At 46.0% G+C, this 487,587-nt stretch overlaps 3 protein-coding genes and 1 long non-coding RNA gene across 10 annotated transcripts; 3 read left to right on the forward strand and 1 right to left on the reverse strand.

The window, feature by feature from the left end:
- The first annotated feature begins 32,181 nt into the window (after positions 1-32,181).
- LOC146860037 (uncharacterized) lies at positions 32,182-33,084 on the forward strand. The gene is made up of 3 exons (XR_014979083.1): positions 32,182-32,287; positions 32,396-32,469; positions 32,894-33,084. It is a non-coding gene; the product is annotated as an uncharacterized LOC146860037 (long non-coding RNA).
- A 43,157-nt stretch (positions 33,085-76,241) lies between these two features.
- CSGALNACT1 (chondroitin sulfate N-acetylgalactosaminyltransferase 1) lies at positions 76,242-79,524 on the forward strand. The gene has a single exon (XM_085643804.1). The coding sequence runs from the start codon at positions 77,039-77,041 to the stop codon at positions 78,632-78,634; it is 1,596 nt and encodes a 531-aa protein (XP_085499930.1). The 5' UTR covers positions 76,242-77,038; the 3' UTR covers positions 78,635-79,524.
- Positions 79,525-252,683: 173,159 nt separating this feature from the next.
- Positions 252,684-261,244, forward strand: LOC146860039 (growth arrest-specific protein 1-like). Its single transcript, XM_085643805.1, has one exon. It carries the CDS (start codon positions 253,793-253,795, stop codon positions 254,699-254,701), a length of 909 nt encoding a protein of 302 aa, XP_085499931.1. The 5' UTR covers positions 252,684-253,792; the 3' UTR covers positions 254,702-261,244.
- A 3,170-nt stretch (positions 261,245-264,414) lies between these two features.
- Positions 264,415-486,135, reverse strand: ULK3 (unc-51 like kinase 3). 7 transcript variants are annotated; one of them, XR_014978779.1, is made up of 16 exons: positions 485,901-486,094; positions 466,938-467,075; positions 436,988-437,108; positions 436,106-436,210; positions 433,736-433,879; positions 431,773-431,855; positions 430,412-430,567; positions 395,712-395,814; positions 375,412-375,452; positions 372,817-372,919; positions 366,640-366,720; positions 353,280-353,358; positions 332,124-332,164; positions 310,313-310,360; positions 308,611-308,677; positions 264,415-265,937 (listed from the first exon to the last, which is right to left on the reverse strand). XR_014978779.1 is itself a non-coding variant. In XM_085643806.1 (16 exons), the coding sequence occupies exons 1-16, from the start codon at positions 486,000-486,002 to the stop codon at positions 265,921-265,923; spliced, it is 1,476 nt and encodes a 491-aa protein (XP_085499932.1). In that variant the 5' UTR covers positions 486,003-486,135; the 3' UTR covers positions 264,415-265,920. The 7 variants fall into 7 exon arrangements, 5 of the variants coding, with proteins under 5 accessions (XP_085499932.1, XP_085499935.1, XP_085499934.1 ...); XR_014978778.1 differs by having other exon boundaries at positions 466,938-467,078; positions 485,901-486,093; XM_085643806.1 differs by having other exon boundaries at positions 310,313-310,420; positions 366,656-366,720; positions 466,938-467,078; positions 485,901-486,135.
- Positions 486,136-487,587: the final 1,452 nt, after the last annotated feature.

Here is a 487,587-nt window from a genome sequence, read left to right on the forward strand (position 1 = left end):
ACTACCTAAATAAGATAAGGGCATTGATATGAACAAATCTTGCTTATGCATCACTGACGGGAGAAGACCACAGACCCAACAATCAGTAACATTTGTGGAACTATGAGTCTGGTGTAGCATCTCAATGAAGGCATTATGTACATATGTCTGTCGGTGTCTTTCCTTATGAGGGGCAAAGGTCTGGAAATGATGTTCCTTAGGAGCAGGGGTAGACACTATCAAGGTGTGTACAGGATGGCGGAACTCTAGATATATAAACAAACCTAAGCATAGTACAAATGATACAATCAGTATAGAAATGAAAACAATTTTAACACGCAAACTCCATGAGGAGAACATTGGCAAATGCGGGGGAATGGTACGGGGTACTATGGGGCGCCCTTCTTCAGGGATAAAACGAGCAAAAGGGTACATTTTCTCACTAAAAGTCCAATATAATCTCGGGAAAAGGGGGCTACAAGCAGTCCGACCTGCCGGAGGGTGCTTCTTTCCTGTGTCCGTATAGAGCCTCACAGGCAGACTCCTATCGTTCAGAGAAACCAAAAAGGTAAAAAGATAAAAAACTTCTCGCGTTGGGGTTGCACTTGACGCAACCCTTGTTGAAAAGAAACTCCACCTGGGCCCCCACCAACCGACCAATGTCTCTATCTTCGTTCTGAACAGAGCTTTACTGAAAGTTCCATGCTCTCAACAAGTTCAGTCCAGTGTTCTACCAATCCTCAGGTCTTTGCCGAGGCCTCCAACTTCACTCGCCAAGGCTAGACCTGGGATTCCCTATTTCCGGGGCCGCAGGTGATATCGATCCCGACCAGGGGTTTCAGGATTCACAAACAAAACGGGCACAGTGGGGTCAGACGAGGAGCTGGGCTCCCGACCAGATGCCTCGCTTTGAGCAATTGGGTGGCCACAAAAAGGGGTTTCCAAGCTCACAGCACTCTCCCCTCGCCCGTCAACCTCTCTGCGGGTGTCCAGGGAAAGTGGTTTTCTAGTGCTGGGTTCGCCCTGAGTTGGCAGGCCTTCCTCCTGGTCAAGCTGCTCCCTGGGCAACGGGAGGGGAACTCGCTTAAGATGGGAGATATGGATCCAGTGCTGCTTCCCCTCGACTTTCACCGCCGTTCGCGTAGCCAGGAGCACCTGGTACGGCCGGGACCAGCGAGGATCCAAACTCGATTTTCGTTGGTAGTTTCGAACCAAGACCCACTGTCCAGGTTCCACGCTGTGTCCAGGACCCTCCGGCAGGGGCTGCAGTACGGCAGATATCTGTTGATGAATGGAATGGAGATCTTTAGTCAAAGCATACAAATAGTCAGTCAACATAGGATGGTCAATGTCCCTGAAGGATTTGGGCCGGGGTACTCCCCACACGTTGGCAGGTCTGCCAAAAATTACTTCATAAGGGGAGATACCGCTCCGGGAATGGGGAGTAGTTCTCACGGACAACAGGGCCAGGGGCAGGAGATCAGGCCATTTTAATCCTGTCGTGTCCTGAAGTTTAGCCAGTTTCAATTTCAGAATCCCATTATATTTCTCAACCAGGCCCGCTGACTGAGGATGTCGGGCTGCGTGAAACTTCTGCTGGATGGACAGACCCTTGCATACATACTTAACTAAGTTAGCATTAAAATGTGTCCCTTGTCACTCCAAATCACCCGTGGCAACCCATATCGAGGGAAAAACTCTTTTACCAGAGCTTTCGCGGTTGCCAGGCAAGTATTTTCCTTTGTGGGATACGCCTCCACCCATTTACTAAAAGTACAAATCACCACCAGCACGTATTTCAGATTGTTAACTCGCTCTAGCTGTATGTAATCCATTTGGAGTACTTCAAAGGGCAGGGTGGGTGGCGCAAAATTACCCGCCAAGACGGGAATGCTAACCCCAGGATTATGCTGGAGGCAAATTATGCAATGCTGGACCAAGTTCCTAGCTGTCTTATGGATATTAACATTATACCAGACAGGATCCAATGTGGCACAGATGCCCTGAACCCCTACATGTGAAGGTCCGTGTGCCATGGTTACTACCGCATTTACAAATGCGTTTGGCAGTAACCATCTACACCTCTCTGACAAGTCAGTCCAACATCCATTCTCATCAAGCCTCCCCACCTGTTCTAGCTAGTATGTCAGCTCTTCCGGGGTCACCTCCTTTTGTAGCTCTTTCACACTATCTATAGTGTTGTTAAAAACCCCTGCTTCTATCATTCTTGTCACTACAAACATGGAAGTGGTGTCAGACTGGGCTGTTTCTTTGGCGATTCTATCCGCAAAGAAATTTCCCCTCCCCACATCATCAACTATAACCTTGTGTGCACTGCATTTGACTATGGCCAAGGTCTTAGGCAATGTTAATGCAGCCAGTAATCGGTCAACTAATGGTCCATTCTTTATCTTCTCGCCATGAGATGTCAAGAATCCTCTTTCCGCCCATAACCTCCCGAAGCTATGTGCTACACCGAACGCGTACTGGCTATCGGTGTAGACATTTAGCCTTAAGCCTTTCCCCAACTCGCAGGCCCTGAATAATGCAACCAACTCGGCCGCCTGGGCCGACCGGTATGGTATCTTTGCTGCCTCGACTACCGTTTGCAGGGTAGTGATCGCATAAGCCGCAGCTGTCGTACCATCCGGTAATCTAAAACAGGACCCATCAACATACAATTCTCCTTGGGCATCAGATAGTGGGGTGTCAGTTAGATCTATCCGGCCCTTGATTTCTTCTTCAGTTCGAAAGATACAATCATGTATGTCTTGTCCACCATCTCCCGAAGGGAGGGGTAACAACGTGGCAGGGTTCAAATTAACACATCTTTTGATCGTTATATGAGGTGCAAACAGGGTCAATTCGTACCCTGTAAGACGCGCACTAGTTAAGTGCTGCGTCTGTGTCCTGTTTAATAATACGTCCACAGCATGAGGCACCATCACTGTCAGATCCGTATTCAGGACTAGCCCTTCCGATTGTCTGATTGCTACAGCCACTGCCGCTGCAGCCCTCAGACAACTGGGAAGTGCTCTGGCGACATTGTCCAAAACCGCCGAGAAATATGCACAAGGCCTTTGCTTACCACCAAAGTCTTGTGTCAACACTGAAAGAGAACAACCGTCCACCTCATGCACGTAGAGCACAAAAGGTTTCCGGTAGTCAGGGGTGCCAAGCACAGGAGCAGAGCAAAGAGCAGTTTTCAGAGCGGAAAAGGCAGTCTGGCATTCATCGGTCCAAGGTAAAGGCTCATGCACATCCTTCGTAGTTAGATACAGGAAAGGTTTAGTCAAGAGAGAATAGTTAGCGATCCATTGGCGACAGTAGGAGGTTATACCAAGCAAAGCGCGGACATCACGTTGCGTGCGAGGAACAGGCATGTTAGTTATGGTTGCGATGCGCTCAGAAGTCAACCGTCTTCCCTCCTTCGACAGGAGATGACCGAGATAGGTCACCTCCGGTCGACAATATTGAAATTTAGAGAGCGACACCTTGTTACCATGATTGGCAAAATGCCGTAGCAGGGTAACCGTGGCATCGCGGCAACCATGTTCTGTATCAGAGGCCACAAGGAGGTCGTCGACATACTGCAATAGGACATTACCTGGCGGCAATTGTAAAGAATCCAATACTCTTTTTAGGGCTTGGCTATAGATACTAGGGCTTTCGGTATACCCCTGGGGGGCGCGACAGAATCTAAAGCTGCGGCCCCCCAATGAGAAACCGAACAAATGTCTACTATCTGGATGTATGGGAATACTAAAGAAAGCATTCTTCAAATCAACCACCGAGAAAAAAGTTGCAGTGGGAGGAATCATGGTCAAAATGGAATTAATGTCTGGTACCACAGGATATTGGGGTACCACAATCTTGTTAATCTCTCGCAAATCAATCACAAATCGGTAGGTATCTGCATAATCAGGGGACTGGGTTACGGGGGCTCGTTTAAGAATCGGAAGAATAGGACTGTTGCAGATATTAGAAGTCGTTTCCTCCACCACCCCTGTTCTAATCAAATCAGAAATAATGGCCAGTAAAGCGCGTTCTCCCTCGGGGGGCTATTTTGTACTGTGGGATCCTCGACAATTTGGCATTCTGTTTCAGGGTGATGGACACCGGGGGAATTTGTAGGAACCCTACGTCAGTGTCCCCCAGGGCCCAAAGATCCCTCGGGAGTTTTGCAAGCTCAGGGGGTAAGGAGTCCGTTTTTGAAAAACATTGAATGGAGGGGATAGAGGTATTCTGAATGGTCAGGTAAACTCCATCAGGGGAGCAATAGATGCGGGCATGCAATCTTTTTAATATATCCATACCCAGGAGATTTTCCCCACACTGGGAGGTGAGGAGGAAAGGCGATTCTATCGTAACCGGTCCCAGAGTAAGGGAAAGTGGCTTAGAAATGGGGCTCACCACCGGAGTTCCAGAGAACCCCACGGACACATTAGTCTGGCCAGACAGAGCGGCCCCCGGGACCAGGGCACGTGAAACAGAACTGTTCATAGCCCCTGTGTCAACCAAAAACTTACCTGATGCATCCAACAATTGTGCATGGACATAAGGTCCAGCTTGATCTATCGGGATTGACACATGCCCCTTACTCTGCCCTTGGCTGTCCTATGCTTGAGTATACCCGGTGCCTTCGTCCGTTACACGTCCGTCATGGTAGTACTGTTTACCTTGGCTTTGGTCGAAATAATTCTGACTGTTCTCACCTCGGGCTGCCTGTTCTTGTCTCGTGTATCCACCTCGATGCCCACTCATCCTTCCCCGTCCACGACCCCTTGAAGCAGTATTCTGCTCATACAACAACGGGCACTGCGCTCTCCAATGCCCCTCCTCCTTACAGAAAGCACATTGATTTATGCCTAGATCCGTTCGCCCAGCCGTTTGTGCGGGTCTCGCCCCTCTTGGAACGAAATTCTGCAACCCTCTTCCTCTTCCTCTACCCCTCTCCACTTGCTGCAGTAACACTCGTGTTTTCAAATCTTTCGACTTTCTTTCTGTCTTATCCTTGCTCTCATTCTCCCGATGCTCATAATACTGAGCCATGCTTAGTATCGTGGAAGGCGTGGTGGTCGTCCAGGTACTCTCAGCTGCCTGTAACCGGGCCGATACCTCCGGTAGCAAATTGGTTACGAATCTATTAACAAATAAACGCACACCCCCCTCCGTGGCCAAGTCCTGTCCGCTGAAGTCAATGAATACTCCCTCAAACCTCGTGAAGAAATCGGATACACTCTCGTCCTTCTTTTGCTTACAGGCCGTCAGCTTGTCCCAATCTACTTTCCTGGGTGGGATCAATGAATGCATATAAGTTATTATTTTCTCAGGCAAGGTCAGTATCTCAGGTCGGGGCTTGTTCCCCGGTTCACGATCTCTATCCCAGTTTCTCAGTTGGTCCCATGTCCCACCAAATTCCGTAACATGGTCCTGATCATGTACCTGGCGCCAAATGTCCACCGGTACTAATAAGGCAAAGAATAATTCAATATCCGCCAACGTCATTACTGCTGACGAGGCGGCCTCGGTCAGTTCCTTGTAATATGCGGTGGGGTTTTTTCTAGGATCTGGCAACTGGCTTTTTAGGGATAATACCTCACTCCGCTTCCAGGGGGTATAGACCCATTGTTCCTGGAACCGGGCGTCTATTCCCGGGCGGGTAACGACACCGTGGGCATCCACCACCTCAGCAACTTCCGGATGGAAGATAGGGTGCACTTCTCGCATAGGGAACTGGGAGAATCCGGCGGGAATGGCAGACTGCAGACGAGTTCCCAAAGTCTGCACCTTCCCATACACCTCTTCCGGCGTCAACTGAGATTTGTGAACCTGATCAAGAATATCATATAATATAGCCGGAGCTCTCCCTTCCTGGTGTACCTGTTCCCACACAGAAATAAGACGGTTGGCCATATGCTCCAGGGCATGCTGTTGCATCACCGGTTCATAGTCTCTCATGGTACTCCAAATATCAGCAAGAGTATAAATAGGATGTCGCATCCACTGGGATGCTTGTGTGGCAATAGTTTCCCTTTCTTCCGTTCCCAAGGCAGAACGAGTGAACAACCTCCTACCCTCCGTTAGACTGGCCGGATGTATTGGAGTAGTCACAGCTGTTACCGGCGTTGTACTGGCGGAGGAGGAGGGCAGAACAGAAGGGGAAGACATTGACCCCGGCAACAGCTGAGGGGTCCCGGCTGAAGCTGCCGTCAATAAATTAGGCAGCATGGCCATAACTTCAGACACTGATGTCGGCAACTGGGAGAGGTTCGGCAGGGAGGGAGGGGTAGTAGTGGCCGGGGGAGCCGAAGCCGAGGCCCCCAGGGATATATTTGGGGCCGGGGCCGAGGCCCCTGACACCTCCGGATATATCCTCTGTGGTACATAAGGGGGCGGTGGCCTAGTGTCCAATAAATCCTCTATTTCATCTTCCGCATTCGGGCGGGTCACATAGCTCTTATCAACCTTCAATCTAAATTCGCGATTCATGCAATCCAATCCCTTTTCTACTCTTTCTCGGTCATAGGCCATAGCTTTCTGAGTAACGTTCTGTCCTGCCTTGGCTCTAGCTACTTTCTCTTCCCTCATTCGCCGTTGTTTGGCCTCCTTCTGCCATGCAATTAGAGCATCGAACATAGCCTGCCTACTTCGCCTAGAAAACAGTTGTTCCTGTAGGAACGCAATTTTCTTCTCATCAAACGAACCCGTCTTGGGCCATCGTAACTCCTCATTTCCCTTGGTATACTTATGCCACAGAGTGCAGAACAACAAAGGAGAGATCCCATGTTTGACATACATAAAATGGCTAGGACTGCCCTCCGGCGGGGCGGGTTGGCTCTCAGCTAATCTGGAGTCACTTGTTCGGCAGCAGCAGCCAAAACAATTCAGTTTACTAAAACAGGACATTTTGGTTAGTTTTCAAACATGTATACACAAAACAACAATCAACACAAATCATACACAACATACAATCGGTATCAGAGAACCAAGCCCGTCGACTCTGGTTCACAGTCCAGACACCAAACTGCACACGGGATTCCGGCCACCCTCCTGGCTCACCACTAAGACCAGCCCCCAACGGGGACTTGCCCCGTCAGGAGTATGCCTTGTGGCTACCCAGTCTAGGTCGCAGGTCTTTCCACGTGCAATCCGTCTATATTCCTCCGGCGCGCTGTTTTTACTCAAATCAAATACAACCTGTACGTACTTCGAATCAAACCACGGTAATGCTAACCCGATCAAGCAAGACACCACTCTCCGGTGCGTGCCTTCAAATTAATGCACCGCTGTCCAGCGCGAGCTTCAAACAAATGCAATCCGTGTTCAAAATCAAAAATGCATCGTTCTCAACGAATGCTCTTAAATCAATCAAATAGCACACCGTCTTCAACGCGTGCTTTAACCAATAATGCACCGTTTACAACGCGTGCGTCAAATCAAATCAATACTCACCGGGTGCACCCAGATACGAATGTTCATTCTCCGCTGCCAACTCCTCCCGACCAAATCAGTCCATTTTCTGGGTTAAGCCCGTAGGACCCCGGTGAAGGGTGACTAGCAGCAGGGGGGCGTACCGAAAAGTCGCGCAGGGTGGGAGAAATCCTCAGGCTCCTCTCCCTCCAACCGATCAGGACGCCCCCAATCCCACCACCCGAATACAGGGGGGGGGAAGACCCTTTCACGGGGTCCCTTCGTGGTCGCCAACTGTTGTGTCCAAATAATTATTCCAAGGGCCACACTTACCACTGGCCCGCAATATTATGTAAAATAAGGAGCAGTTGGCAACGTGGAAGGTTCAAACATTTATTAGCCACCACAGAACTCTATATAGAGGAGCCTCGTCGATCCTCACCCATCCGGTGCGCCGAGGAAGACTGCTGGCTCCTTGACAGTAACACACTTTTATACATTATCAGTACAGCATACAAAACCTTATTTGTGGAAAAGTACCAGTTAGTCCTAGCGCCCCTAATGAGCTCATGCCTATTTCTAGTTTCGGTTACACATACAAAGGGTTACTATCTTTACAGAGAAGGTCGAAAGGGTGACTCCCTTCTCGTCCCAGGTCTAGAGGAATTTGCTTGATACTCCCTTTTAGCAGATGTGACCTTGCTTCTCAGCAACTCAGCCTGTCTCCTAATAAATGCAAGAAAAGGGGGAAGCAGAGGGTGTGCGGAAGAGACCACGTGATTCCCAAGCGAAAGAGCCTCAATCCAAGATGGAGGCGGTTCGGTTCTCGGCCCTTTTTGTCGTGCTAAACATAATTGGGGATTTCGAACCGTTTAACACACCGTAACTAATCAGACTATCATTAGATATACTGCGCTAATCATACCATAGTGACTTGAATACCTCATTTATCAATTACTTTGAAGAAAAATCTGTACCTACCTGTAAAATGAACAACTCTGTCACATTAAAAATGGGAATGACTTCACACTATGGTTACAGAGGTCAGCGTGAGAATAGTTTTGGTCTGTAGCACACCAGTGTTGAGCCTAACACTCTAGTAATTTGTATTCTGTATACCATACTTGAGAACATTAAACTGGCTGGTACGGTGAAGAAATGTGCACCCGCACAAGGAAGATCTCACTAGCCAGACACAATATCCCAGTTTTGTTTTTACAAAGGTTATCAGAGCCTATTTTGTGGCTAGTGACCTTCACTTTATAACTGTGAGACTATTTATCCAAAGGAAGGAATAAGTGAACAGATGAATCTGATATTCCATCCAAAGAAATTTATTTCGATCGCAGTGGATCATCAATCAATCCATTTGTAGAGCGCTCTACTTACCAGTGAGGGTCTCAAGGCGCTGGGGGTGGCGGAGGGCTGCTACAGCTCGAACAGCCAGGTCTTGAGGAGTCTCCTGAAGGCCAGCAGGTCCTGGGTCTGTCGTAGGCGGATGGGGAGGGTGTTCCAGGTTTTTGCGGCGAGGTGAGAGACTGATCTGCCGCCGGCGTTCGCTCGGCGGATGCGGGGGACGGTAGCGAGGGCGAGGTCAGCGGAGTGAAGATGGCGGTTCGGGGTGTAGAAGGTGAGTCGTTCGTTGAGGTACGCTGATCTGGTGTTGTGGAGAGCTTTGTGAGCGTGGGTGAGGAGCTTGAAGGTGATCCTCTTGTTGACGGGGAGCCAGTGCAGGTCTTTCAGGTGGGCTGTGATGAGGCTGTGGCTGTGGTGGGGGATGTCGAGGATAAGGCGTGCAGAGTCGTTCTGTATGCGTTGTAGTCGTTTCTGGAGTTTGGATGAGGTTCCTGCGTAGGGAGCGTTGCCGTAGTCCAGTCTGCTGCTCATGAGGGCCTGGGTGACTGTTCCTCTGGTACCGGTGGGGATCCATCTGTAGATCTTGCGGACCATGCGGAGAGTGTTGAAGCAGGAGGAGGAGACGGCGTTCACTTGCTGGGTCATTGAAAATGCAGAGTCCAGGATGACTCCAAGGTTGCGTGCGTGGTTAGTGGGCATCGGTGCAGCTCCCAGTGCAGCCGCCCACCATGAGTCGTCCCAGGCGGAGGGGGTGGATCCGATGATGACCTCTGTCTTGTCCGAGTTCAGTTTCAGGTGGCTGTTCGTCATCCATTTGGCGATGGCCTTCATTCCTTCATGTAGGTTGGTTTTGGCAGTGGCGGGGGCCTTGGTGAGGGAGAGGATCAGCTAGGTGTCGTTGGCATATGAGACGATGTTGAGGTCATGCGATCTGGCGATGTTGGCGAGCAGGGCCATGTAGATGTTGAAGAATGTCGAGCTGAGGAATGATCCTTGGGGTACGCCGCAGATGATCTTGGTGTCTTTAGATCAGAATGGGGGAGGCGGACGCTCTGGGTTCTGCCGGTGATCATAAAAGTATAAACAAACAAGACAACCACAGTACACATATACATAAAATACAATTATAGATATCAATAGATAAAACATGTCAGTTAAAAAACACAGTATAAAAAAAACACTGAAATTCATGATACAAACCACTATCTAAAAATGTAACGGGACTAAGATCAAACCTACAGCGTAAAAATATCCCATCACAGAACCTCATAGAACCTCACAAACATCAAGTAATTTTTAACAAGGATCAAGAATCTGATATTAAAAGATAAGAAGGGCGAGGTGTGTAACAGAGTTGTTCACTGTACAATTGACTTAAGTCTCCATGTCTTCCCTAGCTGACCCCATGCTGAGATAGTGTGGAGTCACCTGGTACAATAACAGGTCTGTATGTGCAAAGTGAGGTGCAGTCCAATCAGTGTTACAAGGGTCATCTGGACAGGTCTGGTAGGTTAGTGGACGAATATATGACGTTACAACGCAAACAGTTACAACGCATGCTTTTACAACGCGGTTTTTACATCGCAACTACCATTACATGGCATGATTTTACAACGCATGCCATTACAATGCTTTTTTTAAAGCTACCATTACAACGCATTCCATTACAGCGCATTTCATTACAAACATACCATTACAACACATAATACTTTTAGGGCAACAGTAGGGTAAGTGCTGGATAGTGTATGGGTAGAAAATTACTATTCCTACTCCAGTGAGTGCAACAGTAAGGTAAGTGTTGGATAGTGTAGGGGTAAAAATTACTATTCTCACTCCAGTGAGTGCAACAGTAGGGTAAGTGTTGGATAGTGTAGGGGTAAAAATTACTATTCCCACTCCAGTGAGTGCAACAGTAGGGTAAGTGTTGGATAGTGTAGGGGTAAAAATTATTTTTCCCACTCCAGTGAGTGCAATAGTAGAAAAAGTGTTGGATAGTGTAGGGGTAAAAACTACTATTCCCATCTACCCAAAAACCCATACCCACCCTAAAAGTAAAAAATCTCTATTACTTACCTTATAATGAGTTGTAATGGCATGCATTGTAATGGTATGCGTTGTAAAGGCATGCGTTGTAGTGACATGCATTGTAATGGCATGCGTTGTAATGGCATACAATTTAAAGTCTGTTGCGTTGTAACAGCTACGTTGTAAAAGCAGTGCGATGTAATGACTGTGTTGTAATGGATGTTTCCCTAGTGGACTAATCAATACTTTGTAGTGGCCAGTGTTTGACCTCATGGTTACAGGTTCAAATCCTAGCAGGTCCACTTAACCTTTCATTCTTCTGAAGTCGATAAAATGAGTACCGTTGGGTAACAATAAACATCTGCTGTTCAGCGCCAAGATGCCCACAGGTGATCAACTGTGTGCTTTCCAAATACATGTTCTGTTATCCTTTAATGTCGACTCATACGCTACTTTAGAACAGCGCTTAGTGCCTGCAAGTCCCTTACCCTTTTCCATAGGTGGTGGATGCTATAGGTTTTAAGACCTAAAGAGAAGCGAACAGGACTCCCCCTGCCATCTCTGCATAGGGGAGAAGTGGACTACAAATGCCCTCAACTGCCAAGTGACTGTGGAGAGCGAAATAATGATCTTGACTTTGGGACAAGCATGAACTGTTGCAGGAGGTAGCCTGCAAGGGACTTTTGATCCTACTAGTTCCCAACTGAGTTGGAATGTCTTCACCAATTTGGTCATTTGTTACAGAGGTATTCCACCTCAGGCCTCTTTAATCCACCAGCAGAAACTTCCTGCCCCTTTATCTCACTCTTGCAGGTTCCTGCTTTCTAGCTTTGTTGCATTTTTCCGTCTTTCTCTTATGCCTTCTTTCCACCTTCTGTGTTTTTCTCTCTCTCGTTCTGGGTCAAGGTGTGACGAGGAAAAATATGTGCTGGGCTCAAAAAGTGAGTGCCGGTGGGCCCCACCTCCAACCACTGACTCAAATTGAGCACTTGGTCAGCTGGCCTACAACATAGGCAGGGCCACTGGCATGATGCTATTGTGCGGTGATTTTTGCACTATTATGGACTTGCCGCCTTTGCCACATAATGCACCATCTGCTGCATAATCTGCAGATTTTAACAAATAGATAAATTTTGTTTGTAGCTCAAACGGTTCAAAAGTTACTAAAGATGCAGCGGCATGTGTTGCTGCATGGTAAAAGACCCTTTGCAAAGCTGGATTGCGCACAAGTTTGTTGCTAATTGCTATATTTGGGTGTTAAACTGGTACTAATGAGGTACAGCCAATGCCCAGAAAGTGTTCCCAAGTTTAAAAATGACGAAAAAATGAAGTAGTACTATTACGAAATGTGCCGCACTATGCAACATAATTTGCATTTTCTCTGCGCATAATTTATTCAACCCTGCCGCATAATTTGGCACTCTCCTGCCGCATAATTCCAGTGGCACTGAACATAGGAAAACATTTTCCACAATGGTTGTAAAATGACCTGTATAGAATTTCACCCCATCCGGATGGGCCCATATCTCCCTTGAGAAACCTCCTTAAAAAAATATTACTAACTTTTTTCAACACATAAATCAGTCTTATGTTTCGGAAGGATGCCTTGAATCTATGTCCCAATTGATAGTCCCAGGGCTGTCCCGACAGTAAAGTGTTTCAAGCTCTTTATCATCTCTCTTCTCCTCTGTATGTGGTATCAATCTTGTAAAACAAAGGTGGAAAGTAAGGTGTCCCCTACCAAAAGAACTAAATCTCGAAGAACTTCAGCGGAGGTACGTTTTCTAATATTGAACAGGCTTTCCCATCGACAGTCACACGAAGTGTGGTACTTTTCCAAACGCTGTCATTATATAATGAACAAATCACAGCTATCTTCAGGCCCACAAACTTCTCCAAAAGCCTTAACGTTAATAACAGTTTCTAGAGTCGAAGCTGTAAGTGAGAGATCCACCTCTGGGCGTGTGGGGACCACCACCTGCCCACATCAGTTGAAGCATTCAACAGTGTGAGTACTGATATTTCCACTTCCCCAGATCTCTTGGAAGACATATTTACTTCTGCATTAAAAATCGGAGTGGTTCAGCAACAGATTTTGCCATAGGTAGGGCCACTTGAATTATGCGCGGAGGATTCAATAAGGAAGTGAAGGTCGGTTGCCCAGGAGGGCAGATAACCTCTGCGAGGTCACAACGGGTGCATCTGGCCCCGCAGGGTGCATTTCCTATGCAGCAGATTGCCACAACCAGTTCCTGGTTGGCTGGGAAGGCATCAGGGTGGCAGGTGGCCCTCTGCACCAGCAGAGAGCATTACAGTACCATGGCAGCAGCATTTTCATGTCCATGAGGCCAAGGGAGATTGACCATTTCCGTGCCTTCCCTGGCAACTGCCCTGACCCCTTTTGGGGTGTGCCAGGGCGGGGATGGGGAATGGAGACCCGTGCTCTCTGTGCAACTGTCAATGAGGATGGATTGCCCTCAGTGTGCTCCGACAGTGTCACACTGCTGGGCAGGGAGGCCCATGCCAGGTGCCAGGGGTCTTTTGAGGTTTTGGTTACCCATATGACTCTTCTTGACACACAGACCAAGGAGCCCAACACATGCACGAGTCGGAAGGCTGATCGAAACCCTGTGGCACAATGAAGGTGTGGGCTGGTGCATGCTGGCTGAGGTGGGAACCTGCCGCGGCACTGCAGGAGGCACACCAGCGACCTGTATGACCCGCTCTATCTGGGAGGTAGAGGATGAACGTGTGTGATAGGACCATAGGCGCTGGAGGTAGGGGGCTTAGATTGCTGCAGCACACCCAAAAATAACCATGTTGAAGTTCAGAAGATGAATGAGCAATAAAAATGCCTTTAGATTTTGTGCTTGTCTTGTCGCATTTGCTGTGCGTTCAAAGATAAATGTCAAATGCCATGCTATGCCTTGACAAATAGCTGCTTATTCAGAAATTGGTATTTATTTTTATTTCCCTGACTGACTGCAAAATGGGAACATTTTGTAAAAGTGATGCAATTCACAATCTTGCTGGGGTGCAGCAAGTGTAAAGGAAAGGCTGCAGGATGTCAGTTTTTTCTAATAAACAACAACATTTAAATACCTGTAAATTAACTCCACACATAATTCAAAATATATATCAGAATTTAGGAGAGAACAAATTAAGTACTTTATTGTAATTTCTGAAGTTTGATTAAAAACAAAGATAGTATTAGGATCAAAACAAATCAGGACACTTTACTTGGTGATATGCGTATGACAAATATTTGCTGAAACCCGCTTTCCATTCATTATCGTTTGTGTGTTATGTAGTTTTACTAGTAAAACTACGTCTATACAAATTTAGTGGCCATTTCAACGGAAAAAGTGCTGCCTGTAAATGACAGTGTGCAACCACAACAGTGCTCCAAAATGCACCACTGGTCACATACCTCACCCTTATCATTCTTATGCCAAAACGGCGTGGTACATTTGATGCACTTGGTTTTGGTGTGACGCTTGTATTTTCAACAATCGCTATGACTTTAGTGATATAACATTAATGGCAGTATCCCCACCCTGAAAATTGTTCCAGCACCACCGTATAGGACCCGAAAGACAGTGAACTATGCCTAGGTAGAGGCCATGTCATAGGAAACTCTGTTGCAGGTCTGTAGCCGTCCTCACATGCAAATCGTCCCACCTCGTTATAGGAGTGAAAAGCTAATCGAACCATCTAGAAGCTACTTTCCTCCGAAGTTTCCCTCAGGATAGCTAGCACTCAGAAAGCCCACTTTAACTGGTAAAGCAAATGATTAGAGGTCATGGGGACAAGTCAATCTCAACCTAATCTGTAACTTTAAATGGATAAGAAACCCGTCTCGCTGGTATAGGGGCCAGGCATTAATGCAAGCGCCTAGTGGGCCACTTTTGGTAAGCAGAACTGGTGCTGTGGGATGAACCAAATGGATCTGGTGGGAGTAGCATGACTTTCTTGACCTCTTTTCGGTCATACTGGCCTGTACCTCTGAGTGGTTCTGCTGGTACCTATCTATATAACACTAAGTTCTTTGAGGAAATGTCTATTGAGATAGACCAAACAAGGTATCTATTATGGTTGTGACCATGATAAAGAGAAATGGCAAAGCTAACAAGAAGAAAGGGACTACGAGCATCTGTGTAAAGACATCACAGTTCTTCAAATAACAGATGCCTTTGAGGTAGCCAACTTAAACAAAGCAACAGGGCCTGACAATATTGGCTTAGATGATCTGTACAGTGTTCACAAGAAAGAACCACATTAGCTGCCCAGAAAACTATCAACATGATTAGAAATTAGAAGAGTATGAAAATGTATAAAAAACAAACCAATTGATATTAATTCCCAAAACTGTGCCCCGGATTGAACTTTGAACCTCCCAAAGGTCGCACTAAAAACAGCAAAATAAATGAGATACTAATGGAATGGGCTAAGAAAAACATGGCAGTCTATCACTCAAGCCCACACAAGAGGCTGAAATACTATGTCAGTACCCGGTTCCTATGCTGTTATTCAAACTGGAAATGGCAGACATAGAAACAAAGACAGTGATTGTATTAGAAGACAATAAAGCCATATATCACAAACTATCTCCATCTACCTGCTTGCACATGTGATGGTCTGTTTTAATCTAAAAGATCAAATGGTGACTTATGTGAGAAGTTGGCCTGGTATATGCTGTCCACTAGGTCTAGTGGGCACCTTGCACCAGTCCAAACAACCCGTATTGATGATTACATTTAAGTAAACCTTTATTGAAAGCTATCCTAGTGGTAGCTATGGACAGCAGCCTTCATGCTAAGTCTTGAAGGAGTGTAAAGCAGCTTGGTTTACCAGATTGTAACCTCCTGAATGACTAAATGAAAGGAGAACCACACCAGGTATATATATAAAATATGTATAATTATTTCTAAACACTCTCTACTAACCTCTTTATGAAGTTAGGTAGCAATAATACAGTTATTAAACGACAGTAAATAGCACAATATACAATGGGCCCCAGGGGGAGACCAAACCATATATTAGGAAAGTGGTATAAGAACCATGACTTGAATGAACACAGTGCCTAGAGCACGTAGAATCACTGGGACCCCAAGAAACCACACAAGGCAGTGACACAGGAGACCCACGGGGGACGTGTGCAGTGTGAGAACACAGCCGTGAGCCCCGTACAATTCAATAGGAAAGTCGCGGTTGGAATTTTAAAGAATAAGGACACTTAGGAGAGGACGTTGAGCAAACCCCTTTAGACTTAGTGTGTTCTAGGGCCAGCACCCACGGGAGCACCGGAGTACTTGTGTTACCTCACCCAGGGAAGCCGGGTGCATAGGTGTCAAATGGTGTCGGGAACCGTCGTTGATTTCAATCGCAATGTGCTGCAAAGTGCTGCTGCCGTGGAAAGGAGAAGTGTCCAGGGTGATCCAAGCCTGAATCGAAGATGTGAAGAACCTGAAAGCAGATGGGACAGAGTCTGGGTCACTTGCAGTGACCAGGGGCACGATAGGCGAGTGCCCACCGATGTTGGGTGTTTCAGGTGTGAAGAGGTGAAGCTTGACTCCACTGCCATGAGGATCAGGAGGTGTCGGCGATGACCACAGTTTGCAGGAGAGCTGTCCCACGAAGGATGTCGAGTGCTGGGGGGGTCGGTGTCCGGATTGGAGACCAACAAGTCTTGGCAACAGCAACCCACGTGGTGAGAGAAAATGGCTTTGGTGTGGACCAGCAAGGTCCTGTGGACTCCCCAAGCAATGGAGAGTCAGGGAACATCTGGAGCAACCAGGTAAGCCCGTTGAAAGTTAAAGTACCCTTCTCAGGGACGCACAAGTCAACAGACAAGGGATCGCAAAGGAACCTCGAGAGGAATCACTAAATACCTGCCCACGGGTCACTCGATGAGTGTAGGCCCGTAATCTTCAGTGGAATCACTGCTCGGGGTCTGGACTACAAGTAGCCCAAAGCACAGCGCCAGGGATTGCCAAAAAGCATATGCTGCTGCAAATGGTTGCGGTGTCCAGGGGTTCGGGTTGCACAGCCTCCACGAGGGATACAGGCCTCAGACTTGCACACAGATCGACCTCAGAGACCACAGGAACCCACCTCCTGTGTTGCAATATTCTTCGGAGTCCTCAGGAGCTTCGGAGATGCAAACCGGACAGATGCATCTTTGGTGCCTGCCAAGCAGGGGAGTAACTCCTTTACTCCAAGGGAGATTCTTCAGTCATCTAGTTCAATGTAGATCATCGAAGTACTGGTTTCTGTAGCAGAGTTTTGTCCAGGTAATATCTAAAGTCCTGTAGTCAGGGGTTCCTACTTTATACCCAAGGAAGGGGTGGGACAAACTCTGGGGACCCACCTATGCGAGGGTCTGGACAGAGGGGTGGCTACACCCATATCCTTTGTCCAGTTTCGCGCCAGAGCAGGGGCTGGTAGCCCCTGCAACTGGTTTGAGCTGGACTAATGTGCCCCCAGTGCAGACTTCAAAGCACTCTTGAAGTGCACCCATCCAGCCCCAATACACTAAAGCCTGTCTGGGAGGTGGTCACACCTCCCTGTGATAGCAAACCTATTGTCCAAGCCTCTCCTGTCAGAGTTTCGGTCAACAGCAGGAGGGCAGACTTGTGTCTGTGGCTGGCAGCATCCATTTTGTGATGCCAGGGCTTGCAAAGCTGGTACCGGGTATACCGGTTTTGTCATATTTCTCACTCTAGTAGGGTGGAATCATACCTCCCACACCAGTTACTGGTGGGGGGGGTATGATTCCAAGGTGTTTGACAGCAAACACGACATGTTTCCGTGCAGCCATTCCAAAGTTAACATTTACAGCGAGGTTATAATGCACTTAAGAGTATATGGTCTGGCTGATTAGCAAACAACCCAGGAATAAAGGTTCCATAGGCTGCAGAGGGGCTCTGCTCATGCATGTGCACCCACTCACATAAAATCCAGCACCCTGCCTTCAGGATTGATAAGGCCTGCCATCGGGGTGACTGATAGGTTTATATGTGCAGTGATATGGAGAAATATAGGGAACCTATATCTCAGTAAGGCGTCCATACACCACCTTACACAAGCTGCTGTAGCAGACCTGTTGTGTCATTATAAATGGCTTCCCAGGGGAGGCACAATACATGCTGCAGCCCCTGGTAGGCCTCTGGGGTACCTATGCCCTGGGTACATAGTATACCATATACTAGGGACTTATAAGGGTACCCCAGAATCCAAACTGGAGTGTACCTAAACTACATGCAATCATTTTAGAGCGGAAGCAGCTAGGCTGGGGCCCTGGTTAGCAGGGTCCCAGCTAGACTAAAGTCGAAAAACAGTGAAACATCAGCAAAAAGTGGGGGTAACTATTAGAAGCAGATCCTACTCTCCTACACAACACCCCCACCCCAAACGCAGGTACATTAAACTAACCTTGACCAGTTGAGTCTTCATGTTCTAAGTAGAAATATCTGGAGAGTACATCTGCATTTGCATGGTTACTCCCAGGTCTATGTTCCACTGTATAGTCCATCCGCTGTAGGGAAATGGACCACCTCAAAAGTTTGGGGTTTTCACCCTTCATCTGTTTTAGCCATAAGAGGGGCTTATGGTCTGTCTGAACAATGAAGTGAGTGCCAAACAAGTATGGCCTCAACTTCTTCAGAGCCCAAACCACAGGAAAGGCCTCCCACTCAATAGCTGACCAACGTTTCTCTCTGGGGGTCAGCCTTCTGCTAATAAAAGCTACTGGCTGGTCCTGACCTTCATCATTCAATTGTGATAACACAGCCCCTACCCCCAACTCAGATGCATCTGTTTGGACAATTAATTCTTAGGGGTAGTTAGGACTTTGCATAATGGGAGCAGTGCACATGGCCTGCTTCAGGTCATCAAATGCCTTTTGACAGCTGACTGTCCACTGAACTTTATTGGGCATTTTCTTAGAAGTTAATTCATTTAAAGGGGTCACTATGGATCCAAACCCTCTGACAAATATTCTGTAGTACCCCGTCAGGCCCAAGAAAGCTCTGACCTGAGTTTGGGTAGTTGGAGCAACCCAGTCCATTATGGTCTGGATTTCGCACTGCAATGGTTGAACCTGGCCTCCACCCACAAGGTGGCTCAGGTACACAACCTAACTCTGCCCTATCTGGCACTTGGTGGCCTTGATAGTTAGGCCTGCTTTCTGCAGGGCCTCTAAAACACTTCTCAGGTGGACCAGGTGATCCTCCCAGGTGGAGCTAAAGACAGCAATATCATCAAGATATGCTGCAATATAGGCTTCCAGGCCTGTAAGGACTTTGTTCACCAACCTTTGAAAAGTGGCAGGTGCATTTTTCAAACCAAAGGGCATCACCACAAATTGGTAATGCCCACTAGGGGTAGAAAGTGCTGTCTTTGGCTTTGCATCTTCAGCTAGTCTGATCTGCCAGTAGCCAGCTGTCAGGTCAAATGTGCTCAGAAACTTGGCTGAGGCCAAAGAGTCTATAAGCTCATCTGCCCTTGGGATTGAATGGGCATCAGTCCTAGTGACTGCATTGAGACCCCTGTAGTCTACACAAAACCTCATCTCTCTCTTGCCATCTTTGGTGTGAGGTTTAGGCACTAAGACTACTGGACTAGCCCAAGGGCTATCTGAGGGTTCAATGACTCCCAATTCCAACATCTTCTGGACTTCAGTCCTGATACAGTCCCTGGCGTGGTCAGGTTGTCTGTAAATCTTATTTTTAACAGGCAGACTGTCCCCAGGGTCCACTTCATGAGTGCACCAGGTAGTCTGACTTGGAGTCAGTGCAAACATATGTCTGAACTGATTGAGAACCTTTCTGCAATCAGTTTGTTGCTGGACAGTGAGGCTGCCTGCCGAGGCTACACCATCTACTGATCCATCATCAGGGTTCTGAGAGAGCAGGTCACGGAGTGGATCACTCTCTTCCTCCTGTCCCTCATAAGTACCCATGAGCAAGCCCATGTTAGCCCTGTCAACATATACTTTGAGCCTATTGACATGGAGCACCCTATGGGGGGTCCTGGGAGTTCCTAGGTCCACCAGGTAGGTGACCTCTTCCTTCTGCTCAATTATGGTATGGGGGACACTCCACTTGTCCTGGAGGGCTGCTGGGGCCACAGGCTCCAACACCCATACTTTCTTCCCCGGCTGGTTAACAGTCAGCACAGCCTTTTGGTCATGCCAGGCCTTTTGTAATTCCTGGCTAGCCTCAAGGTTTTTAGTTGCCTTCTTCATGTACTCAGCCATCCTGGAGCAGAGACCAAGTACATAGTCCACAATATCCTGTTTAGGGAGTTTGAGAGGTAACTCCCATCCCTCCTTCACTAGACACAATGGACCCCTAACTGGATGTCCAAACAGAAGTTCAAATGAGCTGTAACCAACCCCCTTCTGAGGAACCTCTCTGTAGGCAAAGAGAAGGCAGGGCAAAAGGATGTCCCATCTGCGCCTACGCTTTTCTGGGAGACCCTTGATCATGTCCTTGAGGGTTTTGTTGAACCTTTCAACTAACCCATTGCATTGTGGGTGATAAGGGGTGGTGAATTTGTAATTCACTCCAAACTCCCTCCACATAGCAGTCAGGTAACTAGACATGAAGTTTGCACCCCTGTCAGATACCACCTACTTAGGGAAACCCACTCTGGAAAATACTCCCAGGAGGGCCCTTGCCACCACAGGTGCTGTGGTGGTCCTAAGGGGAATTGCTTCTGGGTACCTAGTGGCATGGTCCATCACCACCAGGATAAATCTGTGCCCAGAGGCTGTCTGAGGATCCATGGGACCAACTATATCAATCCCAACCCTCTCAAAGGGAACCCCCACCACAGGCAGTGGTATCAGGGGGGCCTTTGTGGTTCCACCTGCCATCCCACTGGCCTGACACAGGAGCGACAAAACTCCTTGGTGTCTTCAAACATGTGGGGCCAATGAAAGTGAGGGACAATCCTGTCCCATGTCTTGTTTTGGCCCAGGTGACCTGCTCAGGGAATATCATGGGCTAGTGTTAATAGGAAGCCCCTAAACTTCAGAGGTATAACCAACCTCCTGGTGGCTCCAGGCTTGGGGTCTCTACTCTCTGAGTATAGGAGTCCATCATCCCACTAGATCCTATGGGTTCCACTAGCATTCCCAGCAGCTTCAGCAGCAGCCTGCTGTCTGAGGGGTTCAAGAGAAGGGCAGCTCAGCTTCTCCTGGCTCAGATCCACCCTGGAAGGGCCCCCTGTCCCCAAGAACTCAACCTGATCAGGCTCAAGCTCATCTGGGACAGTTCCTTCTTCAGAACTGAGATCATCTCCCTCAAGAGACTGATCTGCTTTCTGAGTCAGGGGGGAAGACACTGCCTTATCCCTACTGCTCCTTTTCTTGGGAGGCGCCTGGTCCATTTTTCCAGGATCCAGGGCCTGTTTAGCCTTTGACATTTTGGCCTGTGACCTTGTCACAGCAAACACATGTGCAGGGATTCCCAACATTTATGCATGGGTCCTAAGCTCCACTTCAGCCTAAGCTGAAGTTTCTAAATCATTGCCAAGCAAGCATTCAACAGGGAGGTCTGCACTTACCACAACCTTCTTAAGGCCAGTTACCCCTCCCCGGGAGAAATTAATAACTGCCAAGGAATGGTCTGTCCTGACATTGCTAGCATTGGTCACTTGGTACATCTGACCAAGTATGATTTGCTCAGGAGTCACACGATCTTTTCTTACCATTGTGACACTTGCTCCTGTGTCCCTGAATGCCAAGGCCTCTTTTCCATTGATTAAAGGCTGCTCTCTGTATTTGCCCAGATTACTGGGACTGACAAAGGAGGACATGTCCATGCCTCCATCACAGATCAGTACAGCCTGAGTTGGAACTCTGACTAGGCCAGAGTCCACCTCAGAACCCAGGGTTAACCCTACTATGCCCTTATTCTGAGTACCAACTCTCTGAGCTGAACTAGGGGGAACAGTTGCCTTAGGGGCAATGGTGGCTGGAGTTGAGTCCTTGGACTTGGTACAATCACTTGTCCAATGGGTTTTCTGTTTACATATTTTACACCATGGTTTCTTTTGGTCTTTTCCTTTATTAGATTGGGACTCCCCACCAGATGCTGATTTTTGGGGCCCGTGAGAAGACTTCTGGTCTTTACCCTTTTCCCCACCCTTATCAGAGTTTTTGGAATCCTGCTTCTTGGAGTCACCACCTTGGTTCTGAACCTTCTGCCTCACTCTGGTTCTGACCCAATTGTCTGCCTTCTGGCCCAATTCTTGGGGAGAGGTCAGATCAGAGTCCACCAGGTACTGATGCAACAGCTGATTTCGACAATTATTAAGGATCTGCTCCCTCATAATTAAGTTGTACAATTCTTTAAAATCCCACACCTTACTGCCAAGTAACCAGCCCTCCAGAGCCTTAGTAGCACAATCTACAAAGTCAACCCAGTCTTGAGTCTGTGCCTTTTTGGTATCTCCGAACTTCAACCTGTACTACTCAGTGGTTAAGCCAAACCCATCAATCAGAGCACTCTTCAAGACTTTGTAATTATCAGCATCCTCTTCTCTAACAGTGAGGAGCTTGACTCTACCTTTGTCTGCAAAAGAGAGCCACAAGATTGATGTCCACTGGTCCTGAGGGACCCTCTGTACCTTACAGGCCCTCACAAGTGCAATTATCCATTTGTGGATGTCATCTTCACTCTGGTAGGGAAGGACAATCTTGTTCAGGTTCCTATGGTCATGAGTATGTTCTCTAACTCTAGGGACACTGTTGCTGCCACCACGGGGCTCTAGCCCCAATCTTTTTGAAGCTCTCTGGAGCTCCAGGAATTCCCTGACTAGGGCCAGCTGCTCTTTCTTGATTCTGAGCTTTGCTCTCTCAAAGTCAAGCAGTCTGCACTTCCTGTCATTGGAGGTCTCCCTCCTATGAGAGGTAGTGGTCCTATTTGAAACAGAGTTCCCTACAGATGTACCAGAATGATTAGACTCCAGAGAAGGAGATCTTGATCTTCTTGGCACACTGTTACCCTTCCAGGTGGGGTAAAGAGAGGCCTGTTAATGACTTGTTCCTCATCCTCACCTTCAGGAAAGATTGGATTGTCCAGGTTAGAATCCTCTTGATCCTCTCGGCCAGCTTCAGAGCCCTGGTCCTGGATGTTTTCACTTCCAAGCCTGTCATGTTCTGCTGCCCCACCTAACCTGCCTGCCTCATCAGACCCTGGGGTCTTTCTGAGGTCATCTAAAAGCAAAGCCTCTATGAGGCGTTGAGTGTTAGGGTTTTTCCCTGTCTTCAATTTTCTGGATGCACACATATTTCTTAACTCTTGAAATGAGAGGTGGTCATGCCTGTTCAGCAAAGAGCCACTGGCTTCTTCTCTTGAAGACATGCTAGTGTTGTTAGGTGATGCACCTATCTAACCTAGTGGGAACTACTAAACTCTATTGAGTTGTAGAAAGGGTGTGCTAGGCCCTAAACACACAACTCTAAGTTCAGTAGAACTTACTGTTATTCTAAACTTGATTTATATGTACCTATGTACCTATAGTGGTTTTCAGTTAGTCACTCAATGAGATTATCTGGTTAAGCAATAGCAAGATTGAATCCAACCTCTGCACACCAGTGTGAGAAGTTGGCCTGGCATATGCTGTCCACTAGTTCTAGTGGGCACCTTGCACCAGTCCAGGCAACACTTTTTGATGATTAGGTTTAAGACAACCTTTATTGAAAGCTATCCTAGTGGTAGCTATGGAGAGCAGCCTTCAGGCTAAGTCTTGAAGGAGTGTAAAGCAGCTTGGTTTACCAGATTATAACCTCCTGAATGACTAAATGAAATGAGAACCACACCAGGTATATATATGTAAAATATAGTTATTTATTTCAAAACACTCTCTACTAACCTCTTTATGAAGTTAGAGAGCAAGGCACACAATAATACAGCTATTAAACGACAGTAAACAGCACAATATACAATGGGCCCCAGGGGGAGACTAAACCATATATTAAGAAAGTGGTATAAGAACCACGACTTGACTAAACACAGTGCCTAGAGCACGTAGAATCACTGGGACCCCAAGGAACCAATCAAGGCAGTGACACAGGAGACCCACGGGGGACGTGTGCAGTGTGAGAACACCGCCGCGAGCCCCGTACAATTCAATAGGAAAGTTGCGGTTGGAATTTTAAAGAATAAGGACACTTAGGAGAGGACTTTGAGCAAACCCCTTTAGACTTGGGGGGTTCTAGGGCCAGCACCCATGGGAGCACCAAAGTACTTGTGTTACCGCACCCAGGAAAGGTGCATAGGTGTCGAATGGTGCCGGGAATCGTCGTTGATTTCAGTGGCGATGTGCTGCAAAGTGCTGCTGCCGTGGAAAGGAGAGGTGTCCGGGGTGATACAATCCTGGATCAAAGGTGTGAAGAACCTGAAAGCAGAGGGGACAGAGTCTGGGTCACTTGCCAGTGACCAGGGGCACGATAGGTGAATGCCCACCGATGTCGGGTGTTTCAGATGCGAAGAGGTGAAGCTTGACTCCACTGCCACGAGGACCAGGAGGCGTCGACGATGACCACAGTCTGCAGGCGAGCTGTCCCACGAAGGTTGTCGAGTGCTGGGGGGGTCGGTGTCCGGAGTGGAGACCAACAAGCCTTGGCAACGGAAACCCACGCGGTGAGAGAAAATGGCTTTGGTGTAGATCAGCAAGGTCCTGTGGACTCCCCAAGTGATGGAGAGTCAGGGCACGTCTGGAGCAACCAGGTAAGCCCATTGAAAGTTAAAGTACCCTTCTCAGGGACCCACAAGTCGACGGACAAGAGATCGCGAAGGGACCTCAAGAGGAATCACTAAATACCAGCCCACGGGTCACTCGATGAGTGTAGGCCAGTAATCTTCAGTGGAATCACGGCTCGGGGTCTGGACTACAAGTAGCCCAAAGCACAACCTCAGGGATCGCCAAAAAGCATATGCTGCTGCAAATGGTCGCGGTGTCCAGGAGTTCGGGTTGCACGGTCTCCACGAGGGATACAGGCCTCAGACTTGCTGAGCACACAGATCAACCTCAGAGACCACGGGAACCCACCTCCTGTGTTGCAATATTCTTCGGAGTCCTCAGGAGCTTCGGAGATGCAAACCGGACAGATGCGTCTTTGGTGCCTGCCAAGCAGGGGAGTAACACAATAGAAAACAAACTTCCTAGGCAGTCAAATGGTTTAAACTAATTCAAACACTCATCAACACAAACAACATGATAAGGAGAACTCAGTGTGAATATAGAGAGAAGATCCATTGTTTAGCCACTTCATATAATTTGTTTTTGGTTTTTTGTAGTATTGTTTTCCACTATGTTTATGCACATGTATTAATGTTTTGTCTTTTTCAAACCAATTTTTGGCTATGTGATATTTGTGTCATTTTGTGCCTCACTGAAACTATGTTGCATCAGAACTATGTATTGTTCACAATATTATTTGAACGAAAATCTATTTTAAAAAAATGAATAAAATAAATTTCCAATATGTTCTAATGTAGCTTAATTATATTCACACTGAGTTCTCCTTATCATTTTGTTTGTGTTTATGAGTGTTTGAATTAGTTTAAACAATTTGACTGCCTAGGAATTTTGTTTTCCATTGTATTATTACCCTGTCCTAGGAGCTCTAGGAGTATTACAAGGGGTCCTTGATATCTGCATCAAGCAGGGAGATTATTCAGTCATCTAGTTCAATGTAGATCGGCGAAGTACTGATTTCTGTAGCAGAGTTTCGTCCAGGTAATATCTAAAGTGCTGTAGTCAGGGGTTCCTACTTTATACCCAAGAAAGGGGTGGGACAAACTCTGGGGACCCACCTATGTGAGGGTCTGGACAGAGGGGTGGCTACACCCACATTCTTTGTTCAATTTCGTGCCAGAGCAGGGGCTGGTAGCCCCTGCAACCGGTTTGAGCTGGACTATGCAAAGGGACACCAAATGTGCCCCCAGTGCAGACTTCAAAGCACTCTTAGAGTGCACCCATCCAGCCCCAATACACTAAAGCCTGTCTGGGAGGTGAAACCAATTTGGGATCACACTGCTTCACCTCCCAGCAGGTTCGCCCCTAAGCATTATGGTGCATGCAGTTCGCCAAGCATGTGTACTTGCAAAAGGCTTTCAAGTATTTCACCAGTTTGGTGCAGGTAAGTGCTGGCCATCTCTATACACGTGTTTCTGGATTATTATCCGTCGTCAGTAGAGATTAGGCATTTCAAATATTTGGGGTTGCTGAGCAGGCTGCCAAAGTATTCTCGGGTCACATTACCTCTCGAGGCGCCCAGGTGCCACTCCACAAGCTTTTTTTTTTTTACACAAAGACACTCAAGCAGAAGCTGCCAGATTTAAAATGCACATCCACTGTTTTGTATGTTCGAAACAATAATTCACAATAAATCAGTATGTTTAGGTGCTCTCCAGGCAAAATGTCCTCCTCTGACTTTGGAAGACAAAACAAACACCAATGAGACACAGTCCCCTTTGGAGTCCACAAATTTATCACGCACTTGCCGAGGCACACTTAATGATTTTCAAGCCAATGAGGCTGGCTTCCACCGTTTGTTTACGTAAATCAATCGAAGTCCACAAGTTGCTTCAAGATTTTCTTTCTATGATTCTTTATTTTTCTTTTAGAAACAAAATATATGTACAGGCAGCCGACACGTGTTTCGTCCCAACAGACTTTCTCAAGGCTGCAAACAACACATAGACATACCATTAAAATCCATTAAAAACAAAACGTGAGTTTTTGACAATTTCAATAAGCTCACATTTACTAATTCTATTATATCCATAGACTGAGACTAGCATCAAACCAATTTGGATGTTACATTTCTCACCAAAATTCATCCTATTTAGCATTTATAAGATTAAATACATTGCCAGAAACAAGCACTTTTGTAACAATCAGATTCCACGTGTTTGGAATAGCAACATAGTAACCACCACCAAGGACCTAGTGTAGTTATATGAAGAACCTACCACCGAAAGCTGCATGCAAAAAGAATATTGTCTATGACTACTCCATCTCACCTAATATAAGTCGATGAGTCCAAATAGTTATTCCATAGTTGGTCAAATGAATAAAAGACCAGCTGAGAAGTGTGTGTCCCACTGTTACTCACTAGTCCTGAACAACACTGATCGTGCAGTTTCCGTTTCAGTAATCAATTTGCCCAGGTCAAGATAAACCTATAAATATTAACATGTATGTTACTGGTATTGTCCCAGTAATAATGCCACTATATAGATTAAACGACATTTCTGAATGAAAAAGGCATATTATATATCTAACAGCTGCTTGCACTAAACGTACACGAAAAAATAAACAGTGAAAAGAAGCGAACGTAGGGCTTCATATTATTTATGCTTCACGATTATTAAGTTGACACCATAGTTCCAATTACATCTCCAAGTACGGTCAGCCAAGTTTACACCGGTCCCCAGTATCAGGAAAATGTTGTTTTGAAGCAAATCACGATAAACATTACAGTAAGTAGAAGGAGAAAATGCACAAAGTAATCCGCCAGCCATATCACGGTGCCCCTCCGAGGGAAAGACGACAGTGGACAAAGCATGAATAGTACACTCTCAGTCATATCACGTACCTTTCCATTATTCTCCGTCTCGAGTTTGGCGAAGAGCTAAAGTGTATTCTTTCGCCCGACTCATATTTTAACACTCGGCTCGCGTAATGAAGATAAAAAGCGGACTTAAAGAGAAAAGTACCTCAGCTCTTTAAGCGCCATATTTGAATGGTGAAATGTGCAAGCAGGAGGCATTTTCAAAATATCAGGCACTGGACTTTGTATTAACAATCCGATTAATTTGGGAAACTTATCACATAAGGCAAATACAAGAAACCTCAATGTGTATGTCTTCGCACCATAATGGGTGGCACTGCCAATTTCAAAATATTATTTTAAAAAAAGGGGACAACACACCGTTTACTACAATGAAAGTCCTATATGTTCACTGAAGACCAAACTGGTCGTCATTATACTTCAATTGGGAATCATACATTAATGTCCCTTTACTTTCTAATGAATTTATTTGAAACGCTAAGGCATTATCCTCGTGAAGTTCTCCTAGTGATGAAAATAGAGAGATAGAGTCACAGGAGAGAAAAACAGCCCATACACCGTGAGTAAATTTCTATATCTTTGCAACAGCTTCAATGTTTTAAAAAATAATATTCTCCATTATTGACAAAGCATTCAAAAATTACTTATATGAAAAAACTAGAGAAGAAGACTCCTTTTTGCCCTTGCCCATCCATGTGATTTCGAATCACTGTCTCGCTATTTTACAGTTAGCTGGGCTATGTTGCATCAAACTTTATTATACAACAACATTTTACAAATGTACATCTCCATGGCACCCTTTTCCAAGATTTCATTACGCCTAACCTATAAAAAGGTGTGGAGTTCCCTATCTAAATTGAGACCCATGTCTACTGCTCTTAATTTAATCAGCCATTTACTTTCCAGCTGTCTGAGGTGTAGAGTTTTATTCCCACCTCTGCTGGAAATTTTCATGCTCTCAATTCCATGGAAGGCAATATTTATTTTGACATCTGTCATGTGTAGATCATTGTAGTGTGCAGCCAGTGGATACTCCAGGTTTTTATTTCTTATGGCTCAAACGTGTTCTTGAATGCGTTCTTTTAAGGGACGTATGGTGCTGCCTACATATATCATACCACAGCAACACTCAATACAATATCCCACATATTTTGAGTTACAGGTGATAAATTCCTTGATTTTATATGTTTTGTGTGTGTTATATTCAAATACAGTTAATTTGTTTATTGCTACGTGACAGACACTGCATTGTCCACACCTATGAAATCCAATTGGTGGTGTGGGCATCCAGGTACTAGTAAGATTAGGTCTTAAATAGCTATGGCACAACGTCTGTTTAAGTGTTTTTCCCCTGCTATGTATGATATTTGGCTTGTCTGTGATTACTTTATTTAAAGTGGCATCCATTTTGAGTATATGCCAGTATTTGTTCATAATCCCAAAGAGATCTGAACTGGCTGCACTATAGGGAACCACTAAAGCAGGTTTATTTCTTCGATCTTTTCTGTTTGTTTTCTGTGCCTGTTGTGTGTTACGTAGCAAGTCAGATCGTTTCACCTTGCTAATTTTGTCTTTGGCTGAGGCCAGGATCTTTCCAGAATAGCCTCTGTTTACAAATCTTCTTTCTAGGTTCTCAAGTTCAAGTTCAAAATCATTGTCTGTACTGCAGGTACGTCTTATTCCGATCATTTCCCCATACGGAATTGATCTGATCTGCATCTGAGGATGGGCACTGATTGCATGCAAAACAGAATTGCATGCTGTTTCTTTGCGAAATACCTTAGATCTAATATTGTGTCCTGCCACATATTATGTGGTGTCCAAATAGTCAATGCTCTTATTGTTTGACTGGTGTGTGAAATGTACATTGAACATTTTATCATTTAGAAAGTTGATAAAGCCTATCAAGTGTACCTGACCAAAAGAGAAGCACATCGTCTATGTATCGAGTCCAAAGAATGATGTGTTCGGTGTAGACGGTTGGACAATGTTTACAAACATGGATCCTCTCATAAAGACCCATGTAAAGATTTGCAAATGATGGCGAAAATTTTGTGCCTATTGCCACTCCTCTTGTTTGTCTGAACCGTTTGCCTTCATGTAAAAAAAAGTTGTTTAAAACTAAGGTTATTAAATCAATAAGCATGGCGTTATGTTCATGTAGATTAGCATTTCTGGTGTCTAAAAAATGTGGAACTGCTTCTAGGCCCTTTTCCCTCCGGATACATGTATATAGGGAACTCACGTCCAACGTGACAAGAAGATGACCATCTGTCCACTCAAAATCTTCCACTTTGCTTAGTAAGTCGTTCGTATCCCTAAGATATGAGGGAAGATTCTGTACCAGAGGTTGTAAGAACAGGTCGATGTACTCAGACAATTTTTCCGTGAGGGAACCAATCCCAGAAATAATGGGCCTGCCCGGTGGGAATGTGTTACACTTATGTACTTTAGTTAGAATGTAAATGCAAGCTGCTGTAGGTGTGGGGTTGAAAAGGTATCTACATTCTGATTCAGTAATCAATCCTTGAGTGTTCCAAAATTCCAATTTCTTTTCTATGAGATTGGTTACATTACTCATAGTGTTAGATGTGACTGCCTCATATGCTGAGCAGTCCATCAATTGTCGATCGATCTCTGAAATGTAATCTTTCCTATTCATGATAACTACTTTTCCCCCCTTGTCGGCCTCTTTTATCACTAAGTTTAGATTTTTAGAAATTCTGTAAAGCGCCTCCCTCTCCTCTGGACTGATATTTTGCTTGGTCTGCTTTTGTTTGTTTTGGTATTTGTCCTCCAACATATATAATTCTTGTGTGACTTTGTGCAAAAAAATGTCAATGACATTATCTGATGCCAAATTTGGTGTAAATCGGGACCTGACCTTTAATCCACTGTTTGTGTCAACCTCCATGTTGATATTTAGATCCTATAATATGAGTGATGGTTGGATCAGAGGCCCCACTTTGTTCTAGGGACAAGAGGAATTGTATGCTTTTTACATCATTAACCGTTACTTCACATGAGGATGATGGAATAGGTTCATTTTCACTTCTGTTGGAAAATAATTTTTTTAATTTGAGATTTCTTATAAACTTAAAAAGGCCAATATGATAGTCTGTAAAGTTTGGTAATGAAGCAGGGCAGAATCCCAAACCTGTGCTCAAAATTTGTATTTCATTTGCATCCAGCACATGGTCAGAAAGATTTATAACGTTTACATTATCATCCACACAATTAGATAGGCTGGGTAGTGTCTTCACATTTATTTCTGTGCTATTTTGGACACCGATCTTGTTATCATCCTTTCCTTTCCTTTGACTCCCCCTCTGTCCTCTTGTCTTGCCTCTTCTTGTCTTTTTGGATTTGAATCCTGATGTTTTGGTCTCTGTCTGGTACCTTTCCTGAATCTTTCCATCTTTAATAAAAAAAAGAGTTGGATTGTCCTACATTGGCACCGTTAGATGGCCCTGTTGATGTGTTAGTCTCTTCACTTGTATAGCTAGCAATGCTTGAGAGATCTGTCTCGCTTGATACAGCCATATTTAGAGTACCTCCCTCTGATTTGGTACCTATGGTTTGTTTGTTATTGGTGTTGACGTTATCAAATTTACTTGCATAAGTAAATACCCTTCCATTTTTATAATCATTATCATCGCGCTTCAATTTGCGCATCTTTTTGTCTTTTATGTAGAGCTGATGATTTTGTAATACTCCTTTTAGAATCTTATACTTCTTATCCACTACTTCAGGTAGATTCATCTGTCTTATTACTTTGTGCATTTTCTCCTTCTGCTTACCGTAATGTTTATTGTGATTTGCTTCAAAACAACATATCCCTGATACTGGGGACTGGTGTAAACTTGGCTGACCGTACTTGGAGATGTAATTGGAACTATGGTGTCAACTTAATAATTGTGAAGCATAAATAATATGAAGCCCTACGTTCGCTTCTTTTCACTGCTTATTTTTTCGTGTACGTTTAGTGCAAGCAGCTGTTAGATATATAATATGCCTTTTTCATTCAGAAATGTCGTATAATCTATATAGTGGCATTATTACTGGGACAATACCAGTAACATGCATGTTAATATTTATAGGTTCATTATGACGTGGGCAAATTGATTACTGAAACGGAAACTGCACGATCAGTGTTGTTCAGGACTAGTGACTTACCGTGGGACACACATTTCTCAGCTGGTCTTTTATTCATTTGACCAACTATGGAATAACTATTTGGACTCATCGACTTATATTAGGTGAGATGGAGTAGTCATAGACAATATTCTTTTTGCATGCAGCTTTCGGTGGTAGGTTCTTCATATAACTTTACTAGATACTTGGTCCATGGTGGTGGTTACTATGTTGCTATTCCAAACACGTGGAATCTGATTGTTACAAAAGTGCTTGTTTCTGGCAATGTATTTAATCTTATAAATGCTAAATAGGATGACTTTTGGTGAGAAATGTAACATCCAAATTGGTTTGATGCTAGTCTCAGTCTATGGATATAATAGAATTAGTAAATGTGAGCTTATTGAAATTGTCAAAAACTCACGTTTTATTTTTAATGGATTTTAATTTTATGTCTATGTGTTGTGTGCAGCCTTGAGAAAGTCCGTTGGGACGAAACACGTGTCGGCTGCCTGTACATATATTTTGTTTCTAAAAGAAAAATAAAGAAGATTTTAAGAGAAGGTACTAATCAATAAATAGAGTAGAGTCTGTATGATATTACATAGTAACACTGAACCTTCCAGTATAATAGGAGGTTATAATATTGCCTCTTTTACTGTCTTAATATAGTTATTGCTGCTACCACGGTGCAAGTCTCCCGGGATAGCTGCCCTATGAGGAGCATCACTAGATGAATCTAAAAAATAATCACATAGTGAACTGAAAAGAAGATTTTAAGAGAAGGTATTAATTATTAAATAAAGTAGAGTCTGTATGATATCACATCACAACCTTGAACCTAACAGTATAATAGGAGGTTATAATATTGCCTCTTTTACTTTCTTAATACAGTTATTGTATATCCTGGATAGAGATATTTCATATCTCAAACTGCTCGAGGATAGTGTCATCTTCACACTCACGAGGTAGGCTTAAGAAATACAACATTTTAATCACATTTAATAATAATAAAAGCATGTGAGGGCACACTAAACAGAGTAGGAAATATCTATCTACTTTATTCACTCTATGCTCTGATGTTGGAAAGTTTGGCTTTAATCACTGATAACACAAACTATTGACACCTGCATGATTGCTTGCTTTGGGGCTGTTTTCCATTTTCTTTCTAACAGTATTTAATCTTAGTCTTAGACAATGCTGGAAATCTCATGTTCGACTACATGTAGTTGTCACATATTGTTGATGTTCATTACTGACTCAAGGAAAGAAATCTTAGACTAGATCCCTTTATCAAATGGGTGCCTACGGTTTTAACATATGTTTTTAATTATTCATAAGGGCATTTAAACTCTAGATTATAATTTTGTTTATATATTTTTTGTTTAATAGCCACTGTGACGGAGTCCCGATGAAGTCCTAGCCGAAAGGCGTTGTTTTCCAACAAGCCGCCAGTCTCTGTGCATTTAGTTATTTGTGATTCATGGGTTTTTATTATACACTTCCTCTAATTAAAGTAGTAATTTAAAAAAAAAGAAAAAAATGATGTGTGTGCAAATGAATTGTAATTAAGACGATGGTGTTATCCGAAATATAAAGTCATGAAATCATTTGAAATGTATCTACTGTCTAAGGAAGAGAATACATGTGGTTCATAGAATATTATTGAAATTGTAAATGTATTTCTTATTGTCTACATATTATTTATAAAAAAACATTTTCTATGTGAAAAAGAAATAAGAATATTAATAAGAAAATAATAATCATTTCTACGTATCGTATAGCAGTATTTGTGTTTTGATTGTATATATATCTAGTTAGTCTAGAGTTAACATGCCAACTTAAGGTAAAACACACTGTGCCCGGTGTTCTTGTTTTCCAAAGAAGTTGAAGTCAGTCTCTCCATCGCCCACGCAGGCCAAGACTTTTCTGCTGGAGCAGCCCACCAACAGGTACGGGCCTTACTACTTCACCCAGAGCAAGAAAAAAAGTACACAACTTCGGGCCCTGATCCGACCCCTGCGGCTGAAGGTTGCCAACATATTTCCTCCTGCAGCACCAGAAGCAGTGTATGGTCAGGTTTTCAGGAGAATTGAGTAGCGCCTTGTCGGAGGTCACTTCTAGGTGACTCTCTTAGTCATCATCTTGGCCACGCCCCCAGGTTGTTGCTGGGTTACTGTGTAAGGCAGACTTGTTGGAGATTAAACAATTGTGAATGATTGTCCCTGCATTTTATTTGCAAGAGAATAGCTGCTGTTTTCAGTACAGAAGGGAGGTGTGTAGTATCCTGTGTGTCTCCATTCCCTTTAAACAGGTAGAAAGGTGCCTTCAAGGGATTTGTTTGGTAAATAATGTGTATAATTTCGATTCTTAATTAAAGGTAGGGCAGTTATATACCTACAAATTTATTAATTATCACTTTTTCAATACTTAAATCAGCTTAGTTTGTCAGAATCAGGATTGAATAAGGTGTGAGTGAATCATCACATATTAACCTGAATACAATAAATTCAATAAACCAAAAGGAGGAGAAACAAGCGGGTGTATATATAAAAATTGAATTTATATTTCTAGTTCAAAAAAGGGTACTTCAAATTACAACAATTAAATACAGTGAAAGGAAATATTTCAATATTTGATGCCTTCACTTTCAAATTGATCCAACACTTTTTCACAACAATATATAGCCATTTCTCTGGAAAACAGTGTGATTGTCGACGTTTCGGTCTTTAGGTTTTCTTTACCAAGACCATCCTCAGGACAATTTTATTTACAAGGTTGACCCCTCAAATCACTGCGGGTTATTTTATCCACTGAAAATCAAGCGGGACGTCCTAAATTCGTAACTAATCAGTATATTGTAGTCAAAGAAATTCAGTTGATTGTCACAAAGCTCCCGTCTTAATCTGTAGGTTATTTAAATCTCAAAAGAGCCTCTGTGTGGCAAAACTACTCTTGTGTCTGTTTACCGACACCGTTAAACACTCAAGTGGTCGTGAAGATGTCAGCGAATTAATCTGGCTGTTCTGAAGGTTTGAGTCTTGCATGCACGTCTTTTTGACAATCAACTGAATTTCTTTGACTACAATATACTGATTAGTTACGAATTTAGGACGTCCCGCTTGATTTTCAGTGGATAAAATAACCCGCAGTGATTTGAGGGGTCAACCTTGTAAATAAAATTGTCCTGAGGATGGTCTTGGTAAAGAAAACCTAAAGACCGAAACGTCGACAATCACACTGTTTTCCAGAGAAATGGCTATATATTGTTGTGAAAAAGTGTTGGATCAATTTGAAAGTGAAGGCATCAAATATTGAAATATTTCCTTTCACTGTATTTAATTGTTGTAATTTGAAGTACCCTTTTTTGAACTAGAAATATAAATTCAATTTTTATATATACACCCGCTTGTTTCTCCTCCTTTTGGTTTATTGAATTTATTGTATTCAGGTTAATATGTGATGATTCCCTCACACCTTATTCAATCCTGATTCTGACAAACTAAGCTGATTTAAGTATTGAAAAAGTGATAATTAATAAATTTGTAGGTATATAACTGCCCTACCTTTAATTAAGAATCGAAATAATACAAATTATTTACCAAACAAATCCCTTGAAGGCACCTTTCTACCTGTTTATTCATATTTGCCCGAGCCCTCAAGGGTATATTGGGTTGTCCACTGCACTTACCTTCCATTCCCTTTAAGTCTGAGTTGGTGTCTGCAATACTGAGTAAATGATGCAATAGAATGTTGTGTGCGTGAGGAATAAAAGCTGCAGGATATAGACAGTTGGCAGGGGAATGGAGCCCCTATAAGACCTACCTGCTGTGACTGTAACCTAGAGGGCTAACTTGGAATAAAGACCCCAAAAATGGTCAACTGTCAAACAGATAGTCAGGCTTTGCAAGGGGGAGAAGCTCTGCAAGACTTCTGCCTGTGACCAGGACTGGGGACTATTCCTGGTAGTCCCCCAGCTGGGTGAGAGGACATCACCCAGGGAAGACAAGATCACAAGTCTGTCATGTGAGGAAGAGGAGAGTATTGGAGGGAGCGAGGTCCAGTAGGAAATCCAGTCAAGTGGACTCCCTTAGCAAGGTATGAGGAGACAGCTGCTGCACCGATTGGGTTGTTGCCTGCGTGCTGGAAAAAGTCGGTGACTCCTTTATCTCAGGAGGGGCCACCGTGAAGTAAGCTCTGATCATCGCTGTGCCTGTCTGCAGTGATACCTTTAAGTACTAAGGAGTGCAAGTATACCACATGCAAGCGGACCTCATAGATGGTAACTTAGGCAGGACAATCACCAATGCCCGCTCCTCCTTAACTTTCCGAATGGACTTACCTTTATCCCCCATGGATCAAATAGCTATCCGCAAAATGTTACTGCTTCCAAAACATTTGTACTTTTTCGCTGACACCCCCTTCCAACTACCAAGAAAAATGTTCCATGATCTGAGCACGCTTCTCACATCCTTAATCTGGGGTAAACCCAGTGTCAGAGTCGCCCTTATAAAACTATATGCCCCAATAACAGAGGGAGGATTGGGTGCCACTAATTATGAACAATACTATGCAGTAGCACAGCTGCAATGGCCAATGCAATGGCTAGCGGGCCGCAACAATGCTGAGATGGGTCCCTGGGCGGTTGATTTACAACAACCAACACTACTAGAATGGCTATCCGGCTCTAATTCAGGGATCCCAAGAGAAACGAGAAACATCTTAATGACCACTGCTCGTGGATGTTGGATCCAATATGTGCCTGAGAGGCACTCACCTCCAACATATGCTCCAGACCTACCCCTCAGAGTATTCCCTGGCCTATACACTAGTACCAGGCACCCAGAAATGGGAGACTGGCCTGCAGTTGGTCTAACAACATGGGGAAACTTATACACCGACTCCAACCTCTGCGACTTCGCTGTGCTGACATGTGATTACAGCATATCCCCGGCTCCTTTCTACTGTATGCGCCACTTACACAGCAGTTATTCAAGATATGGGGTAACACATATGAAGAACCAACAACATCCACCATGCTACAAACATTATTGACATGCGGTACAGGAAGGAGAGCAATCACTATATTATACAATTTATGAGGCCTGACACCACCTCCCTACTAACGCCACTCAGAGAATACTGGGATACAGCCCTGACAATCACATTAACTGATAAACAGTGGGTACAATGCATAGGATTCCCAAAAATAGTGTCCACTAACTCACGTTAAAGTACACACAATTCAACTACCTTCACCACACATACCTTACTCCCCATAGACTAGCGCGCATGTATGCAACCTCAACTGACACATGCCCTAGATGCCACAGCCCAAGTGCCACATTTATACATATGGTATGGACATGTCCACAACTAACAGCATATTGGAGAGATGTGGCCACCATAATATCTGAAGCCACGGGCATGACGATCACGGCACAAGGCCCCCACGTCCTAATGGGCATAACGAAAGGCAACGCACCCCGCAAGAACATCAACACATTTTTAGACCTAGCGCTAAGCCTGGCCAAACGTAGATTGGCCATGGCCTAGAAGTCGAGTTCACCACCTCAAATACAATTATGGCTATCTGAATAATGGTCGAACACGAGTCGTCCCAAGACAATGCCTCAAACCCTTATATTGACACCAACCCCAGAGATTAACATCCATTGAATTAAAATTGAGCTCCATGCCCCCCGATCAGGGTTTCACCCAAGACTAACCTGCCACCTCAAACTGGAGATTAACACGCCCCTTCACAAATATACACAGTTATGTATTACTCGTCTCGCACAAAATATGTAGTACATCACCACTAGGCAACCCCCTGTAACCATCCTGAAGGGCCTCCCCCCCCCACCCTTCCCTACATGTGCAATACGTAGGCCACGTGCAGTGAAATCACCTGAAACAGCAACTGCTGCTCCAGTGCTCACAGAGGAGGTGAACTCAGGAACTCCAGTCGCTCCGATCCTGGAGGTGTGGCTAAGATTGATATCTGGCAAGTTGGCCCCAGTGGCCTTGGACTGCTCAGACTAGGCTATTAATGAGAGTCAAGTGCTGATGGGATACTTGGCCCAGCTGCTCAGTATCCATAGTAGGTCGGGCTTCAGGACATCAGGAGTAAAAGGCCTCAACCCAATAACCCCTCCTTGCCCTGTGGCCCTCCAAATGGGGTCCTGACACTTTGCTACTTATAGTTTTTAATGGTTACATTCATCAGGTGAGGCCATGTTTTACAGCATAGAGAATTAGAGCTGCCTGAGAGGGCTATTGCACTGCAGAGGATCCATGGAGTTGAAAATAGTTCAAGAGCGCGATGGAACGCAAAGGCGAGATCTGGAGCCATGGAGGTCTGAGGGAGCGAGTGCATTCCTATCAGAGCGAGCACCAAGTATGATGTCAACAGCATAGGAGTGAAAGGAGGGTTGGCATCAGATGATGCTAGTACTGTGACTCAGAGGGGACTCAAGTTGTTCACCAAGTCAATATGTTTGGCGATCAGTGGGGCAATTATGCAATGAGTGAACCCTTGAACAAATTAGTTGTATGCCTCTGTTAGGTTCTCTCTTTCTCCCACCGCACCAACAACAATCTTAACAGGCAAAACAAATCTTCTTAGGTTTCCCCACAGTTTTTTCATAGCCTCCAAATAACCCCAAGGGATGTATGACTCATTCAGAAAATCCGAGCTTCTTAGCCAAAAGTACTTTGCATGCCTGGACTTGCATGCCCATGACAGGGACATATACACTGCACATATCAGAAAGCATCGTGCTGTGAAGGGAGGAGACAACGTGCTGTAAAGGGAGGCCTGTCTGAAATTGTGATTCTTGACATGGTGCCACATGGCAGCCATGTATTTCAGGCCTGCAGGTGAGCGGGCCACTGGGAGCTCGACCCTAAGGCCTTGGCTCTGGCTCAGCTCGAGGATCTGTTGGAACGTCGAGCCCATAAGGAGCCGAGCTTTCAAATTGCTTCTGCCTGCCACTCTCCCTCTACCTAGGATGTGGCTTTCCAGTCAGAGCTGCTGACTCTGGAACTGTAGAACCAGGTTCAAGTAGGTTCAACATCCTGTGGTTCTGGGCAAATTACTTGATCTCCCCATGCTAAAAAATGAATCCAACCTTGTGTAATGTAGCTGGTGCTCATGTAAAAGGCTCATAGCTTCCCAAGTTCATACTATAAAAACAATTGCAGGAAATGTACAAAATGGTAAAAATAAAGCATTAACATTAAAAGGGAAGACAAATAGATACCGATTTAGTGGTTGGTTTTATAAAGTGAAACCAGAAAACTTGGATTAATCTCAGTTTACCCACTTAAATTGTGCGATCTTAGGCAAATATTCAGTTTCACCAAAACTCCTTTGTCTTCATTATCATGTAAGAAAGCGCTTTCAGCGAAGTGAATTCACAATGCCAGTTGTGCAAAACATATTGTACTTGGTTTCATATACTATAATGGTGCTCTATAGTAATCTAGGCCCTATAAATGCTTTAAATGACGTCTATCTTTCCTCTTAGCTCACTAATGGTTAATGTTTAAAAACTATCACTTTTAATAAGTACTTCGCAGTACAATACCATGACTGTTGTGACATAGCAACGTCAAAGCTTCCACGTGTTAAAGAAATACACTTGTTGGAACTCTGAAGAGGCTTTATTATATTTTACTTGATTCCTTTTGTATGACTACATAAACATTTCCAGGGCTCGGCTCGTGCCCGGGCTCTAAGAGGGAGCCAAACCCCTAGCACGGCTCTGGCTTCCCATGTTAATTTATTGGCTGTCCCACCTCTATTCAGACCCTACATAAAACATGCTTCTGGAGTGAAAGCACAGTGCTTCAAACAAGTCATTATTTAAGATAGGGTTAAGCAACCACTTCAAACATTTTACCCCAGCACAGCGATGCCTATTTCCCTGCTCTGTCAGAACAGGAAGTCCCAGGCAGCCGCGTGCCAGTGACGTAGTGAAAGGGGCTCCTGTTTGCAGGCGGTTCGCGAGACTTGGGAGGCCTGCAGGGCCAGGAAGCAGCTGATGGTCTGAGATCACGGCTGGGTGCAGCTCGAGTCATGCTCCTTACACAGCTCTGCCATGCTTGGGGCCCACTCTGAAGCGCTATTATTTTTTCCAACTGGCTGCATTTCATGTGTGGCCCAGGGAGTCAGTCTGGTTTTTTAGCCAATTTCACTTTACTGCTAGTGCAGTTTCCCGCGCTTCGGTCTGCTGCCACATTGCGGGTTTCTCTTGGCATGTCTGCACACTTACAGGGTCCCTGAGTGCAATGAAGCAGCCGGAAGACAGACATTTGGCAATAATATATTCAACACGTAATAAATACAACACCCCCCACGAGCATCGCACTTAAATATTGACAGCTTTCACCACTTAAACTCCATAGAACCTTATGACGCTGCAGGTGGTGGTCCGACTCTCTCACCTTCTCTTAGGCTAGCCTGAGTCCACCATGGCCAGACAGGGAACCTTAAGCAGCCTTGGCAGTGCATAGCAGCAGGCACAGTGAGCGGTCCTCATCTCTGCAAGGGGGTTTTAAGGGGGGTTTTGGCTGGTGGGGGGCTTCTCCCACTCAACAAAATATGGAAAAAGTTCCAAAAATAGAGCATTTTACAACACATTTTCCATTATATATTAAAATGTATTAACATTTAAAAAATAATGTGTGTTTAGAGCCTGGGAAGGTGAGTATGTGTATGGGTTATGAGTACTTGTGCGTCTATACTAGAAGTAGGGCTCCCGGTTTTATGGTATTTATTTTTTTGACATTTCCGTCTGTATTTATCCATATTTATTTTGGGTTTTGTGGAAAAATGAAACTGAAATTAATATATTTCCACATTTATTTAACTGGTAAATATGCACTCATGCTTGAATGCCTGCTAGGTTTCAATGCTGTAAACATCAGCAGAAGATAAATTAATGCACTTTTAAGAAAATATGCAAATTTCAGTATCAACCTTGTGCATATCTACTGCTGTTAAAGTCTCTTTACTAAAATTCCTTACGTTTTTAGCCCCCTTACCGATCAATCCACAAAGCTATTGGCCTGGCAGTCATAGCAGACAGTATTCTGAATTACTCAAAAAGTAACTGAATTTCCGTTTTTATCCACATTTAAAAATAAATACAGACAAGAAAATAAATGTTTTCTGTCTGTATTTATCTGTAAAAATCAGTAAAAATGGAAAACAAGGAGCCTTAACTATAAGATGTGTTCTTACATGTGTATTTACTTTGGCGTGCAGGCATCTATATTTATACCCACGATAGGTGACTATGTGTGTGTATATTCGGCCAATAGGGTCTCGCTGCCCCCCCCGTGATGTGTCAATCCACCTGGGGTTCTCACCACCTTCACTCAGAGTGAGAGACCTTCCAAACCCCCCTCCCCCACACGCACACACACAGTTGCTGAAGGGGTATCTGTGGTGGCATCAGAATTTTAGGGGGCCTATAACACAATCTCAGGATGAGGGTCTATTGTTGATGTCATCAGAGTTAGGAAAGTCTCTGACATCTGGGGATGAAATCCCACCCTCCAGACCCTCACAGTCTCAGAAGACGAGTCTATGGACAGTGACGACAGGGGTGGGGTCCACCCATCAGCCCCAGTGGTTCACTGGTGGGTTTTTAAGAAGGGAGACGCCCCAGCACTGATACCAGCTCCAGAGGGGAATGAGGCATACAAACTTACAATTAGTAGGGATTTCTGACCGGGCAGCTTTAAATGCACGGGGTGCGCCGGGAGGGGGGCAGCTGAAGAGTTCACAAAAACAAAGTTCTGAAAACTGCTTCATCTAGTTTAAGATGTGCACTTAATTTATATATGTATATTTCATCATCTGAGATGTCATCAATGATTTCATCAGTGATGTCACTGACCATGACATGTGTCATGTTATATTTGTGGTCATAAGCAGTGCATTGTGGGGGGGCTCGTTATAGTTAGCTCAGCTAACTATAACTGCTGAATTTCTCTGGCTTTATACGAGTGAAATGTCAGCCTAACTATAACGTCCCTGTAACCTTTGTTTTGTTCAGTGAATATATATGTATTTTTATATATATGTATATATATATATATATGCAAACACCAGGCACATTCTCCCACTTCCAGGCAGGCGAAGAAGAAAGCACACGGACACCAGTCGTGCTTCAGAGGAATTTAATTAGAACCAGCACCAACACAGCACGTCATTACGCGTTTCGGCCACAAGGTGGCCTTGATCACATAAAGTAAACGCCATTGTTAACAACCTTATATACATAGCACCAATGTTCCCTCTAATTTTTTTCCTCTGTGTGCGGCAGTGTTGGGTCTCTGTGCGCTGCAGCCAATCCTATGTGCGCCAAGAACCGGACCGCACATATGGGGCAGTGACAAATATCAGCTCAAACATCACTCCAAACTTTTGCTTGAAAAATGAAAATACGGTGCATTCCACACATACAGTGCCACATGATGGCTCTTAAGGCAGGTTTTCAATTTACATACACATACCATGACATGAATTGGTTACACAGGCAAGCACACTTCAGCTTTAGAAAAGCACAGGACTCACAACAGTGGGTTATTCTCAACTAGAGCTATGTTCACAGGGTGTGGAAATGTCTGGAGCCTATACAAGCTTGTATAGCTGGGGAAACATGCAGGGGGGCACATGTTATGCCCCCCTGTGTGCATGCACCCCAAGATCCTGCAGGGCATGACCTTGGCAGTCCATGCCCTGCAGGAATTTGCTTTGGCGTTCCCATTTCGGTGCCTTTTTTATAGGTACCGCAGTGGGACAGCCGGGCACTTTGAGATCTGTATGTTGCACATTCTTTGCATCAGGCATATTAACCCTCTGCTGTACCTTAGAACTTGCACTAGAGAAAACTCAGAGAGTTATCTTGACATATTTATAATTGCATGAAAATTGCTGGAGTCAAGGAACATAGCAGCAGGTGCTATTAATACAATAATATACTTGCAAACACGGTGTCCCCACCCCCACCCACCTGAAGTCTGCACCCGGTACAGTGGCACCGGTCACACCTTCCTAAGGCTGGCACTGGCCCCGCGGCTGCGCCCTATTAACCAAAGAAATGCAGCAAGTCTACCGGGCACATCTTAAGGATTTTGGGGTCCCTGGGCCAAACCTATTTTGGGGGCCCCTGTTCAGAACAGGTATGAATTTATGATTTAATTTCAGCTCTTTCTTGCCCTCTTAGGCCAGGTCACTGAGAGTATACAGGCGCAATTGTCTGGATTCTACATGTGTTTACATCTAAATGTTCAGGGATAGTGATGTGTGTTATCAATTTTGTAACACATCAGCAGTTCACTAATATTACTGCAAATAATATCTGTGACGCTCCCATGTCTCATGTTTGGTCCTATTGCGATCTAAAAGAAACCTTTTTATGGGTGTTGAATGAAAAATAAACATTTCTTTGCAGAATGGCAAGAATAGACTCTCGCACATCACCCACCTTATAAATAAATTAAGGGAAAATGGTATTCAAAACAATCGGTTTAGTAATTATTCAAGGTCATCATGGCAAGACTATCGGGAGCCTCCCCTAAAAGGCTGGGGCCCTGGGCCAGAGCCCACTTTGGCCATGCCTTAACTCGCCTCTGAAGTCTCAGCTATGTCAAGTGCCACGCATCAGGCCTTAGACTAACACATTTCAGTGTGTTGGTCCGTATCACTGCCCTGAAATGCAAAGTCTGGGCTTGTCAATCATTAGGGGCAGAAATGATAGTGGGATTCTGCACTTTTCTGGCTACATCGGCACAACGTTAGTAAAAAAGGTACTGTTTGCGGGCGGCGCTGGCACAATCATGGCGGTCAGCTCGTGGTAAAGTTGCTGCTCTTAATGCTCGGGCTGCCCATGCTGAGGCGGCCGCCACCCACGGCAAATTCAATTATATTGCCGAGCCTGGGGTCCAAGGGGCATATCAACAAGGGCTTTATCTCTGCTTTTTTGGCTTTAAAAGCCAAAAAAGCAGAGGTAAAACTAGCACCCTATCAACAACAGGGTGCTAACATGCAAATTCGCATGTTAGCACCCTTTTACTCTATGCTTCCCCTTGCATCTCTAATGAGATGCAAAGGGGGCGTTCCAGAGTAAAATAATAGGAGAAATGTCGCTAAGCGACAATTCTCCTATTATCAAGAATATCGCTAACCCTGTTAGAGACAAAAAAAGCAGCGCTAACCGCGGTTAACGCTGCTTTTTTACGTCTGGTATTTTTCTGACTTAGCCATGATATCCTATGGAAGGAGGATATCATGGCTAAGTTTGTCTGTCCCTATCAACAAGCTAACGTGAGATTATCGCTGGGTTTCCAGCGATAATCTCACGTTAGCCACTTAGCGTGAGGATTTTTATCGCTATTGAGATAAGCGTTGCTAATAGCACGCTATCTCAGCGATAAAAATCAACGCTAGCCGGCGATAATTATCCTAGCGCTAAGTGCACTTAGCGATAATTATCGCCGGTTGTTGTTGATATGCCCCCAAGTCTTGTGCAGTCACGGAGGCAGTGACTGACTTTCACTCGGTTGTGCAGCGACCCCGGGCCGCCAGGACAGCTGACCAGCCTGGAATAAGGAGAAGGGCACCGGCATACTGAAATGATTGCTGCTCGCTGCAAATGGGTAATAATTGAAATAATTATTTTTCATAACGACAGTGAGCAGCTGTCTGTGTAATTCGATCTAGACTACAAATGACATTTTTTTAGTTGATGGGGACGTTTACCCACAGGGTGTGGATACTTAACGCCACTTTGCTTCACTCCAGCGCTGCCTTAGTTGCCCCTCACCCAGCGTAAATCCATATGCACCCGTCAATCACTTTATAAAGAGCCGGTTGCAGGGCCCTGTCCAGCTGTACGCAACACAAAAGGAGGGGAGAAAACGGAGTGACTGTCACATACAGGCAGAGTTCGGAAAGCTGTAATTTGCTTCCCCACCTACCCAATAGAAGTCAAATGTCAGAAAGGAATACAGCCCAGACATCTGCTTACGGCAGACACCGTGGGAATGCCAATGTACATCCTCACTGGGCAGCGTGAGATTTTAGTGCCGTCAGCTTTAACTGGGCTGAAAACAATTCACACGAAGATGACGTACGCTGTGCATACCTCGAAAATTCGAAGTTCACATAGGATGATATCGCTCGTAAAGATACACACAGTCACGTTTTTGAGCTTATCGGTTAAAATGAATTAGGTTGACATCACATTGCTGAAATAATGCTGCTCTCGCAAACCAGGCCCCCAGTAATTGCTGCTGCAGCTCAGCGCTGGCTAAGTTAAATTACAGGAAGACCGATGCCTGTCTTCGACCTCCTGACCTCGACACACAAGTGCGTGTTCGTGCCTTTCTATTACTGGTGCTTTACAGCAGTTAAAATCTTCTTTGGGTTTATAATTGCTCAAATGTGTGTTATTTCTATATTTCTCTCAGCTTCATTGCGTGTTTAGCTCGCGAGAATATGCCACTCAAAGTTGTTGAAATGTCACTCGTAATTAACCCAAATTTTGTATCGAGACACCCATTTCGGCTCTCTGTCCCCTGCTTGCTCGGTCTGCCTTTCACAAATGAAAGGCAGCAAGTCTACAAGCATGATGTGCTTGTAGACTTGCTGCCTTTCATTTGTTAATAGGGCACAACACTGAACAGCCGAGCAGATTGTGTGCCTTTGTTAAAGTAATCATGTTAATAGCAGCGCTTGACGGGCGCTGCGATTAACATGATTACTTACAAAAGGGACACAATCTGACCGTTTTCGGGGCCGCATGCATTTTAAAAGCGGCGGCGCCGAAGTTCCTCAGTTGCCTGTGCGCGCTTTGTAATTTACAGTGCGCGCTCCAGGAGATATAAGTGCGCGCCCGCTCACGCGCGCAGGTTGGAGGGAACAGTGCATAGCACTCAAAGGTCATGTGATGGTTGTGATGAAGGACATAGAAAAAATCTCCAAGTAAGTAGTATCAATACAAAATATGCAAATATAATTGTAATGACTAGACCAGAAATGTATGACGGAAAACCTTAATGTGGGCTAAAATTTATCTTTCTCTTGCCGAAAGTAAATACATGAAAAGGTGCAAAGGAGCATGAACAGTACTGTTACAAAGTGCAATTGCTAAGTGTGCAAAATACGCAAATTAAAGTGCAAACTGCAATGGTATTTTTGTGCACAATACGCAATAATAGTACAGAGTGCAAAACAACTGCATGGAGTACATGCGTAGCAGCAATATTGGATACATGTAAACTGTTCATGAATACATTTACAGTGCATCTCTTTGGAAATTGACATGAGGGCCAAGTGCAAATTAAAATGCAAACTGCAATGGTATTGTTGTGCAAAATACGCAATGATAGTACAAAGTGCAAACAATCGCATGGAATATATACATAGCAGCAATATTAGCCAAATACAAAATGTTCATGAATAAATATATATATATATACACATGCATATATTATCTACTGGCGGTCGCCAGTAGATAGTTATAGTTAGGACCGTGTTTCCATAGGAAATCTGAAAATTCTATTTTGAATAACTTTGGCGCCGGTTGACGAATCCTCGCAAATTTTTCAAAATAGGTGGGGCGCTCCGCTCCTACCCTGAAAGTCTCGGGGTGATTAGTCAAACGGCGGCCGAGAAAAAAGGGGGGTCCCAAAACACATTTTCCCCATGCATTTTTCCATAGGACCTTTAGTCGAAGGTACAGCCCGAACGGCTGAACAGAATTACGTGAAATTTGGCAGAGAGGTAGCCATAAGGTCAAGGAAGTGCCTTTTGAAGGTCTCGTGTAAATCTGTTCAGTATTTCCTGAGAAAATAGCATTTAAAACCATATCAATATCTATACGCGGGCACCGTGCGCGCACCCTGCCGTGCGCGAGCGCAATTCTGATTGGTTGTTAGATGTCAGTAAACATTCGAATTGGTCGAAATCAGGAAGTGGCGGCCGCCATTTTGTCTCTCGCAGTCTGAGGCAGTGAAAAACAAAGGTGGAGAACGTTATAGTTAGTGCAGGCAACTATAACTCACGCAACCGCAATCCTCTGCTGATGACGTCAGATATTACATCACTGATTACATATGTGTCTTTCTGAAAAATAAATATTTGTAATATATGTATAGCTAAAGATTAATGGAAGAAGACATGGGTAAATAGGTGTCTAAATACAGTGATGTAATAGCTGACGCGTGAGTTATAGTTGCCTGCACTAACTATAACGGGGGAATTTCATTGTTTTTTTACGAGGGAAATGTCCAGCTAACTATAACATGTGTGAAACCTATGGTTTTTTAAGTGAATTTGCAAGGTGTTTTAAATGCTAATTCCTAACTATAACGTGTGTGAAACCTATGGTTTTTTAAGTGAATATATATATAAATATATTTATACTTATTATATATAATCTTTTTTTTATTCATCAGTTTTCCATCTGTCCTTTACCCACTCCATCCATGTATGCATCTATCCAAGAATGCATCCATCCATTCATCCATCTATTCCTTTCCATTTCACACTATCGGGTCTCCGAGGAGGCTGAAGTCAGATGTTTGTATCCGGTGATTCTATGGAAGTCAGGAGAAGTTAATAATTTCCTAGAGAGTCAGGAAATGTATGTGGCGGGTGACCTCATTAAAGTCTATGGGAGACATCTGGCTTGTGGGGAAACTGGGGAAGGTGAACATGAATCAGAAGTGGGTGATGTCTTTCTAACTAGTGCAAGTTGAGAAGTGCCATGATCCATCCATCTATAGATAAGAACCTCAGGTAGGAAGCGCTGCACTCTGAGGTACACTCCCATCTGTCAATGAATTAGAAGCACCCAGAAGAAGAAGTCATTCTCTTCTAGGTGTTTAATGTAAATATACCCAAGTCAATTGTTTTCATAGGACCTTCATAACCCTGGACGGATTAAGATCTACAATACAACTTCAGTCAAATGCCCTAGATGTGGAAGCAGAGTTTCTCAAATGTTGTTGGACTGTCCCATAGTGGCTTAATTGTGGAGGGTTCAGCTTTCAGGCGCCTACCTGATTTGGACACTAATCATTTCTTCTCTTATTCAAGCAACTCAACCTGGGGTCCTAATCCCAGTGAAAACGTTACAGAGTAAGTGTGTTCTCTTGATGTGTTTTCAGTCAGCGCGCATGTTACACTGCCCTCGCAGACCTCAACCTCACAGAGGAAAGGCTCACAGAGATCACATCCTCACAGCTGAGAGCCTCGACCTCTCTTCTCAACCAAAACAGTTGCAAAGAAGCTTTGGAAATGCAATAAGTCTGGCATTTGTAGGAGTTGGAGTTATCGGCATTAAAAAATGCCAATGTTTTTATATAGCCATGTTGCAGGGTGCAGTGCCCTGCAACATGGCTAGGCAAAGGACAAAATATATGGCGTAGTGGTGAGAGCTGCCGACTGGTGAGCTGGGGATCCAGGTTCAAGTCTTCTGTTAGGCTCAACATCCTGTGATACCGGATAAATAAAAGTTTTTGTAAAGTAACAAAAAAGCACAAGCATAACAGCAGTGACCTCGGAGGGGCAGTTGGGTCTGCCAGCAGTGCTGTGGGAGGGGTGAGGGGGAAGCACAGGGAGATTAAGGGATGTGAAGCAACCAAAGCAGTGTTGAGAGAGGGGTGAGGGGGAGGCACAGGGAGATAAAGGAACTACAATGAAATGATGTGGCAGACGTTTCACTGCACACGTAAACGAAACAGTTAAGGAACAAAGAGGCAGGCCAACTAAAATAAGAGTTCTCATTAAGTATAAAAACCTGAACAGTAGGTACACATGTAAATGGCCAGTCCTCATGTGAGGATACCAAATTCCAAAAGGAAAGACTACTAAGTGTATTCACCAATGAGAAGCCAGCATTTCTAAAGGACAGCAACAGGAACCAATAAAAATCATGGATCTTTTTCAAGCCCATATCCTGGATACAGAACGTCTTGAAGAGACAGCGAAAGTGCTGCCTAGGTGAGACCTAAAAACAGTCCAACTGATAGGCTTTGTGATTTTGCAAGGTTATCCAGCTTGCACACTCCCTTGGTGTGCAAGTAGTCATTAAAGGGCCCCCACAGGTGTGAAATGCAGAGCTCTCCATGGAGATAGGGTGGAGGGCAGGGGCTCTGCATAGTGTAAGAGGCTGCAGGTGCCCACGCGCGATAGGAGGCACTTGATGCAGCACGTGACTGGCTGATGTACTGTATGTGACGTTGGTGAAAACTGCTCTATATCTCACGGTTGCAGGGTGCTTCTAGTACAGGTTGTCTTAAGTGTGCCGTCGAAGGGTGCTACAAGCACTGGTAGTGCATTTGATGCTAGAAGTTGTGAAACTGCCCAGATGCAAGCTACTGTTGGACCTCCTGGAGCAGGTTACACTATGCTCCCTGGTGCCCACTCTAGTAAATACCGTCAAGCGCCCCTGCTTCAGGTTGTTGTAGGCAGTGTAAGTGTCACTGCTGCAAGAGCACCTGGCTCTATTAACGAAAAGAGGGAGGATGCAGTGAGTAACGGAGTCCAGCCATTTCCTGTGGTGCAGGGTTAGCTCCTTGGTAAATTCAGATTAACAACCCCTTGTCGTGCAAGGCGTGGAGGAAGTGCAGGCTGCTAAAAGTGCCTCTTACGCAGAAAAATGTTGCTGCCCAGTGTGGTAAATTGTGTCACTGTAAGCTCCCTGGTGTGTTAAGTGGTGTCACTGCAGCCTGCCTTGAGTGTTACATCTACACCACGTGTAGACTACTATTTTGCCTTACCCTCCAACACCTCTATACGGTAGCACCAAACTGTCCCCACATTGTTTCAGAAAGTGCTTACTGGAGCAAGTGTCCTTGATGCGGACTGATGAAAGCTATGTCGGTGCAGCTTCCTGCACTTGTACCAGAAGCGGAGTCCCCTAAATGCTGGCACTGTAAGCCCCCAACATCCCCAAAGCCCCAGAGCGTGAGTCACTTATGGAAGCGAGAAGCTCAGACTGTAACAAATGACCCAGCAGCACGAATGCCCCAGTGCCATGAGGCGAAAGAGCTGCAGTGAGTAAAGAATCATTAGTGTAAGGTGCGGTAAGTGCTCTGACATTTTGACTGCTCCAGGAGTATGATGTTAATGGAGCAGGTAAAACAAAATTTTGTATACCTCCTCTATTTTGCATAAAACTAATTACGTAATCATTCTAAGAATTAACTCGTACTAATTAGTTTGAAGTGAAAAAGTATTAACCAACCCTTACACTTTGATAAACACAAGACACACGTGGGACTAAATTGCTAATTGCATGGCAGAACAACTCATTAATTAACTGTGGTACGCAAACTAACTTTAGATTGTGGTGAAATAGAGAATTGCATGATTCATGTTGCTTTTGTGATGGTTAGTGATTTCAGTACTGCAGTATGGTGAGTATTATTGCTTTAAATGTTGCTACAAGCTAGGAAAATACTAATATACATTGGGATTAGAGTGGGATTAAACATTAGAATCTTCATTTCTATATTCTAATTACTGTTATGGCTGTTTTTGCTTAAGTTGGCATTCGGGCCTGCTAGGCCGCAGTACTTAAGATGGAGCTCCTGTGAAGCCGCTGTCATGTGAGCGCGATAACTTCTGCACAGAATCGGATGGCTCTGGAGATCTCCAAGTGACCTCAGCCCCTGTACCATCGTGTTCCTTGTCAAGGATAGGAGCATGGAGGGTTGCCAAGTGATGAACGGTGTGAACTACCAAGGGGACAATGAAAGAGCTGTACAAGGAGGCTTGCTTGTTGTTACCTTGGAACTTTTGCCTGTGAACCGGAGGAAAAGAAATACATTTTGCGCTTTGCTATGCCAAGTCTCATGGAAAACCAGTGGGTCATGTGAAACTTTTAAGAAATTGCAAGTTGACCGGGACTGGCCAATCCGAACAGTTTCTACCCCTAAATTGTTGCATGTTGATCTGAAGTAAGAGGAAAAAGGGTATAAAAGACCCTTATCCGCCCAGGGGGGGTGGTTCACTAGGCTGATCTTCCGTGGCGTTGGGTCTACGTTGAGCTGATGAAGATTTCTATGGTTTACCTTGGGTTTCTTTGACTTTCGGGAAGTTATTTCATCTGATGGTTTGATCATTGCTGTGGGTTGGACAGTTCATCCCGGAGATTGTAGCAGAGACTTTGAATAATCCTCTGTGTGATCGGAGGGTCGCCAACTTTTGTTACCTGGTAACTATCAATTGCATTTCTAAATCTATGCTTATGTTCCAAAGATTTGATTTTCTTCTTGAAATAAACCAAATTATGTTATAATCTGTAGCGCCTAAATGCTAATGCAGAGCAATTGATATTAGATAAACAAATTTGGATTAATAAGAAATGTGTTTGTGATTCTTTAATGGAGTACTGAAAAATAATCAAATGTTTCCTAGGCTTAAATTGTGTTTTAGCTGGTTCTAAATCACCATCAACCAGACAACTAATTGGTCCGTCGACCAAGTGATGGAGTGCCTTGATGTTAAGGTCAGGATTCCATAGGTGCAGATGTATATATTGTATATAATGTAAAGTAATTTAATCCTGATAGGTAATAAGGTACCCACATTTCCAGCGCTTTTTCTCCAGTGTACAGATTCGAGTGAGACGAGTGCGTGTTGGTGTTATGGGCCCCACCAATTAATGAGTGTATGGATGAGTGGTTGTGATAATGAGTCTGAGGAGAATATGTAAATTTGCCTTTTCCGCTGGAGCAATGTGAATGTTGCTTTCAGTAGCGTTGTTGTAAGTGCTCTAACATTGTAATGTAACGGCGACCATGTACCAAAGGGCCTGCAGCCTGCAGGGTGATGGAAATGCTTCTGGTGCAGGGGGTGGTAAGTACCCAGCAAAATATTCTGCAACTGTTCCTATTCTATATTTGCTCTAGGGGGCATCAGATGAAGGGGCTGTATCTGTATGTTTATGTAAATGCCCCTGGTGCTGAGTGAGGAAATGTTCGGTACAAGCTGCTTCAAGTGTGACCGTGTTCTATTTATTAAACACCACACCACTGCTATTGTTTTTAAAACGTTATACAATTTAACACCAACCCTACATTAGGGGTCATGTTAAATTTGATAGCGTTTTCAAAACAGAAGCAGTAGAGTGCTCGTTTGCAGCGCTGGTGCAAGGAGGCTGGAAACTAAAGTGAGTATGCTAAGGGGCTTGCTGGCCAGCTGGTTTTGTTACTGTGTGCCAATATCGCAGCACTGCAAAAATCAGGCCCTAGCCTTCCAACTTCCTGGGAAAATGCCTGTTGCCCGATACTGCCAGTCCAAACCTTGAGTCCACTAGTCCATGAGTCTCTTCACGTTGTACTGAGTTTTTTTGTAATAATAGAACATTATAATGTTGAGAGCTCCATTGAAGACAATGAAGTGGCACAGGGCTCACAACGGCTGGTAAAAGTCTTTTGCTCCAACATTCCACAGTTTGTCTTTCTGTTTCTTCCTTTTTAATTTAGAACATTCTACCATCTGTAGGTGGAATCTTCTCATAGCCTTATGGTCCTTCTGCCTTGGGATAGGCTGGTTATTTAAGGTCCTCTCTTTCAGCCAGGGCCAATGACTTAGATTCACAGCCTTTAGCAACCGGAATAGCCAAGGGCAGCAGGCAATAAAGCTATATTATAATGCCTCCATATCATATGACACAGGCCCAGGATATATACTGTTATAGACTTAATTCAAAACCAATCCGTGCACACCTCATCGTCACATGCACCATAACCACACCTCTCCTTGTGGTAGGAGGGATACATGTCAAATTCAATACAGCACTTGGCCAACAGTCTCGCACTCTATCTTGAGGAATATTCGTGTAATGACATAAGACAGTCTCCAACTTCTATTGATATGGCTGTATTGAACACACTTCTTGGCAATGAATTCTATGTATGACATCATCTGGCCGAACACATGAGCCATTTAACATTGAGTACAATATTTCTCAAGGTAAATAAAAGTTATTCTATTGGTATTGTCCCTTGCACTTCAGAATCTTTCTTCCGTTGTCCTATGCTTAGACATGGTTAGGCTGTTCTTCAGTTACGACACTCAGGGAAAAATCTACCCTTTAGCTGCTATCTCAGGCGGGATACCTGGAATGGAGACCATGCCCTGGACTACCACTATGGTCGTGGAAGAAGAATACAGCCTGCAACAGAAATTCACTCCAGCAGCTTCTACTGTTGATAAGCAACGTCTGTTCACAGCACGGACTCTTCCTGATCATTGTGTCAAGTTGTTTTATTTATTTAGATTTTTCTCTTAGCGTACACGTGTCTGAGGAGGATGCAAGAGTGTCTCGAACAAATGGGTGCAGAATTTTTCCCAATTTTCAATGGTCCAAGGCAAGGAGAAAGTGAATGTAAATAACACTTTGACTATAAAGTTCAAGATCAATATTACATTTACCGTTTTGTGATTGCATATATTCCTGCAAACTGGTTATTCATCGGATTTCCGTGGAGCTTAAAGTTGAATGTATACTGGAAGGAATCTCTGTTTGATGCCCTTATAGAAATGCTCAGGCTGTGTCTAGCATTTTAAAGGATGTCAAGAGTTTTGAGTCTGTTTTTCATGTTTATCATGTCTGATACGTAAAGGGATGTTGTTCCAGATCGTTGGTGAAAACCCCGAAAAGGAGTGGGTTTGTTTGCAGTCTTTTGTTGAAGGGCAGTTTTTTGGTTGGGAGATTTATTTGCAGATTGTCTGTGCTGCAAATGTGTCTTTGCCTGCCTGTGATTGTTAATTGTTTTTCACACACTGGGGAGAGTCTCGTTCAGTAGACATGAAGATACAGCAGACTAACATTGGGAGCCATCTGAGTTGAACAAATGCTGGGGTGATATAGTCAAATATCCTTGGGTCAGTAATCCATCTCCCAGCTGCAGGAAGGATAACTCAGTCATGCTGTACAGATAGCAGGAAGGCAGATGCAGCGGAACCTCCTCGCGGCCGGACCAGCCGCGTTACATCAAAACAAGAGGGGTGCCCCAGTGAGGAGGTCACACCCGAAGAGGTTTCAGCACACCACCGCCGGCAGCAGCACTGGCAGCAGCACTGACAGGATGCTCACATGTCTCCAAGGGCAAACGCGTTTCGAGCAATCATCCCCTCTTGTTTTGATGTAACGCGGCTGGTCCGGCCGCGAGGAGGTCCCGCTGCATCTGGAGCAGATCCTTGGTGCTCGCAACCGCGGCATGTACTTCCACTCACTTGGGATACTATTTTATGATTTTTTATTTTTCCACTAGGTTCGACTTCAATGCAGAATGTGGCACCCACTGGGGTTTACAGAATCCTGGGTCCTGGCAATCATTTATGGACTATCACAACCAGAATGCCTTGCGCCCATTGGGGCGGGACTTTTGAAATAAAAACCATGGATTCAAAAAATGGCTGCATCTACATTTCTTGCCACTGATGAAGAGCGGATGATTGCTCGAAACGCGTTTGGCCTTGGAGACATGTGAGCATCCTGTCAGTGCTGCTGCCGGCGGTGGTGTGCTGAAACCTCTTCGGGTGTGACCTCCTCACTGGGGCACCCCTCTTGTTTTGATATATATATATATATATATATATATATATTATCTACTGGCGGTCGCCAGTAGATAGTTATAGTTAGGACCGTGTTTCCATAGGAAATCTCAAAATTCTATTTTGAATAACTTTAGCGCCGGTTGACGAATCTTCGCGAAATTTTCAAAACTAATGGGGCGCTCCGCTCAGCTCCTACCCTGAGAGTCTCGGGGGGATTCGTCAAGCGGGGGCCGAGAAAAAAGGGGGGTCCCAAAACACGTTTTCCCCATGCATTTTCCCATAGGACCTTTAGTCGAAGGTACAACCCGAACGGCTGAACAGAATTACTTGAAATTTGGCAGAGAGGTAGTCCTCAGGTCAGGGATGTGCCTTTTGTATATATGGAGTCAATCTGTTCAGTAGTTCCTGAGAAAATTGCAGTTAAAAGCACATACATATCTATAGCCGCGAACCGTGTGCGCACCGTGCGCGCACCCTAACGTGCGCGAGCGTAATTCTGATTGGTTGTTACATGTCAGTCAACGTTCGAATCGGTCGAAATCAGGAAGTGTCGGCCGCCATTTTGTTTGTTTTCAGTGCGAGAGTGGAAAAGGAAGGTGGCGAACATGAAAAGGGGGCAGGGTAGAGAGTTCCTGACACCCTAGCCTTTGTCAGGGGGTCCCTGAAGGACCCCGAAGGCAGAAAAAAACATTTAATTTTTTTTTGTATTTAAATCGCGGGGGTGCGCGCACGGTGAAAAACCATAAAAAAATGTTTACACATTTTTCATACGTAGTTTATTGAAAAATAAATATATAAAAAAAATAATAATACATACATAACTTAGCATTTAAAAAACCGTACAAATTCACCGAAAAAACCATAGGTTTCACACACGTTATAGTTAGGAATTAGCATTTAAAAAACCTTGCAAATTCACTTAAAAAACCATAGGTTTCACACATGTTATAGTTAGGTGGATATTTCACTCGTAAAAAACCAATGAAATGCCACCGTTATAGTTAGTTAAGATAACTATAACTCGCGCGACCGCCACTCTATCACAAGGATGATGTCATCAGTGAAGTCAAGAGTGATGCCACTGACCATGTCATGAGTGATGTAATATGTGATGTCATGAGCAGAGGATTGCGGGCGCGGGAGTTATAGTTATCTGAACTAACTATAACGGTGGAATTTCATTGGTTTTTTACGAGTGAAATATCCATCTAACTATAACATGTGTGAAACCTATGGTTTTATAAGTGAATATATATATATATATATATATATATATATATATATATATATATATATCAACAAACAAAGGGATCCAAATCCTGGTGCACTCTCGCAGCGGGTGCTCTGCGTACGGGCCGGATCCTGGCCACGAAACCTCTTTCAAAACCAAAGACGCAGCACTCGAGAAGGAAATTCTCAAACGTGTGTTTATTCACAGCACAGCTCAACCAATGCGTTTCAGCCTGCAAGGCTTTGATCACGGTCAGTGAGTCCTTTCTTTATCATACTATATATACGCCCACCTGGCCTTGATATGGCATTGTGGGAGTTGTAGTATATTGAAATACATAGTTATGTTTTAACACAAAAGGAATCAATATTATACTGTAATTAACAGGGAAAGTAGTCTTGGTAAAATTTCTAAATCAAGGTATAGTACCGCAGTTTTAATTTGATGTATATCATGTCACAAACATTAATATCTCATTTTTCTATGTCTAGTACGTGAATATTCAATATCATTGGTGACAAAAACATCATAGTACTGATCTCAAATTAGTATTCCTGTGCAGTACAGTGGCCAAGAAAGCAGCAAGAAATAAAGAGAGAGGGAATCGGGGATAAACGTGAAAATAAGAAAGTGAAAATGAGAGGGTCCAGCGTGAGATTTTTATGAGTAAAGGAGAGAGGGAAAAGAAAGATTCTAATATCTTGATCTTAGTCTAAGTTTGGAAAAGCAATAAGTTCATCTATGTTCAATTATGATCTATTTTTCATTCCAGGTGCACATAAAGTTACTCATCATTGTTCATTCCTCTTGGTGTCTTAGTTTTGAGTTTGATGATATAGCGGGATTCTAATTGTCGTAACTTCTTGGGTCTTTTCCCGCCTCGTTCATTAGGTATGATGGTATCAATCCCATAATAGCACATTGCTCTCCAATTTCCATTTTGGCATAATATCATATGTTTAGCAGTTGCATATGAGATATCTTTGTTCTTTACTGCTCAAATGTGCTCAAGGATGCTTTTTTTCAGTGGGCAGATAGTGCTTCCTACATATTTTTGTCCGCAATCACACTCGATGACATAGATAGCGAATTTTGTGCTACAGGTTATTCTTTTCTTTAGTGTTATTACGTTTCTATTAGGCTGAGTGATGTTTTTTACATTTTTACCAATTTTGCACACCTTGCATGAATTACATTTAATAAACCCATTTTGTTGTTCTGCTAGCCAGTTCGTTTCTTCTTTTTGTACGAAGTGGCTATTAACGAGCATATCCTTTAAAGATTTAGTTTTTCTATATGTTACAGTTGGTTTTGTCCCGACTAATTTGCCTATATCAGGATCTTTTGTGATCAGATGCCAATGTTTTCTGATTTTGCTCATGATAATGCCGCTCTCTTTACTGTAAGTAGTAATGAACCTCGGGACTTGTTTTTCATTATCATGTGCAGGTATGGGCTTAGAAGTTAAAGTGTCCGCTCGAGTCTTGTGATCGATTCTCTTTTTGTTTTTCTTTAAAGTAGATTCTGTGTATCCTCTCTGTTTCAATCTTACCATAGATTCATGAATTTTTTCTTCAGCGTCTTCTGGTTGTGAGCAGTTGCGTTTAAGTCTCATGAACTCCCCGTAGGGAATGCTGTCCAATAGGGGTTTAGGGTGGAAGCTAGTTCCATGCAGGATACTATTAGTGGCTGTTTCCTTTCTATAGAGTGTTGAGTGGATCTGATCGTTCTCAATGTAAATCAGGGTATCAAGGAACGGAATCTCTGTCCTGCTCATGTTGTACGTGAAGGATAGGCCAACCTCATTGTTGTTCAGTTTATTAAAATATCTCTGAAAATCCTCATCAGTTCCATTCCAAATTAAAAACTGATCGTCAATGTAACGTACCCATAATATGATCTTGTCCAACTCGTCTTGATTATCTGAATCCCAGGCCATAATCTTTTCCCACCACCCCATAGTGATGTTAGCATAATTCACAGAAAAAGAAATGCCCATTGCTGTTCCACACATCTGTCTAAAGAGTTCTTTGTTAAAGCAGAAGATGTTATTTGTGAGGCACATTTCAATCATAGTGAGTAGCATCTGTGTGTGTTTCCTTTCTGTGATTTTTCTTTGTTTCAGGAAATAGTTGCATGCTTTTAGGCCCACCTCATGTCGTATTGATGTGTAAAGTGACACGACATCTATAGTAATCAGTAGGAATTGATTGTTCCAGGAGATGCTATTTAGGATACGCAAAAAATCTCCAGTGTCTCTGATATAGGAGCTCATGATCTGAGCTATTGGAGCAAGGAAACGGTCTACGTATTCTGAGATGTTTTCATATAGCGAGTCGCATGAAGATACGATGGGTCTGCCCGGTGGGCGATTGAGAGTCTTGTGAATTTTTGGCAAGAAATATATAGTTGGTATTACCGGAAATTCATTTGTCAGGAATTTTAATTCATCTTCACTGATCAAATTCTCGTTGTGCCATTTTATCAGTTTTTCACTCAAATCATATACCATTTTATTCATCGGATTGGTGGTAATTCTGTTGTAATTTGAAGTATCATTTAGCTGCCTGTAAGCTTCATCTAGATAGTCTTTAGTGTTCAAAAGTACAGTGTTTCCACCTTTATCCGCAGGTTTTATTGTCAAATTTTTATCTTGCATCAGATTTTTGATTGCTTCTCGCTCTTGCTCAAATTTTCTCTTTGATTTCCATTTCTAGTGTTTGTAATTTTGTCCAGTTCTTCAATTACTGCCTCGCTGAATTGATCGAAGCGATTCCCAGGGGGTAGGACAGGGCAGTACTTTGATTTTTTCTTTAGCCCACTGTCTACTCTTTTGTCTGTTTCTATTGACAGATGTGCGAGAACTTGTTCTTCTGTCATGTCATCATCCTGTAAGTTATATAGAAGATCGAAGATATTCTTTAAATCAGTTGCTTGATCAATGCTGAGCATTGGTTCCGAGTTAGATGTAAGCTCGTCAAGTTGTGTTCGTACACTCACACAGATAACTATAACTCGCGCGACCGCCACTCTATCACAAGGATGATGTCATCAGTGATGTCAAGAGTGATGCCACTGACCATGTCATGAGTGATGTAATATGTGACGTCATGAGCAGAGGATTGCGGGCGCGCGAGTTATAGTTAGCTGAACTAACTATAACGGTGGAATTTCATTGTTTTTTTACGAGTGAAATATCCATCTAACTATAACATGTGTGAAACCTATGGTTTTTTAAGTGAATATATATATATATATATATATATATATATGTATATATATATATATATATATATATATATCTTGCTCAAAGATGAAGTACACGGCACACCTCTTGATGATTTAGAGTGGTTTATTCAGTTCGTGACTGTCTCCTACGCGTTTCGAACCGTAGTTCCTGATCACGGTAGAGTGTTATTCTAGTCCTTTTTCAATTTCCTCTTAAATACACTTTGATTCTTTCTAGTGCATTCTGGGTTGAGTAGTTTTTACACACATATTTTTTTATATATATACATTTTTCACAAAACTTTATTGTTTATCGCGCTAGTTATTCTCTTATCTGAGTGGCGAGTTTGAGCACCAGAAAGCAGGGTAATTTGGATCTGGTTTTTACTTTTATCGAGTGACCTCCATGTTGTGATAGGCACGATCCACTTATAGTAGCGGACGTGCCAATATTGGTGACTTGTCCAATATATTTTATATGGTTACACATGGGGTAAGCTTACGAACTGAGTGTTCAAGGGTTGATGGGCTGAGTGCCCCTTACTTTGCTTTCGATTACTCATGTCACCGGTCAGATAGAGAATGTGCGAGCATCATTGTTGTTGATGCGACTGCTGTGTAGGTATTGTTAACTTTATCAACACAGTCAGGATGTGTGCACACAATTTTACTGCAAGCATGTTATTAAGAGTTCATCAACAGAGCAAATTTGATTTCAGGAAGCTGAGTGCTGTTGGGCTTTTTGTTCTTTTTTGTTTCTTGTCTCTCCTTCTTTTTCCAATCAGTTTCAAAGGTGAACATACATCTCCTCATCCCCATTAAGGCCCAGCGGTTGTTTTGTTCTGAACCTCATGATCATACTGGACTCTAGGCGGCGTAGTTTTTGTACTCGGTTCCCTCCACGTTCATTTGTTGGAACTGTTATTAGTCCTGAGTATTTAATGTCTAGCCATGTTTTGTCCTTGTGCATGGTCATGTGTTTCGCGATTGCGTATGTATTGTCCATATTTTGTATCGCTCGGATGTGTTCCAATATCCGTTTCTTGAGGGGACAGATCGTACTCCCTATATATTGTTTTCCACAATAGCATTGGAGAATGTATACTACATGTGTAGATTCACATGTGATGGTTTCCTTTATTTCAAAGGTTTTGCCCGTTGGGTCACTCAAGTTTTTCAGATTTTTGCCGATTTTGCATGCCTTGCAGGATGTGCATTTGGTGAACCCCTTAGATCTCATCTGTAGCCAAGTTTCTGGTTTTTTGTTTTCGAAGTGGCTTCTGATCAAGTGGTCAGTGAGATTCCGCGCCCTCCTGAATGAGACCAAAGGCCGATCTCCAATGGAGTTTCCTATGTCTGGATCTTTTTTGAGTACATTCCAGTATTTGGTTATTCTTTTTTGAATTTCATAGCTCTCTTTGCTGTAGGTGAGTATTAGTCGTGGTTGATTGTTATTGGATTTTCTAATACTTTTTTGACTGTCTGGATTGTCATCTGTGTCTGTGCTGTTCTCTTGACTGCTCCTTTGTTCTTTTTTGGTCAGTAATGTGTCCGCTCTTGTTTTTTGTCTTGCTTTCATTTCGCCTCGTCTTATGTCTGCATATTTATATCCACGTTGTTTGAAGCGTTCTTTTGTTTCTTCAAATTTCTCTTCCATTTCCTGCTCCTCCGAGCAGTTTCTTTTCATCCGCAAAAGTTCACCGTAAGGTATACTTTTCTTCAGTGCTTGGGGATGAAAGCTTAATCCATGGAGCAGACTATTTGTTGCTGTTTGTTTGCGGTAGACTGTAGTGTGCAATTGGTTGTCCTTGACGTATACCTTCGTGTCTAGGAATTCGATTTCTTTCGGGCTTATGTTGTAAGTGAATTTTAAACCTACATCATTCTCGTTGAGCTCCTCGAAGAAATCTTGAAATTGTTTCTCAGTTCCTCTCCATAGTACAAATAGATCGTCTATGAATCGTAACCAAAGGGCTACGTTTGACATGTGATGGTCGTTTTCCTCTCTCCAAGCTATGTTCCTCTCCCACCACCCCATCATGAGATTCGCATAGCTTGGAGAGAAAGAAACTCCCATAGCGGTACCGCAGCATTGGGCATAGATTTTTTTGTTAAATAAGAAAACATTATTGTACAGGCACATGGTGATCATTTCAATCAGCATCTTGGAATGCTCTAATTCATTCATAGGCCTCTGTTTGAGAAAGTATTGGATAGCGTTCAGTCCCTTTTGATGATCAATTGAGGTGTGAAGTGACACCACGTCAATGATTACCAATAGGTAGGTTGGTTGCCATTCAGTATTCATGAGTATTCGCAGAAAGTCCCCAGTGTCCTTTATATAGGAACTCAAAGTTGTTACAAGGGGTGCTAGATAAAAGTCTACATACGTTGATATGTTTTCGTACAGGCTTCCACAGCTCGAGATGATTGGACGACCTGGTGGTTTGTTGAGTGTTTTGTGCACCTTTGGGAGGAAATAGATGGTTGGCATAGTTGGGTATTCAACCATTAAGAATCCTTTTTCATTTTCTGTCAACAGACCTTTCTCTTGCCACATGTTTAATTTTCTTTGTAGGTCTGATATTAGTGTATCTGTTGGGTCTTTTACCAGATTTTTGTAGTTTTTAATTACATTTAATTGGCGCATTGCTTCTTCTATGTAGTGCTGTTTGTCAAGCACTACAATGTTTCCGCCCTTGTCGGCCGGTTTGATTTCGATTTCATTGTTGTTCTTTAAAGATTGTATGGCCTTTCGTTCTTTTTTGGTTAGATTTTCCCGTTTATTCTTTGAGGTGACATTCCGCATGGTGTCTATTTCTCCCAATACCAGATCGTAAAAGATATCAATTTTGTTCCCTGGATGCAACGCTGGGCAAAACTTGGATTTTTTCTTGAATGTGGTTGGCATGCGTTTATTCAGTTGTAGCCCCATTTCCCCCAAGATTTGGGTATCTGTTAATTGAGAAGCATCTGTCTCATTTGCTAATTCATAAGCTGTTCTCAGGTGTGGTGCATCAGAGATTCTGTAAATTTCTGGGTTTTCAGGATCGAGCAGTCGGGTTTGATCTGAGTTCGCTTTGGGCGAGTGTCTGGCAAAGTATTTTTTTAGTTTTAATTTCCTTACATATTTGTATAAGTCTATTTTAGTTTCCATGGGGGTCCTGATGTTTCTCTGGGCAGAATGATAGTCCTTTGTTGAGAAGGGTTGTTTCAGATTGAGATAAGGTATATCTGGATAGGTTGATGACCAGATTTGGGATTTCACAGTTGTTACACTTTATTTCCTCACCACCGCGCGGTTCCTTAGATTGTATCTTCCGCTTGGGCCGCTTGCTTCTTCTTGTTTTCCTTGGTCTCTTGAGTGAGAGAATCCCCTTCCCCTTGCCCTGGTTCTCCCTGATCCACGTCCTCTTGGTTTGTCTCTGGGCGTCTGTTGCTCTTGATAGAGCAATTTCATCTCCTCTAAAAAAGAGAATTTGCGCAGGCCTGTTTGTCTTTGTTCTCCTTCGCCTGGATCTGATTCAGAGCCGCTTGTTGTATAGCCAGCACCTGTATCTACATTAGGTTGTGTCTCCCATTGTTGTTTATAAATTTCGAATTTTTTTGCAAATGTGAAGATGGTTCCAAATTCGTAGTCGTCCTCATCTCTACGAAACTTGCGTTGTTTCCTCTCCTGTACTTCTTCTTCATGTTTATCAAGATTGCGATCCATGTCAGCTCGTAGTTTTTTGATTACCTCACTGTTTTCACTTGATGCTGTGATTTGAGTCTCAAGTTCTGATATTTTCTGTTGTAGTTCATCTACGTCTTTTTTAGCATATTTGATAATTATATGCATCATGTTTTTGGAACACTCCATGTTGTTCCTGCCCCATTCTTCAAGCATTTCGGATTTCGTGTCTGGGTGGTTTGGGAGAGTGAAAATGCGAAGCCCTCTGGGTACCATGTCACATTCGATGTATTTTTCCAGAGTGATAATCTCCCAACTTCGTGAGGTTTCCTTGCGTAGTAATTTTTCAAGCTGCATGAATAGTTGTTTGATGGTGGTAATTTGGGGTTGCGATCTTTTGTCTGTTGAGTTGGCGTTTTTCGAAGCCCCTGTGCTTCTTTGAAACATGTTCTGCGCTTTGGATGTTCTCTTGGCAGCCCTTTCCTCCATGATGGCCCCAAAGTGCGAGACGCTGTGGGTTCTGTCACCAGTTGTATTTAACGCAGGCACTGTGTATAGCGCGTTTTTGAAGACGTTTTTCTGAGTTTGCGCTTTATTAGTCAGGACTTGAAAAGACACTCGTGATGGTTCTTTAGTGAGCGGGGATAAGCTAGATTTAACCCCGAGTCATGAACTTTTTAAACGATTCACATCAAGAGAGAAAGGAAACACTATGTATTTGTTTCCCAGCGTGTGTTTCAGTAACTATTTGACTGCGCTGTATTCTCGCTGCAGCGTATGTGACTCGCAAAGAAAGAAAAATTGCTCTTACCCGGGAGATTTCCGTCGTTATGGCGTCCTCCGACCCCAAATGGCAGCGCTCAACCTGGTTTCTTTAGTGCGTTCCGTCACTTTTGCTACTGCGGTTCCATTGATAGGCGTATGATTGTAGATGATGATTCCGATCACTTAGTGTCTGCCTGTAGTGGCCCCGGCTTCAATCATCCGCATGTTGTGCCTTCAGAGAAAGGTTTTTGGAACGGCAGTTTCTTCCGCTGGGCTCTCCTCTGTCCTGAACTAATCACTGAGCAAAATGTCCATTTGACAGTGGGAGCTCCTTAGCCAGCTGGTGCCCGCGTCGAGACCAGGACAGGGTCTCGTACGAAATCTTGCTCAAAGATGAAGTACACGGCACACCTCTTGATGATTTAGAGTGGTTTATTCAGTTCGTGACTGTCTCCTACGCGTTTCGAACCGTAGTTCCTGATCACGGTAGAGTGTTATTCTAGTCCTTTTTCAATTTCCTCTTAAATACACTTTGATTCTTTCTAGTGCATTCTGGGTTGAGTAGTTTTTACACACATATTTTTTTATATATATACATTTTTCACAAAACTTTATTGTTTATCGCGCTAGTTATTCTCTTATCTGAGTGGCGAGTTTGAGCACCAGAAAGCAGGGTAATTTGGATCTGGTTTTTACTTTTATCGAGTGACCTCCATGTTGTGATAGGCACGATCCACTTATAGTAGCGGACGTGCCAATATTGGTGACTTGTCCAATATATTTTATATGGTTACACATGGGGTAAGCTTACGAACTGAGTGTTCAAGGGTTGAGTGAGGTAATCAAAAAACTACGAGCTGACATGGATCGCAATCTTGATAAACATGAAGAAGAAGTACAGGAGAGGAAACAACGCAAGTTTCGTAGAGATGAGGACGACTACGAATTTGGAACCATCTTCACATTTGCAAAAAAATTCGAAACTTATAAACAACAATGGGAGACACAACCTAATGTAGATACAGGTGCTGGCTATACAACAAGCGGCTCTGAATCAGATCCAGGCGAAGGAGAACAAAGACAAACAGGCCTGCGCAAATTCTCTTTTTTAGAGGAGATGAAATTGCTCTATCAAGAGCAACAGACGCCCAGAGACAAACCAAGAGGACGTGGATCAGGGAGAACCAGGGCAAGGGGAAGGGGATTCTCTCACTCAAGAGACCAAGGAAAACAAGAAGAAGCAAGCGGCCCAAGCGGAAGATACAATCTAAGGAACCGCGCGGTGGTGAGGAAATAAAGTGTAACAACTGTGAAATCCCAAATCTGGTCATCAACCTATCCAGATATACCTTATCTCAATCTGAAACAACCCTTCTCAACAAAGGACTATCATTCTGCCCAGAGAAACATCAGGACCCCCTGGAAACCAAAATAGACTTATACAAATATGTAAGGAAATTAAAACTAAAAAAATACTTTGCCAGACACTCGCCCAAAGCGAACTCAGATCAAACCCGACTGCTCGATCCTGAAAACCCAGAAATGTACAGAATCTCTGATGCACCACACCTGAGAACAGCTTATGAATTAGCAAATGAGACAGATGCTTCTCAATTAACAGATACCCAAATCTTGGGGGAAATGGGGCTACAACTGAATAAACGCATGCCAACCACATTCAAGAAAAAATCCAAGTTTTGCCCAGCGTTGCATCCAGGGAACAAAATTGATATCTTTTACGATCTGGTATTGGGAGAAATAGACACCATGCGGAATGTCACCTCAAAGAATAAACGGGAAAATCTAACCAAAAAAGAACGAAGGGCCATACAATCTTTAAAGAACAACAATGAAATCGAAATCAAACCGGCCGACAAGGGCGGAAACATTGTAGTGCTTGACAAACAGCACTACATAGAAGAAGCAATGCGCCAATTAAATGTAATTAAAAACTACAAAAATCTGGTAAAAGACCCAACAGATAAACTAATATCAGACCTACAAAGAAAATTAAACATGTGGCAAGAGAAAGGTCTGTTGACAGAAAATGAAAAAGGATTCTTAATGGTTGAATACCCAATTATGCCAACCATCTATTTCCTCCCAAAGGTGCACAAAACACTCAACAAACCACCAGGTCGTCCAATCATCTCGAGCTGTGGAAGCCTGTACGAAAACATATCAACGTATGTAGACTTTTATCTAGCACCCCTTGTAACAACTTTGAGTTCCTATATAAAGGACACTGGGGACTTTCTGCGAATACTCATGAATACTGAATGGCAACCAACCTACCTATTGGTAACCATTGACGTGGTGTCACTTTACACCTCAATTGATCATCAAAAGGGACTGAACGCTATCCAATACTTTCTCAAACAGAGGCCTATGAATGAATTAGAGCATTCCAAGATGCTGATTGAAATGATCACCATGTGCCTGTACAATAATGTTTTCTTATTTAACAAAAAAATCTATGCCCAATGCTGCGGTACCGCTATGGGAGTTTCTTTCTCTCCAAACTATGCGAATCTCATGATGGGGTGGTGGGAGAGGAACATAGCTTGGAGAGAGGAAAACGACCATCACATGTCAAACGTAGCCCTTTGGTTACGATTCATAGATGATCTATTTGTACTATGGAGAGGAACTGAGAAACAATTTCAAGATTTCTTCGAGGAGCTCAACGAGAATGATGTAGGTTTAAAATTCACTTACAACATAAGCCCGAAAGAAATCGAATTCCTAGACACGAAGGTATACGTCAAGGACAACCAATTGCACACTACAGTCTACCGCAAAAAAACAGCAACAAATAGTCTGCTCCATGGATTAAGCTTTCATCCCCAAGCACTGAAGAAAAGTATACCTTACGGTGAACTTTTGCGGATGAAAAGAAACTGCTCGGAGGAGCAGGAAATGGAAGAGAAATTTGAAGAAACAAAAGAACGCTTCAAACAACGTGGATATAAATATGCAGACATAAGACGAGGCGAAATGAAAGCAAGACAAAAAACAAGAGCGGACACATTACTGACCAAAAAAGAACAAAGGAGCAGTCAAGAGAACAGCACAGACACAGATGACAATCCAGACAGTCCAAAAAGTATTAGAAAATCCAATAACAATCAACCACGACTAATACTCACCTACAGCAAAGAGAGCTATGAAATTCAAAAAAGAATAACCAAATACTGGAATGTACTCAAAAAAGATCCAGACATAGGAAACTCCATTGGAGATCGGCCTTTGGTCTCATTCAGGAGGGCGCCGAATCTCACTGACCACTTGATCAGAAGCCACTTCGAAAACAAAAAACCGGAAACTTGGCTACAGATGAGATCTAAGGGGTTCACCAAATGCACATCCTGCAAGGCATGCAAAATCGGCAAAAATCTGAAAAACTTGAGTGACCCAACGGGCAAAACCTTTGAAATAAAGGAAACCATCACATGTGAATCTACACATGTAGTATACATTCTCCAATGCTATTGTGGAAAACAATATATAGGGAGTACGATCTGTCCCCTCAAGAAACGGATATTGGAACACATCCGAGCGATACAAAATATGGACAATACATACGCAATCGCGAAACACATGACCATGCACAAGGACAAAACATGGCTAGACATTAAATACTCAGGACTAATAACAGTTCCAACAAATGAACGTGGAGGGAACCGAGTACAAAAACTACGCCGCCTAGAGTCCAGTATGATCATGAGGTTCAGAACAAAACAACCGCTGGGCCTTAATGGGGATGAGGAGATGTATGTTCACCTTTGAAACTGATTGGAAAAAGAAGGAGAGACAAGAAACAAAAAAGAACAAAAAGCCCAACAGCACTCAGCTTCCTGAAATCAAATTTGCTCTGTTGATGAACTCTTAATAACATGCTTGCAGTAAAATTGTGTGCACACATCCTGACTGTGTTGATAAAGTTAACAATACCTACACAGCAGTCGCATCAACAACAATGATGCTCGCACATTCTCTATCTGACCGGTGACATGAGTAATTGAAAGCAAAGTAAGGGGCACTCAGCCCATCAACCCTTGAACACTCAGTTCGTAAGCTTACCCCATGTGTAACCATATCAAATATATTGGACAAGTCACCAATATTGGCACGTCCGCTACTATAAGTGGATTGTGCCTATCACAACATGGAGGTCACTCGATAAAAGTAAAAACCAGATCCAAATTACCCTGCTTTCTGGTGCTCAAACTCGCCACTCAGATAAGAGAATGACTAGCGCGATAAACAATAAAGTTTTGTGAAAAATGTATATATATAAAAAAATATGTGTGTAAAAACTACTCAACCCAGAATGCACTAGAAAGAATCAAAGTGTATTTAAGAGGAAATTGAAAAAGGACTAGAATAACACTCTACCGTGATCAGGAACTACGGTTCGAAACGCGTAGGAGACAGTCACGAACTGAATAAACCACTCTAAATCATCAAGAGGTGTGCCGTGTACTTCATCTTTGAGCAAGATTTCGTACGAGACCCTGTCCTGGTCTCGACGCGGGCACCAGCTGGCTAAGGAGCTCCCACTGTCAAATGGACATTTTGCTCAGTGATATATATATATATATATATATATATATATATATATTCACAACCAACACCGGCATTCGAAAATCTTCTTGCCAGAAACGACACTGCAGTTCCAAGCGGTCAAGTAACTTTTTTGCTCAATTGATTTCTGGGCTATGTTTTTTTGTTTTTTTTGTCAAGTAACTTTTTTATTTAATTGATTTCTGGGCTATGACGTGTTTCGGCAGGATGCCCTGCCTTGTTCACACACCAAGCCTCAGTACATTCTTTGTTTTTAAACCTACTTTTTAATCACGTGATAACAAACATAAACAACATACTTCAAGATACATCGTAATTTCCCATACAAAGGTTTCACAATTGCTGAATTTACAAATCAGTTGAGTTTGATTTTCAACGCATTGGTTGGCATATACTTTTTCTTTTAGGGAAAAATATGCCTCGATTTACAACCAGTGTGTTACAATAAATCATTTAAATTAAGGTCAAGAACAGGACCCACAGCGGCAAGTGCCTGAAATTTCATATAGGAATCGCTAGGTAATCCTAATGCCTTGTAATATTAAAGTGCAAGTGCTAATATTACGGATTCTTTGTATAAAGTGCAGGTGCTAAGTATCATGTATGTTAAACTGGTGAAGGCGAATTAAAAAAAGTATGTAGAGGTGGTCATTTGATTGTATGTTAATGTCTACTGATTGTGCTGTACCTTTTCATATCTTCGTCTATTCGTGCTCATATCTAATCTTAAAGGAGTCAAGAAAGTGCTAGTGCTTCAGTGCAAATTGCTGTCTTAAAGTGCAAATGCATCACTCAAAGGTCTTCTTACGATTGCAGCATCATTCTCACTGGAAAGTTCCTTTATTTCGGGAATAGACAAAGATTCCCTCTTGTTGTTACTATTGTAAAGTGCACGTGCCTCTGTACATAATATTTATATAAAATCCAGATACAATATTAAGAAAGCACTATAAAATAACAGCATGAAGTGCAGGTACTTCTGTAGGGACAGTTGATTTTGACACACAACACATATTATTCCATAAATAATATTCACTAGCAGCACAATATATACAGTCAAATCAATCAAAACTCTACATGGGATTCCTAAAACACTCAATATAAAGGAGTCACCACTCTGGGACAAGGTATAAAACTAAGTAGATTTTGTGGAAAGTATCCATCCATAGCATAAAAAATTGTTAAAAACATCAAAATGGGAGTACAGACATAATTATCCTAATACTCTTTGGTTTCACATTCTTCTGGAGGTGGATCAGTATCTTATACACTTTCATCTTTCATTCAAGATGGACATGCAAGTCTTCATCAGAATTCAAAACACGAGGAGTCTTGCAATCAAACATTAATATGTTTCGGGACTCGAGCTGCCTCAACTTTCCTTCTCAATTCCCCCCTGGTCTCTTTTTGGGGACAGAGTCCACTACAAAAGAAGTTAACTCCTCAACCTTGCCAGCATGAACATCATTTATATGTCGGGCAACTGGGTAAGACTGGTCCTTGTTTTTCACTGCCCTGAGGTGCTGGAGGATCCTTACATGGGCCATGTGAATTGTACTGCCCACATATACCATCGGACAAGTGCATTGGAGCGCGTACACTACATAATCACTTTTACAGTTAAAAAACATGGAATTTTCCAAGATTTGTTCATTAAGGGCAGCTGTATCTCCTTCTTGTTTATTCCATGCTTGCAAGACTTACACTTACGGCACTTGTTAAAACCAGGATTAGCCTTCAACCAGCTCTCAGTTTCAATTACCTCGCGGCTGCTGTTTACCAATTTTTGTCTAATCAACTTAGCTCTTCTAAACTAGACAAGAGGTATGCGTGTAACTAAGCTGTTCAATGTGAGATCACCTTTAACCAGGTGCCAATGCCTTTTCATGCAGTCTCTCACCCTTACATGATAGGCATTGTACCCGGTTATCATTCTGATATCCTGTTTTGAATCTCCAATTTGTTCCTTCTCTCGTTTTTTGAATAAGATATCTTCTCTGGATAATCCATCTACTTTATCTACTGCTTGATTTAAAACTTGATGATTGTACCCCCTCTCCCATAATCTATATGTCAAGTCAGTTTGTGCTTGCTTGAGTGAGCTTGTTTCGCTACAATATCTCTTCATGCAGAGCTGTTCCGCATAGGGGATACTCTGTTTTAACTTTTGGGGGTGGAAACTACTTGACGTAAAATAGAGTTTCCTGCAGGAGGTTTTCTAAAAGTGCGCGAGTGCAAGCTGCCATCCTTGATAAAAATTTCCAAGTCTAAAAAGTGCACTAGTGAATCACTGATGGTACTGGTAAAGGTCAGGTTTAGTGTGTTATCATTGAGAGCCGTCAAAAAGATATTTGCCCTCTCCTCTGACCCCCTCCAAATGATGAAGAAGTCATCAATTTATCGGCACCAGACGTTTATGTTCTCATTCCACTCTGTTTTGTGTATGACCCTGAGCACCCGCTCCTCTCACCTGCCCATGTGAAGATTCGCATAGCTGGGGGCAAAGCAGGTGCCCATGGCCGTACCCCTGAGTTGCCCGTAGGTGTCATTCCCGAACAGGAAGAAGTTTTTTTCTAAACACAGTTCAGCCATTTTAATTAACAATTCCGAGTGTTGGAATACATGTATGGGTCTGGTGCCCAAAAAATGCCTAAGAGCCCTTAGGCCATCTCGGTGTGCGATGCTCGTGTATAACGAGGCTACATCTAAGGTTATTAGCAGGTCACCTTCTTCCCACTGTACATTGTGTACTTTTCTCAGAAAATCCCTGGTGTCCTGTATGTAGGATGGCAGGGTTTTCACTATGTCTTATAGGAGGTGATCTAAAAACCTAGAAGAGGTCTCAAACAGGCTCCCATTGGCAGATAGTATAGGCCTACCTGGAGGGGACTGCATATTTTTATGGACTTTGGGTATTAAGTACAATATAGGAGTTACTGGGTTATTTACTTTTAAATATTGATACTCTCCTTCTGTTATGAGTCCCATTGCCCTCCATCTCGCTAGTTCTTTGTGATACTTGATTTTGACCTCAAGCAGGTTACTTTGTGGGACTCGTTGATAGCATTCAGTGTCTCTTAGTTGTAGTCTCGCCTCTTCATAGTACTTGTCCAGGGGCCATAGGGCCACGTTGCCCCCTTTGTCAGATTGTCGGATCACAATATCTGTCCTCGATCTTATTTTGTCCATGATCTGTGCATAGTTCCTTTCCTTGTTTATTTTTGTTGTACTTCTTACTGGATTCTTAAGAAAGTTCTTTGAGGTCCTTAATTACTCGATCCGAAAACAGGTCTATCGAATCCTTAGGGAGAGTTGGTACAAAAGTTGATTTCTTTTTTAATTCAATCAAAGTGGTTCCATGGATGTCTATACCTAGTCTGTCCGCAGCGTCTTTACACAATATTTCCATGTCAGGATCTTCATTATTTCTCACCAATTCATCCAAGTCCCTCAGTAGGTTCAGATCGTCTACTACCAGGTTACTTTGAATCTCTGGCTCCAAACTCTCTATTGCATGTTTTTTTCTACTCGGTTTGTTGCTAAAATATTTTATTTATTTTAGTTTTCTCACATATTTGAAAAAATCTATTCGAGTTTCTGCGTAATTAAAATTGGTTCATCTGCAGTAGGACAGGCCTAGGGATAGAGTATTCGTCTCAGTTTTGGAATGTCACATTCATTGCGGGCTGTGAAAATGTGTGCCAGGTGACATTGCTTTTAGGGAAATGCCTAGCGTGATCAACAGGATCAGCAGTCTGGGAGGTATGCGGAAAGATGTGCAAGACTCTAAGGTAGATATTGCAGGAGACAAGGTGGGGTAACAAGAGCTAGTAATGGGGAGTGAGCTGAGGTATGCTGGGGTAAGCATGGACGTTAATAGGAGTGCAAGAGTGAAGCTGGGAGAGCTAGGGTGACTTTGGTTAGGAGATGAGTCCTTTTTGTTCAAAACCTTCTTGAGGGTAGGTAAGATCTCATCCAGTAAAGCTAGTTTGTTATTTAAGAAATAAATTAGAATGCTCCCATTGTTATATAGAGATATGGTAACGTATAGTCTGCAGAAGGGCGAGGTAGATACTGATAGTCTAAGACCATAAGATGTTTTCCAGGAGTTGGTGAGCATGGAATACAGGGCATTCCTCGACTGTGCACATCTTTTTGTGTAGAAGATGAGGTCACTGATTAATGTTTACTTACTAGAGCAGAAGTATGGGACAGAGATAAGGGGTTAAGAGTGGGATTTGCAGAGTCAGTATTTTAATCTTTTAGATGCATTTCTGGAGAGATTAGGAGGGCACTTAATTGTGAAGGAATTTAAGCCCATAGGTTCTAATTTTAGGTCCATTGCTCTTGGAGAGATAGGACCTATGAATAGAGAGCAGGTACATCCCAATGGGGATGAGGAGTAAATGTCCGAGAGGGAGGGTCCAAAATGGTTCCAGATCACTCTCCTGTATCATAGGGTGACGGAGAATGCAACATGTGGATTGGTCAGATACATCAAGCGATCCCTTAAGGAAAAGAGTGGTTACCAAAGAAAAACAAGGGAAAGGGTATAATGCAGGGACTATGTGCTTGCGATTTCAGAGCCAATGGTAGAACACGATTGTGATGGTAGCATACAGTGAGTGTGACCAGCTACGCCATGGGGCTTCCAAATTATAGTGAACAATTCAAACCAGAGGCATTCAAAGATGGCCGCACCATTTTGAAAGGTTTCATACAGGTAGGAGAGTCTTAGTTCTTCTTTAGTTTCAAATAAAAGTCTCATGGGTTGAGTCCTATCTCAATTTCCATTCTAGAGGAGGGGGCCGGCATCTTTGGGACATAAATCAAGTAGGGAGAGAAAGGACTGACAAAATGGAGTATTGGCCTCCATGGGCCCCACAGACTAATACTGGGTCCCTACGACAGGTTCAGGGCATGCCAGGGGTCACCACACTCCAAGGACCTGACCGCAGGCTCTAGAGAAAGGGAGCACAACCCGTCCCGATTGTCGAAAGCACCAGGACGACACTGGGAGATCTGGTGAGGACTATGATTACTCTGTGGGCAGACGAAAGGCGACAATGAATATGCAGAAGGTTCCAGGAGAAGAAGGACTGCAGTAGCCAAGGGGAACAAGGACATTGGCCATACAGAGTCTCCAGCACTTATCCGACCCCTAACCACGTTCTATGCTGAAACCAAGAGCGTAGGTTCCCAGCAAGCTGGCAGGGTGCTGCCGGCTAGTGAGGAAGAGCAGCTACATCAAAAGGAAGTCCTGCACTGGAAATAGCCCCGCAGAGTAGGCTGGCGTGGGCTGCAGCTCAGGAGCAGGGTGGGGCACTCACCGGGTTTCCAATGCGCCAACAAAGAGTCCAAGCCGTTATCGAGTCAGCCCTCGCTCAGCTCCGCCAGTCGCTGTGGCAGGCTAGAGCGCTAACCAGGCAACAGGTAGAGGTATCCTGCCTCAGGCAGCATGGTCGCCCCTGATTTAGCTATGTGTGATGAAATTAGGTTCATATTTTGATGGTTTGCTAATGGGGATGATTTTCCTAGATCCTCTTTGTAGAGAGGTCACTTCCTCTCGGTACATGCTGATGCTCTCCAGCAAGTTCAAGTCAATCAACCTTGCCAAACTCTAAATGCTTATTTACATTAAACTGAACCTGGTTGTTGCTAACAGCAAAGTCTAACGGAAACTAAACTGTTTTAAAGTGAATAAACTCCTTTTCTGCAGGGGGTTTCTATATCGAATATAGATTTAATGTTGATTAGAGCAGGTGCTCATGTGACGCAACATGGTGCAAACAGCAGTGAAGAGTAAGGCACTGTGTGATCTCATTTGCTGATGGCATATTGGCGCAGGCACGGCCGATGACATAGGAGTGCGACTCTTAGTAGTGCAATAATTTTATTTTGGGTTACACAGTGCCTTAGTAACTCATGCAGCTCTGTGCTGCAATTTTTTTTAACAAAATCTGGGCCTATGTTTGCTTAATTTGTTCATCTTTCCAGCACTTCCTCCCTCTTCTTGTATTCCTTGGCGGGTTATGGAGTAAATTTCCACAGAGTCAGAATTTAGCTCTGCAGGTGGATGCCAAGGAGTCTGCAGTGCAGTGCCAGAGGCTTTCCTAAATGTTTGCACTGATCTTCTGCAAACATGTCTGGGAAAAGTCTCTTGACATTTGTGCCACGTGACCATAACAGACATAAATTCACATCATAAAGTTGAATTAGGGACATCCTTTCATGGTCTATATATACATAATTATTTTAAGGATGGGATTCGATTCTAAACGTACTACTTTTACTACATGTAAACAAAGCAAGTCAGCATTCTAGCCTTTGTGAATAGTAGCACACCAAATCCTCAGCTTCAAAACAGTGGACTCTCAAAGTCAATACACAATCAATAAGCATTTGTATAGCGCAGCACTGTCACTCTTAGGGGTATCTGTGTTCTGTGGATGCAACGTCAGAATTAAGGTCAGAAACTAGCAGAAAGAGACAAAATAAAGGGCAGAAACAAACAGAAAGAGGCAAAATCGAGGTCAGAAAACGAACAGAAAGAGGCAGAATAAAGGTCACAAACAAACTGAAAGAGGCAGAATAAAGGTCAAAAACTAGCAGAAAGAGGCAAAATAACGGGCAGAACAAGCAGAAATAAGCAAAATAGAGGGCAGGAGCGAGCAGCGAGCAGGGAAGAGGCAGACAAACAAGCAGAGGAGGTACAGAGCCGAAGACAGCAGAGGGTAGCGGACTGCGGGCAAGTTGGACAGGAGGACCGTTACAGAGGGAGCTGGCACGAGGAGCATGATTCTTGGGGACATAAAGTATTCTGGAACTCACCCAGCATTTGTTTATGGTGGGGTGCATCTTGCATTCCTCCTCCAGATTTACATATACATGCACGCTTTACAATTGCAAGCACTTTCTTTCACTGACGATAGTGCCTGGGAGTAAAGACCTTCCCGCACTCAAGAATTGGCTGCGATATCATAGCCGTTCAAAACACAACCATGGTGTACTGTGCCTCTGCTGATAGTAGCCTACACCAAAAACAGGGCACTGGTGCACTCACTCAGCAGACACGTGCCTCAATTCATGAGGGTTGCACTGGCGCTTGTAGAACCAAATATGTAACAGGAAAAACTAAACTGCAATTCCCAGAATGCAAAAGGTCATGGGTTGAAACGTCAGAGCAGGCTGGCGGTATCACACTAGTAGGATTACTATACAGTCCCACGTTATAAAGAAACCAAGTAATGAGTCTTGCCCTTTTTCTGTAATAATTGTTAGCAGATATGTAGGTCCATTTGGTTCACATGAAGCAAGCGAAGACTACGACTACCAGAATGCAGTGAATTCTTAAACAAAAGGACTTGAAATGTGGTGACATGGATTAATCTGATAAACCTGCACACATAGGGATGGCTCCATGTCACCGGGACACCACTTTTCCATTCCTGGACTTTGCTTTTAACATGCAGCCCCTTCAGCACAGTAGTGCCCCCAACACACTGAGAGACCCCTAACACTTCAAGAAGGGCACTATTCAGCCCAAGGCCAGAGAATATCTGTGAGATATCGGCCCATCATTTTGCGTTACGCCACAGTATCATGTGTGTTGGTACAATTGGCTCAATTAAAACGAATTAAAACTACAGCTCCCAGAATGCACTATGTTAAATAAAAACCCAGAACTAGAAAATGTATGTCCCAGTGACATAGAGTCATCTGGTGACCATATGTGCATAAGATACGGGGTGGTTAATTGCAACATATGGGTTCACCCGTTTCCTGTGAGTCTGACTATGACTTCACCTAGGAAAATGTACCTCTCTTTCTTACACTATGCAACCTTTAACTAGAAGGCTAGAAACTACAGACCACTTGTTACTTCACTACTAAAAGCGGAAAGTGTGTCTCCTACTTAACTGAGATAAACAGTGGTTTGAGAACTATTAGCCATTTGTGTAACCCACGCCGCATTAGAAAGTGAACTGTCTTTTGGGGCTTATGGATCAGGTAGTATTGATACACAACTCACTGGTTCTTCTGTTAGCCACCTCGGAAGGATGAAGAGAGAAGACATGTGATACTTGATAAGGAGGACCATAAATTTGCATCCATGGGCTTCCAAGAAATATCTAGTGCATTCTGGGAGTTGTAGTCTTGGAGCACTTGTACTGAGCTAATGGGCTAGCACACCAGATTACAACAGTTAGTAAATGGGCAGCACAGGATTCTCAAGTGGCCCATGTTAATGCGTATGTAGGTTATCCAGTCCAGGTTTTGGCATGGCATTCTATGCTCCTATTTCATAATGTGATCAACAGGACTATAATTGCCAGATTTCCGAGAAACAACCTGGCCAGGAGGAGCTGTACACGCATGAGCCTGGGAAACATGAGCGCCCTGAAAAACCTGCTTGGCTACATAGTGGCCCTGGTGAAGGAGTGATCTGAGCTGCTAATATTCAAACCTGGGACCTGCAGCATACATCCATGTCACTGCAGCAGGCGCTCAACCCACCTATCTGAGCGCGGCCTAGGCTAAGGCCCCCTGCGGAACAGCCCTGCCTCTGTTCCCGCCGCACACTGGCCTCTTTGATGACTCGAGAGCAGCTCTCCTGCCGCCCTAGCCCGCCTGCCAATTTGGGAACTTGCGGATTCCGTGTTCCCTTTAGGGAATGATCATTTGCAAAGACCTTTTTTATGAAAAGTTAAAAAAAATGGGTGAATGGAACCATTTTGAGGCAGAAAAAATAACTCTTAAACCCTGAAATAGTAAACGGCCGCTCCTCAAACGCCCGAAGTTGTTGCAGTGCGAGGGACAGCGCAGGAGCGCGGCCGTCGACGAGCCCGAGTCGAAGCGGAGGTCGGATGGAAACGGATTAAACGGCCGACCGAGCTGCATGTTCCCGTGACGAGAAAACACGCAGCGTCGTGGAATCGGCGTGACGCAGGAGTGGACGTTGAACCTTCCAGAAGCTTCTCCGGTGCAATAGGAGCAGCGCGCCTTGAGGTACAGTCGTGCAAATGGAACTGCCAATGGGCGCGTCCTTGGGACTCCGAAAAGAATATTAATCAGGAGCCAATAGGGTATGACGTCTGTAGACTTCATTCGGTTCCATGAATTGCCGGACCGGAAGGCCGGTAACTCTTGCAAATGTTTCGAAGTGACTATAACCACTCAAGCAGACGAGCTATGACACGGTTGTTGCCTCTGGCACGGATTAGTTGCCTCTATTGTACGACCTGGTGAATATAACTACCTCTTTCCTGGAACTTAAGACGTCGGTTGGTCCACTTTGAACATTTATATGAGAAACTGGACTTTTGCAGACATTCTGCGTTTACATTTTAACATATGTATGTCTGCAAGATATACGAAAAGGGGTGGTAGTCCAAATGACTGGCACATCAAGCTGATTTCGATGATTGCGATCCCGTTGAAGATATCTCACCGAGGATGGGTCGACGAGGGCTGCTGGCGTGGGTTTTGCGCTTGGCAATTTTGCTTGTGGTGCTTCGTCTTGCCATGTCAGTCTTGTCCATGTTGACCTGCACTCTACACTTTCCAAACGAGAGTCTGACGTCAGCGAGAGTCAACAGACCAACAGGGAAGGAAGGACATCGGTCGATGCAGGAGGACCGTGACGAGCAGCACCATAACTACGTCACCAGCCTCAAGAGGCAGATTGCGCACTTGAAGGACGAGCTTCAGGCACACGACCAACGCCTGAAAAACATGCATGGGCCCCAAAGTGACTCGCTGGCTGTTGGTTTTGAAAAAGGCAGCCCTGAGGAAACCCAAACTGGCCTTCTTGAGTTCTTACGCTCCCAAGTTGAGAAGGCTGAAGTCCGCTCTGGTATGAAGTTGCCAAGTGAATATGCTGCTGTGCCTTTCGAAAGCTTTACCCTTGAGCGAGTCTATCAGTTGGAAATGGGACTGACTCGTCATCCGGAGGAAAAACTTATAAGGCAAGATAAGAAGGATGAGCTGGCTGAAGTTATCCGGGCTGCCGTGGAGACTCTCAATAGTCCAGATGATGAAAGCAATGTCAGCCACCATAAATATTCCAACTCCGATTTCATCGAAGGCATTTACCGGACGGAAAGGGACAAAGGTACCCTGTATGAACTGACCTTCAAAGGAAAGCAGAAACATGAATTTAAGCGCCTCGCACTATTCAGACCCTTCGGCCCCATCATAACGGTGAAGCATGAAGAAATCAATGCCGTGAGCGTGCTCATAAATATCATCGTCCCATTGGCCAAACGGGCAGACAAGTTTCAACAATTCATGCACAATTTCCATCGAGTATGCATCCAGCAAGATGGCCGAGTCCACCTCACCGTAGTCTACTTTGGAAAGGACCAGGCACAGGAAGTAAAGGCTATACTCGAAAATAAGGCCAAATCTGCTAATTTTAAGAACTTCACTTTTATCCAGTTGAATGAAGAGTTCTCCAGGGGTAAAGGGTTAGATGTCGGAGCTCGAGCTTGGAAAGGCCCTAATGTGCTGCTTTTTTTCTGCGATGTTGACATATACTTTACAGCAGAGTTCCTCAACACCTGCAGGTTGAACGCACAGCCAGGGAAGCGCGTGTTTTATCCAGTACTCTTTAGTCAGTACAATCCTTCCATCGTCTATGGACGCCGGGATGCTATTCCCTCAGTTGAGCAACAGGTGGTTATAAGGAAGGACACTGGGTTTTGGAGAGACTTTGGGTTTGGTATGACCTGTCAGTACCGTTCAGATTTCATTAACATAGGTGGGTTTGACCTGCACATCAAAGGCTGGGGTGGAGAAGATGTGCAGCTCTACCGCAAGTACCTGCATAGTAGCCTGATGGTGATCCGAACGCCAGTGCGGGGACTCTTCCACCTTTGGCATGAGAAGCGGTGTCCGGACGAGCTGGCTCCGGAGCAGTACAAGATGTGCGTGCAGTCCAGAGCTGTGAACGAGGCCTCCCACGGCCAGCTCGGGATGCTGGTCTTCAGGCGCCAGATCGAGGCGCACCTGCACAAACTCAAACACAAAGGAGGAGCTAAAAAACCATAAAGGCCAATGGACTGTTTCTCAAAATGGTGGCGTTTGGTGTAAAGGTCTCAAGCTTCACCTGCTGAGTGTGAGCTTCATGTCTTGGAGCGCAGCTGTCTTTGTGGACCTCTTCGATGCCCTTTGACTTTAATGAAATCTTGCTACTTGAGAAATCGTGGTTCTTGGCCCCCATCCGTGACCCAATTAGCTTTAATGGTTTCTTACTACTTGAAAGGTAGTGTCATGATTTGCCAGGCTCTCCCACCTCCTCAATGGTCTTCGGTGTTGTATGAGTCTCAAGTGTGAGTGAGCACAGCCTAACTTTTAATCTGCATCAAGTGCACTATTTTCATTCTTTAAGTTGTCCCCCACATGGGACTTCTGAGTACTCTATTAAAACCTTGACTTTTGTCCTCAGGCTCTCAAATCGTTTGCCATTCGGATATCAGTAGAAGCTTGAACATTAACATAATCAACAATGAAGTGGAAAACAAACCAAAGAAAGAATTAAGTGGAACGTAAAAATTTTTTTAAACTCACAGCTTTATTTGAACTAGACTTTGCCTCTAGCCAAAGAGCAGAACCTATTGCACTCCATAGACAGCAAACCGAAACCAAGAACTACAAGAAAGCAAAGAAAAGGCAAAAATCAATACCATTAGTAAAACCAAGCTATCAATGTAAAAAATAACTTTAAACATTGATGACTAGTGAAAAGTGAAAACAGCTCAGAAATAACATCATTTTCTACGTAAAAACGGCCACTGTCGTCTTTATGAATTATTAAGTGCACTTTTCTGTGATTAAAAAAATCTGAAACGGAAATTGTCACTGAGGGCTTCACTCTCAAGGAAAATAAAAACACCAGAGAAGAAAATTAGAAATGCTCAAGTAAAATCTTGTCTGTTCAATAGCAGGGGACTTGGTTGTTGATTCATAGTTGCCAGGTCCTTCCCGTCACGTGACACCTTCAGCCACGCCTAGCATTACAGCCTAAAGCCCTTTATTTATGGCACTTGTAGTTCCACTTTTACCATTATACAGATTGGTTTGCAAGTCCAAGCATGCAGCCTGCTGTTAGATGATACAAGATGACATGAGAATCCTGGGTAGGGGCGTCTCCATGTTTTTGCAGAGCCACGCAGAAACCATAAGAGTCAGGAAAATATGAAAAGGTTGCTTACTGTGTGTAAATAGATGCAGCTAAGACCTTTCAGGGCGTTTAGTGTAGATGGAAAGCAGAAAGGTTCGCAACTTTCCCAGTTCCTTGTGTGAGTAGCTCAACCAGTCTGTGTATTTTTTTGCATTCTGGGACTCGTAGTCCTTGTTTTATAATGATGTCCAGAGAACTACGTATCCCAGAATGCAATGAAAAATACCTGGACTGGGTGACATACTTACACATGGAACAGGGAAACTTGAGAGCTGTGAACTAGCACCGTGATGTGTATGAGCTCTTAAGTTAGAGCACGTTTTAATGAACTCTGTGTGTTGGACTTTTAGGACTGTACATTAAATGTGAAACAAGAAACTACAGCTTCTGGAATGCTAAGTATTGATGTTGGTGACTAAAAAGCCAGGACTAGCTGAAGATTTTGCGAGTGATAATGGTCCACTTGACTGTCCAGCAGCAGGTCCTAGGGGATCAAAAACACATTTTTCAAGGCTATTTTGCAGCCCTGTCAATTGTCTCTTTGTTCTAAACTAGTAAAACTTTGCATTGTGGGACTGTTAGTTTTACTTTTCCTCTTTGTGCGGCCGAACAAGTCCCATAATCATTAACTATACAGTGATGGCTGACAGAAGGGGAATCTCTTAATATGGGAACTCCGGGCAGCTATGTCTCTTGGGTGACCACATTTCTATAGTAAAAAACCTGGCCCACTAATGCACATTTCCATTTGCGAGAAGGCCCGGAGTCAAATAATGTCAGTGACAGGGGAAGAGGTGTCCAGCGTAGGTCCCAGAGGGCTGCATCCATTCCAGATTTTCAGGACAGGCACCGTGTCAAGAAATTCTATTTAGAATCACCTAAAGTAAATCTATCTAATGTGGCTATGCTGAAAGTACCCCATGGATTCGACCCTCCTGGACCTGCGTTGGACACTCATGCCACACGCATATGTATTCCCGAATTGATTCTTCTGTAATTATAGATACATTGGTTAGTCTATGTGAAAAGTGTTAGTGGTTTGTTTAAAACTGTGTCCCCATACAACCATTCCGCACAACTTCTTAGAAATATGCATCCTCATAAGTTTCAAGCAGATTGGGTGGTGGCGGGGCAGAGGGGGTTGCTTTCGAGTGACAGGGTGTTTGGAAACGCTACAGCGTTCAGATGTGATTAATTAGTTCATGATCCACCAGAAGTGTTCTTCGTGTTCCTGGAATCAAGTGAAGGTGGGGGGAGAGGGGGCTAGATAGAAACCGTCTCTATTCTTGACAGGCTGAGCTTCACAGCCCTTCACAAACTCTCTTCTCATCTGCCAGCCACTACACACCTTCTCCCCCTCGATCTATTCCCAGAAAAAGTCAAGAAGTACAGTCGAGGGCTTGTTTCACGTCCAGCCCTTTAATGAGAAACCTTGACCGGCTGCGTAGTTGTTGCTCAATAGTTTTTACATTTCTAATGCAAAGTTTAGAGGAAAAAAGCTACATATTTTGACTAATGAATTAAAGCTGCGTGTTCACATTTTCAATAAACACCAAGGGCCTTATTTACAAGCCCAGTGCACCGCCGGTGCTTCACTTTTGTAGCCGCACCGGCAGCGCAGTATGCCTGCCCATATTACAAGGCCACCTACAGTCACCCTGCGTGACTTTTCATGGTCTTGTAAATATGGGCCCCTTTCATGCATTACTCTGCGTGAACGGGTGTTGCGTGAACCCACAGCAACATGGGTGTTGCTGTGCATGTTCCCACTCAACATCCATGGGACCTGAAACATTTATAACGTGACACATGATTTATAACGTTTCGTAAACCTGGGAATGCATCAGAAGAGGAGTGATACTTTTTTCCATTTTTTTCCTCTTTCTAAGCGTGCTGCATTCTGCAGCATGCATAGAAAGAGGAAAATGCTGTTAATGATTGTTTTTGTGCAGTAAAACATTCCTGCACAAAAACAATCATTCCTGCAATGCAGGAACACTTGCAACATGATGCAAGGGTGTCTGCACTGGCGCATGGCTGCTGTTTGTGCGCCGGCGCAAGGGAGAAGGACAGGAATGTGCCATGTCTTGTAGATATAGCACATTCTTGCCCTTTTCTTTTGACGCACGGCAGTGCAGCAGGAAGGCTTGCTATGCTGCCGTCGACCAAAATTGTAAATCAGGCCCCAAGTATTTACCAATTTTAGGGGTGTCGTTGTGGTCAGACTTTGCAGCTTGGTGTTTTCAACTTGCATTGCTTGTGCTTGAACACTGTTAAGTTCTTTTCTTGTCCATGCAGACATTCTTTACATCGAGTTGCAGTGGGTGTTCTATTTTCAGATTTCTTGCCGCTAAATTGGAGAACGCTTCTTAATCACCAACCCGTTGGCGGTGGCAGAATAGTGCTGATCGGTACCAGGCCATGTGGGTCACCTTGGGTCAGACTGGCCAATATGGCAATCTGGCAGTGCCAAACAGCTGGCAAGTTTTCCGTGGGCTTATGTGTGACATTTAGCTGTTTTTTTTTTATGTGGGACATTTCAATACATTATGTGTGACACAATGTATAATCTGTCACACTGAAATAGACACTTCATCACAAATATAACAAGGGAGTAATGTTTCTGTAATGAGGTAAATGTCTGATATTACCTGCATTTCCTTCAATGTGCTGTTCAAGTAAACAACGTAAAAGAACCATGTTGTCCACTCCAGGGCATGCATGTAGAACTGTGCAAAAGCCATCACCAGGCCACAGGGGAGCCTGCATGAAGGATGCAAAGGGAGAGGTGCTCCAGCATATGGCACCGTTTGGAAAACACCTCCCTTCTGATATACCTCTATACACAACCCTGGTAACATCATTTGTTGAAGTGGACATATTCACTACTTTACTTACCTACGTTATCGATTGGGTAGTTTGAGTGCTTACTTTGAGCCGGTGGTTTCTGGTGCTAAGCACTGGCACCTAATTCTCAACACTGGCATTAATGATAGTCTACCACATGGCGGTGCTGTCTGTCTAAGTTTGAGATAAGCACAACAACAGTGTTTAATAAATAAATATACATTAAAAATGACAATTAAGACCATTCCACATCATACACATAGATAAGGGTGGCCTAGAATAGTCTGAATTGTCACACTTGTAGGCATGCAGTTGTTAGTACTTGTGTTGCTGCTGTCATTGGCAGCGCTGGCACGGGCAATGGGTGGTGCAAGCTGTAATGGCCTCTTGGGAGGGCTGTGGAACTTATTTAGTTTTACAAATTAAGTACTTGGTCATAGGCTAGGACTTTACCCCCAGCAATCCTAACATGGTGCATCTTTGTAATGCCAAATAGAGTTGTGACAAGACATTACTTCCAAAAAAACACAAAGAAGCTATCATCCTGCAGTCCATAGCTGCACAGTTCTGGGGGATGTACTATCAGGCACTTGGAGAAACAAAATGTAGTGTGAACGGGGCCTTTGGACGGGTTTTACATCTGGAACAGGCTGTGGCTCGTCAGTCTTTCAAACACTACAACTTCGCATACGAAAACTGCATTAATAAATTTGAAGACAGCATCTCCAAGTTTGATGTGCAGATGCTGCCTGTCAAGGATGGGTTCGACTGTGGCAGCACCATGACTCTTGCTGATTTGCGCCACCCTGTGAGCTGGAAGTGCCCTGAAAGCTGCAATCAATCGTGAAGCCATAGCAGTGTGCGTTCATGAAACTGACCTCAGTTCACTTCGCCAATCTGGTTACAGTGCCAGCAGATACAGGAGGAGCAGCAGCCCTCATGGCAAAGCTACTTAGGTCCTTGCATTAATGCCCTGGATTTGTGTACGAGCATGTGAGGCAGCTATTAAGAGCTTTATCATCTCTGCAATGACTGCTGCCGTTCGCCAGATGGCGGTACAGAGCCTTCGGCAAAACAGGCAGAAACTCCTGCCAGAGAGATCCTTTAACAGGCTGTCAGGTGTACACAGCTGATTAGCGTTCTACATCTCAGACACTGCAGTAAAGCAGGAGTTTCCTTAAAAAGCGTTAGTTTAACCTGTGATGCGTGCCACTTGGCAGGGTTGGTGTCAGAACGGCAGGTCACTGTGAGTGCAGATTATTGTGCTGTGTGCGGATAGGTACCAGGCCGTTTGAGTCACATTGGGTCAGACTGGACTATAGGGCAATTGCGTAGTGCCAGAAGGGCTGGTCTGACAGATCATTGTGATGAACGAGTTTTTTGGCTGTTTGTGGCCATATTTTATGGTTTGGTGGGCCCGTTTTTACTGTTGTTTTCCCATGCCCGCAGCACGTACAAATGCATACAGTCGTCCGTACAAATGCATACAGTCGTCCATACAATGCAAAAATCCCGTGCAGCGTCTTTAGAAGTTCAAAACTATAGCGATTTGCAGAATGTGGTGTACTTTTTTTTTTCACCTATGTCACTCGTTATTGGGGGTGACTTTTATCTTCGTGCTTGGAGCTATTTTCTGCCACAGTTGGTCCTGGTCACCTACAACCAGTCGAGGCCTTTTACTCAGTAGCACTTTGCATGTCAAGACTTGTGAGGACTTAATTGTAACGGGATAAGTAAATGTACAAATCTCAGAACCCAAAGTGCTCTGTGAAGCTTCCATAGGTGCAGCAGGTGAAGTGGCACTGAGGCCCTGTGGGCTGAGGGGCCCAGTGAACCCTGATTATTGCTGTATTTTATCATTCAAACAGCAGCCAGGGGGACCATTTTCTTCATTTCACTAGAGCCCATGACACACAGGTTTCGCTACTGTGTACAGACAAGGGGGCATATTTAGAACTGACGCACCGGCATTGATGCGCCACATTTCTTGTGCCTGTCGCAAATGCCCTAACAATGTCATGGATGCGCTCTATTTACAATACAGTGCTCCATGGCGCAAGGATTCACGGATGCATCAGAAAATGTGACGCATCTTTTGGTGCTAAAGTGACACATTGCTGAAGTTGGTTGTAAAACTGACGCAACTCCAGCAATGCGTCAGAATACAGAGGTGAGTTCCATGTTAAAAGCCCTGTATCTATCCTTACGCCTGGTTTGAGAAGGTGTAGGGATTTTGACGCAGTCAAGTCATAGAGTGCCGCAGTGAGACGTTTTTCATTTCACTGCGCCAGTTCTACATGGCTTTCAGCATGGGAACGCCTACCCTGCAAAGATTATACCTGGCTTAGGTATAATATGATGCCGGCCTTTACAAACTGACTCATTGGGCCCAATGGTTCTGTATGTAAATATGGAGCAGTGTGGAGCTCTGATGGTGCTACCGCTTCGTCAAAAGAAATGACGGTGCAGCAACGCTAGCTCCTTGTAAATATGCCCCAAGATGTTATATGGGTAGGAAACCTTTAATTAAAAGATAAGCTCATCAGACAGTGGGGCAAAGTCTCAAAAACATTTATGAGTACCGGAAGTCGTACTGCAGGAGTACTCTTTTACATACTTTTACATGCCTTTGTGAATAGGACCAGAAACGTCCTATTAGTAAAAGTGCAAAGAGGGCACAGTTCTTTCTGTTCGTACAAACTGTATAATATTCCCTGAATATTCCCATCTTGAAAGATTTGCAGCTCATTCACAAAGGCTTGTAAGAGTACAAAAAAGAATACTACAGGGGTACGACTATACATACTCCGAAATACATTTGTGAACAGGTCCCCGCCAGTTTATTTGTACTATGTATTAGACCTGAGCCAAATCTTTTATAAGAATTATTGAATCTTTTAGCAAGATTTCTAAGTACTGTAAATTACCCACAGCATATTTCCTCGAAATAGTCAAAACATGATTTGTACCATAAGTCTAACTTTTTAATGATCTGAATTGATTTGAAACACGATTCGAGCATCCCTGGCCTTGAATTACATCACACGGATAGGAATATATTTCAGCGTCTGACAGGTCATGATTTACCTCAGCAGTGGAGCGGAGGGCCCTGAATGCCGAAGGGGCACACAGTTCTGCCCCTTGTCAGCATTGCATATTCCTGTGGCGCAGGCCTGCTGCAGAGAATGGGATGAGTGTCCTGAACAGCCTCAGCTCCAGCCACAGCTGGTCCATTGGGGCTGAGGGGCCATGCCTCCTCACCTTTTGCCCCTAAGGTCAGTGTTGGTCAGGCTGAGCAAAGGTCGGCCTGACGGACACTGTTCATTTTCAGGTCAGGCAGCCGTGCTTAGACATGCGCTAAATGCTCAGGCTCCTGGCTGCCTGAGTTGAACTTTTCTGGGTTGAGGAAATCACAGCTTCTGTGGGCATGACCTCCTCAGCTCAGCAAAGAACCTCAAAGCTCTTCCCCTCATGAGGAGGGGAGGTGTCACTCATTGCCTCGCACCTGGGCGCTTCACTTTTAAGCCCTGAAGCGCCCAGGGTTGAGTATCAATCAGTGACACTTCATCACAGAGTGGGGTGGGGCTAGCAGTCTCACTGACCTCATCCCACTCTGTGATGACGTTGGGACTGCTGCCTTCCCTCATTGGCTGAACTTAGGTTAGACAATGAGGGAAGGCAGCAGTCCCAAGCCTTCTGGGACTTTTTTTTAAGTTAATGTTTGGTGCGTGTGTGTATGTATGAATATTTGATAATGAGTGTTGTGAATAGATGTTTGTGTGCGTGTGTGTGAATGCATGGCTGGGAGAGTGTATGTGTGCGTGTGCGTCTGTGTCCTGTCGGCCCCCTCACTCCTAAAATGACCGTCCGCCACTGCTCAGCTCATCCCTTTGTGATTAAGGGATGATATGTTCCTGTAACACCCTATACACACAGTCATGTTGGCATTTTCTGCCCACTGGAAAGTATATATGTTTTTATAACATATGCACCTGCATTTCATATTACAGAAATAAATGTAATTTGTGCATTTGTAAAATGTGAGAGTTTTTGTCTCTGCGCAGGTGGGGAAAAGGTTTTTGTGACTATGACCCATACTGTCAGTACTAAACATTATGTAAAAATGTGTGAGCCTTGGAGCAAGCTGCAGAAATCCTACGAAGCAGTCTAGTGTATTTCAGAAAGTGACTATTGCAATTGCTGTCATTATAAGAGAGACAGATAGACACCACCCACGGTCAGGAGGTTGTCATTTTTCTTTGCAGATTTATGTAGCGCAAACTAGACCCAAAGGTATTGAAGTGCTATACCTAAGCACCAGTTGCATTACACAAGAACACAGTCATTTTTTGTAGGCACGGGGACATTGAATGAAATGCCCAGAATAACAAGATGTTGAGAGAACGTCGGAACTTCAGCCCGGGGACATATTTACAAGGCCCCTGTGCCAATGGAGCGTCACTTTTTTTACACTACAGTGACGTGCTGTGCTGAGCCGTATTTACAATGCCAAGCATAGCCTCCTGCGTGGCTTTTCATGACCTTGTAAATATGGCCCCCTATCACGCAATACTCCATGGCGCATTCACAGATATACAAGGTTTCATAAACCTGGGAATGCATCAGATTTTAAAACCTACCCAAGGGAGGCGTTAAAGTAGTGCAACAAGGAGAAATTCCTTTATTTCTCCTCGTATTGCTGTAAATACGATACATCCCTGCACTTTTCTAATGACGTAGCTCGGTGCAGCTAGATAGCTTACAGCGCTGCGCTGTGTCATTTTCTATTAAATATGCATCCCGGTTCCTCAGACCCAAGGTTGGCAGCTCTGGTTGTTACGCCACATCCTCTCCCCATTGCTATATTATTGATGCACACTTTTTCTTCAGCAGTCACACTTCAAAACAGGTCACCTGTAGACACTCCTTTTTTAAAATACAAGAAAACTTTTGCCCAAGGACAATCACGCAGACTGATCAAGTGTGGAAGCTAGGATTTCAACCTCACGGCTAGATCACAGAAGTAGTGTAGCGCCTAGGAAACTGTCCTAGTGGACCACTAATACCGACCGACAGCTTTCAGTATTCGTTTTCTGAGCCTTCAGGGGAATGTGCAGTGTTTTATGTGTAAGCAGTGAATACACATAAAAAACTTCACATTCCCCAGATGTTTGAGTTCTGGAAAATAAGCAGCAATGCGAAAATTCTGCACACAGTGTCTTCTCCCCATTGCCTCTTCCTCCATCGCAACAATCTTTCACTCAGAAATAAATATGTATGTAATATTTAATAATAAAATATTGGAGTTAACCGACCAACCTCCACGAAACAATACTATTTATTCCAGACAGTGGGGTCTAATATGGAGGTCACTGTGAGAGGGTCAGACGGACAGACGTCTTTGCAGACAGGGAGAAACAGGAGTTTCCTATTACCACATTAGGAATTAATAAATGCAAATATGTAGTGCGCGCTACAACTGCACACTCCTCTGGGTACTCCTACATATTTGGCATATGAGGAAACTGAGGCCCAGTGACAGTCATTTCCCTAAGATAATACATTCTGATCAGATGGGGAAGCTGGATTTCAATCTGGGTCTCCAAAAGTTCCTACCACCATTTGAGTTCAGCTCTGAGGCAAACTTGGCACAGCTGGCGTGCGTGGTCCCGCTGGTGGCGTCTCCTCCATCAATATGTTAAATTACCAGTGGCTAAAAGATTGGCCTAAAGTACTTTAAAGGAATGTTCTATTTGGTGTTATTGTTGAAACTGGAATGAAAGGAAATTTGTTGTGCCTGTGCAAAGTCACCAAAAAATATGAAAACCAGTGAAAAGTGTTTATTTGTTATTTTATATGTTTTTTCGTGGAACGTTGTGTAAAAGAAATTTGTGCTATGCCCTGCTTTGCGTTACTTTGCGTCAAGGGGGCATCCCACGGATGGTTCATGGGGATTCACACACTACCACCCAAGGTTTTTTGCGCAAAATCCTATCGACTAACAAGGGTAGACAAGACTTTGTGCCCAAAAATATTCCTACTGAAGGCACCCGCAAAGTAGAAAAAATGTTTTTATTTCTCCAAACCTTTTAAACTTTACATGTGAGGTGTGCTGTAGGCACATCACACATAGAAGGTGGGAACATCACATAGAAGGTGGGAACATCACATATAGAAAGTGGGAAGGTATTATGCTTAGTCTAAGCAGTGTTTGTACTGGAAGGGTATTCCTCCAGTCAAACACTATGCTAGATTTATGCATGCACCTTTTCCCTATGGTGCAAAAGTGTGTGTGTGGTGCTAGGCAGCCAGATTGTGCACCAAGGAAGAGAGCAGCAGCGGCAAACTTTTGTAGATATTGTGCTGCTCTTGGTTTGCACAATGCAACACAGCTAAGTTGGATGGTGAAAAGAATAGTAAATTAGCTATACACTCACATCAATAAAGATGGCTGCTGTCTCAATCAAAAAAGTAGAACAGTAATACAAATGCTAGTTTTATTAAATCAGTTTGAATATTGTACAGCAAACTGCTGAACGTCTACATCGAAACAATAATATGTCAACCTTAAAACGCTCCTGGATTTTTTATTTAACTTTTATTTATAGTTTATTAATCACATTCTTGCTTTTGACTGTATACAGCTCTCCGCTGCCTTTGGCTAGGTTTGTACTTTACAAATACCACATACATATTCATTCATACATACATACGTAATAGTGGCTGTATAAACCAAGGAATCCTCTTAGAACCATGCAGATAGAATCCAAATATTAAAAGTACGTAACAACTTCTTCTTAAGAGACTTCCCAAAATGTACATTCTGCTTTAATTATTGTTTTATCATTTGCATATAGCTTTAGCCCAATCAGATATACCATAAGGCTCAACATGTAGCGCATGTGTCGAATCACAAATCAATGTAAAAGAAATACAGCCTCAATTAAAATCTCTAACCATGAAGGTATTTAGAAAGAATGTCCGAAACACAAATATTGTTGGACACAATATCATGTCAAAAATATTGAGGACAAAAACATTGTGAAGGTAAGTTTCTATAGGTAAGTACAGTATTACTGTATATAACTCCACATATCCACAATATATATATATATATCTTCAAGGTACGTAGATGGGGAGTTAAGAATAGTAAATCTATCCTAACCTATTTGCACTTACCTTCTTGATATTTTGGTCCTTGATATTTCTGACAGGATATTCTGTCCACGCGATACATGTGTTCCCGATATTCTGTCAGTGATCCACAGTGACTGGGCTCTGGAAGAATTTACAGAATGTATAGGTTCTGTTTTTGAAATCAATACCAGTTCAAGCACTTGTCCATTCAAATATCTGACTAGGACATAGTGAAATTTGAATAAAACATAATCATATCTGGGGTTGATTGGATTTCATACAAAGTCTGGTACATCGCGTGTGACCTCTTCGTTGTGATCACGTCACCATCTGCTGTTCTGGCAAAGGCCACTAGTTGGTGTTTATACTTTATGTTTAGATTTCTGAACAGGTACAGAAAGATCCATAGATATCCACTCACGCTGCATGATGCTAACTAAGCATGTCAGAAGGATACATTTACATCATGAGTTTGTCAACCTTGCTCACCCAATTCTGATACAAAACCCATTGGTGATTTATTCGACACCAATACTCAAACTCAGCACCTCTACCTCTGTGATCAGCACCATAGGGAAGTCATCTTATTCAGTCCTAATCTCCTCAACTGGAGTCGTATTTGGGAGTCAAAAACAGCAGAACGCTGACTATAAAGCGTCGACCGAGAGATTGTTTTATGGGAGCCATGGCAAAAAATGTTGCAGATTTTATCTTAGTGCTTTTAATATTTTGGCGCTGGTTGTTACACCTGCAAAGGGCATTTGCTTTAGCCAAGGCACATTTTTCTCAGCCTGGTAATCTGTGCACCAATTCAACCTGCTCTCAATGCATACCTTTCGATATTTATAGTTGAATGCATGCTGTAGAGTGGTCCCATTGAGGTGTACCACGCCCTTTCTGGCAATCAGGGTTAGACTGAGACAGAAAATAGGCCTGGGCATCAAAAAAAAGGGACCGCCCGTGGTGAATTATATAGCTAAAACAGTGGGCGATGTTTGCAAATTGGTCCAGTTTTAAACTAATAAAAATACGCTGTATATGTGTTTTGCAAGCATGGATTTGTGCTTGCTGCGAGCAATGTTTGTCATAACATTATCGAAATCAACAGCAAACACCAACACACAAGACCATAAAACAGGTCCACAAAAAACTGACCTTTCGGACCATACTGACAGGCAGTGCCTGTTTGCCCTATAGGCAGCCGCAGCCAGTGCAGGAAAGAGCGGTGGGGCTGGGTGGGGGTGGATTTCAACAGACGCAGATAAGGGAAAATGAATTAATTATTTAATTTTCCCTTTTGGTCGTCTGTCAAATCCCCCTCAACACAGCCCCACCACCCCACCGCTCTTACCTGCACCAGCCATGGCTGCCTACAGGCTTGTTTGTGTGCAACTTTCCAAAGGTCGTAACCTGAGTCAAAGTTAGATTGCCTTCGAAGCAGGAGGCCTTTTAAGCAATGCATGTTTATATTCTGACTCTGATCCTTTTGGAAATATTCTGTTTCATAAGAACCCCTGTATCCAACATAGGAAATGGCCCACATCATACCAGTATGTAAAGTTTCGCTGGGAGGGACTAATTCTTTTCCGACAAATGTGTATTCAGTAACATTTTTTGCACAATCACTTTCTCATCCATCATTACTTTGAACCGGGCATATATTATATAAACCTAGGGACTAATTTACAAAGGAAACTTACACTTGAGTAAGCTTGCTACTTTTTGGTATTCACAAACTGTAGTAACTTACTCTTTTGTGGTAAGTCTAGCACAACACATGACCAACTACTGGTACTGCAGCAACCTCCAATAGAAAATAATGGTTGATAGGTAATTAAAATAAAACTCCATAGGGAAATTTTACATTAAATTTAATAATTTAAAATAACAAAAAATATAAATAACATAAATTATTTTTAAATATTTTTATTATATGATTTTATATTTTTTTACTATTCATTTATATTTACATTTGTAAATATTGTAAATATTTTAAATTAGTTAATCATTATTTCTTACATAATGTGTGATGTATTGTAGACAACTCTTCTGAAGCAACAAGGTCAACATTGTAGGGTATATTTTCATGTAGAGTGGCCCCGTGGATATCAGGTACTTCTATGAGGTGGATACACGCCTGATGCAACATCCAATCCCACCAAGGCTAAAACTACAATGAAATGGACCCCTGACAATCGAAAGAAAACTGGATTGCATGCTTCTTCCTGTGCAAACCTTTTGTTTTTTAGGCTTGACCTAATGAATGCAACTTATCATGTATTCTCTGCTCTTTAGATGTCATGTGTGCCGTTAGGGTCTGATCAGATAGGAATGCCTACGGAAAGGGCGCCAAAGCTCCTTCAACTTGTTCCATCTTCTCGCACTTCTACACACAGCTCAGATAGTCTTCCAAGCGAAAGGGACCAAACCACCTCCTGGGCGAGTAGTCTTTCTACCTGAGGCCCTTTGTCTAGGAAAAAACAGATCCGGGGAAGTCATGACCCAGAAAACTATGGACATTGAAAGGAAGCGGGGCATCAAGCCGTTTGTGGCTCACAATATCAGGCGGCCTTTGGTGTCACCCGAACAATCCAGAACTCTTTGCCCAAGGGAAGGATGCTCCTTGAGGGCAGCTTAGTGGGGAATGGAATGAGGAGCCTGCTGTCCCTAGAGAATGGCTACCACTAGAGTGATCCTGTGGAAGCAATGATATAATGGAACTAGAAGATGGGCCTGCACTTCCAGGCTATCCCACTCAGTGGGATAGCCAGGTTCCTATGCTGATCTTATGCTGATATTATGTAGGTCTGGAGGCCTGCTGTGCTGTGAGTTAGAAATCTGAAGCACGTCTGAGTGGTACTGCCCATAGCTGGGGAGTACAGAAGCTGCCTGCAACCCTACTCAGCCGCAATACATGCTGCCCTACAAACTCGACCCCCATCCGAATCTCTTTTAGCATAGCACTTACGGATATCCAGAGGCTTTAAGAACCTAGTGATTTCCTTCTGCTTCACAAGGGAGGTTAAAGAAGCAAAACATTTCCTTCTCAAACACCGGGGGACAGGTCCTACTCCCCGGGGGTGACCCTCAGGCAGTATAGAGTAACTTTTGCTTTTTAAGAGGAATCTTTGGAGGCTCCCTGCTTTCCGACTGCTGTGCTGCTTTTGGTCTTTATTTCATAAGTCATTACAGCCGCAGGGGCTCAGCCTGCAGTCTCTTACACCCAGTCTGTAGTTTCCAGCCTGTCCATCTTTCCATCCTTCCATGCTTTGTAACTTCAAGGTAGCATCTTTGATAGTACCAGATACAACATGTGTCTTCTCTTCAATGGGGTTAGTTTGGTGACAACCTGTTGTGCGACCCAAATGCAGCACTGTCTTCCTTAATTATTGTACGTAGACCTCCAGCAAAGCGTCACCAAATCAATCTCTTGCCCACTTAAGTGTTTCTCTTCCATGGCCGATGGTCAATAACCCAGGGCATCCTTCGACAGCTGCTCCTCCAGAAATCTCGGATCAGAAGATTGGGGGGTTAATTTATGGGTCTGATCCTTCTAACATGAAACTCTTTCTAATTATTTGAAGAGTTCATTCGTATTCTATCATGCCACATAATATAGCCATCTTCTGGCTCAATAACCGAGGTTCTACATCCCCACTCCTATTTGTCATTAACTTTGTGTGGTGGTCAGTGCTAGGAATGGAATCAAGTCTGACTTCTCTGTTCAGTTAAATCTATTCAGTTTTCAAATTTAAAGAGCTTATGTGGATGTTTCAGGTCGTCAGTAGGTTGCTTTGTTGTGACATGCTTTTGTTTCTATATTTCTTGCACTCACAAAAGAGACGCATCATTCTAGAAGGCTGTCCATTGAATTGAAATCACCTTGACAACACCTTGACATCACAGGACGCCTCTGGTTTTAAGTGCCATGTTGGTATAACTTCAGGTAGTGTTTGTAGCCCTGCCCTGTTCTCCGAAGAACTAAGAAGATTTGCAGTTTATTTCTTCTAGGAATCATACTGTGCTATCCTTTGCCATTTATTAGAAATACTGTTTTCAGTTAACTGTGTTTGCTAACTACTTCAAGAGTCTGCTTCATAAACAACTACAAGAGATTATGCCATGCTATCTTTCTTCAACAAAATTGTTTGAGCTGGGAAGACTGGTCCTTCCATTGACTTCGTCTCATGTGCATTGCGTCCTAGCAGAGCGGTCAGGCCTCCACAGCCAGTAGGTATATCCCTCGGGTAGTAGATTGGGCTAGAGGGGTCAATGTGGTTAAGATATCGGCTTGGAATGGAAGTCCCACAGCAACACCGATGGAACGCCCCTTTCACGCAAAGTGCTGCATTTAAAGCTGCCGTATTTACGAGGACAGGAAAAGCCATGCAGGGTGGCTTTTCCTGTCCTTCTAAATATTGGGCAGTGAAATGTGCTTCGAGTGTTTCACAAAAAAAGACGTACTGGCAGCGCAAGGGGCTTGTAAATCTGCCCCTTAGGGCATTCAGAACCTGCGTGGCCCCCTCCTCTCTTCGTGACACTGGCAGATGGAGGCGCTATGAGGCTCACATAGTCTCCCTTGAGTTGTGCTGTGCCATGGAAGGGGCATCATGGGGCCGTGCCGGTGGTATCTTGGACGACAACTCCCCCTTCCATCGGAGTCGGAATCCATACTTGCTAACTTTTCAGGTCTTCTCAGGGTACGGCGAAAAGGTATTGATGGTGGGACATCGTGGCAGCCACCTTCGACGCTTGGACCCTACCGTGCCTTTGTGTAGGGCCAACCATTGCCTGGTGGCTTGACGGACCTGTAATCTGACCTAGTAAGTTTGATGAAACCTACCGCTTCTTGCCGCTGTTATTACCTGTGAACCCCGTCTAGTTCCTGGGTGCCACTGTGGGGGTGCCCTGTATCAACCTGATACCTACTGTGTCCCCCCTGCTCCATTTGATGCCCTTTTGAGACTTTGGACTTGTCCCCTTTGCCCTCGGAGGCAGCCTATGGACTTACCATGAGTGGCGAGCTGTGCGTGGTCCTGATTAGACTTCCTACTTGGAAGGAAGGATTGCAGGTGTTTCCCATTGCCTGGTGCTTGAGGGCCCTGTGTTGTACCTGCTTGTTCCCCGTCTGTGAACATGTGGCGCCAAAACTGCTGGGAAGAGGTTCTGGTGTCGGTGGTGGACGACCCCCTGTGGGTGAGACTAGCCCACTGGAAGGATTGGTGCAGGTCCCAGGCATGGTGTGGCGCTCCATTTGTGGCACACATGCAGCGTGACCGGCGGAATGCAGTGGAGGCAGCTGCTAAACAAATGATCTAAGACTCGGAGCGGCACTCGCTAATAACTTGAGATGCCGCAGGTGATAAGGGCTATGACTTTGAGTCTAATTCCATGCTGGAAACTGCCTAGAGCAGAGACTTGCCTCAGGTCACCCCGCAGACTACCGATGATACCCACTGATCCTTGAAGGGGTGCTGTATGGGATTCTCTGTTTCCTTCTACTGTTTCCTCCTACTGCGTGGCGGGGTCTGGGGCTTTGCTGGGGCTCCCTCCTCTTGACAAGGACTGTGTCCTGCATCTGACACCCCACAAGGAGTGGCGTCGGTGAATCCCTGGCCTCCTGGTTTGTTTGGTTGAGTATTTTAGTTTGGATGGGGGGATGTTACCTTGCTGTCCTGGTGAGGGGGAGTTGGGATGTTTTTGATGTTTTTTTGTTTAGAGTGTGGCAGATGTCTGTATTCTTTTCATTCTCCACTGGCTGTGGGGGCAACACTACCTCCTACTACTGCGGAGCTAGGGGGTTGTTGCTGGACAGTGGTGCTTATTGATGGGGAATAACGTTAATGCCTACAAGCTTCTCTCTTGGAATGTGCGGGGGTTGAATAACATGGTTAAGCGCTACAAGGTGCAAGCTTACCTGCAACAAAGATGAATCCATATAGCGATGTTGCAAGTGACTCACCGGAATTCTCAGGAGGGGGCTGCCCTGTGCAATCGCTGGTGGGATCATGGGGTTTACATTACATTGTTGCCCTTTGCCTAGAGGACACTAAAGGGGGATATTATCAAGAACGTGGGATAACTACCGCAAAAGTAGCTTAATGCGACCCTTCATACATCAGTCCATCGCGGGAAATGAACTCCGTATTAACGTGGTATTCCCAAACCGGCGGCACCATGCGATAGTCCCACTACAACGCGTCAAACAAAAGCCTTAAAATCAACGCGACACCGCAAAAATGCGAAAAAAGCGGCGATGACGCCAATCGCGATACAAAAATCTGCGAAAACCAGCCACAGGCCTGCAATCCCCACGCGACATGCGGGAAAATGCACTACAAAAGTGGGAAAAAACACATACAAAAGCCAAACAACAGCGAAGCACAATGGAGTCAGCCGGAGCAAGTGTAGAGGACAACCAGAAGCCCACAAGCCCCCCGGAGGACCAGCCTGGGACTTCAGGGTCAGGGAAGGGCAAGGACAAGAATAGTAGGAAGAAGCGGTTCAGTCCGCAGGAAAACAGGATCCTGATAATGGAGGTGATAGAACATCATCAACTACTATTTGTCACCTCCACTGTGTCATTGGCAACAAAAAATGGGATATGGCAGACCATCGTGGACAAGGTGAATACAGTCAGAGGACAATGGAAGAGGTCAAGAGGTGCTGGAATGATGTCAAGCGCAAAACCAAGCAGAAACCCGCAAACAACCGGAAGGCAGCAATGCAGACTGGAGGTGGCAGTCCAGCGCCACAGGAGGAGCTGGACGAGATGGAGGAAATTGTGTCCACAGTCATCAGTGGGGAGACGGTGGCAGGAGTTGGGGGCCCGGACACTGCTCAACAGGACCGGACACAACAGCAACAGGGTTAGTAACGACCAGGGACTGGGGAAACGGGGGGAGATGGGCACAACGGCACACATGCACAAGTAAGCATAGCACATCTGCAGACAAACCATGCCCCAGACCCCCAACTCCCACCAAGATACCAATGCACCCAAGAATGCAACATTCCAGCACTGTATAAGCACAGAAATCAGAGGCACACCACATGTAAGGGATCAGGGGCAGGCAAATCAGAGCTGCAGGGGGAACTCCCCCAAAATACGGCACACACATCACATGCAGAGCACATCAACATTGTCAACGATGTGGCACAATCTGCAACACGTCCACAACAGAACAGGGGACACAACTGGTGCCGCGTGTGTGCAGTAACTGTCCAACCACATATGGCATCGCAGGGAAATGTGAGTTGACAATGTACAATTACAAACACACATCCGTGAAGTGGTCGAAATGTCCACTGTCCCGCATCATATAGGCAGCTCCCCACAAACAGTCCCAATGTACACTGTCTTTCAGTCTGCATGTAAACATGTACGATGCATCAACATACATGTGAACACAATGTTAAACTGCATCTCCCCTTCACATTGCAGAGGGAAATTCAACACCTCCTGCAGAGCAGTCCCAACCTCTCTTCTCTGATGACGAAGAGGACAACCACACCTTCAACTCAGATGCCCTACAACAGCTCGTGGAGAGCCTCTGCAGCCCACTTCCAGGAGCAGGGCAACCCAGCTGCTACGAGGAGAACCCACCCCCTGCACAGTACACATAGCAGGCAGCAACCACCACCACAGCTTCCTCACAGGACCCCCAAGACGAACACATAGCCTTCCAACTCCGTGTGTTGGGGTGCCAGGAGAAGCTGGCTGAACAGGTGCAGGTGGGCTTTGACCGCATGGCAGCCAAACTAGACTCCATACGTGGGTGTCTAAGTCCCATCAGGGACCACTCACAGTCCCTAACAGACACCAACAGTCCGCTCCATGCCCTCCATCGAACCATGGCTGAAATCGCCAGGGTCCTGACTCAGAGGCAAGAATGACTGTCCAGTCATAGTGGCTCCAGCGAGCTCGCCCGGGAGTTGGAACTCATGTGGAGGCTCATCGAGGACAGGGAGCGTAACCGTGCGGAAACAGCGGCTGACACAGCTGCACACCAGCTGGGTCCCTCAATGCCCTAAAGATCATCTTCATTGCATTGCTGCCACAAGGCCTGGCACTGATGCATGCTTCTGCTACCACTCCATCCACATCTCCGGTCCCTGATGTGTCAGTGCCACTCAGTGTGGCGGACATTCCACCTCCGGCCCTACGGTGTCACTGCCACACAGTGCTGGAGACTGAACACCACCACCCACATGTGAGGCACCTGGAACAGCAGAAGACGAAGATGCGGATGAATCTGCCCTAGTGGTCAGAAGGAAGCGGTAGTATTCATGTTCGCAATATGGCCTGTTTCTGCTTGGTTCTGCACTCTGTATCATTCCCTTCCACTGTCCCGTGATGCACTCTGCGACACTCACCTTGGATCTCAACATGGACTGCCATATTGTGTTTGATCACCAATGACACAGATATCAGACTGCAGACTGAACTCCTCCTCTAGTGATGGACTTGTTATTCCCTGAAGGACTCTGGCTAGCCCTCCACGGGCCAATGCTGCAAGGTGTGGTTTCCATGGCCCTGTACTGCTCCAGCTACAACACGCCACTGAATGTGCATTAAACATTCATTTAAACAACGATGTGTCATGTCTATGATCTTGCAAGTGTGGAGATATGGATGCATGTAGGGTCAATGATTTCACCTTATGTCCATGTTGCTTATGTTGTGAGACTTAGGTCACAGGGTGACACATTGCCGATTGCCTGTCGGGTGACGTGGGTCCCGTGCTCTCCATGCCACTGGAATCAAGCTATCCTGGCTGAAGAGGGGTGAAACCCCGAAACCGGTCCTAGGATGCTTGTTTCCAGTCCAGGGAGGACCTGGCTTGACAGTCGGGCTGGACTGTTCCCATGAGGCACAGGGTCAAGACTGATTTGCATATGGCTGGGTTCAAACTGGAATGGCATGGTGAGCAAGAAAACGATGGATTTAGGCCCAGATCTCTGTACTGGGGTGAATGTATGACATTGTTCTGCCTTCTGTCCATCAACTGTTGTTTTTGCATTTGTCACCCCGAGTGGGACGGGTATGCTCAGACGTGGGTCCCGTGCTCTCCATGCCACTGGAATCAAGCTATCCTGGCTGAAGAGGGGTGAAACCCCGAAACCGGTCCTAGGATGCTTGTTTCCAATCCAGAGAGGACCTGGCATGGCAGTTCGGGCTGGACTGTTCCCGTGAGGCACAGGGTCAAGACTGATTTGCATATGGCTGGGTTCAAACTGGAATGGCATGGTGAGCAAAAAAACGATGGATTTATGCCCAGATCTCTGTACTGGGGTGAATGTATGACATTGTTCTGCATTCTGTCCATCAACTGTTGTTTTTGCATGTGTCACCCCGAGTGGGACGGGTATGCTCAGACGTGGTTCCCGTGCTCTTCATGCCACTGGGATCAAGCTATCCTGGCTGAAGAGGGGTGAAACCCAGAAACCGGTCCTAGGATGCTTGTTTCCAGTCCAGGATGGACCTGGCTTGGCAGTTCGGGCTGGCATGTTCCCATGAGGCACAGGGTCAAGACTGATTTGCATATGGCTGGGTTCAAACTGGAATGGCATGGTGAGCAAAAAAACAATGGATTTAGGCCCAGATCTCTGTACTGGGGTGAATGTATGACATTGCTCTGCATTCTGTCCATCAACTGTTGGTTTTCCAATCATAAAGGGTCCATGGCTAGCGGTGCACAGACTTGGTGGCATCGGATACACTGCGGCAGGCACAGGCACACCGCCACGGGACGGTGTCTTTCGGTGCACTGAGATAGGGACACCTGAACTTCTGAGCGGGTGTGCAGCCTGCGATGATGCGCCGTCCAGGCATTCCGGAATGGTGGCATTGATGTGAGCCCTGCTGGACCGCAGTGTAGGCCAGCGGGCAGTGCGGGCCCACCGACACGTGGCGCGCCTCACGGTTCACAGGGTTAGTGGCACCTATTGGGCTGAGCGGGTGTGCAGCCTGCGATGATGCCCGGTGCACTGATGTGTTGTCTTCCATTGCGAAATCATTCTCCTCCTTTAAAAGTGAAAATGTAAGTAGCGTAAGAACAGCTCACAAACACCAAGTGAGGAAGACACACATGAAAGGAATAAAGGGAAAACATACCCCAAGACTCCATACAATGGATAAATGGTACCCAAAGAAGTACTCCTCAACTAAGGAGACTGTGGTCAAAACGCCACCCCTCATGTAAGGGACTTTGCTAAGATGGCACTGACCCATAAGCTAAGCAGTGTGAAGACTAATGTTGCATGGGACTAGCACCCAATAACATGTGCAGCACGAGAACACAGCACAGATGCAGCACAGTGTGACAAACGCACACATTACGTCAACGTGAAGCACAGGATGACTTACACACAACAGGTTGATGCAAAAGCACAGGGTGAGGCGCAGGGCGACTTACACACAAAAGGACAAAGTGAGGCGCTGGGTGACTTACACGCGAAAAGGCAAAGTGAGGCGAGGGGTGGCTTACACACTGGACACAGAACGAGGTGGAGGGACTGACACCCAAAACACACCCAAAAAGCAAATAAGTGTCCAACACACATACACGGGTAAAACACCCCATAACCCAAAAGCAAGAGGGTTAACAGCAAAGTCAATATTACTAGAATCACACTGGTGGGCTTGTCACTGCAATAATGAGGGACAGGCATTCCTAGAAAACCAAAAACACTTCGAAAGAAAAGCATGGCAGATGACACTTGCAAAAGAGAAGAACCAAGCTGCAGAGAAGATGACTACCATAGATGCTTGTAGCGTCATTTGAACACGAAAGTCCAGTGTCCTCTGAGTGTTAAAAACCATTGAAGACATCTAGTGTCAATTGAAAATCGTTGTTGCCATATAAGTACCTGTGTCTTCACGCTGATTACCAATAACTACCATGGAACAAGCAAGAAGACATAAAGTGAAGACGTTCTCCGCCCCTCAGCGTTCCCAGTCAGCTTCAACATTGGAGAAACCTAATTAAAACATGGTTGGCAAAGTACTGGAAGAACTGCAGATCACAGTGCACACATAGAATGTTGAAAATCCGGAGCCTCCAACCCAAAGTTGGCGGCACGCTGAGCACGCCAGCACAGAGTGGCTCACGGTGTGTGCATGCACAAAAAGATGCAGTAAAGTGAGACTTGAATGTCACGGAGATAACAATGGCAGGCCCGTTTCCAGACGTAGAGAAGGTAAGAGCGCACATAGGCAGCGACACGCGCCTCAGTTTTAAATCGGTTGATCTGCCAAAAGTCAAATGGCCTTCCTAGAGCAAATTAATTAAAATGTATGCTCACAAAAAGTCCCGCAACAGCCAATGTAGAAGAGTAGACCTCGCTGTGATGTTCTCTCCGTGCCACGGATGTTCTCAGGACTTGCTCTCCATGTTCTGGCACTTGTCGCCTTCCTTATCTTCGAGGAGTGAGTAGTCTTGCCACACTCCTCTCTCTTTCCTCGGTTCTAATCTCCGTGAGGGTGTCGAGTCACTCTGACTTCTCCTCCCACTCTTAACAGTCGCCAACGTGCCACGGATCTATTTCCTTCTTCTCCTCTTGCAGTGGCAACCGTGCCACTCCGATCTCTTCTTCCTTCTTTCCTTGCAGTGGCAAACGTGCCACTCCGATCTCTTCTTTCTTCTTTTCTTGCAGTCGCAAACGTGCCACTCCGATCTCTTCTTTCTCCTTCGCTTGTGGTGGCAAACGTGCCACTCTGCTCTCTTTATCCCTTCGCTTCACGACCTACTCTGGACCATTTCTGTTCTCCTTTTGGTCTGGCCAGGCTTCTCCATGCAGCGCGCGCACTCTGCACGTGTTCCCCCTGGTCTTGTCCTCGTCCGAGGACACTCTCTCCATCTTCCTCAGCGTTCCGAGTTAGGGTCGTGACCTTCTCTTCGTCTTCTCCTTTTCACCAGCTACTTTGGTTGTTGAAGTTCGTGGGGCCATACTCTTGGTCCTCTTCGTTCTTGAGCTTCGTGGACCACTTGACGGCTCACTCTGCCGATCTCTGGCAGGGTACCTTCGGTCTTTCGTCAGACCTCTTGTTCCGTAGGTTCACTGACCCGTGCGTCGATCACCTCCTTTTGCCCCCTGGCGGGTTGGCTTCTGTGGTGCGACCATTTGGCTGGTCAGCTTGGCCTTTGTGGTGCGACCATTTGGCTGGCCGGCTTCACGAGGTGCGTCACGTCGTGTGACTATCTGTGTCTTCTGACTTGTCGGGCGCTGGTGCGTGCTTCTCTTCGTACCGTCGTGGTATAGCTTCAGTGTCGCTTTGCTCCCTGCGCTCCCGGTCACCTTCCTCACATTGGGGTCTTTGCGATGCAGCTGATACGGGTGGGCTCCGATCGGCCTGCGCCTACCCTCATTCACCGGGCTCGTCGCGGCCGATGCGGGTGGGCTCCGCTCGGCTTGCACTTTCCCCACGGGCACAGCAGCACACTTGACGGGGTCGGGGTGGGCACCCGACTTCCTCGCTCTTCCCTCCGGGGCTCTTTGCACGCCCGGCGGGCGGTCTGGCGCTGTTCTCGCCTGCTGGGGGGGCCTCTCCGCAGGTATCTCCTTTCCCCCTTTCACATTGCTGGGCTGCTGCTTGCTAGGGCACAGCCCCCTCGTCGCCAGTGTGATGTTGGGCCCTAGGCCCTCATGCTATGTAAAGGACTGACGCAGACACATAGTTGGGGTAGTGGGTTAATGGATACGAGCACGTGCGCTCGGCCTTTTAATTGACCTCGTCACCTGACCCAGTGACGTAGGTCGTGGGTGGGTGTACAGTGTCATACATACAGTTGGAACACTAGAACGTGTCCATGCTCGGACACTACACTCGCATAGACACTTGTGAAGATTAGTTTAATATACTCCCGGCAACGTGAAGTTGAAGGCTTCCTTCAGATCCGACGTTGACAGAGGCACTGCCAGAACAATTTCCAATGTCTAAAGCAAAAGAAAGTCCATAAAGCACATTGTAATGACCTCGGCATTTTAGTACGCCTGGGCTGACACGGAGGTACACTGAGTAGGAAACACCCTTCAGCACCCACTCAAAGGAAAGTCTTGAACATGAACACAGACGTAGATAATAAACTTCTAGAAATACCATCTAATTTAAAACAGAAGATCTTCGCTCACACTGGAGGCAGCAACATAGGCAGCTACAGGTTACCTTGCTTCTTAAGGAACAGTAGACGTTTGTTGTGGCAAAAATAAAATGTCCAGCACGATGTAGGCTGCACTGGAAACATATTACCAGATGTTGAAAGTACATAAATCTGAGGTGAGCACGCCTGGGCTGGGGCTGTCCGGTGTAGTGGACACTGGTGGGGCTGCGAGGCGTGCTTGACCGATTTCTGTTCCTTGAGATACTTGATACTTGTTCCAAATTCCCTACTTCTTAGGTCCATCAGCTTTAGCGTAGCTCCTCTTAGTTGGTACGTTCAATGTAGATAAATCCCATCAAGATCATCGCTAAAATGTAGTGGGCTGGCCCCACGTGTTCAGGAGACACAGAAGACGTAACCAAGTTGAGTTTCTTGTACTTTATTAAGTCCATAAGTAGAAGTTACAGAAAGCCCCACAAGGAGCAGCCTGCTACCTGCTCAGCCCATCTTCCAACTGACACACTCACACACCAGGCACCCAAGCATTCCACTCATTGCAATCACACCAACATTTTACATGGAACACTCACACTGGCTGAGCAGCTAGGGACAAGGTGAAAGGGAACATTACAGCATAACGTGAGGCGCGCATTTAAAAGGTTCTTACCGGATACCTTGGCACTCTGCTCCTGTTACCGCCGTGAGGGGAACGGCTACTGTGGGGGAGATTCGAGCTCTGCTACAGCCCAGATAACGCCGTGAGGGAAACGGCTAAGCACTACAATACCCGGAAGCCTTGTTGCTGGGCGCCTGGCTGTGACGACATCAGCCCGCGCCCAGCACATTCAAAAGATCCTCAGGCTCAACGCAGCGCGGGACGCGCGCTGGCGGCGCCCGGGCGATGCCCGGGCCAAGGGCGGGCCCGTCCTTGCCCGTCACTGCCTGGAACGGACTGGACTGGGCAATTCCTCTAACGCCTCTCACACGCTACATAACCCAAGGTACTGTCGTCCTATTGTTATACCAGGCCTTATGCAAGCTACAGTATTATACGAAGTAGAATACCTTTGTAATTATTGTTACTGCTTGTGTTGTGCGAGGCTAGCCTGTAGCTCACTCTTTGGTCATTACTATGCCACCAAAGGACGCCAAAGCCAGGGTGGCCAATGCACATCTTTCAGGGACAATGGACCAATTTGTTACAAAGGTCAACAGTGTCATTGATCAAGAAATTATGTTTCTGGAGCGTCGTGTTTCCCAGGACCTTGCAGCAGCCAGGAGGTCCTCCCTGGGATACCTTGTTAATGCACGATCTCCAGCACGACAAACTCTATCCCCCACAAGTACAGCTGGATCCGATGTGGACTTAACGGCCCAGGACTTGCCAGCCAGTGGAATGGTTGCTGATGACCCGGTGGAGGACCAGTCCATGGCCCTCGACTCCTTGCTATTATCCCCTTGCCCGCTGCCAACTGCCCCTAGTACAGCCCCTGAGCGTAGTACTAGACAGCTTCGAGAACGTAATCATGGGGCAATTCCCAAAAGCAAACAAGGGCGTCCACCCAATATTGGCAGAAAGGGCAAATACACCAAAAGTAAACATAAAGCGCCAAACCAAATTGGGAAACCGAATCAAACCCCTGGCGCTCCTGAGCAACCCCTGCAGGTGGTTTTATCGGATAACCCTGCCCCTCAATCTAACTTATCACCAATTAGGATAATAAGCCAGGACGAGGGAGGGGGGCAAAGTGAAGTGGGCGAGGGAGGGACCCTAGATCCATCGTATTTATATGATATACGGGACGTAATTAGGTCCTCCCTTTGTCCTGTGGAGGACAGATTACTTAAAATTGAACAGCATCTAGCCAGGATTGAACGCATCCTAGGGGGCCTGTCTCTCGCGTCTAACACCACTCACCACTTAGAGGCCCCAATCACATCTGCTAATCCTAGAGCAAAGAAAGTCCTGTTGGCCCCCAAAGTTCTACCAACAGCCCACTTTGAAAGCCAACCCACAACTGCAACTAATATGCCCACTCCAACCCGTAATCCTAGGAAACCTAACCTGCCTAGTATAACTGAATCGAAAGAGGTTGCTAGGCCACTGACACCTAGGTCTCCTACTAGGGCTAACATTCCCAACTTACCACCTGAAACTGCTCCCTATGTTGTAATTCTAGCAGGAGTTCCCGAACTGGCCAATAACGCAGTTGAGTCATCTACAGCCCTAAGGAACAGGGTTGTACATTGGCTCAACAAAAACAGACCATTACCCCCGCACATTAGCGCCAAAATTCTCATGGTAAGAAGGGTCCCATGGGTAGGCCATCTGGCCAAGAACATAAGGGGGGATTGTATTTTAATTAATTTTAATGACACTAAAACTGTTGAGCATATCTGCCATTGGAGGCCCACCACCTTAGGATCTTGCATCTCAGCTCTCCCTTTAACTTATTTTTATCCCCCCGGGCATTTTACGGAATCATGGACAGTCGTACATAGAAAAGGGAGATGTCCTCCATTGGGGAGCTGGTCCACACCCCCCCTGCCCTTAGATCTTATCCCCACAGAAAATCGTTACAGCAGCCTAGAGGCTGTTGACTGACTGGAGGACAGTAAACTTACTCCAGCCACTCCCCCGCCTTTCCCAGGCTGCTGTTCACTAGAGCCTATTACACTCTCCGACTACTTGGGCCCGAATCCACTCACCCCATTAACCATACCTAAGAGGTCCACTACTAACCCCGACCCCCTCCAAACCCATTCCCTAAGCGCTCCTACTCCCGGGGTGATTATTCCTAGTCTTCTCAAGATTGTCTCCTGGAATGTAGCTGGTTTACGTAACAAGCTAGATCTCCCTGACTGGAATGAATTTATAGAGGAACATGACATATGCATTTTGCAGGAAACCTGGAGTGTCGATCCACTGTATAAGCCGGGGTTCTGCTGCTTCTTTACATCAGCCATCGCATCAGGCCGTGGGCGCCCCTCTGGCAGCCTCATGGTCTGGATCAGGGCAGATCTTAATCTGAAGGTCACCATTGATAGCCGCTCCACGCCTGATATAATGAGACTCTCTATCAAAGGTACCCAGAGCTGTTCCTCTTGGGAACTTTTCAATGTCTATTCTCGGGGTACCCAAGGGGGCGCCAAGTCGTCCACCATCACAGCCCTCTCAGAAATACTTTCCACATGCCCTCCCAACTCTTATCTTCTCATCGCCGGTGATTTCAATTGTTCCTTTGAACCACTCGCCACAGAAGACATACTGGGCATACAAGATGAGGACACCAGATGGAGCATCCCCTTACTTTCTCTCAACCCCGTAAAAAGATGGTCCCCGGCCGTAATTCAAATGAACGCCCTAGTATTAGAATTTGGCTTAAGAGCTGCCAATGGGCATACACCCTCCGATCTAGCGGGCGCTAATACCTTTAATAGGGTTGGCAGCCAAAGTAGAATTGATTACATCCTGATCGACAGGAGGGGATGGAAATTTGTTGTCGATATGATCGTAACACCATCAATCAACAGCGACCATAACCCCCTGTCCCTCGGTATGCGGGAGATTTGGCATAAACAGGATACAACCTCCCAATCAGGAATGCAAATGATGACTAAGAAATTCCAGCCCTCTAATTGCGGCAGATTCCTTAAATGGTCTAAAATTGCCCTTAGCGATACAAAACTTGTCACGCTGGAGAATATCCTTATTGACTACACCACTAGGCTTTCTTCAGTACCTAAGGACAAGCCTAGTCACACCATAGTCTATGAGGAAACTATGAACGCAATTGGCACTCTGTTCCTTGACCATAGGAAAAAACCTACTCCCAGAGTCAAGTCAGAAAACGAGTGGTTCAACAAAGATTGCAGAATAAAGAAAAATAGCCTAATCTTTGCAATTAAATCTAGCAACCCTGGTGAGGTCAGGCAAGCGAGGTTGCTCTATAAGCAAGCACTCGCTTCCGCTAAGAAAGACTGGGACGAACAGCGCTGGATCTCACTCAAATTAGCGAGCCACGCAAAAAATGGCGAGCTATTTTGGTCTATCCTGAGAAGATCTACCAACTATGACCAGGCCCAAATCCCTAACCACATTACGGACAGGGATTGGTTCAACCATTTTAGGAACCTGTATGCGGGTGTGGAGGATGCGGTTGATCCTCCCACCTGCCTAAGGTCCACAGCTGAACTTCCCGACCCTATTTCATTTCCAAGGATTGTGGAGAAAGAGGTTCAAATTGCCATTGACAAGATTGTATCCGCCAAGGCTCCAGGACCAGATGGCATCCCGGGAGACCTTTTTAAAGCTAACACCGAGGGCTGGGCTATGTTTTTTACAATTTTTACCAATGGCTTATTGAATGGATCTCCGGTGCCTGAGTCCTGGAAAGGTGCAGAAGTAATCCCCATTTTTAAGAAGGGCTCCAGGGGAGACCCGGCGAATTATCGCCCAATTAGCCTTATCGACTCTGGCCAGAAACTGGTCGGTAGGGTTCTCCTGGAGAGGATACATTCCTGGGTGGATGAAAAAGGGATCTGAACAAAGTTCCAGGCGGGCTTTAGGGCTTGTACCAGTACAATTGACCAAGCATTTAGGCTAATGCTTCTCTACTGGAAGACGGTAACCATCGGTAAGGGCGCTCTTTATCTTGCGTTCATCGACCTTAAGACCGCCTTTGACTTGGTCCCTCGTGACCGCTTGTGGTTGATTCTGGAGGAACTGGGAATCCCCTCCTACATTTTGAAACTCCTTATTCGAATGCACGAAGAGAACTTCGCTTGTATTAGATGGGGGACCCAGGGCCAGAAAACCAATAAAATACCAGTGAACAGAGGGGTTCGCCAAGGTTGTGTCTTGGCACCAACACTTTTTACATTGTTTGTGAACGGCGTGGTCTCCTTCCTGCTTGAAGTTGAAGCGGATGTCCCCGCTTTGGCGGGTGACAAAGTCCCCGCCCTTCTTTTTGCGGACGACACACTTTTAATTTCAAAAACACCGTCAGGACTACAGAAGCTTTTACAGCGCTCTCCTTGTTCTGCGAGCAGAGAGGTCTAGTCATCAATACCGCCAAAACCAAACTCCTCTCCTTCAATCCTTCAAGATCCTCCGGCTCCACTCTGACCCTAGATGGGAAACCACTTGAGCGTGTCAGGGAGTTTGATTACTTGGGAATCAGAATCTCTGACAGGCTCAAATGGCAGCCCCACATAGATAAAATGGCACTTAATCTTAAACGGGTAACTGGAGCCTTGGGAAAGGAATTCCGGGCCTCTACCACTAAACCCATTGCCCCAGTATTAAACATCTATGCCGCAAAGGCGGTGGGTAGTGCACTTTATGGCGCGGAACTATGGGGCTTCAGCTGTGTCGACTCACTCGTGACCAACGAAAACAAGTTCTTTAGAGAACTTGTATCTCTCCCTAGGGGTACCCCAACCAAACCACTCTTGAGCGACTTTGGCAGGCGCTCAATTAGAGATCTAGCCACCCTTCGCCCTCTGTTATACTGGGCGCGGTTGTGGCGCACCCCTGAGCTTTCTAACTATGTCGATGGGCTCAGGGAGGTTATGAATATGCAAGGAGCTCATAAAATCGAGTGGCTCACAAATATTAAAAAACTTTTGGTCGCAATCGGCCTCACGTCTGATCGGCCCGTGGGGGCACCAATATCAAAGGAGGAAGCCAAACGAGCTTTCTGGGCATGGGTGGATGCTTCGGAACACAGAGATCCTAACATTGGAAGGTTGACTGAGGTTTTTTACCAGCACAAACTTACTCCTCTTTTAGAACCTTACCTTGATTTCATCACCAAGCCTAAGGATAGATATCTTTTTATTCAGTTCAGATTCGGGACACTCCCGCTACGTGATCGTACTAGCAAGTGGAAACCCCCCCATAAGACTCTTCCAGACTGTCCATTCTGCTCTGGCGCTATTGAAAATATCTCTCATTTTTTTTTCGCATGCCCAGCCTATTTGTTACCTAGAATGAAATGGCTTAGGCCTGTTTGTTTACTCATAGGAACAAGGGATCACATTGATGCTATGAGAATCCTTAAAACCTCTACTAACACTACCATAGTTTGTGGGGTGGCCAAATTCCTAGGTTGGGCATGGCTAATGAGACAGAGATTTATTAGCTCCAGCTAAATCCTTTTATCTTTTTTTTTTTTAACTCCCAAAGCTGTAAAATTTAATACATTTTTAAATATTTATTCTATATTACCTAACTGGATCTTTCTTACGACATGTCTTAAAAATGTATTTGTGATTGTTTTTATGTATTTTGTGCTTTTATGACATTACATGTCGAAATAAAGCTTTGATTGATTGATTGATTGAATACTACACACTCGCAGCCCAGAATAACAATACAGTGTGGAACATGGAATGCACTTTAAACATAATCACTGAACGAGCATAGACGTGTGAATGCAATAAAATCATACACAAGCAGTAAAGGAGAATGCCACTGATGGAGCAGGTAAAGCAAAAAATGTGTATATCTCCTCTATTTTTGTATGAAAGTACTAATTATATAACCTACTGATTATAAATGTACTAACGGTTTGCAGTGTTGAACTAAACCAACCATTTGCATACACCAATTACATTTGGGATATTGCTATTTGCATGGCAAAATAATTCTAATAACTAAAATATGTACGCATATTAATAGTAATATATGTGGTAATAGGATATCGCATGATTTATGTTGCTTTTGTGATGTTTGCGTTCCCGTTTTAGACCGAAAAGGTGAATATTATTGCTTTAAATGTTGCTATATGCTAGGAAAATACTAATACAAAAAGGGATAGTGAGGGTTTAACATTAGAATCTTTATTTCTTTATATTAATTACTCTTTGTGTTTATTTCGCTTAAGTTGACATTTGGGCCTACCTAAAAATGGTGTCCGAAAATGGAGTTCAGAAGTGGCCACCATCTCGTGAGCGCGATGCCTACGGCGCAGACTCGGATAGCTCCGTGAACTTCCCGATGACCACAGTTCACAATGTTCCTGGTCAAGGATAGGAACTTGGTGGACTGCCAAACTTCAGTCAGTAAAAACTGGTCTAAATGAACAATTGGAACATACAAACAAACCTTCAACATTGTTGCATAAGGGCAACACTAACAGAGGAAATGAACCGGCAAAATCCATGAGAATCTCATAGAATAAAAATCGGACATTCCCCAACCAACCAATCACCGTCTTTCTTAGCCTAAAAATGTTTCATGTTATCCCGAAATTTATTATAAAATGAGCAGTAGAATAGGGAGGAGTTTAGAATGGAGATCGTTTGAGAGAAGCTACTGTCTTATACTTGATGACCGCGAACCTATTGACCCCACAGGCGATGACAGATGCTTGCACGATTTGTCCTTTGGAGATCTTTGGGACTGTAACGTGCTGAGCAAAGAACTTTCGGACTTTGAGCTTTGGCCTGCTTTATTTGGACAATTACCGGCTAAATTTGGTTATGTAGAGCCAAATGAATTCGAGAAAATCCAGATAGCAAGAATAGGTCAATATAATGTCATGCGAAATGAACAAAACTATAAACTTTGATTAAATGGAAAATGCTAATATTAATTGCAAATAATATTTAGATAAACAATTAACAGAAATAACGAGTTTGTGGTTATTCAATGAAAAGAGTAAAAGATTCTGAGTCTTAAATGTGTTTTAGCTGGTTCTAAATCACCATCAACCAATCCAACTAATTGGTCCGTCGACCAAGTGGTGGAGTGCCTTGATGTTTAGGATTAGGAATCTATAGGTGGCGAATGCTGATGTATATTCTGTAAAATAATTTCTCTTCCCTATAGGTAATAAGGTACCCCCCCCCCACATGTCCAGCGCTTGAAATATTCATTCCTCCTGTGTGCAGACTCGTGAACGGAGATGTGTGAGTGTTGGTGTTTTGGGCCCCACCAATGACTGCGTGTGTAAGTGAGTTAGTGTGACATCGGGTCTGTGACGCAGGGAGGATAATTGTATATTTGCCCATTTTCCCCAGTCTTGCGCTGGATCACCACAATACCACACTGGTAACACAACCGATATCGCCACCGGCAAGACCGAGACTACTCATTTCATTTAGTTACAAAACATAAGGATCCACCTCTAGGGGAAGAAGGGGGGGGGGGGGGAATAAAGACCTGGGTTCAGGTAACTAAGGTGGTGGTGTGTGTGTATCCCACTATGGTTGGACACACACTGTGTTTGTTTAAATACCCCTCACACACCAGAATTGCCCTTGGTGTCATGCTTCATCATAGGGGTCTTCCCGCCCCGCTGCGGGACGGGGCGTGCTACGAGCTGCGACTACGCGGGAGCACTGATGATATAGTGCTGTGTGTGGAGGGAGGGTCTAAAGTGAATATAGGTAAGTGTATTACATCACTGATGACATATGTGTCTTTATGAAAAATAAATATTTGTAATATATGTATAGCTAAAGATTAATGGAAGAAGACATGGGTAAATAAGTGTCTAAATACAGTGATGTAATATCTGACGTCATCAGCAGAGGATTGCGGTCGCGTGAGTTATAGTTGCCTGCACTAACTATAACGGGGGAATTTCATTGGTTTTTTACGAGTGAAATGTCCAGCTAACTATAACATGTGTGAAACCTATGGTTTTTTAAGTGAATATATATATAGATATATATTTTTTTTATTTTTTATATTGGCTCAGCTCATACTTTGGCTGTTAGGACCGTTTCAGACTCTGGCTTACCCACATCTAGCTGGTCCAAAAGCAAGAGCGCCCAAAAAACAGAATTGAACGTGAACAGAAGCAGTGCGAGCGTGGAACGACTGTGTATACAGAGAGCGCTTGACTTCCTCCATCTTTAGGGTGCAAGAAGGGGTAATTCCATAGCTTGCTTAGAGATCATCCTTCTTCGCAGTCCAGCCAGCGGTACTCTTCAATAGGGACACTTGTTGGCCAAGCCGAGCAGCTGCTCTGAGCCACAAAGTTTCACTTTGGTGGTGCAGCCCCAACACAAAACCATTTTTGTTATTTACTAAGCCATGCAAAACCACTTTTGTGGTCTAGTAAACATAAAGTAATGCAAGGTGTCACCTTGCATTAGGAAGGTATTCCATGGATGGAGCATGGGCATTCCCATGCATCAACCCATAGATTTTGGGGCATTCTCAGGTTTACAAAGACTTGTAAACTTAGGAATGCGTCAAAATACTGTGCCTTTCCCTGCCAGGCCTAACAAGGAGAAATATCTTTATTTCTTCTAGTTATTTCTTCTTTCCACATGTGTTGCATTTTGCACCACACACAGAAAGAGGAAAACGCTGTTCAGGAGTTATTTCGTTCAGGAAGGTGCTCCTTCCTGCACAAAAAATCCTACCTGTAATGCAGGCGCCCTTACTCCCTGGTGGAAGGGTGCCTTGTTGGCACTAGGCAGCACACAGTGTGCCAATGCTAGGAGTCAGCAGAAATGGCGCATTTCTGCTCTCTCCCTTTCATGGAACGAAGCGCATCAACTTTGCTTACTGCCCTGTGCTGCATGAAAAATTAGTAAATCTGCCTTCCTGTGTTTTTGCAGAGCTCTTAAGTGTACCATTCCTGTGTGAGCAGGTCATCCAGTCTGTGTTTTATCATTTCGCATTAAGATTTACAATCCTGTTTAACCCTTCATAAAACCAGGAATGCAAGTTCCAGAACTCCTAAAAATACCGGAAATGGATGTGCTACTTGCGCATGAAAGTGAAACTCGAGAGAGCTCTGTTTCATGTATTTCGAGACCTTCACCATACAAGATCTTTCTCTCAGTTGACTTGCCCTGTAGAAAAGTAAATATATTCAAAGAGACATGTATTTCCTAAAAATGCAATTTAATACCAGTATAATTAATAGTTAAGTATGCACCTGTGGCACTGGTTCAGGAGTTTTCCAGGAGACTGCTGGTCAAGCATTTATTTAAAATAATAAATTGTCACAAAAGATGTGAACTAGTTGCCTGCAGCTGTAGAAGCATACATGTACACACACCCCATGCAGGTGTACGACTCCCTGTTTTTAAAGCCAAAAATAACTTTATTTTACCTTTGTCCCACCTAAAATTGCTTCCACGTCAGTACATATCAATGGGGACCGTAAATGCTCCCAATTATAGTCCATTTGTGATGTGCTGCCTCAGTCCAGGTTTTTTCGTTTCTATTCTCAGTACCTGAGGTGGTGATGTCCATAAATGAAGCAGGTTCCACCAATAAAAATTTCAAAGTTTGAACTTTGCTGCAGGAGTAGCAAGAGTAGTCTGGAATCTCAAATGCTGAAATAGTCCGCGCTCCCTAGTTCCTGCCATGGAGATATATCTAGTGTTGCATTTAGAGACCAGAAGGGAACATTTGCTGCTCCAAGTGTCACACCTGTTTCTTGCAAAAGTTTACTTAGCAGGAATGGTGGTTGAGAACCAAAGATAGTCGGCCCACGTCTTCTCTGTTTTTGTAATGCACCTCCTCAAGGCAGAGATGCTGTGAAGAGCTCTGAGGAGGTGTATTGGATCGAACAGTCATCTTATGTCATCACCTGACTTGTCCAGTTGGTGATTGTGACACTACAGCCAACACTAATGGCGCTCCCCTTAGTGTTGACTGTTTAGTGTTGACTGTAGTGTTGATGATACAGTCAACACTGAGGGGAGCGCAAATTGTGCACTGCGTGTACCATGATGCAAAGGAGCAATCTTTTCTGGGATATGATGTATTGTCTGGACACACCCTTTTCCATGTCCAAACTGATTTTCATGACCAACTAACGCTGAAGCTATCTACCTGCCCATTCCTCCATGTCTTCCTATCTCTTAACACTACAATGACGTCCCATGCACAAATGCTCCTTATTAAAGACATTGTGCTTTGGTCATAAAGATCTACACAGCACAGGTCCATGGCACCTTAATAAGAGACTCTCTTTCCACTAGCCGACATGTCAGCTAAGATGATACAAACAGGGGCTTGCAATCTTTCCTTGGCTATTCAGTCGTCTAGCACTTTCTCTTGCCTAGTGGACCATAACTGGAATCCCCTTCCCCTCTACATTAGGTTACCTACTAACATCCAGCTGTTTAAAAAACAGCTGAACGCGTGTGTATTTAACAAACCACTTTAGGCTCTCTTAGTTCAGCGGTAACTCCTTCCTTTCTCATGTCAGACCCAGAATACCCCCTGAGGGTAACAGATGAGCTATAAAAATCCACCCATCATTACATAACATGTCGGGTGACTGAACATGTCATTGGTAAGAAAAAGAAAAATTTAAGACAGTTGCCAAGTAATTTCTCCATGGCACCAGTGGTGGCTTCACCGCTATGGCGGATGAGCGTCACCCCACTGCTTTTAAGCAGTGCAACGTAAAGGAACCGTAAAATGATAATAACTTTAAGTTATTATCATTTTATGTTTCTGTGCTGCTTAGTTTGCGGGCGGGTGGGGCTGCTCTGCTCTGCTCTTATAATTAAAGAATAATACTTCTTTATGGTTCTGCTTTATATCCTAATCTTACCCACTCCTAAGTACACATGACTGTTTGGCCAGCCCTCTCTGGTCTCCCAAACCAGTCATGCGCACTTTCCCCGTTCTCCATGCAGGCTGCATTACAGCCTGCATGGAGAACATGCCCAGGCCCCCATTACCTGGTGAGCGTCGCACCAGGAAGTGCAGACCAATCACAACGCTGCATTGCTGTAGAGTCTACTTTATTATCTTGCCAGACTCCAAGAAAGTTATATGTATCTACTCAGTCTTATTTTTCAGACCCCAAACTTCAATTAAATAGGGTCCTTGATTGTCCATATGCAGTTATTTAGTTTTTTGCTGTATTAACTTTGATGTTATTGGCTTCATTATAGATATTAATAGCATTCTGTGTCATTTTTAAACTACTTGGGCTTGTGTTATGCTTTTAAATATTCGGAAACGTATACACTAGGTTTCTAATTGTAATTAGTCTCATGACCAACAATTCAGTGATAGTTTCAAACTCACAATTTTGATGGAGCAACATAGCCTTAGAGAAAGTACCTTAAATAAACAATGTGATGAAAACACTCATATGAGTTTTACACATTTAATCACTTTGAAATTCGGAAGACCAGGCAGACCAAAACCAACAGCAGAGTCTTGAGGTAATATGGTTCATTACTAAACAACACCAGCCGCTACCTGACACATTGTCCAAAGAACACTTTGACTGGTTAACAAGAATCTCAGAATGGTGAAGGGAACTGAAACTCTAACAATCATTGGTAATGCATCGGTTTCCCCTATGTAATAAATAAAGCGCTGGAGGAGGGTGGGTACACACTGCCTCACATCCCAGCACTCAGTTCACCCCTATGCATCATATTAAATGCAGTGCATGATAACACTTACTTCAGTGTCAGGCTTTAGTTTTTCACCCTTGTTGGTGCAGCCAGTGCAGTGTATCTCTAGACACGTGTTTCAGGATAGTTGTCCTTCTTCAGTAGAGAGCACCACATTCTTTGGAGAGGTGTGGTGCAGCGGCTAGGGCAGCTGACTTTGTAGCACAGGGTTCACGGTTTGATCCCTGGCTCCTGCGGCAGCTCAGCTCAGCATCATGTGTCTCTGAGCAATAGCTCACTTAATTTCCATGACGGCCCCCAGCGCCTTGAGACCCGTAAGGGTGAGTAGTTCGCGCTTTACAAATATGGATTCTTTGGGGGTGCTGGAAATGCTGCCCAAAGTCTTCTCAGGTCTCTGTACCACTTACTGGGCGCAGGTGCATCAACCAGAGCTCATTAGCTCAAGGGAGCCTTTTCAAACACAAGGAGGGTGGCCGCACACTGCCTCACATCCCAGCACTCAGTTTGCCCCGATGCATCATATTAAATGCAGTGCATGATAGCACTTACTTCAGTGTCAGGCTTTAGTTTTTCACCCTCGTTGGTGCAGCCAGTGCTGTGTATCTCTAGACACGTAGAGAGCAACACATTCTTTGGGGGTGCAGGAAAGTCTGCCCAAAGTCTTCTCAGGTCTCTGTACCACTCGCTGGGCGCAGGTGCATTAACCAGAGCTTGTCAGCTCATTAGCTCAAGGGAGCCTTTTCAAACAGGAGGAGGGTGTTAAAGTTCATAAACAGTCCAATAAAGTATAAAACAACCAGAATTGTTACCCAACATCATAAATCTCAAAAGTAAAAAGCTTTTGTAACATTTTGTCATTTAAAGGGGGGGGGGGGGTAGTGTAGGGAAATAGGGAGGAGAAAACAAGCTAAGAAATCATAACTATATAAGAGCAGTGAAAATTGTCCTCACTACGAAATGTTCTATGTTCTGCAGCTGCTAAGTAAATCTCTGCAAACGTCCTTATTTTTCATCTTTTTATTTGTTTTTTTCAGTCCTTTTAGAAAGTGGTTCTTAACAAGGGATACTTTGGTGGTAGTGGGTTCTAGAAAAATGCAAATCAAATGCAAGGGGATTTGGTTGATGGCTTACACATTCAAGATTGTTTTTATTTTCATCTGAGGCTACAAGACGCATTATATAGCACAATTCCCCATATGTATAGCACAAACATAATTTTTGCGCACTCTGCAGAGAAAAGATGGTCTAACACTTCAATGACAGAATAACATCTTTTCACTGCAGCAATCAATGATATATTTTTCTTCATGGAAATTGTGTTCTGTTCTCCTCGGCCCTTCGCCGTGAAAGCAGCCTGTTATTGTCAAGCCTGTCAGACCTGAGGGCTTCTCACTTTTCTGACTTCCATTAATGGGCCAGCAAAACAGGCATGTTTAGCTTGCTTTGCTGTCCTTCGAGGGTTTCTATCTGCTTTTAAACCACGTGTGCAGCATGGCTGGACGTCATATTGCATCTCATTATCCTTGGGCATTCAACCTGTTATTATAAACATTAAAAATAGAGCAACTTATGAAAGAAAAAAAGGAAAGAAAGTATCAAAGGTTAGGATCAACTATCTGTGAAAGACGTCCGTTAACAAGATGGACAGGTTAATGAAAGGAACAGTCTTGCTCAGTGGCAGAGATTTTTCTGTAAAAACGTAAATTTCTTAATTACCCTCAGTTTGTAGATATTTTATACATTTTTTTTTAATATTTTTGAAATCATGGAAATTACTTGCAGATTTTCTCTCTCTCCGCATTTCTAGGCAGGGGGTTTCCTGAATTTCCAGAAAGAGAGGATCTTCAGAGAGAGTGAAGATTAACTGGGGCCTAATAAGAACTGCAATGGCAGCTACTGATATAGACATCGAGGCACTGCAAGCGCTGTGGGATGCATCCATTAGATTGAGACTAACAGACAGTGTGGCTGTCTGATTGGAAAAGGGCGACTGTGGAGTTACCAGGGACTTATAGTGGCCTTAAAGTTTGCCCGCTGCTACCCATTGGCTGACTTTACTGTCACTCTCATTTCCTTCCTTCTTATTGTCGTTCTTGTTCCCTTGCTCATATTCGATGGCTCGCCTCGTCCATCTTGTATTTGTCCCTTGCCTGGAGCAAAGCCTCTTTACCAACCTCTTGATTTGTCTGACTTGTGTCCTTCCACTGCTAACTTTTCAGGAACTTCTTTTTTCTTTTTGATTAAGCACTCCATGAGAGTGCATATGTTTTGCAGCTCACTCATTTCCCTTATGTGCTCACCCTAAAATCTCTACATTCTGTGTTTATTCTTGTGTATTTCTTCCTGTGCTCCATGTTGTTCTCTCCATAGTGTGCCTCTCACCTGTTCCCTGAGTTGCTGTTACCCTTTAAGCTGCTTGCTTTCTTGAGCATCAGCAGCCCCCATTAGGGCATAGGAGTGTTGTCCCCCCCCCCCCGTCCGCTGCCAGTGCAGCAAAAGTGAAAAATGAAACTGATTAAATTAATTACCATTTTATTTTTCAATGCGCCCATCTCAAGCAGTGTTTGGAGGCCGGGCATGGTTGCTGACTGGCAGCATGGGAGTACTGCTCACTCCACCAGTTTACACTGCGCAAGCCAATATGGCCGACTGTCCGTCTCAGACAAATGGGATGAGAGCAGGCACAACCCACTCCATCCAATCCTGGCGCTGCTCTCATGCTGCTTATCTGCTTCATGAGAGTAGCATCGGGATTTGCAGGAGGGGGTTGCCTGAGGTTCCACAAGGTGCAGTTGCGCTGATCCCTACAGGGAAGATCTGGGACATGTAGCATTGTCCCCCCCCCCTTGTGAGCGTAAGCGGAGTGGGCTGGCCTGGGGTATGCCAGTCCAGCGTAAGGGTGTGAACAATGACCCCAGGGTTAAGGGCATGGTTCCGTCCTGGGCAGACAAGGAAGTAACTCATGCGTGTGTCTCCGTTGTAGTGTCTGCTCCACCCGGACCGCAATCGGCAATGTGTCACCCTGTGACCCAAGTCCCACAACATGAGCAACATGGACGAAAGGGGGAATCACTGGCCCTACATTCATCCATACTTCCACACTTGATAGATCATAGACATGACACATCTGTGTGAACATGAATGTTTATTGCACATTCAGTGGATTTTTGAAGCTGGAGCAGTACAGGGCCATGCAAACCCCACTTTACATTGTTGGCCCATGGAGGGCCAGCCAGAGTCCTTCAGGGAATGACAAGTACATCAGAAGAGGAGGAGTTCAGTCCGCAGTCTGATACCTGTGTCATTGGTGACCAAACAGAATATAGCAGTCCATGTCGAGGTCCAAGGTGAGTGTCGCAGAGTGCATTGGGGGACAGTGGAAGGTGATGATGCAGAGGGTAGAACCAAGCAGAAACAGGCCATTTGGCAGAGATGGATTCTACTGCGTCCTTCTGACCACGGAGGCAGATTCATCCGCATCTTCGGCCTCTGCTGTTGCATGTGCCTCACATGTGGGTGGTGGTGTTCTGTCTCCAGCACTGTGTGGCAATGACACCTCAGGGGCCGGAGGTGGAATGTCCACCGCACTGTGTGGCACTGACACATCAGGGACTGGAGATGTGGATGGAGTGGTAGCAGCAGCATGCATCAGCGCCAGGCCTTGTGGCAGCAATGCCATGAGTATGATCTTTAGGGCATTGAGGGATCCAGCTACCTCTCGCTGGTGTGCAGCCGTGGCAGCCACTCTTTACGCCCGCGTCCGCTCCATGTTCTCCCTGAGCCTCCGCATGAGTCCCAACTCCCGGGCGAGCTCGCTGGAGCCACTCTGACTAGACAGTCGTTCTTGTCTCAAAGTCAGGACTCTGGCGATGTCATCCATGGTTCATTGGAGAGCATGGAGCAGACTGTGGGTGTCAGTTAGGGACTGTGAGTGGTCCCTGATGGGACTTAGACACCCATGTATGGCATCTAGTTTGGCTGCCATGTGGTCGAACCCCACCTGCACCTGTTCAGCCAGCTTCTCCTGGGACCCCAACACATGGCGTTGGAAGGCCATGTGTTTGTCGTGGGGGTCCTGGGAGGCATTAGTGCTGGTGGGTGCTGCCTGCTGTGGGTCCTGTGCAGGGGGTGGGTTCTCCTCGTAGCAGCTGGGCTGCCCTGCTCCTGGAAGTGGGCTGTGGAGGCTCTCCACAAGCTGTTGGAGGGTGTCGGAGACGAAGGTGTGGTGGTCCTCTTCGTCATCAGAGAAGAGAGGTTCGGCCAGCTCTGCAGGAGGTGTTGGATTCCCCCCTGCAATGTGAAGGGGAGATGCAGTTTAACATTGTGTGCACATGTATGTTGACGCATTGTACATGTTTACATTCAGCCTGCATGACAGTGTACATTGTGACTGTTTTGGAGGAGCTGCCTATTTGATGCGGGACAGTGGACATTCCGACAGCATCATGGATGTGTGTTTGTACTTGTACATTGTCAACTGTAATGCCAAATGTGATTGGCCAGTTTCTCCCCACATGTGGCATTAGTTGTGTCCTCTGTTCTGTTGTGGACGTGTTGCGGTTTGTACCACATCGTTGTCAATGTTGATGCGCTCTGCATGTAATGTGTGTGTGCCGCATTTTGGGGGAGTCGCCCTTGCAGCTCTGATTTGGCTGCCCCTAATCCCTTACATGCGGTGTGCCTCTGACTTCTGTGCTTATACAGTGCTGAGATGTTGCATACTTGGGTGCATTGGTCTCTTCGTGGGAGTTGGGGGTCTGGGGCATGGTTTGTCCGCAGATGTGCTATGCTTAATTGTGCATGTGTGCCATTGTGCCCATCTCCCCACGTACCCCAGTCCCTAGGCGTTACTCACCCTGTTGCTGTTCTGTCCGGTCATGTTGAGCATTGTACACGCCCTCAACTCCCGCCACCGCCTCCCCACTGATGACTGTGGACACCATTTCCTCGATCTCGTCCAGCTCCTCCTGCGGCGCTGGGCTCCCACCTCCAGTCTGCATTGCTGCCTTCCGGTTGTTTGCGAGTTTCTGCTTGGTTTTGCGCTTCACATCATTCCAGTGCCTCTTGACCTTTTCCATTGTCCTCTTCAACACTCCGACTGCATTCACCTTGTCCACGATGGTCTGCCATATTCCATTTTTAGTTGCCAGTGACACAGTGGAGGTGATGAACAGTAGTTGATGGTGTTCTATCACCTCCGTTATTGGGATCCTGTTTTCCTGCGGACTGAACCGTTTCTTCCTACTCTTCTTGTCCTTGCCCTTCCCTGACCCCGAGGTCCCAGGCTGGTCCTCCGGGCGACTTGTGGGGTTCTGGTTGTCCTCTGTGCTTGCTCTGGCTCCCTCCATTGTGCTTCGCTGTTGTATGGCTTTTGTTTGTATGTTTTTTTTCTACTTTTATAGTGCATTTTCCCGCTTGACATGTGGGAATTGCAGGCCTGTGGCTGGTTTTTGCTGATTTTTGTATCACGATTGGCGTCCTCGCAACTTTTTTCGCGTTCATGTTCCACATTTTTGCGGCGTCGCGTTGATTTTAACGCGGTCATTTGATGCGTTATCGAAGGACTATCACATGGTGCCGCCATGTTGAGAATACTACGTTAACACGGCGTTGTTTTCCCGGGATAGACTGCGATATGCTAAGTTGCGTTGCGCTAATTTTGCGATGTTTATCACACGTTCTTTAGAATAGCCCCCTCTGATTTTGTGAATAAACAAAAAGTAGTAAACTTACCCTAAAATGTAAAATACTCAGAAGTATAAATGATCTTTGGGAATCTGGCCTGTATATGGTGAATAGCCAAAGTAGTAAAGTTACTGAAAAATGTAAGAGTAAACAATTGTAAGTTACCTTTGTGAATAGCCTCCTTTGTGCTCAACAGCCTCACTCTGTATGTATGTCTGTATGTTGTTGACAATTGTTTTTAACAATTTTAAAGTTTTATTTACTCACCCACTGTCATCTGGAGCTGCCCTGCACCCCGGTCCGTCGCGGCAAGTGCCGATCGAACGGAGGGTGGACCTTGGGCTCGACTCCTCCCCCTCCCCCCACCAATTCCGGGGCACTGGGGCCAAATACGCTGGCTTGGCGAACGCGCAGCGGTTACAGCAGAGTACTGCTGGTACGGCTGAGTTGCGGTTCACAGGACGCCTGTCTGTATGTTGTTGACAATTGTTTTTAACAATTTTAAAGTTTTATTTACTCACCCACTGTCATCTGGAGCTGCCCTGCACCCCGGTCCGTCGCGGCAAGTGCCGATCGAACGGAGGGTGGACCTTGGGCTCGACTCCTCCCCCTCCCCCCACCACTTCCGGGGCACTGGGGCCAAATACGCTGGCTTGGCGAACGCGCAGCGGATACAGCAGAGTACTGCTGGTACGGCTGAGTTGCGGTTCACAGGACGCCTGTCTGTATGTTGTTGACAATTGTTTTTAACAATTTTAAAGTTTTATTTACTCACCCACTGTCATCTGGAGCTGCCCTGCACCCCGGTCCGTCGCGGCAAGTGCCGATCGAACGGAGGGTGGACCTTGGGCTCGACTCCTCCCCCTCCCCCCACCACTTCCGGGGCACTGGGGCCAAATACGCTGGCTTGGCGAACGCGCAGCGGATACAGCAGAGTACTGCTGGTACGGCTGAGTTGCGGTTCACAGGACGCCTGTCTGTATGTTGTTGACAATTGTTTTTAACAATTTTAAAGTTTTATTTACTCACCCACTGTCATCTGGAGCTGCCCTGCACCCCGGTCCGTCGCGGCAAGTGCCGATCGAACGGAGGGTGGACCTTGGGCTCGACTCCTCCCCCTCCCCCCACCACTTCCGGGGCACTGGGACCAAATACGCTGGCTTGGCGAACGCGCAGCGGATACAGCAGAGTACTGCTGGTACGGCTGAGTTGCGGTTCACAGGACGCCTGTCTGTATGTTGTTGACAATTGTTTTTAACAATTTTAAAGTTTTATTTACTCACCCACTGTCATCTGGAGCTGCCCTGCACCCCGGTCCGTCGCGGCAAGTGCCGATCGAACGGAGGGTGGACTTTGGGCTCGACTCCTCCCCCTCCCCCCACCACTTCCGGGGCACTGGGGCCAAATACACTGGCTTGGCGAACGCGCAGCGGACGCGCGCAGCGGACGCGCGCAGCGGGCGCGCCGGCGGCGCGCCAAAGGCAAGCCCGTCTGCGCCCGTCCGCGCCCAACCGGGACCAGGGGCCACGATCCCTGGCCCCCACATATCCCAGGTCAGGACATACAGCTCATTAGACATCCACAACATTGGGGCTAGGGCGGCTGTTCACTGTGCACACATCTATGCACCAGCCGACCTTCCCCCCCACTGCCCTGGATGTAAACACTCCTTTTATAAAACCACAGCACCATCCACGACGCAGGAATACCATATGTGCTTATTAAATTGTAGATCGCTCCCGAGACATAGTACACAAATCGCTCTACTACTTGAGGAGCGCAAGCCGGACGCCGTCTTTTTGACAGAAACCTGGCTCAACTCCCATTCAGAGCCACACATAATCTCCGCCTTACCCCCGGGTTATCAAATCCATAGATTGGACCGGACAGAGGGCAGAGGAGGAGGTCTGGCTATCATTTTGAAAGAGCAGTACCAGTGCCGCATTACGACTGAAACCATCCCGGAATGCGAGAGCCTAGCTTTTAGCATCGAATTTACTGCTAACAGCTCCTTCTCTGGCACTCTAATATATCGTCCCCCTGAGCCGGCCAAACTGTTCCATAAATCCCTTCCCGACATTATAGCTAAACGAGCTATTACCCTAGCTAACTATACCATGTTGGGAGATCTTAATTTTCATTTTAATTCTTCCATAGACCATATTGCTATGGAACTAATTGACGACCTGGCAGCCTTACAGCTAACTCAGCGGGTCACCGCCCCCACCCATGAAAAAGGCAATTTACTTGACCCAATTTTTAGCAACTGCTTCCAGCTGATGGTGGATCATCCCATTTCCCTCCCCTGGTCCGACCACTTTTTAATCCCGTTGACCTGGGTCACCAGTAAACCTTCCATGCCTGCTCCCCAAGTAAAAGCTATGAGGAATTGGCCAAAACTTCCTGTGGAAGAGTGGTGCAGGAACTTAGAATCCACCCGCCCATCCCTCCACACAAACCCCAACATGGCGAACAGGGATTATGAGGATTGGGTTACAAACTCACTGGAGACTATTCTTCCCTGTCGGAAAGTCATATCAAAAAGACTGCAGAAATCTGCACCCTGGTTCTCAGATACCCTAAGGGAACAAAAACGCCTATGCAGGAAACGAGAACGAGCATGGCGTCTAGATTCCCTACCAGAGAAAAAGTTGCAATATAGGGAAGCAATCAAGGCCTATAGAGACGGGGTAAGGAAGGCCCAGGCTGCCTACTTTGCAGACAAAATCATGGAAGCTAAGTCCAAACCTAGGGAAATTTTTCACCTGGTTAAAAAATGCACTATATTAAATACACCTGCACCTCTGCCAAAAACGCAAGATCAGTGCAACGAGCTAGCAGAATTTTTCCACAATAAAGTCTCCCGGATTTATTCTTCTTTCTCGACATCAACCTCTAATTCTGGAGGTGCAGAGGAAGCACCCTCGACAAACCCTGCTCTCCCAGGCCAACCAACCTTAGAATATCTCCCACATCTAGACCTCGACACCCTGAGCAGGCTGGCCCGGCAAGTCAAATCCGGCTCGCCACGCGATCCTGCTCCACCTGAGATTATGTTGCGGTCAAGCTCAACCACTTTTCCCGTAATCCTGGAACTTTTAAATTCCTCGATTTCATCTTGTACTGTGCCCGCCGATTGGAAAAGAGCCATGGTACGGGCATTATTAAAAAAACCAAATCTTGACCCAGAGGATCACGCTAATTACCGCCCCATCTCATTGCTCTCCTGGGCAAGTAAGATTCTGGAAAAACATATAAACACCCAGCTGATTCAGTTCCTAGAGAAGAATCAACTACTAGATATGACCCAGACAGGCTTCAGACCTAGGCATGGAACTGAGACTGCGCTGCTGGCGGTCACTGAAGAGTCACGGAGGATACTGGATCAAGGAGGATCAGTGGCAGTGATCCTCCTTGACCTAAGTGCTGCCTTTGATACGGTCAGGTATACCACCTTACTGAACCGTCTCCTTGACATCGGGGTAACAGGCAATGCACTGAGGTGGTTTGACTCTTTTTTGACTGACAGATCATTCCAGATCTTTGACGGGGATACAGTGCCAGCCAGCAAATCTTTGAGCTGTGGGGTCCCACAGGGTTCCTCCTTGAGCCCTGCGTTGTTCAACATATACATGAAACCACTCGCTGGGATCGTCGAACCGCATGGTATTAAGATCATATCATATGCGGACGATACCCAGCTAGTGGTCTCATTGACGCAGGAGGGCATCAGGCAAAAGTCGTCAGGTCTGATGAAATGTCTGGAGGAGGTTAAAGGCTGGATGACAGCTTCCTCCTTAAAACTCAATGGAGATAAGACTGAGGTCATGCTCTTGGGCCCAGCTTCCCCAGTACCTTTTACCTCCTTATGGCCTTCATGTCTGGGCACGCCCCCCATCCCCAAAGAGAGCGTAAAGAGTCTGGGAATTTGGTTGGACAAAAATCTTACCTTCACTCACCAGGCCACCAAGTTATCTGCCACGTGTTTTGGCCTGCTCAGAACACTCAGAAAAGTCCTGCCTCTTTTACCAATGGAGGCCAAACAGGTGGCAGTACAAGGCCTGATACAGTCCAGGTTGGATTTCAATAACGCCCTCTACGTGGGTGCCCCAGAACTGACTCTACGGAAGTTACAGGTTGTGCAGAACTGCGCAGCCCGTACCCTGCTTAACATTCCACGTACGCAGTCAGCCAGACATGGACTAAAAAGTCTACACTGGCTACCGGTGAAGCAGCGAGTGGCTTTTAAGGCACTATGTATTTCACATCATGCCTTCTGGAAAACAGGTCCAGCAATAAATGACAATCTAGTCACCCGCTACCACCCAAGTAGGAATCTACGCTCCACCGAAGCCTTTTTGGCCGTGGTTCCAAAAGTTAAGAGAGCTAGAACTGGAGGCAGAATGTTCGCTCTGAATGCCTCAAAACTGTGGAACTCACTCCCGCTTCAACTTAGATGCAATCCCAGCCTGCAATCTTTCCGCAAACAATTAAAGACTCTTCTGTTTGCTAGGTCCACCCTGACCTAATCCCTGTCCTAACTCCCGCCGTACCTCCCTACTCTGGCCGCATCCTTAGCGCTTGGACGCCCGTCGGGCAGCAGTCGCGCTCTACAAATCGATATACAATACAATACAATACAATACTCTGGGGGATATTAGCAAGGGCCTTATCACCGCTTTAGCCGCACTTTTTGCTGCTAAAGCGGCGATATTTCTATCGCCCTATTAGCAAGCTGTCGCTAACAGCTGTTAGCGATAGCTTTATGGCGAAAGCGATCGTTTTGGTACCGCTTTGCATGTCAGCGATATATATCGCTAATGACATGCAAAGTAGGCGTTCCCGACTTAAAGCGACTGAAAACAGTCGCTAACACAGCTTCCCCATTAGCAATGCCCGCGAAGCGCTAAAAAAAATTGCGCTAACCGCGAATATCGCTGGAATCTAACACCTGCTTAAAACTTGACTTAACCATTCTAGTCAATGGGGGGGTGGATTGTAAGGTTAAGTCCTCTCCTGCCTATTAGCAAGCTTTTTACTAGCGTGTAGAATTTATCGCTGGTTTTCTCGCGCTATTGCTGGATTTTCTAACGCGTTATCTCCGCGATGAAATCCAGCGATAGCCGGCGATAAAAAAAACAGCGCTGAGCGCGCTTTGCGATAATTATCGCACTTTCTTGGTAATATCCCCCTCTGTTCTCTCCTCTAACAACCTACTCAGTCCCCTTCAATCAGGTGTCCGTGCTCTTAAACCAACAGAATCAGTACTCTTACATGCAGTCAACTTTGTCATGTTAGCTAATTTAAATCATCTCTCACGTGTCCTTATACTCCTTGATTGCTCCATTGTGTTTAACACAGTTGGTCACCCTACTCTACTATTACCTCTGCACTACTCTACTATCCTCACTTAACTCTGTATGTATCATTTGTCCAGCGGTAATGGTACTCTTTGTATCTCTTTGACCATTCCTTTTCAGTCTTTTGGGACTCCAATTTATCTTCACCCAACTTTACAACCAGGTAGTATTCTTCAAGGCTCTTTACAGGGTCTGCTTCTGATTTCTTGTATACAACTCTCTTTGTGACACCATCTTTCTCTTCTCATCTAGCATCTTAACGCTGTTGGCAGCCAAATATTTTCTTTAACAATCTTCACATGCATATTGTATTGCCTTATAGCTATTCACTACTGGATGGCTTCTACTGTTCCCATGCTGAACTCATCCAAGGCAAAGCTTCTCTGCTTTCCGACTTCAGCAATACCCATTTCCTTACCCTATCCAACCAGCGTCCCTCCTGATACCTTTACCTTAGCTTCACCTGCTGGAAATCTTGGAGTTCTTATCAGAACTACCATGTATATGGAATCTTTTATCAGTACCACTGCTTTAAGGCATTGAGGGGCATATTTACAAGGAAGTGGTGGAGCGTGGCGTTAGCCTCCTTGGCTTAAAGCCGCTGCATCGTCTTTACAAGAATATGGTGCAGCCATGCATTTCCTCCTGTGCTGGCGCTAGTTTAGCTGCCTAGCGCCAACACAGGCACCCTACCACGCTCGTGCACGCGTGCCTGCGTTGAGGGGAATGATTGTTTATGTGAAGGAAGGTATCCCTTCCTGCACATAAACAATCTGAAATGGCGTTTTGAAATTTCTATGTGTGCTGCTTAATGCAGCACACATGGTTGTATGACCCAACAACATATACATTTTTTTCACGTTTCTTAACGCAGGTGATACAATAAATGGGTCTGAACCAAGCATTCCATTTAAAAAGCAGGTCGCTACAACGACTTGCCTTAGGGGAGTGCAGGACTTTGGAATAGTATAATTTACTATTCCAACTCCAGTCACTGTAACAGTAGGGAAAGCGTTGGACTTTTAAAGTCCAACGCCGCTTGACCTAATGCATGTTGTTGTAACGACTTGCGTTGTAAAGGTAATGCATGCTTCAGACATATTTGCTATTCCGCCAGCATTGCGGTTCGACGGTCGTTGTAATTGCTGTTTCCCAGCACACATAGAAGTTGCAAAACTTCATTTTTTTAAATAATTGTTTATGTGCAGGAAGGGATACCTTTCTGCACATAAGCAATCATACATGGCATTTTGCTGTTTTTATGTGTGCTTCACAGTGCAGCACACATGGAAACAGCAAAAACAAAGAGAAATTAAATATTTCTCCTCGTTGCGCCAGAGTAAGACCAGGTTTTCCTGGTCTTAATTTTGGTGCTGCCCCATATTTACCCCACCCTTGTAAATATGGGGCAGTGTCAAAATCAATGTGTGTTAGAAGTCACTTCTCTACGTCTTAAGTGGTGACGCCCCTCCAATTCCCCGAAATTGCCCGATACCGGTAGTCCCTGATGGTTTTAAATATCTGGGTATCTTCATCTCACTGGACAAAACCCTCCGATACACCCGAAACCTCGAGCCCCCGATACAACGATTGAAGAATGACATCGCAAATTGGAAGACACTCCCCCTCTCCTTATTAGGCAAAGCGGCCCTTTTCAAAATGATGTCCCTACCCCGCTTTCTTTACGTCCTCCAGAACGCTGCAGATCCAGTACCAAATTCCTACTTCCAACAAATTGAGGGACTGCAGCGAGACCTGTTGTGGAGCGGGAGGCCCTGTATTGCTCTCAAGAAATGTACCCTCCATTGGTTTGACAGGGGGATAGGATTGCCAGACATTAGGAAATACTATTGGGCCTCACATCTAACACCAATAAATCACTGCACTTACGGGAGGCTCGATGACCCTGCATTTAATATGGACAGACACCTCCTCCCTAACGACGCCTTTACAAGGGCCCTTTACTCCAAACCCAATAGATATCCTCTCACTGGCCCCACCAAGCACTCCGTCCACATATGGCACACCACGACCGCCTCCATGGGCTGGACCAACAAACTGACCCTTTTCACGCCCATGTGGGACTCCCAGAAACTCGGGTACATGGGCAGTACGCGGGGATTTGACAAATGGGACCTGATCGGCATATCTCGTATCGGAGATATGTGGGACGCACAGGGGGTGAAATCCTTTGACTCTCTCCAGCTTCAGTACACCATGGCAGACCTAGAGCGTTTCTGATATTTGCAGATACGTCACGCCCTATTAGCAGCACTGCCACACGACACCCTCCTACCTGAATATACGCCACTGGAGGACAAACGCCACTGGAGGACAGGCTGCTAGACGGCTATTTGCCTGATAGAGCCATCTCCCTAACATACAGGAAACTCATCAATAATATGGACGACCCACTGGCGCTTCTGTGAGAAAAATGGGTGAGAGTTGGACGATGAGGCTTGGCAGGCCGCAGATTCCTCCCCTAAAACCGTCGCCATATCGGCGCGCCTCCGCCTTGTGCAGTTGAAAATCCTGCACCGAGTGTACATTACGGGGCCCCAATTGGTACACATGGGTAGTTCAGTAGACGGTTATTGCAGAAGGGGATGCACACAGCCGGGCACATTCAGCCATATTATCTGGCATTGCGACCCAATACAGACCTATTGGCGAGACATCCACACCATTATGAGCCAGGTACTTGCCCTTGACATACACCCGGAAGCGCCTTGATGCCTCCTTAATATCTGGGAACCTACTGACCTGAGCTCACTCGCGACACAATGGGTCACACTGGGCTGCATGATTGCTAAAAGCAACATAGCTCAACTCTGGGGGGCCACACAAGTTCCAAGGGTCATAGATTGGGAAACCGACCTCGATTGGTGTATGCTTAGAGAGAGGACAGTATATGCAGCTAGGGGTTGCCCCCGAAAGTGGGCTAAGATCTGGACACCCTGGAACGCGTACCGTGGTTACATATGTACCCCTCCAGATGAGCCTGAAGGCGAGGGTCCCCCCTCACCATAACCTCCTCCTCTCATCCTTCTTTATCTTGTATGAATTGCCCTGTTGTTCACGCTGTCAGTGATTTGATGGAACTGTACCCACACTGTATATCTTGCATAAATTCAATAAAAAGAGTTTAAAAAAGAAAAAAAAAAATCAATGTGTGTTGCGGTGGAACGCCCAAAATACCCATTGCTCGCCCCTTTCACACTAAGTATAGCATGAAAGGGTGCCTTATTCACAAGGCGGCGTTAAGCCACGTTACGCTTCTTTGTTAATAAGGCGAAGCCCCTATCGCCACCACAGGGTCAAGAAAAGTGATGTTGTGGTGGCGGTAGGGGCTTGTAAATTTGCCACTAAGTATTTTAGGTTCCACAAAGCCAAGGAAAATATTCATTTTTCAGAACTCAACAAACTAGACTACTGCAGCAGTCAGCTTGTGGGCCTCCCTTTGCAGTAGCGGCCGGCACAGATTGGGACAGGGCGGAGGAGGAAGGGGAATGTAAAAAAATAAAAAATAAAAACCACTCACCTTATCGCCACGTCCCAGCTCTCTGCACCATCTCTCCTCCGCATCGGAATAGGAACCAGGAAACACACCCAGGCTCCCCTGACCAATAACAATGCTGCAATGCAGTGTTGTGATTGGTAAGCACCCAGGGTTCCCTGACCAATCACAACGCTGCATTGCAGCGTTGTGATTGGTCTGAGCGCTGTGGTTTGGCGCTCATATGAGGACTGGGGCCTGGGCATGTTCTCCACCCAGACTGTAGTGCAGCTGGATGGAAAACATGGAGAGTGCGCATGACTGTTTGAGCCAAGCGTCATGTGCACTTGAGTGTGCCCACCACTCGTCTCCTTCCCTGCTCTGAGAGCAGAGTAGCTCCGCCTGCTCACTCGCAAAGCAGCTGGAACTAATAAAATGATAATAACAGTCAGTCAGTTATAACACACAACACACAACACAATGTAAATACCTGAAAATTAACTGTACACACTCAGCAGTTAAAAATGCAAAAATGAAGCACATTTTGATTCATTCTAAAGTGTACTGGAAACAAAGATTTTAATAGGATCAAAACAAATCAAGACACTTTACTTAGTGGTGCACATATGATAAATATTCACTGAAACCCAATTTCCACACATTATCATATGTGTGCTAGATTGTTTTATCAGGAAAGTTGTATGTCTGTGCACATTAGTGGCTTTTCAATGGAAATAGTGCTATCTATAAATAACAGTGTGTTACCACACGATGCTTCAGTTACGTAAAAAGAAATGCCCACCTCGTGTCCACTAAAGCTAGGTGAGTTGTGAAAATGTGTTCAAAAAAGCAGATCACGGTTCTATATAGTCTGGGAACCACTTCTCTAACTTATCAAAATTACCTTCAGCCCACTCTGGCGGCTGGATAACTGACTTGGTTCCTTATTGGTAATCTTCATTACTCCAAGTCATAGTCTTCCTCGTCACGGTCGCCCAAGAGCACTACGGGTTCGGGGAACAGCATACACCCATATAAAATATTCCTCACCCAATATGGTGGCCTGAAAGGAAGTACCTGTCACCTGACCTATAACGGTGAGGCGACCCCTGATCACATCCTGAAATACCCACAAGCAGAGAAGCAATCAGAAGGAAAAAGGCAAACAACTGTTCGTCCTCCAACATCCAAGGTCGGGAGGGAGGGAACATGACAGTGATGAGGAAGACATTGACTCAGAATAATGAAGATTACCGATAAGTAACCGAGTCCATACCTTCCTCCTCCGTCTTCCTTGTCACAGTCACCCAGGAGCGTATACCCAAGCGCCAGACAAACAAAAGAAACAGACAACCAAAGGATGCCATGGAAATTTATTTGCAGACAAGCACAATCAGTGAGCAGCAGCAAGGACAGCAGAGCCAAAAGCCCCAGAAAATACCTCCCCTGTACGCAACTTATAAATGGAGATTTGTATTTGTATTTGTATTTTTTTCTTGTAAAGCGCTACTGTCACCCAACGGGTATCCTGGCGCTAGACTGAGATGGTAAAGAGACTTTTAACCAGCCAAGTAACCACAGACAACCAAGAAAAATACTGAGGTCGGCCGGAGGAGCAGAATTAGGAGATCAGGAAATCAAGGGCTTCTCCCTAGGGAAAAGCCAAGTTTTCAGGCTATGCCTAAAATCCATCAGAGAGTTAGCCTGCCTAATATTCAGAGGAAGATCATTCCAGCACCGTGATGCCACTGTGCTAAAGGCCCTGCCCTCCATCCTGGCCCTCTTAACCCTGCCAGTGGTTAGCAGAGAAGCATTTGAAGAGCGTAGAGTCCTTTGAGGCTTATACCAGGACAATTTCTCCTGCAGGGGGGTTGGGCCGAGACCATGTGCCGCTCTATAGACAATGCATAGGGCTTTAAACCCAACCCTTTCCCTTATAGGAAGCCAATGGAGCTCTTGTAACGCCAGCGTGGTTGAAAATCCGCGTTTCTTGTTCAGCGCCAATTTGGCTGCCATAGACTGGACCCTCTGCAAGCTCTGGAAGATGTAAAGAGGAGCTCCTAGGAACAGAGAGTTGCAGTAGTCCAGCCTACTCAGGATGATACTGCGTACCACCAGAGGTCTTTTCTCCGCTGGCAGAAGAGGTAGAATCTGTCTTAGGGCTTTCAGGAGAGCAAAGCAAACCCCCACTGTTTTTTTAACTTGAGAGGCCATTTGAAGATTATCGTCAAACATAACCCCCAGGCTACTCCTTTATTCGCCTCAGAGCGCTTGGGAAGCCTCTGGACAACGAAAGGCTTTGAGCACTGGGATACGATCGGCATTAGCAGAGTGGGGAATCTATGGGTTAAAGGCGCGGTTAAATCCTTCGCGGCGCTTCAGAACGAGTACGAGCTTAGTGAAAGGGAGTTCTTCCGCTATGCCCAGGTTCGGCACGCCCTACTCTCTGTCTTTGGGGAGGGGACCACGGTCCCTGTTTCTTCGCCTCTCGAGGACCGTATCCTCGACGGATACGTCCCCGACAGTACTATCTCCCTGATTTATAAAAAACTAATAAATAATCGGGCTGATCTCTTGGCGCGTCTTCGGGAGGCGTGGACGGGGGATGGGGTGGAGTTGGACGACGAGGACTGGCAGTCTGCGCTGTCATCCCCTAAGGAGGTTGCCATCCCGGCCCGCCTCCGTCTGGTCCAGCTTAAGATTCTCCATCGTGTCTATGTGACGGGTCCCCGTTTGGTCTCGATGGGGTTTTCTGACGACGGGCTCTGTAAGCATGGCTGCGGGCTCAGTGCCACCTTTCTCCACATCCTCTGGGAGTGCCGCGAGGTGGCGGAATATTGGCGCCAGGTGCATGATGTTATGAAACGAGTCACCGGGGTCGCTCTGCTGCCGGAGGTGCGCCGATGTGTTCTGAATGTGTGGGAGCCCAATGACTATAATGCGGCCCAGGCTCGGTGGGCGGCCCTTGGGAACATGATTGCAAAGAGAGATATTGCGCAGCTTTGGGGTTCCCGGCGGCCTCCCACCGTGTCAGTATGGAAGGAGAACATGGACTGGTGCATGTTTAGGGAGAAGACGGTGTATGTGGCTCGTGGTAAACCGGGGGCGTGGGGTAGAATCTGGGGTCAGTGGAATGTGTATCGAGGGACTATCTGTTCTCCCCCCCTGGTGGATACGTCTGAGGTTGCCTTGTCCCCCTGATCCTTGAGGGTTCCTTGCTTCATTTGTTCATCTGTGTATAGGTCTGGTTTTCCCGTGGCCCCCCCCTCCCTCTCAGACCCCCTTTTTATTGACCACCCTATGGTGGTCGGGTGTGGAGTTCCTCTGCTGTGGTTAGACGCCCTTTCAATGTTTTTCGCCTTGCTTTTTGGTTTTTTTTCTTTTTTTTCTTTACTTTTGTTGATATTTATGTAAAAAGGGTGTATCCTGACGTCCCTTATGTGCAGTCTGATCTCCTGTAATTTAGCGGAGCCCCTGTGGGCCAGTCATTGTTTTTTGAACTGCTTGACCATTTCTGAATACTAGCGGCCGGCCCAGGAGGTTGTAGGCCCGTGCTTGTACCCCTTTTTCTCTGCACAATAAAGCCTTTTTTACCCCAAAAAAAAAAAAACATAACCCCCAGATTCCGCACTGTTGTCACAGGGATAATGGGTTCCGCCTCTGGGGCCAGTCTGAGGTCAAAAGGCATATCACATACTCCTGCAGAGGAACAGTAGATCACCTCTGTCTTTCCTCCATTGAACTGCAGGGAGTTGGCCCTAAGCCAGTCCGATGTCTGGCGCATACATCTCTGGAAGTCATCCATAGTCAGAGCGCCCTTCCCCTCCAATGAGTACACCAATTGGGTGTTGTCTGCATAGTTGACCAAGTCGACCCCATGTGACTTGATTATAGAGATTAGTGGCTGCAGGTAAATATTAAAGAGGATGGGGCTAATGGCCGACCCCTGAGGGACCCCATGCTCCACCAAGGTCCTTCTGGAGGTGAAAGGGGACAAGGTGACCACCTGTTGTCTCCCTGTGAGATAGGATTGCATCCACCTCATGGCACGTCCCTTAACTCCCAGAAGCTCCAGTCTATTCAACAGAATTCGCTGGTTAACCGTGTCGAATGCGGCAGACATATCTAAGAGGACCAGTACAGATGAAAGGCCTCTGTCAGCCCGCGTCCGCAGATTGTCTAGCACGGTGACCAGAGCTGTCTCCGTTCCATGACCTGGCCGGAAGCCAAACTGGCTCTTATCCAGGAGATGCAACTCTTCAAGATACCCTGAGAGAGACCTACTCACTACCTTTTCAAGGATTTTTATAGGAAAAGGCAGCAAGGAGATAGGTCTAAAACTAGTGGGATCTCCTGGGTCCAGAGATGGCTTCTTTAGTAAGGGAGTAACCACTGCCAGCTTCCATGCTTCTGGCACCACCCCTTCCTCCAGGGATTGGCAACATATCTGCCACATCCGGGGAAGCAGTGCCTGTGCATGCTCTTTCCAGATCTTGTTAGGTAAGGGGTATAGCGGAGACCCTGACCTCACATTCTGTCCACAGCTGTTAAACAGCTCATCAGTAAGCGGTGTAAAGTGTTCCAGAGAGGTTACCACCCCTGGTTTTTCCGCAGGTCTCTGACTATAAATGTTTTGGGGGGAGGCGTCACACAAAGAAAGCCCCCCAACAATTTTTAAAATTTTCTCCTCAAAATGGGAGGCAATTTTGTCACATAGTGCCTGCGAGGCCACCACTTTGTTTCCCAGACTAGTGGGGGTGGAGAGGTCTCTAACGATCTTAAAGAGAGCTCTGGCGCTATTCGATGAAGACAAGATGGTATTGGCAAAAAAGTCTGCCTTGGCTTTAACAATCTGCTCCTTGTACTGAGCTAGCACCCCTTTGAAAGCCACTTTGTCGTGCTCAGCATAGTGCCTGCGCCATTTCCTCTCTGCCAGCCGACAGGACTTGCATGTAATACTCAGCTCTTCAGTAAACCACAGTGCGGAATGTTTAAATTTGGCCTTCAGGCGCTTCAGAGGCACGTGCTGATCCAGTACTTCATGGATGTAATTATGGTACAGACAATAGTTCGTACCCACTGACTCATAGGGGTCAAAAGGAGGCAGATTTTGAAAAAGCGGCTCCGTCCGACTTTTCATAAGTTTAGCCCAGTCTCTCCCCATACGATATGTTACAGGAGGTGGCCTAGTTGCTTCACTACCAGGTATTTGAATCCGAAGAAGGTATGAAGGGAGGACCAAGTCGCCACTGCACAAAGATCATTTAAGGAGGTGCCCTTAAAAGAAGCCCTGGAGGATGCCACACCCCGGGTGGAATGCCCCTGAACAATCAGAGGAAGAGAAACCCCTGAATGAAGATAGGCTAAGGAAATAGCAGACCGTACCCAATGCGAAAGAATAGCTGTCGTACGGCGATACCCACGCCTGGCAACACCAAAGGTGACAAACAAAAAATCCACTTGGCGAAGGGAGATGGTCCGCTCAAGGTAAATAACAAGAGCCCTTGTCAAATCCAGCGAATGAAGCAGGATTTCCTCCGCCGAAGAGGGGTTAGGACAAAAGGCCGGAAGGACAATATCCTGGGACAAATGGAAAGGAGAGGACACCTTGGGAAGAAAGGCTGGGTCAAGGCAAGGGACCACCTTATCAGGAAATACATGCAAGAAAGGAGGATGGCAAAGCAAGGCGCCAAGCTCCCTCAAATGCCTCCCCAAGGTAATAGCCACCACAAAACACACCTTCAGGGTAAGAAATTTCAGAGACACAGAGGGCAGGGGCTCAAACGGGGAGTGCTGCAAGGCATGAAGGACCAGAGGAAGATCCCAGGGAGGCACAGAAGAAGCAACAACAGGCGGCTGCAGAAAGAAACTGTGAAAAAGGCGAGAAGCCAATGACTCAAAAGAGAAGAGAGGCCCCCCTGATAGCTTTAATGGCGGACCACTGGCTGCGGAGAGTAGAAACTGAAGCCCGAGCAAGAAACGTCCCAGAGGAACTCAAGCACAGAACCCCTCTCACAAGAGTAAGGGATTATCCCCCTCGAAGAACACCAAGCAGAGAAATTCCTCCAGTGACGTTCGTAAACCCGAATGGGTACTGACCTTCCTAGAACTCTGTATGGACAGTGCCACCTCTGAGGAACAAAACCCAGAGAGTAGCCATCGCCTTTTAACTTCCAACTCCCCAACGCCAACTGGCTGAGACAGCCGGTACCTTTAAAGGGTAGCCAAACGAAGCAGGAGGGGATACCAAGGCTGGCAAGGCCAAAATGGAACCACCAACAGCACCACCATCCTCTCCTTCCTGATCTTCGCCAGCACCCTGCTGAGAAGGGGAAAGGGAGGAAAGGCAAAGAGAAGCCCCTGAGGCCATGGGAAACTCAGGGCATCCACCTCCCATGCCTCCCTGCAAGGAAGAAGGGAGTAAAACTTCTGCAGAAGAGCATCTTGAGGGGAGGCAAGGAGATCCAACCAAGTCCCCCTGAACCGCATCTGAAATCTCCCAAAATATCAGGGGAGACAGGGACAGAGAAATTGAGGAAGGAAAAAGGAAACTCAGTCGATCTGCATGCCCATTCCCTACCCTCCTCCCCACCCCCACGGCAGATAGATCGCCGTCAGACCCAGCAGGTTGGCTTCCACCCAATCCCCAATCTGATCCGCCAGGAGAGCCAAAAGAGGAGAGCGAGTGCCCCCAAATAATTCAAATAGGCACGTGCCACCTGATTGTAGGTCCGGACCTGAACCCCACTTGCCCTTCAGATGAGAGCTAAAGTGCTGAAGAGCCTTGGACACCGCTGCCAGTTCTTTCCAATTTGAAGACATGCAGCTCTCCGCGGTATTCCAAGGCCCCTGAAAAGAAAGAGTCCCAAAGGTGGCCCCCCAGCCCCAAGGGCTGGCATCGTTCATCAGGGAACCAGGCACAGGAGGATCCAGGAGCACCCCCTTAGCCAGGCTGTTCAGCAGCAGCCACCAATGCTCCTGGAGAGAAATGGCGGGAGTCACCTGAACTGGGGCATCGTAATCCTGGGACCCCAGATTCCAGTGAGACAGAAGATGATACACCAGATGGAAGAGGTGCCTGCAAACCCAAGGAACCAGGAAAAGGGAAGCAGCCATGTCTCCCTGAATCCGCAACCAGTCTCTTGCAAAAGCCGACAGGGCAGACAGGAGGGACTTCAGACGAGGCCGAAGCTGGTGAGCCGGAAGAGGTAACACCATCCCCAATGGGGTATTGAAGAGAGCGCTGTTGAATTCGAATTCCTGAGATGGGATGAGGTGGGACTTGCCTCACCAGGCGAGCCAGGACCTTTGTGAACACCCGAAGGATGGAGGCCAAACCAAAGCAGAGGACACAAAATTGAAAATGTTGTCTGTACGAAGATAGGGTCCTTCTGCATGGCTACCCCCACTTTTTGCCTGGTGCTAAGCTGTATTTTGACTAGTCTTACTGGGACCCTGCTAATAAGGACCCCAGTCTATCTGCTTTTCCCCTAAATTGTTGTGTTGAGTACTTAGGTACACTCCAGATTGGATAATGGGGTACCCTTATCAGTCCCTAGTATATGGTACTAGGCTACCCAGGGCATAGGTACCCCAGAGGTCTCCCATGGGCTAAAGCATGCATTATGCCACCCATGGGAGACCATTCAAAATTGATCTACAGGCCTGCCATTGGAGCCTGTGTAAGTTGGTGCTTGCACCACTTACTTAAAATAGAGGTTTACTATATCTCAGGGTCACTGCACTTAAAACCTATAAGTCACCCTATAGCAGGCCTTTGCAATCCTGAAGGCAGGGTGCTTGGTTCTAAGCGAGAGGGTGCCCCTGCATGAGCAGGACACCACTGCAGCCTACGGAGTCCATTCTCCCAGGTTGTCAGCGAAATAGCCATATACTAGATAGAGGGGCACCGCGTAATTACGCGATGACTATCTCGGAAAAAGCTGCAACGACTCCTATCATGTTTGGCAGGGCTTTAAGTGGGATGAAAAAACTGGGTGGCCAATGAAATTAAGGGTGTGGCTTAAAAACATGTATGCTAAAAATCTGTGCTTAGCATAGTGTGCCGCCCGACTTGTATTTTGCTGTTTCTGTCAATACATTCAGATATATGATACAACAAGTAACATCATACCTAAAAGTCAGGACTATTGGCTTTGTCAATGGTTGTTAGTTGCATAAGATAGATAAGCAGCACATATGGCTCGTATAAAATATTGAAAAAGCTTCCACTTAAAACCCTGATGAAACCATGACAATATTGCTGCTCCTGATTTTCAAAAAGAGAAGGGAAATCCTGGGAGAAAATGACTGTCTTTAAAGGATTTACCTTCCTCTACAATGCTCACCTGGCATGACGTCATGCCGTAACTTCTCCACTAGTGAGCAGTGAGCATAGTGAGCAGGCGCACATCCATGTGCCTGCTGTCACTGCAGTCCGTAAAAAAAACAGAAGGCCTGTGCCAGGGCACAAAACAGAGCCCGATAGATACCCGTTTCGAGCCCTCCTTTAAAAAACTGCTGGTGCTCAGCACCAGTGAGACTCGGCCCACTTAAAGCCCTGATGTTTGGTATCAAACATGTTGGAATCGTACCTCCACCCCATAAATGGTGTGGGAGGTGTGATTCCAAGCACCGGAACAGCCCTACGTTAGACTCTCAGTGTTCCTGGTACCAGCCTTCTAGACCTAGATAGCGCAATATTGAGAAACATCTCTGCCCTCCTGCTGCTGAGACAAGCTAAAGCAGAGGAGAAGGTGGAACGATAGGCATCCTGTCACAGGGAGGTATGACCACCTCTCAGACAGGATTTAGTGTATTATGGCTAGGTGGGTGCGTTTGCCGGTGACTGAAAGTCTGCAGGAGGGTACACATGGTGTCCCCATTCATAGTCCCGTTCAAACCAGTTCTTGGAGCTGTGGGCTCCCACTCTGGTGCGAACCTGGACACAGGACATGGGAGTAACCTCTCCTCTGTCCAGACCCTTCCCTGGGAGGGTCCCCTGGATCTTCCCAACCCTTTCCCTAGGGTACTTAAGGGCTTACCTTGGTGTAGGTCCCTAGATTCATCGTGGGATAAGATTCAGACACCATTGCACTTCTACCGTCTGGGCACCCTGGACTTCGCTGGACTTAGTTTGGGCCTGACTTCGTCTCCCTTCCAGTCTGCTGTATAGTCTGTGTCTGTGTATCAGGAGCCTTTCAAGGCCGGTGAAGCATCAAAGACATCTGAAGTAATCGCTCTTAGAGTGAAGGAGTCACTCCCCTGCATTTGCAGGCACCGCAACTAAGTCGACCAGTCTGCAGATCCTGAGCTCCTCTGGACTCCGTGGGCTCTGCAACACAGGTGGTGGTTTTCTACAGCTCCTGAGGCATGTCCTGCCCTCTCAGTAAGTTTGAGGCCAGTTTCCGTCGTGGGAAATGCAATAACTGAACCACTGTGCACCGCTTCCAACATGCAGTTGCAAAGGCTTGTTGGCTTCTTTGCAAGAAGATCTTCGGGCTCTATGTAGCCCCAACCTTGAGCACCTCCAGCGACTAGAACCTTCAGCCACACCGCATCGTGTACATTGTGGCCTGCATCTTTTGGTGAGCTGCTTGAGGTTCTCTCGCGACTCCAGTACCTCTGGCCTGTGGGTCCACTTGAGGGTCACACTTATTTCTTTTGGGCTCCCCTGATTTCTTAGGGCCTACCCTAACTCCCCTGCCTTTGGAGAAACCCTTGAACCTTGCTGGTTCCGACGTTGCTCCTTCTTTGATTCCTGCGTGGCTTGCCTTTGCCTAGGCTTGTTGGTGCTCCCACCGGTCACCGACCCCTTAGCACTCAACATCCTTCGTGGGACAGCTCGTGCACAGCTCCTGGTCCTCCTCAGCAGTGCCTGGTTCTCACAGTTGCAGAGTCAAGGTCAGTGTCATCCATCCTGCAACACCCGACATCGGAGGTCATTCGTCTTCCAAGTCTCCTGGTCACCCCTGAGTGACATATACTCTGTCCCCTCTGCTTGCAGGTACCTCTCATCTAGAATATGGATTCCACCGGACACTCCTTTCTTCTTCAACAGCGGCACTTTCCTGAAGTCTTCCATTGGATTCTACTGTAGTTTTTGACACCACTTCACACGTATGCACCCAGCTCCCCTGGTGTAGGTAACGTGGGTACTAGGATATCCACGAGTGTGGTGGCTCTCCAATCTTCTGTCTTCCTTGGGGTTTCTTCAGGGTCCACTGGGAACGGTCCTTAATCTTTAAAAATCCAACCACGACTTGCATATAGAGTTATACAGAGCACGTGGCCGGGTTTCCACACTGCACACTCTATCCGTGGGGTCCCTATCTACTCACCTTGGGTGGTTCCTTGGGGTCCCAGCACTTCTACATCCTCTCGACCCTCTCTTGATCTGAGTCGTAGTTCTTATACCACTTTCTTAGTATATGGTTTGGTTCCCCCTCCCTGTGTATTTCCTGCTATTTACTGTGTTTCTTTGCTAAATTATTGTGTGCATTGTGTTTATATCAGTGTTGGAGATATTTTAACGTACTAGAGAGTATCATATAATAACTATATATTTTTATAAATACTTGGTGTGGTTCTTTTTCACTTAATCTATTCTATAAGATTGCATTCTGGTAAAACAAACTGCTTTACACTCCCTCTGGACTAAGCCTGAAGAGAGCTGTCTAAGGTTGTCTAAGACCTCTTAAATTACCATAAGGGTTGTCTGGACAGGTGCAAGGTGCCCACTTACATTAGTGGACATCATATGCCAGGCCAGCCTCTCACATTGTCCCAGGGTAAAGAACCGCAAATACCTCTGGAAGAGAGGATGCACAGAAATATGGAAATAAGCATTCAAAAGGTCCAAAGAGGTCAGAAAGGCTCCAGGAGTAACATGGGGCAGAATCTTCTGCAGACTCGCCATCTTGAATCCCTGGTAAGACACATAGGAATTCACGGTCTTGAGATCCAGAACAAGGCGGAAACCCCCCCGACGCCTTTTGTACCAGGAACATCAGAGAGTAGCAACCCTGACCCCACTCGTTCACGGAAATGATGACACCCTTCAGGTGAAGATTCATGATCCCCTGCTCCAACCCAAGCAGTTGCAGCAGATTCCGAGGAGTCGGGTCAGGACAAAAAAATCTGGAGGTCGAGAAGAGAAGTCGATAGAATAACCTTTGACCACCAGGCGAAAAACACAGGAATTGTGATGTCGCTAGTCCAAGTGGAAGAATGTTGTCCAATTTGGCTGCCCACCCTGAGATAGTCAGGAGTTTAGAGTGGATCTAGCAAGGGCAGCACCCGCGGGCTGTTGCCTGGACTTATCAGAGAAGGGGGTGCCATGGCCACGACCCCTCCCACGAGAGGGCCCCTTCCACGCCGAGGGCAGATTCCCAAAGGCCCACATATAACCAAACCCCGATCTCTCAGTGCAGGCCGCAGAGGTGTCAGGGGTTTACGATCCTCCACCAATTTCGTCTGCAGATCCTCAAGGTGAGGGCCAAACAACTTAGTTGCATCAAAAGGCAAACGTGACAGAGGGACTTCTGAGAGGCCTCCGCCTTCCACAACCTCATCCAGATGTTTCAATCGAGCAGAAACAATGGAACCAGAAATGGCCGTCGCACAGGCAGAGAGTCAAAGGTAACATCAGGCAGGAAGCGAACCTGTAATTCCATAAGAGACAGACGCCAATTGACATGCTACCCTTGCTGAAGGTCTTCTGACAAGCTTCAAAATCATGCAGGAATGGTTGAACCACATACGAGACATAAGCACCAGCCCTGATGGAAAAGTTAGCGGCAGAGTAAGCCCACTTGGCAGCACTGTCCACCTTTCTTATCAACTTGATCGCTAGGAGAGGCATCCTTCGAAATGATGATACCACTGAAGGCCAGACCCACCACCAGCGAGTCCACTTTCACTTGTGGGGGGATCTCAGTTAGGAAATTCTGAAGAGGGTACTTCTTAGCAAGGAACCTAGAGAACATAGCTTTCTCAACATCTGACGCTTCCCTGGACAAAAACCCCGGATGGCCTTACGGATGAGAAGAGCGTCAGGCTCCTTCTGGCGGTACTAAGAGAAAAAATCTTCCTCCTCATCTAGAGGAACCACAGTCAGAAAGGCCAAATTGTCCTTCAAGTGAGTCATCACTAAGTGCCCTCAACAAAGCGTTCCCGCTGTTCCTCATCCGAACCATCAGAGTCTGGGTCAAGCTGAGAAGATACTCTGGGAACTGCCCTGCAGGGGAGTCAGTATCAGCTGGGAGGACCGCCAACAGGTAAGCCACAGGTCCCAGAAATGCGGAAAACTCGGGCTCCTGGCACGAGAGCCAAGGCGCAAATGCCATAAGTAAAGACTGCCGCTCCTGACCACTAAAGCGCAGGAGCAGGGCACAGACAAAAATCCACCACCGGCACTCCCTTGTCGCTCAGTGGCAGCGTGACTACGGCACAAAAAAACAGAAAGTACACCACCGCACCAACGTCCAGAGCGGGAGCGTCAACAGGAATGATGAAAGAATAAAAACAAGCATTTGCAATGCAATAGGTCTCGCATTATAAAAGTGTGAGCAGTTGGCATTGCTAATAATAATGCAACACTAGCTATTGGCATTGTAAATGATAATGCCATTTATTTATGTGTTTGTTTTATAAAATAGATAAAAAAAGGTATTGTCATGAACAATGACAATAGCTGAAACTTTTGCAAATGTGAGACCTATTGCATTGCAAATGCTTGTTTCAGTACTGCAGACTTTTTTAAAGTTTTAGTCACTACACAAAATGAAATCCATTTTATCAGCGTTGCCAGTGCTCCTTTATGTTTAATGCCCTAAATGAAACACAATGTTCTAAGCAGATTGCTAAACAGCATCTCCAGCCCCGTAAACCCATGATTGTTATTAATTGCATCCACCCCGTGCCCTTTGTGCCCTTAATAACTTGCGGACAAAAGCACTAATAGCCTGTAGACAATACTGGAATCTGTTCTGGCAAATTAAAAAGTCACTCCTTCTATTGCTAAAATTCAAAGCAGGCACAAGTCAATTCCTTTAAATATCCACCCAAGTAATCCTGCTTAAAGTTTAACATTCCAGGAAAGTACAAACCCTTGAAAGGTCAGGCACCAGCTAATCTGAGACCTTGGCGCCAAAAAGTAGAGCCACGCAAACAATAGTGTTTGTGTATTGTAGTGGGACATTTCACCTGTCCATATTACCTATTTTTCACAACTAGATTTTAAAATAAACTATTTTTCACATTATAACACAGTGGAGTCAGAAGTGATACCTTTACTATTGATTGAGGGTGCTTGCTTTGCTGTAGGTACTGCCACTAAATTATAAGGCATTCTCGGAAGCGACAGTATGTTCCCTATATTAAGCAGATGCAAAGTGCAGGCTATTGTAAAGAAAGGCCTCAGCGACAAAGCATCAGAATCACCTACTTTGTTCTGCAGTAGCTCAAAAGCACAAACTAGGGATATACCAACCTCACAGCAGAGCTTAATTAAAAGCAAAAGATCCCATACTACTTACACCATTGCATTGTTCAGAATAACATGATTAAAACAATTGAAGACATGTCTGGGTACACAGCTTACATAGTCACAACTAACACAAAAAAGTAAGTACTACAAGTGCAGGTGAGACAATGCAAAGCCAAACCATAATCTTCCAGTTGCCCACCAATGTACTGCAATAGATTAATTGCTCAAATGTATGTCGAAAATCAAAATTCGCACCAGGTGTCTGACGATGGCCAGTGAGACAGCAACAGCAGACAATACTGCTGAAGGACAGGCAATACACTATCCACAGTCCACATTTCCCCTGCGGCTCAAGTAGTATCACCAGCCACAGTCCACAACACTGCAAAAAGGGCCGGAGATATACCACCATATTATAGCCCATAGTTACGAAGTGATCCAGAGAAAGAAAGAGAAGCAATTGCAAAGCAATAGGTCTCGCATTTACACAAGTTTGAGCTATTGGCATTGTAAATGACAATGCCTTTTATTAATGTTTTGGTTGTAAAAACATAAATAAAAGGCAATGCCAATCGCCTAAACTCGCGTAAATGCGAGACCTATTGCATTGCAAATGCTTGGGGGGTGGGGGGGCTTCTCGCACGAGTCTGCCACACAGGAGGACTTAGTGAGGGGCATTTTATGGCGCACAGGAAGTACTCGAATATCTTTGAGCTGCGAGGGCAGGGTTGAGGTGCAGGCAGGATATCTGAGATGTACTCTGGAGGACTATTCAAGATATAGCTGTGGGAAAGAAAAGCACATTTAGCTTAACGTATGCAGGCACCTGATATTAAAAGAAAAATACAGCAGCGGACGTGCTGGGCGGTTGAACCGCAGACCAGGCGCTATCTGGGTCTGGGAGACAGCAAGGAATGTGGAAGGAAAGGGGAAGCACTGACGGGGCTCCTGGTATCTTTGTGGAATGATCTCTGCCCCGTGGCGATGCTGACAACGCCTCCTTCTTCTTCCCAAGCCTTCCTCCCCCCTCGGCTCCAGCCCAGTGATGTCAGCGAGGCCTTTCAGTCGCCGCCTCACTGAATCCAGCAGCTGTGAGTGACCAGGAGGAGGACGGGCCCAAGGAGGAGGACTGTGTCTGCAAACAAGAGGGGGGGACAAGAAAGGTTGCGCAACGGGCTTTCCGTGCCGGAGAGTGAATGCCACCAGCGTGAAGAGCAGTACCTCAGAAGACACCCTTTTTATCGCCCGAAAAGACATATATAATGGCTAACGTCTATAGCAGGGAGAAGTAAAGCGGCAGAAGCAAAACAAACACCTCACATTAGCGAGAGGCGTCCCTGTGCAGCACAAGCATTTAAACCATCTGTCGCCATTGCCCTAGTCTGGAGCCGGGAGGAATAAAGCGACAGAAGCGAAAACATACTCCTCACATTAGCGAGAGGTGTCCCTGTGCAGTAAAAGCATTTAAACAAGCTGTCGCCATTGCCCGAGTCTGGAGCCGGGAGGAATAAAGCAGCAGAAGCGAATACAAACACCTCACATTAGCGAGAAGCATCCCTGTACAGTACAAGCATTTAAACAAAGTTGTTGCCATTGCCCGAATGAGAACAAGCGCGCACGCGGGAAAGCTTATTAGAAAGAACAAGCAGGAAGGGGGTGGTAAATGGTGTGCGCGGCCGCTTTGATGTCCTCAGTGGCCGCGCGGCTCACTGAGGACATCAAAGCGGCCGTGAGTGCTTTTCAGGCTGCCAAATGGTGTGCGCGCCCGGCGCACATGCACTGTATTTGGAGGCCTGGAAAGCACTAGTTTGCACTTCCAGATCCCCCTTTTACAAAAGCTCTCGCGAGAGCAGCGCTAAAGCGCTGTCTCAGGCGAGACCTAAAAAGCAACACATGGAGATGCGATAGCAGTCACATAAAGTAAAAGAAAAACATCCTCACCATCGTGGTAGTGTAACGTCTATGGGTGTTCCAGCCAGAACACAAAGAAAAAATCTGGATATGCTCTGTGGTTGCCCCACCCTTATAGGTCAGGCGACAGGTACTTTCTTCTGTCAGGCTGCGATGCTGGGTGGGGAATGCTGTGCCCCGAACACGTAGTGCTCCTGGGTGACCGTGACAGGGAAGACGGAGGAGGAAGGTAATATGCGATACAATGGAAACAGTTTTGGCCTAAAAGGCCCTTAAAGGGGAAGTGATAGAAAAACCCTCCATACAGCATCATGTTGAACCAAACAAGGTTTTGGGTTTGGCATATATGGTACTGTGGCATTCATGGCAGGGCCAACTCTACTCTTTCATCCTTCTAAGTTTGCTAAAAGGAGTACTATAAAACTGGGTAGGAGGAACAAATTAGAAGTGTCAGGCATTTGGTGTGAAAACCTATGTATAAAAAAACAGAAAGCTGCTTCAAAGATTTTTTTTTAATGGTTTGTAAAGCCTTCAGGAAATTCGATTAATTTGGTAACTGAAAAAGCTAAACTACCTGTTGAGTTGCATTCTAAATCTAGAGTATAAAACTGTCTTGATGTAATGCATATTTAAAGCTTTGAGTAGCAGCCTCTAGGAACTGGGTTTGTGCCAGCTCGAACAGGAATTTGACCGAAAGTCTCTGCCCGTGTTGGGCTCTGTACCGTGAGGTGCTGAGTGGAACTCAATGCTGCCCCGTCCGTTCACACCAACAGTGTATGCGCGCGGACAATGAGTGGTATTAAGAGAAACAAAGGGGAACCACAGGGTGGCAAAACACGGCTAGAGTGGTGGGGGTGTCCCGCAGCTGAAGTGTTTGTATGCATGGGCGCAGAAGGCAGGAGGAGGGGCGGGCGAAGCAGCTGAATAGCTCTGTCCTGACAAGGGTTTTTAAGAGCCCTCCTTGTAAAAGTAGATTTAAGTAACACCCATTAAGCACAATGGCCGTGTAACCCCGCCTATCCCCCCCTGGGACGGGCGGAAAGATGGCCGACAGCTGGGGAGGCTTCAGTCTGAGAATATTTTCTCATGATCCCTCACAGCAGCAGTGTATTGTCCACTGGGGCTTTTTGTCCAGGCTGTTGCAAAAAGTGCGCGCCCCCGAGGGAGCGCGCGTATGCCTGCATGTGTGTGTGTGTGTGTGTGTGTGTTTGCACTGAGTGTTTTTGCGTGTGCGTGAGATATTATGTTTATGTAATGTTTTTATGTTCATATGTTGTAAACAGGTGTTTTCAGTCTTTTGCGCAATGTGGATGTGCGTGTTTGTACATGTGTGTCTTCTGTCGAAGACTTGAGTTTATAAATTCGTATACCTTGTATGTTGGAAAGATGTGTGTATTCTTATTAAGTGAACATGGGATGTTTCTGCGTATTTTTATTTGCCTTTGTGTAGTTGTGTGAATGAATATATACACATCCTTTCCTGGGCATTTTGACTGTGCACAACTCCAAAACAGTGAGGAAGATTGGACTGGGGCAGACTGTTTTGGAGTTGTGCATACACAGGCCCAAAATGTTATAGTTTGTGAGAAAAAGAGATTTAGCTCCACAGCAAACATTTTTGGGGCATGGTCGAGTGGGAATTGAGGGCTTAAGCTCAATAAGCATTGGCAAAGCCAATATATCTCGCATATACAAGAGTTATTGGCTTTGGCAGTGTGTTTCTTTGCCATGCTGTGCACCAGTGTGGCTGCTGTTCAGCATAACTAAAAGTTAGTGGCGTGGAGTGTCCTAGATTGGAATGGGGGGAGTTGAGTGTTGTAGACTGGATTTGTTGGAGTAGAGTGTCGTACAGTTGAGTGGTGGGGAGTAGAGCTCAGTGTCAGAGAGTGTCGTAGAGTGCAGTGCAGTGGGCTGGAATAGGGTGGAGTGGTTTGAGTGGATTGAGGTAGTGGGGTGGATTGGACTGGAGTAGTTTAGGGTGGATTGATTTGGGATACAGTGGGTTGGATTGAGTGGAGTGGGGTGAGGTGGATTGGAGTGGGTGGACAGGATGGGCTAGATTGGAGTGGAGTGGGGTGGATTGAAATAGGGTGAGGTGGGTTGATTTGGGGGTGGATTGGATTAGACTAGAGTGGTTTGTAGTGGGGTGAATTAGAGTGGCGTGGAGGGGAAGGGATTGTACTGGACTAGAGGGGGTGGAGTGGAGTTGATTGGAATAGGGTGGATTGGATTGGACTGGAGTGTGGTGGGCTGGATGGATTGTATTGAGTGGGTTGTACTGAACTGGGGTGGGGTGGACTGGGGTAGAGTGGGGTGGGTTGGACTACAATGGACTGGGGTGGATTGAAATGGAGTGGAGTAGATTGGAATGGAGTGATGTGGACTGGACTGGGTGGACTGGGTGGGGTGGAATAGAGTGGTGTGAGGGAATTGGATTGGTGTGGGATGTGGTGGTTTGGACTGGAGTAGATTTGATTGCAGTGGGGTGGATTGGATTAGAGTGAGATGGATTGGAATTAATGGGGTGGGTTGGACTGAGGTGGATTAGATTGGGGAGGGGTGGTTTGGAATGGAGTGGAGTGGGGTAGATTGGATTTGGCTAGAGGGGGTGGATTGGGTTGGGGTGGGGTGAATTGGATTGCAGTGGGGTGGATTGGATTTGGCTAGATGGGGTGGATTGTGTTGGGGAAGGGATGGATTTGAGTGGAGTGGAGTAGGGTTGATTGGAGTGGGGCGGATTTGAGAGTGGTGGATTGTTTTAGATTGTAGTGGGGCTGGTCATTTTGGATTGGATTGGGGCACACTGGAGTGGTACAGACTGGAGTGGGGCATATTATTTTTTGATTGGAGCTATTTGGAGTGGGGCAGATTTATTTTGGATTGGAGTGGGGCTGATTGGAGTGTTTTGGATTGGAGTGGAGCTGATTGGAGTGGGGTAGCTTGTTTGGATTGGAGTGGGCCAGACTGGAGTGGGGCAGATTGTAATGGATTGGGGTGGTGCAGATTGGAGTGGGCAGATTGTTTTGGATTGGAGGGGGGCAGATAGTTTTGGACTGGAGTGGGGCTGATTGTTTTGGACTGGAGTGGGGCTGATTGTTTTGGATTGAGTGGGGAAGCTTGTTTTGGATTAGAGTGGGGCAGATTGTTGTGGGGCAGATTGGAGTGGGGCACATTGTTTTGGATTGGAGTGGGGTGGATTGGACTGGGGCAGAGTGGAGTGCGGCAGATTGGAGTGGGTAAGATTGTTTTGGATTGAAGTGGGGCAGTTCAATTGACGTTGAGTGGGGCCGATTGTTTTGGTTTGGAGTGGGGCAGATAGTAATGGATTGGGCTGGCGAATGTTGGAGTGGGCAGATTGTTTTGAATTGGAGTGGGGCAAATTATTTTGGAATGGAGTGGGGTAGCTTGTTTTGGATTGAGTGGGGCAGGTTGCTTTGGATTGGAGTGGAGCAGAATGTTGTGGGGCAGGTTGGAGATTAGTTGCATTGAATGCGTACTTTTATTATTCACACTGTTTGTCTTTCATGGGTCAGGAAAAAAATGTGATTACGCAAGCTCCGTTAGAGCATTGACTAGTCCACTGTATTATGGGTGATGTAGTCAGAGGATTTGTAAGTAGTCTTGATTGTAGCACTGATGGCGGGAAAGCGTTTGAAACAAGGCCAATCAGGAAGTTTAAACTAAAGACACACATGGTTAAATAAGGGAGGGATGTAGAGCTAACAATTGTCTTTGAACGGAGAGGAGACACAATGGTTTTAAAACGCCTTCGGCAGGTACGGGAGGAGTAGGGTTGTTGATTACAGCTGAAGGATGAAGGAGGGGTGAAAGACTGTGTTATGGTGGGAGGAGTGTTTATTATGCAGTTATGACCGTAGCACTGATAAGAAGAAAAGTCAGGGTAATCATGAAATAGATGGAGTTAAGGACAGAAGTTTTTGAATATAGGAAACTGACATGATAATGAGAGACACATTGCTAGGATCCAGTTTGAGGGGAAGAGTACTTGGTTAGGTTTATGTTGGGAGGGAAACTTGGAGAAGGAGGAGGGTGTGGATTGGTGGGGAGAGTGTTGAGGATGGTAGTTGAAGGGAAGCCGGGGCAAACATGGGAAAGCTCATTATTGAGCAGGTTTTGAATAATCACGGGGTAAAGAGTGGGGAATGTATTAGTTAACAAAGGGACCGATTAAGGTGAACGGGGGGTGCTTATCAGTACTGTCTTAGGGAGGTAGAGTGGGGTAATAAGAGAGGGTTGGATTGCAAATATGGCATTTTGAAAAACGAATTTTTGAATTTAAAGCATGATATCTTATTGTGTTTTACATTAATGGTTATTATTGTTGTTTTTATTGTTATTCACAGTGACCCCTGACGAAGGGCACTTGATTGCCCAAAATGCATTGGGTTTTATTTAATAAAACACTGTCTTGGATGAATTTTTGAATTGGTCATGTTCTTTCAAGAGGTCCGGACGGGCACGGTTGGAACATAAGAAACTTGGAAAATGGCAAACCATTCCGGGTGTGGCTTGAAAAACAAGTGTAACTTGAAAGGATGTCAAAAATATTGGTTTAAAATGAATACAGTGATTATAATTCATTATAATGGACTAACCACATGATCGCGATGATGACGCTCTCAGCTGTGCAACTGGTAGGGGCAAAAAGGATGCCTCACCCCTCATTGTTGATATTAACCTGGTGCCATTTGGGCAAGGCACTATTTACCAGCTTGCACGCATTCCTTGATTAACGGAATAAAGTTTGGACAAGCAAATGGAAGAAAGATGTGCATCCCAGCCCCACAATTGTTCATGTAGGTTGGAGTGGGGCACATTGTTTTGGAGTGGGGTGGATTGAGGAGGGAGTGGGATGTATTGGATTGGGGACAGGTGAGGTGGATTGGAGCGGGGTAGATGTGATTGGACTTGATTTGGATGGATTGGATTGATGTGGGTTGGGGTGGATTGGGGTGAATTGGAGTGAGGTGAATTGGGATGGAGTGGTTGGGTTGGGGTGAGGTGGATTGGATTGGAGTGCATTGGGTTGAACTGAAGTGAGGCAAAACAGAGTGCTGCATTTTGTTTTGGATTTGAGTGAGGAAGATTAGACTGGGGCAGACTGTTTTGGATTGGATTTGGGCATATTAAAGTGGGGCAGATTGTTTTAGATTGGAGTGGGGTAGAATATTTTGCATTGTAGTGAGGCAGATTGTTTTTGCCAGTCACAAGCCTTCATTTTGCAGGGCACTAAAAGTTAAACAGAACAAAATAGAACATGCACTGATTAAGTTGAATCAATCAGTGCTTTGTCCTTTCTCTGCAGAAAGAAACGGAAATTATGTTAGGCCTGCTGGGACGAATTATGAAGCTGTAAAGAAGAGTGCCATGCAAACCAACAAATGGTATGCAGAGGGCGGGCTCCAAGCCCTTTTATGTATAAAACAATGTCTCGCAAGCGAGTCGCATGTGCTAGCGCATGCTCTCGCAGGCTCAACCTAAAAAGTAGGAGTCCCATAGTGAGTGTCCATTGTAGTCAACGGAGTCAATTGAATCTGTCTTAATGCTTAAGCCCTAGAGCTGACAGTGATGCCTTAAGTCAGGCTTCAGGGATAGTGTTACTGCACCAGATGTTGAACACAAGTTCTGAGGGAAGGGCACGTCTAGACACGCAGATATCTTCTCCATGGAACTCTTCAAAGCCCATGACGCCATCGCTGGAACTTGACTTCCTAAACTACCGGATGGGGCTTAGAACTCTCCTGTTACACCCCGCTTGTGGTCCGAGGTATCTGCTATCCATCCGTACAGAGCACTAATGCTCTTTCCACCATGCTGCGCACTTTATACTGTCATATTAATTTTAAATATCCCCCATCTCCGGATTGCGCCATGAAGTGAATGAAGGGTAGCCTCAGTGCTATATCAAAACATTAATTAATACATATAAACAGCTGCGCTCCGAAGCATGAGGCTCCCACCCTGTATTCAACATTTAAGGTATTTCAGGTATATACTCCAAACTCCAGCTGAATTGTATAGGTTCATATTTACATTACAGAGGGGTGGACCTAAAATCCCAACACACAGCACTCACTCCACAGCATACACAATCACAAGATATCTCCTGCCTAAAGCTTTATGCATCACATAACAATAGATCCTGTCACACAAACCACATGATGCAACACCACTTGTCACAAGATGACACCACACAAATCACACAACATTGACTGCATGAACCTGACAAGTCTGTCTGAGGCTGAAGCAAATATTATCCACCTCATCACTAAACATGTGTGTTATGTTAATACATTTTTAAAGCGCACGTATACCCAGGGGTGTCTTGACACTTATTCAGCATAACAAACACGGAGCTGTATGGATACTAGTTGTTAAAGAGCCATGTTTTCAGCTGTTTTCTAAAGGTTAACATGGTGGCAGTCGCTCTAATGTTTATAGGTAGACTATTCCAAAGTTTAGAGGCTTGGGGCAAAGCAACTACCCCCCATTTGAGTCTTTGAATCTGGGAGCTTTTGGATCGCAAGTCCCTGCTGGGTATATACCACACTAGGGATTGTTTGAGAAGGTTGGGGCCAGAGATGTGGAAACCTTTGTAGGTAAGACAAAGTGCCTTGAATTTAATTGAATTGCCAACTGAAAGTCAATGGAGCCCTTTAATTGCCCTTTAATTGCTGGAGATACTGACTGGAATTTCGGAAGGTCAAGAAGAAGTCTAGCTGCCGCATTCTGAACACTCTGCACTTTATTCAGATATTGCTTTTGGCGATTCAGGTATAGTCCATTATGATAATCCAATATAGTCTGTTACGATAATCCAATTTAGTGAAGATTAACAATGTGATAACTGTTTTCCTTGAATTAGGGGGAATAAAGGGAAGGATTTTCCTGATGATTCTGAGGGTGTTGAAGCTTGAGGAAATCACTGAGTTGATGTATTTGTTAAAATTTAGATTATCATGATTAGGACTCCCAGGTTTTTTGCTTTTCGACCGGTGAAGGGAGTACTCCCAGTTTTTTGAGCCAACAGTTAGGGTTCAAAAATTGTGGACTATTACCACAAAGAATGACCTTGGCTTTGTCCGAGTTCAATTTAAGGTATTGTTTGGCCGTCCACTTACCTATAGCTCTCATACAGTTATGAAGTTGAAGGTTAGTGTAGTTAACAGTGTCAGTGGCAGACAGGACAATTTGAGTGTCGTCAGCGTAGGATGTGGGTGACAAGCCAAAAGACCTGATAAGAGATGCTCATTCTGTAACATAGATGTTGAAAAGTAAGGGGCTGAGTGAGGACCCACTCGGAACACCACAAGGAATAGAGAATGGTTTGGACTTAAGGTTGTCCAACATTACTGAATGGTCTCTGCCCGTCAGGAAGGACCATAGCAGAGTAAGAGCTTTGTTATTAATAGCAGGATGTTTGAGGTGAAGGGTCAAACTGGAATGATCCACCGTATCGAAGTCCACTGATAAGTCAAGAAGAATGAGGGTTGCCGTACCTCTTTTATCCAAGACAGTTCTTAACTTGTCGGTGGTTTTAATCAATGCGGTCTCTGTGAAGTGTTCAACCCTAAGCCAAATTGTGTGGGGTCCAGTAAGTAATTGGATTGAATTAATTGGGTATTTATTATTTTTCTACTAGATTCTCTGGGTCGGCAGTCTTGAGATGGGACAGTAGTTGGCAGGGTTATCTGGGTCCAGATTGGGCTTCTTGAGAAGTGGAACAATAAAAGTCTTTTTCCACATATTGGGAAAAATTCCTGGAGCAAACATCCCCTTAAAGATCTTGGTTAGGTAGGGGGCAATGGGTTCGGGGGATCTGTTTAAGAATGGGGGGGGGCACGGGTCTTAGGGAGATCCAGATTTGGTGGAGTGGATAATCTTGAGGACTTCCAGCAAGGTGGTGAGAGTAAGTAACTCAGGGGCATATGTACAAGCCCCTATCGCCACAGGAACGTCACTTTTTGTGATGTTCCCGTGGTGATAGGGGCCTTGCCTTATGTACAAGGCAGCGTTAAGCCACTTAATGTGGCTTAACCCTGCCCTGTACATATGGCACCCTTTCACGCTATGTTTAGCGTGAAAGGGGCGTGCAGTGGGTGTTGTGGTGGGTGATCCACCGCAACAGCCATTGTATTTGACGCTGCCCCCTATGTACAAGGGTGGCGTACATAGGAGGCAGCGCCAAAATTAAGACCAGGAAAACCCTGGTCTTAAGGTGGTGAAACGAGAAGAAATGCATTATTTCTCCATTGTTTGTTCAGCACACATGGAAAAAGCAAAATGCCATGGTTTGTTTATGTACAGAAAGGTGTCCCTTCCTGTATATAAACAAACCTTTTTAAAAATGCCATTTTGTAACTTTTATGTGTAGGAAGGGACACCTTCCTACACATAACCAATCCTCCCCTGCACACAGACACCCTTGCCCTGCCTGTTTTGGCACTAAGTGGTGAAACTTAGCGCCATCGCAGGGGGAAATGCAAGGCTGCACCACATTCTTGAAAATATGGTGCAGCCTTGCGTTTCTGAAGTGGCGGAGCGTGTCGTTAAGCCCAGGAGGCTAACAACACGCTTCGCTACTTCGTCGTACATATGGCCCTCAGATTTTCTAAAGAGCTACTAACCAAGATGTTGGGATCTTAGCTGAGAAGATGGGCTGTCGGAGAGATGTTACTAGAGTCGGCAGTGCTTGATGAGGTGAGCAGATTGTATATTTTACCTTCTTTATGGCAGAAATGATGGGCTATTTTATCGCAGAAAGATTGACTATTGTTTGGTCCTTTGGTTAGCTTGCTTATGACCTGAAATAACTTCCTTGTGTGTGAACATTTTAGGGTGCTTGAGATGTGAGTTAGCTGTCTCAGCATTACCAAGCAGGTAGACCTACATATACATGATATGTTCACCCACGTTATCAGCTGCCCTTAGCATTGTACAGCTAGGTAGGCCTAAATGGGTGACCGTGATAGGTTCACCCATGTGATCAGCTGCCCTTAGCATTGTACAGCTAGGTAGGCCTAACATGAGTGACCGTGATAGGTTCACCCACGTTATCAGCTGCCCTTCGCATTGCACTGCTAGATAGACCTGACGTGGGTAAACATGATAAGGTCATCCACATTATCATCTGCCTCAGCATTGAACAGCTAGGTAGACCTGATATAGGTGAATATGATAGGTTCACCCATATTATCAGCTGCCAGAGCATTGCACAGCTAGGTAGACCTGACGTGGGTGAATGTGATTGGTTCACCCATATTATTATCTGCCACAGCATTGCACAGCAAGATAGACCGGACATGGGTGAACATAATGTCGCCCCCAGACAGACCCACCTCACACCCCACCTCAAGAAGCTACACTGGCTCCCAATCCAGAAGAGATGTCAGTTCAACATGTTGACCCACGCACACAAAGCCCAGCACAACGAAGGACCAGTACCCATCACAAACGCATAACTTTCCACCAACCAACCCCACACCTACGATCCGCTACCCTCTCCCTCGCAGACACCCGCCGGATCGAAGGATTCTCCTTCTCACATCTAGTGTCCAATGCTTGGAACAACCTGCCACTGCACCTCAGGATCACCTCATCGCTCCGGCAATTAAGGAAAGAACTCGACCTGTCTATTACAATAAGCAGACCTCCACTAAGCAGTTAGCTACTCCATCGCCTTGAGAACCTCACGGGTGATTTGTCAAGCTTAATAAATCCTTGACTGATTGATGATAGGTTCACCCACATTTTCAGCTGTCACAGCATTCTATAACTAGGTAGACCTAACGTGGGTGAACATGATAGGTTCACCCACATTATCACCCACATTATCAGCTGCCTCTGCATTGCACAGCTAGGTAGAGCTGAGTCTGTAGTCATTCTCAATCACCTCAGCATCTTACATCTGGGTGGACCTAAGAGAGGTATTCTCTCCTCAGTAGCCCTGGCAGGAATATTTGAGGCCTGAGTATTCCGTAGGTGCCCGGCACCTCAACTCTGGGCAGACTTGTCAGTGATGTTTGAGTTCAACCTCAGTACTCCGAAGACGTGACTAGAGTATGTTATTCTGCAGTGAACAAGACAGGGCTATTCAAAGACAAATACTTCCCAGCTGCCTTGGCAATTTACATCTTCACTGTGGCGTCTTACTGTTCAGTGACCCTCGCCAAGTAACTCTCAGCTGTTTCGACTGCATCTCAGAAGTGGACAGACCCGTGAGGTGATCTGAGACGTTATCAATTTTCACATCTGGAATGAATAATGAAAAGGCCTATTAGGTAATTTTATGCCCATACAACATTTAAAACAAATAATGTACAAGTGTCATACGTCAAAATCAACTTTAATTAATTACAGATTACCATTAAAAACAAACCTAGGGGTGTGGCCTGAAGTGTCAAGATGTACTCTAAGAGTGCTCCGGAACCCTCCGTCATCCGCTTCATATCCTACAACCCTCGGCTGCAATCCTTACCTCCCATCTGTACGCTGCCATCCCTTGAAGCGTATCCGATGCACTGGTGGTCCGAATTGCTGCCCCGCTGAGCCTGGTGCCCGCTCTGAATCCAGACTCGGCGAGATTCCCGGACTGCAACATGGTGGCTCCTGCAATCGGCTGCTCATGGCCCTGAGGCGTCCTGCTGCGGGGCGCCTGACGGTGGTGTGGCCCCGTGCTCTCATCAGGGCCCCACGCAGTGGGGCGGCTCCTGGGATCCACAGTTAGTGACCTTGACCAGACCTGCAACTGGCTGCAAGCGGACCCGCATGCGAGGGTCGTCTGTTCCAGAGGTGGATGGGGGGGGGGGGCAGACGAGGAGCCTGGGGCCGGTACCATCCTAGCTGGACCCTGAGCCCTAGACTGATTACTGCGCCATGGAGCCACCGACGTCCGGTGAGTAAAGTTGGTTACGGGGACTCGGCTGCTGTACCGGGCAGCGGGGGAGAAGTCATCGTGCTCCCGGGATCTCTGTGCCATCCCCTGACTGTCCCTGCTTAACTGCTGCGGGTTCTCCCAACGGGGTCGGGGGTGTTGGCCGGATCGACTGCTGATGTCGAGCATCAGAGGTCTTGGGAGAGACTCTCCACCCCCCTACTCATCTTAGCATCCACCTATTCTTTTCCGCCCCTGATTGTTCCCCCCCGGGCCGGCCCCGGGATGGTGGCGGGGCTGTTTGGCCGCGGAGGTCAAGTGGCGGGGCCCTGGATGAGGCTCCCCGACCCCCCCTCACTGACTGGCTTGTGTTGTGGTGGCTTGGGGCCGGTGCGACCCGCTACCCGTACTGGGATGCACCATCCACTCTAGTGGCAGGTAGAGGCTCGGCCGTGGTGTTGCACGGCGGTGATCCTCGGTGGGCTCCCCGTGCGTTGGTCTGGCTGGCGGGGTGGACTGGGGGGGCATCGGCTGACATATCGGTCAGCGGGGGCCTGCCTTCTCTTCTCTTCCCCCCTCATCTCTCCACGGTGTCGTCGACACAGGGGTGCTCCTGGGCCTCCGAGGTCTCTCCACCATCTTTACTCCACATTGTGGCTGCGAGACACATTGCTGTGGCCGGGAACGGAGGGAGCCAATTCCTGCATGGGGCAGCGAGAGAACGTCTTGCGCGACCCGAGGTCCCTGAGCCATCTGTCTTGCCAGACCCTTGGACTTTAGCAGACGCGCGGACCCCTGAGTGGCACTCCTCATCACCGCAGCCTCTGGGGGCATCTGGACGTGTTGGAGTGGTTCGGCTGTCTTTCGGGCAGTAGGGGGTCCCCCTTCCCTGGGAGCCCCCCTCCTCCTACCCTGTCTGGGGCTGCGCGCCCCCTGGAGAAGCCCGTTGTTCGATGAGGTTGGCAGGGGCCATGGCGAGGGACTTCTGACCAATGGTGGCCCTCCCTCTCGTTCGCTACTGAGGGCAGACCCCTGTGGGGTGCGCTCAGTTTCTGGCCCTGGGACGGACGCATCCCTGGTCCTGAATAGGTGTGCATGAAGCCATGGCTCGCACTGGAATCGGGCTGACTGCTCCCTGCCACTAATCCATACCTCTCGCTGAGACCGGCTACAGACATCTGGGAGACGGACTGCGGAGTCGGGTGGTGCTTGAGTTGGTGGGACCTACTTGAGCTGTTCCAGAGCTGAGCTCCGGAGCACCTGCCTGCTGCGGATCCATCCCGTCGCTGGAGCGGCGGGAGCGGGGGGTCGTGGTTGCCGACCAGATCGCTCCCTGTCCTCCACCTTGCCCTAGCCGGGCGTGTTTGGGGCTTTGGCTCCTCCGGCCTGGCGAGACCATGGGGAGAGATCAAGGTCCGAAACTCCCTGCCACACAAATCAAGATGGACCAGCACATGACTACTGACTCCGGGGCGACGGGGGGGACTGCGGACAAAGATACCCCCACCAATACAGGTCCCGCCACTATCCTCCAGGCCATTCACACCTCCCAATCCTCGGTGGAGAGCAAAATCGAAGAAGTCCAGGTCGACATGACTCTAATCCACCAGGACCTTCGTAACGCTATGGCTCGGATCAAGGATGCGGAGTCCCGCATCTCCACGGTAGAGGATGATGTTCAACAGCTTAAAACCCAGGTCGGTCACCTTCAGACTTAAACCCAAGAACTACACAGGCGGGCTGAAGATGCCAAGAATAGATCGAGGCGTAACCAACCTCCGCCTGGTGGGGTTTCCAGAGGGCTCGGAAGAGGGCAGAACATCCGACTTCATTGAACGCTGCCTGCGCTTGTGGATGCCCAAGGGCTCCCTTTCCCAGTGGTTCGCAAGTGAATGGGCCCACCGATCACTTGCCCCTAGGCCACCGCCGGGTGCGCCCCACTGGCCTATAATCACGAGAATTCTTAACTTCAGAGACCGAGACTCCATCTTTGCTAAAGCTCTCAAGCAGCAACATCTCAGATATCAGGGTCAGGTGATTATGATCTTTCCCGACTACACCCGGGAGGTCCAGGGCCAAAGACGCTCCTTCGGGGAAGTCAAGCAGAAGCTCCGTGCCCTGAACATTCAATACAGGCTTCTCTTCCTGGCCCGCCTCCGTGTGGTGTTCCACAACAAGACTCTCTTCTTCGACTCCCCTGAGGAAGCCTGGATGTGGCTGACGGAGGAGCGGCCTCTGTGAGTCAACGGCCCGGACCAGTCCCCCCACACTCACATAGGGGATGACCGAAGAGTCCTATCTGAGCTGCGATCTAAACGCAGTCGTTCACGCAGGAAGCGGGGCCTACGACGTGCCAGATCAGAGGACCACTGGGCACTGGTCAGCGCTCGGTGTCCGGAGCACCCCCAAATGACCAATTAACCGTATACCGCACTGGGTCCCCACACCTCTCAGACCCGGGCGGCACTCCGCCTCGCCTATCCCCACCTGACCTAACCGACACTGATCTCTTCCGGAGTCTGGCCCTTCTCAAGGCCTGAACGTGCAACGGACAGTGGGCCAGGTCCAGTCTTGCGGCCCGAGAAACAGTATTCAAGTTTGTTGCCGGTTTCTCTTCAAGGGACATTGTCACATAACATCCTGTTGTGAGGAGGGGTCCTCCACGAATCCCCATTCCCAAGCGTTTTAGTTTGGTTACTTCTCTAGTTCTTTTTGTTCGGGTCAACAGATGCTTCCGTTCCTGAAGTATAGGGAGGGGGGTGGGGGTAGCGTAAGGGAAAAGGGACCATTCAGGGTTGGGGGGGACCCTTGTCTCAGTTTTTTCTTGTCACACTTTGTTCACACCAGCAGCTTTGATCACCAGCATGATGACCGCACGAACAATGGAGTCCGTTGTCCTGGCTCTTTGCTTATACATGCTGTACACCACACTCGCATTCTTGACCCACAGCACGAAGATTGTACGCACTATCAGCCCTACAGAGATATTCCTACTGCCTCACACAGGCCAAACACTTCACCTGAGCCTGGCACCCACACTAGAGGCCTCCCCCTGCACTTATATCCCCCATGACTGACATCCCAAGTGGGAAGGGCTCGCTCCACGTAATGTCCTGGAATGTCAACGGGCTGCTAGATAGGGTCAGGCGAACAGCGGTCCTGCAATATGCACAGCGCCACACTGTTGACGTACTGCTCCTACAAGAAACCCACGTGGTAGGCAATAACTGCCCCTTCCTGGTGAGATACGGCTACAGTGGGGTCTGGCACTCTGGCTTTGCTCGGGGTTGAGAGGCATAGCCACCCTTGTGCACTGCGCCCTCCCTTTTGCTCAACACAAAAGTCACGATAGACCCACAGGGTACCTACGTCAACCTGGAGGGAGCTGTGGGGGACCGTGCTCCAAATCTGCTGTCCGTTTACTCCCCTACACTTAAGCAAATTGCGGGGTTGATAGCCGCCCTGCCCCCAGGTATGACCATTATATGGGTAGACTTCAATGCAGTCATGGATCCTGCCCTCGATGCGGCGGGAGCCCCCTCGACCTCCACACTTTCCCAGGCCAAGCTTTTATCGAACTGGACGACTGCCCTGGGGGTCTGCGTGCCTGGAGACTTTGTCATCTAATGGCCCGACACTACACCCACACCTCGGCATCCCACCACACTGACGTACGACTCGACTACATTTTCATGCCGGCCTTGGACTGTCGAACAATCAAAGAGATAACTATACTCCATGGAAGCATTAGTCAACTAAGACACCAGACACAACCTGAAATTATGAAATGTTCTCTTTGATTATATATATTTTGAACAGTTCATTACGGCATGGAATACAGCTCCGACCACTCCCCGGTGACGCTGCGAGAAGGTGACCTCCCGGAGGCCTTGCGCCTGATTTGGAGGCTGAACGCTTGGTTCCTCCAGGACAAAGACTTTCGGGATTCGTTCCGCGCTGAAACCGGCGACCATCATGGTGATACCCAAGTCTCAGCCCCCCTCGAGGCACTGCTCTGACTACCGTCCTCATAAACTAGGAGCTCAAGGTGTTCGCTGTCATTTTGGCTAACCGTGTGCAGCCGTACCTGGCAAAACTGGTCCATCCCGACCAGTGCGGCTTCATGCCCCAGCGGGGCACCAGTCACTGCCTCAGGCGTCTCCACCTCACCCTAGCGAACCGCCAACGCTTGACCCCATACTTGCCTCTTCTCGTTGACTTCGAGAAAGCTTTTGATTCTGTGGACTGGCGGTACCTAGAAACTGTCCTGGTAGAAATGGGATTTTGGGAATACTTTTGCAAACTAGTGAAGGCGCTATATAGCCGACCGAGGCCCTGAGTACTGGTCTATGGAGCCCTGTCGCAGCCCTTTCCCATCCGGAGGGGTACGAGGCAGGGATGCCCCCTCTCACCCCTCCTCTTTGCTCTAGCAATGGAGCCCTTTGCGTGTTTCATACGATCTGATGAGGGCATCATGGGGTGGAGATGGTCCAGGTTAGAGGAGGAGAAAATCGCTCTCTACGCGGATGACGTCCTCCTATACCTGGCAGACCCCGCGCAGTCGGGACCCCGGTGCCTTCGGGCACTGAGTCTCTTTGAGCAGACCTCCGGCCTAAGACTGAATTCCACTAAGTCCGTCCTGGTCCCCCTGCATCTCTCGAGAGAATGTTTTGAATGGCAGTCCACTATACCCCTTCGACGGCAGTCTTTCAAGTATCTCGGGATCTGAGTGGCCCTCCTCCCGGACCTCGCCTGGGCGCTCAATGTAACTCCCTTAGTGAAGAAAGTCCTGGCTGACCTCCTTAGATGGCAAACACTGCTGCTGAGCCCAGTGGGCAGAATGGCCCTCTTCAAAATGATGATTTTGCCCAGATTTCTTTACATGCTTCAGAACACGCCCCTTCCTTTCTCGCGCGCATGGTTTCGGGAGATGGACAGTCTGGCCATCAAGTGCCTCTGGGGGGGTCGGAGGCCCCGTCTGGCCCTAATTCAGTGCCGGATCCCACCCTTTGATGGTGGTCTGGGGATGACAAATCTGTACCTCTATTATTTAGCTACCCGGCTCCTTACCTTGCACGATTGGTTCAACGGTGGCTGGTCGGACCCGGCCTACAGGCTGGAACTACACACCTAGGTTTACCCAACATTCAGGGGATGCTGTACGGAAATACTGTCCCCAGGATCCTACCAGAGGTCACGAGCGGGGAACTTCTGGCCTGGCGGGCTTCTCTGCAACCTGTACTCCCTGCATACCTCGCAGTTTTACCGCTACCTGCAGCTGCGCCAAGCTCTCCCCTCGCACATCCCAGAGGGCACCTCTATACCCGAATACAGCCCACCTGAAGCCCAGATTATGACTGGCAATCTGAGGAAAGGAGGGCTCTCTCGTATCTACCGCTCCCTCACACATAACACCCCCAACACAGCTCAGAGACAGATGGAAGGGATGGCTTGGGTCCTTATACGATGATGACTGGTGGTATGCGCTAATGGCCCCCAAAACAATCACAGCCTCAGCGCGGCTTTGCATGGTCCAAATATACTACTTAGACGCCGCTTATCTCAGACCGCTACGCCTCCACCGCGCTCCGTCCCGAAGCTTTCTGCCCACGCTGCAAACACCCACAGACTGATTTCTTCCATATGGTATGGCTTTGCTCTGTACTCACACGATTTTGAGAGGCAGTGGTAAGGGAACTTACTAAGGTCCTTGGCTGGGAAGTACCTCTCAACCCAACGAACATACTCCTGGGAATTATCGAGGGGCTGGACGGCTCTCGAGCCGACAAACTTTTTCTGACTACTGTCCTGATGGTGGCTAAAAGAGATATCACGGCGTACTGGCTGAACTCGACTGCCATGTCGCGGTGGCGCAGGGGGTTGGACTGGTGCGCAGCACAGGAGCGGCCCATGTACGAAGCCAGAGGATGCTTGAAGAAATACCGCAGGCTGTGGGGAAAATGGGTGGGGGCGATAGAAGACTAACGCTCAGGTTGAGCAATCGCGAGATGTGGTGTATATTATTCTGCTTTATTGTTTATTAAGCACATGTACAATGCCTTAAGGACACTACGTTCCTCTATGAGCTGAGATCTGAGCTGGCTGTTGTTCTTTTGTCTTATCACGTATGTCACTTACTAAAATCAATAAAGTTGGTTATCAAAAAAAAAAACTATAGCAGTTCAGTTGACATGTCTAAGATTAATCATTTAAAATGAAATTTAGAACCTTCACAGTCTACACTCAGTCCATGTGTCAGACCAATTGGAAGTATAACATAATGTGTATTTGTAAAGTGCACATTCACCCAAGGGTATCTTGCTGCTGAATAACAGATGTTTATTGTTACCCAACTCAATGGCACTCATTTTAATAACCTTAGAAGGATGAAAGGCTGAGTGGACGCACAAGGAGGTGAACCTGTGACCATGAGGTCGAACACAGGCCCCTACAGTGGAAGGATTAGTCCACTAAGACACCAGACACAACCTGAAATTAGGAAATGTTCTCTCTGATGATATATATTTTGAACAGTTCATTACGGCATGGAATACAGCTCCTAAATCCTCAGTAGGTCCGTGGCAACATGACTAGAATTTACTCAGGGTTGAAAGCCTAATTCTATTGCCTAATGCGCTTAGTTGCATCAGAATTAGAAGACATAGTTGGGGATTAGACACTAAAGACTAATATAATGAAATCCCAGTTTTTTTTTTTTTTAACTCTAACACATTAAAGAACGCTTACTAGAAGTACACTGTGTATCTATATTAAAGGAACTAAGGACCTGATGTACTAACACATTTTCTTGTCACAATCATAGCGATTTGATAAATGACAGGGTTTGCGACAATAAAATGTGTTTTTCGAATGTACTAAAACCATTTAGCAATTTGGTAGCATGTTGCTGAATTGCTAAATGGGTTTAGGAAATCATAAGACATCACTATTTGGTAGGGGTGTGTTTAGGACATCCCTACCAAATAGCGATTCCTTATGGCATGTATTAATGCTTTGCGACCAAAATGAGGTCACAAAGCATTAACATTTTAATGTCACCTTAGAGGAGGTGGTAACCCATTTGCTAACAGGAAGGACCACTGCCTACATGTTGGTCTGCTCATCCCAGCTGGACACTATTCGCTGTGATGGCAGGATTTCAGAAGATACAATATTCGTTTCAAACATCTTCTTTCAAAAGTTTTAATAATTTATAGTTTTGATACTGAATCCAGTATGGGGGAGCACAGCTATATAGAGCATTCTGATTTTCATTTTTTTATTGTATTGTATTTATTTATTAATAATACTGTGAGGTGGAGATAAGAGAAATCCAAAGTTAAAAACTGAAAAGATATTTTGTCAGTAGCTTTAGAGCCATAGGAGTGAGTTGGAGGCCTAGATCTCTCCTGGAAGCTTATTCCATTCCCTATCAACAGCTACAGAAAAAAAGGTCTATCTCCAAAACATTTGGTGCTGGTTTTTGGAATATTTAGTGTATTTAGCCTCTCGGTCTTAAAGTTCTATTTTAAAGCGTTCATTTGGTGGCGAGGATTGGGGTGGCTGGGCTGTGAAGAACACAGTACAAGCTAACCAAGGCCTCAAAAGGGATTCCCTTCCTAATAGGGAACAAATGCATTTGACTAAGGCTGGGAGACATTCTACAGCATCGGGCAGTAGCATTAGGACCAGTTGGAAGGGGTTGGGAGCTTTTTCTGGAAGATCCAAATAACAGCGTTTCCATTGCCTAAGGGGGGAAACACAAGAGCTTGCATCATGAGTGTGCAGTATGTGCTGACTGTAACAGATATAATCTGAAAATTATTTTAAATTACCAGAAGTAGGTTTTAAAGACATTGGATATTTGTTGTTCTTTGGGACTGGTCAGTGTTGAGATATATGCCCAGGTTACAAGCCATTTTGACCGGCTCTCCGGCAGCAACCAATACATCTGGCTGAAAGGCTAGAAGTTGTGTGCTTTGGGTTGCCATTTTAGGAATAAGAATCTCAATTTTCTCAGTCTATTTTAAATCGCTTCTTAACACTCAGGGCTTATTTACAAGCCCCCTGCACTGCCAGTGCATCATATGGGGAAAAAGTGATGTAACGACAGTGCACAGGGCTTGCAAATAAGTCCCTGAGTGTCAGAAGAGATATGAAAAGGCTTCAAAGAGTAATGCAGTTTTGCAGTTCATTGTACTCCATGATTATCAAATATATGACTATTTCATCAAGCATTCCCTTCTTCTTCTTCTTCTTCTTCTTCTTTTCCCAAACATATTTTTTGAACATTCACAGAGTGGAAGGCGTTCCTTGGCGGACACTTCCGTTTGCGAATAGGTTACCTCTACCTTTCAGTGGTAGGTAAAATATTAATGTTCTGCAACCAGATTTTGGTCGCAAAACATTAATACATATTGTAAGGAACCACTATTTGGAGGAGATGCCCTAAAAACGCCCCTTCTAAATAGACGTTCCCAACAATTTCCTAACCATATTTAAGGATTCAATAACATGTTGCAGAATCGCTAAATGGGTTTACTACATTCAAAAACATATTTTCTGGTCACAAACCCTGCAATTTACCAAATTGCAGGGTTTGCAACCAGAAATTGTTTTCGTACATCTGGCCCTATTTTCCTTGTTAAGATCTGGGACAAAGAAACTGATGAGTCACTCTTTAAACTAGGCGCAGTATACCTTTTGAAATGTGCAGTAAGTGAAACTGGGCATATTTCAGCTATGTGTAGTAGATTTACGTTTGCCATTTTCTCTCACTGCACATGTACTGCAATCTTTTGTCATTTCCTGACCAGGATGCCCACGGGCAGGAAAGGGCAGAGGTGCAACCTCACATGGAACACAGAGGGGGGCAGAGGAGAGCAGCTGGGGCAGTGCAGGGTGCAGAGGGGACAGTCTGAAGCCAGTTTGGTGACTCATTCGATCTGTAATGTTTGCAGCTCTCCTAGCCAGCACCAAAGGCGAGATTGGCATGGATAGGGCAGTCATCGTGCAGCCCAATATGGCAGAAAGTCTGTCCTCCATTTTCCAGTAATGATGGCTTCCTCCTTGCTCTCATTATGGAAGTTGATACTCCACAGGCCACGTGCACTGCACAGGGAGCACGGTCTGTGAAGCTAAGTGTGGGCTTGGGGTCATGAGCCTGGACGGACGTGGATATATTGAAGATGAGCTGCTGCACTGAGTGTCCTGGTCACGTAGACATCAACACGACCTTCAGAGGAATTAAGTGCATATGGCCGTGGAGTTCACATCTGGAAATATCGATTTTGAATGATGTTCATGTTACAAACTTGACTACCGAGTATTTTTATATAGGTATCAATTATGGCCAGCAGTTGCTGACCAGCAGGATCTGTAGAAAATCACCACTTTAATTGACCCATCAATACCTGCGGTTTTCTTCGGTGATGATGGATGTTTCAGATTCAGCGGAACTTGATGCTCTATATGGGTGACGCCGGAATATAAGGTCATACTCCAGCACAGACCCCTTGGTCTTCACTGCACCTTGATGGCTTTTGTGTGCTAGCTATATCATTCTGTCAAGGCAATGATGCCGGAATCACAGTACGGTCACCATTCAGTACCACTTTATTCTCATCTAAGCATAATTCATGTCTTACGCTATACACACTTGAAGAGTGGCCATACAGATACAGATGGAATTGTTCACCATCCACTTGATGCCAAAGGCCTCTCTCTCAACCTACAAAGAGCGAGTCTCAGTCTCTGTTGGAGCACAGCTTGCAGGGTGCCTGTTTGTCCAGTTCTTGCTCTTAAAGTAATCAGGTTCCCAACCCATAGTGGCTGGAATCACCAAAGGTTCTGTGGCATCAGGGAGTTATAATGCCTTATTGTTGTGCTATGGTTTCTAGATTGTTCTAGAACCAGACCCCCTGGCACTAAGGACTCAGTCTGTGTGCCAATCTGAGATACAAATTCAGTCGGATTGCAACCACCCCACAACCCATTGAGCAATATTTGCATGAGGCATGTTTCAGGTAAGGATCAGTCCCCGGAGACATCACAGGGATGATCGGTAGAGCGTCACCCCCACCCCCTTTCATTATGGAATAACCCGCTTAAGAACACTGGAAAACGAGGAATTCATTTTTAAGATTTATTTTAAATAAAGAAGTCTAGTGCACACAATATGAACTGTAACTACAATAAAGACAAACAAAATGGCAGTAGCAACGTTTACTAAAAGTGTGAACACGAGAAAATGCGCCCACACTATTGCTGTTACACATTTATAGCAATTCTACCCTCATTCTGCTACTTCAAAATCCTGAGCTAATTCCAGCACAGCAGCAAATACAAATCAATCTTGAGTTCCAGAGATCGTCCACACCCACATACCTGTTCCCACATACTTGTTTGAACTATAGGACTTGTCTTTGATATAATGGCATGGTCTGCTGTTGTATGAGGCCAGCCGCACGGGCAGTCTTAGCCAGCGAAGAGGAAAAAGGTAAGCTCCTCCATGGCCGCCTTACTTAAAATGAGTGATATGATTCTGCACGGCCTGTCCTTCTGTCGCCTCGCAAGAGAGAACAGTAAGCACTTAGATTCAATACTGCAAATAGATTCAAGCAATTTTTGATTAACACGTTGCAGAACATTAATAACATGAACCTAATGTGTTTTCTATTAATCACATATATTCACTTTTGGTGTTTTTGAAAACCTCAGCTGCTCTTTAAAAGATTACAGAATCAGCTGCTTGTTTCTTCTTTACATCTTGTCTATAGAAGCACATCAAAAGGTATGCTTTTGAAGAGGCAACAACAACAAGCATTGGCATAGCCAATAGGTCTCGCCTTTGGGATCTTATATGTGTTTAGCCATGCAACAGTTGCATAACTAAACACTTATAAGGTCCCAAAAGCAAGACCTATTGGCAATGCCAAGCGGCCGTACGGCTGCAAAAGTGAGAGTGATCGCAATAGCGATCAAACATCAAAGTGAAAATAATCGCGGTAAAAGTGGCGCGCGCGTCCGTGCACATGCACTGTAGCTCTAGGCTGGCCTGGTAGCACTTTTTGGAGCCCTCTCAATAAGTCTCGCCAGACCAGCGCATGCGCTGGGTCAGGCGAGACCTAAAAAGCTCTACTGCTGAGAGTTACTGTCAGGGCTTTTGGGGTATTTAGTAAGAACAGCCAGTGGGAGCTCAGGGATTGAGAAAAGGCATAAAGACAGAACTTTGAAAGTATGAACTGGGCCAGTGCCATGAATGAAGGTGTTCAAGAAAAGGTGCATTATGCTTTTCATGAGGGATGCCTGGAAAAATTAAATCAGACACATTCTATACCAGTTGTGGACATTTTATGAGCTTGTTAGGAAGGTCAGATAGAAGGCATTACCATAGTCATGCGACATAGTGCACCCCTTTTCCCTAGTTTCTCTGTCCCCAGTTAGTTGACGGTTAGTTAATGGCTGCAACCTTATAGCCTCTATGACACCCCCTACAGGGGATTACTCACATTGCACGGCCCCCAAGCGGCGAGGCGATCACTGCGCGCTCCAGCTGGGCATACCCAGAGGCTGGTCCCGGACACATACCTGCAGCCCACCACAGGGTAGAGGCGAGTAGCCCGAGGGCCCACGAGATTGAGAGAGACCGAAAGGGATGTGACTGGGCGCTCCTGATATGTAAGCCTATATGATAATGGCGCTATCGCCTGTGCCTACGTGTATAACTGTTTATAAATGCCAATAAAAATGTTTTACAAAAAAAAAAAAAAGAAGGCATTACCATAGTCTAGGTGAAATTTAACTAATGTCAGGACTATTGGAATGTGATGAGTGGCTTGGATATAGGCAGATTTTTTTCTCAGACGTTTGATCTGCCAGACACATGTGCTGATCAACTTAGAAACCTGATGATCTATGGAAATATCTGCACCTGGGTAAATGTGCTGATTCAGTCCCACTTTTGAGGTGTAAGACAGGTACCCATCACTGAGGTCCATGAAAGGAAGTTCATACTGTGGATATTGTTTTTTGTAATCAACAGTTCTGTTTTAGTGGATTTAAGGATTTGGGGGTATTATATGGTATGATTGTGCAACCTTACTGTGCAATGCACTCGTAAAAGGTTCATTTGTAAAACCTCTAGCTCAACCCTAAGTAGCTGTGGCTTCGAGCAGCAAAGCTTAAACAAAGGGACTAGTGTAAAGCATTTAGAAGTACCACACAGTGAAATAAGAAAGTCACACAAAACAAAAGAAATCCAACACCATTTTACAAAAGTAGATGATAATTTTATGACTTTTTAGAGACCAAGATGAGCAAAATACACTGGAGTGTTCTGGAGATATAGATTTTTAAAGAAAATGTAAATATCTGTTATTTTTGTCACAAAGGCAAACAAGCATTGGTAACCGTAAAGTTTGGAAACTTTTGGAAAGTTTGAAAGAGTTGTGTTTGGCTACTCCGGCTTGACTAGGGCAACCCAATCCAGCAGGGAGAAGGTAAGGGGGCCACTAAGGAATATTTGGATAGTCACCTGTTCACTAAAGCATTCTCCAGTCAGTTCTGAACTCTGCATCACAACCACCATAGACTTTAATGGAGTGGTCCTGATGCTGAGGATGCAGGAGATGAAGGATTTTCAAAGATGCTCTGGGTGCTGTGCGGTCATCATTGCGGTTACTCCTTGGTCCATGGGTCAGGTGGTGCGACTTAGGCCACAGAGGTCGGGATCCCACAATGTCCTCTTGGAGCCAGCTGAAGGCTAACTGCTGCTGGGCTACATAACATAATATGAATATTTGTATAGCACACCTTCATCCAGAAGGGTAACGTGGTGCTGAATAACAGATGTTTATTGTTGCCCAACTCAATAGCACTCATTTTATCGACCTCTGAAGCATGAAAGGCTAAGTGAACCTGCGGGGATTTGAACCTGTGACGATGAGGTCAAACACAGGACCCTGCACTACGTGCATTAGTCCACTAAGCCACCAGGCTCGGCTACCATTTCCAGTTACAGCAGGTTCAGCTGTATCATTAGGTGGAGGCTAGTGTCCGTCTTGTGTGACCACTCTGGACTCAGATGATACACCCGGATCCGGCAGACTCAGGTGCAACTTTGGCCATTGAGAATTGGTCGCTTGGGGTGCCCAGTGGTGGTTAGCAGCAATTCTCCAGAAGTGGCTACTAACTTGCCAAGTTGGGCTACTTCAGCTTTGATGGCCATGGTGCTGTTTCCAGGGGATCAGCCAACTGACCCTTGGAGTCACTTATTGGTCTTGGGCTTGGGGGTCACTTTTCCTCAAGCCTGGAGCCTGAGGCACAGTCCTCTCTTCGCTAGCCTAAGGTGCTGCAGGTGCAGTCAGGCAGATGGTGCAGCCTCTCTTTGCCAGGTCCAGGGGTCAGCAGGGTAGTCTTCCTTCAGCCCTTCCTTCAGTTTCATTGGGATCTGAGGTTCGGAATGCCATACTTATTACCAGAAAGTGCCCTGGGAGGGGATACATTCACTACCCCATGGCCTACTAGGATCCTTCCCCCCGTGTGATGACTGTGACTATGCGTGGCACCTAGCAATACTAGGGTACACTTTTTTGTCAACCCTTAAGATTTCTGAACCCTTCCTTGGATGTTAGGAGCTTGGTAGCCCACCCTAGAAGTGTGGCTACCGGTGGGCTACAAACTCACGTGAAAAACAGTTTGGGCTCTGGTATCCCCTCTCTGTTCCCACCACCAGTCTGACTACGTGAACAAGGGTTGCCCCTCAGGAGTTTGATTGCCATTTGCCCACCAAAGGCAACTTTGCCTTTATAGCTCGCCTTTTGGGCCAACACCCTGCGTGGCTTCCTGCGAGGGGGAAGTAACACCTCCCCCTGTAGCAGGCTACCATTGTTTGTAAGCCTGGGAGTCGTTCACACTAATCTCCAGGACAGCAGAAAGCTGTCTGGTGGCCAGCATCCATGTGAGGCCAGTGGACAACCTAGACTACAGAGTGGTATCTTTCGAAAAGTTGCTTTTCCTTAAAAGTGTCATTAAATTCAACTTGGCCAATCTGTCGAGTTTAATGCCACGATTAATTTGATACCCTGAGTTACCCATTTTAGCATTCCCATTCAGAAGCTAGCACGGCTGAGGGGTCAGTCGGTAATTCTGTCTTAGCCAATGGGGCTACTAACTTTTCCACAGCAAAATGAACATTTTAGAAGTGTTGCTATCAGGATAGATTAAAAATGTATGTCCTACTTAATAATATATAGCTCCCTGCCTCAGGACTCCAAAGGCCTTCCTTGGAGAAGACCTAAATATATTGTTAAGTAAAGCAGGACCTTTGCCATTGGTTTAAATGGCAAAGTCGAACTGCAGTTTAAAAGCTCCTGCAGGCTGCAGCGGCAGGCTGGGAGCATTTTTGTACTTAGTCCCACACAGGGTGGCACAACCAGTGCTGCAGCCCTAGGGAACAGTCTACCTTACATGCCCGGGTTACCCTTGATACCAGGTACTAGGGACATATAAGTAAGTCTGCTTATGCTAAATGGGAATAGCCAGTGCAACATATACTTTGTAAGGGGTTAGAACACTGGCACTGAAGTCTGATTAGCGGGCCTCGGTGCACGCTCAGAGTCACAAAACCAGCACCATCAGTCCAAACCTTTGGGGGTGATCATACAGAAAGAGGCATTTCCTTACATTAGGGTTGGGAAGATGGTGGTCATTCAATCGTAGACTGTTGTTATTGGATAGGGTACGTTAGGATGGATGGAGCTTAAATATTAACTGAATAGCCTCTGTGTAAATATAAAATATTAATTGAAGCGTTTGGCCGAGCAGCCAAATAGATATTGTATAAGAGTGGCAAAAGTAATGAACGCTGGGGTATCTCACAATTAAAGATTCTAGATTTGAACAGTGGCAATAAAATGGCTTTCTCCCCGATAAGGGGGTAGAAACGATTCCGAATATTTTACAGAAAGGTGATCCCAGCCTGGTCACTCGTTCTTGAGAGGAGTATGACATGATTGGCATTGTCGAAGGCCGCGACGAGTGAAATAGCACATGCACGCTAATGTCTCCATTGTCAACAGTTCACCCAAGATCATCCAGAACAGAGATGACAGCCAGTGAAATAAACTATAGACCTCCTTCCCAAAATGGCAACCAGCTCAGTGCTCCGGTCTCTACACCGCTTGCCAGGGATGTGATCGGTTGCTACCCATACCGGAAGGTTTGAGTTCATTAAAATTCACACTCATTCTATTGCACTTGATTTGCAGATGAATAGTGTTTGCGTACTGCTTTCACAGTATGGTGTCGGGCTCTTTCTACCACGTGCAGATGAGAGATGGTCTGAAGGTTTTGTGTGACTCCTAAGAGTCGGACCTAATTGGTCTCTCTGATACTTGCATTGTCCAAACCCGAACAGGAACTATGTCCACTGCCTGTGGTATACATTTTTGTGATGTGTATGGCAATGGTTTGCACTGTTGTTGGTGTTGTTACTGGTCTCTGTATAAGAGAAGGTTTCAACTGCTGCTACCTTACCTGTACATTTTGAGTAAATCTTGGACTGCTGCTTCAACTGAACGTGTGTGTGTACAAAAGCTGTCCATTTTTAGTAATAATTATTAATTGCATAACTCATAAAATAAGCACAACACAATATTTAAACAGTGCCTAAATCTTATTGATTCCAGATTCCATGATTAGTTAGGAAACAGTTTAGAGAACAACAAAACAGAAGGAAAAGGACAAGAAGACACTAATGAGTAAGAATCTAACAGAAGCTTAACTAATCACAATGTAAACATGAATCGCTTTCCACTATAAGACTCTTCACTATAGAGCCTAAATCCTACATGTGCTGCTACGTGTGTTGTCCCTTTTCTCAGAGTGAGGAAAGTATTTATGGCTGCTCTGGGCCAGACAGGGCTTTTCTTCCATCAGGCATTTCCCTGGTGGGTTGGAGCCCTTGGCGGCCGGTTTTCAAAGACCATGGGGGTCCTGGTACCTCTGTAACTTTCCCCAGCTCTGGGAGGTTAACAGCAGCAGGCACCGGGAGGCTTCAAAGATAGAAAGGAGAGAAGGAGAGAGAATGGATGGATGGAAATAGAAAGATCAGGGCAGCAGGGCAGGTTTGCCTATTTTTGCTAGGGTTCCTTTTGGTTCCCAGTCCGACCCTGCTGATGCTGCCATGTTGTGCCTGTTCTGTATGTTAGTGAAGCTTGCACTTTTGCTGTGCAGATTCGGTATGTGAATAACATTGACACTTCTGCTACATAAGTTAATCTGAGGACCTCTTTCGGAGACAGCTGAAATGAAAAATGCCCCACTGATTCCGAGTGACCGGGTGTTCTGCTCATGGTCCTAGTTTTATCTGGTGAGAATCTGCTCTCAGTCAAAAAACACAAGGGTCTGGGGCAGGAGGGAATACAGTCACTGCCCAGCCCGCACTATTAAACGTTTAATGCCCGAGGTTTTGTAGGTATACTGACCGGAAACTGGCCCCTACACCTCCCTCCTCTAATTTATAAGGACGTCATAATAAATCCCTTTATCTGTGTACAAGGTAAGCTACCTTGCATTGATTGCAGCTGGGCCTCGTCTGTGCATGGCAGAAGCTTGCACGTCAATGTTGTAAGTGGTTAGTGTGTACGGGGGAAGCTTGCACCACTCCTGTCTGTATTGTACCTTTTCTGTTTGCGTAAGTGGCACATATACTGATGTTACCAGTGCAGTAGTTGATATGTGCATGAGTGACGCTTGCACTGCCATTGCCTGTGCTATACCTGTCTCATGGTTGACAGATTCCTATATTGCTGCCACTGTGTGAGGAAACCTTGTACAGCATGCTTCCTCTGGAAGTGAGGGAAACCTCTTATATGTATGTGGTATTTGTACACCAAGAACCGAGCCAAAAGGTAGCAGAGCATCGTACAGTGTCAAAGGCAAAGACACAATCAACGAGAGATTGGAGGCGTACTTGTGGGCCATATTTATTTATTGTATATATATTGTGTTGCCCATGCACTTCGCATGCGATCGCAAGGGTAACACAACACCAAAGTCATATTTACCAAGCGACGCCAGGCTACCTTGCCGTGTCCTGCTTGGTGAATCTGGTGGAACGCAAGGCAGCGCAAGTCACTGCCTTGCGTTTCGCTGCCCTGGAAAGGTGTTCCACGGGTGCAGCGTGGGTGTTCCCACGCATCCACCCATGGAGTTTGGCACATTGCCAGATTCAGCAAGACTGGTCAACCTGGGAATAAGTCAAAATGCTACACCTTCCCAGGGGAGGCACAACGAGGAGAAATATCTTTGTCTTCTCGTTGTTTACTCTTACTTAGAAAGGGGAAAGGGCCTCAGAAGATTGTTTTGTGCAGGAAGGTGTCCCTTGCTGCACACAAACCACCCTGCCTGCAATGCAGGCACTCTTGCACCATGGTGCACGGGTGGCTGCATTGGCACTATGCCAAGGATTGTGCGGCAGCGCAGGCAAAGAGCAGGAATGTGTCACATATCGGTAAATATGGCACTTTGTTGTCCTCTCCCTTTCATGCAGCGCAGAGCAGCAAGTTGTCTTGCTGCCTTGGGTTAAAGATGACTAACTCCGGCCCTTAGTTTCTAATAGCGTGAGTGGACTGTTACTGTATCATGATGCAGTGTTCTTAATAGAGGTGTGTCATCAGCTTTTTGCTAAATTTGAGCATGTTTGGGGCAGTCCTAATGTGTACAGGGATGCCTTTGCAGATCTTAGGTTCAAAGATGGAGAAGGCTATAGGCTTATTTCTTTTCTGCACTTCTGTGTGCTGCAGGCAGGTGCACTGCGCTAACACGAGACCTTGCGCACGTTGTGTATGTAAAGACGGCTTGTACTGACGCTGTCCATTCTGTGTCCAGCCTTTGGTCACACCAATCACACCAATGTGACCAGCTTGCATCCTCCTATACCTGCACACTTCCCAACAGCTATAATTGTACTTAGAAATTTTTAATACACTGATTCTTAGTCAATCATTTCTCTTTATATTGTGGCTTTTGCAATGTTGATATTTCCCAAATGTACTGAATGTGTTGTTCATTCAAGTATTCGCAAGCTCGGCTCCAAATGTGTGCTGCTGTATTCAGAAGGCTAGAAAAATAAGTTATTTTGGGATTGGAAGTGTGAAGGAACATGACACAGATTGAGTGATGGTGTGAACATGTCCAACACTCTATTGTACATTGTATTTCAAAATGCTTTTTTAAAAGTAAGCTGCTAATTTTGAAAAACAAATCAAAATCTGCAATTCATTTCTACAAGTTAAATTAGAGTTTTACCCGATAACGTTTTATTGAGTGAAGAACTTATATTAGGATGCGCATTATATATGGTTTAGAGGAAGAGGAGCACAGAGGAAAGCCATGTTGAGCTACAGAGAGGACTTTACAATTTGAGAAGGAAGTCAGACTACCTTTTTGTGCTACCCACGATGTGATACAAAAGAAGCATTTTATGAGCTTCCTTTGTGGTGGTCATGAGGGGCACATCAGCATCAGTGGTACAGCAAAGCCCTAATGCAATCATGAAACATGGGATCCCTTGTCCCCTGCCCCTGGTTAGGTAGTGGAATTCAGCTACAGCTAGGGTACAGAGTTTTCCTTATGACCCTGGGCCACGGTGCCCTTAATCCAGCTGCACTAGCGATTACTCCCCAGAACAGCACAAAGGCACAGGATTGAGAATGAACTGGCTGCAAAAAAAGGCAGGCTATGGGGGTGAGCAGTAACTCAGTGGTGTGTCCTTACTGGCCAAACAACACCCTTATCTGCCTTCTTTTAATACAGTTCCAGAGGTACACAGCACCACTGCAATGTATTGTAACATTTTAGAAAGCGCTTACTACTTCTATGTGCAGCGCTGAAGCAGTTGCCGACACAGGTAACACTCTACACTGTGTAAGGTGTGTGGATGGAAGTGTGCTGTATTTGTCTGGATCCTATGTAGAATGTGTTTCCATGCTGTGCGTGATGACCACCAAGGAGCTGTTGTCGTTATCATGCTACAGGATGCAGCGCATAGCCGTGTGATGGATGAAGAAGTGTGAGAGATGGGCGCACATTTTATGGCTTTCAGTAAACTAATAGCAGCTCTACATGTCCTTTTATTGGTATTTCTTATGATCTTAGTCCACTTAGTTTTTTTGGGATATTTTAAGCGTATGATCCTGAGGAGGCATAGCTTGGAATAAGACGTAGTGGACAGATCTGCTGGGAAGAACTTTGTTAAAATCATCGCATATCCGATTGTCATGGTAAGGTGTCATGAAGTGGTTCACACAATAATAATACATCCGCAGCCACGATATACATCAGGTGAGGAGGAGTTATTTATATATACGGGGATCACGTGACACATAGGGGTGGTACAAAACAATTCACTGCAACGTATTTCCGCTTGTGATCAAGGCCGTTTTATCGGCCGTAAGGCGCAATGACTGACTTCATGTGAGAAATATTTTTAAAAATTTGCCTACTTGGAGAGGAGTTCTTGCTTTCTTCATTGCCTCACGGAGGTTGAGGAAGGCAAAATAATCGAGTTGGATATATATATATATATATATATATTCACTGAAAAAACCATAGGTTTCACACACGTTATAGTTAGGAATTAGCATTTAAAAAACCTTGCAAATTCACTGAAAAAACCATAGGTTTCACACATGTTATAGTTAGCTGGACATTTCACTCGTAAAAAACCATTGAAATTCCCCCGTTATAGTTAGTGCAGGCAACTATAACTCACGCGACCGCAATCCTCTGCTGATGACATATGTGTCTTTATGAAAAAAAAATATTTGTAATATATGTATAGCTAAAATTTAATGGAAGAAGACATGGGCAAATAAGTGTCTAAATACAGTATTAGCATCAGCAGAGGATTGCGGTCGCGTGAGTTATAGTAGCCTGCACTAACTATAACGGGGGAATTTCAATGGTTTTTTACGAGTGAAATGTCCAGCTAACTATAACATGTGTGAAACCTATGGTTTTTTCAGTGAATTTGCAAGGTTTTTTAAATGCTAATTCCTAACTATAACGTGTGTGAAACCTATGGTTTTTTCAGTGAATTTGTACGGTTTTTTAAATGCTAAGTTACTTTACGCCGTTCGTGGCGTGCGCGCCCACTTCACGCAGTTCGTTCCGTGCGCGCACGGTGCGCTGCGCGCACAGTGAGCACGCGGTGTGCTTCGCGCACCGCGCGCCCACTTTACGCAGTTAGTGCCCACGTTAAGCTGAATGGGCCATGTACGCACGATGCGCTTCGCGCACCATCCGCACACGGAGGACATATTATGCGCTTCGTTGTGAAAGGTTATCTATTAAATGTTCATTGTGTTACCTTGGGGGTTTTTTGGGACGCCACAAACAAGGCTAGGTGGTTAGGAGCAGTCTAGCCTGCCCCTTTTCATGTTATCCAACTTTGTTTTTCCTCCCCCTCTCAGAGTGCGAGAGAGAAAATGGCGGCCGACACTTCCTGCTTTCGACCGATTCGAATGTTTACTAAGATCTAACAGCCAATCAGAATCGCGCTCGCGCAAGGCACCGTACGCGTACGGTAAGCTTACCGTAAGCGCACGGTAAGCGCACGGTAAGCGCACGGTAAGCTGCCACAGATATATATATTGATTTAAATGCTATTTTCTCACGAACTACTGAACAGATTTACACCAGACCTACAAAAGGCACTTCCTTGACCTGTAGACTACCTCTCTGCCAAATTTCAAGTAACTCTGTTCAGCCGTTCGGGCTGTAGCTGTGTCTAAAGGTCCTATGGAAAAATGCATGGGGAAAACGTGTTTTGGGACCCCCCTTTTTTCTCAGCCCCCGCTTGACGAATCCCCCCGAGACTTTCAGGGTAGGAGCCGAGCGTAGCGCCCCATTAGTTTTGAAAATTTCGCGAGGATTCGTCGACCGGCGCCAAAGTTATTCCAAATAGAATGTTGCGGATTTCCTATGGAAACAGGGTCCTAACTATAACTATCTACTGGCGACCGCCAGTAGATAATATATATATATATATATATATATATATATATATATATATATATATATATATATATATATATTACCTACTGGCGGTCGCCAGTAGGTAGTTATAGTTAGGACCACGTTTCCATAGGAAATCCTCAACATTCTATTTTGAATAACTTTGGCGCCGGTTGACGAATCCTCGCAAATTTTTCAAAATAGGTGGGGCGCTACGCTCCGCTCCTACCCTGAAAGTCTCGGGGGGATTCGTCAAGCGGGGGCTGAGATAAAAGGGGGGTCCCAAAACGCGTTTTTCCCATGCATTTTTCCATAGGACCTTTAGACACAGCTACAGCCCGAACGGCTGAACAGAATTACTTGAAATTTGGCAGAGAGGTAGTCCTCAGGTCAAGGAAGTGCCTTTTGTTGGTTTGGTGTAAATCTGTTCCATAGATTCTGAGAAAATAGCCTTTAAATCAATATATATATCTGAGCCAGCTTACGGTGCGCTTACGGTACGCTTACCGTACGCGTACGGTGACGAGCGCGATTCTGATTGGCTGTTACATCTAAGTAAACATTCGAATCGGTCGAAACCAGGAAGCGGCGGCCGCCATTTTCTCTCTCGCACTGTGAGGGAGGGGCTGTAAACAAAGGCAAAAAACATATAAAGGGGCTGTTTAGACAGCGCCCATGCACATAGCCATGTTAGTTGAGTCCTCAAAGATCCCCCAAGGCCAAAAACGGTAAATTTTTATTTTTTGAAAATTTCGCCGATTACGCTTACCGTACGCGTACCGTGCGCTTACGCTAAAAAATATTAAAAAAAAAAAAAAAACACACTCTCTCATATTATTGTCATCACTTACAAATTAAATTTAACAGATTACCTATCACAAGGAAGCGCATAATATGTCCTCCATGTGCGCACGGTGCGTAACGTGCCCACCTTGCGTGTACGGCACTAACTGCGTAAAGTGGGCGCGCGGTGCGCGAAGCGCACCGCGTGCTCACTGTGCGCGCACGGTGCGCGAAGCGCAACGTGCGCGCACGGAACGAACTGCGTTAAGTGGGTGCGCACGCCACGAATGGCGTAAAGTAACTTAGCATTTAAAAAACCGTACAAATTCACTGAAAAAACCATAGGTTTCACACACGTTATAGTTAGGAATTAGCATTTAAAAAACCTTGCTAATTCACTGAAAAAACCATAGGTTTCACACATGTTATAGTTAGCTGGAAATTTTACTGATAAAAAACCAATGAAATTCCCCCGTTATAGTTACTGTAGGCAACTATAACTCACGCGACCGTAATCCTCTGCTGATGACATATGTGTCTTTATGAAAAAAAAAAATTTGTAATATATGTATAGCTAAAATTTAATGGAAGAAGACATGGGCAAATAAGTGTCTAAATACAGTATTAGCATCAGCAGAGGATTGCGGTCGCGTGAGTTATAGTTGCCTACAGTAACTATAACGGGGGAATTTCATTGGTTTTTTATCAGTAAAATTTCCAGCTAACTATAACATGTGTGAAACCTATGGTTTTTTCAGTGAATTAGCAAGGTTTTTTAAATGCTAATTCCTAACTATAACGTGTGTGAAACCTATGGTTTTTTCAGTGAATATATATATATATATATATATATTGTCTGTGTTTGTGCTGATCCCTTCGCAAATTACCAACTCATTTGAAACATTCCCCAACATATGACAATGCAATCCTTCTTTCTGGTTTCTGTCATTTTTTCTTTGTTCGATGTTAAATTTAGACCAGCACATCCAATTTGGCATAACTATTTTCACAAAGGTTAAGATTGTTTCTACTTCAGTATTAAAGAATGCAAATTGTTTTTTATAAATTGTCAATAAATCTGTCATGAACAGTAATATTAGTATAAATCGCAGTGATCACAATGGGTTCAGGCTCTTACATATTTTCCATCCTTCGCTGTCTGTGACTTTACATAGAATAGAACATACCATGTATTTGAAGGTTCTACTGCGGACGTTCTATTTTGTAAGTGTAGATATTTTAACAGGATTTACTTTGCACTCAGTTAATATGTATTATTTGAGTCAATGGACTGCTGATCCTTAATCAACAAAGTATTAGAAAGCTTTCAGCCTCTTCTGGGGAAGGAATCAGCCTCCAGCAAGCTTTCCTTAATCCTTCTAGGCCCCTGCTTGTATATCTAGGCCTGTTTGGATCCTGATGTCACTGAAGCCCCAAGCCTTAGGACTAGCCTGTGCTCTGGTAGGCCTCATTGACAAACAAGGCAAGTTTGACAGCCAGAGAAAGGGTACTAGCAATAGGTCCTGGTTGGAAACGATTGTCAAGAGGCATAGAGATTTCAGGATGAGGATAAACTCTGAAGACAGAACAATTGCCATTGGTTAAGATCTTTTCTCTTCAGCAAACTTTCTGGCTTCGTTTCAATGGGAGTGGATATTACTTGTCGCCATCTCCTTTTAGACATGGTGACTACCATACTCCATGTTTTGCCCCTGCTATACTCATTTGTACATGGACTGGTGGGAGGGAGAAGCAGGTTCTGTGGATGCAGAAATAGGGGTTTATTTACAACACATAATCTGTTGATTATGGTGTATAGATTATATTTTTTGATCTTTGAGGGTGATCAAAAGGCAGCTGATCTCTTACTCAATTCCTTAAACACACTGATAATTTGAATTGAAATACAACAAAGAATGCCAGTAGGACTTCCATAGATTTTCTGGATGTCAGAGTGAGGGTGATGAACAACATGTTAACCAGTGAGTTATACAGGACCCAACAACAGGGAATATCATTTTGCGGTTAGGGAATTATAGGTAGCATGGTGTCGCTGTAATAAAGATAGTGCCTTCAATAAAAAGAAAATGAATATTGTAGCGACATTTAAACAAGGGGGGTGGGTACCCAAAGAAAGTACTTTCTGATGCAGTGAGAAGAGCTTGTAAGACCAATAGAGAGGAGAGGTTATTTGGTACCACTATAAGCAAAGAGAACATGAAGACCCCCAAAGTGATCACCACACATAATGCACAATTTCATGCTGTAAGGAACATACTAAAAAGATACTGCCAGGTATTGAAAATAAACAATATTCTAATACATGCCTTATCAGCAGTACCTAAGATTACGTACTGCAGAACACAGGATTTCTGTGACTATCTGGCGCACAGCTACCTTCCTGGGGATGCTAAAAGTAACACTTGCTTGTCCTCTCAAAAGGGATTTTGAAGATGAAGAAATTGCAAGGCTTGCATTAACAGCTGCCACATGAAAACCTATCAAGTCTGTCATACAACTGTAGAACAATAGATTAATGTGTACATTACCGCTAAATCTGATTTTGTGATATATGTGAGTGAATGTCACTGTCCAAAAAGGTATGTAGGTACCACTAAATTCCCAGTCAAAAAGCGCACTTGAGCGCTATTTGCCACCGTATTGCAAGACATTTTTCCAGTATGCATCAAGGTAATGAGAAGTTTCTTGCATATTTTGACATTGGTTGAATACTCATTGACACTAGAAGTGGCAACAGGGAATGTCTGTTAAGGAGAAGAGACGGAATTATTGCTCTGGAAACATGAGTACCATATGGTCTGAATATGATTTAATAAGTAAATGCACATTTTTAGTTCTGTTACTGTCCCTCAGTAGAGGATAGTTGTTGTATGAGATTTTCGTGCTATATCTTGATATTTCTCTTTTCTTTTTCACAGAAATGACAAGAGTAAGAATTAGTGAGTATTATGGATTTGTGATTGATATCATGTCTGTAAGATGCCGCCTTGTGGATGCTACGTCTGAGCACTCAAACTAGTATAAGTTTATTTCAAACAACACTACTGGTCAAGTAGAAGGTGTGATTAAAAAAGCCAACAAAAAGCACATGAAGGCAGGCAGTAGGCTGAGAGATACCCTAAAGTGCCAATAGTTGGAGGAAACAGGCAGAATGTAGAGCTCAACCCTTTTCAGACACCGTATAGAGATCACACTTTACTTCAAAATGGGAACCAATCCCCTTCAATGGCAATTTAACTTGTTTATCTCTGCTCTGTGGTGCCAGAAAACTGAAGAGAGTGCCACTGAAACACAAGTGTGGATTAACGAGAGCAGCTGGGGGCCTCCCCACTATCAGTAGGAAATTCTGCGTGACTTGGGTGCTGCTTTACACAAACAATGATAAAGGCAACACACTCTCTGTGGTCAACTCTATCAGTCAGTCGATGGATTACACACTTAGTGCTGCTCCATGATTAAGATCCCCAGCAAGTATCATTGCAGGTGTGGTGACCACCGACACTCTAGTCCATGCAAACCACAGCCGCTCAGTATCACTGCAGTGAATGTGCTGGGAGAGAGGTGGCTAAGCTAGGGGTGCTGATACTGACAACTAGTTAACTTAGCTTACCCTATATGAATTCCAGAAATGATCACCGGCAACAGGCCAAATTTAATTCCTGATGGTGGGAGCTCTCTAGTTGTGCATCTGTTCACTTCACATGCTGGCTCCACCATCCTGTTGTTTTAACCTTTGACAACTTTAGGCCCTAATGAGTGAGCCATCAGCAGGCACAGGCCAAAGCCTTGTGCTGGGAGTTGGTCATAAGCCAAACCCATCTAAAGATAGGGTGACACCCCACCCCGTCCCATAGACTTCTGGTTTATATGATCAGATATATGTGAAACCCCAGGTGCAGATGCCTGGGCTGGGCTGGAGAGGAACAAAGCACTAAGCTCATCCGATAATTATTGTCAGTTGAAAGCCTTCACTGGCACTGGCAACATCCCCCATGTCTGATGTTAGGTGGTGGACGACTGCTCAGCCTCAGAGGAGGCTAAGAGCAAGAAATAGGAGAATGGACCAAGGGAAGTCTTCCAGTGCATCTGGCAACCCTATGTTCTGCAAAGGCTGCGGGAGACGCCCTGCATTCGATCCCACTTTATCATGAACTCTAACCTCTGATTCTGCCTTTTAGACCTTGGAAAATATTTCACTAAATGCATTCTGGGGAGGACTGAACACCACACATTCTTCTAAAAAAAAAAGGTATCTTTTTCCAATGGACCACACACTTCCTATGTCAGCACGAACTTGTGTATTCATGGTTCGGCCTAACATTTTTATTAGTCTTCCAAAATGAGACAGATTTCATAACATTTATGTCATTTACTGTGGACTTGCATTCCCGATTCATTTAGATAACATTTCTTGGCCTCATTGACTTAAATTGAACTTAGTATTATATCTTCATTATACGTTTCTAAACTGTTCAGAAGCATTAGATGAAACATTTTTACAACCTTTGGAACTTAAATTCTTTATTAGGTTAATTTTTCTGTTCATTAAATTGTTTGCATTTACACCAGCCGGCTCGGCCTTACAGTTAAGTCTTCAGCTTGGCCTGCTTTATTCTAAGGTAATGAGACATATAAAGTAGACATTTGGGGGCCTATTTATTGGAAAGTCACGCAGTGCAGTAAGTCACCTTTCTGCGCAACACTGTGTGACAGGGAAAGGGCAGGAATGCGCCGTATTTAAGGCTGTACGTTGCATTCCTGTCCTCCCCCCTGCGATGGTGCCCTTTTGGTTACCTAGCGCCAACACAAGCACACTTGCACATCGGTGCAAGGGTGCCTGTGTTGCATGCAGAATTGTTTTTGTGCAGAAAGAGCCACCTTCCTGCACAAAAACAAACCTGGGAGGCATATTCCACTTTCTATGTGTGCTGCAGAGTGCAGCATACATAGAAAGAGTAAGAAACTAGGAGAAATAGCAATATTTCTCCTTGTTATGCCTCCCCTGGAAAGGTGTAAGATTTTGGTGCCGCCCCAGGTTTACAAGTTCTTGTAAATCTGGGAGTGCATCAAAAACCATGGTAGTTGCGTGGGTATCAGCTTTTATGAAGTCACGCAAAGTGGGGTTGCGTGGCTTCAAAAATCTGTTTTATGGTTTGCGTTGTTATTACACCAGGATCACTCTGGGATCTAGTACACAGCCCTGACCTGCTAAAATTCTTCCCTATGGATAGGCTACGGATTGTCTTACTGCCTCCTTCCATCTCTTTAGCTTACATATGCCCTGTAAGTGTACCACCGGAATCAAAAATAGCTGGCCTACTTTTCAAAATCTAACTGGTCCCACTCGCTGCTTTGTAAATTAATTCAATCGGACCTGATGAAACTACCCAGTAGGCAGTGACATCACAAGAGGGCTCTAGACTGCAATAAAGGGCCTACAAAATGACCTTCTTGCTGGGGGAGGATAGAGGGAGGAGCCCCAAAAAGCCACATTTTCATTTTCCATGGAACTCTGATAATCCTTACACCAGAGTGTATACAACAGGAGTGTCAGGAGGAGGCTGGTTCCATTTGTGAAACATGCGGACGGAAAGGTACATTCACAGGGTACATCTAGAGGTTGTTCACAATTTTGGGGCACACAAACATTGAGAGTCATTCAGCTGGACCACGTTGACATTAGATTGGAGCTTGGCCCAAGAGGGGCAGTTTAGGTAAACATGGACAACTGCCTATTTTGCATAATGTATTCATCCCAGGCTGTGTCTCTAAATCTGAATGTGTCTGTCCACAGGGAGAGATGGGGTGTTATCTCAGCCTGTACAAAATTACTGAGTTCAGGGGCAGATTGGGTCAAAGGAAGCCAGACTGCTTCTGATTTAAGGCGAGGAGACCGCCTACATTGCTGACACCTAGGCTGCTGTGTGGTGTCAGATGAGAGGTACGGTGCAGGCTCTGTTTAAGAGTTTAAAGCACTGTTGGCCTTAATACGAGTTTTACTACTACCTGCCATGTTTTTTTGCCTGTATTTGGAGTGTGACAAAATACATTTGCTGAAATTTCTGTTGGCAGCAGTTCTGCATGTTTACTTTTAAAGTAAAACTAAAGTGAAATTTGCTCAACTTTCTCAGCGCAATGACAGACAATTTCTGCTCTGTATTAAAATATGAGCAGGAACAAGAAGGTGGGCCATGTCAATGCTCCCTAATAACAGCCAAAGGGCACCTTAGTTTACTGTAGAGCAATGGAGAGAGAAGGAGAGAGCATGGATGGGGGCAGGGGATAGGCGATACTATGCGGATGGGGTATGTGGTAAGGATGGGGATAATGAGATCAGCAAGAGGATGAGTGGAAGTAAAGATGTGACGAGCAGGAGGATGAGGGACTATGGAGAAGAAATACATTTTAGAAATAATGGCGGAGGGGGCGTGGCTTGAGCGCTGCTGAGGATGGCAGCTGGTTGGCTCTACTCCGTGCTGGAATTCGAGGAATGTGATTCCCTCATACAGCAGAAACCCTCTGAAGTAATTTTCACCTACAGAATCCACTGGCGGACCTCTTGCTGCCTCTAAGGATGCTTTTTATTTGAGAATATATCCCCACATTCGGCTGTAATCCTGCGGCGTGCTCCATGACGGACCGCGACCGCCATTTTAGCACTTCGAAGCTCTTCCTAACGCACTGCAGCTGACTTCAGGCACAAGCTGTGGGACTTCCTGACGGTTTGTTTCTGCTGTTAAGGCTGAGTTTGGGAAATGCTTCAACACTTCTTCTGCAATTTACATCATACTGTGAAGGCTGTCTCTTTCTTCTTCATTGCCGTATTTTATTAATTACCTCCTTTTTCTTATGTCTTCTTTTTTCAGATGTCGGTTCCTTTTGTTTCCATTTTCGATTGTATATTGTCGTTTGGACCGTTCTTCCTCGTGATTCCTCCCGGAGTTGTATCCCCAGTTTTACGTCTTCACGTGTGTCGTCTCAACACCCTTCATTCATGTTTGAGTTTGTGGTATGCTTCTTCTACTTACATGTTATTTCTTGTATTTATTTCTTTCTTTCTACCTTTCTTTCTTCTTTGTTCTCTCTTCCTTCTTTTTCTTTCTCTTTTCTTTTCTCTTTTTCTTTTTGCTTTTCTATTCCCTTTTTCTCTCTATTTTCTTACTTCTTTGCTCATTATAAATCTATTGCTATTTTCTTTGAGTGCTTCACTAATAGTTATTTTGATTATTCCAGATATTTTATCATATATATGTGTGCCATAAAATTTTCTAAGTATCCTTCTTTTCTTTTAGTTTTGGATAAATGACGTTACGTGTTATTATATGGAATGTTAAAGGTTTGGGTACGCCTATCATAAGGCAGAATGTTCTTGCCCATTTAGCTAATTTAAAAGCAGTCTTTGTTTTCTTACAAGAATCTCATCTTGTTACTTCAGAAGTTTTGAAACTTAAGCGTCAAGGTACAAGTAAAAGAAATGGAACTGTGATTCTTGGTCATAAAAAACTTAAAATTTCCCTTCTATCCGAGGACTCAGATGATGAGGGCCGTTGGTTAATTATGCATCTTAAAGTTAATAATGTTCCTATTTCCTTGTTCAATGTTTATGCTCCCACTAAACCGGATAACAATTTTTGGCCTCATATTTCTTCCCTTCTGATGTCTATCCCTACACCATATGTTATCTTTGGCGGTGATTGTAACCTATTTGTTGACCCGTACATAGATAGGTCCTCCAAGGCAGCTTTTATCCCTTCTCCAATGCATCAACATTTCAACACATTAATTTCTCATAGATCTCTTGTTGACTCTTGGAGATTCTGTAACCCTCACCTCTGTGAATACACCTTTTTCTACCCTACACACCTTTCGCAATCTCGCATAGACTATTTATTTGTATCTAAATCCCTCACATAACACATAATACATGCAGATATTGGTTCAATATTGATTTCAGACCATGCTCCGGTAATCCTGGATTTGGAATTACTCCCTGTTAATGAGTCCAGCAGAAGATGGCGTTTCAATACTTCTTTACTGATTGATCAGACCTTTACTTCCTCTTTTGAATCCATTATTACTGATTTCTTTGATCGAAATATATCCTCTGTTCTTTCCTTCGCTACAGTGTGGGATGCTTTTAAAGCTTCAGCCAGGGATTTTATTATTTCTTATGTCGCTAAAAAGAAAAAGAAAAACTCCCAGAAGGCTTTTGAACTTCTTAAACGTATTAAGTTATTAGAAACTCTCTATAATACCTCTAATTCTAAAGTTGACCTTAACAACCTTATTATAGAAAAGTGTAATTACAACAAATTATCTACAGAAAATGCCAGCTCTTATCTCCTTAAGGGTAGCGCTCGCTACTACGGAGGCCAAAACAAAGCAGGCAAATTCCTTGCCTCTTATCTTAAAATTAGGAAGGACCGTTCAAACATTGAAAACATTCTTAACTCTGACTCTTCTAGAGTAACCAAGAAGCTGAATATCCTAGAGGAACTAAAGAAATATTATTCTTCACTTTATACTTCTGAAACTACTCCAAATCCTATTCAAGTACAACTTTACCTTGATTCAATCCCAAAACACTTTCCCACGGATATTGATTTTTCATCTTTAGAAAAAGATATTTCTATTAAGGATATCTCTCATGCTCTACGTCTCACTAAAATTGGGAAAGCACCGGGCCCAGATGGTTTTCCTGTGGAATTTAACTCTCATTTTTCCAATCTGCTTCTCCCACATCTTCATTCTTTATTTTCATCTTTTATTTCTTCTAATGCTTCTACAGGTACGTTTCAAGATGCCCTAATTTGTTTAATTCCTAAAGAAGGGAGAGACCCTCATCTTTGTAAAAATTATAGACCAATATCTTTAGTTAAATCAGATTATAAATTATTTGCTAAACTTCTTGCTCTTTGATTAGAATCCTTCCTTCCATCTATCATTTGCTCAGAACAATCTGGTTTTATTAAGGGCAAGTCTATCTCTGATAACACTAGACCTTTCTTTAATATATTACATAACTCCAATAAGTATCCTCATTCACTCGCGGCTATCGCGTTATACGCGCAAAAAGCTTTTGATCGTATGGATTGGTCTTTTATATTCCATGATCTTTCCTGGTTCGGGTTTGGTCCTAAATTTATTTCGTACATTTTATTTGTTGTACTCCTCCCCTAAAGCTTCCATTTTTGTTAATGGCTCTATTTCCAATCCTTTTACCTTACAGAGTTGTTCGTCAAGGATGCCCTCTTTCACCACGTCTTTTTTATTATCGCGTTAGAACCTTTTCTCATTAAAATTCAACAAAATCCTAATATCCACGGTTTTCAAAATGGTAAAACCCACATTAAAATGAGTGTCTACGCGGATGATATTTTACTTTATTTATCAAAGCCAGAAATGTCCCTCTTACCCTTTTTGTCGGAAGTAAATACCTTTTCCCTACTTTGTGGTTACAAATTAAATCCAGATAAATGCGAAATCCTTCCTCTTAATGTTTTATGTTTCAGGCATGATTTTCTTTCAACTAATTTTACATGGAACTCTCAAAAAATGTAATACTTAGGTTTATGGTTTGCCCCTTTTATTAAACTTACTTTATCACTGAAGATGACTCGAATATTCACTACTTTATCCGACTCTATTTTAAAATGGCATCCGCTTTATTTAACCTGGTGGGGCAGGCTAGATACTATTAAAATGATGCTAGTTCCCGTTGTCCTATATACAATTTCAGTTATCCCGTTTTCTATTCCTACATATTTCTTCCTAAAAATGTACTCTATCTTATCAGCTTTTTTATGGAATAACAAGAAACCTCGCATGTCACTCGCCTTGCTTAAACATAACAAATCTCTTTGAGGTATTCATTTCCCGGATTTTCAATTATACCATAAAGCTTTTCTTCTTAAACAACTTTCTAAGTGTTTAAATCATTCATCCTCAGATGTTCCCCCAATATAGCACTTGATCCTTTCTCAATACAAGAATTCCTTACTTTTACTCATAAAACTCGATTTTCATCATCGCCTATACATAAATCTTCTCTTAATTTATTTCACTCAATTATTAACTCTCAGAGGTTGATCGGTTTCTCTATTCTTCGATTTGGCATATTCGCTTCATAACATTAATAATAAACCTATTTTCTGGAAAACTTGGCGAGATAAAGGGCTGCTTTGGGTCCATCAGCTTTATTCCTACGATACTTTTCCCACTTTTTCGGAAGCACAGACGCTCTTTGGTCTTCCAGATTCATTTTCTAATAAATTTGAAACGCTGATTCACTCTATTTTCTTATTTTTATCCTCTCACTCCTTGACTCCTTCCTCCTCATCATCTCATGGTAATATTCTTCCTGTATTAAGTAGCCTTCCTAGTGCTTCTTCTTTTATAAATTTCTTACTAAACCCATAGAGCACAGAAACAAAACCAAGGTGGAATTACAGTTGGAACGGGAATTTCTTACTTCATGGTCCACTTAATTTTAGGATAAATTATGGACTAAGATTCATAAGACTTCAAGATCGGCTAGTACAACACAAACACTTTTCTTCTTATATAATAGGCTCATGTTCACCCCTGTATTTTTACATAAATATACACCTAATGCGCCTCCTACTTGTTGGTCATGAAATGCTTCTAACGCGGACTTATTTCATGTTATTCTCTTGTCCCTTTACCCATCAATTCTGGCTGAAAGTATGGTCTCAAATCAATACTATTTTTCACACCCAATTGCCCTTTTCCCCTTTAGCTATTTTTCTAGGCTAATTTTCTGAACATTGTCAATCCAACACAGATAACATGAACAGCGTTGACTTGTTAATTACAATTGCATTCCAACAGATTACTAAAAATTGGAAACATTCTACACAATTATCTTTCCAAGCTTGGTGGTATAGTGTTTGCTATAACCACCGATTGGATCGTGCTTAATAGCTCCCCTCTATCCCTACTTATCTAAAGAGAACATTTATGGTCGCCTATCAGTATTTTCTGCTCAATGTTCTAATCATCATCGCCCAATGCTAGAAGAAGTCCCCAAACCGCCATGAATTATCCACTCCAATGTTACATAGTATATTTTTTGTCCTAGTTGCTTATAGCTACTTTATAATGGTTTATTTCCATTTTACAGTCACTTTTTAATAATAGCTTATTTTACTCATATCATATTAAGCTCTCCTATTATTGTTTTTCTTTACATTATAATTAGTTCAATGTTATTGCATCTTTTTCCCCTCTTGCTCTTTCCCCTCCTTTTACAGTTCCCTATATCCTTATTCCATAAGCAACTGTTTGATTTTTGATGATTGATTATTAAGTTATCAATTTATTTCGTATTGTATAATCTTACTGTAATGTTTATTAAGTATATATGTTTTGTTGCATTACTCTTTCAAATAAACTTCTTTTAAACTTAAAAAGAAAGGATGGCGGACATGTGAAACAGGCGCATAGAGTTTGGGGAACAGAGCAGGGGCACCCAGGCGGGCTGTGGACTTTAAGAAGGTTGGAGGAGTGGAGCAGAGGTTGAAAATAAATATAAGTAGAGTAAGAGGAGAAACTCATGGGAGGAAGTAAGGAAGGGAGTGCAGCAAGATAAGCGCAAGTTTGTAAGTACACATGGAGAGACCATGAAGAGAGGCACATCCCTCACTCGCTCCCTCCCTGTCTGCCCTTATCCCTCCCTTCATTCCTTCTTTAATTTCATTTCTTTTTTCCCCAGTGTCGGCTAGTGAACTTTGAAATTAATGGGCCTTAAATACTTGCTCCAAACACCGAGCAAAATACTGAAGTGAGTGAGCCTGACTTTCTTCAGGGAGGTCTCTTCCCTGGTAAAACAATAGGGGCAAATGGTGTATTTTACAGTGCAAGTTGAAAAAATATTGCAAAAAAGCTATTGGTTTTGAAAGAGCACTTATGAAATAACACAATATTTTCATTTTGGGCCAAGCAAGTTTGATGCTCCTCAGAGTTGTGGGTGGGTTCAACCTCCCCAAGAAAATTAAAGAAATCGAGTTAGAGAAAACGTGTTAACAATTTTACATAGCCTTCCAAAAATTGCAATTTTCATGAAAAGACAATGTTTTGCTGTAAAATGCTAGTATTTTGTTAAAAGCAATGATTGGCCCCCAAATACAATATTTTGGATGCCTTGTGTGTTGAGTACATGTGACTAAAATCGTCCACTTGCTACTGCTTAACATGTAGCTGTTGTATCTTAGCAACCTCTGCATCTGGATGCCATCTCCACTGGATTCTGGAGTGTAGAATCCAGGGGACAGAGAGCAGGCAGTTGCTGAGGAAGATGGAGCTTTGGGGTTGTTGTATATTACGAATACACTTGTTGATCTGCACTATGCGGCTCCTGTGGACTTAAAAAGTGGCTGCGAGGATGGGATACCCTATGTGCACCCCAATCAAGTTAAAGGGATGAGAATCAGATGTTGGGATTTCAAAGGAGATTAACAACGCCTGTATCGTGTGTGCTGTTAACTGCGCATTCGTGTGAAATACACACAAAGGACTTCTATGATCGTCATTTGCCTTTGCCTGGAGCGGCTTTGCTTTTGAGAGGTAGGAGCACATTTTAAAGCCTGCCTGACCTACGTGTTTTGAGTTAAAGTGCCGCGGAGTCTGAGCGTGAGACCTGTGTGCGTTTGAACGTTTGTGCCTACCGTGTTGCTGATGAGCGGGTGGTTGGCTCGTGGAACTAGCGGAAGAATCTTCAGCATGAAGCGGGCATGCAGCTCAATGATCTTGTGACGTCTGGTGCATCCAGCGTGCTATTGTCTAGTGCGTAGTGGCATAAGTGGAGTCGGAGCATGGTGACATAGGTTGAGCGTCTGTTGCTGGGAGATGTGCACTGCAACGTGTCTTAAAGTCAGTTGCCTGGAGACGTGTCAGATGTGGAGAGGCAATACTGTGCAAGACGCGCACTGACAAGTGGTTAAAGCCGGTTGCTTGGAGACGGTCAGAAGTGGAGAGACAATGCTGTGCGAGACGCACACTGATAAGTGGTTAAAGCCGGTAGCTTGGAAGCGCATCAGAGGGGAGTGGACAACGCTGAGTCTGTAGCACAGACACAGTAAACTCTTTTTGTACTGTTTAGACAACGAATGTTGTGGAGAAGATATAATCAGGTTAAGGGTGACTGTGTGTCAATGGTGTGCACGGAGACCGTGGTGACGACTTTAATTATTTTGATTTATTGTGATGCCAAGTAATGCACATGGAGAGAGTGACTATTGTATTTATTGTCTAATTTAAGCCTTGAGTCGTACATGCATGCTAGGCACGTGGCGTTTACTACACAGTCTACACGTGTAATACCCATTTACTTAATTGTTTGGGATATTGTGTACAAGCATGGATAAAACATCAGTACTACCCCCGACCAAATGTTTACAAAACCCTGGAATACCATCCATGGTATAGGAAGATTGGCGCGAATCATTCGAGACATATCTGGAAGCCATAGAAGGAGAAACCTTTATTGCATCTCACAAACTTGCATTATTAAAACATAACTTAGGTGTAGAGGGTAAAAAAGTGTTGAAAAACCCATACGTGCAACCTCAACTAACCATGAGGGTGATGGTGAGGGAGATAGGTCGGGGTCAGAGGAAATAGTTGTTGATGAATTTCTCAAGGCCTTAAAGGCTTTGGAAGAGAACTATGGAAAAAAACAAGCATAGTTGTAGAGAGACACGGGTTCTTTTCAAGAGCACAATTAGTGGGTGAAACGGTGGAACAATACGTGGCTGTGTTAAGAACGTTAGCTGCCACATGCAAGTTCAGGGATTTGCATGAAGAAATTATTAGGGATCAGTTCATCAACAGGTCTAATAACAGAAAAATTCAAGAAAGATTATTAGAATTAAAGGATCCATCTTTACAAAAAAAACAGTGACTTAGCGAGAAGGGTGGAAAACACATCTCGTTGTGTCAAGGAACTCGATAGTGAACAAGGGAGGGGCAAGTGTGATGCTAATAACATCAATAAGAAGGTGGTAGAGGATTCAAAAATTCTGAGTTGAGATAAATCTTTCATTGAAAAAGTACCAACCAGCAATAGCAGATGCACATATTTCAGGTGTAGAAGCTTCAGACATACGGCTGAAGCGGAAAGGTGCCTAGCTTCTAAAGTCACATGTTTTAAATGTTAAAAAGCAGGGTAATTTTTCCAGAATGTGTAGGTCTAGGAACAGTGAAGTCTGGAGACGATCCGTGAATCTTGTAATGGAAAATGAAGTTGGAAGATCTTCAGAGGAAGAACATTACAATGGTGTTGAGGTATTAGTAATTTGGGAGAATGCTGTGAATGAAATATCTGAAGGGTATCACCTGCCCAAGTGCATCTTAACGATGAACAAAGTGAAAGTATCAATATTGGCAGACTTATGTTCCCCAATCACTATAATCGACAGAAAAACGTGGAAGAGTATAGGCATGAGTAATTATGGTGTAAAATTACTATTGTTAGGGTATTTCATGAGTCATATATTTTATAAAGGAAGGAGCGCACAAGGAAAGGTATACATAGTGGAAAAGGGCAGAGCTCTATTAGGGTGGATGGAGCAGAGAAATTTAGGCATTGTACTTGATCCTAATCATCCTGATCAAGTGTTGTTAACACAAGATGCTGAGAGATCTTAGTGGCATATGAAGTATCCAGAATTGTTTAGTAGCAAATTAGGATGCCTGAATAAATTGGAGCCACAAATAGTGTTGAAAGCAGAAAGTCGTACACAAAGTCAGAAATGTGACATTTGACTTGCGTGCACAACTCAGGGAGGAATTGGACAGATTGTGTGAGGCTAAAGTCATTGAACCTATAGAGGCATCAGAGTGGCTCAGTCCAATTGTTTTGGCACCCAAGTCCAATGGTAAATTGCGCATGTGTGTGGACTTGAGGGACGTGAACTGTAACATGTGGGTGGATTGCCATTGCTTACCACGTATTAATGAAATGGTAGTTAGCATTAAGAACGCCAAGTATTTTTCGGCAACTGACCTTTCTAATACATAACACCAAGTGACGTTACATTCTGAATCCAGACATTTGACTTTATTTATAAGGCCTGAGGGAGCATTCCAATTCTTACGTATGCCATTTGGATTGGCATCCACTTCTGTGTTTTTTTAAACTCATGAACAGTATTCTAAAGAGGTAGTTGCAAATATGATGGTGTTTCAAGGTGATATTTGAGTTTGGGGTGATAATATAGACAATCATGATAGTCTTTTGAATGATGTCCTAAAGAGATTGCAGGAAGCAGGATTGACTGTGAGTGCTGAGAAGTGCAAGTTTGGTGTGAGGCAGATTGATTATCTGGGGCACACATTATCGGGGGACGGAGTCAATCCCAAGGTGAATCTATTGGAGACCATTGAGAATGCTCAATCACCATCAGACAAATAACAATTACGTTCCTTCCTAGGACTAGCTAAATATTACTCAAAATGTATCACGCATTTTTTTCAACCAACGTACATAATAAGAAACTTTTAATGAAAAAGGGTACACTGTTCCTATGGACCGATGAATGTCAGCCGGCCTTTGATGTTATAAAAGCAATAATGAAGGCAGTAGCTCTCAAACCATACGATCCTTGCAACAAGTCCGTAGTAGTAGTGGATACTAGTACGCATGGGTTAGGCGCTGTACTTATGCAGAGGAAGGATGGAATGGAATGGGTAGTAGCTTTTGCTTCACGGACACTCAAAGGGGCAGAAGCAACTTCCTCTGTCATCGAGTGAGAGGCATTAGCTTACTGGTGGGGGTCAATTATTTTAAAACGCATGTATGGGGAACAAACTTTGAGCTAAGAACTGATCATAGACCTCTAATTGACATCTTCATCACAAAGGGTGCTGGAAAAGCAACACCCAGAATTGCAAAATGACTATACCGGTTGCAAGAATATGATTTCCAACTGAGGTATCTGCCAGGACATAAAAACATTCATTCAGATTGTTTAACTCATTTGCCTTTACCTTGTCAGGAGGAAAGTGAATTAAGGAGGAAAAGGAAGAATGGTTGGTGGCAACTGTTGATGAATCATGCAAAGGGGCAGTGAGCGAGGATGAGTGGAAACGGGAAGTTTGACAGGATGAAGTGTTGCAACAGATAATTACGTGCTTGTCCAACAACACAGGACAGAGTATGTTGATAAAAAGGGAACTCACGGATTATAGAATGGTGTGGGCGGTATTATCGGTTGTGGACGGTATCATTAGGAGAGTAGACAAGTTAGTGATACCAGCAGTTCTACCTGTCAGATTGTTAGAGTTGTTACATGAGGAGCACAACGGCATGTCCGGAATGAAGAGGACAGCTAGATGTGATTTCTGGTGGCCAGGCATGGACAAAGAGATAGAGAGATGTGTACGTAATTGTGTGGCATTCATATGCAGTGATAAATCACATAAGTTGCAGGAATCCACGATATCACCCACCATTATGCCGGACAGATCCTGGCAAAAAGTGGCAATGGACATCTGTGGGACTTTCAGTGCTAAAGGCGTAGACAACAAGTATGCCAGAGTTATGGTGGAATATTTTTCCAAGTGGCCCGAGGTTGCGTTTTTGAGGGGGACAAAGTCTTCCAATGTGATAGAGTTCTCTGAGGATGTGTTTCGCAGGGAGGGATATCCCGAGTGTATCATAATGGACAATGGGCCACAGTTTATTGCGGGAGATACATGGAAAAGTCAGGAGTGACTCACTTTACAACTGTAGTCTATAATCCCAGGGAAAACAGCCTGGTGGAGAGATTTAACCGTGTGTTAAAAGAATGTGTGCAATTGGCCGATGTGGGTGGAGAGGATTGTAAAAGTGCTGTGGAGTTATCGTAACACACCCCACACTGCCACAAAGTAAACTTTGTTTAGTCTTCTTAAGGGCTATCTGGCGAGTACCAAAGTGACAACGGCATGGATGTGCAGAGTGGGTTCCACATGTGTGGGAAGGGATGAGTTGGTACGCAGGGTGCAAGATTATTTTTAAAAGTATATACACAGATATAACGACAGGATAAGGAGCTGTGTGCACACGTTCTGGGTTGGTGATTGGGTAAGGATGTAACTGGTGGGAAGTCAAAGAGTGAGATTGTCTAAATGATCCAAACCCAAACAAGTGACGAAGGTGGTGGGCAACAGTGTGGGGCTAGATGATGGAAGGAGGTGGAATGTGTGGAAAGTGACACTGTGTAATAAGCTGGGACGTGATGTTTGATTGAAGGAAAAAGTTTCAACTGATCCAGGCATAGATTCTGCTAATGTGCAGGAATGCGGGAAAATGGAACGGATTATATTTTTACTTAGGCCTTTGTACTCTGTTTATGTAATATATTTCCCAGGTGCTTTATGCTTGATGGGATACTGTAGGTGGCATCATTTTATTTTTCTGTTTTTGTTTACTGCTGTTAAAGGGGGGGATACATGTTGTATCTTAGCAACCTCTGCATCTGGTTGCCATCTCCACAGGATTCTGGAGTGTGGAATCCAGGGGACAGAGAGCTGGCAATTGCTAAGGAAGAAAGACCTTTGGGGCTGTTGTACCTTATGAATAAACTTGTAGACCTACACTATGCAGCGCCTATGGACTTTAAAAGTAGCAACTGACTGCAGGCTAAAGGGGAAGGAATTTCATCAAAGAAGGGAATGTGATTAGTGAACGCTGTGTTTTTATCTAGTGGGGCAAATGCATGCAACTGTACTCGTCACGGTTTTCACATGTTTGTTTAAAAAAGGGGGGGGGGTGGGCTCATTGCACAGAACACATCAGTAGAACTGGTACAAAATAGCAGAATTTGTGCCTTCTATCTGCCAAAAATGTGTCTTGCCTTGATTTACCTTACCACCAAGCAAAACTCCGAAGGCACCCTCTTGTGGATTGGTTAGAGCATGCCTGATTTATTGCCATCCCATTTGTTCCTGCTCTCCCATCTACCCGTGTTAGACCTGTCAGCCCTTTGGGTGGTCCCTCCTCATCATTATTTATTTTGTCCCACTTTTGCCTCAAACCCTGTTAGTATTTTTTCCTTTTTGTGAACCACCAGACTTTTTAGTATTGATGCAGATTCAGGGAGCCATTTTATCTACCCCTGGAACTTCTGTCTGAGGGCCTGGAGCACAAAATGGTGGCCACCTGTGACATCATCAGAACCCACTGGAACCTACTAGAACCTTCTGCAACATTCTGGAGCCCTGTGACAGTTGGAGGCGGTTTAGAATGTTGGGAAGCTAAGACAGAGAGTTGGCAGTTGGAGCTGGCAGTTGGCACCTGACTGGTGAAGGGAGAGCAGCAGAAACCTGAAGGAGGAAGGAGTGAGGCAGCAGGGGTGGAAACTTGTGCCTGGAGTGGGGTCCATAAACCCACCCTTGATACTAGTCCCTACTGACTGAGCCCAGCCTGGAGCCCTGTGTGGGAAGAAGCAAGAAAAACCATCTTAAGGACCTGGACAGCAGGAACAGGCCTTAGAAGCAAAGAACAGCAAAGTCCTGACCTGATTATTGGTTTTCCTGGAGTCCGACGTCGAGAAGCCTAGAGACCCGGAGCCCGAGGTGGAGAAGCGGCGCTGACTGGAAAAGCAGACGTCGTACCCGGAGCCGCCAGAGGTCGAGAGAGGGCGCCGACGGAGGTCGTAGAGAGTACCAGAGGTCGAGGAGGAAGTCACCCGAGGTCGAGTGAGCGGCGTCGACGGGGGAGTGAAGTCCGCCCTCCGGAGTCGCCGGAGACCGAGGTGAAGCGTGCCGGAGGTCGGGAGTGGAGATCGCACTCCGGAGTCGCCGGAACTTGAGGAGAGGAGTACCGGAGGTCGGGAGTGGAGGTCGCACTCCGGAGTCGCCGGAACCTGAGGAGAGGAGCACCGGAGGTCGGGAGTGGGGATCGCACTCCGGAGCCGCCCGAAGTCGACATCGAGCCAAGGCCGGCCGACGTCATCGAACCTGAGGTCGCCATCGGACCGGAGCCGCCCGAAGTCGACATCGAGCCAAGACTGCCCGACGTCATCGAACCGGAGGTCGAGATCGAGCCGAGGCCGCCGACATCGAACCGGAACCGCCTACCGGCGTCGTCAAGAACTGACATTGCGCCGAGGCCGCCGACATCGAACCGGAACCGCCTCACGGCGTCGACACGACTCCAGCGGCGTCGGAGCTTCAGAAAAAGGGCAGTAAGTGGAATAGAGGGCGCCTAAGGCCCTGTGGAATCCTGAGAGACTACCCTAGGGGCTAGAGAGGTGCTGGAACCAGCTTGATTGTGCCAGGGGTGAGCTGAGACTAATTCAGAGGGGTTGTCTAGAGTGAGAGAGCCAGGTCTCTAGTATTCCCCCCTTGATCTACCTCAGTTTAGGCCTCAGCCTTGTCCAAGCCAGGGAGTAGACACCCTCAAGCCATCCACCTAACCACAAGCTGTGACTGGGCCAAATCAGCCCATAGAAATCTAAATGTGATCTGATTCCATAAGTGTCACTGTCAGCTTTTAATTATTTATTGAGAGCACTGTATTTATTGTATTTAACCTAATTATTGCTTCACTGTATTTATTGTTCCACAGTATTTATTGTCGCACAATATTTATTGACTTGCAGTATTTATTGCCTCATAATATTTAATTGCCTGTATGTAATGCACTTATATTTATGCTTTAAGTATTTATGATCTCCCCTATTTATTGAATCATTAAGACAGTATTTATTTGACGTACCCTTCCACAGAAAAAGCCTTGTATATGGTGATTGTGTTATTATTTATCTAATCAGCAACTAAGAGAAAAAGAAGATAAACAGAGATATTTTCAGTATAATTTTTACGGTGTAGAGTCGTTTTTGGAACGGATGCACGCATGGTTATTGTATGGGTATGACGTATGCTTAGCACGGTGCCTGATTCCTGACCACTCGAGCCAAGCTACCACTGTGTATGTCCTGGAAAGACCCCGTTACCACCAACCTCTTCAGGCGTGGGAGTGGGGGTTTTTCCAACATAATTGGTGTTCAGCGGCGGGATAGAGCTGTGCCTACGTATACTCAACAATAACTGTGGGTAGTCCATAGGCCTACACCGGGAGTTTTCTCAAAGCGGCCTTCCTAATTGTGAGTTTTTGTTTTTCCAAATTTACTCTGGTGGTGGGAGGAGGTATTATATAAGGTACCCCCCTGCATAGTTACTGCAAATAACTGTCCTCTGACCTGAGTGGGCAAGATGGAGTTTGTACTGGAGAATTTAGAAACGTACACTGTGGCCCAACTCAGGGAGTTTTGTCAGCGGGAGGGGGTGTATTGTCCCCCAGGAGCAAAGAAGGGTGCACTCCAAACCAGCTTAAGGGCTTGGGGTGAGGCACGCCGAGAAAGCAAGGCTGAGGAGGAGGACAGGGATAGAGAGCCCGACAGTGAGGGAGCTGGTTTGTACCAACCTGAGGTGGGGAACCTGTTAGCGGGGCCCAGGACACTTTCCAGGAAGGGCAGCAGTGCCTCTAGCGGTGGCTTGTCTGAAGTGGAGTTAACAGACCGGAGGGAGAAAAGACAGCTCACATGGGACTTAGCAAGGCTGGAGAAAGAGAAGGAGGAACAGAGGATGGCTCATGAGATAAGGCTGAAAGATATAGATCTTCAGATCCTGAGAATCGGGGCACACCCTGTACCTAACGGTGGCAGCGAAGAACGAGAGTACACCAGGGAACCCAAACCCTACCTGCCAAAGGACATAGTAGCTAGCTATGGGGTGCGTGACGATATCGCCAAGTGGCTAGCGGCCTATGAGGTCTCGTTAAGGGCCCATGGGGTTCCAGAGAAGTACTGGGGAGGGGGATTGTACAAGTACATGCCTCCAGCTGGTAGGGATGCATTATTGGCCCTCGAGGAGGATGAGCAGACCCACTACCCCACCATGAAACTGGCGCTCATAAGAAAGTTTGGACTAACACCCGAAAAGTATAGACAGAAGTTCAGGGGTAGTCACAAACTGGGCACACAGAATTGGGTGGACTTCCTGGACTATGCAAAGAAGGGACTAGAGGGTTGGATTCAGGGCAGTGAAGTGAGGAACTACGAGGGGTTGTTTGATCTAGTACTGAAGGAACACCTGCTCGAGAAATGTTTCCCTGAACTGCGTCAACACCTGGTGGATAGCAAGCTGACCAGTCCCCGGAAGCTTGCGGAGGAGGCGGACATTTGGGCTAGTACCCGGGTGTCCACAAGGGGGACTGGAGGGGATACTCAAAAGGCCGGACAGGGCGCCCCTCAGAAGAAAGAGGGAGGGGAAAAGAAAAAGGAGTTCTCCAAAGGCCCCCAAAATAATTTCCCAGGAAAGGGAACAGGATTCACCCCTAGGGCTAACCCACCCAGAAACCCTAATCCTGGCCAAAGTCAGCAGCCAAGGGTTGTCCATTGCTACGAGTGCGGTGGCGTTGGACACTATAAGGGAGATCCGAAGTGCCTGAAACGACCACCCCCTCCCATTGGAGGAAAGACCCCCGGAGTAGCTAGTGCAGTGCTCGGGGAGGAGATGCCCTTAACTAAGGGAAGGGAGTGGGCGGGTGTCACTTTAGTGTCCCTGGGAGAACGGGAGATGGTTCCTAAGATCCAGGTGCCCGCAAATACTGTAAAGTATGGGCAGTGGGTCACCATTAACGGCCAAAGAGGGGAGGCTCTGAGAGACACAGGAGCCAGTATGACTATGGTGCGTAGCCAACTGGTGTCTCCAGAGCAGGTAATTCCCGATGTACTCCACCCAGCCGCGATGGCTGACGGCAGAACAGGCCACTATCCGGTGGCCGAGGTTCCCTTTGAATGGGGGGGGTTGCAGGTTCACTTCGAGTTGCCGTAAGCCCTGCCGTGCCAGTCGATTGTCTGCTGGGGAATGACATGGAGCACAACGCTTGGAAGGAGGTGGAATACCGGACTCATGCCGAGATGCTGGGTACACCTGACTGGGCCTGTGTGAGCACAAGGTCCGCGACTACCCGGAGAGGGAGTTCGTTTCGGCTGGAGCCTGGAACAAAGGTCCAGCCAGCTGCCAGTCAAGGGAAGAACCGAGGACAGGAGGAGCCTGCCTCGGCGTCCACACCCCGTAGGACGGATAGGCCACCGGAGGTGGTGGACCAGGAGTCTGCGGTGCGGGATGTCACCGAACTGGAGGACCTACCCATCCCGGCCGAGTGGCACGTGGAGGGAGGTCCGTCCAGGGAGGAATTCTGCCAGGGCCAGAGGGAGTGCCCTACCCTTGAGGGGCTGAGGCGTCAGGCCAAAGCCCAGGCAGCAGGGAACGTTGAAGGGAACTACAGTGTTTACTGGGAGGATGGCCTCTTCTACAGTGAACCCAAGGCACCCCTACATGGATCGTCACGAGCCTTGGTAGTCCCTCAACGTTATCGAGCCTTCCTTCTGGAGTTGGCTCACGAGATCCCCTTGGCAGGACACCTGGGGCAAGACAAGACCTTAGCCCGTCTTGTCCCACACTTTTATTGGCCTCAAATGAAAGTGTCGTCCGATACCTACTGCCGGACATGTGTGTCTTGCCAAGCCAGTGGGAAAGCAGGCCTTTGTGAAGCTGAAGCAAGCCATGTGCGAGGCCCCGGTCTTAAGGGCCCCAGACTTTTCCAAGGAGTTCATTGTCCAGACAGATGCATCAGAACATGGCATTGGGGCAGTGTTATCGCAACTCAATGAAGAGGGTCTGGATCAACCCGTGGTCTTCCTATCCCGGAGACTACTTCCCAGGGAACAGAAGTGGAGTGCAATAGAGCGTGAAGCCTTTGCAGTGGTATGGGCTCTGAAGAAGTTGCGGCCATACCTGTTTGGCTCGCACTTCCTAGTTCAGACCGACCACAGACCCCTTCGTTGGCTGATGCAGATGAAGGGGGAGAATCCCAAGTTGTTGAGGTGGTCTATTTCCCTACAGGGAATGGACTTTCAGGTGGAACATCGGCCTGGAGTGGACCACCCCAATGCAGACGGTCTCTCAAGGTATTTCCGCCTTAGTGATGAGAACTCCCAAGGGGTTGGGTAGCTCTCCCCACTTTCAGCTGGGGGGGACGCGTGTTAGACCTGTCAGCCCTTTGGGTGGTCCCTCCTCATCATTATTTATTTTGTCCCACTTTTGCCTCAAACCCTGTTAGTATTTTTTCCTTTTTGGGAACCACCAGACTTTTTAGTATTGATGCAGATTCAGGGAGCCATTTTATCTACCCCTGGAACTTCTGTCTGAGGGCCTGGAGCACAAAATGGTGGCCACCTGTGACATCATCAGAACCCACTGGAACCTACTAGAACCTTCTGCAACATTCTGGAGCCCTGTGACAGTTGGAGGCGGTTTAGAATGTTGGGAAGCTAAGACAGAGAGTTGGCAGTTGGAGCTGGCAGTTGGCACCTGACTGGTGAAGGGAGAGCAGCAGAAACCTGAAGGAGGAAGGAGTGAGGCAGCAGGGGTGGAAACTTGTGCCTGGAGTGGGGTCCATAAACCCACCCTTGATACTAGTCCCTACTGACTGAGCCCAGCCTGGAGCCCTGTGTGGGAAGAAGCAAGAAAAACCATCTTAAGGACCTGGACAGCAGGAACAGGCCTTAGAAGCAAAGAACAGCAAAGTCCTGACCTGATTATTGGTTTTCCTGGAGTCCGACGTCGAGAAGCCTAAAGACCCGGAGCCCGAGGTGGAGAAGCGGCGCTGACTTGAAAAGCAGACGTCGTACCCGGAGCCGCCAGAGGTCGAGAGAGGGCGCCGACGGAGGTCGTAGAGAGTACCAGAGGTCGAGGAGGAAGTCACCCGAGGTCGAGTGAGCGGCGTCGACGGGGGAGTGAAGTCCGCCCTCCGGAGTCACCGGAGACCGAGGTGAAGCGTGCCGGAGGTCGGGAGTGGAGATCGCACTCCGGAGTCGCCGGAACTTGAGTAGAGGAGTACCGGAGGTCGGGAGTGGAGGTCGCACTCCGGAGTCACCGGAACCTGAGGAGAGGAGCACCGGAGGTCGGGAGTGGGGATCGCACTCCGGAGCCGCCGGAAGTCGACATCGAGCCAAGGCCGGCCGACGTCATCGAACCTGAGGTCACCATCGGACCGGAGCCGCCCGAAGTCGACATCGAGCCAAGACTGCCCGACGTCATCGAACCGGAGGTCGAGATCGAGCCGAGGCCGCCGACATCGAACCGGAACCGCCTACCGGCGTCGTCAAGAACTGACATTGCGCCGAGGCCGCCGACATCGAACCGGAACCGCCTCACGGCGTCGACACGACTCCAGCGGCGTCGGAGCTTCAGAAAAAGGGCAGTAAGTGGAATAGAGGGCGCCTAAGGCCCTGTGGAATCCTGAGAGACTACCCTAGGGGCTAGAGAGGTGCTGGAACCACCTTGATTGTGCCAGGGGTGAGCTGAGACTAATTCAGAGGGGTTGTGTAGAGTGAGAGAGCCAGGTCTCTAGTATTCCCCCCTTGATCTACCTCAGTTTAGGCCTCAGCCTTGTCCAAGCCAGGGAGTAGACACCCTCAAGCCATCCACCTAACCACAAGCTGTGACTGGGCCAAATCAGCCCATAGAAATCTAAATGTGATCTGATTCCATAAGTGTCACTGTCAGCTTTTAATTATGTATTGAGAGCACTGTATTTATTGTATTTAACCTATTTATTGCTTCACTGTATTTATTGTTCCACAGTATTTATTGTCGCACAATATTTATTGACTTGCAGTATTTATTGCCTCATAATATTTAATTGCCTGTATGTAATGCACTTATATTTATGCTTTAAGTATTTATGATCTCCCCTATTTATTGAATCATTAAGACAGTATTTATTTGACGTACCCTTCCACAGAAAAAGCCTTGTATATGGTGATTGTGTTATTATTTATCTAATCAGCAACTAAGAGAAAAAGAAGATAAACAGAGATATTTTCAGTATAATTTTTACGGTGTAGAGTCGTTTTTGGAACGGATGCACGCATGGTTATTGTATGGGTATGACGTATGCTTAGCACGGTGCCTGATTCCTGACCACTCGAGCCAAGCTACCACTGTGTATGTCCTGGAAAGACCCCGTTACCACCAACCTCTTCAGGCGTGGGAGTGGGGGTTTTTCCAACAACCCGATTGTTTTTGGTTTGTAGCAGATCCATTCTGCAGTGGTTAGCTGACCAACCAAAGGCTAAGTAAAGCCTGCTCAGGTACAACAGGTAACGTGCTGATGGGTCAAGTGACTAGATACCAGGGCCCATCACAACCTCCTTAATACTCCTTCCCAGGTACTCTCATCTGGGAATTGAGTAAAAGGGTGAAGAGGACAAGGGTATCTTCTCGTTTGAGGTCTAAGTCCCAGAATGGGCTTAAGGCCAGAAACATTGCTCAGTCCAACCCCAGAACAACAGATACCTTTGTTGCCACCCAAAATGGGATGGTCCTCCAAGAACACTTATCCCTTTTCTCACCTGTTGCCCAGTTAAACACTCATGGGTCTCACAGCCGCGTGTAACCAAGAGAGTGACACGATAAACACCAATCCCATTTTAGCACATATAGATATGGGATGGAAACATTTTAGAACTGCCTTAAGAGCCAGTGTCTATCCCTGACCGCTGTCACTAGCCACCCTACAGCAACTAGGCAGGCGTACTACAAAGTAGATATACTATAGAAAGATCTACCAAACAATGCTGGGCCAATGTATGACTCTAACTGTCTGATACTGTAGGTCCTACGAGATATATACTCAGTCCTTCATTTATCTCTCTACTTGCTGATAACATAGATGGAGTTTTCAAAACTCCATCCAAGCTCTTCTTTGATGCTCTCTTCCCTCGTCCAGCCTCATTCAATAGCAACATGGTCTACATTAGTGTAGCAACCGATAAAGAAATGGGGCTAGAATCTTCCTTGTAATACCAAATAGAGACCTGCCAGGATATCTGAAATTGTGTAATTCAACAGTCCATACCTCACACTTTTTAAGTTAAACTAAGTGCCGCATTGTATAACGCAATAACTGAACCGTGGTAGTTATCACACATGGAATCAAAACATTTTACAATTAAGACAACAGTTTCTCAATCACACACCCTACACAGAGTAGCATGATACATGTGTGAGCAAGAGCTTCAGCGCCCCACCTAGGACTGTAAACATATAAATGTTACAATACAATACAATTTATCACAATATAATACAATACATACTTAGCACTGCCATCTGCCATGTTATCCACCCAATATTGAATAGGGGTCAGACCCAATATACCCTTGAGGGCTTGGGCAGATAAATACGGAAAGGTCAATGTGCCAACAAGGGATTTACTTTAAGGTGATCAGTTAATTCTAAATTTAAGTGATTTGAATCAATAAGTATGTTAAGATGAATTAACATCAATATGAAATCAATTCCATGAATTAAACATCATAAATATCTAATGATGACAACGCACACGGGGATTTCTTTTTGTGATTTAATCACAGTGATTTTTATAGTTTTATCCAAGTAAAAAAGAGTACAAAAAGGAATATAAATAAGAGCAATATATCGTGAAAACAGGGAACGGAATTAAGTCCTCTTTTCATCTGAATATACACATCAATTCCTGGGCGGTTTAAACAGAGATGAAACTCTTTCTGAGCATACAATCTACTGTACATAACATGTAAACTGGAATTGGATGGTAAAGTCGACGTTTCGGTCTTGGGTGTAGTCAATCCGTCAGACCATCTTCAGGACAATAATTGCTTATATAAGGACTCCATGTAGAGCTTAGCAACAGCGACTGCCAGTTCGTGTTATTGCGGAAGTCAATCCTGCAGTGATTTTATTGTTTACCGTCGTTAGTTTTCGAAGTACGAAATGTGATCCGTCTGATTCAGGGGCAGCCTGATTACGCACTGCACTGTCAAGTGCTTTTAAGGAATAATCGTAGTTGCAGTTCAACACAGTTGTGAGTATTCTGGCGTCAGTCTTCAGAACACAGATGGGGGTCCGCTAGCATCGGTCAGGCTGTACCGATGCTAGCGGACCCCCATCTGTGTTCTGAAGACTGACGCCAGAATACTCACAACTGTGTTGAACTGCAACTACGATTATTCCTTAAAAGCACTTGACAGTGCAGTGCGTAATCAGGCTGCCCCTGAATCAGACGGATCACATTTCGTACTTCGAAAACTAACGACGGTAAACAATAAAATCACTGCAGGATTGACTTCCGCAATAACACGAACTGGCAGTCGCTGTTGCTAAGCTCTACATGGAGTCCTTATATAAGCAATTATTGTCCTGAAGATGGTCTGACGGATTGACTACACCCAAGACCGAAACGTCGACTTTACCATCCAATTCCAGTTTACATGTTATGTACAGTAGATTGTATGCTCAGAAAGAGTTTCATCTCTGTTTAAACCGCCCAGGAATTGATGTGTATATTCAGATGAAAAGAGGACTTAATTCCGTTCCCTGTTTTCACGATATATTGCTCTTATTTATATTCCTTTTTGTACTCTTTTTTACTTGGATAAAACTATAAAAATCACTGTGATTAAATCACAAAAAGAAATCCCCGTGTGCGTTGTCATCATTAGATATTTATGATGTTTAATTCATGGAATTGATTTCATATTGATGTTAATTCATCTTAACATACTTATTGATTCAAATCACTTAAATTTAGAATTAACTGATCACCTTAAAGTAAATCCGATGTTATCCACCCAGCACCTGTTGATTCCTTCTTTGGCTCTTGTAGGCCACCACTTACACCCACACATCACAATGTACAATGCACGCTAGAGCTGACATTTTGCACCCTATCTACAACCCTGAAACACCACCTACACCTTATAAGTGTACACTATCTACTACCTCCACACCTACAGTCACTATAAACCTGCCTACTCCTTACACTCCGCCTTACACCACCTACACTGAGCACCTACAGCAACATTGTTGAGTTTATTTAAAACACACTTCAGTCACATGCGTTTGGAGCATCAGAAGTACAAAATTACAGGCAATATTGTAATAGTGATATAATTCCAGAATAAAATGAAGCACAATGTTTGCTCAAAGGAAACTCAAAGTATTCCCAATTTTCCATAAAAAAGTTATGGCACAATGAACAAACGAGGAAATACCCTGTTTCATCATGACAAATAGGATGCGCAGGTTAAGGGAAAACAAGTTGTCTTCTTTTTAATGATAATGGTTAAAGGAATGAAAGACTCATTGGATAACCTTAAAGCCTGCGTTTGTGTCAAATCTGTATTGTGTTTCAAAAGCACAGGTTGAATTCCGTTTCCACAATCTGGGCTCTCCACAACACCTTCATACTGTTTCTAGTAATTATGCGGCCTCTTTTCTCCTTAAACCAGAATAAACCCTTGATTCTCAGGGCCTCCCATCATTCATGGTGTATGAGATTGCATTATTTGGAAGGACCTTATTCCAATCCAGCCACTTGCCAGCAGGGTATCATTGGTACCTTGCTGTAATACTGAGAGCTGTGCCGTCAGGTTCAAACGATTACTGGTCGCCGTTGTCCTTCATCCTACTGGATGATTGCATTGTGGCTTGAAATTTACAAAAGAGCTGGTGTGGCGGTCACTCCAAGTTGTTGACACCTTGACAGGTGAGCAATATGTAGTTAATTCCGAAGCCTGGACACCGACCAGACTAAGGGCCTGTTTAGATCTGGCAGATGGGTTACTCCATCACAATGCTAATGGATATCCCATCTGCTGAAATATAAATCACATTATAGCCTATCGGATTTATATTTCGGCGGGTGGGATATCTGTTACCATTGTGACGGCCAAGATCTAAATCAGGCTCTAAGATACAAATTGATCGGGTTAGCATGTAGAAGTAAGGCCCAGTCTGAAAGATTGCGTATGCGTGATTTTTTTCTCAAACTGTGTTTGTTGTGCTGTTACCCAGAAGGTTTCCACAAGTGGTAGATATGGCACAGCGTAAGTAATTTATTATCATCACTAAAGCAGAAAATCGAATCCCCAATTCGCAGACTGACAAAATCTTCAGCTTTGGTTATCAAACAATCACTACCTCCTCCTACCCATGCTGGTAATGTGGCTCTTGGCTTCCCCGCAGCCAGCGAACACAATGCTCAAAATGTATTTTAGTACCTGGATCTCTTCATCTAGGCTCTCTGTCCAAGGTAGTCAGTTGCCTCCGTCTCCCTGTGGTCAAGCTCCTTGTGTAAGCTCCTTATCGCAGGGTTGCTGGGCACTAGGCTTTGTGCTGGCAATGTGCAGCCTCTGGGGTCTAGTGTGGCAGTACTTTCTGATTGTCCTGAGTGGAGATCTGAGGTTGGTTTTCACAACTGTGGTTCAGTTTTCAACATTAACAGCTCTTTTGTTTGTCAGCAAGGCACTGGCTCAAGTTGGAAGTGACACTGCTGGACAACTTCATAGGGAAATCAGACCTTGAGTTTGAGGTTACGAGGAGCCATGAAGTTGCATAGATAAATTACTAGTCCACCTTATTTGAATATGCACTTTTACAACAGGCTTAACCTCAGAGAGATGGCCGAGAAATGGGAAAGACTCAATAGAGATTTTCCATCTTAGCCAAAAAGGCTCTTAGCCAAAATGGCTCCTCAGAACCCTTTCAAAGCTAAATGCACTGTGTTTGATTCACAGGCCCGCTGATTTTGGGGAACGGCTTGGACCCTCATTTTACCTTGATATCCCTCCAACTCGGGGGCAAACAGCAAGGCAGACAGAGAGAGAGGAAGAGTCAGGATAGCTCTCTTCTTTCTTGCTCACAAGTCTCTCTCTTTCTTCCTCATTCCCTTTCTTCCTCTCAGGCAATGCCCCATTGTCTTTTACCTGGATACCGTAAAGGTCCTGTTTAAATAGAAGGTGAAGCCTTTGCTATCAAGTAACCTTGATCCAATGGGAACTCTAACTCTATTGATCAAGTTACTTGGGTTCAATGGGAGCCCTACCTGTAGCAATCAAGTTACCTGGGTTCAGTGGGAACTCTAACCCTCGCAGTCGGGTGACCTGGTTTCGGGGGCAGCCCCAGCAATTAAGTAACCTAGGTGCAACAGTACTCATAGTCTCAAATCTAGGTGGCATGGGTCCAATGGGAGCCACACCTTTACAGTCTTTATAATTAATTAATATAATGAGTTGTTTGGGGACCAATAATTGCTTATAATAAAATAGCAAAGCATTGTCTTTTCACGAAAATGGCAATTTCTGGAAGCCTATGTGAAATTGCTAACACAATGGTGATGGATTCAACCCAGATCTGTGACTCGGGGTGAGTGTCCGAAAAGTTTCTGTTGTGGCCGGAATCCTCAGGATCGTACGTTGCTCTAAAGGGGTCCCTCTCTCGACACCACCACGGTCTGATTTAGCATTACAGACTCCATGGAGTGGTCCAGCGGGGGAAGGGAAGGATGGGGACGGCAGGGAGGGAGACCTGTGAAGACAGAAACAGACAGCGATCAGTAACTCCCTGCCTAACTCCCTTCCTCCCTACCCGACTCCACCCCCTCTCTAAGAATGCGAAAAGTACCTGTAAAGAAAAGAAAACACTCTCAAAATAATTCCGCAGGTGTGGAGACTTCCACCATCTAATGACAGGCCTTGGTTAGTTGGACACACATCTGCATTACTTCATGCACATCCGTTAGGTTCCAAGTAGGATCTATCCCAGTGCCTTCTGCCTTGTCAGAAACGGCAGAGTCGGAACCCCCAAGACCCTGTAGTAACGAAAGGTTTGTAGTCCAGCAGCACCCCGTGTAGTTGATCACAGAGCCCTGCTACACAGTCATGGATAGAGCCTTTCTTCCCCGCACGAACTTCGTACCCCGAGTTCTCCAACGAGGGAAGAAAGCAAGCAGCACCCCGTGTGGTTGATCACAGAGCCCCGCTAAACAAAGTCATGGATAGAGCCTTTCTTCCCCGCACGAACTTCGTTCCACGAGTTCACCAACGAGGGAAGAAAGCAAGCAGCACCCCGTGTGGTTGATCACAGAGCCCCGCTAAACAAAGTCATGAATAGTGCCTTTCTTCCCCGCACGAACTCCGAACCACGGGTTCACCAACGAGGGAAGAAAGCACTCCAGGAGAAAGTTAATCGAAGGATTCCCGATGCCAGCTTAGCGCTGTTCTACGGGTGTTCACTGTGGGAGGAACCAAAGACGAATCTACGGACCCGTTACAAAGAGACTCTAGCCCGAGTCCCCGTCAGGAATGGCCACCAGAAATCAAGCTGAGCAACAACAGCAGCGAACGTAGCTTGGTGCACTATGCACCCTTACCAGCCTTCGCGACGTCCAGCGCAGCTCTCTGCAAGGAGTAAGCGGCGCTCTCTCGGTGCCCCGGAACCTCTTTGAGCTCGCCGTACGCGAGCGTCCTGACGTCATCGCCGTCAGGGAGTGTTCCAAGGCTCATGGGATTAGTAGTTCTTCCCCGTCCCGCGCACTCGAGCGTGCTTTGGCAGGGTTCCAGGTTTTCCCGGCAAGTGGGCTTTGACAGTTTCAGAGCTCCGTTCATCATCTCCTTGTGTTTGCTTTGTTCACCCTAAGTAGGCAGGGTATGCCCAGACGTGGGTCCCTTGCTCACTTTGCCACTGGATTCAAGCTAGCCTGGCTGATGAGGGGTGAAACCCCGCAACCGGTCCTAGGATGCTTGTTTCCAGTCCAGGGAGGACCTGGCCTGGCAGTTCGGGCTCGACTGTACCCATTGGGCGCAGGGTCAAGATTGATTTGCATATGGCTGGGTTCAAACTGGATTGGCATGGGGAGCAAAAAAAAACATGAATTTAGGCCCAAATCTCTGTACTGGGGTGAATGTATGACATTGTTCTGCATTGTGTCCATCAATTGTTCTTTTTGGATTTGTCACCCAGAGTGGGACAGGTATGCCCAGACGCGGGTTCCGTGCTCTCCATGCCACTGGAGTCAAGCTATCCTGGCTGATGAGGACTGAAAGTCCGAAACCGGTCCTGGGGTGCTTGTTTCCAGCCCCGGGAGGGCCTGGCAGTTCGGGCTGGACTGTAACCATTGGGTGCAGGGTCAAGACTGATTTGCATATGGCGAAGTTCAAACTGGAATGGCATGGGGAGCAAAAAAACGATGGATTTAGGCCCAGATCTCTGTACTGGGGTGAATGTATGACATTGTTCTGCATTCTGTCCATCAATTGTTCTTTCTAATGTAAATCAAAGCACCCCTTGACTGTTACAATGGAGAATAGATAAAACCCACCTTCTTGTACCTGCTCACATACAATGACAATGTAAGCTTTGTGTTGAATGTCAAAACAGAGCAGCTAAAGTCAGTCATTGCGCTGAGACCGTTGAGCCAATTTCACTTTAGTTTTCATTTTAAAGTAAACATGCATAACTACTGCCAACAAAATTTCAGCAGATTTCTTCTGTCTCATCCTGGATACAAGCAAAAAAACACAGCAAACAGTAGTAAAACTCCTATTTAAAGCTGTTAAAACGTATTCTATAATCCGGCCCGGGCTGCAGTGCGAACTGTGCTTTAAAGTCTTAAACAGAGCCTGCACTGTACCTCTAGTCTGACACCACACAGGCAGCCTCGGTGTCAGCAATGTAGGTGGCCGCCTCGCCTTAAATCAGAAGTAATGTGCCTTCCTTTGGCCCAATCTGCCCCTGAGATCAGTAATATTGTACAGGCTGAGATTACACCGCTCCTCCCCCTGTGAATAGACACATTCAGGTTTAGAGACACTGCCTGGGATGAATATATAATGCAAAATAGGCAGTGGTCCATGTTTTCCAAAGCTGCCCCTCTTGGACCACCAGCTCCAATCTAATGTCAACACAGTCCTGCTTAATGACGCTAAATGCCCACGGACAGGGAACCCAATGCAATCCTGGCAGATTTGTCGGACCAGTCCCCCGGTTGGGGGGAGTGTGAGTGTGTGCAAGTGTGAGGCACTGATGCTTTTGTTACTGGCGGCTGATATTGCAGCAATGCTGGAAAACCGACCCCCCATTAACAAAACCATCCCTCTTCCAGCCTCCCGCAGAAATGCCCAATGCCTGCTACGGCCCTGTCTGTGTGCCCCAAAATTGTAAATAGCCCCAAGATGTACCCCATGAATTTATAATTCCGCCCCATTTGTTTCCTAAATGTAACCTGCCTCCCCCTGACACTCCTGTTGTATAAACTCTGGTGCAAGGATTATCAGAGTTCCAGCAAAATCTGGCTTTTTGGTGCTACTCCCTTTACGGCCCACTGTCCCTGACCGACCCCCCCACCGCTCCCCATTCTCCACAGCAAGTAGTTAATTTTGAAGGCCCTTTATTGCAATCTAGTGCCCTCTTGTGATGACATTGCCTACAGTGGACTTAACGTAGCACCTGCTCTGCCTACTTTATGCCATTCCCTATGCACAAGTAAAGTGCCCGGCTGCCTCCCCAGAATACATAAATGCCCGCAGTGAAAATTAATAAACAGCTTGTCACATGACAGCTGCTGTCCTTTACTGGTGTACCTCATTGGTTAAAATGTGTGTTATGATGAAGAAACATAGATAGTTATTGTATTATTTTGTACAGCTTCATTTCTATTGCACTTCTAGAGCACTTTTTTACATCTTGTTGAGCCTCAAAGTGCTATTCGCAGCATCAGGTGAAAGATTCTAACTTCTCAAGTGCATTGATAAAAGGAGAGTGTTTGTTGAGGTGTAGTTTATAGTGCTGAGTATTGGTGATGTGTGTGAGGCCCAGACAGTGTCTCTAAACTTGGTGCAGTGGTGAACGAGCACACCTTAAGCTTGTGAAGGAGATCAAGTAAAGAGTGAGGATAGGTTTTCAAGCAGCATCTACAAACCAGTCACCTTGGTCCTGGTTCTAGAATCAAAGAGGAGTGTATTGGTCTTTTTAATTCTTGATCACTGCTGATGATCCTTATTGTCTTTGGGGATATAATCTGAACTTTGAAATCACTACCTCTTCTGCATGTTTTTCTGTAATGGAGGAATTATCAGTAGTGGGGTCGTTTAAAGGATATCTTTCTTGTCACTGGAAACCAGGGAAGTGCTCAAACCGCAGGTATAATGCGGTGCTTTGTGTCTAGGTTTTAGTACTTGCCTGTCTGCTGCATGCTGTATTCCTTGAAGATTTGCAACTAGTTTTCAAATAAATCCACAGTAGAGCCCATTTACAGAATCTGACAGTACTATCACTAGGGCCAGTGATGCCTGTTTCCTATAAGAGAGCCAAGGCAGAGGAAAATATGTTGTAGGATTATCTTAGTGTGAAATGAGTTCCTTTTCTCTTTATTGACTTGGGATTGAAGAATGAAGTTGGAGTCCGTCATTATGCCAAGTATTTTCTCTTCACTTGATGTAATTGTCAGCTGTCACATTTTGTGCCGCAAAACAATATAGAGCTGTGATTTGGGATCTTTTAGCTTATGTAGCATCCATTGCTCCACAGCAAGTAGGGTTGTTCCCGTTCTACGATGATCTGAGTATTATCAGCATAGTTGCCGAAGGTCGGATTGAAAAGATTTACAAAGCAGTGAGTGGGGATAGACAAATATTGAAAAGACGGAGAGCTATTGTTGAATCTGGTGGGACACTGTCAGGGCATGTTTAAGCTAAAGAGCTGGAAGAAGGCAATAAGACAATTTGAAGTCTATCCACAAGGAAGGATTTTAGCAGGTCAGGACTGTGCCCTAGATCCCAGAGTGATATAGCCTTTGGGCTAATAATTGTTGGTCAAGTGGGAAGGACAGGTCGAGTAATAGAAAGGCAGCAACCACATAAGTGCCAACAGAGATCCTGAGGTCACCTAAAATTGAGATTAGTGCCGATCCAGTGCTTCTGTTAGCTCTTATTATGAATAGAGTAAAAAATCTTTCATTGCACTGGGAACATAGAGCAAATTACACTTTAGTGTTCCATTAAAAGTAAAACATGGACAACTGCTGCCAAAGGATATTTCTGCAGATTTATACCATTAGTTGTTGAATATGAGGCCTGGTTTGTGTGACAGAGGATTATTGTGCTGCAAGTGATAGTAAGATTAAAACTAAGTTGGTAGCTGTGGAAATAATGTGTTGATAAATAGAAAATAGGGACCTGATTCCCAAAAAAGTTTAATACCTGTATGTCATCTACAGGCATGTAAAACAGTTCACCCCAATTCAAATATAGGAATCCCAATGGAAAATATACATATTCCTGGGAAAAATCTAATAATCTATAAAGGGAAGATGCAGATGTGTTTGTTTGGTTTTTTTTGTTATCATTTTCTTTATTGTTTTCATTGAACAGTCATTATTCTCTTACATTTATGGATAGAACAGCAATTGTGATATTTCTCTCATCACAGTTTTACATTCGTTTTAAATTACATTTGCGTCAACTTTTCATGTATTGCTCCATACACGCAGAAACCATGAATTTAACCTCCCAACTGCCCCCTGACTCCCTAACCCAGCTTTCCTCTATCTGTTGTTTCGTTAGGTACATTAGGTGTCGATTCCAAGAATCATTATTCTAGTAAAGTTCAGACTACATTCCCTTCATTCAGAAGATGCAGATGTGTTGGGAAGATGTTTGGAACGCCCACAAAATCAGAACTTTGGATAAAGTCAATTTTTTGTTACATTTCTTGCACCCAGAAAACAAAAGTAAATATATTCCTACAAATGGTGTTCTCGGTATGGGTTGTGGCAATCTCTTTATCCCTCACCTTTACCAAGGGTGTTGGGGTGAAGTGTTTCTCCATTCCTGTAGAGAAACAAATTGTTAAAAGAAGAAAATACACGGCAGCCCAGATGTAAATCAGTAGATTGCCACCTTCAGAGATTTACACAACCTACACCTTCTTTGTGAACAGGGCAAAGCAGTCGAAAATTGCAACTAGAAGATGCATATTGCTGCTAGCATTTTTTTACTGGTTTCTGTTGTGTCCTTGAAGTGACAGCTTTAGGAATTCCCTGGTAGTACATTGGTGTCAGTGACCAAGACCTTTAATACATACTCCTTCTAAACTCCATAGATACAGGCTGGGAATCTCTACAGAAACAAACACAAATGTTTACTTTAAATGTCCCCCATTCGCCCTTCAGTAGTGAAGGCCAAGCTGCAGACTTACTTGTAGGAGGGGGGAAAGGTGCAAGCTGGTGTAAATGCGAACAATCTAAAGGACAGTACAGTTAACTTAGAATAATAAATAATTTAACTTCCAAACCCAGTTTACAAAGACAGTAAAAATGTTTCATATAATGCTCCTAAACAGTTTGGAAAAATATAATGAAGACAGATTGCCAAGTTAAAATCAAGTGAATGAGGCCAAGAGATATTATCTAAATGAATTGGGAATGCAAGTCCACAGTAAATGGCAGAAAAGTTAGAAAATCTGTCTCATTTTACCAAACTAATAAAAATGTTAAGCCAAACCATGAATACTCAAGTTCGTGCAGGCACTGGAAGTGTTGTCCATTGGAAATAAGATGCCTTTATTTTTAGAAGAATGTGTGGTGTTCAGTCCATTTCGAGCATGCATATGGTGAAATATTTTCCAAGGTCCAAAAGGCAGAATCAGAGGTCAGAGTTCATGATAAAGTCACAGCCAATGCAGGGTGTCTCCAGCAGCCTTTGCAGAGCATAGGGTTGCCAAATGCACTGGAAGACTTCCCTTGGTCCATTCTCCTGTTTCTTGCTCTTCGGCTCCTCTGAGGCGCAGCAGTTGTCCATCACCTAACATCAGACGTGGAGGATAAAAAAGCTCAAAGCAGGCTCAGTGAAGGCCTACAACTGACATTATTTATCAGATGAGCCTGGTGCTTTGTCTCACTCAAGTCCAGTGGGGCAGTTATCCTGCACCTGGGGTTTTACATACATCAGATCATATAAACCAGCAGTCTATGGAAGGGGATGGGGGTATCGCCATATCTTTAGATAGATTTGGCTTATGACCAGCTGCCAGCACAAGACTTTGGCCGGTGCCTGCTGATGGCTCCCTCATGAGGGCCTAAAGATTTTACAGGTTAAAACAACAGGATGGCGGGAGGCGGCGACAGCTTGTTAAGTGAACAGGAACACAACAAGGGAGCTACCAGCATCAAGAATTAAATCCTTAGAGGAGGAGCCTAGCGCGCAACCAAGATGGCCGCGTAGGTGCGAGGCTCCCGAGGACCTCCGCAACCTCCTACGTCTATCCTGAATTCATCCTGCCTCGGTTGAGGGGACTGTGTTGGTGAGCCTGAGCTGAGGTGGTACCCGTTTTCCGTTCTCAAATCGGACCTCGGGTGCCGGAGTGAGCACCGATTGAAGTTTGCGGCCTTCTTCTCGCCGGACCCCGGATTTGCGTTGGGGGGTGACCCAGTGGCAAAGTGAACAACAACGGCGGGCCGGGCCTGGCGAGTCGTGTACCCCGCACTTTCGCTTTTGCACCGTCTCTGCAAGTGAGATCGCGGAGCTTTTTGTGCTGGTGTGGCCTCGCTGGGGGACCCTGCCTGCCTGCCGGCTGTGACCCACCCCGCCAATCTGGGTTGGCCCCCCCGGAGCTCGTGGCCCTGATTGCCTGCCCTCTACGGCGTTGCTGGTGCGATTGTCGGACCAGCGGCGATGGCCACGAAACAAGATGGAGATCGGTCAAAGACCAAGTCGACCCGGCGTGGCACCGTCCATCAGGCCAACAGCATGGACCGCTATACCCTCCAGAGGGGATCTCCCGGCGGACCGCACAAGTCCCCTGAGGGCCCTTCTGATGCCCCGGACTTGCCCACGGATCTGACTCTCCACGACGTCATGGGCGCCATTTCCGAGATGAAGGCCTCGGTGGGCCAGCGGTTCGACACCCTGGCACAGAAGATCGACGCGGTCCTTGTGGATGTTGGCCTGGTGAGGGCCGATCTTTCCAAGACCAACGACCGAGTTGATTCTTTGGCCCAAACCGCATCGGGCCTTACGACTGAGGTGGCGGCACTACAAATGGAGGTGCGCCGGCTTAGTCAGGCGAGTGCACTTATGGATCGGCGCCTTGAGGATTCCGAGAGTCGGGCCCGGAGGAATAACATCCGCATCATCGGAGTACCCGAGGGACGGGAGGAAGCGGCGGCGGATCTATCTGTGGAGGACCTGATCGCTACCCATCTCCAGCCTCGGGGACTGAGTAAATTTTTTGCCGTGGAGAGGGCCCACAGAGTTCCCGGGGGAAGGCCGAAGGTCGGAGCCCCTCCGCGACCTCTCATTGCCCGGATTTTTAACTTTCGGGACAGAGACGCGATCCTGCAAGCCTCCAGACTACATGGGCCGGTTAAGCTGGAAAATATGGAGGTGAACTTTTACCCTGATTTCACCCAAGCGGTCCAGAAGCAGAGACTGAGCTTCCTGAGCGTCAAACGCCGACTTCGGGACCTGAACTTAAAATACGCCATGCTCTTCCCGGCCAAGCTGCGAGTGGAGGTGGATGGTCGCACGCACTTTTTTGACCGTCCCGAAGCGGCCGGGGACTGGCTGGACACTCTGTCTGGGGATCGTGATCGAGATGGCGGGGGGGGGGGCGGCGGGAGGAGACGGCCCACTGGATCGGGACTGAGGGGTCAATATTGGGCCTCACTCTGGACGAATACGATGCTACTTTCGATCAAGCGTCTGTCTTTGTACATTCCCCTCCCATGGAAGTTGTGTGGGGTCTAGAAGGGGTACTCTTTCCTCCTCTAGGGGGTCTAGCTAGTTTCATTTTATAGGGGCGACAGGCACACTGCAAGTTGGGGGGGCTGTCCGGGCTCATGCAGGGGTGCAGGGAGGGGGGAGTTTTGTTGGAGTGGGTGGGTTGGGGTGGGGTGTTATTCGTTTACACCACAAGGCAAACGTATCATTGTGTTATCTCTACAGTGCTCTCTGGGGGACGAGTGATGACTTCTGTTTATGATGGGGGGTAGGGGACTGAGTTTGTTGTCCTGGAATGTCAATGGACTGGGGGACAGGATAAAACGAGGTCTGGTCCTGCAGTTCTTGAAGCGAATTTCGCCCGATATAGTTTTTCTGCAGGAGACGCACCTCATTGGCAACTCCTTTTGCGCTATGAATCGACGGGGCTACCGCCTTGTGGCCCATTCGGGCTTCACGTCTGGTTCAAGGGGTGTGGGCATTATGGTTAAAAACTCGCTCCCGTTGGAGATTGATGAGGTGCACCATGACGATAGGGGACGTTACACGGTTTTGGTGGGCAGAATGGAGGGCAGAGTGGTCGTTTTTGTGTCAGTATATGTCCCGCCGGGGCTGCAGACAACCACCTTTGCGGACCTGGGGCGCCTCCTCCTTGGCCTTCCGGAGGGGATTCTAGTGGTGGGGGGGGATTTTAATGCTGTAGTTTCCGGAACTGTGGATCGTCAACCCCCAGGGATCTCCCCCGGGCCCAAGCGTGGTTATCTGGCCTCTTGGATACCCTGGGGCTGATGGATTGTTGGCGTTTAAAACATCCCACGCAGCTACAGTACACCTTCCATTCAGGGGCTCATGGTAGTCTCTCACGGCTAGATTATGTCCTGGTCCCAGCGGCTTATGTGGGGAGGGTGGGAGAGGTGCGCCATTTGGCACGGGGTATTTTGGACCACTCCCCGCTCTTGTTGCACTTTGATATTTGGCCGAGGGGAGAGGGTAGGGTGGTCCCGATCCATCCCTGGTACCTGCGTGACCCCACCATTCGCGCAGAGCTGATTAAATCCCTTAAGCGCTATTTTGACGATAATGTGGGGTCTGTGTCATCGGCGGTCTCACTGTGGGAGGCGTTCAAGACAGTACTCCGAGGAGAGGCCCTGTCCCTTATTTCCCACTCCCGGAGGTGCGAGCGGGAGGAGGTGACCCGTGTTGAAGCTGAGATAACCGAGTTGGAAGGTGATCTAGAATGTGGGGTGACGGATGACAAATGACATGTTCTCCAACTCAAGCAAGCGGCCTATAAGGCCCTCGTCACGGAGGCGGCCAGGGGCCTCAGTAGAGAGCAACAGGGGAGACTGTATGATGTGGGTGATAAGGCTGGTAAATTGATTGCGTGGCTGGACAAAAAAGAGAGAGCGAGTCGAGTTGTCCCTTTGATTGAGAAACAGAATGGTGTGTGTGTCACTGAACCGGAAGAAATTGTTTCTTGCTTTGCAGACTATTTCCGTGGGGTGTATTCCCCGGTGTCCTCCCGCTCTGAAGAGGATTCCCATGCCCTGCTCAGAGATATTGCGCTGCCTTCCCTTTCGGAGGAGGACAGAGTGTCGTTGGACGCCGCTCCAACCTCCGAAGAAATTGCCCTCGCCATACGCTCGGTCGCTTCCGGCAAGGCCATGGGTCCTAATGGTCTTCCCATCGAGTTGTATAAACTGCGACCGGATACGCTGGCGCCGCATCTCCGTGCTATGTTCCTTGCGGCCCACTCGGTGGGTTCCCTCCCGCTAGACCAGCGTCTGGCTACCATCGTGGTTATCCACAAGCAAGGGAGGCCACGGGACCAGGTCACATCCTATCGACCCATTTTGTTATTGAATGCGGAGCCCAAAATTCTCGCCAAGGTGTTGGCCAATCGGCTGGTCGGCGTAGTGTGTGACTTGGTCCACCAGGACCAGTCCGGCTTTATTCCCCATCGCAACACAGCGCTTAACCTGCGGCGTTTGCATGGGGTGCTCGCACGTGTCCTGTTCATACGGGAGCCGGCCATCTTGGCGTCCTTGGACGCCACTATGGCGTTTGACACACTTGAATGGCCATATATTTGGGCAACGCTCGCGAAATTTGGGTTTGGCCCAGGGTTTATCAGCTGGGTTAAATTGTTGTACTCTGGCCCACTAACGCAGGTGGTTGTGAACGGTAGAGTGTCGGCTCCGTTTGAGTTGGGCAGGGGCACGCGGCAGGGCTGCCCGTTATCGCCGCTCCTTTTTGCGCTTGCCTTGGAGCCCCTGGCGGAGTGGCTGCGGTGGGAACCTTCTATTCGCGGTCTCCGCTGGACCCCCGAGTATGAGGACCGCGTATCTCTATACGCTGACGATATTCTCCTGTACCTGGCTTCCCCACGTAAATCACTGATAGTACTGGTTGATGTATTGCATTCATTTGGTCGTAACTCCGGCCTTGTCATCAACTGGGCTAAATCGTGCGTGTATGTTCTCTCTGGGGAGGCTCCTATCCTTCCGCGGGGCTGTCCTATCCAGATCGCCCCGCAGGGATTTAGGTACCTGGGTGTCTTCATTACCCTGGACGCGGAGGCCCGGTATGATCGGAACTTGCTTCCCCCCCTCCAGCGCCTGAAGGAGGATGTCGCACGTTGGCGGCGTTTGCCGCTCTCGCCGCTCGGCCGGGCGGCATTGTTTAAGATGATGTCGCTGCCGCGTTTCCTGTACGCTCTGCAGAATACAATGGACCTCGTCCCGGCGCGCTACTTCCGCGAGGTGGAGAGTTTGCAACGCCGCCTGTTCTGGGACGGGAGACCGCGTATCGCCCTGGCGAAGCTGACGCTTCCGTGGTATGACGGGGGGATTGCCCTCCCGGATATTAAACGGTATTATTGGGCCTCCCAGCTGGCTGCGATTAATCACGGCCTATACGGGCCCGCCCTAAACCCGGCCTTTGAAATGGATAAGATGCTACTGCCGGGTGGTGACTATAATCGAGCGCTCTACTCCAGCTCGCTCGACGCACGTCTGACGGGCCCCACGCGTGTCATGGTACGAGTGTGGCACGCGGCTAATGTAGCGATGGGGTGGAAGGATCGTTTGACCCGGGCGTCACCACTATACGCATCTGAGCAGTTGGGCTCCCTGTGGACCTCGAAGGGCTTCGAGAAATGGGACATGATAGGCATCAGCAGGGTGGGGGATCTCTGGACGAGGGGGGGATTCAAAACGTTCGAGATGCTGCAGACGGAATTCCAGTTGCAGGACAGGGAGTACTTTCGGTATATGCAGATCCGTCATGCACTATGCTCCGCCTTCCCGGACGTCGCCTCCATCCCGGAGTACTCCCCTCTGGAGGATAGAGTGCTGGATGGACATGTACCGGAAAGCACGATCTCATTAATCTATAAAAAACTGATTAATGACCGCTCGGGATTGCTGACTAATCTTCGTGAGGCTTGGGTTGCCGATGGATTGGAGCTGGACGACGAGGACTGGGTCTCTGCGGTGGCCTCCCCGAAAGAGGTGGCCATACCGGCCCGCCTTCGCTTCGTCCAGCTCAAGATACTCCATAGGGTCTACATAACGGGGCCAAGGCTATTGCGTATGGGCTATGCTGTGGACGGGTTGTGTAAGCGTGGGTGTGGTTCTTTGGGGACCTTTCTTCATATTTTGTGGGAATGCCCAGAGGTGGAGCGATTCTGGCGTGGTGTACATGAGGTCCTGCGGGTGGTTACGCGTGTGTCGCTACTGCCCGAAGCGAGGAGATGCCTGTTGAACGTGTGGGAACCAACCGACTACTCGGCACCACAGACGTGGTGGGTGACTCTGGGATATATGGTGGCCAAGCGCGATATTGCTCAACTGTGGGGTTCCCAGAGGTCCCCGACTGTTTCGGCCTGGAAGGAAAATATGGACTGGTGCATGTTTCGGGAAAAGGTGGTGTATGTAGCGAGAGGTAAGCCTGGGACATGGGTGAAAGTATGGGGCCCCTGGAACGCCTACCGCGGGGGAATCTGTGCCCCGCCGTTATTGCCCGATCCATCGCCTGCCCCGTCCCCTTTGCCGGTTTAGCTCTCCGGTACCGGGCACTGAGTCCACCCAGTCCCTGTCCTGACCTTCTCCCCCCCTTGATACTCCTATGGATTGGTAGGGTCCCCCTTCTAGGGGAGCACATGCTGCTGTTTTCGATTGTGGGTTGCCTTGTGGTCTGATTTATTTATTTATTTATTTATTTATTTGTTGTTATTTATGTTAAAAGAAACCGTTATGTGGGGTCCGGATGGTGTGGCCATCAACGCTGCTAACTCCTGTACGTTTCCCTTTGCCGCAGCATGCGTTCTACTGTGTGTATCATATGCTCCTCTTGTTTGCTAGCGGCCGGCCTGAAGGTTGTAGGCCCATCTTTGTATATTCTTTGAACTTTGTAATAAACGGTTTAAAAAAAAAAAAAAAAAAAAAAAAAGAATTAAATCCTTAAAGAAAACTGACCTGTTGCCGGTGATCATTTCTGGAATTTACATAAGGGTCAGGGGCTACCTTGAAAAGGCATTTTTGATAGTCCTGCCAGTTGCTCTGTTCCACACTTTTCAGCTGAAATATTTGTGTATCTTAAATTAAACAAACCATAAGAGTGGTAGTGTTTGTCAACTTTCCTGAAAAAGTTCTTAAGATATTTATCTATCTAGGCCCAAAAGTGCATTTTCAACATAATGCTACTTTAAAGACACGCAGAAGCACCATTTAAAGATGGTGCTGTCTGCTCTCAATATTCAACAATGGAGTTCTGTGCATCTGTTACTAGATCCTTGGTACCTACATTCCGTGATCTGGACCAAAGCAAAAAGTCTCTAACATGGCTGCCACACATTTAAATACTACTCATAAGGCTACAGACAAGCATCGTTGAACTCCGCTCCGCCAGTGCAGCGCGGAGTTTTTTTTTGCCAGACTCTACGCTCCACCTGAAGCATGGAGTGCCAAAACTCAGCAAACTCCACTAGCGGTATGGGGTTACCCGCCCACCCCTTGTAGAGGTAAACTAAGTTAACTAGGTGTCAGTGCCACCACCAATCGCTTAGCCACCTCTCTCTCAACACATTCACTCCTGTGAGACAGTGCAGCTGTGATATGCATGCACAAGTGCCTCAGTGGTCACCACACCTGCAATGATACTTGCTGGGCTGGTAATCAAGGAGCAGGACTGATTTCAAAGTCAGACGAAACTGCCTGCTAATAGTGTGGAGGCCCCCAGCTGCTCTGATTAATCCACACTTGTGTTTTTGGGTCACTCTCTCTCCTTTGCTGGCACCACAGAGCAGAGATAAGCAGCTTAATTTGCCATTGAAAGGGAGCGGTCCCCACTGTGAGGTAAAGTGTGATCTCTATACTGTGTTTGAAAAGGGTTGAACTCTACATTCTGCCTGTTTCCTCCAACTATTGGCACTTTATGGTATCATTCCATCTACTGACTGCTTTCATTTGCTTTCTGTTAGATTTTTTAATCACACCTTCTACTTGACCAATAGTGCTGTTTGAAATACACTTTTACTGGTTTAAGTGCTCAGATGTAGCAGCTGCCCTTCTTTATGTCCATCCTCAACTAGCTGAGGGAGTGAGTGAGTCAGTGACCCTGGAGCCTGTTGCTTGTGCGTCTCATCCTTTTCCCAATGCTTCCCTGAAATAGCTGCTCTTTGGAGGCACTGTGAGCTGTAGTGTCGGGGTGCTGCCTGTGGTGGTTCACCCGGACTCATCCTTCCTTGAATCCTTTACTTCCTTGTCATCCACACTCTGGTATTCAACTTGCACCTTTCGAGCTGCCTCTCATCCACATGCTGTTGAAGAGGTAGTGGTTCATTTTCCAGGGATGCAGCACCAGGGATAGTAATGACTCGTCCCCATCCTTTCTGACCTCTGCTGGCTGATTGGCTGTCACCCACCGGCTCTTGGATCGTGGACAGGAAGAAATTGACAGTTACTCTGCAGATTCATGTCCTTTCTGCAGTTTTAGTGAACCTGATGACGCAGGATAACAGTGTCTGAAACAGAGTGAGTTTTAAATCTGCACATGCCCCCAGAGAGGGACAAGGCTGCTCGTATTAGGTACACATTTGCAGACAGTTTGTCCAAGTTCACATAGCATGCATGTCATCTTCAGCCAAAGTGCCTACTCCTGAAGATTAAATTAAATATAGTGACCCATTCTGCTGCGGATCCACTTGCTACTGTCAGTTGCTTAAAAGTCTACAGTAATGAATCTCTTAGTGATAAGGTGGATGAGTTTAGTGACAACCTCAATGTTGTCTTGAGGAAGTATTAAAGTGAAGGAGAGCACTATCGAACTAGAGTGGAATGTGTCTATATTGGAGGACGAAGCAACTGAAAGGGGTCGTCGGTTGTCATCAGATTAAGTTGTGAGACATGGAAAACAGATCACAGAGGAAACAAAGTCTGCTTGGACATTGCACACTGCTCAACTAGTCCACGTTGCCCTATAAGTTTAAGCCATTGAATGATCATGTTTAGAGTCCTACAGTTCAGCAACAAGATAATCTGCTCTCTGCAGAGAGGAAAGCTGATGACATTTGACATCAAGGAGATAAACATTCCTTCCACCCGCGTATCTTTACAGAAACTCAGAATGCATACACTAATAGATAAGTACATTTAATACTGGTTGCATACTATAAAGATCGAGAGCAAGCCCGAAAATATATCCAATCCGAAGTGAATGGTTGATCTGAGTGTATGGGTGCTGGTATTTACAGGTTGAAGAGGGCCTCCCTTTGGTGGCCTTCATTCCTTAACCCCCCCTCCCCACCCAATAAAGGTTTGCTATCCACTGATGGTGAATGGCAAGATTTTCCATTGCTGAGAGGCCATGTTTTTTATTGATAAATTGTATTTCTGTACTAGTTAGTCCCTTCCCCACCCCCAATATAGTGCTTGTCAGCTAGACGCTGCACACCAGTGGAAAGCACACTTGTGAATCTGCCCAAAAAAACTTTGACTCCTTGATGGTTTTACACCTCCAGGATTGTTTTGAGTTTAGTTGCTGAGATGGTGTGTGTGAATTCGGAGGGCAGAGTAGTAATGGCCACAACCTGAGTGAGAATGAAGAGATGGATCCGCAGTCTGCTATTAGAATATCGAATCCCGAATATCAACGGGACAGAATATTGTTACAATATCGAGTGACATAAAATCGAATGGTGAGTGCACAGAGGGAGGTAAGGATTTACTGTTCTTAACATCACATCTACATACCTTGTTGATATGTATATCGCCAAGGTACGTATATGTGAAGATGGGTATAGAAAGTGTACAGAAACTTACCTTTCAATATTTTGTCCCACGATATTGTTGTAATGATATTCTGTCCCATCGGTATTTGGGACTCGATATTATCAGGCTACACCTTTGCTATTAGTGTACGTTCGACCACCTAAAACATTGGTATTTAGGATACCAAGCCTGCCCTTCCAAAATATATTTAACATGCCTACCCCATGCAGGTGAATTTTTTATTCCTTAAGAAGAAGGGTATCAGTAACCTGATGCCAGCGTGTTTAGCACTTGAAGGTTTTATGGTGGTCGCCTATTTGGGAAGTACATTGACAAAGAAGGGATATTTAAAACTGGTCAATTCATGGAAAGGTCTGATTGTTCATTACCCAATCAACATTACTGGGGTCATCAGTGATGTAGTTTTGCTGTTGGTCAGTGATTTCAATTGTGACTCTATCCTCAATAAAGTTGCTGCTCAGGTCCACTTATAAGAAACCTATTGTTGCTGTAGGCTTTGTGCGAGGATTTCCACCTGGCACAGTGGAGGTAGTCTCATGTCAATAAGAGGGTCTGTTCATTCCTCGCTCTAATCCACCAGACATATACTATGTTTGACAGATTATTAACTTCTAAGATGAACAGGGAAAGAGCTCTACAGATATGTCATTGTCTGATTGATCCCCCTTACCCTGGTCCTAAATGTTTGGGAACGTTCATAAATCCGAGGCTTATATCATGGTTGCATTTACATGGTAAGAGAACACATGAAACTCTACTTTCCTGCAAATTTGAGTTCCAGCATACAAAGGAAGCCTAAAAATGTTAATGTGAGATATTTGCTTGTCAACTAAAGTTGGTATGACTAGCAGCCTGATGTACAAAGTGTTATTAATTTGTAAACCCGTCACAAATTGGTCTGCAAATGCTAAATCTGTATGTTAACATGTATGAAACCTTTAAAAACACAAAAATAGGCAGTTTGCTAATTTTGCACAACCATGCACTAAACTAGGAATCACTATTTTGCAAAATGGAAATAGCTATTTTTATCAGAGAACACCAAATAATGATTCACGAATACTATGTACAAAGGATTTGCAGAATGTAAACCTGCACAAAAACACCAAACTGCACTTGCAAATTAACCGTGAATTAGAAGCAGATGGTAGGTAAACAGGTGCAAAGTATAAAAGGAGGCCCGAAATGCAAGGCAACTTTCACTATGGCTGCACTCTATTCAGTGGTGAAGAGGACAGGTATGCTACCAGCCCAGCAGAGGAGAAGATAAGAGGAAGGACAGTCAGACACATTTTTAAAAGTTGGATAAACAGAAGAGATTAATGAAAATTATAGGTTACGTAGCCAGACCATATTTGACCCTAAAGAATATTGCAACCCATACTAGGCAGACACACATGCATCCAGGTAATACCTGTAAACATTCAGGTTCTTTGTTGCCTACATTTACTGGCATCAGTAAGTAATGAGGGCTTTGTAGCTATTGCAGGTGGCATTGCACAGAGTTTCCTCTCAAGGGTTTTATGAGACTTTCATGATGCCATGCTATCTCAAATAAAAGCGCATATCAATTTACCGCCACCCCTGGTTGAATTACATGATATAAAGTTCCAATTTTATGCCACAGCCTAATTTCCAATGGTGTATGGATGGCACCCATGCTGCTATAGGCTCCCCTCTGGGATTGAATTTTTATTTAGAAGCAGAAAGAATTCACTCTCATTTAACAATTGCATTTATAACAGATCTGGTGGCACATTACCCAGGTAGCCCACACAACTCTTTTATTTTCCATCATTTTGCACTCTATGACCGATTACCAAGGGGAGAACTAAATTTACTTAAAATAACACTTTATGCAGTGAAAGAACCTTTTATGCTATATCCATTTTTAGGAGACAAGCCTAAGCCTTACACCCCTGGATCTTGATGCCATAACTAAAATTCATACTCACAGAGAGAAGAAAGATATAAAACAGCACACAAGCAGAGCAGGAGTATTGTCGGAGGGAAATTTATTTTTTGATTGTTTGTGCATTTCTCTAGCAAGAGCTGTTCTCTTTGTGGGTGCTGTGTTACACTAACCTATCGCTCGACGTTATTGTTTCTCCTACTACTCTGTAGTCTGCTGTCAAAGAAATTCTACTAAAACTTAAGGCCTCTTCACTGGTGTTGTGATAGACCTGTTGGCTGCATTAGCTGTCTACATTTCTTCAAGTGTCTTTCTCATTTGTGATAAACCGTATGAACTTGCACATTTGCTGTGCATCTGCACATTTGTTGTTACAGGTGACAGTCTCTCTACAAAGCGCCATTTTGTGTGAAGGTGGTTTTCAGTGTACCTCTGCCTACGTCTGTTCATATCTGAGATACCAGCAATACAGTTCTTTTTTTTGTATCTGTTTTATTTGCGTTTTTGCTTTATATCATTGAAGAACATTGAAAAGAAACAACTACCCCCCCCCCTCCCTTCCCCTTGACGGATAGCCACACATGTCTGGTGAGTGTATACAGAATTTATATGACAGCATAGCATAGAGTATTTCTCCCAGGATTCCATCCTCTCAAACCCCAGGTACATTGCCATCCTGGCTCCCCCAGGTTCAATACTTTCTTTCGTCTGATCTCTCCTCTTGGCCCATCCCTTGCCCCACGATTCCTAATAGAGCTCTTCATGGTGGTTCGTCTGCCAGGCTCCTCCATGGGCACCATGTTATGGAAATTTGCTTGGACTTGCATGGGCTATATATGCCTGTTTTTCTGCCTGCATGCACCAGTCCATGTTGGCTTCCAACCTGCATAACTGTTGGGGTGATGGGAGCACCCCACTTCTGGATGACATTCCGTCTGAGCTACGTCAATGAAAGGGAGCTTATATCTACCAAATGTTCATTCCCACCAGATTCCAAGCACAATCACCTGTGCATTAAGCCCCAGTTATTCTTCCATTGCCTGTGACATCCTGCCCTCGACCCCCTCACACAATGGGTGTAGCAATGGGCATTCTCATATTGTTTGTCTACATGTACTCCTCCGAGTGCATCCCCTGAGGCAGCTATCCATTGCGGCTAGATGAGCCTGAATCCTGTTCTGATCGCCACATCTCCAGGGTAACAGCACACCGCTACCCAGTCAACATCTTCCAATCTTCCAAGGTTCCTCACCCACTCATCCAGTAACTCCCTCAAGGGGGTATAATTCATCAGTAACGGGCTATATATCGCTGAGACTGCATGGTGACGTTAAGGCACCCCCAGAACTCTGTGTTCCAGCGGGCTCTCATCTGATATATCCCCTTCTAGGTCTATGCAGGTCTGCAGGAGGTGCCTCACTTGTATATAGTGCAGGTATTGGCTCTCCATCAACTCATATTGGGGCATATCATCAAGAGGCTATCGCTATCGCTGTATTTTATCGCTGAGATAGCGCACTACAGCGACGCTTATCTCAAAAGCGATAAAAATACCAGCGATAGCTACAAAATGTGCGATCATCGCTGGAAAACCAGCGATAATCGCACAAAAAACAGGGGATACCTTGCTGATAAGGCAGGGTGGACTTAGCCATTATATCCACCTTCCATTGGATATAATGGCTAAGTCAACCTGAAAGCAGGCGTGAGGAAAGTAGCGATAACCATGGTTAGCGCTACTTTTCTTATCGCTCTGCATGTTAGCCTGCAGCTTGATAATTGGAGAAATGTTGGTTAGCGACATTTCTTCAGTTATTTTTGGGAGGAACGCCCACTTTGCATCTCATTAGAGATGCAAAGCTGGGGGTTAAGGGAAAGGGCGTTGAGGCATGGAAACACGCGTTAGCGTGTCCATGCTGATAGGGCGATACAATTATCGCTGCTTTCCGGCCGATAAAGCGGTGATAATTGTCTTGATGATATGCCTCATTGTACCTGATGGTCGGTGAATGTCATTATGCCTTTATCTGTCCAAATATCCCCCAGCTTCAATATTCACAACACATCCCACATCCTGTCTCCTTCCACCCACTCAGACGGGCCAGGAGTGATGCAGCCCATAATGGGGTCTCTAGAGTGACTGCATTCTGCCACCCAGTTTTTTGGTTGCCCCTCTCCACGCCTTAATTACCATTGTCGTGGGGTCTGGTAACATGGGCAGTGTCCCCTTCCCAAAGATCTGCCAAACATAGCCCTGTGGCTCCTTAGCTCGTCTGTCTGCCATTAGCAAGGGTTCTAACTGCTCTACAAAAGACCAGTCATTAAGTGTTACGAGTTGGGTCGCCAAATATTAAAGTCGTATATTTGGCAGGGTTATGCCCCCATTAAAGGACTTTCTGGTCAGTGTCACCAGCACAATTCGTTGTGGAGTCCCACTCCCATCCCACAACAGTAGCCTAGTTTTGGCCTCACTCGACTCAAAAAAACATTCCAGGCCCTTGAAGAGGAAGTTTTGGAGGATGTATATTGGTCGGTAAATCATTTTGTAAAAAGAGGTTCGGCCCATTAGGGTCAGAGGGAGCCATTGCTATTGACTCACGTCTCTCTTGTATACCTCGAGCAATCTGCCTAGGATCCCATCATAAAAGAGCTGATGTTCTCTGGTGATATAAGTTCACAGGTGTCTGAACCCCCTTTCCTCTCTAGGTATTGGACAATACCAATTCAACCTGGAGCTCCACCCAGCCAGCGGGCATATGCAAGACTTACTCCAATTATTGCAAAATCCAGAGTACTTCACAAAGATTTCCAGAATTCTAGTGACTGGTTTTCCTGGCCCTGCCAGGTAAATCAGAATATCGTATGCGTATAGCGAGGCATCTTCCCATTCGTAGAGTCAGCACAGCCCACTGATCAACATGTCACGGCAGATCCAGTAAGCCACAGGTTCCATTACTATTGTGAAGAGGAGAGTGGACAGGGAACAGCCCTGCCTTGTCCCTCTCCCCATTCCAACTCTTCTGATAGGGTACCATTAATCCAGACTCAGGCCATGTGGTTGTGTGTAGAGGCTGAACCCATGCCCGGAATGAGGCGCCAAAGCCCAACCTTTCTACCAGTGTCATCATGTAAAGCCATTCAACTGAGTCAAATGCCTTTTCGGCATCCAATGCTACAAGCACTGCCAGCTCCCAAATTCCCCCTTCCCGCATCAGACACCTAAACAATCACATGAAGTTGTGCCTGGTGGACCCATCAGGCATGAGGCCCGATTTGTCTGGGGCATGGATCACTTACATCAGGTGGTTTGCCAACACTTTAGCAAGCACTTTCGTTACAACATTGAAGAGAGAAATCATGGGTACAATGAACACAGTTCAGGGGTCTTTTCCTGTTTATAGATAAGGACAATCGCAGCCTGCTGAAGGTCCCTTGGTGACACGTCTTCTTTCTTGGCATGAAAGAGCATAGCTTGAATTGGCTTCACCACCTGGCTATGCACGCATTAAAAAAATTCAGGTTGCAGACCATTTGGGGCCAGATGATTTGACACACTTTGACTGCATTAGGGCTCCTGCAATCTCACCCTCTTGTACTTCACTATTTAGGATGTTTGTCACCGACGCCCCAGTTAAGACACCCGAATGTAATTAAGGAACCCCTTAAGGTCTTGTTCTTGCCTGCTGGCTCTGCTCGGGATACAGAGGTCTCTCAAATATTCTGCGAAAGTCTGCACTGCCTCTGTCACCCTTTCCATTGTGAGCCCTCCTGCTGTCTAAACTTTGTGTACCGATCTCCGCCCTTCTTCTCACCATGCTAGCCAATCATGCAACTATTCTGCCTTATTACCCACTACATATAGTTTGTATTGCTTGGACTTGTAGATCGGTCTAGCTTCTTGGGGTACAAGGCAACTATAGTCCTCCTGTAAATTCTCTATCTGTGTGGCTAGTGTCCTATCTGAGTGCTCCACAAATTTTGTCTCCAAGGCCAGTAGTTTCTCGCCTAGCACCCTACCCTCCCTTTCTCTCTCCTTGTTTTTCCTACTGTGTGAGCTATCAACTGGCCCCTCACCACCATCTTGCATGCCTACAATATGCTACCCCCTGATGTTACTAAACTCTTGTTTTCTTTAAAGAACCTTTGTGTGACTTCTTGTATTAACAAAGTAGTCATCCAGTTAGTTAGAACCCATTGGTTCGGTTTCCAGCTGTGGGCATTGCGAGGAGTGGGCTTCCTTAGGCACATGCCCAATGCAGCGGCGTAACATTAGCCCCTGCAGCCCCTGCAGCCCCTGCTGTGTGGGGGGCACAAGCTCCGAGGGCCCCCCTCCAGCACTGTGCACGGATGGAGGGCCCCCAGCCTGAGAGCTACTGACTTGGTCTGGAGAGTAGTGGGCCCCCTCCATGTACTTTGCAGGGCCCCCTCAAGTTTTGTTATGCCACTGGCTCAATGGCGAGTGATCAGAGGTTCCTCTTGGCTAGTATTACATATCTTAGCACTTTCCTAGAAAACTTATTGCTGTTTGTCCAACCGGGACATAGAAATCATTGAGCTAGCTACAACAGAGTATTGTTTCAACTCCGGGCGGCCTGTCTGCCAGGAGTCTGTTAGTCCCAGGGCTATCAGAAATGTTTGTAACAGCATGTCATCACTGAGTTGCTATGCTTGCTATCAGTGTATGCCACCCTAAATCACCCAACTTCCCTTCCCACCCTGTCACCTCGCGTGGTGAGTTTCCAACTACCCGCCCCTCACAGGCCTTGGTCCAAATGGTGCTCCTGCGTGGGCCATTCGCCGCATCCAGGTCTGGATTAATCATTGACGCTGTTAGCTGCTTGGCCCAGTCGTAGTCCCTTAGGCTATTTCATCAGCGGTCTTAGGGGTAACCACCGTCAGTGTATTTTCCTCTGCTTCATCATCCAAGCCCTCGATACTTTCACCGGACTCTACTGAGTCTTTCGCCACTGCTGACCATTTGTTACTTGTAGTCCATGGGTGACCCCCGGTTGCAGCTCCTGTGCCACTCTCACTCTCTCCTGAAGTGCTTGAACTTTTGTAGGGGTGATCTGGGCTCTCTGTTACCTGCATCATTTTGATTTCTGTTCTTGCCAGTTGGCTGACTGGGCACGTGCTCATGTTTTTGGCATTGGGTATCCTTTGCCTTCCAGCCAGTCCTAGACCTCTGCCGCTGAGGCAAAAAAAGAGTAGCTCCTTAGGCGTGGTCACTCCCACCTTTGCCGGAAAGAGCAGGGCGTATTTAAATTTCGAACTGCGCAAAAGTCTTTTCACTGGCAAAAAGGCCTCACGTTGTTGCTGTACAGCTTTTGTGTAATCCGGGTAGATATTCACTTGGCTTCCCTAGATTTTCCAAGCCCTGTGAGATCAAGTGATCTGCATAATGTGACCTCGGTCTCTAAAGTTAAGTAATCTGGCAATGATTGGTCATGGTGGTGCCCCCAGCCTTAGTGGACTCCCAGGAACACCATGTCAAGTGTGGATGCTTGCCCCCTAGTACTGTTGACAGCAGCCATTGTTCCACATACATCTCCTTACTTGGGCCCTCCCATTTTCAGGGATCCAAATCAGGTGCACGTTGTTACACCTGGTGCAGCCTTCCACATCGTCCAGTCTGGCCGTCAAAGTCTTTATTTTTGCCTGTAATTATTGTATCTGGGTGACACTTTCTGTGACTAATGAAGAGACCTGGGCCTCTGTTTTCTTGGTTACTGCCACCCTCTCCGCCAGATTTTCTTTTTGTATTCCACTTGTAGTAACCCACATCGATTGCCACTGTTTCCATCTTCTGCTCCAGTGCAGTTTTCTTGTCTCGGATCACCGTCAGGATCCGTTCCATGTGGGACTCCAGGTTCACCTCTCCATAGTGCTGTGCTGCCGTTTTTTGTCTGCGCCAATGTGTCCTGTGCCAATTTAGTTTTCTTGGGATAAACCATCTCTTTGGCTTTGCCCTTGCCCCCAGAGATCTCCGAGCCAATATCTCTGGCGTAGATATTCACTCAGTCCCTCAAGTTAATTCTTCTAGTAGCGGGCAGCGACAGTGTTTCAACTGTAGTTGTTTCAACTGTGATGTACAGTGGTACCTGGTCTCCCTGTCCTGCATGCCATCAGGAAGCACGGCTGCTGGGCATGTGTACCCTAACCGTGTGGCACAGGCCATCACTTATGTACAAAGGAACGAGGAATGCGCACTGCTATGGCATTCAGAAGCTCTCCTGTTTTGCTGTCCAAGAACCCTCTCTGGGAGGAACCAGGGCCTTATGCTCTTGGTGATATGCTCACTGTGGTTGTGCAGGCCCACCTGAATATCCTTCAAGCCTCCTCTTGGATGCCAGCATCCTGGGGCCCTTTTATCTGTGGGGGCATCCATGCTTTCTAGTCGGGGAAGGCTGCATGGGTAACTGCTGCAGCCTCCTCTGCATCCCTGCCACCCCCACACCCGAGACTTGGGCACCGCACCTTTTCGACTGCTTGAAGGGCGCTTGTTCTGATCTGAGTATGATTCTCCGCGCTGCAGTTTCACTGTTGAGGCCGCCTTTTCTTTGAGCCCTCTCACACGAAGCCCACTGCCTCTCTGCAGCTCTCCCCCCAAGGCCAACAAGGGATTTTGTTTGTGGTCACTTAGTTCAATTTCTTTATAGTTAAATTTTGGAGTGTATTTTAAACAAATTATACACGAACTGTCAATGTTATCAAAGAACTATTTGTAGATAAAAGGTACACACACGGGATTTGTTTTTGTGAATAAAACACAAGTTTTTTTATATAAATCAAAATCAGAAAGGGAGTACAAAAAGAAGAACAATGAATTTCAAGCAATACAGCATGAAAAATGGGGTAACTCAAATCCACATTTCATCAACGAACATCTATTTCCAAATGATTTTAACAGAGACTAAATTCATAAATGAAAAGAAATCAACTGTGTTTATCTAATGGTGTGGAATTAGATGATGGAGTCGACGTTTCGGTCTTGGTGGCAGAAGTCCGTTAGACCATCTTCAGGACAGTTAGTAATTGCATAAAAAACCCCTATGTAAACATAATACAAACAATTGCATTAATGAACACATAATATAATTTTTGTAAATTCATTTTAGACAACCCGTGTGTGAAGAGTAGTCTCTTTATAATGATTAATCAAACGACTGATTTAATACTGCATAGCAGTGAATTTAAATTAAATATGGTCATTGCCACATTCGGGAAAGATGAAGGTCCGTGCAAAAATCAAACGTCAAAAGCTTAACCAATGAGATGGTTGTAGTCACGGTTAATGAATCTCGTAGAGCTCATTTTTGCTTCGTCTACTGTACATTATACAATTATTAAACAAATGTTTATCTAATCAAGGTAAAAACAATTGCTTACTTTGAGGGTTCAGAAAAACACACGTAGCTTGTTTTTTGTGTTTGTTTCTTGTTGTCAAGGCGTATTGGTTGATTATATAGCCTAGATTTAAGATACACTATATTTAGTACACATTCTAAAGCATTCATCGAGAGCAACATGAAAAAGAAGGGTCCTTTAGATGACTCCTACCTAATGGTTGACAAACTTTCTCCTACCAGGAGGTTAAACGGGAGAAATCCTCGTTTGTTCTGATTTCTTGTTCCAGAGCTTTGTACTGCAAATATAAAGTGTAAACTTCATTTTAGCTAATGAATTGCTTCTAATTAAATTCATCAGACTAGACATCTAAGGTTATTTTTAGATGACTGACATGGTATTATTTACTACTTAGGTATCTTCATTGACAGAGTCAAAATTATGACTCCTTCACTGTGACAAATTGTGCTCGTTATGGTCTAAGTCTCTAGATAGTACTTAGAGTATACTGAATTGCCAGTACCCTGGCTTGAAATGCCAGGAATCTACATTAATGTCTCCCTGTCATCACTAGCATCATATCTTTAACGCTATGGAGACTCAAAGGGTAAAAGAAGGCAATCCTATGATGTAAGGTGCGTGTTTTGCATTTTACTTCAAAGCGGGGAAGACAACCGAGCCTAGACATTTCAAAATAGACTGTAATCAGTTGGAAAATATTGACGTAGGCACAACCTTGCTGTTTAACATCTCTTATTTATTGTGGCCCAATTTAAATATGTGTATATTGCTAGAAAAGGCTACCATCCTTAACTACCACAGTTTTAACGGTAAAACAGTACTGGATGGAAGCGAGTGGTTGAGAGAGGACGTGAAAGTGGCCCTTGAGTTCATCTCTATCATAATCACACGTCTAATGGTTGGACTAGAGACAATCTAAACATTACTGATCAAAGATCGAGTATATTATTGGAGATATTACTGGTAAAGACTACCTTATAAAAGCTACTTTAATTTACAAGACAAACTCGAGCTTTCACGGCGGTCTACTTACATTTCCAATTGTAGATTCGGCTCGAAAAATCCGCCACAGTCGGGAACGCCTAGTTTGACAGGACATGTCCAGCTGTTTTTAAAGGTTTGCTCATTAAGGGGCGGGCCTCTTATAAATTGTAGTCGGAGGTTAAATGCACTACGTAAAGGCGGCGGCCATCTTTGAACCGCTAGAAGTTCTGTAAACAAGGATAAATCTACATTTCTATGAGCTGTTTACAATAACCGAAGGCTTATGTATTAATGGTTATTTAAAGATAATATCGTACTTCGAGGGAATGAGCCTCAACTATATATTTGGTCATGATGTAACTATATAGTCGAATATGTTGTGAATCAGCTGTAATCAAAGAGTTAGGTCACAGTTGCTCGTAGCCTACGTGGATACGGCGGCCATCTTTAACTGTCCAACAATCATTGGATCTCAGACAGAATTACATTTTGAGTTCTATGGATTTTACGAAGACTTAAGAAAACGTATTTATTTCGATGTACTATCGCGCTTCAAAGGAAGGTGGACTTCGGCTATATATTTGGTCATAATATGGCTAAGAGATCAAATTAGGCTGTGAGTCACTTGCGTTGAAAAAATGGGTTACCGAAACTCAAAACCTAACTGTGACAGATGTTTCGTATGATCGAAGTGTCTTGCAAATATCTGTGCCGTTAGGAGCACTAAGTCGACCAATTGCCACATTTAGGGAGCAATCAACATATGGACTAAATAGTCAAAAGAAGTCACAATCAAACAACTATAGAGGATTAATATACCATAATATTTCCTCAATCAATGTTGAACAAACTGATGCCAAAAAATCTTTAACATGTGCTGTACAGGACATAGTATTTTCATCTTTTTAGATCACATGCTTGTCACAACAGAGCTGATCAAATATGTTGCTCATATAGTCAAAAACATGTATATTACCAATTACATTTCAGTATTCTGCACGAACATATATTTACATTAATTAGATTCGATCGAGAAAACTGTTGCCATTGACATTGTTATAAAGCTAGGGTAATATTTACTAAAAAGGCATATACATAAGGTCACCATGTTTACAAATAGATCAAATTATTTATATCATGAAAATAGTCATATATTGTCACAGTTCCCAATTTTTAGTGTTTTATACCTGATTGAATCCTTCATTTAGCTAAAGGAAGAGTGAAGGGACCCGCAATATGGGTAAATGAACTTAGAAGTACAGATTTTGGGTCCAAACAAATAGTCATGATTATAGATCGTATCAGTTTATTAGAATAGATTTAAACAACCTGCATGAAAATAAGGTATCTATTTTATACCAGGCAAGCTAAAGTGTGCCATTCAGTAGCTGAATTTAGACCTTGTTTAATATTGTCAGTACGACAAATCCAGCGATTCTCTCTCATTGTGAATGTGTGGTCAACATTTGCTTGTCTAATTGTAGGTTTCACAACCTCAATGACCCACCAGAGCATTTCTTTTTCAGTGTGTTTCATTCTGGTGTAGTGGTCTACTAAGGGTGCATTTTCAACCTTGCATCTGATTCTAGACTGATGTTGCAAGATTCGCTTTTTGACCATTTGCGTTGTTTTGCCTATGTATTTCAAGCCACACGGGCATTGGATACAATAGACCACATTGCTCGTGTTACAATTTGAAAAACATTTCACTTTAAAGTTTTCACCATTCAGTTGAAAGGATTTAAGATTGACTGTACTTGCACAAGCTGTACAATTACTGCATTTAAAGTGACCGATGATCGGTGATAGCTGTCGCATATTGTCCACTATATTTTGATCTTGGGTCTTATAGGCATGAACTAATCGGTCCTTGAGATTGGGACCTCTTTTAAAAGAAAACAGCGGTTCCTTGGATAGTTCAGGCAGTGAAGCTAAAAGTGTCCAATGTTTTTTAACAATTTTTTTGATCTTATTTGTGGCTGTGCCAAAGGTGGTTACACATACCAATTGGGGTTGGTCATTTTTTTCTTTTACCTCCAGTAAGGCATTTCGATCGTTATACCATGCTCTTTTGAGTGAGCATGGTATAACGATCGAAATGCCTTACTTTTAAAAGAATGGTGAAAACTTTAAAGTGAAATGTTTTTCAAATTGTAACACGAGCAATGTGGTCTATTGTATCCAATGCCCGTGTGGCTTGAAATACATAGGCAAAACAACGCAAATGGTCAAAAAGCGAATCTTGCAACATCAGTCTAGAATCAGATGCAAGGTTGAAAATGCACCCTTAGTAGACCACTACACCAGAATGAAACACACTGAAAAAGAAATGCTCTGGTGGGTCATTGAGGTTGTGAAACCTACAATTAGACAAGCAAATGTTGACCACACACTCACAATGAGAGAGAATCGCTGGATTTGTCGTACTGACAATATTAAACAAGGTCTAAATTCAGCTACTGAATGGCACACTTTAGCTTGCCTAGTATAAAATAGATACCTTATTTTCATGCAGGTTGTTTAAATCTATTCTAATAAACTGATACGATCTATAATCATGACTATTTATTTGGACCCAAAATCTGTACTTCTAAGTTCATTTACCCATATTGCGGGTCCCTTCACTCTTCCTTTAGCTAAATGAAGGATTCAATCAGGTATAAAACACTAAAAATTGGGAACTGTGACAATATATGACTATTTTCATGATATAAATAATTTGATCTATTTGTAAACATGGTGACCTTATGTATATGCCTTTTTAGTAAATATTACCCTAGCTTTATAACAATGTCAATGGCAACAGTTTTCTCGATCGAATCTAATTGATGTAAATATATGTTCGTGCAGAATACTGAAATGTAATTGGTAATATACATGTTTTTGACTATATGAGCAACATATTTGATCAGCTCTGTTGTGACAAGCATGTGATCTAAAAAGATGAAAATACTATGTCCTGTACAGCACATGTTAAAGATTTTTTGGCATCAGTATGTTCAACATTGATTGAGGAAATATTATGGTATATTAATCCTCTATAGTTGTTTGATTGTGACTTCTTTTGACTATTTAGTCCATATGTTGATTGCTCCCTAAATGTGGCAATTGGTCGACTTAGTGCTCCTAACGGCACAGATATTTGCAAGACACTTCGATCATACGAAACATCTGTCACAGTTAGGTTTTGAGTTTCGGTAACCCATTTTTTCAACGCAAGTGACTCACAGCCTAATTTGATCTCTTAGCCATATTATGACCAAATATATAGCCGAAGTCCACCTTCCTTTGAAGCGCGATAGTACATCGAAATAAATAAGTTTTCTTAAGTCTTCGTAAAATCCATAGAACTCAAAATGTAATTCTGTCTGAGATCCAATGATTGTTGGACAGTTAAAGATGGCCGCCGTATCCACGTAGGCTACGAGCAACTGTGACCTAACTCTTTGATTACAGCTGATTCACAACATATTCGACTATATAGTTACATCATGACCAAATATATAGTTGAGGCTCATTCCCTCGAAGTACGATATTATCTTTAAATAACCATTAATACATAAGCCTTCGGTTATTGTAAACAGCTCATAGAAATGTAGATTTATCCTTGTTTACAGAACTTCTAGCGGTTCAAAGATGGCCGCCGCCTTTACGTAGTGCATTTAACCTCCGGCTACAATTTATAAGAGGCCCGCCCCTTAATTAGCAAACCTTTAAAAACAGCTGGACATGTCCTGTCAAACTAGGCGTTCCCGACTGTGGCGGATTTTTCGAGCCGAATCTACAATTGGAAATGTAAGTAGACCGCCGTGAAAGCTCGAGTTTGTCTTGTAAATTAAAGTAGCTTTTATAAGGTAGTCTTTACCAGTAATATCTCCAATAATATACTCGATCTTTGATCAGTAATGTTTAGATTGTCTCTAGTCCAACCATTAGACGTGTGATTATGATAGAGATGAACTCAAGGGCCACTTTCACGTCCTCTCTCAACCACTCGCTTCCATCCAGTACTGTTTTACCGTTAAAACTGTGGTAGTTAAGGATGATAGCCTTTTCTAGCAATATACACATATTTAAATTGGGCCACAATAAATAAGAGATGTTAAACAGCAAGGTTGTGCCTACGTCAATATTTTCCAACTGATTACAGTCTATTTTGAAATGTCTAGGCTCGGTTGTCTTCCCCGCATTGAAGTAAAATGCAAAACACGCACCTTACATCATAGGATTGCCTTCTTTTACCCTTTGAGTCTCCATAGCGTTAAAGATATGACGCTAGTGATGACAGGGAGACATTAATGTAGATTCCTGGCATTTCAAGCCAGGGTACTGGCAATTCAGTATACTCTAAGTACTATCTAGAGACTTAGACCATAACGAGCACAATTTGTCACAGTGAAGGAGTCATAATTTTGACTCTGTCAATGAAGATACCTAAGTAGTAAATAATACCATGTCAGTCATCTAAAAATAACCTTAGATGTCTAGTCTGATGAATTTAATTAGAAGCAATTCATTAGCTAAAATGAAGTTTACACTTTATATTTGCAGTACAAAGCTCTGGAACAAGAAATCAGAACAAACGAGGATTTCTCCCATTTAACCTCCTGGTAGGAGAAAGTTTGTCAACCATTAGGTAGGAGTCATCTAAAGGACCCTTCTTTTTCATGTTGCTCTCGATGAATGCTTTAGAATGTGTACTAAATATAGTGTATCTTAAATCTAGGCTATATAATCAACCAATACGCCTTGACAACAAGAAACAAACACAAAAAACAAGCTACGTGTGTTTTTCTGAACCCTCAAAGTAAGCAATTGTTTTTACCTTGATTAGATAAACATTTGTTTAATAATTGTATAATGTACAGTAGATGAAGCAAAAATGAGCTCTACGAGATTCATTAACCGTGACTACAACCATCTCATTGGTTAAGCTTTTGACGTTTGATTTTTGCACGGACCTTCATCTTTCCCGAATGTGGCAATGACCATATTTAATTTAAATTCACTGCTATGCAGTATTAAATCAGTCGTTTGACTAATCATTATAAAGAGACTACTCTTCACACACGGGTTGTCTAAAATGAATTTACAAAAATTATATTATGTGTTCATTAATGCAATTGTTTGTATTATGTTTACATAGGGGTTTTTTATGCAATTACTAACTGTCCTGAAGATGGTCTAACGGACTTCTGCCACCAAGACCGAAACGTCGACTCCATCATCTAATTCCACACCATTAGATAAACACAGTTGATTTCTTTTCATTTATGAATTTAGTCTCTGTTAAAATCATTTGGAAATAGATGTTCGTTGATGAAATGTGGATTTGAGTTACCCCATTTTTCATGCTGTATTGCTTGAAATTCATTGTTCTTCTTTTTGTACTCCCTTTCTGATTTTGATTTATATAAAAAAACTTGTGTTTTATTCACAAAAACAAATCCCGTGTGTGTACCTTTTATCTACAAATAGTTCTTTGATAACATTGACAGTTCGTGTATAATTTGTTTAAAATACACTCCAAAATTTAACTATAAAGAAATTGAACTAAGTGACCACAAACAAAATCCCTTGTTGGCAATTTTACTATACTAATTCATTCGCCTAAGCCCTCAAGGGTTTATTGGGCCTACCCTTTACCTATCATTACTCCCCCCAAGGCAGCAAGAGCCACCAGTCTGACATTGTGTGTGCTGCTGGCCGTCACTCAAAGGCCGAGTTCTGCCATTTTCACAGCGTAGTCTGCACCTCCATGGTCTGCTCCCCGGTGCATAGTAGGGTTTTAGACTAGCAGAAACATGTCGACCCTTTCATCACTACCGGGTTGTAGTCATATGACCCTCATATTCTAATATACCCTTGCGAACGTATAATAAAGTTTTGAATCATTCCATCAAGAGGTATTTTTAACCTTTACACCATCTAAACAACACTGTGCCATGCCCAACTACACCGTTAGATCATGTAATGCTCTACATTAAACAACAGATCTTAAGAGCGCCTCCCTGAGCTGGAGTTGTAGTCCTCACCACTGACCTCGGAGAAGTGGTGTAAGGCAGAACCCTATGGGGAAGCATGGCACCTAAGGGTGGGTGAAGGTTTTTGGCCTTTAAAACAGAGATTTCTCGCAAATCAAGAGACTTTTTTGGTTTATGACCTATCCAATGTGACTGGTCCCATTGACTTGATACATTTCTTTTGTGTTTTAATCTCCTTCTCCTTACAGGGACCACGGGTCTGAAGCTGGAGCTCCAGGCAAGTGTTCTTGATTCTCCTTGGTAATTTCCCCTCGCCCAGCATAGTAGACTGACAGGCCCTTAGCCCTGTTCCTAGTCTAGGATTCCTCCTAATGTGCAAAGGGTCTTCACAGTGCACACAGGCTGACAGCCATTAGTCTACTCAATGATTCCCTCCAGGAGAATGCAGATCGCTTAGCAGCATCGATGAGGTGATGGCTCTTTTCGGATCCCAGCACTGCCAAGGGCACCGGCAGTATGGCACCAGAGTAGTGGCCCCTCCTGGTATCAGGAAGTTGCACAACGCAAACAGGCAGACATTGCAATCGGTGCAGCGGTCCAGTCCTCTCTGCAGCCCCCACTTGGCGTACGGGAGTCACACAGAGTAAATGGGCAGATGACCCAGTCAGCACACTGGTCTCGACTGACCAGAATTTCACACTCCGCTCTTAGTAGGACCCCCACATGACCTCACTCCTTCCAGGCAATCTCCTCCTCACATGGCCCACAATTTTTGGGTCTGGCAGAAGTTGGTGCTCCAGGATGCAGGAGAGTGATTTTGGTTCTCTTGGGTGATGTTCCCTCACCCAGCATGGGAGACTGGCAGGCTCTTAGTCCCCAGTTCTGGTCATAATAGGCAGAACTCATGCTTAGCTTCTCTGCGCTGATGGACAGCTTCAATTTAACAATTTGAAAGTCTCAAGCTCCCCTTTCCAAAATACATTTCCAGACACACTTGTGATTGTGTCTTTGAAGTTAATGTTCTGGGGGTTGCCTATTTTGAAGTACCCACTCCTTTGTTGTGCTCTTCCTCCAGAGAGCAGTCTATTACAGAAAGACAGTCTTCAATCTTGATCTAGAGGTTCACGCCTGGATGTCAGCCTCATTGATATGTACATCAAAAGGTTACCAAAGTTCCCCCACTGACTATTTATGATGCTCTTATCAGTCCCATCTCCTTCCTCAAATGTGCCCAGGACCCTTTGACCAGTGACCTTCTTTCAGAATCAAGGAGGCTCTATCGGTGTGCATTGAAGAGCCTCCCTCTCCTTTCCTCCCATGGGTGTCCCACCCATCTCGCAGGAATGTAGCAACACACAAATCTGTCTGAGGGAAACCTCTACCTCTCTCTCTTCTCCAGCAATCTCTGAATCTCCCAAAATGGAACCCAGCGTTTTCCATGTGTTATGTCCATGCAAGCGCAAACACCACTGTGCACACACATACACATGTGCGCAGCCTCCAATGTACTGTAACCTGCATGTTCATTCATGCGTCCCAGCACGCTCCTGCAACACTTCATGCTATTTTCTGATGCACTGTACCTTTCCACAGGCACACATACATCCCAGAACAATTCAATGCAGGCCAAGGGCGAGTTGAGCACACAGCAGTGGAACTTTACCAGATTAAACAGGGGGCGCCACTCCCTTACCAAACGTAAAAAAACAGAAGGCATGTTAATTCTACTATTCACTAAAAACTGCTGCCACCACCATGCTTGTGCTACTTAATTCTTGGCAAAGGCAGTAGCCTTCTACCACTTGAGGGTAGCGTCATGGGTGCCCCTCCCATCTACGTAGATTGGAGTCCATGAAACAAGCCCAGGCTATAGCGCACACACATGATCCATGTTTGCTCATGACCAAAAATCGTTACCAAAGATCCAGACATCTTCACAACTGGTGCACTAAAGTACATGTCTATCACCATACGAGGGACTTTTCCGTCACGACAGGAGAAAAATATTTCTTTCCTGGTCTTCTATAAAGTTTTCATGGTGCAAGATAATGGTAACAGCCACATGCACGTGTGATCACAGTGGGGGTGTCGGCTTAATATAATCAAAAATATTACCAGGTGCACACCTGTATGCCTGTTCTGCTCCATACTTAGCTTACCAGTGTAGCGCCAAAGGGAGTGGAGGACAAGTCAATCAGATAGCACATGATGACTCAGCCAAAATACAGGAGGCAATGTTTTTAAATGGGTTATCTCTAAGTCATTGTGCAGAATCTTCGACGTGCTATGTTCTATACTACAAGTTCTCTGTACTTTGCCCAAGCAGGATTCCATGCTCGACATTTGGTCTTTGGTTGGCAAGGGAGAATCACGCTCCGGCAAGATTTCCCCAAATAAAGCGTGTCTTGCAATCACCTGTGAAGGCTTCTTGATCATAACATAACCTGTATTTGTAAAGCGCATATCCACCCAATGGTATCTTGGTGCTGAATAACAGATGTTTATTGTTACCCAACTCAATGGTACTCATCACAACACAAACTTGTGTTCGGTCCATAACAGTATACATTAAAACAAAAAAGTCTGAGGGTCAACGGGTGGGATTGTCCATAAGGTTTTTAAATTATGTTGTCACATTAGTGAGAACAAATGCAGCAAAAATGAATGGTGTCATTACGAATGTTAATATTATAGTGGTCACTGTTTGGGAAAGTATGCCACAAACAAGTAAAATATATAACTTAACTTCTCTTCTCAGTGAGGCAAGAATTGAGTAAGTAGTAAAATAAAAGTGACATCACATGCCTTCCTCTCACTGCACAGTGAAATAACTGAACAGTGTATTAAAATTGATAATATTTACTAAGCAATAACACAAAGGTGTCTAAGTTTAAAAACGAATCTCCAATTTCCTTATTAATGGCAATACAGGCATTGCACTAAGGGGGCCTATACCCTCTGCTGGGGTGGAACGTTCATGTGGAAATGGGGGGGGGGGGGCTCGCTGTATTTTTATTTTTTTTTCCAAACGCTTTTACAGCAAGAAGTCCCATACAAATTGCCTCAAACTCGATAGTTTTCTAGAAAACTGTCAAAAAAGGGCGGACTAATTCCAAAACGTCGCCATCTTGAGCAGTCAACAGACTCATTGTCGTCCATCGACAACCACAAATCACGTGAGGCTCTTTAGGGTAGGTGAAATGATAAAACAGCATTTTGGTGACAGAATTATGAAGACTCCCTTCAAAAAACAGGAGCGAATTGGCAAGTATGCCCCGTCAGGTGCGGGTGGTAAGTTTTGTTGTCCTCCATCCTTCAAACCCCCCCACCCCTGAAAGGAATTTCAGCAAACCACCCCCGTGATATCTTAAAAATACCGTGTGCTGTGTACAGGATGCACGTGAATGACGTAAGAAAGAGAGGCGTGGGTGCGCTATCGGCACCTTCACTGTGTTCCTAGGTGTTCGGGAGGAGCGGTGAGTGACCGTTAGGGGTTCGAGGGAAAGCGCTCGCCACGGTACTGAAACTTAATGGTAGCCCGCATTTTGTCAGGGCTGCCTCAGGCCGCGCCCTTTGTAATTCTATGTCAGGACCGGAGGCTCCGATTATGCTTCTCATTTCTTTACTATAACTCACAGCAGCCAATGAAAACACAATAGAAAAACCATGTGATGAGCCATAGAGACTCAGGGTATATAAGGTCCCTGCATGCACATAGAGTCCTCTTTCTTTGCTGCTCCGCAGCCAGTTAAGTGCCATTATTTCCTTGTACTTGAAGTGATTCGTGATTGTGGCGAGTGAGCCTAGATTATGTGCGTTTGCATGCCGATTGCTGTGGATTCTTAATTACCTTATTGTTTGGGGCGTTTATTTGCTGGCGCGCTCAGCGTTGACTTGGCATTCTGACTTAGATTTCTCTGTCGCTTACAGCGCGCGCCTCTCACCGTGCGGATGTTGCGGGTGTAGCGCGCTTGTGTCGCTTGTATCCCCGTTAGCTCTCGTGGCGCGGGTGTAGTCCGGCGCCGGAGCTCGCATCTTTTGTTGTGGAGCGGGAGGTCCCAGGGAGCGAGGGCGCGCGTCTATTTCTCTGAGCCTCGGCCTGCGCGCATGAACGGCGGCCATCTTTGCCCTGCTTCACTTTCGCGGGCATTTGGTGAACGCAGAAGCAGCGTTTTGTGCTTCAGACCCGGCAATTTCAATATTTAAGGCATTTTAAAGGCTCGTTTGGCTCTCCTGACGCCCTGTAGATTGCATATACTGTAGGGCTGCACAATTAAGCATAGGCTTTGCCTAGAGTGGGCAATCAGCAAGCTCTTCCTCCCTCCACGTCCTAAGTAAAGATTGCTAATCACCTTCAATCAATCAATCAATCAATGACATTTATAGAGCGCACTACATACCCGTAGGGTCTCAAGGCGCTGGGGGTGGGGGGGTGCCGCTACTGCTCGAACAGCCAGGTCTTCAGCTTTTTCCTGAAGGAGAGGTGGTCTTGGGTCAGGCGCAGGTCGGTCGGGAGGGAGTTCCAGGTCTTGGCGGCCAGGTAGGAGAAGGACCTTCCTCCTGTAGTCGCTCTTCGGATGCGGGGGACGGCGGCGAGGGCGTGGTTGGCTGATCGGAGGTGGCGTTTGGGAGCGTAGAAGTTGATTCGGCTGTTGAGGTAGCTCGGGCCTTGGTCGTGTAGGGCTTTGTGTGCGTGGGTGAGGAGGCGGAAGGTGATTCTTTTGTTGACGGGGAGCCAGTGCAGGTCTCTCAGATGTCCGGAGATGTGGCTGGTTCGTGGGATGTCGAGGATGAGTCTGGCTGAGGCGTTCTGGATCCGCTGGAGTCTCTTCTGGAGCTTGGCGGTGGTACCGGCGTAGAGGGTGTTGCCGTAGTCCAGTCGGCTGGTGACGAGGGCCTGGGTGACGGTCTTCCTGGTCTCGGTGGGGATCCACCAGAAGATCTTCCGTAGCATGCGTAGGATGTTGAAGCACGCCGAGGAGACGTTGTTGACTTGCCTGGTCATGGAGAGGGAGGAGTCCAGGATGAAGCCCAGGTTGCGTGCATGGTCTGTCGGTTTGGGTGCGGTGCTCAGGGCGGGAGGCCACCAGGAGTCGTCCCAGGCGGAGGGTGAGGAGCCCAGGATGAGGACCTCCGTCTTGTCCGAGTTCAGTTTCAGGCGGCTGGTCGTCATCCACTTGGCTACCTCTTTCATCCCTTCGTGCAGGTTGGCTCTGGCGGCGGCGGGGTCGTTGGTCAGGGAGAGGATCAGCTGGGTGTCGTCGGCGTAGGAGCATTAACTGGGCTTGCTTGGGGTACCACTCCCCCTGACCTCTTCTGCATATCATTCCTCAGCCAAATTGATCAGGTTACGAGCCACATTTTTACAGGGTCAATAACTTCACACTTGGTGTGCTTAAATGGCTGAATATTCTGAGGAAGACTACTACTACTATGAAGAGGACCCTTCGGGGCTTATGGAACAAGACCTCGTAGAGGCATTAGAGGCGGGCGTCCAGCACTCCGTGAATTCCGCGCTGGTAAGGGCGATTGCACCCTTAAAACGTCACCTTTGCTCATATGCCAAGCAACAAGGCTGGCTTCCCCCTTTGGGGTCTAGAGCTAGATCTGGGGGGCACGGTAAAGCGAGCCCCCATACTGCAGATTTTGCTAGATTAGCTAAATCTCTGGCCGACCAAGAACGCTCTGCCCCTAGCACGGAGGCCACGATTACCGAGATATCTAAGGACGACGATGGCCAGGACACCTCTTCAAACCCATCCACTGATCAGGAAGAGGCTCCCCGCCCCTCCAAAAAGGCGCGGAAGGAGAAACATTTGCATCCAACCCCGGCTCCTAAGGTCCTCAATTTTGAACCTGCAGAGATAATCCATCCTAATTCTACTGCTTGGCTCCCGCCTTAAGAGGTAGCAGACTATGTACAGTCCCATCTGCGCCAGGCTTTTGATAAGGAAGTGAGGGCGAGACTTCGGTCTGAGTGTCCTAGGCCTGACTTAGCTGATAAAGTGGCGGATACGCCAGAGGTGGACCCCTCGATGCTCACATACTTGAAGAAATATTCTATGGACCCCAAGAAGGGCCTGGACAGATCGTGGAGGTCCTGTCAGGACAAGTTGTTAGATATAGCGGGTCCCTTGACCAAAATTCTCGAGCTGTTCTTTAGAGCCAAAGAGTCATCCCTCGCAATTGATCCTGATGAGCTGATTGGCTGGGCCCAGAGGGCGGTGTGCCAGCTTGGCAATGCCAACTGTGCACTTTCAACAGAGCGACGCCGTTCCATTCTCCTAAAATTGGATCCCAAATTGGCGGAACAGTCCACATCGGAATCGGGACCTCTGGCGCAAGGTCTTTTGTTTGGGCAACCCTTCTTAAAGGAATTAACAAAATGTGTGGCCACCTTCAGTGGGCTTGACAAGGCCCAGGGTTCGCTCAAGCGGGCGTTCCGCCCGGTTGTTGGCAGTGCCGGACGCTTTCGTGGGCGCTCGTTCGGCCGAGGGTACAGCCAAGGCGCCCAACGTGGACATCAAAGAGGAGGGCACCAAGACAATTCCGGTACTTCCTCCTCCTCCTACCCTACTCGAAGATCCCGGAACAGGTTCGGCAAAGGTGGAAGATTTGGCGGCAACTCCAATAATCAGCAGGACGCCGGAAGCTCAGGTAAGCCTGATCTCTTGTTCCGAAGTGATATTGGGGGGCAGGGTAGGTCGTTTTCTCCACAACTGGCGCGAGATCTCTCAAGATGCTTGGGTGTTGGACACGGTTCAGGGATACAAGCTAGAACTGTACGATTCCCCATCACAGACAGTTCATCCTCTTCCCCTGTTTTTTTCCCAACAAGATCAGACCTTTATTTCAACAGAAATCGAGTCCCTACTACGGAAAGGTGCAATAGTGGTTTCAAATCTACATCCCCATGGCTTTCTAAGCAATGTCTTTCTAGTAGAAAGGGGGTGGGTCCAGACTGGTCTTAAATCTCAGAGATTTCAATTCATGGATTATTTACAGGCACTTCAAGATGGAGGGTATCCATCTTTTGCGGGACCTCCTCTAGGAAGGAGACTGGATGGTCCGGCTGCACCTGAAAGATGCGCATTTATCCATTCCCATCTTTCCCCCTCATCGCCGGTTTCTTCAGTTCCTGTGGAAAGGGGTTTGTTACGAGTACACAGTTCTCCCGTTCGGGCTGTCGTCAGCACCGTGGTGCTTCACGAAGCTGCTGCGACCAGTGGTAGAATCGCTCAGAGCCCGGGGAGTCCGTCTCATAATATACTTAGACGACATTATCAATTTAGCGACTTCTCCCCAACTTGCTCAAATGCATCTCAATTGGGCTATCAGTCTGTTGCAAAAGTTGGGGTTCATTGTCAATCCAACCAAATCGGTGCTGTCCTCGTCAACTCTGTGTCTTGCCAGTTCCTGCTCCCGATGCCAAAGATCAGGGCCATCAAACGAGAACTGAAGTCTATACTACACAAACAGATGATATCCTTGCGCTCATTAGCCCGCACAGTGGGTCTATTGGCCTCATCCATTCAGGCGATCTTCCCGGGTCCCCTTCACTACCGGGCTCTTCAAAGGCTGAAGATCCGCCACCTCCAGAAAGGCCTCAGTTACTCGGAACAGATTCCTTTCTCAGAGGAGGCGAGGCTGGAGATGGTCTGGTGGTTAAACCACATGAAGGCCTGGAACGGCCGAGCACTATTCGGATCAGCCCCGGATGTGATAATCGAATCCGATGCCAGCCGGAGGGGTTGGGGAGCCCGCTGCGGCCACTTGTCCATGGGTGGTCGCTGGTCGCCGGAGGAACTACAGTTACATATCAACTGTCTAGAACCGTTAGCTGGCTCCTTTGCAATCCGATGTCTCTCTCCTCAGAAGACGGATTGTTGTATCCTTCTTCGGATGGACAACATTTCCGCGGTTCGCTATGTCAACAAACTGGGAGGGACCAGGTCCCGAATGTTAGCGGAGATTGCCAAAGACTTTTGGCATTACTGCCTCCAGAACAGGATCTCAGTGATAGCGGAATACCTCCCGGGCTACAACAACAAGGTGGCGGACTGGCATTCCCGCCATCTACAAGACTTCAGCGATTGGATGCTGTCTCCCCAGGTTTTTCGGAATCTGATCCATCTTTGGGGTCCCTGCCAGATAGACTTGTTCGCATCCCGCCTCAGCAGACAAGTTCCCCAATTCTTCAGTTGGAGGCCGGACCCAGAGGCTCTAGCATCGGATGCATTCTTGCAGGAATGGCCAACGTCCCTCTGTTATGCATTTCCCCCGTTTGTGATGATACCCAGGGTTCTTGCGCGAGCCAGGACCTCTCGGGCGGAACTCATCTTGATCACTCTGTTATGGAGGGCGCAGGCATGGTTCCCAATACTTTTGGAAATGTGTTGTGCGGTCCCAGTTCTTCTCCCTCGGATAGAGAACCTATTGCTGGACCCTCTTCAGAATCCTCATCCGTTGGTGAGGTCGGGCCAACTCCCCCTAGTGGCATGGCGGGTTTCAGGGACCGCTGGAAAATCCCAGGCCTTTCACGTGAGGCTGACAGATTTATCAGCGAGGCCTGGTCGGCCACTACCCATAAGAGATATGCTTCCTCTTGGAAGAGATGGTGTGATTGGTGCTCGCAACGGGACGTGGATCCCTCTACAGCACATGTCTCTTTAGTTGTCAATTTTCTGGCCTCTATTGCATCCTCGGGTTTGGCATACAGAACAGTCAACAACTTTCGGTCCGCCATATCGGCCGGTCATTTACCTTTAGAGGGTAAACCCATAGGCGAACATCCACTAGTTTGCAAACTGCTTCGGGGAGTAAGGATGGTTAAACCTCCATGTCCTAAATATTCTCAGTTGTGGGATGTCTCCATTGTCCGTAAATTTCTGGAAGCCTGACCTTCCAACAAATACCTATCCCGTAAACAACTCTCTGCTAAACTAACGATGCTTCTATGTCTAGTCTCTTTCAAACGAGTATCTGACGTACGTGCATTGGACTTGGCAGGGTGTAGGTTTTCCCCGGAAGGAGTCACCTTTATTTTGTCTAGGAGGACTAAGTGTAACACTGCATCAGTCACCTACCCAGCTTTCCCAAATAACCCCAAGCTGTGCGTGGTTCAGTGCATTAAGGATTACGAGGTGAGTACTGCAGAATTTCGTAGCGATATGCACGGTCAATTGTTGATTGCTCGGCAGAAACCCTTTCACCCGGTGGCTCCGGCTACCTTGTCTCGCTGAATGCGGTAGCTCATGGGCGAAGCAGGAATTGACACTTCTAAATTTGGGGCTCACTCAGCCCGTGGTGCGATGGCTTCGAAAGCATATTCCTCAGGGGTCAGCTTGTCAGAAATCATGAGCGCAGCTGATTGGTCTACTGAGCACACCTTTAAAGCGTTTTATTACAAACCCATTGTGGATGTAGCTTCTGTTGTGGTGGCTAAGCTTTGAACAAGCATAATCGGAGCCTCCGGTCCTGACATAGAATTAAAAATTTGCGAACATTCGTGACAAGAATTTTCAATTCTATTAAGGACAACGGAGGCGAGGATTATCCCACCCAGAGGACATTATGTATTGTATCACAGTATCTGCTTGATTATGCTAATTTACAGCTTAAGTTTACGATGTTTCCCACCCTTATACTGATGTCGTGCTGTTGACTTTCCAAATGGTTGGGAATGTTTTTTACGGGTGCTCTTCTTTATCCTTTATTTCAGGTGCTGACAGCAAATAAAGCTTAAATATGGTTCAGCCGTGGACAGCTGATATGCAGTTCTTCTTTGTTCGTTGCAAGAGGGAGTTATCCGGACCAAGCTCCAGTTCAAGTTTCCGGCCCGGTTGCGCCTTCAGGTCTTGGTTGAAGTAGTCCTAGTCTGCCGGTGTCCCTTCAGGAGCAGGTCGTGATTAAACTTAACGGTTATGTTTTCCAAAGAAAGAGGACTCTATGTGCATGCAGGGACCTTATATACCCTGAGTCTCTATGGTTCATCGCATGGTTTTTCTATTGTGTTTTCATTGGCTGCTGTGAGTTATAGTAAAGAAATGAGACGCATAATCCTCGCCACCAGGCCTATCACCCACACTCCAGTTCTAACTTCCTAAAGCGGTTAACACTTGAATCTCGCTCCATCTATAAAAGAGCTTGAATCACATACAAAGCAATACACCTTAATCCCACCCACATCCAACCTCACGCAAAACCTAGAACTATCCGCAAGAAAGGCAGCCAAAATGACTTCTCAAAGCAAAGTATGCAAACAAAGATAGAGAGGCACCTTAAGAGAAACTATATGTACATGCACATTGCAACAATAAAAGCAAAAAAGATGAGTTGAGAGGTCTATTCCATGCTTGTTATAATTCTTTTATTCAAGATTTTCTGAGTCATACAAAAGCAATTCAGCGCAGCGCAGCCAAAGCGTTTCACTCAACATTTGAGCTTCTTCAGGGCTAGAGAAATTATCCTAATTCGAAAAAGTTTTTAAATGACGTAAATCTTCATAACCTCTTTCAGCCCATGTACCGTTAGGAAAGTGCACATCTTCCTTTTCCCACCGACTAGGATCTCAAAACTGTCTTTGAAACGTGGTTTCACGCCTTGTTCACGGTTGTAATATTTAAAGATTTTCTTACTTAATTCCTGTGATAAGGGCCATGTTCGGCCATGACGCTACATGTATATTCAGTGTCCCACCTAAAATCGTTCAAGACGCCATAGTGTTTGAAAATAAAAATTATAACAAGCATGGAATAGACCTCTCAACTCATCTTTTTTGCTATTATTGTTGCAATGTGCATGTACATATAGTTTCTGTTAAGTTGCCTCTCTACCTTTGTTTGTATATTTTGTAGTTTAAAAGGCTAATGTTGGTGGCTAGCCTTTTTTTGAGGTGGGCGATTTTGCATGAGAATTCTGATCAAGCTTTGATAACACACATGGTAGTGCGGTCAAAAGATTCCCTTGCTGCCTATACTTGTTCAGTCTTAAAACTTCTCAAAGCACCATCTTTAAAAAAAGAATTGATAATCAAGTGCACCTTTGGAGGGAATACAGCTAGGATGTAGATAGCCTTTCAACCCTATATAAAACTTGGTCCTACAATGCAGCTCTTCAAAGTCAAACTAAAGGATCCCCTATTAAACCTACCATGCTATGGCTTATGCCTACTGTTGACATAGACTACCCACAATTGTACCATCCTTGTTCCACTGCAGACCTTACCATTGCCTTTCTGTTCTGTGTAGTCTCTGCTGACTACAAATGCGTTTATCTATTAAGTTCCCTGTTTCTGTACTACTGTTTACCACAGAGCACTTACTAATGCATGTATGTCATTATCTTCCACTTGCAGGTGTTGTGCAAGATCATATTCTATTACCCTTTGACGCAAAGCGCTCTGTAATTCTTCGGAGAATTGCAGCGCTATATCAAATCCGTTGAAGTAAAAATAAATCGAACAATAAGTGAGATAAATGTGATATCAAATATCCCATTCCAAAGGGAGTGAGGTGAAAGTTATCTCTCATTCCCTAAGCAGTGAAATATAGGGGATTATTTTCCAGCTAATACACCTGATATTACACCGCCAACTAGGAACTACTTATTTAGTGATCACGCGCCGTTTTCCACAAATATAAAACATAATGCGAATTTGTTTTGCTTATTTAGTGATCTGGTGTGAGACGAAGTGTATAACCCGATCTGACACCCTCCCCCACACGCTCCTAAAGAGAGGGCTGGATCGGGTGGACCTGTGAAAGGGGCTCTCAGGGGGTGGGTCCGCCGGTGGGGACCCCCCGCCCCTCTTCGTTTCCATTTCAATGGGGTGGGGAAAGGCAGTGAACTGCTCTTGCGAGCAGCTTCTCAAGTGTGCTTTGTGAGGGAGGTGGCAGGCCAATTGAGGCGGCCTGCAAAGGCCCCATTGACTGGCGGCAAGGCGTGAACAAATCGACCCGGCACAATGGTCCAAGATGGCGGCGCGCCTCATCCGGCACAAAGGGGGGGCGCCCAGCCAGAAAATGCTATTCTTTCCATTCAGTGGGAGCAATCAGGGCCCCCACCTCTCCCAGCCCACGTCAAATCCAGCAGGGGGTGTCAAACCATGCACAGATGGGCAGCTTTTCTATTCCTGCCGCTGAAAGTGCTCGTTATATAAAGTTTTATTGTGTGTTTAGTGCTAAAGACCAAAAAGCACTGGAAGAGGGGAGGTAGTAAAACTACCATATGCAGAAAGGAGGAATCAATCCACTTTATCACAAACATATCATATGCCTACTCAGGATGGGAAGAAATAAGCTCGAGGAGGGAAGATGTACCAGTAGTAAGGATAGCTGGTGGGATCCACCCATTGCAAACTTCCCACCCACTTTCAGCACGTTTTAGCCCATTTGGCAAGTGGCTGCACCACACAGATGGTGGTTTTAACGAGGGAGCACACTTTATAGCATTTTCATCTGCTTACCCCTAGCAAATGGGCAAACAATAGGTTTCATCCTAGTAGGGAAAGGGGGGTGAAATGGCTGGAGCTCACCCCTCCAATAGGCGGAGAGAGAAGCATAACGAGCCCCCGACCTCCCCTCTCCCTTTCTGCATGGCGTTGTGCAGCGTAATGAGGCAGGGGGTGTCCCCCAGACCAACCTCTGACCTCACTAATGCTGAGAGTTTTGGAGGGACGCCTACTCGCCCCTGCTCACTGTCTGCTGAGCTCCGGAAGAGGAAGGCTGCTCTGACAACAGGCCGGGGTCCTTCTTCATTGCATGCTGAAACTGCAGGAATATTGGGTGGCACTGCCAAACAGAAGACCACCCGGGGAGTGTCGCCATCCGATCTGGAGTGGAGAGCTCCAAACCTAACCATGGGCTGTAGAGACTGACATTGGCGTGGCACACTGCGAACACCATCAAACAGGTGTTTGAGCAGCAGACGTCGCTGTTATCGAGCTGAACACTATCGACCATAGGAGGATGAAAGGCCGAGTTGGATTGGATTGTGTGACCTGCAATTTATAAACGGATCTATGCAGCGATGATTCAACCCTTTGAGCTGTCTTCCAGGAGGATTGACCCGAATCGAAAAGTGTGATAACACCTCAGCTGTAGAAGACTGCAGCAGCGTGAGACTTTCAAAGCCCAGTGGTACCATGAAAGAAGCCACGTGTACTCATTGGCATCTGCAGTTACAAGACTGGAAGCGGGGGAGAGCTGCTAAAGGGATCACTGAGTGACATGCACCGAGGCCCCAGGAGCAGGCGATTCAACTGTTGGTGTAAGAAGCTGGACAACCAGGAGGATGGCACCTCAATACCCAAAATAGACCTTGAAATATGACAGCTAGGGCTCGCCTACCTATCTCGTGTCATTTCTGAGATTCTGCTCAGCGCGGGGACACACGTTGTGTAACCAGGCGATCTACAAATGCGGATGATGAGGCTGCAAGGCTGACGGTTCCCAGGCTGCTGGGGTTAAAACAGGCACCAAAGAGTCACTGACACCCAAGCACAGTGGCAGACCACAAAGGGATCAATACTGCATCAGACCGAGACCTGGAGGTGACCCAATGTGAGACCAGAGAGCCGGGGGCTGTGGATACAACTTTCTTACCTACTGAGTCCAAGAGAAGTTTGGGCACTGGATTATAAGGGCTGACACCATGGCCACGAGGCAGTGCTGCCACCTTGGATAATAAACACTAAGAACCTAACCTCTGTGGACATTGGATCACGACTGAAGCCTGCGGGCACATCATGGTGCTGTGGACACCAACATGAGGCAGAGATGGACCACAGGAGGAGTTTGTGGAGTCGCTGAATCTACTTGGGAGATGATCTCATTGCAGACAGTGGGATCCAGATCAAGATGGTCCCTGGTGCTTCCAGTGCAGCTCTGGAGGACGCTCCTTTTCCTAGGCTACATTTCCAGTAGCAGCTGGGCCGCGGTGCCATGCTGGGAGGCCCTGCTCCGCTGCCAGACTGAACCAGCCTGCACTGGGGCCTATGAGCAGTACCAAGCAGCCTGTAGTGCTGTCTTAAGTTTTGAGTTGGGGTCTTTCAGGAGAACACCACTGCCTACTCGTCCAGCTTGTCCCAGTCATTGCATTGCGGCTCTGGTGCACCTGAACCAAACCCAGGCTGGCCCAGCCCTGGAGGGGTGCCAGTGTGGGCGGGACAGGCAGTGCCATCAACTACAGGCGGCCATTGAGCCCTGTCTACCCCGGACCTCAGCGGCTGGAGGCTGCATGGGGGCGCGCCTGCACTGTGAACAGGAACCAGCCTGCCGCAGGCCTTTGGCCGCTTACCTTGCTCGTTGTGGCCAACTCTTCAATGGCCGCCGCTGCACAGCGGCCTGCCGGGAAACCATCGAGCAGCTGCTGGCCTCCGCTGCTGGACCACCACTCCAACAGTGCATCTGTGATGGGCCTGAGCGACCTTTCTGCGAAGTGCTGAAGGTCCACATGGGACGCCTATGTTTTGGGGTGGCAGGGGAGCTGCGGCCCATAGGGAGCAGCATAGAGGAGGATGAGGGTGACTATGATGAGGATGATGAAGGCGATGATGAAGGGGGAGAGGAAGAGGGTCCCAGGAGAGAGAGCCCAAGGGGTAAGGCCAGAGCTGCTCAGCCTACTGTAGCTGCCCACATGCTTGTCTTGGTTGTACTGGTTGTGTTTGGGTTGTAGCGGGTGGGATACCACTCAAAATGTAAGATGGGTCAGAGAGGACCACTTATTCCACATCAGAGGTGGAAGACCAGGGGCCCTATCAGCGTGAAGCTTGCTATCTCCTCTGGAGGTTTCAGTTTGTACGATAGTCCAGGGGCCCTCAGAGAGAGTTCTGCAAGAGGCTGCCTTGCAGTTAGTATTCAGCTGAGCTGAAGCAATGGGACATCTGGTGGTGGTCGTAGATGTGGCATCAAGGGTTCAGGATGGCAGCTCTCTGCTCAGAGAGGGTCTGGCTGGTGGTTTATTGGGATAAATCTCACCAGGTCTCTGCATTTAAAAAAGCCAGCATGGTGGGGCTGTCAGTCCCTCGAAAGACTGCAGACCTATGTGTGACCCAGTCCAGTTGACCTTTCAGAGTGAGGCCCTACCGAGAACTCGGCCCATGTTCAGGTTGCCTGTCCCACCTGTTTGTTTAATCTGCAACCCCCCCCCCCCCCCCCGGTATTACAGCTACACCCGACCCCACTATTGACAGGAGCTTGCTGTGCAGTGAGTGGAGGTGAGGGGGTAGCTGGTGTAGCATCCTCTGACGTAGGTCTAGACTCTGGGGAAGGGTGGAGGCTCCAGCAGGTCACAGCCTGCAGCATGCATGGGTAACAGTACACACCACCATCTGACGGGACCCGGCATTACAATAGGCCACCGTATTTTGTTTGGGGGGAGGGAAGGGTGCCCGCATAATATTAACTGGAGCTACACGATCATGTACACAATATACACGTGTGATGGGAGTGGGGATGAGGCAGCAGGTGCATGCACTTAAAAGGGTGTTGGTATGCACCATGTGATACGTCTAACAGTATCTGTCTGGAATGTGCAAGGGCAGTCTGATATTCAGAGTATAGGACGTTTACAGTCAGGTTGTTACAGGATGTGCTTACAATGTGCAAGAGCATTCCGCCGTAGCATTTCCATCTGTGTGCATGCATGTGAGTAGTATGTGCAAGGGCTTTGACATACAGCACGTGCCTTTGTTTATAAAACGGAGTACACAACGTGTATTGGCATTTGTATGTGCACCTCTTTACATTTATGCAAAAAAAAAAAACTGCAGGGACAGCAAAGATGAATTCTAAGTCACACGTGCACGTATGTAAATTGAGAGTGGGAGGCATTCCGATGCAGCACGTGAACCTGCTTGATGTGCCCATGTAGTAGGTGCAAGAGCATTCGCCTGACCCAAGTGGTCATATTTACAATTATTACGTGTGCACGCACCTGCTCTGTGTGCCTTATTGTGTGCACTTCTTCCTGTGTACACGTTCACAATCTGCAAGGGCATTCGAATGCAGCGCGTGCGCATACATTGACTTGACAGTACACTGTTTACACAACCCTCTTAAACCACGGAAACCTAATGCCTCACAAAGTGCTGCGAACGACGTCACAACTGTATAATTGTAATAACTCCCTTCTGCTCACGGGGAGTACTATAAATACCCTTGGGAGACGGTGCAACTTCCAGTTTGGGGGCGTTCCTCTGTGTTGCTTGTAATCTCCCTAAAGATTGTTCTGGAAGCACGGCCGCTATGCTTTGAGGGGGTGTTTAGCAGATCACGGGTCCGTGACACATACATACTCGGCCAGAGCTGCCGATTTTGGAACTGGGGAACCAGGTTTGAGTCTCGACATTCGACCCAACATCCTGTGATTTTGGGCAGTTTTATAGGGCGCGAACTCGACCCGAAAGTATTGGAGCGCTTTACATGAGCACCAGTTACATTACACAAGGACACATTCATTTTGGTAGTCACATGAAGATTAAGTGATTTGCCCAGCTCCAAAATCGGAAGCTCTGGCCATTACGCCATATCCTCTCTTTATCTCCCTGTGCCTAAAAACACAAAAAAAGGGAACGTGTCCTTGTGTAATGTAACTGGTGCTGCATGTAAAGCCCGCCGACACTTTCCGATCAAGTTCGCGCTACATAAAACTACAACAACAAAAAAACAGATACTGGGGGCTGCCCCCATTAGGTTCACCACTCACCAGCTCCGAATGACACCCCCGGCTCCTTCAGACCTGCTACTACACTGTAGGCTGCTTAATCCTGGCTCTGTTTTAGACCCTACATTATAATTACTCCCGAGATGTACTTCATACATTTAGGAATTCTGTTTTTGATTGGGGCCTGGCCGTCAGACGTCGAAGGAGTCTTCGCCTTTGCCCACAGTTCGCTTCTCACAGTCAACCGGACGACTCGCTTTACTCTGACAAATGGCGCCTCGCGAGCACTCCATGCGGTTTTGTGCAGGAATCGCATGTTTACATTTTGTTGAACCTCGTCAGCTCCTCTAGGGGTGCAGGCAATCCACGGCATGAGAGTACGTCTTTGTTTAAAACACAAACACGCGAGTGTGTGATAGAGAGTAGGTCTGGCTTGCAGCCATGTCCTGAAATCTTAGTGGGCGAGGCATAATGAAACCCCCTTACTTGATCCAGACCAGCCAACTTTAGATGGAAAAAACGCAGTTTTGCATTTGTGTAAATTCAGCCCGACCCACAGTGGCTGGCTAGCTTCTTCCCCGCTTCAGGGAATTCACATACTCCCCCATTTGCATAGCGCTTCATACTAACGTCGGCGCTCTAGATGCAAACAAGTAATCAAATGAGGTTTTCCCATTCAAAATGTGTATCTTTCTAGTGTACAAGTCCATGAATGCAAAGAAAAACCCTAGACATCGACGTACAACGTGAGACAATTAGAAATTGTTTCAGCAGCTCTATGAAATCACGTGGCAGTGTCAGACAAATATAGCATGCACGCGGCACAGGCACTGTGAAGTCTTCCAGGTAACAAGTTATCATAGCTGGGGCGTGAACTTTTGAAAAATATATCACATAATTATCAGTCAGCTATCTGACACCTTTGCACAGCTGCCAGTACTTCCTCGTCACGAACTGGACGCCACTCGTGCTCCACTGCGGCTTAGAGACATCTCTGTGCTGCCCGCCATGGCATCCATTTTACTGTCCTTTCTGGGGGTCAGAAGAGAACTGCCCTTGTTCTTTCAGTCCCAGTGAAAGTAAACGCGAGTGGTGCCAGTTGGGTCACACCATTTTTAGCACCAGAGACCTCAAATGCCCATGTCAGGCACATTACACTCACCCAGTCGCATTTTTTTCTTTTCATGCTGGCATTGTTTTTCCACTTCTCCTATGCCAACTGGCACCATTTTTTGAAGGGCAGATTCAGTTGACCCCAGGCCACCCCACTACATGATGATGGGGTTTTAAATGACAAATTATTGCCATTAGGCTTCTTAGCCGAATTAGTTAAATGGAACTAAACAAAGACAACATCCAAAATACATTAGGTTGTTGCATGGAAGCACAATATTGCAAACAGCAAGTAAGGTGTCTACTCTTCTCACCACACCCCCTGTCCAATTTACAGCTATGTAAAAGACGACAATAAGTACAAGAAACAACAATAAAAACCAGGATATTCTTTTTACACCTGGCACGTGACACCTAAGTGCGATGGAGGAATGCTCCCAAATGGAGACTACACCAGGAGTAGGGTAACCAGGCGTCCTAGATTTACCTGGAGAATCTCCATTTTCCCTCCAATCTCAGTAATTTTAGCACATGCCCTGGTTTTCAGAGATGTTTGAGCCTGGGCCTGCCTGAGAGCATCACTGCCTAGTGAACCTGCTCGCCCGCCCCAGCCACTGCAGTGCAGCTCTGGTGCAGTGTCTGGAACTTTTAGGAGTTCCAGTTCAGAACTAGGTAGCAGCCCTTGTCTTTCTGAAGTATTACTTTAAGGAGGCTTTGTAAGCTCGCCCACAGTCATGCTAGATGGTATGCTGAGTTTACCTTCCAGGGGGACAGAAACAGAGATGCACTTTCTTCTATAATGGACTGTATAAATCTCGATTGTTCAGTGTCTGCTGACTGATGACCACCCATCCTCAGTCAATATTTCACACTGTGTTCCATACATGTACTTGCAGTCCTTCATTTACAATTGGGAATATAAAACTGCAAGCACTGTTATTAAAAAGGACGTGAGCTCAAACCTAGGGCTTCCTCACTCAACATCTGGCGAGGGGCTAACTAGAAACTGTTATTTTTCCTGGTCTTTCCTTTCGTCCGAGCCCTGCCAGGTTTTCCAGATCCATATGTGATGTGCTGCTCCACTCCAGGTTTTTTTCTTTTAGTTCTGACGCTTGTAGTCTTATTTGTTCCATAATAGAACAAGGCTACAAGTCCAAGAAATCAAAGAAAAAACATGACCTACAGCTGCACATCACTCAAGGACCAGGGAATCATGGCCGCATTGCAGCGCCCAGCCTGATTTAAAGCAACCACCAGACATTATGACTTTGTTAAAGTCCAAAGTGTACAGATTCAGAGATAAAAGCTCCCCCGTGTCTGCCCCCCAGAATTGCTAAGTTTAGATGTGGGGATACTGGCTGGAAATGGTATTTCAGCCACACAGCATCAGCACTTAAATCTGTCTCGCTAGCGATTGGGGTCAGGGTGGAGAGCTTTATTGGTTATTAGGCAAGATAATTGTACTAGCAGTGTAGAGGGATCTCAACTGTCCACTAAGCCAGTCGCAGACAGTAAAAGGTCACGAAAACATTGCTTGACATTGCTCAAAGCTCAGGTCTGGAAATATTCTGTCCCCTGCTACATCATGGTACTCCTACAAATAAGTAACCCAACTTCAGATCTAACTATGGCCAAATCAATTATGCTTAAGTTTATTTACATTCTCTGTGTATATATGGAAGGCCCTTTTATAATAAATAAATATATTCATCCATGTGGTGTCTTCAACCCAAGTGTTGCGTTCATCCTAGTGGTTGGGGGTGCCCAATCACAGACTAAAATGGCTACCAGTCTGGCTTCTGTAGCCCGCTTTGTTTCTCTGCATTCACTTACAAGCAGGCTGTTCTGGCCACATTCTGTTAAATTTACGACCAAGAGCCTGTATATATTGTTTTTATATCTGTTTGCTTTAAAGAAATCATTTTGTACAGAAAATATGAAAATAAATGAGATTTATTTATGTTGTATAAAGAAAGAAAAGTTATGTTTTTGGACTACTGTGTTTTTTTAAACGTTTTTTCAACTTTTCCAACAGTACAATACGTGAATCTTTATAAAGAGTTTTCCCCCCAAAACTGCCTACGGAATTTTTCTTTGTAAGGAGTCTAACTTAGTGCTGGCAAATACAATGTATTTACACGGGATAATGACTTTGGGTGGGATTGGTAAGGTGTGAAGGTAATGTTCTTAAATACCTATCCAGAGGAGATGTCTGCAGATGTAATTTACAAGAACGTATTTAAGAAAGGGAAGGGGCGTGGAACTGAAGCAAACGTCTTATTAGTTGCAGGACTTCAGAGGTTGGAACCCAAAGGAGGTATCTTTTCAGAAACCGTCCGATTTCATGATGCAATACTCCATAAAAGACTATGGGGCCACTGCCTTTTTCAAGTTCGGGACATTCATTTAATCATTCAATGTATTCTAGGCCTGTTGCCACCTTCTGCTTGAACCAAGTGGACTAACAAACCGGATAACCATATTTTGTAAAAGGCAATCCAGAGGCCTGAAATGTGGTGTCTCGCCAATATGTAGTGATCTGGCAACCATGCTTCTCAGAGAGAGTTAAAATGTGACTCCAGACCAAGGCGTGAGACTAAGGTGATTGAAGCTGACACACAGTGTGACTTCAGACAGAGAGAGGAGACTGCATCAGAGTGTAAAAGACGGCTGGAGTTGGTCCAAGTTCAAGTGTGACTTCAGACAGATAAAAAAAACTCCATGAGAGTGTAAAAGACTTCTAAAGCTGGCCAGAAATCAAATCTGACTTCAGACAGAGATAGGGGACTCCATCAGAGTGTAAAAGACGGCTGGAGCTGGCCAGAGTTCAAGTGTGACTTCAGACAGAGATGCAAAACTCCATGAGAGTGTAAAAGACTTCTAAAGCTGGCCAGAAATCAAATGTGACTTCAGACAGAGATAGGGGACTCCATCAGCGTGTAAAAGACGGCTGGAGCTGGCCAGAGTTTAAGTGTGAATTCATACAGAGATAGCCAGATAGGAGACTCCATCAGCGTGTAAAAGACGGCTGGAGCTGGCCAGAGTTCAAGAGTGACTTCAGACAGAGATAGCCAGATAGGAGACTCCATCAGCTTGTAAAAGACGGCTGGAGCTGGCCAGAGTTCAAGAGTGACTTCAGACAGAGATAGCCAGATAGGAGACTCCATCAGCTTGTAAAAGACGGCTGGAGCTGGGCAGAGTTCAAGAGTGACTTCAGAGAGAGATAGCCAGATAGGAGACTCCATCAGCGTGTAAAAGACGGCTGGAGCTGGCCAGAGTTCAAGAGTGACTTCAGACAGAGATAGCCAGATAGGAGACTCCATCAGCGTGTAAAAGACGGCTGGAGCTGGCCAGAGTTCAAGTGTGACATCAGACAGCTCAGTGTTGTAAGGCTGCTGGTTGTGGTTAGGAAAATGTTGGGCGGGGAGTGACAGTTTTGCAGCGGTGGTGTGAGCAAGGTGCTTGACAGGCCTATGAAGCAGCCCACAATTATGGGAGGAGTGTGGCAAAAAGCATGCAATAGACAGACTCACCGCTTGCATATACCAACCAGTTGTTTATTATGAGTTTAGTCCCACTGGTATTAGGGTTTAAGAAACAGACAAGTCTTCAGACGTCTTCTAAGTTCAAGGTGGGTACTGATTGTTATTTTCTTCAGAAGAGTGTTCCAGGCCAAGGTGGGACTCAGTTAAACTCTAAGGGGCAACTGAGGAAGGCCAGTGTGATTGAAGACAACTGTGTGAGAACCACTCAATGAGTGATATTTGAGGCATCTGCCAGGTGGAACCTGAGGACGAGACACTGATTCAAATGAGTTCTCAACTATTAATACAGACCCATGATGTTCAAACAAGGCCTCTGATTTCCCTTGTTCCTTTCACTACAGGGACATTCGCCTCCACTAACTACAAAGGGTGCTGGGTGGGGAGGTGGGCAGAGGCAGCTGTAGGAGGGAAGTGGGATGGGCCCGCTCTGCTTTCACACCAGAGTCCCCATTCAAATGCTTAATGTTGGGTGCTGTATTACTCGACAAGAGTTAGATTTACAGTCACCCACAATGCCAAGTAGCGCTGCTATCAAGTAGTACCAACAGTGTTGAGAGCTCACTGATGTAAGTAACAGATCACGGAAAACTCAGTACCATGTCAGCAAGCGGCTGGCATCTGCCCACTGATGGGTAGAACGTGGCGAGTATCATCTCTCTTAAAGTCCATAATGTACCACAGAATGTTGCAATTTAACTCACTTAATACCCAGTATCAGGGGACTATACACCAGTATCGCTCCACTGAAACACATCTCACAGGTTGACCAATATTGATGGATTTAAGGTTCAACATCAAACAACCTGAATACTAGAAGCAGCTCACTCGGTAACCAGTAACAGGTTCTCTACATGTCCAGGACCTCCACACGAAATGCGGATTAAGATCTTATTTAGCAACCACCATCTCAAAATATTCCCCAGATCAGATCCGAGGATCCTAATCTCAGCCATGGTCACTGCCAGAGTTGAATACAGAAAAGGGAAAACTTCAGCCTTATTCTCCCACCCAGACATCACTACAATGTCTTGATCCGCACTCAAATGCAAAACACAAGTCCATCCAATTTGTGTGTTTTTAAATTGTTCTTTATTTTCATATTCTTTCTTCCAGTAGCCTTACTAGTAGCCAACGCGTTTCGTCCTGTTTAAGGACTTCTTCAGGGCTCAGCCGATGATTTTGTTATCAGTATCTGAATAATTCTCAATTCGTTGGTTCTACCTCATTTTTCTCTCTTAAGCAGTGCTCAATCGTGTTAGTTAATCGGTGAATTGGTTTTCAGTAAATAACAAGGTCTTCCTGCGGATGAAATAGATGAGTCTCTGCGGTCTCAGGGAAATCGGAGGAATGAGCTGTCTGAACCTTTCTGACAGCTCATTCCTCCGATTTCCCTGAGACCGCAGAGACTCATCTATTTCATCCGCAGGAAGACCTTGTTATTTACTGAAAACCGATGCCGGAAACTGCGATGACCTAAAAGCTATTAAAAGATACATGTTCCTACATCTAGGATATTCACCAATTCAATCACCAATTAACTAACACGATTGAGCACTGCTTAAGAGAGAAAAATGAGGTAGAACCAACGAATTGAGAATTATTCAGATACTGATAAGAAAATCATCGGCTGAGCCCTGAAGAAGTCCTTAAACAGGACGAAACGCGTTGGCTACTAGGAAGGCTACTGGAAGAAAGAATATGAAAATAAAGAACAATTTAAAAACACACAAATTGGATGGACTTGTGTTTTGCATTTGAGTGCGGATCAAAATCTTTTATATTGCTTTGAGTGAAAGTTTTCTTCCACTTTTTGGGAAGCAAAGGGGTCTTGCTTCTCTGATCCTTGCACCATATATCTACTGATATTCCTGAGACAAAGATAAGTGCTGTACTTATATCCTAGACCTCTCTTGTAAATCCATCACTACAATGTCTGCCTCTCATGCAGAAAGCAAACACAAGACCGCCTGCATCACCTACAAGCAAACACAATGTACTCCCGCCTCAAAATAATGAGTCAAATAAACCGACACTAGCTGGAGGAAGCACAGACCGGCAGGGGAAGACATCACTCGGTCTCCGCCTTCCCAAGAATATTTCCACAGTGAAACGCCTTCTTTAGCAATGACCCTGGTTTTCAAAGGGAAGCTAAAGCCACTGCTATTATTTGGGGCCAGATGCTCAGTCTGAAATGTACAATTTTCTGTGCAAGCGTCTGGACTAGTTGCTCTCAAAACTGCATTCACTCCTCTTTGTATGTGTCCGTAAACTAAAGATTACATTAAACACTAAAGCCAAGCAGCCCATGCATAATTATATGAGCATGAGTTCAAAGCTTTGGGAAAACATGGTTTATGATGATCCTGGGCATCTGCTTGGTGCTTTTAGAGTAATTCAGTCTGGTGTGAACAAACGTTGGAACTAGCAAAGGTTTGAAGAGAAGAGGCCATTATAGATGTTGTAAGGATGGTAGAAAGTGGCTCAAGTCCACCGTCTCAGCATTCATTTTTCAATCTTTATGAGCAGAGAAAGATCCTCCCGTGGCTCTGAAGAAGTGTGTCTAGGGCCTTCACAGCTGATGGAGAAACAAATTCCCCTCTGAACGTACAGACGGCATCAGGAGACTAAGGGCATCCAAGCCCACAGTCACAACAAACGAATGGTCTCTAGAGCAGCACACATTATGCCAACCTCAGAATAAGGAAAAGTGGAGCCTACCCAGGCAGCTCTTCCCTCCAGTAAATAGACGTCTGCAGCAAGCATTCAACCCACTAAGATAATTTACTACTATATTGTGACTCTAAAGGCTGTCAGAGGGACAATAAGCTAGGTTCACTCTCATAAGATGAGTGATAGCAACTGCAGGGCACACAAGTAAATCTGCATTTCACAGCTTTCTGCATCTGCATTAGTTATCTATGAAAAACAAAAAAGTAACAAATACAGTTAGTTACTTGAAGGAAGTCGAGTGAAAGTTTACGGTGGATTTCATAATTGCTGGAGCCAAAGACTTCATTGGTGATCATTGAGCAAGACTTGAGATATCACTAACAAAAGTGGCACAAACAGTGTGAGAAGATCTTTATTTAAACTCATCGAAAATTGCCAGCCTCTTCCTACACCAAGTGCAAGACTCCTAGGATGAATTGAATCCCAGGACTGTGTTCTTTGACATAGCGTCATTGTTGCAATGGTAGGGGAACCCTTTTAGCCAAACAAAATGGTGGTCAGTGAGTTGCTTGCCCAGGCAGCCACGAGAGCAGTGACTCAATAAAGGACATTGTCTTCGAATGGTGATATCCTATTTCAATTCAGGTTTCCGACACCTAAGTAAAGGTGGACGGGCCTACACAGAATTGGGTTCAATTTCAGGATGAGCTAGAGCAGAGGGCGATTCCAGGTAGGACGAATGGCTCCCAAAGGATGGAGGTCCTCGAAAAATCAGTCACATGGCAGAACAACTGAGCGCACCCCAGACTCACTGGTCATTCAGAAGATCCACTGAGTTCCCTATATGCCAGTCCACCTCTTTAAGAAGAGAGTTCTTTTTCTGTGCAGAAGATGCATTTAATACCTGGGAAATGTGTAGTGCTGCTAATCCTTTGCCCACCATTGACTCAGTGAAGCTTTGTGCATTATTTCTCTTCTCCCAGATAGACAAATTACAAAGAATACAGAACAATATCAGTGCAGGACTCTCCTCTCCACATTGCCCACTGGTGCGCATCGAACCTCCGCCCTGGAGACTGAGAGGGGACGTCAGTCTCCTGGTCTATGCAGCCGATGACCTGGAGCAATGCTTGGGAGCTGGAGATTCATGACATTTCCCATCCAGAGGCTGTCCTCACTCCAAAGTTCAGGTCCAATCATATGACAAGCCTCCATCATAAAACCCATTTACTCTTTAATGGGGTCTCCAATGCCGACAGAACAGAACTGGGGCAGATGTTCAGGGTATCAACATGAGGTACATTATAAATGTAAGTGGGAATAATTTAAATAGGCGGTTATCCTGAAAATCTGACACGTTTGACACCCCTGCTCAGGAGTCCTCCTCACCAAGCAGGTTTGAAAAATTCTGCATTAAGATCACTTCTACCCCAGGGCAATCTTCAGAGGAATGATCCCCTCCAGGGGCGGGTAAAATGAGAGCATCCTTATCATCTATTCCACCCCTGGCCTCTGCTAACACTACCATTAGGTGTGACAGCTGCAGCATGAGCTGAGGCTCACAAGCCATCCCTGCCCTATAATTTAAGACAATAACAAAACTACACGAGTAACCAGGGTTATGGTGTCCACACAAACTATCTTATGGACACTTCACATCCATCAATCACAGTGAGCAGTACCAGAGTAGAGCGACAGTGCAACCATGTTTGACCAAAATATTTTTCTTTAAATTATCTAAAACATAAAATACAGTATTCACACATAAGCACGCACACACGTGTCTATCTTAAATGAACTAGACACATTTCCTGGTTTGCTCCACGCCTGGTCTGGAAGCCCTCGAAGAGGGAGGACTCGGGAAGCTGCAGAGGCTCCCATACGAGACAATCACTGGACCCCTCACTGGAGGCTGCAACCTGAAAAACAAAACAAAATCATGGTCTTGAGCAGAAAAACACATACCCTAGTCTTTGACGAGAGGCTCTGCTAGAGTGTGTCCATTATGATATAACCAGAAAATTGGCCAGACACCTCCAGAGGGAGATCAACGGACACAACTGTGAGTACAAAATAGATGCAAATTTACACAAACTTCCTACACTATAGCAGGGGTGGCTGGTGAGCTCTGAAAGTGGATGGGCATAATACTTGCTCCGAATGCCAGCAACTCCAATGTGTCCTAGGAGAGTTTAGGGGTGTTCTCCCGCCATGAAAAGTTTGAAAAATTTGAGTCAAAAAGTATTCTTTTAATCACAAAATTCTATAGAAATTTGCCAAAAAGCTGTAGGCTCTGAAACAGCACTTATACATTCCCCAAAAGTTGACACAATTTCTTTAAAAATGTGTAGTGTGTGCAGAACCCCACCCAAGCCACCATGTCAATAATTACCTTCACAGTGCCAGGGCCAGAACATGACATGAGTACCCCCCCATATGAAATTAATCCTTTCTTATGTAAAGAATTACTTACAATAGGCCATTGCCAGCAATTTTCCATTGATAGCATCTGTATATTATGGGTGTCTCATGTCACAATGTACCCCTAGTAGGCCAGCGGCAGCATTTTTTGTCATGGATACCTGCCCGTGCTGGCGCCATATACCATGGTTGCCATCTCTAATGCCAATAATTACATCCAGCATGTCAAGACTTTACTCCAATGTGCTAGCACCAGCATTTGCCATGGGTAGGTCGTAAGACAAGACTTACATCCAGTATGCCAGCACCAGTATTTTTCCAAGGCTAACTACTATATCAAAAATGACATCCAGTATGCCAGCACCACCATTTTGCTGTGCCTGCCCCATATGACAACAATTTCTTCTAGTGTGCCAGCACCGGCAGTTTCCCATGGGTACCCATTATGTAAATAATTACCTGTAAGATTCCAGTGGCAGCATTTTGCCAAGGTTACCCCGTAACCCAAGAATGGCCTCCAACATGCCAGTGTCATTATGTGAGGAATGCCGACCAGTATTCCAGCTCCTTCGTTCTGCCATGGATGTACCATTTGTCAAGAATTGCCTCCAGTGTGCCAACACCAGCAATTTGCCTAGGGTGCTCCTTAAGCCAACAACTATCTCCAATATGCAGACTCCAGCACGTTGTTGTGTGTAACCTACATACTAAGGAGTACCTCCAGTATGCAGAGGCCAGCGGCAGACTAATAAGTGCACACACACACATAACACACACTCATGTACATTCACTCACTTATAGTCCCTCACACTCACTCTGCCTCACAGTTACTTGCACTCTCAGTTCAACTCAATCCTAATTATTCTCAATCACACATTCTTACTGTTTCACTCTTTTCCACTCATTTGCCCTATCACACTCTGACATATGTTAAAATACATAAACACACTTACATGCTGTTTCACTCACATGTTCATATTCAATTCAGTGCCTTACAGCCATTCACACACTGTCACACACACTCTCCCACACATTCACATACATTCTCACTCACACGCTCAATAACTGTCCCACCCACATGCTCAGTCTTGCTTATAAGCTGTCTCAGTCTCATGGTCTGTGCTCACACACTGTCCTACTCACACTCATTAACTCTCACTCCACACATGCAATACACACTCACCCCACACGCACAGAGACCTTTAAGAACATTTCTTTTTTACTTCCCATCAGCTGCCTGTGCTGGGCCACTTCCGCTCGGGAGCCTTGGGGCAGCTTCAAACCCGACTCTGCAGCAGGAAACTGAGTGCCAAGGTCGATGCAAAACAACCATGCACTGGCAGACTTCAGCTGGAAACTGAGAGCCAAGGTCGGTGCAAAACAACCATGCACTGGCAGACTTCAGCTGGAAACTGAGAGCCAGGGTCGGTGCAAAACAACCATGCACTGGCAGACTTCAGCTGCAAACTGAGAGCCAAGGTCGGTGCAAAACAACCATGCACTGGCAGACTTCAGCTGCAAACTGAGAGCCAAGGTCGGTGCAAAACAACCATGCACTGGCAGACTTCAGCTGGAAACTGAGAGCCAAGGTCGGTGCAAAACAACCATGCACTGGCAGACTTCAGCTGCAAACTGAGAGCCAAGGTCGGTGCAAAACAACCATGCACTGGCAGACTTCCGCTGGAAACTGAGAGCCAAGGTCGGTGCAAAACAACCATGCACTGGCAGACTTCAGCTGCAAACTGAGAGCCAAGGTCGGTGCAAAACAACCATGCACTGGCAGACTTCAGCTGCAAACTGAGAGCCAAGGTCGGTGCAAAACAACCATGCACTGGCAGACTTCAGCTGGAAACTGAGAGCCAAGGTCGGTGCAAAACAACCATGCACTGGCAGACTTCAGCTGCAAACTGAGAGCCAAGGTCGGTGCAAAACAACCATGCACTGGCAGACTTCAGCTGTCAGCCTCTTGCTTTTTCACCTCACCCGCTCCCATCTCGTCACAGATTGGAGATGGGGTCAGTGAGGATCCTGAACTCCATCCCACCCTACGACGAGAAGTCCCACCCTATGTCAATATGGGAAAGGGTGAGGTGCTCACTTGATAGACTGTGCACTCCGCACAATGCAGGGATCAAGCCTGAAGTGCCAGGGCTACCTATACCAGCGAGGCTGCAGTGCACCTTTAATGGGAGGCACCAAGGCATGCAGACTCCCGAGGTCAGGGCTGGGACTCTGTCCGATTGCTGCTGCACGCGCCTGCACCACTCACCAGTCAGTTTCACGGTCTGAAGCTGTTGCGGATCCTTGCAGACAGCGAGTTTCGTCATTTTGTTTCAAATGCACCTGGAGAGACTAAAGGCTATCATTCATTGTGGGTATAATAAATATGCGGCAGAAAAGGAGGGCAGAGGCCTGAAGCCTAGAAGGGTGAGCGGCAGCTGCACGATAGAGTCTCTCATTGGAATGATGCTCTGATGGGCTAAATTATGCAGCAGAGGTCACGGAGGTAGGAGTCAAAAAACGCAAATTATGTGACCCATTATGAAATTAAAAGTACATTAAAGGCAGAGTCTGGGTGGTATGATCTAGCTATTTTGGTATTTCAACACAAATTGATACAGAAAGGATCCCAATCCTAACAATGTATTATAAGTTACAAATACGTAACATGGCGAGTCCTTGAAGGTGGGATACTATATAGTCCATGATTTTCCTTTATAGACTCTCTGGGTGTATGGCATGTCCTGAAGGATGTATTCTTGTGTACTTCCGATGGCACTCTTAATGCAGCCTCCATTTGAGGACCCTGAGGTGCACAGTGACGCAATGCAGAATCAGGACATGGAGTTAACCTACGTGAGCAAAGAAACTATCTCTTTGCACTCTACTTCACATCATGCAGAGAGGGGCATCTGAAATCTCAGGGATAAAGTTCACCCCTGCCTGGCAGATTCCTTTGTTTTCCTGGTTCAGAGAGAAAGAGTCTGGGACAAGGAATGAAAGGCAAGCTATTAACAAGGTGGGGAGAGGCAAACAGAATGAATCGTTCTTTGGGTATCATGATTTTTCAGATTCTGTACATTTTCCCAACCTACCTGTTTTCAAGTCGGCGCATGCTCCTTGATCGCCAAGTGCGTACACTTACAAGGTACCAAGAATATCCAACTTGTCCCATGGAAGACTGGACTCGAGCGATGGATCTTTCCAGCTTTCTGGACCTAAAATATGCTCCAGCTTAGGACTCCGGTTCGCCTACAAGCTGTTTTTCTCATCTCGGAAAATGTCACTAAACCAATATCACAGCCTTTCTCTTGACGGTCCAAAGAATTTCATTGGAAAACCTCCCACCAGTCTCCACTGGATATAGGAAGCCATATTTAAAGCAACATGGTGCCCGTGCAGATGCTGCCACTAGCTTTATGGTTGAGTGTCTTGATATCATATCTCCCATAGTAAGCTACATATACAGCAAACATAAACCTATGAAGACGGCCGAAACATACAGCAAACACAAGCCTATGAAGATGCCTGAATTAGTACCCCTGCCATCTCTTTCTGTCTTCTGAATCCTATTTTCATTTGACACAATAAATCTTATACAAAATACCATTTTGACTGCCACGGTCCTATTCTGCAATTTATAGCGATCACAAAAACATGGCTTATTTCTAAACATATTTTTACATCAGAGGCTCTCCACACCAAGCATGGCACTTTCACCTACGCGCCCCAGCACTTGTGAAGAGGGCTGGGAGAGCCGCCACTTTAGTACAGCAATCATTACAGTAATTACTATAATCGATCGTATTGTGCTCAAGCTTACGATACCATCTCCCTGAGGCCCAGTTACTGTTCTTGGTGTATGTGGGTGCTGTTCCTGACTCCCTACTTTCACTTACACCTGCATCATTCCAGGGGACTTCAACCTCCACCTGGGTAATCACAAACAAAGCACATTCCTCATTCGGCTCCTAGATCCATCCACTAACGCCTACCACTCGTCAGTACACTGAGCCATGGAAACCCTCCCTACCTCATCCTCTACCCCACTCTTGGCTCATCATCAATAACTGCTAATCTAACCATTTCTTTTCATGTATGAATCTGCATGCCGAGGCCCCCTAGCACTATACCCACATTATTTGTTGCAAATACTCTTGAAGTCCAGTGTCTCAATGGGAGGTGGGGTAGGAAGCCGGGCGTTAGCGATTATGCCAAACCAGGAACAAAGTTGGCGATCCACTAGGAGTTTGCGTCGGAGAGGCGGGTAAGCCTGTAATCATCGGACGGGAGCAGTCGAAAGACACTGGAATTGGAGTAGCTGGCCAACTTTGTTCCTGGTTTGGCATAATCGCTAACACCCGGTGTCCTACCCCGCCTCCCGGTGAGACACTGGACTTTACACAGACTTAGCCTTGGGGCCTGAAGAGTCACAGGACCATTCCTTGTGACGAAACACGTGTCGGCTGGTTGTTTGGTATGATACAGTTGTTGCCTTGTGATAAATAACTTTTTCAAAACCTTAGACTGGTGTCGACCTCCGCATTGTTGATACGTGAACACGTCTGTATTAACTTTGAAATACCCTCACCACGTGTGCCCAGGACTGTGCTCATAACTTTAATGCCCTTTGCCCTTCATGTGGATCTTAATTTGTCCTATGTAAGGTTTGTTTGAGTAAGTTACCCTATGTAGACTCGGGCCCACGCAGAAAAATAAAATAGATTTATTTTACATGCAAACACAGTACTTTGATTACAGTGCTAAATTTCGACAGTGCATTTTAATAAAAACATGGCCATATCATACTGTTCTATTGTAAATTAATATTTTGTTCTCTAGAAGAGAAACTTCCTCTTCCCATACAATCAATAAGAACTGAAGCAGATCTCCCTTTCTCTCTATTGGCGGTTACCAGTAGTTCACCTCCCAGTCACAGCAACACTTGCTTCTCTCCAGTTCTAAGATGGCCTGCACAGTGTGACATGGAGAGTATTGTGTGTTAGTTCAATGGTTTGCACTAGTGATTCTTCAACTTTGCGAGACAACAACAATGAATAGCTCTGTCCTGGGCAAGGGCAAAACCAATATACCCATATATCTATTTCATTGTATAGTATGGGAGTCATGTCTAAGAGTTCAAAGGGCAGAAGACTTATCACTCAGAGGCCGCAATGAACAGAGTGTTGGACAGACTTGGTGATGGTAGCGGTGGAGGGTGGGTGTGTTTTTGTTTGTTTTCTGCTGCTCATGCTGACCTGCTGTTTGTCTGACTAGAGGTTACAGACAACAAGCATTGGCATAGCCAATAGGTCTCGCTTTTGGGACCTTATAAGTATTTAATTATGCAGCACAATATCCTTGATGCAACAACATCAACTGTTGCATAGATAAACACTTATAAGGTCCCAAAGGCGAGACCTATTGGCTATGCGAATGCTTGTTAATTTTTCCTATGCTGCAACCCAACATAATCTAGTCGCGTATTCACTCTTCCAACCAGCCTTCAAACTTGCAAGTAACACCCAACTTACACAAGGTTGTGACTTAAGACTCAATGGATTCCTGTGCCCTTTGCATACGTCTACCGAAATGGTAGTGCTCCAAGATCGTAATCACTTTTGGTAGATAGTCCCTAAACCAATTTAGCTAACCATATCTCAAACTCATTAAGATTGTCAGTATCACTTCCACTTAGGTCAGGTAAATGTTCGAGGACCTCTTGACCTTTGGGTCCATAGCAGTGCAGCAACAAAGAAGTCTTTCTCCCAGCACCTAGTGAGACACTACACACAAATGCGTAATTCATAAAGACCATTTTACACATAGACCACCAAATGGATGGTTTTCCTGGATTAGACAAAAAGAAGGGTGGAGGCATAACATTCTGCATCTTTAAGAGGAATACAGTAAATAGATACCAGAAGCAAAGCCCAGGACCTAAATATCAGAACGCCAATGTATGACTTTCACACCTTAGACAATAAACATACCCATCACCCCGGAGTGCAGCTCACACCCGAAAATGACTTAAAAAATTGCAGCTTACTGTCCTAACACTAAGAGACAAAAGTACATGCTTATTAACTAGGTATTCTTGAAGATAAGCAATTACGAAAAATTAGCCACTCAAACATTAAGCGATTAAAAATGTTTTAAAAGAAATGGTGCGCACATCACCATTGTAAATCCACCAGCAGACACACAGTAAGAAAGATCACGTAAAATCACCATTCGCCATAGTTCATAAAAAAAAAGACCAAAATGATATGCAGTAATGCGCCTTGAAGACTCTGTTTACATTTCCCTGCATTCAGTCTGAGTACAGAGATGGCAGGGGGAAGAGGATAGACAACTAGCAAGATCGAAGGAAGAGAGAAAGTGGGAGGGGGAAGAGGAGGCGCCGTGCAGAGAGAGGAAGAAGAGGTGCAAGAAGAGGAAACGATTGGCAGATGTAGGCGCCGAAGTCGAGAACATGGACTAAGTAGGCAAGAGATATGTAGGAAGAGGAAAGTAGTAGCAGAAGGGGAACAGTCAGGGGACGGAGGGATGCAGGGAGAGAGTAGTAGTGGATTTAAGGTGGGGACAGGGTGGTAGAGAGCAAGAAACGGGAATGAAGCACAGATGAGAACACAGGAGAGGGCAGAAACAAGGCAGGTAAATTAAGGCTCAGAAACGGAAGGGGGTGTCAGTGGATGAGCCAGGAGGAGGCTGCGAGATGGGAGAGAGGGAGAGACAAGACAGGGAGAGTGAAGGAGAGAGGCAGGGAGTGACTCGGTGCTCACAAAGCACAGAAAGACACCGACCCGCTCCTACCTGAACAAGACGCGCGGCCGCCAGACGCGCTCTGTGGTGGGGAGGAGGAGGAACGTTGAAGGCGAGGAAGACGGAGAGGCGGAGCGAGGAGCGCGCGCTTGTGCGAATAACCGCACGCTCTATGCCTCACTAAAAGCTGTGGTCGGGCTTTTTGGAGCCCACTAACTAAAAGTGTTATAAAAGCTTTGGATCTCATGAGAGATTAAATTCCTGCATTTTTAGGTCTTGCTTTATAGTACAGCTCTCCAAGAAATATTGTAACGTTGAGTGGCGTTAAGTTAGTATGATAATATAATTAAATGCAATTAAAAAAACAAGAGAAACAAAAATACAAATACAAGAGTCAAATTTATTAGCAGGAATTTACTCAAAAACAATGCACTCAACACCACTTCAGTCAAACCAAAACTACTCAATGGCACCACTGTACTTTACACAAATTCACTCAAAGCCACTCTATGACTCTCAACAACACTACCTTACACTCTACCAAACTACAAACCTACTCCACTCGACAACACTCTGTGCAAATCCCTCTACAGCACACCATGGTACTTTACCGCACTATATTCTAAAACACACTAATAAACTCTACACATCCACACTATGACACTCTACTATAAAACACCATGCTACTCCACTAAACTTAACACCACTCATCTTTACAGCAGGCTATTCGACACTATGCCATTCTACTCTCCTACACTACTCCACTCTATGCCACTCCACTCTCACAATCTACTTCACTTTAGGCCAGTCTACTGTACAACACTAACTCCAATCTACACAAAACCCTTTACATGACTCAACTCTGCTGTACAACAATCCACAACGCTCTAAAGCACCCCATGGACACAGTACTCCCTACACTACACTGCCCAAAACTACACACCACTCCATAAAACACCATACCACTCAAATCAACTCTGCACCACTCTACTCCACGCCACTCCATAACACTACACTTTAAAGAACTTTAGAACACTTCCCTCCATGCCCCTTTACACCAATACCTTTTACCTATACTAAATAGCAGGCACACTAATGTACAACACAGCCAAAACATACTGGCAAAGCCATAGGCGAGACCTATTAGCTATGCCAATGCTTGTTAATACTTGTAAGTCACCCTATTGGTAGGCCCGAAATGCCCATAAGGGAGGGTGCCTGGTATTTAAAAAGCAGGTGATAAAAGTCTGTGTGGAATACTGGTGCCAACCACTCTGAGTGATTGATTGTAGCGGTCGGTGTTTTTGGGGAGGGAGTTTGATGGGTATAAACGCAGATACTATATTAGGCTGTTGACCTGACATCTCTGTGAGGTGATCGCCATGATACTCTGAGTCTCTGTACTAGTACGCCGCCCGGCCCCCGGGATGTGGGCTGAATGGGTGTGTGCATTGCTATAACGATGGGTGTGCTCTGAGATAACATGCGTGTACAGGTTGACTTAATGGATGCCTTATTCATAATTCTGCATTAAAAACATGTTTAAAAAAAAAAAGTCTGTGTGGTTGAGTAGCACCTGGGGCTTTTATGTGAGGAAGTGCCGAAAATCCTATGTTGCCGCGTTGGAGTCAGATGTTGGACATAATTCAATTCAGACATGCGTTTCACAAAACCTTGGGAATTCAACCCAGGACATTAGACCACTCCTTCTACAAGTCCTGGCTTCATCAGAGCAGGAAGGCAGATAGAGTCAATCCCGCCCCACTCCCCAGTGATCCTGTGTCTCTTGTGGCTCCACCTCAGCAGTGCATGCAACACGGTCTGTGTCGGACTCGAACTCTGGGTCACCCTAAACACTGTGAACCACAGAAAGGACCGTCCCTAGTTGTGTCTTAAGAGATGCCCAATTTAGTGGGGGCAAATCACAAAAATTGACGGACTGGCATCACACACCACCAGGTGTCATGCTTCATCATCTGCCAGTCCTCGCCCTCTAAAAACCGCGTTTGATAGAGGGCGGGCATACACCTGAAGACAGGGATGCACTTCTAGACTAAGTGGGGGCCCAAACAAAAAAAGGAGTGAGTGAATTTAAAAACCATCATAGTATACCTGAACAATTTTTATTCTATGGGGTTACTATGTGGGATTAAAATATATAAGTGCGGTGAGTGGGGACCTTATCATCCCGTCGCCGCTGTGAATCAGTGATTGTTAATAGGGGGTCAACATGTTTCTGCCTGTATTGTCCACTTGGGTACGTGGCATTCGTCAGGACCTTAAATATTGGGCTCCAATCTTACCACTGGGGGCGTAGGCCTATAGCCAGCTGCCACCTGTTTAGAGAAACCCTATTAGAAAAACCTATTTGCCCCATGGGAGGGGTAGGGGGGAAATCCTTGTGGCCACATTAGTTCAAGGCGTACTCCCCGCTAGAAAACCTAGTGCTGCATGCGTCCAGCCTCCTCCCGGAGCTTGGAGCCCAATATTTAAGGTCCTGACGAATGCCACGTACCCAAGTGGACAATACAGGCAGAAACATGTTGACCCCCCTATTAACAATCACTGATTCACAGCGGCGACGGGATGATAAGGTCCCCACTCACCGCACTTATATATTTTAATCCCACATAGTAACCCCATAGAATAAAAATTGTTCAGGTATACTATGATGGTTTTTAAATTCACTCACTCCTTTTTTTGTTTGGGCCCCCACTTAGTCTAGAAGTGCATCCCTTTCTTCAGGTGTATGCCCGCCCTCTATCAAACGCGGTTTTTAGAGGGCGAGGACTGGCAGATGATGAAGCATGACACCTGGTGGTGTGTGATGCCAGTCCGTCAATTTTTGTGATTTGCCCCCACTAAATTGGGCATCTCTTAAGACACAACTAGGGACGGTCCTTTCTGTGGTTCATAGCTTTGGTTGGAGGCTGACCGTTCTTTAGTGCCCTAACGCCTCTAGTTCCCTCCCCGGGCCAGACCCTGGGTGTAACTGTGGTTCTCTGTTCTTCACCCTAAACACTGTCTATTGCTCCTCAAAGCACCATGTGCATCAGGAACTGCCCCGATTGAAGCATGTACACCTCTGGAGCACCTCAAACGTGAGGGTAAGTCCCTGATTCCAACAACTGCCCAAGAATCATGTTTTCAATGCAGTTTATTGGCCACCAAACCAATCTCAGTGAAGTAGGATAAACACCAGAGAGGGAGATCTGGAAATGTGCCACTATGCAGAGGCTGGGAGTAATTTAAGCATGTGAATCTATGAAAGATCCAAGGTTCTGGGAAAATATTAACAATATACATTTTATGACTCTCTTTCCTGTTTTAAGTGTTTTTAGGATTTAGATTTGCATAGGCACTTTCTTTTTTAATTAAAACGTATAGATATTTCTCGTTGATTTCTTACTGTGTTGACGTGCATTACTTCCTTCATTGTAAGCTCCCAAAAGAGGCGCCTTGTTTCGACCTGATAAGAAAAGGGGTGCGCTTCTTTAGGAGCTGGGTTGATGGCACAGGTTCTAACTCGGAGCTTGCTAGGGCAAGTTGGAGTTCCCCCTTCTCACTCACTGGAGCCTGCCTTAAAACCACACTGAGTTGTGCAGCTTTGGGCACACCTTTGGGAAGGGACTGTGGTGAAGGATAAACCATTCGACAGAAGATTACAGATACAAAGGATGCAAGACATGATGATGCAGAGGAGTCCAAGATGTGTCCTGGTGTGAGCCGGGATTAGTATTAGCATTAGAATCTTGCAAAGGGTAAGAAAGCTACAACGGATCCCGCGGCACTACGAGCTTCCATCATTCTAACTTTATTGTGCAAAATTAGAGCCTCCATCTGCTCAAACCCAAGGAGCTGCGGTGGGAGGAAGGAGAACGCATAAGAGACAGATGGAGACAGAGAGCAAGAGGAAGGAAGGTGGGGGCGAGGTAGGATGAGGCGGGGGGTGGAGGTGCGAGGATGAGCAGGCAGGATCCAGGAAGGAAATAAGGAGGGGAGAGAGCAGGAGGGGAGGGGGGAGGGGAAGGTTTGAAGGATGACAAATGCAGGAGGGAAGAAAAAGGAAAGAAAAAGGGGAGGCAAAGAGAAGAGCCAAGGGAAGAGGAAGCGAGGCAGAATAGGAAATGGAGGGAAAGGGTCGCAAACAGGGAGTAGGGAAAAGGTTGGGTGAAAGCAGGAAAGACAGTGGGGAGCTACGGGACAGAATGAGGGACAAGAAGAGGTACGGGAAGATGCAAGAAGAAGGGGGTGTAAGATACACAGGGAAGGAAATAGAAAGGGAAAAGGGTGAGGAGGAGGGGGGTATAAAGGAAAGGAAGATGGGATACAGGAGAAGAAATTAGATGGAAGAAAGTGAAATACGTCCCCATCACACAGAGCATCATGTCAGCCTTGATGCATGTGATGTGTCTTTTTTATATTTTCTTTCTTGAAAATACTCAATTTGCACTACACCATACAGCGAGCTCTACACTTCAATGATCAGGATTCTAAAAAATGTCAATGTCTACTTAAGTTTGAAGTCAACTCCCTCATGACTATTATACGTATATTTAAATTTCTTCTTCATAGGTGGAATCAACCCCACTGCGTTGACACAGGTGCTGTATTTTCTAATTTAGTGGGCACCCTCGACCTAATGGTTGTCCCACATACTTCAACAGATAAGGTAGTCAAACTCGTTTCGGTCCCGATGAAATGTTAATTGACCCTCTTGGCAACTAAGGTATGAAACATGTTGACCCCACTATATCTTACACATATGAGCTATTAGGGTACATTGTGACCTCAAGAGAGCGTCCTTTTTTTTTAGTGTGTGTGAAGAGACCATTACCCTATAAATATTTCCCTGGTTCCCTTAGACTCTTTAATACTCCCTCCTTTCACCACCCTATCTTGGCAAACCCTCACATCCACTCCTTTAACGCGTCTACCGATCAAAAGATCTCCGCTAAAGAGCCCCCAGGTCCGACAAGCATTGCGGCGCCGGCGTGACAAGGAGCGCCCTGTGATGAAGCATGACACCTCGTGGGGTGTGGAGGGCACTATGATCTGACCACTCGGATCCCCGCAATCCTCTTGGTCAGGCTACTGATTCTATTCTATTCGGATTAGCGTTTCTTTTACCTGTCAAGAGGAACTACTCCATTGGCATGTTTTGAGGTCATCCCCATGTCAGAAGTCGTGTTAGCACACGAGCTGTACGGTAAACTTTACAGGGTGCACTCCTGCTTTTCCACTGTTGGTTCTGACACTTTCAGAGCATACACTTTTCAGCCTAGCCTTACTAGGACTGAAGTGATAGCGCGACGCCCACCCACCAGGAGGACACTCCCCCCTAATACTGTACACCCACCCTGGAGTGATTAGGTTCCTGTCCCCGCTGCCCCGAGGTCTGCGCCTATGCTGTATGTCCGCCTGCTTCGTCGTACTGCGGCCAGGGGTTCCCAATGCGCTGCTCCACCGGTCACCTTACGGATCACCTGTGATATAGTCTAGCTGACCCTTCTCTAATAGTCCATGACTGCTCCTAGTTTTCTCCCTCCCTCCCTGGTTTGATCTTTTATTCGGCAAACACCTGTTACCTTGCACACAACTGCAGTAAAGATAATTATAAATGTCAAGATTGATTTCACCTGACTGAAAACATGTGCTTAATGATATTGTGATCCAATACGGCTATGTAACGAAAGAACTAACAAATGCCAATAAAAATAAGTTTAAAAAAAAAACTAAGACTGAAGTGATTTCATGTCCAACTTTTGTAGTTTAGAAATAGCTCTTTTTAAAATATTTTCCTGTGTTAACACTTCAATAATCATTGCAATAGTTGCTTGTCATGAATTCTACACTAGGTTAGTGGGCAGTTAGGATTTGTGATTACCATACTGTTGTGTTCCTTGAAATCTTATAACCAAAGAAGCAATCCCGTTGTTAAAACACCCTGCTAGGCTCTCTGGCATCTTTGAGCTGAGCACTACTGTGCAACACCCCACAGACTAGGTCAGTCGGACCCCGTCTGCTCTATCCACGCATAAGCTCGCAGGCTATCAACACGATTCTGGTGGGCAAGACAGATCTACTCAGAGTAAAACTCTTGGCTTGCATCAGAGGTGGTGATACTGGGGCCGGTGGCTGTCTGGGACCCTCAAGGGAGCGACATCTAAGATTAGTCAAATCCCAGTAACAAAGGGGACACGACCGCTTAGTACTCATTCAATTCCCTCCTATGACTGGAAAATCTTCCAAAGTTTTAAGTTTAACAATTAAAAAAAAAGTCTTGTTTACTCTAGTAGTACATACGTTCACACCATAGTTACCACAAATATACAAGTATTTGTGCATCAAGCTGCCACAGCACACCTCATTGGATGAGGTGAACAAAACGTGAGCAGCGATATCCCATTGGTGGGGGGGCGTGAGGGTAAATGTTAAATATGTCAGACACCTTTTAGTCATGGGCAACATTCAAACCAGTTGATTCCAATAAAAGCCACTATAACCAGTGCCGTCCTGTTAACCTGTCTGTGCAGAATGTACCTTACAAGCAGGTACCATTAACATATCAGCAGCACATGCGGTGGTTTCACAGTCATCTGTCCTGTTAGAATAGATTCACTCAAGTTCCTGAGTCAAACCTGGCAAATGCTACTTGATGTCCTCCAAAACTTGCAGGGAACCTGACCAATGTTATAGGAATGAATGGCAGGCTGCAGGCACTCAAGACAGGCTGGGTTGGTGGCTTAACTTGATGTTCATCTCTTACATAATAACGAGTAGATGTGCCTGTCTGAGACAACATGTATACTTGTTTGGAAAGAGCTGGGGCTCGGTTCCTTGCTCATTTGCTTGCATATGAATCCTGACATTTGAGGTGAGCAGATTTAGAGTGGCGGTGCCATTGTAGAGCGTTCAATATAAAGAAGCTGCGCGTCAACTAAAACTTGGGAACTGCCCAGGGCTCCCCATTTCCTTTTTGCATATGAATGTTGTACTGCTGAAAGCACAAGTGTGAAGAATGCTTTAGTTATGACTTCCTTGATGGATAACAAATTAATACCAGAAGAAGCCACATTCGCACACCGCAATGCCTTTTTCTTGGGGGTAGGAACTCTTCAGTAAAGGGAGATTATTATCACCCAATTTCATGGAAAATGCGCGACATTAAAGTTTGCAAATACACTGCATAAGTTCCAGGACATAATGGGATTTTTGATGTCTCATATTTGCAATACTATACACAGAAGGTTAAACCCTTGTTTTAGCTAATATCTACCATCTTTTTAGAAGAAGACACAGTCAAAGACGGCACTAAGGGCCAGATGTACGACGAGAATTACCATGCGCAAACAGGTTTGCGACCCATTTGCGCACGCTAATTCTCCTAGGGCCAAGTACAAACACTATTTTGTGACTTGCAAAATAGTGTTTTGCGACTCGCTATAAGGAAGGGGCGTTTCCTTCTTGATAGCGAGTCACAAGCCATGTACCAATGTTTTGCAACCACAACTGCGGTCGCAAAATACTCGCAAATTACCACCCTCTTCAAGATGGTAGAAATGCAGTCGCAAATGGAAAGGGGTCCCCAGGGGACCTCTACCCCTTTGTGACTGGCTCTGAAATATTTTTTAAGGGCAGGCAGTGGTTAAGGGACCACTGTCTGCCCTTAAAAATATGAAATGCAAACGTTAATTTTTTTTCTTTTTCTAATGTGATGCATTTTTAAAAAACTGCTTTATTGACAAGTAGTCTCAGACATGGGGGTCTGCTGAGCCCAGCAGGTCACCATCCCCGGGAGGGCCAGCCATTCCCAATGGGGTCACAAATTGCGAGTGGCTCATTAATATTCATGAGCCTCGCATTTTGCGACCCCATTGGGAATCGCAATCAGTGTCTCTGACACTGTAGTACATTGTAAATTGCGAAGGTCGTACATCTCTGGTCCACAATTACTAAAAATTGTATGCAGACATGCTAGAAATTACAAATTTTCAAACCAGGCATTATAAACTAGATTTAGCTATGCAGGCGGTTTCCTGTACAACAGACATCCCATATGTCCTGTACAGTGAACGGCAAAGAAAACCCACTGTATACAAATCACAATTATGCTCATCTGCAGAAGAGAACTTTAAATCTGCCACAAAGGCTGACATTACTATTTCCAGAGAATAACTAATGCAATGAATGCAGTGGGCATCTAACCAATTAGCACCAGACATTCAATCTCAACAGGATGCTTCCCTCAGGAATCAAGAGGTCTTTTAGTAACAACAATTAATTCAGAAAACTGCACCTATTTACCTATACCCTTGGGTTGCAGAGTAACATGCTACTACCGGCAAAGCACGTCCATGCCTGGTCAGGGGTAGCAAGCACTACATAGATGCAATTTACAATATAACACCCTTTTATTAATAATACATACCTTTCTAAACAGATAGCTCAGTTCAGTGTATTACAGGGACAATAAAAGAAGTACTCTGCTACTTGTGCAGCACTTCAAGGACTGGTGGAGGGGTCAGAATTTAAGGCCTTGCATACTCACACCAAAACATTAGATGCCTCCACCACAGACCCTGAGGACACGCAAGTAAGAATATCCCAGCATTCCACTCTGAGGGTTGGAGATGCACCCCTCTGGGTGTAGGCGTACATACCGGACTTGAAACCATGGCAGCTAAACAGTCACACAAGTTAAAAGCGTAGGCCAACAGAAGTTAAACAGCTGTGGAAAAAGATAGTCCAATTTCCAAGCATGGCCCCTCCAATGCATGTGCAACACACACTGGACATCAGCAAGAGAGCCCATTCAGCCGCAAACATGGCAGTCAAAGTTTGCAAGGCAGCACTCGCGTCTAGGTCACAAACAACAATCAACCCAGACACAGCACTGGCAAAACAGGCAATTCTATACAAACAGAACCCACCATAAGATGTCCCAATCGGGCACAAATATACTATAAGACCTGAGGGTAAATCTATAGTACCCATCTCAGGGATAAAGGAATATGTATTCTAAATGAAACTGAAAGGAAGAGATTTATTAAGGCAGTGCAGGAAAGGACTGGCCTCAATGCAGCTTCTACTTAAACAGTACTTCATTAAAGGCAATAGCAGCCGTTGATGGCAAAGCAACCTAAATAACGTGTTAGTGTCAAGGCGAAGACCTGCCTAACCCTCTTTACAAGGCTTCTCAGCCTTTCAAAATGGTAACTCTGGATAACACTGGTGCACTTCCTTGTGTCAATTAAACATTTATTTGATGCTGCTTCTTAATCACGATTCTTGTGGGTTTGGCCTCAATTGCAAAGCTACTGTGGCTGCAAAAGTGCCAGAGCAACTGGAAATGTGGCTGCTCTTCCTTCTGCTGATGCAGGGAATTGCTGAGAGGGGTAACTGGCTTTTAGTGCAAATCTATTCCACGTGAGAGCTAAACACAGGCCTGTTATGGCGCTATTATCTCTAGAACGCTTGGTAAACCCTTAGCAATCTTCTGTGTAATCTACTCCTGAACAAAACGTCATACTAAATTCCTATATTTACAGCAGATCTCCTGGCAGGACAGGTGAGCGAGTAGCAGGGGCAGGGCGTCAACAACCGTCCCTGCATTATCCGTTACTTGACCTTCAAGTTGGGGATCCAAAGTTTTCAAGAAGCCCCACCGGCGCACCTGATTGTGTCAGGTGGACACTAAACCAGTTGATCTTGTGCAAGTGAAAAGCAGCCAGTTAGGCCTGCATACTGCCCATCTTTTCTAGAAATAAGGATTAAAAGGTGCATATACGGTGAACATACAGCCACTACCTGTATCATCATAGAATTGGTAACTCTTGACTGTGTTAAGTGATAAAATGTGGAAGACTCTGTTCAGCCAGCCTCCAACAATGCTTAATCTCAAACTCAGTCCAGTTTAGGACATACCCCTTCCTTGTGCAATTGGCATCCTAAGCAACAAAGGCACCCCCACGCTGATAATATTGTAAACATTCTGTGGATTGTGTTCAATTTGAGTCCGACTCTGGAACGACAACTCCAACACTTCAACACAATAGGATTACCATTCTCGGACACCAACTCAAAAAGTATCTGCAACCACCTTCGGAAGTCAGGAACCACTTTCATTTTGTTGATTATTACAGTGTTGATGGTCAGTCAAATGTCACACAAGTATATTGCATATCAGTGAATCTTATATCATCACCTTGCGTGTGAATTAGCACTTGAGTGTCGAGCATATGTTGTTCCAAGTATTCTAATGGAATGCTGTTCTTATGCATTGCTCCTATTTATGGACCACAACAATCTGGGTTGGCATGGTAAAAATGTAATTCTGACAACTCTGCAGTACACACTTACCCTAGTTAGTGTAAGGAGTAGAGCTAGGGATCCTTTATAGCCCTGATAAATGCCCCTGACCATTATCGACACATAAGAGGAATGACACAAATGATACGTTAGTTTGCTCCTTTAAGGCTTTCCTCTCCAACCTCAACTTCATTCAGGCCTACAATGGACCCACTCACAACAAGGGTGCTACCCTTGACCTTATCATAGCTAGAGACCACATCATTCTACTTAATGACATTGCACCCTGTGATTGGTTTGATCCTCACCATATCTCCTTTCACCTACTGGAAAAGGTATTGTTCAGACAAGGTCAACCACTTAAAAACAAACAGCTGGCTCGTAATCTGAGAGACATCAACATCTCTAATCTATCCAACTTGAGCAAGAATCTGCTGGAACCTCACTCCTGACATGAACAATTTGGACGAGCTGACGGATCATTACATTAACTCTATGTCAAGTATTCTTGACTTTGTTGCTCCAAAGCAACTCAAAATGATTCCGTTCAAACAATCCAAACCCTGGTTCAATGGCTCCCTTAATGATGAACGTCGCAATCTGAGGCTCTCTGGGAGCCGTTGGAGAAATGCTCCCTCCACTTCGAATCTCAAGCAGTTAAGGAGGATGAGAAGCTCATACAACAAACACATTCACATTGCTAAAACAGATAATTTCAGGGCTCAGCTACACAGTGCTAAAAACCAACCCTAGAAACTGTTTGATATCAACCAACAGGCTAACCAATCTACTAATCATATCCCAGCTATCAACACTTCTGGCCCAAGTGAGGAGGACTTCTCAACGCACTTTTCAGAAAAGTCTAGGATTATTGATCGGGAGCTACAACGTGCCACTACTAACTTGCTGTCTAGGAGCGCCCTGGGTTCAGCAGTACCTACGCCAGTGTGTGTTCCTCTATACCCCACAGAATACACTCACAAAAACAATGCCTCTTGGAATTCCTTCCTGATTCCGGATGGGGAGGAGCTGTCACATTCTTTGGCGTCTCTTAAACCATCAAACCATTTCAGGGGGGGCGTGGCCTAGCTTCGAGGCAAGATGGACGTGTAGTGCCTCGGCTCTGCCGATAACCTCCTCCTGAACAATCATCCTTCTAGCTATCCTGCCATCAAGCACTAAAATCCGGCTCCCTGCAGCTGGGGGATTCGGCCCCTGCTTAGTGGGGCCCCGGCGCTGTCTCCGATCCGGAGTTACGAGGCCCGTTCCATCGGGGCCTGAGGGAGTCTGTGAGGCCGGGGACTGGAGTGTGCTTACACGCCGGCGCGGAGGTGTGGCTGGCCGCGACTCGCCGGAAGCTGCCTGGAGGCGGAGGGCGCCGTGACGCCGGCTTGGGTGTCCCCCCTCGGGGGTGAGAGGCACTCCCCACATCGAGCGACGGCGCTGTTTCCCCCCCCCCCTGGTGCTGGGGGCTCCTTGACTGCCTCGTGCCTGCGGCAGGGGCGCTCCCTGCCCCCGGAGAGATGTGTCATCTTCTGGCCTGGGGGGCCTTTCGGAGGTCCCGAGTCCTCCCGCCAGAGGGCCCCCGAGCCGCCCCCTCCTCCCGCCCCGCCTCCCGCACCGGCAGAGAATGCGGACCTGAGCTCCTCGCGGCCGTGGATGGGAGATGGTGGCTGCCTACGGAGCTGGTCGTCGGACTCTGGAGGTTACGTGGTGAGCCTAAGTGTGCTGTGCTGAGGTGGGCGCACTGCGGCGAGGGGCTGTGTGTTGGAAGCTCCCGGCTGGGCTGCCTTGGTGACTGTGGTGCTCTGCCTACTCGCGCCACGCTGGGGAGACGTTGAGGATCTGTTGCCACCCGATCCGCTGGTGCCCCGAGCTGGGGTTGAGTGGCGCCCTTGGGACACATCACATTGGCGTGGGTTGATCACCGGCCTCGGAGCGGGGACTGCGAGGGGAGGGTGTGGAGGCGAGGTGGAGAGCGGGGTCTGCGGGATTAGGCGCTACGTATCCTCCTCTAGACCTGGACCCTCCTTTGCCGGGAGTGAGCTGCGGCTGCCCCGCTCGCCCCTCGCGCCCTCTGCACGGCGGGGGGACGCCATTTTGTGTCGCCCTACCCACGTCACCTGCGCTGAACAATTTCCTTGAGGTGGCGCCTGCAGAGCTTGTGCTGCCCGGGCGCTGCCCCTGCTACTGCCCTGACCTGCTATCTGTGTCACATCAACCTCCGGCCCCGCAATGTCCGGCGCCAAGGGAGCAAGGGCGTCCCAGCAAAGTAAACTTGACCGGTACACGTGTGCAAAGGCCGATCAACCCGATAAGAGAGTGCAGGGAGACGTTGCCCAGCACGGGGCGTCACAGGACCCTACCGAGCCCACTATGAAGGACCTTATGGTGGCCATTACTGGAGTCCGAACATCCGTGGACACACTCTCCTCCGAAATGACGCTCATGAGGGCCGACTTTGCCACCTACCGGGAGAGGGTGCAGCAGCTTGAGACCACCACAGAGGGACTAGCGGGCGACACCTCGCAGTTGCAGGCTGAAGTTGCTGAGCTTCAGGCCTTCCGTAAATCCACCGAGGATAAACCCGACGATTATGAAGGGAGGATGAGGCGCAACAACATACGCGTCCTAGGGGTGCCGGAGAAAATGGAGGGTCAAGCTGTGGATCTTTTCATTGAGAACCTCATCACAACTCACCTCCAGCCTAAGGGTCTCTCGAAACTCTTTGTTGTAGAAAGGGCGCATAGAGTACCTGGGGGACGCCTGAAGCCGGGGGCTCCACCCCGCCCAATACTGGCCCGTCTGTTAAACTACCGAGACAGAGACACTATCCTCCAGACCGCCAGGGTGGCCCCCCCGGTTCGACTGGATAACGCACACATCACCTTCTTCCCTGATTTCACCCGTGGGGTGCAGATGCGACAGCGTACATTTCAAGAGGTCAAGAAGCGGCTGCGGTCCCGGGAATTGAAGTACGCCATGCTCTTCCCCGTGAGGTTGCGTGTGGAGGCGGATGGGAAAACCTATTTCTTCGATCATCCGGAGGCCGCTTCTGACTGTCTGGACAGTCGGGGGGACCCTCGGAGGACTGGCCCCTCGGACGGCTGATGCACGGGGAGTGGCCGTACAGGACACCACTCGGGTGGTGGGGGAGTCTCTGTCTCCTGGTGCGAGTGGACTTACCGGGGGGCTCTGCGGGGCGATCAGCTGCAGGACATGGCGTGGTGAGGATCGGGGACCTGCTATAGCCTCCCCTCACGTTCTTCCTTTAGCTGGTTTTCATTCTAATATGTTTTTTCTTTCTTTTTCCTTATTGTGGGCGACAGGCACTCTGCATTTTTGTTCTGTTTTTTTTTTTTTTTTTTTTAATTTTTTTTTAAAGACCTTTATTGCATTATTCCACGATACACAGCTTCCAGCCTACAACCCCTCGGGCTGGCCGCTCAGTATGTAACACATGCATTGCTTCGTATAGTACACAGCCCAGTGCCGTCAACCCGGGGGTACGGCGGCGTTATAAAGTGCAAGTGTCTCACAGTTTAAAGGAGGATAGTGAAAGACTCATTTTTCTCTTTTTTATAGCCATAAAACAAGAACATGTTTCAAGAATATCGTCAAGTGAGCCTCACAATCAAACAAACCCCCCCCCCCCCCAAACTAACTAACATGGTCACCACGTTGAGCACAGTAAGTCCACCTATGTACCGGTGATGCAACTATAGTGCCCCACTCTAAAGCACCTGGAGCCACAAGGTCGTTAGGGTCCTTACATATCTTCTGAGCCGGCTTGCGTGGTGGACGGAGGCTCGCAGATGCCTCCCCTGAAATCGTTCCAATTGGACCATACTTCCACCCATTTTCGGGGGCACCCTCTCGCTACATACACAGTCTTTTCCTGTAGCATACACCAGTCCATATCGCTGTGCCAGTCTGTCAGTTTTGGTGGCTTAGGGCTTCCCCAGAGTCTGGCAATGTTTCTTGTTGCTACCATTCGTCCGAGCGTCACCCAGAGCCTCCCTTTCGGTGGCAGGTCCGTTGGCTCCCATATATTGAGGAGACACCTCTTGGTCTCTGGGCGAATCTCCACCTCCCATACCTCCTGCATACACTGCACCACCCTTCTCCAATACCGTTGAATCTTCGGGCAGTCCCATAATACATGGAAGAAGGTACCCGTGCCACCACATCCCCTCCTGCAGAGTACCGTGTCAGCCCTCCCCATTAAGTGTAGCCTAGTACAAGAGATGTATATTCTATGTAGTATCTTCAGTTGGATTAGTCGCAGTCGGGCTGATATCGCGACCTAACGTGGTGAAGGCAAAGCATACAGCCATTCTTCGTCGTCTATCTCCAGCCCATCAGCAACCCATTTCTCTCTAAGGGGTAGGAGCATGTCGGGGGGGTTATTGATTAGTTTTTTTATATGTAAGTGATATGGCGTGTTCTGTAATGTGCCCATCAAGTAATCTATCTTCAAGCGGGGAGGTTTGTGGTAGTTTAGTCTCAGGTGGGATATTAGCCTGCAGGGAGTGTCGCACCTGTAAGTATCTAAAGTATTCGGTTTGCGCCAGCTCATATGTGTCCCGTAAGTGGGCGAACGTGTGGATCCCTGTAGGGCCCCAGATATCCTTGATTTGGGAGATTCCGATCAAGTCCCAGTTGCGGAAGCCCTTGGTACGTCCCAGATTACCTAGCTTTTCGGAGGCCCAAAGTGGCGTGGCCATTGTAAGGACTCCTGACCATCCGAGCTTCCTCTGAGCAATGTGCCATACCTGTACCGAGTGTAGTGTAGGTCCAGTGAGTTGACGTGTACCCCGTTTGGAGTAGAGTGCTATCTCATAGTTCCCCCCGGGAAGCAGCCATCTGTCCATACCGTAGGCGGGATCATTCCCATCGCCATACGTCCCTTGGTTGATCGCTGAGAGGTGGGCTGCCCAGTAATATTTGCGAATGTCTGAGAGGGCTATACCGCCATCGAACCACCCCAGCGTGAGTTTGGTCAATGCGATTCGGGGCGACCCGGCCCAGAGGAGGTCGCGCTGCGCCGCCTCAATCGCTGCAAAGTAGGGTTAGGGACTAAGTCTGGATAATTTTGTAGCGCATAGAGAAAACGTGGTAGCGCTAGCATCTTAAATAGGGCTGCCCGGCCCAATAGAGACAGTGGTAGGTGCTGCCAGGATGTGGCCTCCCTTTGGAGCCGACTTAACGGCGGTTTGAGGTTTCGAGCATATAGTAGGGCCTTGTTAGTGGTAATGTATACTCCCAGGTACTTGAACCCGTCCTCTGCCACCGTGATAGGGCACGTGTCAGGGAGCCTCGGAGGGTCACCATGTAGGACGTAGAGATATGATTTGTTCCAGTTGACCCGGAAGCCAGAGTTACGACCGAAACTCGCAAGTATGTCGAGTGCCGCCATTATCGACCTGCGCGGCCTGCAAAGGTACAGGAGGATGTCGTCGGCGTAAAGGGATATTTTGTCCTCCCACCCTTCCGCCCAGACTATACCCTTCAGGTAGACGTCCTGCCTTATCCAGGCTGCGAGCGGTTCAAGGGAAAGGGCGAAGAGAAGGGGAGAGAGGGGGCAACCCTGTCTAGTCCCTCTCTCAAGTGTGAAAACCTCAGACACCTTGTTGTTCACCAGTACCTGTGCCAGGGGTTCTGCATATAAAAGACGCACCCACGCTATAAAGTGAGGTCCAAAGCCCAGTTTGCGCAGGACTGCGAACATATATGGCCACTCTAGGGTGTTGAAGGCCATGGTGGCGTCCAGAGAGACCACCACCGCGTCCTCCTGTAATCTGTGGCGCTGCCCCAATACGCCATTTAGCCGTCTAATGTTAAGGGCCGTGTTGCGATGGGGCATGAACCCCGATTGGTCAGGGTGGGCCAACGAAGGAAGCACCGATTTGAGCCTATTGGCAAGCGTTTTGGCCAGTATTTTGGGCTCCGCATTGAGGAGCGAGATTGGTCTATATGACGCACATGAGTCTTTGGGTTTCCCCTCTTTCGGTATCGCCACTATGGTCGCTATGCGCTGATCACGAGGCAGCACCCCTATCTCCCTACTCTGTTCGAACATGAGTTTCAAATACTTACTGGTGGCGTCAGGTTTCAGCTTGTAGATCTCTATTGGGAGGCCATTGGGTCCTAGAGTCTTACCAGGGCGGAGGTCTCCTATTGCACGATGTAGTTCGGCCTCAGTAAGCGGGCTATCCATGGCCTCCCGATCTTCATCTGATAGGGAAGGCATTCGAATATCGGTTAGGAGGTCTATAGAGTCCTCCTCCGGGCGGTCCGACTCCCGCCTGTAGACCTGTTGGTAATGTCTCGCAAACTGTTCCACTATTCCCCGGGGCTCTGTAAATACGATCCCTGACTCGGTGCGTATTTCTGGCACCACCTTTCTGGCCTGTTGTTTTTTCTCGAGCCAGGCTATAAGTTTCCCGGCTTTATCGCCCTGATCATAAAGTCTACCCATCTTATGCCGAGCCACAGTCTGAGCCTCTTGGGTAACCAGTGCTCTGTACTCCGCCGCCTTTAACTGCAGTTTGTGTCTGACTTCCCTGGCCCCAGTTTCTGGCGCCTCCCTCTCTAGATCTTCCAGATCTGCCTCAAGTGTTGTGACATGCCTACGTTGTTCCTTCCGTCTAATCGAGATGGCTGAGAGCACCTCCCCCCTAATCACGGGTTTAAATGCCTCCCACAAGGTGACGGGGGAGTCTACTGAGCCAACATTGTTGTCGAAGTACTGTGCGATTGAGTTGGATATCTGCTTTCTGGTGTCCTCGTGTTTTAAATGCCAGGCGTTTATTGGTGCTATGCAGCCCTCACGGCTGTTTCCAAATGTTATGTGCGTAAGGACCGGTGAGTGGTCTGAAATGCCTCTAGGCAGAAGTGCTGCTTCCCGTATTGTCATGTCATGTTGTAGCAAAGTAAGGATGTAATCTAAGCGCGAAAAGGAATGATGCGACCCAGAGAAAAAGGTAAAGTGGCTGTCTGTAGAATGGAGCAGGCGCCAGACGTCCGTGAGCCCAAAGGCCTCAAGAAAGTCCGCCAACCACCTCTGCCCCTGGGGCAAGTCTCTGGGGGGCTGCCTATCCTGGGTCCCTGACACCACTGCGTTAAAGTCCCCCCCCCCCAGCACCAATTGACCATCGGGAAGGGAAAGGAGCAACGTGCCCAGGTCTGCGAAGGCCCGAGTTTGGAGGCCAGGCGGAATGTAGACAGAGAGTAGGTGAAGTGTGCGGCCCTCCCACCATCCAGATACAGCCGTGAAGCGGCCCTGTGGGTCAGTTTTAGTAAGGTCTATATGGAGGGGCAGTGAGCGACGTAGGAGGATCCCCACCCCCCTAGAGCCGGAGGTGAAGCCAGAGTGAGCTGCTAGAGTGTAGCCCCATCTGTTGAGGGCCTGACATACATTCCCCATCAAATGAGTTTCTTGCATTAGTACTACGTCTGGCTTGTGCCGCTTGATGAATTGTAGGACAATAGTGCGTTTAAGTCTGTCCCCTAATCCGTTAACATTCCAGCTGAGGACTTTCAAACTTTTCTCCCATCTCCTAGCCATATCCGTTGCTTTGTAAGGTGCTTCGTCCCACCACCCCGGCTGACTCCATGACAACATAGTTCGTGTGACCGTAAAGGATCCCCAACTCCCCACCCCTCCCTAGTTCCCACCCCGCAAGTGTACTCGGTGCAAGCGATCAAGGATCTGACAAACCATTCACTCCACCCTCCCCCCCGCGTCTGTCTCCAACATCCCTGCCCCCCTCTGCAAAAACAAACCCCCCCTCCCTGCCCCCTGCTCCATGGGTTCCAAACTACCCACCACCCCAATTAGCAGAGCACCTGTCGCCCATCCCTACCCCGGTGAGAACCCACCGAGGAAACTCTACGCGGGAAGTACGTGGGCCAGCCCCATCCTGGCCGCCCGCCCGTGGTGCCCAATTCGTTCAGCCCCTCAGGCCGGCGGTGCATCAGCTAAACAGTGAGCCTGGCTCAGAAACCCTGGGCAGGCAGTCACGCTGCTCCTTGGAGCAAGCAAGTCTTACATTCAACACCTTTTATACTTTACTGTCCGACGGCTTCTCAGTCGAGAGTTCGTGGCCTTATCTCGCTGTGTTGTCTCTGGGTGACTCCCAGCGGGGACTATGCGATCTCGAACGCCAGGACCGCTGGCTCTGCTCATCACCTTCCGCTCTCCCTGCTGCTGACCCCGGGGGGGGGGGGGTGCCCTGTGTCTCGCCATTGTCCTGCCGAGGGGGGCCCGCAATCTCAGCCGTGTCTAGCCACTCCTGCACCGCCGCAGGCGAAGTGAAGAAGAGGGATTTACCGCCTTGACCCCCTGGAAGGAGCGCCTCTCCTGTTGAACCTGGAGCGTGCAGTCCGGGAAGAAGCGAACCGTGGCCCTCTCGTACTGTAAATCACCATGTTGTCTGGCAGCCTGGAGGATTGCATCACGGTCTCGGTAGTTCAGTATTTTAGCAATAATTGTTCGTTGTAGGGCCCCTGGTTTAGGTTTCGGGATCGGGGCCCTGTGAGCCCGCTCGACAGTGAAGAGCTTCGATAGTCTCTTGGGTTTCAGGTGGCGGAGGATCAAATCCTCAAGAAAGAGCTCCATACAGTCCCCCTCAAGTCCTTCCGCCACACCTACCACGCGTATGTTGCTCCTCCGAGCCCTACCTTCCTGGTCTTCGAGCCGTAGGGCCATCTGCCGGTGTTGGTGCACAAGCTCGTTGACCCTGTCCTCGAGCCGCTTCTCCGATTCCCGCAGGGCTTTGATGTCCACTTCATTGGTTTTGGACCGGACCGTGGTTTTCCCCAAGTCGGCCCGGAGCAGGTTCACCTCGATAGTGATCTTGTCCATCTTTGTCTCCAGGCTGATGCCGAGGGTCTGGATTGCAGCCATTATGGACGTCAGGGAGGGTTCCGCCTGACCTGTGCCCTCCTTCGTCGCCCCTCCGGGCTGCGCCGGCGTTTTTGTTACCGTGTAGTTGTCAAGCTTGTTAGTCTGGGTCACAAGACCCCCCTTTAGGCCGCATGCTTGATCTGGTGCCTCTTGGGCCGGATGTTTCTCCGCCCGCCCCTACTTTGGAGTGCCCGTGGGTCTGCGCCAGCTCCGGTCTTCTCCTTACAGTCGGAGCGTAACTGTCAGCACTACCTGTCCTCCCCAAGGACACAGCGCAGAGCGGGGGCACCTGGTTGAGGCGTGCGCCGCGGTTTATCGGCCTTGGTATTAACGTCCAGGGGTCAGCGACCTTGAACCACTGCCCACAGCCGGTTCGCCGGCGTTCAGGCCGCCTCAGTAGCTGTGGACGTGAGCCCCCCACCGGGCGGGCACCTCAGTTCACCTTATAGTGGCAGCGCCGGCTAGTCTCCTCTCCCCACTCAGGTGGCAGCAGAACGGGAAAATGGCCGCGCCCTCCCTCCTGCCAAGGTCGTCGCCTGGCTGTACCAGTTATGGCAGTCTGCAGGCCCTCCGGAGCTGCAGGGTCTCGCAGGCAGCGTCGCCAAGCAGTTGCAGGTTAGCGGTACCTCGGCGCCGCATGTGAGGCGGCGTCCTCCGCCGATGGCGCCACTCAGGCCGCGCCGTGCAGTAGGCCGGAAGCCGGGGCCTCGATTGGTACAGGCAGCGGCTCCGGGGCTCCAGGCGCGAGGTGTCTGGCTGCCGCTGAGAGCCGCGATCGCCGTACAGAGCTGTCCGTGGGTCACAGGAGGCCGTGAAACCGCTCCAATAGAGCACTTAGCCTGAGGGAGCTGGGGGCTCTTATGGGTGAGCCTCTCAGCTAGGATTTTGCTCGGATTTCGTGGGGACACCAACGGTCCCGGCGGAGCTCGGGAACTAGGCGGCCATTTCCTACGGCGCCTGGCCACGCCCCCTCTGATGGGTAGTTTGATGCCCAGGGTGCAGGGCAGCAGGGAGGGGGGGAGTTGGGAGGGACTGTTGGAATTTTCTGTTGATGTGTATTTTTTTATTACTTGATGGCATAGTGTTTAACTCCGTATTGCTGCTTCAATTCTTACCGGCACACAAATGGGTACACAACGCGGCAAGAAATTTAAAATCTTAAGTTGGAATGTTAGCGGCTTGGGGGACAAAATAAAGCGGGGTGTGGTTACCCAGTACATAAAAAGACTTTCCCCGGACGTAGTCCTGCTCCAAGAAACGCACCTCATAGGTAATAAGTGTGGAGCAATGTGCAGATGGGGATATTCGATGGTGGCGCATGCTGGCTTCACGTCCAGCTCAAGAGGAGTGGGGATCATGGTTAAAAAATCATTCCCGCTGTCGGTCAAGTCCTCTTATGTGGATGACCGTGGGCGATACCTGGGTGTTACCGGCATGTGTGAGGGGCATATCGTGACTTTTCTCTCAGTATACGTACCCCCTGGGTTGCAATCAACGACATTTAATGACCTCAGTGCTCTTCTACTTACCCTGCCAGTGGGGCAGTTTGTCATGGGCGGGGACTTTAACTCGGTTGTATCGGGCGAGTTGGACAGGCACCTGCCACGTCCATTGCACCAAACGGCACACTCACTCTCCAAGTTTTTGGATGCCATGGGTCTGGTTGACTTATGGCGTACATACAACCCCGACAAGATACAACACACTTTCTACTCTAACGCACACCGCAGCCTCTCCCGCTTAGACTACATGATTGCCCTTGCTTCCCAGGTTGCTCACATACACGAAATCAGGCATCTCCCGAGGGGTATATCCGACCACTCCCCTCTATGGGCTCATATAGTACTGGATCATACACAAGTAGGTCGCATCGCCCCCATCAATCCCTGGCACTTTAAGAACCCCAAGATACGTGGGGAGCTGATCAAAGCTATTGATAACTACTTTACAGATAACGAAAACTCGGTCGATTCCCCGCAAACGCTCTGGGAAGCGTTAAAAACTGTGATCCGGGGCAAGCCCTGTCCCTCATAGCGGGTGAAAAAAGGGAACGACTGAAGGACATCTCTGACGCTGAAATTCGGGTGCACCAGCTTGAGCAAACAGTCCACTCAAACCCTACACCTGACGCGCTGCATGAACTCAAACTCGGTCAGGACGAATATCGGGCCTTGGTTACTGACCGTGCCAAAACACTGGGACAAGAAAAACAGGGCCGTATATATGATTGGGGAGACAAAGCGGGAAAACTGATTGCCTGGCTCGACAAGAGAGAGTGTGCTAGCCGCCTCGTCCCTGAGCTCATGGGAGTGGACGGCAACCCTGTGACAGACCCCCAAGAGATAGTCACACGATTTGCAACCCACTACTCTATAGTATACAAACCTGTAGCCCCACACACGGTTGAGGACTCCCTCGATTTCCTACGGGACATTTCCCTTCCTACCCTTTCTGAGGCAGACCGCCAGTTTTTAGACAGCTCCCTCTCCACCGAGGAAATTGCAATAGCAATACGGGCGCTCAGCCCGGGTAACGCTCTTGGCCCCAACGGTATCCCTATCGAGCTGTACAAGCTTCGCCCTGATAAATTAGGCCACTATCTTAGATCCATGTACACCTCCAGCCTGGAAATGGGACTATTGCCTCTGGACCAGCGCTTGGCCACGATCGTCACCATACATAAAGAGGGGAAGCCCAAAACGGATTGCGCCTCCTATCGGCCTATCTCGTTACTAAATGCTGAGCCCAAAATACTAGCTAAGGTACTTGCGAATAGGCTGATTAAGGTTGTGGGGGACCTAGTCCATCCCGATCAGTCAGGCTTTATGCCTCGGCGGAATACTGCCTTGAACTTGCGTAGAGTACACGGGGTACTGGGTAGAGCCCACACCATACGAGAAGATGCGATCATAGCGTCCTTAGATGCCACCATGGCATTCGACACTCTTGAATGGCCTTATCTATTTGCAGTGCTCACGAAACTTGGTCTGGGCCCGGTCTTCATCAGCTGGGTGAAACTCCTATACGCCACGCCCATGGCGCAGGTAGTAGTAAATAATAGAAAATCCGCACCCTTCCAGCTCGGGCGGGGCACCCGCCAGGGCTGCCCCCTTTCTCCCCTCCTGTTCGCCATGGCCCTCGAGCCCCTGGCAGCGTGGATCCGCAATGATGTGGCCATTCGTGGGCTGCGATGGGCGCTGGGCTGGGAGGACAGAATCTCCCTGTATGCGGATGACATTCTTCTCTATCTAGCCTCCCCTAAGAAATCCCTTATTGTCCTCCTGGACATCCTTGACATCTTTGGGAGATTCTCGGGCTTCCGAGTTAACTGGCAGAAGTCACTCATATATGTCCTCAGCGGTGACACCCCGCAATTGCCCCGACACTGCCCAATATCGATAGCCACTGACGGATTCAAATACCTAGGCATAGTTATCTCGCTGGATCAGACGCTTCGGTACACACGTAACCTGACCCCACCCCTGCAACGCCTTAAAAGCGACATTCAGCATTGGAAATCGCTCCCCATCTCCTTACTGGGTAGGACGGCATTATTCAAAATGATGTCACTGCCGCGCTTCCTCTATGCCTTGCAAAATGCCGCAGACCCCGTTCCCAATTCATACTTCGGGGAAATAGAGAGCCTCCAGAGGACTCTCCTCTGGGACGGCAGGCCACGCATTGCACTATCGAAGCTCACGCTTGGCTGGTACGATGGCGGAATTGGACTGCCTGACATTAAAAGGTACTATTGGGCAGCTCACCTAATCACGATCAATCATGGCACCTATGGCCCCCCTGTTGCCCCGGGATTCCGTATGGACCGCTGGCTTCCGCCCAGCGGGATGTACGGTCGAGCACTGTACTCCACTCCAGGGAAGTTCCCCTTTACAGGACCTACCAAACACACGACCAAGATATGGCACACTGCGACACAGTCATTGGGCTGGGCTAACCGGTTAACACGTGCTACCCCCACTTTGGAACTCACAAAAACTAGGATACCTGGGAGATTCAAAGGGGTTTGACAAGTGGGATTTGATTGGTATCTCCACAATTGGTGATCTTTGGGAGGCGGGGGGAATAAAACCGTTTAGTTCCTTGCAGACCCAATACTCACTGGCCAACTCCGAGCTATTCAGATACATCCTGGTCTGGCACGCGCTGCGGACCGCACTGCCAGGAGACGCCTCACCGCCCGCTAGCACCCCCCTGGAGGACAGACTCCTTGATGGATACCTGCCCGAGCGGGCCATATCTCTGACATACAGAAAGCTGATCAATAACATGCAGGACCCCCTTACCCTGCTGAGAGAGAGATGGGCGGGGGACGGTATAGAATTAGATGACATGGGGTGGCAGACAGCTATCTCATCCCCTAAAACAGTTGCAATATCAGCGAGGCTCCGCCTAGTGCAACTTAAAATGTTACACAGAACGTATCTAACAGGGCCGCAACTGGTGCACATGGGGAAGCAAACTGATGGCTCCTGCAGACGGGGATGCACCCAACCGGGTATATTTATACATATCATATGGCATTGTGGGATAATTCAAGAATACTGGCAGAAGATACATTCGACTCTTAGTGAAGTCCTGGAGGTTGAACTCCGGCCGGAGGCTCCCAGGTGTCTCTTTAATATCTGGGAGCCCACGGACCTCAACGCCTATGCCATACAATGGGTCACACTTGCATGTATGATAGCGAAAAGAAATATTGCGCAGCACTGGGGGGCCCCCCCAAGCACCCAAACTTACGGAATGGAAAAAGGACCTTAATTGGTGCATGCAACGTGAAAAATCTGTATACATACCAAGGGGGTGCCCCCGGAAGTGGTCTAAGATTTGGACCCCTTGGAACTTGTACCGAGGTGAAATATGTACCCCCCCAAACTGAGCGATTCAGATGTCTCCCCTTCCCCGTAACTCCAACGGTAAATGTATACTGTGTACTGATGAACCATTGTATATGCCATTACCTGTGTTGTGCCTCTATGAACCTATGCCTTGTTGTCAAAGTTTTTACAATAAAAAGAGTTATAAAAAAAAAAAAACATTTCAGTGATCCACTTCCCGCTAAGTTTCTCAAAGATCTCAATGCGGCCATTCACCCTCTCTGGACCCAGATCATTCAACACTGCCTTAAGATGAGGCAAGTCACACCCATCCCCAAGAAGCTTAATGCAGACTTAGCGGATCCCAATAACTTCCGTCTGATCGCCAGCATCATGTCTTTAGAGAAAGTGCTCAAAAAATGCGTTCACACACAACTTTGCGACCACACTGAGAAATTTCAGCTCCTAGATTGATACCAGTCAGGCTTTAGAACGGGGCACAGTACAGAAACAGCTCTAACTCACATCGTTGATGACGCCTTGAGGGCCTTTGACCAAGACGTTCCTTGTCTTCTGATCCTTCTTGACTTGCCCTCTGATTTTGACACTATGAAACATGATAACTTGATTACTCTTCTTCAACATTGGATGGGGTTATCTGGCCCTGTCTTAAATTGTTTCCTCTCTATCCTGCTTAACCGAACTCAAAGAATCAAAGTCAACCAATCTCTGGCTGCCAGTACCCCGGTCTATATTGGGGTACCTCAAGGGTCTGCACTCTCGTCCACGCTCTTCAACCTGTTCATGGAACAACCTCTAACTGCTATTTTGAACTGCACTAGCATTCAGTACCATATGTACGCGGATGACAATCAACTGTATTTGAAGATCGCCTCTCCAGATGACATTAAAACTCTTAAAGGGGCGCTTCAAAAAACTCAACAATGGCTAACACATAATTATCTGTTACTAAATACCCTCAAAACAGAATTTCTCCTGATTACCCCCCGTAACCACTCGGCCCCTACACAAAACTGGATCAAACAACTCTCAGCACTCAACTGCACTCCTCATATGGTGGACTCCGCTTGTTCTTTAGGCGTCACCCTAGACACATTACTAAACATACAAGGGCACATCAGTACCAACATTAGGAGTGCCAATCATCAGCTCAACACTCTTAGGAAAATCAAGCCTTTCCTACCTACTGAGGACATCCAGTCAGCAGTCCAATCCCTAGTTTTCTCACAATTGGAATATGGTTTGGTGACCCTAGCTGGGCTTCCTAACACTAGGTTAGCTCCGCTACAATCTACTCTGAACGCCTCTGCCAGACTCATCACGGACTCCAAAAAGCATGATCATATCACACCTGACTTAATTCAACTTAACTGTCTTTTCATTGGAGCAAGGATCCGCTTCGAGATAGCATGTCTGACACATAAAGCTATTCACTTCAACACCCCCGTTTACATGGCAAAAAAACTAGAACTCTCCGGTTCCAGTTGAAACTTGAGAAGCTCCAATACTCTACTACTGAAACCTTCTAAATTCAACCAAAAAAGAACTTTCAACCGTACGTTCTCAGGACTGGCTCCAAGAATTTGGAATGCCCTTCCGAAGGAGATCAGAGCCAACCACTCGACTGCTTCATTTAAAAAACAGGCCAAATGGCTACTCATGAATGAAAGTCATCAGCAATAGCCTCTATGACATTTGCTAGTCACTTCCTTCTCTTGCTTGACAATCATTTTACATTGTGTTTCGAAATGTATTTTGTTGTCCTTTTGACATAGAGCTCTGCTAAAACTTCACGGGCCCTACTAGTAGGGCTGTTACCTGTTGATCACTTGCTACTTCGTCTTCCAATTGCACCCCCATTTACTTTTTATGTTTCAGGTACCTCTTATGTCTCCTTACTGTATTGTACTCCTGCTGTTTTCTCATGTCAACGTTAGTTATTCTGTACGGCACTCTGAGACCTGCTTGGGTCTTGTACGCGCTTTATAAAACTTTTCAAATAAATAAAAAAATAAGTGGGCAGGAACATGGAGGTTTAACATGGACGGGTGCTATGCCTATTTACCATCCCCGTTTGTTTTTAGCCGAGTCTAAGGTACCCATTATTAAAAGTATTATTATGGGTTTATGTTAAGGTATTTTTAGTCTTTCTGGATCCCTTCTTTTCCAGTTTTCCTTTATTAAGAACTCCCTCTTAACTAGGTTCACCACCTTACCATCTTACCAGGGTGAGGTGAGGTCGCGGAGGATGAAGCATGCCACAAATAGTGGGTGAGGCTTCCTCATCCAATCTAATTTGCACTCTGAGATTAAGGATTAGCTCTTTGTGAATCACAAGTGTTTTATCTTTCAGATTTGATTTTGTATAGGCCTAATTCAGCCTTGTACTCTTTGCCATCATGCTCTTTTGTGTCTGATTTGGTTATTCTGGAGGGTGTGCAGTGATGGTCCTCCTCCTTTCCTTTTATGTTATGTGGTCAGACAAATGGTACACAGACATTAATTGTCACATCAACGAACTCCAGTCGCAGCCAATGTGGAGTTGTATCTACATTTGTCCTCTCAATGACTTCAAAGCAGCACAGCTATTCCAGGAAAGGGCGGCATCGACGGAACTAAATTCAACGACCAACAGAGACAGTATAAGTACCACACACTCTATCAATATGGATGATATTGTTCCCCAAGGACCTTAAGCAAGCCCAAATAATATTGATGCTACTAAAACAAACGATGTCTGATCTAAAAACATATGCATCATTTGAAAATGGCAATCCATTACTTTGGTGATTAGTATATTCATCTAGCTAAAGCTTCATGTGAAAATGATAGAGTCAATGTGAACAGTGCATACCTTGGATTCAGACAGTTCACCTTAATTCAAAGATAAGCTTGCTTATTTTTATAATGGTTCTAGGCATAATTCAGTAGGATATTTCTATTTACTGGTGCCGGATGTTTTACTATTCTTCTAATTACAAAACATATAGCTCTATATTCTGATGAACTAATAAACTCCTACGTAATATCTGGTTATACATTTTTGAAGGTCACTATTACTCTTCACAACACATAGGGAACAGACAGTTGGGAAATGCAAGTGACTGAAACAGTGCTTCCTGCATGTGTGCAAGTTTCCAATAAATTTCATATATCTAGATGACAATTCAGCAAATGGCATATTTGAGCTTTGCCCGACTCTCAGGCATGCACATTTCTTTAGCACCTCACAAGAACTATTCACACTTCTACACTACACTTCCGCTGGGGGTAGTAAATTACAAATACAGAAGTTATTTATTACCATAAGTTATCTAAAAGGTGTAGTTTTTTGCCCTTACATAATAAAAGGCGTGCATGCTGTGTTTTGAAGCTAGATTACCTGATCCTTCAGGCAAAAGACCAAATCCTAGATCCACTCCAGTTACTCACAGCATTAGTACATTGTGCTAGCTATGGGCTCCCATACATTCAATTGTTTCTATCAGTGACACCACAGACAATAACGCGTTCCTTCCAGAACCTGCTCCGTCAGTAAAACAAAAATCAGCTACATCCCTGGCATTTCTGCATGATCCTCCTATTCACAACAGAAATTTACTGAACAGATTGAGGAAATCGACCACAAGAATATACTGACTAAGAAAATAAGGAATATGCTACTTACCAGTATGCATCTGTTCTTGGCATGTAGAGCTGCAGAGTTGTACACTTAGCATAGATCGCCATCTGGTGTTGGGCCCGGATGTTTGCAGTTTGTTTTTGTTCTTTGGACAGTCTTTGGAAGTCACGAGTTCGGCGACTCCTCCTTCGGTCCGTACTGCGCATGGGCTTCGGCTCCATCCTCAGATTGTTTTTCGCCAACAGGGAAATGATGGAGCGTAGTAATAATAGTGAGAAACCCATGTGTGTTGTATCTAAATAAGATGGACTGGAATGGATACAGGTAGCCGGGGAGGCGGGTGGGCGTGTACAACTCTGCAGCTCTACATGCCAAGAACAGATGCATACTGGTAAGTAGCATATTCCGTTCGAGGCATATGAGCTGCAGATTGTACACTTAGCATAGATTATATAGCAGTACCCAACCTTAGCGGCGACCACCGGTATCCGTTGCAGTGGTTTGAAAAAGTGTCTTTAGTACAGCCTGGCCCACACTAGCTTGTTGCTTGGAATGCACGTCTACACAGTAATGTTTTGTGAAGGTGTGCGGTGTTGACCATGTGGCTGCTTTGCAGATGTCATCTAAGGGTATGTTCCCTAGAAAAGCCATAGAAGCCCCCAACTTTCTAGTAGAGTGGGCTTTAGGTGGAACAGATAATGTTCTTTTTGCCTTTTGATAGCAAATTTGTATGCACTTTACAATCCACCTAGCTATCCCTGATTTAGAGATGGGGTTGCCTTTATGTGGTGGAGAGAAGGAAACAAACAATTGTTTAGTTTTCCTGAAAGGTTGTGTTCTCTGTATGTAGTACAGTAAAGCCCTCTTAACATCAAGTGTGTGTAGGGCCCTTTCCGCAACAGATTGAGGTTGCGAGAAAAAGACAGGTAATTCCACCGATTGATTGAGATGGAAGGGGGAAGGGGGAAATGACCTTGGGCAGAAACTTTGGATTTGTACGAAGTATCACTTTGCTGTGATGTATTTGTAAGAAGGGTTCCTGTATAGTAAACACTTGTATTTCACCAACCCTTCTAAGGGAAGTGATAGCTACGAGGAAAGCTGTTTTCCAGGTGAGGAACTGGAGCTCACATTTATGCATTGGTTCGAAGGGCGGACCCATTAGCCTTGTAAGAACTACATTTAGATTCCATTCAGGGGAAGGTGGTGCCCTGGGAGGAATTACTCGTTTAAGGCCTTCCATAAAGGCTTTAATAGCGGGCACTCTGAACAGTGATAAATGCTGTCTGTTTTGTAGATAAGCAGCAATCGCTGCTAGGTGTAGGCGTATGGATTAATATGCCAGGTGTGTACACCTGTGAAGATGGAGCAGATAGCATATGATGTGCTGTATGGATGCATCTAAAGGGTTGATTGTATTGTTACGGCAGTAAACCACAAATCTCTTCCACTTTGCGGCATAGCATGCTCGAGTGGTAGGACGTCTGGCTTCCTTGATAATGTTCATGCAATCAGGGGGAAGGTTAAGGTACCCAAATTCTAAGATTTCAGGAGCCAGATTGCAAGGTTGAGCTGAGCTGGGTCCGGGTGCCTGATTCCTCCATGGTTCTGAGTTAGGAGGCATGGGGACAGGTGCAGTTTTTGATGCGGTACCACCGAGAGCTGTAGTAGTGTGGTGTACCACGGCTGCCTGGCCCATGTTGGAGCTACCAGAATGAGTGTGAGGGAGTGCTGTTGTAGCTTCCTTACCACTAATGGAATTAGCGGGAGAGGTGGAAAGGCGTATGCAAATTTGCCTGACCAGTTCATCCATATCGCATTGCCTTTGGACAATGGGTGTGGGTATCTGGCGGTGAAGCTTGGGCATTTTTTGTTTTCGTGGGTGGCGAAGAGGTCTATCTGAGGATGCCCCCACTTTTGGAAGAATGGGCGAAGAACCTGTGGATGCAGTTCCCATTCGTGTAGTTGTTGCGTTTGTCTGCTGAGCAGATCTGCCATGGTGTTTTGTACGCCTGGAACATGCTGTGCTAGGAGAAAGATGTTTTGAGGAATTGCCCATCTCCATATGCTCTGGGCTAAGCGGGAGAGCTGGGGAGAGTGTGTCCCCCCCTGTTTTTGGATATAATACATTGCAGTTATATTGTCTGTGCGAATGAGGACTGCTTTGGCTGAAATCTGTTTTTGAAAGGATTTTAGGGCTAGAAAGATCGCCAAGAGCTCCAGATGGTTGATGTGGAGCGACTTTTGCTGTGGCGTCCATAGACCTTGCATTGTGAGGTGTAAGAGGTGCGCTCCCCAGCCGGAGAGCGATGCGTCCGCTGTTAGAATCACCTGAGGAACCGGGTCCAGGAACGGCCGCCCTTTGGAAAGGTTTGTGGTGTTCCACCACTGCAGAGAGTGATGTGTGCGGCCGTCCACCAACACCAGATCCGTCAGCTGTCCCTGGGCCTGGTTCCACTGTCGTGCTAAGCACTCTTGGAGTGGACGCATGTGGAGTCTTGCATGGGGAACTATGAAAATGCAAGATGCCATCATCCCTATGAGCTTCATAAACACTCTTGCTGGAAGAGAGTGTTGAGGAAGGAACGTTTGGCGCAAAGCTTGTATGCTTGTGATTCTGGCTGAGTTTGGATAGGCAATACCTTTGGAGGTGTCTATAGTGGCCCCGAGATATTGCTTTGTGTGAGATGGTAGGAGGTGGGACTTTTGGTAGTTCACCGTGAAGCCTAGCTGGTGGAGCAGTTGAATGGTGCTGTTGGTATGTTGCACACATTGGTTGTAGGACGCGGCTTTTATGAGCCAGTCGTCTAAGTAAGGGAAGACGTGAATATGTTGACGTCTGAGGTGTGCTGCTACAACTGCTAGGCATTTGGTAAACACCCGTGGTGCGGTGGTGACCCCGAAGGGGAGAACTGTGAACTGGTAATGTTGACCGCCCACCACAAACCTGAGGTACTTCCTGTGAGAAGGGTGTATTGGAATGTGAAAGTATGCGTCTTTCAGATCCAAGGTAGTGAGAAAGTCTCCCTGACAGAGGAGCGGGAGGACTTGTTGTAGGGTGACCATGTGGAAATGGTCTGAATGTATGTATGCATTTAGAGGCCGGAGGTCCAGAATGGGCCTTAGGGTCCCGTCTTTCTTCGGTATTAGGAAATACAGAGAGTAGACCCCTAGATTTTGCTGATTGACGGGGACCTGCTCTATAGCGTGTTTTTGGAGGAGGGAGAGCACCTCCTGTTTGAGCAGTGTGGAATGTTCTTGAGACATTGGACGGTGCCTTGGTGGGATATTGGGTGGGGTAGATGTTAGCTGGAGACAGTACCCTAACCGAATAATTTGGGTCACCCATTTGTCCGATGTTATGGATTCCCATGCGTGGATAAAATTTTGTAGTCTGCCCCCGACCGGAGTGGGATGGTCTGGGGGGAGCGGAGGGAAGTCATTGTGCGGGCGGGGTGGCAGAACGGGTGGTGTTAGTTTTGCCCCTGCCCTTATTGTTGTTGCCTCTGTAACCACCCCTTTGGTAGCCCTTTGAAAAGGTATTTTGAGGAGGGGACTTGTAGGAGGTAGAGGCGCTATCGGTGGAGTAGCCTCTGCCTGTGCTACGAAAGGATGAGCGTCGAAAGGAGCGTTTAGGGGTCTGTGATTGTAATGCCCCCATAGACTTTGCTGTGTCTGTGTCCTTTTTCATTTTTTCTAATGCTTCGTCTACCTTTGGCCCGAAGAGATTTTGTTGGTCAAAGGGGTGATTGAGTATGGATGCCTGGACTTCAGGCTTGAACCCTGAGATCCTGAGCCAGGCATGACGACGAAGCAGGACACTAGTATTTATGGCTCTAGAAGCAGTGTCGGCTGCATCGAGGGCACATTTAATGGAGGTGTTAGTAATTAGCTTACCCTCCTGTATTAGGTCATGAGCTTTGCGTTTGTGTTTTTCTGGGAGGTGCTGTATAAGAGCCTCAAGCTCATCGTAGTGTGCTCTGTCATAGCGCGCAAGCAGTGCTTGTGTATTTGCAATGCGCCAGATGTTTGCGGCTTGTGAGGCGGTGCGTTTGCCAGACGCGTCTAGAAGTTTGGATTCCTTATCTGGCGGTGGGGCCTCTCCTGAGGACTGGAAGTTAGACCGCTTTCTAGCTGTGGACACAACTAGGGAATCTAAGGGAGCAGGGCCCTTAATGTATGTAGGGTCTGTGGGTGCCGCCTTATACTTTTTTTCTATTCTAGGGTTTAAGACCCTGGCCCTGACAGGGTCTTTGAACACCTCTGCAGCATGCTTGGTGACAGCCTTAAGCATGGGCAAGATAGCTGTGGACTTATCCTGAATATCAAATGTATCCAGTAAGAAGTCGTCTTCCACTGGTTCACTATGTATTTCCACCCCATGGTAGTGTGCTGCTCTCTGCACTAAGTGGTGAAACCCTAATGAGTCCTCTGGGGGAGACGGCCTGGATGGGTATAGGTCGTCCTGAGGCACATCCGGTATGTCAGGGTTTTGGTAATCTTCCCATGGGTCTGGGGTCTCCGGTGGAGTGGGGTCCATTGGGGCGTCCGCCGGGTCATAATCTGGATCCCCGTAATCCGGTTCTGGGGACGGGGTCGGGGAATGCTGAGGCAAGGGTGGTGGAGACCTGGGAGGGGGAGGGGGTGGAAGAGGTGAAGGAGGGGGAGGGGGAGGTAGTGGGGAGGGCACTCTGAGAGGAGAGTCCTTCCGCTTGGGCGGTGGAGGAGGAGCCGGTGTGTCAAGACGTCTTTTCTTGACAACTAAAGTCAATAGCCCAGTCTTTGGATCCTTAAATAAGGTCTTTTGTAAAGGATCTGGTGTAAAGAGGTCCAGTGGCACCGAATCGTCCGCTGGCGCCGATGTTTTCGGAGCCGAGGATTTTGATGGTTTCTCTGCGCCATGCCTTTTTGGAACCTCCGGTTTTTTCGGCGTCGAAGTAGTTTTCGGCGCCGGAGCGTCGGTGCCGAGGGATTTGTGTTTGTGTTTTGTCGGCACCGAGAGTCCAGGCTTCGGCACCGGTGGCTTCGGAGTCGAGCTGGGCGTTACTTTCTTCGGTGCCGGACGGTGTTTATCGGCACCAGGCGTCGGCTGGCTGGAGCCCGAGCTGCCGTGAGACTTGTGAGGCTTCGACACCGGGCCCGAAGGTGGGGTGATCGAAGCTGTGTGCTTGGTTTTACCCAGGCCTGCAGGCGAGGGTGTAACCTGAGTCTCTTTGGTTTTGGGCGCTGGGGCGGGAGGGGGTAGAGTACTCACGACCCTCTGCGCCGGTGTGATGTCCTCCACGTCGGAGTCGTCGGCCTCGGAAGCGCCGACGACGTCTTCCTTCTGCTCGGTGTGTTGTTGCCCCGAAGCTCCGGTGTCGTCTCCGAAGATGTCCGGTGGAGCCGCGGTCGAGGAGTGCACCATGGTGCGTCGAGCTCTTCGATCCCGGATGGTCTTTTTTGAGCGAAAAGACTTACAGGCGGGGCAGTCTCTAGCCTCGTGTTCTGGAGAGAGGCAAAGGTTACACACCTGATGGAGGTCGGTGTGGGGAAATTTAGACCCACATTTTGGGCACTTTTTGAACGGAGTCCTTTCCATCGGCCGGGACCGGAGTCGAGGAGGGCCCGAAGGCCGGTGCCGATGTGCGGAATGGAGAAAAGTGCCGCTTCGAGAGATGAAGATAGATGAAGAAACTCGAAGAACGAGGATTTTCCGTCGAGGCTGGAACCGTAGAAAGTTCGAAGCCGGAGCACGAAGTATCACATCCGAGCCCGATGGCGGAAAAAAGCAATCTGAGGATGGAGCCGAAGCCCATGCGCAGTACGGACCGAAGGAGGAGTCACCGAACTCGTGACTTCCAAAGACTGTCCAAAGAACAAAAACAAACTGCAAACATCCGGGCCCAACACCAGATGGCGATCTATGCTAAGTGTACAATCTGCAGCTCATATGCCTCGAACATAGTCTTTTTCAGTCATTATGCCTTCAAATGTCAGTGCTATGAAAGGAGACTTACCTTTTTTCAGAAGACAAATATCATGGACTCAATCTGGACATTGTAATCACTTTAATCCCTGGACATTAGCATAGACAATTTATTATATTTATGTGTATTATATCCCTTTAACTCAAGGTATAGAGCAATAGCTCACTATGATGCCTCTTTTAGGTATTTCCCCGCTCTCTTCAGAGTATCATTTTATTTTGAGCGGGAACCCCTAGAATGGGTCCAGAAACATCATAATACCCACCTCCATCATTATGAAAGTATGCCGTATCAGTACTCTGAAGATCCTTTGGTTTTAATACACATTAATGGATGACTCAATGTTCATGCTCATTATGAATTCAGAGAGCCTGGCAAGCAAAGGCAGTCCCAGGTCACTTCACTCACTTTGATGATTTAGCAATACTCATCTCTTCTCCCTAATGGATCCCCATCTTCCCTGTGTTAATAAGTCTTGCTGTGGCCTTGACACTAGAATTTAATATCGGTCTACATCTTAGTGCCTGTGGGTTTCACTTGATACCACCGCCAAAAAAGGCATTTTCTGTTCTGAATTACCATCACATTAATTTGCCCCAAATGTCATTTAATATACTAGTAAACATTCTAACTATGTCAAGTGAACCGGATGTTGCCCTCATGTAATCTGAATATTTGTTTCTCCTTTCAAAAAGACAAAAAATTACTGAATTGAAGACAGTTGTGCACACCCCTTTCCCGACTCATTATGCTAATTTGTAAAATCAAAAGTCTTTCTTTGCCTTTTACATCAATTGGCAAAAGCCTTACATCCACATATTTAAGACTGTTTAGTTTAATTTCTTCCTTTTTTTAAAAACTTGAACTCGGGTCTCTTTTCAGGACATACACCATTTCTGCCTATTGGAGAGAGAAAGGCAGCCGGGTTAAAGAGGACTGCACTGCCTAGTATAGTCACGTCGGTTCTGGATATTGCCCGCCTCAAATGGTCAGCTGCCGCTTGACCAAAAAGTTAAACATGCACCAGGGGGATATGAGAGGCAATAAATATTCAGAGCAAATCGGAAGAACGTGTGTACAAATTGGAAAAAATATATAAGTAGACGTTGTCGTTTGTAGCCTCTGCGTTTCTTTATTATAATTGTTAGGATTTTCACAGGTGAACAGAAACGCGTTGGCTGCTCACCTGTGAAAATCCAAGCACAATTGTAATAAAGAAACGCAGAAGCTACAAACGACAACGTCTACTTACATATTTTCTCCAATTTGTACACACTTTCTTCCGATTTGCTCTGAATATTTATTGCCTCTCATAACCCCCTGGTGCATTTCTGACCATTGTAGGTGAAGTGCTCCTTGAGTTCTTGCTTCAAAAAGAAGTTCTCAACATCTCACAGCTAATTCAGATTTGAGTGGATTTGCTCAAAAACATAACAAGGGTATACCCTTGCCTCCCTCAAATAAAGGCTGGCTCAAGGCTTGTTTTTAATTACCACCATTTTCTCCATATACACTTGTTTCTCATTTCTTTCACCACCGTGCTCATCATCTTGTTTTCCAGCACTAAAGCTCCTCTTTCCAGCAGTCCAGTCCCATACCATGTGACAAACATGCATAAATGGAGACACATGATCTTTTTACATGTTCCCAATCGTCTCAAAAGTGACAGCATCTACCAAGGAGTGCAGATGCTCCACTATCTCATTGCTTCTTCTAGTAAGGAACGATTATACTCACTGCTTTGGACAGACTGTGACATGGGCTCTTCATCCATGGCTTCTGCTTTTAAGCGGGACACTTTCATCTGGAATGCAGATTAACAATGGGGTCGCTCTCAGAATCAAAATCTCACAATCTTGTAGCTCACCAATAGCTAAGAGCTGCCCTCTCAATCTAAGGTTGTCATCCCACAAATCCTTTGCACCACTGATTAATGTGTGTGCAAGGAATCCTCACACGACAACTGCCTGGCTCTCTAAAAAACAATAAAGCATATCCTTATAAATACTTTATGAGGAGATTATTAGTTAAGATTGTGGTCTCTAGCACCCTGGGTTTCTTCAGAGCACAAACAAGCCATGGACCCCTCCAATTCCCTTAGCATTGCTCTTTTCCCCTATTGTCCAAGTGATACTCTGAGTCCCACAAAATGCCTTTATCATTCCATCTACATTATTGCACCTCTATCATTCCACCATTATCCGAACAGCATCGGGTCCTTCCCTTTCTTCATATTTTCCTCCGCAAGGTTCCGGCACTTCTCTTCCTGTCAGCCCTGTGTCCCTAACATCCCCTCCAGTATTGTGCCACTCATTCTCCCAGCACCAGGACCTTTTCATTCTCCGGGTGCTGCTGGCCAAGCACCCCTCCCTCTCAACCGTTCTCAATGCAACACCCCTACTCATTCCTAAAGCCCTGCACCCGCCCTGTGTTTTCATAGCTTTGAACCCTTGAGCCCTTCGAAATACGCTCAATATTTTGTTCATTCGGTTCTATGTAGTAAGTCCCTTACATTGTTCTTTCAGTGCACTACCTCCCCGTACTCCCTCCATGGACCAGTCATAATCCTCGCAATCTCCAAGCACAAAATATTGTTATCAGCACACTGAAACAGTCTCCTGGTGCTAAAACATTGCCATCATCTGAAATTGACCCAGTCCTCAATCCAGTATCCTGTTTCCCAAATGCGAGCACCTACCATTATTCTAGCAGTGGATCCCCTTATACGACAAGCATCAGGTCCCTCCCCCTCCTCTAAAACTGGGTGCTTTCTAGTTGTCAAGCACATGGCACATTGATTTTCCTAGGTCGTGGCTTGTCTGTTCTCCCAGAACCAGACAGACCTCCCAAGGCCCACTCCTAGCTCTAGCATCACATAACATAGCATGGCATGGCATGGCATGGCACTGCATACCATAACACAACACACAACTTCTCAAAGCACTAGATTGCTCCCATGATTCTCCCAGTATGTGGTCACTTCAGTTCTCAGAGCACTTGGCTCTACCATTCTCTCAGTATTAAACTTCTTCCATTCTGCAGTACTAGGCGTTTTCCCAATCCCTTCAGCATTAGGCCACTCCCATTTCCCCCTGTATCGAGCCACTCCCATAACCCAACATTTGGCGCTAACCATTACACTAGCCCTCGTGGCACCTCCCATTCTTCCAGCAGGTGTCATCGTCAGTTGTCTGGTCTCCTCTCATTCTACCTGAACTACGCTTCTTTTAAATGACCCATATTGGGACCTTACCCTTCTTGCAATCATGATACACTCTCAACCCATCCTTTTCACCTCAGAACCTGGCACACTCCAAGGCACTAGGTTCTTTCCATTCACCCAGTTCACTCTCTAATACTCCCAGCTGTTACCCACTAGACTATATTAACCAAGTGACCAATGCAGGACTATACGGATCCCCTACCCCCACCCACTCACCTTCATCTGTTTTTTCAGGAACTCTGCTCTCCCCATCAGGGTCTGAATCTGAGAACAGAAGCAGCAATGATGCCATGTTACATCTCTTGAGACTGTACAGCACACAAGCTGAAATGCAGATGAAGACTAAAGCACTAAATAACAAATGGAAGGCACAGATATAATTAACAGCGTGCAAGGGGATACAGGGGCTCCAAGTGCTGTCTGTATAGAAGAAGGTGTTTACAGAAACATGCATGCTTTCCTGGAGCATGAAGCTGTCTCATGGAATTGTATGGCGTGTCATGCTTCCATAGTTTAACATAGACATTTGTATGCTTTAAAAATATATTATGAAAGACTGCTTATGAGCAAGCAAAGATTAAGATAAGAAGGCGTTTAAAAAAAAAATATATTTTTATTGAGAGTTCATTGCACTTTTACACATGCACAAAAAAGAACAAGGTGCTTATAAAGCTCAATTTTGATTGACACATAACATGCAAAGTACATGATTAGTCAATAAAATATGTTTCAGATGTAATAATGAGAGTATTATTTCAAACTAGATGTTAAAAACTGTGGGGACGTGGCCTGAGGCGTCAAGATGGCGGTCGCACTCAGAGTGCTCCGGACCCCCTCTGTCATCCACTTTGCATCCGCCACCGACAGCTGCCGTCTGCCTCCGCTCCTCGCTGCTTGGGACTCCCCACACCTCTTGCTGAGCTCTGGCATATTTTGGTCTCACAAATAGAGCCTTCATCGGCCGGTTTCTGCCCGGCCAGCCGCTGCTGACACAAAATGGTGGCCCCGCCGGCGGCCCATTCCGGTGCTGCAGGGCTTGGGCGCCGCTGACTCTTCCCCCGACAGGGCCCTCCCAGCGGCCGGGGTAGCGGCTGTATCGGACAGGAGCTCACAGAAGGATCCGGACCCGTAACGACTTGGGGCAGAGAGGAGGTACTGCTTCATAGGTGTTGGCGCGCGGGTGCTCCCATCTGACCAGACCAGCCTGCCACCGATTGAGTGCGGTGAGTTGCGGAGCCTGGGGCGAGCGGGAGCTCGGCTGCCATTGTCGGGCAGCGGCGTAGGGGAAGGATTGTAGCTGTGACCCGATCGCGCCTGGAGCCTGCCTTGCGCTGCGGGCCCTCCGAGCGCTGCTCGGGAAGACCTGCCTGGATTCCCTTCCTCGTGGTGGCGCCTGGACTAAGGGGGAGTGCGGCCTGCGGGCTCCCATTGCAAATCACACCGGCACTGGCGCTGCTGCCCTGAGGGGTTCAGCCCCCCCTTCGTGCTACTGCATTGCCTCAGGGCCCCTGGGCCTTTCTCTTGGAGTGCTGGGGAGTCCTGGACTGCCAGGGGCAGCGGGCCATGGTCCGGCCCTCGCTGCCCTCCTTCCCCCCCCCCCTCTGCCAAGAATTGGACTGCCGGGAGTGGGGGCCCGCTGACACCGGCCGTGACTCGCTCCGGCCTGCTGCCGATGCCCTGAGGGCCCAGTCCCCGGATAACTGTGAGCTGCCACCCATGACACCGGGGCCTGATCCTTGCCTGTGGAGGACTTTTGGCCGGTGAAGGGGCGGAGGGCCGTGGCTTTGCCCCCTGACTTGTTCTTTCGGCACCCCCCCCTCCCGTCTGCCGCAGGGGGGGGTGGGGGGATCAGGAGACCTGGTGGTGCATTGATTTTGGCTACCGGAGCGGGTAGCAGAGGGTGGGCCCTGGGCCTGGCTGGAGGCCCCGGTCGGGCCCCCAGGGGTGCTGGCAGATGTGGAGGAGAGGCCGGAATCCTGCTGACCACGTCGTGGGTGTCCCTGGTGAGTGGGGCTGGGGGTTGGGGATCGGCAACTATGTCGGGCGGCGGGGCGGAGGGGTGACCAGATACCCTCGCCCCCCCTCCCTCCACTGTCACTCTACACTTCCACCCTCCCTACAACCCGGGGCTGGCTCCTTCCACCCACCGTCAGGGCTGGCCACTGGCTTCTCTCCTGACCAATACATAGCCTCTCCGGTTGCGATCGACTAGGCCACCCCGAGTCTGCTTCCCTGCGCTGCGGGGATTCCCGTAGGAGTACCGACGGCTCCGATGCTGCCGGGTCATCTGGGGCCCGGTGTTGGGGGTGTCTCTCGGCTGCTGGAAGCCTCCAGGGATGGGACTTGGGGTGGGACTCGGCCACCGCATCGGGTGGCGGCGAGACGGAGCCTCCCACCCCCCCTTGTTAGATTCACAGGTCTCGCTCCCCTCCACACGCGGCTCCCTGTCGAGGGGTGCTTCCTTGGACCGGACGGTGTGAATCTAAGGAGGCCCTTTAGCACTGGACCACGGGCCTTGACTCTCCCAGGGCTGCTTGTTCGATTCAACCCTCTAAACTGCTCCCCTGGGGGTGAGGCCGATTCAGCTGGACTGGGGGACTGCACTTGGAGATTGCTGCCGTAGCGGTCGCCAGAGTGGGGACGGCCACCCTCCGCTGGAGCATTTCGTCCGGGTCTGCTGCTGGGATTGATTCATCGAGCTGATCTTGCCTTCCTTGGGCCTGGGGGGTGGGGGAGGGTCTCAGGCACCCAGACCTTTGCATCGACGGTCTGGGTGTCAACGGTTCCCCCTCCTCCTCCGCAGGCTGATTGCTCGCCCGGCCTGTGTTGATTGGATCCGGCCCTGGTGGTCATGGGTAGAAGCCGCACCGGCAGACTCCAGCCCCTCAAACCCAAACAAAAATGGACCAATTCACCACGTCGGACAGGGACCATGGTGGTGGGGCGTCCAACAGGCCTGGCGCCCCCGGGGGTGATCTCACCACCATCCTTCAAGCGATAGGCGCGTCGCAGACATCGGTCGAAAATGAGATCGGAGAAGTAAGGGTCGACATGGCTCTCATTTGTTAAGACCAGCGCAACGCGATGGCTCGAGTCACTGAGGCGGAGGCCCGTATCTCCACAGCCAAAGACGCTATTGGCCATCTTAAGACCCAGGTGGCGCGTCTCCAGACCCAGACCTCGGAGCTCCATCGCAGGGCTGAGGATGCTGATAATAGGTCAACGCGTACCAACCTGCGCCTTGTAGGGTTTCCCGAGGGAGTGGAGCAGGGTCATGCTGACACATTCGTGGAAACCTGGCTGCGTTCCTGGATGCCTAAGGACTCCCTCTCGCCCTGGTTCGCCATTGAATGGGCTCACTTCTCCTTGGCTCCCAAGCCTCTGCCCGGAGCCCCTGCCCGACCCATAATCCTGAGGGTTCTTAATTTCCGGGACAGAGACGCCATCCTTGGAGCGGCCAGGGCACAGGGCCCGTTGCAGTTTCAGAACGCCAGAATCATGGTCTTCCCGGATTACACCAGGGAGGTGCAGGCTCAGAGGCGAACCTACGACGAGGTTAAACAGAAGCTCCGTAACATGGGTCTCCGCTATGGCCTTCTCTTCCAGGCCCGGCTCAAGATTATCTTTCAAAATCAAACAATCTTCTTTGATAGCCCTCAGGCAGCCTGGACCTGGCTCACGGAGGAGCGGCCCCTCATGGATCAGTCGGCCTCCTCACCCGTGCATCGAGCCCCTCCACAGCCACTCTCGAATATGCCTAAGCCTCAGAGACGCCGGACTAGGTCCCGTAAGAAAAACTACCGTCGAGGGGAGGCATCCCAATCACCAGGTGTATCATCCCGGCGCCCTCCCTCCCAGGCTTCGACTCGGGGATCCGGCTCCCCCGGCCCGACTACCTCGCTGATAGACTTGAGCGGTAAGCCAGGCCCCTCGGAGGCCCTACGTCAGGCCGTGTCCGACTCCGACCTGCCTAGGAGCCCAGCGCTCCACGGATCTGGTGACGATGAAGACACTTGAAAGAGACCGGCATCGAACACTTCACGTTTCACCTCTCAAACCTGGCCTTAGGATTGCTATCAGTGTTGGGATCTGTTCTCTAACTCTCTTGATCTGCTGGCAGTTCTCGTCGCACACTAGTCTCAATTGTATCGGTCCGATGTATGAATGTCCTATGTGTAACGGCAGCAGTTGATGAATCTTTATCCGAACACAGGGAGGGGGGTCCATCTCCGCCATGTTCATGTTTCGCTAACTGTTTTAGCTTAGCACCTAGTCTGATTGTAGGGTTGTTGTTTTGAACTGTTTTCCTTTTCAGGGCGACAGATGCTTCATTTTCAGAAGTGTAGGGTGGGGGGAGTTAGGGGGGAGAGGGAGTGGGGCAGGACCGTTGTCTTCCGAATGTTTGTTGTTTTTTATCCGCCCACAGGCCGCTGTTCTTTGTTTTTATTTGTAGCCACACACGCACAAAAGCCTTTGATGACGACACGGGACTCACCAGTCCACGCGCCCTTTGCGCAGAGGCACCGGGCACGGATCATATTCTCCCTTGGGACCTGGGATTACCAGCGCAGATGTCCCCTCCCCTACACACTACCCAGCACGATGGCGTCAACTCTACATAAGGCCCTACACATCCTCTCCTGGAACGTTAAGGGTCTACTGGACCGGATCAAACGTACAGCTGTTCTTCGCACCGCCCAGCAACACGCACCAGATATCCTGCTCCTGCAGGAAACACACCTCTTGGGCTCCCGATGTAATTTCCTCGCCCGCTATGGGTTTGACAGGGTTTGGCACTCTGGTTTTGCGCGGGGCTCCCGGGGGGTGGCAATACTACTCCGGAAAGGGCTTCCCTTTGCCCTGACACGGACTGAAACAGACTTACAGGGCTGCTACGTGGCCCCGACGGGCACGATCGAGGGGCATCCCCTCAATCTTCTGTGTACATACATTCCTCCCGCCAACATGGCCTCTGCCCTTCACCAACTTAAGCTGGTTCTTGCCTCCTTTCCACAGGGTCGGACGGTTGTTGGGGGTGACTTTAATGTGGTCCTGCATCCCTCGCGTTACACGACGGGCGCCCCATCGGCTTCCCGTCTAACATCTGCAAAGCGATTATCTGACTGGTCCTCCGCCCTGGGCCTCTGCGACGCCTGGAGAGTGTGGAACCCCCGTAAGGAACAGTACACACACACACACACACTTAAGCAGCCCACCACACGCACTCTCGTATCGACCTATTCCTGTTACCTGCCACCGACTGTCAGTTGATGTCCGGGGCCACGATCTTACCCAGGGGCATCTTCGATCACTCCCCCGTCTCCTTCAGTCTCGGAAACCCTTCTAATGGCACCCGTACAGCATGGCGGATGAACGCCTGGTTTCTGCAGGATGCTAACTTTGTCGAATCCCTCGGGCAGGAATTGAAACATTACTTCTCCACCAACGTGGGCTCAGTCTCCTCGCCGGGAACCCTGTGGGAAGCCGGCAAGGCTGTGATACGTGGGGTAGGTAGAGGTCTGGTCCACACGAAGCGTATGGAACAATCCGCCCAGCTTACACAGCTGGAGGCCCAGGCAGCACGGCTGGAAGGCGCCCAAGATGCCAATGATGATGATGACTCCACTCGACAGCTCACACTGATCCGAGAAGAGATCTGTCGGATCTCGCTGGAGTCAGCTAAAAGGCTCTGGCGCTCCTCGGTCGCGCGTGTGTATGGTTGGGGCGACAAAAATGGCAAACTGTTGCATAACCTAGTGTCCTATCCCAGGGCCAACCGCATCATTCCCGAGATTCAAGGTGAGGATGGGGCCCACCACGACAATTCCCAGGCCATCGCTCGAACATTCGCCGGCTATTACGCGACACTCTACACAGCCCGAACCCCTCGGAATTCCTTGGCGGCCTTATTGGCCGAAACCGGGACTCAGCTGCCCTGCCTTTCCCAGACGGAGTCGGAAACACTAGACCGACACTTCACAACAGACGAGATACATGGGACTATTTCACTGTTGCGCTCCGGCAAAACGCCCGGGCCCGACAGTTACTCAGTTATTCTGCTCACAAGGCCAGGGTCCTTATCAATAAAGTGTTCTCTGAGACATTCCCCATCCAGAGGGGCACTCGCCAAGGCTGCCTGCTCTCACCACTTTTATTTGCCTTCGCGATGGAACCCCTGGAATTCCCTCATCCGCCAAGACCCCCTCATCCAGGGTTGGGCCAGGGACCTGAACCGGGTCGACAAGATTGCCTTATATGCTGATGACGTCCTCCTCTTTCTGGCAAATCCAGAGTGCTCCGGCCCGAGAAGCCTGGATGCCCTCTCTGCCTTTGAGCAGATGTCTGGGCTCAGGCTCAACTCGGCGAAATCCACGCTGGTCCCCCTGCACCCCTCACAGGTGGGCTTCGATTGGCAAACATCCATCCCCCTGTGTAGGCAATCATTTAAGTACCTGGGGGTGTGGATTGCCCTACTCCCGGAGCTTGAGTGGGCCCTGAACATCACCCCTCTGGTTACCCGGGCTAAGGCGGACCTTAAGAAATAGCAATCTGTCCCTCTCAACCCCCTTAGCAGAAGTGCCCTCTTTAAAATGATGGTCCTCCTCCGCTTCCTGTACATATTACAAAACATTACCACTTACCTCCCAGGGAGTTGGTTTCGGGAACTGGACGGGGTCCTTACCAGCTTTTTGTGGGGAGGAACGAGGTCGCGCATGTCCCTGGCACCCCCTTACGACGGGGGCATGGGGGTGACTAATCTTCACCTCTACTACCTGGCCACACGGCTTATCGTGATCCACGACTGGTTCGCGGGCGGCTGGTCCGACCCGGCATATAGGGTGAAACTCAGGACATTAGACTTTTCGCAGCTCCAAGCTTACTTATATGGGAGCCCTGTGCCGCAGGCTCTTCCCCCCGTCACCAGGGCGGTGCTTGTGGCCTGGCGTGCCGCGCTAAGACATGTAAAGTGGAACCAAAAACTCACCAGGCAGACGCCTCTGTGGAGTGGGACGTGGCTGGCAGAGGTCTCGTCTCTCCAGGACTTTCGCAGATGGGACCTCATAGGATCTCGCTATTGGGAGACCATGTCAGATCATTTGCAGACCTACAACACCGTTACTCCCTCCACTCCTCCCAATTCTACAAATATTTACAACTGAGGCATGCCCTCCAACTCCACGTCCCATCCCCCACATCCTTCCCAGAATTCAGTGCCCTGGAGGCCCAAGTGATTATGGGGAACCTGGGTAGAGGGGTGGTATCGCGGATCTATCGCTCCCTCGTGAACAATGGCCCCGCAGCCCTAGACCTGCTTCGTACCCGCTGGGAGGGGTGGCTGGGTACCTTGGAGGCCGCGGATTGAAGGGACGCCCTTATGGCCCCCAAAACATTGATGACCGCCTCCAAGCTGCGTCTAGTCCTACTCTATTATCCCCAAATGGCATACCTCACCCCCGCGCGCCTGTACAGCGCCCGCCTGCGACCCTTCCCCATCCTGCAAGCGCTGCCATCAGGCTTCAGCAGATTTTTATCACATGGTGTGGCAGTGTCCCGCTCTCGCACCATTCTGGGCAGGGGTGGAGCTTGAGCTCACACAGACTCTTGGGTAGGAGGTGCCTCATGACCCACTGGGCCTGCTCCTGGGGGTGTTCGACGGCCTTGATGGCTCCCGGGCTGATAAGCGCTTCTTGGGAACGGCATTGGAGGTAGCAAAACGCGACATTGCAGCACTTTGGTCCCAAACTAAATCCCCCACAATACGAAGGTGGAGGTGGAGGAGGGGAGTGGATTGGATTGGCGCTCAGGAGGAGCCCCTCTTCAAAGCCCGGGGATGCTCCGAACTCTTTGACAAAATTTGGGGCAAATGGTTCAACTTACTGCTCGTCGGAGGAGTTTGTGTTCATCCTGTATATTATTATATATAAGCTGGTGTTAGACTCATCCCATGAATGCTTTATGAGTCTGTCGTTCCTTCTTGATTGCAATGTGCGTAAATAATGTGTCTGATTTGCTACCAATGTACTTTTTGTTCTCTTCAAAATCTAATAAACTTGATTATCAAAAAAAAAAAAAAAGTCTCATATTGCACAAGTCCCCTTTTAATATCATCAGATAAAAGATAATAAAATCTAGTAGTGCCGGCTTATTATTTTATTCTTAAATTATCGATTGGCTAACTTCCTATGGACTCCCAGCATGTCTCAAACTTTTTATGCGGGCCTGATATTAAGGCATAGCATCTCTCCAGTTCTCTAACTTTATGCAATTTCGATTGCCAGCAATGAAAAGTAGGTATGTTCTTGCTTCGCCCATTCTGAAGAATTAGAGATCTCGCTACTAAAGCCATCATATATAGACCTTCCTCTTGTACTTTGTGAACAATTATATTTGGAGAGCATCCCAGGGTTGTGATGTATCTATCAATAACTATCGTAGGTCCTAGCTTGTACCTACAGTATTTCTCTAGCTTTCCCAGACTTTTTAGATCTTTGGGCAATCCCAGACAATGTGGGACCGTGTACCTCCCTCTTCTGCTGAGCACCGAAAACATCTATCCTTTCTCTGGGGATGTATATATTATGCAGAAAAGTTGGTGTCCTGTGTAATAGCTATTTGGTGTAAAATTGCATTCTCCTAAAATTGGCACCCCTTAGTAGTGTAGTGTTCAATTTGTTAATTCTGTTCCAGACTGCCCTTGAAATCTGCAGGCCTTCTTTTGCTTGGCATTTATCTTGGGCTTTTTTCGTAAACCTTTGAGATCTTATGCTCATCGAGAATTTTTACCCAACTACTTACTGATATACATCTAGATGTTTCTAGGATAGCCTTGCTCAGTTCTAATTTTGCACAAAGTATGATTGGATCTAAAACATTTTCTCGCAATTGCCTAATTTGAATAAAAGACCAATTTAGTATATCTTTAAACTGGCTCAGACCATGCTCTATCTCTATCCAACTTTTCCAGGCATCTATAAACTCTCCCAAATGATAATATATCCATTCTCCTCCCATTTCCTAATAATATTTGGTTGAATTAGCCGTTGCTCCCTTACGTGGAGGTCGGCCAAACGTGTGGATCCATTTATCAGAAGTATACCATAATGTTTAAACATTTGGGCTTTTTGTTTTAAAAACCATTGGAAGACCTTATAACATACTTTTTTAGGGTTCTTCACTAACCTCATGGGATGTAAAATGTTATATTCCTTCAAAATCCTTATTAAAAAAAAACTATTCTGTGCAAAGAGGATTGAGATAAAAAAATCTATATGTATTATGTGCAAAATTCGCATAGTAATATTCCCTCAAATTAGGCAGAGCCAACCCTCCTTCCTTACTTAAATGTGAGAAGCCGGCACAGAAGAATCGTTGACTCCAACACTTTTCACATCTAGATCAGTGCTTCTGCACTGGTAATAGGCAATTGTATTCAGGCATGTTAATGTAAATGTCCTGAAGATGATCCCAATATATAGAAAGTGGATCGAAACGTCGACTTAATGTACACCAAATACACATTTACATTGAATATTATTTATGTGTAACGGTGTCCTACCATATTCTTGTTTGTGTTATTAGAATGTTCAACATACAAACAAGTCACTCTGCCTGAGCCTTTTTTGTTTGCTATTGTGTATTTTGTGTCCGTTGTGTATGTCAAGTAGGATGCAGGCTTGTGTCCCAATTTTTTATTGCAGTCATTAATATCTTTTGCATATATAAATATTAAAGTATTCCTGTCCAGCTGGACAGCGGTAAAATATAGTCATGAGACTGGGTCTATTTTGCATCGCTTTCCTCATTGATTACTTCTGTTGGATGACCACTGTCTCTTACACAAGTTATTACCAAAGGTCCCTGACCATTGTAATTGGGTCCCCTTGTTCCTCGAAGCATTACTCTCAGTCTGGCAGGGAAGAGCATCATGTATTTTAAGTCTCTGGAGAGTAATTATTTGTTAACCTGGTCGAAACTCCTCCTGTGTTTCTGTACCTGAAGCGTGAAGTCAGGGAAAAACCTGATAGTAGAGTTCTCATATGGGAGGTCACCTTTTGCTCTGGTCGTTTGTAATATCGCGTCCCTGTCGTGATGGTTGAATAGTCGAGCGATTATGGTCCGTAGTGGATTTCCTGGCCGGGGAGGGGGGGCCGGCACTATGTGGGTCCTTTCAATAGAGGAGAACTTGGATAATCGTAGGGGCTGCAGTTTGTTAATAATTAAGTCCTCAAGGAACCGGTCCACACTGTGCCCTTCTGCTCCTTCGGGCAAGCCCACCACACGTATATTATTTCTTCTTGCCCTCCCTTCTTGGTCTTCCAGCCTTGTTGCCATATTCGCTGCTTGTTGTATTAGGGAGAGTACCTGTTCTTCTAACCATTTAGTTTTGGATTAAAGCTGGCTGATGTTTGTTTCTGCTGTGGCTACCTTTTTATTTAATTTAGATAAGTCTGCTCTGATTAAGGTGACCTCCACTGCAACAGAGTTGATTTTTGGTTCAAGGGAGCCTTTAACGTCTCTTATCGCTGTATTGATCTCAAGCATCCCCTTCTGCCTCTGATGTCGAAGGGGGTCTTGTGATAATAATTGGCCATTTTAGTGGATTGGACTGGGCCTGCCCCTCTAGGCTTCCCAGTCTTTTGTTTAGTTGCTGTCCGACTGTTTAGAAGAGCGCTGGTTCGCCTCGATTGTCTGCTATGTTTGTGACGCAGTTAGAATTTCCTAAAATGGACGCGGTCGTTCAGCCTACTCAGCAGACACGCTGTCCTGTACGAGCCTTTGGCATGGTCCTTCCCCAGGCAAACTCATGATGGGCTGATTTTCAGTTAATGTCTTTCGGGGTTGCGTCCTTGTCTTAACATCTGCCAGTCCAAATCACAGCTCTTGGCTCTTTTCATGGGCCCAGTAGATATCGTCTCCGCTTCGCACCACTCGCCCTCAAACACTAGGCCCCGGACCGTCACTCTCTCCCGCACCGATCAGGAGTCGACTGTTTCTGACCCTTGGCCACCACAGCTAGTCGTTGTCACTTTGTGGTTTTCACAAACCCCTCTGGTCCTTTCGAGACCTCGATCCCGGCGCCTTCACCAGCGTTGGTCTATGCCCGGATATGTACAATGCTGGCTCCGCCCTCTGTCGTGGAGGCCGTCCGTCTGATTTGGGGGGTCTGGGCACCCGCGTTTCAATGATGGGCTGCGTAAGAGCCTCTTCTCTCATGTCCCCTTTCTTGGGGAGCCAATACCTCCGGGCACCAGGATATTGTTGGATTTATGCAGGCCTGGACGGGAGCTTCTTTACCCTGCGGCCATCTTAGTCCGCAACCAAGCCACGCCCTGATCCAACTTATTATGCTCAAATATGGGCGAGGCTGCATGCGCTCCCACCAACTGTAATAGTGTGGGGCAGGGATTTTAATACATGCATAGATCCATCACTTGACCGATCAACCAATAACGATAGATACGGCAAACAGGCAGCTAGGGTGCTTAAGGAGGGCATGGAAGAGCAGAACTTAATTGATTTATGGAGGCTAAGGTATCCCGGGCCACGGGAAGCACCTATTCCTCAACTACGCACAATTCATGGTACAGGATAGATTTCTGTCTGGCTTCTCGGGAAGTCAGCACGTGGACGCGGACTGTGGAGCACCTGCCCAAAACCCTCTCTGATCATGCCCCTGCTCATTTGGTATTGCACCTCCCACGCACACACCTAGACAATTTACATGGTGCTTCCTGACTGCAGCACCATTAGACCAAGTTTTCAAAGTGGAGGTGCAGCAGTCTGTCAAGGAATACTTTGAATATAACACAGGATCAGTCACAAGTATGCTAATACTATGGGAAGTCTTCAAGGTGACAGTGCGAGGGTATGCATAAGTAAACAAAATGGCGTGTTGCAGGACATCCGCCAACAGCTTATTAAGCTAGAAACAACAATCCAGACACTGGAAAGAGAACATGAGTAAACATTGGATGCTACGCTGTTGGCCAATATTAGGGACAAAATGTCTGACTACCAAGAGGCCGCAGAAAGAGCGGACAGGTTTTTATAATTATTAATACGATTTATAGAGCGCATGGCTACCCCAAATAGGGGTGTCCCGGCGCTAGAAGGAGCTGAGTTGCAGCCTACAAAACTAGAGAACTAAAAAAGCCATGTTTTCAAAGTTTTTCTAAAACTGAATTCAGTGTTTGCCTTCCGCAGGGGTTCTGGAAGGGCATTCCACAGTAATGCTGCACCCACCGTGAAAGTCCTCCCTCCCAAACGGGCCCTCCCAAAACGAGGCCCCTGCATAAGAGTCTGAGAATTAGATCGTAGCACCCGATGTTGTTTATATATGCTCAATCTTTGCTTAAGATAGTTAGGAAAGTTTCCTTTAAAGGCCCGATACGCCGGAGTCAAGGCCTTAAATTGGATTCGCTTCTCCACCTTCAACCAATGGAGTTTCTGCAAATACGGAGAGACATGGTGTTTGAAAGGTATTCGTAACACCAGTCTCGCAGCCGCATTCTGAATTGTTTGGAGACGTCCTATGGCATATTTAGGGAGGCCAAGATATAGATTATTGGCATAGTCTAGCCTGGACGTGACTGTAGCATGTACTATTGATTTCCGGCAATCCTCCGGTAAAAAATGGAGGATTCTCCGTAGATTTTTCATTATGCTAAAACAGCCAGAAGAAACCTGCTTAATTTGAGCAGAAAAGGATAAATTTGCCTCCCATTTCACACCCAGATTCCTGGCGCACGAACCCGGTATTGGTGGTGACCCCATCTCTGATGGCCACCACAAAACTGGCTCTGGAGCTAAGCCGCTGCCGAAAAACAAAACTTCGGTTTTTTCGGCATTGAGCTTTAATTTATTAGCATTCATCCAGCGTGCTATATCTTGTAGGCAGCCCTTAAAGTTCAAAAGTGTCTGCGGACCGCTCCTTAAATGGAAAAATCAGCTGGGTGTCATCAGCGTAGGAAATCGCCTTGACACCCCAATTGGCGATGAGAGTAAAGAGCGGAGCTAGGTAGACATTAAACAACAGGGGGCTTAGGGCTGAGCCCTGAGGGACGCCACGTTTAATTTGCTTAGGTCTAGAAGCATAAGTTGTAAAGCCACTTTCTGGGAGCACCCACTAAGATAGGATTGTACCCAAGCTAGCACCACCCCTCCAAGACCCGCAGAGACACAGCGCACAGATATGGGGAAGGAGGCGGCAGAGGACACACGCTTGCAGCAAGGCTGCAGCACATTCGCACACACATAGTGAAGATAGCAAATGCCCACAGCGGAGAGCATTATAATACAGCGGCTATATTAAGGGTGTTCACAGACTACTACTCGCAGCTCTACACTTCACGACAAACGGTCATAGAAAGCAAAATCACAGAATATCTGGAAGACGTGGCCTTAGCTTGACAGTCCGATACGCAAAGTGAATACTTTATGCAACCTACAACAGCCAATAAAGTTAAGGGAGCGATAAGGTCCTTGCCAAATGGGAAAGCCACCAGTATGGATGGCCTACCAGACACATTTTATAAAGAATACAGTGACATCCTAGTTCCACATCTTCTCATGTTGTATACGGAGGCCTACGAATAGGGCACAGCTGATCCCGAGCTGCCTGCAGCAGCAGCGCTGCTTGACACGGCCAAGGCATTTGACTCTATCGAATGGGGGTACATATTCACGGTCCTCGGACGAATGGGATTCCCACAGAGCTATCTTCGCTGGATTCAGCTACTGTACAATCAATCAGGGAATTGTAAGCGAGCTAATCACCCGTGAGGGTCTCAAGGCACTGAGTGGGGTGTCCGCAGATCTGTTTTTCCGAAGAGCCAGGTCTTGAGGGTCTTCCTGAAGGTGTTCAGGGAGGGGACCCGCGTCTGATGTCTGCAAGTAGCTCGTTCAATGTCTTGGCTGCAATGTGACAGGCTCTGGCTCTGTGGATGCGTGAGGTTTCGGCCAGTGCGAGGTTGGAAGATTGGAGGTTTCTTTTGGGTAAATGGAAGTTGATTCTGTCATTGAGGTATTTGGGTCCGTTGTTGTGTAGGCGTCAGTGAGGATTTTGAAAGTGACTCTTTTCTCCACGGTGAGCCAGTGGAGACTTCGTAGGTGTTGAATGATGTGTTCGTGTCGGGGGATGCCGAGGACGAGTCTGGCGGCGGTATTCTGTATAGTCTGGAGTTTGCGGAGTAGGGACTTGTTGATGCCGGCGTAGACTGCGTTTCCATAGTCCAGTCTGCTGGTGATGAGTGCGTGGTTGACTGTCTTCCTTGACTCAGGGGGGATCCACTTGAAGGTCTTGCGGAGGATGTTGAAGCAGCTGGAGGTGACGGCGTTCACCTGTCTGTTCATAGTGAGGGATGATTTGAGTACGATGCCGAGGTTCTCGGAGTGGTCTGAAGTGGTAGGTGGGCTTCCAAGAGCGGTCGGCCACCAGGTGCTGTCCCATGCAGAAGGGGTGGTACCGAGGACGAGGACTTCTGTCTTCTCGGCGTTGAGCTTCAGGTAGCTGTTGGTCATTCAGACTGCGATGTCTAGCATTCCTTTCTGGAGGTTAAGTTTGGCAGTGGTGGGGTCTTTGGTGAGGGATAGGATGAGCTGGGTGTCGTCGGCGTAGGATACGATGTTGAGGCCGTGTTGTCGGACGATGGCTCCGAGGGGGGCCGTGTAGATGTTGAAGAGGGTGGGGCTCGGGGATGAACCCTGTGGGACTCCGCAGGTGATTTTCGTGGGGTCAGAGAGGAAGGGTGGGAGTGTGATCCTTCGGCTTCTTCCACTGAGGAATGATAGGATCCAGTACAGGGCTGTTCCTTGTATCTCTGCGTCGTGTAGTCTGGCAACTAGTGTGCGGTCTGGGAAGGTGCCTGTTTTGAAGGTGGTGTTGATGTTGCGTTGTAGTTCAGGTGCGATGGCAGCCACGGCTCTGTGGTAGATGTGAGGGGGGCCAGAGTTGGGGGGCCCCTCGAGTGGATACTTTTCATGGTCGAGGGGGTGTCTTCGGCCGTGATCGGTGTCCAGTTGAAGATGGTGGGCTGGCTGGTGTTTCTGGGAGGCGTGGGGCCGTCTGTGGCGCCTGGCTGGTGGTCGATGAAGTTGTTCTAGAGGTTTTTGATCTTGAGGTGGAAATAGGTTCCAAGCTTGTCCCAAAGGTCTTGGGATGGAGTGATGTCTGTGACTTCGCTGCGTGGTTTGGTGAATTCTTGAATGACACTGAAAAGTTCTTGGAGTTGGCCAGGATTTTGTTGTGGATGAAGTTCCTCTTGGTGGCTCTGATCTGGTTGTGGTAGTCCATCATGGCGTCCTTGTAGGTGGTGTGGTTTTCGGTTGTCTTGGTGTTTCTGCAGTTCTTCTCCAGGCGTCTGCAGGTGCGTCTGGCTTCTTGGAGAGCAGTGGTGAATCAGGCGGCTTTGCTGGGGCGGGGTTGCGTAGCAGGGCAAGCTCGTCTGTGCAGTCAGAGATCCAGGTGTGGAGTTCTCTGGCTGCGTGGTTTGTGTCGGGTGCCCAGATGTGGTTGAGGGTGGAGTGAAGTTGCTCGTCGGTAACCTTGCTCCAGTTCCTTCGTGGTGGGCGTGGGGCTGGTTTGGATGCCTTGGGTTTGTTGATGGCAAAGTGTACGCAGTGGTGGTCGGTCCATTGCGGCTGCGTTGTGTGGCTGAAGTGGATGCTGTTTCCTGCCGCGAAAATGGAGTAGAGGGTGTGTCCTGCTCTGTGGGTTGGTGTGTTGACGAGTTGTTTAAGTCCGATGCTGGACGAGGTTGTCACGAAGGATAGTGGATTAGGGGTCGCTGGGGTTGTCGAGGTGGAAGTTCAGGTCTCCAATGATTATGTAGTTTGTTGAGGCAATGGCGTGAAGTGCGATGAAGTCAGTGATGGTGGTGGCGAAGGGTGTTCGGGGCGTGATTTCCGTGGCGTGTTTACGTACGGAGCTTATGTTGAGGAGGATGCATTTTAGGGTGTCGCCGTTGCTGGCGTCGGCGGTGATGGAGGCCGGGGTGGAGGTGAGGGTCTGGCAGCCGTGGAGGCAGGAGAACTGGCCTTGGGTCGTGTTTGGCGAGGCCTGTTGGCATTCTTTAAGTCTTCCAGGGTTGAGTGCGAGGAGGGTGGTGGTGTCGTAGCGATGGGTAGTGGGAGGTCCAGGGTTCCTGACGCTGGCCGCGGTCGGGGACAGGCGCAGACGGGCTTGCCTTTGGCGCGTCCGCTGTGCTCATCCGCTGGACGGGAGGGAGGAGGGGCTGGGAGATCGGAGCGGGGCAATTCCTGGGTGAGGGGAGGGGTCGCAGGGGCAGCAGCGGCGAAAGGAACAGGCAGGCGCAAGAAAATAAAAACAGTGGTGGAATTAGAGCAAGACGCAGATGAGCACAATAACAGTGACACAGCAGGGAAAAAATAAGAAAAAAAACGGCTGAGAAAGGTTACAGTGGTTGCAGGCAGTCTGGTCCCAGTTGGAGAGGGCAGCAGGAGCGGGCAGTAGCCTTGAACCTCCCAAAGAGGACGTAGGGTCTGGAGGCAAGAGACGGCACAGCAGAGCTGCAGGGAGAGAGTGGACCTAGACCGAGGGTCGGAGGTCTTACTCCTAATCGATTGCAAGAATCCGTGTGAACGGCATCACGACGGACGCAAAGAGTAATGATCAATGAGGAACAAGGCAAGGCTGTCCTCTTTCACCGCTACTGTTCACGTTAGCTGTTGAGCCCTTGGCATGCAAAATACGATAACGTCACAATAATGCGCCACTTCGATTCCAGTAGCGGCCCATAGGCATATCATTATATGCTGATGACATGGCTCTATACGTCCGCAACCCAGAAGGGAATCTACTGCCCCTGCTGAGGGAATATGTCTGGTTCGAGAAGTATGGATAAAGCATAAATTGGTCCAAGGCAATGGTCATCCCATTGACTACATGCACCACACAGTTTCCGCAGGATTTTCCACTGCTCTGGCAGTCAGACCCAGTTAAATATTTAGGAATCTGGGTACACAGAGCTACAGGGTAGGTAATCAGGGAAAATTATGGGAGAGCCCTCTCTAAGTTAGAACACCAGGTGGCCCGTTCGATACGATTACTACCATCATTGGCAGATCGCATAGTAATCCAGAAAATGATCGTATTGCCGTGTTTTCTATACCCATTCCTTACTATCCTATTCCATTTACGCAGCAATTCTTTTGACAATTGCAATCACAAATTAACAAACTCACCTGGGCAGGTCGCCAATCACGAATTAGTTGGAGGGAGCTGATGCGTCCTTATGCCCAAGAGGGATTTGGTGCCCCGGATATACAATTATACTGTCTGTGTGCCCAGGTACACTATGCACACAATTGGCGACATCCACATAACTATCTCCCACACATTGCAATTGAAAATGATATTACGCACCCAACTCCACCGGCAGCCCTCATTCTGCAAATAAACACTGGGGTAACCCGCGTTGAGATAAATCCATCCCCAAGCACAATAGCAACTTGGCGTGCATTGGGGCGACAAGCCCATAAGCTTCCTCTCTATGCTCCTGCCCTTCCACTACTACAACATCCGGATATATCCGCAACACAAGAACAGAAGGCGCGGATAATATTGGCCGATATCGGCTTGCGTACCATGGGTGACTTGTTCCAGTACGAACAACTCATTAACCCCCTAGTCATTGCCGACACAATGAATACCCCCATTACTATTTTCATATACCTCAGACTGTGGCTGGAAATTAAAGATTTATACTCAACACTCCCTCAGGAACCTCCAATACTTTATACTCTGCAGACACCTACACGTGCCCACCTTGTCTCCAAACTCTACACCGCAGCAGAGCAAGAAGAACACAGGCAAACTGAAAAGGTGATGGACAAATGGAATACCATTTTAGATACACCACTATCAGTAGAATATTGTGTATCCTGCTGCACGATAACTGAGATGCTCACGCCTAACTGTAATTCGCGCATTATCCATTTTACATTTCTGCAGCAAACATATTACACTCCACTGCAATTGCACAGATATGGCCTTTGAGAGAATGATATATGCACATACTGCGCAACTGCGCAAGCAGACTTTCTACATGTAGCATAGGCATGCCCCACAATAAGACAATACTGGGATGAGGTGAATAAAGTACTGAGGAATATGCTTGCAGCATCACTAATTAACACTCCGCAGCTTTGTCTACTGGTATTGTTAAAGGTTTGAGTCCTTGTCAAGCCGCAGGCTGATATCTATTGCCCTTCTGTTGGCCAAACGACGTGTTGCAATGAAATGGGGTAGCAGGAAAGCTCCCAATGTTAAGGACTGGATAATGGACTTGATATACTGCAAAGAGCAGTTAACGACGTACACAGAGGAATTACCAGAAGTCTCCGACCAAAGGATATCGAGGGTCCACTGAAGCAATATATACAATCTGGGGCTAGGTAGAGGGGGTGAGTCGGGACTGATTGCATGTTGCCCACTATTATGGTATGAATCAAACATATGATCAGATGTTGTAAAGAACACTATTGTCTTAAGTTCTCAAAATGCATTATAGCATACAGTGAACTTAATTATGGTGAAAAGTTTATACATATCTGAAACATGTTAATACTTTGTAAAATCACAACTAAATAAATTAAATAAAAATTAAATAAATAAAATCCTATCAAGTATGTTTGATGAACAAATAGGGCTCCTCACACTAGATATTTAAGAATGCTAAATAGCCCATCCTAAACTTTATAAAGAGTTAATAAAGATCAACAGCTATAACACCATTTTTGACTCAGAGAGGAAGGCTGGCATTAAATTATGATTATATATGAGTGTCAATGACAGCCTGTACACACAGGAAAAATGCATGGGCTAGCCCAACCACTCAATGTTGTATGTGAATAGATTATGTACACAGTAAAAAGAAACTGTGGCTTACTTGTGATAATGGTTATGCAGCTTAAACGCTGGGATAAACTGGCGATCGAAGAGATGGAGTACAATTTATTTTCCTACTTGTGGTGAGCAATGACACAGGCAGAGCCTGAATAAGACATGCCCACAGTTCCCACTAGCGTGACCAGCCTCCTAGGTTCTTTGTGTTCTGTTTTTGTTTACTCCACTGCCCTCCTTCGTTGGGGAGGTGGGAGGGTTGCATGTGAATCTAGACAAGCGTCAAGCTACAAAACCATTATTACAGGTAAGTAACTGGTTTCATTTGCAGCTTGAAACCTTCTCTATATTCGCATGCTGCGCAAAGTTACATAGCTAAATTACCTTATCTGTACATGGAGGGTGGAGAGGGGTTGAAGAGGGGTTAGAGGAGTACAAGCGTTTCAGTATTGACTGCCCTTCTGTCACCTCCTTGCATGTTTCTAGGTCTACGCAATAGGGTCTTGTCAATGAGTGTTCGAAAGATCATGTGGTCGCCTTGCAAATGTCCTCTAGTGTTACATTGGCCATGAATGCTAATAGTGTCACTTTTTCTTGGAGGAATGTGCCCTAGGTTTTACCTGCAATGTTTTGTTAGCCATAAGACAGCAGTGTTCAACAGACTGTGCTATCCACATGCAATTCTTCATCAGTACTGTACCCAGTGCCTGTGGCAAGGGTCACACAGAAGACTGTGTGGTCTTTCTGATGTTATGAGTTTTCTGTATGCAGTACATAACTGCCCTCCTTCCGTCCGATGGGTGTGGTGCTTTCTCTGCTGCTCTACTCCGCTTCTGGAAGAATGTCAGGGTATTTCTGGTCCGTTTAACAATGGAATGGCGACACAACTTTTGGCAGAAATTTAAGATGCGGTTGCATGGCAACATCACCCTTGTTAATGGTTTAGGTATGGTTCCCGTACTGTGAATGCCTGCAACTCGCTTACTTTCACAGTTGCCTCCGTCCCACGCATCTACAGGAACAGAGCAGGTGGAAAGTCCTTCTCCTACCTCGCAGCCAGGACAGGGAACAACCTCCCCCTCCACCTCAGGCAAAGCCCTACACTGTTCCAGTTCAGGAAAGACCTCAAGACCTGGCTCTTCAGATGACCCCAACGGAGCTGCACTTGCCCTCCCACTTAGCGCCTTGCGACCCTAACGGATGAGTAGTGCGCTTTACCAACCCCTGATTGATTGATTGAATGCTGTCTTCAACGTAAGGTGACCAAAGCTTTGTACATGGGCTTAAAAGCTAACTTCGTAAGTCCACCAGCATCAAATTTAGGCTCCACTGTTGTGCAGGGACAGTACGTGAAGAGAAATGTCCTTTAGTTCCTTCCCTGAATGTTTTAACATAACAAACATCTGTTTCACATGTACTCCTTTTATGTATGCTGTAATAATTGCCAAATGCACCCTTAACAACTCAATAGTTAACTTGCAGTCCACTGGGTGTGTGAGGTACCTACATATCTCTGTCTCATCAGACACACACTGATGGAAAATTGTTTTTGCGGCACCACACAAAGTACCCATTCCATTTTAAGGCATAACTCTTTCTAGTGGATGGCGTCTCAATTGATTTCAAGTGCTTTAGTCTGTAAGTGGTTAAACTTAACGATTGCAGGCAACCCACCCCGCCATCAATTGTAGTACTCCAGGGTTGCATTTTGAGCAAGTACACAATAGTAGATAATTGAGAGTACTTTGTAATAGATCAAGTATCAGCCCGCAGTAGGGGAGGCAATAGGGAACGGTGCCCAAGGCAATTAGAATCCAAACACACTTTATGGGCCAATATCAAGGTCCCTGTAGGTCTTAATATTGATGAAGACCTGCATCTGCATTTCTAATTAATTTTCTATTCAATCGAACTGAACCTGTAAACCAATCCGTTTTGAATAGTATATATGATCAATTGTAGATATGGTTTTTAACTTTGAGCACAGGGCACTTTACATTGAGTAAGTAGATCGTGGTAACGAGGGGGAGACACGGACAACGAGCACAGTGTACTTTGGGGCACTTGCTCTTCAATGGGATGAATACTTGAACTAAGCATACAACACTTTAATATTAGCAATATTGAGTCTCCATCTAGGGTCCGACAAGGCAGCTCCGCTTGTAGCACTTTACTATTAGTGAGTTTGCATGATTGCACTTTGCCCTTTCATTGAAACCCAGTCTAGGGGAATGAGTTATATTAAAGTAGTCATTAGAGAGTTGGGAAGCAGTAATATGGGTCGATATCCAAGAATGGAGATTAAGGTGTGCCATACTTCTTAGTTCTATGATAAATCAAGGAGCATGATTTAATGGAATCTAGTGGTCTGATGGTCCGATGATGGATAGAGTGGTAAACAACTGAAAGTGATTCGAAAAGGCTTCATAAAGTTAGAGCACTGGCTCTAAATTTAATCTTGAAGACTTATGCTTGAAGGAGAATAAGGGGAAGAAGATCAAAGCACTAGAATTGTATTTTATGGTGATCAAGCGTAACTGAGCTACTCTTGTACTGAAGGTAGTGAAGGAGTAACAGTTCGCTTATAGCCCCGATAATGATCTCCAAGGTCTTACTTACAAAATGAGGGAACGAAATGCACATGGTGGTGTTAGTCACATGATATAGACATTTGAAAGTAAGTGTTAAGGTCAATGTTTTCCATAAGTGAGCAGTGCAATTTAATGTGCTGAAAGGTTACTGGAGAACAAGAAAGTTTTGTGATGTGGTATCAATGGTCAAAAAGAGAGAAAACTTTATTGAACATTTTGACTGTAAAAAATTATTGTCCTGTAACGCTATGGAGAATGATTGCAGTGTCACTTTAAATGGTGGGGAAAGAATTAAAAATCAAAATGACGATTTGGCATTGTTGTGAAAAAGACCGCATGGACGGTCGAAACGTGTTACCCGTTACCGTAATATACCGATTAAATCAGCCCAGAACACTGCAGTATATATAGATTTGTTGCAAACATATCTGCGCCTTCATATGTGCACCACTTTCATTTTCTTACTCTTACTTCTCAAGCTATTAGGATATTTGTAAATAGCACCCGATTTCACGTTTTGTACTAAAAGCAGAACAAGCCCATCAATTATATAGGAAGCCTCATCTCTACTCACCTCTACATGAAGCAGCTCTCGTCTCCTCCCTACTGGCTCCGCTACAAACAGAAAAGGAAAAACATCACAAATGAAAGAATGGTATTACCAGCAACGTGTCATACTACATCAGATATATGACAAGATGCAGTGCAAGCTTCCTCGAGCAGTGTCCAAACATTGTGGTAAAACAGCTTACAACATACAATTTCTCCAAACAGAACAAGGCCAGCACAGTAAGGGTAGTATTAATATGAAACTCCACCTAGCCCTACCTGGATGGCTCTTCGCCACCACCAACACTGGCCTTCTCTCTTGCTCCCTCCCGCCCAGCACGACCCTTTTTCCTTTTACCCTTGCACGCCAAATCCGCAGCGCTCGATTCCCCCTTCACCCAGCTAAGTGCCTGGAACCTTGCTGTCTTGCGCATTTCCAACTCACCCTCCTTTCCGGTGGTTCAATCCCCACTGTAGGAGCGCATCTGCAGAAAATCCACCCACCCCTTTGCATCACTCTTCTACTCCTGCTTAGCCCCCTGTGCAAACCCAAAGGTTGAGCCTTATAGTTTGTGAGCTGCAGTGTCCTGGACTGGCTTCATCATGCCATCACAGGTGTCAGTGGTGATAAAGTTATAACTATTTATATTGTGGAACAACGTAGATTATTAAATGTGATGTCACTAGCGAGGTCAATTATAATGTCTTCGGGGATGTTAATTGTGACACGTAAGTTTATGAGCCGTGGAATAAGGTGGATTTATGGTTGCTTCAAATGAAGCTGAAGGAAAATGTATATAGTTTACTTTTTTTCTTGTAACTGTATTGATTTCTGAATAAAAGAACCATAACTTTCCCTAAACATATTTTTTTAGTTCATTTTATGATATAGAAACAACCCACCATATGAAGCAGGTATTTGGGGCATGGCGTACCTTCCAGCTATGCCGCAAGCCCAGAACTATGCCCCCAGAATTTGAAGTGGCCTGCATTTGTTATTGTACAGTGCAGCCTCGGGAGCTAAGTGTATCATTCAGCAGCATGTAGTGTCAACCTTTCCTGCCCCATACTTCCATTTATTCTGGTTTGGAAGTGTGCAGCTGGCTGTTTGCACAGGATGTCACCACACCAGACTACGCCCTGGGCCCAACCGCCATGGGCAGTCATCACGATCCAGCCCCATGCCTCGGAATCTGCTTTACGCAGCTACATACAAAGCACATTCCTGATATTTTGGTGCAGGATGAAGACATAAAATATCTTGAAAAATAAGAAGGTAATTTACGTAGGGATGCATGTGTGTTTTAGACCAAATATAGATGGAAAATATCGACAATATAGTAAAAAAATCAAAAGAGCTAAATTCATTGGCTACAGAAAACAAACTTGAGTTCCAATCCTTAATATGTTCTGCATATTTTTTTGGTTGAACTCCAGGTGACAAATAAGACATTTGCTCCATATACCGGTAGACTGCAATGTCCTTGTACCTGTTGTTATTTTTTTCAAGTCCTTTATAAAGAAACTCTTCTGGAACAGGATGTGGCACAGGACCTCCCTCTACCACAGAAACAGGCCATAGATTTTTTATTTCCAAAGTTCACAATAATATCCTACACAGAAACTCGCCATCGGATATTGTGCATACCAGAAGTGCTGAAGTGATCCTTCGTTCTCCTTGTATATGGTGCATGCTGCATGCCTGGCAACCTTCCATGCTTTCTGGATACTCTGCAGATATTCTTAGTTGAAGGCATTGCCTAGATCCATATGAAAAACGTCTCTGTCTGCAAAATGAAGGCTCACAGAGCTTCTGGGACATTCCTAAAACTGGTAGTTAAATGGAACTTTCTGAATAGCACCCTTGATTTGGGAAAACTATCCATGCACAAGGCAATATCAAAACAGTTTTCTTTACACACAATTTAGTTTTTTAGTAGTTTTTAAATCCAACAGAAGCCATGTGGCTTCCACCTTGCACAAAACAGTATTTTCTAGGAAGTTCACAGACCCCTCTTGTTGCCCGGATTAATACATAACTTCCATAAATCTTGCTTTTAAGCCCTTATACAGAGCTTTCCCACTGGTTTTAAAAGTTGTAACCTCTTTCAGGAATGAGTGTGCAGTTTCCACGGCTGAGTACAGGAGGAACAGTTTCATCCAACTGTTTTTATTGTGCATTTAGTTAAAACTATCCAACACAAAACGTGTGTATCAAGTAATGCACCTCATTTCGACTGCCTAAAAAGCGCACAAATATCAAAGGGAGATTAACCACAACAGCATACATTGATGCCAGCAACCCTGGTCTCAATTCAAAAGCTTAAAAACAAACTATTCACAGTGGAACCTCAATCGTGCAGTTGTTTACACTAAAAAGCCTATTCATGAGCAGCGGTGCTCTGAATCAACCAGAAGAATTTAGAAATGCACGTTTCATATTACCAAATGTTTAAAAATAGTGCTAAATAGATCTTAAGCTGTATGTATAAGCCTCCTCTGTTCAGGGGTCACAATACCAGGCTTCAAAAAATGTAATAAAACGAACCGACGTTTGTGGATGCCAGCCTTCCAGACACAAAATAAGCGCGGGCGACAGGAACGGATGTTAAAACAAGTAAACATTGGTTTTAACCATTTCCTGCAAAATAGAAATGCATTTGGCCAACGATTTTATTTTATATGCACACAATCAGCATTTTGTGGCAGCTTGAAAACTTTTTTTATTTTGTAGTACAGTCTAACGTCGGCAAGATGCCAAGCCGAACTGGAGCAAGTAATGTATTTAAAAAACAGAGAGAAAAGGCAGCATATAGATGTGAATGGCCAGAACTGACTTATCAGAATTAATACTTGAGCAGGCATGTGTTTTTTTCATGAGGGCCTACTTGACTTCCTTATGGGAAATCAACATGGCCTGCCTTTTAACGTGCCAAATGAACTGACCTGGAGCACAAGCACTTTCCCACAGCTCAAGAACATTTAATGATTCAAGAGCTGCATTTGGACTATTCCTTCTAAAGGCTTCTCAAATGACTTTTCCCTACACGTGCTTGAATCCACACTAACCATTTCAGGTGCTGTCTTCAGCTGACCAGAGATGGTAGTAGCATTGTTCCATGTTTGGGGCCTCCAAAGCTCTGGATTGTTTGTGCAAGTTACACTCAAAGTTCTGTATGTGTCACACTGGGAAATGTCTAGAAAACTAGAGGAAAAGCCTATGAAAATTTCTGCTGAGAAAAAAAAAGATGGAATTAATTTGGCGCTCCTTGTGGGGTGATGGCAAACAATGGTTTGACAGTGTATCACTGAGTGCAAGGCAAAAGCGTATACCTAGGCACCTTCTCCAAGGCTTCCCCCATTTAAAAGCAACTGCCTTGCCTTAGAATCTTCCTAATAAACATAATCTCTTTGGTTTTGCTTAGACTCGCATCTTGTTGAACTCAAAGTACGCTGGCACGACAGAGAGAAGTCTTTGCAAAATGGCTTCATAAGAGCAGAGCACAATATTGTCTGCACACTGCAAGGCCAATGTTGGTTTTAAGGCATATTCAGGGGAGTTTGTGATGGTACCATCTAGAACGTTTAGCAATGAATAATAACAGGGCTGAAACGCAGCCTCGCGTCCAACCATTATTTAACAATTTTAGACATGCGAGAACCAGTACCAACAATTTAACGCAGTCTTGTGTTCTCAGAGACGTTGCATTGCTCTTACCAGATTAGCAGGAATCCCTCAAACATATAACTTCGACCAAAGCAGACCTCTTATCTACTCTGTGACGTATTGCGGGAAAGTCTCTAAAGCAAGAGTAAAGTGGCAAATTCTGGAGTAACGCCTCTTCAATTAGAAATAACACAGCCAAGATACTATATGAAGTACCGTCCTCTACTGAGAATCAGTCTGACTAAAGGGTTCTTAATGAAAAGCCACCCTTCTAATTCCTTTAAAAGAACAATTGGGAAGACTTTTGCCTCAATGTTTAAAAGAGTAATTAACTTGACCTTTGCTGGTTGTGGTGGCCATCAAGTTAGCTAAATCCCCCTGGAATCCCTGTAGTGCTCTTACTGAGGAGATGCCAATTGGAACTCACTCGAGCTGCTGGCTTTCCAACATGGTTGGATCTTAAAATAGACTTTAAACAACGAGTTGCCTTCCCTTGAGGTGTGTGCCCCATTCGTTCATCACATCTTTAATGTAGTTTGCAGTTTTCTTAACTTTTTCCTTTTCGTTTCAGACAGCACAGATACAAATGGTTTATTTGTGCATCTGTTATGGAGAAGAAAACGAGTTACTTACCTTTAACTTCAGTTATCCAGTATTAGTATCTTTCATAGATTCACATGCCTGAATCATCCCCTCCGTCGAGGTGGGAGTCCCACGGTACAAATACAATATATACACAATAGTAGTAAAATATCATACAATAGGCTATAATGGACCATAAAGTCACTACACTAGCCTATACTTTTGTAAAAAACAACCAAATTTGGAACCCAGCCAATCAGGCTCCAGCACCCTCTAGAACACTCTACAGAGAGACAAGTCCCTCAGATTTTCGTAGCACAAGTGACAGTAAGCAGAACATAGTAATAAGGGAAGCCTCCCTGGGAAGGAGAGTAAGTTGCATGTGAATCTATGAAGGATACCAATATCGGTTAACTGAAGTTACAGGTAAGTAACTCGTTTTCTTATCCAGTATTGGGGTATCTTTCATAGATTCACATGCCTGAATCGGACTAGCTAGCAGTAAAAATCTTAGTCCCTTAGCGGATGGTGGGTATATAGACCACATTAGATACTTTGTGCAATATAATTGTAAACATACTTATAACATATGCCACATCATATGAGAGAGACATTAGAAACATTAACAATGAAAAGAGACAGCATTCAAAAGTATGAAACAAGATAGTCACCTCTCGGAAGAGGCTTACCTTATTTGAAAAGAGTTGCGTAACACTGCTTGACCAACAGCTTCTGTAGCCAGATCCAGACAGTAATGCCGTGTGAATGTGTGCACATTCTTCCAGGTTGCAGCGCGACAAATCTTCTCCAACAGCACTCTGGCAAAAAGCACTGCCAATGATGACACCGCCCTTGTGGAATGAGCTTTAGGCTGCACAGACAGAGTTCTTCCAGCTTGAAAGTGGCAAAATTGAATCGCTTATGCAATCCATCTTGCAATTGTAGACTTCGTCACTGCTGTACCTGGTTTTTGACCACCATAAGATACAAACAATTGATCCGACTTCCGAATGGATACAGTTCGAGATAAGTAGAATTTAAGGCACCTTTTAATGTCCAAAGTGTGTAGGGCCTTCTCAGCCGGGGTAGACGAACTGGGAAAGAAAGTACGTAAAATAATGGGCTCATTAAGATGGAAAGAAGACGGAACCTTTGGAATGAATATAGGATTCATCCTTAAAAGAACATAGGCATTGGTGCACCTTAGGTATGGTTGTTTGATAGTAAATGCTTGAATTTCGCCGACTTCCCTAGCAGAGGTAAGCGCAAACAAAAAAGCAGTTTTCCAGGCGAGATATTTAAGTTCAGCTTTGTGCACAGGTTCAAAAAAATACTTCATGAGCTGAGATAGAACCAGATTAAGCCTCCATTCAGGGGGAGGAGCTCTGATGGGTGAAAATGTCCTGAAAAGACCTTTAAAAAATTGCTTGTCCAAATGGTTGGAGCAGAGAGATGGGACGCCAGTAGAACTCTGTAAGTTGAAATTGAGGCCAGATGTAGCTTAACAGATGCGAACATGAGTCTGGACTTAGCTAATGAGAGAAGATAGGGGAGAACCTTCAGGAGAACAGTCCAGGGGAGGTGTATCATTATCATAGCACCAAGAACAGAAACGTTTCCATTTCAGAGAATAGGTTTTTAGAGTAGAAGGAGCTCTTGCTTTTGCAAATATATCCCTACAGTCTTGCGGTAAACCTAGCTCCTTGAATTCAGTAAGCTCAGAAGCCAGGCATGAAGCTGCAGAGGGCTGGATGCGGGTGGAGAATCTGACCCTTGCTCATTGTCAATAGAGTTGGAGACACTGGGAGACGAAATGGACTGCATTCTGAGTGTAGGAGATGCTCTGTGAACCAGTGCGGACGCGGCCACCGTGGGGCAATGAGAATCATTCGGCACGGTTCCAGTTTTCTTAGAAGCCTTGGGAGCAACGGAAAGGGAGGGAAAGCGTAAGCGAAAATCCCCGTCCATCTCATCATGAAGGCACTTCCCCAAGAGCATGGGCATTTCCGATTTGCTTTGGAGGCAAAGAGATCCAAGTTGGGTCTGTCCCACATCTGAAAAATGTGTTCCACTACTGACTGTTCCAGTTCCCATTCGTGGCAAGAATTTGATGTTCTGCTCAAAGAGTCGACCAGAGTGTTGTTTACTCCTGGCAGATGCTCCACCTTTATAGTGATGTGATGAGAAAGGAGCCATTTCCATATGGTCTGCGCTTGCTGAGATAGGATGTGAGAACGAGTACCCCCTTGCTTGTTTAGGTAATGCATACAAGTGGTATTGTCGGTTCTTATGAGAACTGATGACCCCTGAAGTCTTGGGAGAAAAGACTGTAGAGCCAGAAAAATAGCTCAAAGCTCCAGGATGTTGATGTGCATTCTTGACAATGCTTTTGAACATTTCCCTCTTATGCAGAGATCTTGGAGGTGCGCACCCCATCCTTTAAGAGATGCGTCTGTAGTCAAGATGAATTACGGTGGGTAAGCCCGGTCGAGACATTGCTGGAGCGCTGCCACCAAAGCAAAGCCTCCCGCATAGCTGGGGTTATCCTCACCAGGTCGTTGAACGACCCTCTTATTTGAAGCCATTGCCTGTCCAGTTCTTCTTGGATAGGTTTCATTCTGACACGTGAATGAGGAACCAAAAGGATTGCAGAGGACCACAGTCCGAGAAAAGATTTTATCTCCCTCACAGAAGCGAACCTTCTTTTTCGCAGGTCTGACGCTAGAGAAACCAGATGTGATTGTCTTTCTGCAGACAAGGATGCTTTGTCCTGGATAGAGTCCAAAACTGCCCCCAGAAACTGAATCCTTTGAGACGGAAGAAGAACTGGTTTTTGGGAGTTGAGAGACAGCCCCAGAGATTTAAACTTGCGAAGGTAATGTACGTTGCTTCTGAAGCCTGATGAAAAGAAGGACCTTTTATTAGCCAATCGTCCAGATACGGGAAAAGCCGCAGCCCCTGCAGCTTGAGATGAGCCGCAACCGGAGCAAGACATTTTGTAAAAACTCTTGGAGCTGAACGCAGGCCAAAAGGGAGAACCCTGAACTGAAAATGCGCACCTGCCACAGAAAAACGGAGGAACATTCGATGTTTGGGATGGATCGGGATGGGAAAGTATGCATCCTGCAGATCTAGTGTGGTCATGAAGTCTGCATGGTCTAGGAGCAATAGAATCTCTTGAAGAGTAACCTTGCGAAAGGATTTCTTTTGCATGTATTTGTTCAGCTTCCTCAGATCTAGGATATGGTCTACATTCTCTCGACTTTTTCTTGACTAAAAAGAAACGGGAGTAAAAACCTCTTCCCACTTGGGAGAGAGGCACTTTCTCTACATCTCCTTTTAGTAGCATACTCCTTGCCTCTTTCCTGAGAAGAGCTAGATGTGGTGGATGCTTCTTTAAAGGTGGATGGGGAGGAGGGAGTTTTACAAATTCTAAGGTGTGTCCGAATTGGATTATTTCCAAGACCCACTTGTCCGAGGTCAAATTTTCCCATTGGCTGAAATGACGAGAAATGTTCGGCGTCTTGGTGTTGAAGCTTGGCCGAACTGTTGCAGGTGTTGGAAAAACGTCAGTATTTCCTACCATTTTCTGTTGGGTTTGTTTCCTCCTGTTCTGTTGTCTGCAAGCGGCAGTAGGGGGCGCTCTGTAAGATTGTTGTTGTTGTTGTTGAAAACCATATCTGCCCTGATTATACTGGGGTAGGTACTTTTGGTAACCTCCACGAAAGGAGAAAGACCCTCCGCCACGTGCGCGTCGAAAAGGAATTCTTCAGTATTGCAGCGTACCCAGGGCTTTGGCAGTGTCTGTGTCTTTTTTAATGTCTTGCAGAGCATCATCGATGTGCTTGCCAAACAGCGCATCCCCATCAAAAGGCATGTCGAGAATTTTGCTTTGAATCTCCGGACGGAAAGTGGTGGATTTAAGCCAACCCTGGCGACTAAGGACCGCCACTCCAGCCAGTTGTTGGAATCCTAGGGAGGCTACATACATGGAAATGTCGATCGCTTCCCATGCCGCTCTTTTCCTCTCCAGGAGAATTTTTCTCGCCTCCTGTTTCTTATCCTCTGGTAAAAACTCAAGGTATGGGGCAATATCTGACCACATTTGGCAGTCATACCTACCAAGGATTGCCAATGAGTTAGCGGCACGAACGGAAGCACCTGCCATGGTGGTAAACCTCTTCCCTATATTGTCACGCTTCCTACCATCCTTGTCAGGAGGCGCAGTGATCGGTGCCGATGGATTTCTTGACCCGCGCTGAGCGGTCTGAGAGATGACCGAGTCAGGCCTAGGATGACCGGACAGGCAAGCAGGGGCATCAATCTGGGCCTTATATTTCTTATCAATCCTGGGAAGAATTGCCGGTACAGATAGAGGGTTCCTCATAATCTTGACGCCCTCTTCCCAGATATGGTCGATTAAGGGAATGGCGCGGACCGATTTCCTGCTCTGATCCTTAAAATCATAGAGGAAGCAGTCAGACTGGTTAACAGGCATAGTTAGGTGAAATCGTGTCGCTGCTCTCTCCATGACTGCATGAAAACCTCTGATGTCCTCCGGAGGGGAATCAATTGCCTGAGGAACTGGCGATGATGGTGTAGGGATTGCGTAATCCTCCCATTCATCCACGGTTGTTGGCGATTTAGGGAGTTCGCCCTCTTCAGCGAGCGTTTCCTCGTCATCATCTTGTACCCCTTGGTCTTGCGGTATAGGTACAATATTTTGAGACCCAGCAGACGGGGCAGATAAACTTGAAGTAAGTATGCAAGACAGATGGAGTTGGAAGCGGTCTTTGAATAGGGTCAGCCGCACTCGGAAAATAAGTATGGTAATCTTTCAGCATAGCTGCCAAGTCCTCTACCAACGCTACAGGCATCTGCACCACCGGTTCCTGATGAGGCAATAAAACTTGAGGCCTTTGCACTGTTGGATAACCCTCAGAATACTCTTCTTCATCACCCTCATGGTATTCAACATGAAGCTGAGAAGGGCTGCGTGCAGGGCTGAACAGCCCATCTTCCTCTGACGCTTCAAAAAAATGGCTTGGAGGCAATGGAGAAATGTATGATAGTTCGTGGTAGTAGCCTCTCGCAGACAGGAGCGTAGACGCTAATTTTGATGTCAAAATAGGAGTTACTTGCAGTGAAGTAGGCCTTTTCCGAGTGATCGTCCGACGAGATGACCATAGAAGGAGACACAGGGGCAGCTGACGCTGCCATTACTGATGTCAATGTCGATGTTGTCGTCATCGTCGACGGAATACCCTTCGTCGGCGATGAAGTCATCGAAGTGGAGGTCGTCGTCGACGGTGGATGCGTCGACGAGCATGAAACCGTCGTCAACGGTGGGAGCGTCAACGAGAGTGGAACCGTTGTCGACGGTGGGAGCGTCGGCAAGAATGGGGCCATCGTCGATGGTGCTGTCGATGGAGGTGAGACTGTGATAGTCGGCGGTGACGTCGACGGAGGGGATTTAGTCTTTGTCGAAGGAATAGATCTTACCGGTTCTTTCGTCGACAGAGATAGCGTAGACGAACTCTGAGGTAGCTTCGTCATCGACGGAGTCCTTTTTGACGATGATCTGAGAGACTCTGACTGAGTCTTGGACTGTTTCAATGCCGTTTTCAGTGGCATTTTTGATGTTTCCACAGTTTTTCCCCTCATAAGAGAAAGAAAGCTTCTCTTTTTTAGAGGAAGAGTGGCCAGTCTCCTGATGAGACTTTTTAGATGATTTGCCAGCTCTTTCAGGTGGATCTTCAGATCTATCTCTCTTCTTAGACATTGAGAGGCTCTCAATATCATCCTCTTCAGATACCACTTCAGATCTCACCTTCAATTTCTCCAGCCAGATCAATAACCTGCCTTCTCTATCCTTTAGGGTCTTTGAAGAAAAAGGTTCTACACATCCTGCAGTCCTTGACCTTATGAGAAGGATACAAACAGTATTTACATTCCTTGTGGGGATCCTCAAAATGTAATCTCTTTTTCCCACAGGAACCACAAGGCAAGAATAATACTTTCTTTAAAGATTCAGACATCCTGTACTCACAGTAATCAGCAAACTTTGAGAAAAAACTGAGCAGAGCTCAGGGAGACTCCCTGATTGGCTGGGTTCCAAATTTGGTTCTTTTTTACAAAAGGACAAGGATAGGTTTGTGTAGTGACTTTATGGTCCATTATAGCCTATTGTATGATATTTTACTACTATTGTGTATATATTTTATTTGTACCGTGAGACTTCCACCTCGACGGCGGGGTGATTCAGCCATGTAAATCTATGAAAGATACCCCAATACCGGATAAGTGTTCTGTACTTTAGATGCAAACTGGCTGTATGATCCGAGAGCAAAACTTCTCTGGGGAATATAAGTATTTGAGTATTTAGGCGGTCAATGAATTTTAGCAACACGCATAATTCCATTAAAGAATAAAGCATCTTATGTCTTTGACTTGATCCTGCTGTGGTGCTGGTCTTCCACAGTATGAAGACAAACAGCATAGATAGTAGAAAAGCTATGATTTGTGTTGTTATCTAAAATCCTAACTTTTTTCCTCCCCAACTAGTGAACATAAAAGGTGTGGAAATAAGACTACTTTATCAATAAAAATAGAACACTCACGAGTTTTAACTTGTAAACCTGTCACCTTCCTAACTCTGTGAATAAAAGTATTAAGTTAATTTACTTTTGTGCCAATAGCTGTCATATGTTAAGCGAGCATATGTGAAAGATCACCTTGGTGATCACACTTAAGAGATGGCAGCAACCTTTGCACTTGAAGCCGAAACCACCTTTACCCATGGGAGGAGTTATTATCCATCCAGTGGAGAGGTGTGGTGCAGCGGCCAGGGCAGCTGACTTCGGAGCACAGGGCTCACGGTTCAATCCCCGGCTCCGGCGGCAGCTCAGCCCAGCACCATGTGACTCTGGGCAATAGCTCACTTAATTTCCACAACGGCTCCCAGCGCCTTCAGACCCGTAAGGGTGAGTAGTTCGCGCTTTACAAATACGGATTTACATTTACATTCAGGGCATTTTAAGTCAATTCTAACTCAGAGGGCAACCCCCAGCTTGGATGGATGCCTTCTATGAAGGCGCTTCTGCTTGTTTGGAAAATACTGAAGTTATTAATCATAACTACAGGAGAAGAGGCTGCTGGATTAGCCATTGTGTGCCAGAACAAGTACTGTTTCATCAGTAGGGGGGTGACATTACACCACTACATAGATCAGCTTTAGCGGATGTACGAGCTACTAACACATGGCCTCGCGGTTTAGGAGATGCTGAGAACCTCTGCCAATTTTGAAAAAAATACATACTAGAGGAAGAACAGGACTGAGAAAGATGTTTTGCATACAACACTGAGTGATTACAAGCAAGTTTGATTGAAATTGCAACTTTTAAAAAGTTTGTCTGCTCAGTATACCTTTTACACAAATAGTAAAATGTGGCTACCTTCCAAAGAGTAAAGTTGAAGAAACAGGCTTCTTGTCCACTGAGCAAGTGTAAAGAAAAAACTAACGCCTAGGGATTAATGATATTTCTATGTTCTGGTGACGAGAAAGATTAATTATCTCCTCCCTTGAGTTATTTTATCCTCAATGTGAACTCTGTTGTCATTATTTTTGATGGTCATACACGGTAATTCCAACCCAACAATGAGTATATCTTTCCTTAGATCTGCGTCTAAGTATATTTATTGTTTTATATTTCAGCATCAATATATAAAGAGATTAATCTTTCAGACATATATACAAAAGCATTTATAATATTTACAATCTTTACTTACAAGAAATCAGAAATCAATGAACATATACATCAACGACACCCTATATTTCAATTCGGATGCTTATAGGATTAATCTACTCAAGCATTCCTTTCCAATGAAGATCAAACCTACTCGAGAACTTTTGAGATCTTTTTCATTATGATCTCTACATTCATAAAAGTACTCTTTTAAAGTGAATCCAAAATAATCAATAATTCAACTGAATGTCTTCCAAATCGTTGTCGACGCGTTTCAGCCACAAAACTCTTAAGGCCTCATCAGGACTAGGGCACATGTATATATATATATAATTTCTTCGAATTTCACCTATAGATACAAATTCAATATTTCTGTATTACTAATTTTATATGTACAATATAATACAAACATATATCATTATTTACACTATATATACACATCGGAGCATAGGACCAGGTCATATGACCAAAAAATTGCAAAAAATTACATTCCAAGAGAAACACTGAAGTGACGGGCCAAAAAACCAAAATTAAGTGAAATAAACATAAACCTCATAGTGCACTAACACCACTGTGTACTGGTTCTATCTATTACTAAGGGTGATAGAGGTGTATTGTACATATGCTCATATCGATATATATATGCATATCAGGCCTCTTTACCAACTGAATGGAGTATGGCCTTATGATGTATAATATCTCTTATCAAGGCAGATATTTTAGAGCGTACTGTTTCTTGAGGCTATTTCATGGGGTCCCGAATCATCAATCCCTTTAACTGGGAATGCTATAGTCATCTAAATATCCAATACACGGGAACTTACTAAAGCAATCATGACCAAAATACTTCAATATTCTAAACTTACTAGTAGAAGTCGTTCTGTCGATGTATCTTGTAATGTATTAGTAAATTATTTCTCCAAATCTCCATCCAATGTTTTTTTGACTGCAAAACAAACCAACCAATGGCTAAACGTTAACTGTCTCAACCCATTTCTGCTACCTACATCGAAGAATCATGGATGATACTTGGTAGTTCCTACCTTGAAAATCTTTGGTTGTTCGAACTTAAATGCCTCAATTCGTTACACGAAACCGTGAGAAAAAACGGAAGACTGTAGACGCCGCCTCTGTCGGGATAACGAGACGGAGAAATCAGCTAAGGACCCACTCTTATAACTGGAAACCCTTATGATTTTACGGGGCGATTTCTTTAGTAACTCTCACCTTAGTATGTACGTGCTTGTCGTCTAGATACCTCGCGCTTCCGGCATCAGGAAACACGTGATGCGGAAGCGAGAATATATCCGGATTGAGAGGTCATGAAGCTAAAAAACGGACTCTATTCCTAAATCAATGAAACCCGAAAGCAGACTAATCACTACATCAGAGTGGCCTCTAATCGTCATAATGACTAATTACTTCTACAAACAAAACCATAAATGATAGTGCCTAATGCCCAATATTAAACAATTCTAAAACCAAATTAAAGATAAGAATAAAAAAGGAGGGAATAATAGTAACACCACCTTATAACCCAGTGTAGACCCGCCACTCCTTACAATCTTTGTACCTAATAACAATTCTTTATCAGAAATTTTTAGAAACCTGTATCTGCGAAGTAACACCGAACAACTCACATACTTAATGCATTTTTATCATTAAATTTGTTCTAATGCAGTAAAGACCATATTTCATCTCTGTCGTTAAGTCCCAAAACTGTAGTGTGGTATTTTTCAATTAATCTAGCTTCCAATCTGTTTAATCTTGTCTGGAGTTGCGTTTTTTCCAAGTTGCCAGCTAAACAAAGTACTGACCATTTCAGATCATTTTCCGAGTGGTTTAAAGTCTGGAAATGTTGTACTAACGGGGCTCCTTGGACTTTGCATTTTATTCTCGACTTGTGTTGTAATATTCGTTTTTTCATTGGTTGTATAGTCTGTCCGATGTAATATTTGTTACACGGGCATTTAATGCAATAAATTGCATTTTTTTTAATTACAATTAGAAAAAACTTTTTGGTAGTGTATTTGGTCGTTAATGGTCAATTGTTTGGAATCCTCTGTTAAACTGCATGCCAAACAATTCTGGCATCGGAAATGGCCCACTACAGGTGGTAAATTCAAGAGATTTCTGAGATCTTTTTTGGGGAGTACAGTTTGTCTAGTAGCCTTAACCAGTTGTTGCCGAATGTTTTTACCTTTTTTAAAGGCAAAAAGAGGTTTGGGGATTCCTAAAGTTTCAATCAGTTTCCAATTCTTTTGGACAATCTTTTTTATTTTATTTGCTTTGGGGTCATACGTCAAAACACAAGTCAAAGGAGTATTTGCATCTTTTATTTTTGGTATTAGTAATGTCTCCCTTGGGGTGTACCACGCTCTTTTTAGTGCACCTTTCACAAGTTTTTTCGGATATCCTCGTATTATCAGTTTGTCTTTTGACACCAAAACACAATGTGATGTTTAAAGGGATTGGTGTCGCTATATATCCATCTTTTTTCAAATTCTGCCATCACCAGATTGGCTATTTCTGGCGAGAAACTGCAACCCATAGCTACTCCAGATATCTGGAGTGTTTTGGTGTCGCTATATAGATGATATTTTTATGATTTGGGCAGGAAATGACTCTCAATTAAACTAATTCCACAATTGGTTGAACTTTAGAACAGCGGAATTCAAGTTCACAATGAGCTCTGACCATATGAAGATCAATTTTCTGGATGTATTCATCCAACAAGAAAAAGATAAGCTAGGAGTGTGTTTGTACACAAAGCCCACAGACCGTAATACCCTACTACACTTTGCAAGTTGTCACCCGCGGACATTAAAGGAGAATCTGCCGTATGGGCAATTTCTCCGTGTAAGGAGAAACTGCACCAATAAATCAGATTATTTTATGAATACTGAGATCCTAAAAGACAAACTGATATTACGAGGGTATCCGAAAAAACTTGTGAAAGGTGCACTAAAAAGAGCGTGGTACACCCCAAGGGAGACATTACTAATACCAAAAATAAAAGATGCAAATACTCCTTTGACTTGTGTTTTGACGTATGACCCCAAAGCAAATAAAATAAAAAAGATTGTCCAAAAGAATTGGAAACTGATTGAAACTTTAGGAATCCCCAAACCTCTTTTTGCCTTTAAAAAAGGTAAAAACATTCGGCAACAACTGGTTAAGGCTACTAGACAAACTGTACTCCCCAAAAAAGATCTCAGAAATCTCTTGAATTTACCACCTGTAGTGGGCCATTTCCGATGCCAGAATTGTTTGGCATGCAGTTTAACAGAGGATTCCAAACAATTGACCATTAACGACCAAATACACTACCAAAAAGTTTTTTCTAATTGTAATTAAAAAAATGCAATTTATTGCATTAAATGCCCGTGTAACAAATATTACATCGGACAGACTATACAACCAATGAAAAAACGAATATTACAACACAAGTCGAGAATAAAATGCAAAGTCCAAGGAGCCCCGTTAGTACAACATTTCCAGACTTTAAACCACTCGGAAAATGATCTGAAATGGTCAGTACTTTGTTTAGCTGGCAACTTGGAAAAAACGCAACTCCAGACAAGATTAAACAGATTGGAAGCTAGATTAATTGAAAAATACCACACTACAGTTTTGGGACTTAACGACAGAGATGAAATATGGTCTTTACTGCATTAGAACAAATTTAATGATAAAAATGCATTAAGTATGTGAGTTGTTCGGTGTTACTTCGCAGATACAGGTTTCTAAAAATTTCTGATAAAGAATTGTTATTAGGTACAAAGATTGTAAGGAGTGGCGGGTCTACACTGGGTTATAAGGTGGTGTTACTATTATTCCCTCCTTTTTTATTCTTATCTTTAATTTGGTTTTAGAATTGTTTAATATTGGGCATTAGGCACTATCATTTATGGTTTTGTTTGTAGAAGTAATTAGTCATTATGACGATTAGAGGCCACTCTGATGTAGTGATTAGTCTGCTTTCGGGTTTCATTGATTTAGGAATAGAGTCCGTTTTTTAGCTTCATGACCTCTCAATCCGGATATATTCTCGCTTCCGCATCACGTGTTTCCTGATGCCGGAAGCGCGAGGTATCTAGACGACAAGCACGTACATACTAAGGTGAGAGTTACTAAAGAAATCGCCCCGTAAAATCATAAGGGTTTCCAGTTATAAGAGTGGGTCCTTAGCTGATTTCTCCGTCTCGTTATCCCGACAGAGGCGGCGTCTACAGTCTTCCGTTTTTTCTCACGGTTTCGTGTAACGAATTGAGGCATTTAAGTTCGAACAACCAAAGATTTTCAAGGTAGGAACTACCAAGTATCATCCATGATTCTTCGATGTAGGTAGCAGAAATGGGTTGAGACAGTTAACGTTTAGCCATTGGTTGGTTTGTTTTGCAGTCAAAAAAACATTGGATGGAGATTTGGAGAAATAATTTACTAATACATTACAAGATACCTCGACAGAACGACTTCTACTAGTAAGTTTAGAATATTGAAGTATTTTGTTCATGATTGCTTTAGTAAGTTCCAGTGTATTGGATATTTAGATGACTATAGCATTCCCAGTTAAAGGGATTGATGATTCGGGACCCCATGAAATAGCCTCAAGAAACAGTACGCTCTAAAATATCTGCCTTGATAAGAGATATTATACATCATAAGGCCATACTCCATTCAGTTGGTAAAGAGGCCTGATATGCATATATATATCGATATGAGCATATGTACAATACACCTCTATCACCCTTAGTAATAGAACCAGTACACAGTGGTGTTAGTGCACTATGAGGTTTATGTTTATTTCACTTAATTTTGGTTTTTTGGCCCGTCACTTCAGTGTTTCTCTTGGAATGTAATTTTTTGGTCATATGACCTGGTCCTATGCTCCGATGTGTATATATAGTGTAAATAATGATATATGTTTGTATTATATTGTACATATAAAATTAGTAATACAGAAATATTGAATTTGTATCTATAGGTGAAATTCGAAGAAATTATATATATACATGTGCCCTAGTCCTGATGAGGCCTTAAGAGTTTTGTGGCTGAAACGCGTCGACAACGATTTGGAAGACATTCAGTTGAATTATTGATTATTTTGGATTCACTTTAAAAGAGTACTTTTATGAATGTAGAGATCATAATGAAAAAGATCTCAAAAGTTCTCGAGTAGGTTTGATCTTCATTGGAAAGGAATGCTTGAGTAGATTAATCCTATAAGCATCCGAATTGAAATATAGGGTGTCGTTGATGTATATGTTCATTGATTTCTGATTTCTTGTAAGTAAAGATTGTAAATATTATAAATGCTTTTGTATATATGTCTGAAAGATTAATCTCTTTATATATTGATGCTGAAATATAAAACAATAAATATACTTAGACGCAGATCTAAGGAAAGATATACTCATTGTTGGGTTGGAATTACCGTGTATGACCATCAAAAATAATGACAACAGAGTTCACATTGAGGATAAAATAACTTAAGGGAGGAGATAATTAATCTTTCTCGTCACCAGAACATAGAAATATCATTAATCCCTAGGCGTTAGTTTTTTCTTTACACTTGTTTAAGTACCCAGATGCCAAAGGGTTATTATGGGTTCCCCCCTTTCTTCTAAAAGGTTCTTGTCCACTGAGCAGCATTCCTGACCAACGTACTTTCGGCCTCCCAGCCGACGTGTGTCACTGTCATACAACTCTGACAGGAGATTTGCATTTATTGCCGACTTGGCCGGTGAGTGCAGTATAGCGGGCCCATAGCGCTACCCCTCATGTCGTGCTTAACCACATATTACTGCCCCAGAGTCTATCTCATTTGAGGGAGGTTTTTGATATGTGACAACATGGTGAACAAGTAATCTAAAGTGCAGATGGTAGTGCAATGTCTTTCGCACTGCTTCTGCAGGCAATTTGAATTTATATCTAACTTGGCCAATGAGTGCAGAGTAACAGTCCAATGCTCCATGCCTTCAACTCACGTTGCAAGTATTCTAAAGTGAAGTTGCACTGATGCTGGAATCAAGATTTGATCTTTATGCCTACTTAAGTGGTAAATGGCTTCTTAGGCCTACACCGAGATCTTTTGGGAGATTTATAGTCTGACTCATTCTGATAAGGAACACATTACTCCTCATAATACGAATCTGTACCAATGTGGCAGCGAGGGTGGTGATAGGACTATAACAAGGAGAAAAATTAGACTGTGGTGAAGGCTCATCCAGAGTTCACAGTCTGAGGTTTTGTTCCAGGTGCAAATAAACCACACAAAAAAACGCTCTGCGAGTCCAATATATCTTATGTGAGCATTCTCCTAGCTGTGGTTGCTGTTCCTTTGGAACTTCCAGCATAAGGGAGCATTTGGCAACAAAGCATCCGCCTCAACTTTACAACAACATCAAAGTCAGCAACAGGTGAAGAAGCCTTTCATAAGAACTAGTTTCAGAAGCAGAGGATGTGCTGTCAGATATAGTTCTCTGGGAAGAGAAGCACAAAATGCCTACTATTTTCTAAAACATGCAGTGCTAGCAGCATGAATGGTGTGTGAATGAATGACACAAATTTGTTCGAAGCTCCTGGATCATCATATCAAAATTTGCTAACACTTTCTTTTACTGTATTTTCTAGCAATACACTGCCCAGAACTCTTGGAGCATTGCTACGACCATATGCAATATGTCTTGGTTGTTGAGTGGGGCGCTGTGTCAACAGAACACATTGCACACAGACTTTGTGCCGGATTACGACTTTGGCGGTGTGGCAGCAGGCTACCACGCCAGCGCCTACTGCCACACCGCCCGCTAGAAAGGCACCGCAATGGGAACGCCAAAGCCAGTTCCTGCACAACATGTACTGTTAATTCATACCGCGCAGGAACTGGGCGTGCATGCAGACAGGAGGCACACCATGTGCCTCCCTGCATACATCCGCATGGCCCTGAGGCACCAGGGGGCCCTGTATGGCCCCCTTAGTTTCCTCATCACCACAGTTTTCATGGCAGGCTCACCGCCATAAAAACTGTGGTGGTTAGGAATCTCAGAATATGCTGGGCGTTGCAGCAGTGCAACTGCCCAGGGATCACGGATCCCTGGTAGCTGAGGCAGTCCAATGGCAGCCAGACCGCCAAATTCGGAATACCGCTGCACCACCCCACATTTGGCTCTCCATGGACCGTCTAACTCTGAACCGTGCCCTTTGTCTATGTGCAGTGGCATGTGGACAGCGGGTGCAGCATTGATCACAACCTTTACGCAAAACACATGCACCCGGAGCTTGCCGAACACAGTTTACAGCTGTGGGTACAGGGTATGACACCAGAGGCCACTCTGTGGGCCAAGCGCTTGTGGGGACAGGGTGTGGCTGCCCTTGAACAGGATATTTCCCATTTCAATAGAAGTCTGAACTGACAACACCTCCCACCTGCTAATCCCTACAATGGCAGATATGGTGAGGTACAGGTTGCAGCACCACCCACCACTAATCAACAAGGGTTGAAAGAGGGGGAATCAGGTGCTGAATCAAATAAGGGAAGTGATTCAGTCGAGGAAGTAGGTATCAATAATTCTCAGTCTCCAAAATCCTGTCCACCGCAATGTCTATGTTTATTATATTTCAAAAGGTAGGCCTTTAGTATTTGTTCAATCAAAATAACTCGGCTTACTGTCTCGCATAAAGCTGCACAAACTAAAATACCCCAGTTGACAAGTGGTTCTGCAGCATGGCGATCAGGACTATGAGAGTCAGCGATAATGGGTACAAAGAGACAGGGTCGCTTTAGACCAGGAAAGAGAGACACTTGGAATTTGTAGAATGGAATGAACACTGGCCAAAATGTACCAATACAGGGAGGGGGGGACATAGCAAATGTCCTCAATGTGAATGGAATGAAAACAGGCAGACTGGGAAACTGGGTGTCAGATTAGGAAACGGTGGCAGTGGGACTAGGGAGTCACAGGGATTCAGAGACACAGGATTGTGATCTAGAAAACCCAGGCACTGCAACTCGGAAAAAAGGGTTCTGAGTCTGGGGATTAGGAGATAAAGACACTAGGACAGGGAGACAGAGAGCTGTTTTATTAAACACAATAGATATAGCACAACCTTCAGCTACACTGGGCATGGGACATCCTACAATTTGGAGGGATGAACGAGATAAGTTTCAAAGAAGATACATCGACTGTTGAGATTTATCAACTCCAATGGTTTTGGGACAGTTGGGACTATGATATGGATTACTCAATGCAGCGATCCTATCTGAGACTATGAGAAACATATAGTGTCCAGTACCATTCTCATCAACTTCATCCTCGGATTCATCCTACAGCTTTGAAATTAACTAACAAAAAACCTTGGGTTTCACAGGAACTGGGAAAGCCTGCACAATGAACTCCTACACCACCAGTGTGGCTCACTTGCATCTAACCTGCACCCAGCAGGTGCACAGAACACACTGATAGCAGCAACCTGTACAAACACAAGTCTGACCTCCGCTCGCAGTACTTTGGGCCCCAGCATTCGCAACTCCATGAGAGAAACTGACACATTAAAGACATCAAGGACACCAGGTCAAGAAGACACAGGCAGGAGCCAGGGAGACACGAACAATATGACAGGGCAACAAGGGCAAAGGGACAAAGAAACATGGACAAAGGAACAGTGACACCCAGTCCTCAAGGCAAGGAAATACCATCACAGGAGAAAAAAGGAACGCACATAGGACCTAGGGTACACACCATACACATACACACCATAACTAATATCACATATGCCAAATACCTTTGAAACATGTACGTGTGTCAAGTTATGCAATAGGACTGGGAAATATTTAAAGGCCAAATCCCCTAGCTTAATCATAAGGAAACCCAAAATGATTAATTACATTAAATGAGGACCACATTAACACTAGTTAAGGGAAAGTTTATGTTCTTCTATACCTTAGGAAACTACCCATCTAATATAGATGCCAGGCGTCAGCTCAAATGGCAGATGTCGCACTTTTCCTCAACAGCATTGCAGTTTAAGTAAGATAAAGCGTGGCGTGATCATTTGAGGGTTGGAAACATGAATGAAGGGAGCACGAAAGTAGAAAATTGCCGACTAACTGTGTTTCGACAGAATAGACCATATGTGAATTGATGAACGCTATACGCTGGGTTTCTTCAGTCTCTCTTGCCCTCACCTGCCAACATGAGAAGTAACTCTCCAAGGCTTTGCTGATAGAGATCCAGGGTCTCGGCATCATTAGCTCCTGCTTCTTCCTACAACAGAGGAGTACGTGTTAGACAGGACTTGGCAGACATAACAAACATACAGAAGGAAACAAATGACTGAAAGTCACATACGTTTCTGTCAACACCGCTTCACTACAAGAGAAGATGAGGTAAATGTCAGAAACAATAGTTTTGCAGTACAGCTCTTCTGCTGATCCACAGGATTTTTTTTTATTATTTAGGTACTTTGTGGCCAAAGCAGGAACAGTCCTTTAAAACATGACTGTGAGAGTCAAGAGTATGAGTGGTTGTTCTCAGATCCTCAAGACACTGACAAAATGCAAGAACACTTGTGACATTTAAGGCACCGTCTGATACTAGTTTATCAGTCATGCCTTGAGAATCGCTCAGCTGTTGCTCTTGGCAAAGTTAAGCAGGGTACATGTGAATCTACTGAATACACCTGCGAAACTAGCGTTACAGTACGTAACTTGTCCGGCTTTGACCCCTCATCGATATGTTACTCTAGGACATCAAGTTGCAAATAGAAGAAAATGCTGAATTTAAACAGAGAAAAAAAATTGTTACAAGCCACTTACAAATTTCAGACTTAAAGTCATTTCTTTCTAAGTGCAGCTTGCCCGAATGCAACCGACAGCTGGAAAAAGTTACCTTCGTGTCTGCTCTTTCAATCATAGTCCACACAGTAAAAAGTAAAACAAGAGAGTACAACAGTATTTGTTGCTCCTGAGAACTCAGTGGTAAACGACAGCACACACCATCGATATTGCTCAGTAGTGAATGTTTGGCCCAGGACTAAAAAATAGAAGAGCGACTTTGGGAAAGATGTCAAAATAATGCATACAGAATCAATTGACACACCCTGTGGCCCACAAATTCAATGAGAAGTTTGAGGACTAGCAGTCTCTAGACGTTAACACTTAGACATGCTTTGTGTATGGTAACATCAGCTTAGGTATGTTATGGTGGCTATCACGGGGTTTAAAATGCAATAAACTGGGGTCTAAATAGATTAAAATAAGTGATTTGCAATCTTTGAAGAAGTCTTTAATGACCTCAATATTCCACACACTGACACAAGGCAGCACAGCAATCGGGCTATCAAGTCTAAAGCCTTGCATGGAGAAATACTTAGCACAGATTAGGAATTTGCACAACTAAGAGAGTCAAATGGTCTATTGGCATCATATCATCAGGAAAAGCTGCAATCCCCAAGATGGTGCTAGCTGCAATTTTCAAACACGAAAGGTATAGTTGATATCAGAGTTAAGAGAATACTTAACTGCCTCTGCTACATGTAAAACAATTCTGGATCACTAGACACTAACTGCCAATATTGTGGCCAATGAAAAAACTCAAGGGATGTGCACTCCTGTCGTCCACCCAGTACGATCGATATTGACTGCTGTTTGGCAGTATCATCTTGAATGAGATACAGGCATTGTTATGAGTCCATAACCATGCCAGCCTTTCAAATTCAGACCAAGTCTTTGCATCCTGCATAACATTTACAAGTATAGCACTACATAAAATGCCATCACAACCAGAGAGAAACTTTGGAACAAGAAGACAGATATGGAAATGGATGTAAACCCTCCCACTACTGTCATTGTCCCTGGTCAGCCAGAGGAAAAAAAACTCAATTTAAGACTACATAGGACGTGTAGAAGGCCTGTCTATTTGCACCAACACTTTTCAAGTTGTACTTACACTGGATGATTAAACAAAGCTACAACATTTATGTAGGACATGCCAAAGGTGGTCAATATGGAGTTTCAGATTCTGCAGTATGAAGTCAGCTCAATCATTCAATCAATCAATCATCTTGTAAAGTGTGACAACACATCCGTAAGAGTCTCAAGGCACTTGGGAGGCGATGGGGACTGCTGATCCAAAGACGCTGTTGTTCCGTCAAAGAGTTAGGTCTTGAGATCCTTCCTGAATTGAAGCAGTGACGGTGATTGCCTGAGGTAGAGAAGCAGGGTGTCACAGGTCTTTGTTGCGAGGTAGGAGAAGGATCTTCCTCAGCCGTGGTCTTGCGGATATGTGGGACGGTGTCCAGGGCCAGTTGGGTGGGTCGGAGGTCTCTAGGGGGGTGCTTGAAATGTGAGGCTGTGGTTAAGGTACGCACGTCCCCTATAGTGTAGGGCTTTGTAGGCATGTGTGAGGAGCTTGAAAGTGATTCTTTAGTTGACTGGGAGCGAGTGGAGGTCTCAGGTGGCTGGTGATGCGGCTGGAGATGTAGAGGATGAATCGGACGGAGGTGTACTGAATGTTCTGCAATTTCTGGAGTAGTTTCTGGGTAATGCCGGCATAGTGTGCGTTGCTATAGTCGATTCTGCTGCTGATGAATGCGTGGGTGACAATCTTTCTGGGCTCGGTGGGGATCCACTAGAAGATCTTTTGGACCAGGCGTAGCGTGTGGAAGCAGGATGATGAGACGGCATTGATCTGGCGGTTCATGGTGAGCAAGGAGTCCAGGATGATACCAAGGTTTCGTGCATGGTCAGTGGGTGTGAGGGGGTTTCAAGTGCTGCGGGCCACCAGAAGCCGTCCCAAGCGGAGGGGTTGGAGCCCAAGATGAGAACTTCACTCTTCTCTGAGTTGAGCTTCAGGCAGCTGTTCTTCATCCAGGTGGCGACAGCCTCCATCCTGTTGTGGAAGTAGTCTTGGCAACTCTGGGTTCGTTGGTGAGGGAGCAAATCAGCTGGGTGTCGTCAGCGTAAGAGACTATGTTGAGGCCATGGTTCCGGACGATGGCTGCGAGCGGGGCCATGTAGATGTTAAAGACCTCCATAATCTTGGCAAGGACTAAGAATGTTTAAGTGCAGTTAACTGTAGTATTTATTTATTTATTTAGTGTTTTATAGAGCGCGACCGTGACCCGTGTATCAGAGCACTTTACAGGGGTAAAACATTGTATACAAGTATGAAATAAAAAAACAAATAAAAAAAACATAAGTGAGGGTAGAAGGAAGTGAAACATTTGTGGAATAACAGGGTTTCTAAAATGTTCAGATCCTAATGCGGAGAAATCCAGCAATTACATTTGAGTAAAAGGTCAGTACAAGATGTATAGCAGCCAGTCAGTCCAAACTCTAGCTGCAACAAAAAATAACAAAGCCACTGAGCGGTGTGTGCAATGCATGATTTATGGGAGAAACTTGCCCATAAGTAAGGTTTTGGCTTACTTTTTAAATAGTGACAGAGGGAATTCTTCTGATGAAAGGCGGCAGCGAGTTCCAGATTCTTGGTGCGACCCCAGAGAAAGCACGATTGTAAGTTTTTTCCTTTCGGAAGCGGGGTGGCTGGAGCACCAAGTTTCTGGCGGACCGGGAGTTTCTGCCTCCTCCAAAAAACAATTATTTTCTGGGTGGGATATGCAGGGGTTCCGTGTGTAGCGATTTGTGGGTGATGCATGCCAGCTTGAGTTAGATTCTGGCTTCAAGAGGAAGCCAGTTCAGCGCTTCAGATGCGGTGAGATGTGGTTGAATTTTTTTGAGCCTGTTAAAGAGTCTCGTGGCTGCGTTGAAGCAAGCTTTTAGGGGGGCCGTGGAGATCTTGGGCAGGCCAGAAAGTGTTGAATATCCGTATTCGATTCTGGAGATTACTAATGCCTGGACTGCCATTTTTAGGTCCGAGGCATCAAGGAAAGGTTTTAGTTTCCTCAGGTAGCTCAGGTGAAACCTGGCAGTTTTAGCCATCAAGTTGATGTGGTCCTGCATTTTCAGGTTGCTGTCTAGGATTATTCCGAGAGATTTGGCAGATTTCACTATGGTCGGTGTTCCGTTTAGTGCTGTGATCGACTTGGTCCATTCCCGGATGTCAGTGTTACTTTTAGGGGGGGGGGGGATTAGAAGGAACTCAATTTTTGTGCATTTAGTTTGAGCTGGTGGCAGGTGAGGCATTGAACAGTCAGCTTTAGGTCCTCATTTAAAGAGTGGATCTCCTCTAGAGATGAGATTATGATGTAGATCTGGGTATCATCGGCAAACATGTGGAAGGAGATGTTGGCGGTAAGTAGTAATTCAGCTAACGGTTCAAGGTAGAGATTGAAGAGGGTTGGGGAAAGACTTAATCCTTGGGGGACTCCGATCATTATCGGGGAAGGAGCAGATAGATTACTGTTGAGTAAGAATCTCTGGGAGCGGTTCCGGAGGAAGGATCTAAACCATTCGAGAATGGTTCCCCTTACTCCCATCCTGAATTTGAGGCGTTCAAGTAGTTTCTCATGTTTGACTGTGTCGAATGCCGAGGATAAATCCAATAGAATTGGGAGACATGTTTTGCCTTGGTCAAGGGCTTCATGAGCATCATCGACAATAGTAAATAATTATTTGAAGTAGAACAATATGAATATGTACAACAGAGTAAGGAAGACATGCAAGTTAATCCTAGGAGGTGAAAGCCTTTAAGGTATCAGTCCTTTCCTTCTGGGGAAAACCAGAACACCAGGTTTAAAAATGGTAAACCACACATGAAAAGCAAAAAAAGGCAGACAAAATCACAGTAATATTTGTCGTACAACAACAAATTCACTCCCAGGTAGACAACGAATTTAAGATTTAAAGCACAGATGAGGAGGAAAATTCAGGAATATAGAGAAGATATATAGAGGTCGTACCAAACAGCCAGCTAATAGGCTACTTTTTAAAGGAGATTTTATAAATCTCTGCTCCTTCATTAAAGAAGCTTTATGACAGTAGCTTTTAATTCAACGCTAAAACATACAAAAAAGTGACTAATGAAATGCTTGAATTAATCCCAATCACTGGTAAGTCAGGGCCGCATCTAGGTCCATTGTTATTTTGAACATCAAGCCAACTCAGTTTGGACCCAGCCATATGCAAATTAGAATGGGCCCTCCTCCAATGGGAAGAGTACAGTCCAACTGCCATGCCAGACTTCCCCGACTCAACCCAGAAGCAGTTTCGAGCTTATTAGGACTCATCAGCCAGGTATAGTTTGGATACAGTGACAATGTACATGGGACCACGTTTGAGCATCCCCGACAAAAAAGTGATGGACTGAATGCTTGAAATAATCTCTGCCACTGGTCATTACTCGGGCCTCATCCCAGTCAACCTTTATATTGAACACCATGCCAACTCAGTTTGGACACAGCAATATGCAAATCAGCCTTGACCCTGCTCGAATGGGAACTGCCAGGCCCTCCCTGAATTAAAGCACAAGCAACCCAGGATCGGTTTAGCCCTAGTTAGGGCTCATCAGCCAGGTGTACCTTGGTTCTAGTGGCACAGTGTGCACAGGACCCACATCTGGGCATACCCTTCCCACTCATGCATGGTGCAACTCAGCCATGAAAGTTGATAAGGGGCACAGTTGAGCGATCCATGAGAATGAAGTCATCCACTATGGAACTAGAAGATATAGGGTGGATGGTATATGAAGATGGGGACTGAGGCCAGGCACATTCAGGGTATGTTGAAGGATGTCAAGTCCATTGGTCTGATATGGATGACAGGAGTTTGCTTGCTACATCTACTGTGGCCCAATAATTGATGCTCTTGAAGAACATGAGAGGGAGAAGACAAACGGGAGGATTAAGAAAATTTCAACATGTAAGGCATACCATTGGTTGATAGTGCAAGAAAGACCAATATCTATACAATATGCATATAGTAGTATTTTACTTTGTAAGAGCAGACAACTTAGTTCCAGCCGATAAGCTACCCTGTATGTACATTTCATGATTTCCAAACTTTATGTCTTATACATTTAATATGGTTGACATGCTTTAAGCACACATTAAGCTGCTAATAACAAAACTGTCAATATTATAGCTGATAATATAAGGTAACAACAAGATATCTACAGTAATGTTCAATAATAAAAAAAAATACACTCGCCACTATTACTTCTAATGTGGTGTTGTATGTGTGAGATCACCTGGCATAGTTTTCTTTTCTCTACGTAAACAGAAGTGCAGCATGTACGCTTATCAGGAAAACTAACAGATTTCTAAAATGTAGACATGACTTCTATGCCACAGATTGCCCAATAATAATTATTTCATTATATTTTAGGTGTCTGAGCTAGCTCAAGAAGCATTAGAACGCCCCGTAAAGAACGTTTTATTACAGCATAAGCATCTGGCCAACACATGATCCTCTTGGAACACTATGGTGAGGTTTAGCTCAGACCAGATTGCAGATATGGAGATGGAGAGGGCAGGGCATGTGATTCCGGGAGAACTAGATATCACACCAGAGATTTTGTTTGTCACAGACTTACATATCACACATATTTAATATTTGAACTCTATAAAAATAAGAACAAGGTACATACATAAAAATGCTCCAAACTGTAGTAGGTTTTTGGGGGGTGGGAGGGGGAGGTCCATTAGGGAAAACAAATAATTCAATTAACAGAAAAATGCCATTTAGGTAGGCTTTCCTGCTTTTAGTCACTTTTAATTAATATTTCCAGAGTTTTTTTGCAGTGTTTTCAAAATTGTAAATATCAGAGGTTATCATTGTTTATTCTTTTGAGTTCAGCAAAACATACAAATATGGAGGTGGTGTCTTTCCAGTGCTTATAAATAATTTTGCTTTTATTTCTGTCCTTCGACCTTTTCAGTTCACTTGACAATTCTACCTTACTTCGATCCTACTACTAACACCCTGCTTAGTACCTTTTATGTGAATATGCATTCAAATAATGTTTCATTTTTTCTCTTGCATACATGCCGGTCGCATTTTCCAGCTCTCAAACTTCTCTCTTAAAAATTCAGTCCCCACCACATGTGAAGGATGGGCACTGATGAAGATATGTATGCACCTAATTAAGATTTGGCCGTAGCAGATAAAAGGGTAATGTTGGGCATTTATCACATTGGCTTGGTACTCTGTTCTTCAGACAAATGTCAAACATCAACCAAATAACGATTTTCCACTCAGGATAGGAGGATAGTAGATGTGTACATCATGTGATACGAGATATACATACATTACAAAGTGACAGTAGTTCTAGAATTACCTGGAATTTTGCGCCTAAATAACTTTGTGCCCATTTGACAAATCTCCACGAAGCTTTGCAGACCTATTCTTCTATCTACATTGGTGGATGATGCAAAGTTTTGCAGTGAAAGGTAAAGGGAGGGGGCAAAGAAAAAAGTGGGTCCCAAAACAGGTTTTGACCCCAATGCATTTTACATAAACGTTTTGTATTGGACGAAGCGTCAAAATGGCTGAACGGATTTACATTACATTTGGCAGGTTTAGACATTATGGTGCACAGATGATCCTTTTGGGTACTAAAGATAAGTAGGGTAAGAATGTTTTGATTTAGAAGGCATTTAACTTTGTGATTGTCGCAATATTTCACGGAAGTACTGTGGCACATAGCAATGTCAAGTCATTAGGTGATTGGCTAATGACTGTCGTTACAAAAGTTAAAAGCAACAATGTTATTTTTAGGTACAGTTTGACTGTGTTCTGCATTATGCCTTCAGATCTAAGTAAGTAATCGGTTTGGTATTTTTCTCGTTACCTAGAACCACTTCAGTAAAGTGGTACTAGGTGGTGAAAAATATATATAAATTTCTATATATTTAAAGAAAAAATGGAGTACACAGTACTAACTCAGGAGTACCGCGGTACTAACTAGGGAGTATAATTTAAAAAAAAAACACAATAGTTTACAAATATAATGTACTAAAGTGTATTTTCTGATTTTTTACATATTTAAACATGCACAACAAAGTCCACAGAGTAGCGCAGTAACATCTACAAATTACTGCGCTAATTTAAAAAAAGTGCAGTTTTCCCGAGGCTACCATAAAAATATATAGAAAATAATAAATACAATTCTCTACCTATCACCACTTAAATAAAGTGGTAATAGATAGTGAGCAACAATAAAACTGAATACTTACCCATATCTAAGACCCTAAGCCAGGACGCAGTGAAACACAGATCGCAGAAAAACTGTGATTAAAACTACTTTGCGGACTTTTACCTTTGTTAAACACAACCACAGGCTGATCACATACTGACTTCTTATCCGAATCAACCGTGATACTCTCTAACCTACAGCAGTACACCCCTGCAAAATGTATAACTATGTTTTTTTTAAACTTATAACTTTAAAACTATTTACACTATTCAAACATACTACCAAACATTACCATTTACACCTCATAATGTATATTCCTGGTAGTTAGAGTTGTGAAAGTGAACAAATGTAGTGTTATCACCCAAGATGGCAAATGTAGGCACTGGAAACATGTTTCTAAATGCACTTTTGATTTCTCTTTACAATTCCCTGTAATACATGGAGATTTCAAAGCTCAAGAAGATTTTTTTCAATATGAAATGGTTTTTCAATTCTTCTGATTTTAGTAGACCTTTCTTTCAACATGCTGGTTCCACGGGTGAATCTACTTCCATAGAACCTATTATAGCCAAAGATGGTGGCTGATTAGGAGTTACTGCGGGCACACTGACTGGGGGGGGGGGTAGAGGGGGCGGTGGGTGGGGGATGTAGGGTAGGAATGCAGCGGAACGGATTTCTCCTGATGCGTATTTTGAGGGGGGATTCTTCGTCTGCTGGTCATATGTGTAATGTTGGTCTGCAGGACCATGGGTGTGAAAAATTAATAAAAATATTTTACAAAAAAAAAAATATTATAGCCAAAGATTCTGTTGGACATTCTGGTGATTTTGACTATAGTGCTGAGTGTGTTAGTAGTCAGTCACGTACCAAGATTCCATCTTGGAACGTTCTTGATTACACTTCAACTTAGTTTTCCTTAGGGAAGGAGATATGTTATATTTATATTTCTTTATGTTACGCGTGAGCATTGCAATTGTTCAATTGTTATTCCTTTACCATCTGCTATCTTTTTCCGGTTCCCCTCTTTGTGTTAACCTGCTCCCAACCCTGTATTCTGAAGTGGTTCACCGCATAGAAAGTTGAGTCTGTGTGTCTCTCACTGCCATTAACATTAATTTACGAGATGGTGACCCATCATATGGCTGTAATAATTTAGACTGCCTTTCTAGATTTCCAGTGGAGGATCTCGGTCACATTATTTCGGAAGGTTTTGTGATGATTCATCAAACAGTGCCAAAGTTATAAGCCAAACAAAAACATTTCTCCTATTGAAACTATGACTCGTGTATAACTGCACAGTGGTGAACATCATGTGAAATGTTATATATAGAGTTGTGTCACCACTCTGTAGTTATAGTTAGGACTACGTTTCCACAGGAAATAGCTTTTTTGGTTTGCTTATTACTTTTTCTCTCTTTGACAAATCTTCACAAAACATTCCAAAATCGTTATCTTTTTTCCTCAGCTCATTCCTGTAAAGATTCAGAGTAATCCATCAAGCAGGAGCCGTGTAAAAGAGGGGGCATCCCTAAACAATTTTATAAAGATTTTTGGAAAATCCAAAACGGCTGAACAGCATTACAAATTTGTCAGAAAGCTAGGTCTTGGTCCAGAAACCGTGATTTTTGTGATTTGGTATAAGCCAGGTGAGTAGGTTTTGCAAAATTAAGGTTAATAAATGTTGTATATCTGGATGATTGGGTTTGCGAGAGTCCCCAGTGGACATACGAAATAAAAAAAATAGAACCATCTGATTGGCTGAGAGGGCTTTTTAACCTAATGGCAGTCCCACTCCCTGTGTACTGATTTTTTAAAAAAAATTAAATATAATGGGGCAGGGTAGGGGTACCCTGACCCCCTGGACCCTGTGGGACAAAATGTTTTAAAAAAATGTGGGGTATTTTCCTAATCCTGCGGGAGCCAGCGAGCCTTCTAGACTCCTGCAGACATCCCACAATAGCACAGGGGCCTCCGTCGCTCCTGTGGGATACTCACTCAAAAACATTGAAAAAGGGGGCTAGGCCTAAGTGTCTGTGGTGAGTTCCCGCAAACAGGCTGTTGGATGTATGCGGTGAGGCAGTGACCGCCTAAATCCAACCCAACGCCACTCACGACTAAAGGTTGGTTGCCCGCAGGGGGTAGGATGCATGACCTTTGGGCATGCATGGCGTGGAGTCTACGTCCTGGATGGGGTTGGACGCAGGGCAGCCAATGCCATGCTGCACACAGCTCAAGGCCATGCACGGCAGAGGGTTGGCGTCCTGCAGAGGGTTGGACACTGGCTACAGGCCCTGAGGGCAAACCCACACTATACGGACAAAAAGGCGGTGTGCAGTGAGAAGGGTGGGTTGGCTGCCTGAGGAGGGTTGGACGTAGAGCCAAACCCCACACTGCACACCACCAAAGGGGTGCAAGTATGTATTGTAATAAAATATTACAATATGTAAAAATAAAACCTAGAAATTCCCAGGGAAAAACAAAGGTTGAAGGGATGTTATAGTTAGGGGAAAATGTCGGTTTAAGCATACCGTTTTAAAAAAACAATACCACTAGAATTCACCAGTTATAATTATCTCAAGTAACTATAACTCGTGCCCTCACCATGCACTGCTAATAACCTCATATATTACATCACTCATGACATGTTCAATGACATCATTGATAACTTCACCGCAACATCTGGAATGAGATCATTGATGACAATGCGCAAGACGGGGCGTGCGTTACAATTAATTTAAGGCACGAGCTATAATTACTCAAAGGTTTTTAGGTTGCTCATCATGTCTGCAGTACTATGATCCTTATGTACAAGACAGAAATAGACAAAAATAGAGCCCTTTTCTTGTGAGGTTTATTTCACCTGGTGACAGGATCCCTCCAGTTAAGTCAATGTCTGCGTCTGATGCCTTATAAACCTTCTGTTCGTTTTAAGCTGTTTACTCTCAAGACTTAGACTGGCAGGTGAACCTTCAAAAATAGAATGATTTATGAAGAGGTGAGTTGGAAGAGTAGGTTTATCAGCATTTTTACTTGGTGCTCTATTGTTGCATGCCAGTATTGCACTCTCCTGTTCTTTTTCCTAAAATACTAAGAAGGGTCTTGGCTAATAAATGTATTGTTATTGCCTGACCTGGGTCCATACCTGCTCTAGTGGCTTAAGGAAGTAGCCCATTATTAGTATGCATACTTTTAGATATAGGTACTTTGGTGACAGCAAACTGTGCGGCTGTACAAAGCAACAGCTGAAGCAATAAAGAAACTTTATAACCAGCATCAAGCCTTTGACAGTTTGCCCATTCAATTCAGATTGTGAATGAAGTTTATTTTACATTGATGAGTTTTGCCTATGGGAGTTTGTGCTCATTTGAAAGCCAGCATGAGGGCTGCTAAATATTGACTTACACCAAACACAGTGGCCTTTGTTTATTGGAAAGCACTGCAAGGACTGTGCTTCGGCCAGGTATGCGTAAGAGAGTTGTACAAGGCACTTTGCAGCACACACTGTTCTAGTGAATTTTTACCTTGAGCAAAGAGCATGCTCAGCTCAATATGTTCTGAATAACTGTAGTCATAGTGACGTTCTTAAATGTCAAGCCTTCAGCATCATTAGTTCCAAGCATCATTTTGACACAGAGGCAGTAGAAGGAAGGATGAACTTAGTGATGCTGAGGCAGTATTATTATGAATGCGTTCAATGTCAGCGAGCAGGCTCAGAACGGCTCCCTGCACCTGGTTTTGCGGCAGCACATGCTAGGAAACAAGGAGCAGTGTTGCAGCTTCTTGTTTTTGAGCTGCATGGACTGTATACAGCTCATACACAAATTTTTTGACTGAGTTAATAAATGCAATGTAGGTAGAGCAGTGTCAGAAAATCTGTTTCATGGACCGTTTCTGTCACTGCTTAGTTGCGCAGACGTTCTTCATGGCATGGCCCCTGATCCTTCTGTAAGAGGTAATAGGGCTCCTATAGGCATATTTTAAGAACATCAGAATGTAAAATTCAGAAAATGGCTGTTGGGTGCAATGCCTTATGGGAGGACATAGATTCCAGAGGCATCTGTCTGCACAGTGACCTTTACTTCCAGAATGTTGCAGCCTCCGCTTACAAAAAGGACAGCTCCACCCTTCGCACAACGCGCAGTAACCAATGAGTTGATGTCACATGAGGCAAGCCCTACTCCCAAAATGAGAGCAGAAGGTCTTAGGGGTCCAGAGATCCTGCAGCTGGTCACAACAGAATGTAAAGTGGTTTAAAGCAAACACAAGGAGATGATGGAGGGAGCGCTGAAACGTTTCAGACACTCACCCCCAGTCACAGATCTGGGTTTAATCCATTATTGTTCTTTAGCTCACTTCGCCACCTCAGTTCAGACCCAGCTATATGCAAATCAGTCTTGACCCTGTGCCTCATGGGAACAGTCCAGCCCAAACTGCCAAGCCAGGTCCCCCAGTCACAGGATGCTCGTTTCCGGTTCAGGGAAGATCCGGCTTGGCAGTTCGAGCTGGACTGTTCCCATAAGGTACAGGGTCAAGACTGATTTGTCTGAACTGAGGTGGCGAAGTGAGCTAAAGAACGATGAATGATTCAACCCAGATCTGTGACTAAGGGTGAGTGTCTGAAAGGTTTCAGCGCTCCGTCCATCATCTCCCTGTGTTTGCTTTGTTCGCCCTAAGTTGGCAGGGTATGCTCAGACGTGGGTCCCTTGCTCACTTTGCCACTGGATTCAAGCTAGCCTGGCTGATGAGGAGTTTTACCCCGAAACCGTTCCCAAGATGCTTGTTTCCGGTTCAGGGAAGACCTGGCTTAGCAGTTTAGACTGGACTATTGCCGTGAGGCACAGGGTTAAGACTGATTTGCATATAGCTGGGTCTGAACTGGGGTGGCGAAGTGAGCTAAAGAACGATGAATGATTCAACCCAGATCTGTGACTTAGGGTGAGTGTCTGAAAAGTTTCAGCGCTCCGTCCATCATCTCCTTGTGTTTGCAATGTAAAGTGGTTTACCATGACCAGAGTAGATTACAGCGGGAGCATTCATTACAGAAAAGTGGTTGGAGGAAATGGTTCCACTTGTATTTTTTTTTAAACACAAAAAGGGAACCAAAGGAGTAAAAGTGCACACAAATCCTGTTTTCTGGTTTCTACTGAAAAGGAAATATTCCTTTGCTGGTGTTTTATTGGTAACAATTTTTAATTGAAAAGCAAAAACCCTTCTTTAGGATAAGATATATTTATATTTTTCCATTTAACTAATATTGGAATGTAAGGTTGACTTGAGTAAGCAGTTCAGTGTCACAACTCACAAAACTCCCAGTGCCACTAGCTCTCAGACAAAATGCAGCCTTAGCTTGGAAAACTTCACATCAATATATTCTTGAACCTGTAGCCCTCACATCAGTCTGTACCAGAAGGGAAGCATATGATCACTGCATTAAAGTTAAGTCAAACCCACCTGTTTGTACTCATACCTTGGCCACAGCTGCCGAAGCCACATCCAGCGCAGCGTACAGACGGGGCTTGTCCTTGGCCATCTCTGAAATCCAGACAAGAGAAGTCAGTGGCAGCACGTAGGATCACTGCAATTTTAATCTGTAGGGCCCTCGTGATCTAAGGTAGTGCCATGTAATAAAGCTACGTACTTCGCGGGTAGCACTTTATGCTGAGGTCTCCAAACAGATTGCAGTGCTGTGTGTTACACTCGAGGGATCGAGGGCAGAGCTAAGTGCTGATGTCCTCCACTTCACTAGTAGTGCTATGTACTAGGTCATCTGGATTAATGGTTGTGTGTTGCTGGGGAACCTGTCCATCAATTTACCTTTTGTGTACACTCTAACCTGGTGGTATTGTAGCAATGTACAAACGCAGCAGAGGAAGTAAGTGGCCTGGGATATTGGCAAGAGAGCAGATGTTTAACTATGGATTCTAAGACATAAGGCCATAGGTTACAGCAACTCTTTCAAGGGGGATTCTTTCACACAGCAAGTTTCTACCACCTTACTGAATGATGGCATGCACCGAGTGAATAACTGGTACCCTCTTCCAGTCCATTCGAGACAGAATTTTGGAGCACAGCAAAAAAATACCTAGTTCAACATGTTCTCTTAGCAGCTTTTGGAATTTGAAGATGGAAGCTGGACTGCGTGTTGTTGAACGGGATCTGCTTGATTTTTCATTCACGTATACTGGATTCTTGAGTAGGATAGTCTTGTATGTGATATCAAGGACTTTTTCAAGTTTATTCTTCTGGTCTCTTAGGAAGTCAATGGAGGTCAATATAGAGTGAGCTAACACTGCCAATCATTTAATTCCTGTAACTATCCATGTTGCCTAATGGAAAACCCTTTTGTGAGGCGTAAATGGAACTATCAGCAATCCTATGAAGTGGGTAATGTCTCAGTCCAGGTGTGACAGATCCAAGGCATGAACGGCCAGGTGGAAATATTACAGTTTCATTGTTGCTTGGAACATCACAGGGAGGTGTATTTTTATGGCAAATCCAGTTATGTTACAATTCATGTTCGATGAAGTATATTATTGGGTGAGTAGCACACTACACTGTGTGGGGGTGCTTGACTGGAAGAGCATTGCACTGCAGTGTGGCCTATTTGGGAATCACTGCAGTGTAGTGAGTGGCTGACCAGAGTGGTGTTCCTATTCTGACTTAAGCAATGACCACCAAGCCTTTAGAAGAGAGAGGATGCAATATATGTCCTATGTTAGAAGTCTTATGGTGTCATACGTGATGAGTAGTGGAGTACTTTCCTTGTGTTGCTGTGATCACACATCTGCACTTATGAGTGGAGTAGAATGACGTAGCGTAAGAGACAGGTGCACAAGTGCACTTGCCTACCATCCTCGACAGGACAAAGGCTCCGGTCCATTGTTGGATTTGCGTGGCAGAAGACCATCCCATAAAAGGTTAATGAATTAGGACTAATCATGGTAAATGCTTTTTTGAGTTCACCCCATTGCGACAGAGGGCAACTCTCAGGCAACCACTGGATACTGGCAGACATGACTAGTAATGGGAAGAGATCACTCCAGAGTGACAGAGGAGCCGACCACCAACATGGACTAAACGTGAATAGTCATGGCAAGTGAGCTGTACGGTTCACCTACGGGTGAAGGAGGAGTAACCCTAAGGCATACATAGGAAAAACGTGAACATGGTAGGTGCTACTAACAGTCCATCCTGAGAAGGCAGAGGTAAATCCACAAGCATGCACTGGAAAGAGACAACCCTGGTAAATGACGTGAAGAGCCCATCCAGGAGCAACAGGGAGCCAGCCCCAGGACTGCACTGAATACAGGCAGCTGTGGCACAGAATATACAGTCCACCCAGGAGTGAGAGATGAGCAATCAAAAGGCAATCCCTTTGTACAGGCACAATCTGATGTACAAATCTACAAGCAAATAAAACCAGCCAGATAATATACAAAGGAGACAAATAAATGTGGCAAGTCACACAGAGGTTGTTAGAATATCCAGGTCACATGTGCCTAAAAATAACATTCACTCTCCTTATTATCAATAATTAACAGTGCAAGGCAGATTTTAGAATTTGATTGTGAATCATCCATGACCAGCAGAGCGTCAACCTACAGATGTGAACTACTTGTAGGCAGTTAGAGTAAGATGCTCTCTGTTGTCCACACAGAAATAATGCAAGGAGCAACCACAGGCATGCACAGGCAAAACGAACCCATGCTAGATGCTGTTTAGAATCTATCTTAACCACTTCGCCGCGGCGCGAATTCCGCCGCGGCGCTGGGGGGTTTTGCGGTGAGCGCGGCGCCGCCATGCTCATGACGGAACCACGCCGTCATGAGTCACGGGCGAGCTGTGCTCATGACGGAGTGGTTCCGTCACGGCGCCGCCCACTTACGTTGGACGCCCGCACAGGCGGGGAAAACGCCCCGCGTGGGCGGAGCGGCAGCCAACGGCCGCGGCATGACGGAACCACTCCGTCATGAGCACAGCGCGACCGTGGCTCATGACGGAGTGGTTCCGTCATGAGCAGGGAAGGGGTAAAGCCAGAGAGGGCTGTCACTAGGCATGCACGTGATACAGGCAGTTGAGACAGCTCTATAGAGCCTATGAAGAGGTGAGGGGGGCAGGCTGTGGTTGGCCATTATAATTGTTCTCAACAATACACCCATGAATGACAATAGCAAACCCCAGGCACACACAGGATACAGACAGAGATGGTAAGAGTCCACCATGTAGAGAGAACTAGTGAATCATATTTTGTATCGGATAAGTGGAAGGAGAGTAATTGGTAGACTTGGTGAAACAAAGGAGCGAGGGATTTAGAGGTGGGTTGGGATGAGAGGAAAGTCAAGAAGCGATGGTTCTGGAGGAACATTTATGCCAATCTTGCTTTATGGCCCCCCCCCATAAGGAGTGTCACAATACAGTTTTAAGTTCAGTAACTGGTTCTTTGAGAACCCTTATTGGGAGAAACTGGAACAAGTACAGGACTCTTGGTAGGACATTCACTGCTAACTGTACTGATTCTAGCTAGCTAACTTTTATCTGCCGTGCTAATCCATTTTGTACGCTGTCTGCTTGAAGTCAAGAGATCTGTGAAAAAAATAGTGCCACTCCACTGTGCTTTCTCTCAGTGGAGGAACGGAACGCAATGGGGTAGGAATTGTGCCTTATCCAGTGTTCTTCTTGTTTCTTCATGTGTGTTTCCTGCAGGGCCACAATGTCGAACCTCCTTTCCCACACATATTGCCAAACTTTAGTTCTTTTATTTGGTGAGTTGAACCCTTTGGTATTCGGTGTCACTATCCTGTGCTTCTAGTGCATAAAGAGAGGGTGGTGTGCACAGACGAAGAGGAATCTTAGGCATCATGTTGTATTCACAGAACACGTGTTGACTTTGCCCGGTCTACTGTCAGGCTATGTTGCCTACAGCGTTTTCTAGTACCTTCCCCCCTTTGAATTCCTAAACCACAATTTTATAGAAACCTTGTTGAATATTTAAAATGTTAACAAAAGATTGATTTTACTATGAGCCAGTGTGTTAGGTGGCGCCTCTGCAATCTGAGACCTGTCACTGTGAGCCAAAATGGTTTGGGCCCCATACTGCACCTTACAGGACGTTGCTCCAGATGCCTCCCAGAGCCCATTTGTTTTCATGAGAACATGGATTTACAATCATTTGTGATGACTATATAGCACTGACACTCACAGTACATCGAAACTATCAGGGTATGTCAACTCCATGTACTCTGCCTCCTTATTTCCCTGTCCACTCCATCTCTCTCCTTCTGACCATCCATTACTGGGCCAAGGGAAACTAATAGAGCGAAAGAGGAGAAACAAAGCCCCAGACGAAGAGGTAACTAGTCTGAAATACAACAAGAAAAATGCTGCAGGCATGTGAGGAGCATTAAATTACTTACCAGTTGTTTTTCAGGTCTCTTTTGGTCGGTGCTGTTCTGTTTCTTATACATTTTTCCCTTTTCATGTTCAATTATGAGTCTCTAATGGTAAACTCACCAACCTCCAACTCCTCCTCTGGTTCCCAAAGTAGATTATTAAGTAATTGGGCTGCTTGGGATCTAGAATACATACAGAAAAATGCATGTGGGCAGGCACTAAGTGGACACTGCTGAGAGCTGATCTTCCCTTGTTGACAACCTACCTCACCGACCATCACTCCTGTCCACGTCCTTCACTTCTACTCCAGCACCCTCAAAAAAACACAAGCCTCCTTTGGGAGTACAGCTATTCTCTGGGTGCACCCTGCCAGTTCCCCCTCAGGGCAGAAGACTGCCACCAAGAGGTTCCCAAAACACAGCCCTTCGGCTCAGGTGCCACCATTTCTTCTGGTTTCGCATTCTGCAAGGCAGCAGCGCGCTACTCTATATCCGAACTTTGTGTGTGGCCAGACCAGAATTTGAACATTCAGGGCAGCTCCCATATCCCTGCTTCTCACTCCTGTCTTAATTTCCTACTGAGGGGTCTGTTTTCTCAGAAGTGAAGGACTTTCTGTAGGCCACGGCTCAGCAGCCAAGAAACACATCTACACTGTAATCTTCTACGGTCATGCCCTCTGGCCCAGCGTTTTTCACCTTTACATGTCTATCAGCCCTCCCAATTAAATTGCCATATTTTAAGCCCTAGCTTTCTCCTCCAATTGTAGAGTGGGTGTGCATTGAAAGGTGTATGGTATTTTACTTGTGTTTTGTTTGGTTCGTGGTATGAATGGTGCCACAGGAACAGCATGGAGAGGGCCAGCAGGGAATTTAGTTTCTCCTGCCAGTTGCCTTTGTCTATTCTGTGGCTGTGACTGATGTGATCCTGCCAACCTAGCCCTGGTGACTGTGCAGGCTGGGTACCTTTACCAGATTCCCTGATCAGTCTCTCTTTCTAATCATCACAGGCATCTAAGCCCACCCTCTTTGAAGAGCCAACCCAACAACTAGCACTGACCACGTTGGGTGTGTCCAAGACACATACTGTGGGCATTTGGTGACCATCCTCTCTTCTACTAAAGTGGAAGCCCCGGAAAGGTAAGCCACAAAACTGCCTCTATCCTGGCTGACCTCGAATGGTGAAGGACCACTAGTGTCAACCAAGATCGTGACCAATACGGACATCCTTGGACGAGTAATTTGTATTGTTCTGGGCATTAAAGAAACTACCTGCACTAATGCAGAGGGATGTTTACATAACTTGTTTTTTTTTCATCTTAAGGATTTGGACTAAATCATATGAATGGAAGGAGTTTGCTGCTCTGAGCTGAAGAGTGGGCTGTAATGCATGGTTGGAGAACAGCAGTTGATGCCCTAACCAGGAAGAACAGAGAAAGGTGCAACTAACTGAGAACACATGGAGGACACCTCAAAAAGAGTGAGCTGGCTGCCCAACAGCCAGAACCCACCAAGGGCATTAGAAGGTCCTGCAGGAAGAACTGCACACTGAGAATCTGGTTAGCTTGCATGCATCAGTAGGACTTTGTGAGCAAGTGAGCGACTATTTTTAGGCCACTACACAGGGAACCAGGGGGCTCCTCCCTATAACCCTTGGCTTTGGGATTGGATAACATTGTCTATATACGATCGCTTTCAGTCCAAAACCACGGACCATGCCTTCCCAGCACTTCCAGTTCTGGAGATAATGCCCCAAAAAGCAAATCGTGAACTGGTGGGTTCAGTGGGTTCCCATAAAAAGTGTTCCCTTGAGCTACAGCGGGAACATCTCATGAGTATAGAGTGACAGGAAGTTAACATGTCAGTACTGCTGATACACGCGCTCAAATGTATTATTCCTCCTACTATGCAGAGCAGATTCAGAATTGGAGGCTACACCACGAGATGTTTGCTGTGTGCTCACTGAAATCTCACATTGAATCAGGATTAGTGAAGGTGAACCAGGCATAGGGAGGAAGCAACTATGTGCTAATTACCAAAAAAAAGACAAGGGTTACACAAGCATATAGAATGAACACCAGGCACTCGAAATAACTTGCAATCTCACATATGGTAGACCCGCTCAGTGGTACACACAGCAGCAGCAATCGACAGTTACACCTTCCTTTTCCCGCCCTCTTCCCCATGACTGGTATTTTCAGTTCCAAAGACACCTATGATTCTCTCGCCTCATTTGTCTCACCTTTCAGAATGTCCCGGGCACTGTGCCCCTGCTGCAGGAGGGCTCTGTTGTTGGATGACACCAGCGCCTTTAGCTCCTCTGCCCTGGAGATATACTGATTCACCTGTACGAAGAGAGTGGAGGGACAGCTGTCATACACTGGCCTCTCCCTCAGTCACAGGGCCTCATTTAAAGCGCAGTGGAGCAGACGCGATGCCATAAAGCGGTGGTGCTCCTAACCCACCAAAGGTGCAGTTCACCCACTCGGTTTAGGGTCTGGGGAGGTGCCCAGATTACACACGAGGGGCCTTCATGGATCCACCAGTGTAAATCTTTAAACTGGTGGCCAGTCTGCCAAGGGGCCAACAGGTCATATTGACAGTCGACCCTCCTCCCCCATCTCTTTCCAGAAGCAGGACAACAGTCAATCATTTTCTCCCGGTTCTGCCATGCAGCGTTAAGAGGAAACCAAACCCCAGATTTAGGAGTCGGTTTTCCCTGAACCACAAAAGTGTTCCACAAATGAGCTTTAACAGGACGCGTTCTTGGCAACCCTTCAATGTGGTAAAGGGATCTGCCATGGCTCCCTTGCAGCACAGAGATCCCCGACAGATAGGCAAGGATGGTCTCCTGCCCTGGTTTAAATAAGGCGCTTAGTCTCTACACTTCTCTCATGACATGCATCATTACCCTTGCTTTTCCTATGAATCCATCACTAACCTTCTATCATTTCTCCTACATACAGCTATATCTGCTTTCAACATATCTGTTCTGACCTGTTTCGATCTCTTGCCTCCACAGCTGTCTTCCACTACTTTTTCCTCTCTTATTTCCTCTTTTAACAATTTCAATAAGCCTGTGACCACTAAGGGAAATTCTGGTTTGCCACAGTATCTGCTACATTGCTTACATCTTCCGACTGTGGCCACATGTCCACTGATGAGGCTGGGATGTTTGCACTCGGTTGCCTGCTCTGCATTCCTTCATATTGAACAAGCACTGGTAAAGCCACTAGGTCATGTATTTGTGACCTATTGGTTCTGAAAATGCCTTTTGTAATGCTGTGCAGAACTGGCAATATTGTGTGCCAGTTGGACAAAAGGAAAAAGAGAAAGAAAAGGTGCAATGATGCATCTGTAACATTTTGTAGGTGTACGCATGCATGACGAGTGCATGTGTGATGATGTGCACACATGCCTAATCACTGCTTAATTTGTAAAACATGAAGTGCCTGGGCTAAAAGCAAAGCAGCAACTACCATATTTAACTTTCTAGCGCTCTGCAGCCATATAAGACCCAAATAAAGACCTACATCCATTGCATAGTTGGTAAAACATGAAGTTCGTGGGCAAAAAGCTAAACTTTAACCTAAAACACATACAATGTTTTACTTTCCAGCATTCGCTAGCTATATAGGTCCCAAATAAAGGCCTTAACGTAGGTCTTTATTTGGGACTTATGTGGCTGCAGGGTGCTAGAAAGTTAAACGTGGAAGTTGCTTCTTTGCTTTTAGCCCCGACATTTCATATTTTACAAATGAAGCACTATGCGTAACGTAGAGGCACGCTTCATTACACATGCATGTGCCTACAAAATGCGGCGAGTGACTTTTTATATAGTCGATTTGAAATGGATTGATACATTTAAAAACATTAATAGTAGTGTTGCAACACGCTTTCTTTTATGAGAGGGCTCGCCATGAATTTGCTGTCTAATCTACCCCCCTCCCCCAAAAATGAATTACAAAAATATATTTAAAATAAAAGATTGCAGGGGTGGGGTGCCATGCGAGAGCTGTCTGGTAAAAACAGACAAAACAATGTAATGGGACTTTGCCACAGGGCTCCTGGTGAATAAGAAGAGAATTAATTTTAAGATCCTGTGAATAGTGCAAAGAACCATAGAGAGAAACGCCGAAGACTTCCGACGCCATAGAGGTCTATTTTATTTGGGGGGTTTGTAAAGGGCCGCTACCCACCCCCAGCGTCAGTGTTCACATCAAGACTCTTGCCCAACAGACTGTTCAGCACAGTAAGGCGAGCCAACTGTTCCAAAGTTTAGGAAACTCAGGAATGATGAGCAAGCATTACAGCGAAGGCAGCCCAGGCGTGGAGCGCACTTCCGCTACACTGAGGATCATTCTATCTTTACAAGAAGTAGAAGAGCTCCCCCTTCCGGCAGACTCTGCTCAGTGCGAGGTCAGCAACCCACACACTGTTCAGTAAAGCCGCTGTTCTTACTCACAGCTTCCTTGCACTGAGAGGTCCTATGCGTCATAATTCAATTATGAGAACATAAACCTGCCTATTGTGAATAATGGACAAAGGAGGTACATTCCTTGCTTACGTGAATGCAAAACTGGAGCTGTGAAATCAGAGGATGTAAAGTTGGCCACCTCCTGTCAAGACATTATAATAACCCTAAGCATACTGTCACAAAGCGCAAACATGCCTTTATTCATCTCTTGCCACTTTCGTCTCCTTACTGTAACCTCTTACTGACACCCTCGCTCCTTTACCGCCTCATTTTCTGTCTCCTATTCAGTTTTATATGCTCAACCCCTGCCTTCCTCCCTGGATTCCCCGTCCCCTGAGCAGTGCTTCCGCCTTAACTCACCTTTTTACGGATGGCCTCTTTCCGTCGGGCATCAGTTTCATCTAAAATAGAAAACAAGAAATATATCTTTAGAACCAGTAGCATAAGTTTTAGTTCCTCACCTAATGAAAATAAAACACGCTTACAGTAACGCCTGTCTAGTGACTTGACTGCTTTTCCACAATTTACGGTAACACTGCCATCTAGTGGATAGTAAGGGGAACGACCAAGGTTACAGATTTCGTGAAAGAAGCACGCTTGGCCCTGAGAGGAAGCAAGATCGACAACGAGGATTATTAAAGATACACTTACATGTGAGTAACTCTACTCACTGATTTATTTTCTCTTACGCTTGGTATTAAATGTACTACTTTTGGGTATTCACCATTTACAAGCGTACATTTACAATAAAATGTAGACGTATAGGTATCCCACCCCCCCCCCCTCCTCCTCAGGGCATGGAGCTTAATTTAGGAGCGTAAAGTTACTACTTATTACTTTTTAGGTGTAGGTGGAGATTTCCCAATGGTAAGGTACAGGGAATATTGAAAAGTTAATCGAATTTGAAAAAAAACTACAATATTTCTCTGTTAACTATTAATGGAATGTAAACTATTAATGGAAATTAATTTATTTTAAATGTAGTTCAAAATAACTATTATATATCACCTTAAATTAAAATTGCTGCTTTTAAGCTTTATTTTAAAAACACCTAAGGTAGAATTATATATTTATTTTGTAGTACAAAATATTAAAAGTTGTGTATAGAATTAATTTAAATATTTTTAAAGATGAAAGGCATTAATTTCTACATTAAGTACGATTATTAAAAGACTTTATTTAGATATAATTATTTTAGTATTTAACTACATTTATACATATTTTTAATGAGTCTAAATAAATGAATTAATTTTAACATTATTTCATGTGCAGTGTTATTTTAAGTCCCTGTCCATTATTTTCTATTGGGGTGATGCAGTACCACTGGTTAGCCATGTGAGGTCCTGGACTTACTCCTGGTCTGTCAGGAGCTGGAAAATATTTACTCCTTCATTGGGCCGTTTTGGATTTAGGGTCTTATGTACAAAAATGAGGAATAGCAATTTCCAAAATGCTATTCTTAGCAAACCACAATGTTGGAAATCATAAATCCTAATGTACTAAATTATATATTTTAAAACAGTAATTCCTAGTGGGGTCGCAAATCGACCTACCTCACAAATATTAATGAGGAAGGTCTCAGGTTGTGACCCACCAGGAATCACGGGGATGGTGCCAGCTATGGTCAGCAGACCACCATGTCTGTGATCGCTTTTTAATAAAGCAAACATTTTTAGGTCTCGCCTGGCGAAAGCAGCGCATGCGCCGCCCTCGTCAGAGAGGACCTTTTGGAATCAATTCTCCGCCATGGGCTCATGCACGCGCCTGCATGGACAAAGATGGCTGCTTTCGCCATCCGTCCATAGCAGACCGCATGCGCGGGTCCGTGGGACAGTGGGCAGTCCGCCGTCATCTTGTTTTTTGAGGGTCTGCAATCCCAAACGCAGTGCACATCTGCAAGTGATTTACCGTAACGCAGTGCATATCTGGAAGTGACTTACCATCCAAGCTGTTTTTCTTTCATTTGCCCGTTTAACATTTCGCTTTATTTGGATAACTCCGCTTTGCAGCGGTATCATGCAATTTAATGAAAATATGGAATGAGGTCAGTAGGGGGGCGCGCACGCCCTTTCATAAATGTGATCTTTCTAGTCAGTGGTTTGCGTTACCTTCAGCATAGCCAGCATAAAATCGGCTGAATGAAGAAGACTGATTCAGGGTAAGAGCATGTTAATAATTTCATTCCTAGAAGGGTCACACGGACAGCTGCTTATGCATGATACACAGATTAAACAACAACATTATGGCAGATGGTACAAAAAGCAATGCAAAAAAACAGAATTCAGATTTGTGTCATCAATGAAGAATTGCTAGTCACACATTGCTCTGATTTATTTATTTTTCAAAACACGGAAGTGAGAAATACCACAAAGCACTTTCTTCCGCATATACGGAATTTCGCCAATTTGTGAGGTTTCATGGTGGTTTGCAGTGGGTTACTGTTTATTTGTAGGGGGTGGGGGGGGGGGAGAACCCCATGAGTAAAAGTGTGAAATTTGGCAAAATCTGCCCTGTTGAGCACAATATGAAAAACTGGAGCAATTGGCTCAGCTCACAATATTTATCCTTGGGTCGAATTTGGCATGTTTTGCTGACACTATTTTTATTCACTCACTCACAATCATATTTCCTAAGGATGTTGTATGGCTACTCTCTCTTCCACTTATCAAGAGCAGGAGCTTTGGTCTCTTTCATATCAGGAGCATCCTCAGAAAGGGGACACAGCCAGGTTCACTCTGTATTAAGCTTGAGTAAATACTCCCAAAACTCAAGATCATTCTTACCACAAAACTGGCATCATTCCACAAGGCCAATGGGAAGCCCGGCTGGGGCAGAGTTCCTTGCAGGTCAGTCTCATAAGCAGCCATGTTTTGGGAATTGTTCAGATTTCCCCGGCGGTTGTAGGGCCTCCCTCCTGTCAGTGGATCTGAGCATTCCCCAGATTCCCTCTCGGGATATCTCCCATTCCAGGGTAGGCTGAGTCACTCGGTGGGTGTGAGCTTGGCACTGCGGAGGGGTTCCCTATCTGCTGGGCTGAATATTGCTCAAGCTTTGCTCGGTGGCTAAGGCCTGTCCATTCAGGGCTCTGAACATTGCTGAGTTTGCCCTGGTGGTTTCCTCCTTGGCTCTGAATCACTCGTGGTAGAGCTGCCCCTTCCTGCCGCACCCTTTTGACTCACAACCAGCACTGACTCACAGCCTAAGCAGGGCAGCACAGCTCTATCAGGCCTGCATTACAGGGCGCTTCCAACTCCGCTACTCTCTCTAGCTGACTGTTTGCATTAGACGTAATAAAAAAAACAAGCATTGAAAATGCAATAGGTCTCGCCTTTGATTAAGTTAAAGCCATTTGCTTTGCTAATGGTATAATATAGCAAAGCAAATGGCTTTAGCGTAATAAAAGGCGAGACCTATTGCATTTTTAATGCTGGTTTTAAATGTGTCTTTTTCTCTTAAAGTAAAACGGGATGAGTTTCAAAAGAAAAATGAAACTTTTAGGTTTAATTTTTTAGGAGTAGGCAGGGGTCCATACGCCACTGCCTGCTCTTAAAAATTTCTTATAAATGTGCAAAGGGGAATCGGTCCCATGAATACCCCTTCCAATTTGTGAATGGCTACCAATACCTTTCAGTAGCCGACAAAATATTAATATTTTGCGACTGTAATTTGGTCGCAAATCATTAATACACACTACTGTGAATCGGTATTTGGAAGGGACACCTTAAACAAGCCACTTCAAAATACCGAATTGCAAACCCAAATTGTAACAAGTTACCTTAGCACAGTTTTGCTTTTGTACATTTAAAAATCTTGCAGTCGCAAACGGCCTGATTCTGCAAATCGGGACATTTGCGACCTCCAGAAAAGTTTTGTACACATGGCCCTTGGTAACTTCAGAAGTACGTTTTGTGAATAGCAATGGGCTTACTCTTTCATGGGTGGGTGAATATCCCACTCTACACCCTTCCCCAGCTCTCCCTTAAGCCCTCCATTTAGGAGAAAGTATTCCTGATTTTCATGGCACTCCCCCACGCCCTTCCCACATTTACTATTGAATCGCAGCTGCACGAGTGTGGAGATCTCTGCACAGGAAAGAAAAGAGAGGCGGAGGCCTCTGAATGTAGATTTGTGATTAGCGTTTTGCAGAACGTGAGTAATACTATTGTGCCACAACTAAACATACTACAAAATGCAGTTTGCGAATAGGACTCAATGTTTGCATTCCTCTTCTACCTCATCCAACAATTCCATAAGAACCAACACCGACTTGCGAGACATAATCCCAACTGGGCTGAAGCTGAGATACGTTGAGATTTCTTTAGTGCATTGAAATTTAAATGCAGAAGTAGTGGTACCCACTACCCAGAGTAGCTGTAGTTGCTACCGCGAGCTGCTGATACTCTGCTATTAGAAGTGTTGCACCATGGTTGGGAATTGCTAATACTCTCCCTTTAAAATGAAATAAGTGCAGGTACTCAGCATCTGACAGCACCTGCCCATTAAAAGTGCAGGGTTTATTTATTCTGGTGTTTAATATCGCAACATGCCTCACTGGCTACTTCAGAGGGGCAGTACATTCATAAATACGAGCATGATGGCAAGGCCCGGCTGTAGTGTACAGGGGGCTTTAGAAAATGACAGTGGTTTCTAATACAGGTCAGTAACACAGCGATGTCCTAACGTCCAGCACCACCATTACCAACACGTGGGGCTCTTTAGAAGCAGAAGATGCGAGCAGATACCACCAAGGCAACCAGTCAAACGTGCTGGAAAACTGCCCGAGCAGACGGAGGACCAGACCTAGAAGCGACGTGCAGGGATATCATAGCTTAAAAAACAGATCTTAATTCATTCTATTAACAAGCGAGCTCTATGAAATTGTAACAGGAGACATGCAACAAAAGACAAACCGCGCAGAGATGAGAAACGGGCAGAACGGTGGTTTGCACAGCACACTGCAATGGAAGACCGAGTTATGGGCTTTTTAATTTTTTCCCACGGGTACAAGTTTATTACATAGCAATAAGAGAAATACAAAGAACAGAACCAGCATTATTATATTCCAGTCCATTTTTTCATGTCTGTGTCATTACAGACAGAATCTAACCGTATGGAAATCAGTACTGGCATCAAGACAAACGAGCCAGTCCAGTCAGACCTGTTAGGCACATTCCCTCTGTGCGGCAACACACCAGCATCCGCTCCTTCGCTAAACCAGAGGAGCATCGCCCCACTGCTCTCTGAGCACTTCAAAAAGGAAACATAAAATAATAACACAATGTTATTTTATTTTTCCTACTGCAGTGGCTCAGTTGGTTTCATGCGGAGGGGGCTGGGCTTCGTGATGCCAGAGCACTGTAGGGGAGGCGTGGTAGGTACTCTCCAAGTGCAAATGATGGTTTGGCTAGTCATGCGCACTTTGCATGTTCTCCACCAGCTGTATTGTACAACCTGGGTGGGGAACGTGACCAGGGTCTCAGTCCCTGTCTGAGCGCCGAACCCAGGAGCTCAGACCAATCACAACGCTCCTCTCATAGTGGCAGCAGCATTTTGATTGACTTAGGGGAGCATGGGTGCACCCTGTTGCCGGGACTCCAGACAGGAAGAAGATGAAGAGGATGGAGGGGAGATGGATGCTGGCTGTACCTGGGTAAGTGCTTTTTTTGGGTCTATTTTTCATCTCCACCTTACCCGCTCCACCCCCTTCACCACGTCAGGTAGCAGCCGCTACTGGAACACACGCAACTCCGGACCTGTGCCAGCCTTGCTGAGGGTTCGCCAGAGGCTGAGGTTAATTCCATCCATCCATCCATTCATCCATACATCCATCCCTCCCTCCCTCATTGTGCTGTTTTATTCGTAGTAAAAGGGAACATATGATTCACAGCAGCTACCCTGGTTAAATAGTAAGCATCATTTAAATCGAACCGTGGTTTGTTTGAGAACGATAATCAACTATTTACGCCCCAACAACTAAAATATCCAAATTGCTCAATAGGTTTCTAATTTGTAAACCGTTTAAGCGCTAGGAGCCACTAGGCAACTCCCACTCAAGATAGATTGAGTAGTTGCACCCTGGTGAACCTGGCCAGGCTGTTGTAGCTGCTCCCTGGCGGACCTGTCAAGGCTGGTGTAGTTGCTGCCTTGTGTACCTGACCAGGCTCTTGTAGCTGCTCCATGCTGTACCTGGCAAGGCTGTTGTAGCTGCTCCATGGTGTACCTGACCATGCTGTTGTAGCGGCTCCCTGGTTACTTGGCCAGATTGTTGTACCTGCTCCCTGGTGTTCACTGGCCAAGTTGCTGTAGCTGCTGCCTTGTGTACCTGCCCAGGCTGGTGTAGCTCCTGCCTGGTGTACTTGGCCAGACTGGTGTAGTGGCTGTCTGGTGTACTTGGCCAGGCTGGTGTAGCTGCTGCCTGGTGTACCTGCCCAGGCTGGTGTAGCTGCTGCCTGGTGTACCTGCCCAGGCTGGTGTAGCTGTCACTTGATGAACATAGCCAGGCTGCTGTAGCTGCTCCCTTGCGGACCTGTCAAGGCTGGTGCACCTGGCCAAGTTGTTGTAGCTGCTGCTTGGTGAACATTGCCAGGCTGTTGTAGCTGCTCCCTGGTTTGCCTAGGCAGGTCGTTGTAGCTGCTGCCTGGTGTACATGGGCAGGTTGCTGGAGCTGTTGCCTGGTGCACATGGGCAATCATTTGTAGGTGTTTATGAGGGCAGCCTGTTGTAGCTGCTCCCTGGTGCACCTCAGCAGGCTCCGGTGGCTGCTCCATGATGTCCGTAGGCAGGCTGTTGCACCTGGTGCCTGGCGTACATGGGCATGCTGTCGGAGCGGTTGCCTGATGCAAATGGGCAAGCATTTGTAGCATGCTGCTCCTTGGTGTACCTTGGCAGGCTGCTGTGCTGCTTCCGGTTTAGGAGAGCAGGCTGCTATAGCTACCGCTGGTGTGCATGAGCAGGCTGTTGTACCTGCTCCCTGGTATATCTGGGCAGGTTGTTTTAGCTGCTCCCTGGTGTACCTGGGCAGGCTCCTGTAGTTGGCCCTCCTGCTGTCCGCCTGTGTATTTTAAGGAACATGTAGTTACCGAGGTAGCAAGAAGCAAGAAGAAACCCTGAAATCAGCTCAACGTACCTATTCCGAGCAGCGACTTTGTGATGTCTTTCCCTGTAAACATTATTCCATACGGTCAGTCAGGAACAGCTGTACACGTGAAGCTTTTTTTGAAGCTCCCTACCCAGATACACCACGGTGGTTTCACTCTCTGGATACAATGCCAAAGGCACAATTTTTATTATGCTAGGAGAGACAGAAGGAGGTTTTCTAGCCTCCCTGAAACCACAAAACCTGGCCATCTATGGGGCAAAAACGTACCCCAACATTTTATGACACCCCAAAGATTTTGAAACCCTGAACGTTTACCTCACAAGAGTATCCCATGCAAAAAAGGCATCCTCCCCAACTTCAGTTTAGCAGAGTATCAAAACAGTAACGGGGCCACTCAATAACCAAGTTCTAGCGGGGGCGTGGCTAGCAGCCAGCAAGATGGCCGCAACCTAAAGAGGCTCCAAGGACGAGAAGGCCCCCGTTACTAATCCGCACATTTATCCTGCCCTAGAACGGCGTCCCTGCAGAGCACAGCAATCTGAACTCTAGCGGCACAGATTGCAGCGTCCCACGGTCTTCTGCGACGTGCAGCCCCGGAGGAATCGGCATGGGAGACCTGGCAGCCTAGTGACCGCATAGGCGCCGGGACCTCAAGTGCATCGGCCCTCCCATGTTGCTGAAGTGGGTGACGGCGCCCGCGCCACAGCCACTTCATCGGCGACTGCAAACGGAACACCGCTGACCCGACCGGAGCACCAGGGGGTCGCGGAGTGAGTCGTGGAGCCTGGGGGCTCGCTCCGGCCAGGGCCGAGGCCCATCGAAGAGAATGACAGCACCGCCGTGTCGGCGCAAAGACTTGAACTAAACACGGCGGACCAGCGGAAAAACCGCGTGACGCCAGGATCCTCACCATCCTCAGAGGCCATATCTACAGGCCCTGGTCGCCCCAGGCAGGCCTGGAGCAGCTGGTTGCACGGTGTAGGTGGCGCCAGCGATTTGAGGCAAGTGGCTGGGGCTTCATAGTACTATAGCAGCGCAACGGGAGTTCCGAGACGCCGGTCTCTCTCAGCCTGCTCCACCGGGTTGGCGCTAAGCACCGACCGGCACCATCCGCTGGCAAATTGCGGGCACGAGGACATACAGTAGTGTAAAGAATTAACACACTTCTTCCTCATTGCCAGACGCTGCAGGGGGTTGAGGGGCGAGAAACCCAAAAGGCCGCACGCTGCGCACGACAGCGCGGCAGGCGGCGGTGACTACCGCCCCTCCCCCCCTCCTCTCCCACAAGACCTGGAGGATCAACCGAATGGTGAGTAAGATGGCGGGACGAGGCCCACGAGGGGCACCGGCTGGAAAGCTGGAAAAATTTGCCTACACTAAAGACCAGGGCGAAAGGCAGCAGGCAACTCCCGCTCAGACAGAGACCCTACCACAGCAAGCCGCAGACTCGGTCACACTCACGGACATCATGACCGCCCTACAGCTAGTCCAGTCTTCGATAGGCACGATCTCCACTGATATCTCTCTGATCCGCGCTGACTTCTCCAAGCTTTCAGGGAGACTGACGGAAGTGGAGTCCACGACGACGGTGCTGACCACTGACACAGCACACTCCAACGGCAGGTACGCCAGCAGGAAATAGACAACAAACATATCCTCGCTAAGCTGGACGATCAGGAAGGCCGTTCAAGGCGTAACAATGTACGCATCATTGGAGTGCCAGAAACTGCAGGTGGTCCAGCCCTAGACCTTTGCGTCGAAGACCTGGTCAAAAATCAACTTTAACCGCGAGGTCTATCGAGCTTCTTCTCAGTTGAGAGGGCACACCGAGTACCTGGTGTGAGGCCCAGGCCTGGGTCCCCCCCACCAAGACCTATCCTGGCACACATCTTTAATATCCACGACCGAGACGTGATCCTGCAGGCGGCCAGAATCGTCCCGCCGATTCGTTTGGACAACCAAGTGATCACGATGTACCCGGATTACACAGCGGCAGTATCCAAGCAACGTCGAGGGTTTATGGATGTTAAAAAGGAACTAAGAGCCAGAGACCTCAAATACTCCATGCTCTTTCCGGCAAAACTAAGAGTGGAAGCAGAGGGGAAGGCTTGGTTTTTCCTAACGTCGGAGGAGGCCCGAGACCGGCTGGACGGATGGCGCCCAGCGGTGAAACCTGCAAAGATCAGAACCCAGCAACAGCAGTGACGTCAGGACTCGCAGAGATCCGGATCGGCAGAATCCAGTGACAAGGGGGAGTAAACAATCACGAAACAGCAGTTCGAGACTCTTTGTTGACTTGCGGAGTATATGGTCCCCCCCCAGCGGGGACCGCACTGACCTTTTCGCCAGTACACAACTCGCGTACGCAGTGCGCCTATGGACACCACCATGAATCTGTGGGAAGAATTGAGACTCTATGACGTCAAGTGAGGGGGCTGCAGCTGCTCTTGGACAATCTCTCACCCCCCACGCAAGTACTTGTTATGGGATCAAAGCACTCTGCTCAGTTGGGGAGGCGGGTAGTTTGGGATCCGCCGGGCAGGGAGGAGGGAGGGGGGAAGAAAGGGACAGTTCTTGGTTTCTGGTTTGTTATTTTCAATCGCTTTCTACAATGACACACACATCGATAGACTAGGGCATACATCTCATGCAATTCTCATCCCCAGTACCGCTATAACATAAATGGCACACACTAACCTGCGGACTGTCGCCGCGGATAGCCTCCCCCACAGCCCAACGGGCACTGCCCCCCCCCCCCCACCCCCAACGGTGCTCTCATGGAACGTGAATGGCCTGGGAGATAAGATCAAAAGAGGACTTGTCCGGCAATATATCAAGCGCAAAAGGTCCAGCAATAGTCCTGATGCAAGAGACCCACCTAACAGGTTCGCCCACTAAGGCCCTTGATAGATGGGGATATACCATGGCGGTCCACTCGGAATTCACCTCAGGCTCCCGAGGTGTGGAGATTCTACTTAATAGACGATTTCCGCTTATACTCACTGACTCCAAGACGGACGACCAAGGGTGCTTTGCGGGACTAACATGCCAATGGGAAGGGAGGCCATATAACCTGGTCTTGGTGTATGTACCGCCAGCGTTACACGAAACAGCCCTCCCAGCCCTCGGTACATTTCTATTATCCTTACCGGCGGTCGACGCTATTATAGGGGGAGATTTCAATGCGGTGATTGAGGTCTCCCTTGACAAACATCCCCCTAGAGACTCCCATCATGCTCATGTCAGGTTGACGGAATTTACAGAGGCCATTGGTTTAATAGACGTGTGGAGAACTACCCACCCAAATAAGGAATACACATTTCACTCTGGCGTACACAGTAGCCTCTCCAGGATTGATTACATATTTATGCTCACGGCGGGGCTGGATCACGTAGCAGAGATCCAACACCTACCCTGCGGAATATCGGACCACTCACCACTATACATGGTGCTCTCCTCTCCTCATATTCTGCGACGGAGAGTGTTCCCCATACACCCGGGTTACCTCCAAAACTCCACCATAGGCAAGGGACTCCGTGCAACCACAAAACATTATTTTGCCGAAAATGCGCAATCCGTGTCCTCCCCCATAACACTCTGGGAAGCCTATAAAACAGTACTGCGCGGACAGGCGATTTCATTGATAGCCGGGCACAAGAAAACACAGCAAATGGAAGATCTTGAGAGGGAGGTGGCAGACGCAGAGGCAACTCATGCACTCGACTTGACAACTGACTCCCTACATGCGCTGAATCTCCCACAGCAGGAATTTAAAATATTTGCATGGGAGGTGGCGAAGGCAAAACTCACGGCCACAAGACATACTACATATGAAGCAGGGGACAAGGCAGGTAAGCTACTGGCCTGGCTAGCCAAAAAGGATCGAGCCAGTAGGTGGATAGCTCAGCTCCGTAGGGAGAATGGAGAGATAACTAGGGACCCGCAGCAAATAGTGGACTCACTCGCCTCTTATTATAGGGAGGTATACACACCGACAGCCACTAACACACTAGAAGATAACCTCGCGTTCCTAAAAGATTTTCACATGCCCTCTTTGCCAGACGATGCGATTTCGGCGCTTGAAGCTGAGCTAACTGAGGACGAACTAGCATCTGCCATCGCGACGCTCCAACCTGGGAAAGCATTGGGACCGAATGGCGTGCCGGTCGAACTCTATAAAAAAATGGCAACACACCTTACGCCACATCTCTTCAATATGTACCACGCCAGTCTAGAAAAGGGCGAGCTCCCAGAGGACCAGCGCACAGCGACAATAGTCGCAATTCACAAGACTGGGAAACCACCGCAAGAATGTGCCTCCTACAGGCCAATCTCCCTTATTAATGCGGAGGCAAAAATCCTGGCCAAGGCGCTGGCGCTTCGCCTCCAGCCATACCTCACTACCTTGATCCATCCTAATCAGTCGGGCTTTATGCCCCACCGTAACACGGCCCTGAATCTTCATAGACTTCAGGGAGTCATAGCTCGCAGTCCCACAATCGCGGAGGATGCGGTCATCCTCTCATTGGACGCCCGCATGGCATTTGACATGGTAGAATGGCCATTCCTTTTTCCAGTGCTCCGGCACATGGGATTTGGCCCAAAGTTCTGCGCCTGGACATAGCTTCTCTACACCAAACCCATGGCACATGTCGTGGCCAATGGTCGCACTTCAGAGAACTTCCCTCTGGGCAAAGGAACGAGACTGGGATGCCCACACTCCCGTCTCCTGTTCGCTATAGTACTCGAACTGCTGGCGGCGTGGATCCGCCAAGACCCTGTCATCAGGGGACTCAAGTGGGCGATGGAATGGGAGGACCGCATATCACTGTATGTGGATGACATCTTACTCTATATGGCGTCTCCCACCAGATCGCTGAACTGTCTCCTGGACATCTGTGCAGCATATGGCAGAGCCTCGGGCTACACCATTAACTGGTCGAAATCATTGCTTTTCCTCCTCCAAGGCCCCTCTCCTAAACTGCCGCGGAATTGTGACATTCAGATAGCGGAAAGAGCTTTTAAGTACCTCAGCATATATATAACCTCCCAGGAGTCACACTTCATTGAAGAAAAATGATGACATTGCCCAGATTTCTGTACGTCCTACAAAATACCCCCTTCCACGTCTCCCCTTCCTTTTTCACTTTGATTAACGCCGAAGTAACCGAACTCCTCTGGGATGGCGGAATAGCTCGCATCGCCATGACCAAACTCGTTAGGGGATGGTACGATGGAGGGATTGCTCTCCCAAATATACATACTTATTACAGGGCATCGCAACTCACGGCAATAAACCAGTGGCTTCATGCACTGCAAGACGATGCCGCATTCCTTATGGATCGCCACCTCCTTGACGCAGAGGGAATAATGGGAGCCCTATATAACAACCCCAAGAAACAACATTACACAGGCCCCACGGCCCATACACTACAAGTTTGGCATGAGACAGAGGGTGATGGGGTGGGAGGGGATTCTTACACAGGCGACACCACTGTGGGACACTCGGGAGGCTGAGAAACACCAAGGGATTCCAACAATGGGACCTAATCGGGATCTCCAGGGTGGGAGACTTGTGGCAGAAGGGCGGGTCGTCCCTTTCACCCAACTACAGGACACATAAACTGGCACAAACCGAACGCTATAGATACGCCCAAATAAGACATGCCTTGCAGGCAGCGATCCCACCAGAGACACAACTACCCGAATCCTCCCCATTAGAGGACAGGCTTCTCACAGACCACCTCCAAACAAAAGCCATCTCCTTGACGCATCGAAAAATAATAAACACCCAATCTGATCCGACAGCAGTCCTTAAGGGGAAATGGGAGGCGGAGATCGGCGACCTAGACGAGGAGGATTGGCATATGGCCCTGATGTCCCCGAGGGAGGTGGCGATACCCTCCACCCTTAGATTACTCCAATTAATACTCCTACACCGAATCTACTATACAAGGACCCTGCTTCACAAGATAGGTAAGGCGCACACTCCACTTTGCCTCCGACAGTGCGGTGCTGAGGGTACTTTCTGGCACACACTTTGGGTCTGCCCGCGGGTCGCATCTTACTGGACCTCGGTGGTATGCACCATGTCCCAGGTCACAAACAGTCATCCCGCTCACTCCAAAATGTTGTCTACGTAATATCTGGGAGCCCAAAGACTTGAATCATGCAGACCGAGACTGGGTGACATTAGGAATGACACTGGCCAAACGCAATATAGCACATCGCTGAGGTTCGGAGCAACCCCCGACGTCACGGCAATGGTGTCGAGACATGGACCACACAATGGTGACAGAGAAATCTGTATACATACACAGAGGATGCCCTAAGAAATGGACACGGATTTGGGGAAAGTGGAATCACTATCGGGGTGACATCTGCGAACCTCCCCCACTCGCGTAGGTATCTGACGATAGCGACTGACCGATACGGAGGAGCGAGACAGGGCTTGCTACATTACATTACACCCAAGGGGCACCGGCGGGTAGCTGGAGGTACTGTCAAGTGTATGGTGGGTTGCCATATATATGTATGCCTTGATTATTGCTTGGATATGCCAATGAATACACGTTATTATACTGCAATTGTATTGATGTGTGCCAAATATTCAATAAAACTTTTTCACAAAAAAAATAAAAAAAATAACAGAGTTCGAGATCAGAGGAAACATTTTAAGGGTTTTATAACAGACATTTGAATATCAAGCGGTACAGAATAAATACCAAGAAAGGTTTAAATGCAAAGTTAATATAGAGAAGTCAAAAATCTGATATTATTCTAAGTCACAAACAAGCAGCAGAAGTGCATGACAGAAACTGCATGCATTTTATGGAAAATGGGGTTTTCACCAAAATGCGTGTAGTGTCGTGGCAACAGGACAGACGACACTGACTCGGAGTAGGTGATGTTGTGGGAGCTTTATTGTACATGTGTCTGCTTCCTTCTTTTCCTAGTCCCCAACTGCCTTTCCTAGCTCCTCCTTTTCCGCTTCCCATCCACCTCCCACCTTTCCTGTGCGCAGGTCCTAGTGTCCCTGCATGTATTTCTCCAACATTACAATGTGGCATAACTAAATCATGTTAATAAACACACTTCTAATTCTCAAATTAAACCTGTTTTAACAGAAAACATGTTAATTCATGATTTGCCTATTGGATCCAACATAAAATCATTAATACTCAAAATTATTTATGGCACACAAATATAGGCTTTAGAAACGCCTTAACACATCCAAGGTACTCCTCTTAAGATGAGTGATTCTTGTACTGTTGATGGTGCTTTGGGCCTCATGGGGGACTTTGGACGACATGAGGCAATCATGATAAGCATGGGCTGCTGGTCGGGAGTTCTCAACAGTGGGTGTTTAGTTTAAATAAAAAACCTTCAGCTGTATTGCAATTGAGAGAGTTGGTTAATCAAATGAGTTTCGAGGCCTGCTGGTCTAATAGATGTGTGCCTGGCCATGGTCCAATGGGTCATGAATATCTGACCCAAGTCAGGGACCGAGCTGTAGAACATACATTGTGATAAATCCACCTCACAACGACTGTTGAGACCTGGGTGACCTAGTGCACTCTCGTGCAGGGTGGTGTGCGTGGGCAGAGTAAAGGCATCTCAGGTCATGCCAAACATGAATCATGCTTCATAAATGGGTGCTAAACATTGTCAAAGGCATGAGACAAGGACATAGTTAAGATACTCTAGCTATGGGAAAACACAAGACGATGATTATTGTGATGTCATTAGGGTGGAAAATGGATGGACATTAAAAAAAAAAAAACACACGGGTAGGTGGGTTTTTAGAATATCTGAAATGTGTGACATCAACAGGACTGATTAAGGTAAGATTTAGCTTGACATCATGGACAAGACACAAATACTGCACATTTATTACAGCCACATTCTGATTACAAATAGTTTTTTTTGTTTTAAATTGTCAAGGAGAAGAGTTGAGCAAATGGAGAAGAAGCATCTACTGGGCCTTCTCGCTTTCTATCAATTGCCCAGTATACCTTAACTGTATTTTCTAACCCACGAATGTCTGCTTGGTGCAGAATGAACCTTTTTGTAAAATGCTTTAGTGCCTAACCATACTTTGTTCCGACAGATATGTTGTGCCATAGTTCTATCTAAAAAGAAATCTTAATAAAAATGTAAACAAAAAACGAAAAATCTACTTTTTCTATTCTGTTCTCACAACAAAACACTACACCAATCCACTCCTCCGTGGAGAATCAATAGTTTTTGCGAAATAACTATTTGAGATCTCGAACTCTCGCTTGGAGCACAATATAGCTGGCTCGCATGCCTTGGAATCCTCCAGGGCTCCCCAATGCGGACTACAACAATATTTGTGTTTGGGGTTTAGCTTCAAAAACTGGTGCCTACAGAAGAAACGAAGGGATGATTCAACCAAAGTTATATGGTCAGGAAGGTGTCTGATACCCATAAGAAGGAGAAGACATTTCAAGGTGTATTTTTCGATGAATGTCACTGTGGGCTTCCCTAACTCCATGAGGTGTAGTTGGGTGGGTCTTAGACTCAAAATGGCATGGGCAGACCAAAGCCAGGAACAAATGCCCCTAGAAGGTTGGTTTAGTAGTAGGGGGCTTAGACTAGAAATTGACAAAGGCTGATTGACATCCTTTACCTGTCTTTGTATAAAATCATTACCTGTAGCGCATTCCACAGAATCCAAATATGAAGTAAAAATGTTGTTGAAAATTTGTACAAAAAAAACAGTAATGTATCTGGGTTGTATGATAGAAGCACGCATTGGTTAAACCATACATGCCCCTACCACGCAGCCCAAACCACGAATGTGTCTTAACCATGCATTGATTTACCACGCATGCCTTTAGAACACACTTTCGTGGTATAGGCATGAATGGGAAAGAAGGATGTGTAGCTAAGATCGCCACTACTCTTACCCCACCACTATCCCCCCTGACTGTCACTCACCCCCAAAACCCTACCCCTTTACTATCACTACCCCGACTCCCCCTCCCTCCGTGCTGACTCTATCCATTCCCTCCCGCCCTAAGGCCCCCTGCCCCTTTACTTACACTATCCCCCTAACCGTCGCTTAAACTACCCCAACCCCTTCCACTACCCTGAAATCGACCCCGACCCCCCAGCCCAGAAACTACTCTGACAACCCATTCCCCTCCCACTGCCCTAATGCCTAAAACCCTACCCTTTACTTACACATCCCCGACCCCCACCACCCGTGCTGTCCCTTAAACCACTCCAACCACTTCTACTGCCCTGAAACTTACCCCCACCCTCCCAGCGCCGCCGCTCACCTGACCACAGCGTCTTTATGCTTCCGTCTTCACTGTCTTCCGTCTAGCAAGCAGCTAGACTGCACACTGCCTTAACCACGCATATGAGTGGTTACGGCAAGAGTGGTTGCGCTTGCGTAGTTGGAACACTCGTGGTTAAGACTGCAGTATTCCGGCTGTTCCTCATGTATCGGTTATAAGTGAGCCTATTAAGTATACCAGAGGCGAATGAGGCACTTATACACTGGTTCTGCTAGATGAGTTCACTCCTACTCTGGACAATTTCCAAATGGTGGCTGATGTTTAAATTGAATAGAACCCTACTTACCTGTAACTACAGTTCTCCAGCACTGGTATGTCTAATAGATTTACATGCTTGCTTCATTGCTTGCTGCCAGGTTGAAAGTACCGAGTAGCAAAGAGTTAAGATACATTCCTTAATTACAGTCTTTTCAATGTTTTCTGGAGTGCTCACCAGTTGTTGTTAGTGGATGTCAGGCTGTGTCCATGCAGCTGGTATCTCTTGTGTGCAGAGACTGCCAGCCAACTGCTGACAACTTGTGCAGATCGCAAACTAAACTGAAAGGACTATGGAATTAAGAATTATTTTTAAAGGGGATGATTAATTGTTACCCTCTGATAAGTGGTATTCTAGAAATGTACCAGGGTTTATTGAATAATCTTTTTAGTGACCATCCTTGATGTCAGTCTTGAATAAGGATTTTGGCCAGTAAAAACGCAAATAGGCAACGAAGATGTCAAATGTAGACATGAAGATAAATTCTGAATGAAGTAAACACTATGCTTATATATAAAAATTGTAGGCTGAAGATAATTGACAAATATAGTGTAATAAGCACATCTAAACTAAATGACACCGGAGTGCATGAAGAATCAAGCTACAATTAGAAGTAGTCCCGTACAGAGTTGGACTTGATCCTGGACTAGCAGATCTTCCTGGCAGCATGGAAAGCAAACAGAACATATAAAACATGCAATTATCCAGGAATGCAAGCAAAAGATCTTTCACTCAAACAATGTAAACATTGTTTACCCATGCAGCTTTGAAATGTCCATGAGTGTGAATACCAGGTAATACAGCTGCAGTCACTGGCACGCCTCTGAACTAGGGTAATTATTGTCCCATCATCCCATCTGCTGTCAACATGTTTCGGTCTATCAACCGCCACTCTGGGTCGTTGGCCTTCATCAGGACTAAGATCCCCATACCTCCTTATCAGTAATATGCGAGATACATGGGTCGAGTGCCCGAGACAGTTTGCGACGGTCCCTTGACGAATATGTGACTACAGGGTGACGCTCTTGCCCCGGTTTTAGTGAGAGATAATATTTACCAGGGTAATCCCCGATTATCTGAACAGAAGTTGCAAGTAAAGTCACTGCATGATATTCTACCTCCACGCCATGTTCAGCATGCATGATTTAAAGGATCCCTGTAGCTCACAGCTGACCTCATGACAGAAGAGCATAAGCTGGGTTTTGTAACCATATGACTCCACCTTTACACTGAATGGTTGAATAATGCTCGTCAGAGGAGCCATGTAAACATTGAACAGAGTAGGACTCGGGGAAGATCCTTGCTTTTTTATCACTTGTTATGCCAAATACGTTCTGTCAAAAGAATAGATCAAGGGTCTTTACTTAAATCTCTGGGTCAAGGAAAGTGTTGCACACAGAACCTTCTTAATAATTGCTCCCTTTGTCAGTATGCACAAATTGGTGGTTAATACTTCTTTTGAGGTCCCAATAATTCTACAGATGTCTGTTTACATTTTTTCTTGTATCGCTTAGGCTTGAACCTCTTGGTCCCCTGACTGGCTATCTGGACCTACACTAGCCTGTTCCTACAGTAACTGAAATGGTTATCACGTAGTGCATACACATTCTAGGGGTTGTTTTATTGACCTTATTTTTACTGGGCTGTAAGCTTTGCATAAGAGGGGATAGCTTCCTTAAGAAGAAGACAGCCTCCATAAAAGGCTTAGGGCATCACCATTTCCTTTTCAGAGTTCGTTTGTGTCAGAAGCGAGGACTGCATCACTTTTTGTGGAAAACCAATGTTTGCGTCTTAAAGAAAGGCACAGAGGGCTTCAATGCCAACCAAGGCAACATTACCTTTGATGCAAGGAGGGGACAGAGGATACTCTGGAAATATTCCTTTTAGGTAACCTGGCATCTACTAGTTTGCTTACCACTATCTTAAGGTTTTTTGTCAAGAAATCTTACATTCATCACAATCCAGGGGCATGTTAGGATGCAAACAGATAAAGTCCTGCATGTTATAAGAGAAAACTAGCTTTGCTCCACAGGCTTCACAAGGCATGAAGAACGTATTTTGACATCTATGCCATCCTGTAATGGAAAATATAGTTATACATAGATCAGCAGCCCTCCTGGGTGACAGACCTCCCAGAGATAGAAAGGAAAAAAAACAAACACCCGGAACTAGGAGTGGAAAAAGCAACTAATGTAAGCATTTGCCAGGGGAGTTCAGAAAGAAACAAACATCCTTATCAGATCTTCAAAGATGTAAAAAATAGTCTTAAGAGCAGAGGTCTAGAGGATTCTTCTTTCACCTCATGGAAGGTAGAAAATCTGTGCTATAGGAGACTGATGGAATTTGGAGGACAAGGTCACTTCACCTCCTGAACCAGAGTTCAAGCCGCATAATGAGTTGGAGAGACTGCACACAGTGCTTGACTAAAGCAATATTCAATTAATGTATGTGAGAATTGTTGTTTAAAACACGGACTGCTGAGGATTCATACTCTAATGATAGTGAATACTTCAAGCATGGGAATCTCTGAAATTCACAATGCAGGAGAAATTGCAGAGGACAGAAGCTTGATGATACGAACACTGCCCTGATAAGTGTAAGACACACACCGGGCTTTCAGCGCTGTTTGGTAAGGGTGCTCATCCTGTAAAGACAGGCAGTTAGTGTAGAACAAGCAAGGCACTCAATGCTGAGCAGCCAGAGCTTTTAGTGTTATAGAATCAGTTAGAGCTGGGCCAGATTCAGGCAGTACAGGGCTGTACAGCCAGAGCCACCAGACTCCATGACGCTAGCGTCCGAGGCAAGCCCTCGATTGGATACGCTCCTTCCTCACCGGCAGAACCCAGCAGGTCAGACTCCCTCCCTACCTCTTGGAACCTACAGAGACCAACTGTGGAGTGCCCCAGGACTCCTCCCTCAGCCTAACCCTCTTCAACGTCTACATGGCCCCCTTCACAACCATCGTCAGGAACCACAGGCTTACCATCGTCTCCTACGCCGACGACACCCATCACCAAACAAAACTTCCGAGAAGGGATGAAAGCCGTCTCCACCTGAATGGAGAACAGCTGCCTGAAACTCAGCTCCGAGAATACAGAAGTCCTCATCCTTGGTTCCACCACCTCAGCTTTGGACAAATCCTGCTGGCCCACCGCCCTCAGAAAACCTCCCACCCGACAGACCAAGCATGAAACCTCAGCATCCTACTAGACTCATCGCTCACCATGAACTGCCAGATCAACTCCGTATCCTCGACCTGCTTCAACATCCTCCGCATGCTTTGAAAGACGTTCAGATGGATCCCACCCGAATCCAGAAAAACTCAGCGCTCATCAGCAGCAGACTGGACTACGGCAACACTCTTTACACCGGAATCAACAACAAGCTCTTTCACAAAATTCAGAATGTCCAGAACACCGGTGCCAGACTAATCCTCGACATCCCCTGTCACAGTCACATCAATCAACACCTCCGCGACCACCACTGGCTCCCAGTCGAAAGAAGAATAAACTTCAAACTCCTCCCCCTTGCATACAAAGCCCTTCACAATATCGGACCTGCCTACTTGAACAACCGGCTCTCCTTCCACACACCCAAAAGACACCTCTGATTAGCCGTGCTCTCTCTGGCCACCGTCCCACATATCTACAAGACCAGAACTGGAGGAAAGTCCTTCTCCTACCTCGCACTCAAAGCCTGGAACGACCTCCCCCTCCACCTCCAGCAAAGCTCCAACATTGCCCCAGTTCTGAAAGGACCTCAAGACCTGGCTCTTCGGATGACCCAGCACCCAATGGAGCCGCCCCTCCCCTCCAGCGGCTTGAGACCCGCACGGACAAGTAGTTGTGCTTTACCAACCCTGATTGATTAATTGACTGATGTACAGTTAGAGCATACAATGCTGAACAGTCAGTGTACACAGTGTGGTGTGATCAGTATAAGTGGAGAGATCACATCTTTCTTCAATAATACTCACAGTGCAATGCGGGCACAAAGTATTCTAGGGCCTTGCAGTAGAGGGACAATGCTTCCTCTGGATCTGTGGGGTCCTTCTGCACCGCTTCTGTTACCAGGGAGGCCTGAACATGAAAGAAAGCAGAAAGGGCCTCATAATCAACACCATAACATTCATACTGTCATTCTAGCATCATTGTCCCACCAGTGTAAACTTCCTCCAGGCACTGCCTTTCCTGCACTTCCGCATCTATCTTATGAACTCTAGCAGTGTCCATTTCACATTTTTGGATCCTAGCAGTCTGAGCTAAATCAAGCAGTGCTAGTTTCCTCTAGCTGTACCAATCACCACAATAAGGCTCCAGCAGCAAAGGCTTAATCAAGTAGTGTCCTGGCATCAGGATAGGGCTCTATTAGTCAAGCCGCCTCCAGTAGTCACAGGGCAGGCTTGGAGGACTTGGAAATTGCAGGATTCGTTGAGTAGTGCCCCACAATTGATACACGTCTCAAGCAGTGTAGAATTCATCCAGCAGTATCTTGTCAGTGTTATGACTTTGGTAGTGTGCATCTTCTTTGGTAGTGCCCAGTCCTTGGTAAAAGACTTCTGTTGTCGGAGATTCTTCCAGCAGTGGTGATCAGTACTAACATACTTTAGTGCTGTGGACCATCTATTGCAGTGTCCAAGTGCTGTAGAATATCAGAAGAGTGGGTGTTCTTCAACAGCTACACAGTCTTCAAACAATGTAAGCTTTCACAAGAAGTACCCTGTCAGTTAGTTAGGTAGCCCTCAGTGCAGGCTTCAGCCAACAGTGGATACTTCCCAGCAGTATGAGCCCCCATTTTAAGTGCAACCTTCCCCCAGACACATTAGCTTTGAACCTTAACCCAGTATGAATGAAAACGGTATTTCTATAGCGCAAACCTAGCCAAAAGGCAGCGGGGCGATGTACATAGTCGTACAAGCTTAAATCAACAATTAAGAGATATGCTCCTAGCCTTCCCCTTTGAGCCTCTGCAGTTAAGGCGGCTGCAGGAGGTTTATCAGTTGGAGGCCTGGACCACAGCGGGATACAAGACTTGGGGGGGGGGGGGGGGAAAATCGAGTCGTGGAGGGCAGACTTTGTACTTTGGACCTGCCGGAGGGGGGCACCCTGGATCTGGGCCAGTTTCTTCTATACTCTGTACTACGAGAGGTGGCGGGGAGATTGTGGAACTTGGATGGGAGCCCTGTGCAGGTAGCTGGCCCAATGGAGTCGGATGGTGGCTTTAACGGGGGATGCTATATCACACATTTATGGTGCCTTGGAGGGCGATGATGCAAGCAGTTGGTACTCGGCTCCAAGGGGTTGTGGGAGGAGAAAGTGGACCAGCAGGATGCCACGTGGCGGAGATGCCAGGGGTCTGTTAGAATGGTTACACAAAACCCTCTGTTTAGGTTTACACAGTTAATTTACGCACCACACGTACCTCTCCCCTGACAGAATTGCAAACATTTACCCGGGTGCCAGAGCGACTTGCCCTAGATGTTAGTGTGCTGATGCAGATTATCTGCATGTGGTGTGGTTCTGCCATGTAATAGTGGATGTCTGACAAACTGACATCTTGTATATCGGATATCACCACCTCCATTTTGCCATGTGACCCTACCCTCTTTTAACTCCACCTGGGGTGAGGACAAAATGCACAAAACAATTAAGGGGGTTTGAGGATCTGGCTGGCACTTGTGTTAGCACAAACCCGAATAGCCATATCTTGGACTGCAGCACCTGCCCCTCTTGTAACCTTGTGACAGAAAGATGTGGCACGCTGGACTTTTGCTGAGCTTTCGGTTAGGGCGGATGCTAGATCCCGGGATGGAAAGTGTAATCTTATGGAGCAGTGGGATTCTAATCTAGCTAGATTGAAGGCACTGCTCACCCCACTTGAACAGCCAACAGAGTCCCAGACATGATTCTCGGCGCGGATACTCTTGAGGTACTTTTGCCTGCCATATGGGTGCTATGGTTTCTGTTTTCCTGAAACCAGGTTGCACGGGGGTGGGTGGGAATGGTGAGACGAGCAAAGTTGACTGCACTGTTGTGATGCTTGTATTAACATGGGATATTTCTTTTCAGTACTATGTTAATATATTGCTGTACCGCACATTTGTGCCAGATTAGCCCATACGATTGTGCTGTCATGTCTTGCTGTGAACAGTGTATATTGCGAGTAACATTAATAAAAATATGATTAAAACATTTAAATAAAAAAAAAGGCAATGGAGCTTGGCTGAGGATGGTTAATGCATTGTAAAGAAGTGTTCCCTAAATAGGTGAGTCTACAACTCTTTCCTAAATTGGAGAAGCGTTGGGGCAGTCCAGATTGATACAGGGATGCTGCTCAAGATCCTAGTGCACAGATGGAAAAGGCCTGCTGGCTTGTTTTTTCTTTTTTACATTTCTTGGTCTGCAATCAGATGGTTTCCTGGTTGCAGGTGTGCCAAGATCCACAACATGGTGAGCTTGTCTGCAAAATAAGTGGGGTGCAGATTGTGGTAACTTTGTAAATGATGTAGCTGGTTTTGAAGATGTACAGCCTGGAAAGGGAAACCAATGGAGTTCCAACAGGATGGGGGTGATGTAATCATATTTCATCAGGCTCAGGATAAGATGTGCTGCAGCATGTAGGTTGGCCTTAAGGGATGCTAGTGTGACACCACAGAGGCCATGGGGTACGGCATTACTATCATCCAGATGCGAGTGTACATGGGATTAGAGAGCAGTTCTGAGGTCACTTTCTGGAAGAAATGGTGTGACTTTATTTTAGAATAGTAAGCTAGTATTAGGCTGTCTTTGCTTTTATAGCAATGTGTTCCTTGTGGATGAAGTTGGTGTACAGAATGAATGCAATAAACTTGCCATTCGGTGAACGCTGGGATTCAAAGCCGTCAAGGTTCATGTCTTTGAACTAGGTTAGTTCTGCATCTTGTTTATCGCTCTTGGCAAATAACAGGAATTCTGTCTTGGTTGGGCTCAGCTAAAGACGGGTGCTGGACATCCAGGTCTGGATGATGTGCAAGCGGTTTTTGTGTCATTGGATGGGTGAAGCAGTGAAGACTTTAAAGTATAGTTGCGCATCATCACAATATTGGTGAATCTTCAATCAATCAATCAATCAAAGAAATTTATAGAGCGCGCTACCTACCCGTAGGGTCTCGAGGCGCTTGGGGGGGGGGGGGGGTGCCGCTACTGCTCGAACAGCCAGGTCTTGAGCTTCTTCCTGAAGGAGAGGTGGTCTTGGGTCAGGCGCAGGTCGGCCGGGAGGGAGTTCCAGGTCTTGGCGGCCAGGTAGGAGAAGGACCTTCCTCCAGCAGTGGTTCTGCGGATGCGTGGGACGGTGGCGAGGGCGTGGCTGGCGGATCGGAGGTGGCGTTTGGGAGCGTAGAAGTTGATTCGGCTGTTGAGGTAGCTCGGGCCTTGGTCGTGGAGAGCTTTGTGTGCGTGGGTAAGGAGGCGGAAGGTGATTCTCTTGTTGACCGGGAGCCAGTGCAGGTCTCTTAGATGTCCGGAGATGTGGCTGTGACGTGGGATGTCGAGGATGAGTCTGGCTGAGGCGTTCTGGATGCGCTGGAGTCTCTTCTGGATCTTGGCGGTGGTTCCGGCGTAGAGTGCGTTGCCGTAGTCCAGTCGGCTGGTGACGAGGGCCTGGGTGACGGTCTTCCTGGTCTCTGTGGGGATCCACCAGAAGATTTTCCGAAGCATGCGCAGGATGTTGAAGCACGATGAGGAGACGGCGTTGACTTGCCTGGTCATGGAGAGGGAGGAGTCCAGGATGAAACCCAGGTTGCGTGCGTGGTCTGTCGGTTTGGGTGCGGTGCCCAGGGCGGGGGGCCACCAGGAGTCGTCCCAGGCGGAGGGCGAGGAGCCCAGGATGAGGACCTCCGTCTTATCTGAGTTCAGCTTCAGGCGGCTCGTCGTCATCCACTCGGCTACCTCTCTCATCCCTTCGTGCAGGTTGGCTCTGGCGGCGGCGGGGTCGTCGTTGGTCAGGGAGAGGATCAGCTGGGTGTCGTCGGCGTAGGAGATTATGTTGAGGTTGTGTTTGCGTGCGATGGCCGCGAGAGGGCTCATGTAGACGTTGAAGAGAGTCGGGCTCAGTGAGGATCCCTGAGGGACGCCGCAGATGACTTCGGTGGCCTCTGACTTGTATGGTGGTAGGCGGACTCTTTGTGTTCTTCCGTCGAGAAAGGAGACGATCCATTCCAGCGCCTTCTCCTGGATTCCGACGTTGCTGAGGCGCTGTGCTAGGGTGCGGTGGCAGACCGTGTCGAAAGCCGCGGAGAGGTCTAGGAGGATGAGGGCCGCTGTTTCCCCGTTGTCCATCAGGGCTCGGATGTCGTCAGTGGCGGCGATGAGGACGGTCTCGGTGCTGTGGTTGGCACGGAATCCGGACTGCGATGGGTCGAGGGATCCATTTGTCTCGAGGAAGGCGGCCAGCTGTTTGTTGACGGTTTTCTCGATGACTTTGGCTGGAAACGGGAGTAGAGAGATGGGGCGGTAATTCTTGAGTTCGGTGGGGTCTGCTGTAGGTTTCTTGAGTAGAGCGCTGAGTTCGGCGTGCTTCCAGCTCTCGGGGAAGGTGGCGGTGTCAAATGAGGTGTTGATGATGTCCCGCAGGTGGGGTGCGATGACAGCGTCGGCTTTGTTGAAGACGTGGTGAGGGCAGGGGTCGGTCGGAGATCCGGAGTGGACGGAGTTCATCGTGTGGACGGTGTCTTCGGTGTTGACCGGGGTCCAGGCGCGGAGGGTGGTGGTGGGTGGCGTTGCTGCGGTCGTGGCGTGGGTCGGATGGGTGCTGAAGCTGTTGTGTATGTCCGCGATCTTGTTGTGGAAGTAGGAAGCGAGGGAGTTGCAGAGGTCTTGCGAAGGGGTGATGTCGTTGCTTCCGGCGTTGGGGTTGGAGAGCTCTTTCACGATATTGAAGAGTTCCTTGCAGTTGTGTGCGTTGTTGTCCAGTCGGTTCTTGAAAGCCGTCTTCTTGGCGATGCGGATCAGTTGGTGGTGTTTCCGGGTGGCAAGCTTGAGGGTGGTCCTGTTGTCCGGCGTGGGTTCCCTTCTCCAGGCTTTCTCGAGGGCGCGGCAGTTCTTCTTGGAGCTCTTGAGTTCGTCGGTGAACCATGGGGCTCTCTTGCTGCCGGGTCTGCTGGGCGGGGTCCTCAGTGGGGCGAGTTCGTCCGCGCAGACGCTGATCCACTTCGTGAGGTTGTCGGCGGCCTGGCTGGGGTTCGCTGAGCTGGCCGGAGGGTGCTGGCTCAGGGAGGCGGCGAGCTGGTCGGCTGTGATCTTGTTCCAGCTTCTTCGGGCAGCCTGTTGCTGGTGGTGGTGGATGGTCGTTCTTCTGAAGGTGAAGTGGATGCATCTGTGATCCGTCCAGTGGAGTTCTGTGGCGTGGCTGAAGGCGATGTCTTTGCTGGATGAGAAGATGGCGTCGAGTGTGTGTCCGGCGAGGTGGGTGGGGGTGGACACCAGCTGCTTGAGTCCAAGGTTGGCGAGGTTGTCGAGCAGGGTGCTGGTGTTGCAGTCGTTGTTGTTCTCCAGGTGGAAATCTTGATGCTGTTATCCGTGAAAAGAGCACCAAGTAGCTCCATGTGTAGGTTAAAGATGAGAGGAGACAGTATGGAGCCCTGGAGTTCTAAACAAGTGATAGTGATCTTTTGTGACCTGTACATGCCCATGTGACCAAACTGGTGTTGGTTGGAAAAGTAGGAGGAAAACCTGTTAAGGACATTGCCAGTGAATCGCATTCGAGACTCTAGGGTGCGTATGACGGTGGGATGGTAGACTGTGTCGACGGCAGCTAAGAGGTTCAGCAATACCAGGAGGCAGCGGCTATCGTCTATAATCAAGAGGGCATAGTCTATGATGTTTAAGGGAGTGGTTTACGTGTTGCAGCGTGATCTAAAGGCAAGCTGGTAGTCCTGCAGGAGCTATTTAGTACTGATGTGGTCTTAGAGTTGACCATATACTGCCTTTCAATGATCTTGCAGTTGAATGTTCGGTGAGCAATGGGCCGGTAGTTGGCGAGGTTCATCAGAGGTTAGTGTATGCTTCTTTAGGAGTAAGAGAATTTGGCCTGTCTAGAGAGATTCTGGCAAGACGCCTTGAGTGAGGCACTGACAATGGTAAGTAGGGGTAAGAGAGCATCACCAGAAAGAGCTCTGATGAAGGACAATGGCAAGTCATCTTCATAAGAAGTGGCTTTGAGGGAGTTGAGAAGGTCTGGGAGAGAGAGAGGGCAATGAAGGCTGGCCATTGCAGAATTATACAGAAAGAGGAGGGAAAAAGAACTGAAGTAGGGTTGGTGTTGTCGATGTGCTGCTGGATCGTCTTTATTTTTTCACAGAAGAAAATGTTTGAACACATTGCACTTTTCTGTGGAGTGCCACGTGCTGATACGGTTGTGCTTTTATCGGTGGTTTCATTGATGATAATTGTACAGTAATTTGCTTTGGCTAATGTGATGAGCTGTCTGCATGTTGAACTGAGGGACTTCGGTATCAAGAGCTCCTTGGGAGTTCTGTTTTATTTCCATTTTCTTTCCTGTCTGCGGATAGATCGTTTATTGTCAGCAAGGTCTTTAGAGTAGCAGGGTACTGAAGGCTTTGGCTCACACTTGCATGTTGCAATTGGGGAGTAGATATTCACATAGCTTTCGAAAAAATTGTTAAAATTGTGTAAAAGGGGGGGGCATGGCCAACCATCATGGCTGCAAAGACATGACTTCGCTCAGCTCTGCAACAGAGCCCCGTGAGAGTGAGAATAGCTGGGCCCAGTCCCGGGCTGATGGCCTAAGGAGAGCGGGTACAGGACATCTAATTGGCAGAGATCTTCCCTGGGCATCCGATGCGGGTGAGCGGAGACCCGAGACGGCACTTTTTGTAAGCTTATCGAGACCGCGGCCGCCTAGTCAACATGGCGAACGGATCCTACTGCAGGTGAAATTGCTTGCTTCCAGCTGATCGGAAGGGGCGCGAGCGGCTGGGTTGGCTCTCCTAGGACACCGGATGCCTAGCAGAGGCCTGGGGACTCCACTTTTGCAGAGGCGACAGGCACGGGTGGCCGGACTGAGTCCATGAGCTCCTGAAATGGTGGCTGCATACAGCAGCAACACCCAGCAGCCATAGGAGGTCCCCCGGAGGCGTGGACTGCGTCGACTCCCTGGAGGGGGTCACGCGGTGATCCTTCACCCCCCGGACGACTGCGCCTGCTGATGTGTGACCCCAGGGCGGCAAACAGGCCCTCGGGCCGAGGCGGCACAGGAAGGTGAGAGGGGCCCCTTCCCTGGGGCGCGAGTAATCGCTGGGGCTACAAACAATGAGTGCCCAGAGCAAAGGACAGGAGAAGAAGGTGGTCTGCCCGAACCGGCTGCGTTGGGCCACACTGCGTGTTGAGGGAAGGGAGAACCCCCAAAAGTGTTGCCTGGCCTTCTGCCTGTGCCTAAGATGACGCCGGCTGGCCTCTAGGCTGGAACATGCGAAGCACAGCGTGAAGAGTGATCGCAGAGCCTGCGCTTCACTTGGAAAGTGAGACGCCATACCTGAGCAGCCGCCAAAGAACCACGTGGCCCACCTGGAGGTGGGGGGTGGAGGGGCGGTTTGAGTCTGGTGCCTTTACAGATTTCTTTTGACGGAGTCGCTTCCCCCCTTGACCCTGTGACTTTAGAGCGGAGGGCTGATAGGTGTGACACGGAGCTGCCCCTATGCCACCCAAAAAACCTCAGCCCAACAAGGTCTCCAGCTACTTCGGGGTGTCCAAAACAGGAGAGGTGCCAGGAGAGGAAGACACTCAGGGGATGGGAAGGATGGCCCTGACACGGGAGGACCTTCTTGCAACCCTGAGAGACTTCAAAAGAGAACTTAGAGAAGACATAAAGGCAGACATAAAAGCCTCCTTCGAGTCCTTTAAATCAGAAATGGGCACTAAAATTATTGCACTTCAGGCAGATGTGGACTCAGTTGGGGGGCACACCCTCGACCTAGAAGCAAAATGCCAAGATCTGGAACGCCGAATTCAACTGCTAGAGGAGGGGGCAGAATCCCTTACTGCCCAGCTGAACTCAGCGCTTCTCAAAAGTTAGGACCTGGAGAACTGCTCCCGAAGAGAGAACATAAGGGTGCGGACCCTGGAGGAAGGGAAAGAAGGACCCTACATGGTGGGCCAATTCACCAGCATTTTAGGTGAGGGGACACGCTAAGTGCTTCTGGAACGTGTCCACAGAGTGGGCCCGGCTTTAAAGGGGAGGAATCAACGCCCGAGAGACATTCTTGCCAAATTCACCTCCTTTAAGGTCAAGGAACTGGTGCTCCGAAAGGCCCAAGACCTGGTGGAATACCAAGGTGCGACCTGTGCACTATTTCAGGATGTAGCCCAAGCCACGCTGATGCGACGCCAATAAATTTGACTGATCACGTCTGCCCTGAGGGAGCGCCACATTAGATATCGGTGGATCTACCCCTTCGGTCTGGCTTTCTCCTACAGTAACAAATACCAGCACTTCACAGAGGTGGAGGGGGCGACGACCCTGCTCGGTCTGGCGAACTCCTCCTCACACACAGACAACACGACAGACCCCTACGACAGACTCCTAGGCTGGGGAGCTACGGGGCCAGGCAGACACCTAGGAAAGCAAACAAGAAATCATTGTGATGAGACCCCATGCCCATCTTGCTCTCTGTTCAGCCTACGGAAGCATCTGTCTACGCGAGCAGGCGAAGGACGATATTGAACACTCTCCAAGTTGTTTGGATCCCCCCTTGAAAGGGGACAGAACCAATGAAAGGATCTCCTTCCCGTTAAATTGTCCGCCTCCTGTTGGTGCCAACTGGGTTCTATTAGCCGACAAACGTCACCTCGCTGGCGAGATCTGAGAACTGACTATGCCAGGGACAAGACCTCCCGGAGATCTCTCATGGGGCTCTGGGTGCAGGAGTGGTCTCGCCCCAGTAGCTGCCCAATGATACGGTCCTAAGGGACCTTGCAGACTCTTGAACAGTTCATGTTTTTTCGTTCATGTAGTTTTGCTGTTTCATGTTTTACCTAGGGATCACAACCTAAACGTGATGGGGAGGTGCGGGTGGGATGAAGGCGGGGTTCCCCATTACTGCTTATGTCAAGACAAAGGGGCAGATAGGGGATAAATTAATGTCATGGAATGTTAGGGGCCTGAACTCCCCTAACAAATGGCAACGCTTCTGGAAGTTTCTGGGGGGGGGAGGGGGGATCAGGGACTGCTGGTGGTGGCTGTGCCAAAGACTCATCTTAAAAAGGGAGAGGAAGCTTGGCTGAAGCATAAACACTATCCTTTGATATTTTGGGCAGCTAACCCCAAAAAGCAAAATGGAGTTGCCCTGTTCCATTCCTCAGCTAATTTTCACCTTGAAGCCTCAAAAAGCGACAAGGAAGGGAGGCTTATTATGGTGAGGGGCTTGCTACTGGGAAGGCCCTGCACGATAGTCACAAGGTACACGCCTAATATAGGACAGGCAGAGCTTCTCTCGGCCTTTCGCTTGTCCCTAGCGGGATTCGCCTCAGGGGGAATTGTCCTCATAGGTGATTTTAATCTCATCTGGGACTCCCAGATGGACACTACGAATCCACAGAGAGCTGGGGGAGGGGTGTTCAGCAAGGCTCTGAAACTATCCATGCACGAATTGGGCCTTTTAGACATCTGGAGGACCCTGAATCCCAGCACGGGTGACTATTCCTTCTTTTCACACGCCCACAGTTCATACTCGAGGATAGACCACATTTTTCTTAGTCAATCACTCATTCATACGTGTACAGCCTCCCTCTTCCTCCCCATAGTTATCTCGGACCCTGCTCCCGTGACCGGTGTATAAAATTGGCCAGCCTCGCGCTCTAAATTGACCAGATGGTATTTCCCAGAGGTGTTCTGCAGAGATAGACTACACAGAGATGACATCCGTAAAGCAGTTAGGGACTTCTTCACTATTAACGACCCCACGGATACATCCGCCGCAAACAACTGGAATGCTTTTAAGGCGCATATACGGGGTCATTGCATTTCCCTAGTCACCTCACTCAGGAAACTACAAACGAAGGAACGGTTGGAGTTGGAACAAGAGTTGATCAAAGCGGAAGACACACATAAGGCTACACCCTCAGCTCCGGCCCGTAGAAGGATCACAGCACTCATGGCGATGTTGAACGCTATCTACACTAATAGAGCGGAAAAGACGATATTGCGGCTCCAAGCCCATGGGTACGAGGGCAAAGATAAGGAGGGCTCTCTCTTGGCGAGGCAACTAAGGGCTAAACAGGAGAAAGATTATGTAAAGCAAATCATTGACCGGAATGGGGTCACACATACCATTGAGGAGGGGAAGGCCAGAAGCAATACCTAGGTACGTTGGAACTTCCTCAGGCCCCGGCATCAACCAACGAGGAGTTGGGCTGCGCCATAACCCAGGAAGAAGTGCAGGTAGGCATTGACTCACTAAAGCGACAAAGCCCCGGGCCTGGACGGGTTCACGGCGCAGTTCTATCGAACTATTGCCGCAGACTTAGCCCCTCAGCTCACTGTGCTATTTAATGATATTGCGACATTCCAAATGGTCTCACCCTCTATGGGGGAAGCCCTGATTTTGATAATCCCGAAGGCCGGTGAAGACCCTCAACAATGCTCCTCCTACAGGCCTATCGCTTTGCTAAATTTGGATGCAAAACTTTACTCCAAAATCCTGGCTACTAGGCTAGAGAAAATTCTACCTACTCTGATTCACCCCGACCAATCGGGGTTTATTAAAGGGCACCAGACCCATGACAACCTTCGCAGTGTTTTTTACCTTATAGACGAGGCTCAGAAAAAACGGATCCCTGTGGCCCTCTTATCGCTTGCCGCAGAGAAAGACTTTGACCGGGTCGACTGGGCCTTCCTGCAGCTCTCTCAGTGTCGATTCGGGTTCTGTGAGACCTTCTTGGGGATGGTAAGAGCTAATTTTAGTGCCTTAAGATCTAGGGTTCTGGTGAACGGAGTGGCATCTGGTTTTTAACTTAGCTCGAGGAACCAGACAGGGCTGCCCCCTCTCCCCGATGCTCTTCGCCCTCAGCATTGAACCTTTCACAGCTAGGGTGCGAGAAAACCCGAAGATTAGTGGAATTGGGTTTGGAACAGAGGACCACAAAATCTCGTAGTTTGCCGACGATGTATTCCTGCCAATAACTAACCCGGTGCCCTCCCTGATCGAAATACACCAGGAGCGGCTGCAATTTGAAAGGGTTTCAGGCTTTAAGGTTAACCTCTCGAAATCTCTTGTACTAAACTTGAATTTGCCCCCAGAGGTGCAAAGAAAAGTTGAAGGGATGTCTTCCTTGCACTGGGCACGTAAGGCAATTACATATCTTGGTGTACAAATCACCCCCAAGTTGAGCGACCTCTATAAGGCTAACTTTCCCCCGTTGCTTAGACAGCTTTAAACTGATTTTAAAAAATGGAGCGCAGCCTACATTTCCTGGCTAGGCCAAATCAACATAGTAAAGATGAACGTGCTTCCACGCCTCCTCTATCTTTTCCAGGAGCTCCCTATCATACCTATAAAGGGGTTATTTCCAGAGCTGAAGTCCTTGATTATTAACTTCATATGGCCTCGCCTCAAAGGGGGCCATGCTCTCCCATACTTTGTAATATATTACGGAGCGGCCCAACTGAGGGTCCTGGGCGAATGGTCACTCGATCACTGAGGGATTCAGAGAAATTGTGGCTTCACATAGACAGGCAGGTGACGTGTAGAACCATGTGGGACTTACCTTGTCAACAGAGAACAGACCGGTCAGCCAACGCTTACTTGAGCATACCCACAGCAACAACCCTCCAGGTATGGGACACGGTGACCAAAACCCTACCGGTGACCACGTTTCCATCACCCTATACTCCCATCCACTTCACCACTGCCTTCCCCCCAGCACTGCATGAAGGGCCCTTTGATCCTTGGAGAGAGGGAGGTTGCCTCATGATTTCCAACCTCTTCACAGGAGGGAAAATTTGCTCCTTCCCAGACTGCGTCAACCATTTTCGGCTCCCATCAACTGAAGGCTTCCATTATACACAGTTAGTACATTGGGTTCAGCAGCCACAGATGTGACAGGCAGCCACTAGAGAACTGCTCCCGTTAGAGAAATTCGTACAATCTGGCAACACAGGGTGGGGTTGCATCTCCTTTCTCTATACACTCATGCTTACATTGGGCTCTCAGCGATCACTGCGCCACAAAGTATTTTGGGAGGGCGTTCTGCCAATTGCGCCATCAGACAAGCAATTGGGAAACCTGTATAAAGATGTAGTGAAATACAAACGATCCATGTTTTTGAGAGAGGCCCACTATAAAACGTTATACGACTGGTACCTCTACCCACAACAACTACATTCAAATTTTCCCAACCCGATTGATCGCTGCTGAAGAGGTTGTGGCCTTCTGGGTGATTTTTAACACATATGGTGGGATTGCCCGGCTATACAGCCCTTTTGGAAGGAAATACTCTCCCAGATTAAGCTGATACTGGGGTATCCGATTAGTGACTCCATGGAGCATATACTCTTAGGGGTTCGCAACCCACTTCTCAAATATCAGACCCAGGGGGACCGATCCATCATGTGGCTGTGCCTAGGTGTGGCCAAGATGGTTTTGGCGGCAACCTGGAAGAAGCCGGAGGCTACCTCACTCACACAATGGCATGCCCGCTTATGGCGCGCATTGGCCCTGGAGCGATTGTCCGACATTGTTTAATAAAAAGATTTATTAAAAAAAAACAATCTCGCCATACATTCACATATGCACAAAATCAATTATTGGGCCACAGTGGAATCAAGGTAAATACAAATAGAGCAGCATAAATCATTGAAAATCACGGGGATGGGGGATCAATATCATCCACATCACGAGGAGGGGTACGTATATCTCCACGGTATGCATTCCAGGGTGCCCACACCTTGGACCATTTGCGGGGGCAGCCACGGGCCATATAAACGGTTTTCTCTCTTAACATACTCCAGTCAAGATCCCGCTCCCAATCAGTGATCGTGGGCGGTTTCGGGGCTCCCCAGAGTTGTGCAATATTTCTCTTGGCGACCAAGTGTGACCCATTTCTCAGCATAAGTGTTTAGGTCGGTAGGTTCCCAGATATTGAGAAGACACCTGGGCGCTTCCGGCTTGATTTCTACCCCCAACACTTCACTCATGATTGTATGTATATTGCGCCAATATTCATGGATTTGCTCACAAGGCCATAGTATATGCATAAATGTACCCAGTTGTGTGCATCAACTCCTACAAGAGCCATCTGTCACTCCACCCATGTGTACCATCTGGGGCCCGGTTATGTAAATTCTATGGAAGATCTTCAGCTGCACCAGTCTTAGTCGCGCCGGGATAGCAACCGTTTTGGGAGAGGAGACCGCTTCCTGCCAGGTTTCATCATCTAACTGTATTCCGTCCTCAGTTCATTTGTCTCGTAGTTGCAATAGTGGGTTTCCATATTATTAATGAGTTTTCGATATGTCAGGGAAATGGCCCTGTCAGGCAGGTGGCCATCCAGTAGCCTATCCTCCAGTGGAGAGGCTTCTGGTGGAGTAGAGCCTCCGGGAAATGCTGTTTGTAGCGAGTGTCTGATTTGTAAGTATCGATAGAGCTCAGAATCCGCAAGGGCATACTGAGTTTGGAGAGTGAGAAAGGACTTCACCCCCTCTGCGCACCAAAGGCTCTTAGCTTGGGAGATGCCTATTAGATCCCATTTATCAAACCCCTTTGAGTTTCCCATGTATCCCAGTTTTTGTTAGTCCCACAGAGGCGTTGCGAGGGTTAACTTGTTATGCCAGCCGAGTGACTTATTTGCAGAATGCCAAATTTTGACTGTGTGGTCAGTGGGGCCGGTGAGTGGGAATTGGTTAGGTGTTGAGTAGAACGCCCGGGAGAAAATACCATTAAATAAAAGCCAACGACCCATAAGAAAACCCGGGTTGTCAGGGCATCCATATGTGCAATGATTGATGGCTGCGAGATGCGCGGCCCAATAATATTTTCTAATATCAGGTAAACCAATTCCGCTGTCATACCAACTGAGTGTCAGCTTTTTTAGAGCAATACGTGGTCGTCCTCCCCAAAGAAGGTCTCGTAGGAGCCCCTCAAGATCTTTAAAATATGAGTCTGGGACAGGGTCTGTTGAATTCTGCAGAGCGTACAGGAAACGGGGCAGCGACATCATTTTAAATAGTGCAGCTTTGCCCAAAAGCGAGAGCGGGAGCGACTTCCAGTTTGGTATGTCACTTCTAAGCCTCTGCATTGGGGGGGGGGCAGATTATGGGCGTATCGGACTGAGGAATCAAGAGAGACAAATATTCCTAGATATTTGAAGCCTTCTGAGACAACAGGTATCGGGCAGTTGCGGGGTGGAGGAGGGGAGTTCCCCCCGAGTACATAGAGAAGTGATTTTTGCCAATTGACGCGAAACCCAGAGTATCTGCTAAAAATATCCAGTATGTCGAAGAATAATATCAAGGATCTCTTGGGGGACGTGAGATAAAGGAGAATATCATCCGCATACACAGATATATGGTCCTCCCAGTCCGCCGACCATCGTATGCCGCGGATCATGACATCCTTACGTATCCACGCCGCCAGAGGCTCAAGGGCCAAAGCGAACAGTTAAGGAGAAAGTGCGCATCCCTGATGGGTTCCTCAGCTGAGTGTAAAGGGTTCTGACTTCCTGTTGTTCACGACTATCTGAGCCATCGGTGCGCTATATAGCAGTTGCACCCACCGGCAGAAATTGTGCCCAAATCCTAGTTTAGTGAGTACTGCAAAGAGATATGGCCACTCCAGCGTATCAAAGGCCATTGTGGCATCTAGGGAGACTATAATGCCATCCTCGCGTATCGTCGGTACTCTGCCCAAGACTCCGTGCAGTCTGCGTAGATTAAGAGCAGTGTTTCTTTTAGGCATGAATCCGGATTGATCTGGGTGGACTATATCGCCTATCACCTTACTCAGCCTTGTGGCAAGTACTTTAGCTAGGATTTTGGGTTCTGCGTTTAGCAACGATATAGGTCGATAGGAGGAGCACTCCGTCGTGGGTTTCCCTACTTTGTGGATTGTGACAATGGTGGCAATGACCCCTGCTTAAGGCTGTCTTCAAACATGGATTTTAGATAGTGGGCCAATTTTTAGATCGGGGGCCAATTTATCCGGCCGGAGTTTGTAAAGTTCGATTGGAATGCCGTTTGGGCCTAGGGCCTTTCCCGGATGTAATGCTCTTATAGCTGCTGCTATTTCATCCGCAGAGAGGGCACTATCAATAAATGATTGGTCCGATTCAGACAGTGTAGGAAGAGAAATGTCTTTAATAAGATTAGAAAAATCTGCCTCAGGGTAAGGTGCCACTGAACTATACACTGTGTGGAAGTGAGCTGCAAAAGTGGTTAGCAATGTCTTGAGGGTCTGTCACAGGGGACCCGACAACACCTTTAAGTTCTGGCACAAGCTTACTGGCTTTCTCTTTCTTGTCCAGCCAGGCGAGCAATTTGCCAGCCTTGTCACCCCAGTCATATATGCGGCCCAACCTTTCCTGTCCCATTTGTTTGGCTTGATCAGTGACCAATGCCCGGTACTCCACCTGTCGCAGCCGGAGGGAGTGAAGGGCTTCCGGTGTGGTGTCCGAGTTGACATCCTGCTCTAGACGGGAAATCTCCTGTTCTATGTCGGAGATGTCTTTCACCCTATCCTTCTTGGAGCCCGCAATCAGAGAAAGGGCCTGCCCTCGGACCACCGTTTTGACCGCTTCCCAGAATACTTTTTTTTTTTTTAAAGTTTGGAAAACCTTTATTAAAAAATTGTACGGTACATCAGTGTGATAAAGTAAAACCACGCATCATATTGCACATGTATATGACACCTTCCCGTACCAGAGTGAACATAACCCCGACTTTACCCTCCCAATAATAATGATGCAGGTCCAGAAATCTCATTGTACATTCCAACATTTGTCAGCACAGTATTACAGAATATGATGCCGTCCACCATTTACAACAGAACAGACAAGGTCAAGGCAACATAAATTCCTCAGTTATCACAGGTATAATAGAGCCCCAAGCTTAGCGCCCCAAGTCCACCCCCAGCGGACATAACAAGGAGGCTGTAACGCACTTAAACCATGATCCCAGTGTCGCAACACTGGCTCTGAACAGAGCTACATCTCAGGCGGCCCCTCCTGCGAGGCCAGGGATCAGGATTCCGACTCAGCCTCGCAGCCTGTCTCCAAAGCAGCCCCGCCCTCTACTTCCTCGCTCCTCTCCACTTGCGCAATCAGATAGGAGGTTAGTGGGCCCCGAATGTCTTTCGGGCGGGACTTAGCGGGTAATAGTTCTGCATAGCCGTGCATGTGCTCTTGCCAAGTGGACATCGAGTGAATCCAGTCTTTAAACTTGGGAGCACGGCCTCTCCCCCATCAACATGCCACTTGCCGTTTCGCTAATAGCAGCCCCATGGCTAGAAATTTTTTATATCGTGTATTAATCAGTCCCAGGAGGACTAGGAGTGGGCAAGGAGTCATCCGGACACCTATCATGTCCGAGATCCCATCGAATGTCTGCGCCCAGAATTCTGCTACAGGGGGGCAACTCCACGCCAGGTGAACGAAATCCGCCCCCTCCCGCCAACAGCACACGCATATATCATTATCCCTGAGTCGGAATCTGTAAAGTTTAGCCGGAGTATGGTATAACCGGTGCAAAAACTTAAAATGAAGAAGGCATAGCCTGCTGTTACTAGTAATGGCCGCTGTCTGTGTACAGCTAAGTTCCCACTGGTCAGCGGTCAATGGGGCATCCAAATCCCCATCCCACTCACGCCTGGCCCAAAACAGGGTAGGTTAGCAGTGCTTTCTGTGTGTGCTTATATAGGAGGGATATAGCATGTCGGGGGGGGGGGGTCTGCCTGTAGGAAAGCATGTAGAGGAGCTAGTATAATTGGCTCTGTAGGAAAATCAGGGGTCACTGCCTTAATACTTTGCCGGAGTCGGGTGTGCATAAATGTGTCCATTATCGTTGGCATACTTGTTCCAAAGAACTGTTGCTTGGAGCGGAACTGCCCCGCTATATAAAGGTCCCCCCAGGTAAAATACTTGAGGCCATCTAGCATCTTTCGACATAGTCCCTCACACGTAACTCGTAACAAGGGATTTCTCGACAGGGACATTTTAAGAGAGTATAACACCGGGTTCCCCAGCTTACGGGCTATCCGATGCCAGGCCAGTATAGTACAGTCCACGGTGGATGGATCACGAGCGCGCTCCCTCACAGCTGTGAAAAGGTAACCTGACCGGGGGGGTCAGGGACATGTAGCCATCTTTGACCGCCAGATGAGGCATAAAAGGCGGCGGGTGGAACCAGTAGATTGCAAAATGGGCCTGTGCGCAATAATAATAAAATTCGGGACCTCAAACCTCCCCTGGTGATATGGCAGCATAAGCGTGGTTAGGTTAAGGCGTGCCTGCTTCCCGCCCCATATGAGCCTCGTAAGTTGAGATCTGAGTGTACTAAAGAAAAAACTCCCTGGGTGATAAGGTATATTTATGAACAAATATAAAAGCTTCGGCAGTAACACCATCTTGATTAAGGCGATCCTTCCCGCCATGGAGAGGGGAAGGCGCAGCCACTTGGTGACATTATCGGTTATCTTATCTATGGCCGTACCATAATTGATTCTCATTAGCGCTTCTCTGTCTCTAGTAACACGGATGCCCAGGTACTTCAATTCGTCAGATTCCCATATTAGGGGGTAGTCCAGCTGGTATGACGGTGTGTTATCTGTTAGGGGGAAAACCGCAGATTTTGATCAATTTATTTGTACTCCGGATATAGCACCGAATTTAGTTATCTCACGTAATATGGGGTTAAGTTTGACTTGGGGTTTCTTAACATAATGTCATGTCATCTGCATATAACGAAATAAGCAACTGTCTTGTGGGGTAAATCAGTGCTTTATCGTTATGGTGTTGTTGTAGCTTCGCTGCTAAGGGTTCAATGGCAAGAGCGAACAAAATAGGGGATATGGGGCACCCCTGGCGCGTTCCCCTGGAGATAGCAAAGGGGGAGGATTTGGCACCATTTAAAATCACTGATACCACCGGCTGGCTATAGAGCAGTTGTATCCAGTGGAGTAAGGTAAAGGGCATCCCCATGCGTTCCAGTATATCGAGCAAGTAATCCCACTCCAGGGAGTCAAACGCCTTGGTGGCGTAGAGGTATACCGCCACCGCCAAGCAGTTAGGATCGATATCTTGCAGAACTGCGGCAAGGGTTCTGAGGTTATGCGACATGGCACGGTTAGGGATGAACCCCGCCTGGTCAGGAAGTACCAGCCGCTGCATCAGCAGACCCAGTCTTGTCGCCAAGACTTTAGCAAGTATTTTAGTATCACAATTTAATAGAGATAGGGGTCGATATGAATCACAATAAAGAGGGGACTTCCCAGGCTTTAATAACGAGGTTGTTAAGGCCTCGCGCATAGTTCCAGGCAACCGACCCTCCTCCAATGCCACATAGAACACCTCTTTCAGAATGGGAGCTAGGATTGAAGCATACGTTTTTATAAAATTCTATGGGCAGACCATCTGACCCCGGGGCACGTCCAGACTTCATCTGCATGATAGCATCTGTGATTTCATCTAATTCCAGGTTTAACATTTTTTGCTGGTTCTCCCCCAACCAGGCCAAAGCTGTATCCTCAAAGTATTCAGACAGGTTGCCTCTTTGGGAAGAGCACAGAGTACAATAGAAATCTCTGAAAGTGGACAGTTGATCGGGAAGATTCCTGTGTGTGTTAACCTGCGCATCTTGACTCTCTGTTATATAGTTGGAGAATTTAGGGAGCCTGATCGCAGCAGCCAGTGCCTTTCCCGGCCTATCGCCCTCCCCATATTTCCTCGCCATGTGTGGTTTCCCCCGGAATTTGCATTCCCTGTCAGCAATCTCACCGTATTCAGTCAACTTGCTGCGTATGGTGGCTCGAAGTGTGTGACCGTCAGGGCTGGTGCTAACGTCCTATTCTCATTTTTTAAGCTCCCCTTCCAGTTTGGAGAGGTCATTGAGCAACGCTTTAAGGATGCCTCCACCTTTAGAAATACACCATCCTCGAACTGTAACTTTGAACGCCTCCCAGACAATAGTGATGCGGGGAACGGATTTGAAATTGCGCTAAAAAAACCCCACAGATATCTTGTTCCAGCTCCGCTTTAAACACCGTGTCCTGCAAATGTGAGGGGTTAAGGCGCTAACTACTGTACTGATTTCCGCAACAACTGGGGAGTGCTCTGAATACGTTCGGGCTAGATGGGTTGCGCCACGCAGCCAGTGCGCCATTCCAACCGAAATAAATATATAATCTAGTCTGGCCCAAGATGAATGGACCGCAGAGTAGTGTGTGCCTTCCTGCAGCGTAGGGTGTATATGCCTCCAAGAGTCAAGTAGGCGATTATCAGCTACTATATCTTTCAGAGTTCTATGGGTGATTGTTGAGTGTGCAGAGATGACTCGAGATCTATCCAGTCGTGGTTGTAGCGTCGTATTAAAGTCCCCCCACCCATATGACGTAGGTAGTGCTGATCTCCTGGATTCTACTCCATAACCAAAGAAGAGCCTGAGGGTCATCAATGTTCGCGCCGTAATAATTACCAAACGTCACATCATATGATTGGAGCTTCCCCCAGGTGAGACAAAACCTACCACCAACATCAGTGTCTGACCCACTGGACACAAACGGCACCCCCCTTCTGAATAAGATAGCAACTCCCGGGAATAACTGGAGTAGGAGGCAAAGCAGCGGTGCGAGGCCCATCTCGAGGCAAATAGGGGCTCAGCAGCAGGGCTTAGGTGTGTTTCCTGTAACATAGCAACTGTGTTATGATGCCTGTCTAAATACACAAGTATCTGCCTTTTCTTCCTGGGGTTATTCAGGCCCGCACATTCCATGATGTAATCTTAAAACCGCTGATATCACGTGTGGTGTCTGCTATTGTATCTACTATAATAAGCTGTACTCAACCCTGCATCGGTAACCATTAGTGGTTGAACAAACTGGGATACTGCAAACATACACCTCCCACCCGCCACCCACACCGGCTGCCCCAATTTGCCGGGCACATTAACCTTCCCCCCCCAAAAAAAACATCATTATACCACAATTACTGCCTCTCCTTAACGTAGAATTAGGGGTATGCCCTCGTGGGGAAGCACCAGGGGATCACGACCCGCCCTCACCCTCCTTACTCTCACCCACCTACCACTTCGCTTAAAAGCGGGCAGTTGCCGCGGGACAGAGGTGAGATACCGAGCTGGACCTTTTACAAAAAGCATAAGGAATAATAATACATCACCAGCTTCAATCTGTTTGTCAAGAGCAGCGTATCAATAAGTGTCACCGGAGAACCAATGTCTAATACATGTCTTAGTCGGGGTCCGACAAAGGAGAATGAGATCTGGAGCGCCCTCGTGACTCCGACCCCTAGGACGCCGCCCGTCAATTTCGCTTAAGGTAGTCTTCAGCCTGCTGCGGGTTCTGATAGAAGTGCTGTTTACCATGATGCGTTATCCTCAATTTCCCCGGATACAACATGGAATAAGGGATATCTTGCGCTTGAAGCTTTTTCTTGACAGCTGAAAATTTACGTTTGGCATCTTGTACTGATTGCGTGAAGTCCGGAAAGAACGCCAGCGTAGTGTTGTCATATTGAACCTGTCTCTTTTCGCGAGCCAGGTGCAGGACCGTATCTCTGTTGCGATAGTTCAAAAAGCGGGCTATCACCGTTCTTGGCGGTGCCCCCGGGGGTGGACGGGCCGCTAAGGATCTGTGCGCGCTTTCCACCGTGAGATGCGCTGAAAAGGAATCTCTGCCAAACAGGTCCACAACCAACTTTTCAATGAAGTCTTCCATACGACCCACATTGGTGGATTCTGCCAGGCCAAGGATGCGGACATTATTTCTTCGGGAGCGAGCCTCCAAGTCTTCGTTTTTATTGGCGATAATCTTGAGCAGCTTGTCCATCTGCGATAGTTGCCCCCTGCTTGTGGCCGCACCATCTTCGAGATCCGAAATCCTAGTCTCGGCCTCCTTTAGTCGCAGCTCATGCTGATCCAATTTGTTGACCACAGCTTCCATGCACATGTTCATCGTGTCAATCTTAGCACCTCTAGTCATGAGGCTTTGCTTCATGCCCAGCAGGAGGGCCTTCCATTCGTCCTCAGGCGCGTCAGTGGCATCTGAGTCCACATGCTACAGCAAGTTTGATCTTGGTGCCTTGCGCATTTCAAATGGGAGTTTGGTTTGCTTGGTGTCCGTGCGCCCCATCTTGCAGCACGATAAACAGTGCAGAAGCTCGTAGCAGGAGCTCCAGGAATGCCACCGGCATCAAGCAGAAGGCAGAGACCAAAGATATTCAGGAACAGCGACTACCACTTGTAGACTAAGGCGAACAGTGCTGGTAAGTTTGTGCCCAAAAGCAATACTCACGGTGGCGAAAGAAGCAATGTCTGACCAATCGGCGTCTCAGGCTACTTCGCTAGCGGTGGTGCAGTGTCTACCAGGTGTGCGGGCGAGGGAGTGCAATCGGGCACCTGCAATACAATGGAGAATTGGGGAAATCAATCGACAAAGGCTTGCCAGGGAAGCCCAGAATACCGTGGGGGCCTCCAAGGGGTAGGAAATACCTAGTCTCCCCGCCACATCCAAAGGAGAACAACCGCCCGGTACCAACGAGGCCGAGCGCACTGAAGAAGTCCCGCGACCAACCACCACAAAATGACCGCCGGGATCAGTAATTGCAGCAAAGTTAATGCAAGGAACAGATCCTGTGCGCAGCACGGGCCACAGTTCAAGCGCACAACAGGCAATCAAATGGAGGTCCCGCCCGGCCAGCAACAGTCTCCCTCGGACCTCAGGGGACTTCGTTTCCACTTCGGGCTACCACTTGGTAGCAGGACAAAAGGGCGGCTGCTCCCTTAAGCGCGTGTGGCAAGACAATGTCACCGGCACTGAACTTAGTCCATAGAAATCAGGGAGATGCAGGGAGCAAGTGATTGCACAACGGTAAGCTCCTTCGGGCCCCCACGAGCGCCAGCCCTCTGCAGTCAATGCGCACTGCGAACCGCCCACTCCGCAGCGCAGCATCCTTCCAAGCCGCGGCTCCAGTGCCAGCAGTTCCGTCCGCGGCTCCAGGCAGTAAATTACAGCGCAAGTGACCTCACACGCACCGGAGCAGGCACCCACCTCATGAAGTCGGTAACCCGGGAGAGAGAGGCGGTGGGTGTCAATCACCGATGCGCGCTCCCTGGGGTTGTGGCTCTCCCGCCTCCGCGGCCTCGGGCTTTCCCAGCAAACACGCCCGCACTCAGGCTCCGGTCCGTGGCACGGCAGTCCGTTTAAAGGAACGTCGACCTCAGTCTAAGCATCACTCCAGACTGGGCACACAAAGTTGGTATCCCCGGTATCCACAGCACTTCGGGCGTCGCACGGTGATGTCGGGCATACACATTGCAGGATGAGTATAAAGTAAATTTCTCGGCAAGGCTAGAGCCTCACAGGCGTGCGGCCATCTTGGTTGTACACCACCTAGCGCCCCCACGCTTCCCATAATACTTGAGGGGACTTAACTCAAAAAAGTAATGGTCAATGGCTTTATTAAGGTCTTTCCTAATGTTGGTATTTTTGAGGTACCAAGGGTTTATTGGGGCAACTCGTCCCACCTGTGTGTGGTCTAGTACTATGTGGACCCACAGAGGAGAGTGATCGGAAATACCTCTGGCCAGGTGATGGATTTCGTGCATGTCTGTGATTTGTGGAGCCGGAACAATTATGTAGTCAAGGCGGGATAAGTTATTGTGTGCCCCTGAATGAAAGGTGTGGTGGATCTCCAACTATCTATCAGCCCCATCGCCTCTAGGAAACCGGAGAAGGTATGTGCTGCGGGAGAGGTTGTGCGAGGGGGATGTCTGTCTAGTGTCCCCGATATTATTGAATTGAAATCGCCTCCGAGCACCAGTTGTCCATCAGGCAAAGTTAACAGGATAGCGCTGAGATCAGTGAATGTTATGCCCTGTAGCCCCGGGGGTGCATATACTGACATAAAGGTAACCGTTCGACCCTCCCAAGAGCCCGTGATTCCGACGTATCTGCCCCAATCATCTGCATAGGTGGAGGTGAGTGAAAGAGGAAATGACTTTTTTTGCATAATGCCTACGCCCCTGGAGCCGGAAGTAAAGCCCGCGTGCGCTACCATCGAGTAACCCCATCTGTGCATTGCTTTGCACGTGTTGCCTATGAGGTGGGTTTCCTGGAGCGACAATGTCTGGTGACAGTCTCTTAATATATTGCAATACAACACTTCTCTTGATCTTGTCCCCCAATCGGTTAACATTCCAACTTAAAAATTTTACTTCCTTGTTACACTGTACTCCCATTGGTAAATAGACAGGTCCCCGCAAGCCGGTTTATGTGTATGCATTGTACTGTCGAGGTAATGCAAAAAGAACAACAAACAAATAAACAACAATCCCACCCAACATCCCCCCCACCCTGCTTCCCTGCACTCCGGGCTCAGAACTGCCCATGAATATTAAATGCAGCGTGCCTGTCGCCCAACTATTCTACTGAAAAGAAGAAAAATGCGGGGGAGGCCTTAGAGCCCTGTAGCCCCCTTTCCCACCATTACAGATTACCGGTGCAATATATGATGGATGCACAGGCCATCAAGAAAGAAAGTATCCAATATGCCGGCATAGATTACGATTCCAACCTGGGTCAGACACTGGCGGCTCGTGTTCCATAAACGAGAAAAAACAGACCAGTCAATGTTACCTGGGGCCCAACAACGAGAGCCCGCAGCTCAACTCAATGGTCGGTGGAGATCTTTTCCGGCGAAGCTGTAAGGCCGTCCAGCCAGTCTGATGCCATCTCCGGCAGGTCAAAGAAGCGGGTCCTCCCCTCAATTTCAACTCTCAGACGCGCTGGGAAGAGCATGGCGTATTTGAGACCCCTTTCCCTCAATCTGCGCTTGACATCAAGGAAGGAGCGTCGCCTCATCTGTACTGCCCAGGTGAAGTCGGGGAAAAATGTGATCTCCGAGTTGTCTAGGTGGATCGGAGGAGCGACCCTTGCTGCTTGTAGGATTGTGTCTCTATCTCTATAGTTATGCAGCCGGGCCAATATCGGACGAGGAGGGGCCCCCGGCTTTGGCAGACCCCCAGGTACCCTGTGGGCCCTCTCAATTACAAACAATTTAGAAAGGCCCTTTGGCTGCAGCTTTGTTGAGATAAGACCTTCGATAAATAGATCAACAGCGGAACCCTCCGATTTCTCTGGCACGCCGAGAACGCGGATGTTATTGCGTCTCAGGCGCCCTTCATAGTCGTCCAGCTTGTCCTCTGTCAACCTCCGTAATTTTTGCAGCTCCCCCATGTCCATTTGAAGTTGCAAAGTGTCCTCCACAAGGCTGGCGGCAGTAACCTCTAACTGTTTGACCTTTTCTCTATACTTTGTTAGATCAGCCCTGATCAGTGTTACTTCCGAGGAGAGGGTGTCAATAGATGTGAGGACCCCATGATAGCTGCCATCAAGTCCTTCATTGTGGGCTTAGTAGGCTCCTGCTCAGCACCGCTTTGTGGCTTATCACTTGCCAACTTTCGTTCAGTCAGGTCCGCCTTCGTGCAGATATAGAGGTCAAATCTGCCTTTCTGGGACGTGCAGGTACCCTTAACATTGGACATGATGAGGCTTTTCTTGTTTCCCGGGAAGGTTACTCAGGCTGTGCGCCGACCGGGGGCGCCAGAAACCCAATCCCCCCCACTCATGCACCAGCGAGAGTCAGCAGGCAACCACCAAACAAGAGGGAGTGCTCAACAGGCTGGTGGTTATTAGGGCACAGTCTAAAAGTCATGCAGTGAGTATTACGAACTGTGGATGCTGCAGGGGCCCCTTCAACCGTCGATCATATGCCCCATCCGGGGTGCAGAGAGTCAATGAAACCCCAGGGCGGGCGGGAGGGAGAAGGAAGGGGGCACACACTCCAAGGCACTGCCAAACGACAGCGCCAGCAGCTGGTAGTGAAGATGGTATCCCACACGCTAACAGGCAGTCTGTTCCCTCCAACTCACCCCTAGGCACTCCTCAGCCCGCCTCAGGGTGGTACTCCGCTATACTGTATGCCAAAGAGAATCGCAGGTCTGTGCAAGTATGGTGCAGGGGCCTCAGAGCACGTCGTCAGCCAGTCGGCACCACCCCTTCACCCGGATGCAACTCGGTAGAGCCCGCCGCGATCCAGGGATCACTTCGCGGCAGGCTCGGCCACTTCGGGACTCCGTCACCGCCCCTCAGCAAGCGCAAGCTCCGCTCACCTCTTCGCTGGTCAGCTCCACCATGCGAGGCCCACTCGAGTCTCCAGCACAGGGGAAGGGGCCCAGCCCCGGCGCCCCCAAGTCGGCACGCAGATAGCAGGTGGCAGACTAGGGCGCAGGGCAACAGGCTCGTAGAAGTAGTGGTGGTGGAGGAGGGTGGAGGTAAGCTCAACTCCCGATGTTCTCCGTTTCCCGGGTTGGAGGGGGGAGGGTTTGCCCGCCCACTCGATGTCTACGGCGGCCAGCCTCACTAGGCGAGACCCCGGCTTCCAAGGGCTGCATGCCGCTGGCGTCGACACGCTTTTCTCCGGCCTCGGACAGCAGATTTTCACCGGGATTGCAGCCGCGAGCTCCGCTGCACCTCCGGTTTAAATTTCAGGCACCATGAAAGTCAGATCTGCGATGCGGATATACGTGGGGGAAAGTGGGCCTCGGAGAGACTCTCACTAGCGGCCATATTGTCTCGCCGCGAGACCACGCCCCCGAATGTCCGACATTGTTGATGAATCTCGCAAGGGCTTCGATTATGTTTGGAACCCGCGAGTAAGCTACTTATCCGAGGGACTCCCTCCATTTTCATGCAGCCCCAGCCTAAGGGCATTACATCTCTTCCTGATTTAAAAAGGAATACCTCTCCACTGAAGTAGGGGTCCCGGGTGTCTCCCCCCACATGTGAGCCCTTCTACGCTGGTCACGTGGGGCCTGTTTCTCGACTCCTTTCCACATATAAGACTATAAAAGCCTGTGTTTTCCTGGGTTTCGTTGGGTTTTTTCCATCTCTTTCTTTTCACTTATTACTGGTGTTTTGTTTTGCTACAAATGAAGACATTCAAATAATTTAGAGATCAGCTCTTGGGCCCTGCACTCCACTGGTTCGGAGATTTATATGTTCACATTCGGATTCAGCGCAGGGTTCTCGTCTCCGATTTGTTCACGGGAACAATCCGAAACTTGTTATGAAACTGTCTGTAATATAGCTATCTACTGCTTGGATTATGCTCCTGTTGAAAATAATTAAAACGCACTATTGTTATTTACAAAATGTTTGTAACCTTTGAATAAAATTCAATAAACAGATTTTAACAAAAACTTTTTTTTAAGGATATTGGTGTTGGATGTGGAGGTAGGTTATCTATGAAGAAGGCTTTATTACAGTGAAGTATGTTTTATTCCCGCAGTGGGTGCATTGTTCCAGAAGGGTAAGCCATGTAACAGCAGTATAGAACCTCCGCCAGCAGTATAGGCCTTCTCCCAACACAGCAGGCTCCTGAGCAATGTACGAGTTTCCCCAGCAGTGTATGCTTTCCCCCAGAAATGTAAGCTTACCCAGGAGTTAGAGCTTTATTTCAGCAGTGCAAGCCATATAACAGCAATGTAGGACTTCCCGCCCATCCCGTACATCTTTTCTCAGCAAAATATGCGATCCCATACAAATGTATGTTTCTCCCAGAAATATAGGCTTCCCTTGCAGTGTATTCCAACACGAATTATATACCAGCACAACAGATCTTCCCCAAAGAGTGCAAATCTCAGCAGTGTGAATTTTAGTCACGAAGATGGCGTCTGAACTCTGCAGCTCCGGGACCCACGACCATAAACCCCTAAGAATCCGTACAATAATCCGCTGTCACGTGGGGAAACCCGAGAGGCCACGTTGGACTTTCTAATCCAGTGGACAGGCGGCAGCGGACACCCCAGCTCCCCTCCACCAAAACTGCACCACTTCTCTCCCAGAATGACAGGGGGAAAAACAGTGAAAGGGACCCACCAGATGAAAATAGATACATTTGCAGAAACAAAAGTGCCAGAAACCCTGGGGAACTCACAAGATCAATCTCCCTCCGATACCCCACATGCACCAGGCGAAACCTCGGTCTCTCTTTGTGACATCATGGCTGCTATACAAGGAGTCCGTACTGCACTGGAACTTCGAATAGATACGGTCGCCACTGAAGTCTTCCTAATGCGTGTGGACCTGCGAAACTAAGGATCACGAGTTAAGGAAGTGGAAGAAACGACAACTAGTCTCCTACAGGACACAAAATGCCTTACAACGCAAATGAAAGAGTTCGAGCCCTCTAATAGATTTCTTGAGGAGCGGCTCAAGGATTATGAGGGTCAGTCCCGTTGCAATAATGTTCGAAATTGTGGGGGTTCCAGAATGTGCTGAGGAGCCAGCTGCTGATCTCTTCATGGAGGACCTCATCCTCAAACAACTCCCACCCATGGGACTTTCCAAGTTCTTCTCTGTGGAGAAGGCGCACAGTGTGCCAGGGGGTCGTCCTTGCCTTGGAGCCCCTCCACGCCCGTTACTTGCTTGGCTCTATCACTTTAGAGATAGCGACTCAATTCTCCAGACCACCTGAAAAGCACCGCCAGTCCTATATAACAATGCACAAAGAACCTTTGTCTCTGACTTCACGCTAAAGGTCCAGAAGCAAAGGTGCACTTTCCTAGAAGTGAAAAAGGCCCTGCGGGGGAAGGAGGTGAAGTACTCAATACTCTTCCCAGCGAAATTGCGAATTGAGTCAGAAGGCAAAGTCTGGTTCTTTTCTATCCCAGAGGAGGCATTGGAATGGATGGAGAGTTGGCGATCTGTAGGAGCCAGCAGAAAAGGAGAACAATACAGAGACCGCTCAAAGACGCTGGATACAATTGGACCACGCACGGAGAATGAACACCATGATAAGGGATGGTGAGGCAGCGCAAAGACACCGAGATTGATGGTCCAGAAGCATACAACTGGAGAGTGTTGCTGCGCCTGAAGTTGTGACCGCAGTTATCGGTCTGACATGAGACACTGCAGTCATTCGAGACTTGTCGATAAGAGGGGGGAGGTATGGACACGCCCCAGGGGGGCCTCACAATAGAACAATACAGGACTTGAAGGTCAGACTTTTCGTTAGTATATTTGATGGCGATAAAGAGCACTTTGGACATGGGGTTGGGTGGCGGGTGTAAGGGGCGGCCTTCAATCTTCTACGTTTACTATATTGAGTTGAGGCGACGGGCACTCTGAAGATCTTTGGGGGAGGCGGGCAGTTTTAGGTCAGTCATTCAGGGAAGCGGGGTGGGTTACCTTTTCTTTAAATTTATTAGACTGTGTTACTGTATATTATTGCTTCAGACACTTAGGTTAAGATCTTTTGAGTCGCTAGCTCAGACAGGGTTGGCAGGATTACAGAAGGTACAAAACAACAATTTTTAGAGTCCAACGACAGATGGGGGGTGAATAGGACCCCCCAAATAGGGAAATGAGAGTAGGTACAGCTACAAAGCTCCCCAGGCGACGTTTACTCGTCGGACATGGTACTATTACAGGAAACATCTTCTAGAAAACACGTGTAGGGCACTCAATCGCTGGGGCTACCAAATGGAGGTGCATGCAGGCTATATCTCCAGTTCCCACAGAACAGGTATCCTCCTTATAAAAAGCTTCCCAATCTCAATTATCAAAACCTGGACAGATACAAAGGGCAGATATGCTGCGCTGGCAGGGTGTGGGAGGGGGAGAAGACTATCATATCATATCTGTTTACGTACCGCCAGCCTTGCACAATGCCACCCTCCCAGATATAGGCGCAATTATGCTTGAAGTACCGGAGGGTGAGGTACTAATAGGAGCAGACTTTAATATGACACTTAACAATATAATGGACAGAAAACCCCCGAGGCAGAACCCTCCCCCTAAAACCCAACTCGCAGACTTCTTAATGGCATTGGAGTTGATAGATGTCTGGAGGACTCTTAATCCCGCAATACAACACTTCACTTTCCATTCTCGGGCTCACAGTAGCATGCTCCGTACAGACCTTCTTGTTTCAACTGCATCATCCTTGGCAAATTTTGGTGAGGCACTTGGTGAGAGGTATATTGGATCACTCACCCATATGGGCGAGATACTGTCAAGGAACCCCAAGAGTGAGGGACCAATTCTCTATAGACCCCTGGCTACTAAAATATCAACTAATACAGGAGGGACTCCTTAAACAAACAACCCAGTACTTCAACGAAAATAACCACTCAGTCACCTCTTCACAGACCCTCTGGGAAGCCCATAAAGCAGTCATTAGAGTCCATGCCCTCTCTCTCCGATGGAAGGACATAAACATGATGAATATGCCAGGGTAGAAACGTTGGAACAAGAGATCCCGAGACTAGAGAAACAACTAGGGCAGGAAGTGCAAGCAGACACACAACACCGCTTACGACTGAAACGACAGGAGTGTGTAGAGGTCATAGCCGATGCGGCCAAGACAAAATATACAGCAACAAAGCACCGGATATATGAATTGGGAGATCGTATTGGAAAGTTACTCGCCCGGCTAGACAGATGAGAGCGAGCAAATAAGTGGGTGGCGGCGATAGAGTCACTAGACAGAGAATGCCTGACAGACTCACAAGATATTGCAGACCCCTTTGCAGCCTACTATTACAAACTATACTCGTCTCTTGTACAGGCCTCGGAGCAGGACTCCCTGGCCTTTCTAGTGGTCAGGCCCCTACCGACCCTCTCTCCTGAAGAGGTATCATTGCTGGATGATGACTCACTGAGGAGGATGTCAAGCGGGCCATACAAGCACTACAATCGGGCAAGGCTATGGGACCCAATGGTATGCCCATAGAACTGTATAAACTCACGGCACCCACAGTGGGACCATATCTCCGAAAAATGCTAGAAGAAAGTAGAGAGAGGGGTATTTTCCCAGAGGAGCAGTGGCTCACCTCAGTGGTTGTAATCCATAAGGAGGGTAGACCACCGGAAAAATGCGCCTCTTACAGACCCATTTCCTTATTAAATGCAGAACGAAAGATTCTAGCAAAGCTTTTAGCTCTCTGACTGACCCCACTAATGACAAAACTGGTCCGCCCAGACCAATCAGCGTTTATCCCCGGGGGTAATACAGCACTCAACCTACGTAGACTCCATGGAGTCCTGGGCGCGGGCACACAGGATCAAAGATGATGACGACGATGATGATGATGATGAAGTATTTATAAAGGGCCAAAATACCCTAAGGTGTCCAGGGGCTAACCATGAAAGCAGACGGATTCGGCTCAAATAGATTAAGCGTTATGTCCAAACAGCCATGTTTTTAGGCCGTTTCTAAATTTTTGCAACTCGGTCTCTTTTTTGAGTGATGTTGGTAAGGAGTTCCACAGTTTGATTGTTGTGCTGGAGAAGCTCTTACCACCCCACCTGGCCCTTTTTATTCTCGGGACAACAAGATTCCAAAGCTCGACGAATGTGAGGGATCTTGCTGGGATGTGGGGCTTAAGATGGTTAGCCAGTTGCATTGGCCCTAGATTGTTCAATGATTTGAATGCAATGCAGAGGGATTTGAATTGGATCCGTTTTGCTACTGGCAGCCAGTGGAGATGAACTAGGGCTTTGGTCACAGAGTCAACTTTATAGATTCCTAATAGTACTCTTGCAGCAGTGTTTTGAACAGTCTGTAACTTCTGGATACTGCGTCTAGAAGCGCTGGTAAACATAGCATTGCAATAGTCCAGCCTTGATGATATCAGTACAGATACCACGTTTTTTTCTCAACTCCAGGGGAATCATGGGGAGTATTTTCCTGAGAGTTTTAAGAGTAAAGTAGCAGACCGAACTGGTGGAGTTGATCTGTGCTTCAAAAGAGAGCTTGGTATCTACGATGACTCCAAGATTTTTTGCTTTAGGTTCTGGCGTAAGTAAGGAGCCAAGTTGGACCAGCCACCAGCTGTCAGTCCAGATGGAGGGATTATTACCAAATATGAGGACCTCAGTTTGAGGAATTAAGTTTCAAACAGTTGTCTGACATCCAACTCCCTACATTGCTCATACAGTCAAGAAATCTGGTGGCTGTAGAACTGAGTGAACTGCTCACTGAGACGATTATTTGAGTATCATCTGCGTATGAGACAAGGGCAAATCAGTAACTTTTTATCAATTTGGCCAGAGGAGTGACGTAAAGATTAAAAAGTGTTTGGCTCAGGGAAGATCCTTGAGGGACACCACAAGGCAATGAGAATGGGGGAGACTGATAGCTGCCCAACTCAACCCATTGAGACCGCTCGGACAGAAAAGGGCCCAGCAGGGAGAGGGCTTTTTCCCCCGATTCCAATGGAGGCCAGACAGTCCAACAGCAGCTCATGACTGACCGTATCAAAAGCGGCTGACAAATCCAGGAGGATCAGGGCAGCACTCCCCCCTTTATCTAGTGTCCGCCTGAGCTCCTCAGTGGCCGAAATAAGTGCCAGTTCTGTGCTATAATGGGCACGAAAGCCAAATTGGGAAGGGTCCAAGATTACGTTCTGATTAACAAAGGAGGACAGTTCGGTATTGATGGCCTATTCAATCCCTTTTGAAGGGAAGGAAAATCTGGATAAAGGCCTGTAATTCATGGTGTCCTTAGTTTTTTAGTAGAGGGAGTATAGAAGCTTTCTTCCACTCTACTGGAAAGCGTCCAGCTGAAAACATAGCATTAAAAATGGCTGTGAGGGGAATGGCTACAGTTTCCGGAGACAGATGCATAATTTTAGGGGGACATGGGTCTGAGGAGGAGCCAGATTTAATCGCACCAATTATTTTGGTCATCTGCTCAGTGGTCACGGCAGTAAAAAAGAAGAGAGTTATAGAAACGACTCCAGCTGTGGGTCATATCCTACTGAGATGGGCGGGAGACTGTGCCGAACCATTGAATTGGTCCATATATGTGTCAAAAACAGCCTTGACCTTGTGTTGAAAGGATTCTGCAAGGGAATTGCAGAATTCGTGACTGACATAGGTGTCCTGTAGAGTTGGGAGTTTAGCGAGGTTTTTTACTGTGATAAATAGGAGTTTTGGGCATCTATTGGCCACTCTAATTTTCTCAGTGAAATAGGCAGCTTTTTCCCCTGAGGATAAGATTTGTATAAACTTGAAGGGATGATTTGTATTTGCTTTTGGTGAAAGTAATTTCCTCCAGTCTCCATTTCCTCTCTAGTTTACGACAGAGTTGTTTCTGAGCTTTGAGTGTATCAGTGAATCAAAGTTCTGAAGGTGCACGTCTGATGCGCCGGCTGATTGTAGGCAGGGCTAGATCTAGAGAACGCGGCAATCCTGTCACTAGACGTCCATATGGCGTTTGATACAGTGGAATGGCCGCACCTTTTCGTCATGCTCTGCCATATGGGCTTTGGCCCGGTGTTTTTATCTTGGCTGCGCGACTACTATGCTCACAGCCCCTGGCGCGTGTGGTTGTGAATGGTAAAGTTTCGGGGGTCTTTTCTCTTCGTCAAGGAACTCATCAGGGCAGCCCTCTCTCCCTTAATTTTTGCCTTGAGCCTTGAACCGTTGGCAGCTTAGGTCAGGGGGACCCCTTCGTCTGGGGCCTGCGATGGATGGAGAGTTGGGAGGACAGAATATCGCTATATGCCAATGATATTCTTTAGTATGTCGCTTCCCCAGGGTCTTCCCTCTCAAGATTAATGAGCATCCTGTCAATCTTTGGGGAATACTCCGGATAGCAAATCAACTGGTCCAAATTGGTGATATTTGTTCTTCACAGCTCTGTGCTCCGCTTTCCATCGGGCTGTGAAGCCTGTATCACAACACAGAGTTTTTGATACCCAAGTATTCATGTCACTACTGACCCCAAGATGTTTCTAACTAAACATATGATGGATCTTCTGACCAGTCTTAAAAGTGATGGACGACATTGGAGATCCTTCCTCCTCTCTCTGATGGAAGAGAAGCACTTTTTAGGATGATGGCATTGCCCCGCTTTCTCTATGTGTCACAGAACACCCCATTCCCCGTTCGTACTTCAAGGCAATAAAAGATTAAACTAGGACCCTGCTGTTGGATGGAGGATCCCGCGCATTGCCTAGATGAAACTAAATTGGGGGTGGTATGAAGGAGAGATGTCCCTGCCCGACCTTCAACTGTACTACACAGCAGCCCAACTAACAACGTTCAACTCCTGGGCTCACTAGCCCAGTGAGGAACTTGCCTCACCTATGGATCATCTCGTTCTCCAGCCAGGGGGATACCACTGAGCACTTTATAGCAATCCACGATATCTCACACTAGAGGGGCCGACAGGTTTAACAGTCTCCTTCTGGCATACCAGACTATAGCATACCATACTATAGAATACATCACCTACTTCTTAACTTACACTACACTTAGGTTAGGTACACTGGGGTAGAACTAGTTAGAGAAGCATCTTATGAGTACTCGCATTTTTAGCTTATGTTATTTATGTATATGAATATATGTCATATAGCTAAAAGATAATGCTAGCGCAGTATTATTTCTTTCTACTGCTTACGCTGTACATAATGTATCTCGCATACTGTCTTACGATTGTAACAGCTCATATCTCTTAAACGAGAAACAAAACTGTTCAATAAATCCTTTTATTGAAACACCCGTCTATTCTGTCTGTGTAACTCTGAAGAAACTAAGCATGCACGATTAGCTGAGTGAAACGGTTATCTGTTGTTTCCACGATTCTGAGAGTGTTCCAATTCTAAAGGGAAACAAAGATGTCATGTTTATGCGGTTGCCAGAAACTACTCCCTTCTTGTTTCCAAGGAGTTTCTAGTGGCCTCGGAGTTAGCTTGCACAAAGTAATTAAGTGTAATATACTCGATAGGGGCATACTGACCTCAGTACTATGCCAAATCTATAGGGTATATTATTCCAATGCGCAGAGCCTATTAGGGAAATAGAAACTACACTACAATGTAATGTATTTTTGCCCTGCTAATGCATATACACCTTTTGAACAATGTCAAACTAAGTAGAAAGTGGATTTGGAGGTTGACCTATGCGTTTTACTCACCAACTGTTATGCAACAAACTTATGTCTTGTGATGGATAAAACTTCTGTTAATAAAAAGAAAACAAAACAATGTAAACCATGGAACAGCAGTAGAGGTCTGCCCCAGTGTGTGGGTTTATTCCAGGAGTGTGAGTCATACAACAGAAGCATAGTCACGACTTCTCAAAGGAGTGTATTCCAGCAGTGAAAGTCTTCACTCTGTGATGCGTTTTTTACTCACAAAGAGTAACATCTTCCCCCAGCAGTGTAAACTTCCCACTCAGTGCTATGAATCCTAGTAAAATGCAAATCCTCAAGTTGTAGTAGCAGTATTATTTCAGGCTGTCAGATACGAGCAGCGTTTTAGTAGTAGTATTAATGACAAATGGGATTATGGCGTGCTCTTAATTACTGTTAAGACCAATTCAATGTGAGCTCCCTCCAGCAGTGCTCTGCAGGGGTCAGTTACATTTCATAAAATTGTTCCATCACTCACCGCTCTCGCCAGGCTGTCTGCCGAGGGCATGTGCTCCAGGTCCACAAAGGGGTGTGTGAAGAACTCTGGAAAGGTAATGCGCTGCAGAGGGTCTCGCACCAACAACCTCTGCACCAGGTCTCTGCAGTCTGGCGACAACTGTGGCCTCCCTGGAATCTATGGGGAAAAGTCCAGTGTCAATCAAAGACAAGATGGGGTGAGACCAGGAGTGGGGAAAGGCATTGCAAAATACTTCACAATGCATACCACAGCAGCAGAGCCAAATATTTGAGGACATAATCATGAAAGGATAAACCTCTGAGACAACCCATCATATCGGACCATAAAATAAAAAAAATAAAAAAATCAATAAATAGAGAGCCCCCGGTGTGTGAACTTGGGCACCCACCAATTTCCCACCCTTGCATCCATCCTAAGTCTTGCTCTGTATGTACATAGCTAAACCAAATCCCTCCAGGCCAAGGTTTATGCTCAAATGAGCAAAACGTTGAGCTCATCTCGCCTCAGAGGAAACTTAGACAAAGTGAGGCATAAACTGAAGGGCATGAACACTTGGCATGTGGTAGTGTGTTGAAAAAGATAAGCAAACATATTCAGCCTCTCCCACACCATTCAAGATGATTACCAAAGAGAGAAGTATCTGGGCACAAATTGGCATAAACATTTCAACCCTCTTTCGCAAAAAATGTTTAGAAGCTATCATAAGAATACGTTCTATTGCAAATGCCATGAAACAGCCTGGAATTTAGGGAGCACTTCCAGTTAGGATATGCTGTATCTGGGATTGTTGGAGGGAAAATCTTGGCCATCAGCAGTTTCAAAATCTACAATCAACTTCAGGAGGAGTGCCCTTTCGCTGGCATTGCATATCAGCTGTTCTGCGGTCAACGTAATCAAAGGACCAGTTTCCATTAAATGTTTGTCACAATGGCAAGGGGCTCTATGCTTTTCTGGGCAGTAACATCAATATAAATTATACCTAAGAAGAGGGTGCAGAGACTGGGCCACAAATAAAAAGCAGTGGATTGGGTTTCTACATCCACTTTCAGCTCTGCACATTACTCCTATTCCTATTCCACATCTCTCATGTTTCCTATTCCACATGTTTCCTATTCCACATCTCTCATTCCACTTTATGCCCTAGGTAGTGCCATCTAGCTTTTCTTGTAGCCTCACCATTAGGGATTCTTTACAAGACTCTAATTATCCTAGGATGCTGGCATTCACAAGCATCTCAGCCCACTCTATGCCCCAGGTATGTCTCCCAAGCTCTTTTTGTTATCCTCACCACTAGGGATTACCCCCAAGCTTCTCTCCGCTGAGGCCCTGCCATGCGCTGTAGGTCTTTCGGCCAGCTGTACCTCAATTGGACGGTTGCTCCGAATCTTTTCTTCCAGCTCACTGAAGGATTTCGAGGCAAAGGGCGGTCTTCCGAACAGGGCCTCTGAGAGTGAAAAGAAAAATGTAGACCATATTTTAGGATTCTAGGTGTATTTGTGATGGTTCAAATCCTTCTTCCACGCCCAGTTGTCTGGGCCCCTTCTTTTCCGGTAAATTAGCATGTTTGAGACAAGAGCTGGGTGGTATTGTTAGATACTTGACACTATTATCTAGGCTCCACTTCCCATGTAAGTAGTGAAAATGCTCCATCTAGTCAGACATCTGTCTTGCATTAGAATTCACATTATAAAAAGCCAAAGGAGAGGAATATTACAGGTGTTCTAAGTGCAATGTGGGCTGCAGAGTAGGGGAGAAACAGACACTTTTAGAATATAGGTGGAAGGGTCTGCCTAGTTTCCAATTCTGCAACATCGTTAAGGAGAACGTTGAATTGAGTCAAATTCTAACAAGAATGTAAGAAAACAAGAACCGGAGTTTCAAGGTACAAAGCGACAAACTCTAGGAATCCTGTCCCCACCATCGAGCAGCGACAAAAATCGCATGGCCTCCAGTTAATATTTTAAAAGACTCCTCTTCTGCTAAGTTTCGTCTATTTAAGTCCACTTACAGGCTTTTTTTGGTCAACCACACACCTAGACAGCACCAATAGCTGCAAGTTCCTTTTTTGTTTTCAGGGCGCTCCAGTGTTTGGGAATCGTTGTTCCATTATCTATATAAGTGAACAACACCGCGAACAGGTATACCCCTAGTGCGCCTAAGGCAAGCCCGTCTGCATCCGTCCTCATTGCGGCCAGCGACAGCCACGCTGCCAATAACGATTTTCCATGTCTTGGTAACGTCCAAATTGGACTATGCCAACAGTCTGTATTTGGGTCTATCAGCTTATTTAATTCAACAGTTACAAACAATCCAGAACCCTGCCTCACGCCTAATCTTAAAGATTCTTCTGCGTACTCCAGTGTCCCTTCACTATTGTCAGCTCCACTGGCTGCCAGTCATCAAGAGGATCAAATTTAAAGCGCTCATCTTTGCCTTTGGGGCCTTTATTCATAAAGGTCCTCGCTACCTTAGGAGAAGATTTAAGCCCTATTGCCAAGCCAGATCCCAGAGATCTAATAACCTCAAATTGTTTCAAGGACCCTGCATTCATAAGACTAGAAGAGGTAGAATATCTTTTATTTACCTGGCTTCCAAATTAAGGAATGCTCTTCCCCTCAGCTTGTGGTGCAGTCCCTCTGAATCTGCTTTCAGAAAGAATCTCAAAACTCTGGCATCTAAGGCCATGTTATTAGGCTTTTCTTTTCCTGGGGCTTTCTGCCAGCATTGGGACACCTGTGCAGAGGCAGCTGTGCGCTCTACGTGTGTCTTGTATTGTACTGTAGATGCTAACATTTAAGCAACAAAAAAGATGCAGGACCTGGAGACATTCATTCCTATGTGCTATACAACTACAAGTTGAAACATATCATTTCAAGTTTATAGACTAATGACAAAAGGAGGCAGAAAATAAAATCCCACATAGGGCAGGCACAGAATTACAACAGGCATAAGAATTAAAATGAGTGACTTATAGAACATAGGCCTGGTCTAGAAGAAGTTGTGAGCCACTCACACCACTAATGAGATAGTCTTGAACAGCTTTTGCAAATTCAGTTTCAATACGAGTATCTCCAAGAAGCTTTAGGCCATCTCCAAATGTGCTGCAGCACTGTAAACATTTGTGATTTGGCATAAAACAGCAGGTGTACATAGGATAATCTCCTAACCTGTCTGTGACACATGGCTGTGTCAAAGGAAGTGGGAAGGCACTGCAAGGCAGAGGGATTTGGAAACTGACAGGGAGAGGATTCCCACATCACAGCAATACGAAATGGTCAGAGGCTGTCCAAAGACAACACAGGGGACTTTGAAGCATACACTCACCATAAAGAATGACTCCCACTGACCAAATATCCACACGGGAATCATACTGTCTATTACACACCATCTCTGGGGCCATGTAAAGAGGAGATCCCTTCAAGACCTGCTGCTCATCCCACGGGGACATGTGTTGGGCGAATCCAAAATCTGTGGAAACAAAGGGGAGAATCCATAAGCTGAGGAAAGGGAGTAGAGTTTAAACATGTGGTGAGTGGGCAAAAATTATGGACCACGGCCTAAGACTACAGCATTACAAGATTCGAGCCGCTGCAATTCCATCAATCCCGGTTATCAGAGAGGGAATGCAAGGATCATGAATGCACATTCATAAGCTATGAATCTGTCTGCAGAATTCAAATCATTATCAGCCAGTGATTTGTTCATTTTTCGCTTTTCTTTATAATGCTCTAAGATATAGAAATATGGTAGGCAAATAAATATTATTTTTAAAAGAAGAGAGCTGAGGAAACTAAGCATGCAAGGAGGGAAAGAGAGGAGCTGAGAGAGCCCACAATCTGAGAAAAGATGAGATGTGAGCAAGTCCACTATATGAGAAGAAATTGAGGAGAGTGAACCCCAAACCAAGGAAGAAGTGATGGTGGAACCCATGATCAGATGTTCAGATGCACCTTACCTTCCTCACCAAGGTTATCAGGACTCACGCTCTACTTTAAGGCATTGCCATCAAAGTATTCTCAGGTTTATGCAAAGTGGTAACAATTAATAAAAACCCAAACAAAAAATATACATTTAAAGGAAGGAGAGTGATTAGATGAGAAATCCACCATCTGAGGAAAGAGGCGGGAGGTGAAGGTACCCTTTAACTAAGAGGTTAACGAAATAAGGTAAGAGAATCCTCAATCATAGGAAAGAGAACATAGATGAGGGAGAAAACAGTCAGAAGAGAGAACTGAGGTGAGGGAACCACATCATTTGAGGAGGAGTTAGAAGCGATGGTACCAACATCATAGAAAAGAGAGATGTGGGGAAACCAGGCAAGTGTGGAGAGTATGGAGGTCAAGGAACCCACAATCTAAGGATAAAAGAGATGTGCTGCAATCCGCCAATTGGGGAGGGAGAGGGGTGAGAAGAGAGAAACCCATAGTTTGAGGAAAAAGAGGATAGAAAATGCTACCCTACCATCTTGGGGAAAATTAAGGAGGTGAAATAAATAACAAGTAGCAAAGACAAAGAAAAAAATCATCTGAGAAAGTAGGAAAGGTGAGGGCCTTCACCAACTCAGAAGGGAGAGAGAATTGGGAATGCACAAGCATTGACAAGAGAGAAGAGAGAAGAGGTGACTGACCATCTGTGGAGAACAGTGTGGTGAGAGAATTCACAAAATGAGGAAATAGTGTAGAAGTGATGCAAAGAAACACACTATCTCAGGAGAAAGCGATTAAAAAACTATTTTAAGAGCAAACATGAGGAAATCAACATCCGAGGACTGGATCAGAGAAAGGAGTGGACATATCTTTTGAGGAAAGTGTGGAAAGGAAATCCCACAATCTGATAAGAAAGACAGGTGAGAGGTAAAACCACTGCGTAATCTGAAGGGATAAGAGCAATGGGACAGTAACAACCTAAGGAGAGGATGTGTAAAGGCTAATCAGAGGAGAAAGAACAGAGGAGCCACAATCAGCAGTGATGTGTTGAGGTCAGGTGGGGGTCAAAACGGAAGCAAGAGAACAGAAAGGAGGAACCCAGAAGCTAAAGACAATTTAGGGACAAAGAAGCGGGGGAAACCAAAGAGCCTGCATGCAACAAAAGAACCTCAATCTAAAGAGAGAGAGGAGACCAGACCAATTCTGCAATTTGAGGAGACAAGGAAGAAAGTGAGAGAACCACAAAACAGAAAGACCATGAAAAATGGCTGCGCTTGAGTGTTTAGCAAAACACACAAAAGACTTTTGCAACAGTTTGGGCTCTAGCCAGAATCCTCCGCATACTCATAACATTCACAACATACCATTCCTGTTGTTTTTCAAGAAAACTTTAAAGCAACACAATTCAAACAAATGCTGAACCTTATCCTCACCATAGTATTCCAGCACCTACAGACCGTCCATCTTTGTTATGGGATTAGTCACATCCTCTATAGGTTGGGCGTCTGTGCGAAGATGGGGGGGCGGGAAAGGGGGGAGGAGAGGGTGCCTCAGAGACAGAAAAGACCTCTATGGAGTGGCCAGGAGACAACCTGCACATATGTGTGAGCCCAGAGAGAGGTAGTTCATTTTTTACTCTAGTCAGAACAGATCTGAGCTAATAAGAGAATGTGTGCATCGTTCAGATGAAGCATGTAACACTGGATAATGAAAGGATGATTTGGTGCAGCGCACAGTACCCTTTGACATGAAGTGCCCCAATACTAACCGGCTAGTTTGAGGTGCGGCATATCCAGTGAGCTGAGTAGGATGTTCTGCGGCTTGAGGTCCAAGTGAGAGATATTCCGTTCATGGAGAAACTGAAGAGCACAAGCTAGACAAAGAAAAGATGTTTATTACTCAGTCATCACAGTCATCATCTCAGTTAAACATTCTACCAACGGTGCTGTCGCTTAGTACCTATTCTATGCTGCATCTAGTCCCAGAAGGAAAAGGCTGCATTTTGCATGCTTTAAAGCCATTTATTGTTAGAGACAGGCTTGCAGCCCTAATACAATCTTTTAGTCTCCAATTAAAATGTAAACATGTCTCTACCCATGTGCTAAGCCCCATATAATCCAATCCTTCTAGTGACAATTTTGACAAGTATTTGCCATTCAACTAAGAATGCACAGTCAAAGAGGTGACAGCCAATGTATCCAAGTGCAAGCCTCAATGGTCATTCCATCCAAGGCGTGACAGTTAGTATGCCTATGCTAAACTCACCAGTCACCCAGTACTAGAAGTGGAAGCTTTGTACTCCTGTACCAATCCTACAAAACATTAGTTATAGATAGGTGTGTGTAACTGTGTTAATCTGCTAGGCCCATCCAGTTGTAGAAATGAAAGGCTCGGATTCAGACGAGCATGTGAAGGTGGTTTCTGGCTGTCATGGTCAGTCCTTTTTTAATTGAAGCCTCTCCTCCTTCCACACCAGCTCCCAAAGCACAACTCTCCTGCCTCATCCCTGGTATAAGGCCCTATATACAAGCGTTGATCATAAATGTATAAACTTAGAACAAGATGTTTGCTCTCTAACATTGTGGGTGGAAATGTGGGGGAATTGGTGTATGCACATAACTATGGTGTACAGGAGTAGAGGCTCCCTTACCGAGCTGTTGAAGGAAGATTCGAGTCACATTCTCGGGCAACATCCGCTTACTGCGGATAAACCTAGAAAGATCTCCTCCGGCACAGAACTCCATAATGAGGTATATGTGCTCTCGATCCCACTGCAAAAGAGAAAAGGAAAGCATGAGCCAAAGACACAGAAATCTTGTGTACAAGTGTATGGCAACGTGTACGTGACAAGAACCTTAATAATAGCTTTTAGCCCTAATACCGGACTAATAAACAGACCTGCCAATGACTTAGTACCACTAAACTGGTAAATGATAACACCTATTATTTACAACAGTATGGCTACCAGCAGGAGCTATATAAAAAGTATTATTATTATTGTAGTTTGACAGTACGTTTCTCTAGACTAACTGAGTGCCATTACTAGCAGGCAAGACCATAGCAATTTGCACAGCAAAGCAAACAGATTGCCAAACATAAGGGGATGCATGTGCCCTCTAATGCCCAGCTCTCCTAAGTCCAATATATATATATATATATATATATATATATATATATATATTACCTACTGGCGGTCGCCAGTAGGTAGTTATAGTTAGGACCCTGTTTCCATAGGAAAACCGCAACATTCTATTTTGAATAACTTTGGCGCCGGTCGACGAATCCTCGCGAAATTTTCAAAACTAATGGGGCGCTACGCTCCGCTCCTACCCTGAAAGTCTCGGGGGGATTCGTCAAGCGGGGGCTGAGATAAAAGGGGGGTCCCAAAACGCGTTTTTCCCATGCATTTTTCCATAGGACCTTTAGACACAGCTACAGCCCGAACGGCTGAACAGAGTTCCTTGAAATTTGGCAGAGAGGTAGTCTACAGGTCAAGGAAGTGCCTTTTGTAGGTTTGGTGTAAATCTGTTCAGTAGATTCTGAGGAAATAGCCTTTAAATCAATATATATATCTGAGCCAGCTTACGGTGCGCTTACGGTGCGCTTACCGTACGCGTACGGTGACGTGCGCGAGCGCGATTCTGATTGGCTGTTAGATCTTAGTTAAACCAGATTGGTCGCACACTGCTACACCTACCAGGCGTGTTCCCCCAATGAAAATGGTCCCTGAAGGTCAGCGTCGGCGGATACACCTATGCTCGAGTGTGAATGCAAGTATGCGTGGCGTGTGCCATCCCTGGACACGTGTTTCGAGGTAGTTGCCTCTCGTCAGCAGGGAGTAGGAAAATGTGTGGGGTTGCTGTGTAAGCTGCTAAAATCGTTATCAGGTCTAGTACCTCTCGTAGCGCGCAGGTGCGTAACCATGAGTCCGTCGACTCCACCGGCTCAAGGGAGCCTGAATATAAAGTTAAACCAGATTGGTCGCACACTGCTACACCTACCAGGCGTGTTCCCCCAATGAAAATGGTCCCTGAAGGTCAGCGTCGGCGGATACACCTATGCTCGAGTGTGAATGCAAGTATGCGTGGCGTGTGCCATCCCTGGACACGTGTTTCGAGGTAGTTGCCTCTCGTCAGCAGGGAGTAGGAAAATGTGTGGGGTTGCTGTGTAAGCTGCTAAAATCGTTATCAGGTCTAGTACCTCTCGTAGCGCGCAGGTGCGTAACCATGAGTCCGTCGACTCCACCGGCTCAAGGGAGCCTGAATATAAAGTTAAACCAGATTGGTCGCACACTGCTACACCTACCAGGCGTGTTCCCCCAATGAAAATGGTCCCTGAAGGTCAGCGTCGGCGGATACACCTATGCTCGAGTGTGAATGCAAGTATGCGTGGCGTGTGCCATCCCTGGACACGTGTTTCGAGGTAGTTGCCTCTCGTCAGCAGGGAGTAGGAAAATGTGTGGGGTTGCTGTGTAAGCTGCTAAAATCGTTATCAGGTCTAGTACCTCTCGTAGCGCGCAGGTGCGTAACCATGAGTCCGTCGACTCCACCGGCTCAAGGGAGCCTGAATATAAAGTTAAACCAGATTGGTCGCACACTGCTACACCTACCAGGCGTGTTCCCCCAATGAAAATGGTCCCTGAAGGTCAGCGTCGGCGGATACACCTATGCTCGAGTGTGAATGCAAGTATGCGTGGCGTGTGCCATCCCTGGACACGTGTTTCGAGGTAGTTGCCTCTCGTCAGCAGGGAGTAGGAAAATGTGTGGGGTTGCTGTGTAAGCTGCTAAAATCGTTATCAGGTCTAGTACCTCTCGTAGCGCGCAGGTGCGTAACCATGAGTCCGTCGACTCCACCGGCTCAAGGGAGCCTGAATATAAAGTTAAACCAGATTGGTCGCACACTGCTACACCTACCAGGCGTGTTCCCCCAATGAAAATGGTCCCTGAAGGTCAGCGTCGGCGGATACACCTATGCTCGAGTGTGAATGCAAGTATGCGTGGCGTGTGCCATCCCTGGACACGTGTTTCGAGGTAGTTGCCTCTCGTCAGCAGGGAGTAGGAAAATGTGTGGGGTTGCTGTGTAAGCTGCTAAAATCGTTATCAGGTCTAGTACCTCTCGTAGCGCGCAGGTGCGTAACCATGAGTCCGTCGACTCCACCGGCTCAAGGGAGCCTGAATATAAAGTTAAACCAGATTGGTCGCACACTGCTACACCTACCAGGCGTGTTCCCCCAATGAAAATGGTCCCTGAAGGTCAGCGTCGGCGGATACACCTATGCTCGAGTGTGAATGCAAGTATGCGTGGCGTGTGCCATCCCTGGACACGTGTTTCGAGGTAGTTGCCTCTCGTCAGCAGGGAGTAGGAAAATGTGTGGGGTTGCTGTGTAAGCTGCTAAAATCGTTATCAGGTCTAGTACCTCTCGTAGCGCGCAGGTGCGTAACCATGAGTCCGTCGACTCCACCGGCTCAAGGGAGCCTGAATATAAAGTTAAACCAGATTGGTCGCACACTGCTACACCTACCAGGCGTGTTCCCCCAATGAAAATGGTCCCTGAAGGTCAGCGTCGGCGGATACACCTATGCTCGAGTGTGAATGCAAGTATGCGTGGCGTGTGCCATCCCTGGACACGTGTTTCGAGGTAGTTGTTAGATCTTAGTAAACATTCGAATCGGTCGAAACCAGGAAGTGGCGGCCGCCATTTTCTCTCTCGCACTCTGAGAGGGGGTTAAAAAACAAAGAGCAAAAACATGTAAAGGGGCTGTTTAGACAGCTCCTAAGCACCTAGCCATGTTGAGGGAGTCCCCAAAGTTCCCCTAAAGCCAAAAACGGAATTTTCATTTTTTCGATATTTTCGCCGATTACGCTTACCGTACGCGTACGTTAATAATTATAAAAAAAAAAAAATATCCACACTCTCCCCACCCCATGTGCAAATGGTGCCCGAAGGGCACCATTTGTGCATCGCTTATGGAAAATAGTGAAAAATTAAAATATTACCTTTCACAACGAAGCGCATCATATGTCCTCCATGTGCGCACGGTGCGCGAAGCGCATCGTGCGTACATGGCCCATCTAGTGTAACCGTGCGTGCACGGCACTAACTGCGTAAAGTGGGCGCGCGGTGCGCGAAGTGCACCGCGTGCTCACTGTGCGCGCACGGTGCGCGAGGTAAAATGAAAATATTACCTTTCACAACGAAGCGCATCATATGTCCTCCATGTGCGCACGGTGCGCGAAGCGCATCGTGCGTACATGGCCCATCTAGCGTAACCGTGCGTGCACGGCACTAACTGCGTAAAGTGGGTGCGCGGTGCGCGAAGCGCACCGCGTGCTCACTCTGCGCGCACGGTGCGCGCACGGAACGAACTGCGTTAAGTGGGCGCGCACGCCACGAATGGCGTAAAGTAATTTAAAAAACCGTACAAATTCACTGAAAAAACCATAGGTTTCACACACGTTATAGTTAGGAATTAGCATTTAAAAAACCTTGCAAATTCACTGAAAAAACCATAGGTTTCACACGTTATAGTTAGCGGAAATTTTACTGATAAAAAACCAATGAAATTCCCCCGTTATAGTTAGTGCAGGCAACTATAACTCACGCGACCGCAATCCTCTGCTGATGACATATGTGTCTTTATGAAATAAAAATATTTGTAATATATGTATAGCTAAAAATTTATGGAAGAAGACATGGGCAAATAAGTGTCTAAATACAGTATTAGCATCAGCAGAGGATTGCGGTCGCGTGAGTTATAGTTGCCTGCACTAACTATAACGGGGGAATTTCATTGGTTTTTTATCAGTAAAATTTCCGCTAACTATAACATGTGTGAAACCTATGGTTTTTTCAGTGAAATATATATATATATATATATATATATAAATAAATAAATAAATAAATAAAAGTTCTATTCACCTAAACTAGTTTTATGTATGTAAGAGGGTGGGGGAGACAGTTTGGTTGTCTGAAAGAAATGGGGCTAGGATATGAGTCAGTGCGGTGAGGAAATTATAGCACCCCCCTAAAGAGAAGGGTCAGTTCCAAGACAACAATACCTCTGGAGGAGTCCCCCTACTAGTTACCAAGAGAGTAAGAATATGTGCTCCTAAAGCCAATTCATTAATAGGCTCTAGAGGACAAACGTTGTAGGCAATTAAAAAAAACAATCATAGAAAAAGATCCGCGAGGTCAGGTTAATTGCTTCACACTGGTGCCAGCAGGGAACCCTATGGAGCGATCCATGTAAATCCCATCAAGAACACGTAGGTGGAGGAAAGAGACCCTTCCTTGATCAGCTACATGGAGCAGTAGGAGATTGGTTGATGGAGGAAGTGAATCTCTATTCTAACCTGACAACAGCAAATTATCAGTGTACAGGAAGGTTCTAGGGTGCTCACTCATGCTTTGATCTATGCTAACAACACAGAGTCTGGGGACGATCGGTCTGTAAAGATGCAAGTTTATATGACATTATAAAAGTTCTAGAAAGGCATCAAGTTGGAGGTGTCAAAATGCGAGTCCTGGAAGTGGCTGAGCACTCTAGGAGTCTATAGGCCAGCAGAAAGGTTCTGATGTCTAAGCAGGGGTTGACTTGCCTGCACTTCTACATATACTTTCTATAATGTGACAGCCGGATGCTCATTCCTTGAGCTTGCACACGTGTGATGCATTCCAGTACCTCAGCATATTCGATTTGATAAGTGGGTAATGTCAAATTGATTTTGCCTTTGGAGGGTGCCTCTACTAATATTATACCTTTTTTTATTTTTGTAGTCTTAAATGGTGCCGGTTCATTAGAGAGAGAATAATAATATTTACATGATCAACACATAAATAGGTACAAGAGGAAAGACTTCATTATCCAACGTATGTTCACAATGTGTTTAAGATCAAAAGCTAGCATAATAGAAAACCTGCATGAAAATGGGAGAGCCTTACATCAGTTTTTTTAAAACAAAAATTGACAAAGTTCATATATACAATTTTAAAAGCTTTAAGAAATGTGCAAGCTACATTCCAAAGGCTAGTGAACCAGGGGCTGGCTTCGAGAAACATTGTGTCACCCATTTGTATGACATAGCTACCTTTGAAAACTGTAAGATACACCAAGAAAAATGACCGGGACAGCTCCAAAGGGTGCTGCAGCACTTCAAAAGGACAAACTGACTATTAAGACCCCCCCAAGCATTTTAAATGTAATCTCGGAGACTGTATCCCCAGTGATCTTGGATGTGATAAACGCTTTGCTGGAAATGGGACTAGTGCCCTCCCGCTGGAAACAGGCAATGGTTAGAGCCCTCTTAAAAAAACCGAACCTAGATCCTGACGTGTTGGCAAACTACGGCCCCATCTCACTATTACTAGGAATTGGTAAAATAGCTGAGAAGCACGTAAATCATACTCTTTCAACCTTTCTGGAAAATAATAATCGTCTTCATTCCTCACAGACTGGGTTCAGACCACAGCAAGACACAGAAACTGCATTTGTGACAGTGGTGGAAGAATTAAGTAAAATTCTAGATGGAGGGGGCTGCGCTGCTCTTATTTTATTAGATCTCAGCGCAGCCTTCGATACGGTGAACCATCATTTGTTAATTCAAAAACTTAGGAATGCAGGAGTTACCGGAACAGCGTTAAAGTGGCTACAGTCCTTTTTAGAGGACAGATCTTTTGTAGTCTTTGAAGATGAAACCACCTCAAAGCTAATGCCCCTTAGATGTGGGGTTCCTCAGGGATCTTCCCTGAGCCCCACTCTATTTAACGTCTACATGAGCCCCCTGGCGGAAGTAGTAACACCTTTTGGCATTCAGATCATTACCTAAGCTGATGATACTCAGTTGGTGGTCTCGCTCAATCATCTAGATTATTTAGGCTCGGGGTTGGCCTTATGCCTTGAAAGGGTGTCGAGTTGGATAGACAGCTCTTGTTTAAAACTTAATAGAGCTAAGACAGAGCTGATGCTTTTGGGCAATCGCACCATATTGAGCCTATGCTCATTCTGGCCTAGCTGCTTGGGGCTACCACCCTCTCCAAAGGAACAAATTAAGAGTCTGGGCGTATGGCTGGACCGCAATCTTGATTTTAAGGAGCAAGCACGCAAGGTTGCAGACTGTTATAAGATTTAAAAAATGTTAAGAAAGATACCCCCCTTGCTACCTTTCTCGGCAAGAAAAGTGCTAGTCCAAGCATTGATCTTGTCACGCCTTGACTATGCCAACGCTCTACATCTGGGAACCCCACTCACTACCACCAAAAAATTGTAGATTGTGCAAAATTGGCCAGCACGTCTGCTCACGAATACCTCTAAACGCCTCTCAGCTAAGCCGCCGCTTGCATCGCTTCATTGGCTCCCTATTCAAGAGAGAATCCAGTTCAAGGCTTTGTGTATTACACATAAAGCACTCTCAGGCAAGGGCCCACCTATCATTAGGTCCATTATTCAACCCTATCGCCCTAATAGGTCTTTAAGGTCAGATAATAAACAACTGGCGGCAGTTCCAAAAATAAGAAAAACACGAAGCAGAGGGCGTCCCTTCGCGTATAATGTTGCTAAATTATGGAATCTCTTGCCCCCCTGTATCCGCCTTGAACCAAACTACCTGATCTTTCGTAAGCAGTCAAAAACCTATTTGTTTCCCCAACATTATTCGAAGTTCAAGCTGCACCGCAATAAGCGCTGGTATGCACCTGGGTAACCATGTGCTCTAGAAATGCCTTTCATTCATTCAGAAAAGCCTTTCATTCACATATCAGACTGGTCAGCACTATGCAGAGTACACTGGACATCAGGTAGGGCATTGACATATGGAAGCAATGGTGAAGGCAGTACTAAACTCTGAGGTTCCCACTCAGTCTGTGGTCTCACTGGGTATTGCAAATATTTTCCCAAAAAGGCCTAGATAAGAGTTTCCCTTTGAATTCCCTGATCGAAGGCAAAGATATCTTGACTGCATTGAGTCGATAGGTCTTTAGGCTCAGATGCAGGTACTGTGCAAGGTACGAGAACTGAAAGCTCCTGAATACTGTCAGCCCTTCATGGTAAAATTAGATGCTTACAACCCGAAAGCTGGAGTCTTAAAGGCATAATTCAAACCTCGGGAGGGGGCGTCATTTGGTTTTCCTCAAAAACCACTGCCCAGAGAGTGGAATTGGGAAGGTAATTCAGAAGAGGTGTGCCTTCATTATGGGACTAAAGCAATTCAACTCTAGTTTTCGGGAGACATTTCATGGGCCAGATAGGACATAAAACTCCTAAGTCATTAAGAGGGTAAAAAAGGATGAAAACCTGGACCTCTTGAACTGATCCATATCCATGCAAGAACTAGACTTCACCATGGGACAAAAAGGCTGCAACGTCAATTAAGAATGCTGGTAGAGTTTTCAGTAGTTGAGTAGTTGAGGGTTTTAGTAGGTTTAAAGAAGCATTTGAAGCAATATTCCAAGTAAGGTATTAGATGGTAAATGTGTATCAGATGGAAGCTCTACATCAACTATAGCCTAAATAATTCAAGATTTCTAGAAGTTAGATAGACTGTATTTAATACATATGGGGAAATTGTCAGATAGTAACAATCCTGAAGTGTGAACATTTACTTTTTGTATGAAGTGTGTATTGAAATAAATGTTATCATTTCACTAGCTACAGAACTTTACTAAACTGATGTTTCACAAAGAATATTTGATTTCAAGGTTTATCACCACAAGCATATTTAGTCGCTTGGATTGTCTGATTGACGTTAATCAATGTTGAAAGATCTAATCCGGATGGCCATGTAGGTCATCAGCAGGCCTGTTCAACTTAAACTGTCCGTACACCAACACCCAACCAGCATGAAATGCACTAAGCTATCCATTTCATGTTACTAGTAGTGGTTTTACAGATTATGTCTAAGTAGGAAAAAAGCAAACATATGAATGCAAAATAAACATTGTGTAAACATTACATCACTTTTATTCAATAAACAAATCAAACAGACCATTATATTATACATAATGCATTTATAGTATATTGCTTTTGACATTTTGGACAATAGTTTACCATATGATAGCGAAGGCAACTTAAACTCTAATTAAACTTTACTTGTAAAATACAATGGTTACTCTCACAGCTGATTTTTCACAGGTATTCGAAATGGGTTTGGGCAAAATGAACACCGCCATCTAGAATATCTAACCATACGCTTTGTTTGTACCTGAAGCCCAATATTCTCTAAAGAAGTCTGGAACTTCAGATGGAAGCCCAGGGATCTGACAGGATATGCATCCTGAAGAAGTCATAATGGGCTGAATGCAAACATTTCCTAGCTGACCTAAGGAGAGTTTCAATTCTACTAAGGACACTGAGGCAAGGATTATGCTAAATGTTCTCTACTTTTATTGCTCAGCAGCTCACATTTAACAATAATGTCATAACGGCCCATAGGACTACATTTCCCATGAGTCCTAGTAACAAAAACAATACTCCACCAATGACAGTTCTTACAATGCATATAAAATTATCCACAAGGAATTTGTGCGAACATAGTACTATTCCTGATATTTTCTTCAGTAGTCTTAATTGTGTTCTGCTTCTACCAAACAAAAAAACTACATTTGAAGAAACCTATTTCCACTTCATGTGCACAAGACAATTCAGTACATCCATCTTTACAACATCTTCCATAGGCACCTCTAATAAATATACTTATGCTTACCTCGTATGTATCCAAACTTATGTTCCCTTTAGGCTGTGCATGAAGTCTTGATTCTTCCTGCGCCTAGACTGCCGCTCCCAGGAGCAAAAGGGATAATAAAAGGATATTTCGCCGATGGCAGCCATATGTTTAGAAATACACTATTTATGTGAGAGCTCCTCTTTCTCTCTTTGTGTATGGAAGGAGGTGCTCCAGGAGGTCCAGGAAATCCAAAGACAAAGACCATTTTTATTTTGAGCTGGATTATGTTTTTTAAAGACTTGGCAAATGCGTTCTCTGCAAGCCTCCTTTTTGTTCTTCATTGTGTAGGAGAGCACAGTCAGATACGTCAGATCATGACGACTATGGAACTAGTCTGTTGATAATCGTGCAGACATTGCATATATCCCATGAGCTCAATGTTTGATAGTGACGCTTTTAAAGTTTTGTGTTAGTTTTGTTCCCATTAATAGGTCAGTTGGCTTTTTTTTTTTTAAATCAGACTCTTTGCAAAGTGTTTAATAGTGCCCCCTTATTGATATTAAATACTGTGGTTACCTTTATGATTTTTTTTTTTTAATTCAAAATATATAATTTATGTGAAATTGAATAAAATTTGTAATCTTAATGTAAAGTTGATCACTGTACTCGGGGGGGGAGGGGGGGGGGCGTGGCAGGCCCGTCCCTGCACCTCTGCCGGTAGCAGCAGGAAGGGCTGGAATAGCACAGCTCCAAGATCTGGTTGTTCTGTGTGCCTCTGATGGAAAGCGGCCAGAAGGTGTGATCAGTTTATGCGGAAAACAATTAGGGTAATGACTGGAAATAGGACTACTTTTCCCTAAGCAGTCACCCAGAAGAACAGGAATCTAGTCCAAGTCAGCCAAAAACTCCAGATTCCAGTCCCATTCCTACTTTTACCCGATATCAGTGAGGAAGTTTATCAAATTAAGACATCTGTGCAGCATCTAAGATCAAAAGGCAGTCGGTCAATCGTTGAGCAGCTCTGATGAGACAGGCCCGGCTTAGAGCACCCTGTTTTGTCTAATCCACTGCCGAGACTCCGGCACCTGCCTCTCTCCTGAGGGCACCTGTGGCTCAGGGCCTGCCGTTACCCATTTCTCCCACTTCTAGCAGCATTTTGCTCATGCCAGTACCTTCACTCCACTCCTCGGAGTTTGCCATACTCAAGCACCATCTTAGAGGGGGCAGGGAGAGGACACATGTGTGGTCTCGGGAAGAGTGTCAGTGTCCTGTGGCAGCCCAGACCTGCAGAGAACAGGGTGAGGAAAAACTCTATTCTTGGAATCGTGAGCAGGATTAAGGAGAATTTTAGGCTTGGGTTGTAAGACAAGCCTTTCATCCTTCTTAAGTCGATGGAATGAGGACCAATAAGTTGGTTAACAGTTCCTCAAGGTTTAACTTTTGTCTGTACGCTTCTGTTGGTGGAAATGAGAATGAGTGGCCAGGTGCACAGTCATCCATACGCATGTGAAATGGTTGCTGAGTGCCAGTCCGCTCTCATTAGCAGGTTGAGGTCAGCCCTGGAGCTGGAGTTTGAAAGCCTTAGGCTCAGAGAGGGGCTTGTCACCTCAGGGGCAGTGGTATGAAGGACATATGTTGGCTTGCAGGGATCGCAGAGAAGAAGCAGCTCAAGTACGGTGGAAGACTCCGAGTGAATGAGGACATCGGCACTGGGCTTTTGGAGGACACTGTGAGGGAACCTTAGCAAAGGTGGATGGAGCTATGGCTCAGTGAGGAGGTGAAGCTCAGCACATGGGTCATGAAGGCAGATTTGCACTACTACACATTGCCTTTCACCTATTCCAGCTCAAGAACTGCAGGGCATTCACAAATTAAGTTTACTCGGGCAGAGGTTCCCTCAGAGGCCCAGCACTTGTTGAGGACACTCTTAGATACATTGTGGCCAATGGGAGGTAGCTTGGATCCTGGGCACCCTGTATTACTCCAATGGTTGGAAGCGGATAGCCTAGGGTCAGAAGTGGGGCCATGAGTGTAGGAGCTACAGGCATCCAGACTGCGGGAGGTCACCAGCAACAAGGCCTCTTGCCCCATTCAATGAGTGTGTATAGGAGCTTGTCATGAGGTAGAAAAGAAAAGAGGGCAAGAGACAGAGCGGAAGTTGATGGATGAGGTGAAAAGGCACCAGAGATGACGGGGTCAATATTTTTTGATTTGCTTTAGATCCCTTGGTACCCTTGCTATGCCACTGAGTTTGGCAGCTTGCAGAACGCATGTGCTTCCATTCCAAGTTGTTGCTTGTCTTCAGGACACATAGCCTTGACTGCAGAGCACAAAGGAGCTTCATTACCACACACAGAGGAAAGAAATTGAGAGAACAATGATCCAGATGTGTCCGGGGTGTCTTACCGGGTTATCATACCATCTTGGGTGGGATAATCCTTGCCTACGTGTCCTGAATAAAATTGAAATTTTCCTTCACGTCGGATAGGAATGTTACATTCTAAGTCAGGATCGCAGGCTCGGATAACTCAAGTTCAAAGCTTATTGAGCACAAATCAGGTCACCCCCATCAATGGCGTACAATGAACCATTTTGGCCCCAATTACTAGTTGGGGGCTTAATTCTGTCCTGTGCATTAACCTTTGTTTATGCATGGAACGGAATTATGAGTTTGGCTTTATTTAACGCATCCAATACTTAAACAACCCAACCTTCATTAAATTGATGCCGGCCTCCAACATCACCCACTGAAACCCTCTTGCTATACTGGGGTATGAAACTGGTTTGAAGGGGTTTTTAATTGTAATCAATAATTATCTGGTGCCAGCATGTATTTTTCTGAGGGCACATAGGTTCTAACGCACCTTGCCACATTCCGCTTTCGGTTATCTGCAAAAGCAGGGTACTGAACAACTCTAGTAGAAGATTTGGTGTTCCTAGGCACCATGAAAGTGTCCCCTTCTTGATTTAACATTCTAGATGACACATCCAGTGCTCTGACACCACAATCCCTCTTTCAGGAAATGAGGCATAAAAGCATTGCTATCATTTTTCCTGCACAATAACCGATTGCCTTACCATGATTCTAAGAGGTGCAAGACTATATTCACATTCCACAACAGAACATATCCTGGTTCACTCCTGTACGAAGTCTACAAACTAGCAGGTGTTCCTCAATGGAAACCTCATTACTAGGCCGAAACGGATGATCCACAAGCATTAATCAACAAAACAAGAACAGTGCCAATGCTGCACTTAGCTTTAAAGAGGATTTGGACCATGAACTGAATGAAACAGTTTCACTCTCAACCACTTTTCCGTTGGATTTAATCCAAATTATTTACAAACAGTACATTTGCTTGTTAATTTGCACGGTTTCAATATAACATTTATGAAATATGAAAAACAGAAAGAACAGAAAAAAGCATTACAACATTAATATCCACATTGCATATACAAATTAGAGCGACACCACCACTAGCATACATCAATCACTCAGACAAAAAAGCAGGCAAACTCATCAATCACACTAACTAGACACTGTTTGTCACAACAAATAATAATTCAATGTAGTAAAAAATATCAAGCCATCAACATATATAACTTGTCACAGTTATGATATACTGCATTTGATTGTTTGGTAAATGATTGGCCAAAAGCGAAGAAAGGTCTACGCGTTTCGAATCCCTTCGCATCTAGGGATTCTCATCAGGACCAACACTCTCTGAAACAAAGCAGAAACAAAACTAAATTTTACCAAATGACCCAAAAACCATTGAAAACCGAACCACAAGCCTTATTCTGGCGTCTTACCTGCGACAGAATGTGCACAAGAGAGATTTTCAAAGTTCAACAATAGATCCGTCAAACACCCTAAAATAAGGGAAGGAAGTTAGCAGGGATGTCACGTCTACAACACAATCATAAAAGTGAACGGGCTGCGAGAGAAGTCTTACTTGTCAGGCTGGTGTGGTGTCAAAATGGTCTTTCTGTCCTCTGGCGTCAGAGTGAGGATTTTAAGAATGCTGTATTCACAATTCAGCAGTCAACAGGCCTTTAATGTAAGGGTAACTTATACCTTTGTTTGTATATTCAGAAATTGCCTGAGAAGAAATAGGAGAGCGCTTCATTAGATGTGCTCCTGTGTATATTTCGCATTCTATCTGTTATCGCGGAACAGCGAAAAGCGGTGCCTCTTACCTAAACCCGATCGTTGCAAGGAATTGAAAGGTCCTCAGTCCGTGCGTATGACGCCATTGTAGTGAGAATGAAATGAAAACGAACACGGCATCTCTATAAATGCCGGTACTTCCGCCAGAGTAGATACTAGGGAATTGTAGTTTCAAGATTGGTTGTCTTGTGCGTGCTGCGCGTATATTATTCACGACCAAAACAGATTGAAGCCTACTCTAAATAGGCATTGGGTTTTAATTTGGGCTGCGGGAATTCCGTGGCTGACATAAACGGAAGCCCTGAACGTTTCTTAACCCCTTCGCCGCGGCGGGAATTCCACCGCGGCGCGGGGGGGTGCGGGGGGGCAGTGCGGGGGCGCTGTGCTCATGACGGAGCCGCTCCGTCATGAGCCACGGTTGAGCTGTGCTCATGACGGAACGGTTCCGTCATGACTCCGCCCAGTTGCGTTGTCCCCCCGCACAGGCGGGGAAACAGCGCCGCGTGGGCGGAGCGGCCGCCAACGGTCGTGACATGACGGAACCGTTCCGTCATGAGCACACGGCAACCGTGGCTCATGACGGAACGGTTCCGTCATGAGCGGGGAAGGGGTTAATGACCAAAGTATACGTGTCCAGAAAAAACAGTGCTCATGGGAAATGTAGTCTTGTTGCAGTGTTTTTTTTCCAAAAAGAATAATAAAAAACACACACCACTTTATTCAAAAGGTGAAACGTCAAGGTGTAACTCGAGCAATTAAAAGTGGCAGACTCTAACGACCTAATAAGATTAAAATAGAGCCGAGTGGTATAATTTTGAGCAAGTGTTTTGAACCGAATCAAGACGTGTCAGTGATATATTGGCATAGAAAAGAGCCAACAAGCCTGCACACGCTATTTACATTTTTGAGGCACCATGTACCCCAGATCAAGAATGAAAAAATCACAAATTGTAGATCTCAGAGATTTCATTCAGACCATCGACTGACGTATTGAATTTGATAATGAGCATAGCTTCCCTTTTTAATAATTTTGCATCAAGGTCACCGCCTCGGCTGTCTTGTACAACTTTGGAAATAACTGTCCATTTAACATCCTTTTCCATATGATTATTGAGATGCCAATGGTTAACCAGCGGGGCATTTTGCACATTCTTGCGAATTCTAGATTTATGTTGTTGAATTCTGAGCCTCGTCTCCTGATTTGTTTTCCCGATGTACAGTTTGTTACATGGACATAGGATTCCATACACTACGTATTTCGTTTTACAATTTAAAAAGGTGTCATGTTTCCAATGAATTCCCCTGTGGGTAAAATGGTTGCCTTCCATAGTTGACTCACAGCATACGCACGTACCACACTTGTGATGGCCTTGGATTGGGGGCAGGTTTAAAAAACTTCTCATGTCGGAACTTTTAGTTTTCGGTAGAGCGGCTCGCACTATCTGGTTGGCAATGCTTTTATCTTTCCTGAAAGCGAACAATGGGGATTCTTTAAGTGGGGTGTCAAGATTCTTGACCAAATGCCAATTTTGGGTAATGATCTTTTTAAACCAGTTAGACGTGGGGCTGAAAGTTGATACACAAACAATCCTGTCCATTTTACATTTGTCCTTCTTTTCCAAAAGTGCCTCTCGCGGGGTCCACCATGCTCGTTTGATTGCTTTCTTCAATAGTTTTTTAGGATAACCCCTGGATAGGAGGTTAGTTTTTAAGTACTCAGCATGAAAAAAATATTCATCCTTGAAAGAACAATTTCGGCGAATACGCAAAAATTGGCCATAGGGCAAATTGTCCCTTAGGCTTCGTGGATGGTTACTTGAGTAACAATTGGAAGAAATTGCCAGTCTAGAGATCGAAATTAAATCTAACCAACTCATTACGGATGCCAAAGCACTATTGGACAAAGTGGAAAAAGAAATTCTAGAATTCAAAGACTACTCGATCAACCAAAGGGGTACTAAATTTGAAAAGGACAAAAAGAACTTTTCACTGGAAAAAGTCTATCCGTACCTGCAAATTTATTTTTATTCAAGACCTGAATCACGCAGATTTCTACCGGACTATCAAGGTAGATCGAAAAATAATTTCATCACTTTCTCCGAAACGTCTTCTTCATCGAGCGGTAGTGATACAGATAACCCCAGTACTCGGGGAGATTTCAATAGACGTGGCAATTTCCAACAAAATTTCCAACAGAATTTCCAACAACCGTCTTTTTTAGGAAGAGGCCAGCGGAAACCTCGAGGCAGGTCCAGATATACCAACCAGCCATGGGAAATGTCTACAAGACGTCAAAACTACAAAAACTAAAGACTTCATCTATTGCCAACTTGCCAAGACCACAAGAACCAAATACTTTGTCTATTTTCAACTTATCAGACAAAATTTTGACAGAGGTCGAGTTCAGTGTACTAGAAAAGGGTCTGTCCTTCGTTCCATCTAAAGTAACCAACTTTGTTCAACTTAAGACAGAATTTATTGAATTTTGCCGAAAGATACGTCTAAAAACTTTCTTTCTAGACAATCCATTGAAAGATAACATAGAAACAACAGGACTGAGGAAAAAATCTATGTTTTGTCCACCTACAGCAAAAACTCCTAAAGAAGTAATCATGTTCGAGAAAGTTGTCCTATCAGCTATCGCTGAAGTCGAAAAACAAAAAAAGAGATTCGTCAAACCTAATATAACCAGAGTTCAGAAAGAGGCGTTGATTGATCTAAAAAATGATCCATCTATAGTAATCAAACAAGCCGATAAAGGCGGCTCCATTGTTATCTGGGCCACTGGACGCTATATAGCAGAAGTGACGAGACAACTTTCGAATGAACAATGCTACAGGAAGTTAATCAAAGATCCGACGGTTGAACTACAAGGCAAACTGTTCAATATTCTTCAAAAAGGATTCGACCAAGGGTTATTGGGCAAAAAAGAATATGAATTTCTAAAAAATAAAAACCCTCGCATACCAATTTTTTATGTACTTCCAAAAGTGCATAAAGATCAAAATTGTCCCCCAGGACGACCGATAGTTTCGATGTGCGAGTCACTAACCGAACCAATTTCGAAATTTGTCGATTTTTTCCTAAAACCCTTTATGCAAGAGGTAAAATCGTACCTACAAGACACCACGGACTTTTTGATCAAATTGAGTACAATGGAATTTGAAGAAAACATACATTTTCTTGTCACGTTGGACGTGACATCACTGTATACGGCGATAGCACAAGACGAAGGGTTGGCTGTCTTGGAGACATTTCTCAATAGTAGACCCAAACCCGAAAGGGTCCCCACACAATTCATTATGGAATTAGCTACCTTTGCTCTTAAAAATAACTACTTTTGTTTCAAAGATGAATTTTTCCTTCAAGTTAAGGGCGTCGCAATGGGGTGTCCCTTCGCCCCAGAGCTCTCAGTCCTTTATATGTCCAAATACGAAGATAGATTCATACATAACAACCACCCCTTCTCAATTTTCATCGGAAATTGGGTCAGGTACATCGACGATGTTTTCTTAACCTGGACTGGAGAAGAAGACCAACTACAAGGCTTTGTAGATTGGTTAAACAACAGAACACCAGATATAAAATTCAGCATGAATTATTCCAAGCTTAGAATACCATTTCTGGACGTTGAGATCTATCCTAGTGAGGGTCGTCTTGTCACCACACTTTTTAAGAAAAAAAACGGATAGAAATAAAGCATTACATTACTCAAGTAACCATCCACGAAGCCTAAGGGACAATTTGCCCTATGGCCAATTTTTGTGTATTCGCCGAAATTGTTCTTTCAAGGATGAATATTTTTTTCATGCTGAGAACTTAAAAACTAACCTCCTATCCAGGGGTTATCCTAAAAAACTATTGAAGAAAGCAATCAAACGAGCATGGTGGACCCCGCGAGAGGCACTTTTGGAAAAGAAGGACAAATGTAAAATGGACAGGATTGTTTGTGTATCAACTTTCAGCCCCACGTCTAACTGGTTTAAAAAGATCATTACCCAAAATTGGCATTTGGTCAAGAATCTTGACACCTCACTTAAAGAATCCCCATTGTTCGCTTTCAGGAAAGATAAAAGCATTGCCAACCAGATAGTGCGAGCCGCTCTACCGAAAACTAAAAGTTCCGACATGAGAAGTTTTTTAAACCTGCCCCCAATCCAAGGCCATCACAAGTGTGGTAGGTGCGTATGCTGTGAGTCAACTATGGAAGGCAACCATTTTACCCACAGGGGAATTCATTGGAAACATGACACCTTTTCAAATTGTAAAACGAAATACGTAGTGTATGGAATCCTATGTCCATGTAACAAACTGTACATCGGGAAAACAAATCAGGAGACGAGGCTCAGAATTCAACAACATAAATCTAGAATTCGCAAGAATGTGCAAAATGCCCCGCTGGTTAACCATTGGCATCTCAATAATCATACAGAAAAGGATGTTAAATGGACAGTTATTTCCAAAGTTGTACAAGACAGCCGAGGCGGTGAACTTGATGCAAAATTATTAAAAAGGGAAGCTATGCTCATTATCAAATTCAATACGTCAGTCGATGGTCTGAATGAAATCTCTGAGATCTACAATTTGTGATTTTTTCAATCTTGATCTGGGGTACATGGTGCCTCAAAAATGTAAATAGTGTGTGCAGGCTTGTTGGCTCTTTTCTATGCCAATATATCACTGACACGTCTTGATTCGGTTCAAAACACTTGCTCAAAATTATACCACTCGGCTCTATTTTAATCTTATTAGGTCGTTAGAGTCTGCCACTTTTGATTGCTCGAGTTACACCTTGACGTTTCACCTTTTGAATAAAGTGGTGTGTGTTTTTTATTATTCTTTTTGGAAAAAAAACACTGCAACAAGACTACATTTCCCATGAGCACTTTTTTCTGGACACGTATACTTTGGTCATTAAGAAACGTTCAGGGCTTCCGTTTATGTCAGCCACGGAATTCCCGCAGCCCAAATTAAAACCCAATGCCTATTTAGAGTAGGCTTCAATCTGTTTTGGTCGTGAATAATATACGCGCAGCACGCACAAGACAACCAATCTTGAAACTACAATTCCCTAGTATCTACTCTGGCGGAAGTACCGGCATTTATAGAGATGCTGTGTTCGTTTTCATTTCATTCTCACTACAATGGCGTCATACGCACGGACTGAGGACCTTTCAATTCCTTGCAACGATCGTGTTTAGGTAGGAGGCACCGCTTTTCGCTGTTCCGCGATACCAGATAGAATGTGAAATATACACAGGAGCACATCTAATGAAGCGCTCTCCTATTTCTTCTCAGGCAATTTCTGAATATACAAACAAAGGTATAAGTTACCCTTACATTAAAGGCCTGTTGACTGCTGAATTGTGAATACAGCATTCTTAAAATCCTCACTCTGACGCCAGAGGACAGAAAGACCATTTTGACACCACACCAGCCTGACAAGTAAGACTTCTCTCGCAGCCCGTTCACTTTTAAGATTGTGTTGTAGAGGTGACATCCCTGCTAACTTCCTTCCCTTATTTTAGGGTGTTTGACGGATCTATTGTTGAACTTTAAAAATCTCTCTTGTGCACATTCTGTCGCAGGTAAGACGCCAGAATAAGGCTTGTGGTTCGGTTTTCAATGGTTTTTGGGTCATTTGGTAAAATTTAGTTTTGTTTCTGCTTTGTTTCAGAGAGTGTTGGTCCTGATGAGAATCCCTAGATGCGAAGGGATTCGAAACGCGTAGACCTTTCTTCGCTTTTGGCCAATCATTTACCAAACAATCAAATGCAGTATATCATAACTGTGACAAGTTATATATGTTGATGGCTTGATATTTTTTACTACATTGAATTATTATCTGTTGTGACAAACAGTGTCTAGTTAGTGTGATTGATGAGTTTGCCTGCTTTTTTGTCTGAGTGATTGATGTATGCTAGTGGTGGTGTCGCTCTAATTTGTATATGCAATTTGGATATTAACGTTGTAATGCTTTTTTCTATTCTTTCTATTTTTGATATGTCATAAACGTTATATTGAAACCGTGCAAATTAACAAGCAAATGTACTGTTTGTAAATAATTTGGATTAAATCCAACGGAAAAAGTGGTTGAGAGTGAAACTGTTTCATTCAGTTCATGGTCCAAATCCTCTTTAAAGCTAAGTGCAGCATTGGCACTGTTCTTGTTTTGTTGATCATACGTGGCTTGGCCTTGCTGCTTTTGAGCCAAAACCCGAGTTTGTTCCACAAGCATTAATGGCATGATAGTCTAACCCCTTATCTGCCAGTTCTTACAGGACCTTCCGATGGGCACTATATCCACCCTCATGGGATCCAAACTCCAGCCCAGACAACAAAGGAACCATCAGCATCAAGCCACGCCATATCGTTTGATTGTGGACTCTGACCAGGACCTTCTGATGAGGTTTGTAGCCCACATCAAAAGGCCAGGGACCTCTCAGAGTCTCCTGTAATCGTCCAGGCAATCAGGCAGAGAGTCCCTCCAACACTAAACACTAACTGGTGCAATCTGCCATGAGTATCCATCAGACTTTTCTGATGCTGGGGAAACAGTACAGAAAAATCCAAGGAAGGTTCCAGAACAACTGGAAACTAGGCTTGCAACCCCCAACACCAGTGTCTCTTTCTCTCTCCTGACCTGCACTGTAAGCCTTTCAGTCATGGAGAATCGTGGGAATGCATACCTCTTGATCTGGCTGTAATCCTGTAGGAATGCATCCGTCACCTGTGCCATCAGGTTCGGCTTTCAAATGAAGAACAGAGGGTGTTGACTTTCCAGTCGAGATGCAAATAGGTCTATCTTGCACAGACCCCATTTGTGCATAATCACCTGGAATACCTCTGTATCCAGTTTCCATGCACTGAATTCCTTCAAGTATCTGGACTACCAGTCTGCTATATCATTAGGCTTCCCTAGCAGATATTCTGCAGTGACTGAAATCCTGCTGTCTAGACAAAAATGACAGAAGTCTTTGGTCAACTCTGCAAGAGCTCTCGATCTTGTTCCTTTGAGTCGGTTTATATATGGACTGGTAATACATTGTCCATTCTAAGGAGGTTGAAGCACATGATATAGTCTTTCATCAGGCATTTTACTTTAAATGTTACCCCTAGTAATTCCAAACAGTTGATGTGCGACTGCCTTTCCTGCTCTGACCACTGTCCACCCGTGGTGATCTCACTGCATCGGGCTCTCCAGTCAGAAAGGCTTGTATCTGATTCCATCACCAGATCTGGCACATATATACGTAAATTGCATATGATCCAACGGCCACTTAAGTTCCATTCTGGCCTCCATGGTGAGTTGCTCCTCCGCAGCGTGGTTACTTTCCTCAAAAGGGCGTCTTTCAGTCTCTGTAAAGTTCGATTTTGGAGAGGAGGTCCCCTTAAGATTAAAGGCGGCAGAAGACCTCCTGTCCTGGGCAGATGCCTCAGGGACGTTAGGTTTTCTGAAAAGGTCCTGCTGAGTTCTTTTTGGAAAGTTTCACTAGCTGCTGTACCGAAAATATGACAAAAGCCAAGAAAACTACAGTTTTAGGAGGATTTCTTACAGTTTCACAAGTACTGATTATGAAGGCAAAGTTCTGAAGAGGAGATGCGGTCATGTGGAGGAGCCTGCGTGTCATTCTGCATCCTGATGATGTCTAGATATAGGGTTAGTCTCTATTTAGACAATATCGGATATAGGATTAGTCTGAAATCCCTGAACTTTAAAAGTCCCATTACTGGAATCAGTACATTGGCAAAGCACCATGGCGTGGAGGAGAATCCAAACAAGAGTGCTGAGAACACACACACTTGTTGTCTCTACATGAATTGGAGAAACCGGTGTGAAAAATGGGACTGCAAGGTGTGTAGCCTCCAGATTTAATCTTACCATCCAATTGTTTGGTAATTGAATGTCTATAAGAAGGTGTAATCCCCTTCATCTTAAAGTGGCAATATGTCAGCCAACTTTCAAATTTATTATTGGCAGTTACCCTTTTTCCTTTTTTTTTTTTTTTTTAACCAGAAAGATGTCCAGGGACCCTCTTGGATGTCAGCTAGTTGGGACTATGGCTCCCTTGCTCTGCAGGGACTGCGCCTCCAGATCTAGAAGATGTGATTTCTCCTCTTCAAAGTAGAGTAATTTGGGTATTCTTCCCTGCCTTGGAGTTCCACATAACTATCAGAAAGCCTGAAATGGTCTAGAACACTCAATCATCCCCCGCTACATCCCTGTATTTGGGTAGGAATAATCCAAGCCTTCTGCTAACTTTTGTTTGGGAAAAAACAGTACTCCTTACTTGAGGTTCCTCCTGGGCAGTTGATTACAACATCAAAGCATCCTCTGCTGCTGCGTCCTATACCAGCTCCTCTTTTGGGAAGACTCCTAAGAAACTCTTTTGGTCCTGTCATTGGAATGACTTTTTAACCCAGACATTTAGAAGGCTGAGCAGTAAGGGAGGCTGGTCGAGCATCCACGGCCTCTTCCAGTCCATATGATATCCTTCTGGCTAAACATCCTTTTCCTCGTCTGCTGTGCATTGTCCAATGATGAGAAAGGAGTTGCATGTGCTCGACCCTTTGATTAAGGGTTCCCCAAATAGGCCCTTATCTGCTACTGTTCCCATTTTGGTGGTAGCCAATTTGCCCAATTTTCAGTCTCTCTCAATGGGTAGAAACTGCTGTCTCTCAGTCGATTACTGACAGCCTCTGGTCTGACTGAATACAGTAGCCGCTTCCAGTATTCTTAATATTATTACATTAAAGAAGCATATTAGTTGATTCATTGAGCTCAAACCGCTATTATTCATTTGAAATGGCAATAATTTCCTCAACTCTTTGATGGGGTCATTCCTGTATCTCCGTTTAAGTCATACTGATCCGGAGGACGGTCGTGTGGATTGATGCCATTTGAGACTGATACGCTGACGCTAAGCTCACCTCTCTGTTCCATCTTTTGATTTCTTCATCTACGCTGACCACATTCCTCGTGAAGGATGAACAATTATATGGATCTCTTGCAGAGTGGGTTCTTCTATATTGACAAATGAAATCATGTAATGTAGAATACAGTTTATATAGTGCATTGTCAATGTGTATTCAGATATCATTGTATCTTTAACCCCTGCTGTTTGATTTATAAATAGTTTTCTTTATTATACAATCTATTGATGGGCTGGTCTTGTAATTAAAAAGAAAATGTCATTGGCTTTATTCCTTAGTTTTTTCCAAAAATGTGCATTTGAATGACTTGTTTTGATTCAGGATGCGACTAAATTGGGCAACTTCAATGTAATTTGATGTGGTTTACTTGGGCATAAATATTCCCTTTGTCAGCAGTTTACCTTTCTAGTGTTAGATACACAAGGTAACAAGGGATTATTGGGTTGCCCTTTTTATTTGATTGTTCTCAGTGGATAAGGCACAGTACCTATTACCCGGGAAATATACTGGTCTTTGGGCCCAGCCTAACAGAATTTTACGAGAGATAAGGTTGCCAGTCTCTCTGGCCACTGCTGAGATACATACTCTCCAAGAGCAATCTATCCCTTTTTGAGATCTTTACAAATTAAGTTACGAACATGGCCATTTACAAGTAAATTTTCTACTGTGATGGCCTCTGACACTCTGCCTTTATAAGGCCGCTGCCCTCTATCTAGGGGTTTTCTTATCCTACCGCCCACCTACTGGGCCACTTGTTAGCCGTAATGCATTCCACCGAACTCGGATGGTACATTTCCTTCAGGTCTAGCACGCCATGTAATTTCCTTGGATCCAGTGACATGCTTGATCTAGCCTGGGACGTTTGGGAGCATCATCCAGTTGCCAATGACTTCTGGGCCTGGTTTTTCACCCCAGTCCTTGTCTTGGTAAGGATCTCCTGACTTTCCACCATTTTGAAGGCCTGCTGGGTATGGGAATCATGTGTCCTCCCTGGGGTATTCCCAGGCTGTTCATCCTCAATATTCTCCTCTAAGGAACACTTGCCTTAGTCTCTCAAAGATGTCTGACAGAAGAGCGTAACTAATGCCGATTTGTCCCTATCCTAACCATTGGCTTTTCAAGCTCCCTGGGGTTCTGCGGGCCATAAGGGCCCTTAGTCTTTGCTCACTGGGGAGAGGCAACCTATTATTTGCAACCAGTATCAATATCTATATGACCATGGGCTCCAAAGTGTTGGACACTACCTTTTGCAGTGATGCATCGATGTCATCCACAAACTTGTTATGCAGAGAGAGCATGAGCTGCCCTTCCTGTACCTCGTCTCTCATCTGTTCCCTACATGATCATATCATGGTGTTCAGGAACAAGTCCTTGGTTTATACTGGCAATGGGGGGTATTAGCCTTATTAGGCGAGTATATGTATTAAGCCTTCGTTCTTTATGGGTCTGAATAGAATCTGTCTACTGATGTGGATCCTGGGCTTACCTCGCAGGAGACTGTAGCCCTCCTGATATTTCATTTGCCTTTGGATAAGATGGGGTCAAACCTTCTTGTTACCTGAATGTTGTACTCGCCGAGTCGGAAAGTGCAACCTATTATTGGCAAAGCAAGAGTTACATACTCACTCCACTTGAAGTGTTCCCAGGCACGATCACACTTTCGGCTTGGCGGCTCTCAATCTCTCTGGAAGGAGAAGCCAGCAAGATGCGAGGTGCTGCCGATGCGGTCCTCCTGCATTCCATGGTGGCTTCTGGATGCATGTTACCACGCAAGGGGCTGTGATTCATTGCTCTTCCTGCTCTCACAATGGGCTGTAACAAGAGGAAGTGCAGGACCGGGTAGTGCTCCTGAAGGGTCTCCCACCCTATGGCATTCAGAACTGAATTATCCTCTGAGGTTGCATGGGCACAGCAGTGCTCCTGTAACGCTTCCCACCTGTGCTGCGTGTTGAACAACCAATGTGAATAGGGAAAAGATTATATTCTAAACTTACGATGCACTAAAACAGTTAGATATCTTTGCACAAACATTAAGCATGATGTGCAATATGAACTGATACTATCACCACACAACCCACAAGTGAAAGAACTTATCTGGCTGCTAAGCAGCAAAGAAAGAGGAAGTGTTTTGCTGTGTGGATTATCTTATATGCATTGGAAGGGCTGTGATTAGTGGACTATTTTTTTTGCTACTAGGACTCATGATAAATGTAGTCCTTTTCATGGATATGATATTATTGTTAAATACGGGCTGCTGAGCAATAAACATGAAGAAAGAGAAACCTAATCGGAGCCTCCGTTCCTGATACACAATTGGCCAGTCCAGAAGGAGAAGAGGAAAACTGTTCTAAGGAAGCAACACTAGATTAAACAACAGTTTGCTGGACCATACTACTGCGACCAGTATTATCAATGCCTTGTGTGGGCCATCCAAGATAGAGTGCTCAGAATCATTGTGAAAGGAGCGAATACATTCTGGCTTCCAATTCAGGAGAATGAGGTCTGTCACCACTCGCCTGGTCTCCTGCTGTAGACGGAGCTGTTTGGGCATTGAACCAGGCAGCAAAAAAAACCAATTGATCAAATGGTTTAGGCTTTTTTTTTAAAGTAAAAACTGACAAAAGGAGGCACCAGTTGCTGCGGTGCCTGAAATTCCACCAGAAGCAGTATGCCTTCACATTTAACTTGGCCTAAATGTGTATTACCCATACAGTGATCGGAGGACGTATGCTGAACTCTTAATACAACATGTTTGCTATCGAAATATCTAACTTTGGGCTGACTGTTCATGTTCAAGACCATAATAACCTGCACTGTCTTCTGGCATACTCAGATTGGCAAATTAGGTTTTTACAAGCTCTAAAGGTCACTTGCGCTGTCCATTGCTCAGTTCACAAAGCCATCAAATAATTTCTCCAATGACTTCTGGGTTTAAAGTTGACCAGCTTGTATATCAGGTTGTTTCTCAGTACCCTGATGTAAGATCTACTGACACCTTAAAGTGCAGTGCACCTAGAAATGGTTGAGCTCGATAAGAGTACAAATTACTCTACCCAAGTTTCTCTTGGGAACTGTAGACCTATCCACATCTATCTACAAACAATTTGGGCCTCATTCAGAGTGGTCCAGTAATCCTCCTTGTAAGTAAACCTTCACTCTCTCCAGAGATTTGGATGTCAGAGGTTTTAGTAACTCTAGGGGTGGAGCTATCAGAGGATTACAAAGAGAACCTTAATGGTCCAATTAGAAATGGCAATACCCCACATAATTCCTCATTTTGGCCTGGATGCTCACAAGAGATCTTGGTGGCAGGCTATTACGGTCCCCATCAGAATTAAGTTGCCTATCACAATGAAGGTCTCTGTGGGGAGTTACAATGAGGTAGGAACTCTTTACCAATATTTCGAACACTGGGAAATTATAAAACTGTTGCTTCATATTCCGACTATAAGAAAGGAAAGACACAACGCACTTTCTGCTGGCAGAGAAGGACACAAATGAAGAGAAAGCATTTGCATCAACCTAGGAGAAATGCCAAGCGAGGAGAAATGCCAAGCGAGTTGAAAAAAACTGTTATCAGTGTTAGACAGCAGCAAGCAAGGCACCAACCGTAAGCATATCCACTCAAATATCTTAATGTATACATGTACACCTTAGTGCCAAGGTTGGAAAGTAATAATGCAAAGGTTTTGATATTTTATTACTTATGAGTATTTATTTTGGCAGGACTAGTATAACTTGCCTTGCCTATACAGATGTTGTTAATTTGAGGCAAGCAATTGTTATTTCAGGTGAGGCTAGTATAATTAAAATGTACACAAAGAAAAGAAACAATTTTCCAGTCTCTGTGTCAGAAGCTGAACCAGTTCCCAATATAGTCCTAGAGCACCAGTACAAGACAGACTGTGGCAATGTACGTATGCCATCTGACAATGCTTGTTTTTTTGGATACGGATAACTAGAGATTATTTTTAGTAAAGATTATTATATTGAAAGTTGCACAATGAACATCTTCAAACATATACTTTGGATGGAAAATAAGGATCCTATATATTATATGTAAATGGTATTAAGGATGACGACTCCATGGTGGAGCTGGACTGAATTACCTTATAAAAACTCAAATAGCAAATTGATGACGGAGTATCTTGAGAACTAAGTAAAATTACAGAACATCACAGAGAAATGCCCCAGCTTAGTGTCCTATGAGAGAACTGGAAATTGGCCCCATATAGCACAGGATTGCTCTCACCTGCAAAGGTAACTGGGAAAATGTACAGATATATTTCAGTATCCAAAGGGGCCTCTGTCAAACCTAATGCTGGGTGGTACCCAGCACTAAGGTGGGCCCACGAACTTTTCAATATGCTATTAATGGCATTAACTATTCAGTGATGGAAAGAGGTACATTGAATTCTCTCAAAGGTTGGAAAAATGGTTCGGATTCACAAATAGGAAGATCGTTATCCAATTCAAAATGGGGCTTTAAAATGTTGTAAAATTTGGAACTAATTTGATCACCAGACCCTTTAAGCTATATAGAATGTATTACGTTTAACTGCATATATCGCACAGTGATAGCGCATACGAGGTATAAATCCCAACGATAAGTTCACAAACGTGTTTTCAAAACTCATCTTCACATGCTCCAAGTCTATTTCACAGTATCACGTCGTAGAGCAATATCCTGTAAAATAGACACAATGGTTTTTATCAAGTAAACTTTGGAGTAATTTCACTGGAACGCCATTCAGCGAAAGTTATAGCATGGCAGGGAATCACAGAGTAGCCCCTTGAGAGGTTAGTGGCAGGGGAATAGTCAGAAAATGAAAATGCCCCCAACCCTGAAACAAAACTCTAATGACACCGAATGAGAGAAACAGTAAGCCGGACCCTTCCAAGATTAGTTCAGTTCACCTGCTCGTCATCCGATCCATCCATTCATTCTCCTATCCGACCATTCTTGGATCCTTCACCCCATCTTTTCATTGTTCCAACAATTCATTGACTTTCCTTTCATTCATTCATTGGTCTACTAATTAGTTCCTCCATCCTTTCATTCATCCATCCTGTCTACCACCTTTCCAACCACCTATCCATCCATTCTTTTATCATTCCTTCCATCCAGTGATAACTCCCTTTACAAATCAATCATCAATCCTTTCACTCTTCCATCTATTTGTGCTAGCTGCCTTTCATCCAACATTCCTTTCACCCATCAATCTTTTGCCTCTTCCTTCCAGTCTTTCATTAGTCGATACTTACGCCCCACCATCCAACCTTTCATTCTTACTATTCATTCTTGCACCCTTGCTTTGTTGTTTTCACCATTCTGTCAACTTCTCCTTTCACCTTTGCTTGTTTTCTTTGCTATTATCTTCTTTGCTTATTCGTTTTCCCTTTGCCCTTTCACCCATCACACCTTCCTCCATTCTATTCTCAAACTATTTTTTAGATTCTATCTTCCCCTTATTCCTCTCCCACTAAACGCACTCCGGGCCATATTTATCAAAATGAAACGTAGAGTAGCAAGTCGCCTTGCAGCGCTGCGTTACAGGGAAAGGTAGGAATGCGCCCTATTTATCACAATATGGAGCATTCCTGCCTTTTACGAGCGCTGGCGCACATCGTGCTGCCTAGCGCCCACATGGCCAATCTTGGACCATAATGCAAGGGTGCCTGCGTTGCAAGCACGATTGCTTTTGTGCAGGAAGGAGCACATTCCTGCACTAAAATAATCCCAAAGCATATTCCTCTTGTTATGTGTGCTGCAGAATGCAGCACACATAGAATGAGGCAGTAACGAGGATAAATATATTTCTCCTTGATATGTCTCCCCTGGAAAGGCATACCACTTTGATGCATTCCCAGGTTCACCAGTAATAGTAAATCTGGGAATGCGTAAAAATTCATGGGTGTTGTGTGGGAACACCTACACAACACCCATGGAACACCACCCTAGGGCAGAGTAAAGCAACACCCCGATTAGCACTGCGTTGCTTCAGATTTATCAAGCCACTAAGGGTCACGCAAGGGGGCCTTGTGTGACTTGATAAAGCGCATCTTAGGGGTTGCGTTGCTTTTCCACCATGTTGTGTGATAAAAAAGCGATGCAACCCCTTGCTAAATATGTCCTTCTATTTGCTGGTTATTCTGTCTTTTTTAGATTCAGATTTTCATATTTTTTTCTCACTCCGGTCCTGAATTTGGTTCACTTAGCAGCTCCTGACCTCCACCTCTCAGCTCAGCTCTGCTCTTCTCCTAGATCATTTTATGAGCCCTTGTATGCAAGCCTGCAGACAGAAGATGAATATAACATACATCAATATTTAGTGGGGGCCAGATTACCAGGCCAGCTGGTGCAGTGGCCACCCCCACTTAAGCTGCTAAAGCAGGGGGCTCCCAACTCCACTGGTCCGTGGGATACAGTTAACAGACCCAACAAGGAAGTAGCGAGAGAAACCCAAACAGGTCGCAGCTATGGGATTAAATGCATCTCTCAGCTCACAGAATCAAGATTGCAGCTTGAAGGTCATGCAGGACATAGCTCACAGGATCACACGAATGTAGCCCATAGGAACAACTTAGCTACTGTCCCCTGGTCAATGAGGGATAACCCAGGATGCAGCGTAAAGGATCAAGTAGGAAAAAGCCTGTGGTATCAACCAGGAAGCAGCCCAGGAGGATCAACCAGGAAGCAGCCCAGGGGGGGGGGGGGGTAAACCAGGAAGCAGTCCAGGGGAAATCGACCAGGAAGCAGCCCACGGACCGAAGAGGAAGAAGCCCATGGGACTGACAAGGAAGCAGCCCGCCAGATCACCCAGAAAGCAGCCCGCCAGATCACCCAGAAAGCAGCCCACCAGATCAACCAGGAAGCAGCCCACCAGATCAACCAGGAAGCAGCCCACCAGATCAACCAGGAAGCAGCCCACCAGATCAACCAGGAAGCAGCCCACCAGATCAACCAGGAAGCAGCCCACCAGATCAACCAGGAAGCAGCCCACCAGATTATTCAGTAACCAAGCAGTGGGATCAACCAGCATGCAGTCCATGGGGCTAAACAGAATGCAGCCCAAGGAACCAGGCACACACCTCACAGAACCAGCAAGAAAATCAAGCAAGGCATGGCACTCTGGCAGTGCGCAATATGGCATGCTAAGCAGGAAAAAACAATTCAAATGCCCAACAGATTGGCGCACAACAACTCAGTATGAATCATCACACAGGCCAAGCAGGAATAAGCATACTAGCCCACACCTCAATAGCCCATCACGTCTAGTTCACTCCCTATTTTTGTGTTTGTTTTCATATAGACATCAGCTTTGCCACGGCTTTATCATACTACTGCTCCATTGTGTCCATCCCAGGTAATTAAACAAGCACTGAGGCTGGGTTTCAAAGGTGTCGTACAAAACCAAAGATACAATTTCTGTACACTTTGTGATTTCAAGGAGAAGATTTGGTCTAGAGGCCTATTTGTTTACCTTGCATCCTGAACACAGTTTAAGCAACTGACCATAAATCGTACATCAGGGCAAATCAGATTGTAAGTACTTGTAAATGTGTGCCTACAGGCAATTAGATTTTTTTTAATAGTATGTAGTCTAGAGCTGTCACAATTACAGGTTCCCTCCACCTTACTATCAGATCATGATTTCTGTAATCTGGTTTTGATCCGACTCTTGTCTCACACACAATATTTTTGGTTGATCAGCGCTCAAAGTTTGAGATGCCCCTGCAATAAAAGGACTTTGTATAGGCATGTTTAGCTCCTCGTTTGTCCCACACTAAACACATGAATTAGATAAAATACATATTCTCCTATGTAAAACCTGACCTGAAAGTCTTTCAGTTCCACTATGTGAGGATGACGGATTTGTTTCAGGATTTCGATCTCAGTAAGAAGGTTCTCCACAGACACCTTATTCAGAGTCTTCTTGTTAACGCACTTAATGGCCACCACTTCTCGGCTGTTCTTCTTAAGAAAAAAGAAATTGTCAAACATAAATATTCAGATTTATTCAATAGGAATATATATTACAAGGTACCCAACATCATAATTCATAAAACCAACAATAACAGGAAGTAGGTCATACAAATTGCCAGTTACCAGATACTCACCATGGTCGGTCATCATACACTAAGCAACATTAATTACCAAACACTGGCTGAAGTAAGTCACAAAAAATCCCTCATTTTAAAGATGAGTCAATCGAGTGTCAATTACCAAGCACTTATCATAATCAAATGTAAGATACATGTAATTTACTTTTTTATTCCCTGGGGACGTTCTCACCAGTCTCATAGCCCACAGTCAACAAGATCTTCAATTACCTAAAACCTTCTGCTGCTCTCTCAAAACCCTGAAATACAAATATTACTAACTCTGCCAACCGGACAACACACTGATCATCCAAGGATATACCATTACTTTATTCATGTAGTGTAGAGCCCCCAAAGATTTACGCATGCCATTGTAATTCCACATCCTACGAGGCTAACGGAAGTTCAACCACCAGCATACCACATCTAAGAAAGGATTCTTGAATCAGTGATTACTAGGAAACAAATACAATCCTAAGTAATAGGCCAGTCAGGATACAGACAACAGCAAGTTACATAATTTGCCCTAAAGACCGTCAAAGAACTGCTCCTTGCCAGGGATCATGGCCCGAATTGTCCCTTGATCGTCATCCGCTTGTCTGTTGCCTTTGATGTGATGCACTATAACATTCTTATCACCGCTTAAAGTTCCAAAATCTTCAAAAGTGGAATTTGGCATGGTCCAAGGATCTTTCTTCTCATCAGCACTCTTTCAGTGTGCTTCGCAACGCTCCTGCGCACCCTCAATAGTCAGAGTCATCTCAACAGCCACAGAGCCTCAGCTCTGGGAATCCTTCTGAACTGCTGTACTCTGTGGGGGCCTCTTTTAATGTCAAGCTTGGTCAGAAGTCTTCAGTTCAGAGTTAGCATTCACTTGCAAACTAACAACATAACTAGGAATCCGTTCTTTCATTAGGTGGGGATCTATGGCAATAGCCCTTATATGTGCTGGGACCCTCTGACACAGGAGTGTGTGTCCCACAGACAATGAATAAACTCAAAGAGATCAAATCTTCAATGCTAGACTCATTCCTGGTCTAAAGGGACTTCATGATGCCCCACTTTACTGATTGTCCATTGAACAAAAGACTCAATTTAAAGCACTCTGCGTAGGGAGAAGAAGGGTTTGTGTAGCAATGTAAGCAAACATCTTTCTAAAATGCTCATCTCATACCACTCGAGCAGACCCCCAATATCAGCTTTCCAACACAACCTTTTGCAGGTACTTTGAAAATATAAACAGTTTGTTGAAGGTTCCTGCAACTATCAAGGGTCTATTTTTTAGAGTTCCTTGTCTCTGTACCATGAAACAACTATAGTTCATTCAAACATACTCGAAGTTTTGTCTTTTCAATTAGGCATTCAAAATGGCATTCATTTAAGGGTTCTTCTGTTTTTGGCTTTTCTTTTCTCCACCAACCCTTGCTCAACTTGCAGTTGTACTAGCACTGTACAAAAAAAAGTAAATAATTAGAGGCCTACAGCAGTTTTGTCAAAGCACATCTTATAAAATGCTGAAGTACAAAGGAAGGAGTTTACAAAATGTTTGCACATACCTAATTAATGGTCAAGCTACCACAGGAGAATACAAGCCAGGAAAGGAGGCGCAGTGACTGAGTTTTAAGTGAAGTTCTATAAGTGAATGGGTTCAGAGCAGACACAGCAAGGAAGAGTATTACAAAAATGAATATATTGTAAGAGCAAAACGTGCTGGGACATACAGATGAGAAGAAAACGAATGTTCGGGAGAGACTATTCAGTTGGAAAAGATAAAAAATGTTACAAGGCACAAGGTCATGAATATATATATATTTTGTTATATAAAAACACTGACATCCTAGCTCTTAGCAGATTTCAGAACTGGAAGCATGGTTTAAGAGGGAAACTAGGGAGAATCACAGGAGCACCTGAATCCATAGCTGGTGTAGGAAGGTGGATATCTGACTATGGTTACCCCCAAATTTTTGCCTAGTGTCTAGCTGGTTTTTCGACTTAGTTGGCCTGAGATCCTGCTATTCAGGATCTCAGCCTGGCTGTTCTCTCTTTAAAATGGACTCCATGTACCCTAGGTACATACCCAATTGGTTGGATCACCCTGTCAGCCCCTGTACCAGTGTACACTAGGTACCCAGGGCATTGGTGTACCCAAGGCCTGCCAGGGGCTGAAGCATGTATTATGCCACCCCAGGCTTGGCCTAACAATCTGACACAACTGGCTGATCACTCAGCTGGGGTAAGTTGGTGTAATCACCTCTTACTTAGGTGTAGTATACCTATACCTAACCTTAAATGGGACACCTGGTAACCTATAAGTCACTCCTATGGCAGGCCTTAACAATCCTGAAGGCAGAGTGCTTGGTTCCATGTGAGATGGTGCTCTGGCATGAGCTGAGCCTGTCTGCAGTGGTCGGAACAACTTCCTTCTACTGTTTCCAGATATCGTCATACCATATACTCTTAAGTGCATTATGAACCTCGCGGTTAAATGCTATCTTTGGTTTGGCTTTATCAAAACATGTCGAGTAAGGTGTTATACGAATTGGAATACTAACCCCTCGCCAATTCTGGCGACGGGGTTAGCATTCCACCCTTCTAGAGGGACACGACATGCACAGTACCTGAAACCCGGGTAAAATCAGACATAGCCTCAGCTCCACAAAATGGATGCTGCCACCACAGACACAAGTCTGCCCTCCTGCTGCTGGGAGTCCTTCCAGCTTGGGAGGTGTGGACAAAGGGTTTCCTGCCAGGGGAGGTGCATGCACCACCCCAGACAGGATTTTGTGTATTGGTCAGGTAGGGCTTGAAAGAAACCAGACATGCCTGTGGCTCACAAGGAGCCTCGGTGCATATGCCAGTTCAAACCGGTCCTGGGGCACACCAGTCCCGGGCCTGGGGCGAGCTGGACAAAGGATTGGGGGTGTAACCACCCCCCTTCCTGGTCCCACCCATAGGGAGGGACCTAGCAGGTAGTCCGGCCCCTAGAATCCGCTTAAAGGTAGGAGCTGTGTCCTAAGACTTCAGACATCCTGGAATCAACTTAACACTAAGAAGAAGACGGGAACTTCGACGCTCTGCTGCACAGAGGACTGAAGCCAATCTCCCCTGTGGTCAGGGAGTGACCACCTTGCTAACGCAAGCACCATCCAGCGAATCAACGTCTGCTTTGCCGCCGCCTCCCGCCGGAGCCCGAGCCCAGAGACTGACAAGACCTGGACCTCCAGACCTCTCACCGCCCGATCCACAGTCCCTGAAAAGAGGAGACCCGTGGAGGCACCGAGACACGTGGAGCCAGCCATCTTGGAACGACTACGACAAGCTGACAAGTGCAACAACCGAGGCTCCCTCCAAGTTGTGCTTTGGGATCTGAGAAGCCCAACACCCGAGCAGCATCTGCACCAAAGGTGAGCCCTCCAGCATCTCCACGATCTGCGTGGGGCCCTTCTGCATTTTGCCACTCGACGCGCCTAACCGGTTGCTGGCCCGCTGGCTAGTAGCCATCTTGGCGACGAACTTCAAGAAATACACCGCTGGTCTGGTTGCTCCAGACTGGCCCTTGCTCCCCTCCAAAGGAGCAGTCCTTCTGACCTTGCTGGTCAGAACAATCAGCTTATTTCATCTCCTACAACAATTGCTTTTGCCAAGGCTTGGTTGCTTCGATCAAGTCGCCGACACCGCCGACAGCGAGAGCCTGCGTGGGACAGCTCGTGAACCGACTCCTGGACGTCGTCGACCTCCAGGGACCACGTGGCTGCAGAGACAAGCTACACCTTTCCTCCTGTTTGCACCCGACATTGCCTGGTACCCACCTGGTGCCACGCTGGTCACTGGCTAGTGACTGTGAACACTGTCCCCTCTGCTTACAGGTCTTCAACATCTCCGATCCACTCTTGGATCCACTGCATCTCTCCCGGACCGACCGCCTGCAGCATCTTTGTCTTCAAGCTCCACGGAACAGATAGAAGAAACCCGACGCACTTCGAGGCCTATGCACCCGCTTCCTGTGGGTGAGGTAAAGCTGGCACACCTGTGCCCAAGTGTAGTATTACATCTCTAGTGCCTGTGTTCCAAATATTGAGTTCCTAGTCCATCCGGAAGATCCTCTTTGCAGTAACTTTGTACTTTTTACGCACCCATTGAAACCTATGGGAGCACGCGTGTGACTATTTGCTCTGCACACGCCACCCGTGGACCTCCTGGTCACTAACTGAAGTTAGCTCCTTGTAGGCCCAGCGATTCTAGAGACCCTAGGCCTTTTCCCTTTTCTGTTCGTGGTACTTATACCACTATTTTAGTATATGGTTCGAGTGGCCACCAGGGCCTATCCATATAAAGTGCAACTTCTGTGTATTCTACTGTAATCTTGTTTGACGATTTGTGCTCCTGTGCTCATAAAGAGACTAGGGGTTACTTTGAGAAATAAATACATATATATTTTGAATATATATCTGTGTGGTGTCCTTTCATTGGTATAAAAGGGGGTTGCATTTGGTAAAACAGCTGGCTTAACACGCTTCACGAGTTTAGCCTCAAAGACTGCTTAGCCTACGCTACCACTAGGGCAGCTGGTCCGAAAAGGTTGACTTACAACCACACCATAAGGGTTGCTTGGCATGGTACAAGGTGATCACTTTAACTAGTGAGCATCATATACCAGGCCAACTTCTCACATTGGTGAGCAGCGGTTGGATTTGAGCTTGCTGTGTTTTACCATTGTAATCTCTTGGTTACCAATTGAAAGATCACATAGGTACCTGTAGGTACATATAAAACAAGATTAGATATACATAAGTTCTACTGAACTTAGTTGTTGTAGAGCAAAGGGAGTAGCACACCCTGACTACAACTACTAGATAGGTTTAGTAGGTAAACCCAAGTGTAGGTAGATTGCAACACATCCACCCACACTTAAGAGCAATGGCTGGGGCAGAGGGGTCCACTGTACCCATCTCTGTTGAGAGTGACCCCTAGAGGGCACCATCCATCTTTGCTACCCTTAATCAGAATGAGCTCAGGCATTTGGCAACTCTTAGAGGCCTTAAACAGCCCAAGAACCCTACCTCTGCTGAGCTCAGAGAACTCTTGCAAAATGATGAGAATCAGAGAGAGCTCAAGAAAGCTTCCCAGTTAGCCCCCTTAGGGACAGGAACAGGAGGCCCCCCTTCTGAAGATGCTACAGAGGTACCCAGTTCCAATAGTCACCCCTTAGATGGCAATAATACCACAGAGGATGAGAGTGATAAAGGGGCTGATACAGAAAGTAGTGATGAGGAAGGGAGAACTAGCCCAGTGCCAAGTGTTATACTTGGCCCAGCTAAACTAAGGCTATTGGGGACTGACAGTGGGTTTACCCCATTGGATCTCCCCAGTGGACTTAACCCAGGGCTTGGGAGGCAAAGGAATCGCTCAGGTGACTCCAATGCTTCTCATGGCTCTAGAGGCTCTCAAGGTCACTCCAGGAAAAGGATGACCACCCCTCAGAGGAGAGAACACGAGGCCAGAATGCAGGAAGCCCAGCTGAGGATCAGGAAGCAGGAGCTAGAAGTAGCCCTGATGGAAGAAAAACTGAGGAAGGCTAGGCAACCTAGAGAGAGTGGGTCTATACCCACTGGTGGCAGCATTGTCCCTAAGGACAAAGATAGGGTCTTTGATAATAGGAACCTGTCTAAGGTTGTGCCCCCCTACAAAAGTGGGGATGACATCCACAAATGGATAACTGCTCTTGAGAGAGCCTGCAAAGTACAGCAGGTTCCTGAAGACCAGTGGGCAGCAATCCTCTGGCTCTCCTTTGAAGGAAGAGGCAGAGACAGACTCCTCACTGTTAGAGAAGAGGATGTCAGAAATTACAGAGTCCTGAAGAGTGTTCTGGTAGATGGGTTAGGCTTAACCACTGAACAGTACAGGTTAATGTTCAGAGACACCCAAAAGACACAGACTCAGGACTGGTCTGAATATGTTGAATGTGCCACTAAGGCTTTGGAGGGTTGGTTGCTGGGAAGTAAGGTATCTGATTATACAGGATTGTACAATTTGATGATGAGAGAACAGATTTTAAGTAACTGTCAAAACCAGCTCCTCCATCAACACCTGGTAGACTCAGATTTGACCTCTCCCCAAGAATTGGGAAAGAGGGCAGATAAATGGGTCAGGACCAGGATCAGGCCTAAGAATCAGGGTGGTGACCAAAAGAAAGATACCACCAAACCTCAAGAGAAGGGTGGGGATAAAGCAAAAGAGAAATCTTCCTCAGGGCCCCAAAACTCCACACAGGGTGGGGGGTCCCAAGCTCCCTCCTCTACCACAGGTAAAAAGCCTTACTGCCATGTGTGTAAAACACCTGGGCATTGGAAAACTGACAGCAGTTGCCCACAGGCTAAAAACAAAACTGTTCCTCCAATTACTCCTGTCACACCACCTATTACTGTCAGCAGTAATCCCCCAGGTGGTGGGAGTGCCCCCAAAAATTTGGGTGGGTTTACTTGGGGAACACAGGGGGACCCTGGCTTAGCCAATTCCCCTGCAGCAGATACTCTTGTCTGTGATGGTGGCATGGGGTTTGCCAACTTCACTGCCTGTCCCAACACTTTGGGTAGGTACAGACAGGAGCCCTACATCAATGGTACAAAAGCTGAGGCCTACAGAGACACTGGAGCTAGCATCACAATGGTGGCCCATTGGCTAGTTCCCTCTGAGCAGCTTTTGCCTGGTTTCTCCTACCAGGTGACCAACATTGAGGGCAAACAGAACAGTCATCCCATGGCAGAGGTATGTCTCAGCTGGGGAGGTGTCACTGGCCCTAAAAGGGTGGCAGTATCCCCAACCTTGCCTGTAGACTGCTTACTGGGGAATGACTTAGAACTCTCAGCTTGGGCTGGAGTTGAACAAGACACCCATTCTAAAATGGTAGGCCTTTCACAACAGGGTAGTGGGGTTGTGCCATTCACAACCCCTGTCCAAATAGATTTCCTCCCTGGAAAGGTTGGAAGGGCAGTGGTAGCCACAGCCCAGGCACAGACAGACTTCCCTGTAGAGACTGGCAGAGCCGTGACAGTCACAGCTCAAACACAAACTGAGTGCCCCCCTGAAAAGGTTGGCAAGGCTGTAATGGTCTCAGCCTATACTCAGACTGACATAGGTGTAGTGAAGCCTGAAACTATGGATCACTCCACACAAACAGAGAGTAGTGGGGAGGAAGAAAAGTCTCCCTCTCCCCAGACATTAGGAAAAAGTCAGCCTCCTCAAGGAGCTGACCTCATCCCTTGTGAAGGAACTGCCCCAGAGGTAGCCAGGCCTGGCCTGGCAGAGCCTCTGATGTCAGTGGCCCCTTCCAAGGTGGGACCCAGTCTGGTGCAGGTAGCCTGCCTCTCTCTACCCTGCCTCAGTCAGCCCAGGGCTGCAGAGGTCAGGGAGGCCAGTGGACCCCAAGAGGGCCCCTGTCCACAAGAACCCCCCCATCAAAAGAATGAGGATTGCCTGGCTAGTAGCCCTAGTCAGGTGATGGGTAAAAACATTCCTGAGGGATCTCCTTTACAGGTAGTTAGGGACCTCCCCCAGAGGGATTCTGTTGGGTACAGGCAAACATGGGACCTTAGGGCCCCAGACCTGACCTGTCCCTCCGGTAAGCCCACAAAAGGGACCCAGCCTCCAGCTTTAGGTAGCCAGAGGCTGACCCTGAGAGCACAGTGCAACTCAGTTAAGGAAAGAAAGGCATCCATGGTGGAGGGGGATTGGAGGAAGCTGAGGCCTCACTTTGAGGACACTCACTTCAGTACTCCATCTCAACACCAGCCTTTTACTTTGCCAAGACACACCAAAGGTAGAGATTCCCTATGGTGGAGACCCTCTGATACCCTTAGGGTGAGGGATTGCTTAGTGGACCATGAGACAGGGGGTAACCATGCCAGTGCTGGTTCCTCCTTATATGGCCACTTGGGCAATATAGGCTTACCTGGTCAAGGTCAGCCTTATCTCCCTTCGTTTGGGGGGGGGGGTTGTGTAGGAAGGTGGATATCTGACTATGGTTACCCCCAAATTTTTGCCTAGTGTCTAGCTGGTTTTTCGACTTAGTTGGCCTGAGATCCTGCTATTCAGGATCTCAGCCTGGCTGTTCTCTCTTTAAAATGGACTCCATGTACCCTAGGTACATACCCAATTGGTTGGATCACCCTGTCAGCCCCTGTACCAGTGTACACTAGGTACCCAGGGCATTGGTGTACCCAAGGCCTGCCAGGGGCTGAAGCATGTATTATGCCACCCCAGGCTTGGCCTAACAATCTGACACAACTGGCTGATCACTCAGCTGGGGTAAGTTGGTGTAATCACCTCTTACTTAGGTGTAGTATACCTATACCTAACCTTAAATGGGACACCTGGTAACCTATAAGTCACTCCTATGGCAGGCCTTAACAATCCTGAAGGCAGAGTGCTTGGTTCCATGTGAGATGGTGCTCTGGCATGAGCTGAGCCTGTCTGCAGTGGTCGGAACAACTTCCTTCTACTGTTTCCAGATATCGTCATACCATATACTCTTAAGTGCATTATGAACCTCGCGGTTAAATGCTATCTTTGGTTTGGCTTTATCAAAACATGTCGAGTAAGGTGTCATACGAATTGGAATACTAACCCCTCGCCAATTCTGGCGACGGGGTTAGCATTCCACCCTTCTAGAGGGACACGACATGCACAGTACCTGAAACCCGGGTAAAATCAGACATAGCCTCAGCTCCACAAAATGGATGCTGCCACCACAGACACAAGTCTGCCCTCCTGCTGCTGGGAGTCCTTCCAGCTTGGGAGGTGTGGACAAAGGATTTCCTGCCAGGGGAGGTGCATGCACCACCCCAGACAGGATTTTGTGTATTGGTCAGGTAGGGCTTGAAAGAAACCAGACATGCCTGTGGCTCACAAGGAGCCTCGGTGCATATGCCAGTTCAAACCGGTCCTGGGGCACACCAGTCCCGGGCCTGGGGCGAGCTGGACAAAGGATTGGGGGTGTAACCACCCCCCTTCCTGGTCCCACCCATAGGGAGGGACCTAGCAGGTAGTCCGGCCCCTAGAATCCGCTTAAAGGTAGGAGCTGTGTCCTAAGACTTCAGACATCCTGGAATCAACTTAACACTAAGAAGAAGACGGGAACTTCGACGCTCTGCTGCACAGAGGACTGAAGCCAATCTCCCCTGTGGTCAGGGAGTGACCACCTTGCTAACGCAAGCACCATCCAGCGAATCAACGTCTGCTTTGCCGCCGCCTCCCGCCGGAGCCCGAGCCCAGAGACTGACAAGACCTGGACCTCCAGACCTCTCACCGCCCGATCCACAGTCCCTGAAAAGAGGAGACCCGTGGAGGCACCGAGACACGTGGAGCCAGCCATCTTGGAACGACTACGACAAGCTGACAAGTGCAACAACCGAGGCTCCCTCCAAGTTGTGCTTTGGGATCTGAGAAGCCCAACACCCGAGCAGCATCTGCACCAAAGGTGAGCCCTCCAGCATCTCCACGATCTGCGTGGGGCCCTTCTGCATTTTGCCACTCGACGCGCCTAACCGGTTGCTGGCCCGCTGGCTAGTAGCCATCTTGGCGACGAACTTCAAGAAATACACCGCTGGTCTGGTTGCTCCAGACTGGCCCTTGCTCCCCTCCAAAGGAGCAGTCCTTCTGACCTTGCTGGTCAGAACAATCAGCTTATTTCATCTCCTACAACAATTGCTTTTGCCAAGGCTTGGTTGCTTCGATCAAGTCGCCGACACCGCCGACAGCGAGAGCCTGCGTGGGACAGCTCGAGAACCGACTCCTGGACGTCGTCGACCTCCAGGGACCACGTGGCTGCAGAGACAAGCTACACCTTTCCTCCTGTTTGCACCCGACATTGCCTGGTACCCACCTGGTGCCACGCTGGTCACTGGCTAGTGACTGTGAACACTGTCCCCTCTGCTTACAGGTCTTCAACATCTCCGATCCACTCTTGGATCCACTGCATCTCTCCCGGACCGACCGCCTGCAGCATCTTTGTCTTCAAGCTCCACGGAACAGATAGAAGAAACCCGACGCACTTCGAGGCCTATGCACCCGCTTCCTGTGGGTGAGGTAAAGCTGGCACACCTGTGCCCAAGTGTAGTATTACATCTCTAGTGCCTGTGTTCCAAATCTTGAGTTCCTAGTCCATCCGGAAGATCCTCTTTGCAGTAACTTTGTACTTTTTACGCACCCATTGAAACCTATGGGAGCACGCGTGTGACTATTTGCTCTGCACACGCCACCCGTGGACCTCCTGGTCACTAACTGAAGTTAGCTCCTTGTAGGCCCAGCGATTCTAGAGGCCCTAGGCCTTTTCCCTTTTCTGTTCGTGGTACTTATACCACTATTTTAGTATATGGTTCGAGTGGCCACCAGGGCCTATCCATATAAAGTGCAACTTCTGTGTATTCTACTGTAATCTTGTTTGACGATTTGTGCTCCTGTGCTCATAAAGAGACTAGGGGTTACTTTGAGAAATAAATACATATATATTTTGAATATATATCTGTGTGGTGTCCTTTCATTGGTATAAAAGGGGGTTGCATTTGGTAAAACAGCTGGCTTAACACGCTTCACGAGTTTAGCCTCAAAGACTGCTTAGCCTACGCTACCACTAGGGCAGCTAGTCCGAAAAGGTTGACTTACAACCACACCATAAGGGTTGCTTGGCATGGTACAAGGTGATCACTTTAACTAGTGAGCATCATATACCAGGCCAACTTCTCACAGCTGGGATCATAGAGCACAAACCAGTAGTCATCGAGCATCTATATCTGATGCGACACAGATCAGAGGTCCGACGGAGACCAGGCATAAAGGTTTAGCGGTTTTCATTTTGGAAAATAAACACCAGTAAAAAAAATGCGGAGTAAAAAAAAAAAAAAATCAAGATCGCAAATACTAGGAAAAGGAAAGGCATGTATAAGAGTGTAAAGATTCAGTATAGCGAAGGAAGTAAAAGGAAATTAAAGATTTACAAAACTGGTATGTACAGTTTAAAGAAAAACAAAAAATCTGATTAGACCTATATTAAAAAAGTAATACAAAATAACAATTGGAGCCCCATAATAATTCTCAGATATTACTTTCCCAAGTTTAATCTAAAAGTAATTAACGGGCCCCCAAATAATCAAATGGAATTGACAGTCTCTCATCTGGGATGGCCCAAAGAGAGGATCAGCTTGGCAAGTAAGTTGCTCAGAAGCACGTTCAACCTACAAAGCGCTACGGCGCAACGTGAATATGCTGTAGCCATGAATTGCAAATGGCACAGGTGGAGAATGGAGGCTTTGGACTGCAGCAGGGGGAGATTGCATTGAATGATAACCCTCCTCTACACATCCATTCCCTGATAAGCAGATATGTAGAAAACCTTCAGTTGAGTGGGACACATGAAGCATTACAATGCGAAACATCTGCCGCGGCCACAAATCAGAATGGAGCAGCAAAGAAGAACTTAGTATAGAGTAAGAGTACCGTCTTCAAGTTGTGGGGTCCATCTAAAAGAGGTAAGATCTGAGGCACAAAACTAACCACAAGTCCAGGACTAGAGACACAAACTCATGAAAGACAGATTCCGAATCATACAAGGGAGACGGCACTGTCCTGCTCACACTTATGGAGACAACGCTGACCTCAAGGATGGACAAGACATAGGCCATCTCTATGAGATCAGCCGGAACTGAACAGTCAATGAATTGAATAACTGGAAAGGTCTATACAGAGATTTAATTGAATTTGAACCACAGAGAAGGATTTTCATGCCATTGCTCAGCAGAGACCCTTCTCCAGAAGCAACAACTAGTTGAAAGGCTGAACAAGAATGTCAGAGCAATAAAAACGAATATATTACAGATACCAGCGGGAGTGGACATGAAGAACTAACCAGGATACATGATCAACATTACTGTCACATTCGGCACACTGAATGGGAATCAGTCTCTGGTGAGTATGAATACAATATTCTGCCTGAAAGGGTAGAGAAGGTAAGCACAGCATATGTGTGGCCATGCTAAGGGAGGCCACAGACGGAATCAATCCTGAGAACAGCAGCATCCCATGAAGGAACCTCTCTAGAGGGTAAACATATTCTACTGTTGCATGTTGTATGACTTGGAACGTAAGTTTTGAAAGCTCTTCAGAAAGTGTAACTGCGGGAATTGAAGGTGCAATGTGCATGCGTTGGTGTATCATCCTGCCATGCTAAAAGAGTACCTTTATAGAGAACTTGACATTAAAGATCTTAATGGGAAGTGTGAGAGGTGTCAACAGTGGCAATGGGATTTTAAAAATTTAGTTAGTTTTGTTCCGTTGTGTGAGACCAAGTACAACAAGGGATATACGCCGAAGGGAAGGCAAAGCTACAGCAGTGGATTGACGTGATTTTTTCCAAAATTGTTCATCATTTGTTTCCATTTTTATTACTATTTGAGTGAGGCATTACGTTTGTTTCTAATAACAAAATTCTTATTTCTTTCAGTACAGAATGAGAGTTCAATAAATGTTCTTATCTAGTCACTATTATAATCTATACCTTCTCCAACAAACTGAAGCATTCCTGTACTATATAATGTCATTTTAACAATTTGTAGGGCACCCATTTTTTGAGTATTTACTTCTATGTCAGATGTCATGAGTGCGAGTCGGTTACGCTACAGTTCAATGCCTGTTATATTTGGATTATCGCTTTCCAAAAGGTCTGCGTTTATATGCAGCTCCACTGCATGTGTGCCATTGCCCCTTTTTCATTCCAACCTGGCCAGCATGTGTCAGATGATCCAAATGATGTGTAATCATACTAAATCTAGGCCCCATTTTATCAAGACTAAACTATTCTCCTTGTATTGGAGCAAATGGAGTGTGTGGCTGCCCTAGTCCAAGCGTTAAACCAGGTTTCATCCTTTATTTTCATTTATTATGTTTGCTATTATACTCTGTACTTGTGCCTGAGTGTTTCTTTTAAGTAATTGAAATGTCTATCAATTACAACTATTACTCTTTTTGTGGTGTGTTCTTTTAATAAAGATTCCATGGCTGCAAGGTCTATAGCGGCTGCTTGTTTCGGGTACCTCTGGCTCATCCAGCAAATAAGCTGGTTATGTTAATATGGGACTGTGCATCCTATCCCCCCTTTTTGTAAACATAAAGGCATAGATTTGGAACAACCTGCCTTTCAGAGACTTCCTAAAATTGCTTCACTATTCCCCAGCCATTTTGTGAAATCTGCGTTTTGAAACTCCAGTGCGAAGTCGGAGTTGTGTAATATCAGGGATAATGGAGATTGGTGAATAGTCACACCTCTTCCTATCACACATTTTTCAGTGCAATAATATGGGTCAGATAGATTGTGGTAATTTGTTTCATGCCCGATTCCAGAGGGGTACGCATGGCAAAATGTGCAATGGCTTATTAGAGTATGCTTGTTCCACTTTTACCCATACATGATTGGGTGTGTTGAGATCTAATATAGGTCTGAGTTGGGTAACTTGAATGTATCGCTCTATAAGTGGGAGGGCCAATCCCCCTCATATTTCCCTTTGAATAATGTTTTTGATACTCCGGGGCCCCTTCCTCACCAAGTGGATGTTATTAATTTAGCTTGCATCCCCAATGATCCACAGTCTTCATATAAAATATCTAGCAGTTGTGGAAATATTGATGTCCTGTTTTTTGATGGATGTGGAGTAGCATTTTTGTAGCAATGTTCCTGGTGAGCACAATTGAAATGCTGAGGGTTTATGCTCAGGGGCAGATTTAAAAGCTTTGGGAACAGCTACATTGAGAAGCCTATGACCCCGAGATGGAATCAGGTTTAATCACATGATATTAATTGTTGAAAACTTATTTTTCTTAAATTCTTGCTGATAGGACTGGGATTTCGGAAGATTCCCAAATCCACAAACTCAAACAATAGAGTCTTTGGTGACTGTCCATTCAGGTATTCCAGCCATATTCATCAATTTCTAATAACATACTATCAGCATTCTTGGTCATAATTTAAACTACAACATGTATGTTCACCATGAAACTGTAAGTCTGTTTCTTTCACTGTTTCATGAGTTAGGGAAACTTAATACTAAGAAAGTAAGATTACATATTAATGAAGATGTCCGTCCTGTTGCTGAAAGACAAAACAACAAAAGAACTTGAATTGTTACTGAAGCATGATATCATTGACCGTTGTATTGGTCCAATGCCTTGGTATTCTCCCATAGTGGTAGTACCCAAAAAGAACAGTAAAGGAGCTGTATGAATCTGAGTTGACATATGTCAAGCAAACAAGGAAATTGAAAAAAGAACGACACTCGGGTCCGCACATTGCCGACATGATAACACAATTAAACGGTGCTAATATCTTCTCTTGTCATGATTTGAATAAAGGATATTATCAGTTGGAACTTGAAGAGAACTGTAGGTACATTACAACTTTTCTACACATATTGAGCTGTTCCGATACAAAAGACTGAGTTTTGGGGTTTCATCAGTTGCAGAGCTAGTTTCAAGATGTCATTCAACGTAACATACAGCCTGTCATAAATAGTTTCAATTATAGTGGTGACATATTGGTTTTCAAAGCTACCCAGAAGGAGCACGATAAATTATCTCAGCAAGTGTGTTGTTTACTTGCTGATGCAGGTTTAACTTTGAATGCTGAGAAATGTAAATTCCATAAGAACAAGCTGAAATTATTTAACCATATCTTTTCTGATGGGGGTATGACACCCAATCCAGCTAAAGTGCAAATGTTTTCAACTGCCAGCCCCCTACAAGATGTTTCCATGTTACATTCATTCCTTGGCATAGCTAGCTATTGTTCTAGACAATTACGGGACTTTGTCACTGTAAGTGCTCCGTTGAGAGACCTGACGAAAACATTTTTTTCCATGTTATTGGTCACATGAATGCAAGCAAAGCTTTAAGTGAATCAAACAAGTTATCAAGAACACTACTGAAATGGTATACTTTGATCCAAACCTTCATACTGAGATTGTTGTTGGTGCTAGCCCAGTAGGGTTAGGCGAAATCCTTGCACAGCACAGCAGACACCCAAAAGCTAGACGGCATATTGTAGCATATGAAAGCAGAAGTTTTTCCAAAACAGAATGCGCCTCTTCAGAACCTGAAAAAGAAAGCTTAGCAGTGGTGTGGGCTTGTGAGCACTTCCACATATTCCTATATGGAAAGCCTTTTACGCTTGTGACAGATCATAAAGCATTATAGAGCATCTTTGGCAATCCAAAGGCCAAGATGCCTCCTCACATTGAACATTGGGGTCTACGATTACAAGAATACAATTGTACCATTGTGCACCATCCAGGGAAAGATTGTCATTCTGGAAAGCTTACGACAAAAGATAATGGAACTGGCCCATCAAGAACATTGTGGCATAGTTGCCACAAAACTAGCTCTCAGAGACAAAGTTTGGTTTCCTCATCTCAATGAGAGTTGAAGAACTGCCACCTATGCAACTGCCTATCATCGAAAACTACTCAAAACACCTGGAACATGTCAGAATTGCCGAAGCACACATGGGAAAGAACTGCCATTGACTTCTTTGGTCCTCTTGACAGTGGACATCACTTGTTGGAGATTCTTGATGAATATTCCCATTTTCAAATGGTAGGAGATCTTTCATCTATCACTCGAGACGGAGTCATCAAGAGAATAGAAGGTATCTTTGCAACATGGGGAGTGCCTGGATTTTAAAATCTGACAATGGCCCATCTTTCAACAGTCAAGAGTTTAGTGAATTTCTTGATCATCTTAATGTGAAGCATCAGAAAAGCACACCTCTGTGACCCAATATCCAAGTCAAACATTTTTTGAGTTCATTAAAGAAAGCTGTCCAGCGTGCTATGTTGAGAAAGCTCAACCTTAAAACTGTGTTAAATTTTACCTTGAGAGCTTACCGTTCAACCTCTCACTTGATCACTGGTGAAAGCCGTGCAACCTTGATGTTCAAGAGAGCAATGACCAAGCTATCTCAATGGACCAACAGTCGATCAACTACTGAGCAAGAGACCTGCAAAGACTTGGTTCGTAAAAGACAAATGAAGGCTTATGCAAACAAGCGACGACATGCGGAAGACATAGTCTTCAATAGAGGAGATCGAGGGCTTGCTCGTCAGTCAACAAAAACAAAAGTCCGATGCTCCCTTGGATGCTGAGCCGTTCCACATTGTCACCACCAAAGGACATACTGTGACTGCCCAATGTCCTGTGTAGTTCATTACGCGAGACTTCCCACATTTCGGACATGTGGCTCAAAGCTCGTCAAATACTGTCAATGTAGAGACTGGTTCTGAAAGGACAAGTGAAAACTCCCTGACTGCTGTCGCTCCTCCATCGCCCAAAGCAGATCATAGACACTGCTACTGCCAGTTCCCAATGGCTCAATCGGAACGAGTAATCGGAGCACCACGAAGTCTAATCTAAGAACTAAGATTGTGTATATATTTGTAAAAAAAATATATATCTATTTAACAGAGGTGGAGATGTAGTGTTGTGTCAGTTAGCAATGACGGAACTCTTTTGGCTCACGATTGACTCCATAGGACTATGCATTAAGTGTCACAGCATAGTCAAGTGAATGCAGGTTTAGAATGTGAGTTTGTAGTTAGACGCAGAAGAATAAAGACATATAATACTAAGCTCCATGCGTGGTGTAGTCATTGGCGGGTACCCAGGCTGGGGAAGACGTTACAACATTGACTCCACAACATCTGCAACAGCCTTTTTGGAAGCACACAAGATCCTCAACCAACAACACTGCTTTAGCTATCATGACCCCAGTGTACAACCTGAGCCCTCCAGTTCGTCCTAATGTAGGAAATCTGCCCTGTTCATACCCTGCTACCCGAGTGAGACTTGAAACCGGCATATTTGTGCCCTTTCTACGGGTGTCCTGTTTCCAAGGTGCCCATGTTTTAAGTGGGATGAAAAAAGTGTGTGGGGGGAGGGGTTCTAAAAAGAGCTTGTCCTAAGAAGCAAAACTAAGAATCCTTGCCAGGAGGCAAAGCCTATATAATTAAGGGCATGGCTTAAAACATGTTAACTAAAATGTCATGCTTCCCATAGAGTACCTCCTAAACTGCGTTTGGGTGCCTCTCTGCAAGCTCTGTGTATTGCATCCAGGCATATCACAAAGTAATAAACATGCACCTAAAAAGAAGGCAAACCTATTGACTTTGCCAATGCTTATTATCGGTATCAGATTATCAATCCTAGAAATATTGGACTATGAATTCAACATTTCTAAGGTTTATAGAAGGGGTAGAAGTGTTCAGATAATCTCAATCACTCTTGTCATTCACTTCATAGCACTTTCCTCTGCAGTCTCTTGTACACTAATGCCCTTTATTCTGCACACATCCTTCTGAAATCTTCAATCTCCAGATCTCATTCCTCATCTCTTTCTTCATTCTCTCCTGTATGTAATTCCTTGCATCTCCTTCACTTCACCATATACAGGCAGCAATGCAACCACTCACCTGTAAGCACTGCTTGGTCTTTAACTTTCGTCTCGTTATTAATTGGCCAGCAGTGCACCTGCTACACACACACGTTCGCGTAGAATCACAATTAAAATTGCCACAAGTGCCACAGTGATTTGAAGGGAGGCGAAGAATTGGATAAACATGCATTTTGAACACCATTATGACACACCGACAGGTGCGGTGAGAAACTAGCATTGCCTGCAGCCTCAACTCCAGAGTTCTCAACTGTGGGCTGGCCCGCTACAAACACTCGCCCACAACCTCAAACCATAACAGATGGCTAGCGGCAACTCAAAACAAGAGTAATATGATGCACGAAAAAAAACCATCAAAGAACGCAAGTGTTGCGAAGAAACACTCATCAAATGCCAGCAGCATGTTTACTGTAGCTGGAGAGCACCGATGGACACAACTGATCTGTGCAACAGACCTAAGAATTAAATACACACATTAAACGAGTGCCAGCTAGTCCAATCATTCGATGTAACTAACATAACACACCCCCTTCAGACCACAAATACATATAAAGTTAAGAGATTATATACAGATGTGACAAAATACATTGCCAAATTTAAGAATACACTGCAGATGCATAACTAAATATTGACAGTACCAGATTGCAACATAAATATAACTTATTTATTGTTTATAATATAATCTTTCAACCAACCCGGAACCTTCCAGCAAGATTAAGTAATACATCAAATGTAAAACAAGGTTTACACCGATGACATGGATTACTGTAACGGTTTCATCAGTCATTGTTCAGAAATCAAGCAGTGTTTTTGTCATTCAAATTAAGGACATGAACCGTGGGACGAACATAGGGCCCCACTTACATTGGGCCCCACTTAATTTCCATTTTGAATTACTGCCGGGTCTGAACACCGCAAGGACCCGCCCCACCTAGAGCCCCGCACGGTGCCCCTGTCCTGTGACTCTGCCGTGCTAACCTAGAAATGCCTCCCGAAAGTACTTTCACAGTATCAGGGGTGTCCCTACCTGGCCGCAGCTCCAAAGGGTGGTTCTACGCCAGCCCTGTTTTCACTTGTCATCTGTACCCAAGATCGTGCTATGCTGTGGAGCGTACCCCACGGTAGGATCCCTTGCTCCACGCGGTGCTCCATCCATGCTCCACACTCGTCCACGCCAGCCTCCCAGGAGTCCCCATGCCTGCTCCCCCTCACCTTTCTGTACGCCTTGTAGACGGTAGCGTAAGTGCCGCTGCCCAGCCGCTCGGTCAGGATGAAGTCGTCCAGCCGCGGAGGCGCCCATCCGGGGGCCGCCATCAGAGCCCCATGCACGGGGCTGGGGTGCACGCTCCAGTCCTCAGAGCTGCCCCTCTTCCTGTACTTGTATTGGTCCCCAGCTCGCTGTGTCTCCTTACAGCTGACACATGACGTGCGGCTGGCACTTCCTGGTTCTCTTAAAGTGACCGCTCCTTGCAAGCAGCTGATTGACAACGCACCCCCGTGTGGTGTCCGGCGAGATTCACTGGAAACTCTGTGAGTTCCAAGCTTCTGTAACGATTACAGAAAAAAAGAGACAGTCTTTTTCATAAAAAAAATGCCTTGAGATCCCCAACTTCAACTTTCCAGAATATACTGGGGTATACAGTCGGCATTAACTAAGTCAATGGTGACATTTGGGTTCTGGTGGTTTTCCCCCCCCAAAATCTCCCTCTTTTCAATATCAAAATATTGGCATCTATGCAAGATTCGCTAACCAATTTAGGCCCGGTAATTGCTGTGGTGTCTATCAGACCTGATAAAATCCAACTCTGCCAGATTGAAATGTATTGGTGCGATAAGTATCATCCAATTATTTACTAGTATCTGGGTAATAAAAAACATGAATTATGGCGCTATCGGTATGGTCCGGCCAGTACCCGCATTTTCCCCTGATAAAAGGCAGCACATTTGACTTGACAAGATTGCTCATAAAAAGTATAATTGCAATATGTGCAATAATAGAAGTTAAATCGAATATGGAATATCGCAATTAACCAGCCCCTTGTATTAAGGGCCATTATTACGATATGTGCGGTAACAGCAGTTACTGGACATACAACAATTAAATGGGCCAGTGTTGGAACTAGCACGTTCTGGCTGGCTGAGGCGAGGCCCTAGCCAGGCAGAACCTACCATTCCCTTCACAGGTGGGTGCCGGTGATGACACTTACTGTATAACCTGCGCTCACCCTTGGGTAGCGTGGCACTAAGCAGGCAGGCTTATCACAGAGGCAATGTGTAAAAGCATGTGCACAACACTCTCACACAATAAATGCACTTAGTGTCACAATGCACATGGTGTATGTAAATAAAGTTTATATTCAACACACCATGAACATCATGTATTTCTGAGCATAAATCACATTTGGAAACATCACTAGCAGTACTAGGCCTAACCATGCCAAAATGACATCAGTAATATGCACACTTGGGAAAGATCTTACAGGTCCCCCCGCCCCCAGCACCCTTATGTGGTGTGGAAAGTTGTCAGAACGAGGCCCCTTTTGGCAATTATTATAATTCAATGCCTCAGTTATAGAGTGCACCCCAGATCACAATGTTGGAAAGTGGGTTATTGGTAGGGGCAAATGTAGGTCTGCCACTGGCAATAAGGCCACTAACACACAATAGGACTCAGCATAGGTCTTAGAAAATTATTCCTATGCTCAACCCTTGGTATCGTGGCTGCGAGCAGACAGGCTTAACTTCAAAGACAGGTATGTAAAGCATTCAAAAACACAATTTCAGTAAATAATTAAGACACAACACATAATAAAAATCCAACACTAATTTATAAAAATAGGAAATATTGTTATCTTTAAAATGACACCAAAATGACAAACATCCAATGTAGGGAACCGGA

Source organism: Triturus cristatus, chromosome 3_1 (assembly GCF_964204655.1).
Source record: "Triturus cristatus chromosome 3_1, aTriCri1.1, whole genome shotgun sequence".
NCBI classification, from domain to species: Eukaryota; Metazoa; Chordata; class Amphibia; order Caudata; family Salamandridae; genus Triturus; species Triturus cristatus.

What these genes read in the sequence shown, in the direction of transcription:
- CSGALNACT1 (XM_085643804.1), top strand. Translation starts at nt 77,039, where the DNA reads ATGGGTCGACGAGGGCTGCTGGCGTGGGTTTTGCGCTTGGCAATTTTG.
- ULK3 (XM_085643806.1), bottom strand. Translation starts at nt 486,002, where the DNA reads ATGGCGGCCCCCGGATGGGCGCCTCCGCGGCTGGACGACTTCATCCTG. An exon ending in AATCTTCCTTCAACAGCTCG is followed by an intron (nt 436,211 to 436,987) that starts GTAAGGGAGCCT and finishes TTCTTTGTCTAG; the next exon opens with CTTGTGCTCTTCAGTTTCTC. An exon ending in CAGACAGCCTGGCGAGAGCG is followed by an intron (nt 395,815 to 430,411) that starts GTGAGTGATGGA and finishes TTTCATGTTCAG; the next exon opens with GCCTCCCTGGTAACAGAAGC.
- LOC146860039 (XM_085643805.1), top strand. Translation starts at nt 253,793, where the DNA reads ATGAGGCAGAGATGGACCACAGGAGGAGTTTGTGGAGTCGCTGAATCT.